We start from the raw sequence: 576,716 nt of genomic DNA, 5'->3' as shown, positions 1-576,716 counted from the left end.
AATTCTCCCTGTCCCTGGGGAACCCCTCTTATACTCAGCACAGTGCAGAAGGGATGCCCGTGAGAAATCCTTCACACTGAGTGACCAAGAGGCCCCAGGAATTGGGGTGCGGAGGCCTGATGGTACAGGTGCTATGTGACTGGTAGATCTGCCAGGTGACAAAGAGAGATGGGTTTGATGGCAGAACCTATGTAGGCATAATCATGTATGAGACACGGCCAGGACATACCGAGGAAAGGGTGCTGCCCAGCCATGCCTGCTACAGATGGCTGCAGGAGGACTCTGCCTGGGGACTCTGTCTTCCCAACAGGGGAGCCCGAGAACTCCTCCTGGATGTTCATCCTGGGGAAAGAATCCGCCCCAGCCCCTGCCACTCCACCAGGGCATCTGAGACTTTTCTTTCGGATTCAGGAAGTGCCCCCACAATAAAGCCTTCATCGGCATATTAAATCACCTCTTCAGGGTTTTAAGTGCATTCTGGGAAGAGATTTATCTATGGCTGTCACTGCTGTTAAAGCCAAGCATTGGGAAAGGGGAGAGACAGTGAAAAACTCCCAGACCAGTGGGCAGGCTGAATGCCCACAGGCAGATTCCAAGGTCAGTTTCAACTGCTGGGCTGCACTTTCTCTCCAGTGAAGGAAGATGCTAGAGACTCTCGCCACCCTGATGCCAACCCCCTGGAAAGACAGTCCAGGCCGCTCTCCAAGGACTAGAGGTCAGGGGAAGACTTTATCTGCCAGAGCCTGGACTGGGCTTTCAGGTCAGACCCAGAGGCCCCCACCTAGTTCAAGTCTCACAGCATCTCTTGGAGGAGGAAGGACCCTACATTTATAGGTGAAAGTTAAGGTCTGGGGAGGTGACTAGGTGACTAGGTGACAGTTAGGGGGAGGTCCAAACCTCTTTGCAAAGAAACAGGAAGTGGAAGCCATCTATTTGTATAGATGAGAACAAGACTCGGTGTGTGTGTAGGGGGAGCTGGGGATCTCCTCCCAAGTCTAGCCCCTTCCCCATCACCTGTAGATTCAAAGACTTACTCACTCTCTCACCCCTTTTTGTTTTCAGCAGATACTTGTAGAGAATGGCCTCAAGGGGTAAAAACTCTTACTCCCAAACCCGATGTCCCGGAGTTCCATCCCTGGGATCTCCATGGTGGAAGAAGGAACTGATTCTTGCAAGCTGTCTCCTCCGCGTACACCGTATTACACACACACAACACACACATGCACGCACACACTAAATGTAATTTAGAAGATTCTCCAAGACTTGTGCTAGTAAAATGGTAAGGTAACATAGGTGGCATGCTTGGGAAGGTAGGAGCCAGGTCCCAGCCTCACTGATTTTTTGGGGGTTCACCACTTTCTTTGTTACCCCAGGGTTTTGCCTCACTGGAGCAAGGCCAGTTTCAGCCCTTGTTCAGCCTCAAAACCATTTTCACCCACAAGGAGCAGCCCAGACAGTGCTGGGGCCCTTGTGGGCCTCTCCCATCTTCCTTCCCTGCCCCCTCAGCCCTGGCCTCTGGCCCCTATTCTCCTGGTACCAGCTCAGCAGGGACAGGCCGGGGGGCAAGGAAGCCCCCAGGGAGCCTGGGTCAGCCAGAGGAACGGTTAGGGTGGGGGTAGCGGGTACTGAAGAGGTGTGTTTTGAAATCTGTTTCCTTTTGGCCACGCTTGAACTTCTAAGCTGCTAGGTTTGACTGACAGGCGGGAAAGGAGCCCCGGGGCAGAGATGGAGGGGCTCTGCAGGGGCTGGGCTGTGGCTGCATCCTCTGCCTTCCTGGTCTCCAGCTCTCGGTGTGGGAGGAGGGGCCCTGGGTCTTAAGTCACCCTGCTGGGGGAAGGAGGGTGGGGTGGGGCTTCTGGAATCAGAAGCAGAAGATTCCGGACTCATAGCTGGTCTCAGCTGCTCAGAGCGCCTTGGAAGGCTAAGCCCCGCAGCACCACCCCTGCAAGGGCAGGCAGCTTTTATTGTGTTCCCATCTGTCCTACAAATATGTCTGTGAAATGAGCTCATCTTTGCAAGAAGCACACAGCAGAGGTCCTTCCCCGATAAATACCCGCTGCCCCTCTCAAGTCAGTGCCTAGGTGAGCCCAGGACCAGCCCTCTCCAAGTTCAGCTCTCCTCCGTCCTTGCTAGGTAGCTCAGGGCCACTCCTACTAAACTACACTTCCCAGGCTCCCTGTCCACCAGCTTCCTGTCAGCCTTGGCCAATGGGAAGAACTGGTTGGAAATTAATGGGCTGGAAGAAAAGGAGTCCCAGGGTCTTCTTTCGCCTCTCCCTGGGATATGGAGGGTCACCTCCATGGTTCAGCTCCTGAAAGGTAGCCTCTGCCTGACGGTGACCTCAGCGTCTCCATCTGACTCCGTTTGTCCCTCGAGGGCCAGGATGTCACAAGTCCCTGTGGCAGTTGGTCCCTAACAGACCCCTCAGCTACTCTAGATGAGTTAGTTCCCTGCATCGAACCCTGTTTGTGGAGACCCCTGGTGTGAACTCTGACTGAGCTGCAGATCAGATACCCCTAAGTGCCTCTTCTCCTGCCTCCCCCCACGTTTTCCCTGGCACCATTTCCCTGACTTTCTCACTTCAGGTTGTCTCTCTGTGCCTCTTTTGGTTTTTAAAGGGAAAGCTTTCTTTCTTTTAGGGCCTGGAATGCTGCCTCTGGCCTGCTGTACCATCTCTCCTAACTGTTCTTCTATCTCAAGGCCTGATTATGAACCCCACAGGTATGAATTTTCTTCTTCCTGAAGGTTAATTCCCTGTCAGCTCCTTTGCTGAACCTACTGCTTCAGGTTCTATTGCAATTAATTAATCATGACATGTACCCAGAGACTCACTGATGGTAGTGAGTGCCATGAGCACATCTGTGTGAGCACACCTGTGTGAGGACCTCTGTGAGCACACCTGTTGAGCACCTCTGTGAACACACCTGTGTGAGCACACCTGTTGAGGACCTCCATGAACACACCTTTGTGAGGACCTCCGTGATCACACCTGTTGAGGACCTCTGTGAGCACACCTGTGTGAGGACCTCTGTGAGCACACCTGTGTGAGCACCTCTGTGAGCACACCTGTTGAGCACCTCTGTGAATACACCTGTGTGAGCATACCTGTTGAGGACCTCCATGAACACACCTGTTGAGGACCTCCGTGATCACACCTGTTGAGGACCTCCGTGAGAACACCTGTGTGAGCACCTCTGTGAGCACACCTGTTGAGGACCTCCATGAGCACACCTGCATGAAGACCTCCGTGATCACACCTGTGTGAGCATCTCTGTGAGTACACACACCTGCGTGGGCACCTCTGTGAGCACACCTGTGTGAGTACCTCTGTGAGCACGCCTGTTGAGGACCTCCGTGAGCACACCTGTTGAGGACCTCCGTGAGCACACCTGTTGAGGACTTCCATGAGCACACCTGTGTGAGGACCTTCGTGAGCACACCTGTTGAGGACCTCTGTGAGCACACCTGTGGGAAACCATGTGGAAGCACACCTACGAGTACACCTGCAAGTACACCTGCGAGTGCACCTGTGAGTAGCTTTCTTTGTGCTTAGAGTTACTGCTTCCCTGTTGTGTGGAAGAAAGAAATTTTGACAAGGGGCAACCCCCCCAACACCAGGTGACAAGGCCCCTGGTAACTCAGTTGGATATATTTGTCATCTCTGCCTGCCCTTTTTCTCCTACTTCTCTTAAAGTCACAGAGGGTAACTTTTGTCATGTCCAGGTTCTAGAATCCTGGAACAACAAATGGGGTGAGGGATACAGGGATATTTTGAGACACATAGATAAGGTGGAAAGGAAAGCCACTCCTGAGAATGGAAGTGGACTAGAGTGCCAGCCGGGTCTGAGCCCTGGACCCTTTAAGGGTTACTTTCATAGGTCCTTTTTCTCTCACTAGGTTATCGTGGGGTTTTTCTCAAGTGTCTTTTTTGCTGCTTGTAGCCTGGCAGGGAGGGTTTAGTCTTTCTCTGAGACTGGCTTATTTCAAGGTGATCTTTTGTTGTTAAGATTGATGTATTTTTATTTTATGTGTGTAAGTGTTTGCCTACTGTGTGCATCACGTGTGCCTGGAGCCCCAAAGGCACTGGAGTTACAAGTGGTTGTGAGCCATCTGATGGGGTGCTGTGAAGTGAACTCAGGTTCTGCGCAAGCTCTGCGCAAGAGAGGCAAGCCACCTTCCAGCTCATCAATCTTGATGTCTCTCCTGCCGCCACCTACTGTCTGCAACTGACATTTCTCAGAAGAAGCAATCTGCCAAGACAGGGACAGGATGTCCCAGGGTCACTGGACCAGGGGACATGAGGTCACCTCGTCCTGGAGTGGATTCCGGGGCCGCCTCTGCCCTGAAGAATCTTCCCCATCACAGCTCAGCTGCTGACTCTGCACACTCCTGTCCTTCAGCTTCCTCCAGTTCAGGGCAGAGGCAGCTTTAGAAACCGCAGAGCTGGGCCCACTGCCAGAGCCTGCGCCTCAGCGACCCCTTCCCTGGACCTAGTTCCTGAAATTGCTGTGCCTTTGGGGAGGTTTGCTCAGCCCTCCTGGGCTGGCTGTGGTGTCTTACATGTGTCTGCAATCTTCTGGGGTAGGTCTCCAGGGTGGAATAAGGTTAAGGACAAATAGTGGCCCTAACCGTCACTGAAAGTCACTCCTAAAATTCATCACTATACTGTGGATGTATCCTGCTGCTTCAGAGGGCACAGGTATATGGGGATTTGGGGGTTCTTAGAGTGCAGGAGACCTTCCAGGGTAGAGCAGTCCCTGGGGCCCTGGGACAGAGTCAGTGGCTTTCTCGAGCGGTGCCGCCCAGGCAGGGATAGAAAATCAGGCCCAGAGAAAGCAGGGAGGCAAGACTCCAGACAAAATACCCACGCTGGCAGAGAGGGCATGGATTGCTCAGCTCAGAGGCTGCTGAGAAGCTGAGGGGCCAGGGGCTCAGGGCAATGGGAGCCAGTCTTGAAATGGGTGAAGGGAAGAAGACCTGCTGGTGCCTTCCTAAGCTTTTAGGGATGCCAAGCTTGAGGAGGGGCATGGATCGTTTGAGCAAGGATCTTTCAATTTCATACACACCATTTACCCACCATCTTCCATGGGAGACAGCCAGAAGTGGGTCAACACCCCCAAGTCTTAGCCTGGCTGCCTGAAGGAGCTCAAACCTTCCTCAGCCCAGTCGCCGAATTTATTAAAGCCTCAGGAATCCCAGGAGACAAGCACTGTGCTCACACACTTCACAGATGAGTAGTGTGAGGCTCAGGGAGTGCCAAATAGGTCTGTGTCAGGCAGATCTCAGGGTCTGGGGAAAGTGACCCTTGCACAGGTGTCTCAGGGCAGCTTACCATGGCCAGCCATTGTAGAAGGAGCTGCAGGCTGCTTCCTGCCACCCAGCTCCCGGCTGCCTGGCTAGCTTATGCCCCGAAATAACAACAAACAAACTGTATTCTTTTAAACACTGCCTGGCCCATTATATCTAGCCTCTTCTAGGCTAATTCTCACGTATTAATTTAGCCCATTTCTAATAATCTGTGTAGCACCCCAAGGTGCGCTTACCGGGAAGATTCTAGCCTACGTCCATCCTGGGTTGGAGCTTCATTGCTTCTGCCCCAGAGAGCAGAGCTAAGGCGTATGAGCTCACTTCCTCTTCCTCCCAGCATTCTGTTCTGTTTACTCCACCCACCTAAAGGCTGGCCAATCAAATGGGCCAAGGCAGTTTCTTTATTAGCCAATGACCGTCCTCCATCAAGCTATGTGAGAATGTTAACAGGGACCTAGCAGCTCTGATGCCGTCCTGAGCTCTTCTGCACTCCTTTTCGGGTTCTTCCATTCCTACCTTTGGGGCTCAGTCTGAACTCGGGTTCCTTCTTTGGGAGCCCCTCCCCGAGTCCTGGCTAGGCTGGTTTCTCTGTCCCCAGCAGTACTGCATTCCCCCTGGGTAGCCTCCCTCATTCCTCCCTCAGCCAATGTGCTCGGAGTACTGAAGAGCATGCTAGAGCCTGGAGAGCAAAGACATGGCCATCCTCTAGCTTATTAGTGGCTTTCCCACTTCAGTCACCAGAATACCTGACAGAATATACAGACCACATCATGGTTTCCAAAGCTGAGCTCATCACGGAGAATGGCTTTGTCAGAAGTATCTGTAGCTGTGAGGCTGAGGCTGTACACATTCCAGTGGGCTTGAAGCAGAGATGGAGCAGGTCTGCCCTAGTGAACCGTCTCCTCTTCCCAAAAGGGCTACAACTTCTGAAACTGGTGCCACCAGCTGCATAAAGCGACCAAAACATGAGACTGTGGGGGACATTTCAAATTCAAACCCTAACCAAGATAGAAGAAAATACACAGGAATACACAGTTGGGTACCAACTATACTGCTTTTTGGAAAAAAAGGAAAGACAATGGAGTCAGGTAATAGTTTAAAGTTCTTGGGGAGTAACTTGGAGGGGGTAACATCTGAGCAGAGGAACTTAGCACAGTATGAGGGTATTATTGTCTGTCTCTCCCACTGGGATACTATCATCTCCATCACCACCACCATCATTATCATCATCATCACCCCTACCACCATCATCACCACCATCATCATCACCATCACCCCTACCACCACCATCATCACCATAATCATCACCATCACCCCTACCACCATCATCACCACCATCATCATCACCATCACCCCTACCACCACCATCATCACCATAATCATCACCATCACCCCTACCACCATCATCACCACCATCATCATCACCATCACCCCTACCACCACCATCATCACCATAATCATCACCATCACCCCTACCACCATCATCACCACCATCATCATCACCATCACCCCTACCATCACTATCACCATCACTATCATCACCACCGTCATCATCACCATCACCCCTACCATCACTATCACCATCATCATCATCATCACCATCATCATCATCACTGTCATCATCACTATCATCATCATCACCATTGTCATCATCACTGTCACAACTACCACCGTCACTGTCATCATCACCATCACCATCATCAGTTAAGGGGAGGATAAAGGAGAAAGCAGCCACGTGTGGAGTTGAGAGGACAACGTCGAGGAATCAGCTCTCTCTCTCTCTCTCTCTCTCTCTCTCTCTCTCTCTCTCTCTCTCTCTCTCTCTAATATTTCTGGAATCTAACGTAGATCATAAGACGTGTGCAGCAAGCCCTAAGCACTTTAGCCTCTAAGCCATCTTGCTGGCTTTGTTGTTTTCATTGTTTTGTTTAGTTTTGGAGACAGGGTTTCCTGTTTCCAAGGCTGGCCTCAAACCCCTGAGATAGCCAGGGATAATCTTGAACTTCTGCTTCTCCTGCTTCTACCTCCTCACTACAGGTGTGAGCTACTTATAACCCCCAGATGGGGGTTGAACCCAGGACCTTGTCCGTGCTAGGCAAGCAAACATACTACCAGCTGAACTGCAATCCCAGCCCTTCCTCCTAGGCCACTGCCCTGTGGACAAAACCATCTGCCCGTCATAAGGAAACGATTGCCATGGTTAGAACAATGTCTGCATAGATGCTCAACAAGCAGCCCTACACACTAGCTGAAGAAGTGACTGGACCAGTGGTTGAGGTGGAACACCTTTGAGGTTCTGTCTGAGGGGCCTTCCAGTTCTAACGGAAAAGGCTAGGCACCCAACTGCAATCAATGTTCTAGCAATCACGCACATCTGCAGCCGAGCCTACCCCAAAAAGGAGAAGGGAAGGGTGCAACTGAAGAGCCAAGGGAAGAGGACAGATCTCTCCAGAGCACCTGGTGGCCCTGGCAGTGCATACCCTGGTATCTTCTGTCTATAAAGTAGGGTGATGGACTTCTGTGGAGCCTCCCAGCATGGCTGTGGGGACCGTGAAGGAAGACCTTTACAGAGCCACAATGCAGTCCCGCAAAGGATGGACGGTGGGTGGATGGACAGCAGAAAAACATCAGCAGAGCAGAGTAAATCTCCCAGGTTTCCTGATTTCCTCCTCCAGGCTTGGGATTAACAAAATACTCATTCCCTTTTGTGTCTTGGATTCAGACAGGTTGTGTTCAAATCCTGGCTAACAACGCTGCTGTATAAAAAGTAAGATGCCGAGCCACCAGCACAGATTCGAGAATGAGACCAATGAATTACCCTGTTAACATCCCAAAGTCTGGGTGTCAAGAAGAAAAGCACCCCCCTTCCTCAGAGGATCTCTGTGGTCACTTGGAAAGAGGTTGGCAAGGACAAGAAGGAAGAAGAGGGCCCTTACTCTGCAAAGGAAGCCTCAGCAGTGCCCCGGCCACATGACGGGTGAGAGTTTGCCACGGTGCCCTGTACTGCAGACTCAGGGCCCTCATGGGCTCAGACAAGGCTCTGACAAAGCCGAGCCAGCAGACACCCGCATCTTCAACACAGACCTCCTGTAAGCCCAGCTCTGAGGTGGGAGAGCCGGCTGTGTTCCTCAGAGGGTGACCCTAGTCATCACTGCCCCAGGACCTGATCTGATTCACCTCCCAAAGGGTCTACCCCTCTGTGGACATCACTGTGGAGGAACTCAGGGCAGGGCAGGCAGGAGGCAGCCCGGTTGCCACGAGACCCTCCCTTGCAACCTAGGCTCCCCAGGCTTTTAACGAAGCCATAAATCCCAGGCCCTGCACATGTCCCAGTGCCTGGACAGAGGACTACATCTCAGGCTGGCTGACTGGTGGGGATGGCGCCCTGACACCCCATCACTCATTTCCTGCACCCTGCGGCCCCCTCCTGGGCAGCAGCCCATCCATCTTGGCCGGAGACTTTCAAGTCCAGCTGAGGCCTCTCTGCTTAGTGTTAAGATGAGCCTGGCTCACGCGGACTGGTCTTATTTATCTTTTGGTGGGTCCCTTTGTGGCCATCACTCTGCAGGGCGGCCTGGTTCTCAGCCCAGCCCTCCAGAATGCAAACCTCCTCCACCTTCCTTTCCGCCCCCACCTGGTGGGATCCAGCCAAGGCCTGCAGCCCTGGTGGATCTGTCTTAGTCAACAGAATCTCTGGCCAGGCTTCATCTGGTGCTGTGGCCCTGCGCCTGGAAACAAAACTTAGTCGCTCCAGAAACACAGGATCATAGGAGCCACCTTCCTGGGGACAGAACTAACTAACTAAATAAATAAATAATAAAAAAAAGGCTAATTTGAATCTCCCCTATCTTCTCCACCCAAGATTCAAGGGCCTCTCGAGGCCCCTCCCTCATTCTCCAGGGCAGGACTTTACCAACTCTGCAGGTCCATCAGAGGTAGTAATCATAGGAGTTTGAAGGGCAGTGAGCACTAGCTGGAGAGCTGGGCCCACCTGGGTTGTTGCCTGATTCTGCTCCCTGTTGTCTGGACCTGCTGGGTGTTATCAAAGATGGCACCCAGTCATCAGGTATAGAGCCACCAGGGTTAGGTTAAGAACTGGTCTCTAGGCTTGTCTGTTCCTTTTTGAGGTAGCATCTGGGGCTTGCTGACCCTCCCTAGTCTGGTGACCAAGAGCAATAAACACAACTTTCAGTATTGGGTGAGAGGGAGGACAAACGAAGAATTCTAGGATCTTCCTGGCCAAGGATCCTCCCTTGTGCCAAGTCCCTTGCTGGGCAGAAGACAGGCTTGTCTGTACCCCTTCCCATCCACAGCTGAGATCTGGGGGACCACCCCTTCACAAGTGGTCCATAGAGAAGGGAAGTCACTCACCCACGATTGCAGAGGATACGCGTGACAGAGATCAGAATGGAAACCCACGGGCTTAGCTGATCGATCTCTCTGATCCCTCTTGGGGAACTCCTCTCCTGAGCTGCCACACCCAGGACAGGAAGGGGTTAAAAAGCACCAGCAGCGGAGCCCTAGCTCAGAGCAGCTTCTGGGGGCTCCCTGCATTTCTTTCTTCCTCCTCCTCCTTCCCCTCCCCCACGTGTCACTGACCATAATTCATGTGCTTATTATAATCATGACCATATGTTTAATGGCCTCTAATAAAACCACTGCTAACCTGGCTCCTGCTTGTGTGTCTCTGGGCACCGCAGTCCTGGGCTGTCTCCTGGTCCCAGGCTACTTCAGCGCTTCCTCATAGGGTCACTGACTAGAGGGACAGGAGCCAGGGCTGGAGAGTGGAGTCGGCCATTCGCTTTGTGCTCATTCATTCATTCATTCATTCATTCATTCATTCATCTACTCACCCATTCCCTATCAGACGCCTGCGCCCCATCACCTGAGAGGCGAGAGTGTGGAGCCCAGTGAGTCTCCGCCTCCACCCTTACAGACCCAGTGGCACAGGCAGCTGTCTCACAAAGAGGTCACTTGATTACCACAACCCATCCCAGAGGAGTTTCAGGGTAGGAATGTCCAGCTGGACTAGGTTTGATTTGTAAGACACGCTGGCATAGATGGAGCCTTCAGTAGGTCAACTGCGAACACCAGTGAGTGAGTGACTGGCTCAGTGGATGGGTGTGTTGTAGACACGGCCCAAAAAGGACTTTCCTAAAGAATAAAGGCTCAGTTCTAAAATAACAGCCCGCAAGTGGTGTGCCCAAGAGAGCCCAGAGGGTACAAGAGCAGAAAAATGAACTTCTGGTTTTTGTTTGTTTGTTTGTTTGTTTGTTTGTCTTGTTGGTCCCCCCCCCCATCATGCAAGCAAGGCGTGGTGCCCTCCGGCACTGCCTGCGAGTGCTAGCCGGGAAGGCCGGGTGTGGAAGAGCTCAGACAGGCCAGGCATCTAGAGCAGTCACTTTCTTTCCGCTGCTGGTGGGAGGTGGGGAGCCTTTGACATGGTCCCCTGGACTCAGGTTGGAGACACCACAGATCTGGTGGCTTTTCTAACACGTGTCTATTTCCTAGGCCTGGAAGCTGGAAGGCCATGTTCCAAGTGGTGCACTTCCTGGCTTGCTTGCAGAAGGCCATCTCCCTGACCTCACATGATGTAGAAACAGAGATGGGGAGCTCTCCAGGTTTCAGGTGGGGGGACACGACAGGCTTTTGTCTTCTGCCCTACAGCCTCGTTCTGCCTTACCATCCTCTAGAAGTCCTGTGCACAAGAGAAATACAGGCTGCAGGAGAGCCATTGCGGAGTGGCATCTGCGGGTCTACTCTTCAGGAGACTGGCAGGGTAAGGAGATCAGCACACAGGAAGCCAATGGGAGCCCCCGCTGCTTCCGAGGGCCTCGGAATGTGCTGGAGATGGAAGGTTAGATCGCTTTGCTTTTCCTTCTAGTTTAGGTTTATGCTAACGTGAGCCTGGGGCCGCTTTCAGATGTCTGAAGGCAGCGACAGGGCACAGTGGGAGATACTCTGTTTATGTGGCCCCTGCACAGAAGGTGGCTGGATAGAGCTTATGCTGATTTGTAAAAGTACAGCCCTTGCAATAAGCACTTCAACCTACTGGGCCATTTTGTTGGCCTTCCAGTCTCTTCTTGTCCCACTTTGGGTTCCAAGATTGTCCCCAACATCTCCTTGGAACTTCTATGGTATAAGTCTCAAGCATACCAGTCTTTTATGGCATAGCCACACACCTTGCCAGGTGGCAGATTCATGTTTGAGAATTTTGCAAATTACAAAAAAAGAGAAGACATCACTAACAGTCATTTAAAAATGTTCTAAGTGAGGTTCTACTTTTGTAGGGACCGCAATCATGGCTGTGCTGTATTCTGAGTTTAGTGAGGAACTTGAAGATATCCTGGCAGAGCTTCAGGTTCCTCACTATACTGAGAATATATCCGAGTCTCTCACAAGGCCCATGGGACCCGCATGACTATCTGGTAGTCTAGGGATCCAGGAGACCCTGAAAGGGAGTCTGGGTTTGGCTCTTACTGCAATAGGGAGCCAGCAAAAGTGCTGAACAGCATCACCATTTTACTTCAGTCTTTTCAAGAAGTCTCCCAATGTACAGTGGCACGCGAAAAAGAGGGGCTTTCCCCCTGCAGAACTGGGGGCAAATGGGGCAATCTCCAGGATTATGAGAAAACCAATAACTCTTCTGTCCGTCTCTCTGAATCCCCTCCATTCTTCTTCTTGTCCCCACACATCCCTCTCCAATCTCGTTAGTTGAGACAAGTCACCAAAGGGGACCATCACAGTGGGGTTTCAAAGCCCGCCTGCGTCTTCATGCCTGCCCCAAGTTTTCTATCTGTTCCTTGCCTGTTCTCCCCACTCAGACTGGGCACTGATTTATGCTGCTGACAGAGAACCTAATAAATTGAAGACATAAAAGCATAACAAGGGTGCCCCCTGGGGTAGATCTGTTCTGGATGCAGCCTCTGGATGCTGACAGCCCCGTGTCTATGAGAGATGTGGCTCCGGATGCTGAGCCATGGGCACTGCGGTGATCCCGAGGTGCTGATGGGAAGAGTGGGTGGAGATTTGGGAGTCTCTTAGCATCCTGGCCTTGGAGCAAAAGAAGCTGAGTCTGAATCCACAGTGGCATCCAAGCATGGGGAGGGGACATGAGAGTCGCTTGGCTTCCAGAGGCAAAGGAAGAGCACAGGGGAGCAGAGGCAGATGCAGATAAGGGGGTCCTGAGCCCCAACACGGCCACTCAATGATTCCTTGTAAAATAAGGTGTGAATTAGACAGGGCCTGGAATTTTGAGATGATTTTGTTTAAAATAAGAGAGAAAATGGGGGAGGAAACAGACCATTATCTCTGTCACTAGCAAGCTTCAAGCTGTTGAATGACTATCATCAGAGCAGAATCCAGGCCTGGCCATGTGGGGGTAGGGTGGGGTGGGTGGGTGTGTGACTCAGACCCTGGCCATGTGGGGAGGGCATGTGACTCGGGCCTGGGCATGTGTATGGGGGTGGGACTCAGTGGGTAGAGTGTTGGCTTAGCATGCACAAGCCCTGGGTTTCATTCCCCCAAACACACAGACATGGAGTCATGGCACATGGATGTCACCCCTGCAGCGTGGAGGTGGAGACAGAAGAAGTTCAAGGTCATCCCCAGGTATTAATTAGTTAGAGGCTATCCTGGGCTACGGGAGGCCATCCTGGGCTACAGGAGATCATCCTGGGCTACAGGAGACCCTATCTGCAAACAAAATAAGGTGGATCTGAAAACAGGGTTGGGGTTGGGGGTCAGCAGTGCTCTGCTAAGTTAGGTTTCTATGTAGGTTCTCCTGTTTGGAATATACTGGCAGCTAGATCAAATAAAAGCATTTATAAGCTGGCTAAACCCAGCCCATGAACTTGAGACCTGAAACGAGATGACTGCACAAAGGGTCCCATTTCATCTCAACTTGGTGCGTTCAACAGCCTTCACTATGATTCTGTTAGTGGGGGACATTGTGCCGACCCTGGGGATACAGGTAGGGCACCCAGGGCCCAGCAGTCAGTAAGAGACGTGAGGCAAAACCTTGTGAGTAAAGGCTCAGAGACAAGAGGGTTGGAGGAGGTGGCCCAGAGGTGCGATGGCAGCCATGATTTCAGGCTGGATGGGGACAGGAGGCAGGTAGCAAGGGCCTGGCAGCCTGGATCAGGAGAGTGCCTTTGCTGTTAGATCTCTGTGTAGAAAGTACTGTCCAGCAGCAGTGTAGATAATGGTTATAGGTGCAATCGTGGGCACAAGGAGACCCCACGTTGGGGCTTCCATAGAACCCAGAACTGAGCAGTTGATGTGAACTTGAACCCAGGTAGAGGCAGAGAGGGCAGAAAAGAGGCCACCGTTAAGAGCCCATGGATGTCTTTCACTTTTTCTAGCTTTTTTATTTTTTTCTTTCTTTCCTACCTTCCTTACCTTCTTTCTGTCTGTCCTCTCTCTCTCTCCCTCCCTCCCTCCATTTCTTTTTTGTACCGTTAACTGCAGTGGGCAGGAACTTCTTGCCACAGAAAGCTGCTGTTAGCAGGCAAGAGCCAGAGCAGGAGCCTTGGAGTTCATGCTGGAAGAACAGCATCTGTGCTCAGTCTGCAGAGCTTCCCAGCTTCCCAGAGGATGTGCCATCACCAGCCCAGGCAGACCCCACTAGGCATAGGCCGCAGGCTGCAATTGCCAACCCCAGCTGGCTAGGACAGAGTGACTGCCAACACCGGGGGCGGTACTGCTTGCTTCAGTGCGACTGCTTTAGGGCTCAAGGATTGATCTCATCGACAAGGCCCCTGGCCCACATCCCAGTGCCTGGCACATGACCACACGAGCATAACGGCAGTGGTCACTGTGGTCCTTAGCATCCTCAATGTTGCTGTAGTGACTTTCTTAATAGTTTCAGCACTGAGTTAGAGCTGCCCAAAGGACAAGACCCTAAAGTCATACTTCTTGTGTCCCCCCAAATTCTCTTCATAGTTTAGAGAGCTTCCACCCCAAAGTGTCATCTGTGTCTGTATACTGTTGAATACTTACATGGGAAGGGACTGGCTGTCACAGGAGCATGAGTGACAGACATGACAAGTTAGATGTTTCCAGTGTTTTCTCTTGGGTTGGAAGTGTCATCACCCATTTCATTCACTCGGCCATCTTCAAGACAGGAGGATAACAGATGTCCCTTCAGTCATGAGGCTTCCCCAGCATTGTCAAGACACCATCTGTGGTCAGTGCGGACGATCCAGATGTTTCTAGAGAGCTGGATATTCAGTGGAAGGGCGGTGCATGGAGAACTCTGAGCAGGGAGGCTGTCGAAGGCAGAGGCCAGCTGCAGCCTGCCCTCAGAGGGATTATTTTGGCTCACAGGTCACCATCTTTCAAGATGCCAGGAGCCGGAAGAAACTAAATACACAGAAAGCAATGCATGCTGGTTCGGTTGACACGTTCCTTTTCAACCAGTCCAGGACTCTTAGTGAGGGTTTACCTTGCTGTGAAGAGACACCGTGACCACGGCGACTCCTATAAAGGAAACATTTAATTGGGGGTGGCTTGCTTACAGTTCAGAGGGTCAGTCCACTATGATCATGCTGGTACAGAACAGACCACAGATCATGATTCTTCTTTGATTTCATGTGTGTCAGATTCACAAGACTCTTCTTGCTGGGATGGGGTGTTTTTACAAGAGCAGAGATCCTCCCTTTGGGGATATTTTATTTTAAAGCAGTCCAAGGACCCAAGTCCATGTGAGGGTGCCACCCCCTTCTAGGGAGGGCCTCCCTATGTCAGTTGAGCCAGTCTGGATAATCCCTCACACACGGGCATGGCCAGAGGCTGACCTGATCTAGATGATCCCTCACTTACGGGCATGCTCAGAGGCTGACCTCATCTAGATGATCCCTCACTCACGAGCATGCTCAGAGGCTGACCTGATCTAGATGATCCCTCACTCATGGGCACGCTCAGAGGCTCTTTCTTGGGCTCATCTAGGTTCTGTCAAGTTGACAATATAAACCATCACCTGTGCTAGACTGTCAGAGATAGTTGGAAGCCACCTATATCTTAAGGGCTCCCTCCCAGCTCTGTGATCCTTTTGTCAGTGGATTGTGACTGGGAACTCGGCATCTCTTCCTGGCAGAAATGGTTGTGGTTGCTGAGCTTCTATCGTCTTTCTCATCCTGTCCAGATCTACATGTTTAGATTGTGCCGCAATACACAGGTTTCCTATGTGGGGGAATTCCCCTATGGCTGGGCTAAGCCATGTCAGAATTTGTCAGCTGCTCACCCTGGCTTCCCATCTAAACCACTCTCCTCTTACTATCCTCAGCACCCTCAGCCCCACAACAGCCAGTGCTTCTTGTCAAGGGAGCTCACATATCTGGGGGGCAAGAAGAGGTGTGAATTACTAGGGTGCATACTCATACCCAAGGGGCAGAGCCTCGTTGGAGCTTTGGAATAAGATGAAGCTTTTCAGAGTATGGGATTCCATAAAGGAAGGAAGGGCAGGGCCAGGGGATTGTAGACTAGGAGGGAGTAAAGGAGGAGTCTTGTACAGTTTCAAAAAAGCTGAGTGATTGCAGTAAGTCATTCAGAAGCAGATGGACATCAGGAGGCCGTAAGTAGCCCCAGACAAGGTATCCTTTTAGGACTTATTAGAAGACCAAGTTTTAGAATATGTGTTATGGATATCTCATATGTAGAGGGTGGAAAAGACTGTGGCTCAGGGCAGCCCTAGCTGTGGAATCACCTGTGCTCCTACTGCACTGTGCAGCTTTGAACATGTGGCTTTCACTCTCTGGGCCTACCTCAGTTTCCCCCTCTGTGCAAAGCTGGCAGAGTTGAAGCTTATGTTGCTATAACAATCTTTGGGTAAGATTTGTGTTCATGAGATACTCATGCCCCAGTGACCAAGAACTACCACTGAACTCAGTAGACCCCTGCTCTGGGGAGCTAGTATGATGATAGCAGATGTCATTAAACAACTCATTAATGGCAATCATGGCATGCTGTATGTGAGCCACATAGTGGTGTGGAGAAAAGTAACCTCATAGAAGGTAGATATGGCAAGCCAGGGAATCCTCTAAAGAAGAAGTCAGGTAACATGGAGGGGGTGAGACTGACACCTTCAAAGGTCCTGTGCTAGGAAAAGGCTGAGAGAACTTGATGAGAAAGCAAGTTAGAGAGAGATCAAGAGAAATGGAGATGGACATGAGATGGAGAGGAGATGGGGATGAAATAGAGATGGACGTGGAGAAGAGATGAGGTGGAGGTGGAGATGGAGGAGATGGAGATGGAGGTGGAGATGGAGGTGGAGGTGGAGATGGAGGTGGAGGTGGTAGAGATGGAGATGGAGGTGGAGATGGAGATTGAGGTGATGGAGATGGAGGAGGTGGAGGAGATGGAGGTAGAGGTGGAGATGGAGGTGGAGATGGAGATGGAGGAGATGGAGGTGGAGATGGAGGTGGAAGTGGAGGTGGAGATGGAGATGGAGATGGAGGAGATGGAGGTGGAGGAGATGGAGGTGGAGGTGGAGATGGAGATGGAGGTGGAGGTGGAGGTGTAGATGGAGGAGATGGAGATGGAGGTGGAGATGGAGGTGGAGATGGAGGTGGAGGTGGAGGAGATGGAGATGGAGGTGGAGATGGAGGAGATGGAGATGGAGGTGGAGGTGGAGATGGAGGTGGAGGAGATGGAGATGAAGGTGGAGGTGGAGGTGGAGATGGAGGTGGAGATGGAGGTGGAGATGGAGGTGGAGATGGAGGTGGAGGTGGAGGTGGAGATGGAGGAGATGGAGATGGAGGTGGAGGTGGAGATGGAGGTGGAGGAGATGGAGGTGGAGATGGAGATGGAGGTGGGGGTGGAGGTGGGGGTGGAGGTGGAGGTAGAGATGGAGAAGATGGAGGTGGAGGTGGAGGTGGAGATGGCAATGGATGTGGAGATGGCAATGGAGGTGGAGGTAGAAATGAGATGGAGATTTAGATGAGATAGGGTGAGATGGTGACAGAGGTACATAGAAAGAATGAACTAGAAATCCTCCACTTCTGTAATACTCTCCAGAAGTCAGGGAGCCCAGAATATCTCAAATTCAGTTTCAGGATAGACGTCAGAGTTGTCTGTCACTATTGAGGGCAGAAACAAGAAGAGAGTACCTTTTAGCTCATTATCTCAACTGCTGTTCCTTCTGCCTGGAACACTCTTTCTATTTGGGTCAAGTTAAATGCACACTTCAGAGAAGGGCGCACCTTCCTAACACAGTGCTGCCCAGGGCCATCAACCCTGTCTCCCTTCTGTGATGGCCCAGACTATATCATATATCAGGATTCTGCTTCAGTTTCAAGGATGGGTTTTGGATTTATGTCTTCTCTTGCTGGGATGGAGTATTTTACAAGAGCAGAGAGCCTGGCTTTGTCTATTCTGAAGCCCCCAGGACTGAGAGAGATGAGCTGGAGTATAGGTTCCTGGCCATGGAACTGACCAGAGTTTGGCTACTAAAGTCAGTGCAGGATGCCTGTTTTCAAAAACCACTGAGGCCAGGAAAAAAAAAAAAAGACTTCATCCACAGTTAACATCGTTGTCAAAGGCAGCCCTGGAGTGAGTCCAGGATTCTTAGCATCAGTTCAGCTCATGTACTCTCTTAATAGCTCCCTCTGCGGCAGCTGCATCTTCAGAGTCAAGGAAGCTATGTGCCCTGGGAAGAGGCTCCTGCATCTGCCTTAGCCATGGGGTTGAAGCACCTGACCCAGCAAGGCCTTGCCTCCTTCTCAGACTGCTTGCACTTATAGGACCTTAGGAACTGGAATAATCCCAAGGTATCTATGACGCCTCTGATATGAGGATGGACATGAAGGAAGGGAGGGCCGTTGCCTGGGGAGTCAAGTGCTAAGGTGACATGGTGGGAGAAGAAAAAGAGGAGACACCATGCACTGGGCGTGGGGAAGTGTGGAATGGGAAGGCTGTTGTAACAGACCCTGCCATTCGGAACAACAGAATTTTGAAGACAGACATCCAAAACAGATTCTGGAGGGGCAAAAGCTATGAATACTGCTGAGGCTCTAGAAAGACTATGACCAAATAATGGAAATCTCTGTCCTCCCAGAGAGTCTCCCTCCCTCCGGGAAGACTGCTGGGCTAGGTCTATTCTCCAAGCCAGCCTGCCCGGGATCAAACACACCCCTCGTGTACTGCCAATCTCCCACTGCCAAGCAGTCTCCTGCCACTCCCACTCTCTCTACACAGGACCAGGCGCCAGACAGGGTCTCCAAACTGGGACAAAGATCCCTGTTACTTACCCTAAACTTGGCATTTACAGTTCAGGAAAGAGTTTGTTCTCAACCTGCTGCTGAGGTCTTCACCTAATCAGGAGGGAATGGCTCTGAAGGACTAGGGGTGACAGTGAAGGACCAAGGGAGGTGACAGTGGAGGACCAGGGGAGGTGACAGTGAAGGTTAGGGGAGGTGACAGTGAAGGACCAGGGGAGGTGACAGTGAAGGACTAGGGGAGGTGACAGTGAAGGTTAGGGGAGGTGACAGTGAAGGACTAGGGGAGGTGACAGTGAAGGTTAGGGGAAGTGACAGTGAAGGACCAGGGGAGGTGACAGTGAAGGACCAGGGGAGGTGACAGGGAAGGACTAGGAGGTGACAGTGAAGGACCAGGGGAGGTGACAGTGAAGGACTAGGGGAGGTGACAGTGAAGGACCAGGGGAGGTGACAGTGGAGGACTAGGGGAGGTGACAGTGAAGGACCAGGGGAGGTGACAGGGAAGGACTAGGAGGTGACAGTGAAGGACTAGGGGAGGTGACAGTGAAGGACTAGGGGAGGTGACAGTGAAGGACCAGGGGAGGTGACAGTGAAGGACTAGGGGAGGTGACAGTAAAGGACTAGGGGAGGTGACAGTGAAGGACTAGGGGAGGTGACAGTGAAGGACCAGGGGAGGTGACAGTGAAGGACTAGGGGAGGTGACAGTGAAGGACCAGGGGAGGTGACAGTGAAGGACTAGGGGAGGTGACAGTGAAGGACTAGGGGAGGTGACAGTGAAGGACTAGGGGAGGTGACAGTGAAGGACTGGGAGGTGACAGTGAAGGACTAGGGGAGGTGACAGTGAAGGTTAGGGGAGGTGACAGTGAAGGACTATGGGGTGACAGGGAAGGACTAGGAGGTGACAGGGAAGGACCAGGGGAGGTGACAGTGAAAGACTAGGGGAGGTGACAGTGAAGGTTAGGGGAGGTGACAGTGAAGGACCAAGGGAGGTGACAGTGAAGGACCAGGGGAGATGACAGTGAAAGACTAGGAGGTGACAGGGAAGGACTATGGGGTGACAGTGAAGGACTAGGGGAAGTGACAGTGAAGGACTAGGAGGTGACAGTGAAGGACTATGGGGTGACAGGGAAGGACTATGGGGTGACAGGGAAGGACTAGGAGGTGACAGGGAAGGACTAGGGGAAGTGACAGTGAAGGACTGGGAGGTGACAGGGAAGGAAATAGGACTCTTGTGTGTTTTTCTTATCTAAATGGACACTCACTCTCAGTACAATAGAGAAATCTGATTACAACTAGGGCCGTATCCCCTGTCTTCTCTCAGGTCGTGGGTGGGGTGTCAAAGGACTAAAGAGACAGACAACATGACTTCCAGCCTGTCCCAATCCCCAGTGAGTGACATGGTTTCTTCTATGCTGGGCCAGTCCTCTGTCTCAGCCACCTCTTGCTCCGTTTGTAACTGTGTCCCACTCAGCTTTCTTTTCTGTATGTTAGAGAAGGGAGGGTTCCCCTCTCCACCTTCCTGCCGGGGTTGACTGTGTGCTAAAGAGAAGCAGATGCTGGAGGGTCAGCCTCAGAGCCTGGCTATGGTAAGTATCTATTCTGAGGTGACAGAGAAGTCATCTTTGCGATTTCTCATTAATCATATGCAACATGCATAAGCAAAGTTTAAATGTGAATTATTGATAGTCAGTTCATATTTAATTTTGTTTTAACCTCATAGTTGATCTAAACTTGAAAACTCAGGCCATGTTCCAACGGAATCATTTCTATGCTGACTGTAGAGTCTTTGGGGGTATCCCTAGCTGCAGCTCTCTTCCCCGAGAGCAGTGACCACATCTTCAGGAACAATCACAGAGTATGACATGTCCTAGGCATGCAATATGCATCTTGTGTGAGCTCATGTGGCAGTGTCCTCCTGCAGGACACCATGATATATGTTTCCTTTAGGGAAGCTCCATGGCCCAAGAGACCTTGTGTTTTCATTCTCCAGATATGGACTGTCATTGGGCTCACCCTTGACTCCACTACAGTATAGTGGCCACAGTTGTGAGTCTTGCTGCTGAAGAACCTGAGCCCCTCTCAGCTCTGCCATTTCCTGTGGTGGAAGGCAGGAGTGCTTGGCCCTGTCTATCCCGCCTATGTCCTCTGCTGACAATGGAGACAGTAGCAGATCTCTGCATGGCATGGTGGCCATTGTATTATCTACCTTTCTTACTCCAGTGACCAAACACCTGACAAGAAGCAGCTTAGAGGAGGAAGGGTTTACTGTGGCTCACAGTTTGAGTGGATATGTTACCTCATGGTAGCGATGGCAGGGCAACAGGAAAATGAGGCTGCTGGCCAGATAACTTCCACAGTCAGGAAGCACAGTACAGACAGGAAGTGAGACCTCAAGGTTGCCCCCAGTAACTTACTTCCTCTGTCAAGACTCCATTTTTTAAAGTTCCCACATCTTCCAAAACAGCACCAGTAGCTGGGGACCAAGTGTACAAGCAGATGAGCCTGTGGGGGCCTTCCCACACTCAAACCCACATCATAGATATGTAATCTGAGATGCAGGTCATTGTACCAGACTCACTCACCCGAGTCACATGAGGACTTAGAGGAAGACAGAGGTCAGTGTTGGGTGCTTCTCCTCAAAACTTCAAATCTACAGGCTGCAAGCCGGACCAGACCCCACAGCCTTGCTGCAACGGTCTTTCCTGCTCCACTCTCCTGCCCTTGTCTGATCTGTCAGAGTGGGTCCATGTGCTGTCCATGTCTTCCTGTCTCACACAGCAAAGCAATTGAGCAAAGACTTGGAAGGGCCTGCCACATGTGCAAGGGCCCTTGGCACACTCGTGACAAGCAGCGAGGCTGGGCAGGCAGAGGGCAGTGGGCTGGGAGGAAGAAGTTGGTTGGAAGGGCTGTGTCTTCCAGGAGGCTACAGTGACATGGTGTTTAGTGTGAGCTATTAACTTGTCAGAATCTGTACTCTCTGGGAGAGGGGCTTCGAGGCAAGCTGATGATGGCTATCTTGATTACTTTAACTGGTATGGGAAGGCCCGTCTTGACAGTGGTTGGGACTGTTCCCTCGGCAGGGCATCCAGGACGATAACATGGCAAGCGAGTAGAGCACTAAGGAGCACTCAGCATTGGCTGCCTCTTGAGTATGGCCCCAAGTGATCCCCTGGATGACCTCTGCACCACGATGAACTGAGAGGTAGAAAAAGCCCTTTCTCTCTGAGTTTGCTTTTGTCAGCATATTAGTGTTATGGTGACAAGAAAGGAAACCAAAGCAAGTGGACTTTTGCAAAATCCTAGGACACGGCCTGAGCTGAAATCTTAGAATGTGCTTAGCCATCTCAAAGACCCTCGAATATGGTATTTCCATGTATTGCTGTGGCTGGGGAGGCCCGCATGACTGATGAGAACCCAGCCGGCAGGTAGGATGAAGTCCTGCTAGAGGGAAGGCTTTAGACCTCATTGTCTCTCAGCTCTGGTGGCCAGAAATCCCAGCTCATATATGACGTAGCAGTGTTGGTCTCTGTTGAGGGTGGTGTGGCTCCAGGGTAGATGGCCGTGGCCTGTGGGGCTGGACAAGCCCACCACAGGCCTTCGATGACTTCCTTCATGCCCCTCCCCCAGCCTCTTGTAGTTTGCTGATGATCTTTGGTGTCACTAGCTCCAAGAAGCGTCACCCTATAGGTGACCCTCAGCCTTCATCTTTGCATGCCTTTCTCCTTCTGGGCACAGCTATGTACAAATGCCCCATTTTGTGGAACACCAGTCATGCTGACCTTGGAGTCCTCCCTACTCCACCATGACCTCATCTTTACTAAGCATATCTGCACTAGGAATGAGGTTCAGCTTGGGTGAATGCTTCCTGCTGTGCACAAAGCACAGAATATACCGGCCATAGTGGGTGGAAGCAGGAAGATTCGAGATCTGAAGAGTGAGTTCAAGTCCTGCCTGGGCTGCATGAGACCTGTCTTGGGGTGAGGAGAAAGTTAAGTCTGCAAGGATCCTGATCCCAAGCAAGATCCCCTCCTATGCTTCTTGGAGTTAGGGCACCAGTATAAGAGCTCAGGGGAGACAGACAGTTCAACCCTTAACAGAAAGCTCCTCCATAGGCCGAGGGAGGCAGAACGTGGCTTGGATTCAGGTGGTGTCCTCAGTGAGCGTGCAGAGAATAGACAGAACTAAAGACGTATCTTGAAAGCAGAGCCATGGGGACTTGCTGATGGATTGGATACGGGGGGAGTAGAGAGAGACACACTCATTGTAGACCCAGTTTTAAGAAATAAGGGGATGTTGAGTGGGGGTTGGGCTCAAGGGGAGAAGTCAAGAGCAAGGTTTTGCAGCCAGCTGTGGCTGACACATATGGTGTTTGCCCCAGCTTCCCTCGCAGGCCCACCTTGTCCTGGGCGGAGGAAGCAGGCCCTAATGGAAGGCAGCTGCGGTCAGGCGGCCAGTTCCATTTGTTCTGCTAACAGCATCAAAGGCCTGCGAAGGGCCTGTCCAGCCCCGAAGGCCATGGCCATCCATCTTGGAGCTACACCGCCAAGGAGCCAGGTCCCTGTGGCCAGGGTTTACAAACTCGGTGAGGAGCCCCTCACCCCCTTTAGAGTACAACTTCCTGGCTGCAGCTTTGCAACTTCCCCTCAACGTGAGTCCCCACCCACCCCAGGCCTGCTTCGGTCCTCAGGAAGGAGGTCAGACACCTGAGCTGAGGAGATGAAAGAGGAGAGAGAGGGACTCCTGAGGTCATGGTCAACAATCCCCAGTGACCCATGAACATGTCCTGTTCTATTTAACAGCAAAGGAGGGCAGCCATCTATTAGAGCTAGATGGCAGGAGGCTGGAGCCCAGCACAGCCTCTTACCTGCTCATGTGAAAGCCGAGGGGACACACCTTCTATCTGAGAGATGACTGTGACCCTGTTCTGTATTACACTATAAATTCTTGACAAGTTGCTGTTACTATTACTGGGGTGCTTGATATGATTTTTTTTCTTTTTAAAAATTAATTACATTGAAAATTTATATTTAAAACAGTAACACAAAAGATCAACCAAAGCCCAGACAGACTGTTCCTACTGAAATGCAGGGGGAATCTGGGGTGGGCTCAGTTGGTACGGGGTTGGCCTGCCATGCACACAGCCCTGGTTTTGACTCCCAGTACTCCATAAACAGGGAGTAATGGTGAATACCTCTAATTCTAGCACTTGGGTCTTCCATGCAGGAGGATCAGGGGTTGGAGGCCATCCTTGGTTACATAGTAAACTGGAGGTCAGCCTGGGCTGCGTGAGATCCTATCTCAAAAGACAATGCAAGCAGTTGGAGTGTGATGCACCTAGTGCATAGTAGGCACAGTCCTGGGTGCTAGCCCCAGGCTGGGTTGTCCACTGTAGTCAACAGCGTGCAATTTTATCTCGCTGTGCCTCCTTGCTGGGTGACTCTCAGAAAGTAGCTTCATCTCTCTGAGGCGCTAAATTAAAGTCAAGGTAAAAATGCTCCTATGTACTGAAGATGGCTCCTTAGTCCTTCTTAACGCATTTCATCTTCTGTGGTTTAATGTGGGAAAGCAGGTCTGTGATAAAGCCAGGTTTATTCAATACAGTGCACTCACCATACAGAAATGAATCAGCGATGCTGCTACCCATACACCTGTTGCTGTCTCTTTGCTCCCAAAGGAGATAAGGAGGGACCAGAAAGGTCACCAAGCTGTGGCTTCAGCAGGCCCTTCACAGTCCAAAGAGAGCTTGCCACCTTCCCCCAAGGTCTTATTGGGTCACGTAACTCCAGAGATACGCCTATTGGACCAAGCTGTCCCATACAGTTGGCTATCAGACCAAATGCCCACAGCGTTTCCCCCTTTTAGTCTAAAATAAAAAGGAAGGTTCTAGTCCTAACATAATAAAAACTATATAAAATAAGAACAGTTATTGAGTAAGAACTATATCTTAGATGTCTGGACCATAGGTAATAGGCAGTTTTTATAGAGATTACTCCAATAGCTGTCCTTTCCTGAAGAGTCTAAGTTTGTACCTAATGTGTCCTTAGCTAAGATTCATGAGGATTATAACTGTAACTATCTAGTCTTCAACCCCATCAAAGACCTGAGGAGGAAATAATATTACCTGAGTAAGCATTAAGTGCAAGCAAGCAACTTCCAAAAAATGCAAGAAATGATGAAACATAGCTGATTGCCTGGGCAGTCGACCAAGTTTCTCTGTGATGTTGGGGATGTTTCCAAGTTGGTTTATTATGACCATAATTTTGTTGGTCTCTTATATGTGCTGGAGATTATTGAGAAACAAGAGAGGCCCAGGCTCACCTTGATGGTAAGTATGGAGTCCACCACTTCACACAGGAGGCATATGGGAATATAAGGGTTTCTGCCCAGCCTCGGCTACACAGAGTTGCTTTGTCTCAAAACAAACAACGAGATTAAGTTTTGCCCTGGATTTTAAACTCCCGGTAACCAGCAAATGAACGAAGGAGTGAGTGAATTTTCCTGGCTATAAATGGAGAGTAAGAAGGAGGGGCAAGGGAGGAGCCCTCAGGTGCCATTTGGGAGGTAAGAGGAAGATTGCATTTTGCAGCCCTTCTCTGTCTCTTTCAGGTCTTACTTTTCAACCCCTCTTCTGCGGTGTTCCCCGAGCTGAGAGGGGATGGGACGAGTCTTGTTTGCAGGTTGATGGCTTAGTTGTCACTTCCTCTCAGGACCTTGTGCACATGAGTCTCTGCACTCACCAGCGTTCACTTGAAAGGGAGGTCCTTCTGTTTACGGATGACAGCAGTGTTTGTCCTGTGGCGTGGGTCAGTATAAAGTTCTGCCCTTCGCTTCTAGCTCCTGAGATGTAATCCCCAGCTCCTGGAGTTCCCCTCGAGGTAGGTGCATCCCTCTCAGATGATGCTCCGTGGACTATACTGACAGATGACTCAGAGCTCCCCAGATGGAGTATGCTGACTAGGTGGTTCCAGATGGGGCTTGTCTACACTAGGAAGCTACCCAAGGCCAGCCCAGTTCTGGGACTGGAAGGATCTAGAGGTTAAGTTTAGCCTTACAGCCATGTCTCTTTCACCAGACCTGAGTCATGAACCTGCAGCGAAACTCTGGACTTAGAATCTCTGTTGAATGCTGTCACAAGCTTGTGTCAAATGGTGACCATTCTTTTTTTTTTTTTTTTTTTTTTTTTTTTGGTTTTTCGAGACAGGGTTTCTCTGTGGTTTGGGAGCCTGTCCTGGAACTAGCTCTTGTAGACCAGGCTAGTCTCAAACTCACAGAGATCCGCCTGCCTCTGCCTCCCAAGTGCTGGGATTAAAGGCATGCGCCATCACCGCCCGGCAAACGGTGACCATTCTTAAGGAGGAAGGAAGCTTCATCAGACAATATTCCAACACCTTCGATTATAATACAATTGGTCTTAAAGCACTCTATGAGTCTTCCCAGTGATTACTGAATTAAATGACGATCCACAGAGAGTTGAATTTTGCAGCCAACTTTAAGTGAGTGTGGGGTTGGGTGCCCCATGCTTGCTGGTATCTGGAGTGAGGGCAGTCTTGGGTGCGGATTATACCCTTGACCTGTAAAATTTGGTTCAACTCAGCACATGTGGGAGAAGCATTACATGTGTGGATTTATGACGGCAGGATTGAACTACAAGCCCAACTTTTTAATTTTTTAAAATTATTTTTTATTTGGAGGGGCACATGCGGAGGCATCAGTGTTGGGTTTCATTCATTATCCCACTGCACCTTGTCTGCTGATACAGGTTTCTCACCATTTCACTGGTACTGGTTGGACAGAGAGCCCCAGGGAGCTGTCTGTCTCTGACCCCACACACGCAGTGCTGAGGCTACAGCACTGGACACATCCAGCTTTTACATGGGTTCTAAGGATCTGAACTCTGGCCCTCATGCTTGCATAGCAAATAATTCTGCCAGGAGTTATCTTCCTAGTTCCTATAGCGGGCTGGTCCCTTCCCAAATCTGTCTGGGATGTCAGAGAGCTGCCTGGGCTAGAGAGTGAATTAAGAAGGCCTGGTTGGGCAACTGAGAGAGAGCATGTCTCAGAATGGAAAAGAAAAAGAGGATTGGGGTATAGTTCAGTGGTAGAGCACTTGCTTAGACCCTGAATTAAATCCTTAGTGATGTGAAAAGTCATGTTTGAATAAGACTGGACCTCATGGGTTCATGTATCTGAATGCTTTGTCCCCAGGTGATGGAACTGTTTTGAAAGGATTAAGACGTATGGCCAAGTTTGGAGGAGGTTTGTTATTGTGTGTGAGTGTTGAAGCTTAAAAGCCCACACCAGACCAGACCAAGGCCCAGACTCACTCTCTCTCTCTCTCTCTCTCTCTCTCTCTGCCTCCAGCTTGTAGATCAGGTAGAAGCTCCCAGGTGCTGCTCCAGTGCCACCACTGCCATGCTCCCATCGTGATTGTCATGGACTCACCTTCTGAAACTGTCATCAAGTCCCCAATTAAATGCTTCCTTTTTTAAGTTGCCTCAGTCATGATGGCTCTTCAGAGCAATAGAAAAGCAACTGAGATACAGAATGACCACAGACCATCTTTTTCCCACTTGGTTATCAATATTGATATCCTTCCAAGAATATGACCTATATTTCAGTGACTCCAGTAACCTGGTCACAAGTTCAGGTCTTCACTTATTTCACTCCTGGGATAGATGACTGTTTCAGCCTAAGCCCCTCTCCTTTGTCTTGTCCTGGACCTCTGACATCACTCACGTACCTCTGACATCACTCAAGTACCTCTGACATCACTCAAATACCTCTGATATAGCTCAAGTACCTCTCATATCACTCACATAACTCTGACATTGCTCAAGTACCTCTGACATCACTCACATACTTCTGACATCACTCAGAAGCACCTCTGACAAACTGTCTGTTTACCAGCTGTGTACCTGGGAAAAAAATGGGAAAAAAATGTTCCTGAGCTTGGGGTTGAGATCCTTGGCCAGAGCCATGGCTGGGTACAGGGGTCTAGAACAAAGTGGACACCATGCAGGCTCCAGTCTACAGTGATTTGGGGTCTGGCCAGCTTGGAACTAAAGCACCAGCCCAAAATGTCAGCTCTGCTGGGTCGCCCACCGCTGAAGCCCCATGCTTCCTTTGCTCATGCTTCCTTTACTCCATCCAGGCCAGGCCCTCCAATACTGCTTTTCTTTGGCACAGTCAACTTGGACAGAGAGTGGTGGGAAACAGAGATAAATAACACTGTCACACTCGGAGATGTTCTATATGCAGGGGCTTCTCATATCCAGGCACCCGCCAGAGTCACCTGGAGCCGATTCAGACTTACTGGTCCCCTTCAGAGAGGCAGTTTTCATTTGCTATCGCTGATGACATGATTGGCCACCCCCAGTTCTATCTATGCCACGTCTTTGGTTCCTGAGGTTTGGAGAGGAGCAAGTGACCTTCCACAGTCATACAGCCAATGGGAAATGATAACTCAGTGGGAGACTAGCTCAAGGCGGTCAGCCAACAGCACTCTCACGACATAGGTCAGAGGACAGCTTGAAGTGTTTGCAGGGAATTGCACTAGTCATCTACTCTTTGGGGCTTGGAAGGTTGTTCTCATTTATAATTATTTATCTGTGTGTGTATCTGGGGGCACACACTTGCCACAGTGCTTGTGTAGAGGTCAAAGGACAGCCTATAGTAGCTGGATCTCTCTTTCTATTCTGTGGGTTCTGGGGGATCAAACCCAGGTTGTCAGACTTGATAGCAGCTGCCTCTACCTTTCGAGCCATCTTGTCAACACACTTTTGAATATTTTTGCTTTCCCAGAATACCCTTAGAAGATGCTAAGCATTTTGGGATGAAAGAGTCCTAAATAATCGCAATGAGTAGCTTGAGAACATCTGGCGTCCTTCGCCTTCTTGGCAGGAGGGCAGGAGGAAGCCGAGAGCACATGCCGGAGGTCAGGGTCCTGGAGGGGGAGAGACTCTCTCAGAGATGTTTGCAGATCAGAATCTGCTTCCTCCATTTTACGCCTGAGGAGATGTGACTTGACTTCCTGTCAGTCTGCCTGACTAGACTCCTGCTCTACCACTCCCAGCTCATGGATGGGCATTCCGGTCCCTTCCTTGCTCTGAGTCTAACTTACCCCGTTTGTTAATCAGGACTAGTACACCAGTTCACTGGCCTGGTGAAAAACCGGCCCAGTCTACATTCCAGCTTTTGATCTAAGAGACTCCTGGGGAGGCTCAGAGAGACCCAGTTACCTCCCTCTTGGGGCCAGAGTTAGCAGCGGGTTTTTTCTGTCAAGGGCTCCTGAACCAAGGCACATTAGGACCGCAGACACAGAGGCATTGCCGTCCCAGTGGGAGTGTACATTCTTCCCCATCTTGGTGGTTTGAAACTCATCCCTGCTGCCCTTTCTTCTCCTTAGGAAACAAGGCCAAAGCTGAGCCCCTCCTCTGGGGACAGTGGGGCAGGGGGAGCAGTCTCAGGAAAAGCGAGGAAGTTCCAGCCCTCCCCCATACCAACCACAAGCACCCCCTCCATTCTCACCCTCTTCTCCAGCTGGCAGTCATGTAGGGTGGAGGGCCCTGGGAATGTTCCCTGGAGTCCAGCCTGGAGCCAGCAGACAGTGCCCCAGGCCTTGGCGAGGCTGAGTTGTATGATGTTCCTCTGGGGCCTCAGTTTAGGAAAGGATATGCTGAATAAAGTCTGGTGGCGTGGCTCTACCCTGGTGGGCTGTGCTTTCCAGGTGACTCGCATGTCTAGGTTCAACGCTGCCCTGGCCTAAGGAAGGATACTGGACAGCTGAGTACCCAGGGGTGATAGGGAATTAGGGAATGCAGGCTGGAATAGAGAATAGTGTTCCAGACTTAGGAAAGCTCTGACACCTCCATCTATCCTGACTCTTCCTGCGGGATGGAGCTGATCAATGTCTGACCTGACAAAGATGGCCAAGAGGTTGGTCAGGAAATTGGATGGTGTCTTGGCTATCTGCTCTGGCTTCTCACCTACCAGCAAAAAAGTTGAACTAGCTCCTTCAGCGGAACACTACAATCCCATCCCATGACCCTTGTCACTCCCCCATGACACCAGAAAAGATATCCAGAGTGACAAAGTTGAAATACAGGTAAAACAGAAAACAGTTGCCACCCTTCTCAAACCCTAGAGAGAAACATTACTCTGTTTTCATCCCAGACACAAAAATACGTCTAAGATATAAACCAGGGCAATACACACTGAGGTCTGTGGATTCCTTTCCCAGCACGAGGAGAGAGGTGGGGACAATGAGAAGAGGCACCTAGAAATTAATGCCCCAATCTGACATTATTAGTAGTATTTATTACTGTGTGCTGGGGGATACCACGGTGCACATATGGAGGTCAGAGGACTTTCAGGAGTCATTCTCTCCTTCCATCATGTGGGTCCTAGGATGGAACTCTAGTTGTCAGGTCTGATGGCAAGCAACGTCACCAACTAGGTCGTCTTGCCAGTACCGCCTATCACTACCGGTTTGTTAAGTGTTGCAAAATACCAGCTTGAAGAGATTGGAAGTTACAGAGTGGCCCTTCAGCCTGGTTGTGGCTTCTCAGTACGGGGTTGGGTCATAAAATGAAGCCTAGGAAGATGATTTTGAATGTTCAGAGTTCTAGGCTAAATTTGCCCCATGTCTTTGTTGTTTACTCTGTACCTCAGTGCTCTTATGCCCTTAGATAAAGTTTTAGAGATCAGAATTCCATGGCAAAGAAGGCACAGGCAAGGGCCCTTGTAGTATTGTAGACTCATGTAGCTGCAGTGATATATAGGAAGCCTACTGAGTCTACCCACACTGAGAGCTCGGGTGTTGACAGCACCCTTCACCTTGGGGCCCAATGCACAAAGCAACTGCCTCTTGTGATGACAGCCTTCTGCATACCTGAAGACCACAATCTTGGCCCCTTCTCTAGCTTCCAAAGCTTCAGTTCTTGTAGGCAGAGGCTTCTCATTCGTTTCCTGGCTGCTCAGACCCAAAATAATTACACAGAAACTATATTAATGAAGATACTACTTAGTCAATTATTTAAGTGTATTTCTAGCTAGCTTTTACATCTTAAATTAATCCATTTCTGTAAATCTGTGTATCACTATGTGGTTGTAGCCCACTGGTAAGGTTCCATCCAGCGTCCAGAGTCTGTCTCCTGTGGTGGATATATCTCCTTGACTTCGCCTACTCTCTCCTCCTCTATCGGCTTGGGATTCCTGCCTTGCCCTATTCTGTGTGGCAATAAGCCCAAAGCAGATTCTTTATTAAACAATGGTATTCACAGAATATAGAGGGGAATCCACATCACTTCCCCTTTTTTGTCTAGTTAAAAAGGAAAGTTTTAACATAGAAAGATTGCATACAACAAAACAGTTGTCAAGCAAGAATTATAGTTACAATATTTATATCTACTTTATCTTTTATCATAACTAAGGAAAACTATAACTATCTATTCTTCAACTCCATCAAAGACTCCAGAAGGATATAATATTACCTAAGTAAACAGGAAGTACATTGTAAGCAACTTCTAAAACTCTAGAATTGACAGAGACATCTTGCTGCCTGGATAGTCACACAAAGTTCTTCTGTTCTGTTGTGGCACTCATCTTCAGCCTACAGGGCCATAGTTTCTGGCAGACTTTTCAGTGAAGCAGGAAACTTCAAAGCCAGTTCCACATATGTTGGCAGTTTGTCAGTCACTTTCTTCTGTGTCCTGCAGAGTGTTTGGCAGACTCTTTCATGAAGCAGGAACCCCGAAGGATTATCTCACCTTTAGGTAAGTTCAGCAGTCATTTTTCTATGGAACCCATAGGTCCAGTTCAAACAGCATAACATCAAGCAGTCCAGCCAAGAGCAGATTTCTTGCTCAGATGGTTAGCAAACTCTATAAGGAACCTCTGTGATGCCCATCATTCTTTTGAAGTAGATTGGTGCTGCCAGGAGCAGATGTGTCCCATTATCATGAAAAGTCCTAAGTTCTTAAAAAATTTTAAATGCTATACTCTGTTAGTCTTTGAAAGGTTTGAAGAATAACTATCTAATTGAAATATATCTCTGTACATCTAGAAAACCTAACTAACTTGACTACAAACTTGACTATTATAAATTACTATCTATTAACCTATATTCTTTAATTATATATTACATTTTTAAATGAATTGCACAAACAATACCTTAAACAAGAACAGAAATATACATATAACAAAATTGACCTTAAATTTGTACCAGTAAATCAAGATCAATACCAATGCAAAGTATTCATCTCTATAGCATACCCCCCTTTAAATGTAAACAAACATTTGTAAACAATATTTGGGAATTTGGGCTTAGTTCTCTCCAAACTGCTTCCTGCTTTTTGCTGGGTGAAGTGTTTTTTGGGGAGTTCACAGAGACCTTTTAAGAAGGGACTTGGTCCATAAAAACACACTAACTTAGAAGAAATCCACAGGTTCTCTACCTCTGTGGAAACAAAAGCAGAACCTCATTTCCAAGGAAACATATCCTTAGACCCAATTTTGAAGTTAAGATACCTTTAGAGTATATATGTTGGTTTAGCTTAGCAGTCATACAATGAAATGTCTCTCTGTACTTAGCTTATTAACAGTCAAAAATTTCAAAGGAAACACAGTAATATACGTAATCCAAACTCTCTGTGCATATTCCATCTTCACATGGCTTATTTTTCTTTACTCCTTTAATATATGAATGTGCTCTGTCTCTTTAAAGATTTTGTTTTATTTTTTTAAAACCATTTACTTTCATAACTGTCTATATTCTTTTCTTCTATCTCCCAAGCCTATGTACATTTTTTGAACATACTGTGTCTTGTTTAGGGGTCTTTTATGTCTGAATCTGTCCTATCGTGTATCTGTAATCCTTTTCTGTCTAGGAGCACTTCTGAAAATGCTATGCCACATGTCTAGGACTAAGGCTGTTTTGACTTCTGAATCTGCCCAGTCCAACATGGCCAAGGTTTGTTCAGGGCTAGCTCTGTGAGCAAGGATCACAGTTTCATTTCCATGCACATAGTGGGTCTATGTTGCCATTAAGCAAGTTGTAGCACTCTGCTCACAGACCCCATTTAAATGCTCTGTAGCCAGACCTCCCGAAAGAGTCAGAACCATTTGTGCTGGCAAACCAGGAAGCTAGCTCCCAAAGAAGCTGCATAGCCTTTCTTGCCTGTTGTCTGGGCTTTGTTGTTGTTGTTGTTGTTGTTTGTTTGTTTTTTGAGATAAGGTTTCTCTGTGTTGCTTTGGAGCCTTACTTGGAACTAGATCTCATAGACCAGGCTCTCCTCAAACTCACAGAGATCCACCTGTCTCTGCCTCCTGAGTGCTGGGATTAAAGGTGTGTGCCACCACCACACAGCCAGGAATACCTCTCTTAAAGGAGCCACAGTGTTCCTGCTGGCCACCAGCAGACAGAGCACATCTGGAAAAAAATATGATGGCTACTAAGAAGCTGTGCTTAGCTCTGTTCTTTTGTGTCTAGATTTCCAAGCTTTCCCAGGTTTTATATGGATATAGTTGACCATGTTGGCATGCCAATTTTTAGACAGAGACTTCTTGTTCGTTTCCTGTAACCCAGACCCAAAATAATCACACAGAGATTGTATTATTACAACCCTACTTGACCTATTAGCTCATGTTTCTTACTTGCTAGCTCTTATATCTTAAATTAACCCATTTTTATTAATCTGTGTATTGCCACATGGTTGTGGCCTACTGGTAAGTTTCCTTCCAGCATCCAGTATCTGTCTTCTACAGAGGCTACATGGCTTCTCCTTGACTCCACCTACTCTCTCTTACTAAGATGAGCTCTGCTGAGGATTTTCCAATGTGTGTCTTGTGTAGGCAGAGACTGCTTGTTTATTTCCCTACTTCTCAGACCCAAATAATCACACAGAAACTACATTAATTACAATATTGTTTGGCCACTAGTTAACACATATTTTTAGCTAACTCCTACATCTTAAATCAACCCATTTCTATTCACCTGTGTATTGTCATGAGGTTGTGACCTACTGGTAAGGTTCTGGCTGGCAGCTGGTGTCTTCTCCTTCAACAGCTGCATGGTGTCTCCTTGACTCCACCCTCTCTCTCTCTCTCTCTCCATATATATATATATTTGAATTTCCTTACTCTATTAAGCCTTTGGCCAAAACAGCTTCCTTAATAATCAATGGTAATAAAACATTCATAGCATAAAGAGGGGAATTCCACATCATCTCCCCTCTTCTGTCTAAATAAAAAGGAAGGTTTTAAATTTAACATAGTAAAATTATACATGCAAAACAGATATGAAGAAAGAATTATAGTTATAATATTTAGTCATCTATGCTATCTTTGTGAATCTAAAGTTTTATATCTAATTTATCTTTATCATGACTAAAGAAAACTATAACTATTTGTTGTCAACTTTTCAAAGACCCCAGAAGGATTTAATATTATCCAAGTCAACAGAAAGTGCATTGTAAGTAACTTACAAAGTTCTAGAATTGACAGAGACATCTAGCTGCCTGGACAGTCACCCAAAATTCTTCTGTAACATTGGGCATCCATCTTCAGCCTACAGGCCCATTGTATCTGGCAGACTTTTCTATGAAGCAATTTGAAGATCTGTTCTGTCTTGTACTGGCAAAGTATATCAGCTGCTTTCTTCTGTGTCCTATAGAATGTCTGGCAGTTTCTTCTGTGAAAGAGGAACTCAGAATGGCCATTCTATCTTTTGAAAAATTCAGCAGTCAAGTCCAAATGAATCAAAGACCTCAATAATGCCAGCCACACTGAACCTCACGGAAGAGAAAATGGGAAGTACACTTGAACACATTGGCACAGGGAACCACTTCCTAAATATAACTGCAGCAGCACAAACATTGAAACAATTAATGAATGGGATCTCCTGAAACTGAAAAGCTTCTGTAGAGCAAAGGACATGGTCAACAAGACAAAACGACAGCCTACAGAATGGGAATAGATTTTCACAACCCCACATCAGACAGAGGTCTGATCTCCAAAATATACAAAGAACTCAAGAAATTGGACACCAAAAGATCACATAATCCAATAAAAAATGGAGTACAGACCTAAACAGAGAACTCTCAACAGAGTAATCTAAAATGGCTGAAAGACACTTAAGGAAATGTTCAACATCCTTAGTTATCAGAGAAATGCAGATAAAAACAGCTATGAGATTCCATCTTATACCTGTAAGAATAACCAAAATCAAAAACTCTGATGACAACTTATGCTGGAGAGGTTGTGGAGAAAACATTGCTGGTGGGAATGCCAGCTGGTACAGCCCCTTTGGATGTCAGTGTGGTGATTTCTTAGAAAATTAGGAAACAACTTTCCTCAAGACCCAGTAATACCACTTTTGGGTATATATCCAAAGGATACTCAATCGTGCCACAAAGATATGTGCTCAACTATGTTCATAGCAGCTTTGTTTGTCATATCCAGAACCTGGAAACAACCTAAATGCCCCTCAACTGAAGAATGGATGAGGAAAATGTGGTACATTTACACAATGGAGTACTACTCAGCAGAAAAAAAATAACAACAGCTTGAATTTTGCAGGAAAATGAATGGAACTAGAAAACATCATTTTGAGTGAGGTAACCCAGACACAGAAAGATAATTGTCACATGTACTCACTCATAGGTGGCTTTTAAACATAAAGTAAAGAAAGCCAGCCTACAAACCACAATCCCAGAGAATTTAGACAACAATGAGGACACTAAGAGAGAATTACATAGACATAATCTACACGGGAAGTAGAAAGTATAAAAAGACAAGATCTCTTGAGTAAATTGGGAGCATGGGGACCTTGGGGGATAATTGAAGGGGGAGGGGAGAGGAAGGAAAGGGAATAGAGAAAAATGTATAGCTCAATAAATATCAATAATAATGTATAAAAAATTCAGCAGTCACTTTTATGTGGGTCCTGCATGTCCAGTTCATACAGCATAACATCAAGCTGTTCAGCCAAGAGCAGATTTCTTGCCCAAACAATTAGAAAAATCCATAAGGATTCTCTTTGATGCCCATCATCTCTTGAAGTAGATTAGTGCTGCCAGATGTGTCTCATTGTCATGAAAAGTCCTAAGTTCTTAAAGAATTTTAAATGTCATATTCTGTTAGTCTTTAAAAGGTTTAAAGAATAACTCTCCAATTGAAATATATCTCTGTACATCTAGAAAATCTAACTAATGTGACTATAAGTTTGACCATTATAGATGACTCTTTATTAACCTGTATTTCTTAAACATTACATTTTTAAATGAACTGCACAAACATAATACCTTAAACAAGAGCAAACATATACATGTAACAAAATTGATCTTAAATTTTATCAATAAACCAAGATCCATATCAATGCAAGGTATTTATCTCTATAGCATATCCCCCTTTAAATGTAAACAAACACTTATAAACAATCATTTAGGAAATTTGGGTTTTGTTCTTGAGACTACTTTCTGCTGATTTGGGGCACTGTTAATTAGGCCTTTCGTGGGGTATCCTGTGTTGTAGGTTCATCTTAGCCAGCAGTTCTGAAGCTGTCAGGGATATTGGACCATCTGAGTCATTGCTTCAGGGGGGGCTTGTTAGATGAAACCATTTTAGCTGGTAAGGAATCCACAGCTTTCTATCCTCTGTGGAAACAAAGGCAGAACCTTTTTTTCCCAAGCAACATATACTTAGACCCAAATTTGAAGTCAAGATATGTTTAAAATATATATGTTGGTTTAGATTAGCAGTCTGTACAATGGAATGTCTCCCTGTACTTAGTTCATTAACAGTCAAAAAATTCAAAGAAAATACAATAATATACATATGTTGTATGAGGCTGCTAGTTTATTTTCCAACCACCGGGCAGCTCATACCCGAAATAATCACACAAACACTATATTATTTGTAATACTGTTTGGCCAATAGCTTAAGCATATTTCTGGCTAACTCTTATATTCTAAACTACCCTAACTCCATTAATCTGTGCATCCCCATGTAGCTGTGGCTTACCAGGTAAAGTTCCTGGCATCTGTCTCTGGTGGGGCTACATGGCTTCTTACTGACTCTGCTTCTTTCTCCCAGCATTCAGTTTAGTTTTCCCTGCCTAGCTCTACTCTGCCCTATCACACAGACCATACCGGCTTCTTTATTCAGTAACCAATAAAAGCAGCACATAGACAGAAGGACCTCCCACATTATACATAATGCAGATTCTGTGTATTTTCCATCTTTATGTGGATTATTTTTCTTTACTCCTTTAATCTATGATTGTACTGTCTCTTTAAAAACTTTCTTTTATTTTTTAAAACTATTTATTTCTTTTTCTTCTCTCTTTTAAGCCTACATACAGTTGTAAACACACATTCAGAGGTTTGTTTCTGTCTGAGTCTGCCTTTATTGCATATCTATAATCATGTTCTGATTAGGAGCACTTTAAAAATGGTAAGCAGCTTGGTTGCAGCAGTCCTATATGCTGGATCCACCTCTCTCCATCTTTCAATATGGCAGAAGTATCTTTACTTCAGGTCTGGGACTGCTGGGTGGGAACATCCCTCACCACCTCAACTCTGGAAAGTAGTTGGCCTTTGCTGCTACCAAGCAACTTATAGCACTCTGCCCACAAACCCTATTTAAGTGCTTGGCCTCCTGAAACAGCCAGAGTTGTGTGCAACCAACAAGAACCAAGAAACCTTCTTAAAGGAGCTATACAGTTTTTGCTGCTACTGCTGAGTCAGGAAGCCTTCTCTTAAAAGAATTGTGCCTCTGCTTGCTTCTAGCAAACAAAGCCCACCTGAGACAATGCTGCTATCATGAAGTCATGCTTAACTCTGCTTTTTTGTGTCTAGAATTCCTTCCCAAGCTCTTTCAGGTTTTGTGTGGATGTAGTTGGCCCATATTGGTGCACCATTTTGTAGGCAGAGACTGCTTGTTCATTTCCCTTCTGCTCAGACCCAAATAATCACACAGAAACTACATTAATTACAATACTGTTTGGCCAATAGCTTATGCATATTTTTAGCTAACTCTTACATCTTAAATTAACCCATTTCTATTCATCTGTGTATTGCCACAAGGCTGCAGCCTGCTGGTAAGTTTCTGACTGGCAGCTGGTGTCTTTCTCCTTTGGCAGCCACATGGTGTCTCCTTGACTCTGTCTACTCTCTCTTTATATTTTTGTTTGGATTTTCTGCCTGACTTTACTAAGCCATTGGCCAAAACAGTTTCTTTAATAATCAATGGTAATAAAACATTTTCATAACATACAGAGGGGGACTCCCACATCATCTGTGTGTGTGTGTGTGTGTGTATGTGTATAATTGAGAGAGGGTCTCACTATGTAGTCAAGGCTCGTGAAATTCTCACCCTTCTGTCTCAATCTCCGATGTTTTAGGACTTAGTGTGACCATTAAATTTAGCTAACCAGCATATATCTTTTTTCAGCAGTAAAATGCTGGAGAGTTCCAAGTATCTTAAGCTCATCCAACAATATGACTCTTGCAGGGGGCTGTTCTAAGGATACAGGGAGGCTGGACCATGCCTTATCTTGGCAAGGTATATTCGAACTTTTCAAGAGCCACAAAGCTATTTCTGTGAAGCATTTTCTGCAAGAAACCTCAACCTTTGCAAAAGAGGTTAAAGTGGGATGCACAGCACAGAGTCCTGTTGATTTACTGCCCTAGAGAGCCCTGGGGAAGGCCTAGATGCTCCTAGGAACCCACATGAAGCACGCAGTTCCTCTACTCTATTTCCCCTCCCTTGCTGTAATTTAGAAGGCCATTGCTGGAGAGGACAGTTCTAGAGACATTTGTTGAGGAGCGTAGGTCAGACCTCGCACCCCGTTCGCAGCAGCAGATCTTAAGGAAGCACATTCCCTGTCCCTGTCAATTCAAGTGTGTCGTGTGAGCTGCATATAGACTCCAGCAAGAGAAGCGCAAGCAGGAGTTCTGACTGAGACGTACCTCCGTTCCTGCCTCCTTTCCCCCAGTGACATCACTGGCCACATGCCACGGGTTAAGGTGTCGTGTCTGGTCCACCAAGTTGTTCCATGGCCCTTGCTGGCCATTAAGTCTCACTCTTTCTGGTGCCAGTGGCTGGTCTGGGATGGTTGTGAGTACTTGGGGGGACCACAGAATAAGGGTTGGCACATGGCTGCAGCTAGCACTGTCCCCTTTTCTGACTGTATCCCCCCTGTAGAGGCACTCCATCCACAGCAAGGCAGGGTGACCTGAGCCAGCCTGCAGGGGGTGAAGAGTTGAGAGACAAAAGGTCAGTGACCTACTGCACGTCTAGATTTTCCAGTTATTTGAAATAACCAGTTTGCCTTGGGTACACTGTAGCCAATCTACCTACCTACCTTCCTTTGTTCTTTTATTCCTTTCTTTCTTCCTTCTAAGACAATGTCTTACTGATGGAGGTGGGTCTTGTATTTATCTGTTGCTTTCATTGGTTAATTAAAAAAGAAAACTGCTTGCCCCTGATAGGACAGAAAATTAGGTAGGCAGAGTAGACTGAACAGCATGCTGGGAGAAAGAAGCCGAGTCAGTGAGCTGCCATGATTCTCCCACTCCAGACAGACGCAGGTTAAGATCTTTCCTGGTAAGCCACCTGTGGTGCTACACAGATTGTTAGAAATGGGTTAGATCAATATGTAAGAGCTAGCCAATAAGAGGCTGGAACTAATGGGCCAGGCAGTGTTTAAAAGAATACAGTTTCTGTGTAATTATTTCGGGTAAAGCTAGTCAGGTGGTGGGACGCAGCCCCGCCGCTACTTCAACATCTTACTGTGTAGCCAAGGCTGTCCTTAAATTCCCTGTGTAGTCAAAGGTGGCCTCAAGCATACTCTGTGGCCCTGGCTAGATGCTTATCTCACTGTGTAGCTCAGGTTGGCCTTGAACTTACATCAGCCTTGCTTCTTCAGCATCCCAAATGTAGAGTTATAGGTCTTGAGATTCCACACCCTCCTCTATAAGCTGACTTCTTGGCCCTTGTTGTCACAGCTCATTGGCCAGTTCAAGTAAAGGAAGGGGTTAATGAAGAAGAGTCCCCCCACCCCCGGCACCTGAAGCATCAGAGACTGAACTTCAGAGAATGTCACCTGTAAGGATGTCAAGTCTCCAGGCAGGAGGTAGAAAGGGTGATGTGAGGATCACAGGGATGTGTGGTCACTTGGTGAGAGGGCAATGGGGTGGCTCAAGGCCATCCTGGTCTGGTCCCAGGGCAGAGTTCTGTACCTAACAGTCAATATGGCCAAGCTTCCATTCTCGGCTGCCAGGCTCTTGCCATCTCCGCTGACTCATGTAAGTCCTCATACTTGCTTCCTGGTGCACACCACATGGTCTGGTCTATCCTACTGACACCCAAGCCGCGGCCACAAAGTCTTCATTCCCTGCTAGCTTGCTAAAGGCTTTAGACCTGCTCATTTCATTTTGATAGGTATTCACTCTGAGGTGTAACTAGTTGCTGGAGTCCTGACAACCTAAGAAATGCTGGCCTTTTATAAGCGAGGACTTATTTACCCAAGTGGGACCCTGGCTGTGGGATTCCTGGAAGCTCAACAAGGAGATAATACTTTCCAGGCCAGCTGGAATCTGTCCAGATTCTTCCTCCATGAACGGGGCTAGGTTTTCTTCTTTTATTCAATCTATTACCTTGATTTTAAAAAATCCATCCTGATATGATAAATAGGATGAGCTCAGAACATCTATGAATGGTTCTCACCAAAACATGTCAATGTCAAATCAAGTCTTTAAGGCTAGCTTCGAGTTGACAGAAAATGCTAGTTTTGAGCGGAATACTAGGTGACTCCAGGAGGAAGAAGCATTTTGCAGAACCCAGGGTGCTGCCTCCAAACAGCCAATAGCCAGTCACAGTCCGGTGGCCACATCTGTTCTGCTGACTGAAGTACTGCAGCTTGGGTGGCAGTACAAACTCACTGCCCAGATTTCTGGAGTCTAAAGGCCAAGAGACAGCCCCAGAATGACTTGGCTTAGAGTTCGGGTCACATCCAGGCTCTTAGCTAGCTGTCCTCGTGTCCCAGCACTATGGTAGGAGTGTGCTGTCTCTCTGAGGGAATAGGATGCTATTCCCATTCCCTAAGTCTTGACTTTGTGATTGGGTCCCCCAGGACCCTGGATCTAATGCCATCACCTGGTGGGTGGGCACAAATGTCCAGGGGTATGGAGGAGCAGGGGCTGGTGACATGAAGGAGCTTGCAGCCAAGTCTGACCACGTGAGTTTGGTCCTGAGCCCTACATGGTGGAAGAAGAGAACTGACTCTCATGAGCTGTACTGTGACCTGCACAGGATGCTGTGGCGCACACAGACACAGACAGACAACAGATGACACGTAAGTACCTTAGGTTAAGATTTAAAGACTTGGAAGATGCAGCTCCAAATGGATCCAGGATACTTTCTGTTTTATCATCATCATCATTATTATTATTATTATCATTATTATCATTAGACAGGGTCTCACAGTGTGGTGCTTGATGGCATGCCATTCACTGTGCAGACCAGACTGCTGATAAGCCTTCAACCTATGGCCTTTGGGGACATTCAAGGTGCAGGTGAAACAAGCGCTGTTACGTTGCTGTGGGTTCTAACTCCCACACTGTCACCCATTTGTAGCAGTTCCCCATACCTGACACAAAACCTGGTCCATATTACTGATGAAGGGGGATCTCTTGACCTCTACCCCCATCCCACCCATCAGACCAATCCTGCCTTTAGTAGATGTCACCTGCTCAAACTCCATTCACTTCCTGTCAACCATTTTGACTTTAATGTAATTTTACTTTCTGGAGTTTATGAAAGAAACAATGAACATCAACCTGGTGACATTACCACAAACCACATCAGTAAGCCCTGAACTATACCTGCTGGGTCGCTCTTTAGATCCATGTCAAATTTATCAGAGTTCTACTCCACATTTACTCAAGACACCGGGCACATGGGACTGAAACGCTCATGTCTGGAGTTTCTTGCCTGCTGCCTGGAGTTCATGAAAACTGCATGTTAAGTTCAAGGAGGTAGGGCTGTGGGCGGGGTCAGGGACTAACCAGCCCTGAAAGAACCTCGGGCAACTGAGTGCCACAGCCCCCGCAGAGCATCTTCAAAGACAATGGCGGAGCCCGTGGCGCCACTGGGAGTCTAAAACTGTTTTTGAGTGACAGGATCTATCATTACAAGGCAACCTAACCCAGAATCTTAAACCCAAGACAGACAAAAGAAGAAGAACTTTGAGGAAATGAGGGTGGAGGACCCAAGGTCATGTCCGCAGGGCCTCCTTCATGCTGGGGTACCAGGTTGGGAAACTTTTGGAAAGAACGTGGTGAGTCCCAGGACATTCATGCCTCATTCCTGGACTTCCTCCTTAGGAAGTTAAGAATGTACGGCTTCCCATGTGACCGTAGAAAAGCAAGGCCTCAGGGCTGGAGAGATGGCTCAGAGGTTAAGAGCATTGCCTGCTCTACCAAAGGTCCTGAGTTCAATTCCCAGCAACCACATGGTGGCTCACAGCCATCTGTAATGGGGTCTGGTGCCCTCTTCTGGCCTACAGGCATAGACACAGACAGAATATTGCATACATAATAAATAAATAAATAAATAAATAAATAAATAAAAATAAATAAATATTAAAAAAAAAGAAAAGCAAGGCCTCCAAAGCCATGATCAGAAAAGAAAGAATGCATCTAGTACTCTCCTATCGTGTCCTCCCTTGAAAGCAACTCAAATATGGCATCAAGGCAGAGAATGCTCTCCATGCGACAAGAAGCCGCACATAGTGTACAAGTGGAACCCGCAAACCCATCATTTGATGTGGGCATTTCTTGGGCTACTTCTCTGCTTCTGTGGTAAAATGCCCTGGCGGAAGCAGCTTACTGCTTAGTTTGGCTCGCCATTTGACATTAGAAACTGGTATCGCAGGGAATTAAGGCAGCAGGACCTTGGGGCAGTTGGCCACATTGCATATGCATCAGGAAGCAGAGAGGGGGAGGGAGAGAGGAGAGAAAGATGGAGGGAGGGAGGAGTGCTGTTGTTCAGCTCACCTCCCAATCTCAGCATAGGGAATGCTCCCCCCACAGTGGGCAGGTCTTCCCACTTCAGTGACCCCAATCAAGACGGCCCCTTACAGGATGCTCAGAGGCCTGTAATCCAGGTAATCCCATGTCTCATCAGGTTGATAGTAGAGACTGACCATGACAGGTATGAACTGGAAAGCCACCCTGAAGGGCAGAGATTGTGTATTGGAAAAGCTGGTGCTCACGCTTTTTCAATGTTACTCAACTGCTGAAAAATAATTATCAAGGAATAAGTAGATCTAGCCAGGCCTATAAACGCAGACACTATTGATGCTAGTTCTAGATTTGCCTGGGCTACAAACAGCACTTATAGCCATCCTGGGCAGTGTAATGAGAGCCTATCTCAAAGTCAAAAGTCAAAAGAGGGTTGGCCATGGAGATCCATGGTAGAGCGCTTGCCTAAGACGCAGGAGGCCCAGGGCTTCAATCCCAGTACCAAAGAAAGAGGAGGGAGGAAGGAAGGACAGAAGGAAGCGAAGGGGGTGGGAAGGATGAAAATTTTAGACCTAAAATAGAACATTCACTTTATGTTTTTATATTTTGAGTTTTGTTGTTGTTCTTAGCTGTTGTGTGTGTGTGTGTGTGTGTGTGTGTGTGTCGTACAACTCATACCACATGTGCAAAGGTCAGAGGGCAACTTTTGGGGGTGATTCTCCCCCCCTTGTTGAGGCAGGACTTGTTTCTGCTCAGCTATGTTTTCCAGGCTAGCCAGCCCTTGAGATTACAGGAGACTCTCCTGTCTCTGCCTCTCACCACACCAGAGAAGGGCGAGGATTATGGATGTGCCCTGCCACACCTGACTTTTCATGTGGGCTGTGGAGCATGAACTCAGCCTTCACACACACAGTGTTTTTACTCACTGAGCCACCTGCGTAGCCCACTGTTGCCCATTTACATTTTTCAATTATATTTATTTAATACCTGTCACAATGTACATGTGGAGACCAGAAAAACCAAAACAAACAAAACCAAAACACTTGTGGGAGTTGGTTTTCCCTTTCCATCACCTGTGTCCTGGGATCCAGCACCAGGCCCGGGCACAGGTGCTCTTCCCTGCTGAGCTGTCTCATGTCTCCTTTGCCACTTTACTGGTGTGTTCCAATCTGTGCATGCTTATGGGTGGTGCTCCAGCGACATCGTAGAGACCATACAGGGACACATGTGTTCAGCCTCCTTCAGCACTCTCAGTTCCTTGTTCTGCTGTCTTAGTCAGCACCTCTTCTAGTTCTTCATGCCGTGGACCGTACCTAAACATGCTGAGGCATCAGAACCTGTCCTTCCATTCTGTCTGTCCCTTCTTCCCCTCTCCTTCCTCTGAGGCCATTCTCAGGCTCTGGGACCACTGCGTCCACTCTTAGGACACCACATGAGTGTAGCATCTGTGTTTGCCATTCTTCCCTACACCCAGCTCTTCACTCTCCTCTGTATGGATCTCCCTTAGAGCCCTTGTGACCTCACCTCCCAGAATCCTGCCAACTCTTCTCCAGCCCTCCCAGGAGCCAGCATCTTCTCTGGCAGAGCCTGGCATGGCCTCATCCTCCATCCCACATCAGCACGGCTGGAAGGAGACCAGGTCATACTCCAACTCTACTTACCACGCTTAGGTGGCCTCTGTTCACTTAAACACACTGCAGAATGCCTTCAAGAATTCGAAGACTCTGTCTCGTGACCACCACTACCACCCATCCGTTCCACCTGGTGCCCATCTCCCTCCCTGGTGGCTGTGACTCAGTTTTTTCTATCACCCACCGTCCTTCTCTGTTGTCCACTTTGTTCTTCCCATTTCTTGTAGTCATTTAAAGAGGTGAGAACAAGGGCCTTACTTTGTCTGCCATGCCACACCCAGTCGCAGGACAGCAGGACCCAACACAGAACACTCTGTTATTTAACAACTGAACAACACAACAACGCATGACAAGGGTAGATCTGAAGTCTCTGTGTGTGTCCTGGCATTCACAATGGGATTCAGGATCAGTCAACACTTTTATACAGCCCAGGGTCTCAAACAAACAATAAAATCTCTTCTGATGGGCAGTGGCATGGATAGTCCTTTCTTGTTATTGACATCACTCGGTTGTCCCCAACAACATGAATCATCTCTTAGCACCCAACCAGGCCTAGCAAGGGCTTGAATACTGATAGTCACAGGAAATTGCGGTCTCCCTGGAAACTGGCCCTGCTCCTAGCAGTTTCGGGGGAACTGCAGGACTCCCAACATGTGTCTCTGATGCTCCAGGGGGAGGAAGACGCTCCCGACAGGGAGGGACTCCTTGTCTTGTGGTTGGGCTATTCTTGAGTCTTGGAATGTTGTTCTCCTGGTGTTGACAGCCGCCACCTCTCCCCGGTGGTGCCAGGCCCTTGTGCCAAGCCTCTGGAGCCTTGCTTGGTGGGTGGTGAAGGCTTCCACAGCCCCCCACCCACCTGGGTTATGGCAGGCATGCTGCGGGGGAGAACAGGAGCCTGTGGCACTGGGCGCTCCTCTCTGGCTCTCCCTCCCCCTGCTAAACAAAAGCTTCCTGCTGGGGTGGGGACCAGAGCATGCTTTTGATTCAGGAGCAGGCTCCAGAGGCCCAAGGACGCCTTCCCCACAGACCCCTGAATATACATGCCAGGGTAGGAACGGCTTTCTACCCCTTTCTTTCTCTCTGCTCTGCCTTCAGGTCTGCTGGTCTCTCACCAGCTATGCCAGTTTTTCTGTCCCCATCATCTGGTTTACTGTTGGTAGAATCTTCCAGAAACTTTAGATCCCTTTCCTCCTGCACTGTTCTATCAGTCATCAAGCCTTGCTTCTTCTGTCTTCACTGTGGCTACCATTCACCACCTTTAGTGTTCTTGTTGCCATGACTACCATTAGCCTTGGTCATTTTGCTACAGACACTGTTCACAGAACACAGAAGTGAGCTCAGAGAGGCTGCGTAGCTTGTCCAGAGTTACACAGCTGGGATGGTAACAGGATTGATACCAGAAGTCAACTCGGTCCCCAAGTCACATGGCTTCCGGGGCAGAGTTCAAACAGAAAATGAGGGTCCACTTTGCCAGAGCTATTCAAATCCGGGTCCCATCCACACTACGGACTTTTGACTCAGGTTATCATGCAGACCCAGTGAGGACCTGACTTGCCTCCCGGGCTGTAGGGAGGACGGCATGGGGCAGCCATGGAGGATGGTGTGTGCGGGACAGGCTAGACACACAGGTGTCCCAGGAGCTTCCAGTCTAATGGGCAGGACCGTTGTTGCTTTTGACAAGAAAACCACCCAAGGGAAAGAACCAGGCACTACACGGGTACAGAGCAGGGACACTTGCCTCAGTGTGGCTTTAAATAAATAAAAATAAATATCCTGTTCCTTGGAATCTCCATCCTCCCGCCTCAGCTTCCGGCATGTTGGGATTGTGTGAGTGTGCCAATGCACCCAGGTGGATTGATTTTAGCTCTGTAGAAAAGTCACAGAGAAGGGGCTGGGAGTTTGTGCAGGCTCCTCCCAGCTCCCTCCAGCACCACACTCTCCTGTCACGTTGCACTGTCTCTGTCTGTCTCTCAGAAGGCAACATGGCTTGATGCTGTTAATTCATGACCTTCTCATTTCCTCCAACCCAGGGTGACAAGCTGCTTTTCGTCAGCTCTGTTTTGAAGGATGAATAGGAGTTTGTTCAAGGCTTTGGCATTTCAGCCATGACAGAACACATAGGAACATGTGTTCCATCCAACACGCCTTAAAAAGATGCAGTTTTTATAGAACAGGATGCATGGTGTGGAGCCAGATAACAATTACTCAAAAGAAAAGGCCCAAAGCAACTGGATTTCTCACCCTGCAGCTATGGGTATCAGGCACTGGGCTAAAGTCCAGATGGCTTCTTTGGAGGCTCCGGGGGTAGATGCACTCTTGCCTTTGCCAGCTTCTAGAGGCAGCCTGCACTCCTCAGCTCCTGGCCCCATCCTGTATCCGCAAAGCCAACTGGCCACACCTTCTAACCACCCTGACCCCTCCTCATACTGTTTTGTTGTTGGAGTTTTGTTTTTCTCTTACAAGGACACTGATTATAGCAGGCTCCCTGTACCACCAAAGCCACCTCCTCATCTCAAGACCTTTCAACTGATTCTGTCTGCAAAGTCACCTTTGTTCCAGGAAGGAACATGTTCATATATTCAGGCACGTGGGCACCTTTGGGGCTGTCAGTCATGCTTCTAGAAACTCTTTATCAAACTGGTTGGGAGCACAGGCTTGAACTCCACAGACCTGGGTTCAAGTCCTTGCCCTGTCATTTCTTGTTCCTCTTGCTACTTAATCACTCTGTACCTCCTTTTCCTCATTTTAAAACTGTGTCTAATACGTGAAGTTACATCAAGGGTTATTTGGAATTAAAGTGATCACAGGCTTTCAAACTGAAATTCATAGGCTAACACATATACACCACACACACACATACATGCATATGGTGTCATACACATAGAGAGACACATTCACACACATAAAATTACACACATGCGCGCGCACACACATATGCTTACACACATGTGCATGTAGGTGTGTGTGCACACATAGATATGCTCACACACATGCATGCAGGTCCAGGCATACATACACACATATGCTCCATACACACACGCATGCATACCAGTGCGCATGCTCACACACACATATGCTCATGCACACATGCCTGCATCCAGGTGCGTGTGCACACCCAATATGCTCACACATGCATGCAGGTGCAGGCATACACACACGCATATGTTCACACACACATACATGAATGCATGCAGGTGCGTGCACACACACACACATACACATACACACACACACACATGCAGTAACAACTCAGAGCCATCTGGAAGGCTAGAGATACAGTGTGAGAAATTCTCAGAACTGGAAAGACCAGAGAAGCTGAAGTCACCCTCTAAGACTTGCCTGGAGAGGCTCTCACCTCCAGTGCCATGTGCCCAATACCTGCAATGATCACTTCAGCCATGGGGCTAAACCCTCCACTGAATGGGAGCCTGGGCAGGTATTAGATTGGCTGGCACTGTTCACATGCCCACTTTCTGGTTGCAAGGACTTCTGGGAGGAAAAAAGGGTCTCTCCCTCAGCTTCTCAGTGGCTGGCTCTTTCTCCTCTCCAGACTAGCGCACACTATGAGGACTTCCTCAAACATGGTGGGAGGTCAGCATGCACACCATGCCAGTGGTTCTTATTGCACCAGGCTGAGGCTACACACACACACACACACACACACACACACACGCACGCACCTCCTTCCCTAGCAGCTGAAGCCTAAAGTCAAGCTTCTGGTCCTGGTCAGACTCACCAGGACACAGTCTTCTGCCACAATAGTCTCCATAGATGACAGTCAAACATAATTTCTGGGTAGTCATTGCTTGGGGGCCTTTCTGGAGCAGGGGCACTCACACAGTCAACTAACTCTGTCTGCTTTTGTAAGGCAGAGGAAAAAACTTTAGGGAGCAGGAACAGTAAGGGGAAAGGCGTGCCAAAGATGTTTTTAATATGCATGAGACTGTGCAGCCAAGCCATGGGCCGCTGCCTGGTTCCAGGCATGTTCCCACCCCAGACGGGCTGATGATTTGAAGGGAGCCGCGGTCAGACTGTATACCTGTCATCTGCCTCTCCACACTAGCCTGCCTCGCTTGCTCTAATGAGGCCTGACACCTCGGGAATCCGGCGGGTGCAGAGCAGTCACAGAGGGTACAAAGAGCCAGAACGGCCTGCTTCAGCCACTTGGGTTTCCCTGGGAGGCGGACAAGCCAGACGAGCCCAAGGTCTTTGCCGCAAGGTCTTGTCTTGGCCAGTTGCTGGAGGGACAGTGAGTGTCACATCATCCCCATGCTTCTTGGTGTCCTCCGCTAGAAAATGGGTTGTAACCAAATATGTTGGCTCATGTCTATGATCCCAGTACTCAAGACTCTGAGGTAGGAAAATTGCTACATGTGTGAGGCTAACCTGGGCTACGTAGTGAACATCAGACCAACTGTATCTACATAGTAAGACCCTGCCTCATAAAATCAAAATGTAAATGAGTTTTAATAGCCTCTCAGAGATTGATGGGGAGAAATGCAGACTGTATGGAAAGGATCCTTTGTGACAACATGGTAAATAAACATGATAAATAATATCATCCCCAGCCTGGCTGATGGCTGCCAAGTCACAACAAAGTATCCCCTAGACAGGAGTTTCTTTGATACAGTCTCTGGTTTCACCTGGAGAGTCTCTGCAGAGAGGTTTCCTGGGAGGTCCTGGGAAGGATTGGTCAACCAGAGGGGTTTTAGCAGTGATGAGCTTTAGAGGGACATGGATGGCCCTAGGACCCTGTGCAGAGGAGCTGTGGGAGTCTTGACCTCTGCCCTGTCCCAGGAAAGCCTCCCACAGAGCAATGTAAGGCTATGGACAGCCATCTTAGATAAATGCAGAGAACAGCTAGTGTTCCAGAGTGCCCCACCCCCACCCTCCTCCTGTCCATGCTCCCAGAGAGCGCACAGAGGTACCCAGGGGCACTGAGCTGTATGGGGAATACAGACTTTCAGCCTCTTCCTGGTGACATACTGGGAGCAGGCCTGGAAGCAGAAGGGCAAATCCTTGGGGATGATGCCTGTCATGTGTGCTGGTATAGAAGTAAGCCTTCAGGGGCTTCTGAGAACCGACAATAAAATCAACCCATAAGCTAAGGGCTAAAGAGGGGCTCGATGATGGAGATGGGGCCTGCTGCAAGCCTTGGGGAGCCGTGGGGTTTGTGTAGAAGAGAGTGGAAGGAGGGACCAGCTCTGCCAGGCACACTCTCACCTTTCTGTATAAGAAAGGGAGTCACCAAGAACCCCCCAAAGAGGTCTGTGCAGGACACACCCCCACCCCATGACTACCTGGCCTGGAAAATCTGCACAGAATGGGCACAGAAACAATAGGGGATTGACGAAGGGACAAAGTCCCTTAGACTCTGAACTCTTGAGGAACAGCATTGGCCTCAGTGTTCCCATCTGAGCAGTGGGAATAACAGTATGTCCCCTGGGTGGCGGCTGTCAGAAAAAACTAGATCACAGGTGTCGTGAAAGCTGACAGATTACGGTGTTCTTACACCCTGTACACCTTGGGAATCCACTCCCTTCTCCTCAGCTGTGTGTTTGAGTTATGGGAACCACTGAGGGTCGGCTGAGACCATCCACACCCCATCCCTCCTTGGTATTCAGCGTGAGCAGTGGAACCTTCCACTCCCAGCCAGCGCTCAAGACAGAGCTCGTCTGAAAAGCCAGGCTTGCACTGAGGAGAATGTGAACCCTCTGCCACGCTCCTTCAGCCTCACTGGGCTGCACACGGCCGCTTCCCACTGGTGCCTGGCACGGAGAGGCATTGCTTCAGCCACCTCCTCATGCCCATTTCTCCAGGCCCTCAGCCCTAATTCTCCAGAAATGCCCTACCCATCCTCAGACGGCCCGTGGGATGGGACGGCGCTGCTTCTCTTTGTGGACACACCTTCCCTCTGGCTGCAGCTGCACCATAGCTCCCCTATTGGCTTTTCTCTGTTTACCTGTTTGATGCCTGTTTATTCTTAGCAAACTTTGCCATGCCACATGGTCCCTGGCAGGAGGGCGGTACCTGAGCCAGTCTTGTCCTACCTCAGTGCTGCTGCCAACTTTCTCTGCCTGTCCTTGGAATGGGCAGCACCGTTTACCAGCTCTCCTGATCTCAAGAAAGGACTCTAGCTGCAGCTGGGAGAATGAATGGAACAGAATGGACTGGGATAGGATAGGGCCACTGGGTAACAAAGTAGAGATTTGGGACTAGAGACAGGGTGAATCCAAAGTTCCAAAATGCCATCAGTAACGTATTTCTAGCTGCCACCCGGGGGTCTCTTTGCATCCCACCTTCCCCTCCCACCTCAGGCTCCTCTAGCATCCCCAGGCTTGTGGCTTACTTTTCTGTCACCTGAGAGAGAATGAAGGCCAGCTTCCTGCTTCCAGGGTCTTTTATCAGGGAAGGACGCTGATTGCTAAGAAAGGGGGAGGTGCGCATCTTCTCTGGACACCAGCAGAGGCCCTGGAACCAGGTGGTTCCTGGTCAGAAGACTTAGTGATCAGACCTGTGCCCACTAGGGAGAAATGTGTCTGGGGATTACAGCAGACAGTGAAGTTAAGTCCCCGAGGGTTTGGATAAGAAGGGGCTGTTTTCGCTCTGCGACTACCCAGGACCAGAGCCCAGAGCAGGGGTTCCCTCACCTGGGAGCTTCTGAGTTCCTCTGGCAGAGAGGTGCCACGCCAGGCAGGTGACGATGGGGGAGGGAACTGAGGAACGCGGAACTGTGTGGCAGTCATTTGCTCCCTGTTGCTCAAGCCCAGGGGTGCTGTACTGGGTGCTGAAGGGCTAACCCTGCCTGAGTGCGAACTCACGGGTGGCCCTGGACTGTCACCAGCCTCAGTTTCTTTGCCAGTAAGGAGGGAAGTGAGGGCTGAGCAACCTCAGCCCCCATCTCTTCCCAGAGTCCACTCCCTTTCCTCTCTTGGCCCCAGGCCTCAGCCTCTCCTGACTGAGGGGAGCCTCGGGCAGAATGACTGGGGTCCCCGCACCCCCTCCACCCCTCTGCAAAGCACATACAGATGTGGGGCTGTCGGCCGCAATCAGGGCTCAGGTGAGGAATGGGGCCTGGCAGCCCTGGGCTTGTACTCGTTTGCCGGAGTGCAATTTCCCCGTAATTACACTTCCTAGCTTTTCGGCATCTGTGAAAGATCACCCTGGGACACTGAGGAGCCGGGCGCGCTGGCAGGGGGACAGGCCTTCGCTCCAAATCACTCTCCACTGGTGGAGAAAACCCACTCGCCCTGGGCCTGGTTCTGGCATGTGCAGTGTCCCCTAAAGGCAGGCCTAGCATGCCCCATAGATCTGGTCAGTCCAAGCCTCTTCTCACTATTCTCCAGAATACGGTTGTCTCCAGCTTCAGCTGATGCCATGTAACACATGGCACTGTCACCCATCCGGATTTCTGGAGCCCCTCCTCCAGTTACTCAAGGTGATCTCTATAAACTTGCCCATACTGCCCTGCCCACCTCACGCCATTCCAGTTTCGTCTGCGTCATTGCCCACTTGCGGGTCCCTGCTTGTCATCACTGACCTGCTCCTCTGTCAGCCCTGACCACACTGATGTGCTCCGTGTCATATGCCACGCCATGGCCAGCACGTGTAGAATCTAGACAGAATCTAGGGGTGCCTTTTCCTGCATCTCAGATAAAGATTCGTTTTAACAAACCCATCCAGAGAGCAGGAGGATAGTCAGAGAGAACCTATAGCCAAAGAAATCCTGAGGAAAGAGACTCTGGGGCACCTTTGAAAGCCACTAGAAATGTGGGCAGGCCCTGGACACGAAGCAAAACTCAAGGGTTAGTGAGTTTGCAGGGCATACAGAGCTCACTGTGGGATGGGGTCCAGCTACTCCAATCTCCATCGGGGCCCACACTAGGAAAACAGGCCATAAGCCAGGATCAGCACTCACTCCCACTCTGATAGAAACCACAGCCCTGGTGGGTCATGCTACAGACCATCCTCAATGGGGCCTCTCCTGAAGCTCTGGAAGAAACATCATTGCTTCTAAGACCAAGAATCTGGAAGGAGCCTGGAAGTAAGGCATGGCTTCAAGCATCAGAGTGTGCCGTGGTCTAAGCCCATAGCAGACCTAATCAATCACAGCACCAAGAGGTTAAGTCACTTGGCAAAGGTCAAAGCTGGTAAATGAGTGGTACCAACTTTTGGCCGTGGACAGTCTAGAGTCAGAGTCCTTGGTCTTAAGCACTGGGCAGTCCTACCCCACACCAGCTCTGACCCCTGTCTTAGAGGCAAGCACGAGCAACCTATGCAGCTTTCCAGAAGAACATGGAACGCAAAGAATCAGAGAAGGGGGCTTAGTACAGACACAAATTCAAAGCCAGACCCTGCCTCGCATTGGATGTGGGCCTGGGTTGTGAATGAACCTTTTGGAGCTGCTATTTCCACCATTATAAATGGACAGAACTCGGGCTGGCTGTTGTCTTGCAGTGTTACTTACATTAGCCCAAAGGCAGAAGCAAGCCAAAAGTGCATCTGCAGGTAAGACTGTCCATCTTCACTGTCCGCTTGACTATAAAGAGTCACAAGGGAGATGCATTCTGAGAACATTTCTGGGGGTGGAATATTGTTCAGCCTTGAAGAGGAAAGAGACGCTGAAATTCCTCACACATATGTAGGAACCTTAAGCATGTTATACCAAGCAGCAGTGGCAGTAACAGCAGCAGCAGCAGCAAGCTACCAGGAAGCCAGGCCTGAATTAGTGGCACAGCCTCCTGGAAACACTAGAGATCTTGGTGAGCCCCTCCCTGGCTGGCCCCAGTCCCGGAGAGTCTGTTTTTTGTGGCTAACCTATCTAAGAAAAAGACTGTGGGTGTGCATTTAGTTGTGCTGAGCCAGGTAGAGCATTAACAGAGTAGAGGCAGAGTCAGAAGACCCATCATAGCTCTGGGCACAGCAAGATGCAGTCACGGTGACACAGTGGGCTCTGAGAAGCCCTGACTCCCTGCAGATCCACCTTCTTTTGGTGATGGGGTGGACAGAATGGATCTCCAGCTCACTGACTGGCTCTTCAAGGGGCTTGACTTCTCCCTGGCTTTGCTGAGCTAAGCACCTTGGCTTGGCCACATGTTAGCTCTGTGGGATCTTGTGTCTCTACTTCCTTATCCACCAGTGGGTGTCTAAGCCACCACACACACACACACACACACACACACCTCCGTACTTTCGTGAGCTCCTGAGCACAGCTGCTCTCTCAGTTTCGCTTGGTCACCTCTGGAGAGGGCTGACACCCTCTGTCAGCCTCACTCTGAAGAAACCTGAATGACCTGTTCTTGCAGAGCTAAGGCTAGAGCCCAAGTCCCCTGAATCCCCAGCCAACACCCTTTCTTGTCCACATGTAGGACTAGCTGAAGTATTTCAGCCTAGGAGGAGATGATGGCCTCCTCTGTCTCTCTCTGCTCACCTCTGTCCCCTGAGCATGGGTCTAGCATGCATGGCAAAGGGGACGGGCTCGTGGCCTCACGGAATAAAAGGGTGTACAGATGGCAGGGGAGAAGTGCCACACCTCAGCATGTTTCTTCACTGCCCCCCTGAAAGCTTCAGGCTGCTCTGAGCCACAGGCTGGACAAAGGCCCACAGCTCACTGGTAGATGGGGGACATAAAACCACAGATAAGGGTGTTATAGTGAAGATATTTGGGTTAGGCTCAAGAGTGAAAAGTGACAACAATGGCTATGGAACCCAGGTTGCCATGACAACCCTTCTTCTCTGACCTGAGCATCTCAGCCTTGTCCTGGTACATGATGGGAATGCTGGGAATGTTGGCACCTCGGGGCCACTGCAAACATGGGTGCCCATGTGTGGCAGTTTGAATGAAATTGCCTTCATAATCTCATAGGGAGTGGCACTATTAGGAGGTATAGCCTTGTTGGGGGAAGTGTGTCACTGTGGGGACAGGCTTTGAGGTTTTCTATGCTAAGGATACCACCCAGTGTCCCAGTCAACCTCTGGTTGCCTGAAAGATGTAGGACTCTCAGCTACTACTCCGGCACCACATCTGCCTGTGTGCCACCATGTCCCGTCATGACGATAATAGACGAAACCCCCAAAACTGTAAGCCATTCCCAATTAGGTGTTCCTTTATAAGAGTTGCCATGGTCGCTGGGCAGTAGTGGTGCACGCTTTTAATCCCAGCACTCAGGAGGCAGAGGCAGGTGGATGTCTGAGAGTTCGAAGCCAGCCTGGTCTACAGAGCGAGTTCCAGGACAGGCTCCAAAGCTACACAGAGAAACTCAGTCTGGGGGGACGGGGATGGGGAAGAGTTGCCATGGTCATGGTGTCTCTTCACAGCACTAGAGCCCTAACTAAGACATTGGGCAAGGGGCCTGGGCTTTGGCCTCTGAATTCCTAACATGGTTTCCATGTGAGTCTGCAAACCAGCTCCATTTGGGAACTGCCCATAACCTTGGGGATTGAAGCAGGACAGTCAGCCAGTGTCCTCAAACAGAAGAATCACAGTTGCAGGATCTGCTGTAGCACAATAAAAAAAAAAACCCAGAAGCAGATATTGGGATTCAAGCTGAAGACCAAAAAATCAAAGCAAACAGCCACTGGCTCTTACCTCTACCTCAGTACAGAAATGACAATCTTGCCTTCAGGAATCCTCAGAATGAGACAGAACACTGCGGGATAAATGCTCTTGTACACTAAAGATTTGTCACTCAATAAAATACTATTTGGCCAGTAGCCAGGAAAAAAAGTATAGACAGGATAACCAGACTAGTAGAATTCTGGGAAGAGGAAAGGCAGAGAGTCAGTCAGTAGTCAGACACAGAGGAAGCAAGATGAGAATGCCTCACTGAGAAAAGATACTAAGCCATGTGGCCAAACATAGACAAAAATTATGGGTTAATTTAAGTTGCAAGAGCTAGTTAATAATAAGTCTGAGCTAATAGGCCAAACCATTTATAATTAATAGAAGCCTCTGTGTATTTCTTTGGGACTGATTGGCTGTATGACCTAGTGGGACAGAAACTTTCCTCTACAATCTGCTTTTGCTGAGGTTTGAGTATGAAATGTCCCTCATGGCTTATGGGATTGAACACTTCATTCCAGCCGTGGTGCTGTTTGGGAGGCTGTGGGATCTTTAGGAGGTTGAACCTCATGAAAGGAAATGGGTTACTAGGGGCAGCTCTTGAAATTTGATGGCCAGAGCCTATTTCCTTGTCATTCTCTAGCCACCCCATGCTCCTGCCATCATGCCTTCCTCATCATGATGGACTTTATCGCTTTAAATAGTGAGCCAAAGTTAGCCCTTCCTCCTCAAGTTCCTTTTTCTCTAGCATTTGAGGACAACGGGAAACGTAATAAATATAGCTGCTCTCCCTGGACATACCCTGCTTCCCCATCTCCCAAGGTCCCAGCATGCCCTCCCAGGCAATGGAAAAAGGCAGAGATGTGACTAGAAGTGGCAGGCTTGATTTGTGAGAAGATGAAGGAGGAAGCAAGGCAGGGGGATGACCCGAGAGTCAGGGACAGCAAAGTACAAGAGACAGTCGCTGTTTGTGCCCTCACTCTCACCCTGACTCCATCAACTCCACCAGGAGCTTAGCTAAGCTCTGTCGATCGGCCCCACTGTGCCCCCACCCACCCTCACCCAACAGCTCTTATACAACCCTTGGCCCCAGGGTTTCCCAAGTTGGGCTCAGAGGCTTGGGCGGGGACTCTGGAGTCCTTGGTTGATGGACACAGGTTGTCTTCTCCAGCATGCATTTCACCTTGGTCCAGTTTCCCGTGCAGGAAGAGGAGATAAGACAGAGACTTTGGTTCGGGCCTAAGAGAGCCTGGAGTTACTTAGGGCCTATAGGAGGCCTCTAAATAACCCCAGGAGAAGAGCTCTGAGGTGGCCTCTGAGACTGGAGTACCCTAGAATTGGAATAGTAGAGAGAAACAGGTAACCCTTAACTCTGGAGAGGTCAGTCTGTCTAGTGTCTGCCCTGCTGCCCAGCCTGAAGCCCCAGCCTTGCCCCAGCCTGGGCAGCACTGGAAGAGGCCACCTGGAAGCAATCTCTCTGGCCAGTTCCCTGGAAGTGAAAGCTGGGCGTGGAGTTGCTCTCTAAATTATGCTTCCTCCTCTCTTCCTTCCAGGGACGAAATTGGAAGGCAAGCGTGGGAGGAAAGCCATCTGTGAGTGCTTGGCTCCTGCGTGGGAGAGTGGAACTCTGTCCCCACCGTCCTGCTTCCTTCACCACTGGACACAGACTCTTTGGAGATGGGCTCTGCGTGCCAGCCTTGGCTGCGTGGGAAGCCAGGCACTTTCCCTCTCTGGTCCTCTGCTGTCCTGCTGTTGCGAGGGGGACAGTGGAAAGAGCCTTCTTCCCACAGTGATAGGAACGTCCACTGTGGTCCCATCTCCTCCTAAACACTGTCTCAGACATGTGTGACCATGACACCCGATGATAAGGAATCCTCCAACCTTTGAATATGTGTCTTCAGAGCTATGACCCTGTCTCTTAAATCTGGGCAACCTTGATGACTGGCTGAATGTTAGACTATAGAAGAAGCAACAATTTATGACGTCTGGGGACGGAGGGGTAAAGCTGTCCTTGCAGGTCCGCCCAACATTTGTACCCAAGCCCCAAGCTCTATATGGTGTTCTGCCACAGCAAGGCCACCATGCGTGAGGAATCCTGATTTAGTTCACATGGAGAGACCTTGTGAAGATGCTAGGTAAGCTCAAGAAGGAGCAGCGATCTCTGCAACACCCACACAGACACCAGCTCACTACATAAAGGTCCTATGTTAGCCCTGCGGAGCCCTTCCTGGATTTCTGACTGTTGGGAACCGAAAGATACAGAGCCAATTGCTGTTGCTGGGGAGGCGTTCTGCACGGTGGGAACTCCACAGCAGTGTGGCTGTCTCATGGTCCCTGCTCCAGATGTGAAGTGAGGTGCTGATGTTTCCACGAGAAGCCAGTAGGGTACACAGTGTGAGGAGAGTGGGGTCAAGGGATAGGGAGAGTGGGACAGGCACTGCAGCTCAGCTGAGCTCCTCAGCCAGGGGCCACAAGTCGATCCATAGCCCCCACTGCATGTTTAGGTCCCGGTAGGCCGAGGCAGTTAATGCCCCTGCCCACCCCTGGGCTTCTCTGGCCTTTTGCCTTACTCTTTGATACTGATCATATCTAGACAGCTATTCAATAAACCCTCCTCTCTTCACTGTTAACCCTCTCCTGTGTGTGTGTGTGTGTGTGTGTGTGTCCCGTTTCCTATGGGCAGATACCAGTTCTGACACTGCTCTACTTTGTTCCCAATCTACAGCCCATGTAGATTTGAGCCTGCTGGAAGCAATGCAGATTCCCCACTTGTTAAGAGTCTTCCTGCCCTAGCAGTCAGAGATACAGTGGTCAACAGCAGAGCGTGGTACCCATGCCGCAGAAGGCCTTGTGTGGCATCTGCATAGTGTAGGATGGAAGTGATAATACATGCATACATACATACATACATACATACATACATGAAGTTATTTATGGAACTGGGGAGATGGCTCAACTACTAAGAATTCTTGCTCCTCTTGTGTAGGACTGGAGTTCAGTTCCACGCACCCATTGGGAGGCCCACAGCTGCCCATAACTCTGTCTCCAGGGGTTCTGATGCCCCCTCTGGCCTCTACAGGCACCTGTGTACAAATATGCACACTCACACAGAGATACACACATACATGTAAAATAAGAACATAAGGAAAACCACTTCTTGAACTTGTTTGAGAAGCGGTTAGCCTGGAGCCAGGGAGGTCATTACAATCTCATCTAACACTGGAACAGCTTCCTCAGGTTTACACGCTCAGTCGGGGCCTCATGAGCGCCTTCATGGTCACTTAGCTGAAAGAACAAATCAAGAAATAAAAGCCTCCGAGGTTTCCTGGTGTGGAACCACGAGGTGGTTGGCTGGAGCACCCAATATGGATGAAGACAAACAGTGGGGAGCATCTTCAAGCCACAGCCCACCCCTCTCATATTCCTTGAACCAGAACTGGGGGGTCTTCTTGCTTAGAGGAGATGCTGGGAAAAGCCAGGAAATGACAAAAAACAATGGTGCTACCCCAGGAACCATCTGAGCCCAGATCGGCCTCTGCCCTCCAAGGGGTGATTCCCAGGACTCCAGCCTCTGGCCTGCACCACCCCCACACAGGGAACACACAATACAGCCACTTGTTTGAGACCCCAGTGAAACCAAGGGCCTTCTTTACCCTAGAATGAACCAGAATGGGCAAAAGAACTGGGTGCCTCTTTCTGGTTTGGGGAGTCATTCCCAACAAGGCTGGCCACCGCCATCCACTGGTAGCTCCCTTAGTGCTTTCAGGAGCCTTCCAACACTTCTCACCATTCAGAACTCTCCCATTTTCGTCTAGGGCTTCACCTCCTAGAGCATCATGGAATGAAGACGTCAGCCTGCTCACTCATTCACAGCCAAGGAAGGTGGGGCCCACAGGGGCTGGGCTGCTCCACCTTACAACGCTGGTGGAAGAATCGTGCTCTTGCACTATTGCCTTCGCACCATCACTGTCATCCCCATTTTGTGAGGTTGACCAAGCCCACCTGCTCCAAGATGTCTGCTCTGACATCTCATCTGTGAGAGCCTTGGCTGAGTCCTGCTCAGTACAGAAATGGAGCACACGTAATTTGTTATCTAGCTTTTGTTTATTTGTTCACTTATTTGTTTACTTTTTGCAATGGAGTCTTGCTGTGTAGCCCAAGCTGGTTTTGAACTTACGACCTGCTTGCGTGAGTGTCCTCAGTGCCGGGACAACAGAGTCAAATCACTGCAGTTGGCGACTAGTTGATTGTCCCTGAGAGAACACCCTCCTGCAGGGCTGCAGACCTCCTCCTTCCCTTGTCTCTATCAGGTTCCTTTAGGAGCAGTCACGGGGCTCCTCTCAGCTCAATGTGCCTGACTCCACTCATTTTCTAACTAGCAACATCTTTTCCTGAATTATTGCCTTTATCAAAGAGGAAACAGTGAGTTATATACTACCAAGCCTGAGCAAACAGAAGAACTAACATCTATACACCAGACCCTATCCAGTTAGGGACCTCAGGTCCCTAAGAATGCTGGGTAAGATATGGGGAAAACAAGGGTCACAGTACCCTAGGTTGTCAAAGGGGCTGTGGCTCCTGAAGAAAAAAGTCCTTTTTGCCAGGGTGGATTTGGGTAGATCCCAAAGTCCTGGGAAACCCAGGTGTCAGGCATGTTGTCCCCTTCCCTCCTTACCAGGAAGGGCGCTATAACCTGGCCTCAATTATGGCCTCTTTCCTGCCTTCTGCTACTAGCTAATAGAAGAGGGTTTAGGGGCAGTGGAGAGGGACTCCGTTCTGGTTTACCTCTTAGAGTTACTGTGTGTGTGTGTGTGTTTGTGTGTGTGCATGCGTGTGTGTTTGCGTGCGTGCGTGCATGTGTGTTTGCGTGTATGCGTATGCGTGCATGCGTACATGCGTGCATGCGTACATGTGCGCGATGTAGAGCAGGTGCACTCATCTGTTTGAAGGCATGCAAAGAGGCCAGAGGGTCACTTGGTGTTCTACTCTGTCTCCCACTGCCTTACTCCTCAGGGACAGGTCTATCAAAGTTGGCAGCCAATCAGCCCCAGTGATCTCCTGTCTCTGCTCTTCACACCTGGCCTTTTATGTGGGTGCCAGGCACTTGAACTTGGGTCCTCATAATTTGCACAGCAAGGGCTTTTACCCACTGAGCATGTCCACAGTGGTCAGTGCTGTCCGGTGACTTACAGAGTTTCCTCACTTCTCGCTTCTTTCTTTGATTTCTTTCAGGCTGTGGTGTTCCAGAAGAGCCTCCTCCTTGCAGTTGGCTCCTCTTGCTCACTCCCCCTGGTAACCTGGCTTCCAGCTGGCCGCGGTCTGGGGGTGGGAGACAAAGGCTCTTCTTAGCCTCAGGCCACGACCTGCACTCTTCAGTGTCTAGGCAGTTCCTGCTTTATCAGATTAGCATTCATTCGACAGCTGAAGATGTCACACAGAGCAGTGAGGGAAGCAGCCCTAGGCTTTGAGGAGTGCAGTCAACAAGAGGATGGGGCAAGATGGCTGATGGGAATGGGGTGGGGTGGGGAAGGGATGGGGATGTGGTTCAGTTGGTGGAGTGCTTGCCCAGCATGTGTGAAGGCCGGGGGATGATCTCAAGCTCTACATAAACCAGCATGGCAACACATGTGTTGGCTCCCGGCACTGGAAGTCAAAGCAGGAGGGACCAGAAGTTCAAATGCATTCTCAACTCCATAGCAAGTTTGATGCCAGTCTGGGCCATATGAAACCCTTTCTCAATAAAATGAAATAAATTTTTAAAAAAAAGAGGATGGTGGGGGACAATTTGGAAGTATCCACACGTGGAGGTGGGTACAAACCAGCGCTTTCCAGGAAGAAATGCCTAGACACCTACTTGGAAGGCATCCAGATACTAGCATTAGCTTGGGAGGGACTTGAAGATCTGAGGTCTGAAGCTTTTGGAGATTGCTCTCGCATGATAGACTCCTGAGCCACAGATAAAATGTCACTTAAATGTAGCCTCATTAAAAATCTTTTGAGGGCTGGAGAGATGGCTCAGTGGTTAAGAGCATTCCCTGCTCTTCCAAAGGTCCTGAGTTCAATTCCCGGCAACCACATGGTGGCTCACAACCATCTGTAATGAGGTCTGGTGCCCTCTTTTGGCCTACATACAGACAGAATATTGTATACATAATAAATATTTTAAAAAATCTTTTGAAATAAATTTTTTATTTTTATAATTATTTTGTTTTGCTTTTGTTGTTTTTGTTTTTCAAGACAGAGTTTCTCTGTGTAACCCTGGATGTTTTGGAACTCACTCTGTAGACCTGGTTGACCTTGAACTCAAGAGGTCCACCTGCCTCTACCTCCTGGGTGCTGGGATTAAAGGCATGTGCCATTACCACTGCCACCACCACCACCACCCAGCTAAAATGTGCTTTTAAAATAATTTCTTTAATTTTAATAAGATTTTCTTTACCTAAGATGTCCTGGGTATTATCATTACAACCCACAATCGATATGGAAATGATTAGACCAAGGAGACGGCTCAGTCAGTATCTGTTTCACACGCACGAAGACCTGAGTTCAAATGCACATGGAAAACAGGATACAGCGCTTGACATTTGTAACCACGGTGCTAGAAGAATGGAGCAGACACAAGCAGATCCATGGAGCTCAGCGGCCAGTCAGCCAAACCAAATCTAGAAACTTCAAAATCCATGAGAAATCCTCTATTAAGACAAAAAGGTGGAGAGAGACTCTGTCTCAAAAAAACAAAATAGAGATTTTATTTCAAATAGTAAGATGGAGAACAATTGAGGAAGTTCCTGGACTACACACACACTTGCACTCAGACACACCATGGAGATTATTCATGGGTTATCTTTTATTTTATCTTTTAATACTGTTTTTCTTTTTCTTTTTTTCTTTTTCTTTCTTTCTTTTTTATTTTTTTTATTTTTTATTGTTTATTTATTTATTAAAGAGTTCTGCCTTCTCCCCGCCACCACCTCCCATTTCCCTCCCCCTCCCCCATCAAGTCCCCCTCCCTCATCATCCCTAAGAGTAATCCGGGTTCCCTGCCCTGTGGGAAGTCCAAGGACCACCCACCTCCATCCAGGTCTAGTAAGGTGAGCATCCAAACTGCCTAGGCTCCCACCAAGCCAGTACGAGCAGTAGGATCAAAAACCCATTGCCATTGTTCTTGAGTTCTCAGTAGTCCTCATTGTCCATTATGTTCAGCAAGTCCGGTTCTTTTTGGCATCTGTTACAGGTCTCGTGGTTTCAGCCCAGTTGGAGCAGACCCATTTCAAGAGCTCTTTGGACACCTGTAGGTTACTGGCTGCCATGGTTGGAGTGACCAGCTTCCCGGATTCGTCCCAAACTGACAGTTCTGTGTCCTAGGAACCCATCTTCCCCCATTTGCAGGAAGCCTCAGGGAGAGGTTGCTGTGGGCTGGAGACAAATCTAGTCCACCTCCCCCATATGGCTCGGGGAAGGATTGGTGCCTTTCAGGTTCTTAGCTCAGAAACTCTTGTTCCAGTCTCATAAGATTCCTTTTGACAAAAGAGAAAGTCTGATTTGGAAAGGGCTTGCCAAGACCAAATGGGGGCTGAAAAAGGGCAGAACCCAGGCAACCTACTTCATCTGCCTTGTTCCAGTCCCTGGGGGCTCCCCTGAGTTCTCAAGTAGGGGCAGCCCTGGAAGGGAAGACCTGGCTCCCCGGGATAAGCAGGCATTTCCCTGGCATACAGGACCTTGAGCTGCCCCAGGGAATGCCAGAGATGGACACATCACTCACAGACATCTGTTGCCCTGTGCTTTGCGTCCACAGGAAGAACATCCTTTCGGTATGGGGTTAGGATGGCTGACACTCATGCTTACAGGACTCTCGTTTTAGCAGAGGAGTCTGATCTTAGACTTCGGGAAATCAATCTTTGGATTTATTTTTGCTTAAGAACGATTGCAGCTTCACCAGAAGTCCCAAATGCAGCTGGAACAAAACTCCTGTATGTGAGTAATCCTGTAAGGTTTACTTCTGAGACCAGAGCATTGTGTCAGCACCGGTGTGACACAGGGTCCGTCACCATCACAATGATCACAACCTGTCCTAGGTTTTAGTGACATCATTTTATTTTCCTAATGCTAATCTTCAAGGCTGTCCACTTCCAATGTGACTACATCTAACTTTCTCCTTACAATCATGTGACAGTTCCCTTTCAGGTCCTGACAGTGGTTCTGAGCAGCTTTGTGCCATATATAACATTGCAGATAATCCTGGCTATAACAAGAGCCTCGGCAGTCCCACACACACAACGCTGGGCACAAAAAGCCAACCAAGTCCAGGTATGTTTCTCTTAATCCTCCCAACAAGGCTCCGAGACCAATCCTACTACCATCCCTACTTCACATCCAGGGATGTGGGACACAGAGTTTAAGAGCATCCATCTGGACTATTTCCCTGCGCACAGCCTACTGGAGAAGGGTCCCTAGTTTGTAAACACATGGGCCCACTGTACTGCACTTATCATTTACTGAATTGTGAAAAATCCATACTTGGCCAAGGAGATCATTCTGCAGGAAAGGACGAGAGTGTCGATCCCCAAATCACATGTAAAAGTCACAGGGTGTGGCCCCTCTCCTGTAATCTCAGAACTGGGAAGGTCGGAACAGGGAACCTTGGAGCAAGCTAGCCACACAGACTAGCCAAAGCAGCAGGCTCGGGTTAGTGGAGACTCTGTCTCAGTGCACATTGTGAAAGTGTTCGAGGAAGACGCTCAGCATCAGCCTCAGGCATCCGCGTGAACCAACACACACATGAGGACCCACACACGTGCAAACGTGTGTCTAGGGCTAGAGGGCCGGCTCGGTGACTAAGAGCATTAGCTGTTCTTCCACGTGCCCCAGGTTTGATTCCCAGCAGCCAGATGGCCCGACAATCATCTGAAACTCCAGTTCCTGGAGATCCAATGCCCCTTTCTGGCTTCCAAGGACACTGCATGCACGTGATGTCCTTGAGAACAAACACTATACACATAAAATAAGTAAATCTCAGAAAGGTTTCAATTTTTAAATGTGTATGCATATGACTCATGCCATACATATACATTTGCAAAATGTCCACATCTGACTTAAAATAAGTCCCCAAATTACAATCCTCAAGGCTGTGCTATCATCTGGGCTCCTCAAGGCTGTGGTGAGGTCAGGGTGCCCAGATTCCCACTGTTTGCCCTCTCAGCCGGCTTGCACAGAGGGAGGGGCAGCCGCGCCTGCCTTGGCCAACGGGCAGGCAAAGAATGGTGACTGAGTCCCAGGCTGCGGTCCTCCTCAGGATCTCCTCTCTTCTCACAGCCCCCGAGGCTAGCTGAGAACTCCATGTTAGCTGTCTTAACAGACTGAATCCTGAAGTGTCAGGCTGGTAGGAACTGAGGGACAGTCAGTGGCCAGAGGAGCAGGGAAGAGTCCAATGCCATTGTTCGGTGAGTACAGAGGCTGCTCCTACCCAGCGGGAGCGGAGGGTTGTGCCAACAGACGCCTCCAGTGCAGGCTCATACGGGTGAGTAGATGGTGGTCTGAGCATGCCATCAGCCTCTCATTCCCCCATCTGCGGTTGTCACTTTTCCCCCGAGGTGGTGGGTGTGAAATACTGGTATGTACCAAAGAGCTCTTCATAGATAGATGGCCATTCCACGGGCAACCTTTAGAGCTTGAATTCTGAGTTTTTGGCAAGATTTCCCCCTCTTACCAGCACCAGCCATGCTCTTGGATGACCCCCACACACACACCAACTGTTGCCTTTGCCACTGTCCGTGGATGACCCTTTGATCCTAGACTTCCAGCTATCCTGTCTTCTCCCATGCTGGCTGCACAGTGCCCCCTAGTTGAGAGCCTTGGCATTGCTCAGGTACTCACCGTCTACCTGGGGTGGGTCAAAGGGGTGCATGGCTCCACGAAGCTGCCTGTCCCCAGCACCCACCAGGTTTAGCCTGGGAGAACGGATTAGTGTCCATTACCACAGCAGGCTCCATAAAAGGCTTATGGGGTGTTGCTGAGTTTACAAGCCCATTCTTGTAAAGCTGCCAGACTTGGGGTGGCCGCAGACCCTCTGGAAAAAGGACAAAGGAATTTTCCTTCTGCCCCACACCACACAGCCATCAGTTTCGTGGGAGCCATCATGATGTGGTTGGAAGAACAATGGGCTATCAATGAGAAGGCCTGATTCAAATGTGCATGCGGTGCTAAGGTATAGAGAGAGCCTCCTGGAATCTCTGTGTCCTTTCCTGGGCTGTCCACTCACCTCCTGCGCAAGGTTGGATGGGTAACCCAAGCTTGACCTTCCACATTGCAAAACTGTCAGTGAACAGGGTATCTAGAAGAAAAAAGTGTCTCCTCACAAGGACATAACACTCTTGGGCTAGGTCTGTGAAGGGAGGTGTCTTTACCCACTATCCCCACCCCTGGTTGGGCTCCTGGGCTCAAAAATGTGGCCTCACAGACAGCAGGCTGCAGGGGAGGACAGAGATCCTGGTGTGTCCCAAGAGACCCCCAGGCCTATCTGGAACCTAGCCAGGACGGCTTCCTGGATACCCTCACCCGTTTCAGGTCTGCTTTGTGTCTGGTGAGAGGGTCCCAGCTCACATAAGTCCCTGCCAGAGACTGGGGGCCCAAAGAATGTCCTGTGTGATACTTGATCTTCAGGGCTCTTTGCCCTGTCGGCCTCCAAACCTGGATTGTCTGTGTCAGGCCCTTGTGAAGTGATCAAACACAGCCCTGGAGCCCTGGAGAGTCTGGAAAATGTGAAGCTTGCCTGGGTATTTCTCTTGGGCTCTTACCATCCCTATATCCTGCAGCTGGGGGAGGGGAGGAAGGACGAGTCCCAGTTGTTTGTGTCAGTGAATCTTGCTGACAAAAGACCAGGAAAGCAGTCTGCATTGTGGTACCCAAGAGACAATGACAGCAGGGACTGAGCTTCTGGATGGAGGTGCAGCCAGGACCTCGGGGACTAGGACCCATGCTACTGGGCTCCTAGAATGGACGAGAACGATACGGTCATCTGCTTCCTAATACTTCACTGTACTGAGCTCTTGGCTCTAATTCCCAGACCCACCTTCACAGGAGTTAACATGCTGCGGTTTTAATGCAGGGAGAAATTGGGGTTTATGCAGGTTAGCTGTCCAGTCCCAACTTGAAGAGGGGTTGGGATAGGACACAAATTTAGGATGGAGAATTTTTGAGGAAATATTCCCATATTTCTGGTGGTAGGGGCCTCAAGAATGGAGGAAGGCCACAGCCCTTTCTTTGTTTTCTTTTCCACACACGTCAGCTTCTGTTTTCCATCCACCCAGTCCCAGTGCTTCTCTTGGCCTCAATTCTTAGAGACACTACCTGGGCAAGAACAATTAAATGCAACCTTAAAAAGGGGAGGAATGCATTAGTTGTTTTGAAACTATCAACTAAAATCATCACCTTCTAGAGCGTCCTCGGTCCAGCATGATAATGCAAGCCAGTTACTCTGGACCTGAGGCAGAAGAATCACAAGTTTGAGTTCAACCTGGGCCATTGTGGGTGACTTAGTGAAACCTTTCCTGAAAAACAAATGGGTGGGAAGGGCTGGGTATAGTTTAGTGATAGTGGATTTACTTAGCAGGCGTGAAGCCGTGGGTTCTGTCCTCAGGAATGAGGAGGAGAGGAGAAAAGAGAAAGGGGGAGAGGAAGGAAGTGGGGGACAAAAGAGTAGAAGAGAAGGGAAGAAAACAGGTCTCAGAGGAGGAGGAGGAGGGACCGGGTCCCAGGGAAGGACCTGGATGTAGGGAAGGTCAAATTTGGAAGAAATACAGGTAGCTAGTTGTCTAGTCTAAGGAACTTCACAATGGAGCCTCTTCTTGCTTCCGTACCCCCCCCCCCAGGTCTAGAAGTCACTCAGAAACAACTTAAGAGGCCTCTTGACTCCAGATACTATCAACTGATGACATTCCCAGCAAGCCCAATGCTACCCAAGGAGGGTGGTGAGATGTTCCTGGACCAAGCCCTGTCCTCAGCCCTGGCAATCAGCTCGTTCCTCTTCCTCATGCTTGGCTTCTGTATTTTTAAGAATTTCAAAAGCTCATTGTTAAACACAGCCACGGTTAAATTTTAAATTATATGCACATACAACTAAGTAAATTATATTGAAAATGAAGACGGCAGTCAGAGCTCATTACCCCTTGAGTGTTTTGTTCCCTTTGGGTCATTCTCTCTGCTATGGAGGTTATACATGACAGTCTCACTCCGAGCATGCCCACGTCTCCCAACCCCTGGGTCTGAGTTGTCATCCCCAGACCTTGACATTTGGCTCCAGGGGCAGCATTTACATCATGGGGGTCAGCCAATGCTGAGGAGCAGACCTGTCCCCTTCTGGAACTGGTTGACACGTTTCCAAGCACACCACTGTCCCACTCAGTGTGGGGGTTCACAGTGCCCACCCTCTTAGAGGGATTCCAGGTTGCTCCTCCTTACTGTGATTTACGGCCACCCCAGACATTCAGGACCTGTTTTAGAATAGGGAAGGAGGAGCCTCCTGAATAGAGAGTAACCCAATGTTCCTCTTGCAGCCTGGGGGAGCTCCTCCCTCCATTGTCTACCCACCCTCTCAGCTCCCTAGAGGCTCCTCCAAGACAGAGCTGCTGGTAGGGACATTGAGGTCAGAGCCTTGAAGAGCTGCCCATGTGCCTGCCGGTGGCTTCTATTGTGAGTGCCCTGGGATCTCCGGGCTTCCTCGTGCTCAAGTCCCAGAATCCACTGGGGAGCAGCTTGCTTATGGTAAATGATGCCTACTTGCTTTGATTCCTAGTTCAGACCCTGGGGCCACTACTGTGTCCCCATAAATTAAAGGCTGCTTGTATTCAGGGGGGATTAAGCAACACTGTGAAGGCCTGGGAACACTGGAACCTTCAATGAGAACAGCCAAGTGGGCCTCCCAGATGCAGTCATGGGGTGTGTCTATGTCCACACCAAGGCAAGGCTCCCTGGATGGTGTCACGCAACTCTGGGGACCAGGTGACAGCTTGTCTGCTCAAAATCCAATTTTTAAAAAGGAAAAAAAAATCTATAATCCTTCCATTCCTGTAGGCTTTTCCTTCCCATCATTTTCAGCTGTGCTGTTCACCCTTCCTGGGACAGGCTCCATCTGAAACAGGATGCACCCCAGGCTAAGGGAACTCCAAATTTCACATTCTAAGATCCAGCTCAGGTTTCAGTAGATCATCACTGGCGATTTCTGATATTCCCAGGGCTTATTGAATCCTACAAGCAAAGCTAGAGAGATGGCTCAGTGGTTAAGAACACTTGTTGCTCTGGTGGAAGAATCCAGTTGGGCTCCCAACACCAGCATGGCGGTTCCCAACCACCCAAACCATTAATTAACAACTTCAGTCCCAGAGGACCCAACACCCTCTTCTGATCCAAGGGTACAAGGCATGCAGGGAACTTACATACAACCAAGTGAAGCCAGAAAGGTTTTTCGATACATACCCAGTTCTGTGTGGTAAATGCATTCATTCCCATTCCTTAGATAAAGAAACTGAGGCTGTCTGGAAACCAGGACTGGCGGTTTCTGTGGCTCTAGAAGGTCCCTAGAGATAGCAGCTAACTTCCCCCACTGGCTCAACAAGCTTTATCTACCTCCTCTGAGCAAGGACAGTAACCTGAGTAAACAGAGCCACCCTTGCTGTCCCTGGAGATTACTCTCTGAACCCCCTCCTGAAGACACTACATCAAGCAGGGGTCAGGCACACAGCCATTCTGAGTAGTCCCTCTCTCCCTGGCTCAGAAGGGCCTCCTCTTCTCTCTTTCCAATCCACTTCTCAAGCATCCACAAACTATTAGGGAAATGGACTGAGTATTAGTCAATGACTGCCCAATTTCTTCTGACAACAAGAGCCAGAGGGAGGAAATTGACACTGGTGATTTTGCTTAGGCCTGACAACTCTAATTAAGGGTCTCTCCTTTCCCGGGGAGCAGGAGCCTGTGAATGCTGGGCCAAGTTCAAGGAGGCCTCCATGTAGGGATCGCTCTTCCTCGACAAGACAGGCTGTGTGGGGAGCCCTGGAGTCCACCCTAGGCTGCAAGGTTTTCTGTGGAGATCTACCCACGTTTCTGGAGAGGGCGCCTGAAGCCTTGGGAGGTGCCTCACAGAGCCACGGTCCATTGGAAGCCAACCCTACAGACTCCAGTCCTGGGAAGGCCACGCCTCCACCCCAGTATGGATGACCATGACCTCTGAGCATCTTAGTAGACTGACCCAGGAGAGAGCCACAGGTTTGGAAATTTTGAAACCCCAAGGTGCCACTCACAGACTTTGGCTCCGAAGTCTCTAGGCCTCCCAGCTTTGGCAGGCTCTGATCCATTGGCCAGCACAGCTGTCCTTGCTGCAGCTAATAGAAACCCTTGACCACCCCAAAGAAACGTTACTAGTAAAAGTGGGCAGTTAGCTTTGGTCATGTTCGAACATGTCAAGACTCTATCAGAGGTCACCACAAAGATCAAAGGCCTCAAGTCCCCAGTCAGAACTCATGGTGACACTGACCGTCAACATCCCCATGTGGAGTCACATGCCACTAATTTGCCACAGAAGCCCTGGCCACCACTCTCTGTTGTATGGATTTGAGCCAACAGAAGGTTCTAGAGTTTGAAATGATAACAGCATCAAGTAGAACCTCAAAGGCCAAGTGTGACTGCCTCCTGCATACTGAGCCTGGTCTCTGAGAGCACGGCCATGTCTAGGTCCCTCTCCCCAAGGCTCAAGCAGGGCACGGGGTTTTCCTTTTCTTAAGGGTAACTTGCTAAAGTCAGTGCTCTCCTTCCATCAGGGGGACTCTGGGGATCAAACTCAGGTCATCAGGCTTGGAGGCAAGCATCTTTACCCATTGAGCAATCTTCCTAGCCCAAGTCCCCATTTTTTAACCAGAAAGGGTAAATAATCCCACCAAGGGTACACTGTGGATGAACTGCAGAATTAGAATCCAAGGTCAAGTCCACCTATCTTCCCAGCTGACCATCACACACTGTAACCACAGGCTGGTATTCTGGCCTGCTGTAAAGTCCTGGGTCCTGGCTTCTCCAGTCCTGTTCTGATGAATGGATCCCTGGTGGCTGAAATAGTTTTATTCATTAACTGCTAAAAGCAACACATATTCAGAAAGACATCCCACAATAACTTCCCTTTTCTGTCTAATTAAAGAATGATATGTGGGAAGTCCTTCTGTATATGTGTTGCTTTTATTGGCTAACGAATAAAGCTGTTCTGACCAATGACTTAGCAGAGTAAAGCCAGGTGGGAAATCCAAACAGAGATATAGAGAGGAAAGTAGGCGGAGTCAGAGAGATGTCATGTAGCTGCTGAAAGAGATAGATGCCCAAAACCTTTACCGGTAAGCCACGGTCCCATGGTGATACACAGATTAATAGAAATGAGTTAATTTAAGATGAAAGAGCTAGCTAGAAATATGCCTGAGTCATTGGGCAAACAGTATTATAATTAATGTAGTTTCTATGTGATTTCTGTGACATATGCCCATGCCATTCCTGATCAGCCGCATTAATCAAGTGTGAGTTGTCTTCTCATTTGTACTGCTAGGTACACAGGTTTCCTGCAGCCCAAAGAACATAGGCCTCGGGGGCCAGCAGCCCTGGCTTGTGTTTAGAGTGCCCTGGCTTTCTCCGTGTATCTTAAACTTTAGCCTCAGTTCCTTCATTTGCAAAATGGGCTTAATAATTCCTCCTTTAGAGCCTTGATATGACTCAGTAATGACTTAGATAATCTGTTTGTTTGTTTGTTTGTTTGTTTCTATACAGGACATCACTATGTAGCCCTGGCTATATTGGAACTCAATAGTAGACCAGGCTGGCTTCAAACTCATAAAGATTTGCCTGCCTCTGCTTCTTGAGTGCTGGGATTAAAGGCATGGTACACCACACCCAATTCTATGTAATCTTTTATGATTACATAAACATCTCCCTGAGGGGCCTGGAATACTCTGGGACCCGTTTCTCATCTATTGGCTCTCCTTGTTTCTTAGAGGAAGCAACAGAAACTCAGAATGTTAACCTACTCACTCTGGTCATGGAGATGGTAAGTGGTGAGTGGAACCAGGATTTTAACCCAGCGCCCAGTCAAGTGAGGATGAACCCTGAGGGCCAGAGATAGTAGGACAGAGAGGAGCCTTCCTCCATGGAAGCAGAAAGAAGCGGAGGACACAGCCTTTTTCTTGCAGGACCTCATCCCATCCCACACTCAGCTTCTCCACCCAGGCGTCGTGTGATGGGGGCCAGAGTCAACCCTGAGCCACATGAAAGGTCCCACCCTGCTCTGGGAGCTGGTTTTACACTCAGGGATGCCTTCCCACAGAAATGTGTCAAAAAGTCGGTTTGATCCTGTCAGCTCTTCATGTTCCCACAGCCGAGTTCTGTCTGCAGTCTCCCAGGGTCTCAGGAGGCGAGACACCACCCCAACATTTTCCATGGATTCATTGCCCACAAACCAAGGCCAGCCTCCCACCTCCCATGGCTGCTTCCAAGACATCCTCACACTGGAATGGGCTCATGGGGGTCACCACTCACCCTTCTTCTCTCTCTTCAGAGAGGCTCAAGGGAGAAACTCAACAGGGGCTCCAACCTCACCCCCTCCTCTGCTCCAGGCTTCTGCCACTTTCTCCTGGAACCCCTTGCTGTGAGGGACCACCAACCCCCAAGAAGACTCTTCCCAAGCAGTCAGAATCCCAGGACTGTGTTAGAGGGCAAAGCCCACCAGCCCGGCTCAGTCCACAAGGAAAAGGCCCTGAAGGGGGTTTGCCCAGAACTGGGCTGCAAAGTTAGTGGTTGGCACAGACACAAAGGAGTTGCCAAGACTTGTACCCTGGGCGGACAGGCCAGAGATGGCAGAGTGGGGAGGACAGGGAACCGTTTCTGTGGTTGGGCATTTACTCTCAGTTCTCTGTGTCCTGTTTCCTCTTGCTGTCGCACTTTGACAGACGAGGGAACAGACGCTCAGTGTCTCAGGCCAGGGGCTTTAACCTCACCTCCCAGGTCTGTGAGCATGGAATTCACCACAGCCAGAGCCTCCTTTACATGGACAGATAAGTGGTACTGTCGAGTTTAGATTCAGACCCAGAGACCTGATAGCAGCAGAGGATCTAATCTCGTTCTCACTGTGGGCAGGGAGCTGTTCCTAAGGGGCACCTGGTAGGAGTCCAGATCTCTTGAGATCTGGGGAGACCCTGTTAACTGCTAATGGCTGTTGGACACTGGCCTGGTGCTTAAGGTCATTTTCCCACAATGTTTCCTTAGAGCAGCAGGTTCCTGGCAGCTGAGCACCGAGAGATGAGGCAGGACAAGGGTCTGGGTCCTCAGTCTTTCACAGTCCTTTCTCCTTGGGTAGGGGTGGCTAGAATTCAAGCAGCCTCCGTGGAGTCATAGCTGGGAATCATGGGAGGTAAGCTGTGCCAGCATCTTTAGGCTGTGATGGGAGAGGGATGGAACTTGGCAGCCGAAGCGTTGTGTTTTAAGGATCTCTTTATTACAGTTGTTGGACTGTGTCCTCTCTCATCCATGGCTCAGAGGGTTTCATTGCCTGGGCTGCCTCCCCTGTGATCGACAGGCACAGAACAATTGTGGGCCTTGTGTCTTATTGAGATCTGACAGCCCAGGCAGAAAGGTGGGCAAGGGAGTGAACCTGACGAAACAAGGGAAGGTGATTTCAGTGGTGATGACGGTGAAGGCAAAGGGCGGCCATGCGGGCACCTCTAGAACCAGTTGGATCTGAGGGGATCTTGCTGGAAGTGGGGTACACACCAAGATGACCAGAAGGGGTCAAGCAGGTGAATGAGGAGAGGGTGGATCTGAGGCCTTAAGGGACACAGAGAAGGGAAAGGAGCTGAATCAGGGGAGAAGTGAGCAGTGGTGCTGAGGATGCGGGCACAGAGAAGGTGAACTGAATTTTCAACCTGGCAGCCCCTGAGGGGAGCTGAGGGACTGCCCAAGTATGGGGATGTGCCACAGAGGGCACCATCTGGACTGGGAGCCTGCTGTCCTGCACTCTAGTCCCTAGTCTTCAGCTGTCTTGAAATGTAATACCTGCAGAGAATTCAAATCCACATCTGCCTGCTCCGAAGGTCAAGACTTTTGCTCTCCTGACGCTGGAATCAGCATCATCAGATGGCTCTCTGCAGAGATCTGAGAAGACCAGGACTGTCCGAGTGAGCCATCTTCACTGGGAAGGGCTCTCTGCAGAGATCTGAGAAGGCCAGGACTGTCCGAGTGAGCCATCTTCACTGGGAAGGGCTCTCTGCAGAGATCTGAGAAGGCCAGGACTGTCTGAGTGAGCCATCTTCACCTGAAGGGCTCTCTGCAGAGATCCGAGAAGAGCAGAATTGTCCGAGTGAGCCATCTTCACTGGGAAGGGCTCTCTTCAGAGATCTGAGAAAGCCAGAACTGTCCGAGTGAGCCATCTTCACTGGGAAGGGCTCTCTGCTCACTTCCACATCACACCTGCTCATCCAAGTGCCCTGAGCAGGAAGATCAGAACGGCAGCAGGGAGAAGTGAGAGCCCTTCAACGGTGGAGTATTCAGGAATACCAAGGAAAGGACTGCTCAGATTCAGGTCTGTGGTCTCGGACTCCAGGTATTAGGATGGGGAATACTAAGGCAGCCAATGCAAGAACCTGAGAGATCAGGTGTGCACTGTGCGATATCTCACAAAGGTCATTTCCTACCTATTGTCCCCAGTACTCCATGCTCGGACACTCTCCTTATCCCCATCTGCCAGACCAGCAGGGTCTGGCTCTCATCTAGTACTCAGGAGATGCTGAGCCGACTGCTGCCCAGTGGTGCCAATAGTCACCTCCCTGGATACCTGCTTCTTTGGTGGGACCCATCCAGTCTTTCATGAAGAAACGAGTAGGATCATTCTCTACCAGTGGCTTAAACGAATATGTGCTGATTCCCTGCTGGATGCAAACATGCATTCACTGCTCAGTTATCCCCAAATGCCTCCTTAGTTTGCACTACTGTGTTGGACACTGGGGGTGAGGGGTCAGCGATGACAGTATAGACCTCTTCATGCCTTTAGAGTCTCGCAGTGTTGTGGAAGAGTCGGGAATCTGGAAATGGCTTGTGTGGCAACTGCTTCGAAGGAGACACATGGTACCCAGAGAACATAGAAAGGGAACATTTGGCTTAGCCCTGGAAGGTTTCCTCAAGGAAAGCAATACTGAGTTGAGAAATGAAAGAAAGGTATATATTGACTAGACCCAGAAGAAAAGGCCTTGTGTGCTGCCCCGCGCCAACAGCACAGTATATGCAAAAGTGGAGCCTCTGGGGTCGGCCCAGTGAGCATGCGGGAATGGAAAGAACTGGTGTCACCAAGTCCAAGCAGCAGCTGGAGAAGGGGCAGAGGCCAGGCCGTGCAGGAACTCCCAGGACATGAGGATTTCAAGCTCTACCCTCAGAGCGACTCAGAGTCACCAAACGCAACAGATTGGATGACCCAATCTATGTCACCAAAGGGTTGTCCCTGCAGTTGTGTGGGTCTGGAGTCACAGAATCCACAGAGGGGTCTGGAGAGATGGTTCAGTTGGTAACATACCTGACGCATGGACGAGGACCTATGTAAAAAGCTACACACTACAGTACATGCCTGTAATCTCAATGCTGGGAAAAGCCGAGACTGGAGAATCGCTAGGGCTGACTGACTAGCCAATCTGGCTGACTCTGTGATATCCGGGTTCAGCAAGAGACTTGGCTTTAAAACTAACATGGAGAGCAATTAGAAAAAGCGTTCATCATGAGCAAGGAAATCAGGACCACGAGGGGTGCACCCACCCACTGTGACAGTGGAACTGACCTATTGGGAGCTCTCCAAGGCCAGCTGGACTGGGACTGAATAAGCATGGGTTGAAACTGGACTCTCTGAACAAGGCGGACAATGAAGGCTGATGAGAAGCCAAGGACAATGGCACTAGGTTTCGATCCTAATACATGAACTGGCTTTGTGGGAGCGTAGCCTGTTTGGATGCTCACCTTCCTGGACCTAGATAGAAGTGGGAGGACCTTGGTCTTCATGTAGAGCAGGGAATTTGGACTGCTCTTCAGTATCGAGAGGGAGGGGGAGTGGACTAGGGGGAGGAGAAGTGGAGTGGGGATAGGGGGAGGGGAACAGGGGGAGGGGGCAATATGTGGGAGGAGGGGGAGGGAAATGGGAAACGGGGAGCAGTTGGAAATTTTTAAGTAAAAAAGAATAAAAAAAAGTTAAATTGGGGAAAATGTGTGTAATAAAACATTTTAAAAATTAAAGATTACTAATAGTAAAAAAAAAAAAAAAAAAAAGCGTTCATTGACTTCCGGCCTCTGTATACACATACATGTACAAGGGCGTGTACACTCTCACACACAATGTCTCCACAGAGGAGACGCTTGGGAGAGGGGGTGACCTTTTGCTGCTGTCTTTCTGCAGCTGAACCCCTGCACAAGACCTTAAACATTATGCAGAGCCCTAGAACACATGAAAAGTCAGGGAGGGGGGCAAGGGACTAGAACTCAGGTCTCCTGTACTGGGTCCTGTCCTCTCTCCTGGGGGAATGCTGCCCTTCACCCATAGTTATTGTTAGATGCAATTCTGTCACCATCACAGTGTACCTGTGGCTAGTTTGGAGGTGGCACCCAAGTGAGTGACCAGACTTGGTTAAATGTCATGGTCCCTCACTGGGCTGAAACTAAGTTGTGTTTTTTTTTTTTCTCTTGTTTTCCAAATTAATTCAGCATTCCAAATAAATCCAGGGAGACTTAATTGGGGGCCCTTTCATGTGGATTGAAACTCATAAATTGCAATTTGCTGAGTTGCAGGAAGGCGGAGAATTGTACCCCACCTCCTCCCACTTGGCACCACCCTGGAGGGTCTGGAAAAGAGACAGAGGTGGGGGTATGGGGAGAACACTCTTGGGGTTGCTCCCGAGGGGGTTTGGGACCTCCTGAAACAGACTCAGTGAAGACTATGAAGAACCTCAGAGTGTGGAAGTAGGAAAAATGGCTGGAGGTGGCTGTAGTGCTGGGAGGAAAATGAATATCAGATACAGTAGAATCAAGGCTATAAGAATCCTACAAACTCAAGGAGCTAGGGTTATAAGGAGGGTCCTCCCCAAAAAGTTTCCTGGATGAGCTTTCCGACAATAGAGTTTGGAGAAGGGAAATCTTTCTAGCAAACAGATGAAGATGGATTCATGGCTGTGTTGGAGGAATTTTCTCCATGCTGTGGGCCCATTGATGACAGGAAGTTGAAGAGGAGGCGTTCAGAAACCCAGCCTTAAGGGTTGGTTCCTACAGTTCCGGAGATTGTCATAGCTGTTAGCTAAAGGGTTGGTGCCTGTAGCTCCAGGATTGTCACAGCTGTGAGCCAAAGGGTTGGTTCAGGATTATAGCTGTGAGTTGGTCCTATTGGGCACATCTGTGCAACAAGTGTGGGGACCAGATGAGACACATTTCCTAGAGGAAGTGCTGTTTTCTTGGGTGACATCTCACTTCTGAGTTTGAAATGACACAGGTGAGAAGTCGAGTTAGGCACGCTGCCCCGTAAGAATGGGGTAGGTTGCTCTGTCCTGATGCAATGGATCACTTACTCATAGCGAGCAGAAGCAGTCCTACTGCGTGTGTGGGGCAGGAGCTAAGTAGGAACTTGCCGTCTCTGGTTATTTTTATTATTTATTTTTCATATTTTTTATTAGTTTTCTCAATGTCTTCCTCTACCCACCTGGTATGAACTAAACAGTGTTCCCCAAGTTCACACCCTGAAACCCTAATCCCATGTGACTACACTTAGAGTCTTTCAAAGAGGTAATGAAGGGTAAACAACACCTTCCGCCTGCAGCCCTCATACGGCAGGACGAATGCCCTTACAAGAAAAATAGACACAAGACACCACGCAGAGAAAAGGCTACTGGCAGACAGAAGGCCACCATCAGCAAGCCGAAGAGGAGACCTTAAGGGAAGCCAATCATGCTGACACCTTAACTTTGAACTTTAATATCCAAAAGTATGGGAACATGTATCTATAGTGAAAGCACCCAGCCTATAGTACTGAGTTGGCAACATGAAGAGATGTCCACGGCAGGCTACCTCCAGGGTTACCTTCTCCTTCAGCCTCATGTCTGTTGATCAGCAAAGTTCAGTCATCCTCAAACTGGAGCAACTTCCCAGTCCTTGTCCATTCTGGAGTCAAGTAAGCAACCTGGGATACTCAGTTAATCTAGTGAGCTGAGCTGGGTGTCCCTGAGCAGAGGTACCCCCCACACACACACACACACATGGATTTGTATAAGAAACAGCACAACAAGATGTTCTTGCAATTTTAAAGATTTATTTTTAAAAATACTATTTTTTAAATTGTGTGTGGGGGGGTGGGGGAAGTCTGTGTGGATACAGGCATGTGTGTGCAGGTCCCACGGAAGCCAGAAGAGGGCATCAGATCCCCTGGAGCTGGGGCTGCAGGTGTGTGAGTCACAGTGTGGTCCTGGGATCTGGATTTGGATCCTCTGTAACAGAAGAAATGCTTTGACTCCTGAGCCATCTCTCCAGTCAAGGAAAACATTTTTAAGGTTAACCGAACCAATTTTGATACTTAAACTAGTGTGTGTGGTGATTCAAAGGCTATTTCCATCATCTCAAGCTATTTCTCCAGAGCTCTGGCTCAAAAAGTGACTTCACATTGGAGTTACAAGTCAGTTATCCCTTCTTCAAAAGTAAGGAAATTACTATCTGTAATAGTGAAGCTAAGGCACAAGTGACCTTCTTCTCAAGTGTGTCAAACGAGCAGTCAAGTTTACCCACTACAGCATGTAAAAGCGTCTGTCACCAAACCTGACGACCTGAGTTCAATTCATCGAATCTACGTAATAGAAAGAGAGAATGGATTCCCATAAACTGTCCTCTGACCTCCACACACAGGCTATGGCACACACACGGCCACACACATAGACATGAGAGTACAAAAGAAGTAAGACACAATGAAAAAGTCGTTAAATAAATACGGTAGCAGCTAGGTAAGTCGGCCTAGTCAGCGAATTGTTGTTGTTCAAGCCTGACAACCCGAGTTCCATCCTTGCAACCTACGTAAGGGCGAGGAGAGAACCAACTCCATAGCATTGTTCTCCGGCCTCCGCATGGCTGTCATGGAGAGTCCCCTTCCCTTGCTAATAATAAATAACAAGTTTTAAAAAATAAGGGAAGGCGCAGTTGAGGAAGGAACCCATCATCAACCTCTTACATCACACACACACACACACACACACACACACACTATGTATGCAAACAAAAAAAAAAAGATAAAATTTAACTTAAAACCCAAAGTTTTAATTTAGGGACAGTCTACTGATGAGTGTTTACTTTGGGAAATTATTAGTGAAAAGCTTAGAAAATGGTGTGGATTAAAGCAGGCCAGAAGGACATCACAATTACAATTACTATCTGTTCTGGTTGGGTTTTTGTCCGTTTAACACAAGCTGGAATTACCCGGAAAGAGAAACCTCAATTGAGAAAATGCCTCCTTCAGATTGGCCAGTAGGCAAGTCTGTGGACTTTTACTTCGTTAATGTTTGATGCAGGCAGAATCAGACCACTGTGGGTGCGGCCCCTAGGCTGCTGGTCCTAGTTAGATAAGAAAGCAGACTGGACATGTGCTCAACTATGTTCACAGCAGCATTGTTTGTCATAGCCACAACCTGGGAACAACCTAAATGCCCCTCGACCAAAGAACAGATAAGGAAAATGTGGTACATTTACACAATGGAGTACTACACAGCAGAAGAAAATAATGGCATCTTGAAATTTACAGGCAAATGGATGATCTAGAAAACATCATATTGAGTGAGGAAACACAGACTCAGAAAGACAATTATCATATGTATTCACTCGTAAGTGGTTTTTAAACATAAAGCAAATAAAACCAGCCTATAAATCACAATCCCAGAGAACAATGAGGACCCTAAGAGAGACACACATGGATCTAATCTACATGGGAAGTAGAAAAAGACAAGATCTCCTGAGTAAATTGGGAGCACGGGGACCATGGGAGAGGGATGAAGGGGAGGGGAGAGGAAGGGAGGGGAGCAGAGAAAAGTGTATATTTCAATAAAATCTATTTTTAAAAAAGAAAGCAGAATGGGCAAATCATGAGGAGCCAGCCAGTAAGCAACACCTTCATGGCCTCTACTTCAGGTCCTGCCTCCAAGTTCCTGCCCTGCTTTAGTTCCTGCCCCGACTTCCCTCAGTGGTGGACTATGACCCAAAGTGTGCAATGAAATAAACCCTTTCCTCCCCAGGCTGCTTTTGGCCACGGTGTTTAGCACAGTAACAGAAGCTCTAAGATAAGAACCTTGATTGCCATTTGAATGGGGAATGGGGCCGTGGTTCACTGGGTAAGTTTGGACATCCAGGAAAAAACGTAAGGTCAGTCATGGTAGCATGTATATAATGCCAATGTTTCCACAGAGAGCAGGAGGAAGAGACAAGAGGATTCCTGGAAGCTCATGGGCCTACTGCCTGTCAATCACAACAGTGAACAACAAAGAGACCCTGGTTCAAAACAAAGTGACAGGGCCTATTGGTGGCACAGCAGGTAAAGGAGCTTGTCATTAAGCCCTACAATTAGCCTGTCGATATGTTTGACCCCTGAACCTACATGGTGAAAGAGAACTGGCTCCACTAAGTTCTCCTCTGTTCTCTATGCACAGGCCATGGCGCATACATGTGCACAGTCTGCTCTGTCTCTCTCTGTCTCTCTCTCTCTCACACACACACACAACACAATGCATAGGCCATGGCGCATACATGTGCACAGTCTGCTCTGTCTCTCTCTGTCTCTCTCTCTCACACACACACACAACACAATGCACAGGCCATGGTGCATACATGTGCACAGTCTGCTCTGTCTCTGTCTTTCTCTCTCTCACACACACACAACACAATGCATAGGCCATGGTGCATACATGTGCACAGTCTGCTCTGTCTCTCTCTCTCTCTCTCTCTCTCTCTCTCTCTCTCTCTCTCTCACACACACACACACACACACACACACACACAACACAATGCATAGGCCATGGTGCATACATGTGCACAGTCTGCTCTGTCTCTGTCTCTCTCACACACACAACACAATTAATTAATTAGTTAAGAACAAATAAAGGAAACACAAAAACAAGGAAGAAGGTGAGGACCAGGTCACCTTCTGTCTTCTGACTTCCACACATGTGTTGTGGTTCATGTATGGCGGTGTTCACACACAAACACACATACTCACACACACACCATATACATACATATCACACACAAAGAAAAAATGTGAAGCAGGAACAATGTCTGTAACTTACTAGTGTGTGGTTTAGAAATAGCCACACAGGAACAAGGAGAGGCCCCTGAGGAAAAGAGGCCCTGATAACAGGGGAGCATCTAAACATGGGGTGCCTATGTTCTTTGCTGCACTCCTGCAGGCCTTTTATAACCTTGAAGTTATTTACAAACAAAAGATTTCGCATGCCATGGTGTTTTTCAAGCTGATCCACAGACCTCCCTCTCCCAGGCGCCAGCTCTGACTTTTCCCCAGTCAGTTCACCCTTCCTCAGCTGATGAAGGCCTGGAAAACTCTGTTTCCAGTTCTGCCTTGGCCATCAAGAAGCCTCTAGGCAACAAAGACGGATCAGTGTGGAAAGATCCTCTCGCCTCTCCAAATCTCAATTTCCATGATTTGGGAACTGGATAAAATAATCACACCCACTCCTGAGGATGGACGTGAAGGTGTGAGGTGCTCCCTGCTTAGGTGTGCAGCTTAGGGGACACTTTTTCACACCTGAGCTGGTCCCACAGGGCACAGGCACAACCACAAGGCTGGAGGCACAGCAAGGGCACAGCCCCTGCCTGGCTTGAACAAGGCCTTCTGTGTCCCCTCCCCAGCTACATGTGAAGAAGCCATCCCTTTGCACCCCATAGACCCAGAGCCACATTGTCACATCACTGTGGGAATAGAGAGACAGTAATAGCTCCAGAGGCGACAGACTGAGGTCAGGATTCCAGCTGCGCTGCGCAGACATCCCTGTCATCTCTAAACCACATTCACAACTCTCAGTACATAATATTATTTAATCAGTATTAGCAAAAGTAGCTTTTAAAAACGGCACCCTCTGCGGGTTTTGAGTTAGGTGATAGTATTGATAAAATGACAAGGTTATTTGTTGATCGATTTTTTTCTACTACATATTGTAGTAGGAGCTGTGGGCCTCTTCCCACAGCCCGGCTCATGGCTGCCTAGCTAGCTTATGCCCCAAAATAACAACACATGCATTGTATTCTTTTAAACACTGCTTGGCCCATTTCTATTCAGGTGTGTAGCACCCCAAGGTGTGCTTACCGGGAAGATTCTAGCCTACGTCCATCCTGGGTCGGAGCTTTATTGCGTCTGCTGGGGAGAGGGGAGCATGGCGTCTGCTCCAGAGAGCAGAGCTGTCGAGTCTGAGCTCACTTCCTCTTCCTCCCAGCATTCTGTTCTGTTTACTCCACCCACCTATGTTTTAACCTATGAGGGCCAAGCAGTTTCTTTATTACTTAACCAATGAAATCAACAGATTGATATATGACACTCCCACATCAACATATTAAATCTGTAAGATTTAGAGATCATTCCTAATGGAGTGTGACTCAGTGGCAGAGTGCTTGCTTAGTGTGCCTGCAGCTCCGAGTTCCACTCCCAGCACTTGGGGCGGGGGGGGGGGGATTCCAAAGCAGTGGGACTAGCAACAAACAATTGCTTTCAGAATCCTGCTTCTACCATACGTGAAAGGCAGTTGGAAAACAAGCATCAGTTAGAACCCTGCAATCACGGAGCTTCCCAGTGTGGAAGCATGCACAGCCTCTCTGGCCCGTCTCACCATCTTCACTGCTTGCATGAGGCAGGGTAAAGCCCCCTCATAGAACCCGGATGCCTCTGCCTCGTGCATCCTGTGAACACAGTTATGCCTTGGGCTCAACACTATAAAGGGTTCACAAGGTAATAAGACATACGTTTGAGTCTCTTTTAACCCAATGTTCCCAGAGTACCAAGTAGGATGGCTTAGAGTGCTTTGGGAGCATTCCAGGCAAAATGCAACAGTGTTTGAAAGAGCAGGGGAGCAGCTCTCAGCTAGGAGCTGGAGGAAGGCTTCATGGCAGAAGTAGAAATCTGAGAAGGATGATAAGGTGTGGGTGGACCGGGCTATGAGAGAAAACGGGAGGGAGGTAAGCTCGGGAAGAGCACTCAAGTGGAAAAAGCAGAGGTCCCTATGTCCTCCCAACTTGCCCCCCGTCTGGGAACAGAAATCTGTCGTCCTTGCTGTCCACCATACTGGTGAGAGATCCCCAGGCTGGGCCACTGGCATTCTGCTACCCTTGGCTGCCTTCCTGGTTGCCCACATCATAGCACATTCCTTTGACTGTCCTCCTCCTCTCCTCAGCATCCCAGAGGGATGGGGCCGCAAGAAGTCTAGACAGGAAAAAGACTGAGGAGTCGTGGTCTGCATGTCCATATGGCTGTAGACCCAGGGATGAGGTCTGTGTTTCCCCATGACTGTAGACCCAGGGATGAGGTCTGTGTTTCCCCATGACTGTAGACCTGGGGATGAGGTCTGCATGTCCACATGGCTGTAGACCCGGGGATGAGGTCTGCATGTCCACGCGGCTGTGGACCCAGGGATGAGGTCTGTGTTTCCCCATGACTGTAGACCCGGGGATGAGGTCTGCATGTCCACATGGCTGTAGACCCAGGGATGAGGTCTATGTTTCCCCATGACTGTAGACCCGGGGATGAGGTCTGCATGTCCACATGGCTGTAGACCCAGGGATGAGGTCTGCATGTCCACATGACTGTAGACCCAGGGATGAGGTCTGCATGTCCACACGGCTGTGGACCCAGGGATGAGGTCTGCATTTCTACACAGCTGGAGACCCAGGGATGAGGTCTGCATGTCTACACGGCTGGAGACCCAGGGATGAGCTTCCGAGTCTTGCAGGGAAGGGTTGGGAGAGGCCAGACAATCATGCATGTTCTGCACTGCCTTCAGGCTCAATAAAGCAAGTGCTTGTTGTACAAGCATAACACCCAAGCCCAGAACTCTGGTGTCTGTGTGAGAAGCCAGGTATAGCAGGTGTGTCCAACAGAGGATGAATGCCAAGTTCAGAAACAGAGCAAACCCTTGTTAAAGACACACATCGTCCCTACGACCAGGCAGAGGCCACGGAGGCCAGGCTGGACAGAGAGCAGGGAAAGTCACTGAGTGTGAAGGAGGAAACTTCTATGGGTTCCCAGCATCTGACAGGAGGCACGAGGAAGGCACATCAAATACTCCACACACGTGTTCTGGAGGAGAAAATTCTTGTCTCATTAGCCAGGGCTGCAGCCACGGAGGGAACTCTCGGTCTCGGCGTCTTCTGAGGGCCATAATGTCTGTCTTCTCGTTTTTGATCTAAAAAAGAAAGGGAAAGAGGAAGGGAGAGGAAGAGGGGGAGGTAAAAAGGAGAAAGCCCCCTCACCGTAATTGAGTTAGAGAGCCGGCCCCCAGGCTGCATCTGGAATCCAATAGGCCTTTGTGTAGTGTGCAGAGGAGTTTGGAACAGCGGTTGGGATTTCACAAGGGCCAAGAGGAGCTGCAGCAGCCAGGAAGCGGGTCAGGGTGGATGAGGGTGAGGAAGGGGAAGGAGGTGCTGAAATTGAAAGCTGAAGGCCTGTCTCGCTCCAGGCCCTGCCCTGACCTAGGGTGGCTGGCCTTGCACCAGAAACCCGGGCAGAAGGTGGGTTTGAGGCCGGCTGCATAAACAGAAAGGTCCCATCGAGGGCCAGGAGGTCCCCTGAGGAGCCATGGTTGACCAGGACAAAGGTGGAAAGAATTAACACCCCACCCAGCACCTACTGTGTCCAGGACCCAGCATCCTAAGAAAAGCTCCAGGTGACTAATGAGCATTGACAAGTGCATACGCCATGTCCCAGTGTGGGGGGGCCTGGGGCTGGGCTCTTTCTGATACTTTGTCCCGGCAGCAATACCATGGCATCCTGAGACTTACCAGTGGAGAAATCAGGAAGACACATGATTTACCCAAAGCCACAGTGAGCACATGGCAGAGCTTGGACCTCCAACTGTGCCAGTTTGACCCCAGGGCTAGGAAGTCACCACTCTGTCTTTATAATCTTGTTTCATCTGGACAATGGCCTTACTAAGTGGACATGTTCCTGAAAGGGAAACTGAGATAAAGGGAAGCCAGACTGACTGTCAACTCGCTCAGTGTTGAAGAACCAAGCTGGGCTTTGTTTGTGATCTCTGCCTCCAGAGCCCGAGAACCTTTCATCTCGCCCAGAGAACTAGCCTGGGTGCCCCTGGGTCTGGAGATGGCAGGCTTGTGGACCCTTCCTGGGCCCTGCACGATGCTTGCAGCTTCTCTTATCTTGGCCTGCTTCACGCTTAGGCTTCCATCCTGCCCTTCAGGTATGCACACCCAAGGTTTTAGGCGTTGCCTCGCATCCTCAGAAATGCAGTGGCGAGAAGGAACTGCAGCGGAAGATGTATGAGCTGTGACCAAGAATGAACCAGCAGGCTGGAGGGATGGTTCAGCAGTTAAGAACACTGAATACTTTTCCAGAGGACCCAGGTTCAATTCCTAGTACTAGCATGGCAGCTCACAACCGTCTGTATCTCCGGTTCCAGCAGATGTGATGCCCTCTTCTGGCCTCTACCGGTACTACATGTGTATGGTGTGCACAGGCTAGAAGTAAGCAAAACATAATTTAAAAAGAAGTAGAGGAAGAGGAGGAAGAGGAAGAGGAAGAAGGAGAAGGAGAAGGAGAAGGAGAAGGAGAAGGAGAAGGAGAAGAAGAAGAAGAAGAAGAAGAAGAAGAAGAAGAAGAAGAAGAAGAAGAAGAAGAAGAAGAAGAAGAAGAAGAAGAAGAAGAAGAAGAAGAAGAGGAGGAGGAGGAGGAGGAGGAGGAAGAGGAGGAAGAGGAGGAAGAGGAGGAAGAGGAGGAAGAGGAGTGTGGTAGTGCATGTCTGTAATCACAACACTCGAGAGGCAGTGCCAGAAGGATCAAAGTTCAACACCAGCCTGATCTACAGAGTAAGACTTTGTCTCCAATAGAAAAATAGGAAAGGAAGGAGGAGGAGGAGGAGGAGGAGGAGGAGGAGGAGGAGGAGGAGGAGGAGAAGAAGAAGAAACCAGGGCCCACAGACTAAGCCCACGGACCCCAAGCCTGGACCAAGTGCACCCGGCGCAGTGTGATTTCCTTTTCCATTGGGCCTCAGCCCTGGGCCAGCTTTCTGTCTAACTCCAGTGTGCTGCTGGTGTTGCCAGAGAGAGAAGCTGACCCTTGGGAATTGACTGTTGAGGCTTTACTTCATCCTTAAACATCTCTGAGGGAAGAAATCGAACCGGGTCTCCGAGCAGGCGCACCTTCCCAGGTATCCCAGCACACCCCAGCATGTCTCAGCACGCGCATTCATCTCTCTGTTCACCTGTCCTCTGGACAAGCTTATCTCGTTCCCCTGAAATGGTTTTTCACATCTACTGTGTGCCGGTCCCTACCCCAAGCACTGAAGATGCAGCAGAGTCTTCGTCTCCTGGCCAAGGGTGCGAGTCAGCTTACCACAGTCCAAGGGAAAATGGGTGCGGTGGTGCGGAGAGCTTGAGTGTGTCTTTAGAGTGTGATAAAATGACTGGCTTCTGAGGAGATTTGATGTGGAGGGTGACAGCTCACTGAGCGCTAAGCCGTGTTCTAGGCTTACGCCTTGCAGTGTGACCGCTTCTGACATCTTCAGAACTGTCCTAGGAAGCAAGAACATTCTTCACCCATAGTAAAGAAGGGAGAGCTTGCCCACACCCCCAAAGTATGGGAGATGGGGAGGGATGAAAAGCCATCCTCTAGACTGGCACACTGGACATGCTCAGCTGGAAATATGGGAAAACACACGCAAGGCCAGCTGTTTCCAGCTCGTCCCAACTCTGCCATGCTGGTGGTGGGAAATGGACTGAGTTGGAAAGGGTATTTACACCATGGAAATCGGTGAGGTCTTTTTAATATTGACTTTCCTGAGATCCCCTTTACCAGCCTTTTCCATACATCAGAAGAACAAGAAGAGGCGTGGTGCCTGCAAGGGACGGAGGAACAGACTAGACACGGGCCTCTGGGATGAGTGCAGTGGAAGACGGGACTGAAAGGGCGCAAAGGCGGAACAAAGAGACATGAGCATTGTTGCACACTGAGCAATGACGGACTGAGACAGGAGCTACGGTTGGATCTGTGCTTCGGAAAGCCTGCTCTGGAGAGATGTTTTGAGGAGGGAGGCTGTCCAGAAGGAAGGTTGACTAGAAGGCATGGCCAAATTCCAGCCCCTACTTTTTCTAAGGTTGAGGGGACATCTACAAATCCAAGTCTTCCCCAGGAGAAAAGGTGAACCCAGGAGAGAAGTCCAAGGTGCCACATCCAAGGCAGAGGTCATTAGACACAAGTCTCCCACGCTTGTCAGAGCCAGCTTCTGCCCTTTAATTCCAGCGTCTCCTGGGAAGACTGTGCCCTAGGTGGACGTTCCTGAGCCTCTTCTCACAGTCTACCCCGTAGGCTTCACTTCTTTTATGCATCTTGACATAAAGCAATTCCCAAGGGCTGTTAGGGCAGTGCTACCCCACCCAGCCTCATAAACCCTGGCACACACGAGTGCGTCTGAGAATGAATTGCCGATGTGTGTGTGTGTGTATGTGTGTATGTATGTATGTGTGTATGTATGTATGTGTGTATGTATGTGTGTATGTATGTATGTGTGTATGTATGTATGTATGTGTGTGTATTGTATATGTATGTATTGTGTATGCATGTATGTATGTGTGTATGTGTGTATGTATGTATGTGTGTATGCATGTATGTGTGTATGTATGCATGTACGTGTGTATGTATGTGTGTATGTATGTGTGTATGTATGTATGTATGTGTGCATGTATGTATTGTGTATGCATGTATGTATGTGTGTATGTATTATTGTGTATGTATGTATTGTGTATGTATGTGTGTGCATGTATGTGTGTGTATCTATGTATGTATGTATGTGTATGTATGTATGTGTGTACATATGTATGTATATGTGTATGTATGTGTGTGTATGTATGTATGATGTATGTATGTATGTATGATGTATGTACAATGATGGTGATGGATGAATGGATAATAGATTCATGGGTAGATGGGTGGCAGAAGAGTGAGGATGGTGGATGGTAGGAAGATTGCTAGGTGCCATAGATGATGGATAATGATTGGATGGGCGGATGAATAGATAATGGATGGATGATGATAGATAAATGGGTTAATGGTTAAATTAATGGGTGGATAGTGTGTGGATGGATGATGGACAGACAGCTAAGTGAATGGATATTTGTGTGTAAGAAGGAGGGACACTGAGGAAGAGCGGGAAGTCACAGAAAAGCCCGAGGACCTGGGGAAATGCCGTTCTGAGGCTGGGGGATGAATGAGAGGACAGATGTGGTGAGACACTATCTTGGCCTCCCAGGATGCAAATGGAGCAGGTTTATGAGCCTGTGTCTCTGCAGCACTTCGTAAGCTTGCCTGGATTCTTGTGTTTTGAGGCTGATCTAACCCAGAGAAAGGCTCTTGCTGTGCTCCAGGGCACATGGGCCCTTTTTCAGGTAGCTACGTAGATTGGCAGTATATACCTGCTCAGCATGACTTGGTTAAGCCCTACATTGGGGGTGTTTCTTGACTCCTTGGGCAGAAGGGCAACCTCTAACACTGGGGCACTTGGAACATTCCTCATCTGTGGAGCACTAGTCCAGCTGTGTAGAGAGGGGAACAAGGACCCTCCCTCTTCCCTGGAGGGAAGTATGGCTTTCCAGTGGCTAGGGTGATGCAGAAGCACTCTGCAGACTGTAGAGAGCTACTCTCTTCTGGGCCGTGCCTGTTATCATTGCGCCTTGCTTTTCTGTCTCCTCCAGGACTCTAAGGGCTTCAGTGTTCCAGATACAGGAGAGGACTGAGCAAGAAGGACAGAAAAGTGATCAAGGAGCAGCCTTGCAAAGAAACATGGTCTCTCTTTCCAGTGGCTAGACCAATTTCATTGAAATTCTCCTCCCTTCCTCAAGCCACCACGTGTGATGTCCAGGTGAGTGAGGCCCAGCAATGTGAGGCCTGGGTTTCTGAGACCTTCTCTATGAGGTGAGGCCTTCTCTATGGCCAGTGTAGGATGTTGAAGACCTACCGCTGCCTGAGCTTGCTCTGTGGACTGCTGTTAGAGCCATGGTCATCCTCACCTTCATCACCCTCTCACCTTTCCCACCCACTTCGTATATTAAAGGTGAAAATTCAGATGCTTGCTTTCCCAGCTTCCCTTACAGTGAGGGGAGCCGCATGACTCCACCCCCGCCAATGAGATGTGACAGGAGTGGACTGGGGACTCAGAGAAAGGTTTCCTACTGCCATGAGAGTCAGGATACCCAGGGGATGGAGTCTCCTTTACATTTGAGTGCACTCTCGGCACAGCAGGAGAGAAAGGTGAGTCATTGATGGGACTCTGAGTGTTACACTCAGTTTATAGATTCTGCTTCTAGACTTTGTTCTTGTGTTTATTGGAGGTCTTACTAACTCTACTACTGAAAGTAGATGATTCTCCCAATCTCCCAGTGCTGGGGAGGGAACTCAAGGCTTTGCACCTCTGGGGAGGGAACTCAAGGCCTTGCACATCTGGGGAGGGAACTCAAAACCTTGCATATCTGAGTCTATGATCTATCACTGATCCCCTGGCCCAAACCGGAGGAAAGCCTTCCAAACAGACACAGCAGCTTTGAAAGCCTTAATAAGGGGCAAGGGAAGGTTCTCAAATAGGTATATTTGCTAAATCACATGCAGTAGAAAGGACAGATATTCCCACCCAAGAAAGAAAGGGAAGAACTACCACTGAAAGGCCAGGCAGAGGTGATGGCATCGCTCCCATCCACCCTATAGTCCTCAGCCTCTGAGGACTCTTGGCTGCCCCACATCACTTCCCCCAAGACACTTACTGGGGACATGGGGTACCTGCAATGGATGAGGTGGCCTAGATAGCACAGGCTCTACTCCCAGAAGGGTAGTCAAGGAAGAAAATCATCCCTCCAATGGGCCCTGACCCTTCACCCAGCCCATGACATGAATTACTTTGACTATAGCCAGAGTCTTCCCTAATCCAGTCACCTGGACAGCATTGGCCAGGCAATTAGAAGACCTGGGGTTCGAGTCGTGGCTTTAGCATTTACTAGCTGTGATCTTAGGCACAAGGGGAGAACTCAGTGTTGCCATCTATGAGACGGGGCCATCTCTGTTGAATGGCAGGGTCCATGGCAGTAAATAAGTAGGTTAACTGTTAGCGCCCCTCTTCATCGGGTCGTTTTAAGAAGTAAAGGGGTATCTGTGAGGACTGACTGGGGCTGGCCTCTAGTCAATGCTCTAAAAAGAGGATTAGTTTTAGTGCTTGTTGTCACGAATCAGGCAAGGTCTGATGATCAGCAGCCATGAAGGCTCTGCCCGCCCAGGCCTCCCTCTGCCATCTTGTATTAAGGGCCCAGCTCCTCGGCTGGGTAGCAGCCTACTAGGGATTCATTTTCCAGCTGTGAAAGCCTCTCTGCATAAGAGCTCCCATCCAGTTCTCAAGTGATTGAACTTGAGACACTGTGTTTGCTTAACACCCACAACGAAGCAGCTCCCTTAAAACCCAGAAAGCAGGAGGCCTGCGCCAGGGGATCCCGCTCATTACTGCAATTGAGCTAGACATTCGTAATTTTGGTTTGACCAAAAGAACCTCAGGTTTCTCACTCCCATTCAGCTGACACCTCAGAGGCCTCACAGACTGGGATTGCCTTCCAGAACTCGCCCCAGACATCCCTCCAGGGTGTACTGAGCGCTGTTCCCAGCCACTGCTCAGAGGAGCCAAGCTGCCTTGCAGAAGTCACTGCTCAGTCCCAGAGTAGCCTCTGCTCCATCCTCTTCATGTTTCCTTTCCCACCCCAGCTCAGCTCCGTCTCTCCTCCCTTCCTTCACTCTGACTCTCTCAGGGTCTAAATTGACTAAGCCCTGTTCTCTAGGCTTCCTTTGGTTGCATTTGTCTTGGCCCCATTTCCTGCCTTTCAGTTTCTTCTCTGTCCTTCACTGCCCCATGCCTCCTCTCCCTCAGACGGCACCTCACAGGGTTTCTACACAGTTTCCTGCCTCCAGCACCAGGTGGTAACTCCCCTAGTACCTGTGGCAGTGTGCCATCCTGCCCTTAGGGTTCTCCTTCTGCACAACTTTTACTATTTCCCTCAGGCTCTCTCAGCCAGCCCGACTCCTTTATCTTCAGGCCGTTTCCTCCTCTGGAAGGTTCAATTTGAGGCCTCGGCAGGCCATCTTCCCCAGTAGCCACATTCAAGTGGTCATGAGCGGGGACTATGGCCCGTCCTCACAGCACAGCGTCAAGGCCAAGTGTGTTCACCTGCTTCAGAGGGGCCTTTCCTGAAGGATTTCCATGCAGTTCCCTATAACTAGCTTGCTGGGAGCTGGTCTTCCCCGTCATCATCAGAGAAGACTGAGAATAAGACACAATTAGTTCAATTTCTTGTTTTACAGAGGAGGAAACAGAAGTTCAGAGAGGTGGCTCCTTACAACCCAGACATGGAGCAGTTGCATGTGTGAATGCAGAGGCGTGACAGTGCCTTGGGCCTCTGTTCTCCATCTGTTAACTGGGGCTATCTGCTGGGAAGTGGGAGAACAAAAAGTGGGTGCCTGCTCCATCAGGCACAGGGTGGTCCATAGTAAATGCCAAGCAACGGATGCTATACCCATGTCTGGTCATGATGCTGTTGTGTGTATCACACACACACACACATACACACACGCACACACACACAGTGGTACAAACAAGGGCTCCCGGCCTTTTCACAAGACAAGGTTTTTGCAAACCAGTCTCTGTCCCGTGACCTGGTGAGAGCACCCCATCAAGTCCTCATTCCTGAAGACACCTCACAGAGTTCCCCCACTCTGCCTGCCATGCCAGAGCAGCCCTCAGACCAGAGGCCATTTCAAAGGGTTTCCCCATCCTCCCCACCATGGTCACAATAGCTTGCTCCCCACGGACCCTGAGCCGACAGAAGAAAGCCCAGGCAGGAGATCAAACATGAGCTCTGTGGAAGACAGAGGAGACAGCATGAGAGGCGAGATGGAGCAGCAAGAATAATGACTCCCGTCCAAGTTGCTTCCCATAAACCCGCAGCTCTTTGAAGCCTGCTTTCCTTTAATAAAATGCACTGTTATTAATGACCCAAGTGGAAGCTTTCTGGGCAGGACAATGCCGAAGTCCCTTGTGGCCTCTGTGGGCCCTGTGCATGGGAAAGTGGTGCCGAGGATGCCTCCACATGCCAAGGGCCAACAGGCATGTCAAAGGAGCTGGAGAGGCGATCTGGTCCGCACGAATGCTCCTGGGTACCACTGGCATCTGTGACTGCTACAATGGGCCATCGGGGTTTGTCTTGCTGCTGCTATTCAGCCAGTTTAGCATTCAGGGAACATTTGCTGAGTGCCTACTCTGTGCTGTGTGGGGTGCAAAGGCTAAACCACACGCATTCCTGCCCCAATGAGGCTGGCAGTTGAACTTGAAATCCTTATTATTTTATTTTATGTGTATGGATGTCTTTCCTACATTTGTATCTGTGTACCACATGTGTGTCTGATCCTCTTAGAGGTCAGAAGAGGGCATTGGGTCCCCTAGAGGTGGAGTTTTAGATGGTTGTGAGCCACCATGTGGATGCTGGGATGCGGGATGCTGGGATTTGACCCCACGTCCTTAGGAAGAGCAGCCAGTGGTCTTCAGCCCTTGAGAAATCATTTCAAAATTTGTGTGTGTGTGTGTGTGTGTGTGAGAGAGAGACAGAGAGAGAGAGAGAGAGAGAGAGAGAGAGAGAGAGAGAGAGAGAGAGAGAAAGTGTTTGTAGAGGTAATGTTCATGTGTGTGCGCACATATGTGTGCATGGGTATAGAGGCCAGAGGTCAACCTTGGGGATCGTTCCTCAGGAATGTCCATCTTATTCTTTGAGGCAGGGTCTGTCAGTGGGTCCCAAGGCTCAGTGATAGGCTAAACTACCTAATCAGTGAGTCCCAGGGACCCACTTGTCTCTGCCTTCACACTGCTGGGATTATAAGTACACACTGTACGCCCAGCTTTCTATGTGAGTGTTGGAGAGTGAATTCAGGTCCCAGCATCTGTGCAGCAAGTGCTTTCTCAACTGACCAGACCAGAAATCATAAGAAGCAGGAACTAAATTGGTCCGTGAACTGGAAGACCCAGTCTAGACTTTGATACCGCTCTTCGCCTCCCTTGTTATCATAGAGTGCATCTCCTGAACTTCCCCAAGCTGCAGCTCACATAGAAGGTCACTTGAAACCTGCCTGGCTACAGCAAACCTTTGGCCATGATCTCTATACCTACTCCTACCCACTGGCAAGTTGAACGGCTATCAATTTATGTGTCTGTGCTGTTGGTTTTGCCAATAGCTGGGGCGCTGGGGCAAATGACTCCTCTGGGTCATAAGGAATGTCATGTGGTGACAGAATTCCACCACAAGCCCTAGTCCTTGTACCCTGAATGTGGGGTCCAGCACCACTCAGATTTCCAACAATTCTTGGAACCAGCTGCGAGCTTCTCTGACATCAGAGATGCTGAGCACTGTAGAGCAGGCACGGTGCCATTGGGGACTCACATTTAAGTTAGGAGAGGACTTTTCTCATTCCACCTCCTCCAGGTGTAGATCTTGAGCAAACACCCATCCTCTGAGCTCAAGTGTCTCCCATGTGGTAGGGCAGTGGCAGGTAGAGCTGGTATGTAGTTGGCTTGTGTAGTTGGGTGGGGGATTGGAAATCACATTTGCTTTGCACAAGGTATGTTTATACCCGTGTTATGGGTGAGGAAATGGAGGTCCAGAGAACATGACTGTTTGACAATATTTCAGACCTAGGAGTGCATACATCTCTGAGTACTAGTTGGAGGAAGAAGGAAAGGAAGAGGGGAAGAAAGGGAAAAAAGGAAAGATAAATGAAGAGAAAGAGGGAAGCTGGGACGGGGAGAGGAGAAAATTTGGTTTCCAGTGACTCGGTTTCATGTAAATCCCCGGAACTCTGCAGAATCAGAGTATTAGACGGTCCGGATCCATGACAAGGCCCAGGGGCTCCGACTCCCCTCACATCACTTGGAGACCTTTGGGTGTGCAGGTAGGGGTTAGTGACAGGAGAAATGGGGCTGTTTATAAAAGCCTCCTGAGGTGATGGGCTCGAGATGTTCATTGTGGACACCCGGGAGACCTCGGGATTTCCTGTGGACTCTAACTGGATGGCTGAGTCTGAGCACAGAAGACCCTCCCTTCACTACTTACTTAAAGTAGAAGCGTTAACCTTTAAGGAGCCACTGGTGACCTCAGGGTAGAGCAAGAACATGGATGTGAGGATCCCTGCATCACATATGGTAAAGGGACTTCCCATATCCACATGATGTTCATGTCAATAATTCAGGGACCAAAGGACTAAGGGATTCCCAAAACATGGCCTATTGATATTGCCCTTGGTTCCCCCCAGCGATGGAAGATAAGTCCCTGTCTTAGCCAGTGTTCTATTGCTGTGAAGGGACACCATAGCCATGATGACTCCTATAAAGAAAGCATTTAATTGGGAATTGTTTACAGTTTCAGAGGTTTAGTCCATTGTCATAGCGGGAAGCATGGGGGCACGCAAGCAGAGATGGTGTTGAAGAAGTAGCTGAGAGTCCTACATCTGGATCTGAAGACAGCAGGAAGAGAGAGACACTGGCACTGCCTTGAACTTTTGAAACCCCAAAGCCCACCCTCAGTGACACACTTCCTCCAACAAGGCCACATCTACTCCACACCTCCTAATCCTTCTCAAATAGTGCCTCTCCCTGTTGCTTAAGCATTCAAATGTATGAGCCTAGGGGACCATTTTTATTCAAACCACCGCAGGCTCTATTGCTGAAGATATCATGTGCTTTAGAAATAGGGCCCAGAGACCTCGGAGTTAGAAATGACCTGCATGCCCCTTCCCTGAGAACTAGCCTTCACGGTGTCAAAAGGCACCATGCAAGCTTTCAAAGGGCGGAAGCAACCAACAGCTCCACCCGGCTGTGATGCCTAAGAAGCACATCAATGACCAACAGGGCAAGATAACCCTGTGGGTATAACAGGGGCACACGTATCTGGGCAACTGCTCTCTCATTGGACTTAAGACCAGCTTGCTCAACAAGAGGGAGGCCATGATTGGTGCTGGAAACCTAGTTAACTACTCAGTGCTAGTGAAGCCATGGTCATTTGAGGAAAATCTACGACCATTGATTTAATAAACCAGCATAATCCCTAACAAGGATCTATAAACATTTGTCTTCAGACCCACAGATAGGTGTAATCTTCATCCCTCATTAAGAAACTTCTCTTTGCCACAGATGGAACCAAACCATAACCAAAAACACAACCAATCATGTGTCCCAATACATATATCTACAAAATACTCCCATACTTAAGACTCAGGGAACATTATGGAAGAGGGGGAGGAACGATTGTAAGAAGCAGCCCATCAAAGACTTTGCTATGAGATTGTGTCTCTTCATGATATCAGAATCTTCGCTTGTAAAGCCTCATCAACATGGCTGCCCAAACATGAGCTAAACAAGGACAATACCAATGAACATGCCAAACAACACGTGAGAATAACCCACCAGGCCTCAACCCTACACAAAGAACCACAGGCAACTGAGCAGAGCTGGAAACAGGAGAGGTGGCCTTCCTCCGGGAAGAACACACCAATTGATCATCCAGTGACAGATGCTCAGTCCTGAAAAATACATCCAAATAATGTTATATGGACTCAGCAAGTTATATTTTGGAATCTATGTATATATAAATACGTTTATGCATATAATAACAATTGATGAAAAGGGGGTGGGGAAGGGTTTAGAGGGAGGAAAGGGAAAAGAGAAATGTAATTAAATTGCAATCTCAAACATAAACAAGCAATTTAACACAAATAATCCAGGGCCCATACCCTCAAGGATTCTTTTCTTCAGCCTCCTTTCATTCTCCCTCATGCCTGCGTCTCCTGTGCTTTCTACATATAAGCTTTGGGGCAGTGGGAGCTGCTGCTCTGTCCCTGACCTTCCTGGTCACAGTAGGCCTTAGAAATAATTAGGAACAGCCCAGAGACCTCTCCCCAACTCCCCAATCCCAAGGGGTCTAGGACTGGGGGAAGGGTGGGAGCGATGGGGATAGAACAAAGGACCGAAGTGAACAGGCAGAAGATGAAGCAATGAGGCCCCAGAAGGCCCCGACCCAGCCTTGATGTCCCAGCATGGGGTTTGGCCTCTCAGCTGTGGTCAAGGGGCGGGTGCCAGCCGGGCACGGCTTACTCCGGTGAGAGCCAGCTGCTGCCAGCCAACTTTCCATGACATCAGAGCCCAGTTGAGCCAGGCCTGTGGGGGTGGGGAGGTAGCTCCACACCCTGGCTCCCCAGCCTACTGAGGGCCCTGGGCAGGGATGAGATGACCCTGGGTTGGGGGGCATGTCTTTATGGATACCCACCAAATAGGCCAAAGAACAGCTACTCACTGTCACATTAAAGGGGCAAACAGCTCCAACTTCCAACAGTGGAGGGGTGGCTGAGTTGTATTTGCCTATGTGGTAGAGTCATCTTCCCCATGATGCTCACAAGCTCTTAACAGAGACTCCAGTGTTTGGTAAAGGAAGAACCAGGCAGAAAGGGTGGATGCGTAAGACCTCATGCGTCCACAATTCGTACTCAGTTTGCATGGGAGTTGCTTTAAAAACCCTTCAAGAAAGCTGCCAAGCCCTCTGAACTCCGACCTGGCTGCCCCTCCAGCCCTACCTCGCCTCGTTCCATACAGCCACAAAGGCCACTATTAGAAGTGGCCAGATATGCCATGGGCTCCCGCTAGCCTGGTTTTCTGACTTCCTGAAACCTTCCCCGACTCGTATACACTCCATCTTCATCATCATGAATCTGGACAGAGTGGAACTTGGACACGTTCATAGAGTTCATCCCAGCATGTGAGCCAAGTCAGGACTTGAACTCAAAGCCACAGAGTTGCAAAGCGCATACATATTCTTTGTATGACTGAACTCAAGTCGTCAGGCTTGGTGACAAACACATTTGCCAGCCGAGCCATTGGGAGGAAGGGAGATGGGCAGGAAGCAGTGGTAGCCTGGAAGCAGAGGACTCTGGGGGATGGGATGAGGCTTAATGATGGTATTGTTTTCTTTAGCGCTTCCAGCTTTTCTTCAATGCACATGTATTTGATTTACAATCAGAGAAAACAAACAGTACAATATTTTTTTTTAAATAAAAGGTCAGCAAACAGCCCCAATGGAGCTTGTGTTCTCCAAGAACCCCATCACCCCCCCGCCCCCGCACACACACACTTATGAGAAGCCAGTGGCCAAGCCCACCCATTCTTTAGGCTGCCCAAGAGGTGGCCCCACCCCATCCTCAGAAGCTCCCACTGGCAAGGAGGGAATCCTGGGCCACCTGCAGGGCCCCTCCTCCCTTGTTTCTCCTATGGAAATAAGGAGCAGGCCTTCCAGCTCACCTCTCCTGTCACCAAGCCAGCTCTTCCTCCAGGCCAGCCTCACCCCCTATGGCTCCCCAGACCTGAGACCAGCCATACAGCCCACCCCAAAGATCGTGCACATGATTCCATTTTGCATTATGCATCCCAAATGGTCTGCTCTGCACTGACGAGGCTTGTAGCAAATTACTGTTGGTGAAAACAGGAGGCCCTGTGTTTGGAAGCCAGATGAAGCTTTTACTTTTCCTGATGGTGGGGGTTGGAGATCAGCTGCAGGAAACATCCTGGGGAAACATCCTGAGGGGTCCAGACAGGTCTCCTGGTGCTTTCCCTTTCCAGACACATGCTGAGTGTCTCCTGGGACCTGGGCAGTGTCTGGGGAGCAGGAATAGGCAATGGTGACACCCTCTCTGGGCATATAGAACCAGCATAAGCCAGGGAGAGGAGAGAAGTGAGACAGAGCAGGGGAAAGGGCAGTGGGGGGAGGCCTCCCTGCGACCCCAGGAGCAGGAGGAGACAGAATAGGGATTTTGAAGGGGGTGGCTTTCATACTTGGACACTTTCACCCTAGACCCCAAAAAAGATAGTGTGTGTTCAAGGAAACAAGAAAAACCAAGCCACTTAGATCCTCCTGTTAGTGATCATTAAGAAGCCTGCAAATCCCAAAGAAGAGGGAGGGTTAGACTCACTGGATTAGACCCCTGGAGCTTGTACACTCCTTGGTGGAGTCCAGCATGATCTTCCGGAGCTGGACATTAAAACTCAAGTCTCAGGATGTCCAGGTTGTAGAGAGAAACTTAGTAACTCTACAGCTAAGTGCAGGCATTCTCAACAGCACAGGTTAGGAATGCAAAACCATAAGCAGGCCAATGACCATCCATGGACAGATTGATGTGGTGAGCGCAGACTGGAATATTATATAGACATCTAAGTAAGTAACCCACAAGGATAACAGCCTCATGGATGGTCCTCATGATATAAATAAGTTCCAAGACAATGCATTGGCATGTTATAATCACATTTAGTTATTCATATGTATTTCTGTATGTATGTGGGTGTGCTGGTGCCATAGCACACATGTGGATGTCAGAGAACAACTTGTAGGAGTCAGCTCTTTCCTGCCATCATGTGAGTCCCGGGTCAACATACCTGTCCACAAGCACCTTTATCTGCTAAGCCAGTGGTTCTCAACCTGGGGTTTGAATGACCCTTTCGTGGGGCTTGAATATCAGATATCCTGTATCTCAAATACATTATGACTCATAACAGTAGAAAATTACAGTTATAAAGTAGCAATGAAAATAACTTTATGGTTGGAGGTAACTGCAACATAAACTGTATTAAAAGGACGAGAATCATTGTGCTAAGCCATGTTACCATTCATGTAGTCATATTCATAAAAATAAAGCCACTAACTAGAACTATAGACAAGGGACTGGGGGAAAAGTTCAGTAGGTAAAGTGCTTGTTGAACAAGCATTAGGACATAAGTTTAGATCCCAGCATCCCCATCAAAGCCCTTAGTGGTAAAGCAGGCACTGGGTAGGAGAGATGGGAAGATCCCTGGGTGCACTGGACAGCCAGTCCAACTGAAAGTAAGAGAACCTCAAAAAATACTCTAGCCTTGTAACACACACACACACACGTTTGTGCACAGAGTCAGTGCATAGGGGCAGACTGACAGTGAGCTGCTGTGCCTAGCCTCCCCTGGACTTCTGTCCCACGGTTGAGTGCCAGACTTCCCATCCACCTGCTCGTCATGAACTTCAACTAAGTACTGACAAACTCCGCACCACTAGGACGTGATGGACATTGCTGTTTCTATTGATGGCTTCGGGGAATGTTCTGGAAAGACCTAAAGGAAAAAATTGGAAACAGGGGTTGCAAAATCCTGTTCCTAGATTATTCCTAAATACCTATCATCCTCCCATTATTTTAAAGAAACACAGACACCCTGTGATGTGTTGTCTGCAGGTGCTAATGAATTAACCTGCCTGCCCCAGAAAGGGAGGCCACTGCAGCAACATGACACCCCATTCCCAAAGCAGATACAAAATGTTTTGCTTTTGGTGTACCCACTTTGACCTGACTCTAAACACATGACATCTAAGCTTCTTTCTAGGAAGAATTCTGTGTAGGGAGCACCTACTGTGTGCCATCACACCTACTGTGTGCCATCGCACCTACTGTGTGCCATCACACCTACTGTGTGCCATCACCAAATAACCTATGCTCAGTACTTACCAGACTACCTTTAGTTACTGCATTTTCCAGACACAAGAGATAAAACTGGTGTTTTTAGAGATGGTGTGGATGACAGTTGTGAAGGTGGCTATTGTGTCTCCACATGAAGACCTCGGCTGTAGTCCCTTCTGTCTCCTTGGTCACCCGTGGATGTAATATTTCTTATCTGCCTCGTGCTTTAGTTGGCTCATTTTCTTCCCTTGATCATCTCAGGTTCCACTTTGAAAAGTCAAACAGATTCACAACTACCCAAAATATAAGGACCAACATCTCCTAAAACAACGTCCTCAACCCTGATTTCAGAAACAGGGCAGGGAAAGCAAATGTCCCACCCTTGTATATGGGTGTTGAGTGCCTGGTTTGGAGCTGGAATGAGCCAAAGCTCTGGAGGGTGCCAGAGCTTGCCTACCCCATCTCCTCTCTAAAATAACAACGGTGTGTGGAGAATGAGTGGCAGTTAGGCTGGGCTTGGGGCAAGGGGACAAAGGAACAAAAGGAACCCATCCTCTCAGGTAGCCATCATAGCCACTCCGAAGCTCTGGCAACACCCTCCACCCCATTATACAGATTGAGAGATGGAGATGAAAGGCCACAGGCTGAGTCTGCTGTCCCTGTGTCTGGAGACCTCTGCTGGCTTCCCAACCTTACTGTAGTAGTTACTCTCAGAATTAGCAGACCAGAAAGTGAGGCTTCTGCTTCTCTCTCACCGGGGAACCATCTCTTCACAAAATGGACTGGTGTGTGGCAGAGAGGAAGAACACAAATTCCTTGGAACCTGTGGTCACTGGGAGCCCCCACGCTGGAGGAGAACCCGATGGTGACGACAGTTCCAGTCTGCAGGCACACCTTCCTAAGTGGTGTGACCACGAGGGTCTTCCTTACCACCTCCATATCTCGGTTTCCTCATTTGCAAACCAGGGGTCATAATGGAACCTACTTCACCAAATTCTTGAAGGATTAAATATGCTTCTTATGTAATGAACACTCTCCTCCCTGAATTACCTTTCAGAAGATCTAGAATCTTCCTTGGCCCTTGGCCAGAGAAAACAAATCGGAAGACCTGAAGATGCCCTGCCTTGTGGTGGGTGGGTAGAGAGTACATACCCTTTTCTGTAGCATCAGATGTGGATTCCCAGAGGATCACAGTTGGCTCTACCATGGACCACATCTCAGGTCCCCTCCTTGGCTCATTGTCAGCTATGAAAGTAACAAGAAAGGGGGTCCCCAGCTCTGCTGGAGTTCTCACCACCCACTACTTTCCTTCTGTCTCTCCCATGCTCTAGGTCCCCAGGTACTAGGAGGCTTTCATGTTGGAGTATGGAGTACTGTTTCAGAGGCAGGTCCTGCTCAGGTGCACTAGGAGACACCCCACTAGTAGTCCTTAGCACCCCAAAGGTAGAATATTTTTGCCAATGCAATCCGGGTCCAGTAGCCTGGCAGCCCCCCAAAACTGGTGGGTCACACATGTGCAGAAAGTGGTCTCTAAGGTATCACCTCTGCCCTCCACCAGAGCCAAGCACTTCACGAGAGTATAGCTTTCCTCCTGTTCCTTCAGGAGTGACAGAACCCTTGCTCCTCCAGCCAGTGGGGTAAATGCTTGTGCAACTTGGCAAGTCAGCATAGGCCAGCACTTTTCCTGTGGTGGATCTGAGCTTGGAGCAGCTGAGCCCAGCAAAAAAAAAAAAAAAAAAAGAAAAAAAAAAGAAAAAAAGCAAGCTTTGCCTGCAGAAGCCAAGAGCTAGAGGCTGGGGAGGGGTGGCCCAGTAGGGGGCTCCCACCCTGGGCTGTTCTTAGGCCAGATGGTGGGGAAGGGTCTCCCAGCCAGTCCGGGTCACAGTCCCCCACTGCTGGATGACATTTCAAAGCTGAGACCAGAAAGGGGATGCCCGCCCTGGGACTGCTTCATTAGCGGTTTGCATTGTGGAAAGCTCTTCATGGGCCAGGATTGCAGCAATACAGGCCTTTCATCCAGGGTGGGCATGGGGACTCTGGCCAGGAGCCCCTGGTGGAGAATGAGCTGTACCTCCAAAGCCTCTTGTCCTTTCAGATGCGGGTCCTCTCAAGTCTCGCAGGAAGGCTCCTCTACCGGGACCTCTAACTCCAGGACAGAAGGTCCCCAAGAATATGCTGCCTCCTCTACATGTCCACCCATCTTCCTCAGCTTCTCACAAGTAAAATTCAAAATGGTGGCCTTTGTGGACCCTGGAGATGCTGGTAGTAAATGTGACCTTTGACCTGTCAGTCTCAGAAGAGCTGTTCTCTGTGAAAATCACTGTGCTGCTTTCATCGCCTCGACTGGAAGTGAAAGAGAAGGCTTGGCAGTGGCTTTCCAGGGTGCCTCAAAGCATGGGCATCCATCCTGGAGGGCAGCTAGACCTCGTTGTCTGTCCTGGGGCTTTCCCTTGTCAGATGCTCCCTCTCCTTGGCCCGATCACTCTCACTAGGCTGCCCTGGCACCGCTATTTCCCCACTGACTGTTTCTTCCCTCCATAACTGTTCTCTGTCCTACATTACAGTCACACTACTTGCCTCAGGGCAGCCTGACTGACCTTCCAAGCTGGAATCTGATGGTGGCTTCCCCCTCGGTGGCCCACTGCTACAGACACACAAATCCACATAGAGCTCCAGCCCCACTCTGGTGCCAGGAGAGATGGTGACTTACGGTTGATTAGAATTAGATCAGGTCATGAGGATGGAAAGATGAAGAGAGGCCAAGGGACTTGCTTCCTTCTCTACCATGTGAGAACACAGAGAGAAGACCAGAGCTCCAAGCCAGAGTAGAGTCTTCATTGAAACCTATGCGGCCAATATTTTCATCTTGAATTTCCCAGCTTCTCCCAGAACTAGAAAAAATAACTATCTTTTTCCCAAGTCACCTATTCAGCCTGTTAAGGCAACCTATGCTAATCAGCTTTCCATTACTGTAACAAACACCTGAGAGAAATCAATTTCAGGTGAGAAAGGATTGGTTTGGGCTCATGGTTTTGGAGGATTCAGTAAAACATGCCCATTACTTTGAGATGAAGGACACACCATGGTTGGAGCACTGAATGGAGCAAAGTCATTAACGTCATGGCAGGAAAATGTAAGAGAGCAAGGGACAGTGATTGCATCATCCCTTAAGAGGCATGACCTCATGTGGAGACAAACTTAAAGCGGAACAGTATAGAAGAGCTAAAGGCCCTGACTGCCGAGGACCATATTTGCTGAGTGCTGATAGCAGTTTTATTGTATTATTTGATTTCTAGAGCCAGGACATATGTTTCTTTAATAGAGCAGATAATACATTTCCAAAAGTTACATCATTCCTCACTGTCAAATGCCACTCATATCAGATATGGTGGTGCATGGCTGTAATCCAGGAGGACTGGAAGTTCAAGGCCAGCCTGGGCTCCATGGAAAGTTCTTGTCCAAACAAAACAAACACCATGAAGAAAAGGAATCAGGGTAATGGATGTGTCTGTGTCACTCTGCTCGAGATGGTCACCAAGTGGTTCTGGGGGAGCGATGATTTTGAACTTGATCTCTCATAGAAGGAACCAGCTATGCAAGGGCAAGAAAGATGCCATTCAGAGAGAAGTGCACAAGGCCTGGATGCAGGAAGGACAGAAAGACTGGAGTGTGAGGTGTATGGAGAGCGAGGAGGGGTCTTATGAGATTTAGGAGACACGCAAGCAAAGTCAGTTAGCAGAGGGATGCCGAAGTGAGACGTTTGTCTCAGAGATGCTGTGAGAAGCCCAGGGGCTGGAGTAGTTCAGACAGCAGGGAACATCAAGAAGACCCCACAGGGAGCCTGAAGATGAAGTTCTAGCCCCACAGCCCTATTTGCAGCCTCCCTGATGGAAAGCAGAGGAACTCACCAACAGCCCTGAAAGGTGTCATCCGTCACTTTCCCTGCAACCCTGGTCCACTTTCAAAGCAGCTGCCTGTCTTCTCTCCATCCTTCATGTCACTCTCTAAATGCTGTGAGATCAGAAATGTAATTAGAAACACAACTGACTTGCCCATGGGCCAACCACTCCATCCCTCTCTTTGTCTGAAACCTTCACTGTAGCGCTCTGGCCTCTTAGATGGGCCCTAAGCCCAGCCTTGCCGAGACTCTGCAGTCCTGCTTGCTTCTCTCCCACCTGAGTCCCTAGCCTGAGTTTCCAGCCATGTTTCCGAGCTCAACACTGCTCCCCTAGAAGGGTGAGCCCGCACATAGACAGAGAGAAGCAGATTCAGGAGATGTCCATAGCTCATCACCCCTGACTGCTAATCCTGTCAAGGCACACGCTAGTCCAGAAGGGGTTCAACAGGCTGTCTGGCAGGAATAATTAGAAAGCCTTGTTTTTTTCTTGTTTTATAGATGAGCTAACAAATGTATTTTACACCATAGTGTAAATGTGTGTCAGAAGTCTCTCTTATGTCTAAGAAGCCTTTCTCATCCACCCAGTCCATCGGAGTTTTTCCTTTCCTTGAACTCAGAATTCTCGAATGAAACAGTATCTATAATATTTTTACACAGCTGATTTATACTCCCTGTCCCTCCACTTTATGCCAGTAAAGACAGAATGAAATAACCCCCCTTTTCTCAATGAGACTCAAAAACTCTTCAAATACAGGGACCACAGCTTGTACATTATAGTAATAGGCAGTTGGAATTAGAAGTTGAGGTTCAGATCAGACCTTTGCCACACACTGGCCGTGTGACCTTGGGGAAGCTGCTTCTCTCTGTGTCTGTTTCCTCAAAGGCATAGAAGTGCACTGTGCACTTCCTGGGTTCTGGCAGACAGTGACCATCAGGGCCTTTGTAAATCATCAAAGGCCCACCAGACGCTAACAGACTCATTGTGATCCGTGGGCTAGCATTCAGGTTAGTGAGCATTTAAAACATTTATATAAAGAACTTCCAACCACCTTAGGGCTGAGATTTCACCACTGAGCCTGCTCTGGCCTCCCACTCACTCACACCACCCAAGGAGATTGGTGCACAGAGTGGCAAGAGCTGGGGAAACCAAGGTCCTCAGGGAGTCCTTTGGCCTTGGCCATGGGGCGGAGCTGGGAGTGGTACCCAGACATCCCGACTGCCCAGGCGGGGCCAGCAGGGAAAGGGCTGCTTGATGTGGCTTAGGCATTGTTCAGTTTGGGCTTCTGTTGTCTGGGGCTTTGTATTTTGGTCGCTGTTCTTTTCTGTGATCCCCTTAGCAGGGGTGAGAAGGCCTGGGCAGTCAGTGGCGATATTTAGAGATTGTTCAGGGTCTCAAAAAGCCCCATCCTGGTCATGCTGACTTCCCTCAGAAAGGAACAGGGGCAGAGTGGGGGACAGATTTTGCCTCCCAGAGAATGGGCTACCTCAAACCCAAGGTGCTTCGTGGAATATCAATAACCAGTGTATAAATCATCAGGGGGGAGCCTGTTGGCAGCTTGTAACCCCAAATCACTTCTTCAGAAGCACTATTAACTCATATTTTGTAGAGAGGAAGATTCCAGAGTTGGATTTAAACAAAAAAGACTGAGAAAACTCAAACTTCCCAGTGTGTGCTGAGACTCCTCAGACCCTCTGTGTAATGTTCTGACTGTCCATGCAGGCTACTGAGTCAAGGGTTTTAACATTTTACTAATGTAATCTTTTTGCTCATGAGGATTTCTCACCTTCCTGGTTTAGGTGGAAGTGGCTTTGCCAAGAAGATGCTGTATCTAGAATACCAAGAAGATGAGGTATTCTAGATACCTCCCTAGAATGACTCTGCATTCCCTTCGGGGTCTGCACCCAGTGGATAAAGTAGAGATGAGAAAGGGATGGGGTGTGAAGGGGCGGTGAGGACGGGGAGGGAAGCTATTAGGTCTGGATTAAACTCATGCCGCCTCTTGCATGCGAGCCTTGGCTTGTAACTCACCCAACCGCTCATCCTTTGCCCGTCTTCCTCTTCCCACGGTGACAGGATGCTTAGAGTGAGGGAATATTGAGCTCACAGCCAGGCCTGAGTTCTGTCCACCAAGTAGCTGCTGCTGCTCTACTCAGCTAAGACCCAAGAAGTAAAACATCAGTTAACATTACTTTCAAATCCACTCGCAGGACAGTAGGCATGTTAGTTGCCAAGCCTGACAACCTGTGTTTGATCATGGGGACCCGCACAGCGAAAGGAAAGGATGCATTCCCGGAAGTTACTCTCTGACGTCCACATAACATAACTTAGCATGTGACCCACCCTGTCCCCTGCAAACAAACAAGCCAACGTAAAGAAGACTAGCAGGTGGTGGTGGCTTGGATGTGTGGACTAAAACAAAACTTTAAGAACAATAAGACAAGCTTGAGTCTATTAACAGAAATATCTTTTTGGACTTCATCCTAAGCAACAATAGCTACAAAATCAGAGACTGGAGATGTTTTTCCCCAAGTTGTTTAAATCCAGGCATAAACTGGTTTTCTCCATCCATCTTATGTCATTCAATGTTGCCTAACCAGTCTCTGGCGATTCATCCTCCGGACCATCTTGGCCATTTTAGAGACTCCAGTCAGACAGAACCTGGTCTTCCAGGTTCTTCCCATGGCCCTGCTTCTGCATGGTGCTGTGGCAGCCAAGCAATCATAGCTGAAGCTTCTTCACTGGCTCCTGGAGGTGGCTACCTTCCGCACCACTAAGAAAGACCTCCTTAAAATCACAGCCACACTAGCTTTCTCAGTGGAGCTGGCCTGAACTATTTAAAGGAAAAAGGGATCCTTGGTCCAAAGCTTCACAGGTGTGTGTCCTCACTGCAGGGAGGGCATGGGAGGGACTGCTGGTCACTTAGTGGAGACAAAAGAGAGATGGGGGAGAAGGAAGAGAGAGAAAGAGAGGGAGAGAATATGAAAATAGAGAAATGTTTGTACGCTTGTGTTTGGCTGGCTTCTTCCTTCCCTTCTTTTTCTGCATCTAGTCCCTGCTGACCTTTGAGATACTGGGGTGGCACTGGCCACATCCAGCATCCAGCTTCCCCCTCCCTGGAAACACCTACACAGGTGCAGACAGTTGGATGTTACTGATTCCGGAGGCTTCTCAACCCAGTGAACTTGACAAACAGGATTCCCCCTGTCTGATCCTTCCAAACCCCACATCTGGCAGGTGTCAGATCTCTTCCCTCAAATAAGCCTTCCTTTTTAAAGCTGAAGTTGGTTCTTTGTGTGTGTGTGTGTTATTTTTTGTGTGTGCACATCTGTCACATCTGTGCATGCTTCTATATGCATGCCACAGTGACCATGTGGAAGTCAGAGAAAATTTTACTGAACTCCATTCTTTCCTTCCACTATGTGGGTCCTGGAAATTGAACTCAGATTGTCAAGCTTGGTGGTTAGAGCCTTCACCCGCTGAGCCATATCTCTGGATCCAACACCTCCCTTGGGCAGGGCTCTGATCTCTTTCTGTTCAGCTCTCTTGGGCTCTTGCACAACAGGTGGGGAGGGCCACAAAGAGTCTCCCCCTATTTGGAAGATAGGAAAGAAGGGTAATTCTGCTCCAGTTTCGACTCTCTGTGTTTCAGGAAGCCCAGAGGAGGAGCAGTCGGGAACTGACAGATGATGGGGCCTCATCCCTACCCACCAAACACCGGCCCAGGGCCCGCTCCTGTCCCTAGGGCAAGGCAAGACTAGCCACAAGCTTCACAGTGGGAGCCTGGCTTTCCTCTCCAGGAAATGAAATGACCTCCTCTCTCTTCCCACCCTGGTCTTTTCCTGAGCCCTGCTCTAAGCCCCCTACCATAGGAAACAGGATTTACAAGCCAGCTGCTGTAATCCCTTCAAAATGAGCTTTGGGGCCATAGGGAATCTCGGGGCGTTTCATTTATTCAAAACAATATTCCTGGCTCAAAAGCTAAGATTTCACCATTCTCAGGGGGAAGTCTTGGGAGACAGAGGGTGGCCCAGGGACCTGTGGTTCCCTTGGGTATGAGAGGACATACCCCTCATTTTTTCATGCTTCCTGGACTGGCTTCTTTGGACTAGCTGACTGCCTGTCCTGAGTGTAGCCCTCTTTCCTGTTGCCCCCCCCCCCCACCATAGATAAATATCCCTTTCTCCAAACTACTTCATCTGCTCTTGAAAAGGAAGCTTCAGCTAAAGGTATCACTCATAATGCGCTTGCCTAACTTCCCAAGGCCCTGGGTTGCACCTCCAATAACCCCTTCTTTCTAAAAGGAGAAAGTTCAAATAGAAGATACCCCTGCCCTGTGAGTTTCCTTACCAAAATGAGTTCCAAGGGGTTAATAACCAATAGAATGTCCTTTCTCAAAAGTTGCCCTGACTGGGGCTTGGGAGGTGCGATCCCAAAGTGATGGAGTCTCTTTGTGACAGATGTGGAGGAGCAGGTGCAGAAAGGTGCCTGGGGACCCAGGAAGGGGGAGGCCACTTAAACACCACAAAGCCTCTCTCAGTGATGCGGAGCAGTTTCCCAGGAAGTCAGACTCTGGGTCAGGCCTGAGTTCACCAGGCTGTCTCACTGTCTAGCTACTTTAAGGAGACTCAATAGGTAGGGTCACCAACTCAACTCAGTTTGCTGGGGACTTCCCATGAGAAACCTCTCAATCACAAGTAACCAGAGATGGTTGGTCCCCTTAAATCACACCCACTGCACCATGGCCCTGCCTTCCCTGATACCCACATCTATACCCATCTCAAAGACCATTGACAGGTTTGCATAAGGGGGATCTGTGGCTTTTGTGTTTGTTGGTTGATATGTGTGTGTGTGTGTTTATGTGTATGTGGGTATGCATGTATGGACATATATGTGAACTCCAGAGGTCAACTTCAGGACCCTTTCCTTCTCGTTTTTGATGATAAGGTCTCTTGCTGACCTATAACTCCTCAGTTTGGCAAGACAGGCTGGCCAGTGAGGCCCAGAGAGCTGTCCATCTCACCTCTCATGCACACACCACCATGTGTGGCTTATTTTTAATGTGCGTTCCAGGAATCAAGCTCTGGTGTTGTTGCTTGCACAGCACTTTACCAGCTGAGCTGTCTCCCCAAAGCCGTGGTAACATATCACTAAGAGTACCCATCCATGTTCTAATAAAACTTTATGTAGGTGGGCTGCAAGTTACTGGCCCTGGAAGAGACCACAGTGTGATCTTGATCACACAGCATCGACCTTATCATCTCTACCTTGGTCGTCAACAAGAACACAGAGACTCCCCGCATACACACAGCCGGAGTCACCCATATTCTACATGACATGGGCATCCCTCAGGACCCATGCTGGACTCATCATCAGAAGAGTCAGGCTGTCTTCAAGCCACACAGGACCTTACAGGATCCTAAGATGCCATATTCTCTATCCCCAGTGCATCCCTAACCCAGGCTGGATTCCAGTACAATTTGTCAAAGAGAGGGGGGAAAAAACCCAGCAACCTCCCTCACAAATCCTCAGTCATCATCTTTAGACAAGCCTGTACTGCCTCCTGGGCCCACCCCATCTCAGAGGATGGAAGCTGAGCCTCAGAGTCTGCAGCTTCTCCACTTATGCCCTGGGCTATGGTAGATGGGGGTCTAAAGCTATGGCATAGTCACGTGATGGGTACTATCATTGTCCTCTCAAAGGTCTCACTCACAAGCACAAGTGGCAAGTGGCGAGTCCATGTCTTCTTTGTGTGGAAGTCACGTGCTCCTCAGCACTAGAGGACAGAAAAGGCATGAGAGATGGTTTGGGGGCGTTTAGTCTCAGGCCCTGACTTCACACAGGGGCCTACTTCTCATCCTACTTGTATCTTCTGTTGTGGTCCCCATGGACCCCTATTGCCGTCTATGTAACCCACTTACTTCTGCTATTTATTAAGCCCATTTGGCATGAGAGTGGAACAGAAACATTAGTCCTGATTCCAGCCAACCCACCCTTCCCCAGTAAAAAGGTGCACAGGAGACATGGCATAGGTGGAGACCAGAAGCTCAGGCCGTCAGGACTTCTATGCCTCCTTGAGGGACAATAGAATAGTCTGAAATTGCAGCTGCATCCAGTGTGGGAGATGGTGTGTGCCTGTCTGTGTGGTATGGGCACATGTGGCTGCTGTGTGTGGATGTCAACCGTGGGTGTGTGGACAGTGCCCTGTCTATGCAGGAACATCTGTCACATGTGGGGCACATTGTGTGGCTCTCTGGAGTGTGTACTTGTTAATTTTCTCATTGCTGTGACAAAATCTCTGAACAAAGCAACTTAAGGAAGAGTCCAAGGGTAGAGCCATGGCGATCTGGAAGTCACCGCGGCTGGAGCGGGAGGCATACGGCATCCACAGTCAGGAAGCAGAGAACAGTGAACGGTGGTACCCAGGTCACTTCCTCCTGGCCTTGAGTCTGGGACTCCAGTCTCTGGGAAGGTGCTGCCCGCCTCCTCAGTTAAACCTTTCCGGAAACTCTCTCACAGACATAGTCACAGGTGTGTTTCCATGGTGATTCCAGTGTAGTTCAGTTGACAATCAAGAGAAGTGACCACAGATAGGAGGCTTTCCATTGTCCACTGAGCCAAGTGATGGGGGAACCCACCTATTGTCTGTCTACATAGAGTTGCATGCTGGGCCTATGGGAGAATGGGCCTGTATCAGGGTCTGTGTGCATGGGTCTGTCCTGGTTGGGGCCCTGAGTGGATCTGTCCTGGTTGGGGCCCTGCGTGGATCTGTCCTGGTTGGGGCCCTGCGTGGATCTGTCCTGGTTGGGGCCCTGTGTGGATCTGTCCTGGTAGGGGACTGTGTGGGTCTGTCCTGGTTGGGGCCCTGCATGGGTCTGTCCTGGTAGGGGACTGTGTGGATCTGTCCTGGTTGGGGCCCTGAGTGGATCTGTCCTGGTTGGGGCCCTGCGTGGATCTGTCCTGGTTGGGGCCCTGCGTGGATCTGTCCTGGTTGGGGCCCTGCGTGGATCTGTCCTGGTTGGGGCCCTGCGTGGATCTGTCCTGGTAGGGGACGGTGTGGGTCTGTCCTGGTTGGGGCCCTGCGTGGATCTGTCCTGGTAGGGGACTGTGTGGATCTGTCCTGGTTGGGGCCCTGTGTGGATCTGTCCTGGTTGGGGCCCTGTGTGGATCTGTCCTGGTTGGGGCCCTGCATGGGTCTGTCCTATGAGGCTCTGCATGGGTCTTTCATGGCTGGAGGAAGCACACCTGTGCTGTTGTCAAAGGAATAAACAGGCTCTGGATTTGAAGTCTTCAGATTCATGACCCCTGAGATCTCATCCAAGCCTGATGTCTCCTCTCACCCAGAGACTATTGGAGAGGCAGAGAAAAGCTGTCTTAGCCACAGTAACAAGAGGGGCAGTAGGGACCACACCAGCCTGCTGAGAGGAATAGAGGCCATGAGAACCTACATGGCAGGCACAGCCGTGCACAGGCAACACAGACCTGCAGCTGTCTCTTCACATGCATTTTATCTCCTCCTCAGGCAACCTGAGAGCCTGTGGTGACCCTGATGGCCTCACTGCCCATTCTTCCTGGATCTGCACTGTCGTAATATAACTGCATCTTAACACACTTCACCTCCTCTCAAATCTGGGATGAGTGAGACTCTGAACAGCCAATAAACACATGGAGGTGTCATATCTGGGATGAGTGAGACTCTGCACAGCCAATAGACACATGGAGGTGTCATATCTGGGATGAGTGAGACTCTGCACAGCCAATAAACACGGTGGATGTCATATCTGGGCCAGGACTAGGCCTCAAGCAACTTTGTATGTTCTACTTGCTCCCTTGAAACATTCCTGCTCTGGAAAGGAGTCCAGGATGTGGGTGAGCATCAGGCTGGTGTGTGTAGTGTGTGTGTGTGTGTGTGTCTTGGTGTGTATAAACTCCAGACATCTGTGACTACAGCCCCAACTGAGGCTACCTCACACCAGCTTGTGGTGGACTTGCCAGCTTTACCATGACAGGATGTAGCCCCTGTCCACGGGCTTCCCACTCATCCTGCAGCTTCTATAGATGCAGGGGTGAGGTAGAACCACTCATGAGTGATAGTAACTGCTTACTTTGTCTGCCCCTAACCTGAGCTGTGGGCTGTTTCCAGGGCTATAGCTGCTGCCATGTACTATCCTCCTACACCACAGAGAAGAGGCTGGGAAGGAAGATGCCCACAGAGTGGCCACCAAGCTTGCACAGTCTGGGTCTGGGGCACAAGGGGGACCTTGATCTACCTGCCACGATATGCAACCCAGACTTCAGGGCTGAGGTAGTGGTGTTCAACAGTGGACATCGACTTTCTCACTATTCCGGGAGACAGAGGCCAAAGCCAAGCCAACAGGCAGAATGGTGCTCGTTTGCAGCTTCTTCCCGGCCCTAGAGGACAGCCCTGTCACTGTACCTTCCCGAGGTCTGGATGGCAGGTAGAGGGGGTGAGAGAAAGGTGGGGGAGAAAAATAGCCCTCTCATAGAGTCACTCTCTATGTAGCTGAGGATGGCCTTGAACTTCCGATCCTCCCATTGCCCACTCCTAAGTGCTGGAATTACACCATGCTCGACTGAAGTGACTAGAGACTGAGCTAGGCGAGCACTGGGCCAGCTGAGTTACACCCCCAACCTACTCTCTTGTCTTATAAGGACACCCACCCTATTGACTTAAAACCCCACCCTCATGCCTCCCTCTAACCTTGAGCTCATCTCCATCTCAGGAAAGTTAGGCTTCAACCACCTGAACTGGAGGAGACAAGGCCACAGTCAGTAGATAAACAGTCACTAACCTTCTAGCCCTTTAGCACCATGGACCACAGGGATGCCACAGGCACAATCACCTCTCCCTTACAGATTGAAGCCTAAGATTCAGAACTGAGCTGGAGTTTGGACCACACGGAGTCCTCCACAGCCCCCTCCCCTTCCCGGAAAGGCCTGGGGGACCAGCCTGTCCTCACTGCATCCTTGAAGCTCCGAGCTTGGGGAGGAGTACAGGAGGAAACTGTGACCACAGAGGGTTCTTCCCTGAGGCATGTTCTAGTTTCCCAGAAAAGCTAAGCCCCCATTGCCCATGGTGCAATCTCACTTTGTCACCAACCCTGTCCCCCACTCCGGGATGGCTTCCCAAGTTACCTCCTAAGCAGATGTTCCTCACGGGAAGCTCATCTCTGCATTCACCCCTGTGGGGTCTGTATGGAGCTAGGGTCCCTCTGAACAGCACACACCTCTGGAAACCTGGAAGGACCTGACCCAGATTTGCATCACCGAGCTGGCTCTGAGAATCTCAGGAACAAGGTCTGACATGGCCTTTGGAAGCTCTGTGAGATTTACCTTACCTGTCCTCTAACTAGCTTTGTCTTGGGCCTGGGTCATTCTTTGGTTTGGGGTGTCCCGCGTGTGGTCCTGTGAAACCAAAAGCAAGACTGAGAGTGACAGGCAGCCGCTGGTCAGGCCCATGGTCCTCCAGACTCCCCTACCTGTATCCAGAGCCTCCCGGCAGAACTCGTGAACCAGATAACATCTGGCCAGCACCCTTCCTGACCCACCAGGACCCAGTAGACACAAGACTTGCAGCTTCTCAACTGGCAAAAGAAAGTTCCAGGCACTCTTCTGACCATCACCCAACAAATGAGGACTTTTCACTGCCAGAAAGTCCCTCAGATTGCAAACTACAGAAACCTGCTGCTCCCGTGATCACCCTCCCGGGCCTGCCTGTGGCAGCCACTACTCATGCGGATATTTTGTGGTGGCCAGCTTTTCTCCGTCCTGCCAAGGATGGCTAGTAGATTTCTCATAACTTAGTTTCTCAGCCCATGGCCCTTTCCTTAACATCATAAATTTAAAAATGTTCTTTTATTGAGGGAGAGGAGGGGTGGGAGAGGAATAAGAGGGGGGAAGGGTAACTATAAACAAAGAATAAAAGTTGTTTAATGGACAGCGTAATGAGGCCTCAAGGAACGAGCCTGGCATTGATTTCCCTGACATTTCACCTATTAAATTAAGAGCTTCATAAGGAAGAGCTCGGATTTTCCTCCTCCTTCTTCTTTTCAATCAATTAAGGTTCTTTACTGAAGAACAAAGCTGCTATTGTCTGAGCTCAGAGGAGCCAAGTGGCTCTTGAGGGGGCAGGGAGCCTGGAGGTACAAGATATCTCTTGATTTGGGGGACCTGGTGGCAAGGTCCAGGCCAAGATTCTATCCATGAGCCTCTTCTGTAGGGGTGTGTTGGGCAACCTGTTCTGTCCCCCCAAATCAAGGCTAGAGCCAGGACACATGGGGGAACCCTTGGCCAGCATTACCATGAGAATGCAGACAGGTCTGTGATGTGGAGAACCTCTGGTCACAGATCTTGACACCGAATGCCATCAGGTGGGCGGTGGGATCCCACTAAAAGATAAGGAAACTCGGGTGCCCAGAGGTCAATGCTCTCACTGGAGACGATGTCTTGTGTTTCAGTGGCAAAGTCAGAAACCCTCCCTAGTCCTCCAGTTCCCAGAGGCCACGGGTTATACTGCCTCTGCCAGCTGTCCCCAGTCGCAGAGCAGTGTGTGTTGCCAGTCTGTAATAACAGAGCTACCACAGGGTCACTGTCCTACCAACTGCCCCATCCACTTCCAAATAAGTCTTCTTCTCAATGTGTCCCTAAGTAGGTGTGAACTAACTTCTCAATGTTAAAAACATCTACCCAGACAGAGATGAGCTAGAAAATGGAAGTCACAGGGTCACATGGGGCATTGCCCACCTGTGGCAGACCATGAGCGTGTTAGCATACGCATGTCCTAGCGTCTCATACCAGCCAGCGGGCGTGCGGGACCTCTAGTACACCTGCAGCTTCCATGCCCAATGAATAACCCAGGTGGGCTCGCTCTCCCCAGTGAGGCCCTCACGCTGAGTAATAGGATCCAACAAGGTAAGAGCAACTGGGTACTGAGAGGCCTGCTGTGGGCCAGCCCAGGGACCAATCGCCCCTCTTGCCTGGTGTCATTGCTAAGGGCACGGTAGCAGTCTGTCTTCACCTTATACATGAGGAAACTGAGTCACAAGGAGGTTAAAAAAGCCTGAGGTTACACAAGGAGTTAGCATCTATTCTGAGCCTGTGTGCTTCCAGAACCTGTGCTCTTTCCATTGCCTGGTCTACACAGGGTCCAGCAAGCACCTAAATGCACCCTGTCATGATGCCACACGGGGCTTGGCGGAGTATGCCCCTTTAAACCTACCAGGAGAAAGTCGTCCCCTTTGCAGGCACCATCTGTGGTCACAGCATCCCTATTTTTCTTCTAGGAACTGTCCAGCCTTCGGTCTGAGCAGAGGAGGTGGACATTTATCTTGGCCCCTTGAGATGGAAGCCTTGACCTTGAGCACTTGGACCAGCTGCAGACACTCAGACACAACTGTAGTCATGACGGGTAAAGTTCTGGGTGACAGCTGGCCCTGGTCTGAATCAGACTTGGCCTCTGGACACCAAGGTGACATGAGGCTGTTGTTCCTGGAGGTAGACATCTGTGGTTGAGCTTCAGGATCCCACAGTTCCTAGGGGACAAGCTCAGTGCCCAAATGACAGAGGAGGGCACATAATCTTATGTGTTTGTATCTTATACAGGTGGCTTGTGCCATCCAGTTCAAAGTAAGTGAACCAACTAAGTACTGAGCATGGAATCCAGGCAAAGGAATCAGTGCCTTTGCAGGTACACTGACGGAGGCAGAGAGACTCCTACACAGATACCACCAGGTGCTGAACCTTTGCTTGCAGTGGGCCCCTTCCCACCAGGAGGAGAAATAGCACTATACAGAGAACAGACCGAAGAGGCGGGAAGAGACAAAGAAAGGAGCAGTAAATGTGCCAGTAACGTCTCCTTTCTGCTTCTTCCAGCTTGTATCAGCTGCTGTCACTCGCCAGGATGAGCTGTGGTGGCACTGCTTGTCCTCTCGGCTAAACAAGGGTTGGATTCTGGAACCACGCAGGTTCTGCTCTCCTTGACAGCTTCTGCCCCACCCTGTGGAACTCGCCATTCGCTGCCTCCTGGCTTGGATGAGCTCAGAGCTCTCTGTGTAGTGGCATCCTCCCAGGGCTGCTTTTCCTTCCCACAAGCCTGGCCATCCTGCTGCAGAGCGAAGTAGTCAGGCAGTGAAGGAAGGACTTCTGAACCCAGAGATTAGGAAACCTAAGTCAGGGCAAGGGATCGCTAGGTTTGAGTACACTGGGGGAATATTTTTCTTTTAAACAAACATAAAGTCTTAAAATACCAATGTAACTATTTTGTTTATTTCTCCAACTGTGGACTTTGCCAGAGGATGGGTTTTTCATCCATTAAGTTCACCTGCTTCTTCTTTCAGGCTGGAGACAGACTGAAAGGCAAATGTTGCAGTGGCCTGGGGCCCACAGCAAAGATGAAGCACAAAGCAGCTCTGGGAAGAGAGGGTGTGGTCTTCATCACCTCCCCTCCCCCACCCAGCAGACACACCAGGAGTCCAGGCATTCAGGCCTCCTGTTTCCTATACCACAGTTCCTGCCTGGTGTGCATGGGTGTTCCCTGTGGGCACCCCCTCATTCACCTATCGCCTGCTTCACTGGGTTTCCTCTTCCTGCCTCTGCTACCTGTTCCTCAGAAAACGGCTTCAGCACAGCTCAAAGGCATAGGCAGATCTCCTGGTCTAAACCAGCTACAGCAGTGTTCCTCTGTCTAGGGCAGGTATAGACATGGACTCAATTCCAGCAACAAGCTAGAAGAAATACCCACTGGGTCTTACAAGAAAGATGTTTACAGAGTGACGGACAGACAGGAAAGACACACTTCTCTTCTTTGGTTGCCATGTCTGTCTAAGGTGCCTGATAAGGCTCCCTCCACTATACTCCTTATAGTATGTGTACTGTTATACATACACAACACATGTGTGTATCATGTGAGACCATGAAAGGACTCATCTAGAGGGGAAGCCACTGCGCTCTGGGGATGCACAACTTGCTCACTGACCTCCAAACCTTGGCCTACCCCAGGGCCTTTGCACATGCAGTTTCCCTTGCAAAGGCCTTTCCCCTGAGCTCACCTGGCCTGAGCTTCCACCTAACCAAAGTCTCTGCTCAAATGTCTGCTCCTTGGATTCCTCTGACTCCTCCCCTTCACCACATTCTAGCTCTGTTGTGTTGTTATTGTTTGGGGGGTTTCTTGCTTGTTTGTTTGGTGGAGGGTGTATGTTATACAGTTGAGCATTGCTTGATGATGGGGCTACATTCTGAGAAATATGCGACTAGATGATGTTTGTCATTGTACAAACACCATAGAGAGAAACTATGGAAATCTAACTGGTACAAAGGTACAGTCCAGTGACACCGAGAGATGCAGACAGTGCTGCCATCTATGCAGCCTGTCATTGGCCAGGCTGGTATATGCCTCCTACATTGTGTGTTTAATATGTGAATGCTTATAGTATGTGTACTGCTATACATACACAACACATGTGTATATCATTATATATATATGTGTGTGTGTGTATATATATATATATATATATATATATATATCAGCATGTGTGTGTGTTTACCAGCCTTTCATAAAGTCTGTTGGTTTCATGAAGACAGGAACTTTTCTTTTTAACTGAAACAGCAGCTCACATGAGCATTCACGGCTCATAGCAGGCTCCCCGTGGTACACAAAAGACTGTATAGGCAAAAAGGAATGAATTCTTTTTTTTTTTTTTTTTTTTTTTTTTTTTTTTTGGTGAAGCCCTGGGACTCAGGAGCTCGTGTTGCTCGTATAGATGATATTCCTTCCTATGCAGGTTTGAAACTGGCAGTGTGGGGTTCTGGCCCCTGACAGCTCCAAGCTCCCATATTGTGTCCTCACTCACAGCTGAATCTTGCTGCTGGCCACCAGTGGGTCAAGCTTGGTGACAGCCTCATTTCTGTCCCTAACACTATGGCAAAGAAACTGGAAACATGGGCTTAGTGTCAGCAAACCTGGGCCGTATTCTGCGCCTCTCTAGCTGAGAGTCTTTAGCAAGTATCTCAGTCACCCCTCTTTGGGGAAAGAATTCACAGTAAACCCACCCATCTTGTGGACTCACAAACATTCAGGAGACAACATCAGGGTTTCAGGGTCAAGTGGATTGAGGTCAAAGCCCCAGCGTGCATGACAGACTGTCTCTTAAGGCCCGCATCCATCACAAGCAGACCATGGCACTGGCTTTGATGGACTAATGAGGATGTATGATTACTTAGCACTGGGAGAGATACATATCAGTTGTCTATAGGAGCAGAGAGAAACCTTCCCTTCCGTGTTGTTGGGACCACAACACCCAATAAGTCACTGGGGGAGGAGGCTGAAGAGGTAAGCAGGGCCCCCCTTCTGTGGGCAAATGAGAGTGCTTGGTTCATTTTTGCCCCACCAGGTGGGGCCAGTCTTCCTCACCCTGTACTCCCTAAGCATACTACCTGGATGAGGAGCACATTGGCCTCCTTGGTACTGACCTTCCAAACTTTCAGTCCCAGGTCTGACCCCTTTGCGGCCCACAGGAAGTAAGGTAGGTTCATCCCTCCACCGGGCTGGATTTCAACTGAAGGCATTAGGCCTGCTAATCGTCTGTAATCACCTTGTTTGAATTACCATAGCAAGAGCTTCCGACTGAACGGTCTGTGATTCCTAATAACCCTTGGTGGTTTTAATTATGGCCCCTGGAATGCACGGCCCCTGGCCCCAGCTTTATTAGGGAGAGGTCCTGGAAACCGCAGGCTGGGCGTGATTCCTGACTTCCCCTCGCAGACGTGGAGTAAGGAGAGGGCATCTGGCCATTCCATGTGCCTCTCAATTCTCTTTTGGCTCTATTTTTAAACTCACCACAGGACAGAGGGGCTGACCCTGCCCCACCCACTCCCATCCTTTCTCTGGTCCATCTGCTTCCAGAGACCAGTGAACTGCCCTCTGTCTTCCCGCTCAGCCTCAGAGCCTGCTTCTTTGAATTGAGACTGGATCCTCTCACTGTATGCCAAGCCGATAGCTTTCTTATCAGCATCTACCCACTCAACAGCCCAGGAGACCTCACAGAAAGCCAAGAGCTGACTGAGGATGCTCTGTGGAGCAGCCCTTCTCCACCCTGACTGCGCAGCTCCTGTTCAGATGCAGACTTGGGTCTGGTAATTCTGGGACAGAGCCTGCCACCCTCATTTGCAACCAGCTCTCAGCCTATGCCTGGAATAGCAAGCTGCCACAGTGCTGAGCAAAGGCAAGAGCAGCAGGGAGCCCCTCTGTCCTGCCTGGCACAGCCTGGAGCCTGCACCGTCCTCATTCCCACCTCACCCATAACCGACAGCACGCACCATTCTGGGAGGCAGTGGGAGGCTTCTGACTCAGCCATGAACAGAGGAAGGTTAGAGTTTGCAGTGCACACACACACACACACACACACACACACACACACACCAGGCTCTTGGTTTGGGAACGTGGGCATGGGTAGAGATAGACAGGGAAGATGTCCCTGTTATAGGAGAGACAGACCAGGCATTCTAAACTCTGGCTTATTCTAGCCTCTTGACCTCCTGCCCTGTCCTCCACCCTCAGGGTCTTAACCGCTTGGCAGATTAGCCCTGAGGAAAAGGTCTGGAGGGCTCATCTGTCTAGCAGTGCCCCATATAGGAGCTGGAAGTAAAAACCTGCTGGCTGAAGACAGACACGCGGAAGACTTGATGCCACACTCCTGCACCTAGCCACCCTCACACCCCTCCCCTCACTGAAGGTGCCATGAAGACCTTTGCTCTGAGAAGTCTTTCCCGATTTTATTACACACCACAGTATCTAGAGATAATTGAGACGGGGGGGGGGGGGGTGTCTCCACGATCCAGGACAAGTCCTAACTCATGTAGGTTGCTAGACCGAATCGTGTCAAGGTGAAAACCACGCCCACCCTGAGCATCCACACCCTAGTCAGATAAGGCTGGCGTGTAACCTTGTGATTTTATCGCGGGGTTGTTTCTAATCAATGCAAAAGCACTTAGCAAGCACTCACTCAGCAAGATGCAGGCCGTGTGGCATACGCTGGGTGCCAAGTGCTAGATTCTGGGTTCTGGGACCAGGAGAGGATAGGGAAGGCTCATTCCTGTGTCCTACAGCTACTCATTATAACCCAAATAAAGTCAAGGAGTTTGAGGGCTTAAGAATCCCTGGACAATGACACCTGGAACACCCAGCCCTAAGCTGATCACTTGTCTCTTAAGAGAATGGCTAGAAGGAGTGGTTCCCTATGCAGGTGTCGGGTCCCTTGTACACGGACAGGGACAGATCTGTACTGTTCCTGGGACAGGGCTGACCCTCTGACCTCTGTCCACCCAGAGCTAGCAACAGCTGCCCAGCTGTGGCCCACCCCACTGCAAGGTCTCAATTAGCTCATTTCCCCAGCCCTGTGGGCCATGCAGCCCCCTTTCACCTCTGCCCTGCCCGCAACCCACTCCAGTCAGCAGTTCAAGGTTCACTGTGGTGTCAGAGTGGGGACAGGGACAAGCCCAACCCCACCCCCCAGGCCATTAAATAAAACCATCCCTTCATGGTAGCTCTGATCTGGAGACTTCAGTGTCTTTGTATGCCCAACCTGGATCTCTGGCTTGCAGGGGCAAGCTGGTGACTCATCGTTCCAGCTTCAAACTCTTGTCTCTGGGATTTCACAGCAACTGTGTGACCTGAAGCTAGTGAGTTATCCTCTCTGACCCTCTGTTCCTCCCACGGTGGAAACCCTGACATCTGTTCACTTAGCGGTTCCGTGGTTTGAGTGAGCCTGTAGGACTAGGGACACGGTGCCTGTGAGGGAAGTCCTTCAGTTCCAGCCCCTCTGCTCTACTCACATGCTCCTCAGAGGAGAGACCCCACAAGGGCAGACATTGTAAGAGAGCAGTGGATGAGGCCTTGTCTGTCTGGAAGCTTCTAGTGGAGGAGAGTGATGGTAGCCACACAGAATACACACTGGCACAGACGGGCTAGGGACTGTGGAGAGGAGATGCCAAGCACGCCAAAGACAACTGGCCCAGCTGGTGGGCTAGGGATGGAGGCAAGACGGGTTTCTAGGATATCTAATGTTTTCTGCCTTCACTGGCACACCCAGGGCCCAGCATAGGGTCTGACCTGGTTAGGCTCAGCACACGCTCCTACAGACTCACTTCATAGCGCAGACCCTCACAGGGAAGGAAGAGTGCTGGTCTCTGGGCCATAGGCGAGGGAATAGGGATGAGATGCGTGGGTCCATTTCCCCGAGTCCCCATGGGAGGCATAGGTGGCTATGAGATATAAATGTTCTTTCCAGGCAGCTCTCGCTTCTTCCTATTTTCTACAGTATGCTGCCTCCTGTTTGCCCAAATCTAACCTGCAGTGAGAGAGAGGGAGAAGATGGTCCCCAGCCTCTCTCACTGGGTGATGGAACGGGTTGATCCATCAATTACTTAAGCGGGGCAGTGCTGGGGAAGGCATTCACCAAAGTCAAGCGCATGCCATGCTTGGCACATGGTGGTCCTGATGATGCCATCCAGAAGGATCCTAGAGAAAAAGTCATCTGTAAAGGTCACCTGATGGGCATGCCATTCTGCCATTCTGTTAAAGGAGTCACCACAGAAAGAACAGGTGAGAATTCAGGGTAAAGTCAGAATTTTTTAATCTTTTTCTCTTTCCTCTCTTCTCTCTCTCTCCTCTCTCTCTCTCTCTCTCTCTCTCTCTCTCTCTCTCTCTCTCTCTCTCTCTCGTAGTAAGGAGCTGCAGTGGGCTGCGTTCCCAGTGCCCGGCCACCCGCATAGTTAGCTTTACCCAAAATAATTACACGGAAACTGTATTCTTTTAAACACTGCCTGGCCCATTAGTTCTAGCCTCTTATTGGCTAATTCTCACATCTTTGATTAATCCATTTCTAATATTCTGTGTAGCACCACAAGCTGGCTTACCAGGAAAGATCTTAACCTGCGTCTGTCTGGAGTGGGAGAATCATGGCGACTAACTGACTCGGCTTCTTTCTCCCAGCATTCTGTTCTGTTTACTCCACCCACCTAAGGGTTGACCTATCAAATGGGCCTAGGCAGTTTCTTTATTAATTAACCAATGAAAGCAACAGATTAGTAAGAAATCACTCCCACATCTCTCTCTCTCTCTCTCTCTCTCTCTCTCTCTCTCTCTCTCTCTGTCAGAGACAACTTTCAGGACTCTTTTCTCTTCTTTGCCAGGGATGGAATGCAGGTCTTCAGGCTTGGTGGCAGGCACTTTTAGCCACTGCGCCATCTGGCTGCTCCCAGGAAACACTTTGTTATTCTATTAACCACTTCTTTGGTCTGCAAGCCCATACTGAGTCTGCTTAGCTAGTAGCTGGGAAGACAGGCTCAGAAGAGACATTTGTCCTCATGAAGGTGACGTCCCTGGGTAAAGAAACAAGGCACAGAGTTTGCAAATCCAAATAACACCATCAGAGATAAAGGGTGCTTTGGTTGAGTTGTCGCCCTGTCTGAGCTGCCCCTGATGGTGGAAGGCTGAAGTCATGACTGTCCTCCAGGGATGGTGGAAAGAGAAGGGTTTTCCCTGTAAGGAAGGAGGTAATTGAGCCATAAAAATGGGGAGACCAGATTAGATAGGGTAGGGCCGTGGTGGCAGTGGAAGGGGCCTCTAGTCTTCTGCCACCCTTGAAACCAATCAAATTCAACTTGGGGTCACTGGGTAAAGTGTCAGCTAGGAAAGCAGTCGATGACCTGGTTTAGCTTCCCAAAATTGTTTCTCCACCTAGAAAGTGACAGGCACATTTGGATACCCAGAAAGTGACCCTCATTGGCAGAAAGGTTGAGCAGACCCCTTGGCCTGTCATGAAGAGAATTTTCCATCCTCTTAATATTCTCCAGAAGGCCTGGTCACATGGGGTAAGGATGCCATAACAGGCCCAGAAGACTCCAGGGGGGACTTTTCCACTTGGAAAAGCTGAGAACCTAGAAAGTGAGGAGCGACGTGACCCCCCCCCCCCCGGTGGAATGTGTGCGCCCCACTCTGTCATCTAAAAAGCGTTCAGGTTGTGACTCTTTTTTTTTTTTTTTACATTAAAAAAATGACATTGTTTTATTTCTGCTAGCAGGAACAGGCTGCGTGTTATGTGAGATGTGGTGGGCTCCGTGCAGGTGTGGGTGGGGGAGGACGTGATGACTTGGTGGCTGGAAGGGAAATGGGAAGGTTAGAAACGCTTCTGGAACTCATGAGGAAGAAATCATGGCATGCTATGGCTAAGCCACCAATGAGGTTGAGAAACTCTTGGAAATCTAGCTGCCCATCACTGTTGAGATCCAGCTTCTTCATCATGAGGTCCAGGACACCAGGGTCCTTCTGGTTCTTCGTGAAGGCGGCCAGCTCCGTGTTCATGAAGGTGAGGAACTCGGTTTTGGAGAGCTGGCAGCTGTTCCCATCCTTCCCACTGTACTTTTGGAAAATGGCAATCAGGGACTCGATGCATCGCTCAGTCTCTGTGGGTTTGGGCATTTTTGCCAAGCTGGTGAGGAGCAGGAACCGATGGCGACTGCGGCTGACAGCGGCGGGTACGGGAGTGGCCCAGGTTGTGACTCTTGTGATGACTGGAACCCTCCCAGGGAGCTTAGCGTGGTGGTCACTCAGCAGAGCCCCTCTGTCAAGGTCACCCCTCTCTTTAGACTGCTAGGAAGGACAGAGGTGAATTGTTCCAGCCTAGCGCTTTCCCTTGCTATACAGAGAACTGGGGACTCCAGACTCACTGTCCCATCTCTGTGGGCATCAGCCTCAGGGAGGCAGGCAGGCAGGCATGCAGAGAGCAGCGTTTAAGTCAAATGCTCACGTATCAGTTTTGATTTCAACTGGAATCGCCTCCCTCGGCTGCATTTCAAAAGACAGCGTTACTAATGAGAAACACACAAGTTCTAGAAATGAAGTTAACTTCTTAAAAAAAAAAAAAGAGGGGAGGGGGAGCTTTTCTGTGACTCTGTTGATATATATTAGAACCACATTGTCTTCGGCAAGAACAGCCGTTCTGCTTCTGAGCAGGAATACGGGAGGCCTTGTGCACTGGGAGATGTGGGGAGCCTGTGTCCAGGCCTATCATATCTCTTTAGACTTGGAGGGCTTTTTGTTTTGTATTTGGGGAGGGGATGGTGCTGGGAATTTGCATCCTCCGCGTAAAACAGAGGAAAAGGAAGGAGTACTAAAGGGGGTAGAAATGGGTTTTGAATGCGAAGAAGCTTTTTAGACGGGTGTCGCATGCTGTTTTCCAGAGGAGCAGAAGGTGCGAACAGGAAGACCAATCTGGCTTTGCAACCTTCCCCAACATCAGCTTCCATTCCCAGGCGCTGTCCACCTGAGAGCTTCTGAAACACCTCTCAGGCTCCAGGAGGATTGGAGAATCCTCTGTGCTCAGTCTAGAAGTGGTACCTGGTTTGGGGTGATGACTCTCAGCCCAAGCAGCTTTAGCAGCTGGCTTTCTTGGAACCTTTAGTGAGGGCGTCCTTCAGCAGAAGGCTTCCTCACGGAACAGTCACTGTCAGGGCGGTGGGGAGCGGTCCTCTGACTTCTCATCTAGATGGTTCACCCTCTACTCGAGTCCAAACAGAGCAGAACCAGTCAAACAGGAAGATGGCCTTCCTGATCCAGGAGGTACCTGGAGCAGGAAACTCATCTAAGTATTTCACGGCCTGATTCTTCCCATAACCCCTTAGTGCAGACTCCTGGATGTCTACTTCTTGCCCCCTCCAGTGTTTTTCTCCAGAAAGTCCTTGCAGGACACTTCTGGGAAGTTCTCTAATTCCCATTTAGTAATGCCTTCTCCTTCCTGGGACTAGATTTGCTTGGCCTGCTCCAAAGAAAGTTGGAAGGGACCCCAACGTCCCTTTCAGAGTGGGTGGTTCTCCATCCCTGTGAAGGACCAAGACTGCCTATGGCCTGACGAAGATACCCAAAGGGGGACATACAGAGGCATGGCTTCCCATGTGAGGCCACCAGGCAACCTACGCTTGCAGCATCTTCAGAGCTCTCTAATACAGCCAGGCACCTAGAAACTCTTGATGGAGCAAGAGACAGTGGATTTCCCTGAGAGAGCTTATATCAAGAGGCCAGATGACTTCATCCCTAGGAGAACCAAGGGTCCCACGAGAATGAAAGCTCACTGCCAGGACCCCTCTCTCTCCCGAGGGATAAAGGCTGCTTGCTGATGGAGTCTTGTTCAGTGGCTAATGAGCATTTTCATCTGAGAACATTCTTAGTCGCTCTGCTCCTATAGCTTCTCCCAGGCCCTTTCTCCAGCAAACAGGATGTCGCTTTTCACAGAAGCAGCCTGAAGACCAATGTCCTGCTCCACAGCCCTGTGCTCAGTTCCTCCACTGTCTATGTCTCTCACGATGGCCAACCTTCAAGAGTTTCTGAGCCTCTAGAAGGAAGTAGGGAGGACTGGCCTGCAGCAACGGATTTCTTCCCTTATGATCAGAAGTGGAGACTCAGCCTCCATCCCTTTTCAGCTGAGCAGCTTAAGGCCTTAACCTTTCTGAGCCCGGATCCCCTAGCTGGGAGCTAGAGGTGTGTCCTTGGCAGAGGTGCTGGGAGGGAGGGCAAGCTTCGGTCCTTTTAATCAGGAGGAGAACTAGCCAGGATTCTTGTCCGGCAGATGAAGAGGTAAGTTAGAAATTGTTCCCCAAGTCCATCCCAACATTACCACCTTGATGAGTTCTTGTGTCCCAGTTACCCAGCAAATGCCATCTCTGGATGAACTGGGAAGCCATTGCAACAACCACCCCGGTTGGAGGCAGAGAACACGGGGATGCTTGGGCCGCAAGGCCTCAAGACCACAGCTGCCCCACAGGGCATCTTCTCAGTCAAGGTCTTGCGGTCTGCCACTCCGAAGAAGCCAAGGTCAACAAAGTCTGTATTAGACACCTCCTCAACAGCTGTCCTCAGCCTGGCCCCTCTGCATCTGGGGACTTGTTTCCAGCTAAAGTCAGACCCTGACCCAACAAGCCCCCAACCCTTGCAGTCACCTTGAACGCCAAATGTTTTTTTCATTAGCGTCTGACTCTTCTGCTCCCCTCCCAGCCCCCCAAAGAGGCCCTCAAGCTAGTGCTTCCTCTTGCTGTCTCCGCAACCTTATAATATCCCCAGGCAGCTGGAAGGGGAAGGCAGTGATCTCAGCCGACAGCCATGCACAGCAGCCGGCCGCCCACCTGACCCTTCCCTGTGAAGCTCCCTGCCTTCCTTTCGCCCACAGTGGGACAACATGGTCCTCCCGAGGCCTCTATCCCAGGACGAGCTCCAACTCAGGAAAAGCGAGCCACCCTTGAGTCTGTCTGATTTATTCTCAGCTGTGTCCTCATCCCCATCTGACAGATGGGGAAACTGAGGGATAGACTTGGTTCCTTCTTGCCCTGAGTGAAGAGGGGAGCACTGCTGTTGCTGAGGCTCCAGAGCTCCTTTGTCGCATGTGTTCCCCACCGGTTCTTCCAGCTGTGCTGACCCAGCGCTTCTCCCGCCTCTGCCTCACCTCTGTCTTCCCATTCTTTCCTCAGAAAGTGCTGACTGGGGCCACAAGGGAAGCCTCACTCTGGAGGAAACTGACAAGCTCATGACCCGAGGAGTTACAGGGAAACACATGTGATTAGGAAAAGTGGGGCTGATTTGGCTTTAGAGTTGGTCACATCGTAGTTCAGGCTCTGGCTCTTCTGCTCGCTGGCTAGGCGGCTCTCCACGGCTCTGTTCTCAGAGTGCTGGTGTCCTCTTACTACAAAGAGGGTTTTTAGGGGACATGCCTATGGCCAAGTATTTGTAGAGAACTGGGAGTTATGATTGCTTAGGGAAGGCTTGCCACAGGGGAAAAGAAGGGCAAAGCTCTCTCTCTCTCTCTCTCTCTCTCTCTCTCTCTCTCTGTTTCTATCTCTCTGTGTGTGTGTGTATGAGAGAGAGAGAGAGAGAGAGAGAGAGAGAGAGAGAGAGAGAGAGAGAGAGTTAGTTGTGTGTGTGTGTGTGATTATGGGCACGGACAGCTCAGATGTTGGCCCTCACTTTCTGCCTTATTGAGACGGCGTTTCTTGTTCATTGCTATACATGCCAGGCTCAGTAGCCCTTGAGTTTCTGCAATTCTCTTGTCTTAGGAGAATCTTGCCATAGGAGAGCTGTGTTAACAAGTATGAGCTACCACACCCAGTTTTGTGTGGGTTCTACGGGTTCAAACCCAGGTCATCGTGCTTACGGCATAAATACTCTGCACACAGAGTCCTCTCCCCAACCCCATCTTTAAGACTCACAGTCTTCTGCTTATGATATGAGAGTTAGAAGTAGTGGCTTTATAGACTGCAACCACAACTCCAAATGGCTGAGATGGGAAGGAAGTGCACACCGAGGGAACTCATTCCTTGCTCTAGTCCTCCCAACCCTGCCAGGTGTAGCTTGGGCATGGTTTTGCAGCGAGAAGCCTGTGGACCCTCTGGAGGGTAGCTCCTCAGAGCTGAGCTAAATAAGATGTGATTTCCCAACTGAGAGGAAGATGAAATGGAGTCACAAATATGTAGCAGATGCTAGGGGTGGCCAATGCAACCAGACATAGTTCAGGATGCTGGCTGGAAATGCACACAAGCACACAAGCAGGTATGTGGTTTCCTTAGGCAGAAGACACCAGCATGGGCTGTGTGGAGGCTTGAATAGGAATGGCCCCCGATACACTCATGTTGGCCTATAGGGAATGTCACTATTAGGAGACATGGCCTCATTAGAGGCAGGCTTTGAGGTCTCATATGCTCAAGCTACACCCATTGTGGCACACAGTCTCCTTTTACTATCTGCAGATCAAGATACAGAGCTCCCAGCTCCTTCTCCAGTATCATGTCTGCCTGCACACTGTCATGTTTCCCACCACGCTGACAATGAATTAAAACTCTGAAACTGTAAGACAGCCCCAATTAAATCTTTCCCTTTATAGGAATTACAGATAATGCCATAAGGACAGATTCAGACATAAAAGTGGGTCATAGTGTTGGATAAATATACATAGGCTTGGGAGAGAGAAGGAGAAGAGTATAGAAAGTTGGAAAAGAAGTAAGTCATATTTTTTAAAAAAAAAAGTCTTTAAAGAGACAGAATACAGACAGTCATAGATTAAAAGGAGTAAAGAAAATAAGCCATGTAAATAAGGACTATACACAGAGTCTGGAATATATATATATATATATATATATATATATATATATATATATATATAATTGTGTTTTCTTTGAATTTTTTGACTGTGAAGGAGGGACTGAGAGACATTTGATTGTATGGGCTGCTAAACCAGCATGTGTATTATAAAGGTATCTTGACTTCAGAATTTGGGTCTAAGGATATGTTGGTTTGGAAAAGTTCTTCTTTTGTTTCCACAGAGGATGAGAACCTGTGGATTCATTCCAGACTATATGGTTTGATAGACCATGACCTCCTGAGAGGTTACCATGAACACCCCCAAAAATTACTTTGCCCAATAAACAGCAGGAATAAGTTTGGACAAAACTACACCCATATTCCCAAATATTGTTTGTAAATGCTTCTTTACATTTAAAGGGGGGATATGTTATAGAGATTTGCATTGGTATGGATTTGGTTTATTAATACAAATTTAAGATCAATTTTGTTATATGTATATTTCTGTTCTTGATTAAGATATTGTGTTTGTGCAGCTCATTTAAAATGTAATATATAATTAAGAAATATAGATTAATAGATAATTACCTATAATATTCAAGCTTGTAGTCATGTTAGTTAGATTTTCTACATTTATAGAGATGTATTTCAGATGGATAGGCATTCTTCAAACCTTTCCAAGACTACAGAATATAGCATTTAAAATGTTTTAAGAAATTAGAACTTTTCATGACAGTGAGACACATCTGCTCCTGATAGAACCAATTACTTCAAGAGGAAGATGGGCATCAAAAAGGCTCCTTATAACATTGGTTAGCCATTTGGGTAAGAAACTACTCTTGCCTGTCCTGCTTGATGAACTGGACATGCAGGACCTACAGATAAATGAATGCTGAACTTGGCTAAATGTGAGGCTCTCCTTCAGGGTTTTTGCTTCATGAAAGAGTCTGCTAGACATTCTGCAGGATACTGAAAAAAGTTACTGACAAGCTGTCAATATAGGCGGAACTGCCTTTGAAATTTCCTGCCTCATGGAAAAGTCTGCTGGATACTATGGGCCTGTAGGCTGAATATGGATGCCCAATGGTACAGAAGAACTTTGGGTGACTGCCCAAGCAGAAAGATGTCTCTGTGATTTCTAGAGTTTTAGAAGTTGTTTACAATGTACTTCCTTTTTACTTAGGTAATATTATGTCCTTCTGGAGTCTTTGATGGAGTTGAAGAATTTATAGTTATAGTCTTCCTTAGTTATGATAAAAGATTAAGTAGATATAAATATTGTAATTGTAATTCTTGCATGATGCCTGTTTTGTTTTATGTAATTTTACTTTGTTAAAGTAAAAGCCTTCCTTTTTGTATAAACAGAAAAGGAGAAATGATGTGGGAGGTCCTTCTGTCTTGGTTAATGAATAAAGAAACTGCCTTGGCCTGTTGATAGGGCAGAACTTAGGTAGGTGAGGAAAACTAAACTGAATGCTGGGAGAAAGAAGGGTAGAGTCAGAGAGAAGCCATGGAGCTGCCACTGGAGACAGATGCTAGAAACTTTACCCGGTAAGCTATAGCCACATGGCAATATACAGATTAACAGAAATGGGTTAAATTAATATGAGTTAGACAATAAGTAGCTAGAGCTAATGGGCCAAGCAGTGATTTAATTAATACAGTTTCTGTGTGATTATTTTGGGTCTAAGCTAGCCAAGCAGCTGGGAACCAACAAGCAGCCTCCTTCAACACTGCTAGCGGCTGCACACCCCAAAGCAGATCACCCTCTCTGTGATAAGGATGAAGTGAGCACAGTGGGGGGGGGGATCATTTGCCCTAGAACACACAGTGCTGTGGGACAATGGTTTTACCCTGTAAAGATTTGTTTCTTGTACTTGTTTAATAAAATACTGATTGTCCAGGAACCAGACAGGAAGTATAGGCAGGGCAACCAGGTAGGAAGTAGAGGAAGGCCAATGAGAACAGGAGAATTCTGGGAAGAGGAAAGATTCAGTCTGCTATCATGACCCAGACATAGAGGACGCAGATGAGAATACCTTGCTGAGGAAAGGTACCAAGCCACATGACTAACACAGACAAGAATTATGGGTTAATATATAATAACTAATTAATAAGAAGCCCGAGATAACAGGCTAACTAGTTTATGGTTAATGTAGACCTCCATATATTTCTTTGGGACTGAATGACTGCAGGACTGGGTGGGACAGAAACCTTGGTCAACAATACAGTATGTCTACAACCACATAGGACCTCACCCCTGACATCTGGGACTGGAGCCTCATTCCTAGCCATTCTGCTGCGTGTGGGGAAAGATTATCCTGGATGCTGCATTGGTCCTTGACCACATAAGTTACAAGTCATAAAAGCAGAAGGCGACCCATGGCTGTCAGGGAATGGTCCCCAGCATGCTTCTAGTCTCTCATCTCTCAGAGGAAGCACGGAGGAGACACAGCTCACTTGCCTAATGAATACATAGTTCTTCATTAATCTGCTGCAGGAAGCACCTAACCATATGGTCAGCACAGAGAAGCACAGAACCCCTAAGTGATTAAATCATCGGAGAGGGCACGTGCAGTGTCCATACGATGGTAGAACTGTGCATGTGCTTTTGCGAGTCTCTTGGGATTGTCACCTCCCCATTCATTCCTCTCTTAGTAACAGGATTGTGACATTTCTTGGGGAACAGCATCCTGCCCTCAAGGTGATTTGCACCATCCAAATGGACAGCTCAAATGTAAGGACATCCAAGGAGAAAGTTGTATTTCTTTCTTTACTACTTTCTGAGTAGGTGAATGTCAAGGCTGTTGTCTTCAACTAACACAGAATTCTGGCTCCTTCCACTTTCTAATATGATCTCCATACCAGTGACTTTACAGGGGTCTCCAGCCTTTCCTTGCTGGATGGGGACTGCTGGGACATCCAGCTTTATGACCTGGCCAGCTACTGGATTCTCAGCCTCTCCAGTGTGCAGATAGTCATTGTTGGACTAGCCAGCCCCTACTAGCTATAAGCCATTCTGGCCAATTCCCTGTATAATGCATATACATTCTATGCATTATTATCTAGGTTTTCTTCTTCTAGACAGCCCCACCTTACACAGGGATCATTTGCAATGCTCTCTGGAGATCCCTAGGCCCCTCTCCCAGTGGACTACCCTCCCACCCTATTCTAGATTATAATGACTTCCAACCCACCCATCTAATACCTGTCAGACCAAGTGCTCTGCTCAAAGTCACCTCCGCATCTCAGTCTAGAACATGTGGCATGGGCCTGACCAATCATAGCATTGCATTTCCCCAATCACTTGGACTGACACAGAGTTGGCCCAAGCAGAGCAGAGCTACAATATTGGCTGTGACAGACATGTCTTATTCCTGTGTCATGGGTCGAGTATAAAGTGGAAATACCCAGAGCTACAGAAGTGCCATGTGGAGCCTGAAAAGAGTGGGCAATCACCAAGGCAAGAGGATGGGGAAGAACTGAGTTCCAGAGGCTGCTGGAGATGCAGCCGTAGAGCCAACGACAGTCTTCACTTGCCCTGTTACACAAGTAATTGATGGGCACACACACACCAAAATATCAGGAATAGATGTCAAGTCCAAATTCAATTGCACTCTTCCCATTGAAAAGAGCTTCAAAACTTTCTTTGTTCTTAAGACACAAAAAGCTGAGCAGTCTACACAGCCTTAACTCTGGAAGTTCCGCAGCTTAAGTTCTAAAGCTTAATCTGCCCCCTGTGCTACAGGCCCTTTGCACCGGCCACTTCCTCTTGTTTAAACACGCGTTCCTTCTGTCTCCACTCATGGAACAGGACTCCCAGCATCTTCACACCTTCAGCGAAGCTTTCTCAGATGTCCTCATCAAGGCCTTCAGCCCAGTTGTGTGCCTTCAGCTCGCTCATTTTTTACCTAAAAGGCAAGCGACTTTCAGTCTTGCAAAGACTCTGTGTCTAGTCCCCGTGATCTCAAAAGGACACAACTAATATCTGCATCTCTCACTGTTGCTCCTGAAATGGGGCCTGACACTCAGTAGAGAAGGAAGCTGCTCAGTCTGCAGCTGCCTGGGGAGAGGGGGCACCATCTCTCTTTTCCTTGAGTGCTCTGCTTTCTGGGCTGCCTGTTTCTTTTGGAAGCAAGAAAAAAAATGAAAAGTTATTTTTTTAAAGAATACAAAATAACAGTATGATGGAGGAAGGTCATTGGTTAATTAATAAAAAAACTGCTTGGCCTCATAGGTTAGAACATAGGTGGGTGGAGTAAACAGAACAGAATGCTGGGAGGAAGAGGAAGTGAGCTTAGATGCCATGCAGCTGCTCCCCAGAGCAGACGCAATGAAGCTCCAACCCAGGATGGACGTAGGCTAGAATCTTCCTGGTAAGCGCACAGATTATTAGAAATGGGCTAAATTAATACTTGAGAATTAGCCAAGAAGAGGCTAGATATAATGGGCCAAGCAGTGTTTAAAAGAATACAGTTTGTGTGTTGTTATTCCGGGGCATAAGCTAGCCAGGCGGCCAGGAGCTGGGTGGCAGGAACACAGCCCGCAGCTCCTTTAACAACAGTATAAGAGAAAGACCCTCTGGCTATCTGTGGTGGGGGGAGGATAAGAGAGAGAGAGAATAAGGAAAGCCCCTCCTGGCTGTCTGTGGTGGGGGGAGCAGAGAAAAGGGAGAGAGAATTAATTCATTGAGTGGACAGAGTCATTCTCCCCAAGTCCTGTTCCCGTGAATTTTCCAGAAGACCTGGTATCTGCGCTGCCATAGCTCTGTAGGGCTTCCTTCAGACAGTACCATAAAGTAGTTGATGAGTGCAGACTTCTAGAGAGACTCAGAGGGTTAGTTTCCTGTCTGGGGACCTTCTAGAGACAGGAACACCTGACATGATTTTTCTGTGTGTGAACAGGAAGTCAGCTAGAAAAATAATTGCCGAATCACCTGATGATGGAGGAAAACTGGGTAATCTCCGTAGCTTCTTAGGAGTACTTGGATGTACAGGTGCTTGGGGTGAACCTACCAAAGGCCAGCACTGGGGTCCTTATGACAGACATCGTGTGTGTGTGTGTGTGTGTGTGTGTGTGTGTGTGCATGTGTGTATGTTTGTGTGTATGAGTACATGCACATGTACATTTGTTCTTTTGGGAATGTGTGCACATCTGTGTGGTGGCCAGATATCAACACTAACTGTCTTCCTTGTTTGATCTCTGCCTTTGAGACAGTGTCTCTCACTGAACTGGAGCTCTGAGGATTTGACTATCTCTGCCTCCATCCCCTTCCACCCCTGCACTGGGGTTACAGACATCCCCCCCATGCCTGGCTATTATGTGGGTACTGGACATTGAACTCGGGTCCTCATGCTTCCTTCTCAGTTGAGTCACACACAAATGCCACGCTCTTGCTCGTTGATCTTGAGGGAGTTTCTCTGGCTCTCTGGGCCTTAATTTCTCTGAGCACCAAACAGGGAGGGGCTAAGCTTGTAGCTCAGTGGGGGGAACTCTTGCCTAGCATGCTTAAGGTCCGTCTCCAACACCAAAGAAAAAGTGGAATGAAGGAAAGAAGGAAGGCAAAGAGGCAAGGAAAGAGGCAAGGAAGGGGAGAAAGAACAAAGAAAGGAAAGAAGGGAGGGAGGGACAGAGGGAAGGTAGGAGACAAGGAAGGAAAGAAGTATGGAAGGAAGGAAGGACAGAAGAAGGGAAAAGAGAGGGAGGAAGGGAAGGAGGGAGGGAAAAAAGGAGGAAGGGAGGGAGGGAGGAAGGGAGGGAGGGAGGGAGGGAGGGAGGGAGGGAGGGAGGGAGGGAGGGACCTGAAGGAAAGCTGTTGCCAAAACCAGCAGTGTCCACATGCCTGCAGGTTTCTCTCCATATGCTTTGGCTTGTATTATCTTCATCCCAACACTTACATGCACAAGTGCACACACATACTTGTGCAAATGATATGCAACACAGCTAGCAGCAGCATGGGACATTGCAGAGACACTGGGGCATGTATTCCTGCAAGATGCTAGTCTGCACAGCTCCAAATGCCCTCCTGGCCCTTCCAGGCCCCAGAGACAGTGGTTGCTCCATTTTTATGGGAATGCCGTATTTCCAGGATTGCCCTTTATCCCACCCATTGCTTACTAGCCTGTGTGATGTCATTGCCGAGGATACAACGTACCTGTGGTCACAACCTGGCCCATGGGGCTCGCGGTTCTGGGGGAAGTAAACATTAAGACAACCACGGCACAGATCACCTTTGACTCTGGTAGAGTTTCCCTGGAACCCCTCCTCTGACTGGCCTGAACCAGGCAAGCCAGGAGCATTTAGCTGAGGAAACTGGGAGGAGGAACTTTCCAGAGAAAAGACACAACACGTGCAAAGGCCCTGTGTCTGAAGCCTGTACCTTTAAGAGCAGAAAGAAGGGCTAGTAGCTAGAACCAAACTTAAGGAATAATTGGGAGAGGTAAAGAGGGTGGGGTGGCAGGGTGGGGTGGGGACATTAGCCTGGACTCTGGTGGCCATGTGGCCTCTGAGGGTGATTTAAAGAAATTGGCCTTATTTAAGAGAAATGTAAAGACCTCAGAAGGTATAAACCCAGGACTGGTATACAGACATTCAGCAGCATTTATCCAGGTCATGCTGTGTACAGCCATACTCCCAGACCTTGAGGATAAGCAGTTTAAAAAACAGATACAATCCACTGTCTTTCTTAAAATTCCCATCCATTGACAGCAGGAGACAGAAATGAAATGGGAATGTTGTCACGTGTAGCCACAAGCTTATCCAGGCTGTGGTGGGTCTGTCATCCTGATGATTGTGGCTGCGTGACACAACAGAGCTGAGAGATGACAGGGCTGTGGAAAGCCCGGAGGGGAGTGTCGGGGGGCACAGCCCTGGGTCGGGGAGCACAGCCCTGGATACTCTACTCCCTAGTGTCCATCACTCATGGCCAGGGTCCCTCCTGAGCAAGCTGTGCCAGCCCAGTCTGGTGTGACAGTCATTTGTGCCTTCCAAGGCCAGAGCCCTTACCAGGGATTTCCCCTGTCCCTGTTCCCATGAGATCCAAGGTCACAGGCTGGCTCAGTGGGGACGTACTTGCCCTCCAAAGCATGGAAATTTGGGTTCAATACCCAACTATCACCTGCAAAAAACAATCCAGGCATGGTAACATGTGGCTGTAATCCAGCGCTGGAGAAACAGCAAGAAAGTCCCTTCAGTCCACTGGCCAGCCAGCCTGGCCTACCTGGGTAGTTCCAGCCAACGACAAGGTGGACAGCATCTTGAGAAATGACACTCCAGTTTGACCTTTGACACCCTCCCTTCACACACACACACAATGGCACATACATGCACACACAAACATGCTTATTCGTGCACAAAGATTCAGGGCCACCAATCTTTATACTAAATCTATGCACACATTCAGCAGCAGAAATTGACTTCTTTGAGCCTCAGTCTCCTCTTCTATAAAATGGACTGCTAATGGTAGCATTGCCACCTCCCAGAGTGGCAGTGAGGAGTCAGAACAGAAAAGTGGGTCAATGCCAAGATTATTTACAGACTCAAACTGAAGGTTGCCAGGCTGACACTCGCAAGGACAATGTCACTGGGGGATTTAAACCACGGCTAGAAGTCCAGAGCACGTGGGCGCTCCACCAAGGCCTCAAGTTCCAGCATGCTGGTCCAAAATTAAACCCCAGAGTCTGTGGGAACTCCTCCTGACAGGAAGGCCAGGCTGCTCTCACCCCGGGAGGGTGGAAATGGACTTGGTCAGTTCAGAGCAGGAGGTGACAGGCCTCAGCAGGCCAGGGAACACCCTGGGGAAATGAGCAAAGGCTAGTGTCTCGAAAGACAACTGTGCCCAAAGGGAAGGACTCCTATGGCAACTCAGGGCAGGGCAGGCCTCCATCTCAGGGCAGGGCAGGCCTCTGTCTCAGAGCCCAGATGTGGGGGGCAGAGTCATGTTCACAGAGACAGTCATGAGACTGCTCTCTGTTGAAAACGGTGAATATTGGGGCCAGGCCCTGTTCTAACTCAGGGAGATTGGCGCAGGCCGGGCACAGCTCTGTCTCTGCTGGGTTCAAAGGCATGATGAATTCTGACCTCCTCTGCTCCTCTGTGGCACGGGAGCCCTTTGATCCTTACAGCAGCCTTAGGAAGAGCCCACCCAGAAAGGGGCTCAGAGAAGCAGAGGCTCTGCCCTGAGTTATACAGTGGGGTTTGTGACCAACACAGGCCTCCAAGCCTTACCTCAGGCTCTCCCCTCCATCATCTACTATGATGAAAAGTGGATGCACTCTTTGATAAAAGATTTAAGGGACAAGAGCATACCCACCTCAAACAGCCCACGCCCACCTCTCAGGCCTTAGCCACTCCTTCAAGGTCTTGTCTGGGGACCAGCCACACCCCTGACTGTCTCTCTCTTAGCCCCCAGGAACCAAACATAGGCTCAGTGTGGAGCCACCTGGCCACTGTTGCCATCAACATTCAAATCAAACCCAACCATGACCCAAAACCACAGTGATTTTCAGAAATATGAAGTACACACAAGCCTGGTTGCCCAGAGGAGATGCCAGCCAGGGCATGAAAACCACCCCTAGGGTCCACACCCAAATATGTGTTCCCAGAGCAGTGTGGGGCCAGTCCCAGCTTCTGCCTACAAGCTCTTCCCACAGTTTAGACCTTTGAATGTGAGACGGGGTATCAAGTGGGAACAAGGCCTCTCACAACTCAGGGTCCTGTGCTCGATTCCGAGTAGAAACTGGGAGGCCTGAGTTTCTGCCAAGGAAGGCTGGAACTGAAGAACCACCTTCCCTGCCAGGCATGGTGTCAGCCTCCAAGAAGCTCCGGGGATGAGGTGGAGCCTGGGCCACCATCTCAAGGCCCTGTTTCCTGTCTTCCTGAAGCCAAGGCTTTTCCCTTGTGGGTAGATGGGATGTGCAATGCTGGGAGCCTCCTCAGGCAGCAGGAGGCCTCTGCCTTGTGGACCCTGCCGTGGCCTGGGAGGCCAGCAGAGCGAGAGGTCCTGCCAGGACCACAGATGCATCTGAGGTTCCTGAAGGATGGTGACTTGAAAGTATGACCACTCAGCAAGGCTATCTGCCAGTCACACTAAGCAGGACGTGGAGAGGGGAGGAGAGAGGACTAGAAACCAAAGCCACTAGATATAGATAGCCCTTATTGCTCCAGAGGCTGAAGGCCTAATGGATGAACCCTAGTATGTGGGAAAGTTGTCAGCTGTAAAATTTACTGAGTTTTAAAAAAAAAAAAAAATAAGGTATCTGCCTCACTCACCTACCCCCAAAGCTGCATGCGCCCTGATGCCCTGACCCTGAGGCCAGAGACTAATCAGGGCTTTTTCCTTTCTATGAGAAACCACGCTGCCTCCCCATAGAAACCACGCTGCCTCCCCATAGACAGAGGCTGAGTCAGGAGGCTAGTACTGGGTGGGAGGGGGGAAGCCCTAGGGCTCAGAGCACACTGAGGAAGGATCCCCAGTGCATAGAATGAGGCACAAACCCGCCCTTTAGGCTCCCATTATGGAGAGAAGATAAAGGAGGCTTAGATTTATCAGGACCCCAGGAGGCAGTGGAGCTGGCAACCCATACCCAAGCACCTACCAGCTTAGGTCACCTCAGTCCAGGCCCAAGCTTTCTCTGGGACAATGAACCATTCTCTTGGTGAGAAGACCTAACAGAAAGCTCCTGGCATACAGCAAACAGCTTAGAGCAGTCTGTAGAGATCCAAAGTACGCCAAAGTGAAGATCTCACTGTATCGTTGTGTGGCTTAACTACTCGGGTCTCGGTGTGTCTGCCTGCACAACAGGCTGGACAAAGTACATTTTGCAGTGGGTGTTCTGAATAATTTGAGTCTTGCCTGGAGTGGTTGGCACCCCCATGCTACCTAGAAGGACACAACATGCTGAACTCCAAAGAAGCAGGGTACCCCACGCCAGCTTTAGGGTACATTTTCTAGTGACCCTTTTCTGCCGGTCGAGAAGCTTCCCCTCCACTGGAAACCGTGTATGGACGGCAGAGTCCCACGACAGTTCCATTTTCAAAGCTTCCACAATCCAAATGTCAACACCAATCGAAACAATATGTTTATTTCAGGCCTCCTGACAGACCCGATTAATTTGCACAGGCTCAAAGCCCATTCTGGGATTGTAATGTCTCAATTTTACAGATGAGAGGAGGGAGGAGAGTCAAAGCCTCTTGACTTGGGAAGTGCAGTGGGGGGCTCCGGGGCAGGTGTGAGGCTCACCTGCCTGCACCTTGCGTGGCCTAGCTGCTGGGGACAGCACTCAAGGTCCTTTCCCTGCATCTCCACACTTCACAGCTATCTCTTCCCTCTGTTTTTAGGGGTCACTCAATTTCTCTGCCTGATGGGGTTTGCAGAGCCAGCAGGCAGGTGGGAGTAGGTGTCAGCCCAGGAAGACAAACACCAACTAGAGAGATGGAATTTCTCTGGAACTGCTGGGTTCGTGTAGACCCCAGATGAGCTGGGACCTGGACATGTGTCTAGGAGGAGGGACAGTGATGGCGTTAGCCAGGCGCAGGGCCTGGCTGGCTGGTGGAGGACGCAGCCAGCCCCAGACTTCCTGGCACGTACTAGGCATTAAGTGCCCTGGACCATCTGGACTCTTCCAGCTCGGCAAGGTAGGCATGGTGTGGCATTGCCACAGTCCTCGTGTCGTTAGTGGGGAAGCTGAGGTTTGCCTGAGGTCAGCATGCATGTGGTGGTGCACATTTGGAGGCAGTGGGTCTGAAGGTCTAAAGTTTGCCTGGCCCTCAGACTCAACCAAGAGAAAGCACTCCCAGTTTAAGCTGAAGGAGCATCCCCTTTATCCTAGGGGGCAGCACAGGGGACATAGCAGGGGACATATCAGCCGAAATACATTCTTGTGTTCTGCTATCCAACCTGATGTGGCTGGAAAGTCTCACTGACACTTCCCTTCCCTTCTATCCTGTGACTGCCACGGGATCCATCAAACAGGTACTCAAGCTACACAGACATTTAAGTTCCCTTCCTAATTGCAAGCCAACCAAGATGCTCTTACCCACCCTCTGGGGTGCAATTATCCTGTCCTTGCCTCCTGGAAGCCTTTCCTGACATCCCCTGCTTTTCTCATGCTGAGTCCTTCTCTATCTAGTGTCCTGTGAAAGAAAGAAATTTTCTGGAAATACAATGCTAGGCCCTTGGAAAAATCTGATTTGGAGGAACAAATTGAGAATGGAGATTTGGGGCTGGAGAGATGGCTCAGCGGTTAAGAGCATTGCCTGCTCTTCCAAAGGTCCTGAGTTCAATTCCCAGCAACCACATGGTGGCTCACAACCATCTGTAAAGAGGTCTGGCGCCCTCTTCTGGCCTTCAGGCATACACACCGACAGAATATTGTATACATAATAAATAAATATTAAAAAAAGAGAGAGAGAATGGAGATTTGTGGCCCCATTTTCAAGATAAAGAAACTGAGTCTTAGAAAGATGCCCTACCCTACCCACAGGGTAGCTCACACCCCAGGTCTGTTTGACTCCTGAGAGACATTCAGAGTCAAGAGTAGTCAGCTGGGACTGGAGAGTTAGCTCAGTGGTTAAGAACATTATCTGCTCTTCCAAAAGTCCTGAGTTCAATTCCCGGCAACCACATGGTGGCTCACAACCATCTGTAATGAGATCTGGTGCCCTCTTCTGGCCTGCAGACATACATGCAGACAGACTATTGTATACATAATAAATAAATAAATATTTTTAAAAAAGAGTAGTCAGCTGGCCTCTTTAGCCACCTTCGGAAGACCAGAGGGACAGAAAGCCACTCGCATGTCACACGTCCAAGGCACTCAAAAGAGTAGGCAGAACCATTCTGAAAATTATATACCAGTTCGGGGGGCCCACGGGGGTCCTGGAGCCGTGGGAAGGGGCTAGACACAGATCCGTGGGGGCAATAGTCACTAGGTACATTCACTATAGAAACACCTCTAGTGTGTCTCTTATCAGACTTCCATGCCACTTTTGTCAGTAAAAAAGGAACTTAATCTCTGGATCTCTGTGAGTTCGAGGACTGCCTGGTCTACAGAGTGAGTTCAGGACACCCAGGGCTACAAAGAGCAACTGTCTCAAATAAAAATGAGTTTAAGGACAAGAGTTAGCTCAATAGACAATGTGTGCTTAGCTGATGCTAGTCCTTGAGTTCAGCCTGTATTCCCCACAAGGCAAAAGAGCAGCAAATAAATAGATAAATATTATTGTCTTTAAATCCACACACGCAATAAGCACCTGCTCTTTTCCAGTGGTATCTCTGCAGGTGGTTTTTCCAAACGCTTGGAATTCTCCATTGTGCAGACTCCTGGACCACACTTTTTAAAAGGATGGCTCCAAGCTAGATAGCATTGGGTTATCCGATCCCTTGGAAAGGTGAAGAAGAGAAAGAATTGTGTCACTGTGGGCAGCTGTATCTGCTGGAGCTTCAGAAGACCAATCCAGGTAGCAGGTAGAAAGTCACATCGTGATCCACATGAGCCAAGTGAGCCATATGGACATTTTCAACTGTAAACTAAAATGACTCAAAGCTGTAATAGGAAATAAAATTTGCCAACGGAACCAGAGCAAACAGAATGGGAAGGGTGCCCGTTTCTCACCCACACAGGTCCTCACATCTCCGCCTAGGAAGGCTGGCTCCACGTCACATCTCCACCCAATGTCACATCTCCACCGAGGAAGGCTGGCTCCACGTCACATCTCCGCCGAGGAAGGCTGGCTCCACGTCACGTCTCCGCCGAGGAAGGCTGGCTCCACGTCACGTCTCCGCCGAGGAAGGCTGGCTCCACGTCACGTCTCCGCCGAGGAAGGCTGGCTCCACGTCACGTCTCCGCCGAGGAAGGCTGGCTCCACGTCACGTCTCCGCCGAGGAAGGCTGGCTTTCACATCTCGAATCCCTGTGTTTTCGCCAGTTTCCTTCATGTGGGTGAGACTCAAAACCCAGAATCAGTCAGGCCCATACAGACCAGGTTTCTTGGGGACCTTAAACTCATTATAGATGGCTCTAAAGCCTGGTGTCTCCCTTCCCAGTCTGTTCAGTATTGATAGCCCTAAAAACAGGGTCTTTGCAAAGCTGTGGCCATGGAGTAAAGAGTAACTAAGGGTTCAGATCCAGCCCCGCCCTTCCAGAATCTCCCTAGAAGCCTGCACTCAGAGTCTGGATGTCACGGCTTATCCTGGGTTCTGTCTAAGGACAAGAAAAATGTATTGCCACCATTCTCCATTTAGGATACACCTGCCTCAGGTGTCCAGTCCTAGACACAGGCTGGGCCAATGTTCACCTAGGAAAGGGGGCCTAACACAGTAGACATGAAGGCCAAGACTTGCTGGATGGGGAACAGAAAGCTTCTCCTTCACATACACTGTGGCAGGAGCAGAGGGTACTGGACTGTTGGCAGCTGCCATCAGCTTATTTCATCGAGGGGTCAGTGTTCTCTGCATCTGCACTAAGGGCTCCAGAATCCTCTCTCAGGAGGAACTGGCTCAGCAGAGCTCTGTGAAAAACATGGGCTGGAAGTCCCAGTGCCCATGAGTCCTACCAAGGGAACAGAGGATCCTGAAGTCAGAGAGTTGCCAGATCCACCCGCCCCCGTGTGGAAGATTCTAAACCAGGTCCTGAATCTACTGGGCAGCCTCTGCCTCCCAGTTTCCTTGGGTGTTCCCACTCGTAGCTAAGCAAAGTCAGAGAGCTGAAAGGTGGCGTGGAAAAGGAGTTTTGCTTGGTTTGTTGTTTTGTTTTCCCTCTGGCTTCCCTGACACCGAAGCCAGGCTCAGCTGTCTGCTGGCAACAGAACCCAGCAGAGCAGCCTTTGTCTTTCCTCAGGACCTGCGTATTTGAGTCATTTTGCTCCTGTGCCTCAGTGAGAGACAGTGGTCAGGCACCACGTTCCACGTCCTATGACTATTGGATTCAGGAGAGGGACTTCAACCTGAAACACATCCCTTCCTCAGGAAGGCTTTGATACCAGCAGTACCGTTTCTGCAGCAGCAGGTCCTACAAGGAAGGGTCCAGAACTCAGAGAGCTCCCACCAAGCCTTGCTGGGTGAATGAGTCTTTGCGAAGAGCGGAGTACAGGTCCCAAAGGTCCTTGCAATAACACTTCCCCAGCCTCCACCCCCACGCACCCCGCTCAGCCTGTGAATATTTCACATTCTTCCAAATCAGAATGGCCAGTCACTATTTCAGCTAAACGCAACTTAAGCCTCGAGTTTCCCTAAGCCACCACTTCTACCCCAGGCCAGTGAGAAAGCAGAGACAGCCGTCTCCTGACTTTTCACTGGAGGTGATGGCAGTGGTCTGTAAGTACTATTAAAAATCATTCAAAACTATTAATGCTACCTGGCCGTTGCTTTTCCACAACTGAAGAGCGTTTAATTCAGGTGTTGGGAAAAACAAGGGAAGTGACTCCAAGCTTGCCATCAACCTTACAGCACATGTGTGTGCTTCTGTTGCTAAACACGAATGCGAAAGCACTTGGTTGTGGGGTGGGGGCTTGGGTCTACTCTAAGATGCATACACAATTCATAATGATGCGTTTGATTAATGGCGAATGAGCATGGAATTTGGAGGGCCAGCCCATGTGACGGCCACATTAACACCAGATGAAATTGTCATGTGGGGTGGTGGGATTAAAAAAAAAAGAGCCAAGTGACTGTGACTGTGTAGCTAGCCACAGGCAAAGTAGGAAATGGAGAAGAGCCTGTCAACAACTGCATGCATGCGTGTGTGCATGTGAGTATGTGCATTTGTGTGCGTGTGCACATGTGTGTGTATGTGTGCATGTGTGTGCGCATGTGTGTGTGCACGCGTGTGTGTGTTGCACGCAAAGAACAGAGGTTGACATCTGTTGGGTGTCTTCCTCAATCTTTCTCCACCTTGTTTTAGAGGCAGGATCTCTCACTGAGAGATCTCACTGAAGCTTAGTGATCCAGCTAGTCTGGCTGGACCGTGTGCCCCAGATTCTCATCTCTCCACCTCCCCCGTGTTGAGATCACGGAAACACATCACTACTGCTTTCAACTTTATGCTTGGGTGCTGGGAATCCACACCTGGGTCCTGGTGCTTGCATTTTAACAACTGGGTCATCTCCCCAGGCCTTTCTAGAATGTCTTTCTTTGCAAAGAGGTGAGGAAGAATCTACACATGCCAAAACAAGAAGATAATGTAACTCCTCCCATGCTCTATCCCCATGGGCTGATAAATCCATGAACCCGAAGGGGTCAGACAGGGAAGGGGCCTTTTGTGACTCTCTGACAAGCGCAGCTCTGGCTGGTTTTAAAAGGAAAGAGCTTTTAAAGCAGCGGGTGTTTCAAACAGGGCAGAGTCTCTGTGAGCGGTGACCGCGGGGCAGCGCGAGACAGCCTGTCCTATGACAGGCAGGCCTAACACAGCCTGCCAACCGAAGGTCAGCATTTTCAACTCCCGAGCTCTGCTAAGTGCAGCGTCTCCAACCCCAGCCCCTTCGAGTCTTATTGAAAACATTATCTTTTCCATCAATATTACCTGTAAGTTCTTTATTAGCAAACTCCCTGGCCAAAGCTGACATATTTACAACACACCATAAACTTTACGTATCTGCAACAATATTAAAGGCGAGCGGGAGACAGCCTCCACTCAGTGACCACGACAAACCATCGCATCTTAAAATGATCAAGTTGAGGGCTAATCGTCCTGACGAGAAGGGCTCCCATCCTATCTGCCAGCCAGAGCGAGCATTAAGGAAGATGGGAAAAGTATGTTTGAGGATTGAAAACATAAGAATACATATTTTTAAAGACGGGTGGGGGGAGAAGAAAGAACACTGGAGCGATAGGGCTGTCTAGGCTGCAGCCGAAACCTGATCTTGAGATGGAATGGTTAACATTCGGGGTTGTTTGGGGAGAATTGCTCCAAGCTGTTTTCATTCAAAATGTACAGATTTAAGGTAAGAAGCACTGTGTAGGCTGGGCAGGTCATAACCACTTTGGAAATGAGCCCCTTACTCCTTCTCAGCTGACAAAGGTAGGGACCGGGTTTTGTTGTTTTTTCTCTAACTGGGGAACGCAGGGTCTTCGTGTGGAAGAGTGTGAGGAAAGTATTTGTCCTCTTCTTTCCTCCACTCTGACAAGCATATCCTACTTTGGCTTGTGTCTTTCTTGTGGCTTCCCCCTCCCATCCCTTTTCCTTCTTTTTGCCTTTGAGACAACAATGTATTTCTACTGAGCCCCTGACTGCCATAGCCCACTGCTCCTCCGGGGGGGAGGGGGGCGGGGGGGCGGGAGCTGTGACGCTTTGTAGGAATGTTCTCTTCTTTCCTTTGGGGAAAGGACAATATATGTGTATAATGTGATCTGAGTTTCTCCAAAGAAGAAAGAAAGAAAAAAAGAAAGAAAGAAAGAAAGAAAGAAAGAAAGAAAGAAAGAAAGAAAGAAAGAAAGAAAGAAAGAAGGAAAGAAGGAAAGAAGAGAGAGAGTGGGGGGGGAGACCTAGACAAGAGCGATGAACTGGAAATTAATTCATATTTACTTGGTAAGACTATAATTAATGGTCTTTGGTAAAGTATTCAGCTTGTGGCTGTTATTTGTATATCTAGAGGGAGCCGAGGACCCACTGAAGGCTCCTGATTCCGGTTTTAAAGGAATTTCCCTCCCCAAAACCTTAGGCTTTAACCATTTCCCTCAAGGGAATAAAATGAGAGAGAGAGAGAGAGAGAGACAGACAGACAGACAGACAGAGACAGAGAGAGACTATTGCAATGGGGGCGACTCTATTGTAGACACAGTTTTAAGAAGGAGGTTGGACCCTGCATTTGAACTTTATAGACTTTGGAGACTTAGATGAATAACCAGCTTCCCTGGGGCTGTTCATTTCCACTGTCAGCATTTTTAAACCTCTTCAAAATATCTGCATTCATGCTTGATAAATGGATAGTCACGTGCCTTCGCCACTTATTTTAAAAGAGGGGGCAGGGATAGAATATAGTTTTTAAATCTGTCTTCAGGTGAAAACTTTTAGTAAAGAAATCTCTATTAACAGCTGTTTAAAGACAGTGGTTGGAAAAGATTAAAACGCAAATTGGTGACAATAAGATGTCATCAGATTCCTAGGCTCTTCCATCCAGAGCACCATCAAAGCCGCCCCATATGTTAACAGGCTTTTCCTATATCTTTCGTATGAGGCTTCAATTTAATTTTTATCAACAATGACAGTCACAATCTCCAAATATTTGTGTCAGGGGCAGGAAAGGGATATGTGCCCAAAAATACTCTGAAAATTATATACTGATGTCAACACCACACGTAGGAGCTGCTATGTGTCTGTGGTTTTTCTTTGGTGAAAACATCTCTTCCCTGGTTTTTTGTCCCCGCACATCTTAGGATCCTTTTTTCTTACAGCAATGGGCACCACAGCCTTTGGCTCTTCCACCGGCAGATTCTTTAATTTGCTCTTTCAGCCTCGATAGAACCACACTGTTCCTTTTTCTTCGGTTGATCTGTGTTGGAAATGAATCCCACAGCTCCAGAGCCCCGGCGTGTCTTATCCCATAACAACACAAGATGTGCAAAATGTGCTTAGGGTTGTAAATCGCATTTTGAAAATCCAAGCGTCTCTCTTTCTAGACTTCAGTTAAGCGGCTTATTGAACAAATCCAGGTATTGCTGAATCATTTCTAGGGTTTTTTTTTTAAATGACAGGATAAATTTTTTTAAAAAGCACAATGTACTATTTATTACATTTCATTAGTTAAACCTCAAAAAAGTAAACATTGTATCCCCTCTGCTCGCCCACTGTCCGTTTCAGATTTTAATGTGATGATATGTTTTTTTTTTTCTTTTCGGGATCTCCAATATTTATATTTCAAAACCTAAATATCTTTATTTAAACCATACAGTCTCACTCCCCCAAACCCTGGGTTTTTCATATTTTGGCGACTGCAATCTGACATGTTGGAAGCTTTGCCTCTCCGCAGAAGTCTCTCGTTATCCGAAATAGAAAAACAAAGGAGGGGTGGCTGGATTCTAAGCCGCCCAGCGCTGGCTGCTAGCTGTGCACACACGCCACGGCGACCCCTTCCTCCTCTGCCCCGGGGACAGTTACTTTCTTAATAATAAATAGGAAAAAGTAAAATGTTTTCTTTAAATTAAAAATCGAAACAAATTGTTTTAATGACCATCTCTGGTTATGAGGGTAACGCGCGCCTTTGTGTGTATACTTTCTGAGGAAAACTCCTGTGCGGTTTCCCCTATGAGATCAAAAGGAACTAATTAACTTTTCTATAAGGTAAACAAAACCTTAACTTGAAATATCCCCATGAAGTACGTGGGAAGTGAGCTTTGGGGTGAGTGAAACAGGGAAAAAGGGAGGGAGAACGGGAAGAGAGACCAACCCACTGAGAGGGAGCAGGGGTTTAATTTTTTCTTCCAATCTTCTCGTGCACAGAGGATAGTGGAAAGACCTTCCCCAGGGTCAGCCTTATTCGTTCTCCCCCATTCTCAACGTGATGTTTAAATCAAAGGCAGAAGTATTGCCAAGTTCAAGCCCCTCGTCAGATTAATAGGGCATTATTCTGCAGCTAGCAAATGTCTTCTTTTCTGAGTCCCTTTAAGGAGAGCTGGGTGTGTGGATGAGCTTAGGGGAAAGTGTGGGAAAGGGAAGGATCTGGGAGGGAGGGAGAGAGGGAGGGCGGAGAGAGAAGATCTTTAAGAGGACAGACTGTGGCCATCCCACCCCCAGCCACAGTTCCTGGGGTCAAGAGGCCAGCCACCCGCTCAGCCCCAGGACTTGGCTCACTTTCTCAGGTTTCTGGGATTGATGCCCAGGAAGAGGAAGCAATCCCCAGGGACGTTGAGGGTCTCGGGGGGCTGTGCTTCTCTAGGGTGTTGACCCTTGGGTGGGAAGGCAATGAGAACCCTGCCTGCCCCTCCCAGGAGGAGCAGCTGCCACCAAGGCCAGTCCCTCCCAGGACAGGGAGTTCTTGGCCTGTTGGGGCAGCATTGCGGCATGGGGCCAGGGCCCTCTCACAGGGCCTCCTCTGCCTGGCCTGTGTAGACAGACTCTCGGCCTAGAGGACAGAGGTGGGAGGAGGGCAGCTGGTACAGAGGAGAGGTTCCCAGGGCCAGGGCACAAAAGCAAGCCACTGTTAGAGGTTCAGACACACTGCCCACACTATGCATGCCCTCAGCCTCCAGCACCATGATCTCCACAAAGCATGAGCCTGGTCACCTGCCATACTCGGGAAGACACCCTCTAAGGGCACAACACTCCTAATAACAGTTGACAAGTATTTGGTGTTTCTGGGTGCAAGGCTCTGTATTGCCAGAGAACATAGTCATATCAGGTGCTGCTACTAACTGCATTTACTAGCAGAAGAAACAGAGGCAGAGAGGCAATCTGTTGGAGAGTACCGGCCACTCACAGGCAAGGTCACTACAGTTCACCCCAGTGCCGCAGACTGGCCTGCCTCAAGCCCCAGCTGCTTCAGTCCTGAGGTGTGTCATGATGAGACTAGGGTTGAGGAACCGACACAAGTTCATGCACTCGTCCACCCAACACCTAAGCCTGTAGCTATTCCACAACTGTGTCACCTAGCGGTAGCCAGGGCCCACCCCCGCAAACCATCTGTTTCAGTCACGTGGCGTCCAGAGGCTGTCTTTGGAAGTACAGGAGGGTGGGCTTGTGTTGCCAAAGTGCATAGCTGGTATCCGTGTTGTTTATGCTGTACCCTTTGAAAGAGGCCATGACCAGCTCCATCTTTCCTAGACGACATGCCAGGCAGAATGTAAAAACAAAACTTGAATGCCCCCAAATCGATCCCTTTTGCTTTGAATAATAATAAAAAATTCACAAGAAAAAAAGGAGGATGGAACTAGCAAATATTACTATGCTAGATTCAGGAGCAAGCCTGGCAGTGGTTTTCTCTGGAGCCCAAGACATCACATCCTGGTTGTGTGAGCTTGATCAGGTTGCTTCACGTCTCTGACTTGTTTGTTCATCTGGTAGAGACACAATACCAGCGACTTTTGCTGGAATGAAGTGTGCTCACATCCTAGCGGTCAGTCTTCAGAGTAAAGAGAAACTGGCCCATCCCCTCTACCCTAACTCTTAACTGCTTCCTGTACATACGTAAGATTGATTTTATTATTTAAGCTCACTTGTATTGAAAATATTTATTTATTATAAGAATTGTCACAGACAAATCCCTGCATTTTTAAAAAACAATTTTGGGTCAACTCCTGCTTCTTGCTGCTTGCACACTCTGCCTCCTAAAACCTGGCTCTGGCTTTGTCATGTTAGTGGGAAATTCCCTGCCACCGAACAACTGTTCCATACAGGGCTCGCTTCTGAGGGCCCCACACTGTCAGTTCTGTCATGGACACTTTCTGAGAGCCTGCTGCGTGCTGGTTACTGCGCAGATGCTTGGAAGATGCAAGTTCTAAAAAGGGCTGGGTAGCAAGGTGGGTGGAAGCTGTCTGTTCCTTAGTGAAACTTACTACGGGCACGTGAGCAAACCCACCTCACTGCTTAGTTGGCCTTAGACAAACCCCATTGCCTCTCTAAGCCCCCAGCTCTCATACACTATAGAAGGCCTCATGAGCCAGTCTCTGGGCTGGAAGTGCAGTCGCCCCAGGGATGCCAAGGACATGGCTTTGATTGTGAAGGGACAAACTCATAAAGGAGACTTCAGAGGCTCTGCCTGTGATGATCTGGGCTCCTGATGGAAAGAAATGCCATCCATGAGAGCTCAAGGGACATGTTAACATTTCCTGGGCCTCCTGCCTGCTCCATTCAAGACATGCCGAGTGTGGGAGACCCAGAACCCACGTGTCAGTCTTGAAAACTGTCTCATTCTGTGTCTCCACTGAGGTGGTTGGAAGACACCCACTTGACGGCACGTTTGACAGGACGTCTGGAGGTGATTAGGGTTAGATGAGATCATGAGGCTAAGTCTTCCATGAAGGTATTAGTTGCTTTTTAAGAATGAGTAAAGCCATTCCAGCTAGATGCCTGCGCTGTCTGGTCACAGATGTCCTCTGTCATGTTACGTGCAAACTGAAAGCCTTCCTGGGTCACCAATGTCATGCCATGAACATCACAGACTCCAGATTATGACCTGCACAACATTCTCAACATCCCCGGACAAGAACTCCGTCCCAACAACAGAGCTGAGAGGACAGAGACTGTAGTAGTCGGGGTTAGCCCAACCTAGAGGTTACTAGTCCTGATCCTGACCCTGTCTGCATAGGAGGGGACCCACAGACTCCCCATACCATGAAGTCTGCCCATTCTGCCCTCACCATTTCTCTCCCATTCCATTTGGGTGCTGGGGCTCACTTCTAGTTTCAGCTTGTCGTCTAGCCTGGGAATGTGCAATGTTCTCCATCTCCCAGAAGCAAAGCGTGTGCTCCTACATCCAGGGTTCTAGTGGCTTCTAATGCCATAAGATCCATGTAGAAATTGAAGCACAAACATTTTGCCCTCTGTACCTGCACAGATACGTACATGCCTGCACATCTGCCCAAAAGGCAGTGGGACTGTGTAAACATTTGCAGGATAGAGTTGAAGAAGTGCTTGTGCCTGCATCTGGTATGAATACATGAACATTCAGTGTGTGTAGAGAGACAAATGCATATGGTTTTATACAGAAGGTCGGGGATCAGTTTATGGGAATATGTATACACACATAACTTTATTTCCAGTTGGCATCAAGCAAGCGACTGGCATCTGGTGTGAACTAACTTCATTGGACTGGCAGAGCATCTCATCAGCATATAAGCCTATTGAAAAATAAAACTGGGATTTTTTTTCCTCCATTTTTTAAAATGTTGAATACACAACTTGTGGTTCTTTTAAGGGAGAATAGGGCTGGAGGTAAGACCTCTAACTGCTAGTCCTTACTTTGCTCAGTGCTGATGAAGTACTGGATTCTCTCTCCAGTATGGTACAGACTGAGCGCAGAGTGCAGCCTCCGTGATCCCAGAACTCAGGAGGCAGAGGCAGGAAGATCAGAGGGTCTGTGAAGTGGTTCTGAGGCCAGCCTGGAATACAGGACATGTTCCTTCAAAGGAGGGAGGGAGGGAGGGAGGGAGGGAGGGAGGGAGGGAGACAGAGAGAGAGAATATTATATAAAAATGACTTACTATCAACCTAATTAACTTAAAATTTCCAAAGTTAAGCATTAGAAAAAAATAGCCTGGAACTGTCAGTCTCCCAACTTTGGAGAATCTTTTTTGTTTTGTCTTGTTTTTGTTTGGATTTTTGGTGCTTTTTTTTGTTTGTTGGGTTTTTTTTTGTTTTTTGTTTTTTTTTTTGTTTTTTTTTTGGTAGTGGTGGTAGCAGTTCCTCGGTTTATTTTTTATTTTTGTTGTTGTTTGTTTGTTTGTTTTCTTTTTGTTGCTTTTGTTTGTTTTTGTTGTTTGGTGGTCATGGGGGTTTCAAGACACTGTTTTTGGGGGTTTGTTTTGTTTTTTTATGTAGCCCTGCCTGTCCTGGGACTTGATCTGTAGAATCAGCTTCTCAGAGATCCACCTACATCTGCCTCTCGAGTGCTGGGATTAAAAAAGTGCACCACCATTCCGAGCGAATTTGAGCATCTAAACATCCCAGGTCAAATCCTGCTGCCACTAAGAGAGGTGCTAGTGTTTGAGGCATGTTCTCAAGTGACTCTGAAAACATCACATGACCTAGGAGTCCAAACTGATGCTTTGGGAGGCTGGTGGCCAGCCCAGCAATCTGTTCACAAATATCAGGGTGTCTTCAGTGGCTCCCAGCAGCTGTTAGATTGTAGTCTCCAGGTTAGGACCTCAAACAAAATCTCACATGGTCCTATTCAGTCAAGATGACAATGTTTTCTTGCTGAAGACGGAGGCCTTCTCTGCCCCGGTGACTTCCGATGCTGGTCAACCATTTGTTGACCTATAGCTGCACCCGTCCAGCCTCTGCCCCCATCTTCACTGGCTCTTCCCTTTGGATTAGAACCTGTTGCTGTCCAGTCTGGCAAGGACTGTCTCCAGATGAACTCACGGTCTCTGGTTGCAGGGTAGATGTGAATGTTGGTTGAGCATTGTTCAACCCAGTTTACTTGGGCTGAATAAACCAGGTCTTTAGGGTCCCAAGTGCCCTACTTCGGGTGCAGTCAAGGCCCAGGTCCTCATTTTCAAAGCATAGGAATCAACACATGACCTTGAGCTGTCCCTCTATGTAGAATGTAACCTGCAGATCCCCTGCCCTTGAGACTATGGGCTGCATGAGGGAAGTGTTTGTGTGTGTCAGCTCCAGCTGGGCTTGAGGATATAGGCCACGCAGTGACAGTGACACAGACGTATTTCCTGAGACATCTACCACTGTGTCCCTCTTGGGTTACTGATCTCCAGGCTCCTGGATGCCTGTTCCCCATTCATCGTCTTTTCTCTTCCCTTTCCAGCTGTCTCCTGACCCCAGATGTCCACTCCCCTCTGCTCGGGACCATACCTGGTGCTGTAGAAGAGGTACTTTAGTTTTTGGAGTCAGGGCATCAGAGCTGAGTGGTAGGTATGGACAGCACTTTATACACTTCTAGAGAACACCAGTAGCTCCCAAGTGCTGGCGCTTAGCAAAAGGGGAAGACAAAAGAGCAGACATCATAGCCTAGAGAGCTCAAGAAGGCCTTCTCTTCCCTAAAAGAATCAATAAGTGAACAGCTACGAGCCACTCTTCCGCCGGGCATCCTGTAACATCTATGCCCCTCATGTGTATTGTTACTGTCACTGCTCTAGCCTTGTATTTGGGTGCCCTGGGGATGACCCTGGACCTGGTGCTCACACACTGGATATTCTATTCTCCAACCCCTCCTAGCCTCTGATTCCTCTCTTCTGAAAACCAGACCAAAGCATCAACTCTCCCTCAACAGCCAAAAAAAAAAAACAAGTTTCTACAGTCAGCTACCCAAACAGCAAGTGCCCAGCAATGACCATATGCTTGAGTCTGTATTACTGTCTTAGATGCCACTTTCACTGGGCAGAATAAAGACTGAGACACATTCCTGTTCAGAGCTGTCATGGTTACCCTTTGGTGGACCTAGTCGTGAAGAACCAGATGTTCGGATTCAGGACACGATGGGACCTTACCACTGCCATGTGTGATCTTTGTGACTTGGGCAAGCAATTGACTTCAGATCTTCAGGTTCCCACCCATACAGTGGCTTCTCCCTCCACAGACTGGTCTGGGGGGGGGGGGAGTGCTGGTCTTGTCATCTGTCACTGTCATGGCTCTTGCCGGGACTTCCTTCTCCTCATCTGTGAAGTCAAAGGGGGTTGACTCCCCGTGGAGATCACTAAGTGATGGCTCATGTCACTCACTGTTCACACGAGGAGGGAGACGACAAGCATCGCCATGCAGTGTCTCGGGGGGAATGTGAACTCTGGCTGGAAACTTGAGAGGTGCCCTCTCCCCTCTACTCCTCCAGTGGCGGCCTCCCACTCGGGGCGTCTCCAGGCCCTGAGACTGGACTTGATCTCCGGAAGGAGCTGAGGAACGTGGGGGAAGAGAGGAAGCAGGCCTCTGAGGGGCCGGCACTCATAAATTCATTGGCGAGTAATTTACGGCAGCCTTGTGTAGCACCTAGTGCCTGCCCGTGCGAGAGGTTAATAGGAAGGTTAAGGGCCACAGGCCGGCTGATTTATGAGTCCGGCTCGTGCTTTCATCCTGGTCCAGACTCTGGCTCCTGAGGTGTCCTGGGGGAGAGGGAGAAGAGTTGGCCAGGTGGAGGGGGCATGGGGAGAAGACGGGTCACGGGAGACGGCCATAGGAAGTCAGAAACCTATGCAAAGATGGGAAGGCTCTTGGACAATCTACACTCCTGGCCAGAGGCGGTGGGATTTGCCCACTTGAAGGCCCTAGAGGCTTGTCTTACATGTGACCCTCTTCAGTGGATTTCTGGAGGGTTTTTTCCACTGGCAAAAACAGAAAGCAAAGATGAACAAGTGTGTTCTGTGGTAGAAGCTGGTTGTGGTTCATGCGTGCCGAGATTAGGGCGACGGCAGACTGGGCGGCAGCCCTGTGCTGTGATGACCTGCAGCAGGACACAGGGGAAAGGAGTGGGGTCAGCCTCCTCCCTGGACGCCCCTCCTGAGTGTCCTATTCCTGACCTGTGATGCCCACAGCAAGGATCCCATGCAGCCAGTAGGCTGGCGCCCACAGAGTACCTCTCATTCAGCGCCCAGTCCTCACAGCTCAGGGCTGGGGCAGTGGGAAGCACAGCTGGCAAGTATGAGGAGAGAGCATTGTGGGAGCTTTTTTTACCTCAGTCTTGGTGGCCTTTCTCTGTGTCCAGGGCCTCCACCAAAGGAACCATGTATACGGTTGTTTTCCTCCGAGGGTCTCAGAGCTGCCAGTTCTGGGAATCGTGGCATTCTGGTGGCTGTGATCAACGCCCTGTCAGAGGAAGGGTTCGTTTCAGCTCAAATTCCAGGTGACAGTCCATCCCTGTGGGGAAGGCACAGCAGGAGGAGCCTGGGACAGCTGGCCCCATCACACCCACAGGCGAGAGCAGAGAGAACGAACACACACATGATACTCAGCTAGCTTTACTCTCACCCAGTGCAGGATTCAAATCCAGGGAACGGTGCTGCCCACATTCAGGCTGGGTCTCCTCGTGTCAATCACACAGGCCAGCACCATCTGGGCACTTAGGCATCACCCTTCTCAGGTGACCCCGGGTTTTCAAGCTGACAACTGAAAACTATGTTACACACGTGGAGGGGACAGTGGACACGCTGGCACCGCCCTACTGCACACACACTACATTACACACGTGGACGAAACCTGACATGCTGGCACTGCCCTTCTGCACACATTACACATGTGGAGGGCAGTGGACACACCAGCACCGCCCTACTGCACACACACACATTACACACGTGGAGGACACAGTGGACACGCCAGCACCGCCCTTCTGCACACATTTCCAAAGCTTCCCACACTCTGAGACTATCTGCCTGTTCCCTCACTTCTTTCTGCTCTCTGTCCCTCTTCAAGCCAAATATCCCCTGATGCCGCTTCATGTACTTTCCCCATGGAGCCCATCCACAGCCTGCTCTACCCATAAATCCCAAGTTTTCAAAAGTAGGATTAGAGGAGCTTTTCCTATGTCAACCCTTTGAAGTCTCGGTGCCATCGCAACCCAACTCCTGGGAGAAAAGTCATCGAAGTTCTGGGCTGGGCAACAGGGCACCACAGGCTCCTGCCAGTCCAACCATACCTTCCTTTAAAATGGCCTTCTACATGAGCACCTGTGCAGATATTCAGAGACATGCAGGCTTATAAGTTAACCCTTGAAAGTCAAATCCTTGCAGACAACTACAACATAGGAGGTATTTGTCCAGTATCCATAGTAGCATGAAATTAGACACGAGTTCATTGCAGATTCAGCAACATCTTCTAGAACAGCAGGGGACCCTTCTGAGGCTCCATCCTCTACTCCCCAGCCCTGTGGTGGGGAGCAATCATGATTGCTAACTGACATGATGTAGAATCACCATGGAAACAAACCTCAGGCTGTGTCTATGAAGGGGTTTGTAAACTAAGTTCATTGAGGAGCAAAGATCTACATCAAATGTGGCCAATGGCATCCCATGGGCTGTGGTGCCACACTGAATAAAAACGAGAAAGCAAGCTGAGGCCGGCGTTCATTCTCTCTGCTTCCTGACTGTGGGTACCGTCCTGCCCTTCACTGCTGCTGCCTTCCCCACATGACCAACTGCATCCCTAACCTGTGAGCAAGCAGCTGTCTTCCTTAAGAGATTACATCTGGCATTTGTCATGGAAATGAGAAAGAAACTAACGCATCCTGCATCCTGCGATCTAGCCTGACCACTCTTCCAGCATTGCCACGTCCTTCCCACAGGCTCTGCAGCCATTCCTATGGAGATGCATCCCTCCTGAGTATCTCTCTGCCTTCGCCCTCCTTCCATGACGACCCTGGCCCAGGATGGGTGTCTGGGGGAGGTGATGAGATGCTGTGATACTGGGCCTTGGTATGCTACATACACTCATTGTGTTTCCCTAATCGTCCAGCTTGGAGCCAATCTTACCAACTCCTGGCCTTCAAGACACCACATCCTCTACCTTCAGGGTCTGGTGAGGACAGAATGAGGACATCACATCCCCGGCTATGGGAGCCCAGACATTCACTCAGATTCCCTGGAATGCCAGTGCCTGGAAGACAGGATGGGCACAGCCCACCCAGCCAGATCCAGACTTGAATGCCTGCCCTGCCAGCTCATCACTGTGTGTCTTTAGGCAAGTGTTCAGTGTTCTCAGACTAGATCTCTTCAGTACATGATGGCGCACAATGACAATAGCTTATATGCTGTTGAAGAAACATTAAAAGAGAAGAGTGCAGAGTTGTGAATACAGATATTTAGGGAATGTTTCTCTAAACCCCAGAAGGGTTGCCAATTTTCGACAGGGCCTTCACCCTAAGAAAGGCAAATTTTGAAATGTGGCCCTGTGGGGCAGCTGGGGTATGGCAGCACGTGACATCAGAACCCCAGTTCTGCCCATTCTGCCCATTTGTCCTTGGTCAAGGTTCCCGGCCTCTGCCCTGCCTCAATTGCTTCATCTGTGAATATTATCTACAGTTCAGCCAAAAGCTGAGCATTGACTGCTGAACACCTGCCCTGTGCCAGCCCCTTCAGAGGCCCTGAGATGGAACCCAAATGCATGCAGGACTCCCTGTATCATCCTGGGGCCTAGGGTGGGTGACAGGCAGCAGGCAGATGAGCTAGGCTCCCGAGGCTGGCAGGTGATAACAGTTCAGAGGTGAAAGAGGTGTCAGCAAGTCCCTGGGGAGGGACTTCCTTGGATTGGGTGACTCAGAACAGGGACTTTCTGGAGCATGCTCAGAGCTGGTTGTGGATATTCATTAAATGGGACTTAGTATTGCTGTAACTGTGAGGACGTAAGGCTGACACAGAACAGGATTGGGGAAAGTGTGGGAGTTTCTCTGACCCAGCAGACCTTGAAGCCTTAGGAAAGGAGAGCTGGATGCCTGAGGACTGGCGCAACTCGGGCAAAGTCCTGCCTTGCTGGGCAGCCATGCTGTTTCTGGAAGCTCCCGGCCCTCTCCTCCCCCAGCCCCATGAGGCTTTCATTTCCTTCGGGTGGAGGCTGAGCGCCAGCGCCCTGCTGCTGGCCTGGACCGCACATCAGAGCTCAGACCATTTGCTGAGGGTTTCACGGGGTGTAAAGTGCTCGGCACCCATTAAAGCTAGACGGGCTGCGGGGTGGAGGCTGAGATCCTCCCTAAAAGGCTCAGAAACACTTCAGAAAGAGCCAAGGCCAGCCCTGATCCGGACTTTGCCCTGGAACTATTTATCTCGGCTTTAAAATGCCACAGGCTGGGCTGAAAGCTTGTAAAAGGGGAAATGCAGAGCATCTCCCAGCGAGGAAGAGAGGAGGGTCTCCCTGGGAGCTCCGGGATGAGTAATGCATTTCTCAGAAGCCCATTCATCTAGAGCCACTATTGGGCGCTGCTTGCATGCAGATCCTGTGAGAGGCAGCTGAGCACCATAGACAGAAGCTGCTCGTCATCTCAGGTACTGGGGAAGTGGGTAAGGAAGAAACGTTCGCAAGTCCTCCCCAGGAATCAGATCTCACGACAAGGCACCAAAGTCAACATAAACCTTCATCTCGGACCATCATCACAGACAAGTGATGCTGCGCTCTGCTAAGTGGCACAGCACAGCCGTATCTGTCCCAGATCCCTTCCCACTCTCTGCCCTGTGCCCCATGACCACTGCGTCAAATGCCACTCTCTGTCAGCGGCTCTCTGCAGTTTGCAAGAGAATTTTCCAGGCCTGTGAAATGGAAGGCAGGAGGCCTCTGGGGAGATCCCTACTGAAGGACGGGAAAACCAAGCCTCTCTTGTCAATCATGCATTAGGGCCCTTATTTCCACCTTCCAGAAATCATCTCCTACTGTCTTGAAATCCAGGAGCAGCAGTCCTTGTTTCCTTTCTACCTGGAAGCAAAGAAATGGACCAGAGTACCCAAATGATCCCCTTCTTGCTGGTGCCCTCCATGTCAGAGGAGATAATGGCACCTATATGTTAGGAGGGAACAGTGAACTACCCTCCAACTGATTTTGAAATATTCGAAGCCCAACTCCTTTGTGGTTTTCATGTGTATGTGTGTATATGGTGTGTGTCTCCGTGTGTGTGTTCTCGTGTGTGCATGGATGCCACGTGCACACATACGTGTGCATACGTGTGCATGTGGAGGCCTGAGCTTGATGTCTGAAATCCTCCCCTTTCACATTTTTCATTGAAGCGGGCTCTCCCAGTCAAACCCAGAGCTTGCAGAGGTGGCTAGTCTTGATAGCCAGCTTACTCTAAGATACCCTGTGTCCACCTTCTAAGGTGGAATCAGAATCACAGGCATGCTGTCCAGCATATACATAGGTTCTGGGCATCAGAACGGTAATCCTTCAGGAGTTTGTTTGTTTCTGTTTTGTTTTGTTTTGCTTTTTGCTATCTTGAAAAGCACTTTAACCACTGAGCCATCCCCCAGTCCTGGAACCCCTTAGAAAGGGGAAAATGATTAACCACTTCCAAAACAGTAGCCATTGGAACCACAGCCCAGAGATGGTGAGATGGAGCTTTCCAGAGGTTCCATTTCATTTGTTCGTCCTTCCCTTTGTTCATTCATTCACTCAGCTCTGTTTGCTGGAGTGCACAGAAGCAATCAGCAGTGTAAGAGGCGATAGGTTAGAGGAGGAGTCCCGTCTAGGGCAGGGCCTCATAAGTCTAGTAGAGTAGGCCCATGGAAAATTTCAGAAGATGAGACCAAAGCTATGCTTCAGAAGCTTAAGGAGAGAATTGAGGGGACATTTCAAACAGAATATATGACGTGGGCAAAGGGACATTCCTGAAGCCCTCTGGGAAGCCATACTGGCAAGGCCCAGCCAGCACCTCACAACAGCCACTGCCTAGAGCTAGGGCCACAGCCACATCCTGATAATGTGTCACGATCCCCTCCCTTTCCATGTGTTGGCTCCCCAGTTTGTGGGGAATTTATTAAAAACACACAGGGAATGGCTAACAGAGGAGGCGAGGCACTTTGGCCCCCTCTCTCCCCACTCCTCCCCACCCTGAGCCCCTACTCCGGCTGGAACATTACCATCAAAATAAACATTAAATGCAGAATGCCAAAGCTGAGTTATTACTTGTGAGGGTTCTGGTGGGGGGGAAATTTATAGCGACATTACAGTGTTTTGTTAAAAATCTCCTAATGCACCCAAATGGGAAGGTGTGTGTGTTTTTTATTAAAATGTTACACTCTATAAATCCGATCCACAGGAAGGACACAGGTGGAGGCCTGGGGACTCAGCTGAGGAAGCTGTCACTTCTGTCTTTGGAGCCATCCTGTCCCTTGGCTCTGGAAGCTGCCTCTCTCCAGTCACAGTCTCTCTCCTCCTCCACTTTGGCTCTCCTTCCCTGAAGGGAAAAAATATTTCTCCTTTTCCCTCACCATCCCAGAAGAGAAGCCACAAAGGGCGTGACAATCTTTCTGTCACTTCCCCATACCCTCAGGCTCCGTGGAAACGTTGCAATTTTCTTAAAAGGCCTCTCTCTGAGTGGTGGAGCCCCCATGGTGCCCTTATGAAGTTTGTCTGCCGTGGGGTGAAATTTCCTGTGGGTCTGGTCTCACAGTTTTAGATTCTGGCTGATGCTGCGTTTTTCAAGGGCTCCTTTGTGGAAAATGCAACCCGTTTGTCTCTATCCTTCTGTTCTGGAATGCTGGTCCTCAAAATAGTATATGATATCACAAGGGCAGAATGGTGGCTTCATTCCTTTTCCCCCTTTGACCATGGGTATCTGTGTTCTTCCCCAACCCATGTTATCCCTCCAGTATTAACCAGGAAGTTAGTTCCCATGCATGCCAGGCAAGTACTCTACCATTGAGTCATGTCCCACAGCTCGCCCCCTTTTTAAAAAGAAAGAACTGTTAAGGGTTGGATTGACATGCAAGGGTGTTTACTTTTTTTTTTTTTTCCCCTACCTTTCCAAGGGTGATCCAAAGATTCTGTAGTGGCATTAAAATTTTGGTTTTTAAGGGCTTAGTGGTAGATAATTTACCCAGAATGCTCAAAGTCTTGTGTTTAATCCCCAGGGAAAAAGGGGGGGGAGGAGCAAGGTAGGAAGAAAGAGAGGGAGAGGGAGGAAGGAAAGGAGGCAGGAAGGTGATGGCCAGAGATTACCAGACTGGACAGAAATGTGGATGGCCCTGGTCACTCCCTAAGTGATGTGTTATGTATCTGTTAGGGGCTGAATGGATGGGAGAAAGAGAAAGACCCCCATGAAAAGATAAGTCTAGCCTTAACCCCCAGTACCTGTGGCTGTATTCTTGGAAAAGGGTGTTGGCAGCTGAATTAAATGAAGAGTCTCACGATGGAGTTGTCTACATGAGGTCTACTTCTGGGAGCCAAAGGCAGAGAGGAGAGGAAGGAAGTCATAAGGGGCTGGAGTCAAGAGAGACTGGAAAGGGCAAGATTCTCTTCTAGAGTCTTGGGAGGGGTGTCCCCTCTGTACTTCTTGTGGACAGAGATCTAAGAGAACAAATAAACGCTGGTCCCTGCAAAGCCTGTGGGTGTGGGTGTGGGTGTTTGCTCACACAGCACCACTATGCCTCTTCGGAGGGAGAGCATTGGTTTTCATGAGGTCTCTAGCAAGTCTATGAGGCATGGGTGGAAACTATCTGTGTGAAAACAGATGGATTTGTGGGGTCACCCCTCCTGAAGAAGAGCAATTCCCCTTATAACCCCAGAAAGGTCACCAAAGGCCCCAGATCTCTGCTTTTATCTTGCCCCCACCCCGTCCTGCCCTCTCAGGTTCTGTAGGTTCTGGATAAGCTTCCCTTTTCCTCCTAGGCTCTGACTCTGGCTCACATGACCTCTGGGATCAATTTTGGGGATCATTTGGGCAGCAGAGCTTACAGGCATTGAAAAGCCCACTGGAAGGGTATAAAGCCTGGTGTCTACAATATCTGACTACACAGTCACCTAGCTCTGAGGACAAGCAACCCTTTAAAGGAGAGGAGGTCCTGAGTTGCCATTCTTCCCAGGTGCAGAGCCATCCACAGAAGGGAAGTCTCTCTCTCTCTCTGTTTTGTCTAAACTGAATTCGTTTTAGTTGAGCTTTTAAAGGCATAGTTGAGAAAAGTGCCCTACCCTGGAGCTGTGGCACTAGTGGGTAACCCTCCACGGAAGAGAGAGTGTGAGCTGCACACATAGCTTCTCTGTGCTTCTTCTTCTTCTTCTTCTTCTTCTTCTTCTTCTTCTTCTTCTTCTTCTTCTTCTTCTTCTTCTTCTTCTTCTTCTTCTTCTTCTTCTCCTCCTCCTCCTCCTCCTCCTCCTCCTCCTCCTCCTCTTCTTCCTCTTCCTCTTCCTCCTCCTCCTCCTCCTCCTCCTCCTCCTCCTCCTCCTCTTCTTCTTCTTCTTGAAAAGGGCATTATTTCTGACTATTAGGAAAACTTTTTGGATTGGGGATCTTTAGCCTGAGAGGAAGTGAGGACCCAGACATTCCCCGAAGCCCCAGATAAGGTTAGGTCTTTCTGAAGGGCTGTAATGGTTGTCTGCCCAGGTGTTTCCAGGCAGATAGATGCCCTACCTACCTCAGCTCCCAACCTCTGTGAGGCACCTGTGAAACTCAGAAAAAGCAGAGAAAGTGCCGCCTCCTGGGGACCCTGCAGCATGGCTCCTCCCCACCTTCTGTCCTCAGCCTGAGGCTGTAGGTTTAACGTTTTATTTCATCATCTACCTCTTTGGTTTTGCAAATGTGTTCTCTGTGGTTCGAAGCACCTAGGAGCCCCAGCAATAGTTTTCTCTAAGGGCTGGGTGGAAGGGTGTGACCTCTGTGATTTCCACTTGGATCTTCTGTCGGGGCTTTTGATCCTGTTTTGGACAAAGTGTTGGAAAAGTAACCCCAGTCCGTCACAACACCAGCATCAGTTCAGCTCCGGTTACCAGGATGGTTCTGAGGGTACACCTGTGTACCCACGGGTTCAGCAGAAGGAGAGAGCTCACATGGGGTAGGAGAAGGGGTAATCAGACCATCAGAGTCCTCAGATACTGTGCCAACAGGGAGGAGATGGGAGATACTGTGGGCAGCTAAAGAGAGCAAAAGGCAATATAGCTGTCATCTCCCTGACACTTACTAAGCATTTACTACAAGCCAAGTCCTGGGTTGGAGGCTGCGCAGTTGCTGCTATCCTGTATCCAGTGCCTAAGGATACCCAAGAATTTCTCCCGGCATTCTCCAAGGCCCTGCCCTCCCTACCACAACCCCAGTCCTTTTCTGTCACAAGCCTAGGGGTTATTTAGATCAGAATGTGCACCCGGCTGCCTCCTAGGACAGGTGCTGGGGTGGGGACCTCTTGTCTTCCAGGGCAGGCAACTGAAGGAGGGATTTAAAGGGGGATGGAAGCAGGGAGAGCTGAGGACACACATTCCCCTGCCTTACCTCCCAGACTATGAGGCCCCTGCTAGAAAATAAGGTACCAAACCTGGTGTCTGGCTTGCAGGGTGACTTTAAGCACTCCTCTAGGCAGTGGTACTTGTGGGATAATCAAGGGACTGCCTCAAATACAAGCCTGAGGAGCTTGAGGAGCTGGTGGACTTTAGAGACCCTCCTCCTCCCAGGACAGAAACCAAGACACATACCTTACCCCCACCCTGCACCAACTGGCAGGAAGGGCCAGATCCCGGGAATTTGAATTCCTCAGCCCTTACCCTCTTCTTTGCTTTGAAATTCTTACCCAGGATGGAGCTGTGGGTGGAAGAGGAGGAGGAATAGGGTCCATTGTTTCCCAAACATTTAAGGAACAGGAAGCCCAGCTCATCACTTTAGGGTTCTAATGTCCTGGGGTATGAAAGAAGCAGTTACTGCTCCTGCTGGAGTTATCAGGTAAGATGGGATCAGTTACACTTAACCCCTCCAGTGTTCTGAGATGGGTACCAGTTTCATCTCCACTGCACAGGAGGGTAACCCGAAGGCTGCAGAGGTGGTCACTTAGCTGACTTTATATATCATAGCCCATCAGCAATAGACATGGGATGTAACTAACCCTGGGTGGGAGGCTGATTGTAACCCTGGTATGAATAGAAAGCCTGTATTCTGCCTTTCCCAGGGACTTCCCACTGTCACAAGCACACCCTTCAGCCTCTCCTCAGATGCAACTTTGCCTTCTAGACAAGAGAACTGCTAAAACCTACTCCTTGACAGAATGAAGTGCCCTTGGCCTTGGGGAATGAATACCCCTGCCAGGCTCTTTCTAGCAGTCAGCTGGGCAGGCCCTTGCTGCATGGGCAGGCTCCTCTCTGTGGAGAAGATGGAAATATGAAATTTTCTCTGAGGAGACAGAGGACTGTGGAGTTTAGAAAGAACTCTGCTTTGTCCCTGGGGGCCATCTCTGCCCTGAATTGGGGATCTCAACCTTCAGGGAGCAAAGAATTTCTTGGAAACTCCAGCAAGCTCCAAAGAGAGAGAAGGGAGCTTCTGAGGATGCGGGTCTCTCAGATCTCTCTGAGAATATCCCCCTCCCTTCTTCTGAGGCCTCCACCTCTTCGGGTGAAAACTGGGTTCCCATCTGCCTTCCTAAAGCCAAGTTGTACAGCAAAGACAAATCCACCCATTATCCAAAACACCCCAGGAAATCATCTGAAAGCTCATTTCTGTCCCTAGGTGCCTGGGAGGTGTGTGCCCTGCATCCTTCATGGGAAGAAGAAACCAGTGGGGGCTGTGGTCTGAACACCTCGAGGCCAGTGGTTGACTAATAAGAATTGGGAAACTGTTCGTGGACTTAAATGAATCACGTTCTCCGAGGGAGGCTCTAACTGTCATTGTGTTCATAGTGTGGACACGCTTCCACTGCATGAACGTATTTCTGCTTCCAACAGCTTTCCTCTGAGACCAACAAGATTTAAGATAGTGATCCTGTGGCAGAGTGGAGACCCATTTTTTCACACGCTTTGGGCGTTTCTTGATCTAGTTCAGTCCATGACTCTTTCTTAGCCTAGCTCTGTCAGGAGGACAAGAGGTGGGGCTACGTTGTGCACCTGGGCTGCATCTTCAGAGGGAATCCCAACAGCTTGGGGAAGCCCTTGATACCCGGAACAGAAAGTTAAGTGTGGAGAAAACTATGAGCAGGCAAAGTGTGCATCATGGGGCCACCAGAGCGAGCTCACTTTTGAACCTCCCTTGGTACAGCTATGTACTTCCACGATGCGGGGGGGGGGGGGGGGGGGGGCGAGCTTGTGAACTTCTGGCATCCGCAGCAGCTTGCGCTATGAAGATCTACCCTTAGTTCTCCTGGGTGACCTGCAATGTTATGCACAGTAGAAGGCAAGCAGGGAGCGGGGTGCCAAGAACTTTTTCGGAAGAGTTTTGAGTGCTGTGTAGCAGATCTGAAAAGGCTAAGCATCTCATCCCCAGTGCGGGTTCCAAGATTCTGGGCGGCAATGCGGTGTTCACAGGACTTTGCTAAACTAGGCGGGCGCCGACCTGTCCCGAGCCTCCTCTCCCAGGTCAGACATAGGCGACCTCGCCTGTGCCTGCGGCGCAGAAAACAAAACTGGTTTTGCTGTCCGGTCACCTTCCCAGAATCGCTGAGCTGTGGCCGGTCTTGGGACGGCTGCAGCGGGAGCCAGAGCTAGAGAGATGGCCTCCAGAGTTTCAGCAACACTGTGATGGAGTCTGCGACCCACCTTAGATCCCAGTTCACCACCGGTGGCGGTGGCGGGGGAACTGGCTGGGTCAGTGCGAGGCAAACAGGCAGCCACGGAGTGGGGGTTGGGGAGGCACTCCTGGTTGTCGCTGCACCTCCAGGGGCTCTGGGTGGAGCATTTCCTAGAGTCCTGCGGGTGTGGGAAAGCCGTTTCTGCCTGGCCTACCTTCACTACGTCTCCAGAAATCTCTAAGAACACACGATGAGCAGTTGAGAACAGGAGTTCAGCCCAGGTGCTAAAATCCCAAGTTCAAATCCAAAATCATCGCTCATCTGCTCTGCAAGGACCGCAAAGATGTTGATGGAGAGGATCCTGTGACCTGCATTGGCTGGTATTGCTAGGTGATTATCTGAGGTGTGGGTACCAAAAACCAGTATTCAAGATTTGTAATGCCATTGACGTCAAGGCTGTGCATCTTAATACCTACTGCCACCTGGACGTCCAAAATGTTCTTTCGTTGCCCAAAATTCTGAAAAACTTCCTAGAGTCCCCACGGTTCATAGAGCACCAGTTTTCATCACATTGGGAAGCTCCCTTTGGCCTAGATAAAAGCTGGGACTTGTGGCAGGCAGGTTGACTGCACCTGGCTTCTGCCATATCCCTCTCTCTGTTCCGCTATCTGATGGGGCAAGCAGGAGTACAGTGGGAAATTGAGGAAGTGGTAGAAGCCCTGCCAAATATGAGGAAGAATCTGCCCTTCCCTTTGAAAGATGGGAGAGAGGGGTTGCTTGCTTTTCCTGGATCAGGGACCCTCTAACCAACTCAGTTCTTCCCCCCCTACACACACACACACTCCCCAGTTCTTCCTCAAGAGCTCCAACTCTGAGCAACAATCGAGTTCATCCTCCAGCCCCTCTCTACATCTGTTTCTTTGTTCATTCAATAGCAGCCCTGTGTGCCCTGTACCACACTCAGCACAGAGGAGACAGTTGCCTTGGACCCCCATTCTAGTGGAAGATCAGAGAACAAACAATCCATGCACGTGGGAAATCACATCAGGAGCTTTCCAGAAGGGAGACTATTGTCTGCCCACTCCTGTGCAGAGTGCTTTCTGCCCCAAGAAAAGGGCAACCTGCTTCCTGGGTGACTACCTGGGAGAGGTGGCAGCTAGGGAGTGTTCTGGGGAGTTATCCAGAAGTAGAGTCCAGAGCCAGGGATGCCTTGGTGATCAGAGGATTACAAGTGTGCCATGATGGTAATGGGCCCGGGCTTTCCACTAGGACAGAAAAGATGTCTAGATATGCAGATAGATGAAAAAATTAACGGAGAGGAACAAACAGCTTCGCTTGAGAGCACTGATTAGGTGTGTGAAAAGGGACCCAAAGGAGGGTGATCCCTGGTGGCTTGCAGTAAGGTTCCTGGTGGTGCCGTCAAAGGACCAAATATCCTTGTTCTTATGCTGGCTAACTTGCAGCCACTCCCTCTCTGGCTCAGAAGCTCAGCCTCCTTGTGTTCATGGACTGTGATTGAGATAGTTGAAAGCCCTTAGTGTGAGCCTCCCATCCAATGCCACAATCAGGGTTCTCAGGGTTCAGACTTCCCACCTAAAGGTTGAATTAGGCAGTGCTTAAGCAGATGGTCTGTGGGGGTGAGAGTCAGCATGGTGGGATGGGTGCTGCTGTCCCAGGGCCTGAAGGAGGCAGGAACCTCGTGCAACTCTCCCTTCCTAAACCAGGAAGAGGAGAAGAGGAGCTGGAAGATGGCAGTCAGCATCTGGATGCCTGAGGGCAGCTTCTCGGCTCCAGGGACTACAGTCACTCCTACTGCTTGAAATTCCTGGACAAAAGATGAGTCCTTACACCTCTGCGATCTCCATGAGGCTCTCAGTCATTTGTTCAACACACAGTTTATGAGTATTTGTGCTGTGCCAAGGCCTGTGGTGCACAAGACAGGCCTGGTCCCTGTTTTAAGAGAACTTACTGTTCTGGAGCTGGAGCAGAAGGGAGTGCAACCCAGAAGAAGCAGTCCCGTGCTATTAATTTTTGACACTTGACTTTGGAAGAGGGCATGAGCAAGCAACTGGTTGTCCTGGACCCTGAAATCGTGGGTTGCCGAGACACTGCTGTACTGGAAGGCTGAAAGGAATGGAGCAGACAAACTCCTTCAGCCCCGAATCTAATACTCCGTTCTGTAAATATGTGTGGGGCACCAGAACCAGGAGGCTGCTCTCCAGGAAGCACCAACTACTTGAGCCATGAGCACAAATAGTGGTCGAGCATCCCTAAGGTCTGGAATGCTAAGGAGGTGGGTGGGTATATAAAACTTGGGTGGCAGGGCATGGGGTTTAGGGATGAACTCCAAATCATGAGCCAGACAAAAGCACAGGAGTGACAGAAGATGAACCTCCTGACCTGAGATGCTCAGGTGGGAAGACTACATAGCTCTAGGAGGGAAGGAAACTTCGACCAAACAGGAGCTTTCAGGGCAGTAGCAAGTTTATCCTCCCTTTTGCTATTTGAGACTGAACAATGATTTGGATCTGAGGGACCCAGTCTACCCACAGCAAAACAGGTATACTAAGATAAGCGTGTGAGGCCAAACTGACGACATTCATTAAGAAACTCTTTGGTGGTTAAGGTCTATTGGCTAGAGAGAGAGAAACAGACAGACAGACAGACAGACAGGGTTTCTGACTAGCCGTGGGGGGATGGGTGCTATAGTGGTCCAGTGCCCCTGGCTCTGAGAAATATCTTTATTAACGAGCACTTCAAGGTAAGCCAGCAATGAAAACCAGATGTGGGATTGTGCAGTCTGCATCAAGTAAGGACCAGAGATAACAAGGGGTAGGGTGGAGTGAGAGCAAGCATAGGTGAGGTTGGAGGTAGACACAAGTCTCCTATACTTTTTCTCTGCACGCTCCAAGTGCAGAGAGGAGGCATCCCATCCTTGGTTCAGAGCAGTCAGGCTCTCCCAGCTCCAGCCCGCTCCAGACTCCCTTTGAGGCAAGTCTTCCAGGGCCAGATTTCCCTTGCAGTTTAAGGAGGGATGCTCTAGAATGCTTCCTGAACTTTCTGCAGCTGGAAGGGGGTTAACTTTTGAGGTCTCCATTGGTGACATTTGCTTTAACTTCCCAAGTCTATGGAGAGACTAGTTTCTGCCTGGAATCCAAGGAGGACATGTCAGCTTCTCAGTGCTTTTTCTCACTGTGTGATATGGGCCATGTGTCTGCACCTCTCTGAGCCTCAAGTTTGCCCACTGGAAAATGAGAGCATCCAATCTCTCTCTGCTGATTGTGAGGCACAACTAACGTTTAGTCCAGCCCAGGAGCTGGACAGGCTGTGAAAGTTCCTTCTCCTTGCTATGTGCAGATCCAAGCGTTCACATAAATCCATGCCATGCCTTGATTACGCACCCCTGTCATCCCATCCCAGCACTCTGGGGGCAGAAATGGGATCCTGAATTCCAGGCCAGCCTGAGCTAACCAGTGAGACCTAGTTTCAAAATCAACAAAATTTGAGCCTTTTGTTTTGCGATGGGAGTGAGAGTGGGCACAGTGAAGAGAGACACTGACTTCACTCCCCACCCCCCACCCCGGCAGAAGACAGACACAACTACTCTGCAAGGCTGAGCAGGAAGGATGTCTCTTAAAGGTCCACTCTTGGCCTGGCTTTGTAGGACGGCCTCCACACCCCTATCCAGCAAGAGGCTGGAGGGCTGGGAGCCTCTAGCCAGGCCAGTCTAGGATCCCTCAAGTGAATGAGCAAACACAGACCCCACAGCACTGAAGCCCAGAGCTGAAGGGAGCCCTTACAGGGCAGGGAAATAGTTAAGACGTAAAAAGTGGAATCTCCTGACCACTATGAGATCTGTTGTGTGTGAATTACTGGGAACAATCTGGAATGGGGAGGCAGATTAAAAACCTAGGCTAAGGTGTGGGCAGGCAGGGCCCTGGCTGCACTGCCAAGTTCACCAAGAAGCATTCAAAAGATTTGCCAGGCCAGCGCTCCTTCTGACTCAGAAAGTCAAAATCTCTTACAGTTCTTTTAACCTGTCAATAAAATTTTGATTCTCCTTACTCTAGGCTCTAGCACGGTTGAGACCGTGCGTCAGTTCTCAGTCTAGCTTCAGGTGCTCTGGGGGTCGCTAAACCTCCCCACACCCTAGCCTAAAATTCAAAGGCCCCCGAGGCTTCTCCAGGTCGAATAGCCTCTAGCTAGTGAGTGGCATCTCTAGTGAATGGAAAGGAGGGGCTGGGGAGGGAGGAAGGAGCTCTGGCAGAGAAGGAGAGGAAGGAGGGGAGCAGGAAGCAGCTAGTCAAGTGAAAAAAAAATCACTTTTTTTCTGCTTCAAAACCTTAAGAGGGTTTGGGAGATCTGGAGAACTTTCCGAAGCATCCGAATCTTTTTACTGCTCTTGGTTCTTTCTCTGGGCCAACTGCGCAGAGCGAGGTGGGGGTGGAGAAAGAGAGAGGAGGGCAGAGAAAGAGAGGAGAGCGACGAGAGAGAGAGAGAGAGAGAGAGAGAGAGAGAGAGAGAGAGAGAGAGAGAGAGAGAGAGAGAGAGAGAGAGAGAGAGAGAGGAGAGGGGGGGAGAGAGAAGCAGCCAGCAGGCCGGGCACGGAGCACTGCCACAGCCTCCTCGCCTCCCCAACTCCCAGCCAAGGCGCGCGGTGGCGTCCTCGTGCCCTCGCCGGCGCCCCCGCCCGTCGCCAGCGCAGGCCAGGCATGAACGCTGAGACTTGTGTCTCTTACTGCGAGTCGCCGGCCGCTGCCATGGACTCCTACTACAGCCCGGTTTCGCAGAGCCGGGATGGTTCGTCGCCTTTTAGGGGATTCCCAGGAGGCGACAAGTTCGGCACAACTTTTCTGTCGGCCGCTGCCAAAGGACAGGGATTTGGGGACGCCAAGAGCCGGGCCCGCTACGGCGCGGGGCAGCAGGACCTGGCGGCACCGCTGGAGAGCAGCGCCGGGGCGCGGGGCTCCTTTAACAAGTTCCAGCCGCAGCCACCCACCCCGCAGCCGCCGCCTGCTCCACCCGCGCCCCCAGCGCATCTCTACTTGCAGCGGGGCGCCTGTAAAACACCCCCGGACGGCAGCCTCAAGCTTCAGGAAGGCAGTGGTGGTCACAACGCGGCCTTGCAGGTCCCCTGCTACGGTGAGTGCACGTGCGGGGGAATCGGGCGCGGGGACCCTGAGGTCCGAGATTTCGCTATTTCCCCCCCCCCCCAAACCCGCTGGGTTGTTGGGAGGCTGGAGAAACTCCTGGATCGAGCCCAGATGGAACAGGCGCTTCGAGCGTCTCTGCGTTCCGCTACATCTCCAGCCCCGGCCCGGGCTCCAGCGCTGTAGTTGTTCCCCTCGCTCTGGAGTCGCTTCCTGGGTTTCTCCTCTGTTCGTCCTAATGTCCCGCTTTACTCTGTCCCGCGGGGCCGGATTTGAAGTGGATGCTTCGTCCGGGTTCCGGGCGAGAAGCTGCTAGAAGTTTCTTTCGCTGCGAATCGGCGCGCCGCCCCGCTCCGGAGTCGCTGGGCGCTGGCTTCCCGGCTCCGCGCACTGCGCGGGAGGTAAGAAGCCGCAGGTGCCCAGCGCGCGGGGAAGTCCTGAGCGCCGTCCTCCCCAAGCCTTCGCTAGAAACCGCGGCTCTGTGTCGCCTGCGACGCTCTTGCGGGCCTGGGTCCGGATTACCTGGTGCATCAGAAAACCTGAGTCCTGGTCCAGAAAGCGGATCGCCTAGGGAACTGCAGCCTGCCCGTCTGAGATGTCTAGAAGTAGCCTGCATGTGGGGAGGGGCACGGTTTAGGACCCATTGGGTGGGAAAACAGTAGTTCTAAAATACAACCAGCACAGGACCGCGGAAAGAAGGAAGAACCCGGGTCCCAATTTGGGACCACAAGGCACCTGATTGAGAAGGCCTGAATGACCTCCAAGCCCCCTTGAACGTGGCTGCAGGGTTACGGCCTGGGTCCTCGGTGCTCCACCACCATTGGTCAAGTGAGTTAGGAAAGAAAGTCACCCAAACCCCTAAACTTTCTCCTTTTTTTATAGCATCGGAGTTAGGAAACTCCAAAGGCAAAGAAGAGAGAAAGGACCTTCTTGCAGGCCTTTGTCTTTAGGTTAGGCCCTAGTGAGACCGGCTGATTCTTACAGAGCCATGACTCTGGCTGCCAGGTAGGATATAGAGCACTAAGCCTGGGGACAGAGGCAGGACACGCGGAGGTCTTGATGAACAGAATAATCTCAGGAACATAGCACAAATTTTAGTATGTGTGTGCACACACACTTCCTCACTTTGAGCTCAATCACAGACAGAACTGGAACAAACTTCTGGGGTACTGTGGACATTTACCTAAACTTGAATTCTACACACACACACACACACACACACACACACACACACTTCTTTATGGGCCAGCATGGCACACACCAAATGCCACTCATGTGGCTTCAAAAAAGCTACAAACCCTCAAACTGACAGAACGGGACTCAAAGCAGATCTAGAAAGAGCTGGTGGCCTTTCCCCAGGGCTGCCACCTCTCCTCTCCTCTTCTGGCTGGAATGACACAGGTGCTCCTTCCATGCCCAGCTCCAGAAGCCAGGCCCTGTCACCGGTGACTACCAGGTGAGAGCAGATGGCAGACTCGGGGACTCACTTGCAAACATCTACTGTTCAAAGCTAGGGGGCTCAGCTAATCTCTCCCCAACTGCACTGCGTTTTCATAGTTTAAATACATCCATTGGCTAGTCTCTGAGGAAGCTGAGGTACTAGTCAAGAAGAGTCAAACTGCTCTCTGTCTCCTGGTGAGAAAGATGCCCTGAAGGGGGGGGCGGGGGCTAGGGTAAGAAAGAGGTTAGGCCTCTGCCTGTCCCTCTGGGGATCTTCAGGACTGACTGGCCACTATATCACCAGCATTAGCCATTGTGGCCAAGGAAAGGAGCTGCCATTTGACCTGGAACTGCCCCTAACACACCGGGTGACCCCAGAGTGAGTAACTCCACTCAGTTCCTATTTCCTCCTTGATACCAGGGCAGTTAAGGAGAGATCGTAAAAGCTGGACCCCCTCCCCCACACAGCCTTCCTCCTATACACTTCCATCCCCTTCATTTCCATGCTTCTGGGTCCCCCCAAGTCTGAGGACAAGGCGTGCTCCTGCCCTTGCTGGGACAAAGTCATAAAGGGCAGGCTGGGAGCAAGAACAGCAGGAACCTGCCAAGATACCACTGCATCTCTGCCTGAAATGGAGGTGATCCCTCCAGGAAACAACCAAGGAAGGCCAAATCACTGTCCCTGTCCCCTCTCTTTCCCAGGAGATTTCAGATCTACATAGGATGAGGCACACTGAGTCCAAGATGTAGACACTAGGCACTGGGAAGCAGAAACAAGGGCCAAGCTGGTCGGGAAGTAACGGGGAGAAGGTCTGTGGAGTTGGTGCTCTAATCTACCAGTGAGCTGAGAAACCAGGAAACAAATTCTCTAACACCGTTATGAGAGGTTGGGGCTCCAGAAGAAAAAAAAAAAACTGAGATGTTCTCAGGAACTTGGGTATAGGAATAGGCCTTGCCTTGGTGACTGGATCCTCAAGCCCAGACCGATCAGTCTTTGCAACTTCTGCGGGTTATAGGAGTGCAGACCTCAAAGCAGTTCCGAGTGGAGGGGAGCCTCCGCGACTTCAGCCTCGAAGTTACCTTGAGGTCCCTGGGGAGGAAAGTGCAGGCCTGGAGGCTACTCTAACACAGAGCTGAGAGAGTGCAGGCCATAGTCTTCTGAGACTCTAGAACTGGAGGTAAAGGAAGATTAAGATTCCGCTGTGGCTTAGGCGTCCTTACTGGGTCCGGACCTCAGTTTCCTCATCTCTACTAAAAAAGGCAAAGCTCAGTGTCACTCTGTTGTCTCCTGGGTCATTCGCGTTTTTATGAAAGGGCCCCTTGAAGGAGCCCTCGCCCACTGCGATCTAGACCCCACCAGGCTCACTGCGGTCTTTTGGTCAGGGCGGCTGGGCGAGAGCTGGTCGCCAGGGTGGAGACCCGCCGCTGCTGTGCAGGGCTGGGAAAAACCCTTCGCTCAAGCTTGCCGGTACCTCTGAGGGTGCGGCGGCTCCGCTGGGAACAGCCCTGCCACCTCCTCTTTCGCTTTCGTTTCGGTGCACGCAGGTTTTCGTTGAGAGCAATTTGGGACCTCCACAGCCCATCTGGAATGCAGCGCCCTCGGCGCCCAAGTCTCAGGGCGCTCCGGCCTGGCTCGAGCCCGAGTGGCGCCACCGACGGCCGTGTTCTGATTTTTTGAATTAGACGAAATGTTAAACTCTGGAGGTATTTCTCTGCCTCCCCCTCCCCAGTATAGACACAATCCACACAAGGTGACTCTTACTTAATTTAGTCAAGGAATCAATCGGGATCTTTTGTAAATCCTCCTCCCCAGAAAGTGGAGAGTGGGGACTGAAGGGGCTGGCAGAGCAACTTTAAGTAGTCCCCAGGCCAGTCAGAGAGGATTAAATCCCTCAGCGAAGGCAAAGATCCCCTGCCAGTTTTAGAGGAAAGGTTGGGAAAAAATAGCTTTTAATTTTTTTACTTTGTTCATTTCCATAGCCCCCACCCAGTCTGCTCCAACAAGCCAGCCCCAAAGACACGTTCTTAAACAGAGAGTCAGAAAGCTTGTATTAGAAGTTTAATATTATTTTGAAATCAATCAACTTGGCATACATTTTTCTTTAATTTACACATAATGAGGTTCAAAGTCTTACATGGAAAAGTCGGGAAAATGGTTAGAAACTCGCTCAAGTCATGGTCCTGTGTCTTGAATATGTGCACGAAAAAAATTTGAGGAAAATAAAAAATTTTGTGAATTAAGGAAATTTCAGGAAAGAATTCGAAGTACCGGGGACCCCATCTTGTTTCTGAGGGCAGTATGACAAGGATGACCTTGTAACTCCTGGATGCTTGCTCAGTCCTGACCCTAACACAGGGCTACAAACCAGCTTAGCCTAGAACCTCTCCCAGGCTCTCCTGGAGCCTTCAGAGCATTCAATTGCCGCTAAGGTTCCGGACGCGGAGGAAAACAAATTATTATACCCGTATTAAATCTTGCTAACATCCCGAAGCGCTTTGGTTTCCAGCGGCACATGGACAGACTTTTCATGGAGAAGGTCTTGATTCAGTTCGAGAGCGCGTGGAGTTGCTTCTGTGGCTGAAAAACTTCTGTAACTACTGAGAGGGAGGAGAGGTTGGCGCCACGTGCGTTTGACCAGGGTTGGGGCTTGTCTGCTGACTCCTTGGACCTCCGGGTACCGAGGCAGCAGGCAGGAACAAGACGAGAAAGCTAACTGCTAACTGCGTAAGCTTCCAGCGGCTTGCCGGCCAGGAATGCGTACACGGAGGTGGCGCGGTGGCCAAGAGCACACTAATACACAGGTAGCGTGAGTAGGAAAGTACTTAGGAAAAATTGAAAATTCTGGAAAGGAGATCTTAGGGCCTTGGTGCTCCAGCGTCCTCTGTCCCGAAGCGTCTTCCCTCAGGAAGCCGGAGAACTTAAGCGCGGTTCCAGGTTTGGGTGGGATGGTGGCTGCTCACTCGGTCTTGTGGCCAAACATCGGCTTCAGGGTGCCACTTCCACATTCAGGGACAACTATAGGCCTCTCTAGGCATAGTTTGAGACTGTGTGGTCCCCTCATTGAGGAGTTAAGGATGGTTATCAGACCAGGAAACCACACCAGTGCTTGGACTCAAGCTACAGCTAGGTGACGATTCCTTTCAACGAATTCAGGATGTAAGTCAATGGTGACCCCGTGTTTAAGCGCTAAAAGCCACGAGCTCAGCGCCAGTAGACAAGTGGAAGTTGATCCTTCTTCCAAACAAGACTCCTTGGGAGAAGCACCCGGCTCCCTCACTCTAGTTCAGCCCCTTAACCACCGTTTCTTCTCTGAGACCAGTTACCAATGACCCCCAGGGACCACACTTCTCTGGTATAATTGTGCGAATGAGTGACACCCACATCGCCATTAAAGGTGATTCTGATAGTTAATCTTTTAGAGGTGTGGAGTAGCCTGGGGCGGCAGGGAAACCCCAGAAAGGCTAGTAAAAATTAAGTCTGGTTCAGACGCCTCCTGTGCCCTCAGGACGGTGCTTCAGGTACCCCAACGTGTTAGAGTCTTTCCCTCTGTCCCCAGCACATTCTAAAACCTAAGACTCTTTTCTTCATCATACACAAACTCACTCCCAACCTCCAGCACCAAGGAAGAAAAAGAGCGGGAGGGGGAAAAAGTTGAACCCGGGTTCAGATATTTGCAAAAGGTTGCTCCGAGGAGCGAGTGGCAGCAGGGTGATATAGCAACCCGCCCAGCCTCAGCTTCAGGTTCTACTTGAGAGGCAGCCGGGCGCACAGGAAACTCCGGGAGAAGAGGAATCACCAGATGAGGGTGAGAGGTATCACTGCCTGCCAAGATACCTACCTTTCCTTACTACAGCACTTGAGCTTAGGAACCAACCTCATGGTAACTAGCTAAGGTCCTGTTACTGCGCCGCGTTCGGAACAGGGAAGGAAGCCGGGCGCTGAGCTGGTGGTTTTTAGCTCTTAAACACGGGTTCACCATTGACTTACACCCTGAATTCGTTGGAAGGAATTCTTAAAGCGGATACTCTAGGGGTGGGGGACGGCGAAATTCTCGTCCTGAACTGGGAGCCCTTGCACTTTCTAGAAGACTGTACCGGCTACCCTGCGCTACCGAGAGCGCGATCCAGAAGAGCCAGCCACTAGTCCGCGGATGGTTTGAGTCCGTGGGCAAACTGATCTCCAAGGTCTCTATTCCATGGTCGCCTCCGCTCCTGACCTCCTGTCTGAGAGGGTCTGTGAGGGTGCTAGTGGGTCCCCTCCTCTGCTTTCCCACTCCCACAGATTTGGTCTGGGAGGGGTCCAGATAAGTGGGCAGAAAAGTCTTCCCTGGAAGCAGAATGGTGAGCAGTTCAGTCCTAGAAGCACGCTGACAGTCCTAGAAGGTGGGGCTGGATGAAAGGTTGGGGCTCCTCACGGCGCTTTAAATATGAGAAAAGGTAAGCTACTGTTCCTTGGTGCTCACCGGGTACCAGACTCAAGCCAAGGGTGCATTGTTTCCGGCGTCTCCCCGGTCTGATGTCCCATTTGCATTCCCTGACTCTATACTTTCCAATTCCTACCAAGAGCAATAAGGGTTTGGTGAACCAAGAGAATGTGGGCCTTCTGCGACTGGAGCTTAATCCCTTCTGGTGTGCGTCCGGGAGCTTGGCTGTAAGGACGAATGGAGAATCGGTGTTTTATTCAGAAGTTTGGGTGCATCTGTGAAAGTATGCCAGGACTTGTAGCGCTTGCTCTCTGGCTCTCACCGCCCCCCAAAGTCTGTCTCTGTCTATCTGTCTGTTCTCTCTCTCTCTCTCTCTCTCTCTCTCTCTCTCTCTCTCTCTCTCTCTCTGAGAGCTGGCATGCATCCCACCCATAGTTACTCTGTCCTCTTCCTCCTTCTCAGTGAGTCAGGCTATAACTGTGTGTATTAATTTTTGTGCACTTCTATATGAAAAATGTACACGACTGGACCATTTCTTTACCCCGGCATGGGAACCTATGTGTGCAAGAGTAACTGTGTAGCTCTGCACAACCAAGCCTCGCCTTCAGAGGGCTGTGCCTGAGGGAGGCTAAGCGGCTGTATGTTTCTGGCTTCAAACCTCCCTTCTGGCTGCCTACTGCAGCTTCCCTGAGGCTGACTCACAGACTAGCAGAATCTCCAGGTGGCAGGTCTCCAGAGCCCTGGCGTCCCAGATGAGCCCACCTGCAGTGCAGCGAGACTTGCCCCCCTTTGTCCCCATCTCCAGGGACTGGTATGTCCATTTTGCCTGCATGGCAAGCTCTCCTGGCACCATCCTGATGTAGTTTTCAAACTACCTTTATTAGATGAGTAGGGCCCCAGGAGATAAGCCCCCACTAACACAGGTTGTAGGGAGGGCAGGGACTCCTCTTACCATTGAGTGGAGAGACAGCAGGATCTGGAGACAATCTGCTTGGGTCACCTGCTGTTCTAGCATGGAGGTACAGAAACCACATTGCATGGGCACCCCTAGGCAAAGGACCCACCTCTCCTTCTCTTACATGACTGTCTACCCAGTTTGGGGGACTTAATGATGCTCAGGAACCATTGTCCTGCAACACAGACTTAAGTCGGTCTTGATATCCCTATGGTGTCCTGCCCTATGCTGGAAGAAACGGCAGTCCTCTACTGGCTGGATGTTCTGTTTCACAGACCGGGGCCTAGGATGCCTGATTCCACTCACTTGTGGCTCATCAAGCTGTCTGTCACCGAGCCAGGCCCTGGGAGGCCTGAGAAGTGCTGCACCCTGCCTCTGCTTTCAGGTCCAGAGGCAGACAAGCAACCTCCGGTTCCTTTTCCCTGGCACAGTGCTGGACTGGGAAAGCCTCCCTCGGACTGGCTCACAGACTCAAGGGGAGAGTTGCCCCTGTATATAGAATTAGTCAGAAGCCACCACCTCTCCCTACCTGGGCTCCCTGCTCCAGTAAGGCGAGGGAGATAAGGCGTATGAAGACCCTTCTCAACTTTCTTCTCCCCCTCTATGCCGAGCAAGGGATCTTGCTGCAGGTGCTGGCATTTCAGTGAAATTAACCATGACCTTTAGCACAGTGCCCACTTACGCTCTAGTGTCACTAGTGACTTCATTTGTTGGATGTGGCTATTTGGGACTTGCTGACTAAGAGGGAAGGGAGCAGGAGAGTGTGTGAACATGGCATGTGACTCAAGTGTAGATAGATCCTGGATTGCTGAGTTCTTGGCCGTACCCATCACTCGCTTTTGGAGGGAGCTGGAGTATTGCTGCTGATATCAAAGTTCTAATAAGGAGTCAAGTGTTCATTATCATTGCTGCGTTGGAGATCAAACTCAGGTCTCATATGCGTGAGGCAAGCACTATACCGCTTCAGACCCTGATCACATTTTAGGGTAGGAAAGGGGACTTCGAGGTCCCCCAGAATATGGGAACCTCCCTGATGTCCAGAAGTCTTCCTGGTACTGTCTCTGGTCCCACCATTCAGCCGTCTCCATATCCAGTTCACACCTGAGCACCGAGCTGGAATCAGTGAGTCCTTAAATGTTAAGAAGGGACTCTGCCTCATGACAGTCAAGACAAGCGTGTGCACGCCCCTCCAGCACAGGTCCCCACATCTGTAACAACCCCTCCAATCAATCTGAAGGTTTTAGAAGACTTGGTCCAAGTTCTGGAACCAAGCAAACCCTAGAGACCTCAAGAGCCTGCCTGGCTGCCTACTGCATTGTACTCAGAAGGTCTGGCCACTTGCAGCAGAGGGAAAGTTTAGCAGGCCTTCCTTGCCCTGACCTTTCCTTTATTTCCCCTCCTTCAGGATGGGTCAATAAGGCACAAAGAGAGGCCTCTGCAGTTGCTGTAACATAGGCCAGCTCAGTGCTCCAGGCAATGCACTGCACTGAGTGCTTCCTGTGTTCTCTAGTTCACTGCATCCCCTTTACGATGCTGTGAGATGGGCAGACTCGCCAGAGACCTGGTAGACAATGAGGAACACATGAGGCTGGGGCAGATAGGAAGGAATGAACAAGGTCCTGGTAGCCACAACACTACAAAGCATCATTTTCAACAACGAACCTGATTATACTTGGAGTCATCTCAACTCTCTTACAGATGACGTGGAAATGAATGATGGGGTCTACTTCAAACATGGCTCCCAAAGGGGTCTTCATTCATGCCTAGGGATGCCCGACTAAGGCTAGACGTTGGCACCTGATAGGGTAGCGTTCCAGGCCTGAGCTGGAGTTCAGGCATGGCTTCTTCACCTGTGCCTGGTGAGGCTGGCATGGCACAGGTGCCTAACAGCTGGAGTGGGGACTGCATTGTGAAGTGCTGGTGAGAATAAGGAGAACAGCATTGGGAAGTTTCCAGGAGTCGTGGAACTGTGAGGCTCTGTCTATGCACTTCCAAATTATTTCTCCAGACCCTAAAAAGGCCTGGGATAAGCAGCAGAAGCCCAGTCGGTGTTTGCTGATAAGTGAGTGATATGGGCTGTGAACATTCTAGAAGCACCGTGACGTTTCCCCTCCTCTTTCCTTCCTCTGTGGAGGTGGGGCGGCAGCCAGATATGTGGACCTCTTTTATCCTTGTGGAAAATGATTTCACTCTGCAAGGAGCTTGTGGTTCAGGAGCAGGGAGGTCTTGGGGAGACAAGCCATTTGTTTTGCAGAATTGTGGCAGTTTGGATGAGTTCCCTCTATCCCCAACTGTTCCCCTTTGGGCTCACCTCCAAGGCCACAGGCCTGGTGTCCAGCTGCCATGCCTGCTGGGGCTGGCTCTCATCAGGCGGGTGTTCTCCCTCCCAAATCTCCTCAGACCCTGCCTGCAATCAGTGCTAGCTCCTGCAGCACTCAGGGCGGCTTTTCCTCCCTGGAAACCTATCTATTCTCCCCTGGAGATTCTGTGACTCCCCGAGCAAGGGACACAGCTCTCTGTTCTCAGCCACTCTGCACCTGGATTCTGCTTGGGTTACCTAATGAGGGCTGGGCTCTCTCCCAGCTCTTCTATTTCATGTGGCTCCCACTATTTGTGTGGGCATGGTTTTACACACACACACACACACACCTCTAGCCTGGGAATGTTAGCACTCAGGGGTGGCTTCCACTATTTCAGACTGCAGGTACTAGGTACTTGGGGGAGAATATGGACAGAGACAGAGCAGGGCGAGGCTCCCTTCTCCTTCCCTAAAGAAGGAACAGCCTCATGGCAGGCTATGGCCAATGCCCTGGGTTGGTTTCTCTCCACCAACAGATCCTGTGTGCAGCACCCTGGCCAGGCACAGTTCAGAGTCCGGCTGTGAATGGGCTGATTTCTGTCCTCATAGCCACCAGCCTTGCCAGGGTAAGCCACACGGGGAATCCCCAGAGGGTGGCAGTGGTCTAGCGCTTCCTAAGGACATCTGAAGTCACCCCCAGAGGCTCCTTTGGAGCCAGTCAGCAGAAGGAGCAGGAAATAACCCTCCATCATCAGGAAACTGCCTGAATCCAGGGTTTGGGTGAGCAAAGGTCTGCCTGTGGCCATGATGGCTGCAGGGAATTGGAGCTCTAGGATTGGCAGGGGTCAGCTGTGAAGACTTTCATTTTCTGCTAAGGCTTGGGGATTAGGAGAACCCCTGGGGGTCGCTGAGGGGCCTGTGAAGGCAAGCCCCTGATGAATGTTGTTAGTGTTCCTTGGTGTAACTTTTCAAGACATTTTCAAAAACTTCAACCCTCAGGGAGATGGTGTTTGTTCATTTCTTGGTTTGTTTTCTTAATAGTGGTAACACGCACATACATGCATGACTCTGAGTGTGGAGACTCAAGGCTGCAGTCCCAGCTGAGGCATGAAGCTTGCTATGAGGGTGAGGCTAACTCGGGCTACATCAGGGACCTTGCTAAGGTCCATCGCAGAACTGTGTGGTAGGAAACAGGCCCTTGCTGTACAGGTCCTGTGCAGGTGAGTTCCAGGACAGCCTGTGCTACCTAATGAGGTCTTACACACACACACACACACACACACAATTATATCTAACAAAGTTAATTATTTTAACCTCTTTACATGTACAATTCAGTGACATTAAACACATGGAAAGATTTTTAGCGTCTCCTCTATTTCCAGAACTTTCCTGTTATTTTAGATAGAATCTATACCCATTAAACAAAAGTTTACAACCTCTTTCCTCTGGCTCCTGGTAGCCTTCACTTCACTTTCTGTCTCTATGATTTTTCCCCCTACTTTCATTTAAATTTGTGCTTGGGTGCATAACTATCATATATGTTCTTAGCCATCTGTGCAACTTCAAAACCTAGTCCAGATCCTTCTCCAGTGTTTGATTCTGTTTGTTTGGATGTTTTGTTGTTAAGTGGAAGGAATTAATATTATTTGTGGCAACAGGGATTGAGCCCAGTGTCCCATGCATATGTCCTACCACTGAGCCACACTCAAAGCTCTAGACGAATCTTTAAGTATTCTGAATAATAATTTCTTATCAAAAAATGTACCACAAAGTCTCTCCTCCTGTGAGCCATCTTTGCCTCTCTGGATGTTGTGCCGATAAAAGTTTTTCATTTTGATAAAGTCTGGTTTATTCCCATTTTTGGTGTTGCATCTGCATTGATGACACCTATATCATGAATTCCTGTTTCCTTCTGTTGGCATTTGGGTTTGTTTCAGGTCTTCCATCCATTTTGTATCCATCTTTGGGTCCAGCATGAGAAGGGCACTAGTTCCATCTGTGGGCTTTTGGTTCCTGGCACCCAGAAGAAAAGGTAGCCGTCTCTCCACGGAGTAGCCTTGAGACACTGCCCCAGAACTGCTCTCCGGGCACCTGGGAGCTTCCCTCTGTGGTCTCTGTTCTCTTGTGTTGGTCCACTCCATGTGTCCGCCCCAGCAGGGCTTTCTCACATGACGTTCAGGATAGTGGGTGCACAGGGAGACCCAGAGGTCATTCTGTTCCTCTTCTCACCTCCAGGTCAGGGACTGGCCAGTCACAGGGATTCAACTCAGGGACATATTTTTTTCTCAGGAGCCAGAGCTGAAGGGAGGGGCAGAAGCTAGAGCTGCAGGCTAGGGCTCCAGAGATGCCCTCTAAAATCCTAGCTATTGTGGGGGCAGGGACAGTTCTCTGGGTCCAGTTAACTCTAATAAGGATGTAACCTCATGTCATGAGCCTCATGTCCCAAACCTCCCCTTTGTGTGCCAGGAGAATTCCCAGGAAGGAAGCCTATGACCTCCCCCTGCAGGCTCCACACTGTCAGATCTCTTGTGTAACATTTATTCCCAGAAAAGGCACTTATATGACTGTCCCCTGCCTAACCATCAGTGTGTGAGTCTACCAGGCCTCAGGCCCCAGGCACTGGGCCCCATGAGAAAAAACTCCCTTGCCTAAGCATCAGTCCAAATGATCAGTCACAGTCCTGCAGGAAGGTAGCATGATCAATTTCCAAAACCTGTTTTACTGTGTGCGTGTACATGCATACATGTGTTTGTATGATGTGTATGTGACAATGCACATGCCACAGCATGTGCGCAGAGGTCAGATGTTTTGCATACATGCATGTGTGCATGTCTGTGTACAGGCGCTCATGTTGTGTGTTCCCCGGAGTTGATGTTATATGCTTTTTTTTTTTTTTTTTTTTTTTTTTTTGGTTTTTTTAAGACAAGGTTTCTCTGTAGCTTTGGAGCCTGTACCAGAACAAGCTCTTGTAGACCAGGCTGGTCTCGAACTCATAGAGATTCGACTTCCTTTGCCTCCCAAGTGCTGGGATTGAAGGTGTGAGCCACCACTACCTGGCGTCATATGCCTTCTTAATGTCTCCCCACTCTATTGATTGAGGCAGGGTCTCTTGCCAAACCTGGAGCTCTCCCAGTTCCAGTTAGTTCAACTAGCTAGCCTGCCTGGGAAATCTGCTATCACAGACTATAGTCCTGCCTACCCAGCTTTTGCATTTATGGGTTCTGGGGACCAGAACTTGGGTCCTTACGCCTGTGAAGCAAGGGCTTTAGCCAACTAACCACCTCCCTTGTGAGATTTCCTTGAAGGGAAGTATCAGACAGTCTTTTCTAGACGTCAGAAAATTAAATAGTGTGGCTTTGCCATGGGTTTAGCAGAGACTTCCCCCTTCCCATCCAAGAAAGAAAAGGTCGTCCCCACAGGGCCTGTTTGCCAGTGATTCTTTGCCATAGGACAACCACACTTGAGAAAGGAAGCTGGGCACAAGAGAGAGAAGCAGTCTCTTTCTAGACTAATATGACTCCTCCAACGGCTGGAAAGGTAGCTCCACCAGAGCCTGGCACTTCCACAGGTATTTAAAGACAGACGCAGGGCACGGAGACTGCTGAGATACCTCTCTTGCCCGAGGAAGCTGCCGGGAATATATACATATATCAAAGTATATGTAATGAAAGGAATGGACTTCAATGCCCGGCTTTTCGGACAGTTTCAAACTTTCCAGAAATTTGCAGCGGTCACAGTGTTTCACCTGCGAGAGGACCCGCTCTACAGATATGAAATGAGCTCTGATTGGAGGGGACCCCGGGAGCCACATTGCACAGAGGTTTATGATCCACACATATCCAGGCAATTGGAATGGGAGAAGCTCAGAGAAGAGAAGGTACGGGGAAGGACTGGGAAGTGTGGGTGCTGCTGCAGCTGAGGGGTCTTCCCTTCCTTCTTGCAGCTGTGTGCACTCTATAAATAGGCACACAACCTTTGCTCTCCCAAAGATGCCATTAGAGGCCGAGTGGAGGGCTAGCTTGGGAGCCTCTCTAGTCCCTCTTTTGCCTCTGGTGGAAACAGTCAGCATCTCTAGTATGGGGAGACTAGCTAGGCAGAGCCTCAAGCTGGCCTCTTCAGCACATGACAGCTTCAGCATCCTGGTGCATAGATAGATCAATGTTGACCTGGCAATCTACTTTGTCACCTAGGTCAGGTAACTTGTCTACCACCCTGTGCCTGCCACCACCTTCCTCCCTGAGACAGAAGTCACCATGTTTTCAATTCCCGTCACCTGGAACTTTTCCAGCTTTTTAAGGTAGTCCAGAAGTGCTAGGTGAGTGGGTGGGTGGATGAGGGGCCAGAGGAAGGCAGAAATGTGGATAAACCTGGGCCTGTCCTACTCCCGACCCTTCTCATTCCTTCATGTTGCACAGCACTTAAACTCCCCATCTTGCCACAGTGTCCCTGAGGGGCATCAGGATGCAGGCTTTCTTTTGTTGCAAGAGGAAACACAGCATCTGGGTTGCCAAGTTACTGACGTTTGGGACATATTCAAGGCCACTCCGTTTAGAGGCAGTGAGCAGACAGATCACAAGGTGAGAAGTGGGAAGACATGGGTTCAAGTCGCAGCTTTCACTGGACCCAGCCACACAAGCTGGCACACAGAGCTTGGGTTTTGAGCTGAGCCTTTATTGGCAGGACCTGAGAAACTTACAAGAGAGCAGCGTATAGGATAGACAGAGTCTTTGTGGGCCTTTTAGTCCCCAGTTCAAAGATCTTCAAAGATCTCCTGACCTTTTCAACCCGAAGCAGCCAGCCCTCCTTTTTGTGAACCTGGTGGTCAAGCAGGACACAATGCTCACCTACCTAGAAACCCCCGTGACAACGAGATGGCACTTGTTTCACGTCTGTGCTTTCCATCAGGCTGTGGCTGTGTGTGGTGGAGTGTGTGTGTGCGTGCGTGTGTGTGTGTGTGTTCATGTGTACGTAGAGGTCAGAGATCTTGCTTTTTGAGACAAGGTCTCTCAGTGGGCCGTGTACTCACTGATTTGGCTGGACAACCAAAGGGTTCAGGTACCCACCTTTTATTTATATGTGTGTATATGTGTGTATTTATTTATTTAGTGTGTTTTTGTGTGTATGTGTGTGTGGACACTTGTGCCATAGCACATGCGTGGCCATCAAAATGATTTATGGGAGCTGTTTTTCTCTCCTTTCACTGTCCAGGCTCGGGATTGAACTCAGGTCATTAGATTTGGCAGCAATTGCCTGTGTCTACTAAGCCATCTTGCCAGTCCAGATAATAGAAACCACGCTAAGTTTAGAATCTTTTTCCAGTTCTCAGCTCCGATAGCAGCACACCTTTTGCTCACAAACTGCTGCAGCCTACAGGTACGAAAGTCACTGCTGAAGAACTGCAGTTCCTTTTGGGAGCCATGAAAGACTGGGTGAGATGAGCTTTCACAGGGCTGGCTGAGGTATGTGCGCTCTGGAGTTGGCATCAGCCTTGGACTCTGCTGAGGACGCGGGGACCAGGGATTGGAGGCTGAGGATACTGTGGCATTGGAGGCCACTCACTGCACGCTCCCCAGGCCCTGTGCTAAGCAGTATAGAATGCCTTCTGTGATGACATCCTGGAGAAGGCCAGCTTCCTACTGGCCATCATCTGTCACTTCTTGATAAAGGTTTTCCATTTCGATAAAGGTTCAGACATAGGGAAAAGTTGGCAAGTGTCCTGGGAAATCCCAGATGCCATTCTGCTGATACAAGTTTACACTCGGGGTCCCTGATGGTCAGTGACGCTGGTCCATGCACAGGGCCTAGTCAGTTTTAAACAAGTTACCTGCCCTCTGTGGCCTCATTTCTGAAGTTGTGGAATGGGTAATTTTTACACGGTGTCTGTAAACAGGGAGTAAATAGCAGGTAGCCAAGGGTGCCCGAGGACCATGTCGAGTACACGGCATATTTCCTATTTTCTGGGATGCTCTGTGTTAATTCCTTTTCCCCCTTGATTCTGAGAAGCCCACTCCACCCTCTACACCAGGAAAGAGCCTCCCCCATGGAAAGGAGAGCCCAGAGAATGTCTGTGTGAGGCGGGGCTGCGGCACCTGTCTCTGTTAAAGGGAACCCTGAGAAGGAGCTCACAGGCCAGGGGTGGCAGCTCGGAGCTGTGGGGAAATCCACCAGCCAGACAAGCCTGTGTATTGAGGACGGCTGGCACAAGAGAGACAAATGTTTGCTGCATACCTACTGTGTGCCAGCACAGCTGGGGTCCAAGGGATGCTCAGGGTTTGCAGGGAGGGAGGCGGTCGCAGGGTAAAGTCTAGGCTTCAAGCCTGCCATTGAGATGCTGGTGATCTTCACCAGGTCTCTATTGGGTGCCTCCTTTTGCCCATGGAGAGTCTGAGAGTGTAAAATGAGCTATGAGCTGTAGGGAGGCGCGAGCTCTTCCAGGAAGTGCTGGGGCTTGCCTTGCCCATCCCTGCGCCCCTAGTAAAGATGGCACCTTGGCAGGTGAATAGTAAGACTGGATACCTGAACTGGTAGATCCTCCCACCACTTTAAGGAGTGGGGACCCCAATCTGCTTGCCTTGGGCCCAGAAACACTTTATTGGAACTGCAGTGCCTCTTAGTGGAAAGTGTGTGAAACTGCAGCCTTGGTCTGGGCCTCTGGGAGTTGGACCTCAAATCTTGACACAGAACCAACCCTGAGGGCTAGCAGTTGCCTGGAGACCCCTCCCAAGTGCTGGTTACCCACAGGTTACCTCCACAGTGCCTTTTTGCCCTCCGGGTGGCATAGATTCAGAGAGAGTTGTAGAACTGAAGAAACAATAATTGTTAGCCCTGAGGTTTGTTCGAGGCCCAAGCAGCCACAGGGCCACCTTTGGCCCTTCATGCCTGCTTTTTGCCTGGTTTCTCTGAGTTCCTTCTAGAAAGGTATTTTCTACCGCCCTTGGGGTAACCATCCCACACAGGGAATGGGAGCCCTGCCCCTGCAGGGGACCCGGAGCTAACACAGCAGGAAGGAGCTCTGGGGTTCTTTGCACACACTGCACACTCATGGCACTAATTTAAGGGGTGTATTCTGAGCACACTTAGATTCTGTTCTGTATAACCTACTGTCAAGTGTTTAAGATTTTAGGGGTGTATTCTGAGCACACCTATCGGCTTAGATTCTGTTCTATATAACTGTCAAGTGTTTAAGATTTTAGGGGTGTATTCTGAGCACACCTATTGGCTTAGATTCTTTTCTGTATAACTAACAGTCAAGTGTTTAAGACCTCAGTCCAACCTTGGGGTCAGAGAAGGAGAGTGACCTTTGGCAGAGCCTGAGAAGCCCAACAGAAGCAGCATAGAAAACAGATTTCTCTAAGTAGCCATTAGAGCTGAGATGAAGCCAAGGTCTTGTTTTCGTCCGGCACCATAGAAATGATTTTAAAATGGCCCCTGTTGGCCCTGAAGGGGGAGGACACAGCCAGTGGCTGAGGACACAGGCCCACTTCTGGAAGGCAGTTTAACTGTGTTTCCCAGAGGCCTGGAGATGCATCTATGACAGGATCGTGACATCTTTATTCTTGGAGCTGTTTTAAGGTAATCACTGAATGAAAAGAGACTGAAATTCCAGATGCCATCTCAACCATGCCACCATCTCTCCCAGGCAGAGCTGTGGCCAGCAGCAGAGAGCATCTTCTTTGTGACAGGGTTGGGGCCCAGTACAGTCGGGGAAGAGACACAGGGCAGGCAGAGTGAGGCCGTAAAGTTCTTACAGAACGGTGTGCTCATGTGCACATTCTATAGAGAAACTAGGATACAGTGATAAGGACAAAGATCCACAGATTTCACAGAGAAAGACAGATGTGCAGGAGACAGCAGCACTCAGATAGGTGCTGGGCAGGAGGGTGGCTGCAGAGGCAGGAAGCCCAAGGCATAGGGGTGTGTGTGGAAGTGGTCATGTGAGGAGCTGGCCAGGTGAAAGTGGGTGAAGCAAGAGGGGGTGAGCTAGTTCACAGATCCTTAAAAGCCCTGGTGAGGTTGGCCACTTTAGCAGAATGAAAAGAAAATACGATGCCCTGTCACATTTGAATGTCAAATGCAGAAGCAATCATTCTGTGGTGTGTTTCTCTGTTAGGATTTTTAAAACAGGGTGTCTCTACATATCCCTGACTATCTTGGAACTCACTGTGTAGACCAGGTTGGTCTAGAACTCAGAAATCTACCTGTCTCTGCCTCCCAAGTGCTGGGATTAAAAGCGTGTGCCACCACCTCCCAGCTTCTGGTGTTCTTAATAGTGTGTGTTTGCATGTGTGTGCATGTGTATTTGTGTGTGCTGGTGCACATCAATGTGGAAAGCAGAAGTTGTTATCAAGTGAGTGTGTTCTTTGGTTGTTCTCTACATTATTTCTTGAGACGGCGTCTCTCATTGAACCTGGAGGTCACTCATTGGCTAGGCTAGCTGGCCAGTGAGCCCCAGAGATCCTCCTGCCTCTGCCTTCCCAGAGTTGGGACTACAGGTCTGTGCTATTGCCCCTGTTTTTATGTGGGTGCTGGGGATCAAACTCAGGTCCTCCTGCTTGCACAGCAAGCACCTTCCTAGCTGAGTCATCTCCCCAGGCCCTGGTGTTCACTGTTGATATAGACGTACTGTTTAAAGGAGCATCGTGTTCTGTATTTGACATCTGAATGAGGCTCCTGGGAGCTAGAGGGATCCTCTCTTGGGGTGCAGCAATATGGGTGCCTGTGTCTTAGACATGCTCTGGCTGTATTCAAGGATTTTAAGGCTGTAGGCCAAGAGTCTCCTGAGATCTATTAGACTTGAGCGCTGGGCATCATTAGTCACCGGAGGCATCAGCCTGGAGTGAGTTCATCAGGACCCAGCTGGAAAGACATCGCACATGACAGGGGCGGTTCTCTGAAGCTGCTCTCTCCCACCCACTCTGGTCAGGCCTCTCACTTCCCATCAGTCCACAGCGGTGTCAGCTCCTGTCAGCACAGGCTTTACTGGGAATTCCAGTCTCTGCTTCAGATAAGAGTTTTACCTGAGCCCACTGAACAATTACAGTGGTACTTCAAGCCAGACAGAACAAAACAGACCAACCAAGGTGAAAAAGTACACACACTTAAATTCCTACTTCTGGAATGCTTTAGTGTTTTCTAATGGTAGCCACTCCATGCTGGCCCCACTTTTTATCAGCCCAGAGCTTCCGAGTGATGCGCGTCTTTCCACCTGCCAAAGCCCTGTTCTGAAACAGGTTTCAGTCATTCATGAATATTCATGAGTATCAGGTGTTCACTGCACAATTAATGTGTCCCCAGTGCAATAGTAAGCATTGGGTGGGAGAGGTGAGGAAAGGACCCTGCTTTCTGAGGGGGAGGGGGACAAGGGGAACAAAGGACAAATGAGCAAACAGATAAATGCACAACACTTCATGCTGAATGCCAACAAAGAGGCCATACAGAACGCATAGCATCCACATGAGCAAGAATGCCCTTTGTGCTGGCTACTGACCAACCTCGGCTTGCTTCCATACCGAAGACAATAGCCTGGTGGACTTTGTCTCTTGTTCCTTCCTTGTGTTCGATGTCATTTTGTGTTTACTCCTTAGTTACACATTTCACACCATAAAAATAACAGAGTGTGGAATAAAGTTTGTTATAAATTTTAATGCATCCCCATACAGATTTATGCACCCATTGCCCCGTCACAAGGCATAATCATAGAGTTCTAAGAGAGTCTCTCACACCAATGAGATCTCTTCAACAATAACCCACTCCACACCTGGACAGCCAACTCTCTGCCCTCTGACCTCCATTTCTCCCTTTTCCAATCTCATATGCTAACTGAGTGAGGTTACACAACGTGTGCTTTCTCAAGGTGGTTCTTTTACACACTGTACTGTGATTCTGAGACTCCCCTGTACTGTGTGTCGGGGGTTCATTTCATTTCTGAACGTCAGTCTAATGGCCTTGCGTCACTCAGCTTGCTGTGACGGTGACAGAGTGCTTGTGATAATAGTTTAAAAGAAAAAAGGTTCTGCTGTTTTGGAGTTTCTAACCCAACACCTTTCTAGCACTTTTATTTATCTCTTGTCAAAGAGAGATTTATGGCCGGGCGGTGGTGGCTCACACCTTTTACCCCAGCACTCAGGAGACAGAGGCAGGCAGATCTCTGTGAGTTCAAGTCCAGCCTGGTCTACAAAGAGAGTTCCAGGACAGCCAAGGCTGTTACATAGAGAAACCCTGTATCAAAAAACTGTGAAGGAGACGTGGATTTACTTGCTAGGGATGAGCATCATTCTACGTGCTAAAATGTTATTCTATAGTATGAATTTGTACCACAGTTAGTTGTGTTGCGTTGGGTCTGTGATGATGTTCATCACAGCAGATTCAAGGATTATCCCCAGCATCTAAGACCCACCCAAACATTCTATAGACCCCAGCTCCAGAAACTTCTGTCACCGTCCAGCACTGTCAAGACGAGGACCAAGCCTCTGACACACACAAGCCTTTGGGGACAGTCAGAGCCAAGCACAGCACCAGTGTTTGCTCTCCTGTTTGGGACTCTGCCTCTGACTAATGAGTCTTCAATTCTTTAGGGCATTTGCTGAGCCGAGGGCTTGCTGGGGCCAGGGCTGAATGTAGGTTTCATCACATAAGAAACTGCTGATGCAGTCACAGTCACTGTGACCAGCGCCACACTCCTATTTCTGTATCTCCACTGTGTCCTGGGATCTCACTCCGCTTTTCATATGTGCTCAGTAGTAGCGGTGGCGGCGGCCTGCCTGTCCCCGGGTTTATTGGCTGCCCATGTGTCTTCTTTGTTGAACTGCCTGTTCAAATAAACCGCCACTTTAAAAAAGTACTACTACGAACTAAACTCCACACTCACTCCAGATTTCACCATTTCCCCCTAGTGTCCACATCCTAGGAAACTCAGCCCACTTTGATGGCCTGCCCCCTCCACCTCCTCTGGTCTGTGCTTCTCATTCCTTGCTAGGCTCTCAGGCTGGAGAGTGCTCAGAATGGGTGCCCTGTCCCCAGCCAGCCTGAGCATTCCGGTACACTCTCCTCTCTGGGCTCCCAGCCTCTGGAGTGGTACTCAGAAGCACTCTCTGTGCTTTTGCTGACACATCGCCTGGGTCCTTCTTCCCCTTTGGCATTATCTTACCAAGCTGCCTGCTAAACTAAAGACCTCTGGGCAGAACCCAGGGGCAGATGAGGTGGGGTGAGGATTTCTGCAATCAATGGCTAACCTTTAGCCTCTGCCCCAGCCCCCCAGGACTGTTTGGACAGCGGTGGGTTTAGTCAGTGCCCTTTAAATAGCATGAAAGGGCCCCATGCTGGCCTGTTTTGTTTAAGGAGATTACATCGGTGCTGTGCACTCCGCCACAGGGTGTGTGGGGCCAGCTTACCCAGGAACAGAGTGAGCGGCATGTCCCCCACAAAGCAGATGTTTGGAGGGAAAATAGATGTAATCAAAACCATAGAGGATAAAATTACTCAGACCCTGTAGCCGTATATTCCATATATACTGCCTATGCCCAGCCACACACGTGCACACATCTACCCACAACCACACTCACCTATCCATTCTGACACACAACTATACACACGTCTGCATACTCACAAACCTCCCTCCAGGCAAGTGGGAACATATCCCCCACACCATCCCAGCTGCAGGCTGGTGCCCATACCCTGAGGCTCACATCTTCTAACCTAGACAGATGCACAAAGAGGCTCCCAATGTGCTCCCAAAAACAATCATAGTAAAGAAGAAGAAAGCACACACACACAAACACACACACACACCTTTAGAAAGTTCTCAAGAGTTTGGATGACTCTAGATGGAACTGGAGAGAGGCTAAGGGAACGAAGGTGGATTCCCACTTTCTTGGTTCACAAGCTGAAAACTAGTGGCCAACACCAAGTGAGATCAGTTTGGGACAGCTGGTTCCCAGAAGAGGTCTGTGGCCCACCCGGAAGCTTTTGCTTCTGGTTCCCCACCTGTCAAAACGGCCCATGGGAATGATGCTGGTGTCAGATTGCTCAAGAGCCTTTGACACCGCTGAGGGAAGGCCTCCGGGATCAGGTATTAGTTTGGACATCCACTTGTGATAACTCCTTCTCTCCCTTTTATGGGTAGCCTGGGTCTGGTTGTTGGACATGGTGGCACACAGCTTTAATCCCAGCACCCTGGAGGCAAATACAGGTGGATCACTGTGAGTTGGAGGCTAGCTTGATCTACATCGTGAGTTCCAAGCCGTTGGGGGAAGGGTGGATGGACTGAGGAAGACTTAGGTCTGGATGACCCTAGACCCTACTCACTGCCTTGACTCTGGGACACACCCACAAAAAACTCCTTCCCTTCTTTGGAAAGGCAGACATCCAGTCGGTGTGGAATCCATGCAGAGTGTCCCCAAGAGCTGGGGAAAAGGCAGCCCACTGGTGGTGACCTGGATTCAAGCTGGGTTCTGTTGCTGTTCAGCCTACTCCAGTACTGGGGCCACAGGGCAGTGAAGGACCTTGGCAGCTGGGCAAACTGGAGCCCCCATAGGACATTTCTCTTGTGCAATGTGGCAGCCTGAGGCAGAGGCAGCTACTATCTGCTAAGTTGTGGGTGATGGTTTATATCAGCAATTCTCAACCTGTGGGTTGTGACCTCTTTGGGTGGGGGGGGCAGGGTCGAACAACCCTTTCACGGGTCACATATCAGATACCCTGCATATCAGATATTTACATTACAAATCATAATAAGTAGCAAAATTATAGTTATGAAGTGGCAATAAAAATAATTTTATAGTTGAGGGTCACTACAACATGAGACACTTATATTAAAGGGTCACAGCTTCAGGAAAGTTGGGAACCACTGGTTTAGATGCTCGCCCCTCCCTTCTGGTCCTGCTAATTTCCGCCTTCCTGCTTACTGTGTGGAGAGGAACATCCCTTGAGGTCCCTCTTGGCTTTTCTTCTACCTACTATCCCTCGGTCACCTCCAGTCACGTGAGACCTGTCTGCTTTTGCTTAATTCTTCATGTTTGCCCTGATTCATGCCTGGTCCCGTCACCTGCTCAACAGCAACTCAGGTGTGCAGTGGAGCCATGACACAAGGCGTTCACAGTGGCTGTATGGAGAGAGAGCACCGGCGTGTCTCTTGGCCAGGCAGGCCTCATCTTTTCTTCCACAGCCTGTCCTGGCGTTTCTGGGCTCTTCCTCCCTATGCTATGAGCTTCATTCACAGCTAGTTAGCAAACCCCAGATCGTGAGAGCCGAGTGGGGGATAGAGGGCTGGCTCTGGCTGCTGGGTAGGGGGAGCACCTGCAGGCCACCTGAAAGAAGATTTTCTGAGCAGGTGGTCAGAGGCAAGAGTTGTGGGGACAGTGGCCTCCATTAGTCAGGAGTAATCAGACTCACACTGTGGAGGCAGGGACTTTAGACCCATCTCATTGAGGAGGATAGCCAGGATGAGCTAGATTCTGAATACACTAGACCTTATCCAGGCCACTTTCCTAGCTGGCCCCTCTGGATAGTTTGACTGGCTTCACACAGGGCCCTAAGTGTTTCCCTCCTCATCCCTAGACCCCAGCTAATTCACTGCGGATCACAGGGGCCACAGTAGTGGGAGCCGTAGCCATCAAGCTAGACAGATGGCTTACCTCAGATGGAGGAGCCGTGTCCCATGGTCCCGGGGCTGGGTTGAGGAAGGGCCCTGGGAAAACGGACCAGGAACAATGAATCAGATCCCAAGAAGAAAAACATGGGCTGGCTAAGGGCAAATGCCCTGGCTTCTGGGGCCACAGGTAGAGGAGCTTATAGGCAGGTGGCGGGAATCTGCTACCTTGGGTATTCAGGGTATCAGGTTTGTCATTCTGAGAAGGTAGGCATGGCTACAGAATTTGGGAGAATTTTCCTTTATTGTCTAGAATAGGGACCCAGGTTCAGCATTTAAAGCAAGAGAATTAGTGATCAAAAGTGGCTGGTTGACTGGGGTGTCATTTTTACCTGCTGGGAGAGGGAAAATCAGTTTTCTCGAAAGGAGTGAAACTGGGTACAACCAGCACTTGAGGGCAGGCCTCATGTTCAGGAGTAGTTGAGAATGGACTCCATAGTGGTGTGCGCGCGCGCGCGCGCGCGCGCGCGCGCGCGCGCGTGTGTGTGTGTGTGCGTGCGCGCGCGTGTGTGTGTGTGTGTGTGTGCGCGCGTGTGTGTGTGTGTGTGTGTGTGGTGTGTTTTGGTTACAGTTTAGTGGGTTTTCCCCCTTTTTTTCTTTTTGAGTGGTGTTTTATTTTATTTTCTTGGTTATACTGAGTTTTTGTTTTCTGAGAAAGAGCATAAAGTTGGGTGGGTAGGGATCGATAGCAGCTCTTGAAGGGCTTGGGGGAGGGGAGGAATAGGATCAAAATATATTTAAAGTTAAAACTGGTTTTCAATAGCAAGAAAAAAGAAAGAAAGAATTGGGGGGATTGAAAGACAATTTAGTGGTTAAGGGTACTTGTTGCTTTTAGAGGACCTGGGTTCAATTCTCAGCACCCACATGATGATTCTCAACCTTCCATAACTCCCAGGCACTTCATATGATACACATTCATATAAAATAAACATTAAAAAATTGGCATTGAGGATTGGAGAGATGGCTTGGTTGGTACAGTGCCTGCCATACCTGCATGAGGTTAGAGCCCAAGAACACCCCTAAAACAGCTGGGCATGCTGGGATGTGTGCTTGTAATCCCAGCACTGAGGAGGCAAACACAGGCAGACCCCTGGAGCTCACTATCCAGCCAGCTAGGGGAACAGCAAGCTCCAGACCAGAGAAGCACCCTGTATCCAAGAACTTGGTAGATGGCTCCTGAGACCAGCATCTGAAGCACGCACGCACACACACACACACCAAAGCGGACAGAACTGGGGCCCAGAGCGGGCACGTCCCTCTGGGGCAGGGGTCTCAGTGCACGCCTTGCTGTTTCCCTACCCCTCATGCACTTGATCCAGTGGGTGTCTGGATGTGGCTAGGGGTAAAACCTACTTCTCATCAGATGATTGGGCACTGCCATCTCTTCTGGCTAGGCCAAGAACTAGCTCCATACCGAGGGGGCCTTGGAGTGCACCTCAGTTCCCTGTCCTCAAGGGCAGGATTCCTGAGTGCTGAGAGGCCTCGGATCTCTTCTCCCTGGAAACAGGTCCCATACCCACGCTTAGAGAGTAGGGTAGTCCCCGGAGCAGGAAGCTGTGTCCTGTGGATAATTAAGGAGTATTCTTTTTTCTTTCCAGCCTGTTTTTCCTTCGTCTAAATGAGAAGTTGGGCTGTTTTCTATGTAGCTGCCCTCAACTAGCCCCCTTTCCCATGGGGTGATCCCAGCTTCAGACTGGATGCCTGGAGATACTACCAGGCTCCATGGGGCCAGGATAGGGGCCAGGATAGGCCTGGGGAGCAGGGCTAGGCCAGCAGGGGTGGTGGCCTTCTTCCCTGGCCTGGCTGCCAGGAAGTTGCACAAGAGGAATGTTTATTTTTGGTGAGCTGGGTGGGATTTCTTTCCTTTAAAAAAAAAAAAAGAAAGAAAGAAAGAAAGAAAGACCCAAAACATAAAACTTATTTGTCTACCAGGAAGATAAATATCTTTGCTGGAAGCCCTTGGCCCAGCTGCCAGCTGCAACTCACAGAGTGATGTCGCTGAAGCTGTGGCCCACTGTGTGAGCTGGGCTCACATGGCTGTCATCTGTGACGCCTCTGGTGGATCAGCCGCGTCTGTGGCATGATGCTACGAGTGGCCCCCTTCAGGAGCTTCTTTCAGGCCTATTCTGGGCACTCCCCTCTCCTTTGTCTCTTCAGTACCACAGAGCTGGAAGGAGACTGACAGAAGCAGACAGGTCCTCCCACCTTCCCTCATGTGCACAGGGAGGCTGGTAAACCTGGAATGTCAGCCCCCCATCCCCAGTCTGGATGGCATCAGAAGATCAAGGATAGAAGCATCATTGTGACCTAAAAGGCAAATTGCATAATTTCCAGAAGAAGAAACAGAGCGTCAGAATGGGTGGTGCTTGGGGCAAATGGGCAGAACTTGACTGTACTTAAGGATTTTCTACAATCTGCTTCCACATTTGTTTAACTGTTCTCTCATTGAATCTGTCTCCTTCTCTCAGAGTCTCAGATAAGGAATTTGGCAAAAAGGGAGAGGGGGGCTCCGCACATCTGGAGACATGTCTTGATCCCAGCCTATGGTGTTTTATACATATGTCTGAACCCCAGGGACTTTTTCCGTGGAGGCCTTGTCCTGGGTCATACTCCTCTAAGGCTAGCAGGCCCTGTAAGTCTGCAAGGCCAGACCAGAGGCTTCTGCCTTCTCCGTTTCTCACAACCCATAAGGAATATCCCATGAGTATCTTCATTCACCCCCAAGTTACAGAGGGGAAACTAAACCACAAAGGGGTTCATTAAGGAATATGGAACCGTCAAAGTAGAGGTGTGGCAGACACACCCTGGTGCCTTGCCCTAGAGCACAGGCTCGGAGCCCTCTGCAGCAGTGAGGCAAGACTGTCTGCCCAGATGGACCGACAACTCCCACCCTCCTAGCCTGGTCTCCACCTCTCCACTCTTGGCCTGCATGATTTGACTGGGTTTCTTGTAGCTCTGAGCTTCCAGGAATCTACCGTGGGGTCCCCATTCTGTCAGCAAGTAGCAGTAAGGGCCTAGGCTGTGAGCCGTGTTTATGATGATTCCTTGTGGCCCCAAAGAGGTGAGGGCCTGAACAGCTGTGGTAGGCAGCGGCAGCTGTGGCTAGTGAAAGGGACCCCAGCAAGAGCATCCATGCCTCAGTGAAACCCATCTGCTAAAAGCCCCTCCATGGGCAGTGAGACCAGTGTTACTAGTGGAGTGGAAGGTGAGGGTGACCCTCTCAACACTGAACTCCGGAGACAGTCTCTAAGGCTCCTCTACTGAACTCCATGGGGACCACACTATGTGCCTCAATGCTGGTCTTTCTCTCTCCCACCAAGTCCAGTGTGGTTGAACGAGTTTTCTCCTCTCTCAGTATTGTGTTAACTAGTCATTGGGTCCATTGGTTGTAGGGGAGGAGTCTCACATGCACAGAGTAAGGAGAAAGTCCCAAAGGTCAGACAGGCAAACCCGAGAGTGGTGCCAGAAGGGACCCACTTAAGGATGATGCCACAGAGGGTGAGAGAAGGGGGGTACTTGCCCAAAGTCACCCAGCATGTTGATGAAAAGCTAGGATATGAAATTTGACTCTCTTGAGATGGTACTCAGTGTGCCTCTGCAAGGGGAAAGTGTTCTCCACTCTCCCTGGCTGTATTCAAGCGTCTAACCTTTCTTTCTCTTCCTCAGCCAAAGAGAGCAACCTTGGTGAGCCAGAGTTGCCCCCTGACTCTGAACCCGTGGGCATGGACAACAGCTACCTCAATGTGAAGGAGACAGGGGCCAAGGGGCCCCAGGACCGGGCTAGTGCTGACATCCCAAGCCCCCTGGAAAAGACCGACTCTGAGAACAACAAAGGCAAGAAGCGGCGGAATCGCACCACCTTCACCAGCTACCAGCTGGAGGAGCTGGAGAAAGTCTTCCAGAAGACACACTACCCCGATGTGTATGCGCGTGAGCAGCTGGCTATGAGGACGGATCTCACTGAGGCCCGTGTGCAGGTCAGCCAGAGTGACAGGCAGGGACCCACGGAGCCTCCCAGCCTTGGGCTTCAGATGCAACTGGGAGCTACTGACTACTGTGGGCTATGCCAGGTTTTCCTTACCCCGGAAGGGCTTGCCAGGCCAAGAGAGGATCTGGCCACCCCGATGCCCCCTTCCCAGGTCATAGTAGATCTGCTCAGCCACTATATTCAGCTCTTTAGGGTAGGGTCAAGAGAGGGAGGCTCTGTGGAGGAAGGAGAAGGTTGCTACCTGTGAGTCCATGCCTTAATTGAAGGACAAGATGGCGCCATGTCTCTTCTGGAAGGCCTATTTCCCTGAATGGAGATGAACAAGGCACAGACATTCACAGGCCCATAGTAGAAGCAGAGATTAACATCCTGTCCAGGATAGCTGCCTCCTGCATCTTTCAGGACCCAATCAACATGCCTCCTCTGAGGAGACTCTTGGCAATCATGGCCAATACAATGCCTACCATCACCACTACCCAAACCCAATTCAACCCAACTCAGCCAAGTACACCTAACACAGCCCGTACAACTAACTCAGTGTAGCGCAAGCCACCATACGCAGACCAGTTCAACTCCAAGACCACACAACTCAGTACAATGTGGCCCAGTCACTGCACAACACAATTCAGTGCAGAGGAGCACAGACTAGGACAACCTCCCTCAAAACAATACATCTTACTACACAAATATGACAGCCCAGAACAAAGCGATTCAACATGGTGCGACTCAGAACACACAGTTTAACCCAGTAACCCAACCCAACAACACACTACAACCCAATAAAAACAACATAACAACACAACACAGCCCAGGACAACCAACTCAGCACAGCAAACTCACCACACACTCACCAGTTAAACTCAGTACAACCCAACCCAGTGCAACACAACACAGCACAGTAAATACAACACAGCACCTCATGTACAGCTCAGCTCAACCCAATGCAACATAACCCACCCAACCCAACACAGCCCAGTACAACCCAACTCAACACAGTGTAACTCACAATACACAGCTCAGTGCAACCTTGTATAACCCAATCCAACACAAAACATCCCACCCAACCCTATCCAATTCAATATTACTCAACCAATCCAATACAACCAACTCAGCACATACAGCTCAGTTCAACCCAGTTCAGCACAACAAAATTGAACCCAATGCAACACAGTACCAGACAATGAAGTCAGCTCAGTTCACTAAATACAGCCCAAATGAACTCAGTAGAGCTCAGAGTGGCCCACTCAGCACTGATCGACCTAGCTTGACTCTGCTAAACACCACACAATACCACGTAGCCCTTTATAACTCAGCCCAACTCAACGTAACCAAAGCAGATCACTTTCTTCTGCTTGTCCTGCTTCCTCTCCTGGGTAGACTTTATGACTGGTCACGTTATTCTCTTGCCCCTGAACTGAGACATCCTTGATCATCCACATGTGTTGCTTTTGAGATGGGTCTCATGTCACTCAGATTGGCCTTTGTCTTACTATGGAACCACAGCCAGCCTTGAATTACTGGCCACCTTGTCCTGCCTTTCATGCCCTGGGATTATAGATTCAGGCCAGAACTATTTCACTTCTGTGTCCCCACCAATTAGAGTAGGCTGGGTGCTGAGCATCAGGTAAGTTTGTGCAGCTTCACACAAACCAGAGGCCCTGCTTTGCCCAGAGGTGTGCCCCTCTGCAGAAAATCATAGCAAAGAAAGTGAAAACCCAATCTGCCAAAGTACATACTATCCATGCCCCACACTAGCATTCAAATTGCAGTTTAATATGACATCAACTCCACGGTCAGGCTGCTTTCCACTCAAGGCATGGCACGAATGGAGCATGAGAGTTCCTAGCTATCAGGCAGAAACCTGACATTTGAGTAGAGAGGGTTTTTTATTTTAACATATATTTTAATGTGTGTGTGTGTGTTCATGTGTGTTTGGAAGTGGGGGAATATGCATGTACAAGTCTATGTGTGTGTGTGTTGTGTTTGTATTTTCATGTGTGTTTGCAAGTGAGGGAAGATGTGTGTGTGTGTGTGTTTGTGTGTGTGTGTAGCCAGAGGTCAACATTAGTGTTAATGTTTTCCTCAATTGCTCTTGATATCATTTTTTAGAAAACATCTCTTTTTGTCTCTGCACCCTGAGCTTGCTGATTTGGCTAGACTAGGTAACCACTAAGCCCCCTGTCTGCCCCACTTGCCGGTGCTGGAGGATATGGGTGCACACCTCCATACCTGACTCTTTTAAGTGGGGTCTAGGCCTCCGAACCCAGGTCCTCTTGCTTCCATGGCAAGTATTTTACAAACTGAACCATCTCAGCAGTCCCAAAAGAGTATTTCTTCTTAATGGGCATAGCACTGTGGTCTGGGCCCTGGGCAGACTCGTGGACAGTGTTGCTTTTGTTCTACTCATGGTTCTGAGGCATCGGTTGAGTGCCTATCAGCTTCACCAAGTCTCATTTAACACACTGAGGTATCTGCCATTTAACCTGAGTACATAGAAAATGCAAAATGGTTGCCAGGAAACCTGCAGCCCCTTAGACACTGTAGCTGCTAGGGCATGCTGTCGTCTCATGGTTTGTTGAAGAACTGCAGAGGAGCTTGGTTTTGCTGACATGCTATGCCATGAGACCTTCTCATACCCCGTGAGACCTCACCTACCTGAGATTTGAGCTCACAGATGAGTCCGATTCCAGCCTCAGCTCTAGCCCAGGACTGGGGGCAGGGAAGGAGGGGTAGAGAAAGGAGTAACCGGTTGCAAGGCCACAGTGCCAGTAGGTAGCATGTTGGCATGGAGTAAACATGTTTGCTTTCTACTTGTATGTGTACCTGTGTGCATGTGAGCACCACATACATGCACACTGCTCAAATGAATTCGAGTATGCAGAACAGAGTTCAAGGAACATTCAGCAGGAAACAGAGAATGACACAGAGCAAGTGTTTCTGGGTTACTAATATCCACCTAGGACACTGCTTTGTGAACACACACAGACATACACAAGCCTACTTCCAAAACGGTGAGAGTATTTACAATTAGAGATTTATTTTAGCTTAAGAACAGAAACAGTGCCAAGAAGTGAGGTTATTGTGTTAAAACAAGCAAGCAAACAAACAAAACCCCCACCAGCATAAAGTTCATTCTTGTCAAATTCAGCTTTGAACTTCCTGTCAGCCAAGATAGAAAGGGAAACCTTAATTTATTGTCTATCAAATTATTGCAGCTATACAAATACATTACAGATATATAGGAATAGACAGATATATTATACATTATTATACATTATCAAACATATTCCTATCAAACAGGAAGGTTATAGAATTACAGAAAGGTGTTTCAGAAAAGATCCCACCATCTTTTGATGAGGAAGAAAGACCTACATGTGGCAAGTGACTCCCAGAGTTAACAACAACGCAGAACAGCGCTGAGCCTGGAATTCAGGGCTCCCAGCTCTAGGCCAGTGCTCTTCGACTTTAGCTTGCAGTCCCTGGCACAGCCAGACTGTTTGTCTTTTCTCTGTACAAAAGCAGCAGGGTGGGTGGGATCTCCATGTGCGTCAAACCTCTGGGTTGAGCTGAGCCTGGCAGTGCCCTGGGGGTGGGGATGAGTAATGCAGGGGTGTACTAGAACTGCAGTTTTCCTGTCTCTGTGGAGTTTGCTCAGGACACGCACTCTGCTGGTGGCAAACCAGGTGCCTGGTGTGCAGTGACGGCAGGAACAAGGAGGGGGCCGTGAGGGGGTCCCACGATGGTCCTTCATGGGAAGCAGCCGGGGTCTGGCCCTGCTCCAGGGGGCTTCAGGGCCTCTCTCTGCTGTCTGGGATTCCAATCTCCACAGCTGGTGTCTGAAGACAATGAGACTGAGGCCTCCCCGCCTTGGGCCACCCCGCCCTGGCCCCAGATGGGCTGCGGTTAGAGATGCCTCCTCCAAGACAGTCGGTTCCTTGAATGGCCTGGTTCTCGGGAGAGGCCTGTGCTGAGTGGGCCAGGTCCGGGTGGCCCAGGAACGGGGTGGTCCTGGGCGCGACATGCGGAATGGAAGCACAGTGGGGACCTCAGTGAGCTCAGCCCCTCCTGGGGGCTATAGAGACGAGCCCCTCCTGGGGGCTATAGAGATGAGCCTGCGGTTGCACAGCCCCAAGGCACAGAGGCACAGCTGGGGGTCAGAGATGGGAGAACACATCAAGTCTCTGCACAGAGATGCGGATCGGAGCACGGAGGGACCACCAGGTACCGTGCGACCTCCTGGAGGATGTGAGGACATTGAAGGTCAGCCAGGCTAATAGCCTAAGATGACTGGGGGACAGGAAAGGCGGATAGGGACAAAAGACCACCCTGAAAAGGAGGTCCCAGGCAGGCCTGCTCCCACTGATCTGAGTGTCTCCACTCTGCGCCACCTCCTATCTCTATCAAATAAATCTTACCATGACCTTTTTCTACTTCTTTCCCCAAACAATGCTCTTGACTGCCCCTTCCAAGACAATGGGGCTTCCCACCTCCCTTAAGCGCTGTATCCTATCCTTCACCTCACTCCTTCAATTCCTTCAATTCCAGGTCCCTTTGCCAGACACTGGTTTTAGCCCTCCCTGGGTCCTCGGTTTCCCAGCCCTCAGTGACATCACCCACCTCTCTATCCCCACCACAAAAAGGACCTGGAACCCACAGACACAGCAGCAGCAGCTTCTCTTGCCTGGGCCCCACCCCCAAAGATAGGAAGGAGCAGAGCTGTGTATTTTGGTGCCTCTAGTGGCCCCCTCCCCAGAAAAACCTGGGAGGCTGAGGATGGAGCGGAAGGCTGAGCTCAGTCTGCAGGAAATTAAACATGAAATAAAAACAACCTTCTCTGAATGACTCCTCCACCCAGCCCCCAGCCCCCACTGCAGCCACTGATACAGTGGATCCCATTCCACAACGAAGAAGAGCCCCCCACGTGCTCCTTTCTCTCAGTGGGCATCCTGGATCCCAGAGTAAAGGTACTCCTCCCCCAGGCTCAGGGGCAGGGACTGAGACTCTGAGCCTCAGAGAAGGCCGCTCTCCAGGGAGGTCACAGGAAGGATGCGCTGAGTGTATATATGTATGTGCACATATGTGAGTGTACACACATGGCCAGATAGTTGTGTTTGCGTGTAAATGTGTGTATATGTCAGATTAGGAATGGGGAGATGAGCTGGAGAGGAAGTGCGCCCATTTTCCCTTCTCAACTCACGAGATCTACATCCTGGGGATTTTCACCACCTTTCTTCAGCAAGAGAATGAGGTCAGGCGCAACTTGAGTGCTCTAGAAACTCCATGCTGTGTGCTCCCATCTGCTGTTCCCACAAGGCACCACCTGTACCAGGATATCAGCCTAGACCTTAGTTTAATCCCACTCTGAAGATGTGGAAATTGAGGCTCTGGACAGTGCAGGCAAAGATACTCTAGAAGCCCCGCAGGTTGTACCCACTGCCGTAGTTCTGAGGAGTCTGGGTGCTCACAGGCAGGTGGGGAGGCTACTCTGGTCTCCATCCCAGCACCGTTGACTGTCTTGACTAGGGAAGCTTCTGCCCTGCCTGTCAGTATTGTCTTTCCTGCAGTCTGGGCCCAAAGTGAGCAGCCTGGGTACAAATCACCATGGTTCAGACCTGTCCAGCCATTTGTCATTGCAATAGGACACTTTTATAGGCCAACTTCACAATCAAGAACCACACAACTGAGTTACAAAATCAATATATCTTTTAAAGTGTTTTAAGCAAGTTTACACCTCTTGCTAGGCTGCGTTCATAGCTGTCTTGTGGAGCCACAGACTGAGCACACATTGCTGAGGTGTGTCTGTGTCCACCTGAATCTAGAGCCCACAGGAATGTGCAGAATAAGCTGCCGGTATCATCCTCCAAGGAGCAACTGGCCTACCCTCTTCCCACTGCTTCCTCTCCCACGCTCTTTGGGCTCCCTCCCTCTGTTCATAACCAGTTAAGGCTCTTAGAGTAGCAGTCTGCTCCTTGCCCTTGTCTTCATGTCTTGGGTGATTCTCGAACACCCTACCAGAGGCTCCACACTTCCTCTAACTCAGAGACCTCTCTCCTGGCTGAGTACTTGGTCAAGCCAATGGCCCAGCACCTATGCCTCAGTAGGATTTTCAGCAGTCACCCCTACCAACACCTTCCTAGAGGCGGCCCCTGAGCTGGCGTGTGCAGCCCTCCAGCATCTAGTCCCTGTTTTCACATATCTTTTCCTGACTGCTGTCGTTCTAAAAGGCCTCATCCACTAACACTCAAGGGAAGTTCTGAGCAGACTGTTTCTCTCTGACGGATGCAGGAACATGTGTACTCTGGATTTGCATCTATAGGCAGGTCCATGAGGACTTCAGGACTGTGTGAGATTGGCTAAGGGAAGAAATTTCTAGAAAGGTCTTCATAGCTTGATGGGATTCTTCCTGGGGTCTGTGACCCTCAGCAGATTATACACAGCGCTAGGAGGACAGATAACCAATGGCTCGTGCTCATTCTCCTAATTTATGTGTGTGTGTGTGTGTGTGTGTACATGCAACACTTGCTGTTCTGGAATCTGAAGCTTAAGCAGTTAGGCCCCAAATCACACTTATGGTCAATGCAGTGTAGGCAGCCTTCCTAATTCTGACAATTTCGCATGGTTAGTTTTATACCAAAGATTGAAAGGTGGAGGCTGACTCTTTCTCTGTGCTCCTAACATACACATCAGGCTGGTGGAGTTAGGGAGCAATGTTCGCTGCCTGAGAGCAAGACCTGAGACCTGTGACTGCCACTTTGTCCTGTAGGTTTGGTTCCAGAACCGGAGGGCCAAGTGGCGGAAGAGGGAGCGCTTTGGGCAGATGCAGCAGGTCCGGACCCACTTCTCCACGGCCTACGAGCTGCCCCTCCTCACTCGAGCTGAGAACTATGCTCAGGTAAGTCCTCTTGCCCAGCTGTCTCCTGTGACCCCAGTCAGCACTGCTGGTGCAGGGAGGAGGAGGGTTAGGCCCAGCTCTCTGTCCCTGGCGGTGGGAGACCTAGAATGTTGGGGCAGTGTTTTCCTCTGCTGTGATGAGCGTCTGGCAGAGTGCTGGCTGTCACCTGAGGAAGGGAGCGCTGGGTCTCGAGGGCTGTGGCCAGGTTGGAATGCACATGGAAGTCTGGGCCCAAGACAAAGCTTCCTCAGTCTTAGTCTTGCTGCCTTCGTGTGTCTCCAACCCTCTGAGCCCAGCTTCCTTGCTTTTAAACGGGGCGATATAAGTGTTCATTTCAGCTCTTCTATCACACTGTTGTAAGGTCTAGAGTCATGGTTTGGCATTCGGGCATCTGCCTGCTGTCTCCCCTCCTTCCTCCAGCAACTTCCTGTCTGTCCATCAGCCAGAACGAGTGATGTAAGTGATGGATAGATGTCCTCCTGACTGAGTGCACCCTGACACCTCTCTCATGACTTTCCTCTGCTCCTGTGTCCCGCTCCCCTTCTTCCTGGGCACACTCTGCCTCCTGTTCTAAGTCTTGAGACTCTCAGCAGCTAATGGTACCCCTGCTCCCAAGTGTGCCCAGGTGTGATGCTGTCAAACAGCCCCTGTCCATCCCAGCCCTGACCTGGGTTAGCTGCCCAGGATTTGAGAGTCAGAGGGCAACCCTAGAGGTGAGGCTGAGGAACGTAAGGACATCAGCTTCACCTCTGGGCACATTCTGTAATACCTTTCTCTCCCTCTCCCTCTCCCTCTGTCCTCCTAGAGCCAGCCTCTAACTCGCTCTTTGCCCTTGACGGCTGCCATCTGAGCTCGGAGCTAGAGGGAGGAAACAGGAAGAGACTCTGCCTGTCTCTCCCACTGCCCCACAGACTGCAGATCCTAGCACATTTCCAAGAGGGGGTGGTGGTGGTCACGTCGTCCCCTCTCTGGGGCATGCTGAGGCCAGAAATAGAAATGGTCAGCCTGCAGGCAGTTCTTGGGACCAAGAGGACTAAGTTCATGAGGGCCTTGAGGACCCGGTGCCCACCTGGCACTTTTAAAGGCCTCCTTGAGTTCTTTCCAAACCCTTGGGGTGGGCAGGCTGGAGAAGCCTGTCTGAAATAACAGAGAACCTAGAGTTTAGAGACCATAGTCCTCTCTTCAAAGGGGGACCTCTGCACCCCAGACTTACTTCCTCAAAGATGCTTAGAGGACAGAGGAAGGTGAGGCCAGAAGTGGGTGGTGGGAAGAGACAAGGAGTGACAGTCATTTCAGTGGAAGAGAGGTGTGGGGGCTGGGTCACCTTTTCACTGCTAGGCTAGCCGGGAAGGTTCAAGGCACTGACCTAGGTCTATGGAAGCATTCAGAGGCCTGTTCCCCACGTCAATCCCCATATCATCCCAACCTGCAAGTCCAGAGCCTGTGTCCCCAACTGGCCCCTGGGGGAAGCTGGAAACTTAATCCTTGCTACTGAATGTTGAGTATAGATCTACTCTGGGAATTGAAATTCTAAAACATAAATTCACCTCCAAACTCACTGGACATCCTTAATGTTAGACAGCTAAGAATGGTTTCGTTGTAATGATGGACAAGTGAAGAGGGTGAGAGCCTCTCCTAGACCCCTGCCCTCCTAGCTGGCTTGTGACATCTCTCCTTTCACTGTCCCCAGATTCAGAACCCATCCTGGATTGGCAACAATGGTGCTGCCTCGCCAGTGCCGGCCTGTGTGGTCCCCTGTGACCCAGTGCCTGCCTGCATGTCCCCTCATGCTCACCCTCCTGGCTCTGGGGCCAGCAGCGTCTCCGACTTCTTGAGTGTCTCTGGGGCTGGCAGCCACTTGGGCCAGACACATATGGGCAGCCTGTTTGGAGCAACTGGCCTCAGTCCGAGCCTCAATGGCTACGAGATGAACGGCGAGCCAGACCGCAAGACCTCGAGCATTGCTGCACTGCGCATGAAGGCCAAGGAGCACAGCGCAGCCATATCTTGGGCCACATGACAGAGCCCCTCCTGCCAGTCCTGATGCCGTGCTCCTCCCTGGGGCCTTGGCCACATCCCTGCCTTCCAGGCCCTGAGCTTCCCACTTGACTCTCCTCTTAGGAACCTGGCCTGGCCCAGGGGCCTGGCCCTCAGCACTTTCAGCCACCCCAAGTCTGAGGCCCTAGGGACTACTGGGAAGGAGGGGGCGGTAGGCTCTTACCCCTCCCTGGCACTGAGGCTGCAACCCCTGTTCCCTGCCAAAGGCAGTGGAGAAAGCCAGGTGGCTCTGTGAGTAGTTTTGCATCATGTAAGCTGAGGCCCTGTCTCTCTTTGTGTTCCTTCACCCTTCCATTTGACTTGAGTCAAAGTTAGGCTCCCCTCCAGACCTAACAGCTTCAACAGTCCAGCCCCATCTAACCGTCCTTTCTTCTGTGTGGTACCCTGTTCACTGGGTCTATGGCTGTGTGTCTTAAGGAACATACTGCCTTGTAGAGTCAGCTCTGACCGCCTTTGCATCCCAAATGCACACGAAACCCCACCTCCTTTATCCAAGGCATCTGATCGTCCACCCATCCAATGAGCCTTGTGACTGTAGCTTGATTGTCACCTGTGATGGATGTACCTGGGAAAAGTGGGACAAAACGGAAGGACTCTGTTGTTGTCCGTCCGTAAGGATGACCGAGCTCCAAGGAGATACGGGCCTGCCTTTGATCCTGAAACTGGTTCTGGTTGACAGTGTCGGGGTGGGGTGCCAGGAGTGAATGAAGGCAAGGACACACATCTGTCACCTCCACCACACGTGACCATCAGAAGCCAGAGAAGCTCCCAGAATGATGACCACAAGGAGGACCCAGAGGGTAAAACCGGGGTATCACCTGGCATCTTCTATGGTGGGGAGGTCTCTTGGTCAGCACTGGAGCCTCCCAGGGTCCCTCTGGGAGGAGTTGAGATAATTCATCCTCTCCCTCCTGGTCACTCATTGGGTTGTGTCGCGGTCTGGAAGAATTTATACCTTGGAAGACATAAGTTAGAGCGCAGGGCTACGGCTGAGCAGCTCAGGAGCAGAGGACATGTGACCAGCTTGGCCTTTCTATGCTCAGACTAACCATGTCCACCCACCACCCTGCCGCAGCATCACACCTGACGGAGTTCCTACACAGGGTAGATGGCGATCGGTGCCCCTCTAGGTTAAAAGGAGAGCTGCTTTCTAATCGCCCTCCACACCTGTTAGAGATCCTATCCTAACTGCCCCAGGGGCCACGATCTCTGCCTCAACTGGTCTCAGGAAAGGTTCCAATCCAGGCCCACTCTCTCTGGCAGAAAACCCTCCTGAAACCAGTTCCCTATCTGAAGGAAGGGGCTCCCTGTCTACCTGACTTGACCTGGAGCTAGGAATTGGATTTGAAGTGACCCTAGCTGTCACCTGAGCTGGAGCACAGAACCACCCTTGAGGTAGGTCCCTCAAGCAGGTGGCCTTTCCCTGAGGAGACACACTTGCCTTTTCTACCTTCTTCTGCCTTGACTATTGTCCATGAGGCCCACTAGGCTCAGGGTTCTGCTCACTGAATGGCCTCTCTCTTGGAATGAGAACCGAGGACCCCTGCCTTGGATCTGCCCTAGTTCTCTGTGGGTGGGAGGGAACCACAAACCCTTGTTTGTGTCCTCATCTGCTCTGGAATGCAGGCAGAGAAAGCTCTCAGCAGAATGGAGACTCTGGATTGGCCAGATCTCTTGAGAAACAGTAGCCCTGGAATAGATCTTAGAAAGGCAAAGAGGGCTTAGGTATTGAATTTAGTGTTCCTGGTGGCTCGGCTTTGTGTTTCAGATGTCTGGGGAGCAAGGCCTCCAGTTTGGAGTGCACTGAAATAACTCACCCCCTCAGAATCAACCAGAGAAGGAAGTGCGCAAGGGCTGGAGCAATTCCCTGGGGTTCTTCATGGAAGCCGTGATTGGGGAAGGGCAAGTGGGAAAATGTCCCTACCCTAGGTAATCAGTTCACAGAGTGAAGAGCCAGGACAGCGCAGAAAGGAAGGAGAATGGGTTTTTGGTAGATTCTTCTGGGAGTGGCATATAACTTCCTTAGGTTTTATTTCTGGCCAGGCTACTAGACCCAAGTCAGGCAAATTCTAACCCCTAAGCCTCAGAATGGAAAGGTATATAGCAATAGCTGATTGTTTCCCACACAGTCAAGAACTGAGCCTTCCACCATCTCTCCAGATGCGGCAATTTCCACCCAGGCTGCTCTGGAGGGACTTGGTTCCCAGGGCATCTGGAGATGCTCTGAGCCTCCCTCATATCTCACATCTCCTCAGCATCCCAAGTCTCCAGGTGGGCCTTAGGTATGCTCTAAAGTAACAAAGCTTTCATGGCAACCTAGCTTCCCAAAGAGTCAGATCTTCCAAAGGTCCAGATGAAGAGAGAGGACTCTGCCTACTGGGTGGTCACTACTGGACAGAGACCAGCCTTGCCTGGCATCAACCTGGTGTGTCACAGAGAGCGGCTGTGTCTGCCTCAGCTCATTTCTCAAGGAGTCCCTTTAACAGCACAAGGGCCAAGGCTCTGCGACAGAACGCATGTCTCCGGGATTTTTTTAGTTGTTTTAATTTTTCTTGATTCTGCTCTCACAATCATGCCTCCAACTTTGAGAAGCAGGGTGGGTGGGGATTTAGGCAAGGAGGTAGCAAGATCCAGGGGTTCCCCAGTACACACTACAGGGCCCATGGCTGACACAGCTCTGATGCCTCATCTCCCTGATCGGACAGAAAGGATTCCATGGAAACTACCATATTTCCTTTACATGGTCAATTTTCCTCTGGGATATCCTTGGGCAGATCATCTATGGAGACTCAAAGGAACCCAAGGTCCCAGGTCAATGGGAATGACCCTGACTGTCAGGTACAGAGACAAGCAGACCCAGCAGAGGGAGAGTGCCAGGCAACCTTGCCTTCAGGGTGCTAGTCAATAACCATACAATTTCAAGCCAGGACAAGCTTCTATTTCTTTCCCTCAGCCCCACTGTGCTGCAAGGATGCCACAGGGAGGAGTTCCCACCGGACGGTATTTCCCACCCTTCCCTCTCTTTTTCTTGCCTTTCACTCACACATAGAGCTAGGCCTGTATACTACTGATTTTGGAGGACCGTTTTCAGTGTCTAATAACCTGTTTGGGTGTGCAGTGGTCAGAAAAAAAAAAGAGAAAGAGAAAGCAGAGTGAAAGATGGAATATGAACCTCAACCAAAATTCGCTGTTCTTGTAGGCTATTTTAACCCTGTATAAATGCAACTTTTTCTTTAGCTTAATGGCCTGGGGTGGAACATTCAAATTATATATATATATATATATTAAAATACATTAAAATTTCAGAAAAACGTAAAAAAAAAGTGAGATCCGTTCCATAAAGTTTTACTGCCTATACCACCATGTAACTACATTATAGCAAAATATTAAAAGAAACATTCTTTTCTTTTAAAGTAAGTTATTGCACTTACATCTTTTGGAGAGGGGAAGAATGTGGGAAGAAGTGAGCTGAGGGGCTGAGGTGGGTGGGATGCAAGGCAGAGGCAGCTGGCGCTCCTAGCACCCCCTTTGTCGGGCATAGCCCAGACTGTCTGTTTGGTTGTTGTTGTTTGCAATAAACTCCTTCCTCCTCTCCACTGGAGTCTGTCTGTTTTGTTCCTGACTTATGACAGATGAAATATGATCAGAGAGGCCTCTGAAATCTCACGTTAATTGAAGTCGGCAAAAAAATACTAACAGTGCCCTTTTGAACTGCTGACATAGTGCAGGATGGGTTACCAGGCTAGATTAACAACAGGTGGCCAGCCAACCCCCGGTGCAAAAGAGGGGTGCATGGTCTGACAGGGTTGGGGATGCACACATCCTTTGACTCTTGAGTAGTAGGTGGGCCAGATGGGCCAGAGGGGCCTAAGCCTGCTTCTTAGACAGTAGGATGGATCATAACCAAAGCTTCTTGCCTTCCCTGTGCCCAGTAGACTATACCCGAAGGGCTTCAGCAGCAGTCCCCCACATCCCTGATGTCCCTGAGAGCCGTGCTTTCAGAATCTGTTCTGGAAGCCTGATGAGAGCCAGAGCATCAGGTCCTGCAACCCTGCACCCAGAGTGCAGGACAGGCCTCTAGGAGGCGCAAGACCCAAGCCTGACCCTAATAACAAGTACTGCATGGTAGAAGGGACTTTCCCAGCAGGAAAAAAATGGACGAATGAGTCTGAAAGTCAGGCTGTGAGGATGAAGGATGAAGCAGACAGGGGCTGCAGGATGTGACGCAGAAAGAGGCAGCTAGCGTGAGGAGCAGGGTGGCACAGGGTGCATCCGTCCCTATCTGGTCTACCAACCTGCGGGGAGGACTAAAGATGAGGCACACGTGTGTGTTTATACGCTGATATTGCAAAGGGGCACAAAGGATGGTGACTGTTGAGAGCTTTTCTTCCCAGATCCTCTTTCCAACTATCTGAACTCTCAGACATACCTTAGACTTGCTGCCTGTGGGGAGGGAACTCGGTGTAGCACAGATGTGTTTTAGGTGGACCCGGAAACTTTAGAAATGACAGCTTGCACACATTAGGGCTGGGGGACACAACAGCATCTGATCTCTTACCCCAAGTCCCAGAACAGCAACTGAGGCAGAGGCAGGAAAAGAGCCACGTGCACTTGGAAACCATGGAGTGCTGTTTCTACCACCCATCTCTGCTTCTTCCTTGAGAGTGAGGCACTTGAATCTGAGTCCAGACAAGGGAAGTCTGGCTTGTGGGAAGCTGGCTAGGTCATACTTCCCTGGTGACTGAGGGAATTCATTCCAGAGACTGGTGCCTCTCAATACAGTCATCTCTCAGTCGTCATGGGGTATTGTCTCCAGGACCTCTGGATACCCAAATCCAAGAAGCTCAAGTCCCTTCTATACAATGGTGCAGCCCCTCCCGATCTACTTTGACCATCTCTGTATCCTTAGCAATACACAATACAGCAGGAATGCCAGGTACACGGTGTTAAACTGATAAGATGAAGTTAGCACATTCTCAGTAGTGAGGCAAGGGTCCTTTAATATGCTTGTCCCTCTGTTGAATCTGCAGACAAGCAATCTGAGCCCATGAGGGTATTGACTTTACTCTCGGGAAGGGGGAGGCTGTTGTTGACTACGGCTCCAGCCCCCTGTCTGGCTACCCAGCTCTACCCACTGTCCTTCAAACTATCAGACCTTTCATTTGTCACCCTCCTTGGGATTGCTATGCTTCTGCCCAGAATCCTCTGTCCCCTCCTGGCTCTCTTGTACTAGGAGATGCCCCACTGATCCTGCACATTTCTTTCAGACAAGGCCTCTGTGGGTCTCTGTTTAGTGCTTTCCAGGAGCTGTGTGCAGGTTCTGAGGGAGTGAAATGAGATTTGGAGTCAGGGTTGGGAGGAAGGTCAGAGGAGAGTCAGAACACTTTCTGTTGAGCCAGAATGGGCCAGGAATGCAGCTCAGTTGGTGCAGTGCTTTCCTGGAATGCATGAGCCCTGGAATTCATCTCCAGCACTGCAGAAGCGATGACACCTGCCTCCAATCCCAGCACTTGGGAGGTGGAGGCAGGAGGATTGCAAGTTCAAGGTCATCATCAAGATAGCAAGTTTAAGGCCAGCCTGGGTTGGCGAGACTCTGGAGAGAGAGGGAAGGAAAGGAGGAAGGAGAGCAAGCTAGGGAGGAAGACAGGGGGTGTGGGGGGGAAGCTGACTCAGGCTTCTGGAGAGCAACTTGTAGTGAACTCAGCCTCAGCTTGACCTTGAACCCTGCAGTGTTCCTCAGGAATCCAGCACATCTGTGAAAAGCCATAATATGACAGGGGAGCTGTCCCCATTCTTTATTTCTCCTGGGGTCAAGCCAGCCCAAGGCTAGCTTCCCATGACAGTGCAACAAGTCCTGGCCCAGCAGCCTTCATCTTGGAGCCTCTGCACTTAGCCTTGGTCTCAAACCCCATGTTTCAGTCTCCCTTAGATAACCTTTGTGCCCTCCACTCTCCACCCTGCAAGGCAGTTTTTCTTGCCTCAGTGCCAAGCCCAGCCAAAGTCGTTTTTGCCCTGTGACCCTGCCTTGCTATAAGAAACGCTGCCAACCCCGGCCACCATGAGTGGGTTGGTCCCCAGACAGCAGGATGCTTGCTGTGCTGTAGAGAGTGGAGTGGGGGCTAGGGGCGGAGCTCATCCTCCCATGGCTCAGATTTGCATGCTCAGCAGCTAAGGAACAATGGACCCTCCACAAATAGCACAAATAGCCAGCTCCCCCCAAATAGGGCTGATTACAGCCCCTCTACGTGTTCGTGGAGAGAAGATGGAAGCTGGTGCCAGAAGACAATGGGGTGTGAGAGTTGAAATTTTCCCAGGAATTCTGTGTGATTCCAAACAGATTTTTTTTTCTTTTTAGCTCAACACAGACCAACAGGCTCGAGGAAGGGCAAGCTTGCACAGGGAGCTTGGCTTTATGGCCATGTGCACAACATGTGTTAAGGTGTCGCCTTGGCTGGTGGGGAGCAAATCCACTGTGGTGCCTGTACGGGATCTCTTTGGAGCCCTTCAGGACATGATTCTTAGATGTTCCAGGATGGGGGTGGGGCAGTGCTCTTGCCAAGTCTTCTGGGATTTTTTTATTTTTTCACAAGTCCCCTCCCCCTCTCTTCTCTGTTTTGTTCCTACAATGTATCTCTACTATTCCCAAGCTCTTTATGAAAAGTACTAGACCCATGCAAACCACGAAATGAGAGACAAATGAAGGTGAGAGAGATGGAGACAGGCATACAAGATGGTTGAGAGGATGGGGAAGGATGGAGTGTGGAAGCCTGCATCTCCTCTCTGACAGATTTGCACAGAGAGCTCTGTTCTGAGGAGAGAAGGGAAACTACAGGAAGTCACAAGTGGCTGAGGAGAGCTGGTCTTAGAGATGGTCTACTCTGTGACTGCAGGCCAGACACTAAGATGTTTCTGTTGCTTGTCCTGCCCTCCACTGATAAAGCAGAGACATGGCTTTCTGATCCTCTCACAAGACAGTTACGGAGCCCAAGAATGAAAGGGTTTGACACAGTGAAGCGCTGGAGAGACAGGCAACACTATGCACACAAGAGCTTTCTGCCACTCAGGTGGCTAAGGGCAGGGCAGCAGACATGGGGGACTGTCACCAAGTGTGTCACCAGACTATGATGTTGTATTTCTGGGTGACTAAAGTACAGTATTTGATCTTCGTGGGATGTCAATAACTAAGTCCCACACTTGGTACAGCTTAAACAACAGACACTCAGTTCCTCATAGCAGCAGAGGTTGGGGCCCTGGCTCATGGAACTGGAGTGGTCTATCTCCAGTTTGCAGATAGATGACTTCTCTTGGTGTCCTCTATACAGGCATGTGGAGTAACATGGTTTGCTGACAGATGACCCCGCCCTCGTGGCTTTTTCATAGATGCTGTCTCTAACACAGTGGCACTGGGTGGTGGCAGTGGGGTTGTGTGTCAGGGTTTCTGTAAGTGAACAAGGGTAGAATTCAGTTAATAACAAGCAGTGTGGTTCGTGTGTTATGTGGTGAGGGACAGGGATACACAAGAACAAGTGGGTGAGCATTACTAGAGGGTCTCAGAATCCCAGTGAGTTCCAAGACACTGACTTGAGAAGACTCATTCCGCAGAGAGGGCAGAGCAGATGGGCTCCCAACTCTGCTTTGTAAACAGTAGGCATCAGTCTAATTGGATTATGGGACACACACACAGTGTCCCTTCTGGGTGGGAGGGGGCTTCCAACAGAGCCTGGTGGGTAAGTCAGCAATAGAATGGAGAAGACTTGCCCCAAGCATGAATGGTCCCATGCCATGGGCTTGGAGTTGGGATAGAAAGAGACTAAAATTCCTCTTTGGCATGCACTGACTCACACAACTGGTGGGACTCTTGAGTGACGTAGTCTTCTTACCGGATGAAACAATCTGATCCTGGAAAGCAGAAGTTGTCTTTTATTTCTTTTCTTAGTTTGTGAGTGTTGCCGTAACAAAATGCAATTTATAAACAAGAGGGATTGATTTCTCATAATAATAGAGGTTGGGAGTCCAAGTTCAAGGTGGGAACAGCCTTGGGGGCTAGTGTGGCACCTTCCATGGTAGGAAGGCAAACGTGCCTCTCTTGGGTCTCTTCTATAACAGCATTAACTCATACTCACCTCCCATTTGCCTGGTGGCTGGAGACTCTTTAATGGTCTAGACCGGGACCAATGCCATTTGGTCCCACTTGCCTGGTGGCACTGGAGACTCTTTAGTAGCCTAGAATGAGGACCCAAAGCCATTTGCTTTCTGATGCCCATCATCTGTATCATACCTCTGCTTCCCGTGAAGAGCTGAGCCCTTGTTTACCCTCACAAGGAACAAGCTTTGCTTTAAAAATCTCCCATGGATGTCTACTCTGCCCACTCAGGGCTTGGCCTACTCTTCTTCATCTGGTTCCTCAGAAAGCTCAAGGGCTTTAAACCTTTCCTTTCCAGTTTAAGTAATTTAAGTCAGGTCTGCCTCTTGGCATGCTGCTCACAGGTCTGGTACTTTTGATCTTTACTCAGTTCAGGTTCTTTTCTTTGGGTCTCTATCAACCCAGGTATTATTTGGATATATATTATTTAATCTTCAACTACTGGGAGTTTTCTCAGATATTTGCTACCAATTTCTGACTTAATTCTACTGTGTTCAGATTAATATATTTTTAAATAAAAAATTAAATAGTATTTCATCATTTGTGTGCATCCACATACATGAATGCCACAGTATGTGTGTCGAGGTCAAAGGACAAGTTGTGGGAGTTGATTCTCTCCTTCCATCATGTGGCTCAAAATGGGGTCATCAGATTTGTCAGCACGCACTTTTATCTACTGAACCATCTCACTGGCCCAAAGAATGCATTTCTTATGTTCTCAGTTTTTTTAAAAAAAAAAAATTACTAAGGCTTACTTTTGGTGCAACACATTTGGTGTGAACATTGCGTGCAACTTTGCAAGTTGGAGCTCAGCTGTGGTAGGTGAAAGATCCTACAGCTGTCTGTAAGCCAGTGTCTGAGAGTCACTCAAGTCATCAATATTTTTCTATCAACTTGTTTCATCAATCACTGACATTGTTGAGACATACTTATGCAATTCTAAGCATTCTTTTTCCTTCTAGTTGGTTTTGCTTTCTATATTTTGAAATAATTATTTATTACATACATTGATGTATTGAGGAATTAATAAAATTGGTCCTTTATCACTATCAATATTAAATGTTTCTCTTTCTCTCCCACTTTTTAAACTCAAATGCATCTTATTTTCCTGAGAAGAGTGTGTAATTGTTCTTGCTATTTTGATTGCTGTAACAAAACACCACAGATTGTATCATTTATAAAGAGCAGAGGTATACTTCTGAAGACTGGTATCTTCTTGGCTTCTGGTGATAGGCCTTCTTGTAGCTTCATAACATAGCAGGAGGCATGTTGAATTTGCCAAGATGAATTTGCTGTTATGGTAACTCCAGAGAATGAGAACTTACTTCAACACTGTGCATCAGAGCTAAGGTTTTCACACATAGTAATCCCACAGCACTACCTGATGATTTCTGTAGTTTATTCATGGTGTTTAGGCCATTTACATTTAATATAATTATTAAACTGTTTGTATTTAAGGCAACCATCTTTCTGTTTGTTTCTATTTGTCTGATTTGCTCATTATTTACCTTTTCTTCTTCCTCTGCCTTTAAGCTAAGGACATTTTTGATATTTTACTTTCAGTATTGCCTTAGCAACTATGCCTCTTAAAAGTATTTTCATTGGTTGTCTACAGTTTATGTGTTTGTAACTTATCCCAGCCAGTCTTACAGACTTCTCAATTTTTCTTCCTAATCTGCCACCAAATCCTCAGTCTCCTTTTCTTCCCCACCCTGGCAGTGATAGAGCAGACCCAGTGCTCAGGCCCTTTCCTACCAACTCTGACTCTTTGGATAATCTCCTCTAGTCCTACTGGTTTAAATTCCACCCATATTTTTAATTCTAAATTTTCTTCTGAGAGTCAGATCCAACTGTTTAAATAGCACCACCTCTCAGATTCTAATAGAATTGTCTAAAATAGTACTTCTAAAAGATTTATTATTTATATTATTTATATATAGGGTGTGTACAGGGGGATGTGCATACATGTGCACATGCAAAGCCCAGAAAATGCAAAGATCCCCTAGATTTGGAGTTACAGGCTTGTTATGAGGGAGCTGAGATTCTGACTCTGTCAAGATTGTGCAGCAAATGCTGTTAATGGAGCAGCTGCCTCTCCAACCATGGAGGTGCTCTTGATCATTCCTTTCAATACTCCTGTCTTATTTCAGTTTGCCATTTTTCAATGAATGGTTTCACTTAGTGGATTCAGGAAGAAAATCTAGGAGTTAGCTGTAAACCTTTGTTGTTTTCACCTCCTACTTTTGATTTTTAAATAAATTTAGTAGACATTTGAGCCAGTATAAGCTCTTACCACTCATGCTTGCATCCCATTCCAGTCTCTGCTATCTAGCAATGTGATTCCTTCCTTCCTTCCTGCTTCCTATGAACTATTCTCTACACAGTAGTAGAAATGTTTTCTTTTAAGATGCCATTTAGATCTGCCATTCTACCTAAAATCTCCCAAGAACTTTCCTTCACATTAACACTGAGCACACAGCATCCTTTCAGCCTACACCATCTTTACACCATTTGGCCCTGGCTTATTTCCCTGTAATCACCTCCCAACACTCTCTCTCTCCCTTTGCATATGCCGAGGCCACACCCTGGTTCTTGTGCTAACTCTTCTCTCAAGTCTGGTATCTTCATGGTTTGGTGCTTCTCAAGGCTTAAAGATAGGCCTAACTGTCCCCTCTAGCCACCCTTTCCAAAATACTTTCCCATACCCCAATCACCACCTGTCTCCAATACTATATCTTGTCTTCACAGTATTTATGGACATTTGAAATTATACTTTTCTTACTTGTCAGAATGTTGGCCTACTGCTAGCAGGTACATTGTTATGCTCAATGGACCAGCCTCCTGGCAAGAACGAAATCTTACACATAATAAGTCAATAAAGAATTATTAACTTAATCCATCACATCAGGTTTTTCCTTTTTTCCTTCCTTCCTTCCTCCTTCCCTTTTTTCCTTCCTTTTCTCTTTCATTCCTTCTTCCTAATAAAGAGAATCATTAATAGTTAACAGAATAAAAACATGGTGGTGAATATTTACTTTCTCCTACGGCTTTCTCTAAAAGTGAATTAAATCTTATTGTTGGACAGTTCTCTTAATAGACTCTGAGTTTATGTTGGGAAAAACGTCTCTGCTGAGTGCAGACCAATCTATTCTGAGATGAGGACAGTGGTCTCAGTCCAGTGGCTAAGAAGTGAGAGGATGTGGTCACAAACTTAAATTCAAATGGACAAGGCTGGTTCCTAGTCATGGTCTCTGGTACAGCTTTGGTCCATTGTCCAAAGTGAAAGAAACCTAAAACCTCTTCCAAGAGGTCGTCACTGGGACATCCTCTTTCCCAGGCTTCCATGTGATGTGGGAGGGTCTTCTGTTTTGTGTTGATTTCATTGGTTAATAAAGAAACTGCCGCCGGGCGATGGTGGTGCACGCCTTTAATCCCAGCACTCGGGAGGCAAAGGCAGGCGGATCTCTGTGAGTTGAGACCAGCCTGGTCTACAGAGCTAGTTCCAGGACAGGCTCCAAAGCCACAGAGAAACCCTGTCTCGAAGAAAAAAAAAAAAAAGAAAGAAACTGCCTTGGCTTTTGATAGGACAGAAAATTAGGTGGGTGGAGTAGACAGAACAGAATGCTGGGAAGAAGGGAAGTGAGCTCAGACACGATGGAGCCAGCCACCAGGTCAGACATGCTGAATCTTTCCTGGTAAGATACCACCTCGTGGTGCTACACAGATATAATGGGCCAGGCAGTGTTTATATGAATACAGTTTGCATGTTGTTATTTCAGGTGTAAAGCTAGCCAGGTGGCAGGACACAGCCCGCTGCTCCTTCTACATCCATGTAGCAGGTACCCCAGTTAATGGATGCTGGATACACCACAGAATAGCATGAGACTAAATGGTGCTCCTATATGTGTATAATAGATATTCATCCTTATAACTGCCAAGGAAGGCAAGGGAAGGAAAAAAGGGCATTGGTTCTTGAATTTCCCATGTATTGGGGAAGATAGAGTTAATGAAACCCATGCTTGGCCATGTTGTCAAGATATCAAACCAAACTGGTGACAAGACCAAGGCTGTTAGTAGGGAAATTGCTGGGCCTGTATCCAGAAAGCCAGGACAGAGTACTTGGCGCAGAGTAGGCAGAAGGGAGATGAAGGTGAGTCCCACAGGATCTACCAGAGAAAGACTATTGGAAATCCTAGAGGGGTTCTGCCACCAATGCACAATTTTCCTTAATTTCCTCAATTGTGGCTGTTATCCCCATAATGAGAAACACAACCTTACTTCTAAGCAGGCTGTGAGGCTGGCAGAAAGCTGAAACCTGAAAATCAGCAGATACAGGGCTGCGTACAGCCTTTTCTATTGAAATTAAGCCACATCCAAAACACAGGGAAAGGGCTCCAAATAGCTTCAGACAGCAGCCAGCCAGCCAGGGCCCTTACCAGGCACCGGATGGACGCTCTCCGGACTCGTCAAAAGAGGCCCAAATCAAAAGTGCTCATTTCAATAACGTAAGAAAATAAACATGGGGCTTATTTATAGCACAGGAAAGGTATTGGGGCAAAAGACTGCTCATTTGGTAATCCACCCTGATAGGGCAGACAGGATCCAGACCCCCAGGCTCTCTGGTAACAGGGTAAGCTGGAAAGGAGACCAGAAGAGAGCTGGCAGCCAGCATCAACAGGTACAATCTGGAAAAGACCCAGGTAAGAGAGGGAAGATGCCTGAGACATCTGCTGTCTCTGTTCTGGCTGAAGGAAGGAGAGCCTAACAGTGGACTCCCATCAATCCCTCAAGGGAAGGTGCATGGGGGAGCAAATAATGGAACCTCCCAGTATCCTCATCCACTGGGTCATCACATACATCTGGGACAGACACTGGAGTCCCCACATATATCTGGACAGACACTGGAGTCCCTTGTACAGCTGGGACAGACACTGGGATCCCACATACAGTTAGGACAGACACTAGGATCCCCACATACAGCTGGGACAGACACTGGGATCCCCACATACATCTGGGACAGACACTGGGATCCCTACATACATCTGGGACAGACACTGGGATCCCATGCACAGCTGGGACAGACAGTAGAGTCCCCACATACAGTTGAGAGATCCACTGGTTCCCTACATACAGCTGGGACAGACACCGGAATCCCCACATACAGAGGAGGCATAAGGTTGAGGTGTACACTGGGTACCAGAATAAGGTACCCACCCAGAATAAGGGTGGGACTAAAACATAACTCCTCAGAGACTTGGCCAGTGTTGGCCTCAGGATATATGCACAGCCCCAGATCTCTGCCAGCTGCACAGCATGGAGAATAGCATAATGCCTGTCACAAGTCTGTGTGGATGCTCTTCTGGAGCCCTGGGTCAGAACTGGCTGCTCTTCATATGTGCTCCCAGAACACCACAGTTTCTAAGTTTATCTTTGGGATAGGGGACAGCAACATCAGTTTGCAGGTGTGAAAAAGGCTCATGCTGACAACTTCTGCCAGGAAGGCTCTGTGTGGTGGTAAGGCCCAATGGGTGGCTCTGGTTTAAGGGACACCTCGCCCGTGTGCAGCTCCAGAGAGGTGGCACAAATGATGGAGCTTGCTGAGCAAGCCTGTGCAGCAGCTTCTCTTAGGAGAGTGAGGAAGCCTCTCCAGGGGACAGAAGAAAATAAAAACCCTGGAAAGGCTGCACATCGGAGGAAACCAAATGCAGGACAGATTCTGGTTAAGAGAAAGGAACCTGGGAGCCGTGGGGGGAGGGGGGGCATCAGGTTGGGAGTAGGGTGTCAGACTCACCCCGGGCCACCTGCTTGCAGCTGCTAGCATCAGCAGGCTACCCATACAGATCCCACACTTGCCCAGAGAACCTGGAGGCTATGCTAATGGAGGTTGAAGATGGCTCAGTGCATCTAAGTCTTCAGATGAACTCCCAAGAGAGGGGCCAGGCTTACAGTGCACAGTGAGTCCTGCTTCCTCCTGCCCTGCCGTGGACAGCACCAGGGAGCTTCTGTCACAGTGTACTGTGGATGGGCTGGGTGGCTGCTCCAGTTGAGCTCAGAGTCACACCTCCAGAATGATGAGCGTTCCTGCCAGAGTCGCTCAGGAAGTAGTTGGGCATAGCTTGGGTCAGCTTGGCAGTCTCCATCTTGGCCTCTCTGGGCAGCCTGTGATAGATGCTCTGGCTGCTCCAGAGGACTACCTGGGGCCTAAGAAAGGAGGAAAGCAGCCTCCAAAGAGGCTATTGCCATAAAGCAAAGACCAATGGCATTGCAGTGTGGATGGGGGTTGGAGGTCTGGCTCATGTGACAGAGGTTTGTCTGAGAGGATTAGAAATTCAAGGTCACCCTCCAAGTACCTATTAAGTTGGAGGCTAGTCTGGGGTACATGAGACCTACCCCCCAAAATAAAACATCCCTCCCACAGAACTAAAAAAACGCCACACAATGGTGCTGATGGGACCCAAGCCACAGGCGTGGTGTGGATATTTGTACACTGTGTGAAGATGTGCTGCTGTGACTGCTGTAATAAAAAACTGACTGGCCAATAGTTAGGCATGAGGTAAAAGCAAAACTTCCAGGGCAGAGGGAGAGAAACAGGGAAGAAGAACCTAGGCACAGAGGAGACACCAAGGAGACACGAGGAGACACAGAGAAAGTCGGACATACAGAATAAACAGCCAAGCTTTCAGAATTAACAAAAAGTGTTGTTGTTTGGGAGCTAGTTGGTGATACAGAGAAAGACTCATTACAGGTGATCTCTCAGTACAGTAGGGCCACAAGCTGTGGACCCAGCAGAAACCTTGGTCAAATCCAATCACATCCTTAACATGACCTCTGCTTCTTGATTTTGCTTTAGCTGAAACCATCCAAGGTTCTTGACTTGAACCCCTAATCATGCTTCCTTGCTATTTGCAGTCAGATCCTGGAAGAGACTGGAACCCAAGGATTATAAGGCAGTCCCTCAGCTGGTATGGACAGAGGAGTCTGCCTCTGCTGGGCTGCCCAGCACACTGTAGGAGAGATTCCCTTCCCCACAAACAGATCAGAACCCAGTAACTAGCTCAAAGCACTGTGTAAATTAGACAAGGCTGGGAAGCCAGGCAGTCGGGGCTAGTACACTGTAAAGAGAGATCAGCAGAACATCACAGGGTGAAAAGAAGTCAGAGAAAAAGATGGTATTTCCATTTCAGTTTTCCGGAAAAAGGCTTTGGCCTAAACCCAAGACATGGTAAAATAAAAATTAAAAGCCAACAAACAAATCAACCAACCAATCAACCAAAACTAAGAGCAAGTATCTAAGTAAAATTAATCAGAAAAAAAACGTCTTTGCAACGCTGCCATTTTCAGAAGGCTTGTTCCAGTCAGTCCCTGGGGAAGCAGTGGCTCAGTGCACACATCTGGGCCAGATCCAAGGTCAGTTCAGATCCCCTTCTCTATAGGCCAGTGGGCTGGAGTGCCTTCTAAAAGATGTCTTACTCTGGAACCAGCTGTTGTCTGCTGTAGGCCAGAACATGGCGTTTTAATTAGCATTATTGTTCTGCTTCTGAAACCAGGCTCTGTGGCATCCCAAGGGCAGATGGTCCTGACCCAAGCTTAGGCAAAGCTCGCTGGCTAGCTTAAGACACAAAGGGTAGGGTACAGTCCCTTGCCATTTTGGATCCAGACCACTCACTCCATTTTCTGTCCTGTTTCTACTGAGGGAACCACCTGTCCTTTAGACAGTACCTTTGAGGCTTGTGTAGAGTTTAAGGCACAGTTCTGAACATAACACTGACTTTACGCTATGTTCTAAGACCTAACCCCAGCTTTTCCAGAAATAGTGGGGTACTTTGTGTGGAATGTTATTGTCCAACAATCCAACAGAGTCTATGATCCTGGGGGCCCCCAACATCTAAGAGTATAGTTCCTCTTCCAAATCCAAAGTTCTCTTTTTTGTTAACTAATATTTCTGTGGTGTATTTGTTCCCAGGTGAGTGGGCAGGTCACATGTGGGCATGGACATGTGCATTTGGCACCCCTAGGCCAGCCTCTGGTGTCGTCTCTACCCTCCTTGTCTTTCTAGGCAGGGTCTTGAGTTTTTCCTGGAATGTGATTTAGTTAGGACAGCTGGCCAGCACTCAGGGATTCTCCCCTGCAAAGGGATCGCAAACATGACTTCCGTGCCTGGCCTTTCTACATGGGTTTTGGGGACTGAACTCAGGTCTGCATGCTTGTGCTAAGGGCACTTTATCAAGTACTCAACCCCTTTAGCTAAAAAAAAAAAAAATATGGATACGTGTCTGTGGGAGAGAGTTCAGGCAAATATGTCCTGTGGTGCATGTGTGGTCAGGAGACAACTCTTAAAGTTGGATCTTTCATGCAGTAGCCAGGCGGAGGGTGATATCACATAAGCCCACCATAAGCACAGTCCCGGGCTCTCTGCAAGGATTTCAATGTGTCTCCCCCTCCCATACCCCCCATTCTGGAAACAGGATGGTGACCCCTTAAAAATAGAGACACATAATATTGCAACTTCAAGGATATGGGTAGCAAAAGAAACCCTTTTCTTTGGCTTCAACCTATGGCCTCTAGAGTTATGCATGTGATACCATAAAACTTCCCATGTTATCCATCTGCTCACTGCTGTAAGCACCTGCAGTTCATGCAACAATGCGCAGCTGGAGTGTGTATCTGCAACTTGTGCCCTAGCCTATTCCACCAGCGCCCCAGATTCTACCCTCTGCTAACATGAACTTTCTAGATCTCTACCTCCACTTTTGCTGCATCAGAAATCTTCCTCTGGTGGGAATGTATATGAGTGGATTTTCTAACAAACTCATTTACTCTCTGTGTGTGAGCGTGCGCGTGGGCGCACATGCACGGATACATGTATATGTGAGTATGAGTGCATACATGCTACAGTATGCTATGAAAGTCAGAGAAAACTTACAGGAGTAGGTTCCCTCCTTCCATTTCCTGTTCTGCAGATTGAGCTCAGGTCATCAGGCTTGTGTAGAAAACACATTTACCTGCTGAGCCATCGTGCTAGCTTCAAAATGACACAGGACCTCTGGATAGGTCCGTGCTCACCACACTGCTCAACAGAACAATGGGTGGCGCGAGCGACGATGACTGGCGTACGACAAAGTTTCTGTAATTATATCCATATTCTAAGCAAATTGTTATGTATTTTGTGTTCTGGGGACATATGTTATGGCTAAAGCCCAAACTGTGGCTAATCTTAATATTAGACCCAGATAAATCTGTTTCAAATCTATAACATTTAACATTTGCCAGAGTAGATTTGTTCATCAACTAGGCTTAAAGAGGTATAATTCACACATGTGGAGTATTAGGAAATGCTGAAATGTAATGATTTAAATATACCAGCAACTGCTGGGATATGGTTGCTATGGCAGTATTTAACGTTAGCCAGAACCCCTTGGCCAATGTTATAGCCACAGCAAAAGAACGAGGATCCTGGGCATCCCCTCGGGGTGGGAGGTCACAATGCCCTTAGCTCCTACAACATGGTAGCAGCTAGAATGACTCCAGGGTGGCAGTCAGAGGACACTTATTTCCCTGAGTATACCTTGAAATATCCAGACCTAGGGTTAAGGACACCTCTGATGAACTTATCTGCTCTTAGGATGCTCCCATAAATACATACTTGATGCATATGGAGCGGGGTGTCCTTCCTGGCTGCATCTTCCCAGATGGCTGTTAGAACAGAAGGTTGGGTTATATGCACAGAACAAGGACGGGTCCTTGGATAACCAAGGACCAGCATTCTAGACAGAAGAAAAAGGAATAAAAAATAATTTTAATATAAAAAAGCCACAACAAGGAGTTGTTTGGGGACTGTCAGGACATTTCTTGGCAGCCTGTGCTCTTCTGCTATGCACCCAGGACTGTAACTCAGGTCCAAGCCTACTTCTCACCCTCAGCGGTATTGGGATCTGCAGCACGTTTTAGGCTTGGCTATTCCTCCAGATTCTGCTGTCGTGAAATAACTGCATTCCTCTGCTGTGACTCCTGGATCTAAAACTGTGGACAGTCAACACAGCCCTCTCCTCTAAGGCAACTGAAGGGCCAGTGAGCTGGTAAACTGGGTCTGCAAGCCAAAACCAATACTCTGGGCTCAAAACTGCAACTAGTCCCTGAGACTTCCTTCCTTTGGCATTTCCAGAGAGTCCATCGGAGATGGGAGGACAAAGCAAGCTGCACAGTTCAAGAGGCTCCAGTGTGTTTGGGGAAGTTTGACCCAGGCTGTCCTTCTCTACCCCACAGTGAGTGCTGCAGGGCCTAGCTGGGTTCCTCCACAGCCCCGGCTCATTGTGGCAAGCTTCATAAGCTGCCAATGTTGGGGAAGCTCTTCAGTTTCTCAGGGAAGTCATCTTTGTAGAGCACTGGGTCAGCGCGGTGCTCCACCACCTTGAGGGGCATGGTCCCAAAGACAGAAGCAAACTTATTGATGCATTCAGACCTGAGGGTGCAAGCAGAATGGGAGTGGTTAGCTGCTGAGAGACAGCAAAGCCCAACATAGCCACTGTCCACAAGAGAACGGAAAGGCGCTGAAAGGGTACCTTGCTGGGCTCTGCAAAGGGCTGTGGTGGAAAGCAAGATGATGGGAGATCCCTGGCTCTGTTCGGAGGAAGAAAGTGAATAGGGGATGTTGTCTGCAGGATTTCAGGTCAGGACACCTGCCCCTCCCCCTCAAATTCCAGTCATTTTTCCAGCACTAGCAGGCCTGAAACCCAGGTGGATTAGCTCCAGCAATCCTTAACCCCATCTCTGCCAGTTATAGGGAAGAAGGATAAAGGAAAGAAAAAAGGCTCTGCTTGCTTAAACTGAAGAGGTGGATGTAAGGGTCCTATCCATGCAAGGCAGAGGAGTAGAGGGATTGGTGACTCCGAATTTCAAGAAATGAGCATTTAGCTCCCCAGCACTCACAGATGTTCTGTGAATGTCCAGCCATAAGCACTGCTCTGCAGACACAGCCAGAGCCCAAAGAGGGCTTTCTGCATGACTGGTGTGACTTTTGCTACTCCCACACTAGAACCGGGAGCAAGAGCAACTTGGTGACAAGAGCTGAACACTGTGAAGCAGAGCTTCCTCCGCGCTTCTCGCAGCTGAACTTTCCTTCAGAGGAAAGGGTCAGGCCCTTTATAGGAATGGCTCAGGTCAGTCAGGCCAACTGAGTGTGACAGCTGGGTGATGAGGGCGTCTGCACCAGGCCAGAGGGGAAAAGCAGCCTGGGAAAAGCCTTTTTGAAGCTGGGGCCCAGAAGGATGGATTTCAGAGGGTCAGTGCCTTCTGGGCAGCTGCCGGAGAGCTACGGAGGACCCTGATGAGAGAGTGGCCACAGGGCAGTAGCCAGCTCCAAGTGCTCGCAGTCACCTCTCCATCTCCAGATACCCCATAAGCTGCTTCCAAAATGTGTAGACAGAGAAGAGCTCCGGGCTCAGGAAGGTGTCTGTTAGTGAAGGCCACCATCACCAGGTCTTCCGTCCTTGTTGCATTTCTGAAGAGCTTGCACACTGCACCACGGACTTTTGGTCACTAATGTCAACAGATCGACCCACACCACAAAGAGGTGACACTCAGTAGCCGCTCAATAAGGGAGTGAGTGCTCATGATAGCCCAGTTTCTAGTGGGAAGGCTGAGACACTAAAAGACTGATGTGTAAAAGCTAACTAACTAAATAAATAAATTTGAAAAAAATGTGCCAGAGCCAAACTCAGGGTTTCCAGCTCCTGAGACTAAAGTCTGAGTGACAAGACACAAATCTACTTATGAACCTGTGTGGCCCAATAGGAGGTGCTGAAAGGCCACAACACCAGAACCCCTGTTCTGTACCAGGTAATTTACCTACACATCTTACTGATTTCTTGAAGTATTCCTCCCCATCCTCAACTCTCTTGCACAAGGCCTGAGTTTATATTAGCCTCATGCTGGATTCAGAGAGGTTAAGTTGCCCAAGAATGATGATTCGCAGTGCTGGAACTGGGATTCATTCGTTGGCTGGGATGGAGATGAACACGGCTGGGTCCAACCTGCATCACAGGTTTCAGGCTTATATTTAGTTCTGTATCCAGCAGGCTATACCGTGCTTGGCACAAAGACAGCCATAACTGTTCATGAGCTTATGAGTGGACACTATAATTTGAAATGTAATGGGAAAACTGAAGTTCAGGTAAGATAAGCCGATTTCTTAGGTTGGATTCCTAACTGGACATAAAATGCTGCTTTAAGTCAATATCGTCTGTCATGGCGTCCTTGGCAATGACACTCGTCAAAGAGAACAAAACTTCTTCTGGTGCTTTAAGAACTAGCAGCCTCTGGAAAGAGACTTGAAGGAGTAAAAGCTACTTTCCTTCTCAGATGACAGTTCTGATCCCAGACTCCAAATCTACTACTAAATAAGCAGACTGAACCCCAGGCCCCAATAAAAGGCCCAAGGATGGTGGAACAGTTTCATCTTCCACCAGAAGACGGAACAATGGGTAAGCAGGACAAGCGCAGGGCTCTACAGTGAACGTCTCCTGGGCTCTCTCTTCCTCCAGCCTAAGCGCCTGATTTCTCAAGTCAGGGCTCCAACTTTTACCCATGAAGCTTTGCTCATAGCCAGTGTATTTTCAAATGTGTCTCCTGCCCCTCTATGAATCTCCCAAGTGGATGGCTTGTATTTCCCAGCGGCCCTTGGTCACCAAAACTCACACTTTACAACCTGGCTTAGTTACTTCATGCTGTCAACTTTTGGGTCTCCACTAAGCCGGTCTGTTTGTCCCTGGCAGCTTTCTTACTCCAGCTCTGCACACCCTGTCTTTCTTCTATCTCGCCAGGCCACTTCTGGCTTCACTTACTGTCTCCCAAATGTAGGAATGTCTCCCTTCTTCCCTTGGATTTTCTTAAGTCCACTGCTCTGTCTGGGGAGGTACCTTCCATACATCTCCATTCCCACTGGCCTGCGCAGAGGGCAAGCTCTCACGGCCACACATCCTACTGATGTCATTCATGATTAAAATCTCCTGCCCAGGGAGGGAAAAGGGAGGCGGGGAGGAAGCGGAATTTTTTAATAAAAAAAATTTTTAATTAAAAAGAAAAGAATTTTTGAAAGGAAAAAAAAAATCTCCTGCCCATATCAACGGCTCACCCCTTCCCTGTATTGTTTGCACTGTGAAAGGTCCTGCCATTTTTCTTGACTCAAAAGTCCAAGTTATTTCTGTGACTTTTTCCCCCACAGCCTCCCCACACCCATCAAGGTGGCAACAAAACTCTGGCATGTCTTCCTTAGGACAGTTGTGGGCATTTTCACTTGTGCCTTTGTGTAGATTCAGGCTGGTCATCCTTCTCCCGTCTCTTCAATATTCTTTCCATGATAAGGACTGCTTTAAACAAGTCTTAGATCAATTCCTTGAATAGGTTAGTCCCCTTTTCAAATCCTTATGGCTTCTCAGAGTCTGAAGGAAAAACCTAAGCTCTTTAGTTGGGGATTCAACCTGGCTCAAAGTAAATTTCTTCACGCCAAAATAACTTTGAACTTGCTGACCTGGCCTCACAGTTCCCATTCCTCTGACCTGCTCATCCTGCTCGGAAGATGAGGTCCTGGAGATTTTTAAAAATTTTTAAATTTATTTAAATTTTAATTATTTTTATTTTATGTGCATTGGTATTTTGCCTGCATGCATGCCTGTGTGAAGGTGTCAGATCCCCTGAAACCAGAGTTACAGACAGCTGTAAGCTGCCATGTAGGTGTTAGGAACTAAACCCAGGTTCTCTTGAAGAGCAGCCAGTGCTCTTAACTACTGAGCCATCTCTCTAGATCCCCTGGTGATTTTTTTAAAAAAAAAATTTGTATGCATATATGTTTGTATGTATGTGTGTATGCCACGTGAGTGCAGATACCTGTCAAGGTTAGAAGAGGGTACTTAGTCTCTGAAGCTGGAGCTGGTTGTGGGGAACTGAACTTGGGTCATCTGGAAAAGCAGCAAGCTCTCTTAACCACTAAGCCATATCTCCAGCCCCTGGTGATTTCCAAAGCCTCCTTTCCATGTTACCACTTTTAACAAAATTGTTCTGAATAATCCACCCAATAAGAACGTTTCTTTCTTGCCTCTTGTTATTATAAACTGTACTTTCCTAAGGGGATGCACCGCAAACAGCTCCAGATTAGGCTTTGCAGACATAAATATATACGCGCCTGCTGTGCACAGCCAACGCTGGGAAAGAGGAAGCACTAGGATCTGAAAGAACTGCAAGAGCTTCACAGCGCTCCTGAAGCAGCCTCCACTGCTCCCTGCTCAGGGCATCTTAGCCATCTTCCCAAGTGTTCTGGCCCTGCCTTTAGCACAGCTTTAACCCCACCATGAACTTCAAGGTTCTCATCAGGTCAGCTTTCTTCCCTCTGCTGTACTGTAAACCTCCACGTTAACTCTGCCCGCAACTACTTGCCTCAATGCTATGAATTCTCCCCAGTACTGGGAGTAAGGTAGGTTTTAATAACCATTTCATCTGCTCTGGTAGAATTACAACCGGGGCCTTTTCCCAATGAGCTATGGTAGATAATTAACTCTGCCATACTTCACAGCATTTGCAGTGTTACAGGGGCCATTCATATATGATTTCACGTCGACTGTTGGTAAAAGTCAATGGCTTTTGAGTAAGATATCTGTATGAGGGAGCTACGGACGTTATTTAGAGTTAAAGAAACAAAATATCACAGAAGAACCCAAGACCAGATGAAAGGGTTGGGAGGATTTTCTTGTGGTTATGGACTTCAGGAATGAACCTGTCAGAGAAGCACATGCAGCTTGGGAAGCTGAGCAAAGACTGCAGCCACATTCTTGGAGCACACTTGAGTCCCTTGACGACTGAGCTGACAGATGTTAGAGCTTGTGGGCCCGCGTATGGAGGGGCTTCTAGAAGAAGTCAGATGCATCCAGGAGCTCTGAAGGCTGGGGACCAAGAGGGTGTAGTGCAGATCCCAGTGGTCATGAAGAAAGAACCCATGACAGAATTCTTAGGATTCCTAGCCCAGGTGACATGACACGCTCACGTGACTGCTGAGGAACTAACAGAATGATTCAGAGTCACCCTGTTGTTCCAGTCTTCAGAGCCCGGCAGGAGGCATCGCAGGGACAGTGGAAACATTTTGTCTCTGCTGGGTTGGGCTTAATTCTTTCAAATTAAGCATTACTGTAACATGGAACTATTACCCTGAGAAACAAGCCAGTGTTTCCTTGGAGTCAGCTCACTTCCATTCAAGTGACTACAGACAGTTACTCAGTCCACACAAAGGATCTGGCTTCCACAGCTTAAGGCCAGCTATATTTTTTCAGAGCCTTCCAGCCATTACAAATTGAGTGAGGAGCATCCCAAATTAATTCACTGGGTGACCTGGGTTTGAACTAACTCAATTCCCACAGTGCAAAAGGAGGTGACTGGCTACCAGCTGCTATCCTTGTATCTCTAACACAGGCCCATAAACAGGCCCAGGCAGGAAGTAGAAATGGAGACTAGGGTGGACCTCTGTTCAGAGATGTACTCACCTCTCCACCATGTGAGTCTGGTCGAGTGAGAGCCCATCGATGGCCGTGCACTCAGGACACTTGAACTTCTTTCTTGGGGTTACCTGCCAAGGAACATGAAACACATGGCTGTCAGTGCCCAGGACTATAAAGCCACTCTGTGATGCCACTGTGCAGGCTTCTGTGCAGGGATATGTATACCTGTGCACCCTGTGCATGTATGCACACATGCACATGCGCATACACCTCAGCATTCCTCCATTCAATCTGTGCTGCGCAGCCAAGGACAGCACTCCCAAGGGCCCAATAAAAGCAGCTTGGAGGGCTTTTGCCTTCTGTAACTGGAAAGAAGCCGTGATGACAAGCTCCTTAATTCCTGTTTAATGACTGTTTTCTCACTGCCAAGGTCCTTGTATAAACACCATTTGTTCTTGCAGTCATGCGGGCGGTGAAATACAGCCTCCCACAACTTGCAGTCTAACCTTGGTCCCAACAGGCAGCCTCTCTCCTTCTCTTCTAAGGCCCAGAGCAGAGCAGCACCTCTCCTGAAGATGCCAGTTCATTTCCCAGTTCCCTTGGTCAGGAAAATAACTATACAGCCCACACCCTAATTCTTCTTCCCTGACTCCTTTAACACCCACTGCCCAAGCCTGAGACTCTGGGTGATCCTTCCAGCAAAGCCAGGGAGGCTGCTACGAAGATGAGTAAATGGGGATGGAAGGGAGAATAACACCAACCAGGGCAAGGTCGAGACTCCCAGACTCCACCCATAGCAAGCAGTCACAGCTAGCCACACGTTAAAGAAGAAATGTAAGGCCTGTGGTCCCTGGAAAGCAGCCCCCACAATTTACACTTTTCCATTTTTCTTGAAATCCTTTGCTTTGAGTCCTGGGGCACATGGCAGGGGACTCAGTGAGACGCCACCCAAGCTGCCAATCTAAACTCCGATGATGGTGACGCTTTCAGACTGAGAAGCCTCTGGCACTACCCAATCTCACATGGAGTTCTAACAGCCCACAAGTGGGCTTATACTACTGATCCATAACTTGGGCTCTGATTTGAACACAGTGTTTCAAGAATAAATATATATTTTCAGGTCCAAAGACCTTGGTTTTCTTTTTCTTTTTCTTTTTTTTTTAGCTTTTAGTATGTTATGTCATAGGTATTTTAAAATACTGGTAGTTGGATCTTTAAAGCCAAAGATAAGGACAATTGCATAAGCACTCTACTCTCTATACAGAAAGCAGTACCTATTTACTGTTCCAACAGCTTCCCTGGGCCAGGGAACAATACTGAGCTCCAGATAGCCAAGCGAGGGGGTGGCAGACTCTCACCTTAATGACAGCTTTCCCCGTAACATTGGCCACCAGGAAATTCATGGCGATATCTTCACAGTTCATGTGAGCATCCACCCAGTTCTTGATGTCCCCAGGCATTTTGTAGGTATACAGGTAATTAAAATACTGTCACATGAGACAAAAAAGAAGAAATAAAGAATAGTAATTCTCCCTGGCTGGAATGTCAAGGGCAACTTGGTGGTACAAGGACAAAATTAATCACAAGACTTGACTAGGCAAAAGGAGGTTAAGTGGCCTAGCGCCTTTAAAATAGGCTGGTACTGTGCACCATGGGACACTGTGTCACACACACACATCACTAAAAAATTAAAATGGTAGGTATGTGCTTTTCATTTCTTAAGTTACGATTTACTTTAATGCAGATTCCTGGATAAGTGACAGGGGCAGATGGACGGCACCAGGCACGGCGAGCTCACCTTCCGAAGAGTCCCTTTAAAGTGTAACATTCAATAAATGCAAAATAGAAAGTAAGAGAAATATTTCCATTGTCTTCCTATTAATAAAAAGTGTGAGCCAAACATCCAAGTGGTCATGAGATCGATTGCTCCAGCAAGTCTTTCTGTGGGCCACGCCATGAGCTAAGAGTGAAGGCATATGCTTACAGAAGCCAAACAAGGGCGAGGCAAACCTGAAATTACCATAAACTCCACGAGTAAACTAGAAACTAACAGGTCAAAGCTAAGTGGTTACATGTGGAGGTGTGTTCCCCTATTCCCAGCATTTGGGAGCCTGAAGCAGGAAGATTGTGAGTTCAAAGCCAGCCTGGGGACCTAGGAAGATCCTGCCTCTAAAAGCAAATGTCTGAACATGTAGATAAGCATGTACAATCATGATAAACTCCCGAAGCTATCAACAGTAGTCTGTTTTGTTTGTTTTACTGAGACCAAAACCTCTATCTTGACCTAGAATCTCAGAAAAGTGGAAGCAGCAAAGAGGAGCTGACAGCCAGGAAGAGAGCAGGCTCAGCAGAGCGCTCTACACATTAACTCTGCGACAATTGATTGAGTCTTCTAATTAAACCCTACGCTCTCAGGGAGACTGCAGGGCTGAGGGCAATACTCTAAAACCAAAAGCATAGTACCCAACCTTGCCCTAATTAAAAAAGTAAGGGGTTGGAGTTAAGAGGAGGTACTGCTTTTGCAGAGGACCTGGGTTCAAATCCCAGCATCCACATTATGTGGCCCACAATTGCCTATAACCCCAGCTCCAGGGGATCCAGTACCTCTGGGCTCTGCAGGTATTTGCTCTCATGTGCATTCAGGCCTCCCTCCTCACATCTACATAATAAAAATAATAATAAGAGGAAATCTGTTTTTTTGGGTTTTTTTTTTTTTTTTTTGGCTTTTCTAGACAGGGTTTCTCTGTGCAGCCCTGGCTGCCCTGGAACTCACTCTGTAGACCAGGCTGATCTTCACCTCAGAGATTCACCTGTTTCTGCCTCCCAAGTTCTGGGATTAAAGGCGTGCGCCACCATGCTCAGTATAAAAGTAGATCTTAAGTCAGCTCTCAGAACACACACAGGGAACAGCATCCTTACCAGAACCTGGTCAGGACTCACACTGTGAGACTAATTTTATTCATCAAAACAGCTAGTTTAATTTTCTAAATGTACTGTTATGCAAAGAATGGCAAGGCAGTCAGTTTCATGTCCTGTTGGCATTGGCAATGAAGGAATCTGAGAACACCCAGCAGCCACTCCTGTTGTAATTATACCTTTAGGAACCTAATAGTCACAAGCACAATAGTTACAAAAAGGATATAAATTGCTACTTAAGCATTAGATACTAACATTATCTGAAATGACAAAAATTAAATACTCAATGGTAGAGAAATACATAATTTAAGGAAATATTAAGACAGTGGCTTATTACCAATTATGCAACAAAATAACTGCTTATAAAGAGAGATGAATGGCCTGAGAAAACACTAATAGCAAAAAGTTCACAGGTGAGAATGCACAACTACATATGTGTGTGTGTGCAGAGAACAGAAGGCCAGAAAGGCCCCTCCCAACCAAGCTGTCTCTAAATGATGCAAGAACAAGCAGCTTCTCCTCACATGTTGATATGAATTTTTGGTGCTTTTTATTTAGAAAGAGTATCATACAACATGACTCTTCCAAGCCTTTTAGACAAAACCTTTTTCTAAACCCAGCAAAAGCCTGGAAGATTAAACAAGTGAGTCAAACAGGTGCCCTTACCTTGTGGTAGAAAGCCGCACCCGTGAGCACCATGGACACTTCATTGGTCCACTCAGACTCGTACTTCCACTTGTTCATCTCATGGTCCCAGAGATGCAGGCGGCCTGGGTAGCCGACCAGCCGGTCAGGAAATTCCCGCCAGACCTAGGGACAGAGCACATCGATAAGCCATCCCCAGTTCAGATGAGCACCGAGTACTGAGGTTTCCAGGCTAGCCTCAACAGACCCCTGGGGTCAGGGTGGGCTGCTGAGGACTCCACCAAGCAGGTGCTAGCATCCCACCAGTGTTCAGAGGTAGAGGCAGACTTTGACTTCTTCTAGAGCATTATGTGCATACATGGCCATTTCATGTGGAAAAAGGGCTTGCTGAGTATTGTCTATGCCAGCCAGACACGGAACCGACTGCCTTCCCTCCTCTGCATAACAAGCATTCAGAAAATTAAACTTAACTGTTTGATAAATGAGACGAACTTACTGTGAGCTCTGAGCAGGGTCTGGTGGGGCGGCAGTTTCCTGTATGTGTGCTGAGAGTCAGTACTTCACTGCCCTATGCTCTGGAACATTCTGAGAACAACCGATTCTAGATCTGGGAAATCCCCAGAGATGGCACTTAGACTAACAGAACAGCACACTAGACACCAATGAGGTACTTCCGGTTCTTTCTCCCATGTGTTTCCTGTAATTTAGTTTGACCTTTAGAAACAAAGAAGGGGCTGAGGGGCGGAGGCTTAGTTTTCATCTGCCTACCTTGAACACATCAGGATCATGAGTTCAGATCCCTGGAACCTACACAGAAAAGAAGTGGGGACACAGTGTCCCCCTGTGATCACAGCAGAGGGCAGGGACAGGCAGACCCCTGAGACTCAATGGTCAGCTTGCCTAGCTAAATCAGTGAGTTTCAGGGTGAGTGAGAAATTTTACCTCAAAAAATTCAAGTGGAAATCGATCAAGAAAAGACAGCAATGTTGACCTTGGACACACACACCTGTACGTATACAAAGGCCTTGGACACGTGCACCTGTATGTATGTACACATGGACCTTGGACACGTGCACTTGCATGTATGTACACATGGACCTTGGACACGTGCACCTGCATGTACACATGGACCTTGGACACGTGCACCTGCATGTATGTACACATGGACCTTGGACACGTGCACCTGCATGTACACATGGGCCTTGGACACGTGAACCTGCATGTACACATGGGCCTTGGACACGTGCACCTGCATGTACACATGGGCCTTGGACACGTGCACCTGCATGTGCACATGGGCCTTGGACACGTGCACCTGCATGTATGCATGGGACCCAGTGAGATAGGTTAGTGGGCAAAGGTGTCTTCTGCCACGCATGATGACCTGGGTTCCATCCTGAGGGACTCACATGGTAGGAGAGAGGTGACTTGTGCAAGCTGGCCTCTGACCTCCATACGGACATCATGACGCATCATGGCAGATCCATTCCCACAATAAATATATTAAAACGCAATAAAAAGGTTTTTTTTTAAATCCAAGCATACACTACTTGTTCAATCCCCCCCCCCCCCACACACACACACAAGGAGCTCAATAAATCAGGGATAACTTGCTGCCTACTTGTGAAGCTTATTTTCTTCTCAGCTGGGCCAACCTTCAGCAGCGTCTAAAGAATGGCACCCCCAAAGGCCTCACCTCAGTCCCTCTCTTTAGGGAATCTCATCTCATTACTTTAAATCCTAGCTCTAATTTCATCACTTCATATCTGCTCAGCCTTGCAGGCCACTGAAATGCCCAACGTCTTTCCGGCTACCCTGCCTGGGTAAATAAAGGTACTCTCTACTACCACGCTGAACAGTGCTGTACTCTGCACCTTGTCATCTGACAGCACTGGTTACCTGCACCAGACCTCACCAGATAAGGCTGTGGAAGCTTAAGTTCCTTCACACAGAGAGCGACCGGAAGGTCAACCTATCTTCCCTGAGACTGCAGCCATTCCCTCTCTTCTGTCTGTTCCTGCCAGCTGTGTACAATCCTTTCCAAGCTGCTATGGTCTCAGGAGGTGCTGTGTATGGAAAATGGAGGATTAGCTGAAGGGAACTTCACTTTCTACACTGCTTTTGGGAAGCAGTCGTCCATGCTGGGGTGGGACTGCTCCACAGTTCAGTTTTTTTGGGGCTCATTCATGCTCCCGTCGATAAGTCCAATGAAAGCATTAGTTCACCCAGCTAGAACTTGAGAAGAAGTGTTTCTGCAGTTTGCCACCTGGATGGTGTTTACAGGAAAAGTTAACAATGGCTCAAACAGAACTCCATCTCACACCCCAGAAAGACCCTTCAAGCTTCTCTGTCTCAGTCAGTTGCCCACTAGCTCAAGCCCAGATGCCCAGGCAGCCTTTGTCCTCCTTTCCAGATCTATTACAACGTCCTGCTGGCTCTACTTCCAGCCACCTCTAACTTTACTTCTGCACTCCCTGGAGCTCCAACCAGATTCCGGGTCAGCCACCTCTTCCTCTCCTCTCAAACCGGAACCGGCCAGCATCTCTAACAGTACTAGTCTAGAAGAACTACAGGTATTCCGGGCCTCTGGGCTCTTTCCTAGCGTTACATGTTATTTTTGTTACGCATTTATCTATAGAAGCAATGTGGTCAAGTTCCAGAGTGACAAGCAGCTTCCCATCACTTTACGACACTGAGCTTAAGGAGAACATGTGGATGCCATTCTTCAGGGCACAGCCGGGTGGTTAGCAGCAACACCCCTCCTTTGGAGCTACTTGGAGCTCTCATAAGAGAACCACACACTGGGGGCTTAGATTAGACGCTTCTCAAGTCCAGGAGACCAGAAGCCTGAGTCGAGGTTGTCAGGGCCGCGTCCCGCCGACAGCTGTCGGCAAAGACCCTGACTGGCCCTTGGCTTGTGGTGCTTGGCTATCATTTCTTCTGTTTCCTCCTCCTCCTCCTCCTCCTCCTCCTCCTCCTCCTCCTCCTCCTCCTCCTCCTCCTCCTCCTCCTCCTCCTCCTCCTCCTTCTCCCCCTCCCCCTCCCCCTCCTCCTCCCCTTCCCCCTCCTCTTTCGCCAACAGATGCATCACCTAGCCCTCCATCCTTACAGGATCAAGTCTCCTCACTCAAGTCTGTTCAAGTCCCAGTCATGCACGGACTCCAGTCTTCACAATTCAGGCCCCGCCCTGGTGGTCTCATTTTAACTTGGTTAACTCCGAAAAGCCCACTGTTAAATAACGTCACAACGTGAGGTACTGAGTGAGGGTCAGAACTTGGACGCATCGTTTATGAGGGGACATAGTTCAACCCCTAACATCTCCTGGAAATTTTAGAGAAACATTCCACCTGTAAAACAAACAACAATGGCTTCCGATTTCACCAAGAATCATACACAAGGACCCACCGCCACATCAGCTTTTACCATGTTCTCCTTTGTGCTCTGTGATCCTGACTAGACCCTAAGCCCTTTGCTTCTGCTGTGTCTTCTGGAACATTTTTCTAGCCTCAAAAGGCTGGCTCCTTATCACCAATGGAGCCTCTGCTTAAGTATCAACACCTTCAACAGGCCTGCTTAGCATCTCATATCAGATAAATGCCACTGGCATCCCCCCCGCCCGTCACATACCTGCAGCCCCTGCTCCTCTTTATTAAATTTTCACTTGTGCTATCACTTTAGCTAGTGATTATTTACTTCTCTCCAGGAGAGTTCCCACTGGATCAGGACGGAGACTGGCTCACTGTGGTACCCAAGCCTGAAGAACAGCAGCACACACCACACCACAGCACCCCTCACCGGCTGCTGAGGGCACAAAGGGGCTGGGAAGGGAAGTGGAGCTCTTCAGTTTTAGCACAGCCAGAACAGTGCACTCAACCATGGAAGAAGGCCTGCACAGCACACACTCATGGTTGGTGTCAGTGACAAGCATGAGGGCTCTGAGTGTGACAGGCACAGGAAGAGTCTCCCACAGCAAGTCACAAAAGCTGGGGGAGAGGGAACACAGAATATTTGCTGAGTCACTACACTGTCATTATACTTTCTACCCAGGACTCCTCAATCATCTCCAGATTTTATGGGACATCTAACCCGCCTCATGGGTGTGGCCTGGGGGTCATAAGGAGAGCTTTCCCTGGTGTGATACCAGTGCATCTACCAGGTTCTCAGACTCACAGCCTTGGCTTCATTAACACCATATTGTAACCAACAGACCTAATGGGCTACAGAAATCATCCTAATAGCTGCAGACAAATGAATCTATGTCAAGTGTTACCCGACTGTGTGAGCTACTGTTTGCTCTCTGGTATGGAGTCTGTATTTCAGCAGATTAAAATAGTACGAAGCTACGATGGTTTTACAGAGGCAGGGCACGAACAGTCATAACTCTGTGGACCAGGACACCCAAGTCACAGCACCTTGCTGGTTAACCTTCCTAAGTGGACAGTAGTGTCTGAATGGCCCTGAGCACACACAACTAAGCAGCTGGAAAGGCAGGACGCAGGCCTGTATCCAACTCTACCGGCATTGCCTTTCCTGTTGACTTGGATACTGAAATCAAAGGAAGGCAAGTCCCCTTCTGCTTTCAAAGGGCCCTCCCCCAGCCCACCTGCTACCATCATTCATCATCACTATCATCCCCTTTTCGTTATTATTGTTATTATTATCTCTCAGTTTCAGGGTCAAATGCTATTAAGATTTCGGTATGGAGTTCTTCCTGTTGGCCGAAGTCACTTAGCTTCTCTCCAGGACGTAATCCATGACATCCAGTCACAGGCCGCCAAACTGCAGTGTGCTGAAAGGCACCAGAGGAGTCCTTGTCCTGAATCCTGGATTCCCCTGGAGCCTTGCCTGAGCTCTGTTCTTTCTAGGCCCCTGGCCTTGACTTACTCCAGGCAGCTGGATCCAATCAAGATGCCATCCTTGCCACTTCATCTGTAACTCTGCAGCTGACTACAGGATCAGAATGAGGGGAGCAGAATGGGATGCCCCCCAATCAGCCAGGATAGAACCAAACTGGTTATGCACACAGTAGACATTTTCCCAGCCAGAGCAGCAGCACTGTCCACTCCGTGCCCCTCTCCTTGTGGAGCACCCCATTCCAAGTCTACTCCTTTCTCCTCTGGCGTCAGACCCTTTGCATCTGCAGGGTGGGACTCGGAGGCATCCCCTCCCACCTACATCAGCGATGCTTCCTACTCCACTCCGGTCTAGTCACAGGCTTTCTAAAGAGCACCCTTGTGGACAGTTAGCAGCATAGTCCTGAGGAAGAAGAGCTGGAACACTCTGGACTTTCTATCTGAATACAGATTACAGCTACAGAATATTCCTACTGCTGCTCCTTCTGTGCTCTTAACCCCAAACACCTTTTTCCTAATCAAGAGATTTTTTTATTCTCAGGACTAACAGATGCAATTACCTGGGCCATTTTCTGCTTTCTTTAAAACAAAACAAACAGTTCCCCAAACTGAAAGCCATGAGGTCTTCTGTGGCTTCCCACAGGGTAAGGCAAAGCACTTTTGCCGTTGTTCACAGTCTCAAGAGACAGGCTAACTGGACCCTTGCATCCATAGACACTGCACAGGGCACACGGCCAAAGAAGATGGCTGCCCCACTGGCCCAGTCACAGCGACACCTTTCTGTTTCCCTTTTCCATCTGGATTAGCTGGTTGCTAATGTCCTCTTAAGGAAGGGCCTTCTCTGCTCCTTCCTCCTCCCAGGTGATGTGTTTCAGGCTGTGGATTTCTGAACAGACTGGTCTGGATCAGTGCACTCTGTTAAATGCCATATTCATGAGGGCAGTCCATAAATGTTCCTGAAGAGAGACACCGTGCAGCATTCTGAGTCAGCCTCCTTCCTCCTCAGAGAAGGAGAGGGAAGGGTGCAGCCACACGTGGTGTCCATCTGGAGGTGCAATCAGGACACCAACATCAAAACAGGCTCTCTCTGAAGTGACTGTTACAGTCGTCCCCACCCACCCCCACACACAAAAGGCACAGTCCCACATATTGCCCTGGACTACAGAGATGAGTTTCAGGACGACTGAGACAAAAGTGCAGGAAGGGGAAGCTATGCAGGACGTGCATGCCTGTAACTCCAGGATGAAGGAGGCAGACACAGGATAGCCATGACTAAGAGGCTAGCTTCGTTTACACAGCAAGATCCATGTCTCTCCTGATAGAAAGCCACAGCACGGCTAAGAGGCAGTGTATATGTGTAAACATGGTTCCAAAGGTTTCATGTTTTTCCTTGCACATATTTCTAGGTTGTGTCAACTGCTAAGAATCACAGTGACACAGAACTCTATGAACTAGCTCAATCCCTGTGGTCTCATGGTCTCATGCTTGGGCAAGGCAGAGCTGAAAGGAGTCAGCAACAAGTAAAGGTCTTTAATGAGTGGTCTCATCCTTCGTACTTCAGGGCAGCATGCTTTCCTTCAGGAGAGTGTGCTCTGTCCTGCATGTGGACCAGATGTGGAGGCAGTAGCTGGCTGGCTTCCATTGAGAAGCCAGTTACAGGGTTCATTCATGAATGTGTGTGTGTGTGTCCATGCACGCACATATGGGGGCCAGAATACTGGGTGTATTCTGAGACAAGGTTTCTCACTGAACACGGAGCTAAGGCTGGTGGCCAGCAAGCCCGACATCCCTGTCTCTGCTCCTCCATCAATGCTAGTGCTATGGGCATGTGTGTGGTCCCACCTTGCTTTTTATGTGGGTGCGGGGAGTCTCACTTGGTTCCTTACACTGGTATGGCAAGCTTGGCTAGTGTTCTTCCCCACCAGGCCTTCTTTCGAGGCCCCAAACCCACCTTACTTGCAGCTTGCTGAGAAGTGTAAAGAGGGCTGATGGGCTTCACTCTTAGGCCAGACTGCATCACACCCGCAGACGGTGCTTTGTTAAGAGGGAGCTCTGCAGAAAGCTGAGAGCCTTGGTTCACAACAGGGGCACAATGCTGACTAGAGATATCTAGAGCAGGGGAGTCCAGACATTGTCACCCAGTTTCCTAATGCTGACCAGCATTGACAGATACATGGGTAAACAATGTGTTTTAAGATCAACCTGTGAGATCGATCACCTCAGTCTGCCTGAAGGACCCTTTCAAGCCATGGAAGAGTTCTCTTTAAAAATCAATCAACCCAGCAGGAAAACTACTAGCATGGGAGCCCTCCAGGGGTTCGGTGGAACTCTCATCCGTCCAGTCTGACTAGGGGCAGGGCTTTGGTCGTGGGTACATGATGTGTGCTTCTCATCCGTCCAGTCTGAGTAGGGGGCAGGGCTTTGGTCGTGGGTACATGATGTGTGCTTCTCATCCGTCCAGTCTGACTAGGGGCAGGGCTTTGGTCGTGGGTACATGATGTGTGCTTCTCATTGGTCCAGTCTGACTAGGGGGCAGGGCTTTGGTCGTGGGTACATGATGTGTGCTTCTCATTGGTCCAGTCTGACTAGGGGGCAGGGCTTTGGTCGTGGGTACATGATGTGTGCTTCTCATTGGTCCAGTCTGACTGGGGGCAGGGCTTTGGTCGTTGGTACATGATGTGTGCTTCTCATTGGTCCAGTCTGACTAGGGGGCAGGGCTTTGGTTGTGGGTACATGATGCGCACTTATTTAAGTGATAGCTTCAGGTCAGTGCTGAAGGCCCGGGGATGGGCTGTGCTTAGCTCTAGTAGGCACAGGATTGTGTCTATCTTTCAGTGTTGGTCATTACTGGGAAGGCATTTCTGGGAAAAGTGGGTTTTGCGACACCCGCCTCATCCTTGAGTCAGTATCAGCTCACCTATGGGAAGAAGATGCATACTGAGTGATCTGGAGCTGTGAGGCCTGGTCCAAGTTGTGTCCAGGAGCTGCAGCCTTCCAGATCATCTGGAAGGGAGAGGTCATTCATCCAAGTACTCATCTGTTCCCTCCATAGATGGGAAAAACTGACCTGACGAGGAAGTAGCCATCTAAGTCTACACTGCTAGGTTGAGCCTGCATGGTAGATCCAAAGCCCCAAGGCAGCCCTGCTCATCAACCTTTATGGCTTCCCAGCATTCTAAGAGGCACCCAACCCCCGAGCTCAGGCCCTCACTGGAGAAACACGGCAGCCAGGCTGAGGCTAGTCTAAATCACCCACTGCACCTGGGCTCTTGAGCCTGTGTCCTAGGACAGGAACCCTGAGAGCTTCAGAGTGCACTGATCACACAGGTGGGCAGTGGAACATGGCTGCGGGAGGCGTGGGCGGAGACCAGGACTGGCCTTTGGCTTCCATCAGCACTCATCTTCCTAAAGCAGAAGCTTCACTGTGAGTGTGGTTTCCATTTAGAATCAGCAGCTACATGCTCATGAAGAGAAGACGCCCTGTCAGCTGTGTGCGAGCCAGTGTGTTTCCACAGCACATCTGAGCGCCTCCTGGAACCTCAGAATCTATGAGGCATTGGGGCAGAGGAGGAAGCTCGAGCCCAGAGCAACTGAATGAAAGATTAAATCCGAGGATTCTTTATGAGGCCATGAATCTCTTCCGAGAGACAATAGAGGGAAGGAGGAGGGTGCAAGTGAGCGGACGGGAGGAAGGGCAGGATGGGGTATGCTCTCACTAGTTCTGTGCCCCCAATTGATTTTCTTCGCAGAGGCTCAGCTCCAGTCACTGTTTCTTGGCCTGGTCTCAGGATACTACTGTTCAGTGAAGTGAAAACTGTAATGAGCAAGCAAATGGCTGTTTCCTAAATCCTGCAAAGTGAGGAAAGACAGACTGCTACCACTCAGCGGATGGTTACTGAGGATTCGGAATCCTGAACTCAATGCTGGACCAGAGGCCCAGACTCTGTGCCCAGAAGTGAGTGAGCTCTGCTGCCTCCAGCAGCTGTGGAGGTGGCGCTCATCACTTGAGTTAGGGACACTGGCAAGAGCAAACCTGACAAGTACCTTCTTTTCTTCACACAGAGGAAGAAAGGATACTTGCAAACTGTTGGGTCCCAACTAACTTCAAAGCATGAAGGAACTCCCATTAAAAAATATTATCACTTTATTTTTAAAATTTTTATTTTATGAACATTGGTGTTTTGCCTGTATGTGTGTCCTTGTAAGAGTGTCAGGTCCCCTGAAACTGAAGTTACAGACAGTTGTTAGCTGCCATGTGGGTGCTGGGAATTGAACCCAGGTCCTCTGGAAGAATAGCTAGTCCTATTAACCACTGAGCCACCTCTCCAGTCCCATGAATGAACTTCCAAATGGTCACTTTCTGAGCAATCTCACCACTCTGCTCTCTGTTTAGTTTTGATCCACAATCAGCTAGCAGAAACCCTCCATACCAACCTATGTCCCACATAATGCCAAACAATGATTCAGGACAGTTTACAGAAAAAGGCAAAACTAACGGAATTTAAACTATCAATAGAGGATGTACTCCATGGCATTAAAAAAAATATATAGAGTTGGTGAGACAGTGCATACGGGTGATGACTGCATGCCGAAGAAGGGGCAGTATGACCACAAGTGTGAAGCCAGTCTAGGTTACAAACACATAAGCAAACAACAGCAAATAGCTTCAAAATATCAGTTGCAAAACTAGGGAGTTAGCTTAGCTGGTGATGTGCTTGCCATAAAAGCATAAGGATTAGAGTTCAATCCTTAGCACCCATGCAAGAAGCAAGGTGTGCTGGTGTGTGCTTGTAATCCTAGCAGTGGAGGGAGAGGCGTGTGGGTCTCCGGGATCTCTGGGGCTCACTGGCCACCTAGAATAAAGTACAGGATGAATTCAAGGCCAATGAAAAGACCCTGTCTCGAAAAAATGTTGATGGCTTCTAAGGCATGACACTTGAGGTTGACCTACTAGTATTACTACAACTACAGGCACACACACACACACACACACACACACACAAATACACATACATGTCAGTACTGTCACTGAATTCTAGAAAGGAAATCCAGTAACAAATATTAAAGTCCATAGCTTGGAGATGGGATGTTTCTATTTTATTTATATTTGGCTCTTGGTTATTTACTGAGCTCCCATCAATAGTTTTAAAATATTTAAATATATTATAACACACACACATATGTAGTGATATTTTGTGTTTTAACAAATAAAGCTTGCTTGACGATCAGAGAAGCAATGCAGCCAGCCACTAGAGAGACCTTTTGCCTCTACCAATGCTCATACCAAAGGGTGATCCTCTCCTCAGACTGCTTCAGACTGCATCCTCAGACTGTACTGAGCTCCTGTCTCCTTCCGCCTTATATTCCTCTCTCCGCCCAGCCATATCACCCATCTCCACCTCCCTAGCTCTGGAATTAAAGGCATGGGATCCCAAGCATCACCTTTGTGTTAACTCTGTTTCTTGTTTAGACTGGATCAATCTCATGTAGTTCAGAGTGGTCTTGAGCTAACAGAGACCCATCTATTTCTGTCTCCTAAATCCTGGAATTAAAGGTGTGTGCCACAACTCTCCGGCCTCTAGTGGCTTAATTCCACACTCTTATCTTATATGTGTACTGACAGTTTGTGTTTACACACACATACTTATATATAAGGAGAGTGTGTGTGGGCACACGTGTGTAAAAGTGTGTGTGTGTGTGCGCGCGCGCGCGTGCTGGTGTCCAGAGGCCAGAGGAGGGTACTGAAGCCCCTGCAGCTGGAGTTATAGGTGACTGTGAGCCAGGAATCAAACTCAGGTCCTCTGTAAAAGCAGCAAGTGCTCTTAACTGTGGAGCCAGCTCCAGCTCCTCCTGTCTGTCTGTCTGTCTGTCTGTCCATGCAGACATATGGAGATAAATCATCCTTATTTGAGCTCCACCTATTCTTTGAGATCGGGGCTTTCACTGAAGCTGACATTCATGGATTCAGCTCAGCTGGCTGCTCAGAGAGCTCCAAGGATCTTCCTATTGTCTCTGCTTCTCTGGCTCTGGGTTATGCTGACATCGACCTCCAGTCTTCATACTTTTACCTTCTAAGCCACCCCCAGCCTTTTTTTTTTATTATTATTATTTAATGTTAGACCTTTTGGAAGGTGTGTAGTGCACGCCCTTGTGTTCTCTCTGCACTGTCCTGTGGGCGTCTTCCACTTGCAGCCTGGGAACCCTCCTCAATGGGGGTCCGTCCATGCCCTCATTCTCTTTCTGGCTGGACTGCTGGGATTTCACTGCTGCCTTCTGAGAGCTCTTTGTCTGTCTGAGATGTTTACTTCTCTGCTGGACATGTGGTTTACAAATATTTTCTCTAGTTTGTAGCGTGCCTTTTCATCTTCTTTACAATGTCTTTTAAAGAGCATAATATTTTTATTTTGAAAAGGTCTAATTTACCAATCTGTCTTTTTATGGATTGACCTTTTGCTGTCAAGCTCAGATCTCTTTGTAGACCCCTAGAGTCTGAACTTCCACTCCTAGCCCAGTTTTGTGCTTTACATTTAAGTGTGTGACTTGCTTTTGGCTAATTTTGTAGAGGCTGTAAAGTTTAAGTCAAACCTCTGCCTTCTAGAACTGACTCTGGAAGTCTCTTCCTCTTCTTGGCACTGAATTTGTACCTTCTGTCAAAATCCAGCTGTCCCAGACAGACCCTGGAATTCCCATACTTCAGGGAGAGGGTACATAAGGCATATATCTTGTTAACATGGGGCTTGCAGAGGAAAACCAGTATTGTGTCCATTAGAAAGTCAAGGTCCTGAGGAAGTGAGGATATGGGGGAAGGGCTGAGGCAGTTACCAGGTTGGAAAGGAACAGGGAAGCAGAGACCTGAAACTCTCAGGGTTTCATTCTATAGAAGGAAAGTTAATTATAGAGTTGGGATTTAGATCCCCATAGCTTACAGCCTGGTAAGTACAGGACAAAATTCCTCTCTGTCATTCGTTCACTGGCTGGTAGGTAGACGACCAACCCTCCACTGCACAGGGGTTACGGGGCATTTACTCCAACAGTTCTTTATAATTCTACTTACAGGAAGTCAATTCAATGTCCAAACCTCAACTCCGGTAGCCTGTAAGTATTTACTGTAAAACAACTATGAGCCAAGCGTCTAGGCCGAGCCAGTGAAAAGCCGCCATAACCCTGCTGAAAGGACCACACTACCGCCAGAGTTTATCATCAAGTCCAGCATGTCTGATGCACACGTCGTTGGTGCTCTAGCTGTGAGAAGAGGCTTTTTCCTTTCCTTCCAGAAATGAGTGTCAGTGTGTGATTATGACCTCCGCCCGAACCCTCAAATCCTCAGCCTAACCAAAGGCTACTGGGAAACCAACAAGTATTACTTTTAAAGGTTGCCAAGTCTTGATCTAAACCAGCTAGCAGATAGTAGCAAATACACAGCAACCATGATTAATGAGAACCCTAGGCACCGATTTCCAGGCACCGAGAAACAAATATGATCTGAGAAGTAAGCTGGCGAGCTCATCTTGCTTTCTAGAGATCCATTCCACAGCTGTGGTGTCTCAAGGGCAGGGGTCACTTTGAGGCTTCCAGGGTTTTCTTCTTTCCTTCACATGGTGTCTGGTGTGACAGGGATCACAACCCTATCTCAGATCCAGACCTTAGCAGGCTATCGTTGTGTGTTCTGACAAGGATGACATTGTCTGATGTTTGGGAAACCCCATCGGCTTTCCTGGAAGCTCTGACGCTGCCCTCAAGGGGAGCTGGGTAGTTCAGGGCCTTGGGCTGTGTTTTTCACCCCCTGTTCCTGCGCCACACCTGCCCGTGTACCTGGGTTTAGCTATCAAGGCAGAAGCGGTCCAGGAAGAGAAGTCCCTCCTATCTAGAAACTAGAGCCAGAGTCTGAAGCGCTGGATTCCAGAAGTGCTAGAGTTTTCTGATCATCTCAATGATACGACAGGCAGATCTGGGACCTCAGACACATGGATCTGCTCAGGGCTGGGTATCACTGCAGATCGCTCCTGCGCAATGAGGGGGGTGCATCACACAGACAACTCTTCAAAAAGACCTTCCTAAACCATCAGCACTAGTTGTAGACGCCCAGGACTGCCCAGGGAAAGGCCAGAGCTGCCTTACCAGCCCTCCCTAGTAGCCACTAACCTGCCTCCCTCATTAGTGCGTTGGGAGGGAGACCAGTGTGGACAGGACAGAGAGCACAGCGTGGGCCCTCTTCCTTGAATGCTCCATTCTGAATGTGCTTTCACTGATCAGCAGGAAGAGGGCCACTCCACTCTAATCCCATCTGGGTGCTTTTCCCAATGGTTGGCTGTTATTTCAATGTTCAGTATACATATTCCATTTCCTTCCCTTAATATTTGTTTGACTTATTCTCCAGTGGGGCCTGGGTGCACTGGAAGGGCTTGGCAAGGTCAAGTCATGCCACGGTGTCTCTCAGCACCTCCTCAGCTCTGGCTTGTCTCTGGATCTTCTTTCAGCAGTGCTCACAGCTCGAGCTGTTTTCCCTTCTGTCTCACAATGCTTTCAGGTAGAAATCAATGCAAGCTGGAGACAGAACGGGGTGAACAGATTTGCAGGCTGCACACTGGTAGCTGCAGATACTATGGAAAGGACAGACCTTCCAAGTAAAGACTTGCCTCTAACTACTGCCTTCCCTGTCTGCCGGGGGTAGTGCAGTCACTTAGGTGGGACCACTTGGCCACACTGTCTGCTGAAGACAAGAGTCTGGGTGACAGCAACTCTTAGGGCATTTAAGAAAAGTAATAATCAGAGTGACAGACAGATAATCAGACAGGCAGACAGACATCTTTTTCAATACAGTCCTGTGTTATGTACAGGCTCAGGAAAAGGAGCCATGATGGGATCCTGTGACTGTCACCATCATCAGGAAGAAGATAACTGCTCTCGACCCAACCAGTCACTACCGGCCAGACCCTGAGAAAGCTCAGGAATCTGAGGCAGCCAAGAGTTAAGGACTGAAAATCTCAGGTACCAATTCTCACCAAAGCCTGTGAGTCTCCAGTACCCAGAGTATTCAACCATTGTGTGCATGCCCTGTTGTTGTGTGAGTTCCTTGGGGAGACAGAAAGAAAGGTCTACTCACCCAGGAGTTCTAGCTGGTCTATTTGGCTGACAGACAAAAGAAAGCTTCTGCCAAGGCCATCTTGGGGGAGTTGTCTGGGGTTAATTACTGGAGTATGGATAACTTACTGACAGCTTCAATGCTGAAAAGTCCCACCCACCCAGTCAAGCTCTCAACTCCTGTATAGTCAAGTACCCAAGATCACGGTAGCTGGGGCAGAGAGTGGTGACCTCATTCTCAAGGGAGGGTCTTGAGACTCCCTACTCCTCCACAAGGAGTAGCATCCTCATCACCTCCACAGACTCCAGTAGCTTTGCTGTTCTGTTTAACATGTTGATAGGAGCAAAGGACACGGTATCTGTGGTCCCCACAACCACTCTGTTTCTTGATGGTTACTGTCATATCCAGCTGAGAAGAAATAGCCTCTATTTCCATTCCTTTATGGATCCCTCCATATTTGTCTCAGCTATATAAAAAAAATGAGTTTTGCAGGGCCCTAGATAACTCACAAACTGAGCTTGCCCAGAACCTACAGTAGGAAGTGCCATAAAGAAACATCTTTCTGTAGCGTTCCCTGGATCTCCAACAAGCCTGGCTGGGTACATATCCAGAGCAGGACTGGGTTCCTAGGGAGGTAAGCAGAAGGCAGAGGACCACACGCCTGACAGAACGAGCCCAAGGCTCACTCTGTACTCATTTGTTTCCAGATCCAGCATCTATGAGACTCTGGACAGACCGACACTCTAGGGAGAGCAACACACGGACAGAGAGGTAAACTTTTTTTTCTTTTTTTTGGCTCCCTGTCAGGGAATCGAACAGAGAGGTAAACTTATGTTTTTAAAGGCACTGACAACAGAATCTGCTTCTGCACTTCTGTAGGGTAGACAGTTCCCATCTGCAGCCATTGTATGAGAAGAGAAAAACCAGAATTTACTTAGAACCACAGATTGTATCTTCCCTCCTGCTGTCCCTGAATGCACATATAGATGGCTGTATTTTACTAATTCTGTTTAAAATATAAACATCACACCATCTCTGATTAATTCAATTAGCCAGGTCCCCTATCACTCATTAAAACCACACTCTGGGTGAGTAGGTGTTGTTCTTCTGCTGGGCTCTCCAATCATTCCAACACTGTCTTTAGACTTTCACCACCTGGTTCTTACTTTCCTGTCTCCAGTCTCTGTCACCACGAATTTATCCTGAGATCAACTTCTTTTTACACACACCTCCCAAGAGCCTCTTCTATCAGCCTCAAGAGTCTGTCCATTCCTCTCTCAGCTGGCCCTCAACTGGCTAGCTAACTCAACATCCACTGTTAACAGAACTAGGCCCACACCGCAATTTCTCACTCTCAATTTCAAGCCTTGCTCTAGGTCACTCCTACATCAAGAAAACCCAGTTGGAGAAGGGACTCTGAGAAAAGAATGAGGTAAGCCATTTTGCTGTCTTCTGTGATTGTTTTTTGAAAGTATGTAATTGGGCAGCTATGAACAAAGTAATGTAAGTAATTTCATATAATTTATTAGCACCAGAGAGGCCTGAGCAGCCTCTGCCACCTATGGATGTCCAAGCATCAGCATCCACGCCTGACGACACACAGCCGCTCTGTTCCTTCTCACTCCCGCATGAAGCCCTAGCTATATTTATAGCCAACATCATTAGCCAAGAGCGTTTCACCTCTCTCAGGTGAAAAATGGCCAATACTTAAGAGCCACTAATAATTTTTTATGGTTGGAAATGTGGATCAAAGTATGAAAGGAAAAATAAATCCACAGGTTTGCACACTCAGCCAAGTCTCCATGGCTCATTTTCAACCACATGTTTTAAACTGTCTCTTAGAGGAGGGGGAGGGGAGTAGGAATAAGTTGCTTTTTATTTCCATGCTTTTTAGTGTCTGAAATAAAAGCAGAGACGGGGGGGGGGGGGCGGCAAACATCCAAGTAACATTATACGCTGCTACCGTTCCCCCAGGAGTCCCTCGCAAATGAGTATCAAGAACTGAATAGATACTTTCCTGGTAAAATACATAAACAGATAAATAAATTATCCCAGGCTGAAAGGAATCTCCCATCTGGTAGCTCACTAGAACTTGTCAAACAAGTCAGAAACACGCAAGGCCAGAGAGGATCATTCCAAGCTCCTGACTTCAGGGATGGAGAGAGAAGGGAAAGTTTCCCAGGGCCCTTTGCCTTCCAAGAGGGAAAGTGGCCCCACAGAGACAGGCAAATAACCCACGCTTTCTTCCAAGGAAACGATTACAGCTAGCACTGGATCCAAACGTCTGTGCACTCAGGTCACAAGACTGGAAAAAAACTGGCCTGACCTCATTCCCCAGACCTTACTCTGTACCGCAAAGTCTTACAGAGTCAATGTTCATTTAACATTTTCAAGACGTAGACTGACTTCTTTGTAGTTCCAGTCCTTGGCATCAAAGCATGAAGGGATAGGGTTCCCTTCACATTCCCACTGTGTTTCTATGAGCAGAACTGGAAATGCTGATAGGGTGTGTGGCATGTAGAGACCTGAGCCTCTTGCTGATCAGCTGCGAGGCTGGGGCAGGTCACACCTGTTGGATGAAGCCTCATCTGTGTGCTTATATCACCTACTGGTGTTAAGATTTGGCAAAGGCCAGACAGAGCACACCAGGGCTCTACAAACTTCCTCTTGGAAAGGGACTGCAGAGTTTATGCTTTGCTTCCAAGCTAATAGTAAGGGAGACTGCCCCATCACCCACCTGTGACTCTTGTGTCTTTGGGAAGTGTGTTCTATGAGCTGGCATACAGTCTGCCCTATAACCCTTAAGCATGGTGTGAAGCTTCCATCACAATGGTCTCTGTCAATCAAGCCTTCCAGCTCTTTGGCATGCACTACCTTAGAGTACCTACTCACTTGTGAAAATGGCACGGCCTGGGGCCTGGGGCTGCATGTGCCTTCATGCAGCAGAGGTGCCTTCAGAACCACGAACAAAGCAGGACCTGGTCACCTCAGACTGCTCTGTCTCGAATAACACAACCTGTGCATCCTCCTCTCAATGTCCAATTCATGTGCAGCTGGTCAGGGTGTCACAGGGTTGCTCCAGATGCTACTCTGCATGCCCAGCAGTTTGACATGTTCCCACCTGGAGTCATAGCTTGCTTTACCTGCACTTCTGATTCCTCAGGGGCTGCAGGAAGTTTTTTGATCTAAAGTTCTGTCTCCAGACAAAAAAGTAAAAACTCTAGAAGCCTCTGCTTCTGGTTTCTTCCTTAGCAAGGATTCCTGATGGGAAGACCCTACTGTCAATGGGCTTTTCTATAGTCTTTTTGGCACAACAGTAAAAAAACCTCTGGCACATTTTCTCTTCGACTCTCACATGTTCAATATGATGTTTTCGTTGGATTTTTTGGGAGGGTGGGGTTAAGCTAGGACAATGGATTTAACTACTACAAACACAAGGTCTATAGAATAGAAGAAATGAAAATGCTGCTTTCATAGAATGGGCAAGGAACTTTTGATTGTGTACATCTGAAGCACTGTGGTGACTAACCTAACCAGCTGCCTTAGTTAGTGAACTCACAAGTGCAGAATGAGCCTTCCTCCCAGTGCACCCAGAACATTAACAACACAGGCCTATGCTAAGCCAGTCTCACGGCATTTCCAAGTAGTGGGTTTCTCAGCACAGTTGTATCAAACCAGTAACAAGAGAGAAAAGGTAACTTAAAAATGTGACAAGCAAACAGTGTGTTTTTATGGACCTATGGATTAAAGAAGATAATATAAAGGAAATCACATAATATTTTGAACTTCAGGCTAACAGAAATATGACATATCCAAACTTGAGAATGAGGGCTAGGGCCCCTGAGTCTGTGGGTAAGAGTACTTGCTGTTAAAACAAGGGGACCTGAGTGAGAGTTCCATGTAAAAGTTTGGCATGACAGAACATGCCTGTTAAGTCCAGCTTTGGAGAAGGAGACATGTGGGTTCAGGGAAGTTGTTGGCTAGACTGAAGGTTGAGTGAGAGTCTGTGTTAAAAAATAGGGTGGAGAGATGGCTCAGTGGTTAAGAGCATTGCCTGCTCTTCCAAAGGTCCTCAGTTCAATTCCCGGCAACCACATGGTAGCTCACAACCATTTGTAATGAGGTCTGGTGCCCTTATCTGGCCTGCAGGCATACAAACAGACAGAATATTGTATACATAATAAATAAATAAATAAATATTTTTAAAAAAATAGAGTGGAGAGTTACAGAAGAAAACACCTGACATTCTTCTTTGGCCTCTGCAACACACACACACACACACACAGAGTCACACATACACAAAACAGACATACACATACACACAGTCACATAGACACACACACGAGTCACACATACACAAAACACTTACACATACAGTCACATAGACACACACACAAAACAGACATACACATACAGTCACATAGACACACACACAAAACAGACATTCACATACAGTCACATAGACACACATACACAAAACAGACACACACACAGTCACATATACACACACTCACATAGACACACACAAAGACACACACAGTCACACATACACACACTCACATAGACACACACACAAAGACACACACAGTCACACATACATGCACTCACATAGATACACACAAAGACACACACACATACACATAAATACACAGAGAGATATTCACACATACACACACACACAGACACACACAGAAATACACCAAGAAAAATTCATAATACATCTGAAGCAACAATTAAAGAGAAATTTCAAGGCATATATTAGAAAAAAATCAATATTAAAACTAATGATCTGTGCTTTCAAGCCAAAAAAAACTAGAAAAAGAACAGCAATTCAGATTTACTAATGCAGAGTGTGAAATCAGTCAAGCAGAGTGGTGATTAGCACAAAATAGAGGAAGCCCAACAGAGCCAGTTCTCCAAAAGAACAATGGCATTATCAGGCCTAACCAGAGACCAGAAAACAGAAGTCAGTGTGGCCAAATATACCCACAATCCGGCCATCCGGAGGTGGAGGCTAAAGGACCATGAGCTTGAGGACAACTTAGACTACAGCGTGAGACTCTGGAAGAGGGAGGAGGAAAGAAATGACCAGTGTCAAGAATAAAAGAGACGTGTCATTCCAAATGCTAGAAGCTACTGTGCATGTCACATAATCTATCAGCACAAATGCAAGACAGCTGAGCAAGTCTGACTGGAACTGGACACGTGGGGAAGTCAGGCACTGAAGCTGTGCTTGGGGATGAAGAACGGAGCAGCAAGGGGTGGAGGACCCACCACCGTCAAGGAGGCCTCTGCCCCAGCTACAGAAGCAGGGTGAGCGAGGCACACGCAAAGGCACCTGCTCCTGAATGTGCTTGTATAGACGAACAGACTCAGCTTTCGGATGCTGCTTTCTGATGACCACTTCGACACAAATACTGCTTTGATGCATTCAGCTTGTGAAATTTATTGACATCTCTACAAGTCCTGCTGTGGCCTGCTGGGCCTCTTGAGTCTAAGTTCCAGAAATAATCAGCTCTTAGTTCTTCACATACATTTTAGGCACTTTTTTCTCCAGGAACTCCAATGGATGGCACTGTTGAATACTTTGTTACTGTCCCTCAGGTCTGCCAGGTGCCCAGACGCTACTTTGTTGTTGTTATTGTTGTTGTTTTGTGTTGTGTCCCCTTTTGCTACACTTACCCTCAGGCCCACTGCTCTCTCCTGCGCCTCCATTCTCTTAGGAAGCACTGAACTTGAGAGTGGATAACTTTAGTTTCCTCATTTCCACTTTGATCTTCCTGACGTCTCTCTCTTCCGGGGGTGCTTGTTTGCTCATTTGTTTCACCTCTTCGTGCTGCCCTCTCAGCACCAGCTGCTTTCAACGTCCCTAACGGCCTGTGCTCAGGGGCGACACCTCAGCTAGCTCTCCTCCTGGAAGCTGCAGTCTTCCTGAGTGGTAGGAAGACCTCAGCAGCATTCTCAGTATTTCCTTTGTCACCACCTCTTTTCCTGATGCTGTAACAAAAGCAGCTAAGGGAAAGGGGTTCATGTGGCTCACAATTCCAGATTACAGCCCAACATGGTGGGGAAGTCCCAGGGGCAGGAATACGAGAGAACTGGTCACAGTATATCCAAGGACACAGCAGAAAGCAATGAATGAATGTGTGCAGAGACAGAGATCCCTAGGCCTACTTGTCTGTGCCAGCCAACACAGACAAATAACTGGGTTCTTGGCCTAACAGGAGACCCTATCTATAAATAATGATTGAAGAAGACATGCAGTGTTGACCTCTGACCTCCAAATGTGTCCACACACCCATATCCACACATACATTTGTACAAACCTAAACACATACCCTTACACACACATGCGTGTACACATACACACCCCTTTGACTTAACATATTCTGCAAGTTTTAATTGTCAACAAAGTTTGTCTCAATTTCTACTAGGTTTTGTAATCGTCTGCCAGTAACTGACATCTGTATTCACAACTTTTCAAAGCTTAGCTGTCCTTCATCCTCATGTGCTACCTACTGCCTGAGAGAGCATAGGGGAGATGTGTGTGATGACTGTGCTGTCTCTTTAAGAGAAAAGCCATGCCCACTCCCTCCCCCATCTGCTGAGGCAGGCTGATCTTCAGCTTCCCACCTAAGCTCTCTCTCTTTTCCATCTTCCTCTCGGAGAGGCAGCTTCGCTTCTGCCTCTCTCCCCACTCCTCCGCTTCTCCTCTTTTCTGTCTCTCTCTCCTCCTCTCTCTCTCTCTGTGTCTGTCTGTCTGTCTGTCTGTCTGTCTGTCTCTCCTCTTCTCCCCTTCTCTCTTCCCCCTCCATAACCCCTGAATAAATATTTAATCTCATTCTGCATGTCATGCCTATCCATGTCTGTCTCTTGCCTTCCCACCACGTGTCTCCCAGCCTGGGACCAGCCACCACTCGGGGACCAGCAGTTGTCTTTGCCTGGGACTGGCTGCTCTCAGGGCCCACTGTCTGCCACCGCATGGCCCGCTACCACCACTTGGGGACCTACAGCATTTCTGCTGCCTACTGCCACCGGGGATCCTGCAGCATTTTTAATAAATCCATAATATTTGGTGCCATGACTCAGGCCCTCCCGCTCCTCTCCAGAGATTAGGATCCTTCCCGAACCAGTGTTTTTTTCCTACTCCCACCACCGCCTTCCAGGTTTCAATCAGTGAGTCTCCCCATTCTGCTATGGTTGCTTCCCTTAGCTTAAATTGTGTTTGGAATGGCCTGGGGCCAATCCACCTGTGACTGAGGGCCCAGGGTCCCTCAGATCCTTCTTTCTCTCTTTTTTTTCATTTCTTTTCTTTTCCTTTTTTTCCCTCACCGTAAAAGGCCGCTCAGAACAGCCTCTGGCCTCCCCACCCGGAGTCAGGGGATGCCTGGCTCAGGGGTCCTGGGTGTTCGTGCCCATTTGCACCCCGCCTATACAGGGAGACGTCCTCGTTATAGGCCTTGTGGTGCCGCTGCTTCGAGGGTTTTCACAATTTCAGCTGTGGATAGCAACCATCCATGTTCATCCCCCGGCTTTTTTCAAATCCAGCCTTTTGCTCCCCACCGAAGCTTGTGGCATGGTGACTTGTGGCATGGCGGCTCAGCACAGGGTGGATCACGCTTCTAGGTCTCTCTTATTATTAAGCTTAAAATCCCTGCAGCTCAAAATTTGTGGCTTTTCCATCTCTTATTGATCTTAAAACCCCTACAGCTCAAAAACTGTGGCTTTTTTCATGCAGCATATGACTGCTGCCATTCTGACTGAGGTCATGTGACCTCACCACCATCTTAACTGAGGTCAAGTGACTTCACTGCCATCTTAACTGAGTGGCTTTTCTATACAACATGTGACTGCTGCCATTTTGACTGGGGTCAGGTGACTTCGCTACCATCTTGGCTGAGAGCCAGGTCAGGTGACCAAGTTCTGCCATCTTTACTGAGGCATTCCCTGCCTGGTTTCCCAGTGTTAACTTTATTACATGGGTGATCTTACTGTCATCTTAACTGAGAGCCAGGTCAGGTGATCAAGTTTTCCCATCTTTACTAAAGCATGCCCTGTCTTGTCCCCTGGTTTACTTATGTCTTTTTCACTAAATTCCTCTTGTTGACTCTGTTGCATGTGTTTTGCGCAGTGGCATGCCTTTGGTAGGGCCCACCAAGAGCATCCACTTCGCCCAATTCCTGTTCACTCTCTATGTGTGTGATCATACATGTAACTTAAATACACCTATGCTTAATGTTATAATTGTTCATTGCATCTCATTTCAGACTACAAAAACAATAAGTCTCATGTTTTAAACTGGTATGTACTTTTAAGTCTCTTACAAAAATACTTTGTATTTAATCCAACCCTCATTTAAGATATATTAAGCTCTTCTCTACTATTGTCAGTTCTGCCGTTAACCTTATATCGCAAGCAGTTTTTTCTTCTTTCTGTCTTTTTATGAGTGTAAATCTTACCTGTTAAGAGCCAGTACAGTCAAGCTCAGACCCAGGCCTCTAGGAAGATTCTATACTGTAGTTATACCTAATAAACAGCCCTCAACTTCTCAGAGATCTGGGAAATGTGATATTTAAATATTTAATTATTAAAAAACTTTTCATAACAAAAAGAGACAGGTTGGCTCCTAGCAGCAAAACTCTACTTCCTCCAAAGAAGACAGAAGACAAATGGGCACACAACAATGTCCATCTGCACTGGGCAAAACTGTCTTTCATCTAAGCTAAAGATCTCCTGATGTGGCAGAATCGCTGGAATCGACAGCCTAGCTGCTCAGGTCATGGTAGGCTTGTCTTCCTACAGATTTCCTAGCCCACAGGATTTTCTGGAGCCTGGCAGACCCTGCACTAAACAGCAAAAGGCAAATGCAACCTTCAGCGACCATGGAGGATCCTAAGAAGTAGCTCTAGGTGCCAACCAAGTAAGTTCTCTGTCATTTTTTAATCAGTAACTCAAGTAAAATTTTATCCTTCTCAAAGATCTCTGATAGTTTGATAGATGAGAGGTTTTGTCAGTTAAAAAAGGACAACCTCACCAAACAAATTTCAGATCAAATTTTTCATAATGCTTTTCATAATCTTAAAGATACTTTTCATTGTGCAAAAATATCTGTCACAGTCATTCTGACATAAATATACTATTGTTTATATAATGTATAAAACTTCTGTTTTCACAAACCCAAAAATTTCTTGTGAGTTCCAGGGAGCCAAATTAAAGGATCCATCTTAAACAGGTCAGATACCCCCTCAATTCCCTGGTCCTAATTTTTTTTTCTTAATTTAACTTCGTCCTCTGTTCTGCCAATACCTTAACCAGGTATAAGAGACACCAGACATTTCCATACCACAAACACTGGGCAGGAACAAAGAGACCAGCTATGTCAGGATGTGGCCAATACCCAGCCTTCTCAGGTTCCCCCAAAGACAACGTCCACAAATAAGCAGGAAGTAGTCTTGAGAATCTGCCACCCAATTCCTTTGACCTGTGGTGCCTAACTGCCTGCTTTTTTATTATAAAAAAGAGATGGGAATATAATGATTGTTGTGTCTCTTTAAGAGACAAGCCACGCCCACCCCCACCCCATCCACTGAGGCAGGCTGATCTTCAGTTTCTGGCCTGAGCTTGCTCTTTTTCGGTCTTCCTCTGTGAGAGGCAGCTTTGCTTCTGCCTCTACCCCCTTTTCTCCCCCTTCCCTGCTTTTCTCTCTCTGCTTTTCTCCCCTTCTCCCTTCCCCCTCCAGAACCCCCTCAATAAATATTCAACCTCACTCTGCATGGTGTGCCTATCCATGTCTCTGTATCTTGCCTGCCAGCTGCATGTCTCCCTGCCAGGGACCAGCCGCCGTTTCTGCTTGGGACTGGCTGCTCTCAGGGCCTGCTGCCTGCCGCCACATGGGGACCTACAGCATTTCTGCAGCCTACTGCCACCGGGGATCCTGCAGCATTTTTATTTTTTCCATAACAACGATGTGAAGGATTTATTTTTGGTTCATGGGTTCTGGGATTTCAAGCTATAGCTTTGTGATCCCATGAGCTTAGGTAAACTATCACAGCCTCAGAAAAGCAGGGGAGAGAACAGCAGGAAAAGGAGCTCCTTGGGAACATGCCAAATGACCTGCTTCCTCCACCTAGGTTCTACCTCCCAGAAAAGCCTCCCATACCACACCCCCAGTTAGGAATCCAATGTCCACACTAGAGCGTGGGGGTCCATTTCATAATCAAGCCATAATAACACTCTGCCTCAGGGCCTCAAATGCTCATAGACATCTCATAGTACAAAATGTATTTAGTTCACCTCTAGGAGTCCCCAAAATTCTAAACAGTTCCAACGTTGTTTAAAAGTTCAAAGTCTCCTCTACGTCTCAAGCAAACCCTTAGCTGTGAGCTTCTTGCTGTAAGCAAACAGCAAGTTACAATGACAAGGAATAAACATTCCCATCACAGCAGACAGGACAGCAGTGTGGGAGGTTCAAAGCGAAATGCGCAAGGGCAAACACCACCTTCTGCAGTTCCTCATCTGCTGCCCTGGATATGTGGCAGCAGGATGTGTGCTCCAACAGAATTCCTGGCTCTACCACCTTGAGTTGGTATCTGTCATGGCCTCTGTCCTGAGTACAAGTTCCACTACGGCTTTCCTAGCAGATGTCCTGGGTCCCTGCTAATTTTAACCCCCTTGAGGAGCCACTACATTTTAGTATCACCCCACAATCACCTGCTCTGCTCTCCTAGCAGCTGCCTGCTAGAATCCCAAACCTGCCACATGTTGCCCCCCCATTTCTTTGAAATGTTGGTGGAAGCCTCCCCACTCTTGCATTCTGTATCCCTTCAAAACCAGCATCAGGTGGGCAATACCAAGGCCTTCCACACTTCTCTAGGCAGCCCTATGCAGGATGCTCTGTAGGCATGATCTTGTCAAGGGAAAGTATTTTAAATGAGTTTACAATCCTGTACCTTGGAACCTAAGGGGATCTGGCCAATTGCCGATATTCCCTCAGGGTGTCTTTCTATTGTCTACCCACAAAGAATTTGGCTTCTTTCTAACGATACCAATTCTATTAACAACCACACCCTCCTTGTCTGCAACTTTCAAAGAGCTCCTTTTCTGTTCAGACTGCACAATGTTTTTGGATCAATCTGCTTTACTTTTTACGACTATTTCTTGCTGTAAATCTAGCTGAAAGCAGCTACCAATAGTCATTCCACAGTCTAAATGCTACATGTTTGGCTGGGGGCTTTACCCCAGCTCCTGGCATGAGCCTCTTTCTCTGGGAGTTGCCTCAGTCCAAACTCCACCTCTGAGAAAGCCCACCAAATGGTAACCCCTCCCCAAGGTTGGGACCACTCCCACAGGCTATTTAAACTGCCCCCAGAGAATGAACACGTGGTCTCCAGTTTTCACATGCTCTCTCTCTCTCTCTCTCTCTCTCTCTCTCTCTCTCTCTCTCTCTCTCTCTCTCTCTCCTCCCCCCCCCCCCATGCTTTCCTGGGGCCACTCAGGAGCACTCCAGTAAACATGGGCATCTTTAATTCGGTTTGATTCGGTCTGATTGGGATTATTTGGATCAGTGGAGAGGTTCATCTTTAAGGAAATAGTTAACACTACACTGTCTTGAAATTTTCTCTACCAAAGTTTTAGGACACATAAAAAAGGTAGACAATTTTTTTTTTTTTTTTTTTTTTTTGCCAAAATGTAACACAAATGGCTTTTGGTCTAATTCTGAACAGAGACTTTGTTCCTCTGGAACTTCATGAACTCAGCATTTACTGCCTACCTTTCCATCAGTGTTCGTCTCTTCTGGGGGCCCATTAGTATGGCCTGTAAAGCTCCGAATACACCACTCTAGAGCTTCTGTAGTTCTCCAAATTCTTGCAGTTCCTCATGTAAACCTGCTCCAAGGGCTCATGAGTCAAATGGCCAGGATCAGTCACAGTCAGGACCCTACTCCTGGTATCCATTTTCTGTATTAGTTATTTTTCTCAACGAGGAGACAAAATACCTGACAGAAATGATTTCTAGGCAGAAGGGTTTATTTTGGTTTGTGGGCTTCCCAGATTTCAGCCCACAGTGGCTTGGCTCCAGGAACTTGGACAAGACATCATTAAAGGAAGAGTATGAGTGGAGGGAAGAGAAGGGGGTGGAGAAGGGGGGGAAAGAGAAGGGAGAAGGGAAGAAGAGGAGGGGGGGAGAGAATGAGGATTGAGAAAAAAGGAGACATTAACTATGGAAACTATTACAATTCCTGATAATGATGATTTGTGTCTTTTTCTTTTTGAGTGGCCAAACTTGGGAGTTAATTTGTTTCGTTAACCTTTTCAAAGAGCCAATTTTGGACATGTTAATTTCTTCTGTTGGTCAGTTTTCTACTTGACTGTTTAAACACTTTCTTACCTTTATTCTCTCCTTTTTCTCACTTGTCTCAAGTTTTACTTTTCTCCCCAGTTTCTTTTTGGTCACTAGTTTTAGGTTTTTATTCTTTTCTAATCTGGTAATTTATGATTTTTTTCCCTAAGTACTGTTTCAGTTTTATTCTGTAATTTGATTTTCCAAGCTTGGAACTTACAAATACTAATTAATTAATTTTGAGACAGAGTCTTGCTATATTTCCCAGATTGGCCCGGAACTTACTATGGAGTACATGCTGGCTTTCAGCTTGTAATCATCTTGCCTCAGTCAAGGGCTGTGATTACAGGTGTGAGCTGCTACACCTTGCTTTGTGTTAGATGTTTATTTATAGTAGAAGTATGGTAATTTTAAAAATATGTATAAGAAAATGTTGCAAACCACTGAGTAAAAAGACCTTATTATCTGTAGTGACTGACAATTACCTACCATGTGTTAAGTGCTGTGGAATGCTGGCATCTGGCTGTACCCTCTGGGGCTCACAGCTGTGATGACCCTACACAAGACCTGCACAGACTGAACTGGCTAACATTACATCATGGAGAAAGAGAGAGATTCATGAGGCCCGCCCTCTCCCACAACATAGATAGGCAGTTAATGGTCGCCAGGACAGTGACTGACACTTTCTTCATTAGTGTAGTACTCATAAGTTGCCCATACTACTGTAAGTAATCATAAATAAATTAATTGGATCCCCAAGATAAGACTTGAATGGAATGCTTACTTTGGTCTGCTGGAGTCCCATTTATGGAGAATAGATGTTTCTTGTCTCCCCAGGATTGTCTATATAACAGTGGTCAACTCTAAATTCTGTTTCTCTGATTTATATGTCTAAATTTTAAACAATACCAGTGTCTTGATTGATGCAACTCTATGGTGAGTCTTAAAACAAGGTAGTGTAAATACTGCAAATTATTTTCCCAAAAGGGTTTGGTTTTTGCAAGGCTATTGTATTCCCATTAAAAGTTTAGAAATCTGGGGCTGTGGCTCAGCAGGTAGGAGGGCTTGTTCTGCAAGCATGAGGACCTGAGTTTGGATCCCAAATGCTTACACAGAACAGATGAACAAAAACCAGCCCTGGCTGCACACGCCTGCAACCTTAGCACTGGGGATCAGAGACAGGCAACCACTGATCTGCTACCCCAACACTGCATTTTCTAGAATTTCATACATAAATAAACTCTATTCTCATCTTCATCTTACTTCATTAACTGAGCATAATCATTCTGAAAAGTACATACACTGTTGCATTATTCTTATTTATTACTGAGGGCTAGGGATATAGATCAGGTAGAGTGCTGGCCTGGTTCTGGGTCTGATCTTCAGCACTGCAATGCCTCCAGCCTCTCCTGCAACAAATCCTATTTACTGTTTAATCAACTCCTATTGCAGGATATGTTGTTGTTCACTTACCCATTGGACTGACAGATAGACACTGGTTTTGTTTTCCTTCAGGTTCTGGCTATACTGAATAAAGCTTCTATGAATATCAGTGTACAAGCATTTGCATAAACACGGGTTCTTATTACTCTAAACCTTCGATGCTGTGGGAAGAATGATGGGATGGCAGGCAGGTGCTGCTACGGTTTGGATGTGGTATGTCCCCTCATGTTCACACGGTGAGTCCTGACCCTCAGTTTAACAGTGCAGAGGAGATATGGGAACTTTAAGAGACAGGACTTGGCAGGAGGTTCTGGGGTCAACAGGGGCACAGTCATCAGAAGGAATTAAAGGAACTCTGGTAGGTCCCAAAGCTCTGTAGAGATGAGCTGTTAGAAGACCTAACACCCAAACTACTCCTTGACTTCCTGTTTTGAAATGTGATGGCTTCTTCCATACATGCTCCTCCTTCTTGTCCCTTGCTAGAGGCAAGCCGATGCTCGCACCTGCCTTTGAGTCTCTAGAACTGGAATCTGAATTTATGTTTTATAAAGCCATTCAGCTAGGTGTGGTGGTACACACCTATATTCTCAGAACTCAGGAGGTGTAGCCAGAAGGGCCAGAAGTTACAGTCATCCTCTAACCATGTACTGAGTTTGAGGCTAGCCTGGGCTAATAAGATTACATATCAAACAAAAGAAAACAAGACAATCCCCCAAAGCTAGTCTGCCTCAGATATATATATATACATATGTATATATATATGTATATATATTGTGTGTGTATGTGTGTTTATTATTTATATATAACATTTCAAATTCTGTTTTGTCACACCACTGCATCCAGATTATGAGTGAGCACAGAGCAGAAGCTAAATGTCCATGCCTTGTGCACATGCACTTTGGCAATGGGGATCAGTCATTCATCAAAAAGTCACTGAGTAACTGCTGAGTTCAACAAACTGGATTAGGCTGGAGAGTGCTGCTCTCTCCATAGTTCCTACCCTGGAGAGTGCTGCTCTCTCCATAGTTCCTACCCTGGAGAGTGCTGCTCTCTCCATAGTTCCTACCCTGGAGAGTGCTGCTCTCTCCATAGTTCCTACCCTGGTGCTCATATTCTAGAAGAAAAATGGAAACTAAACAGCAAATCTGTGAGGTAATGACTCCCTTGTTTTTTAAAGAGGTACCAAGTCGTCTGCAGCTCACCTCGGCTGAGACTGGAAGCTTCTCTGAGCTGTCAGGTGAGAGGAAGAGTGGGAACTGACAAAGCCATAGTCCCAACAGACTCTGTGGGAGTGCCAAGAAATGGTCTGGGCTCAGATACAATTCCCTAGGAAATGTTAAGTTGGGAGCGTAGCCTCAGGCCTGGGAGTTGTATTGGTCTGGACTTCAAATTTAAGAGAGCTCCCAGAGGAGAAACACGTGGTCTCTTTTCCTTCCTCTTGGTGGTCACGGGTGTGGGCTCCCGGTTCCCCCTTGGGGACACCCAAGAGTGCAGGAATGCCATTAAACCTGGATATTTCTTAATTTGGCTTGCTGTGATTTGGCTTGATTGGGAATTTTGCATCGGCAGAGAGCTCGTGTTAGGAAAAATTCCCAACAGCATTAACTTATTTATTTACTTAATTGAGGTTGCTAATTGCTGCATGAAAATTAACTCTAGGCTTTGGAGTGGAAGCTGGACTTAAAAGCACAGTGTTCTCCATCTTCTGAATCCACACTCAACTGAACACTGTCAGAAAATACTTTGAGCAGAGAAGTCAACAGGAACAAGTCTCAGAAACCCCAGGAGAACCACGGCATGGTCATGGTGAGGACTGCAGTCACAGTAAGGGTGGTGGCACTACCGTGGCTTCTGCCAAGTGCTTCCTGAGCTGCCTGTGTGGTGGGAACTATGAAATTTACCCTGGGGGGGAGGGGGGGGGACTGTCACGGCCATTGCAGGAAAGAATAAGCTAAGAAGGAGGTTTCATCTCAAGGGTGAAGGAGATCTTGGAGATGCCTTAGCTTTCTTGATTAGACCTCCTTCACTGCAACCAGAGACAGCGACCCGATAGAGTCTGCCTATCTGGGCACTATCTTTGAATATCCTTGCTCCCACTTCACTTCTGCCCAGAAACTGAGCAAACAGGTACATTTTGGAACTATTGCCCAGAGAAACACTTTACAATTTTCTTTCTACAGAAGTGGGAAAAATGGTGTCTTAGGATTTCTACTGCTGTGATGAGACACCATGAACCAAGGCAGCTTGGGAAGGAGAGGATTTATTTCATTTTACACCTTTTAGTCCATCATCCAGGGAAGTCAAGGCAGGAACCTGGAGGCAGGAGCTGATACAGAGGCCATGGAGGAGTGCTACTTACTGGCTTGTTCCTCATGACTTGCTCAGCCTGCTTTATTAGAGCATGCAGGACCAAGACCAGGGATGGCACATCTCTCAATAACCTGGGCCCTCCCACATTATTCCTCAATAATCTTGATCATTAATCAAGAAAACGCACCTAACACTGATCACAGACTAATCTGCTAGAACATTTCCTCAATTGAGGTTTTCTCTCATAAAATGACTCTAAGCTTGTGTCAAGGTAACATAAAACTGGCCAGCCAATGTGGTACAGAAAATGTTACTCATATCCTAGGTATGATGACCTAAGCCACTTCCTATGAATGACAGTAAATCTGAAAGATGAGAGAAAGCAGGCTTTGCCAGGTGCTCCCCGATTTCTCACTGCCGAACATCTGACCAGAGGGTCCCAAGTTCATCTGTGCCAGAATGGCTTTCTCTCACACTCAGATGGGACTATGTTTAAAAGCAGCACAAAATAGGGAAAACTTAGTTTTTAATTTTTGGTAGTACATGTGTGTGGGTTCCTCTTTCTTCCCTCTTAAATCAATCTTTAAGGACTCCAAAAGAAATTTATATAATAAATATATACACAAAAATATGGCTATATTGAATAAATTTTATTTTTTAAAAAAACAGGCTCTCACTGTGTGGCTCTGGATGTTCCTAACTTGCTATGTAGACCAAACTGGTCTCAATCTCAGAGGTTCTCCTATCTCTGCCTCTCTACCTCTTCCTCCACCAGAATTAAAGATGCACATTATCATGCTGTCTTAATTTTCATTTCTTAAAAACCCAAAATTCAACAGATCCTGAGAAATCAAAGGAAATGTTCCTTTCTCCCAAAGGCAGTGTGACCATGGGACAAATCTCAGCACTGTCCCCTGTGCAGTAGGAGCTAAGAGATGAGTATTCTCTCCTGGGCTTTGTGAGACAGCTCGGTAACCCTTCAGTGTGAGCCTCTGCTGTGTTAGCGTGCATCTCACGCACATCCTCCCACTGCTTGTCAGCTCCACTGCTGCATGCCAGGCTTCAACTCTGGCACTTTCCCTGTCTCCATGCTTAACCCCTGAACTCAGCCTAATTCATCAGCTGCCCCAAAGGAGCAGTGACAGAGACAAGCAGCCAGTCTGTCCATGCAGAGCTCGGAGAGCAAGCCATCCGCAGCTGCTTTCCAAACTTGTGCCAATGCCGCCACTTCTGGACTCACGCACGTTTTCACTGCTGTGGAGCCAGGGGCTGGGGGCAGAGGAATACTCTGCTTGGAAACAGTGATTAGACTGTTCAATGCTAAAGACAGGTTTTAGAAAAGGGCCCCTGGGACTCTGTCTGGGTACAGTTGTCACTGGGGAACTGGGCTTCTAGCCCACTCTCAGGCATTTGACAGACAGGTGAGTAATCACAGCTCTAGAGAATGAAACACCTAGCCTTTTGGTGAACTGCCGAAAAGAGCCTTACCTCATAACCAAACTGCAGCTCGTCAGAAGTCAGCATGATGATGTCATCATCGATGGCCAGGACAGCCTCTGTCTCAATTTCATCATAAGGGAAAAAACGATTACTCAGCTTGTTTTCTGCAGTCCTCACAACTTTCAAGGGAACACGGATTTTAGGCCAGAGAGATTCTGGAAGAAGAATAAAAGGAGGTCTTTATTATTCCCCTAGCTCTGTGTGGAGCAGGGATGGCTTCCATGAGGGACTCTTAAGTGCAGCAATCCCAGTTGTGAGGGGAGGCTCCCCCCGATGCACCATCCTCCTCAGGCCTTTACGGCACTAGCAGTTCTCAATTGCTCCAACTCCCACCTGGGGTCACAAAAATCACCAGGCTCAGGACCTTTCCTCCCTGAACTCTTCCTCTCCTGGAAGACACTCTGCAAAGCGCTTCTGCCCCGGTGCGCTCAGCTCAAAACTGTCCTGCAGGTCTGCGAGGAAACTCAACTCCTGCCTGGCGGTGCCTGCCATCTGCTGTGCAGCCATGCCAGCCGTGGTGGGCGCACATGCCCCTGGTTGGGTGCTGCTTTCCTAACTCAACACCTCACCATCCCTCCTTCATTTACAGGTTTGGTTCCTAGACATGACCAACTTACAGAGCAAGTATCAGATTTCAGAGTCTGATTACGTGGGATTTCCTAGTATACAGAAAACAACAACCTGTGACTCTCCCTGTCCGGAACCCCATCTTACTGGGAAGTGACTGGAACAACTCAACTGATGGTTCACAACTGTAAAGTCTGCATTAGCACAGCATGAAGGCTTTCCTTCTTTTTCCTCTTCCCCTCTTGGACATGCCTGGCAGATGGCAGGCACTCACCAACTATTAGCTGTGCTTTCCCTTGGAAATCTCTGTTTGTTACAAAACAATGCATTTTTCTGAGTTCTAGTTAGTGGCAGCAAGGTGGCTCACTTTAGATTTAACACACCACCCTGAGCATCCGGTGACACAGTTGTAGCTCAGTCTTCCTATGCCTACTTTTCTGTTTGTTCTTTGAGACACAGTTACTATGGAGCCAAAGCTGGTCTCAAACTTGTAATGCTCCTGCCTCAGTCACTTGAGTGCTAAGATTATGCTCCTGGCTCACTGTGCCCACTTCTAGGTAGGGAGAACTCCCACCTCACAGACCAATGAAGCTGAAGTCATGGAACTCTGGCCCTGTTAATTCCACAAGGCAACAAACCAGCTCCATTCCCCCGTGCAGGAAGGCGGCTAGCTGCTAGAGCTAAGTGGAAACATGCCTGTGTGCTGGATGAAATCTGGACTTTCACTTAGGGAGTGTGTACAGCTTGTTCACCCCACAGGCATTTCCACATTCTTTACCTATATATATCCAAAGAACCACTCGAGACGATGTCCATAAAGAGCTAACCTGCCCCTGTAAAGTCTTTGATGGGAAGTTTTAGAGAGTGATGAAAGCCAAGGAGGATGATATGGGCTACAGATGGAGGCCCAGAGTGAGTCAGGGCTCCTCAACACACACAACCACTTTCCCTGGACTAGGTGAAAACTGGGGACCAATTTAGCCTTGACTAAAGGAGTCTCTACGAAAATGGTGCATGGCCATTGGCAGCCCAAGGCAGGGCCTAGGAGAATTCTGGCCTCTTTTAACCTGTTCTGGAGAAGGGCAGTCTTAGCCTCAGGCTTTTGGTACTCCTGCTGGGCAGACTCTGGAGTGTAGAAGCAGAGCATGAACACAGGACACACATACACACACACAGACACACCCCACCCAAGTGTGACTTTAACCCTGGAAAGGCTGTGTTTAAAAATGTTAGGACAGGTAGAAGAGGCAAAATGACACCTTAGGACACACAGGAGGATAGTGCTTCCAAAACAGCTCACTTTCTGAGTCTCTGACATGGATCTAGCTCATCTACATAATTCCATACAGAGAACTCAAAAAGACGGACCAGACTGGCAGCTCAGTGCAAAGGGACAAGCTCACCACCATCTCTGCCATGGGCAGCTTTGTGATTTAGGCAAACTATCAACCTGGGATTCGTTTTTCTTAATTGTGGAAGATGAGGATGAGCAGCTTCCTCACAGGCTGCGATGAGAAACTGGAGAGGACCCAAGTGTGTGACACACTTAGCACAGTCCCTAGAACATGAGGAACTGGAGAGGACCCAAGTGTGACACACTTAGCACAGTCCCTAGGACATGAGAAACTGGAGAGGACACATGTGTGTGACACACTTAGCACAGTCCCTAGGACATGAGTAGCACTGGAGAGGACGCGTGCGTGTGACACACTTAGCACAGTCCCTAGGACATGAGTAGCACTGGATAGTGGACTTAAGGGTACCGTGGCACCATAATCTTCACAGAAGAATTCTTACGAAGTTCTGCAAACTCTACTAACTGGAAGGTCACACAGATGGATAAGGGGATGACCCTGCTGAAACAGGAGGAACCAAGGTCAGAGCAATGAATCTCCAGGCCTTGTCCACTGTTCAGCATGCATGGGGTCTTCTTTCCTTTTCCTTTACATTCTAAATGGAACAGCACACACTTAGACGCAGTGGCTAATCTCATGTCTGTATGAGGTAGATCAGAAGTGTCACCTATTCATTCAATGTAACCAGAAGAACATGACTTATGGGGAAAAAACCCTGAATTTATGAGGAAAAAAAAAGTGACGCGAGGTGCCTTGGTAAGTCCACCAAATGAGATCCACTCCAGTCCAAAGAAGACAGAAATCCCTGGTATCATGGGTTCTGTAAGTATACTGACTGGTTTTTGTCCACACTAAGCATCCAAAGAGGTGTGTGTAAGCAAAGGGAATGTCTCTACAATAGTGGCAAAGGTGTGTGGTGTTAGGTTTGACTGAAGCAAACCCTGAACTGGTCACCACAGAAGGACTCATTTGCATAGTGGTTCCCTAAGACCCGACATCCCCATCCCAGAGCTGAGTTCAGTTAAGGGAGCATTGTCCCTCTTCCCTGCTGCTCCTTCTGAATGAGCTATGCTGACATGCCCAGCTCCATCCTGCCTACTAATGACTGGGGATAGAGGGAAGCTCCTGATGTTAATTCAAACCTGGAACTGACTAATGGTTGAATTTCTGAGAATTATGTTAGAATTTTGATGGGAATTGCATTGAATTGGTAGTGTGGTAGCCCCCATATGTTCCTGTGTTTGAATTCTTGATCCCCAGTTGGTTAGAACTGTTTGGGAAGGATTAGAAAGTTGGCCTTGTTGAAGGAGCTGTGTCATTGAGGGTGGGCTGTGAGGTTTCAAAAGCCCACACCATTCCAGTTGTTTCCCTTTCCGCCATATAGCTGTCTCAATGTGTAAGCTCTTAGCTATTGCTCTAGTGCAGCGCCTGCTTGCCTGCTGCCATGCTCCCTGCCATGATGGTCATGGATTCTACGACCCCCTGAAACCATGAGTCCCAAATTACCTGCTTCCTTTTATAAGTTGCTTTGGCCATAGTGTCTCCTCACAGCAATAAAAAAGCAACTAAGACATAGGATGGCCATTTTCACATTATTAATGCTATTAATATTGAGCATGGAGCTCTTTCCATCTTCTGGTATCTTCTTCAATTCTTTCTTTGGTGTCTTAAAGTTTTTATTTTACATGTTTTCCATTTGCTTGGTTAAAGTTATCCCAGATAGTTTTTAGATGACGTCTATTTAGAAGCTTCACCCCTACTAGTTAGCATTCGTGGTATGGAAGGCACTCTGCACACTGCTAGAGGAGAAGGATGGTCATCAATATCACCTGGTCACAGACTCTACAACCTACAGCAGTGATCTGTCTGCCAGATACAGTGGCCCAACACTGGCACAAATACTATGGGAGTAATCAACTACTTTCTGATCGTCTCTAAGGCCCACTCGATGAGGTGAATCTGTATCTGACACCGCTGAGAACCCGAGACTAGCTAAGTCACGGGTCTAGGGGAAACCCACATACTATTGTCCTGCTAAAGGAACACAGCAATAAAATGACTCCAAATGACACTCTGCTGTACTGATGGATCGGTGCCTTGCTCAGCCCTCATCAGAGAAGCTTCTTCCTGCAGCAGATGGGAACTGGGACCCACAACTGAGCAACATGGAGAGAGTGAAAGACATTAGAGCGCTCCATTCTCAGTGGGATGTCTTCATCAAAGCCTTCCCCCTCAAGGCTCAGAGATCTATGTGGAAGAGGAGGCAGAAAGATGGTGACAAAGGTGATGGGTGACTCCAAGGAAACAGTCTTCCAGACAATAGGACTTCTGCACATATGAACTCCCAGAGACTGTGACAGCACGTACAAGGCCTGCACAGGTTCAAGCCAGACAGGCTCCACTCTAAGCAATAAGCTATCTGCAACTGATACCCAGTGGCAAGTCTCACTGGGTATCTAAACCATACTTAGGGCAGGCCCACACCCAGGAACATCTGGACAACACAAAATGAACTCAATGGTATTTTTGTAGATCTTTAATCTCATTTTATTTTGTTTGGGCATTTTGTCTTATAGGTCTTTTATTTTTTATCTTGACTTCTGCTTTTGTGTGTGTGTGTTTTGTTATTTATTTCTTGTTTTAAAGAGAGCAAGAGAAAGAAAAGGAACATAAATTTGAATAGGTAGGGAGATGGGGAAGATCTGAGCAATACTGGGGAAGGAGAAAGACATGACCAAAAGACACCATATAATTTTTTTTTGCCAGATGGTAATGACACATGCCTTTAATCCCAGCACTTGGGAGGCAGAAGCAGGTAGATCTCTAAGTTTGAGGCCAGCCTGGTCTACAGAGTGAGTTCCAAAATAGCTAGGGCTACACAGAGAAACCCTGTCTTAAAAAAAAAAAAAAAAAAAAAAAAAAAAAAAAAAAAAAAAAAAAAAAACTCTCAGAAAAAAGAAAACTAATTTTCTCCCCCCCCCCAAAAAAAGTTATCAAACACACAAAAACTTTAAAGATTGAATTACACCTGGAAAAAATGTACATGGCTAGGCCAATATTCTCTATATCCATCAAGCTTAGAGCTGAAAATCTGGGAGGTAGGAAGAGGGGGTAGTGGCCTTTTTCTTTTGACACACCTCAAAGACGATGTGGTGAAAACTCACTGGAGATTCTATTGCCTAGCCTACATATTTATTTAAACTTTAAACCCAGCAATTTAGACTTAACTATAACCAAAGTTAAAAGTATTTGATTGGGTTGGAAAATGGAAAAAAAAAATTGGGAGAGAATAGACTGCTGCCTTTGCTAATTCACCCAGCAGCAGCCATGCTAACCACAATATTTATCTTAGCAAATGTAGAGAAAGTGGAAAACATCACATTCACCTCTGGTATTCAAAGCTCTATACTTGTCTGTTTCTTCTTCTTTTTCTGATATGTCGATGAAGAAGTCTGATGCCTGCACTGACTGACACAAAGACAACAGCTGACACCCTGCCTACCAACTGAACAAACAACCCGCAGGAGATCACATGTGACCGCGTTCTCCCTGAACAACTGCAGAAACAGCCAGCCCAGCTGACACATGCCACAACCTAAGACTCATCAGGCTCTTTTCTCCTTAGACTCAAGTATTCAAAAACTAAACTAAACTCATGGTCATAATATTAACCACTATATTTTAGTAAGGTCTACCAAAAATTAACAGGGCTACCCTGCTCCAAATGCAGAGCTTCACTCTGTCTTTCATCTCGCAGTGCTGGAAGCAAACAACCTCTTCCTCCTCACACCTGCCCCCAGAAGTGACTAAGACCCACAGTTGGTAAAGTGGCTTCAAGGAGAAGCCTCTTTGGCAGGCTTTATGCACTATTTTATTTTTGACTGGCAGATGACAACTGTGTGTGCTTACAGGGCACAGAGGGATAGTTCAGTACATATCTGGCCAGTGGAAAGAGCCAGTCACCAGCATCTTTATCACCAGCCGGCAGAGCCTATAGTTGGCCTTGAGGGTAGGGATGAAGGTTGGGGCTCAGTGGCCATCGGCTAAGATGGCCTTAGAGACAGGAGCAAATACAGGCACACAGCTGCAGAGTGGAAGGGGTGTCTCACTTCTTAAAGCAGGAGCATCCTCTGTAAGTGAAGGGGCCAGTCAACAGTACAGGACCTAGACCTCCAGTTCACTTCATTGGGAAAAGGCAGCTACACTGGGAAGCCAGGAGTCCCAGAGATGCTCTCTCTAATCCCTGCGCTCATAGTTTAAAATTTCTTTTATGGCCAGGAAGTGGTGGCTCACACCTTTAATCCCAGCACTTGGGAGGCAGAGGCAGGCGGATCTCTGTGAGTTCAAGATCAGCCTAGTCTACAGATTGAGTTACAGGACAGCCAGGATACACAGAGAAACCCTGTCTCGAAATAATAATAATAATGATAATGATAATGATAATAATAATAAATAAATTCTTTTGTGGTTTTCTTCCCTCGTCATCCTTGTCTTTCCATTTTAGATTATGTCAACACCTTCTTATCCTATACCTTTCTTCACTACCACCACCATCATCATCACCACCACCACTACCATCATCATCATCACCACCACCACCATCACCACCACCATCATCATCATCACCACCACCACCACCATCATCACTACCACCATCATCATCACCACCACCACCATCATCACCACCATCATCATCATCACCTCCATCATCACTACATCATCACTACCACCATCATCATCATCACCATCACCTCCATCATCACTACCACCATCATCATCACCATTTCCTCCATCATCACTACCACCACCATCATCATCATCATCACCATCACCTCCATCATCACTACCACCACCATCATCATCATCATCATCACCTCCATCATCACTACCACCATCATCATCATCATCACCATCACCTCCATCATCACTACCATCATCGTCACCATCATTGCCACCATCATCACCACCATCATCATCATCATCACCTCCATCATCACTACCACCATCATCATCATCATCACCTCCATCATCACTACCACCATCATCATCATCATCACCATCACCTCCATCATCACTACCATCATCGTCACCATCATCGCCACCATCATCACCGTGGATGGATTTTAGATGTGCTCCACCACATACAGCATTCTTTTCTTATTATGAAACAGCCAAACAAAACAGACATTCTGAAAACTGGTCATGCTATAGTAAGAAGGAAAAAAGAGTGGCATAATAAAAAACCAGCTATGTTCTGGGACATCACCTAGGGTTTTTATCCAGTAGAGCTATTTACTGGGCCAGGGAAATGACTCATCAAGTAAAGGCTCTTTTTAGACAACAAGATAATCCAAGTTTGATCCCAGGAACTCACGTGAAAATGGTATGTGAGCTGGTGAGACAGTCAGTCCGTAAAGGTGCTTGCCACCTAGCCTAACCATCTGAGCTCGATCTTCCAGATCCAGTCTTGCCAATTGTGTTTTGACCTCCACACACATGCAATGGCATATCGATAGACAGACAGACAGGCAGACAGACAGACAGACACACACACACACACACACAAACACACAAGTTGTCCTCAGACCTCTACATGAGTGCTGTGGTACACATGTACCTACATACACATACATCATCATAACAGACACAATAAATAAAGTTCAAAAAAATTAAAAAGCTATTTTATTCTAACTGTGGCTCCTCAAACCTAAAAAAAGAGCATATGACTCTTCCAGAGACTAAACATGCCACAAAGTACATTTTAAAAAACATGTGTTGGGAGACACTAAAGAATTTTCACCAGCAAATTCTGAGTTGCCTCGGGGAGAGAAATAAGGCTGTGTCCCAGCCTGGACTCTAGATCTACTGCTGGTGGTTTCCAGGGCTGGCCATGGTGACTTCAGTGTAACCAATTAAAGGGACTGGTCATAAAAAGCACAGATACTACTGTCAGGCAATAAACTAGACCTTATCAGTGACAGTGGTGCACATTACAAACTTCAAACTCATTCCTTGCTCTAATCCATCAGAAACTTCCTGGCTTTAATAGGCTCTAAATGGCAGGAGCTTTGAAGTTCTGGGATTAGGGTCAGTAATGCGCAGGCTGAATGAGAAGCTAAATGCAGGTGGGATGAACTCTTGTGCATCATGAATTAAAAACAAATCCAATTAATCAAATAGGCCTCAACCCTAGCTGCCATAGCAGATGACAGGGGTGGCCAACGCAGGGGACAAAGTGATGGAGCAACTGGCCAGGTCCTGTGAGAATCTCCTTTAGACTGCAAGGCTACAGGGGCTGGGCAGCTGACCTCCCAACCAGAACCGGGGCTAGTTTTTGTTTTGTCTTGGTTTCCTGAAGGAGGGCTCCATACCAGAACAGAGATAAGAAGCAAAAAACTAATGTCCTTTAAACTAAGTTTTCATGTAAACAAATCGGCTGGGATGGCAGAGGGAAGCTGAGGCCTGTTTTCCCGAGGCAGATAGCCTTTGATCCTCTTGACTCCTCAGCTCTCTCATACTTGTGGCTCAGAGCGTGCCAGGGCACAGAGTTCACTGGGCCACCCTAGAATCCTATGGGTGAAATGACTGAGAACAACAGGGGATGTGAGTGTGTGTCCACCCTTACTTAGTCAGTGCAACTAAGGGGTGCAGGAAAGCCCTAAATGGGCTCCACCAAGCACTGTACCTCTTTATTCTTCTTACCTTCTGGGGGATTTTTATTCTGATTGTTCCAGACCACCAGCAGCTTGGAAAGACTGGGAACCTTGGACACCTCAGTGATGACCCGGAAGAGGCTCTCCACACGGTCGTAGGTGAGGACGATGGCGGTGAAGCCTTGTGACTGTGGTGGGATCAGCGGGAGGAAGAGAGGGTTGCTCACACTAGTCCACTTCTACAAGAGGACAGAATGGTGTGGGTCAGAAGAAGCTGTAGTAATATCAGCAAGAGCTAAACACTGTTACAAGGGTCCCCTCCACACCATCTGACAGCAATGAAATGGGCACAGAACACCTGAGCTGAGACGACATTTCCACACAGCAGATTTAAAGCACACATCTACCTCCCCCACCCAGCCTCTGAGGTGGCAATTTATGACTACAAAAGAATATGACTCTGTAATGGCAAGGAGATGGAAGAAGAGCAGAAAGGCTAGAGGACTGGAGAGGGCCACAGGGCAGAGTGGGGGTGCCCACCTGTAACAACTGAGTGGGGGCCTGGGAGCAGAAGCTCAAAGCTCAGAACTCACTCTGTGTAGAGGAGGAAGCTGTGGTGTTGAAAGCAGGGCTGGTTAAAAAGCTGTGTCAGGAAGTGGGAATCCAGGTCACAAGCCCTCCCTTTCTCCAGCTCAGCCAGGTTGTAGAAATGTAGAAATGGACGAGATCTCCAGACAGGAACACAGGCATGGGAGGAAAACTCAGGGTAAAAACTCCAGTGTTGAGTGAGGAGCCCTATCGCTGCCTTCCCTACTCTGTTCCCAGCCATGTGGCTGTCTTGGCACCTCCAGTTCTCAGGGAAGCCCTCAGGCAGTACTTGGGTTCACAAAGACCTTCTGATCAGCTCTTAGTGGCTCCCTCCTAATTATAAACAGATTCTAGAATCACAGACAGTTCAAGAGCATCTTCAACAGACTAAAGGAATAAACTAAGCTCAGAATAGACAGACAATGGATGCACAGAAACAAAACTACAAATGATATCCCCAGGGAGAGAAGCGTTTTCACCCATGAAAAAGCTATTTTTATTTTAAAGTATCTATCAAAGATTAGAAAGAACTCTTGGATGTTAAAAACCACGAGAGACAGAGAGAGAGAGAGAGAGAAAGAGAGAGAGAGAGAGAGAGAGAGAGAGAGAGAGAGAGTTTGTTTATGGGTGAGGTTTCTAAGCTAAAAGAAGGTAAAATATTCCAAGCCAGATTTTAAAGAGGGGGGGGGGGAGAAAACAGGACAGAAAAGAAGAAAAAAACAGGACAGTAGAACATTCATTTCTGTCCCAGAAAAACAAACAAACAAACAAAAAAGCTTCCAAACCACAGAATATGAAAAAGTGAATCTATCAAGAAATTAAGTATGGTCTTAGTATATGATGGGAAAGGAAAAAGCTTCAGAAAGAAAAAACACAGGGGCATTTAAAATATAGAGAGAAATAGACAAAACAGAAAGACAAAACAATGAAGCAAGTCACCATTTCTGACAGGGGAAACAGGGACACTCGGCAAAGGTTGTGAAGATGAATTTGATGGGTAAGTCTTAAAATCTTTCCGTAAATTAGAAATTTAGTCAAAATAAAGTTTTGAAAGAGAAAAAGGTAATAAAAGAAATGCAATCTTTTATCTACCATTAGAATGTCAAATAGTTTAAATATAACAATGTAAATAAAAATTATGCTGTGCTAATGACAGATAATAAACTATTAAAATAATCTTACACATTTTAAAGGCTTCCTTGGAATGGAATTCATGCTCTCTACAACCCACCCATTTCAAGAATACAGCAGAGTTGCCCTGAACTTGAAGACTGTGCATCCTATACGCCCTCTCACCCCCTCATGCACACACACACACTATACATGCACAGAATACAATGGTCCTGCACAGTACATTTAAAGACTGATAAAATATATGCAACACTTCCCATCTAAGTGATTTTATAGTATATACAAAGTGTTATTAACTAGACCCACAATCGTATGCTAGCATGCTAAAAGCCCACCGGGAGGAGAATGGACAAAGTCCCATCCGTCATGATGGTTGCCCTGCACTTCCCTACAGCCCTTAGACTCAGGATTCCCCAGGTGCTCTATCAATCTCTTCTATGCCATTGATAGACACCCATCACCACATGTGATAACAGCTGTCTGCCAGATGTGACAGTGCAGGCAAGGAAATGTACACAAACACATAGAGTACACATGAGGCGGGGACTCAGGGAGTCTGAATGGGATCCCTGCAGCCCTAATATGACCAGGATATGGCCTGTGTGGCCAGAGATGGCCGTCATTAGACTTCACAGCCAAGAGAGCCATGACATCGTACTGACTCTGAACTGCAGTCTGGGGACAGTGATGATTACATCTTTTTCAGGTCTCAGTCTTCATCTTGTCCTGACTTCTGTGGAACTGAACAAGTACTCCTCCGGGACCGTTCAGGTGCCCTCTGCCCTTACCGTCCCAACCCACATGCCCAGAGATGATATACCTTAAGGTGCACTTGAAAACCATAACTTGAAATGGAAAAAAGAGAGGATGTTTTTCTAAAAGAAGCATGTAAGATTATCTAATGTGTGGAACTAGGTGAGTCTCAGTGAGTGGCACCTAAGTCCATGCACAGGGTTTAATAAGCATTAGCTCATTTGAAACTCACAACAACCCAAGACAGGACTGTTCTCATCACAGGTGATGGAGATTCCAGGCTTGAGACCACAAACTGTGTTCAAGGAGAGCTAACTTGTCAGTGATAGAACCTAAATAGCCCAGGCAACTTGACTCTGGAAGACCAGCCCCTCCCACGTTCTACACACACACACTCAGCTGGGTAGGGCTTCAGGAAGCAGGCGGAAAGGGAGGCCAGCATTCACTATATCTACCTCCTCACTAAGACAAAAGTCCTGAAAATTCTTGATCCTCATTATCAATTCTAGGCCAATAAATGAGAATCTATCCCTGAGAACCTGGACTGCAAAAAAATACATACAAAAACACAGCACACATACAACCCTGAGACAAAGTGGTCACATAAATTTGCAAAGGTAAATATCCCACAGACACAGAAGGAAAACCGATTAAGACAACAAAACAAGGTCTGTGCTGTGGGAGGAGGGACAAGCCAATGCACTTGGACGCCTGCACAGCATGCAGAGGAGGAGGCCCAGAAACATGCAAAGCCAGCTTCAAAGAATGGGTGCCCTGGAGCACCCTGAAGCACCCTGAAGGTACCTGCTTCTGATTTCAAGGTGCTGCCAGGGGAAGGAGCCCTGTCTGGTGAGCTGACAGATTTCGTCCCAGGTGTCTTGAGGAAGTGGCAGTCGGGAAGGAAAGAAGAAAAGGGTTTTCTGGGAAGAGCTGCCATTTCCCATAAACTGGCCTGTATCCCAAACAGGGCTGGAGCATCAGGGAAGGCAGCACATGCGGGGCAGATGGAAAGGAGCTTAAGGAACTGAAATCTCGCCAGCCCTTTCCTGGAACTGCAGAGACTGAGATGAGCAAGGAGGCACATGTGAGCTACAGATCCACCAGAGACGGATGCACCGCCAGGGCTCACCCCAATGACTCCCAGCATGAGTCAGCGCATTTGGAGAGAGTTTGGGAATCAGGCCTCAATCTGAGCAGGGTTTCTCTTACTTAGCTGTGCAACTTGGGCAAAGTACTTCTTGTCTTCTGTGCCTCAGTTTCTCTATTAAATCTTCATGATATTGTTGTTACCTTTCTAGATGGTGCTACTTGGCACAAGAGAGGGGAGGTACAGTCCTGGGCATCCACAAACACTGGGCAAGTGAAGTCAATGGCTGACCTCGTGCAGCTGTTGTTCATACCTCTCAAAAGTGGGGCAGTCTAAGCAATCTCAGGTCTCCTCAGCACCGACTCTATTACTCCTCCAAATACATGATTTTTATTTCCACAATCTGTTCTTTCCCTTCTGAGATTCTGTTTGAACCACACTAAAGGCTCTGTGTGTGAGGGCAAGAGACATAACACCCAGTGCCTGCAACACTTTGGATCCCATGACCCAGGCTCCACTTCGTTTGTCTCCTAGGCAGAGGCAGGATTTTGAAATAGTTTCTGAACTGATTAATTCATCTTAGAAATACTTTCCAAGAATCTCACCATGGTCAGAAATATAGTATACTGCAATATTTAAATGAAGCAGAGGTCTTGCCAATGATCAGCATTATGACATAATAAAACATATTTCTGTCAGCAGCTATTTCCTCATCTTTAAGAATGGGACTATGATAGTACCTATTTCCCTGTGGAATGATGTTTAAATGAGAAAGTGTATGCAAACACTTAGGATAGAATACATGGCTATTAGTTCAAAGCAAACATGAAAAAGACCCTGATCCTCCCACTGTGTTTTTGTCTGCTACAGTGAGTTGGCAGTGCAGAAACCATTCCTACCAGGGTTGTTTCAGGAACAAATTCATTACATCTGCATTTCCTAATCATATTCTCCAAGCCCAGAACAGTGTTCAAGATGCAAAGATGAACACATTCCCCACTCACACAACACTGAGGTAAACTGGGTGGGAAAGTCAGCAGGGTAGAAAGACAAATTACAATGCTGAGCCAGCAGACAGTACAATGGAATCAAACAGGATCCCACCTCGGCAAGCAGAGACCCAACAACACCCCCTTACCCTGGGGAAGCAAGCTGCAGTAGGGACAAGCGGAGGAGGGCAGCTCTCTGAACAGCTTGTGCAGAAAGCTCAGCAGATGGGGAGGAGCCTGGATCCTGTGGGGTGATGTCTGAAGGGGATATCAGAAAGGCTGAAGCCATAGTGTGAGCATGAGAAACTCTATGACAGACCTTTCCAGCTCTACAACTGGCTTACTTGTTTCTTTTTAAGCTTTCTTCTTCTGAGTGGTGTTTTACTGATAAATGAACACAGCTACCTTTAAAGTTCACAGGTAGTTTTTCCCGGCAAGGAATGGGCCTCTTAAACACAATCCCATTTCTGCAGAGCTCTGCAGCGGGGTAGAGAGAAGGCAGCTCTTAATTGGGGCTCATGCCTTTGCAGAAGCTCTGTGCTACTGGGGTAAGGTCAACAAACCAAGCCCAGAGAAATATCCCACTGGAGAGGGACATTTCAAAAATGGCATTTAGTCACCTCTGAAATACCTTTCAGGACTGACCCCTGCTGGCTGGTCACAGAGAGTGTCTACAGTCTGGGACCTCTTGACCCCACTTTCTGCAGGAAATCAGGCAAATTCAAACCTCCATAATTTACTCAAGACTTTGCTTTCTACCAGGAAAAAGCAAACAATGCTGGCAATTAATCCTGGAGGCTGATTAGGTCTCCACTATGGCAAGATGCACCCAGCAGTAGGGACAGGAAAGAAGGCGAAGCCATCGTGAGTAAGGACAATAGGTACCAAGGCAATTCCCAAATCCATGATATCACGGGAAACTCCTCACTCTGACACATTATGAGGAGGATGAAGAAGTAGGTGTTGCTTCAACAAAGCACTGGCTTTGCCCCAATGCCAAGCTCTTCTCTTATCCACCCTCTACTCTGCTGGCCTTAACCCGACAATAGGTCAATAGGTATTTGCTACGCAAGTGCCAAGAAGAAACCTTTCGCTGTTAAATGGAAGTCACACAGAAGTAGATTATGGTAGCCATGGCGACTGTCCATTCTCAGTGCCAGCCACAGGGAAGTGCTTGCTTTTATTTCAGTGGAAGGCTTGAGGCTCCTTCCTAGCAGACTCAGGTTTCAGGATGTCTTGCAAGGGAGGCCAAGGGAGACTGAGGTTAAAGTCAAAGGTAATCAAATGATTTCTCTTTCAAAAGACTCAACCTCAGGCGACTAGCTTGCACACGGAGGAAGCTGTCCTACCCAGTCCCTTGGTGGCCCTGTCCTGAAGTTCGTAGAATCAAAGATTATAGTAGCCCAAAGTCATTTTGGCCATGATTACTGTGCAGAAACAAACTGACCTTTGTCAGCCATTCTGAAATGATCTTGCTGGGTTTACTTGGGGGCTGTAAAGAATCAGGAGGGAGAAAGCCATGTTTCATGACCAATTCCAGGTCTCTGTCCATTTGACCAAACCCAATACCAGCACAGAAGACAGGGAACACGGGAAACTCAATTCCCATTGCTTGCCACATCAGAGATGCTTCATGTCCCTCTGTATAACTTCATTCAGAAACAAGAGACGTGGACAGACATTTGAGTCAGCCTATATTTGATGTAAACAGAGGTATTTTCCTGAGTGAAAAGTGAGACGTCAGAGAAGAGAGGAAGAGAGAACCGGCTGCTACACAGAAGCCTGGAGCCCATGTAATAAGCGGCCTTACCTATTCCTACCTTGATAGAAACGGCAGTCTTGTTGGTTGTTTTGAAGTTATCAACCCTTACCTCAATGTGGTTTCAATTATGAATTACCAGACTAAAGGGGGGGGGAGAAAGCTTTGATTTATTCTTTTTTGTTCCAATTATGCATGATGTGTTTCCACAGAAGACTTTGAAAAGTATTTCATCATGCCTCTTATCCTGCAGTGGTCAAAGGGCAACACTGACAGAGTTAACTCTTTCCTGCCTCACCCAGGTTCAAAGAGACTGTGGCTGGACATGGGCCAAGGCTTCTAAAGTGAAGGCAGCACCGAAAGGGTTAAAAGTTTGCATCATGCTACTCTCTCGCAGAAGGGTGGTGTCCCCTGTCTAAATGGTGAGATGATATTTATGTTAATGGTGACTGGGAGATATGAAAGGGGCAATCAGTAACGTGGCCCATTCTGCCTTAACCATTAAACCTCTAGAGCCCTGACTAACCACAGCTCTCTTTCAGAGTGTGCTGATGGGCTTCAAGCAAGATTTCTTAGTTCACAGAGGAAAGATCTGAAGATAAGTCTGAAGTCAACCTGCTGCCTACCAAATACTAACTGGCTGTTCTGAGATGAGGCACATACATAGAAGACAAAGACTGAAGGCCAGAAGACTAAGGCAACGTCAACCCTGACGAGAGCGGCTGCCAGTCCAGTCTGCAGTTCTGCTGCCCGTTTCCGGGCATTTCTTCTTAAGCTTCTTTCTGACATCTGACCACATGTACCTCCCCTTCTCTGTTCGAAGACATTGGGAGCCACAGTGGTGAGGATAAATTCAAGCCTGTCTCTGTCCTCTGGACGTACAAGATCTTTGGAGACCGGGCTCTCAATTGCCTCTTAACTGCCATTTATATGTATAACTTGCCTGTGGTTTGTTGTGGTCTTCCTTGGCCTGAGGCCTGGCATTATCATAAGACAGTTCTGCAAACTCTCAGCCATGGTCCTTTCCAAAAAGCCTCCTACTTCTCTTCCCCCACGGCTCCCAGTGTCAGCCGCATATCTCTGTATACCTCTGTTTGCACATCACTTCACAGTTTCCACCTCTGTCTCTCTGGATCGACTACTCTAGTCTAAACTGGAAGTTTTAGCAGCTGTTTCTGCTGCTCTCACTCGGGCTTCGAGTGTTTGTGGGTTCCAATGGTGAGCTACTCACTAGAACTTTACTGGAAGAACTAAGACTCAGACTGAGGAGAAATTCCTCACGACAGGGTCTGGGTGTTACAAACATGCTCTGTCCAGTTCCTCCCAAAGCTTATTTGGACTAGCCTCATGGTGTGAATTTGGCCCACAGTCCACATGTGGTGGAGGGGTTGTGAGCACAGCTCTCAGTCCTGGGCCAATCTAGGCAGGTTACTTTTTCATGTCACCAAGACACAGCTCTCCATGCCTTGATGTAGATGGGTCACAGGTAACAAATCCTGCATCTTCATCCCCCATTTCACACAGTGATCAGGCTGAGTTTTCTGATCAATAAAAAATGTAGATTTCTACACTGAGCCCTTGCTATGCACCCATCCTCCCAGGCACCAAGGTCCAGTTTATTTGGGGGCTCAGCTTCTTTCCATGCCAGCTCAGCAACAGGTTAAAAATGATCAACAATACGTACCTGGTAGTCTAGTTACTCAGCTGGGAAGAGTGCTTCTACATTCACGTGGAAAAGTTAGTCATGCACCACCATGATCATTATTTAATTTGAGGGCCAAGTTTGTTCATAAGCTGAAAATAATTTCCATGAAAATTTGGCAGCAACTATATCAATTGAAATCTCAGAGAAGTAATCAAAGAATCCCCACATAGGACAGGCCATGTGCTTCCTCCCTGAAGAAGGGAGGTGACACAGCGGCCTGAGGAACAACAGCGAGGATGAGCCTGTCATCTAGGGGTCATACCAGGGCTTCGTGCATTCTAGGCAGACTACCACTGACCTACATCCCATCCCAGGAGGAAGGTCCTGAAATAAGCATGTCTCCCTTCCTTTGCTTGTAAGAACTGAGTGAGCAGAATGCTACTGTTGGGGGTGTAAGGACCAGACTACTAAATATGCCAGACAATCACCTGGATACAAAGAACATCCCTCTGTAGATTTCAATTTTCCGCTACAGAGTCCCATCCAATTCTAAGTTCATGTTTCCATGCGATACAGCACTATATATCCTGACCTCTGTATCTGTCGGTCTTGCATAGAAAGGTTCAACAAACTGTGGATTGAAAATACTTGAAACACTGAATCTGTAATGAACATGTAGAGACTTTCCTTTCTTGTTCTTATTCCCTGAGCAATAAAGTAAAACTGATGCTCGTAAAGCACTTACACTTAACCAATCATTAGAAGCAATCTAGAGATTATCTGTCTACAAGAAAACGTGCACAGACTGTGTGCAATTACACCACTTTACACTAGGATCTAACCATCAGTGGATTTTAGTATCCACAGGGACCCTGGGACCAATCCCCCACAGATGCTGAGGGTCAGTTGCATTAGTGCCTGTCTAGAAAAGAACAACTTTTTAAAGTGCTGTGCCATTTATTAAAATGCCCTTGTAAATTATACCTCTAATTTTTTATAATCATTCCACTCAAGAATCATCCTACATGATTCCCACTTTACCAATAAAGACAATAAATTTCAAAGAAGGAAGAAACCTACTAAAGATCAAACCAGTGAACACTCTTGAACTCAGATCTGATTCCAAAATGTTCTTTTCTTTGAAAGTTCAGGCACCAATAAGTAATCAGGAATTAACTGCGATACTCCTCTGCGGCCATGAGCATGCTTAAGCCCAGCCCTACAGACTACCAAATTGTTGCAGGGGGTGAGTCCCTCAGTCCCCCCAAGTCACTCAGATCATGAGCAGTAAAGGAGGATTAAAATGCACCGTTCAGAAACGTCTGGGTCGCACTTAGCTTACTGAAGGCTCAGGGGTTAAACCCACCTGCCTGTCTCTTGAAAATTCCTACTATTATGTAAGGCTTAGCCACTTCAATCTTCCCTCTATAGAGCTCCGAATTTGCATTTGGCTAGATGCCCAACCTTCATTTATAGTGCCAAACTACTGTCAAGAAGAGCAGGAAGGGTGGCCACTGATTGCTTTTCAGGTAGTAGAGGAAAAAGTTGACATTTCATCTTCCTATTTCTTGGAAAGGAAGGCAATCATTTATAAGAACCCTCATCTGGCTGTGGCCTCCTTCAGTGGGATGGACAGAAGCCAGTGAGACAGCTCAACATAAGCCATATTAAAAGAATTTGGAAAGAGCAAAGAGAGGATTCCAGATGTTGATACTTTCAATAATTCATGAGTTATAACAGTCTGCAAGCAATAAATTTCACTAAATATATCTATGATATGACTGCTTAAGATATTGGCAAAGATAACAACTATGGATTTTATTGGTTTACCATTTGATATATCAAAAATAACAATTCCACTGTTTGACAGCGATGTGCACAAGATTTGGATCAGTTTTACGACAAAGTCTTCACACACGACCATCACCCCTTGCCCCATTGCTTCAAGGATACTGACAACAGCTGAAAGAAAGACCGCCATGAAAAACTATAATTTACTTGATTCCAACAAACAAGGCTCACTTACAGTCCAAAGACAGCAACTGAGACCACTAATCCACTGCTTCTCATGAGAGGGTAAGCAAGTTTACAATCTCACCTAACTATCCCAAGCTTGGAAAATTCCAGCAGTTTGCAGGAACTCATGTGTAGACTCATGTGTTGGCAGCCCACTGGCTCTATCAGCAAGTTCGGCTGTAAGGTAGGGAGATTTCACATACTCTCCTGGGAGCGATTAAATTACAGCTCATGACATTTGAGCTCAAAACACCAGCACAGTTACGACCAAGAAAGTCAGTTTTTGTATGACTGTGAGCAGACAGGAGCGCAGCACACAGGGAAAGCTGGTTAGGTATGGTAAGCCTCCACAACACAGCCACTCTTAACTCTCTGGTATTTCACTAAGGTAGGTGTTTTGTCTACTGTTTTCCTCTGTTTCTTCTTGGGGGGTGGAGGGAAGAAGGCATGAACCCGCAGGGCAAACAGGACAGGGAAGGAGACAATGATGGATCAGGGTCTGACAAATTTGTGGAAGCTGAAACACACAGAGTCTTTCTTTTCAAAAATCCTCTTGCTGTAAAACACACAAAAATCCAGGATGAAATATAACAAAACTCTTTTTCAACCTGCAGCTGAGGCCACAGGAAAAGGGAAATCCCTGGGTCCAAGAACAAAGCAGAACTCAAGGCGAGTGGAAGACACCGGAGCTGGTGGGCACAGCAGCACCCAGGAGGGCAGAGGCTATGGCTATGCGAAATGATGCTCAGCTTCAGCAGCAGGAGAAGCCAGCTGCTGGGAGACACAAGCAATAGAACACAGTCCTCTTCCTAGACCTGAGTTCCCCCTACCAAGTTTAATGGAAGGTAGCATGCATGCAGGCATGGGTTTAACAGTGTCTGTGTGAAGGTTTGGATACTCAAGCTGAGGAGCTGGTGCAACAAAGTGAATTTATCTCTATGATACCTCTAGAATACCTGAAGAAGCATTAATTTCTTAACTAATAAATTAACAATAAAGAAATGAAGTAAAACAGAGTGAAAAGAAAGTCCCCTCTTAGCCCAAATTGTTAATCATTTCCAGAGAAAACCTCATCAAAGATGAACTAACTCACACTCCAAAAATATGAACATTAAGGAAATAATATAACTGAAGCAACAGTCAGGTGATCAGTGACAAGATGAGACCTCTCTAGGAATCCAAAAAGCAGGAGCAGCAGAGACTATAAAGTAAATGTATTGGACGCTGCAAGACATAAAAGAAACTAAAGGAAGTCAGATGGGTTCAGAGTTCAAGGTCAGCTTAGGGTATAGAGTGAGACCCTGTCTTAAAAATAAAAACATAAGGGCCAAGAAGACAGATTTGATTAAAGTAACCAAAATTAATTTCTACAAATAGCCACTGAATTTTAAAACACTGGATAGATTTTTAAAAACCATGCCTTAGTTAGAGCTGAAGAAAGTGGAGGATGACTGTGAAAACCTCATGCTATGCGGCTCAAGAGGTATGCAAATGAGGACAATCTGAGAACCAAATCAAAGCCAGCAAACAAGAAAAAAGCAGGAGAAAAAGCTGCACACAAATTTAACAAGCTTCTAGAAGGAAGGGTTAGTGAGAAATACAGATGTTTAACATTCATAGCAAAGATGAATGGACATTTTCCAAAATAACTAACGACATGATGCTCAGGTTAAAGGGGAAACTCAGCCCCCAAAGCAGAGAACTACGGGGAGCCTACTCAGGCAGGATCCACGCGGGATTCAAATTACAGGGTGCAAATTTGAAAACAAAAGAATCTTTACAGCTTGAAAAGCCACTATTTCCCTCATATGACACATAATAGAGGAAACAGTAATGAGACCCTGGAAAAGCCTGGAAGAAACATGTGATCCAAGCCACCATCACAGCAACGGGACAAACTGACGCTCGGCGTCCTCTAACACGACAAGGTCACACACTTTTGTGATATTACTGGCAAAAGTGCAAACTTGGATCTAACCAGACAAAAGAATCAGATACTTCAAATTCAAAAACGTCTACGAGCCCTTGGGTGCCTTGTCATTTGGGTAGGTGTTGATTTCCTGCAGCTTATCCTGTGTGTAGCTTTGCTTTTAAATAAAGTTCCCTTGCTGTTTCGCAAAAGAAGGTGTGTGTGTGTGTGTGTGTGTTAATGACAAGTTCTCTTCCAAATATTCAAAAATGTCATCTTGGAAGACAAAGAATGAGAGATTGCTCTAGACCTCAGGAGTGAAAGCTACAGAAGTGAGTGCAATGGTGGTTTCTTTTGCAGTGATGGACATTATCAAGATAACAAAGTCTAAGTACTATAGTATTATTCTGATGGTAAGCTAATTCTATATGAGAAATATTCAAGAGTAAAGGTACATTATACTTACACCTTCTAGAAGGTTGAGGAATATGCCTGAACATATTCATATAAAAATGCAACTGTGATAAATTATTCATACAGGTAAAGGAATATATAAAAATCACTACTTTTAAAAACTTCAATCCTGAACTGTATCAAAAAAAAAAAAAAAAACAAACAAACCAAAAAACAGTGCTGAGGATTCAGATCAGGGGCATAGCATTTGCCTAGAAACCCACAGCCTCAGAAAAACAAAGAAAGGAAGGAAGGAAGGAAGGAAGGAAGGAAGGAAGGAAGGAAGGAAGGAAGGAAGGAAGGAAGGAAGGAAGGAAGGAGATATCTAGCCAAGTGTGAGGGCATACACCTACAGTCCCAGGGTTCATAGGTCTGAGACAGAAGGAACATTTATGTTCAAGAATTCTAGATCAACCTAAGCAATAGTAAGTCTCAAAACTCCCAAAACAACAAGCAAGCGTCAGATTAATAATGGATGATATAGCAATCTATCATCAGTCAATCAGTCAATTCTATGCTTTCTAACAGTGATGGCGACAAGAAGACAGACATGAACTAAGTGGAGATAGTCAATAAGGACAGTTGGTCAAAGATCCCTTAAATCTAAGGTACAGAAAGGCCAAGCCCATTCTCAAGTTTTGCAGAAGGAAAGATTATTCTGTGGGACAAATGAAGCCGAGAGATTCCAGACTCACAATTGTTAAGACCAGGAGACAGGGTAAGGTACAATCTATAAGATGAAGAGTGAGGTCTGTCTCCTTCCCTTACTCAGTCCCCAAATGCCTGGAGCCCACACTTGCCCATCCCTTCTCCGACCTTCACCCTGGGCACAAAGATGAGTCTCCAGAGCAATAAACGAAGAGAAAAAACACCAACGTTTGTGCAAACGCCTGGGTCCCCACCTTCCTGACTTGAGTGCAGCCCAGCACTGCCATTAGCTTTCAGTGACTCTCTCACAAGAGCTAATGCCACAACTGGCCAGGTAGACAAAGAAATCTTTCACTACAAAAGAGCAAATAAAAAATTAGAAAAGAAATAAAGGAAACAATGTAAGTAAATAAAATCACAAACAATATCTTCAGAGGTGGAAAATTATGTACCATTAAAATAAGAAGAACTGACATAGTTTTTGTGTTTTTTTTAATCAAAAGAGAAATTAAAAGATAAAGGAAGGAAATGTCAGAAAAATGAGAACAAAAAGACTGGTCCGGCAAGAAAAGAAGCAGGACTAATCTACACATTCACCATCCAAGTGATAGACGCTGCAGAAAGAGAGAGGAGAGGACAGAAGACAATAACCAAAGGCAGGAAGAAACGAGGCAATGCCTCTGTGCTGAAAGGCATGGACTTCCGGCTTCAAAGAGCTTGAATCAGCACTGCCAGGAAAAGACACTCATGCAAGGGGACATTACTCTAAAAGTTTAGAACACAGAAGTTGCCAAGAATTGGGGGAAAAGTTAACATTACAAGTTGGTGATGGCACATGCCTTTTCAGAAGGCAGAGACAGGCAGATCTCTGAGTTCAAAGCCAGCCTGGTCTACAAAACGAGTTCCAGGACAGCCAGGGCTACACAGAGAAAACCTGTCTAGAAACAAACAAAAACAAAACAGAAAGCAAAACTATGTTTTCTACCATAATTCTGAGTCAAACCACACAACACACCGAAAATAAACACATTTCCAAAGGCTCAAGGCAACAGCATTATCTCCTGCACCCCCGCCCCCCAGTGCTGCCTTAGGAAGCTTGAAAAAAAGATGCCAGGCCCTGGAACAAGAAACCACATAATGCAAAAAGGAAAGAGAATTCCAGAATGGCAGGGGATCAGAATAACAGCCATACAGAAAGCCAAAGAGGACCCACCTAGACTGTGCATGAAACAGCAGTTTACCTGCACTGACGATTTTACTGTCAGAGAGAGAGGCTAGTGAAAACCATTGCAGTAGAACCAAGCAAAGTAGAAAGAAAAAGCAGCTATTATCTCCCTGGAAAATAGGGAATCAAGTACTAGTCATGACTTGGCTCAGCTGAAAACCATACTTACACAGCCCCGACTATGCGCAAGGTAAACACTGTTTTAAAGAAAAGCAATGACGTGTCGCCGCTGGTCGGATGCACAGCACAAAACACACAGGGGAAAATGGAGAGGACGGAAGAAAAGCATCAATTTGGACAATGTGAAAAAGACGTTTCTTAGTAAGAAGATAAAAATTCTATTACAAGCATTTTGTAAGGAATCAGGAAGACAACCAGAGAAATTGAAAGAGGCTGCCCCCAGGAACAGGCTCCAGTTTTTATGCATGTGTGAAACAATACTATTTTTAAACAATAAAATGAAGAAATATTGCAGAGAGAGGGGATAAAAATAAAGTGTCAAACTCCAGTTAAGGCAATGTTGCCTTTTTTTTTCTAATTTACAACTATAATGACCTAGTTATGAGAAAATTTTATTCAAATATTACCTTGGAGACTCTTAAAACTATATCCTGGGGCCCGGCAGTGGTGGCACACACCTTTAATTACAGCACTCAGAGGCAGAGGCAGGCGGAGCTCTGTGAGTTCCAGGACAGCCAAAGCTGTGCTCATTAATACCTGATCACTGGTGCCGGGCAGTGTTGCCAGGGCAGCCAGTGTGCTCTCAGTTCATCTGCTGTCGGGGCAAGCTTCCCACTCTCCAAGATTATTCTACTCACTCTTCCCGCATGCTGTGCAATGCAAGAGGAGCCGGGTATGGTTCATGAAGCTGGGCCCTCAGAGTGAACCTCAAGAAAGGATGCAGAGGGCAGGGCCACATCCACAGTAACGGGGGTGGGGTGGGGGGTAGTGGAGATTCACGCACTGTCTCCTCGAGGCTGCCATGCAGGTGTCTGTTACACAGTGGGAAAGCCTTCTGCTGCAAAAGATTTGACTGACATGGTTGTGATCTCAGACACACCCCAAGTTTGCTCTTTCATATCCCTTATATATTCTCCCCATTCAAATCTGGCTTGGCACCTGGTCCTTCCTGTCTCTGTCTGACCAGAATCAGTCAAGCTCCTTAGGTCTTGCATCTTCCCACCTATAGACTGAAGCCCAGCTTTCTTTATTACCTGACTGCTAACCTTGAGATTGCGGCATTCCCTGCAGCTCTTCACAGAAAAGTCTAGGATTCAAGGTAGTGCACTAGACCAAGTGTTCAAATGTTAGCCAATTCATGATATACCTCCAAGAGCAATATAATTCAAAAAATTTTACTTAAAATTAAAACTAAATTTCTGAATTACATACATAATTTTATCTTCTCTAGGCAGTAGGAGGAAAGGGTCTGAGAATCAGCCAAGAAGGCCCCCTTGGGGAAAAGGCCCTCAAATTCCAGAGGAACATTCCACAACCAGGACGCTAAAGGGCGGGTGCTGAGTTGAGCCAGACAGTTCACTGAACTGGAGTCTTTCCCACTTGAGAGTTCTGCTTTGGGCATCTGACCAGCCTTCCTGGGCTGCGGAGCAAGCACTGTCACTGTGAGCAAGAGCCATCCGGACAGCTGAGTGGTAAGCAGTCTTCAGCACAGGTGCCGCAGACACACAGAGCCCAAAAGCCTCTGGATGCTCCTAATCTAAACCCTGCAGGTCAAAAGGAAGGAAAAGTTGAGGCAAAAGAGCTTTCCCCAGTCAGCAAGCCAGGGTGTGGAGAGGAAGTCAAACTCACATCAAAGCTGGTCCTCACCAGCGCGCAGACACGGAGAGGCCAGACCGGCAAGCAGACACTGGGGAGAGGCCGGCACGCAGACGCGGCGGATGCGAGATGGTCCAAGCATGAAACAGTGAAGCCCACACTGAGAGCAGATTGCCCCACTATAATTAAATCAAGTAGGTTTTTGGGGGACTGGCCTGCAGAGTGGTAGGCTTTTTATTGGCGAGGTCCCCTGGCGAACGGGGAGCCTGGTCCTGTTCCTGAAGACCCTTCTGAGTGGTGAGAGGGATCTTGACCGCGGCTGGAGCCAGGAAACAGAGCAAGGGCATTTTGTAAGCGGGGCCCCTGGCCAGCAGGGAAACCTGATCCTGTTTTTAAAAACCCATTAGATAGCATCGATAGGAGGAGATGGGCAGGCGCCAAGGCAAGAATTCACCCAACAATCTGAAAAACAACATGAAAACACCAGAACCCAATAATCTTACAACAGAAGGATTTGAACACCCCAACACAGAATGGAAAAAATCGACTTTATGAAAGCAATAGAGTCCCTTAAACAACATGTAAAAAACGCCCTTATAGAAATGGATGAGAAGTATAACAAAAAGTTTGAAGAAATAAGTAAATATGTAAATGATACCATGGGAAATCAAGAAAAAAAATGATCAAACAGGTAAATGGAAACAGTTCAAGAATTGAAAACTAAAATGGAAGCAAGGAAGAAAACACAAACTGAGGACCAGCTGGATATGGAAAATCTGGGTCAACAAGCAGAAACAACAGAAACAAGCATAATCAATACAATACAAGAGAAAGAAGAAATGAGATTCTGAGGACACCACAGAGAAAATAAACGCACTGATCAAAGAAAACAGCAAAGCCAACAAACTCTCATCACAAAACATTCAGGAAATATGGGACACAATAAAAAGACCAAACCTAAGAATAATAGGGATAGAAGAAGGAGAAGAGTCACAGCTCAAAGGCCCAGAAAATATTTTTAACAAAATTATAGAAGAAAACTTTCCCAACATAAAGGAAGATATTCCTTTGAATATTCAAGAAGCATACAGAACACCAAATAGGCTGGATGAAAAAAAGATCCCCTCGCCATATAATAATCAAAACACAAAATATACAGATTAAAGAAAGAATATTAAGAGCTGCAAAGGAAAAAGGTCAAGTAACCTATAAAGGTAAACCGATCAGACTTACACCTGATTTCTCTATGGAAACCATGAAAGTCAGAAGGTCCTGGATAGAGGTACTGCAGAAACTAAGAGACCATGGATGCAAGCCCAAACTACTATACCCAGCCAAGCTATCGTTCACTATCAATGGGGAAAACAAGACATTCCAGGATAAGAACAAATTTAAACAATACGTAGCTACAAATCCAGCCGTACAGAAAGTAATAGAAGGAAAATCACAACCCAAGGAATCCAACATTGCCAACACTGCCTACAATAACTCAGGCATCTAGCGACCCTTGACCAGCACGACTCAAAGAAGGGAGACACACAAACTCTACTACCAAAAACAGTAAGAATAAGCGGAGTAAACAACCGCTGGTCATTAATATCACTTAATATTAATGGTCTCAATTCACCTATAAAAAGGCACAGGCTAAGAGATTGGATACGAAAACAGGATCCAACATTCTGCTGTTTATATGAAACACATCTCAACCACAAAGACAGGCATCTACTCAGAGTAAAGGATTGGGAAAAAGTTTTTCAAGCAAATGGTCCTAAGAAAAAAGCAGGTGTGGCCATACTAATTTCTAACAAAACTGACATCAAACTAAAATCAATCAGAAGAGATCAAGATGGACACTTTATACTCATAACAGGAACAATTCATCAGGATGAAGTCTCAATCTTGAATATCTATGCCCCTAATATAAAAGCACCCACTTATGTAAAAGAAATATTACTAGAACTCAAGGCAGACATCAAACCACACACACTAGTAGTAGGAGACTTCAACACACCTCTCTCACCAATGGACAGGTCAATCAGACAAAAACCTAGTAGAGAATTAAGAGAATTATTGGAGGTAATGAAGCAAATGGACTTAACAGACATCTATAGAACACTCCACCCAAATAGGAAAGAATATACCTTCTTCTCTGCAGCTCATGGAACCTTCTCAAAAATTGACCACATACTCGGAAACAAAGGAAACCTCCACAGATACAAAAAAAATCAGTGTCCACCTGTGTCTTATCAGATCACCACCGATTAAAGTTAGAAGGCAACAACAATGCTACCCCCAGAAAGCCGACAAACTCATGGAAACTGAACAGTCAACTACTGAACCACACCTGGGTCAAGGAAGAAATTAAGAAAGAAATTAAAGTCTTCCTTGAACTTAATGAAAATAAAGAGACAACATACTCAAACCTATGGGACACGATGAAAGCAGGGCTTAAGAGGAAAGTTCATAGCACTAAGTGCCCACTTAAAGAAAACGGAGAAAGTATACATTGGAGACTTAACAGCACACCTGAAAGCTCTAGAAAATAAAAAGAAGCAGAAGCACCCAGGAGGAGTAGAAAACTGGAAATAATCAAACTGAGGGCGGAAATCAACAAAATAGAAACACAGAAAACAGTCCAAAGAATCAATGAAACAAAAAGTTAGTTCTTGGAGAAAATCAACAAGATCGACAAACCCCTATCCAAACTAATTAAATGACAGAGAGAGAACACGCAAATAAATAAGATCAGAAATGAAAAGGGGGACATAACCACAGACACAGAGGAAATTCAGAGAATCATTAGATCTTACTAAAAAAACCTGTATGCCACAAAACTGGAAAATGCAAAAGAAATGGACACTTTTTTTAGATAAGTACCATATACCAAAGTTAAACCAAGACCAGGTGAACGATCTAAATAAACCTGTTAGTCGCGAAGAATTAGAAACTGTTATCAAAAATCTCCAGGACCAGATGGTTTCAATGCAGAATTCTACCAGAACTTCCAAGAAGAGCTAATACCTATACTCCTTAATGTATTTCACAATATAGAAACAGAAGACTCATTGCCAAATTCCTTTTATGAAGCTACAGTTACCCTGATACCAAAACCACACAAAGACTAAACCAAGAAAGAGAATTACAGGCCTATCTCACTTATGAACATCAACGCAAAAATCCTCAATAAAATACTGGCAAACCGAATCCAAGAACACATTAGAAAAATTATCCAGTATGATCAAGTAGGCTTCATCCCAGAGATGCAGGGCTGGTTCAACATATGCAAATCTATCAATGTAATCCACCATATAAATAAACTGAAAGAAAAAAACCATATGATCATTTCATTAGATGCTGAAAAAGCATTCGAAAAATTCAACACCCCTTTATGATAAAAGTCTTGGAGAGATTAGGGATACAAGGGACATACCTAAATATAATAAAAGCTATTTACAACAAGCCGGCAGCTAGCATTAAATTAAATGGAGAAAAACTCAAAGCCATCCCACTAAAATCAGGAACACGACAAGGATGTCCACTCTCTCCATACCTCTTCAATATAGTGCCTGAAGTTCTAGCAATAGCAATAAGACAACATAAGGGGATCAAGGGGATTCGTATTGGAAAGGAAGAAGTTAAGCTTTTGTTATTTGCAGATGATATGTTAGTATACATAAGCGACCCCAAAAACTCTACCAAAGAACTCCTACAGCTGATAAACACCTTTAGTAATGTGGCAGGATACAAGATCAACTCCAAAAAATCAGTTGCCTTCCTATACACTAAGGATAAGGAAGCAGAGAGGGAAATCAGAGAAGCATCACCTTTCACGATAGCCACAAATAGCATAAAATATCTTGGGGTAACTCTAACCAAGGAAGTGAAAGATCTATTTGACAAGAACTTTAAGTCTTTGAAGAAAGAAATTGAAGAGGACACCAGAAAATGGAAGGATCTCCCTTGCTCTTGGATTGGGAGGATCAACATAGTAAAAATGGCAATTCTACCAAAAGCAATCTATAGATTCAATGCAATCCCCATCAAAATCCCATCAAAATCCTTCACAGATCTGGAGAAGACAATAATCAACTTTATATGGAAAAACAAAAAACCCAGGATAGCCAAAACAATCTTATACAATAAAAGATCGTCTGGAGGCATTACCATTCCTGACTTCAAACTCTATTACAGAGCTACAATATTGAAAACAGCTTGGTATTGGCATAAAAACAGAGAAGTGGGCCAATGGAATCGAATAGAAGACCTGGACTTTAACCCACAAACCTATGAACACCTGATTTTCGATAAAGGAGCTAAAAGTATACAATGGAAAAAAGAGAGCATCTTCAACAAATGGTGCTGGCATAACTGGATGTCAATCTGTAGAAGAATGAAAATAGATCCATATCTATCACCATGCACAAAACTCAAGTCCAAATGGATTAAAGACCTCAATATCAGTCCGAACACACTGAACCTGATAGAAGAGAAAATGGGAAGTACCCTACAACACATGGGCACAGGAGACCACTTCCTACATATAACCCCAGCAGCACAGACATTAAGGGCAACACTGAATAAATGGGACCTCCTGAAACTAAGAAGTTTCTGTAAAGCAAAGGACACTGTCACTAAGACAAAAAGGCAACCCACTGACTGGGAGAAGATCTTCACCAACCCCGCAACTGACAAAGGTCTGATCTCCAAAATATATAAAGAACTCAAGAAACTAGACTGTAAAAAACTAATCAACCCAATTATAAAATGGGGCACTGAACTGAACAGAGAATTCTCAACAGAAGAAGTTCAAATGGCCAAAAGACACTTAAGGTCATGCTCAACTTCCTTAGCAATCAGGGAAATGCAAATCAAGACAACTTCAAGATACCATCTTACACCTGTTAGAATGGCTAAAATCAAAAATACCAATGATAGCCTTTGCTGGAGAGGTTGTGGAGTAAGGGGTACACTCATCCATTGCTGGTGGGAATGCAAACTTGTGCAACCACTTTGGAAAGCAGTGTGGCGGTTTCTCAGGAAATTCAGGATCAACCTACCCCTGTATCCAGCAATACCACTCTTGGGAATATACCCAAGAGATGCCCTATCATACAACAAAAGTATATGCTCAACTATGTTCATAGCAGCATTGTTTGTAATAGCCAGAACCTGGAAACAACCTAGATGCCCTTCAATGGAAGAATGTATTAAGAAAGTATGGAATATATACATATTAGAGTACTACTCAGCAGTAAAAAACAATGACTTCTTGAATTTTGCATGCAAATGGGTGGAAATAGAAAACACTATCCTGAGTGAGGTAAGCCAGACCCAAAAAGAGGAACATGGGATGTACTCACTCATAATTGGTTTCTAGCCATAAATAAAAGACATTGAGCCTATAATTCATGATCCTAGAGAAGTTAAATAAGAAGGTGAACCCAAAGAAAAACATATAGGCATCCTCCTGGATATTAACCTTCATCAGGCGATGAAAGGAGACAGAGACAGAGACCCACATTGGAGCACCGGACTGAAACCCCAAGGTCCAAATCAGGAGCAGAAGGAGAGAGAACATGAGCAAGGAACTCAGGACCGCGAGTGGTGCACCCACATACTGAGACAATGGGGATGATCTTTCGGGAACTCACCAAGGCCAGCTGGACTGGGTCTAAAAAAGCATGGGATAAAACCGGACTCACTGAACATAGCCGACAATGAGGACTGCTGAGAAGTCAAGAACAATGGCACTGGGTTTTGATCCTACTGCACGTACTGGCTTTGTGGGAGCCTAGGCAGTTTGGATGCTCACCTTACTAGACCTGGAAGGAGGTGGGAGGTTCTTGGATTTCCCAAAGGGCAGGGAACCCTGACTGCTCTTCTGGCTGATGAGGGAAGGGAACTTGTTTGGGGGAGGGGGAGGGAAATGGGAGGTGGTGGCGGGGAGGAGGCAGAAATCTTTAATTAATAAATAAATAAATAAATAATAAATAAATAAATAAACTGGTCCTCAGGTGAGCCGCAGCAAACAACACACCCAAGGCCCAGGAACCTGTGAGTGCGAGTTCTACGCACCCACCCTGACCTTAACCTGGATCTTGGGGTGGACAGGAGGGGTCTGTATTCAAGTATCCTAGATTTGCCCAACTGAGCCCACAATTTGCACCAACAACCAGGAGGTCTCATCAAACATCTCAGATTGTAGACAGTCGTTTGCAATTTCCAATTCCAAAAGTCCACATAAATATAAAACCCTTATGTAACTGGTCAATGGCAGGTAAGGCACCCCTCTGGCTGGACTTCACTGGAACAAGTTTTTGGTTTTTCATCTTAGACAATTATACACTTTAAGCAGCCTCCCCGAATCCCTCATTAATTTTTATCAATAGCCATGATGAGAACTCCTCTCTTTCCTCCTTGTTCCAGGTCTGATGCCTTAGAGTGTCTATTGCTGTGATAAAACATCATGAGCAAGCTTACTGGTTTGCTCCTCATGGTTTGCTCAGCCAGCACCCAGGACCAGCAGTCGAGGGGTGACCACCCACAGTGAGCTGGACTCTCCTATATCAATCATCAGTCAGGAAAATGCAACACAGGTTTGTCTACAGGCCGAGGCGGGGCACTTTCTTTTCTAAAATGGTTCTAGCTTGTGTCAAGTTAATATAAAACTAAACAGAATATCTGGTATAATAAATATAGAAAGAAACAGGAGAGAGAAGGAAATTTTTTCTGGTGTTGCTGCTGATTACATCTTGAAAAAATGTGTCTGACAAAAGAGTAAATGAAATCATAACGGAATAAAAATCACATTATAAACAAATAATGAGAAAATACACAACTGTAAGAGGATACTGCCTTTGATGTTTTAAAAGAATGTCACTGAGATAATTCAGCTTTAATAGCACATGCTAGAGATCCAGATGCAACACAACACTCTGTCTCTGTCCTTCTGCATCTCGCATATCTGAGCTCAGAGCTCCAGGATGGTGTCTGGGGAAAAGCCTGGCTGTCTTGGCCAGCCCAGAAATGGTAGGCTGCAGGGGCAGGCAGGCAGAAGACAGGGATGGAGGGAGATGACAACATTTGGTGGGCAGGTGCAAAGAGAGAGACAGATCAATGGGCAGACAAACAGAAAAGGTAAAAGATATAGGAAGCCCTGGGACAAGCTAAGAAAATTCAGGATAAAAACATGTACTCTTTTGTTCATGTATGTAGTGTGTGTGTGTGTGTTCATGTGTGGTGGAGAACACATGTACATAAATGCGTGGAGAGTCCAGGGATCTGATGTGGGATTTCCCCTCAGTATGCTGTGAATGTGTTTTATTGCCATTGGTTAATAAAGAAGCTGCTTTCGGCCAAAGGCTTAACAGAGTAAAGCCAAGGAGGAAATTTGAATGGAGATGCTGAGAGAGAGTAGGCAGAGTCAGAGAGACACCATGTAGCTGCAGGAGCCTGTTGGAACTTTGCCAGTAGGACACAACCTTGTGGTGATTAACAGATTAATAGAGACGGGTTAATTTAAGATATAAGGGATAGCTAGCAATATGCTTAAGTGATTGGTCAAGCAGTGTTTTAATTAATACAGTTTCTGTGTGATTATTTGAGGTCTGGGCAGTTGGGAACGAATGAGCAGCTCCTCGAACAAGGACCCATCCCCAGCTCTGGGATTACAGGTGTGGACCACCATGCCTGGCACTTTCACAGGGTTCTGGGGTACTTAGATCCTCACTTTACTGTCTGAACTCTCTCTCCATCCCTATTTGCTTCTTAACCAGCTTGAACTTAGAGATAAATCCTTCCCCAAGCACAGCCTCTCTAATCCAGGCAGACCTGCTACTTCCAATTAGTGCTCAAGGCTCCCTGTGGCAAACGCTCCCAGGTCCTGAGAGTGAAACACCATGTAATCACGGCCTCACCCTATTGATTGACTAGTAAGGCATGTGGTGATGAATGCTCCATGGGGCCACCTCACTGTCTGTCACCCACAGCCATAGCCACTTCTATATTAAATGAAGACAGCTGTATCTATCCAAAATATGGCTTTCACCTCTCATTCCCCTGTCTGAGCATGCATGGAGCAGGCGGGAGGCCAGCAGCACACCTTTAAGCAGTTCAGAACATCCCTGATTTACTGACCACCATCCACACCTCCTCCTACCTCGGGTGCCTGATGTTGTAAATTTGCTGGAATCTAGAGGCCAGACTCCCCTGCAGACCGGGCTCAGAGTAATTTCATCTAGAGTCAGTTAAATATTCCTGAGGGGAGAGAGAAGCCAGCTACACATGAATCACTGCTATCCAGCCTCCCGCCTGTTGCTCCCACTGAAGACGCAGAAGCAAGCAGCCCTGAGTTGTAAATCAGGACCCTCGTCACCTGACTGACTAGAGATGTGATAAATACCGAAGTGCCCTGAACAGGTATTTAAGAAAGAACTGAATGAAAAATATCAAATACATTTCTGGACACATGCCTAGATTTATGCCTTTTATACTTGTGTTCTCTATCAGGCTTTGAGTTCCTCACTTTGACCATTCTGTTTTAAACTCCAAGCATATCCACTTCAAAACTACACAATTCCACATTTCCCTTAATCTATACTTGCAAAAGAGAATTGAAACTCCAATTATCTACTCTTAGAGCTGTAGATAAACACTCAGGGTGAAGTCCTATGATTACCAGACTGTCTGCCTGAGCATGCTGGTAGCACTTGTGTGCAGGCAAACACACGTGAGACTCTTCAGTTCAAACCTAGACCATATGCTAGGGCAGGAGTTATGTCCCACACAGAGGAGGCTCAGTGGCTCCCAAAGGACTTTACAGGCAGTGTGAAGCCCAGGTTCTCACTTGTTTACACAAACCGACAATTATGTGACTAGCACAGACCACAGGCCACCATGCACAATGAGACTACTTCACAGAGGGCATGTATCACTCCCCTGCATTTTAAGCAGGTGGTATGTAGGGGACGATAAAATAATGCTATCATACTAGCTGCATACTGCAGCTGCTTAAAACCTCCTAGGAAATTATACTTCCATGTGTGCAAAGTGACAGGGAAACCAGATTCCACACCCTTAAGAGTTTGTGAAGAAGAAAAGGCTGCCTCCTGGGGGAGGGGCTTTGGAAGGCCTCCTGGAGGAAAGGATGTGAGTACCGACCCCCCAGGAAGAGGACTGACGGCAGAGAAAGGCACATTAGGGCCAGAGAGGAGCATCAGATGGGTGCACCAGAAGGAAGCCACTGTGGGCTGTATTTTAAAACTCAAAGCAGACTGGAGCCAGACTGAGAAAGCCTCAGGACAAAGGGGTACACTACGGCTCTGGCTCACTAGTGATGGCAATCAGTCTCCCCAGACATGGCTCAAGTCTGCCTCTACTAATTCTCTCCTGCGTTCTCAGGCTGTCTCCAGTTGTCCCATTGCTATGCATATCAATCCTCTACACTGGTATCACACATAGGTTGATCTCAAGTGTAGTCTTACGCCATTAAGGCTACAGTGATTTCTTATCCTCTACAGAGAACACTGACACCTGGGTAATTGTGGATATTCTGTGACCCCGCTCTGTACAGGCTTTACCTCCTTCCTCCTCCTACAGTGCCCTTGAGGCTCCTAAACCACCTGCTCCCACGTCTCCTGTACCCCCAGCACCATTTGCTGAAGAGGCTTTCTTTTATGTGGTGTGTTTCTGACACCTTTGTCTAACATAGGTGACTATGGATTTATTTCTGGTAATCTATTCTATTCTATTAGTATACATGCCTGTTTCTGGGCCAGTACCACATTGATGTTTTCATATGGTTTGTTGGTATAACTTGAAATCAAGTACTGTAATAGGTCTGCCACCTTTCTTTCTTAAGGTTTCTTTGGCTATCTGTGGTCTTTTGTGCTTCCATGTGAATTTTAGGATTTTTTCTAGTTGTGTGGAGAATATCACTGGAATTTTTATTGGGACTATATAGATCACAATGTTAATTCTTTCAATCCAAGAGCACTGAACGTGTTTCCGATGTCTAGCGTCCTCCTCAGTGCCCTCAGGTTTTCACTACAGAGGTCTTCTCCTCCTGGTTAGGGAACCCCCCTAGGTTTTCACTACAGAGGTCTTCTCCTCCTGGTTAGGGAGCTCCCCTAGGTTTGCACTACAGAGGTCTTCTCCTCCTGGTTAGGGAACCCCCCTAGGTTTGCACTACAGAGGTCTTCTCCTCCTGGTTAGGGAACCCCCCTAGGTTTGCACTACAGAGGTCATCACCTCCTAGTTAGGGAGCTCCCCTAGGTTTATTTGTTCACTTGTTTACTGACTGAAGCCACTGTGAAAGGAATGTTTGTTCTGATTTCCTCTTTAGGAAGTTATTGCAACAGAAAAGCTTTTCAGTTTTGTATGCTGATTTTGAGCCCTGCTACTTTGATGAAAATATTTATCTGACCTAAGAGCTTTCTGGTATGTCCACAGTCTTAAGTAAGTTCACAGCATTTGCAAATGGGAATAGTTTGATTTCTTTGTTTCTTTGATTTTGTTTTTGATGCTGTTGCTGATTATTTTTTATTTTTTATATTTTGCTTTTTTTGAGACAGGGTTTCTCTGTAGCTTTAGGGCCTTCTTGGAACTTGGCTCCATAGACTAGGCTGGCCTCAGACTCACAGAGATCCACCTGCCTCTGCGTCCCGAGTGCTGGGATTAATGTCCCCTTCATTTCCTTTTCTTGTATTACTGTTTCAGCTGCACTGAATGTGAGTGAAGAGTGAGCACCCTGTCTCATTCCAGAGTCTGAGGAAATAGTCCCAGCAGTTCCCCATTTAGCATAACATTGGTTATATATTTGCCTTAAAAGCCGTTGCTATAGTGAAAGTTCTTTCTAGTCCTAGTTCCTTCAGGACTTTTGTCATGAAGCCATTTTGAACTCTGTCAAATAGCTTTTCTGTACTCACTGAGAAGATCATGTGATTTCTACCCTGAAGTCTATTTATCTGATGTGTAACATTTATAAATCTAACATGTAAATGTTAGACTAACTTTGCATCCCTAGAATGAAACCAACTTCGTTGTGATGTATGGTCTTAATGTCCTCTTGAATTTTGTTAAGTATTTTGTTGAAAATTTTTGCACCCTTGCTCATTGTGAAAGTTGGTCTATAGTTTGTTGTGTTCTCATCTGGTTTAGCATCAGGATAACGCTGGCTTCGCAGAATGAGTTTGGCAGTGCTCCTTTCCTTCTGATTTTGTGGCAGTTTGAGGACTGTGTGAGTCCTTCCTTAAAGATTTGGTAGAAGTCAGCAGTGAAACTGCCCAGTCCTGGCCTTTTCCTTGTACAAAGACTTTTCATTACTGCTTCAATTGTGTTCCTGGTTATGGGTCTAAGTTATCTTTATATTCTTATAATATTTAATTTTGGTAGGTGATATGTATTTAGGAATCTATCAACTATTTCCAGATTTTTCAGCTTTTTGAAAAGTAAGTTCCACAATATTCCCTAATTATTCTCCAGATCTAATCGGATCCTATTGTAACAATTGTCCTTCCATCTCTAATATTATCAATGCGGTGTTTCTCCTTCTGGTTAGTTCGGTCAAGGCTTTGTCAATCTTGTTCACCTTTTCAAAGAGCCAGCGTTTTAAGTCTATGAGTTGTTCCTTGAGTTTCTAATTCATTAACTTCTGTCCTGATCTTTATGATACCTGGCCACAGTAAATTTAGGTTTGGTTTCTTGTGTTTCTAGAAACTTCGGTGATATCATTAAGTAACTTATTTGATACTGCTCTGAATTTTTAAAATTTTATTTAACTTTATGTGTATGTGTTTTGCCCACATGCATGTCTGCATATCAGGTGTGTGCCTGGTACCCATAGAGGCCAGAAGAGGGTGTCAGATCCCCTGAGACTGGAGTTACATAAGGCCATGTTAACTAAAGAGTATATACTGCTCAGTCTGCAAGTATCTGTATAGTCTCTGAGGTTTCTCTTGTTGTTTTCTACTTTTACTCTGTGGTATAAGATGGTACAAAGAATTATTTCAGTTTTTATTTCATGTGTTATGACTTGCTCAGTGACTAATATGACTGACTGTAGAGGAGGTTTCACAGGTTGCTGAGACTGTATATCCTGTTGTCTGCTGAATGGAATGGTCTGTAGATGTCTGTTACATTTAGTTGGTCAATGGTATGGGTTGGCTCTGCTGCTGCTCTCCTTTTAGTTTTGTAGCCCTGACTAAAGATAAGAATGGAGTACTAAGTTCCCCAGCCATACGACATCAGGACTTACCTTACCTTTCATGCCAGTTAGTGTTTATGAAATTTAGGAGCCTACAATGTTCAATGTACAAATATTTACAATTCCTATATAATCTTTATAAATAGTTCCCCTTTTAAATATGTAATGGATTTATCTCTTTTGAATAGTTTTGGTTTGGAGTCTACTTTATCAGATATCAGAATCACTATACCAGTTGCTTCATAGTTTCCATTGGCTTGGTGGGTAGATTTCCCTTCTTTGATTTCTCCATTTTCTAATATTTGTGCCAGAGGGTGTATATCTTGGAGACAATACATAGTTGGGTGTTAGGTTTTAATCTAGTAGCCTAGATTGCACCTTTGGGTTGGTGAATAGGAACAATTATTACATCCAAGGTTATTGAGAGGCCTGTTCCATGGTTGTTTTTCCGACTGACTGGATTACTGACAGCCCATTTTTCCCTCTTACTTCAGTATAAGGGGTTTACAGGTTCACTGTGGTAGGCATGATGAAGGACTTCTTGGCTCTCCTTTGTTAATCTGTTCCTCTCATGAAACGGATTCTTGCGTGACCTGGATAGTCCTCCTGTCAGTATCTGCTGCAGTGCTGGCTTCTTCATCACGAACTGTCTCATTTTGTGCTTGTCTAAAAACATCCTTATATCTACACCAGTTCTAAGGGATAATTTTGCTGAGAATCATTGGTTGATAGTTATTTCTGCCAGAAACTAAAACACAACATTCCATCTTCACTGGCTTTTAGGATTGATGATAAAAGATCTGCTATTATTCTTTAAAAATTAAAAAGCTTTTCATTTATTTATTCATTATTTGTGGTGAGTGGGTAGGTGTGAATGTGCACATGTCACATGCGTGAGACAAATTCTGAGAACTGGTCCTCACTGGAGACTGAGCTCAGGTGTGTCTGGCTTGGCCATCTGAGCTGACACATCTTGCCAGCCCAAGAGCTGCTGCTGCTCAAATGCCTTTGTTTTGTATGAGTTGGCATTTCCCTTAGCAAATGGTTATAAAGTTCCTAAAGTTGTTCCTTTGTTCTGCCTTTTGAGATCTTACTGTGTCATGCCATGGAGAGGTTCTTCTCTGACCATGTCTACTGCAAGTTTTAGATGCCTGTATATGGATGTTCATTCCTTCTCCTAGATGTTGGAAACTGCCTTTTGTGATTTCATTGAATAACAGTGTATGCTTTAGACTTTATCTTAGTTCTTCCTATGTCATGGGCTCATAGGTGCAGTCTCTTGGAAACCTCCTGACTATTACTTGTAAACTGAGACTGTGCTTTCACTTCCCGGCTGCCCGAACCCAAATATTCACACTAAAACTACATTAATTACAACACTGTTTGGTCAACAACTCAGGTATATTCCTAGCTAGCTCTTACATATAATTAATCCATTTCTATTAATCTGTGTATCACCAGTAAGGTTCTGGCATCTTTCTCCTATGGCAGCTACATGATGTCTGCCTGACTCCACCTTCTTTCTCCCTGCATTCAGTTTAGTTTTTCCACCAACTCTATTCTGCCCTGCTATAGGTCAAAGCAGGTTCTTTATTAATAAAATATATTCATAGCATACAGAGAGAAGTCCCACATCATTTCCCCTTTTCTGCCTAAATAAAAAGCATATCCTAGCATATTCTGCTTCACAGAAAAGTCTGTCGGATATGCTAGGCCTATAGGCTGAAGATGAATGCCCCATTGTTGCAGAGTAACTTTAGGTGACTGTCCAGGCAGACAGCTGTTTCTGCCATTACTCACATTTTTGGAAGTTGCTTGCTTGCACTTCCTGTTTACTCAGTCAATATTATTTCCTTCTTGGATCTCTGAGGGAGTTGAAGACTAGAGAGTTATAGTTTTCCTTATTTAGTTGATGCAAAAAGCAAGTTATAATACAAAGTAAATTAGATACAATACTTTGGACTCACCAAGATAGGATAAACATGGAGTATTTTCTCCAAATTTGCCAAATGCAAATGGATTAGACATTGTTGAGGTATTTATCACCTATATATATTGTATATAGTTATTGTACTTCTTGTACATAGTTTTTCTTATATTAGTTACAGCCTTCCTTTTTATTTTAGATTTTTTAAAAGGGGAAAAGTAGTGGCATTTCATTTGTATTTTAATAAATAAAGCTTGCCTGAAGATCAGAAAAGTAAAACAGCCACACTGGCCAGCCTTACAGACCAGGCAGTAATGACACACACCTTTTATTCCAGTAGCCATACTAGTTTGCCATAGAAACCAGGTGGCAGTGGTACACGCCCTTAATCCCAGAACTAGAGAGGATTAAAAGATGGGAGGAGACAGCTCTCACACACAGTCTCATTCTGAGATTCCAGGTGGCAGGATCTCCATTTCAGACTGAGGTAGAGGTAAGAGCCAGTGGCTGGCTGTTTTGCTTTCCTGACCTTCAGGTTGAACCCCAGTAACTGTCTCTGAGTTTTTATTAACTGTGCTTCATTTACTGATGCTTTCCATTGGTTTTGCTTTTATTTTTCTTTTCTTAGAATTTCTGGATTTCTGCTTGCTTCGTTTTCCCATCTCATTTTCCTTCTGTTGTTTTCTTCCATGTTTTAAAATTTCTCTTTCAAATTACTAATTCATCCACACTGCTAACTCCTTGTCTAGAGTCTGAACACATTTCTTACTCTTTTCATTTGTTTATCTGAGTCTTAAATATGCCATATATTCTTTTTAGAAGAAAGACTCAAAACATTTTTCTGAGTTTTGAGCACTCTGATTACCTTTGGAATGTAGTATGGGGAGTGAGTGGACTGTACTGGGTCCCACAGTGACCTCTCTGCCGTGTGCTGTGTTTGCTGTGCTGTGTCTTGTGCATCTGCGCTCCCACTGTTTCTCCCTGTCCCTTTCCCTTGTTGGTTTTTCACATGAGTCGCCCTGGTAAAGTGCTCTCATTTGGATCTACAGTCCCTGCTGGGGCAAGCCAACTCTAATAACAGATAATGAAAACTATGAAATACTTCATAAAGTTGTGTTATCCCTACCAGGGCCATACTAGCCTTCTCTGCAGTATCCCAGTCTCAGTTTGTGTGCTGCCAGAGTCAGCATGGAAACTATAATATTTAAAAGAACAATCTGTTAGTATCACCCACACTTAAAAAAATGTATATCTTCTTAGGCTGGGTTTGAATCCTTGCTTGCCTAGCTTGCTCAAAGCTCAGGGTTTGATCCCCAGCACAACACAAAGCAGGCATGGTACCACATAAGATCCCAGCACTTGTGAGGTGGAGGTTAAGGTTAGCTTGGGTTACATGGGTCCTTGTCTCAAAAAGTGGGAGGAAAGTTAAGCAATTTCTAAGCTGGAATTAATCCTGTATTTAGAAATCTATTTAAAGTATACACTTATCCATGTTAGGAAAGAAAGTAGTTTTTATTTCATTGTTTGGAATATAATAGGCCTAAAACATAAGTTATATCCAAACAATGGGACAGTATACAGTCATCTTACAAAACTCTGACCTATTTCTGTAGAAACTGAATTTTACTATCTCTTGCTAAAGTGAAAAGGGCACAGTGCAGAGAAGCACACTTAGTATGGTCCTTTTTATGTGATTACATTTTATAATTATTCTGCAAGATCACTTTGGCAACAAGCTCAAAGAGGAAATGTGCGAAGGATGTAACCTCATAAAAGCATGTGTTTGCTCTATGTATGTTTTTGCAGTCTTACTTGGTAACAATGCAGGGAGGAGAGATATGTGGCTACACCACCCCATGCTCTGAAGCTGGTCTACTGCAGAACTTATACCATCGGTGTTCATGTGAATCTGGGGTCCCTGATGGAGCACCGACCACCAAGTACCCATAGGATAATGGGCAAAAGGGGGAAGAAACTCAGGCAAGGAAAAAGGAATGAAGATGTGAGGTGATCAACTGTGGTGGCATACAGGAGAAGTCCAGCGTAGGTGATGGGAGGTGATCAACTGTGGTGGCATACAGGAGAAGTCCAGCGTAGGTGATGAGAGGTGATCAATGGATGGATGGAGTGTGGAGAACTCTCTTCTCCTGTGTGAGCTTCCAATCTGTGAAACACACCACCGGGTGCGTCTGAGGGCAGCTAGAAGTCATAACTGCCAGCCCTGAACACTTGGCATTTTCACTGAGAAAGAATGTGTTCCTATAAGCCACTGTCACAGCCCCTACAATGACACACCTACACACCACCTCTTGCTCAAGGCTTCAGCTACTCCCGAGCAAGGAACTAGTGATCCTGAAGGCCACTTCATCACTTTTGCTTACTACTGTTTTGCTCACAGGGCCTTGGGAATGTCAACTTAAGTAACACATGTCAAGCACTTGATGCCATTTCCAGCAGAGCAGGATATCCAAACAAGCCCATCATTGAGCTGTTGATGGAACCTTCTCAAGTGTTCTAGACACTCAGTGCCAAATCCATCACACGTCTTCAGCTTACAACAATACCCAGGTGTCACTCACCTTGACCTTAAGAAAAGAGACTCTTCCCAAGCTGTGGGGAACAAACTGGGAGTTGCTGCCCCTCTGTTCTTTCACTCTTGCCAGACTTCCTGAACCAAGTTGCCCTTCTCAAGCTGCAAGTCTAAGAGCTCATCCGTCTGAGAGAGCTGGCAGTTAACACCGATTCCTCAGCAGTGTAACTTTCCTTTCTCCCGTCTTGATGGCTCACATGGCTGGCACAGGGACCCACTTACCACAGAGGGAGGGTCATTCCATTCTTCATAAGAGATGGCTGCGTATGGATAGATCCTGTCATTGATGATCTGCAGGGTGGCCAGGGCAATGGCTTTAATGGACCGGAAGTAGGCTTCCCAGAACCATTGTGCCTGTGAAGAAAATAACATGCTGTAGGTGAGCAGGTGAGATGTGCCCTGTTACAACCAACTTGGGGCTAGGTGATTTCTTCATCCTCGGAGTTAAGGGTGCCCCTTAATGCCACAGCAGATCTGTCAGAGGTGTGTCCATATTGAAGGCAGTCAGAATAGAGTAATAGTCAGGAAAGTACACACAGTCAGTGTACTAGGAGAGGAGTCTATGATGATGAAAGTGCTATGTGTTATAACAGGCCGGGTTTAGAGTCTTTTTTTAAAAAAGATAGAGAGCTGAGGAGATGGCCCCATGCTTAGAGCATCTGTCATGTAAGCATGAAGACCAGAGTTTCGATCCCCAGAATCTATGTAAATGCTGGGTCAGTATGGTAGCACACACATAATCCCAGGGTCAGAAAGTGGAGATAAGAGATCCCCAGAACAAGCTGGCTAACAAGACTAGGCCTATCAGTGAGCTCTGGGTTTGACTGAGAGACCCTGTTCCAGAAAATCAGGTAGAAAGCAATGAGGAATGATTCTTTAGAGCACTCACACACATACACAAATGTAAATGCACACATGCATACCACAGATGACAATGGACAAAGAACATCAGAAATAACATATAGAGAGTATGTTAGAAGTCTTGTGTGCACAGGTAAATGAGAGTTTATGTCTATGCAAACTCTTAAAGACAGCCCTGGGAAGGCAGGACATTTTGGCACCGCAGACACCCCATGCTCATCCAGCTGACACCGCATTCCCTTAAAGGCACCTGTGACTTCAAGTTCTCTCATGCTCATGACATTCGCTCTACTGCACAGACTTATTTGGTGCCACTCGAACCCCTGACTTGTATCACGGAATCAGGGTGTGGCTGGCCTCACAAAATGAACTGAAAAGTGCTCTCTCTCTCTCTTTTTTTTTTTCTATTTCTTGAAGAATCTAATATAAAATTGACATTACTTTTCCTTGAAAGAGTTTAGAAGAATTCACCAAAGACACAGTTGGGGTAGGTTTCTTGTGAGTATGTGTGATAAGACTTTATTCTTATGTTTGTTTATTTGAGACAACGTCTTGCTATGCCCAAGTTGCCCTAGAACTCACCATCCTGAGTTAGCCTCCCAAACGCTAGGACTACAGGCATGCGTCACCATAACTGACATTGCTTTATTTTATTTGAAACAGTATCTTACTCTGTAGCCCAAATTTGCAACCACCTGTCTTAGCATTCTCAGATGCCAAGCTGTGTGGTTTAAAGTTACTGGTTTTCTTTTACAGACGTACAAGAATGCAAATCTGCATGTGTGAACTTGAAAAAAAGTACTTTTCTCAGGGAAGATCCCATCTTGTCTAGACTGTTAGCTTTACTGGGAGAAAACTGTAGAGGTGTGGCCCTTTCCTTCCCTACCTGTTAGCCAGGCTTGCTCTTGGAGCTTGTCCTTCTGGAAAGTGGTCAATTTCAAGAGTTTTTTTTTTTTTTTGTTTTTTTGAGACAGGGTTTCTCTGTGGCTTTGGAGCCTGTCCTGGAACTAGCTCTGTAGACCAGGCTGCCCTCGAACTCACAGAGATCCGCCTGTCTCTGCCTCCCAAGTGCTGGGATTAAAGGCGTGCGCCACCACCGCCCGGCCTCAAGATTTTTCAGAAGGAAATTTTTCATTTTTTTCTTTCTCTCCATCATATATTTTCTGTTTTTTCATTTAAAAAAATATTTGTTCATCTATTTTGTGTGTGTGCATGTGCGTGTGGTGTGGGGGAGGGGTGCACATGCCAAGCAAAGTCCAGAGGAGGAAGTGTCCCCTCCGTCATTCTCTGTGTGTGCATATGTACACCTGAATACTAGCCAAAGGCCAACTGTGTAACCCAGCATCTAACTCAAGCTGTCTCCAATCACCACCCCCCCCCACACACACACACACATAGCAGTTTACTTAGAGAGGAAGCAAGCTCTGCCAATCATCACAGCTCAAGGGTCTCAGACCGGAAGTAAGTGAGCTTCTCAAGCTGAATGGCTTCTGCAGGACCTTTGTGGTAAGAGCTCAGAAGGCACGATAAGTTACAGCCCTGCCAGGGCTCTCCTGTCAGCTACCTGGCCACAGAGACAAGGGGGTTTCAGTCATGTACGAAAGTCTCTCTGTTCTCTTCCTGAGAGCAAACACAAATACTTACTACATTACTTTGTCTCCAAGAAAGTGTATGAGCCACCTTCCTATCTATCCAAGACATTTGAATGAGAGGAACTTTGGCAGTCATGCAAACCCTACTGGTGGCTGTACAGGGGAAAAACCAGTCATGAAGGAATAGATCGAACAAATAAAACCTTGATTAGGCATTTAACCAGATACTACTGAGCCAAAGAACAGCAAAATTTCCAACACTTCATACAAGAAACGGAGAGGGATGAGGCAGGGGCCAGTTTAAGACTATAAACTCTCCAGCAGGGCCTGGGGAGACGATGAGTCAGTGTGTAAAGCACTCTGTGCAATCGTAAGACTGGAGTTTATAAAAAGCCAGGCAGGTATGGTGGCAGCTGTAGTCCCGAGCCCTAGGCGGTGGACACGGGACCGCTGCGTGAGGTGCTGACTGCATGGACTGACTCAGTAGCCCTAGGCGGTGGACACGGGACCCCTGCGTGAGGTGCTGACTGCATGGACTGACTCAGTAGCCCTAGGCGGTGGACACGGGACCCCTGCGTGAGGTGCTGACTGCATGGACTGACTCAGGAGTTCTGGGTTCAGCAGAAGACTCCGCCTCAATAGATAAAGTGTTCAATGGTTAAGGAAAACACTGGATGCCAGCTTCTGGCCTCCACCATGGTGCACATAGAACCATGAACACGTTTGCTAACATACATGTGAACAGGCATCCATACCAGCATACATGTAAAAATACTATCATAAGCAAACTGAACTTGCTATTTCTGTTTATATAACAATTAAATAGCATGAATGTCTTTGTTATTCAGGAATGCCATGCCAATGGGATCAGCAATAACTATGTTTATAAGGACCCAGTGGAACACTGTAGTGGCATTTCATGTGTGTTTTAATAAATAAAGCTTGCCTGAGGATCAGAAAAGTAAAACAGCCACACTGGCCAGCCTTACAGACCAGGCAGCAATGACACACACACACCTTTAATCCCAGCAGCCAGAGCAGCTTATCATAGAAACCAGGAGGTAGTGGTGCATGCCCTTAATCCCAGAACTAGGAAGTATTCTAAAACGGGAGGAGACAGATATCATTCTCAGTCTCATCATGAGGTTTCCTAGAGGCAGAATCACCATTTTTATACTAAGGTAGAAGTAAGAGCCAGTGGCTGGTCACTCTTATTTTCTGGTCTTCATGTTGAACCCCTGTACGTCTTGAGTTCTTATTAATTGTGTTTCAGAGTGCAGAGGTGGGGGTGGGAATGACAGTGGCAAACATCGGCAGCTTTTAAACCTGTTTCCCCCAAACTGTAAAGTGAAGGTTACAGTGCATTTAAGAGACTCTGGGAGACCAGGCTTACAGAAATCATTCCCCAGAGCACCGGAAGCCGAGCAAGAACGCTCTCCCTAGCACATATTTTATGGTTTGAAATGGGAAGTGCCCCCCACAAGTTCATGGGTGAAACTGTTGGTTCCCAGATGGGGGTGCCATTTTGGAAGCTTCTAGAAACTTAAGAGGGAGGACCTGGGTGGAGGCATGTTCTTGAAGATCATATTGAGTCCCAGTCCCCTCCTACTTTCTTCCTGTCTGCTGTGAGGAACCTCCTCTCCAGATGCTACAGCTATGCTCTTCTAGCTCAGCAGTGGCTGGCAATGTGATACATCCTGGCTCATGTCCCCTCATGTGTGCACTCCCTCACAAAAGGACAATGTCCTTTATCCTGCAGTCAGTCCCTCACCCCCCACCCCGTGAGCCCGGTCACCTGGCTGCAGGTGACACAGGTGCATGGTGACTAAAGAGAAAAAGCCAACAGCTGAAAGTGACAGGAACGGAAGGATAGGAAGGGAAGGCGGCTTTCCTGGTGGTTTTGCTACAGACTATGAGGCAATGTGAGTCAAGAAGACCCCTATTTCTTTACCAAGGTTAGTGAGGTTTCTTTATAGTCAATTAAATTCCTTTCTCATAGTCTCTTATGCAAAGGCCAAAACATGAGCTTCATTTGGTGAAATACAATTTTTATTATTATTATTATTATTTGCAAATGATAAGATTTTATACACAGCCAAGTATGGAGGCATATGCCTTTAATCCCAATACTCAGGAGGCAGAGGCAGGTGGATCTCTGTGAGTTAAGGCCAGCCTAATCTACCTAACAAGTTCCAGGACAGCCACGGATACATACTGAGAACCCATCTCAAGAAAAACATAACAAATTGAACAAACAAACAGTCCCCCAAAAACAGTCAAACAAAAGAAGATTTTATATTTAAAAATTCAGCAGAATCAACTAGCAACATATAATTACAGAATCATGGAAAGTGGACAATTAAAAACCATGCCCAATAAGATCAATAGCTCTACTGCATTTCTATTCGGTTCCAGAAGGACACCATCAACAAGAAAATACAAAACAAAGTAAAAGTTTTATTTTTCTTAAAAGACAAATATCTTCACATGCTATGATCACGCTAAATTCACTGTGCTTCCAGCTGTGTCTGTACAGCGTCAACCACTCTTCTGTGTGACCAAGTACAAACGGCCTTCCTGTCACTGTTTCCTTTCTCATTGTCTAGGACCAGAAGGCACTGCTGAGCACAAGTGGGAAGAGAGAAAGTTTCTACCGAGATCCAGAGAGGGGCTTTCAAACACCCGTTAGCAAACTGTAGAAGTGCTCTCTTCTGACTGAGATTTTATCAAAAGGGACTGTGGTTTTCTAAAAATTATGCTATGTGTGTGGCTGTTTTTCCTACAGGTAAGTCTGTGCAGCACATGTGTGCCTGGTGTCTGAGAACGTCAGAAGAGGATGTGAGATCTGGAACTAGAGTCACAGAAGGTTGCGAGCTGCCACGTGTGCTGGCGACTGATCATACATCTCCCTCAAGAGCGGACAGCGCTCTTAATAACTGAGCTCTGTTGCTCAATATGAATCACTAAATTTTGCTAAATGATTTCCCCCCTACTTTAAAGGGTGATCCTATAAGTATCTTCTCTATTTTGTTAATTCAGTAATTTACACTGACTGAACTCATCAAACATTAACTAATCTGACATTCCTGGCTTCACTTGGTGATGATCTACCAACCCTTTCCCTGTACTGCTCAGTTTGCTTGGCAGTATTTTGCCTAAGACTTCTGTGTGATCAATGTGTGATCCCTGGGGCCATTGATTTCAATATGCACTTTTATTTTATATAATTCTAATGGCAAAAGGTTTTCAATTAAAATATGCCACAGAGTTAAAATTATACAACTATAAACCAATCTTGATGTCAGGGAAGTTATTTTTAACAATGTATTGGATAGAGGGGTACATGTATGTGGGTGTAGACAAGAAGAGGGCATCAGATCTCCCTAAAGCTGGAGTTATAGGCAACTGCAACCACCCTGACATGGGTGATGGGAACCAGATCTGGGTCTTCTGCAGGGACAAGCAGTATGGGTTCTTAAATATTAAGCCATTTCTCTAGCCCCAGTGACAGTACTGTTTAAATATAGAAAAATATGGGGTTTGGAATCTATTAAGTAGTGTGTTTTTATTTGACCTTTAGGTAGTCCTCGGAAGGGCAGCAGTCACTGCTTCTGGTCACCAACCCACGTACTGTTCATCACTGTCCAGTCAACAAGCCTTCTGGAAAGGCAAACAGAACTGCAGCCAGGTTTTCCATAATTTAGGTTGGCTTAATCTGCTAAGGCTTTTGCCAGGACAGACATCTCTGAAGGTCAGTAAGGAAACAACATGTTTCTTAAACACCTACCCAGGACAGCATCATTGGCAAAGCTACATGTTCAAACTGAGTACAAAAAGACCCGTGTTCAAAGGTAACTAAGTGAGCCCAGAGTGTCAAACACAGTGAGTCCCAGGAAACACATAATTAGCAAGGGGGAACTCTGTACAAACACAGTGAGTCCCAGGAAATATGCAATTAGTAAGGAGGGCAACCACAGCTTAATTCCTATGGCATCATCAATTTGTCCACAGCAGTAGAAATGGTTGTGAGATTGAACTAGATCTAACTTGAGTTCTGCCATTAAATACTTCCCAGAATGCTGATGAGCTGGTTAACGTCCCTGGGTCTCAGAGTGGTGTCTTTCAACTGAACTAGAACCACAACATCCTTAAAGATCCTCCCACACCTGTATTCAGCGGCACTGCAGCCAAATTTCCGTTTCCTCTGCTCTCCATTCGAGTCTCTCTATATCCTAAGATTTACCTGGCATCTAAATTCCCCACCATCTGTTTACCCAGTTTGCCCAAATATGGCCCTAAGTCACATGCACACTGCACGCACGCAAACATGCACACTTTCTGGCCTACAGAGTCAAGAAAATCACTTTCCTCAGGGGTCTCTCTTCCTCTTAAATGCGGTCCTTCTCTTTCATCTTCCCAAATCCTCCCTGGGGAACTACCGGCTCCCAGCCCAGCATTTAAGGAGTTTAGACACCTCTATTCTGTTCTAACTCAAATACAAAGCTGAACAAACATCCTTTTTAAATTATTTTTATTAATTTATTGATTTTTGTTTTTCATGACAGGGTTTCTCTGTGTAGCCCTAGCTATCCTGGAACTCACTCTCTAGACCAGGCTGGCCTAGAACTTACAGAGATCCACCTGTCTCTGCTTCCCAAGTTCTGGGATTGGACTAAAGGAGTGCACCACCACCACCCAGCTGAACAAACTTTTTTTTAAAAAAAATCAACATATATTTCTATCCATTAGGCAAGTGAGGTGCCAGGACAACTATATCCCCACACTGAAGAGAACGAGAGGTGGAAAGAGAATCCCAATTCACTGTAGAGACACTTCTACAGGACAGTGGCAAGTGGGAAAACCTGAGAGTGAGTGGCAGATCTGTGGGAACACGGCTAGGAGTTCCGCACCCCTAAGACTTATTACTGTCCTCAGATTTCAGCCAGACTCTTGCAGTGAAGGTCGGAGAAAACCTCTGGAGGCTTCGGGCAGGGGCAGGGAGTGCCTCCTAGTTTCATTTCTGTTGTTTTGATAAAATAACTTGACAAAAGCAAGTTGGGGGAAAAAAGGTTTACTTGCATTTACATTTTGTTTTGAGACTCACTGACCTGGAGCTGGCTGTGGAGGCCAGGCTGGCTACCCAGTGAATTCTAGAACAGCAAGCCTTGCTGACAGACATGGGCGTTTGATTGGTTCTGAGAATCAAACCAGGTCCTTAGCTTGTATGTGAGCACTGCCAACAAAGCCATCTAACTGGCCTCCACTATGTCTTATATGCTGTCTACTGTTTCCATTAGAGACTTTACCATACTGTTTAATGTGGTCTTAAACTCCAGCTCTAGTAATCCCACCATCCCTCCCATGTCTAATTTGACTTGAACATTTTCCAGTCACTTCCCCTGTTCTTTCATTTTGAAGGCTTTACATCCTCGTTGTGGTCCAGACATGGTGATGTGGTGGTAAGATGTGGGGCAGAGGAAGTGTTCTCTGAGCTTCCATCCACATCTCAGTACTTTGTGAGCCTGTGTTTCTGGTCCAGAAGTGTCAAAAATGCTTCTCATTTCCCCACCTGCTTAGCTGAAGCAAGATTAGAAGAAAAGGGGTGGGATATGTTCCTTCCTCAGCAGGAAGGCAAGAACCGGCTAGAGTCCCAGGTGAGTTACGGTTTGACAAGAACCTAGCAGGTTAGTCTCTAGGAGTTCTTTCCCAAGGAAAGGCCCTGTTCAGTGCACAGTGCTCAGATGTGTTTCAGAAAGGTCACTTTTTGTGATGGCTAATATTCATTCTAGAAATGCCTGGGAAGACGGTCTCAAAGATGGATGCCTTGTGGGTGTTTGTGGTGTGTGTGTGTGTGTGTGTGTGCGCGCATGCGCTCGTGCACTGGGGTGAGGGTATTGTGTTAATTTAGTGAATTGATGTGGGGAGGTCCAACCCACTGTGGGCAGCACCATTCCCTAAGCAGTGGGTTCTGAATATGTAAGAGTAAAGAAGTTGAGCTGAGTAGAAGTAAACAAACAAGTGAGCATATATTAATTCATTTCTGTCTGCTCCTGACAGTTTGTTGAAGGCAGGGAGCCCAGCAACGTATCTAATGATTAATAATAATAATAATACATACATACATACATTATATATAATGGATATCATAACATATAAGCTAATAGATAAATTTTTAAATGGCAGCAGGGGAGAGGAGATGAAATGCTCTGTTCTTTAAGGACCTATGCTCCATGTTGCAGGGATATTTGCAAATTTACTTGGATTTGTTCTAACTCTGAAGTTCAAACCAACTTGTAAGAACAGCCAAATCACATCTACAGTACTAAAAAAGAACACAACTGTATAAAAAGTTACAGCAAAACCCCAAAAGGTGGAATCTGTGGTTAAGAGGACTTGGGACACTTGCAGAGGACCACAGAGTTCAGTTCCCAGCATCCACATTGGTCAGCTCACACATGCTTGTAACACTAGATCCAGGGAATCCAATAATGCCCTCCTCTCACCTCCTTGGGTACCTGCAAACACACATATATGGCATACACATAGACACATATACATACACATAATAAAATGATAAAAAAAATTAAAATAAAACTCCAAAAAGAAGAAGAGAAGAAAAAGCAGAAACAAACAAACAAACAAACAGAAACAGAAGCAAAGCAACACATCTGTGGTCTCCAAGGCTTGACACTTTCCAGAGATTCCACATGGCTGGAATCATGTTGTGCCAGACCCTAGGATTCTACTCATTCGAGACCTGGGAAGACAAATACACGTGCTGACATCGTCACTGGCTATCAGACTGGGAGCAAGGCTGTGGGTACTGCTGTTTTGTGTGTGTGTGAGGTAGTTGACAGGGAAAAGGTATAAGGAAATCTCTGAGGATAATGAGAATATTTTATTATCTTTGTTGTGGTGATGATGTTGTCAAAACTTATTGAGATTCACATTTTACATGAATAAATTTATGTAATTTTCAACTTTAACAAAATTTATGTGAGAAAAAGAAATGAAACAATAACAAGCGCAACAAAAAGAAACATAACAAAGGTCACTTTGCCAGCCATCACTTCCAATGTTGATGATCTAAGCAGAAGTAAGGGACTCTGCTCCCCAGCACTCAGGAGCTCCCTTGTGCTTGCCTGCAGAAGAGTGGGCCAGCGACATTTCAGCACGGAGCAGGAGACCCCAGCAAAGGGACTAGTGATTAGCCTAGTAGCTAATAGGCTGGCGGCTGCCAGGAGCGGGAGGGTCAGTTTCTTTTATTACACTTTCTTAAAGTTTTTGTTTGAGACTGGGTCTCACTGGTTAGACATGGATAACCTGGAACCTGCTATGCAGAACAGACTGACCTAGAACTCACAGAGATCCCCTTGCCTCTGCCTCTCCAGTGCTGGGTTTAAAGGTGTGTGCCCATCACACCAGTCTAGGACAGATAATTTTTAGCTCAGTGATATGGTAATGATCATAATTTGGTAATGTTCACTAAACCCATAAAATAGGTAGTCAGGAGTGAGGCCTGTTTAAATTCCACAGACGCGGGGAGAGGATGCTTTGTCAGAGCAGGTCATAGACTGCTGGAATGTGCAGTGGTATAATGGAGGAAGCAATTACTTAAAGGATTAAATAGGAAATCTAGATGTCTTGCTTAATTTTGTTATGAACCTAAAACGGCTTGTTTTATGTCATAAGCTAGTCTTATGTCATAAACTTATTAATACAAACTAGTGTTACCTGAAAGGAGAAAACGTCTTCATAAAATCAGGCTGGGGACAGGTCTGTAGAGCATTTTCTTAATTAGTGATTGATGGGGGAAGACCCAGGCAATTTTGGGAGTTCATCCCTGGTCTGGTGGTTCTGGCTTCTATAGGAAAGAAGGCTGAGCAAGCAAACAAGCCAATAAGCTGAATCCCTCTGTGGCCTCTGCATCAGCTCCTGCCTCAAGGACAGTGAGACACATCTGCTCCTGATAGCACCAATCTACTTCAAAGAAGATAATGAACATTGAAAACCTCCATATGGAGTTTGCCTTCTTTGTAGCAGAAGTTAGCCATTTGGTAAGAAACTGCCCTTGTCTCAACAGCTGACAGTATGCTGTCCAAGCTGGACAAACAAAACACAAAAGAAGGCAACTGCCAAATTTTACCAAGACAAGGTAGGACAATCCTTCAAAATTCCTGCTTAAAAGAAAAATCTGTCAGATATTCTAGGCTTGTAAGACTTGTAGGATGGATGCCCCAATGTTAGAGGAACCTTAGGTGGCTGTCCAGGGCAGCCAAATGTCTCTGTCATTTCTATAGTTTTGAAAGTTGCTTGCTCTGCACTTCCTGTTTACTCAGGTAATATTATATCCTTCTTGGGTCTCTGTTGGGGTTGAAGACTAGTTATACCATTTTCTTTGTTACCAAATTCAAAAAAGGAAACTTACAAAAGAGATATAAAGTAAGGTTGGAAAACATGAAAGCTTAAGTTGTTTATCTAAGAAGATGTCTAAAAATATTATTAGGATGGTAATACAAATTGTGATAAAAGCCGGGCGGTGGTGGCGCATGCCATTAATCCCAGCACTTGGGAGGCAGAGGCAGGCGGATCTCTGTGAGTTCGAGACAAGCCTGGTCTACAAGAGTTAGTTCCAGGACAGGCTCCAAAACCACAGAGAAACCCTCTCTCGAAAAACCAAAAAAAAAAAAAAAAAAAAAAAACCCTTAACAAATTGTGATAAAAAAATGGTTTAGGTATAAAACTTTAAATTCATCAGGATAGGATAGATAACAGAGTATTTTCTCCAAATATACCAAATACAAATGGACTGAACATTGCAAATATAATTCTTACCTGATAATTGTTCTTGTACATTGTTTTACTATGTTAAGAGTTAAAGCCTTCTCTTTTTATTTAGACAAAATATTGTGAGATATTTGTACACTGTATAAAAATGTATTGCTGTGATTGGTGTAATAAAAAGTCATACAGCTAATAACTAGGAAGGAGAGTATAGGAGGGACTTCTTTGCAGGAGAGAACCTGGGAAAGAAGAAAGGCAGAGTCTCCAGCAAGACCTGGAGGAAGCAGGATGGGCAGTACGGGAATGAGGTAAGGAGCCTCACAGAAGGACAGAAATTTTTAAATATGGGTTAATTTACATTATAAGAACTAGTTAAGGCCAGACGCGGAGGAAAAGAAGCTGCGACCAGCCGTCCGGAGGCCGCCGAGCCAGCGACGCCTGAGCCAGTCGAGCCGCCATCACCGCGCCCCCATGGCGGCCACCAAGGACAGTCATGAGGATCATGATACCTCCACAGAGAATGCAGATGAATCCAACCATGACCCTCAGTTCGAGCCAATAGTTTCTCTTCCTAAGCAAGAAATTAAAACACTGGAGGAAGATGAAGAGGAACTTTTCAAGATGCGGGCAAAGCTATTCCAGTTTGCTTCAGAGAATGACCTCCCAGAATGGAAGGAGTGAGGCACTGGTGATGTCAAGCTCCTGAAGCATAAGGAGAAAGGGACCATCCGCCTTCTCATGAGGAGGGACAAGACTCTGAAGATATGCGCCAACCACTATATCACACCGATGATGGAGCTGAAGCCCAATGCTGGCAGCGACCGTGCCTGGGTCTGGAATACTCACACCGACTTTGCTGATGAGTGCCCCAAGCCTGAACTGCTCGCCATCCGCTTCCTAAATGCTGAGAATGCACAAAAGTTCAAGACAAAGTTTGAAGAATGCAGGAAAGAGATTGAAGAAAGAGAAAAGAAAGGACCAGGCAAAAATGATAATGCTGAAAAGGTGGCTGAGAAGCTGGAAGCCCTTTCTGTGAGGGAGGCCAGAGATGAGGCTGAAGAGAAATCTGAGGAGAAGCAATGAATCTGTCTGTCCTTTTCCTTCTTTTTTCTTTTAAAAAAATTTCCCTGCCCTTTAAGGTTTGTTTTTATTCTGTTTTGTTTTTACAAGGGACTTTATAAAGAACTGAATTCCAACCTTCAGGGGTTTTTTGTTTTCTTTTGTTTTTTTAATTCTTTTCTCCTTAAGTTTTGACACCATTGGACATGACTTCAGAAATCCATTCCCCAGTCATGAAAATGTACTGTGCTAACTTTCTTTTCCATAGTGGAAACACTTATTTATAGTCATCAAAAATAGTGAATAAAAAATACCTTGGAAAACCTGGGGGAAAAAAAAAAAAGAACTAGTTAAGAACAAGCCTAAGCTAGTGCTGGGCTTTTATAATTAATAATAAGTCTCCATGTCTTTATTTATGGACTGGCAGTCCTGAAAAAAAGTACAGCTGCACAGGGAAGGACAAACATAAGCCCAGAGGGACAGACACAGACAGCAGGCCCAGGGGAGGACAAACATGAGCCCAGTGGAACCCACACTGACAGCAGGCCCATAGGCAAGTCCCACCTACAGGAAAGAATTGGAGAAGGGGCCCAGAAACTCTTAAGACAGGGGACTCCCTGGGTTCTCAAAGCTTCTGCACACTGGAATCCCAAGCTGCTCCTGGAACAAGGCCCCAAGTCCCAGACAACTGGAACAGACAAAAAAGACAGACTTTATCCTTCACACCACAACCAACTTTTCCAAGCAGCAGCAGCAGAAGATGAACTGGGCCTGACAACAGTAACTCTATTTTAAGAGACTGTGTTGTTCCAGAAAACAGCTGAGAAGCATTTTAAATGTGGGCACAGCTAAATACAGGACCCAAGGGGCCACACCTTGATAACAATACTTTGCTGTCCTCCTACAAGCTGACATACAACATGAAGCCTTGCTCTGTAGCCCAGGCTAGCTTTGAACTCATAATCCTCCTGTATCAGTCAATCAAGTAAGTACGTACTACCACACTCAGCCAATAATTTTTGCTATAAATTATTTTCTCCCAGGTTTAACCTTACATTTCTTAACTTGTATTTCTATACTCCTGAGCATACATTAGAATTAAGAATTCATTATGGGTATCTACTGATGTTGTTTTGTCCCCCTCCCCTTATCTTTTGTGTGTGTGTGTGTGTGTGTGTGTGTGTGAGCATACACATGCATGTGAGCACTCACCTATATGTGCACATCGGAGGCCATGACCTTAGCATGTCTTCTTCAATCACCTCTCTATCTGACCTTCTCAGACAGGGTCTCTTACTGAACCTATAGTTGTCATTTTGCCTAGGTCAGTTTGCCAGTGAGCCCCAAGTCCTGAGCACTGGGGATGAAGATAAATGCTGGTGATCCAAATTCAGATTCTCATGTACCTGACCCACTGAACCAGCAATGCAAACCATTTTGCCTTTTGAAAATTATTAGAAGTCTTCCAAGTTGACATACCAGTAGTGAAAAAAACATTTAACAAACACAGTTAGAAATTGCACGGCCTACTAAATGCCCCCTGTCTCCCTCCCACCCTTCCTGGGAGTTGCATTTGTCCACACCTTCCCTCAGGTGCCAGGAACTTGTTCCTTTAACTCTGGTTCTCTACCCTAGCACTTCTGCTGGCCATCTCTGAGCCTGATCCACTAAGGTCCCTTTTTCCTGCTGTTCATTTGAGAACATTGCATTACTGTCATCCCATGGCTCCCTAGCACAATCCAGAGAATTCTTACAGCATTCTCAATATTGGCATACATCTTCCTCGTGTGACACACAACACAGCTTCCCTTGTATTCTTGAATTTTCTGAAAGTTCTAGATCTTATTCTTTTACCCAATGCTGTGGGTCATTTTGGGCTATAAGGCAAAGGAGGATGCAGACTGGTGTTTATATTGTGTCCTCCAACAACTGATCGAGAAGCCCACAAAAGCCCTTATACAGGCACATGTCATCCACTCAGAAGCACAGTGTTCCCTTTATCTCCAGTCTCAGTATTTATATTTATGAGGGTGATTAAAAAATTAACATTCAGCCTACAGAGTCCATCTAATGTTGCTTGTATGTGTTTATGACTGACTGGTATCGTGTGTGTGTGTGTGTGTTAAAAATAATTAAAGAAAAAGAGGTCATGAATTTGACAAGGAGTTGGAAGAAGGACACAGAGGTGCTGGAGTTGAGACAGAGAGAAAAAGAAAGTATGTAAATGTAGTACTCAACATAAAATTCTTTAAAAAAAATTAAAATATATGTGAATAAAAATGAATTGATATCCGTTTGTTCCTTCAGAGAAAACATTGCAGCATATCTTTCTTAATAATAACAAACAAGCATGACAATCTGAACAATAACATCCACAGCAGAAATCTCTGATACAGGAAAAGCTCAGTGAGTTCACAAGGTTTCAATTAGGGTGTTTTTCAGGGGTCAATATATGTTTACAAGCTCTTTACAAGTTTACATGGCTTTGGATTACATGGTTGATTCCCAGAAAGAGGCGACAAACCTAGTTTTCAGAGAAAGAACTAGAACATGGTCAAAGGGAGGCGAATGTGGAACGGAATGCCCCACACCCACATCATTTAAATAGAAAAGGTTAGCACAGGCCAGCAGCCTCTATAGCGTGTTCTGCACTTGATGTCCCGAAGGCATGGGACCCAGCAGACAGAAGCTCCTGAAGGGTGATGAGCAAACTCAATGACAGCTGGGTCTGCTTGTGACACCGACCTGGGGAAGGCTGGCAGCACTGCCACCATCACCTTCAGCCCAACACTGGCTCTGCTGCAGGCGGCTGCAGGCATTTACTCTCTGGCTCATGCCCAGCACTCCCAAGTGTTCCAGGCCTGAAATGGGTTCAGGAAACACCTGTCGATTAATGAGCACTCGCCATGCAGAAGGCAGCATTTTAAGTGCTTTACCTGTATTCACTCATTTAATCCTTACAGCTCAAGGAATTACCCCTGTTTTATGACGAGAAAATTGAGGTACTGACAAGTTCATGGGGGTTACTGGTCCAGCTTTTCCCTGACTTAAGATTTAACCCGAGGAGCAATGAAGTGTGGGCTGGGCCCCATGGGCTCCCATTGAGCTCACTAAAGGGATCAAGCCACAGCTAAAAATTCAACACTGTACAAAGTCCAAGTTCTTGAGAAGCCTCCCTTTCTCAGCCCCGTCCTATGTGCTCTGGGCTAAATAATGAGCGCACTTATGATCTGGCCCAGCAGAGGACACTGGCTGTCGTAAGTCTCTGGAGCAATGACGGAAGACCCTTATGAGAAGGTGCCTGTCAAGAGGCTTCAAGACTCAGAAACTGGGGGTCTAGGAAGCATAATGTTCTCTTTTACTCTTGAGAAACTGTCGTGCTCATTCCAATGCAATCAGGAGTCAGCCCTCACTAGGGAATATAAAAGCAGATGGAAGGCTGCATAATCATGGCATCCAGGAGACTATGGGAGGAAGATCACGATTTTGTGGTCAGCTTGGGCTACACGGTAAGACCCTATCTCAAATATTCACAAAGACGAAGGAAGGAAGGAAGGAAGGAAGGAAGGAAGGAAGGAAGGAAGGAAGGAAGGAAGGAAGGAAGGAAGGAAGGCGAGAGAAGAAATATATGTGCTAATAATATACTTGTCACCGCATGCTGTGGTGGTACATGCGTAGAATCTCAGCTCTCTTGGGAAGCTGCAGCAGATTGCAATAGTCTTGTTCAAGGCATAGTGTCTATATGCTTATCTGTTTGTCTCTCTGTCCATCAGTCTGTTCATCCATCCGTCCGTCCATCCGTCCATCCATCCATCCATCCATCTATCTGTCCGTCCATCCATCCATCTATCCATCCGTCCATCCATCCATCCATCCATCCATCCATCCATCCATCCATCCATCCATCCATCCATCTGTCCCTCCATCCATCCATCCAGCCAGCCAGCTCTGTCATTCCGCTGTGATGAGCAAACAAGAGAGAAGGCTGACTCCACTAGGAAATACTGGGCACACCGGGGCAGTCATCTCACTCTTGAGCTTTGCAGCAGGCCAGTCCGAGGTGTTTTCTGCATGCTGCAGTGAGGTGCAGTTAAGTATTACTCCTCCCTGGTTCCTCTCTCCATTCCTATTGCTTGTCCTCAGGAAGTAGCTCAGAGGCGTTAGGGAAAACACCTCAGGGTGGACTTCACAGTAACGTTCTTCTCAACTGAGCCACTGACAACCCGAACTTTGGTCCTTGTACTTGACACAGCCTAAGCTAACTGTCTCTATGACTTTGGAGAAAGAACCCTTAAAGAGGTGACTGGGTCGAAATGAGCTATTACAGTGGGCCCTATGCCAATCTGTGTACTTACAAGAAAGAATTCGGACAGAGTGGGACATGAGCTCAAGGGACAGTATGTGAAGGGGCAGGGAGAGGATGGCCTTCAGCAAGCAAGAAGAAGCCTCAGAGAATCTAATGCTGCCAGTTCATCCTGGACTTGGGCTCCAGGTTGTGAGGAACACCTTTCTAGTTTTAAGCCACCCAGCCTGTGCTACTCTGCAATGGCAGGCCTCACCTACTAACTCAGACAGGAACAGACAGACAGCACACTGACAGCCACCTCCCCATTTGAGACCACTGACTGTGAAGAGCATGAAGCCCTTAGCCTGCACCACTCTGGACTGTGTACAGTGGCTTCCCTACATTGGGCATTAAAAAATTATTTCTGATGATTATCATATTCAAAAGGTGCTAAACAAAGAACCAAAGCATCTCATAAGTAAAACTTCATACTTTTAAACCACAGGCTTCGAATTCTTCCAATCCTTTATGTCATGTACTCGGCTTCTCAGGCTGGCTTACTTCTCTGCAGGACGGAATGATAGCTACCTCATTCATAAGTGGCCAGTGCAGTAGCTGACAGAAACCACCATTCTACCCTTCCTTGATTGGGAAGTATGAACTCAGAACTATATTCCAAACATGTCTCATGACCACAGGTGATGTGGGATTTCCCTCTGTATGCTGTGATTTCCATTGACGAGTGGAGAGCTGCTTTGAGCCTGTGGCAGGGCAGGGCGGGGTGGAGCAGAGCTAGGTGGGGAGGCCTGGACTGAATGCTGGGAGTGAGAGGGGCGGAGTCAGAGAGAAGCCATGGAGCTGCCAGAGATAGATGCTGTGAACTTTACCCAGTAAGCCACGGTCACGTGGCAATACACAGATTAATGGAGATGGGTTGAATTAATATGTAAGAGTTAGCCAAAAAGAAGCTAGAGCTAATGGGCCAAGCAGTGATTTAATTAATATGGTTTCTGTGTGATTATTTTAGGTCTAAGTTAGCCAGGTGGCCAGGAAACAACAAGCACCTGCTTGCAATAAACAGGAGGGCAGGGCTCAAAAGCAGACATTGTATGCCTTTGCTTTGAACACAGACCCTGACACACTGTCCTGTCTTCTCTGCTAAAGACAATGTAATTATCAACAGTATGCTGTTTGCATTCTAGAAAAAGCAAAGAGCCTCTACTGAGGCCCCTCCATTCAAGACCTCACCTAGGCTAAACAGGTAAATTTTCTACTGAATATTTTTAGAAAGACAAGTTTAGTTCCTTGCCAAAGATGCTAAGTTGAAATCATCTAATGTCCATGTACCCCTAGAGCTGCTTCTAAATAACAACGTTTTGACTCTTATTCCTTGGGCAGGAATTGTGCAGAGGTGGGAGGGAAACCCTGCTCTTTCTGTCCTCTTGCAAGATCGAGTTGTTCCTGAAAGTGGGAGGACCGCTGGGCTATATTATGACTCAGACTTGTTATGAAGGCATCAGGACAAAGCATGTAAGCCCTGGTCCTTGCACCATCAGTGACATCCTGGACACTAAGGACAGCTTAGTATTCACATGCACTCTTCACAACAACTTTCTCAGAATAAACACCTTGGGGAAAGTTGGGAGAAAACAGTAAGAGAGGCTTTGTGATCACTCTTAGGAAATACCCCAGGGTAATGACCTCCTGTCCTGTGGGAAACAAGAAGGCACAGAGAGGGAAAGGGGGAAGCCTGAGTCATGTTTCTTGACATGTGACAGACAGGTCCTGAAATAGAAAGCCATAGGTTTCCAGTCCCAGGGGTATCACCTTCAAATATGTCAACGGTCTTAGGGTGGATCAGTTTTCGCAACTGCTGAGACCCTGCTGTGAGGCGAGGTCCTAAGCAAAACACAAGCCCTGACTGGGAGTCTTTGAGGAGGCAGGAGCCGTGAGGAGTTCAAAGGCAAGGCCGGCCAATGGCCTGCACCTTCAAGAGCCACTGGGGTGAAAGGTTACTAAAGCAGGAGCCACTGACCAATAAAATTATGTTTGGTCAACTCTCTCAACAAAGAGACTAGAGACTGCATTCTTGCCTGCTCAGTTTTCGGAGTCATCCTGCCTCCAAATCCCACTGTTCTCAGGCCAGATAGGGAGCTTCTTCAGGGCCCAGCAGCTGAGCAGCCGCCTCTCCCAGCTCCCTTCATAAAAGAGCTGAAAGGTGCGCTGGAAACCTTTAATCAAGGTCTGTCATCAAAAATAAACAAATAAGAGTACAACTTGGGTCAGCCAGCTATAAAGGAATCTGCCTGGGGTGAGATTTCCCATGTTTGCTATGCTAAAACCAGGAGAAAGAAAGCATGTGTTTGTTTGACTAGAGAAGGTAAATATAAAACAAGCCTTTCTCCAAGCAGGCCCACTTGAAAGGTCTGCCCCTGTTAATTAAAACACCACATACACACGCCATGCCAAGGGACTCTGAGGGCACAACTGAAAACTTGCTCACCCCCAAAGCTACCACACTGGCATGGGGCCCTCTTCTGTTTTCCTTAGGGAGCAGCTGCAGAAAGTGGCAGGGAGATACTCTTAGGCAGGTTCATTCTCCTGGTATGGACATGAATTCAGCAGTCAGGTTGCCCCCATTGCTCCTTCCACTATAGCACACATAATTTAAAAAAAACAAAAAACAAAAAACCAGACTCCTGTGATACAATGCTCACAGCAGTCTACACCAGTCTACCCGAGCAGAGGCCCCAGATCCTCTATGAACTGCTGCTGGTTGTTAGAGAGCTAACCTCTAATCTCTTTCTCATGAAATTTGGGACACATTCTGCTGGAGATCCAGAAGGAAAGCCCTAAGTCCTTGCCACAGAGCAGGATTCTGAGCAGAGTGTTGTGTTGGTTGCTCTCTTTTTACCCCTGTGAGTGGGGGTGACTGTGGCCCATTACAAAAGGGCCTCAAGAGACTGCCCATGGTACGTTATAGAGGTGCTGTGGGGTAACGCTCTTGTATACTGTAAAGATTTGTCACTTGTATTAGTTTAATAAAATGCTGATTGGCCAGTAACCAGGCAGGAAGTATAGGAGGAGCGACCAGACTAGGAGAATTCTGGGAAGATGAAAGGCAGAGCAGCCAGATGCACAGGAAGCAAGATGAGAATGCCTTACTGAGAAAAGATACCAAACCACATGGCAAAACATAGATAAGAATTGTGGGTTAATTTAAGTTAAAAGAGTTAGTTAACAATAAGCCTGAGCTAATAGGCCAAATAGTTTATAATTAATACAAGCCTTTGTGTGTTTCTTTGGGACTAAATGGCTGCGGGACCAGGCGGGACAGAAACTTCCATCTACATAGAGGAACCTCTCAAGAGATCCTTGTGTCCAAACCATGGCCCAGAATGGTCTTCACAGTGGGAATTGTGAACCCCCCTGCACCTAAACCCCAAAAGATCACGTCCGCAGCTGAGTGGTTAAGAAAGCTATGTTCTTCTCTGGTCTTAAGATTCTGAGACTATAATGTGGCCACATCATATGCAGTTTGCCTACAGCTTACTAGAGAAGTAGATCCAGGGAAATATCAGGGTCTGACTGGTCAGTCTCAGCTAAAGAGCACAGCAGAGTGTACAGTCGGCCGACTGTCTACAGGCTGCACCACAGTCTCCCAAGTTTCACAAGCTCTGGGGTTTCTTGTTCCCTTCTCAGAATGTCACACAGCAACATTCAACTTTTGCCTGTGGCTCCAAGTCACAAGTAAAGCTCAAGAACCTTTCTAAAACACAAATGATATCTGGGCAAGCATCTCAAGGCCGGATCCTAGTAGGCTGAAATTTAAATTCACCTCAATATTAATGTGGACTTCAAACATTTAAAAAGAAAATGCTATTCCTTCTAGGAAAAAGCACTGGGATGTGAAAGATAACCAGCAAAGCAAGTTGTCACTACTAACATCCCTACTGCCACAGACAGTAAACACAGTTAAATAATGGCACTGGGGATCTGAACCTGTGGACTCCAGCACTAGGCACACTCCCATGAAGCAGCATGCCAACCTGAATGTACATGTTTAAATCTAACAAGTTAGCCCTTAAGTGTTCATATGAAAGAGCCCTACACGGTCAGGAATGCTTTACAGAGAGAGCTACACTGCCACCACTCCTGGACTCCTGCAGTATTAGCAGACTTTAAGTGACAACAGTGAAATAAATGCATGTAATCATCGTCTTATGCTCCAAAGACCCACAACCCAGCATAATAAGATGAATCACAGCATTATAAAATTACAAATTATATCAGCCCCAAATAACTATGCAATTTCAAGTTCTCTAAGTTCCTGCAATTCTGAGAGAGACAATTCATACCCATACTTAATCTTAGCATTTGTAACTATAGACAAAAATTCTTTACTTCAATTGCTATCAAAGATAGTATTGTGTTAAGCATCATTGGTCCATGCTGTGTATTTTATGAGTCAGTGTAGCTCTTACTGAAGACTTGAAAATAAACCAAATATCACTTCGACCATCTACAAACTAACCTCTTGCAAGATCTTTTTCTAAGTAGTTACATAATGAATTCACAAAGTCCACAGTGACATTTCCTATAAGGAGTTCTCAGAAATTTAACAAATCTCACCTTCTGGGACACTAGCCCAAAGACAATTCTTATGCAAGCTGCAAATTAATATTTAATACCTTTATTGGGGAGGCCAATGTTGTGGATTCATTATGAGGGATTAACTGTGGTTAGTTTCAGTCACAGTTTTCCTGCTGATGCCCAAGGAGGAAACAGTGGCCACTTGGTCCTCCCTGAACTCCCGGAAGAAAGGGCTCAACCACATATTTACAACCCATGTTTACATTTATTCCACATGCTCATCTATAATACAAGAGGGTGCTGGAGAGATGGTACAGTGGCCAGCAGCACTTTATACACTTGCAGAGGACCCCAGTTTGTTCCTAGGACTCACATGGCAGGTCACAACCATCCATAACTTTGTTTATAGGGGATTCAATACCGCCCCTGACCTCCACAGGCACCAGGCATTCACGTGGTACATAGACAGACATGCAGGCAAATTATCTATACACATAAAAAAATAAGTTGACTCTAAAAATATTGAAAGTGTAGTATAAGATATTACACCTACTTCATTATCTTAAATCACAAGCTATCAAGTTGTCAGTTGGAAGCAGAGAGAAAGGAACTGTACCATTTTGGAGTCTGAGACTCTAGTTACGCTTTAGATTTTGTCCATAGTTACCCTCTCTTTAGAAGCTGTATGAAAAATAACAGGACCAGCATTTTGACTTTGGCTCAACCCTACATTACAGCTACATGCCAATCTGACTACCACACCACAAATACTCCTTGTTTTCTGTCTCAACCTCAAACTAAATGACTCTCTTAACTGAACATGTTTGAAAACTACTAGAAAAGGGAAAAATAATGTGTTTATAACAGAAAGGGATACAGAGCGGTTAAAAATATATGTCTACCAGACTTTGCTTATCACCACTAACTCTCTTCTAGAGCCCTGTCAGAAGAGCAAAGGGACAGAGGACTCCCACCCTCCAGCTGGTAAGGCTGGGAAGCAGAGAGGCGGAGGTGGGGGGGGGGGGGATACTAGGCTCAAAATGCCTGGAAAAGCATTCTGGGCAGGAGATGCCAAAGATTTTGAAGCTCTCATCAAGTCACTGGCCTCAATCCAGGTAATGGCTTTTCCTTCCCTTCAGTTGCTGGCCACAAGAGTTTTCCAGCAAAGAAAGAAAGGGAAAGTGGGAAGGGTGAAGAAGGGGCAGCTCCCAGCCTATTCTCCATGCAGGGGAGGGACAGAAGGCTCAGGCATTGATGGACTTGGGGTCCCAACAAAAACTCTGGGAAGATGGCTAAGGATAGGGTCTAAAGGGTAGGAAGCAGACTCAGCAAGGTCCCTTTAACTCCAATAACAGCAATGCTGCAGGCACACAGACAGCAGGCTACAACTGGCCAGACATTGCCCTTAGGAAAGAAACAGCCACCAATCTGACTACCCTAGATCCCAGGGCTTGCCTACCTCCCAGCAGGACAGCAAGCTTTTTGGGGAAGAGCATTTGTCAGCATGGGTTTAAAGATGGAAGCTCCTTTCTACGCCAGCCTCATCCTGGCTATCTCCCTACCAGTGGCCAATAGTGAGGTCAGACCCACAAAAGTTAATGGCCTGGCTAACCTTGCTTCACCCCCAATCACCACTGTATGACCCAGTCCCTTCTGCCTGGTAGTTTTCTTCAATTTTAATATCAAAAATTTTGCACGCCTGCTTGAGCTCGGGGACTCAGCAGAAAGGCCATATAGCTGTCAGCAGACTGATAAGAATGTCCAAATGACTCCATTGGGCCTCTTTATAGAGAGGAGCCAAAGCAGCCTGTAAAGCGAGAGGGCAGGGGCCACAGAGACCAGCCGCTCGCATAGCTTCACCATGGCACTAAAATGAGCCTCAGATTTATGGGAGTGTTTTAGCCCCTGGCCCGAAGCGTCTGGGGGCTGAGACTCGTCTCTGCTCTCCAGTGGGATTTCAAATATGAGATAACACTGCCCTGGCAAGAAAGGGGTGGAGGACGGAAGGCTGAGGGAACAGAGAGAAAAGGGGAAAAGCAGAAAGCAGAGAAAAATCCGGCCCAAAATCCCATTCTCTCCAGCAGGATGTGACAACCGCTGCTGCTGAAGGCATGTGACCGTCGTCTTCTCAAGTCCCCAGGAAAAGTCCCTGCGTGTAGTCACACCCACCCAACCCAGGTCTTTATTGCTGCCCACTATCTAGATGATAATTTGCATTCTAATTTTCCTCTGATATTTGTTTTTTTTTAAGTTTTTAGCATCCTCCTCTCAAAAATGAATAAAATAATGACTTGGCAAGGAAGAGATGAGATGAAGGAAAAACACAGTAAAAACTGACTTCACTGGAGAGGGGAGAAAGTCATAATACTGGATCAAAACAAAAAGGCCAGCTAGGGAATCAGTGATGTTTAGCTCCCTGGGAGCCTTGTTGATCCTGAGAAAAGAACAGAGGCGAACTTCCCTCCATGCCCGACCCACAGGACTCATTCTGTTTCAAGTGTCCAAGCCCAGAAGCAAATACATAGCACATCCGCTGCTACCACACTGTGGTTCCTTCTGAAGACCACGCTCTTACCAGAAGGCTCCTTCCCAAATTCAAATGCAGACCCCAAGAGTTCCTGAATGACCACCAACACGGAGCTGGGACCAGAGCCCACATATGTTAAATACATGATCTCATTTGGTGGGTGAACCCCCTAGGATGCAGTCTTCCCTAGTTCAGGTTAGGACTGGAAAGCCAAAGCCTGGAAAGTTAAGGGCAGGCCACGGTCAGATCCCACAGCAGATTGGAGCTTAGGATCTGAATTCACTGCCACACAAAACCTTTCTGGATCAGGACTCATGGCTAAAACACGTACATTTGCTTTCTATGGCAAGTTAAGATAGGTTTTTCTGTTTTGTTTTTGTTTTTAAGTTTTCGGTGCTAAGGATTGAACACAGGGCCTTGTACATATTAGGTAAGTTGTCGACCACTGAGATACAGCCCTAGCCCAACTCAAGAAGAAAGCCAATGTTTCAGGAAATAATTGCTTTCACTATATAACACTCTGATAGTTTCCTATTTCTCTCTCTCTTGGTCTCTCTGTCTGTCTCTCTCTCTCAATTAGATGCCAGCTGTGACCCACTGAATTGACCTCAGCTCACTCCAGGCTGGAAAACACTGCCATATATCACATAAAAACAAAAAGCAAAATACCAGACTAGGCGCCATGAGACCTGGGTTCCAGCATTCTAGTTCCCAGATGTGTCCGCAAGGTTATCAGGTTCCCAGGAATGCCTGGATAATTTCTAAGATTTGAATTTTACAAAATTTTAATTATTCAGCTTCTCCTTTTCCTACACGCCATCCCTCTGACCAAGTGTCACTCACCCGCCTTCTAATTCGCTCTGAAGCTCTTTGCGCTGGTACTGAGAACCCTCCCAGCCTGGGATGCTTCATCTTGCTGTCCCTTATCTACCAGATCTCCAGAGGAGGATAACAACCTCACAGCTCAGCCCCTCTTCTCTAGCACAGGGCCCAGTAGTGAAGCTCACTCGTGAGGAGACGCCTCTGAGGGCACTCAGGAGCCTGTGACTCCTGTATCACTGCTGTTACTTGTGCCAGTAGCTGAAGATACCCTGTGAAAGAAGAGGCCACACTCCTACACGATGCCTTCTTTTAATCTCCTTTACTTGCTAAGGCAATGTTGGGAAGAAAGTCTGTGCTTAGAATAGATTTACCTGGAGGCTGGGGTAAGCGTGGGAGTGAGGGCAATGTCAAGAGGCTCTTTGGGACTTTCTGGCCAGCCAGTGAAACCAGTGGTGAGCACTGAGCTCAATGAGAGAACCCATCTCAGAAAAGTTAAGAGGGGCAGTAATATTGAAGACACCAGGAATCAACTTCTGGCCTCCACATGTATGTGCAGACATGTGCACTTACAAACACAAAACACACTACATGCTTAAGTTTATACACCCACATAAATTCGTTTGATAGGTAAGTGAATTTCTGGAGAAAATCCAAAGCAATGAATGGATGCTGGTATGACAGCAAGCCAGCCGGGCTGTGACACTACCTGGTTATGCTCGCAAATGGACAAGACATACCAAGGCTGCCAGAAAACACAGCTTTATGGTCTCTCCATCTGGACCTTGAGGATTTAAATCTCAGAAGCTATACCAAACAACTGCAAATCAGTCCGAAGTTAAAGACAGGAAAATTTATTTCCAGCCCCAGTGCACTATAAATCTGAGACAGTCCTATTAAAAGGCTTTTCTTGGCTTCCGATCAGATACTTGGTAAAAGTCCTTTTCCAACAAGGTTCCTAATACCAAAGTTTAAAAAAAGGTTTAACATACACACAGAGCAATGTTCTTCCTTAAGATGCCGACTAAACCCGCCCTTATTTACCCGGCTTTAAACAACTGCACAGATTGGTCCCTCAGTGTGGGGTTATATACACGGGGAAACTCAAACACAGAGTACACAGTACTACTGAAAAAACATGCACTGACAATCTCCCCCCCAAGTGGTAATGCTCAGAGAGGCTCCCCCACTGACCACAGGGCCTCCAGGCACCAGAACTCACTACTCTTTCAAGGGGAAGATTCCAGCCCAGAAAGCATTCCCTCGGAGGGGAAATGACTCGGTAGCAGTTTTCTTCTCTGGTCATACTGGGGTCTGAAATCGGGGCCCTGCGCATGCATTGCAAGCGCTCTACCACTGAGCTACACTGCCAGCACCACGCTTTTCAAGAGCAGACTGGAAAGTCTGGCTTGTCAGGACTGAAGGAAAATAGTTCTGTGTGTGAGCTAGCGAGTATGTGCACATGCATGTGTGTGTGTGTTCTCTGTGTGTGTGTGTGCGCACGCAATTCCAGAGTATAATAAGCTTATTTTTATTACACATGTACATGTGAGAGAGTATATGTGTGAGTGTTTGTAATTCCAAGAGTATAATCTACCAATTTATTTATTATGTGTGTATGTATGAAGTTACAAGATTATAATTTACTTGTTTATTTATTACGTGTGTGTGCAGCGTGTGCTGGTACACGTGGAACTGGCGCCCTCTGTGCACCACATGGGTCCGGGGATTGAACTAGGCTCGGCAGGCTTGCAGAACAGGCTCTTGTGCCTCTGCACTAGCTCAGGCCCTCACCTATGGAAACAAAGAATTCTCCACTTCCCAGCTGGGGGAGAGAAGTAAGAATCACACAAATTATAGCACTCACACTGGAAATGAGAAGTGGCACCCTTTCTTCCTAAAGCATTTCCAGGGGAACTGTCTCAAGCGCCCACTTTGGGGAGGAAGGTGAGGCAAGGCGAGAAGTCAGCTTGAATGGCTGGAAATGCAGCTTGACTTCACCCACAGCCCAGGCCAAATGGCACTGGGGTCTGAGCACATTTGTCCAGAACAATGTATGCCTCGCCTGCATCGGGCTGTGGAGCCTGGATGGCTCTGTTAATAGCCCATCTCTCTACTGTGGAAAGAGTCCGCTTTGTAAACTTGGGTATGCTGGGGTGGGTGAGGGAGAGATGGACACAGACTATACCATATAACCACTAGGGACAGAGCAGTTGGGCCAGCAGCACAAGGAATCCTCAGCTAACACACAGGATCTGGGCAGCTGAGGAATCATAGACCACTTAAAAACAGAAGATTAAGGGGCTGGAGAGGTGGGTCAGCAGTTAATTTCCTGCACCCTCAGGGTAGCACACAACTGTCTATAACTACAGTCCTAAGGGATCTGACACCCTCCTCTAGTCTCCATGGCACCAGGCACTCAGCTGGTGCACAGACATACATGCAAGCAAAACACTCTCATGCATTAGAAAAGAAAAATTAGAAAATCTAAACAAAAAGAACTTAAATAATCGAAACAAAAAAAAGCTTTGTAAGACATAGATGATCCCATATTTAAAAAATTATAAATGCTTAACAGATTAAACTTTAACTTAAGGAGTTGAGGTGCCCAATAATTACAGTTTTGTGGGACAGTATATAAACTGATATGAACTGAGAATGCAGAGCATGAAGAACAAAACAAAGGCTCTATACCCTGAAGAACTGTCCATAGACCCACTACAGGAAGCCTGCAAAACTGCCTGGGCTTCTGTCCACTACACTGAGCGTTCCAACCCATCTCAGAGATCCATTTGTGCCATTGTCCTCCCCTTCAAGGTTGTGGCATCTAAACAACTAACTATAGCTATGGAAACCAAATCCTGGAATTCAATTCGTGGAGATTCTGTATCAACAAGGCAAAACAAGGGCACCCTTGAGGGGCCTCTCCTGCACATGAAGCTCCTGCCCCAGGGGCTCTCCTCTTCAGTCTGGATCCTTACTACAGTGCTAGTGAGAAGGACGCTACACCGCTGGGCCTGTTTGCTAAGCAGTGGTTTGTTCACATCTCCGAGGCTTCTCTCAGCACAGACATGTGGCGTATTTACTAGGCACCCACGAAATTATACTGAGACACAACAGAACAGAAACTCACAGCTGACCTTTCTTGAGTGTTAGTGACTAGAGGCAAGCCACTAAAGCCCTCCACCTCAAAGGCCCCAAATCAACTGATTACAAAAGGAAAGTTCAAAGGCAAAGCAGGCTCCTGACTTCCACCTCCTAGTGTGGCTGGGGTTAGAGGTCACTGCTAGGGGAGCCACTGACCAATAAAACAGTGTTTGGGAACTACTCAACAGATAAGCTGGGGGTCCACTTACACCTTCCCCTTCACACAAACATCTCTGACTAGCCAGTCCAGCATCTCCCCAGCCTTCTGAGACCCAAGCCCGCACACTTTGTCTTGTGATTCAAGGGAGACTGGGGGTATAAAAGAGCCATTTGACAGCAGAGGAACATGGAGCTGCAAGTTTCCTCCTGCCTTTTAACAAAAGCTCGTCTCTCAGACCTACTCAGAAGGCCATATCCCAGCCCACACGCCCTGATAGTCGCAGCCTGAACGCCCAGCCTGAATGCCATTCTTTCCATCTCAGCTGAGTGTACTCTGGAACTCCAACACCATCTTTGAAAGCAGCTTTGAGGGTAAACACTGTACCTCAAGTTGACTTTGCCCTAGGCAGAGTCAAAGAGCCTTATTGTGGCTCATAATCTCAGTAAGTCAATGAGCCAGTCAATTAGCATGCAGGACAATAAAAGTACAACTGAGAAAGAGTGTCACTGCTCCAGCTGCCACATCTACTAACTGAAGGGATTGCTTTCAACTTCCCCCCTAAAGCTGTGCAAGTCGCCACTAGACTCTCCAAGTGTGTGTGCTCACACTGCCCAGAAGGAAGGGCCTTTTCAGGACTATCTGCCGGAGACATTTTTCTCCTAAGTACAGGCTTCCAATCAGGGCTCCAGTCATGTCCTTAGGTATGGCTGCCTCCATGCCTCTCTCAGGACAACTGAACTATCACTTACAATCAGGATGATAACAAGTGTACCAAACACTCAGATCATGGCCTTTCTATTGTTTTAATTACCCCTTCTCACCTGCTGTGTGTGTGTGTGTGTGTGTGTGTGTGTGTGTGTGTGTGTGTGTTGGGTGCTGTCCCATGCTGCTAGAGCAAATGCCTGAATTGTCACTTAAATAAAATGGTCTCTAGAGAGCAACAGTGAGGAACACGTCCCTCGAGAAGCAAGCAGCTCCAGGCATTTGGGATTTCCCCAGATTTAAATCCTTGGAAGGAATATTAGACACTTAACAGTGGATGGAGACCCCTGGTGGCAAAAACTTTTCCTGCAGTTGTTAAATTCTAGCTCTGAATACCTCAGGATGCCCAGGCCCTGTGTCAGTTCCTGCCGACTGAGGCCTCAAGACTGCGGAGACATATGCCTAGATTACAGAAAGACCTGAAGCTGAACTCCCCAGGGAGGATTCGCCAAGGTATATGAGCAGTTTTAACACTCCACCCAAGGTCAAGCTCAATCCACAGGCATAAACGGAAGGCAAAGGACAGCACGCACAGTTACAGAGCAAGGGCACACACGCTGGCACACACGCTGGGTCCCCCAAAGATGGCGGCACTGGGAAACATTATGACCTTAAAGAAGTGAGGCCAAGTGAGAGGTTCTCAGGTCAGTGGGGTGTGCCCTCAAAGGAAACCGTGGAGCTCAACAGTCCCCTTCTAGCTCTCTCATGACACTTACCCCAGCATTAACAGTGACAGCCCTCATCACAGACCAGACCAGTCAGCTGACAGACATCAGATGTGAGCGTCTGAACTTTTCCTTTAAGCTCAATGCCTCTGATACTGCTTTATAGTGGCAGGACGCTGACTAAAACTCTCCAAATGGAGAGAAGACAGCTAGCTTATCAGTGGACTGCTGGCTCTCAGATAATGTGGGTCAATTGCTCCTGCCCAAGGAGAACATGTGGCAATGTCAAGAGACATTAGAAGCTGTTACAAATTGTAGGAGGGGACGGTGCCACGGGTTTCTAGTCAGAATTAAATTTTGTCAGCCTTTATATTCAAACTGGGAATTATTTCAAGCATGTGTAGTTGGGACTAGTCCAGTTCAGAAATGTGGGGTAGGGAGACAAAAGAAGCCACTTGGGCAAACATTAAATCTACAGGAAAGGTAGGCAGGCTGATGTGTTACCTCAGGGAACTTTGGACAGTCATGGAGCAGCCCCAGCTAAATGAGCACTGGGAAGCAGGGAGGAGTGAGAAGGGGAGCCTGGTATGATGGAGGTGTCCACCAGCAGAGGAGGTCGGGGCCCTCATGAGGTATTCAGGGAGAGAAGATCTCTTAAATGATGTGCTGGTTGGGATGGTAACATTCTTGTTAGAGACAAGACTTCCACAGAGTTGTTAAGTGGCTGCCTGGAACACGAGAGGAGTAGTGAAGCCCTTCAGTGCACAGATGATAACATGAAAGTCTACACAGCTCCATGCTTAGAAGAGTAACACAATTAGTGCAGACAGATCCAAGGCCCAGGTCCATCTTCCAGCTCATAACCAACAAGCGGCGTGCTCTGCGCGCCCTCCGTTCATTCCATCTCAGCTGTCCCAGTGACTCCTAGCCTGCCACTGACAACTAACTCCAAGTCAGGCAGTCTCAGGCCGGCAACTCCACCCGAGCCGTTCTGTGGGTTGTCAGGAGATGCTCTGTTCCAAAGCAAGTGGTCTCTTTCTCTACGCATGGCTGGAGGGGCAGAGAGGAGACTGACTGGACAGAACATGTTCATCTTCAGCCCAGGCCCAGTTTCTCCCTAACATTCCTAGAGTAGAATCTTATTTAGTATATGATTCTATAATTAATCTAGCAAACAAAGATACCATCAGGTATGGTGTGGGGGCAAATGCCTTCAGTCCCAGCACACTGGAGTCAGAGGAGGGTGGATCTTTTTAAAAAGTGGCATGAAGAACACAAACATCCAGACTCGTCAAGGGGCAGTCTTCCCACGCTTCAGGTCTGTGGTGAAATACGGCACTCTCTAAACTCATCTCAGATTCACTAGCTCAGAGGAGGTCAGTGGTGAGGAGTGACAGGAAGCCAGGAACTCCCAGCTATGAGAAGCCAGCGGGGAGGCTGTCAGCATCAGCAAGCTGCTCTCCACCAGGATGGCAAAGCTCTGCAGACGGGCTTTCTGCAGCCCACAGGAGACAGAGCCTAACTGAAGGTATACAGCTGGCATGTCACCCAAGCCTGAAGGCCTGTATTAAAGGCTCATGACAGGCAGAAGGAGGAGACGACAGGACTTTTAGAAGGGGTGTGTTTGCACTTCGGTCACAGGGATGCACCCTTGAAGGAGACCATGGGGCTCCAGCCCTTCCTCTTCTCTCTTTACATGGTCCTCAAAGTGAACTGTTCTGCTCAGCTCTACTCCACCATACCCTGCTGTCTTCTACCAGTCACAGTCTGGAGTCTGCTGAACTGTGAGCCCAAAGCAGTCCTTTCCTCTTTGTAATGTAACTACCTCCAGTATTTGTCACAGCGATGAAAAATTACTGACACAAATATCCAAGTACAAAGAGCAGGACCACGTACGCCATTTTCCCTCTCTCCTGAACCCCTGGAGTGACAAGTGATGGGAAATTTTACCTGATGCCAACAGTACATGGTAAAGAGACTGGAAAACACATCCACAGTACATGGATGTTGTACCCCGTGCTGCAGGACCAGAAGGGGCTGAGCAGAGTAAAGGTGGGCAACAGCCGGGCAGTCCCCTCATCCTGCAGCTGGGTGACTACATACTCTTATCCATATAGCCTGTTCTCTGGCCACTTGGCCAAGGTGAGAAGCCAGGTTAAAGACATGGGCTGCACACTGAAAATCTCTTCTCACTCATCTCCCTCGCCCACTCCTCTGTGTGTGTATGTGTGTATGCATGTGTGTGTATATGTGTGTATGTGTATATGCATGTGTGAGCGTGTATGCATTGTATGCAAGTGTGTATGTATGTGTATGCATGTGGGGTGTGTGTGTGTGCGTGTAGGCCATAAGTCTACATCAGGTCTTTCCTTGATCCTCCTATAGCAGTTTGAAGGTAACTGGTCCCTATAAGCTTCTAGGGAGTGGCACTATTATAAAGTATGACATTGTTGTAGTAGGGTGGCCTTGTTGGAGGAAATATGTCTCTGTGGGCTTTGAGGTCTCCTACGTTCAAGCTATGCCCAGTGTTGACACAGACTCCCGCTGCCTAAAGATCAAGACGTAGGACTCTCAGCTCTTTCTCCAGCACCATGTCTGCCTGCATGCCACCATGTCCCACCATGATGACAATGGACTAAATTTCTGAACTGTAAGAAACCCATTAAATGTTTTTCTTTATAAGAGTTGCTGTGATCATGGTGTCTCTTCACAGCAATAGAAACCCTAAGACACCTCCCTATTTTTATTTTTTGGAGACAAGATTTCTCACTCTTAAGCCTATCCCTAGAATGAGCTTCAGGGATCAGCCAGTATCCACGCCACTAGAACCTCACAGTTAGAGGTCTTTGTCACCAAGCCTGACTTTTTACATGAGTCCTATGGATACAAACTTAGATCCTCATGCTTTTGTGGCAAACATTTTATTGACTGAGCCATCTCTCTAGCCCATGTGGATAATTCTGATAAAAATAAAAATCCATAAAAAGAAACAAAAGAGATGATCACAGCATTAGCTTCAGGGCCATCCTTGAGATTTCCTTAACTTGCCTGACAATGAAGCCCTATTAGGTTTCTTTAGGAGAGAGCAATGAGACCGAATGGGAACCCAGTGAAGTTCTCCAGGCTATCACAACCCAGACAGGGTGTCAAAAGGTCAAGGGAGGTCTGCGGCGGAAGGCAGGAAAAAGGCAAATAGAAGACAAGACCACTTGTCACAAAGGTTGTCTTCCTTAGCACACAACCAAACATGCTGCCCTGTTTCCCTGGCTGTCTTTGTTGCTGTTACCTGCGATCACTTGGCACCCTGACATCAGAGCAGTGGGTCCCCCCGCAGAGCCTGAACCCCTCCTCATTAATTCATCTAGTCCTCGCTTTTGGTCAGCAGCAGATACACTGAAGACACAGCCCTACCGTGCACTTGGCTGAAGATCCACTGAGTTCAAGTCACTGCTCCAGCACCCCAACCCCTCCCCAGCCAGGTGTCTCAGCATTGGCCTCTTACCTGTCTCTGCATCTCTTCGACCTGCCGTTGTGGGATGTTCTGCAGGATGCTGTACATGTCTGACATCTTTTCCTCCGGGACTACCACAGATGCCCTGCAGACAACAGCACCATTTACATGTGCACAGACCTTCCCAGAAAGCAACACTATATCCTGTCCCGTTCCCTTCTCGAAGCAGAAACAAGCCCCCCAAAACTCCCTCAGCTCTATGTCCTTCCCTATCTTTTCTGTCCTCCCAGGCATAACTGCCATCAACCACAGCAGGTTCTGTCTCACCACAGAGCCTTTGCATGGGAAATGTCCTCCCTGCCCACTCTTCCTTACCCTGCTCTACAATCCCAGAATTAACAATTATTTCTCCCCATTTGCCTCTTCACAAATCCATCCATTGATTTAGCATTTACTTATAACAGTCCCACTATGTTCTGGGCATTGAGATTTCAACAGAGAACATCAGAGGGAAGAGGGGTGAACAGGGCATGAGAAGGTCTGTGGGAAGAGAGCTCCAGGCACAGGGCTAAGGAGTGAAAGGCTGAGGACACATCATGTTGGGCATCGTCCAGGAACAGCCAGGAGGCCCCTGTGGCTGCTGCAGAGTAAACAGGATGGAGGAGAACATGGTCAAGCAGAAGGGGGAGGGCAGGTTGCAGTGATGCACAAAGGACCTCGGAGGCCACGGAGGACTTGGTGCTGAGATGGGAAACCACTGGGAGGTGGAAACAAAAAGGCCCGAGAAGCTAATAAGCTCCAACAGGCTCATGCTGTCTATGGGGTCAGCCAGTGACAGGAAGCAGGCACAGGAGCAGGAAGAAGGGCTGGAACTCCTGCAGAGGCAGCAGAGCTACACCAGAGTGGAGCTGGGGAGAGCATAGGGCCTCCCTGTGCCCTACGCCCCACATACAGACTGGGTGTAGAGTGAGAAGGAGACTGGCATTGACTCCCACAAGGACAGTGTACACAGGGTATAACATACTTGCATAAAAATGCTCGTTGAAATCTAGCTCCCACTCCCGCCCACTGTGTTAGGCCGTCCACACTGTACCCGGAGCACTCAGTGTGCTGCTCCCACAGTCAGGACTTCAGGACATCTGCTGAATAAGCAAACGATTTTTGCAGCAGAGACAGGACTGAGAACCAAGAGATGAGCCAATCTGCCATAATTTCAAAGCTAGCCAATAAGAGCTGGTTATCTGACTTCAGACTCCTGCCTCCATACACAGAGCCCTCCTGTTGCTCACCCATAACACAACACTGAAGCTATAGAAATTCCCTTCCACACCCACTACACCACTGCCCTGCAAGGCCCTCACCAATGTCAGTCTTACCACTCTCCTAGTACTGCCCAGTCAGAATCTGACCAGTCACATCACAGCATCTGGGGACTGTGGGTTCACTGCTCTCACATCATTAAGCAGAGAGCTTCCTTGAAAAAGGCCTAACCTGGCTCCTCTTGGAAAAACCTATAGCTGGATTCTAGATATAAACAAAGGACATTGAGCCTATAGTTCACAATCCTAGAGAAGCTAAGTAATAAGGCGAACCCAAAGAAAAACATATAGAGATCTGCCTAGAACTTGGAAGCAGACAAGATCTCCAGGCAAAAGTTGGGAGCATGGGGGTGGAGGTGGGGTGGGGTTGGGGGAAGGGGAGAGAGGGAGAGAGAAGGGAGAAGGGAGGGTTGGGGAGAGCTTGGAGGAGTAGGATGGTTGAGATGGAAGAAGGACGGATATGGAAGCAGGGAAGAGGATATCTTAACTAAGGGAGCCATTTTGGGGTTGGCAAGAGCCTTGACTCTAGAGGGGTTCCCAGGTGTCCACGAGGACATCCCCAGCTAGGATCCTGGGCAGTGGAAGAGAGGGTGCCTGAACTGGCCTTGTCCCGTAGTCAGACTGATGACTATCTTGAATATCACCATAGAACCTTCACCCAGCGACGGATGGAGACAGAGATAGAGACCCACATTGGAGCACGGCACTGAGCTCCCAAGGTCCAGCTGAAGAGCGGAAGGAGAGAGAATATGAGCAAGGAAGTCAGGACCACAAGGGGTTGGTCCACCCACTGAGACAATGTGCCTGATCAAGTGGGAGCTCACCAAGCCCAGCTGGGCTGGAACTGAACGACCATGGGATCAAACTGGGCCCTCTGAATGTGGCTGACAATTGGGGCACACTGAGAAGCCAATGATAATGGCACTGGGATTTGTCTCTACTGCATGTATTGGCTTTTTGGGATCCTATTCTATTTGGATGCACACCTTCCTAAGCCTGGATGGAGTAGGGAAGGCCTTGGACTTCCCACAGGGCAGGATTCCCTGTCCTCTCTTAGGACTGGAGAGGGAAAGGGGAGAGGGAGGGGAGAGAGGGAAGGAAGTGGGAGGAGGGGAAGAAGTGGTATTATTGGTATTATTTATAAAGTAATGAAGTAATAAAAAAATCTTCTGAAAAAAAAGAAAAAGAAAACCTACAGCTGACAGTGCTGATGAAGGTTTGAACACTACATCCCATAGGCTCAGATATCTTAACACTCAGTTTCCAGCTGGTCGTGCTACTTGGAGAGGTTAAGGGGAAGTAAACACAATCAAGCAGGATCTGCATTTGTCCCTGAATCCCTGGCTCTTTTCCCCTTAGATTCTAACGTCCTCAGATGCTGGATTATAGAATACCATCTTATAAACAGTAGGCTTTCTAATAAATGTAAGATGGATAAGGATTAGCCGATTGGTACTATTCAAACTGCTCAAACACCTATGCTATTGGACTTGGATAAACGATCATAAGAGTTGAGAGAGGAGAAAGCAATTAAATATTTTTAGCAAAGACATGAGATGAAGGGTATACAGCAAGGAAATTAAATTTTAACAGTCTGCCACCAGTTTTGAGGAAATAACACATGCGACCAGGGGCAATTCCTGCGACCACAACCAGGCAGGGACTGCATCTGTCCCTCTGTTCTGGAATTCCCAAGCTTTCACTGAAGTAGAGGCTCTCTCTTCACTGGCAGCCATCACACTGGGCAACTGCATGGCACTGGCTCAACGGTAGTTATGAATCCGGTTACCTGGGAGCTTTCATTCAGAATCCCTCAAAAAGAGGAAACTCTCCAGCTGTGTCTAGACTGCTCCAGCCCAGAGGTGGCGACTGTTTTGTGGAAAGAGCCAGCAAGTAAGTATCTCTGTAAGCCACCCAGTCTCCACAATGACTCAGCACTTCACAAGTAACACACAAATGAAGGGGTACAGTTGTGATTCAATAAGACTTTATTTCTACAAACAGCCAGCCTGTGGGTTCGGCCCACTGGACTCTGTGAACTGCTCTAAACCAATGTGCTAAAGCAATAACGGCCAGGGACCCCTTACCCTAGGCCAGTGCTGCAAACAGGCTAAAGCAATAGTGGCCAGATTCCTTACCATAGGCCCAGTCCCAAGCTACCTTTGATTTTGGAATATCTGCATGAACATAATATAAATATGAAGATTTGTTTATGTTCTGTGCATTTGTTACACATACAACCTGAATGTAATTTATATACTAGCATCCTTTAATTGCTGTTCTTACCAAACTTAAGTAGCTATAAAAGTTTATACTTCAATATCTCTCTCTATATCTATCTATCTATCTATCTATCTATCTATCTATCTATCTATCTATCTATAGATATAGATATGGATATGGATATAGATTTTACGTTAATCTATTTGGAATGCACAGATGACTTGGGAAAGACGGTGTGGCAACGGTTCCTTCTTGGAGGACTGCATGGCTGCCACCAAGCACATGAGCTCAGTGTTGGCATCTGAATCCTCTTGCAATACTTAAAAGAACTATGCCAAGCAGTGTGTGCCACACTCACATGGCCTTGGCCACCCTCAAGGACATGTTTATTTGCTTGTTTCTTACATAATCGACTTCATTATGAGAATATCATGCGCGTGCATCAGGTATAGTGATCTTTTCTTCCACACCATATTTTTCTGCATCTCCTGACATCGGCATTTTGACTGAGAGCTATGACATAATATCAAGTGTGGAATTGTGCACTGTGGCATTCTTGACAGTGCTCAAAGCTTCACACTTTGGAATGTTTCTGACTTAGAAGTTAGGTACCCGCAACCTGCAGTTCTCAAACCCGGGTGTGTACCACAATGGTCTGAGAGGCTTTCCTTTCCAATATTGGCCACCAGCTACAGTTCACTAGACAGTATACCTACCTCTTCCAGTCAAGAACTTCAGAGAAAGGCAGAATATAGGAGTCTGCAATGACAACCGGGACACAGCCAGCCTGTAACACATCACTCAGCACTGCCTGCCCCAGCCGAGCTCCTCGAAGGACCACACAAAAAGTAGCCTCCTGCAGCAACAAAAGAGAATGCTGAGGGTTACAAAGACGTCTCTAGCATCACTTACTAGGATGCCTGCACATTATGGCATCTCCCCCAAGGCTAAGCAGTGACAAGGCATCTAGAAACTGCCAAAGGACCTCACACCTGTGAAATAGGAAATGTTCAGCTGGCTGCAGGGTTTTCCACTTTAATTCTTCAATGCAACCCAAGTGCTACCAGGGCTGGCATTCTACACATGTTAAGAGCCAGCATCACAGGCTTCTTCTGGTCAGGTGACCACATGAGGTCCTGGTGTCCATCAGCACCCACGAACTGTGTACACATATGTAGCATGTGGTCTCAACAATGCCTAATCCTCGACCTCAGCACAGCCTGCAATGGGACAGACCCTCTAGAGGGTACTCATAAGGAAGGTTTGAAATTTCTGTTCTTTCAGTCCCCAAGGCACTGGCATTGTCTGCCTATAGGAGCTATTCATTAAAGGTACAAAGAGCCTTGAGAAGGCATTAAAATGATAGCTTCTAGAGACAAGACCAAAAAAAACGAACTCTCAAAAAAAGCTCTTCCTCGCTCACTCTCTCATACCTCCCAATGTGTGCTGGAGATACTGGGAAAATGGTGAGTGTGCGGAGGAGGAACAAGTGCCATGGCACTGTGCCCCAAAATGAGACCCTAATCCTTTACTCCCAGTTTTCCCTGATTTCTGTCTCTTTAGGAAGAAACAAAAGGATGAAAAAAGAAAACACGACCTCATCTTTAAAGTCAGGGAAAAAGCCAGGCAATGTGACTAATATCTGTAATTGCAGTATTTGGAAAGAGGAGTCAGGAGGATAGTGAGCTTAAAGTCAACTTGGGCTACACAGGGAAACCCTGTTTTTAAAAAAATTCTGTGTTCCCCATTTCCCCCATGGTATAGGAGGTCCTTCTGTCTATGTGTTGCTTTCATTGGTTGAATAAAGAAACTGCCTTGGCCTTTTGATAGGGCAGAACTTAGGTAGTCAGTCGGAGAAGACAGAACTGAATGCTGGGAGAAAGAGCTGAATGGGAGAACTGCCATGGAGCTGCCAGAATCAGACATGCTGAATCTTTCCCAGTAAGCCACGACAGATTATTAGAAATGGGTTAAATCAAGATGTGAGAGATAGCCAATAAGAGGCTAGAGATAGTAGGCCAGGCAATAATTTAATTAATACAATTTTTGTGTGGTTATTTCGGTGTAAGCCAAATGGGCGGCAGAACAAAAGGGTCCGCTCCCTACAACATCCCCACAGAAAATAAAAGTAATTTTGAAAAAGAAAGTTATATTGAAACTGATTTCTTGTAGCAGAGGCTGCTTGTTTGTTTCCCAAACACAAATAATCACACAGAAACTGTGTTAATTACAACACTGCTTGGCTAATAGCTTATGCATATTTCTAGCTAACTCTTACATCTTAAATTAACCCATTTCTATTATTTTGTATGTTACCATGAGGTTCATGGTTTACTGGTAAAGTTCCAGGGCATCTGTCTCCTTCAGCAGCTACATGTCATCTCTCTGACTCCGCCTACTTTCTCTCTATATTTCTGTTTGGATTTCCCACCTGGCTTTACTCTACTAAGCCATGGCTTTTCAGCGTCTTTAATAACCAATGGTAATAAAGCATATTCACAGCATACAGAGGGGAATACCACATCAATTTCTGAATCACATGAATGTACTATTGAGGCAAATGAGATGGCTCAACCAAAAAGACACTGCTGCCAGGCCTGATGACCCAAGTTTGATTCCAGGGATCCACAGAACAGATAGAGCAAACTAATTCCAGCAAAGTTGTCCTCTGATCTCCATGCACTTTACTATGGCATGTGTGTACACATATGCAACACACACACATGTATATATATGTGACACTAAATAATCTAATAAAATTTTGTTTAAAAATAACATTATAGAAAGGGGAAAGCCGGGCGGTGGTGGCGCACGCCTTTAATCCCAGCACTCGGGAGGCAGAGGCAGGCGGATCTCTGTGAGTTCGAGACCAGCCTGGTCTACAAGAGCTAGTTCCAGGACAGGCTCCAAAACCACAGAGAAACCCTGTCTCGAAAAACAAAAACAAAAAAAAAAAAAAAAAATAACATTATAGAAAGGGGAAGGTCAGGGGAAAAAATGGAAAAGTTAATCTCCCAAATGCCTTTGGAGTCAATATGGGAGAGAAGCTGCTGAGGGGCGAGATGCACAAGGTACTTGGGCCACAAGTGGGCAGCTTGCATGCCCAAAAAGCCATGGCTAGATGTGGGCACATGCCGACAGGTCTTCCTGTCCAGACAAAGGTTTCTATAGACATTGCTGCATCTCCACCATTATTAGCCAGAAACTCAGGAGGAAGATAGCATTTCTCAAGAGAACCTTTTAACAATCTCAAATGGGCCAGCTCCCTGGCTATTTAAAAAAATTAATAAATATGTGAATACCAAAAAGATGATCTCACCTCCTTGATCGCGCTCCTTGAACTAACCTGCCTCAACTCTAAATGCTCACATGAGCAAAGCTCTGATTCTCTATGCCCTGGAATGTCAAATAGTCTGCCTATAAACCGTCCCCAAAGGACCACTTTACCTTGTAATTATGGAGGAACACACCCATGATGGAAGTGAGGGGTATGCTGTGGGTGACAAATATCCCAAAGCCAGAGCAATAAGAACAGGCCTGGATGCTCAGGGACAGCCAACTGTGGCCCTGTGGGCTGTTATGGCTCAGAGATGCAACTGGCCACCTTACAGAAGGTCACTTCTCCGGACCAGCCCATGAACACAAGAGTAAAAGCAAGATACATTGTGTGCTTTGCCTATACAGCTTCTTAGAAATCAAGAGGATTTTTGTTTTTAAAGTATAATGGGTATCTGAAAGGATTATTAACCCTTACAGATCAAGTGGCCCCACACAACATAAACACACCATCCACTCAAGGTCCCAATGGTCTACATGTCCAGCAAGGAGCTGCATCTTTTCCCCTTGGGTACTACCACAGTTACTGATGGAAAACAGCTCTGGTACTGGGGTCACTTTTACTCCATGGCAGCAACCTGTCCTGAGCTTGGCAAAGTCTTGAGTGGCACTCACCTGCAGTACTTGGGGGTAATCAAAGACCTGGTGCTGGTGGCAGCGCTTGTGGACAGAAAGGACACCCTCTGAGAGATTGGTGCACTTGTCTAGGACCAACACTGACTCTTTGTGTTTGGCCTGAAGGGCTTCTAGGTCTTCTCTGTACTCAGGATGGATGGCCATCTGAGAGGACAGCAGGAAGTACCGCCGGGGACTACAGGGGAAGAAAAGGTCACCTGGGATCAATCACTGGTCAGTCGGGTCACACAAAACACTGAACTTCCTACAACAGGTATTTGCCGGCCAGTATCAACATCCACCACCTAGTTTTAAAATTATATGAGGCACATTACTAGATAGTAAAAACATTATATACTCTATAAAAAATACTTGCATGCAGAAATATAAAGCCATAAAATTCTTGTTTAGGCAAATCTCTTCTTTTCCTATTTTTTTCTTTTTGTTGTTTTACATTTTTTTGACACAGGTCTATGTAATCCTGGCTTGACTAGAACTTGCTGTTTAGACCAGACTGGCCTCAATCTCACAGACACCTACCTGCTTCTGCCTCCTGAGTGCTGTGATTAAAAGCATACGCTACTATGTCCAGCAGAAACAGTTCCTAATATTGTGAAAGAATGGTCATGGCATGTTATGCCTACACAGTGTGCTATAAACACAGAAATGTATAAACAGAGAGAAAACAGGCTAATTACTTGAACAGCATGACAAAAAGTTATGCTTTATTAAACCTGAGTCTGAGGTCTGAGGAGAAACTGAGCACTGGTTGCATCCTTCAAAAAGGGAAAGACGGAGTCCCACTGCTAGGCTGCAGTGTCAAGCAGCACCCCATGCTATGGAAGGACTTTAGGACACTTCCATTCCCAAGGCTATATGGGCAGGAGGGAAGCTAAAAACCAAAGACGGGGGCGGGGGCACACTTACTACATCACAGAGCACATCTCAGCACATGCATGGCAAGTACCAAAGAAACAAAATAAAGAGACACCAAAGCCCAGTGATATGCAGGTCTCCAAAGACACAAAACTGTGAGCACGAGGGGCACGTGTTGCACGTCCCACATACTTAAGAGGCTGAGACAGGACGTGACTGATCATGGGGCTTCAAGCTCATCAATAGTTTAGTCCATGTTTAGATTTATAATTTATGAATGATACAGTTAGATTACTTAGTGGGTAAAGGTGCTTGCTACCAAGCCCGATGACCTGAGCTCAGTCCTTGGTGGAGAGAACTCTCATTAAATGCCCTCTTATTTCTCCATGTACACTGTAGTGTGCATGTGTGCATACACAGACACACACACACACACACAAATAAGCATAAAAAAGTTAATAATTTGGTGAGCTCCAGGGAAGCTGTAGAAATGTTGGAGGAGGACCCCACTGGGTGAAGCATGTGGCTGTGGCAAGCTTGAAGCATGTGTTCTGTCTCTGGCCCTTCCTCTTTCTGCCAGCTCTCCTGGCTGCTATGGAATAAGCAGTTTTATTCCACCACATGCCCAAGCCACCACAGCGTCCTGCCTCATCAGAGACCCCAAAATGACCAAGTATAAATTGAGGCTTCTGAAACCATGAGCTATCCCCTCCCCATAGCAAACAAGACTGGACAGTTAGAATGGCTGTAAGGATACTACTGCCTAGGAGATGTGGGAGACTAGACAGTGACTCCTGCCTGAAAGGCAAGACTCCTACAGTACAGAGCAGGCAGGACACAGGGAAGGGGCCCCATAGGCTAGGAGATCGCTACCAATAAGAGTCTCATCTAAGAAATATTCCTAACACATATAAAGCAGGTTCTGAGAAAATGAACACGCCTGCCCCTGTTTACCCTGAAAAGCAGGGCAGAGCTACACATATCCTAACCAAACTGGTGAAGTCGGGGAAACCAGAGCTGCGTGTTTTACACCCAGGTTCATAGAGCCTACAGCCCTGTAAATGTGTCTGTTCTAACTGGAGAGAGCCTTAGCCATACACCCATAGCCAAAGAAAATTCTCAGCAACTCAGGTCCAAAGTCTACTTCAGTTGCATGAAGACATACAGAACATAGAATCACAATGTCTAGACACGAAGGATCATGGGAGCCAGAAGGGAGCTGCAACTGTGGAAGGCCAGAACCAGGCTGGCCCTGCAGTGCTGGATGGAGCTGGAGTCGAGTGTGGCCGTACACACTGTAATCCCATACCTACGAGCTAAGGCAGAAAGGTGGCATGCTTGAGGCCAGCTTGAACTACACTGTAAAACCTTGTTTCAGAGGTGTATAGAGGGCTGGAGGGCAGGGGGCTCAGGCAGTAAAGTGCTGGCCAACAAGCATGAGGGCCTGGGTTCAGCCCCCAGCATCCCAGAGTTGGGGAGGTGGAGACAAGAGGATCCCTGGGGCTTGCTGGTCAGCCAGGCTAGCATAATTAATGACTCCAGGTCAATGAGAGAGTCCTCAAAGGAAGTGGACATCCTCCCTGAGGATGATACCACGCATCCCTCTGGCACACGTGCACACACGTGCATGCAAGCCCACACAAAGACACATACACGTGCACAGTGCTACACAGATTCAGAAATCAGCAGATGTTACTATGTGGTTCTCAAAGGAAGCTAACCGAAGACCCAGGGCTGAATTTCACTGCTTCACTGTTTGGGAGCTGTCAGGCCCACCAGAGCTCCACGCACTGCGTCTACGCCCCCAGTCCTGCCCAGTACAAGTGTGCAGATATGAACAGGATTCTAAACAGGTTCCCCTGCCTGCACACTGGCTCTCTTTGACCCATCAGAGAGCTGACAAACTATGCCCACTTTAGTTTTAACCAAGTGAAAATTTCAGGTAGATTTGTTTTTTCTTCTGAGGGCTCAAGTGAGCTGTGACTCATGTTTCCTCCCAGTCCCACTGGTCTCAAAGCTGAAGTCAAATCGTGCTGAGAACGTGATGTTGCCCTCAAAAACAAGGCTTGTAAACTCCTGATTTAGCTCCTCTTGGAAGGAAAATGATAAGAATTCCAGCTAGGCCCACCAGGGCTGTGAGAAGCTGTAAGAAGCCGCTATCAATAGCAACAACTTTGAACTTCCCATTGAAAAAGCACTGGGAGGGCTTTAAAATAAAAATGAAAACAGCATTCCTATGCTGAGTAGCCCTCAGAAGACGTGGGAATTCCCTGAGAAACACCTCTCACAGAGGGCAGGACCCCTCCCTGTCTTCCCTGGGGCCCTGAGGAGGCCAAAGCCTGTCTTCACCTTTAGTCTTTGGAGGGCAGAAGAGAAGTGTCTTTTATAAAAATAACATTCCATTGTAAGGTACAGCTTCAAGGTGGCCAGGGAGAAAGGGTCCTGTCCCGCGAGCACTTGGCTTTTGGGTGCTATGAAGACAGTGGGTCTCTCACAGGCTACGAACCATATAATTTTAAAACTAATTGCAGCCTCAAGTGATCTCAAATTCCATGTAGTCATACGTAAAAACCAGAAAGACCATGACTAGGAAAATACCACAGACAACAACAATTTGTCTCTGATGTCAATCATCTGAAGGTGGTCTCTGCACTCAGTGCTTGCCGCCTTTGGACTGCAGTGTTTTCACCCCTGGATTAAATCTCATGAGAATGACAGCCCTAAGCCACTAGGACACAGTGTAGATCACAGTTTAGGAAAGCTGCACCAAGCAGACAGGCCCATGGGCGCCCAGCAGTCCTCGCATGCTCACGCCTGGGCCCAGGCTTCTCACATTTCTCGGCCGCAGCCCTGATGACGTCTGGGGCCATCACTCCCCATTGTGGTGGCTGTCCTGTGCAGACGGGTCAGCATGGCAGGCCTGCCACCATCCTGTCAAAGTCTTGACTGTTAGGTTGACTTCTTGACTGGTGTCTGGGAACTTGGATGGGGGACAGTTCCCATCACCCACAGAACTGGTAAGAGGTTCACTGTGCCCAAAGTGTGCAAACAAGACAGTGGGTGCCAGGCAGGGCCAGCCTATGTTATGCTATATCAGTGTGCCAAACTGAAGATCCTGGATACAGGACAAACTGGCTTGCCCCACAGGAACCAACAAGCCTTGAGACAGCTGCTGACCAGTTTCCCTAGCCTCTAAATTCTCTGTGAGAACTGTTTGCCAAGAGCTAGGATTACGAGTGTCTGTAATCCTAGCACTTGGGAGGCAGAGCTGAAAGAACTGCCACAGGTTCAAGGCTATTCTGGTCTACAAAGTGAGTTCCAGGCCAGTCAGAACTACAGAATAAGAGCCTCTCTTAAAAGAACAGTCTCTGAAGTGTGTGTGGAGGCCCATACCTGTAACTCCAGCAGGTGAGGCAAAGACAAGATTACAAATTTAAGGCTAGCCTGGACTACATAGTGAGATTGCCAAAAAAAAAAAAAAAAAAAAGTAAAATAACAGGGGCTGGGAATGTGGTGTTGGTCTGTGAAGAATTTGTCTAGCACACGCAAGGCCTTGGGTTCAATCCCAAACTCTAAAAGAAAAAAAAAAAGCAAAGAATTTCTTTAATATTTTCATTTCAACAGCAAAAAATTAGTATAGGAATAATTTTATTTTGTTAAGATTTAGTGATGAATATTCAGTTTTAAAAATGCGTGATACGGTTTAAAAATTCCTAACAAAATTGACGATGAAATTTAATTCCCACTGTGAAAAGCAAAGAAGGTAGAAACGTCATCAACTGTGCTTCCAGAGGTGAGATCTCTGGAAGGTGCTTACAGTGAAAAGAGGCCACGAGGGGGAGCTCTAACCCAGGGGGCTTCAACTCTGTAGAATAAAGTCTGGATAGGAAAGTCTGTCTCACTGTGTGATGCCCAGCACCACCTGGGTGCCCTGCAGAGTACTCCCCAGCAAGTCCTTGCAAGCAGAGATGCTTGTCCTGAACACCCCAGCCCTTAAATAATGATAATAGCTAAGTCTTTATGCTTTACAAATCAGTCTGTCCTACTCAGAGCCACAGGAAATGTGTAAGTCTGTATTTTATGAGATAAAGAAAGGCAGCCTTAAACACGAGTCACAGAAGCATACGTAAGAGCCGCACACAGGAATACTGCATCCCGTTATGTTCTCTGTGCTCAGGATGTGGGGCGCTGGGAACCAGGCCCAAAGTTATGCCTGCACCCGACAAGCACTCAGAGCTGAGCGACACCAACAGCTACAGACAAGATTTTTAAGCTTTACTACCACTTGTAAATTTTCCTAATAACTTTTGGAAAAACTGTGGATCATGCATTTGTATGAGAAGGAGATGCAAGTGCCCATGGGGGTTAGAAGAGGCGCCTGGTGGAGTTAGAACCAGTGGTGAGCTGCCTAATGTGGGTGCTAGGAGGAAACGCAGGGCCTCCGCAAAAGCGGTGTGCACTCTTCGGCACTGATATCTCTCCAGACCCAGTGTTGGAAATTATATTTATTTAAGTTATGCTGTATCAAAAGTAACAAAACATAAAGGGTTTTGAGTAGCCAGGAAAACCTTGAAAATGTCACGAAGTTGGAGAACTCAATTTACCTACATCAAAATGTATCACAAAGCTACAGTAACTGAGCCAGTGAGGCACTTCCACAAGGACGGACACATGATGACAATGAGGGCAGAATCAAAACACAAACCTGTGTCTTCTGGCCAGTGACGCTCAACAGGACTCAGAATACAGAAGCGGGGCTGAGACGACTGGCTATGTACAAGCAGGAGAACAGATGTGGCTCCTACCTCACACAGAACACTCAAAACACAAAATAAACCTAAAGCTATAAAACTCTTCAAAGAGAACATTCATGTAAATCTAGCATAAGCTTGATTCAGCAATGATCTCTCTTTTTAATATTGACATTTTCACCAAAAGTCCAAGCAATCTAAACAAAAATCCGATAAACTGGGGGCTGAGAGCCATCCAGACAGGAAAGGCTTGCTGTGAGAACATGGGGACCTGAGCTCCACACCTAGCACACACAAGGCGGCATGGTGCCTGCACTGGGGAAACATACACTGGAACTCTAGAGGCTCATGCGCCAGCCAGGCTCCACGAACTGGTGAGCTCCAGATTCGACGCAAGACCCTGTCTCAACACTGTCTCAAATACTAAGGTGGACAGCAAGTGAGGAAGACGTCCAACCTCAAGCTCGGACCTCCAAACACACACACACACACACACACACACACACACACACACACGCTGCTCCCCAACCCCAGAGAGAGAGAGAGAGAAATTGGACTTCATTAAAAGTAGAACCTTTCATACCTCAAAGATCACTATCAAGAAAGAGGAAAAGCAGCCTACAGAAGAGGAGAGAATATTTGCAAATCACATACCCAGTGAGGCCCCATGCCTGAACTACATAAAAATTGCTAAAATTCTACAATAGGCAGCAATTCAATTTAAAATGAGCAAATAATATGAACAGGCATTTATCCAAAGAAGTCGTGTAAGTGGCCATAAGCACAAGGAAAAGCTATGCAAGGGCAGGGATCACCGGGGAAACGCAAAGGAAAGCAACAGTGAGACAGTGCCCCACATGCCCTAGGATGGCCGGATCCAAAGCGCAGGTAACGACAGCGCTATGAAGACAAGGAGGACTGGAAACTTTATACAGCACTGACTGGCCAGTGCACACAGTGTTGTAGCCTTTGGGAGCAGGTTTGGTGTTTCCTCTACAAGCTACAAGAGAATTACCATACGGCTCAGCAATGCCACTCCTCGATAGGAAGCCAAGGGAACTGAAAAGACATGCTTCCACAAAAGCCTGCACTTGAAGGCTCACAGCAGCATGTTCAATACAGCTAAATATTAGAAATAATCGTGATTGCAATCCATTGGTGACTGGGTGAAACAAACATGGTGCAGACACACAAGAAACAGCCAACAAGGGGAGAAGTGTCTGCTCCATGCTACAGCTTGAGGAAAGTGTGAAAACACACTTAGTAGAGGAAGATGGATACAAGCCTGATCACACCAGCATGAAGGGTCCAGAGTAGAGACAGAGACAGAGACAGGAAGGAGGCTAGCAGATGCTGCCCTGAGCAGAGGTGACAACTGGCTGCTGCTGACTGTATTTGGAGAGTGATAAAATGTTCTATTTAGACAGCAGCATTGATGAGAACTACACAATCCTGAACAAGCTACAACCCCCCTGCCCCATGATTTTACACTTTAAACACCGGTTTGCAGTTTGTGAGTTACTATCAGCTTAAATGCAATGAAGTCACACCCAGGAGCCCCAGGATGACCTGTGCTGCTGTGCACAGACCATGCAGCCTTGCTTTGCCGTGCGGAGGGCTAAGGGAAAGCACATGGAGCTGAACAGGGCTTGGCATTGTATCCAAACATTTGCTAAAGAAATGTTGTAGATACTTCAGAGCTTGGTTGGCTCCAGGCCACGGGATGGAACATGCAGGAAGGTGCTGTCTTCTCCTGGGGAGTGAGTGTACATGGGCTTGTCACAGTCCACACATGGGCCTAATGTTCTCTGAGTGAACTAGTGCCTTGAGACTCATTTCTATCAAACTGTGGGCTGGTCCCAAGTGATACCTGGTAGGACATTCTGTGTGCTGTCATTTCACCCATGCAAGCAAAGGATGCCCCCGTCATCATCATGTCTGTTTAAAACTCGCTGAGCTCCCACCAGGAAACAACTTCTAAACAGTCTTCAGGAATGAATGGGTTGTGTCCATGCAACCAGACCTTTCCCCTTATGCCACATATGAAAATATGAGCCAACTAAATGTCAAGCCCACCACAGTGGTTAAAGAGCAGACCTGGCCTGTACTCCATCACACTGACAAAATCCAAAGACCAAACAGGACAGGCTTGCCAAGAGTCATGCCACTGCCCAAGCATCACCCTAGGGAAGGGAAGCCTGCAGTGGGAACAGAATACAGGGGGTCTGGTTCAGGGAAAAGAAGCTGTGGCCCACCCTTCCCCAGCTAAGCAGTTTCAAGCTGAAACCTACAGGATGAGCAGGGCTTAGACTGATAGAGCTAAGGAGAAAGAGTGTTGGGCAGGGCTCAGGAGACGGCTTGGCTGGCTCGTAAACTCCCTGCTGCACAAGCTTCATGACCTAAGTTCAGATCCCCAGGGACACCGTAGAAAGCCAGACATGGAGTACGTGTCTAGAGTACAACCAGGGTGGCGGGCTGGGAGGTGGGAGGAACTGAGGGATAGAGACAGGAAGATCTTTGAAGCTCATTGACTGATCAGCCTCGCTATATTGATGAGCTCTGGTTCAGTGAGAAACCCTGCTTCAAAAAACAAAAAGCGGAGAGCAATCGAGAACAGATGCCTGAGGGTCATCTTTGCCTATACACACACATGCACACAACACACACCCCACAAATACACACATGCACACACAATACACACACACGTGCACAACATACACATGTACACAACACACACTCACAGATAAGAGTTTAGAGAATAACAGGAAAAACAAAACCTGTTGTAAAAAAACTGAAGGGTACACCCTTCGAGAGAGGACCTGCAAGGAAGACAGTGGCCAGACACCAGACAGCTGGGACAGGCATTCAGGAAAGTATGGCTTTATCTGGCAGGCACTGGAAGGGAAAGACCAAGCTGGATGGTAGGGATACCAGAGTCAGGGACACAAAGCAGGAAGTCACTTAGCATCCCAAGGGAGATGGCAGTGGGCTGGTACAGGCAGACCCGGGGGACAGGGACCAGATAAATCCAAGGAATGCTTCTCACATGACAGACTTGCTAATTTCCTGTGTATGGTGCATGCTGGGAGGGGGGGGGTTGAGGGGGCAGGGATGCACCTTACCCCGGAGCTTTCTCTGGGAGAACCACTTCAGTTGACAGTGGGCTGAAGACAGGAATGCTGACATCATAGCCCTGCCGGTAAGTCCAGGTAGAAAAGCCGCCACCAGCCAACAGCGCCCTGCAGAGAAAAGAGTTTGGTAAACATTGAGAAAGAAAGGTCTTCGTGATAAACACCATGGGAAGGGATGGCAAGGACCGAGGGTTAATAAACACGACAGATAATGTAGGAGACCCTGTGCTTGAGAAGCACTGACCCAACCCTAACTCACAGCACCACCCAGGCATCAGCTGCTTTCCATCAACTAACAAGAGCCCTCCGCCGCTGCCTAAAATCTTTCCTTACTTACAAAAAATTCAACTACACTTTTATTTTTTGGTGCATGTTGTATAGGTGTGTGTGTGTGTGTGTGTGTGTGTGTGTGTGTGTGTGTGCGCGCATGTGTGCATTCACCATAGTACATGTGTAGAGGTCAGGGTACAAGTTGTGAGTCTGCGCTCTCTATTCACCATGCGCATTCCAGGACAGAATTCAGTCTTCATACTTGGTGGAAGCCTCCCTTACCTACTGAGCTACGCTGTCAGCCCTGTGCTGCCTCCTTTGGACCCTGCTCACCTCCCTGGAAATCCTTATCCTTTAAAATTTTTATTTTATTTTTTTATGTGTAAGAGTGTTTTGCCTGCATGTGTGCCTATGGAGGCCGGAAGACGGCATGGGCTCTCCTCAGATTAGAGTTATATAGACAGTTGTGAGCAGCTATGTGGGTGCTGGCAATCAAATCCAGATCCTCTGGAAGAGCAGCCAGTCCTCTCAATCCTCTTAACCACTGAGCCAGCTCTCCATTCTCCAAACTTTATTCTCAGCACATCCACAGCATCAGGGGTAGCAGAAGGTCTATAGGAAGACTGGGCAACCATTTCTCACCCCCTCCTGGAATCTCTCAAGACTACAGACAAGAAAAGCACCGGTAGCCAGCAGGTACCACATCTCACAGTACCTCAGCCCAGACTCTCCAGTCCCTGGACCAAACAGCTCTCCTTCTGCCATACCAGGGCTGTGTCACTCGCACAGCCCCCACCAGCTGCCACTGTCCCTGCCTGGTCTTATTAACCATCCCCTAATTGGGAAACAGAGACGGGTTGTGCACTAGAGCCTCTCTTGGCGTCTGTGGGCACTACCATGCCTCCGCCCTAATTAGAAAATACCAACCACACTGTTTTAACTGGATCCAGCAAGTGCCACGATGACACTTCATCAGACAGAAGAGCAGGTGTGGGCCACACCAGCCTCAGCTGTGCTTCTGACTCAGGGCCTCAAGCCATCGAAAGTACTTTCTGGGGCGATTTTGCTAGTGGCACACACCTCGGAGTTTGAGCACAATGTCTGAACTAAGAAAACCACGTTTTTTTTCAATACTGATTGTTACCAATCCCCTCTGCACAACTTATATTTCCTTCTAACGTGGCCAGCCTACGTTCAGAAGTGTTCAAACCACCCCTGGAAACCCCACTCTGTTTGCTTAAGTACTCTGAAACCAAGAACTGTCAAGTGGAGTAGCAAGCAGACTTGCAACCTCTCCAGTCTCCTATCTGCTTCTAAGATGATGACATCCTTAGTACCAACACACACTCCGGTGTTTTCCTGATCACCCTGCAACACTGCATCCATCCAACATGAACTTGAACAGGTTCCGTGGCTGTGACAGCAAGCAGACCCTGCAGGCCCCAGGACTGCTGTGCAGAGAAGCAGACGTGGGCACTATAGACAGGCACCAGGCAGCACAGTAAGTCAGCATTGTGGGTGACTAGGCTGTTACTGTCCACTTACAGGACGCGGAGATGTGGAGCATGCGTCCTTTCTCATACCAAGCTTCATTATTATTCTGTTATTCTGTCCTGTGGTCCCAAACATGATATTATGATGCAGAGACATGGGGCAGGTGTACAGATACAGCAGAGAAGTGTACACACACACACAGAGGCCGTCACTGACTGTGATCTCAAAAGAACCGTGATGACAGGAGGTCCAAATGTCCCGAGGATCCTCCCCTGTAAAGTCCAGCCTCTTCAGCCCAGCTCCCCTGGCACTGGAACAGACAGAGCACCACCTGCCCTCACTTCACAGGACACGTTTCACATGGACTGCAGAGAGGGTTTCTGTTTTCCCATCACAAATCCTCAAGCTGGAGCGAGTTCCACAAGAGATAGAATCAAAAACTTTAGGCCAAGAAATCTGAGTTGATGATCCTGCCCATGGCAGGCCAAGGGGTCAAAGGGAAGGTCCCCAGGGGCTAACCATGGCTTCCTCCTCTGTCCCCCATGCTGAGCCTTGCTCCCACCGCCCTCCTGACTCCCATCCACACAAGCTGCTACAGATGGCCTCCTACTGCTGAGCATGCACAGTGCCAAATACAGGTGCCTAGCAGTATATCAATTTATTTAAACAAGTATTGTTGAGCAGGTGGCGGTGTGGCACACGCCTTTAATCCCAGCACTAGAGAGGCAGAGACTGGTGGATCTCCGTGAGTTCGAGGCCAGCCTGGTCTCCTTAGTGAGACTGTCTCAAAAACTGTTTGCTTTGTTTAAGCAACAATTAAAAAGAACTATTGTTGAACAGAGCATCTCAATTAAGAAACCTGCAGCTGCAGATTGTGAGTCTGAGGCTAGTCTCTACCAAAGAGAGAGAGGGCGTCTCAAAACCACCACCAAATACTATATGGCTGAAGAGATGACTCTGTAGTTAGGAGTGCTTACTGCTCTTACAGCAGACCAGGGCTCGCAGCCCAGCATCCACAATTGCTAGTAACTCCAGTTCCAAGGGATCCCACACCCTCTGGCCTCCAAGGGAACCTACACACATGAGGTGCACACAAACTCATCCAGGCACATGCAAATACACTAAATATAAACATTTTTCTAAGTACTGTTGATATTTTAGGTATGATAATAGTGTTATAGTTAATACAGAGAACTACACAGGAATGTTTGCACAGGGAATGAGATGAGGTCTGGAATTTGCTTCTAGATAATTGGGAAAGGAGAACATTCAGAATAGATGGACCAAGACTGGCCAGGAGGCTGACAGTGGGGGTTCAGAGTTCACTATGCTATAACCCTCTTCTCTTGTGTAGGATTAAAGTTTCCCTAACAAGTTCAAATAAATGAATATATATATCCACACCACAGCAGAAATATGTACAAGACAGATTCAAAAAAAGGCTAATGAAAATCCAAGGAAGTAATATTCTAGAATATACTTAAGAAAATAAACATTAGTTAAGCATTAAAGAGGTCTAATATGCTCCCACTAAAGTTAAACTTAATGTGTGTGTGGGGGTGCATGTGTGTGTGCCTGCGTGAGTGTGTGCATGCATATGTGTTGTGCTGTGTGTGTAAACTCGGAGGGGGGAGCAAAAGAACTACAAAAACAGAATAGTTGTGACAGTTTTACTTGTCAACTTGGCACAATGTAGAATCACCCAGAAAAGATTTTTAATGAGGAATTTTCTAGATTGGCATGTGGACAAGTCTGGGGGAAGAAGAGGTTATCTTAACTATCCCATTTATTTGGGAAGACCCAGGCACCAAGTAGGAGCCACTATTATTCCCTACGTGGGGGTGTGGACTGTACAAGAGCAGAGTTAGCATGCGCCATTGTCTCTCTGTTCTTCACCGAGGATGTGACTAGCTGCTTCACATTCTGCTTGGTGTCCCTGCAAGGACAGACTGAAGACAAATAACCCCATGTGGTTCAACTCTCGTGCAAAGTACCTTTGCGTTGTGTGTACTGTTCCTAAAAGTTCTAAGAGAAACAGAAAACATTTAAGCAGCATAAATGGTATGTTTGGAGTTTGGACTACAGCTCAGTGGTAGAGTGCTTGCTTAGCATGCTGAAGGCCCTGGATTCTAATTCACTTCAGATCCTTGCATTCCTTTCAGCAAGATACCATATAAGCAGACAGGCAATGGTGATGCACACCTTTAATCCCAGCACTAGGGAGGCAGAGGCAGGTGAATCTTTGTGAGTTCAAAGCCAGCCTGGTCTACAGAGCGAGTTCCAGGAGAGCCGGGGATACACAGAAAAACAAAACAAAACATCATATAAGCAAGCACACTCATGAGTTCAGACTTCAGGATCTAATCCAGCGCACCTGTCTTCCAGTTACAGAACAGACATCCAGCTACATCTGTTGCTATTCTCCACTTTTCCAAACACACAAGCAAGGACAGAGGACAAAGACTTAAAAACAAGCCTATGGCTCCTCGCACACAGAAGCTACTAAGGCATCAGAGTGAAAAGTACTGCAGCCAAGACAGAGCCAACTACATGCTGATGAAAACAATTTTACCTTCTGGTCCTAACACCCAGGCATCAACTACTAAAACCCCAACATTCTCCTGCCCACTTGGAACCTTCCCACAATTAATACTTGATTAAAGAGTAAAATCAGTCACACATGCAGAGCATACAGCAAGATGCCAAAAAAAAAAATATATAAATAATAAAAAGTGAAGTGTCCCATTGGACACAGTGGTAGCTACACTGCCCCCTGTTGTCCACGGGGCTCTCTACCCGTGTGGTCACACTGCCCTCTGCTGTCCACGGGGCTCTCTATCCCTGTGTGGTCACACTGCCCTCTGCTGTCCACGGGGCTCTCTATCCCTGTGTGGCCACACTGCCCCCTGTTGTCCACGGGGCTCTCTATCCCTGTGTGGCCACACTGCCCCCTGTTGTCCACGGGGCTCTCTATCCCTGTGTGGCCACACTGCCCCGTTGTCCACGGGGCTCTCTATCCCTGTGTGGCCACACTGCCCCCTGTTGTCCACGGGGCTCTCTATCCCTGTGTGGCCACACTGCCCCCTGTTGTCCACGGGGCTCTCTATCCCTGTGTGGCCACACTGCCCCCTGTTGTCCACGGGGCTCTCTACATTATTATGTGTCTAGTAATCATCCTACTACCAGACAAAACCTCAAAACTGACTTCAGATAGCCACTTGAAGCACAGAATGTTCAGATCAGCCATCTGGGCAGACACATGACACAGTGTAGATTTCCATGGATGACAATGTTAGCCTCTGGGAACACAGCTGGTCTCAGGAAGAGACCTCTGTCAGCAGCACTGATCCCCGACTCCACACCATGTAACGAGACTGGAATAAATGAATCAGCCCACACTCCTGTAGACTCCTGCAACCTGAACACTGTCCTGAGTAGTAGCTCTGTTTTCCTCAGAGCTGTGAACCAAACACTAACAGAAGGGATAAGCCCAGCACCTCAGCCTGGAACTTTCAGGAGCTGCGGGCTAAAGTGAGTAACAGGGATACTAACATGAAAGGGCAGGGAATGTCATGAGTGCTCCCACAGTCAGGAGCACCGGCCGCCTCCCCCCACTTCAGCTTTGCCAGAAAGGAGGGAACAAAGGAGAGGTGAGGTGGAAAGAAAATGGTGAGAAGGAACTGGCTGATCAAATCACTGCAATGATGCCATGAGCACCCCACCTGCCCTCACGATACAGGCTTCGGGTACCTTTACACATCCACTCCTCTCTCCTCAGAAACTACAGAACCACTTTTGGCAAATGAGCCCCAATTCAGAAAGCATGAATGGACACCATTATCCTGAACCTAACTGGGCCGGATGCTACACTTGAAACCAACGCTAGCTCAGACTAGGGAAGCGAGACAGCTCTTAGAGCTCAGTGTGCCCACAGGTTTAAACAGCTTCCTCATTTCTGGCTTGACGGAAATGCCTCCGAGAATTTTAATAAACAGTTGTGATCGTAAAATATATCCCAGCAGGTTCAGGAACCTAATTCCTTTCCTATTTATTTATTGATCGTAAGACAGCTTTTTCCCTGTGTAGCCCTGTTGTCCTGGAACAAGCCTCAAACTTGCAGATCTACGTGCCTCTGCCTCAGAAGTATTAAGGCTTAAAGGTGTGCGCCACCACACCTGCGCCTAGGAATCTAATTACATGAATATAAATGATTCCAATTTAACTTACCTAATCCTCAGAAATCCATCATGGGACAGCCTCCCAAATGCTCACCTGTCTCTGGGGACATCCAGGGCAGTGTTGTAATCTGGGGGACCTCCAGGCAACATGTTAAACAGCAGGTGATTTGTTCCTCGATCCCACCTATGGAGAAAGCAAACAACTAAGAGAATCCACACTTCAACCAGGAGGAAATGAGTGCATGACTCTGGAGCACATGTGCAAACAGCCCAAGCAACAGCGCCACCTGCTGGGACACAGGTGTAAGCAGCCAAAACAGCAAGGCCTCGCAGGTGCAAAGAAACTTCTGAAAACCCAAAGGGACAACAGGCTAAAAAATAAGAAAGAGGTATACTCCCAGCTCTTCTGCTACACTACCATTTATGGTCATTTAACATAAAAAAAAAAACCCGAAATCCACCTAAAAGCTCTAGAAGCAAAAGTAGGGCTGGAGGGATGGCTCAGTGGCTAGGAACATTGGTTGCTCTTCCAGAGGACCCAGGTTCTAATCCTAGCACTCACATGATGGCTCACAACCATCTATAACCCCAGTTCCAGGGGATTCAATGCTCTCCTCCGGCCTGTGAAGACACCAGGCACACACGTGGTACAGACATGCACACAGGCAGAACATTATACACATTTAAATAAATAAAAATCTAAAAGAAACAAAAGTAAACAGGCTATAAGTGGCTGATTAAATATATTACAGAATATCCATACAATGGAATGGTACACAACCTTCAAAATTATATTAAAAAGGATGTGAAGGGCCAGGAAGATGACTCACTCAGTACAGTGTTTGCTGTACAAGCATGAGGACCTGAGTTCAATTCTCAGCAACCATAGAGAAGTCAGGTGCAGAGGAGCATGCCTGTAACCCCACTCCTGGCTCACTGACCTGCTATGTAACCAAATGGGCCAGCTCCAGATTCAGTGAGAGACCTTTCTCAAAAGAGATTAGGTGGAGAGTGAGGAAGACACAATCTCCGGCCTTTGCACAGACATTGTGTGTGTATGTATCTGAGTGTATGCGTGTGAGCACAGGCATGCATGCGTGTGTGCACGCACACACACACACACACACACACACTGTTAAACTATCTGGAAAGGGGATAGAGAGATGGCACAGTGGTTAAAAGCACTGGCTGCTCTTCCAGAGGCTCTGAGCTCAATTCCCAGCAACCACACGGTGGCTCACAACCATCTATAGAGGGATCTGATGTCCTCTTCTGACAGAAAGCAAATAGAGCACTCATGTACGTAAAATAAATAAGTCTTTAAAAACTATTTGGAAAGATATTCAGAATGTATTATGAGAAGTAAAGCTCCTTTGGAGTATGATCACATGATGCCATTCCTGGCCAAAAAATGTTTATGATTATACACACATAGCAATTTCATACAAAAGCAAAAACATTGAAACAATAACAGTGGTTACCTCTTGGAGGTAGAGTATGGAATAAATCTTACATCCCTTTTGCTGAGCTGCCTTTCAAGCTGTTCACAGTACAGGAAGGCCCTGCGGTTGTGCATTTTAATCTACAAGAGGTATAGGAGAAGAGCCGCCCTTAGTTCTAAAGCCCAGGACGCCACAGGCCACCACAGCAGCAGGATGACAGCCCCGGGCTGGCACTCACAGCACAGACCTCCTGCTACACGTGAGTCACTCACACATTGTCAGCTGAAACATCTGGGGACAAGCCAAAGGGAGACATACTCCCTTGGGCTCTGGGGGCGAGGCGTCAGGTACCTGGAAAGCTGGGCCAGGGCCTGTGCCGTCTCCTTGATGCGAAGGGGGTTCTGGTTCAGCACATCGATGGAGGGGACAAACAGACAGGCCCGGCTGATGTCATCCGTGTAGTAGTCGCTGTCTGAGATAGCCGTTAACAGTTCGTTGTACTCCCGGGAGATGGTGCTGCTCACTGGTACACCTGCATCATCCACGTACTTTTTCAGGGGATAGATGTACACCTTGATCTTGTTCTTCGGGTTGAAGCCACAGCGGTAGACATCGAAACATGTGTGCATTCTACAGCTGAGATCCCCCCGCTCTGGGATGGGGCTGGCAGCCGGCAGCCTGACCACCGGCACTTCCCGGATGCTGCGTTTCTCCACACCCCCGTCACTGGAGGACTCAATGGAGTGGGGCCAGAACTGGAACACGCCTGTGGCGATAAGGCCCAGGAGGACAATGGAGAAGAGGGTGACATAGTAGAACCTGTGCTTGGTCTTCATTCTTGGGATGAGGGCGGGACCCCGAATATTATACTTGACTGACGCACACATAATGGCACAGATAACCTCTTCCTCACACGCCTGGTCATCAAAGACAAACACAGGGAAAAGCAAATGTTTAGGATGGCAACAACACCCTGAAAGGACTGAGTTTTAATACATTTATTTAATTTCTCTTTTTTTTTCCCCAAAACAAGGTCTCACAAAGCTCAGGCTGGCCCTGAACTGGCTATGTAGCCAAGGATGGCCTTAAAGCCCTGATCCTCCTGCCTCCATGTCCCAAAGACTGTGATTATAAGCGCAGGGCACCAGACCCAGCTCTAATATACTTGCCAGTTTCCCTTACATGCTGTGTCAAAATGGCAAGGGCTTCTGACACTGTTAATATATGCAAATATGTATTTTCATATATAGGATAAAATTTACTTAGTATTTAATGCTGTAAATATATAATATGTCAATACACAATATAAAATTATAGCTATGTCCTATTTATATTTATCTTTCAAATTTATCCATTTTCTGTATAAGTATTTTGTCTGCATATATGTCTGTTCACCATGTGTGTGCCTGGTGCCCATGGAGGCAAGAAAGGGGTGCTGGATCCCCTGGAACTGGAGTTACAGACAGTTGTGAGCTTCCATGTATGACTGTGTGTGTTCCATGTGTATGAACGGAACGTGAGTCCCCTGGAAGATCAACCAGTGCTTTCAACTGCTGAGCCGTCCCTCCAATCTCAACTCTATATTTACTTTAAACATAAGCTAGGAAATGTTGGGCACTGGGAAGGAGGTGCTGACCAAAGAAGAAAAATCTAAAACAAAATAACTACAGATATTTATTTTGAAACATTCACCTGCCCCAAGTTAAAGTTTATCTGGACTAAAATGATGCTCTGTAACTTTAAAATCAGTTCTCATTCATTTATTCACTAATAAGCCATCATTGAGCCTCTACCAGACAGTGGTAGGGACAAGGCTGACCCCACCTAACCGGGGAGAAGACAAAGCCAAGGGATGCAGAGTGTGGAGATGGGTCAGTGCATCTCAGAATAGCCTCCATCTTTAATCTAAAGATGTTGGTATCTTATAATGGAAGTAAAGGCTGGCCCATTTCAACAAAAAGTATACAAGTCAAAAAGCCAGAGAACCAAAGTAAGGGAGAATGGGAGGAGGGGTAAAGCGGCGGGAGAGGAAAAAAAAAGAGTGTGAGAAAATAGCATATCCAGATGCCAACAGCTCCTCCCACCCATGAATACACACAGAGCACTGTACCACCCAGGAGCAGAAGCCCTTCCCGGCAAGTCCCCGTGGTCTGTCACTTGCACAGAGAGCATTCTAAGACTTTGAGCCTGGGTCCTAAGAAACCTCAGTTTCTGCAGCTGTCCTCTTGGGAACTCTTGGCACACGGGAGTTTGAGCAACCAGTGGATGGTACCCTTAGACATCCACACTGTCCCCATCAAAGCCTGCACGCTCTTGTCATTCTAAGCCACTGAGTTTTCAAGATCAGTTACACAGCAGCAGAAAAATCTGTATCAGGGGCTGAGACAGAAAAGAAACCATTCAGTGTTCAGCTAAAAAGGAAGTATGAGACTAGTCTTAGGTCACCTTGACACACAAACATCATCTGAAAAGAGGGGAGATTAATTGAGAAAATGCCTCCATAAGATCCAGCTGTAATTTTCTAAATTAGTGATTGATGGAAGTAGAAGTGGGTGGAGCAAGTCATGAGGAGCAAGTCAGTAAGCAGCACCCCTCCAAGGCCTCTGCATCAGTTCCTGCCTCCAGATTCCTGCCCTGTTTATGAGTTCCTGCCCTCATGGCGTTTGATGATGAACTGTTATATAGAACTGTACTTTACTCCCCAGCTTGTGTCTGGTGACGGTGTTTCGTTGCAGCAATAGTAACCCTGACTAAGATAGGCGCACTTGCCCTGCAGACCAGGCTGACTTCCCACAGCTCATGCCCAGGTGCTATGGGTGGGACACAGGCTGAAGTGGAATGGTTGCTACAGACTGACCAGGGATTGCAACAAGCCATGTTGCATTTCACGTAGAAGGCCCAAACTACAAAGAGTGCCTACTATACTGATCTGCCAGGGGAACTGTGAGCAGAGGGAAGTTACTGAAAAGCCTAGAGATCCTCAGCGAGCTTATCAGTCATCTTCACTTTTGCTAAGTAGAGCACCCATTACTGCACACATGGAAGACTTTCTAGCCTTGACCACTGCAATTGCAATCACTGCCAGTCCGGGTGGGAGGGGAATGTGCCATTGTCAGAAGAGTTCACTCCTATCTCTGGGACGTGAATCAGAGCATGCCAGGATCAGACTAGCATGCAGCAGTCCATCCATGGCAGGAATATGGTTTCAGAGGATCACCTCTCTGACACCTTAACAGTCACCCCACAGGCCCCAGGCCCCATGTGGACTATGGTTCTGCCTCCCTAGGTGGCCCTTAGACTTTGCAGAGAGGAAGAGGTGAGGCAGATGCTGTACCCCACCAGTCCACATACAAAATTTTCCAACAAGCTCTCTAGGTCTTCTTCAATTCTAAATCAGTAGTTACCAAACACCGCAGGGTAAACACCCAAGGGGGACTCATGGCCCATCATGGTAGCTCATCCGTGTTGGTCCACAACAGAGTTGAAGAATCCACCATTGAGCCAAGGTAACTTATTGTGTTTAGTCATTTTGAGACCTTTGCTAATTTTAGACAAACTCCTTTCACACAGTAGTTTCCCAGCCTTCCAATCACACTATGAAATCCACTTTTTGGCCAGAAGACCAAATAGGCTGCCCTTGGACCTTTTCCACTCTCCCAATTTTGGGTTCCCTCAAACCCAATTTTCAGGGTAAATTTTCAGGCACTGCAACAGAACGCCAGCTGCAGCCTCCCCTTCTTTCTCTTCACGCCTCCTAAGGATCCCACAGACCATCTCCCCTGGTCTCCCCCACCTCATAGCTACAACTCAGTGCCCAACTCAGACAGACACCCCCTGTTCAACCACAGGCCATCCACTATGGGTACCATCTCTGCCTTACTGTCTGTGGCTACGAACACCACCTGAGCACTGACACGACTTTACCTTTCTCAAGAACTTGAGAACTCAGTCCTTGGTACCATGAAAGTCGATCCCAGCCTGGCAGTGCCGAGCTTGCTTCTCAAAAGTGCCAGGCCCTCACTGGTCATTCCACATTACCAGAGTGCCCGCCATTCCCTGGCAATTCCATATTACCACAGTGCCAGCCCTTCTGCCCGTTCCATATAACAAGAGGACCAATCCATATTACTGGCAATTCTATATAACCAGAGGCCAAACAAACAGTGTTATCTCTGGCCTCGAGTAATAACCTATTTAAGCCATCTGCCTTCCCGAATTTCCAATGGTTTCTTCAACACTCTGCCACAGAAGTCCTGATACCTCCTCTCATTTACTGTAGACCATGGTCTCCACTAACATTTTGAGTTAGGTAACTCTCTCACTGGGAAGCTATTATACAGATCAGCCTCTACTTGGTAAAAGCCAGGCCTCTAACTGTAACCACCAAGAGTATATCCAGACATTGCCAAATACCTCTGAGGACAATGAACTCACCCCAGGGTGAGAACCTGTGGCTTAGGTTACGGCTGCATCCAAGTTTCAAGCCTGTCCAGCAGCACATTAGGACCGCCTCCTGTTATCCAGCTGGATCACTGCCCTGGATCATGAGAGAATGCACCCGTCTCCATACACTGCACATACTTTTAAAGCACGCCACTCCACATACTTCCCCCAGCTGCTGTTAGTCTGCATAGCCAGGTCCTGCGGCCACAGACATCTGAAGACTCCCCACTTAGGGAAAGCTGCAAACCAGAGAAGGTGGAGGCAGACCCTGAAGCAGACAGACCATGCTGGGCAAAGCGGCTGCCCCAGGGACGGCTCTGCATGGGCTAGGCTGGGCAAAGCAGCTGCCCCAGGGACGGCTCTGCATGGGCTAGGCTGGGCAAAGCAGCTGCCCCAGGGACGGCTCTGCATGGGCTAGGCTGGGCAAAGCAGCTCTCCTCTACCTCAAAGACCTGCTGCAAGCTCCAAGGACGCGGAAATCCCGAGAAGCAAAGTTCTCCGTGTCCCCAGTCTCTCTATTCACAGCCTTGGCCACAGATGCAGGCTGTGCCCTCACCTCCTCTGAAGCTCTGCCACAAGGATGGTTCAACTCCAGCATGATCCTCACACCAGCTGCAGGCCATACTGCCACAGAACCTCCCGTGTTCCATGATGTGCCCTGAGTTGTCATCTGGCTGCCCAGAACCTAGAATCTGCGATGAAGGCTCCTAAGGCAGATGGCAAGAGGCAGCCAACGCCACTACCCTTCCATCACCTCAGGCCATACCCACTCAAGGCCAAGCCACCACATTGGGGCTGACACCCTCCTAGCTGGCTCACACCCCAAGCTGCCACAGTAGGAGTCCTACAGCTGTCCTGCTAGGGTGCAGGGGTTACCAATGCCTTGTTTTACACTGCTGAAGGGGGCCTTGCTGCCGTTTGAGGGTGAGCAAGTAGGTCTCAGGACATGTTCTCAGGGCTGCTTGCTAGGGCCACTTCTAGACTTCTAGCATGGTCTGTGCTCTGCCAAACTGAGAAGAAGAACATGAGCACAGGTGGCTGGCAGGAGAAGACTTCAGAAAACCCAGAGAGAAGCCGGAAAACTGAGTGCTGAGGCTGGACTTGGTTAAATCACTGAGCTGGGCAAACAACTTAGTTCTGCTAAGAGCCCTGAAGATTCATACAGAATACACCTCAGAAGCATCTGACTGACAGGGAGCTGAGGCACGACAGCCCAAAGTCAGCCCGGACAGCACACTCCTCCCGGCTTATGGAAGCCTTCACAGGTTAGCACAACACCCAGCGCCTACACCAATTCTGAAAAATAAAGCTGAGAATGTGGCAAGCACTTGGGTCAGAACACATACACAAAATAAGAGAGACCGGGGCGAATGGCAACGGGGCTACAGCCCAGTGGCAGCGAGCTGGCTGAGTATGACCTAGGTCCCCAGAAATACAGTGATTATAATAATAACCAGCATCCACATGGAGGCTCACAGCCATCTGTAACTCCAGGGGATCTGATGCCCTCTTCTGGCCTCTCAGGCACTGCACACACATGCACAGAGTACAAGTGCATGTACGCAAGCAAAGCAGAACACTCACATATAAAATAAAAACAAGTAATTAAGAAAAACAATTAATTTAATTAATTAATTAATCTGAGCTGGTCAGGAACCTGTCACCCTGCTCTTGCCTCCCCTTTGAACCCTTCAAACTCCTCACCTCAGAACCAAAATGTTGGTGCCATCCACCATGCAGGGGGGCATGGAGTCACTGGGAATGGCTGTGACACCCGTCTGCCATCAGGGTGAGACACTAGAACCTGGAATTGCTCCTTCCTGACACTGGCTAGAACCACCTTTCTTCCAAGCCGCAGGTTACAGCCAATCCACTCAGCCCAACGTGCCAAGTCACAGTTTTCTGTCCTCTTCGGCTTTTTGGAGATGTCCTGACTGCTGAACTCCCGCAGCCACTGCCACACTGGGACTTACCCTAAATCTTCTGAAAACAAAGTAGGCGAATAGACACTAACTCACAATGCAGAGCCTTGCCTGACAGGATACCTGAAATGTCAGTGCTGCTAACTACCTCTAAAAACGGTTTCTAATATAAAGGCACTGCTTGACTTCACATCACAACGGACACATGAAGTAACGACCCCTCCTCCACACATCTGTGTGAAGCGCTTTACACGTGTACGTTCACTCAGTCTCACTTCACCTTCCTGACAGCGCTGTGCGACAAACTTCTGAACTCCCTGTGGTAGAGAAAGGTCAACAGCAAGGCTAAGAACCTCCAGGGTTCCGCAACAGAACCAGCAGTCTGGTTCCTAGTGCAACTAGGAGGCTGAAGTTAGGGAAAAGGATTGAGATGACAACCAACCGTGTCTTTTATTACCATGAGTGTGTGTGTGTGTGTGTGTGTGTGTATACACATATATAATAGCCTCGGGCTCCGGAACACTCAAAGTTCAGTTCGAGGACTTAGAACACTTGGTCGATTTACAGAGTTGAAATGGACATGTTCCGATCTCGAGACAACATCCACAGACCAGTAAGTGAAAGCGCCCTTCTGAACCGGCACTTCCTAATAAATGACTCCAAGCCATCATTTGACTCTCAGAACTGGATCCTGTTCCCACCATCGGGAACGCATCTCCCAACTATCCTGAGCTGCTGGCCCACGCTCAGAGCCAAGGGGTCCTGGGAGACCGCGTCCCCGGAAGCCACCGGCCCGGGAGAACCAAGGGGCAAGCTTCCCCGGGAGGACTCGAATTCCACGGAGGTCCCGGCGAGGCGCACGGGCCCGGGGGAGGGCGCCCCCGGGCTCCCCGAGCCCAGCCCTGAGGCCCGGCCGGCCCGCGCCGCGCTCACCTCGGAACCGGTCGCCTCCCGCTCGGCCCCGCGCTCCGTCACCGGCTCTTGCAGCCGGTCGCGAGCCACGGCCGCCCGTGTGTGGTCGCGTGGAGACTGGAGGCCGCCGCCAGCTCCAGGTCCGCAGGAACCAGCTGGGAAAGCGGCGCAGGCCTCTAGCTCGCGGCGGCTGACACGGTACGCACTGCGCATGCGAAGAGGTCGTGCCGCGCCCCCTGCTGGACAGGAGGAGTCAGCGCGGGTGAGCATCCCAGCCCTGGCTCGAAAACCTGCCCAGAGGGACCCCCCGAAGGCATCAAGTTCCAGAAATAAAATTGTCAAAACAAAAAACCCGCAAGCATTTTTTATCGGGCATGGTGGCTCCTACCTGTAATCCCAGTACAACAGGAGGATCAGGCACTAGTTCGAAGGTAGCCTGGACTACATAAGTGATACCACCCCCAATTATACAAAGCATTTTATGCACACAGGGCACAATTTACCCTATGGAAAGTCTCTCCACTTCTTGTAACATTCACTGCACTGTCTCTAATCATAATAATCACTGGGAGCAGTGAACGTAATTAGGGAATAATTTGAGGATACACACATCGGCAAGGAAATATATCCAAGACAAGCTAATAAGAAGCCATGATCTCTAGCAAGAGATCTTAAAAGAGAAACTCTTTTAAGTAAAATGTGCTTGTGGGAGAAAAAATAAAGGAGAAAATGTGTAAGTAGATGTCCAGGCATAAATAAAATATTTTTCTGGGAAAAAAAATCCAAGAAGCAATTACAGCAATTTTGGAAGTAATTTTAGCAACAACTCTTTGTCTCATGCATAGTAGCATCTGTCACAAGGAAGCAAATCTTTTTTTTTTTTTTTTTTTTGGTTTTTCGAGACAGGGTTTCTCTGTGGTTTTGGAGCCTGTCCTGGAACTAGCTCTTGTAGACCAGGCTGGTCTCGAACTCACAGAGATTCGCCTGCCTCTGCCTCCCGAGTGCTGGGATTAAAGGCGTGCGCCACCACCGCCCGGCTAGGGAGCAAATCTTAAAAGCAAAAAGTGCCTTATGGTAACTGAACCATCCTACCTGGGCTTGCCTTTGCTGGCTGTAGTTCTCAGTCTGGCCATAGGAAGTGACTACATTTTGGTCTTGATTGTACTTTAGTGCCACCTAGTGGACATTGTTACTCCAGTATTTTAAGGTTAATAGCTCCTTGTCACAGACGTAGGGAGATTGGAACAAAAACAACCTAGGAACAGAACCTTCTGTCCACATTCTTCTTCCCCACATCTAGCAGAATATGGCTCTGTCCTCCAAATACACAACACACACACGCACGCATGCACGCACATGCACACACAAACACCACTATTGAACTCAGAATACACACATCCATTTGAGAACTGGATGGGTGACAACAGGGTCAATGGCCAATATTAGCACAGTCAGATTCCTGGAACAGTGGCTATGTCTTTTTTAAAAGATAACTGTTAAGATTTTATTTTTATTATGTATTTGTCTGTGTGTAAGAACGTGCATGAAGGTGCATACAGAGGGCGGGAGAGGGTGTTAAATCCCCTGAAGTTAACTCATCTCTCCAACCCAAGACTTTCCTTCTTAAAGTAGATCAGCAGTAGCTATCTTGACAGGGAGACTGTCTTCTTTCTCATCTATGCCCTTTGCATGTATGATTATTTTTAAGCATGTTCTTAAAAATGATTTATACATACTGGCCTTAAATGAGAATTTACTGTGTTAGATGTTGTCTCAGTTAGAGTCACTATTGCTGTAAAGAGACACTATGACCACAGCAAGTCTCACAAAGAAAACGTTTAATTGGGGTGGCTTGCTTACAGTTTCAGAAATACAGTCCATTATCGTCATGATGGGGAGCATGGCAGCATGCAGGCAGATGTGGTGCTGGAGATGAGAGTCTTCACATCATCTCGCAGGCAACAGGAAGTCGATGGACACACTGGGCAATATCCTGAATATAGGAAACCTCAAAACCCACCTCCACAGTGGCACACTTCCTCCAAGACGGCCATACCCACTGCATCAAAACCATACCTCCTAACAGTGCACTTCTTATGAGATGATGTGGACCAATTACACTAAAACTACCAGTAACACAAGTGTCAACCACGGGCCTTGGGGGTACTTGCCTCTCTTGGAGTTTTTATAGACTTAAACTTGCACAGTGACTAGAATATGGCAAGTGTTCCGTGTTTACTGAGTGACTGAAAGGTGCTAGGTTCATGGAAGAGCTAACTAGGAATAAGACAGATGTACAAGGAAACTTACATAAAGCAGAGGGTGAAAAGTAACCGAGAAAGATATAAACATAATGCCTCAGGCTGGAAAGGAAACAGGACACTTGCGATTGGAGAGGCCTTGGAGAGGTCCACGCTCACGCAACAGCTAACTTCTCAAACCCCGTGTGGTGGCCCACTCCTGTAGGCCTAGTATTCAGGAGACCGAGGCAGGAGGTAAGAAACTCTGTCAGGGGTGAATATTTAAGATTTTGTCAGATGTCAAGAAAGAAAATAAATCCTGTATGTATCAAAATCAGGTATGAAGAATCAGCAGTCAGAGAAAGCAAGCATCCTGCAACCCAGCATGGTCAAAATGGTGCAGCTACACTTGTGGGTACACAAATGATAAGAAGCAGGACAGCTTAGAGTCCGTTCTATTAGAAGTTTTGTAAACAGATGGACACCCTGAACATCTTTAATAATAGTAATTCCCTAAACATTTGCTAAATGATGACTAGAGTTTATATTTCTTAAACCTACAGCCACTCACACAGTAGTCTTTGTTATACTTGTATTGTATGTAATTTACATGATATGTAAACTATACCCAGGGTAGATGGATGTAGTTTCCCTTGAGTAGGAGATAGCCTAAGCTATATATATAAAATGAGATAAATAAAACCAGGGCCTTGACATGAAGTGGTGCGTCTACATATTGTCAATGATAAAGAATGTCTTTTTTTAAAGCATTGAGAAACTGAAGGTGGGAAGACTCCATAGCAAGACACTTATCTCAAAAAAAAAAAAAAAAAAAAAGAACAAAGTAGAGTCTACAGAGGGATGCTCCTAAGTTATACACAAGACTGATGCTATCTTTTTTTTTTTTTAACAGACTTAATTCACTTTTATTTTCCTTGTATAAAAACCCTTATGTGGTGGCCACAGCTGGAGCCTGGGTCCTCTGAACAGAGACTCTGGTGTGAGTTTTCACAAGATGGTCAGTGAATTCCTGATAAGGAGACTTGGTGAACACAGTCTCTTTCCAGAGGTCGGGGGTCAGGTAGCTATAGGTCTTAGAGATGGCATAAAGGTGGCCTTGGCAAAGTTGCCCAGGGTGGCAGTGCAGCCCCTGGCTGACGTGTAGCAATCATCAATGCCAGCCATTAGCAGCAGCTTCTTGGGCACCGGAGCGGAGACTATGCCAGTGCCTCTGGGGGCAGGGATGAGACGCACCAGCACAGAACCACAGCGGCCTGTCACTTTGCAAGGAACAGTGTGGGGCTTGCCAATCTTGTTCCCCCAGTAGCCTCTCCGCACAGGGACAATGGAAAGCTTGGCCAAGATGATGGCCCCTCGGATGGCAGTGGCTACCTCCTTGGAGCACTTGACACCGAGACCTATGTGACCATTGTAGTCCCCAATAGCGACAAAAGCCTTGAACCTGGTCCGCTGGCCTGCCCTAGTCTGCTTCTGCACGGGCATGATCTTCAGAACCTCATCCTTTAGGGAAGCTCCCAGGAAAAAGTCAATAATCTCAGACTCCTTAATGGGCAGGGAGAACAGGTAGATCTTCTCTAGGGACTTGATTTTCATGTCCTTAACCAGGCGGCCCAGCTTGGTGACGGGAATCCACTCCTTGTCTTCAGCTTTACCTCCGCGAGCCCCGCGGCCTTGTCCTCGGCCACGGCCTCGACCACGGCCGCGGCCCCTCAGACAGCTGCCGAATCCTCCGCGGAAGCCGCCACGGCCTCCTTATCCTGGGCCCCCGGGTCCTCCGGGCCCTCCCGCTGCACCGGCGTCATCCGCCATTTGGTGTTTCCAGAAGAAGAAGAAGGACTGATGCTATCTTTATACAGGACTTGAACATCTGCAAATTTTAGTGTTCCCAAGGGGGATGTGCCCAATCCTCTGTGGACACAGAGATGGCTGTATTATAACACACAAAGGAACCATGTTTCAGTAATCTAAAAAACATTGGGGGAAAAGATATATTTTCTAAGATGTAAAATTCAAAGAATAAGGCAGGTTATATCTAGCTAGAGAATAGATTATTAAATTGCATAAAGTGCGAAGGAAATTACTCAGACTGTAGCAGAGAGAGCAAAGGAGAAGGAAAAGATGAAAAAGACAGCAAGAGACTGAGAGGCAGCCAGTCTGTCTACCGTATGGTCAGTAGGACTCCAAACAGTGCAGTGGTGTGAGTGAGAATGGCCCCCACAGGCTCATGTATTTGAATGCTTGGTCCCAGTTGCTGGAACTGTTTGGGAAGGATTTTGTATTAGTAGAGAAGGCATATCATTCAGGAGAGCTTTCCCAGTTAGCTCTCTTCTCTCTGCCCCCTGCTTGTGGATCAGGATGTGAGCTCTCAGCTGTTCCTGTGGCTATGCCTTCACTCTGCCATCATGGACTCTAATCCTCTGGAATTGGACATACAATTAAATGCTTTCTTTTATAAGTTACCTTGGTCATCAAGTTTTATCTCAGTGATAAGAAGGTAACTAAGACAAAGGGTGTCTTAGTTTTGATGGCAGAAGTTAAAAAATAATCCCACACTAGTTCAGAATTGCATATAATAAAGGGTTATTTATCTAGGGGAGACTCACAGATCACTGTCCTAGATCACAGTCCTCTACACAAATGGGGAACAGGAACAGAGTCTAGCAGCTGGAAGTGAGAGCCAGAAGCAAGAGAGAGTGCAGGCTTTAAAGCTGCATTTATAGTATAAGAGACCATGTGCAAGTGGGCTGGTATCTTAAAGACTATTGGCTGAAGGAGCAAAAGGAACTCCCACAGCACCTTCCCCTTTTGTTTAAATAAGAGAGTTCCGAACCTAACACAAAACTATATATACTACGAACAGATATCAAATATAAGATTAGAATTATAACCAGTATAAACAATATTAAGCAAGGAACATATGCTAAATGTTTTAATAAACGTTCTATCCTAAGGAGTCTAAGTCTTGTATTGGGATTGGTTTGGCTAGATCATTAGAGGACGGTAACTACAACTATCTAATCTTCAACCCAATCAAAGGCCTGAGAAGGGAGATAATATTACTTGAGTAGGCAGGAAGTACAATCAAGCAGCTTCCAAACTGTGTAGTAGATGACAGAGACAATCAGTTGACTGAACAATCACCCAAAGTCTCATTTGCAATGTTGAAACAACCAACTTTGGCCAAGGCCTACAGTAACTGACATACCATTTTCAGAGGTAGGAAATTTTTCAAAACCATCTTACCCTGTCTTGGCAAGATTTGACAGTCTTTTCTCTTGTATCCTGCTTGTCCAGTTTGGACATCATGCACTTTGTCAGTGGTCAAGGCGTGGGAAGTTTGCCAAGAAGAAAACAAACTCCAAGTGAAGTGTCTTTAGTGTTCAACATTCTCTCAGGAACAGATTGGTGCTGCCAGGAGAAATGGTGTCTCACGTCAACAGAATCCTAAGTTATTTAAATGCCATGTTCTACTGATCATTGAAGTGGTTGAAAGTTACCTATCATTGCAGAATACAATCTTTATGTATTTAAAGAGCCTAACTTAGTCTGACTAAAAGTATAATAAACATGAATGACTACTGACCTATAATACTTAATACCTATAAAATTTAAAGATAAGACTTAATATCAGAATATTAAACAATCTTTAAACAACTATACAGTAAAGGAGGACAATGACCTCAAAATGTAAATAATGTGTAAATGTGTTAATCAAAGGTAGAAATATATAATGCAATATGATAAATATATTCTAAAATTGTATCAATATACAAAATGTCTTAGGCAGAGGTAGAAATATGCAACATACAATTTGAAAAATAACTTTGCATAGGTGTACAAATATTGTAAACAGAAATAACAAATATACTTTGAACTTGTATCAATATACAAGAAACTATACCAGTGTAATTGTCCATAAATAATAACTCACAAGTGTCGGTGCCCATGTGTGTCCAACATAGATTTCCTAACCCGGCTGAAATGGAGTCGCGAGGAATAAAACCGACACAGCTTACAAGGTCATCCTGGAAAAGGCCAGAATCACTCTTTATTCTCGGAACATCTTATAAACCCCTGAATTGAATCGGGGAAAACACATTAGGCTGTCTCCTAGGCAAACAGGTGCCTGGGCTTAGGTCATGTCCGCATCTAGCAGTCAGGTAGGCCATGAATTAGCATCTCTATAAGACATCCTCCAAATTACAAAGGAAGGGAAGTACCAAAACTCTAGACCATTAAGTCATCAGCTTCAGTCAACATCTCTTTTCAGGTACTCTACATTTTAACAAAAGAAACTAGGAGCACCACATCCTGGCTCTTGTTAAGGAAGAGACAGCTTGTCTGCAGAGCTATGTAACTAGCTCAGACCGGGCTAATGGCGTCTGTGCCAAATCAAAAATATGGGCCCACAACAAGTTTTCACTCTATTATTCACTATTGTTATTATTATTACTATTATTATTATTAGTTTGAATAAGTTCACACTAAATTGCCTGTTATCCCATTCAATCTTTCCTTTCTTTGAGCTCTCTAAGCCAACATAATTTCCACCCCAGCCCCAAACTCCATGCAAGTAATAATCACCCCTTAAATGGTGTCTCTAACCATGAGGACAAACATTGTTGAGAGAGGGGATGTCACTTTCTTTTTTTTTTTTTTTTTTTTTTTTTTTTTGGTTTTTTGAGACAGGGTTTCTCTGTGGTTTTGGAGCCTGTCCTGGAACTAGCTCTTGTAGACCAGGCTGGTCTCGAACTCACAGAGATCCGCCTGCCTCTGCCTCCCAAGTGCTGGGATTAAAGGCGTGCGCCACCACCGCCCGGCTGGGATGTCACTTTCTAGAATTGCTTCCTGCTGTCATGGGAGCAATGTTTTTTTTTTCCTATGGGATATGGTAAAAGTAAAATGATGGTGAAGTTTCAAGATTACTGTTTTGTATAATTGCAAATGGTCTCTGAATAGTCGACAGGGTATTTTTGTTTGTTTGTTTGTTTTGAAGTTCTTATTTGGGATTCTGGCCAGAATGTTGTAAAAAGGTGCATCATTTCCACAGCCGGTACCCAAAAACTGGTCTCATAGTCGTGCTATCAGCATCATGACATCATATCAACCAGGTGGAGTCTTGTTGTGGGGCCCTATCCTGGAAGCTTCAAAAATTACTGCAGGAAAATCTACTGTTCATTGTGGAAAACTTAGGCATTATTCATATAGACATATATTCAATGAAAGATACGATATAAACTAAATGGGCATAGAGAAAAGTAAAATATTTCCTTAAAATCTATCTTCTTTCTATCCCATACCAAATGGCTCCTGGCATGAGACAGAAATTCTGAATTTTTATTTTAACAACATGCTTGGATTTATAGAAGGATAGCCATTGTCCAACCCCAAAGCCAGCTCTTATTTTTAAGTAGAGATGTATACGTGTCCAAATAGTCAAATTTTACCATGCAGATAATACAGCAGCATAAGGCAGATTTCTCTTTGCTTGTTGATTCTTTCTAGACAGCCATCTTTTTATCTTTAGGCATCTAGATGTCCAAGGTCTCTCCACTCTTTGAAGACGAATATTTTCCTGCGAAGACAAGAACAGAACCCTGCCCCAACCCTTATGAGGTTTTCTTACCACCTGTATGATTGTCACCTCCGTGGATGAGCCTTCATTTCTCTTTCTTAAGAGGTTTCTCTTTTTCAAACCGAATCTTTATTAATTTTGATGGTATCCACAGCTTTTCTTCTCCTGTAGAAACAAGAATGAAACTCCTTCCCCAAAGTAGCAATCTCCTGGTTTCCATTGTGAGGTCAGCACATTCTTGAAATATACTGACTAATTTAATTCAGAAGTTTTTCCTATTATCCATTGTCTCTCTACTGCTGTTGTTCCTGTCTCATTAGCATTAAGAAAATTCAAGGTTAATAAAGCATTATGCAATCTATTTCTGGGGGTACTTTCCATCCTTTCCTGTTTGTTTAGCATATACTTTATAGTTTGATTTGATCTTTCTATAACTGCCTGACATGTAGGATTGTTTGGTATACCTGTAATAATGCTTTATATTATAATAAGCAAAAAACTCTTTCATTGTCTTAGACACATGTGCTGAACCATTGTCTGTCTTTATTTGTGCTGGGATACCCATGATGGTCATAACTTCTAATAAATGTGTGATCACTGAATCAGCCTTTTCTGAGCTTAAGGCAGTTGCCCATTGAAAACTTGAATAAGTGTCAATGGTATGGTATACATATTTTAACTTTCCAAATTCTGTAAAGTGTAACGCATTCATCTGCCAGATTTCATTACTTTGAGTACCATTTGATTTACAACCTGCAGGTAGTGGTGTTTGGTTATATAAAGAACAAATATTCCTTAGATATTTCCTTATAATCTCCTTAGCTTGTTGCCATGTAATAAAAAAAACTCCTTCTTTAAACTTTTGTTATTGACATGATGTTTCTTGGGAAATTCTGAGGCCTTCAGCACACTTCCAATCAATAATCGATCAATTTCTGCATTACCTTGTACTAGAGGACCTGGCAGACCTGTATGGGATCAGATGTGTGTTATGTATATGGGACAAAGCCTATTCCTTATTATATTTTGAACCTGTATGAATAATGAAGTCAATTCTGTATCATCTGATATAAATTCAGCTGTTTCAATATGCAAGACAACTCTTTCTGCATATTGTGAATCAGTAACTATATTAAGAGGTTCTTTAAAATCCCTTAGCACCATGAGAATAACATATAATTCTGCCTTTTGGACAGGATTGTAAGGGTTTTGTTCCACCTTACTTATATCTTCTTATTTGTAACCCACCTTTCCTAATTTATTTGCATCAGTATGAAATGTATGGGCTCCAGTTATTGGGGGAAGAATGCAAGTAGTTCTCTTAATAAGGTTAATTCTATCACTTTTGGGACAATTGCTATTAATTTCTCCCAAAAAATTAACACAAGCTCTTTGCCAAAGTTCATTATCTTCCCATATTTTTTTTATTTCATCAGCAGTAAAAGGAACTATAATCCCTGCTAGGTCTATATCTGATAGTTGATGACATCTCAGTGTTCCTTTCATAATTAATTCAGAGACTTTTTCCACATAAGTTTTTAATTTTTTACTCGGTTTATGTGATTAAAAAAAAGATCCATTCTAAGATAATATCTTCCCTCTGCATTAAAATTTCTGTAGAGGAAATCTGGAAGACAATATGACTAAAATACAATTAAGATTTGGATTAACTCTATATGTGCCTCCTATAATTTCTCTTCAACAACCATCAATTCTTTTTCCACTTCCGCTGTTAATTCTCTGGAACTATTCAAGTCTTTGTCACCATCTAAGGTTTTGTTTAAATAAACTATTAGGTCAGGTGCTATCCCAACAGCCAGTCGTAGACTGAAAGTATCTCCTAACAATCTTTGAAAGTCATTAAGAGTCCATAATTGGTCTCTTCTAATTTGTGCCTTTTGTGTTCTAATTTTCTATAAACCTATTTTGTAACCTAGGTAATTGACAGAATCTCCTCTTTGTATTTTTTCAGGAGCAATTTGTAATCCCCATTTAGGTAAAACTTTTTTTTTTTTTTTTTTTTACTTCTTCAAACATTCTTTCTAAAGTATCTGCATGCCATGCTCCTCCACCCCATGATGATAATGGACTGAACCTCTGAAATGGTGAGACATCCCAATTAAATGTGTTACTTTATAAGAGTTGCCATGATCATGATTTCTCTTTTCAGCATTAAAAATCCTCACTAAGATAGAGGTTGTACCAAGGACTGGAATATTGCTGTGATAAGTCTGACCATGATATTGTGTGGAGTAAAGTGGCCTTTGGGAGTATGGGTTAGAAAAGCAGTGGGATGCTTTAAGTACTGCTCATTGGGCCGTACTAGTAAAAGCATGGAAGACAGTGGTACCGAGTATGATTTAGTGAACTGTGGGGTGCTCACTCAAGAGGTTTTAGAGGAGAAGAATTTTAGCATGTGGCCTATAGATCGCTTTTGTGATATTTTGGTGAAGAGAGTGGCTGCCTTTCGCCCTTGTCCAAAGAGTCTGCCTGAGTATAAAGCAAAGAGTTTTGGATTAATTCCATTGGCAGAAGAAATCTCAAAACAACCTAGTATAGACTCTGTTTTTCAATGATAACTGTAATGATGATTTATAATGAAAAGGAACAAATTCATCAGGGTAAATGACAAAATAAAAATTTTGAGAATTTTGAAAGGACTAGGAAATGGAATGGAGCTAAATGCCATGCTCAAAGAGATAAACAGATTAGCAAATAGAATACAGGGAGTGGTGACCACATGGCAAGATTCCACTCAGCTAAGTTTCCAATTTATGAAAAAGAACTAAAGAAAAGCTTAGAGCCAGAGTGTGGTGGGGCACACCTTTAATCTCAGCCCTGGGAAGATAGAGGCTGGTGGGTCTCTGAGTTTGAGGCCAGCATGATTTACAGAGCAAGTTTCAGGACAGCCACGCTTAGGCAATAAAGGACAGAAAGCTGGTGAAGACGTAATTGAACGAGGGGCCATGTTCCAGCCCCAGGAAGCAGCAGAATGCAGCAGCTTTGGCCACATTGTTTTGGCTTTAGAGTTAAGGATAGGAGTTATAAAGCTGGTCAGTCCAGGCATGTGTTGGGACGTCCCTGAATGGAGGCCTAGCAGAGAGGCCATTGCATGAGGCTGTGAAGTTGAAGCCTGGATTGCCTTGGAGAACCTAAGATATTAGCGATTCCAGAATCATGGGATACCTGCCACAGACACCTGTTAACAGGGAGTGGAACCAGTCCAAGAGAAAGAAGTGTGTGTGGCAGTCAACAAAGCTGATCAGAGTTGAGGATCTGAAGAGCATTTGACAACAGACATGAAGATGCAGAACTTGGAGTTCCCCAGTTGGTTTTCATTCTTGTTTTGGTCCCATATTTCCTCACTATGGTGTGCTTTTGGATTTTGATTTTTACAAGGGGATTAAAGTTAAGAGATTGTCATGCATCTCAGAAGAGACTTTGAAACAAGTTTAAGACTACTATTGACTATAACAACTTTTGAAGTTGGACTGGATGTATTTTTTTTGCATTATGATATGGCAATAAGCCTTTGGGGGCCAGGAAAGGGAATGTGGTGGTTTGAAAGAAAATGGCCCCCAAAGGGAGTGGCACTATGAGGAGTTACGCTCCCTTGGAGGAAGTGTGTCACTGTGGAGGCAGGTGTTGAGGTCTTTTTTGCTCAAGCTTCCTGCTGCCTGCAAGATGTAGCTAGCACTCTTAGCTCCAGCACCATGTCTGCCTGCACACCATGTTCCCCACCATTGCTGACAGAGGTTTCTGTCCTGCCCGATCCCACAGCCATTCAGCCCCAAAGAAACACACAGAGGCTTACAGTAATTATAACACTGGTTGGCCTATTAGCTCAGGCTTCTTATTAACTAATTCTTACATCTTAAATTATCCCATAATTCTTGTCTGTGTTAGCCACGTGGCTTGGTACCTTTAGCAGTGAGGCATTCTCATCCTGCTTCCTCTGTGGCTCGGTGATGACTGCAGACTGACTCTTTCCTCTTCCCAGAATTCTCCTGTTCTCATTGCCCTACCTCTACTACTTCCTGCCTGGTCACCCCGCCTATACTTCCTGCCTGGCTACTGACCAATCAGTGCTTTATTAAAATAATACAAGTGACAGGATAAAAGGCCATTGTCCCACAGCACACCATGATAATGGACTGAACCTCTGAAACTGTAAGCGAGCCTCCCTACTTAAATGTTTTACTTTATAAAAGTTGCCAAGCTCATGGTCTCTTCACAGCAATAAAAACCATAAGACAGGAGGAAACCCAGAAAAATCTAAGAAAAGGGAGAAAAATAAGCCAATGAGAGGGAAAACCACAAAATAGAAAAATGGGAATGTACAGACCAACCAAAAAAATGGCAGAAAGCAATGGACAAATGAATGGTACACCTGAGATTCCTTTTTATGATTTTATTTGTGTGTGTGTGTGTGCGTGTGTGCATGCACAGGCACACATGTGCCATAAGCTGCCCGCTGTGAGCTCTGGGAACTGAACTCCTGTCCTCTGAAGATCAGCAAGTGCTCTTAACCACTGGGCCTCCTCTCCAGCCATTGCCAGGCTACTGCTGAGGGAGCCAGTGAAGGTACCCTCTTCCTAGGTAAGTGGAGGTGTGTTTTAGAACTTGATGGGGCATTTTAGCTCTACTGAGGAGCTACTCCTTTCCCACCATGGAGTTCTGCTCTCTGCATCCCAAGCTGAGGCCTGTTCTGGGCACCCAAGCCCGAACAAACGAAATTCACCCCATACACCTTGGAATGCTATCACTGTGTGTGTGGGTATGTGCACAGTTCCTCTGGCTTGTTTCCCTGGCAACAAGGAAGGCATGAAGGCACCATCACAAAGAATGAACAGTTGCTTGTTTACTCTTGTCCTAGAGAGGAGCTGTGGTTCGGAACAGTCAGGACTCCCTACCCTGTACACCACTGACAGCACAGGCATCTGGCTGGTCCCAGTCCCACTGAACAGAGGGCAGCAACAGCCCAGAATAACATCAGTTTAAACAGCTTCACACTGCCAGCAGGGAGGGCAGGAAACGGCTCTTCAAGGCCAAAGCCAAGTGACAAGTCCTGTCGACAAACGGCACATTCACATTTAATCTCCCGTGGCCTTTCTTGTCCAGGTAGTCAGGGTGCTTGTGAGGCAATGGCCTGCTCACATGAGCTGGGTACTTGGCTCCTGAGGGTGACAGGGAGAGCCCTCGTCTACCACTTGAGGTTGCCTTGCAAGCACCTGCCGCACCCTTTGCATTCCTGAGAAGAAGCGAGGAGTGGTCAGTACGGGGCTGATCGGGTCAGAAGCAGGGGTCGCCGGAAGGATGCTCTTGGGAGGCTGGGGGAAGAGACTGCTCACCCAGGCGGAGCCGGTTCTCCTGGTCTGAGAAGACCACCCGGAACCAGCCGGGTTCTTTGCACTCGAAGGTCTTCCCGCAGGAGAGCAGCACCTTGTTGTCCAAAAACTGGCGCCAGAGCAGCCCCTCCTCCTCAAAGGTACCTCTGCGCAGGTACTGGGAGGGCAGAAGTAGCTCAGGACGCAGGAGACCCTACGGGGCTTCCCCTGCCAGACATCCCCTCCCCCCAACAGCTCCATCCTATTTACCTTTCTTAAGTCAACCCAAATGAAGAAGCCTGCCCCACGACTCACGAAGGGTATCCCCAGGGTTCTGAGCTCCTCTGAGACATAGGTATGGGCAGCCTTGAGCCGGGCGTGGTTTTCTGGCAGGTACACCTGGCTGATCCAGTCTAAAGGGAAGGGAAGCAGGAATCTAAAACGCCCAGGGATCGTTGCATTAATCTAAATACTGAAAGACAAAAGGGCATAGCAGCCAACACCACAGGAGTCCTTCTTCTTTCTGGCTTCCTGAGTCATGGGTTCAGAGGGGCTGGGAGTTCAGTGATCAGTACAAAGTGCCTTTGATCCAGGTATACAGCCCTGAGTGCCAGCTCCCAGACCACATTCAGGAGCCCAGGGTACAAAGTCCCCCAGGATGTGAACCAAGCCAAAGGCGTCTGCAGGTACAAAGTGATACTTAGATCCACACAGACCAAATCCCTGTCCCAGTGGGGCATCTGGCAAGGTGGGGAAAGGCAGCCCTCAGCACTTCACCTCTCTGGTGGTCATAGATTTATTGACCTCTTTTGAGGGGTGCACACTCTATGGATCATGACACATTGATACACTTTTGAAAGTACTACCACCACCAGGATTTAAATAGCCCCAAACTATCCCAATGACTGCTACGTCATACACATGACAGTCTTATTCATTCCCAAACATCACCAAAACCAGCCTCATGGGGTATGTAAAGTCTTGACCCCAAGCTTCTCTTAACAGCACAGTGTCTTTGGGAGAAATCCACACTGCCATGGACTTTATTGGCGTAAGTATTCCATGGTGTGGACGGGACACATCTGTGTATAAACTCCCCTGCGGAGCAGTTTGCAGATGTGGGTGATTATGAAAAAAAAACCCAGCTAACAGCATGCATGCAGGTTTTTGTGCGACCATCACGGTTCCTCACTTGGGCCTGTTGCCACTGGGTTATTTGATAGGTGTGTTTAGAGTAAATTGCCAAATTGTTTTTCACTGTGGCTGAGCCACCTCCTGTCCCCACCATCAATGTAAGAGCAAGTGTCCTGGCTGTTCCACCGCCTTTATCAACATTCAGTCTGGCTGTTCCACCGCCTTTATCAACAAGCCACTGTTTGTAAAACTTTTTAGGCTATTAGATTGGTAATTAGTACCCGATCCTCCTTTTCCACACCTGCAAGACAAGGGGAACTGTAGGAATTCTCCCTAAGGCCCTGGGGAGGGAAATGAGGTGGACCACAAGAACATCTGAAAGACTCAGTGAAGAGCAACAATTACAGGACAGCGTTGCTCTCTGAACTCACTGCTGAAGGTGGGAACCATCCAAATCTCAGAGGCAGAGAGCTCTCCACCATACTGACATTTCCTCAGGAACTTCTGATCTCTGTTCAACAGTAACTAAAGTTCGTTTTTGAAGGTGGAATCTTGCTATATTGCCCAGGCTAGCCTGGAACTCCTGAACTGGAAGGATCCTCCTCCTTGAGCCTCCCAAGTAGCTAGAAGAACAGACACATAGCACTGCACCTGGTCAGTGAGTTCACATTCGTCAAGAGCCTGTTTTATGGCACGAATTGTTCTAACCAAATTCCAGGCCACACTCGGCCAACAAGACTAGCACCATTATAAGCCCTATTCTCCAGATGAGGGTGAGGAAATGTGCTACCCAGACAGCAGACAAATGACTGAGGACGGTCTGAACCCAGAGACAACACTGCAAGACATCACCTCAGCTCCTGCGCAGGAGAGGCACCCGGGAGCCCCAAGTCCCACACACATTACAACCCCACTCCTCCTGTAAAATCCAGACAAATCACCATGGTCCCGGAGCAGCTGTGCCATCTGGTGTTGGACCAGGCCACTGAGGCCATGGTAGCGACAGAGGGAGGCCACAGCAGTAGCCACATGCCGATTTTCTGTGTACAGGATGCCAAAGCGGAGTCCAGACATCCCAAAGTCCTACAAGAAGATGCATGATAGCCAAGGCAGTTTCCACAGGAGAAACTGATTCCACCCCCTCTCACCCAGGCTAGCCAGAGACTCACCTTGCTGGTGGCCCACATCACGTGTGTTCTCTGGGGGTCAGGCAGCCTACAGAGAGCAGAACAAGGAGACATAAGCAACCCAGAGCCAGGAGATCACAGACATACCAATGAATAGATACATGGAGAGATGAAACTGGGTGTCTTGTCTTTGAATCACCAATATCCATGCTTCCATTAGCATGGGGGCCAGCCTACTGCCTATTCCTTTAACTATCATTAGAACACAGCCAAGCTCACTGCTCCACATGTTTATGGGAGCTGAGTGAGAAGCCACGAGCCTGACCTCTGAGCTGGAAAGCAGGTCCAGCACCACTTCCTCAAATGGCTTGTCTGATCAACCCCAGGAAACCAGGCCTCTCAGCTTCTCAGCCACCTCCACCTTAGCGCTTCTTGCCGCTATCATGGAATTGCTAGCTGTGCCTTTAGCTGCTGAGGCTTTTCCTAGGTAGAAATCTGATAGCCAAACAGATGAGTAGGTAAGTGGAGGGATGAAGTGTGTCAGGGGATAGATGAATAGCTGCTGAGGCTTTTCCTAGGTAGAAATCTGATAGCCAAATAGATGAGTAGGTAAGTGGAGGGATGAAGTGTGTCAGGGGATAGATGAATGGATGGGGAGATGGATGGACAGACAGAAGGAATGATGAATGGGTGGAACTAGAACCTCTCTGAAGAGGAAGGAAACAGCAGGAGTCCAGTTCTCATAGACCCAGTACTTCTTCAGATATTGCCAGGGCCCTCCTTGAAGCTCTTGGGAATGTCATAGAATAATCTGAAGACCCCTGATTTACCTAATCTTCCTGGTGTGAGGACCAGCAAGATCAAATAGTTATTAATGGAACTGCCTGTGGCAGGCCATGTCCTGTAGGCTGACCCAGAAAGAGGCTGGGAAACTGTGCTGGAGAATCAACTGCAGTGAGGTCCTCACCTTTCCAGGCTCAGGACACTCCGGTACCCAAGAGACTCTTCAAACACGGACAACATGTAAACCTCATCCATGATCACGTGAAGCTGGTGCCTGCAGTGGGTAGATGGTGGGAAAGAGGGAGCCAAAATGCGTCACTCAGCATTGAGAAGCAGCATGTCAGAGGACCACAGACTACCTCAGGGCTACCAAACCAGCTTATCCCAGAAACACCCCAATTTGGTACGAGGAACACCCTGATTTGGTCTATAATTTCACAAACAGGAACTACATCCATAAAGCAGAGGACTATAGAGCTTTTGAAGGGGAGGGGAGGCACCCTTGAGGTCCTCCATGGCGTGCTGGAGCTAAATGGACTCAGATTCATGTCTGTTCCCACTCATGGTTAGACCACTCTGAGGCTCTGTCAAGCAGGGATGATGATAGAATCCATTTCTACGGGGCTGCTCTGATGACGATCATAGAGACAGCACAGACGATGCTCAGCTGGGAACACAGCCCACTCAGTAAAGAGCCACCTTGCAAATAAGACCCACGTTTGATACCCAGAACCTGCTAAACACATGGGCCTGGTGGCATGCACCTGCAATACCAGTGCTGGAGAAGTAAGGACAAGAGGATTTCAGACAGCCTAGTATACCAGACCAGTGAAACACTTTCTCAGAATCGATTAGAAGGCATCTAAGGAATGACCTCCGTCCTCCACATTCAACTATTCACATGAACACAGGTTAACATACAAAAAATTATAAATGTTCAGCATGGGGCCTGGCCCTAGTGTTGCAGCTGGTGTTTTGAGAAGACAGAGAGACACCAAAGCTGGCAGTAGTGAGCTAAGAAGATATAAGGACCTGCCCCAAGGCTGACATCCAAGCCACGTCTGCTCACTTCATGGGGTAGGTGTAGCTCACCTCATGGCAAATCCCAGGAACTCCTGTAGCTCTTCAGGGGAGTAGATGTCACCCAGAGGGTTCTGGGGGTTGATGAGGATGAGGCCTTTGACCTTGACACCCTAAAACCATCCATGGGGGTGTTACTGTGTCCCCCCCAACCCTAGAACCTTACAGTCCCACTAGATGAGGCTGAAAGCTGCCTGAATCCCAGGGAAGCATGGCAGGGGCACACTCATGACCCAATAAGAAGCAAATGAATGGGACTAGAGTTCTGTCTGCTGTGTCGAGCCAACTGCAGGAAGAACACAGGCAGGAAATGGGGAAGTGTGCCCAGCTGCTGGCAGAGAGGCTGTTTGAGTGGGAAGGAGTTGGGGACTTCCACAGTTCCCCGTTGTGAGCACTTGGGAGCTTGAATGACAAAGGTAACCACCTCAGTGACCTCATGAAGTGCACAGATGCTGAAAATGGCTGGGAAGCACAGCAACCTGGGTCTCTGCCTTTACTAGGGAGTCCTCAAAAGGAGTAGGATCACCCTCTCAAATTGCCAGAGAAACTCACTAAACTATAGACTCCCATGAGAAGCAGAAACAAAGAAACTGGGGTAAGGGAGTGTCCTTTTAATCAGCATACTGTGGTGGTTTGACTTAGAATGTCCCATTGGCTCCTACATTTGAATGCTTGGTCTTTAGTGGAACTGTCTGGAAAGGATGAGGGAGGTGTGGCCTTGCTGGAGGAGGTGTATCACTTGGAATGGGCTTTGAGACTTCAAAAGCCCAGTCTCTCTCTGCCTGCTGCCTATAGATCAAGATGTAAAGCTCTCGGCTACTGCTACAGTGCCCTGCTTGTCTGCTTCCTGCCATGATGATCATGGACTAACTCTCTGAAACTGTAAGCAAGCCCCCAATGAAATGCTTTCTTTTACGAGTTCCCTTGGTCGTGGTGTCTCTTCACAGCTATAGAACAGTGACTAAGACACTAAGACACACACATTCATTGAAAACAACAGAGGGCGTCACTCTTGGCATTTCCATGCAGAAAGGCAATTTGATTCAAACCCACCACCTCCTATTACCCTTTCTTGTGAGCCCTGGTCCTCTGTACACTGTGGTTTCAGGGTCATTTTCTAATGGGAAGACCCTCCAAAGACACAGGATTCTGCCTGACCCCTGCCCAAGGACGGTTCTCCAACTCCTCCTCATATGTCCCTATCAGAGTTACAAACCCAACTCCTGAGAGATGAAGGGTCCAGTCCCTGTTGGGGCCACCCACTCACAACCCTGGATTTGACTGATTCCCCAGACCTCAGAATTAACTCCTTGCAGGGCCAACTCCAGCTTCTCCACTGTGAGCTGGAAGGGACGTGTGTTCAATCCAGATACCTGGGAAAAGACCCACCAAAGACAGCAACCAAATTCAGTGCCCCACTCCCACCCCAAACTTGAACTCTTGGATCTCTCCTCCCCTATCATCTCCAGTCTTCTGGGTCCAGCCTCTGGAAAATGGGAGGGGACATTTCCCCTTCTGGCCTTCTGCCCCACCCTTCACAACAGGGACATCCCTCATCAGTCAGATATCTGTCAGAGGCAGCAAGGATGCTCTGATTGGCTCTCAGGACTTCCAAGGCATAAGCTTCCCCCTTCCCACCCTCTCATTTCTAGGGCTAGTTCTAGGCTTCTCTGTGGATCCAGCAATCTTAGAGCTTGAAGCTTCCAGAGAACCCAGGCAGAGACTCCACTTCCATTTCACAGCAGCCCCAAAGCACAGGCTTCCTTCAGGTCCGCCCACAAATTCAGACCCAGCAAACCCTTGCCTACAGGAAGATCCAGATGCAAGAACTAGAATACAGGCAATCTTACCTCGCTCTCCAGGTAGACATAGGCTAGTCGGACGTTGCCATAGAGATAGACATGCTGGGTAATGGCTCCATAGTAAGGGGTGGGGATCAAGAGAGCCTCTAGGAGAAGGAGTGGCAGCTCATTGGCCTCTGACTTAGATACCCCAGACACCTATCATGAAATCCACAGCCCTCCCAAGCCTCCATCATCCTTGGGAAATATCTGGAACATATTCTGACTCCTCTCAACTCCCAAAACCTTAAAGCTTGGATCCCCTAAGGTCAGACTTTCTAATATAGATGCTCACTTAAAATGGGATCACATGCAAATAAATCCACTATAAGTTAATATAAAAAATGCATTTGATATACCTATCCTCCTGAACATCCTAGCTTAGGACCTGAAACAGGGTAGAGAATTGGCATTGACTCAAGATCTCATGGTCACCTGCAGGTGGAATGGGGGCGCTCACTGCCACTGCCCAGTATTGCAAGAAAACACCGCATCACACAGCACTAGCCAGAGAACCTGTCACAATCCAAACTCCTAAGTCTGTGAATGTAGCTCAGTGGGTGGAAGGCTTGCTTCGTATACATGAAGCCCTGTGTTTCATCCTCATCACCACATAAACCAGGCACCACGTCCATAGTCCAGCACCCAGGAAGGAAGGGGGCATGAAGATGAGAGGTTCAAGGTCATCCTCAGTTAGACAATGAGTTCTGTCAAGACTATCCTGGGCTGTATGAGACCCTGTCTTTAAAATAGAGGGGTTGGCGATGAGTGAAGAGATAGCTCAGAGGTTGAAGGTACTGGTTGTTCTTCCAGAGGAGCTGCGTTTGATTCTCAGCACCCACATGATGGCTTACAACTGGCTGCAACTCCAGTTCCAGGGGCTCTGACTTCCACAGGTACCAGGCACCCACAAAGATACATCCAGGCAGAAACACCCATGCACACAAAATAATAAAATTAATATAAATAAGAAAGATTTGTGTAAACAAAAAGAGACAGAGAGAGAGAGAAACTGAAATCGAGTTCCTATTGAGTTTGTATAGTTTTTTACACCATTGTGAGCTGAAAGTCCCTGTCCACCCACCGTGAGTTGGGGCCTCTGCTAACACTTTCTGACCCCTGAGCCTGTGCTAAACAGGCTCATCACTACGCTCTGAAGTAAGTCGACCTTTACAGGTCAGGGTACTGGAGCCTATAGGGTCCCTGCATCTGGTTGTTCTAGACTGAATAAGAACTTGTCTATCATGTTCTCACAGCAAATCTCCCTTTAGGGTACAAGTCCTGGTGACTGCTTCTGTTTGTGTGACTCTGACTTTTACTTAATGTCTGGCCCTCAGTCTTCTCACCTGTAAAATCATCAAAGAATCCATGTCATAGAGGAATAAAGTCACATGACCTAGCCCGGAATGCAGTATCTGGTGACCGGATGTGACCAGTGTTAACTTATTAGGCTCTCGTGAGCAGGGCTCTATTCCTTAAAACAACTGACCCCTGGCCACAACCAGCTCTTACACAGTGCCTCTCAGAGCAGCTGGCTGTCTATTCAATAGCCATCCAATTTCCTTCCTTGCAACAAGAAAAAAAAATAGGTTTTATTTAGTTTGATGTATTTGTTTTATTTTGTTTTGTTTGTTTGAAGGGTGACCAGTAATATATCTGAGTTAGGCCTTCCCCAGCCATGGCATGAACCAGTCTGGACTAAGCCGACACTGGCTCCCTTAGGCCATTTGCCAGTGACTCCTTTAGGTTTACATGTAATTTCTATTTGGTAAGAGTCGCACTGGGATCCTTTTGAGAACGAGCACCCTCGATGCCCTGCCCAACAGGAGAGAGACCGGCTTACTGCTACTGTCTTTTTTCCTTGCTATAAGATGGTGTCAGAAAAGGATGTGACCATGACCTGACATGAGGGAAAGCAGAGGGACTCAGAGAGAGAGAAAGCAGGACCCTGACTCCATATGGATCTCATCAGAACTGCTGCCCCAGATGTCTGGTTAAGTCACGCACTTAAGGCCCTATAATCTCTTACATTCTCCTATTGCTGAAGGCTCTGATGCCAGGCTGGGGCCTTGGGACAAAGCTGAGGGAGGGGGCATGGAGTTCACTCACCTCCTGCCTCACAGAGCACTGTGGCCAGAGCGGAAAAGAGCGAGGCGCAGCCATTCAGAACAACCACCTAGGGGTGACAAGAGACAAGGGTGACTCTGTCTGAGGACAGAGAAGAGCAAGGACCAGGGGAAGACCCTGTCCTCTCCCCAGGGCCCTGAGGATCCATTCTGATGAAGGTCTTTCTGGGTTCCCAGCCAAGCTTATTTCTGGAGACCCTGCTCTTGATCAAGTGAACAAGAGACAAAACTGGCCACTCTGAGCGTCTCTCTCAAAGGTGAGGGGGTCAAGAGGGACACAGCACAATGGGGTTGGGAGGCAAGACTAAGTGAAAGCACCCTCCCACCTCTCACCCGTAAGAAAGGGGTGACTCACGTTCTCTGGTTTGAGGGGCGCCGGGCTCTTACAGTAGAAAGACAAGAACTTTGCCACTTCTTCCCGCAGGCTAGAAGGACAGAACCACAAGTACGACACTTGTCAGAGGGTCTCAGCCCTGTCCCTGTCCACTCCAGAGCCTGTCTGGGAAGCACAGGTGGCTAGCTGCCACTGCTCTGTCCTCCCTTCCCAGAGGTGGATGTGGTAGGCATTTGTCTCCATGCCAGCACACCCTCCCCCATCCAGCCGCAAAGCATTCATTCTGTGTGGTTCTAGGATATCCACCTTCCCACACAGTGGATGAAAACAAACACTACATAAATCTAGCTGATGAAAACAATAATAATAAACATTATCATAATAGGAACTGATGTTACCGTGCCTTTTTGTTTTTGTTTTTCGAGACAGGGTTCCTCTGTGGCTTTGGAGCCTGTCCTGGAACTAGCTCTTATAGACCAGGCTGGCCTCGAACTCAGAGATCCACCTGCCTCTGCCTCTCAAGTGCTGGGATGAAAGGCGTGTGCCACCACCACCCGGCTGTTACTGTGGTTCTTATTGAGCGACAATATTACACATATGTCATTTGGAGAATGTTCCATGGTGACTATGGTTACTATCATTCCCATTTTACAAAGAGACTGAGATTTGAGGGAATTAAATCACTTGCTGGTAAGTGGCACAGCCCCTGCCCCAGAGTCCACCATCCTGATGACCCTTTTCTAAGAATATGAGCTTCAGAATACATCTTGGATCAAGTCCTGCTGAGCCAGCAATCCCTCAGAACAGTGTCTGACCTCCAGGAGATGATCAGTATACAGCAGCCTATCTTACCATTGAGAGTGAGTCCCAGCCAGCTCCCTAGACACCCATATGTCATCTCTAAAGTTACTGGAAAAGCAGGGACAGTCTCCTCACTCTCCTCAGACTTAGGAATACGGGGATGGATTTGGAGCTGGCAGGACAGCCCCTGGTCACCAGGTCTCCACAACTATGTTCTTAGTCTACAACCAGCTCCCTCACTCAGTCTCTACCGATATGTGGATGGAACGATTCTTTGTTGAGAGGCTTCCCTGTGCTTTGTAGTTTAACAGCACATCCCTGGGCAGTAGACCTTCAACCACAGATGTGTCCAGGCACTACCGTGCCTCCCTGGGGTCATCATCTCCCCCGTTGAGACCCACGAGCCTGTAGCAACACTTACAACAGATGTCCCCTCCAGTCCGGGTACTGCAGCAGCGAGGGCTCCACATGAAGCATGTCATTCTGTGTCAGCTGGGGACACACAGGAAACAGAGCAAGGCAGAGGCTGAACTGTCACCTGCATCTGCACAGCAGCTGTTTTCCTCTGCTCCTCAAGGAAGGCGACAGGAGTGCAGGACAGGCTTCACAGAGAAGCCACCCAGGGCTCGAGGAGTGAAGGCAAAGCCAGCAAACCACATCCAGAGCGTCTGACTCTAGCTCTCTATACAGCACGGTCAGAGGGTGGGCGCAGAAGCGGTGGTGGGAGGGCACACTGCTCAGTGTCCCCAGAGGTCAGTGCATGCTCCAGAGCAGGGTGATGTCAACTTGGCCTTGGCTCCAGCTTTAGAGAGGGGACTAGGACACCGTCTCCTGAGGGTTCCACTCAGTCTCACCCTTTGTGTGTGGCAGCAAATTTTAGACCATTCCTTGTATAGACAGGTACTGGGTTAGTGATGTTAGAGCACCATGGCTATACGGTCAAAGAGAGCCGATAGCACGGTGTCCTTGGGCAGGGGACCAGAAAAATTGGAATTACCTATTTCTCTAAGCCTGGGTCCAGCCGTGTCCCGCCCTCCTGTCGCCCCTTACAGCAGGTTCAACAAAGAAGCCACTGGTATCTGAGGCTACTTAGCACTTACTAGGTCACTGGTCTGAACTATAAAGACTTCATAAAAACAAGTATAAATAAATATCAATAATTGTATATTTATTACAAGATTAAAAGGTCATACTTTAGGTATATTAGGTAAATTAAATATTACCTACCGAAACCAATTCTAGCTATTTTCACTTTTGTAGAACTGAGGCACGTTCTTGCTGTATCTCCCTGGGTCTCTTGGGTACTGTGAACCCAAGATGGCCTCAGGCTCACAGCGCTCCTCCTGCCTCAGCTTCTTGGGACCTGGGTTCAACTCCCAGTACCTACATGGTGCCTCACAACTCTGTAACTACAGTTCCAGGGTAACAGACTCCCTCTTCTGGCCTCAGCAGGCAACAGGCATGTACCTGGTGCACAGACATACATGAACGCAAAACACCCATACACATAATCTGATGAAATAATTAAGGAATTTTACAAGCTAGATTAGAAACAGCCATAGAAGCCAGGCCTGAGGGTACAGGCCTGTAATCCCAGTTACACTGGAGGTTAAGGGAGGAGGATTCCAAATCCAAGGCCTGCCTGGCAGAATAAATTCAAGATCAGCCTGGGCAACTTAGGCCTTGCCTTAAAGTATAAAGTTAAGAAAGTAGAAGGCGTAGTTCATCTTGCCTAGACTGTGTGAGTGCTGGGTTCAATCACCAGTAAAGATAAAAAGAAATTAAGTAACAGAAATGGATATAGTGCTGATGGCAGACAGAGTAAGGCTGGGGACAGTAGGGGAGGAGAGGGGAGGGGAGGTAAAGAAGCGAAAAAGGAGGAGAGGGGAGTTGTTCCCAAGGCAAACCTGCAAAGCATGTCTCCCAACTCTTCAGTCAGGGCCAGTGAGGCATGCAGCAAGTTATTGTAGCAAAGTAATTCATGATGGCAGCCCCGGTACTCACCCGCCTGGACAGAAGGTCAAAGCAGAGTTTGTTCTCACTGGTGCCCAAGTTAATGATGCCCTGCAGACAAAGTGTACAGGTAGGTGAGCATGGCAACGGAATGCCAACCAAGAGCTGCAATGTCTGATTGCCACCCCATAAGGTGTTCATCCTACTAGGAGGCACGGACTCCTGACTCCTGCCTTACGTGAGGAGCAAAGGAAGCAGGAGAGACAAAAAAATTAACTTGAAGGAGCTGAGAGTTAGACAAATAACAGGCAATGCTCACCACCCCTGGGAAGGAAACCATTTCCTCCAGAAACACGCAATGCGTCTCCAAATCCCAATAGCTCTACAGTCACAGCACATTCAGCCACCCTCCTGTGACGCCCCACTGCCGAGATCCCAGTGCATGTCACCAAGATCACTGCCATAGCTCCCCACCTCCTCTCTGGTCCACTCCCCTGCCTGTCAGTCTGCATATGGAAAACTGAAACTGCATCATGCATACTGCTCCTCCCCTGAACACTTCCTACCCGGTTCTGTCTACAGAAAGAATACTCACCATGTCCCACGAGGCCCTACAATATCCATAGCCTTTCTGACCCCATCACCCCCAGTCTGGCTTTACTGCAGCCCAAGGGTTCCCTTGCTGGTCCTTGATCTGATCCAGCACAGTTCCAGGCTGAGCCCTTGTCCTAGCCATTCCCTCAGCTGTATGGTTCCTGGGGTGGGCAGCCTCTACCATGGCACCTTCTGTAGAGACTGAGTCTGCCACCTGCCCCTGATGAGGAGAACATGCAGAAATGCTGGGATGTCACCTCTCAGGTTAGGTCACAAAAGCGAGAGGCTCCCATGCTGGGTACTCACGGTCTCTCATTCTGTCTTGAGACATCTGCACTGAAGGGAGTCAGCTGCCATATCTGAGGCAGTCCACGTGGAGAGGAACAGGTGCCCACCAAGGAGCCACAGAAGTGAGTTTGGAGACGGAGCCTCTCACCTGTCCAAGCCCCACCACGCAGTCAAACTTTCAGATACACAGGGCAGCTTCAGGGTACAGTGACAGAAACCCCTGAGCAGGACACGCCCACCAGGAGTCCAGTAACTGGGAAACGTTTGCTATGTCAGCTGCTGCAGCTTGGGGTTATTTGTTACAGCACTGGACAGTGAACACAACCTCACTTTTTTCACGTCTCTGTTCTAAAGTCACCTGATTAAAAGTTGCCTTCTATGACACCCTATGTCAAACAGCAACACTTCTCAGTGGGCCATCATCCTCTGTCCACCTTCCCCTTTCTTCATTTGCTTTGCAGTGCATATGAGTAAATCAGTAGTTCTGATCTGTCTGTCTCAACTAAAATATAAATACATAAGGCAAGACTGGAGTTTTGCTCACTGCTATGACACCAGTACCTAGAATAGTCGCTGATACCTGGTGGATGTTCAACAGATCAAAACTATTAATATGGGTTATTGTGCAGCTCTGTGCCAAATTATTGTGTATAATAGATTATGGTAATCATGGCAGATGATATTAATAATAATAATAATAATAATAATAATAATAATAATAATAGCAGCTGTGTTTATCAAGTGTATAATATGATAAGCACTGTGAATTTCACACTCCTGGCCTCAATGTTGACTTTTCTACAGAGCAGACATGACCAGCCCATCTCAGAGATGATCTGTCTACAGAGCAGACATTACCAGCCAATTTCAGAGATGACCTGTCTACAGAGCAAACATTACCAGCCCATCTCAGAGATGACCTGTCTACAGAGCAGACATTACCAGCCCATCTCAGAGATGATCTGTCTATAGAGCAGACATTATCAGCCCAACTCAGAGATGACCTGTCTACAGAGCAGACATTACCAGCTCTCCTGCAGCCGGAGGATCATAACTCCAACCTGACAAGAGCGAGCTGGGTGCTAGCTGCCCTGCAATTAATTTGGTCTTGGCTCCCAGCCGGGAGGGGTCTTCACTCACACTGGGGTTCTTGTCTTCATCATACTCGTCCATATGGTAGGTTCTGTAGCCCTCCTCAGCTGAGTCCCAGAACCATTTGCTGACTCTTCCTCTAGAGGACAGGCAGGAACTATCAGAGGAGAACATGGCCACAGGGTCCCCCACTCCATAGAGCTTGAGCCGCTTTCTGTCTGGCTTTCTGAGGCACTCTCCTTGCAGAGAATCACCATAGGCACTGTCCATGTCCTGAGAAGAGGCTGAGCCTAGATGTTCAGTTGGTGTCTGAGGAAGAGGGAACATCTGTCAAAACACAAACGCTCAGGCCTGCTGAAGGACTTCTGCTCGTCCTTGTATGTTTGTCTGTTTGTCTTGTGTAGGTCCAAAGAACAGCCTGCAGTATTGTTCTGGAAGCTACCCACCATGGTTTTAGAAGTAGGGTCTCTCCCTAGGGCCTCATGTTTGCAAAGTAGGTTAGACTGGCTAGTCAGTAAGGTCCAGGTCCTGCCTGTCTCATCTCCCCAGCTCTGGAATTATGAGGTGCACATCAGGCTATTTTAATGTGGGTTCTGGGAATAAAACTCAGGTCCTCATTGGCTACAAGGCAAGAAAAGCATTTGACTTACTGGGCACACTTTACAGCCAGGGATGGTCACCCAGCTGTTGGGGTCCAGCCCCAACATAAAACATTTCTCACCAGTGTGAAGGCGTAAAAATAAAGACACTATTTACACATCAGTATCGGGAGGGAGTTTTAGTGATCATTTCAATCATAAAGTCACCCACGTTTATTTTCCAAACAGCTTTCCAAACACAAACTTAAAAAAAAAAAGGTTTAAAATAACTTTACTAACATTCGGTTTTTTAGATGGGGGATGGCTTAAGTCACATCTTGCCTATGCCTATTTTGTCAGGTAGACTAAAAAACACCTCTTCCCTAAGTAACCTCATAATTTACAATTGAAAAAACAAAACGGCAGACAACAACATACCCTAACACCTGTTGAGGTAGCACCTTGTTTGCTTTGCTACAAAAGAGCCAGGCAATCCCCTCCTGTGGAAAAGGTACAAATTGCGCCTTGTAAGTTACTCAGGTTCTCTAACCCGCAGACAACGTAAAATATGGCCGACATAATTTGACCCCCAAGCCCAACCTTCTCCACCAACCCCTCCAGGCTGCCCAACGCTGGCCTTGAACTCTTGGGCTCAAGTGGTCCTCCTTTCTCAGCCTCCCTAGTAGCTGGAACTAAAGTCATCTCCACACAGATATTTCCCTCTTCTTGCAAGTTTGTGTGCTCACCCCCCTTGTCCCTTTCGAGTTAAACGTCTCAACAAAGAAATCTGCTGAGGACCTGTGAAGACCACACCATGCTTGCTACATAAAAATAACTTTAATCTACTTGTTGCTTTAGCTTCCTGCATTTCTGCATTTGTTTCTCATTCTACAGCCTCGGGATCACCAACGATCTTTTCCAACACCAGCTCACCCCAATTTCAAAACACCAGGCTATTTCCCAAGCAGTTCTCATCTTGTGTGACAGGTTAGCTGGAGCTGATGGTGGTGGGAACCAGTGGGACGGGAGAGTAGGGGGTCACAAGTGCAGTCGGGGTCCCAGTTCCACTCACAAAGGAGACAAGGGTCCCAGGGGAGGCTCTCCTAGCTGCCAACAACATAGGAGCTTTCTAAGCGTCCCTTATTCGTGCTCTAGTAGGTCCAACACTCACCTCAAAGCGCGACAGTGAGGATCTGAGGCGCTAAAGCACTCACACCAAATTGTGGCTGGTGGCCAAATGTCTCAAATATGAGTCACTCTATCACAAATGCTCTCTGATTTCTCTGTCTTAAGGGCCAAGTCTTACTTGGTAGAAGAGATAGCTGATGTAGATGGGAACCCAGAAACTTTTCCGCAGTTTAATTTTGCTTTGTAAATCTCGGGGGGGGGGGTTCACCAAGGTGGCAGGACATAGAAGGAGCAAACCTTCTGCTCCACAACAGCCCAGGTCGGAGGAAGGGCACTACCGAGAGAGCCCCGGTTTGGGCTTGGGAGGGCGCAGCCAGAGCCCAGCAGGAACACAAAGCAGTGCGGGTGGGAGGGGGGCTCAATTTGCATAGCGATCTGACCTGTGCAGTGCTCCCAATCAAGGCCGAGGGAGAGCCCGTCCGGGTTTTCGGGGCCCGCGGAGCCTGTGTGATTGCACTCAGGACTTCCAAACCCAAGAGCGGTAGCAATCAATAGCACAGGGCAGCCAAGCAGGCCCCTTTCGTGCACAGCGGGGGCAGCGCGGGGGTGGGGGAATCGCACCTACTTTGGGCGTCGGATTTCGCGCTCAATATCCTCTGGGCCCGGACTTCCGGGAAGATGAGGTAAACCTGCCCCCTAGCGATCAGGACAGGATGTGGGAGAGTGAAACTCTGGACTTCAGCGCCTCCCAGTCGGCCAGAAACAGGAGTCTGAACAGGCAGAAGGGGTTGGGAAGAGGGGTGGAGATCTCTTCTCTCATTGGCCTGAGCTTAGCTCTCTCTGGCAACTGGACACCTTTGGTCAGACCATTTGAGCAGGGAAATTTCTTCCCCAGTTAAGGTCGGCATCCTCTTAAAACACCCTTCCTCCTGAATGTCACTGCGCATGTGATCTCCCCGCCATCCGTTTGGATAGGCTTCCCAACCCCCGAAAATTCTTAGTTGGAGGGAAAAAAGATTTACAAAAGAAAAATAGAAAGTTATCGACATGTATATTCACATGGTACACATGGTGGAGACACATGGGAGTGGAAAACTCTCAAAGGGGTCTTCTTTGATTCCAGGTTATACAAAATAGAATTTCAGAGATATGAGGGGGCAAAGGGAAAAGTTCAACCCCCACTACAAGCAGGGACAAGAAGTCAAAACTGAGAAGTTTTCATTGTGTGCCTCCCAGAGGTTTGCTAAGCTGACGTGAACACCTCCACCTCTTCTTTATGCAAGGAAACCACCTCTTGACTAGCACAGCCCTTGAGGCCTAGACTGACCAACAATTTGTTTATGCAAATATAACACTATCATCTATAAACCTCTCAAATTAGATGAGGAACACGGTTGTGCCTAGGTAGTCCAACAGCAGAAGGTCCAGTCTGTCACCGAAGGTGTGATGGTTTGAATGAGAATGACCTCCGCAGGCATACATACATACATATATATATATATATATATATATATATATATATATATATATATATATCCCATTAGTTCCATTACTCTAAGGAACCCTAATACTGAAGCCCTGGTATTCTGGAAGAGCCACTGGTCTTTAGTCCACATTGGAAGTTGGAAGAAGAAGTTGTAAAGTGTGGCAGCAACAACAGCAGCAGAGGCAGCAGCAGGGGAGATGGCTTGAGAATCGTGTAAACTCACCAGTGAGGCACAGAGGCAAGCCAGGCAAAAGAGCAAAAGCTCACCCCTCTGCCCGCCACCAGAGTGTGGCACCCACACTGAGGATTGCTGGGAGTCACGCAGCCTAGTCTCGGATCAGGATGTGACTACCTGTCTGGTTTCCTCAGGCAAGGCACCTGCGGAAACAGAGACTCACTCGGCAAGGACCAGTGGTCCTTGGGACAGCACAGGAATCTGGGAAACTCATGCACCTTGCAGGCTCTTTTCCCTTTCTTTATATTGGCGATTCTTTGTGCAGTTTTCAGCTTTGTCGGTCACATATGCAATAGCTATAATTTTGTAATTTTCCCTGAAAATTCTGCTCTTTTTCAAAGATTTTCCCCTAAGTTTTATTTATTTATTTATTTGTTTGTTTGTTTGTTTTTGCTTTTTCGAGACAGGGTTTCTCTGTGGTTTTGGAGCCTGTCCTGGAACTAGCTCTTGTAGACCAGGCTGGACTTGAACTCACAGAGATTTGCCTGCCTCTGCCTCCCGAGTGCTGGGATTAAAGGCGTGCGCCACCAACGCCCGGCTCCCCTAAGTTTTAACAGGGGGATAATGCTTCTCAAATTTCTTATTTGGAATTGCTAACTATAATTTCTCATCGTGGGAACTTTTCTGACTCAGTAGAGATAGGTACATATGAAAAAGTAACGCTTGGAACACTAACCGTGTCTCACAATTCTGGAAAGGAGAGCAAGGCATGCGGACACAGAATAGGGAAGAGGCCTCAGGAGCACACAGAGTGCCAGCTGTTGAGAGTAAGTTCCCCAGACACCAAGCATAGGATTATTGTTAGGATCTGGAATGCTCCAAGAGGAAATAACACATTGCAAAATGTGGGATGGATTAGATCCATCTTTGCCACACACAGGAGCTGTTGTTGACGGAAGAAGTGTGGTATAGTGAGATGGGGAAAGAGGGCCTTATAAGAGAGATTGAGGCATGGGACCTTCTTGTAGAAAAGGGAACTGTATAAAAAGATGTCTTGAGGATATGAAAAAATTGTGTGAGTTTGAATATTGTTGTCCTTAAAGCATCGTGCCCATGTCTATGACTTTTATCTTTATAACTACAAGTAGCGGCCAGCTGACAGAGTGCTGTGGAGAGCAGAGTGTGTCTGGCTCGATATTAAGCCTACAGAGAGGCGGATCTCTACATCTAGAATAACTATGCAGGGGTGGGTGTATTTGGGGAAGCAAAAGGGGAGCAATGGAGGCTTTCATGATAATCATGATGTATTCTTTAAATTGTGATGTCTTTTTTGAAGTCTATAAAATGCTTTTTATTAATTGGAAAGTTAAAATAAGACAAAATTACCACCAATATGCACACAGTTCTAAGAAGGAAAAATTAGTCCATATAGAATAAGTCATCCTTCAGCAAAACAACTTTTAGTCTTTATAAAAGGTTTGTTTTGAGTCACCCACACAGTTTTTAAGATCAGACTACTGATTTCTATTGCCTACACAATTTTTTACATCAGATAACTGATTTCTTTTACTTTACAATATTAAAAAGTTTGAAATGTAGGCATTACATATTGAGAGCATTTTTATTTTTTGTAAGTGTTGAAGCCTATGTTAGAAATGTACAGCACTCCAGGTCATTAACAGCTGGAGACAAAGTTTTCTATATTTCTTTCCACAGGAGCAGCCGGAACAGTAATTTTTTTTATTGATTTTTATTGAGTTCTACATTTTACTCTGCTCCCTTCCCTGCCTCTCCACTCCTCCCTTCAACCCTCCCCCAAGGTCCCCATGCTCCCAATTTACTCAGGAAATCTTGTCTTTTTCTACTTCCCATGTAGATTAGATCTATTTAAGTCTCTCTTAGTGTCCTCATTGTTGTCTAAGTTCTCTGGGATTGTGGTTTGTAGGCTGGCTTTCTTTGCTTTATGTTTAAAAACCACACGTGATAATTGTCATTCTGTGTCTGGATTACCAGACTCAAAATAATGTTTTCTAGCTCCATCCATTTTCCAGAAAAATTCAAGATGTTGTTATTTTTTTTTCTCCATTGTGTAAATGTACCACATTTTCCTTATCCATTCTTTGGTTGAGGGGACATTTAGGTTGTTTCCAGGTTCTGGCTATGAGAAATAATGCTGCTATGAACATAGTTGAGCACACGTCCTTGTGGCACGACTGAGCATCCTTTGGATATATACCCAAAAGTGGTATTGCTGGGTCTTGAGGAAGGTTGTTTCCTAATTTTCTGAGAAATCACCACACTGACATCCAAAGGGGTTGTACCAGCTTGCATTTCCACCAGCAATACAGGAGTGTTCTCTTTACCCCACAACCTCTCCAGCATAAGTTGTCATCAGTGTTTTTGATCTTGGTGTAAGATGGAATCTAAGAGTTGTTTTGATTTGCATTTCTCTGATGACTAAAGATGCTGGACACTTTCTTAAGTGTCTTTCAGCCATTTTAGATTCCTCTGTTGAGAGTTCTCTGTTTAGGTCTGTATTCCATGTTTTTATTGGATTATGTGTTCTTTTGGTAACCAATTTCTTGAGTTCTTTGTATATTTTGGAGCTTAGACTCTGTCTGATGTAGGGTTAGTGAAGATCTTTTCCCATTCTGTAGGCTGTCGTTTTGTCTTGTTGACAATATCCTTTGCTTTACAGAGCTTTTCAGTTTCAGGAGGTCCCATTTATTATTTTTTTCTCTCAGTATCTGGGCTTCTGGGGTTATATTTAGGAAGTGGTCTCCAGTGCCAACGCGTTCAAGTGTATTTCCCACTTACCTTCTCTGAGGTTTAGTGTGGCTGGCTTTATGTTGAGGTCTTTGATCCATTTGGACTTGAGTTTTGTGCATGGTGATAGACATGGGTCTATTTTCATTCTTCTACATGTTGATATCCAGGTATGTCAGCACCACTTGTTAAATATGCTTTCTTTTTTCCATTTAATATTTTTTGCTTCTTTGTCCAAAAATCAGGTGTTTGAAGATATGTGGATTGATATCCAGGTCTTCTATTCGGTTCCATTGGTCTTCCTGTCTGTTCTCATGCCAATACCATACTGTTTTCAGTACTGTAGCTCTGTAGTAGAGTTTGAAGTCAGGGATTGTGATGCCTCTAAAAGTTCTTTTATTGTATAGGATTGTTTTGGCTATACTGAGTTTTTTGCTTTTCCATATGAAGTTGAGTACCATTCTTTTGAGGTCTTTGAAGAATTTTGCTTGGATTTTGATAGGTATTGCATTAGATCTGTAGATTGCTTTTGGTAAGATTGCCATTTTTACTATGTTAATTCTACCTACTTAAGAGCATGGGAGGTCTTTCCACTTTCTGATGTCTTCTTCAATTTCTTTCTTTAAAGATTCAAAGTTCTTGTGATACAAGTGTTCCACTTGTTTAGTTAGAGTTACTCAGATATTTTATGCTATTTGTGGCTATTGTGAAGGGTGTTGTTTCTTTGATTTCTTCCCCTGCCCTTTTATCATCTGTGGACAGGAGAGCTACTGATTTTTTTGAGTTAATCTTATGTCCTGCTACATTACTGAAAGTGTTTATGAGTTGTAGAAGTTCCTTGGTAGAATTTTTGGGATCGGTTATGTATCATCAGCAAACAGTGAGAGTTTGACTTCTTCTTTTCTGATTTGTATCCCCTTGATCTCCTTTTGGTGTCTTGCTCTCTCTAGGACCTCAAGAACTATATTGAATAGATATGGAGAGAGTGGACAATCTTGTCTTGTTCCTGATTTCAGTGGAATCGCTGGGAGTTTCTCTCCATTTAGTTTGATGTTGGCTGTTGGCTTGTTGTATATTGCCTTTATTTTTTTTTAGGTATGTTCCTTGTATTCCTGCTCTCTCCAAGACCTTTATCACGAAGCCATGCTGTATTTTGTTAAAAGCTTTTTCAGCATCTAATGATATGATCATGTGGTTTTTATTTGTCAGCTTGTTTATATGGTAGATTATGTTGACAGATTTTGGTATGTTGAACCATCCCTGCATCTCTAGGAGTGATGTCTTTCTTAAAGGCAAAATTAGAAGCCAATAATAAAGCTGTTCATGTAACCCTGGTAAGAAAATCATGAGAACAGAGGGAGCCCCAGCCCTCCAGTCATGTGATGTCATAGGGAGAAATGATAGGCCCCACAAGACACTTACCAGGTTCTTGATATTGGACTTTGCTGCTTCTGTAACTGTGATGAACAGACTTTCATTCTTTATAAGTTACTCCCTTTTCTGGTATTTTGTTATAGCCACCCGAACAACGAAGATTCCAAGATTCATCCTAGCTGGGAGGTGGTGGCACATGACTTTAATCCTAGCACTTGGGAGGCAAAGGCAGGCGGATCTCTGTGAGTTCGAGGCCAGCCTGGACAAAGCGAATTCCAGGGCTGATCCATAGCTTATAAAGATGGTACAGTCAACACTTAGTGCTCCTTCAGCATCCAGCTACGACTCCCTTCTTCCCTTCTCTCGGACAGCACTACAGATTATGTATTCATGTGGAGGGTATGCATGTGTTCCAGTGTGCGTGTGGGTGTGTGCGCGTGTGTGTGTGTTTCCACTTGTGCACATGCAGAAGTCAGGGCAGGATCTTGCGATCTTTCTCCAAAGGTTTCAACCTTCTTGCATTCAGACAGGATTTCTTGCCATTTTGGCTAGACTTGATTGCTAGTGAGATATTATGGTCCACCTGTCTGTGCCCCACCATCCAGGGCTGAGGATACAGGGACTCGAAGCCATGGCCAGGTTTTTACACAGGGTCCTGAGGATTTGAACTTAGGTCCAAATGTTTGCAGAGCAAAGTATTCTTATCTCAGTTACCACCCCAGATCTCCTCCAGACAGTTTTCTTCACATTCAAGCTTTCCAAAGAACTTAGGACAAAAGAATCTCCAAAAAGGAATGTAAGCCAGAAATAAAGAACTGGAGAGAATAGAGAATGATATTTATTTAATGATGAATATAAAATAAAGCCATCTAAAAGGAGTCCAGGGAATTCCCTTTACCCCACCAGGACTCCTCAGGCCCTCCCACTCCCATCAGAGTAAAAACATCATTTTTGCATTCACAATAGCTACTAGCAAAGACGAGAAGAGCCAAGGCTTCTAAAAAAGACAGACACCAGCTTATGGGGCTTGATGAGTGAGGTCGGACAGTACAGCAGCACCAGTTACTCTCCAGCCCCTGAGCAAGAGGCTAATGTCAGGGACCTCTGAGCATATGACTGCATGCTGGCTGGAGGCCAGCAGCCTATGTCGTGATGGCCGGCTCCAGCTGTTTCAGTCTCGGGGCCTTTTTGTGTTCCTTGAGCACCTGGCAGAACCGATCCATAGCTAGAGGGTCCAAAGAGGACAGAGAAAGAGAATGAGTCGGCGGTGTGCAGGTGGAGCCCAGACAGACTGGGTTGTGGATGACCCCCAGAGCCTCTGGTTTATGGGTGTGGGGTGAGCCCAACATGTTCTATCTCTCTTCTGGCTCTTTTTGAACCTAGTAGTCAAATCCTATACTGTGGCTTATTTGTCTATTAACCTTCAACTGAGTTTGATTATTTATGATACAGAGTTTCTCCATGTGGCCCAGGCTAGCCCTGACCCCTCAGACCTCCTGTCTCAGCCTCCCAAGTGTAGGATTGCAAGTGTGAATCACCATTTCTCCCTTCCTTCCATTTATTTTCCACACCAGACTAAAAGATATTGGTATAAGACTCATTTTATGAGGCTAAGTAGATAATTGCTATAGTCTCAGCAGGTAGAAAAGTGTCTGGCAATTAATGAGATGCTATAAATAATTATTCAAATAAAATATGTCTTCATGATGGCAGAGGAATGTGTGGACTCCAACATAACATGCAAGAGCTGCCATGATCATCTGTCCATCGGATCCAGTAGACTCTAGCCCTGGAGTCAGCGGGGCAGAGAACCACTTCTTAGGAGCTTCTGGTCCAAAAGACACTCCCAAACACATGGCAGACACAAAACACAGGCTATCCAAGAGGTGGGATGCTCGGAGAGATGGCTGCTTAAGGAATGGATTGCTTCCTGTTTGCAAAGGGGCATAACCAAGACTAGAAGAGGGTGCTCAGGGGAGCTGAAGCTAGAGGCCACTGAAGTCAGAACAAATGAGTGAAGGAGTGGATGGATGAGGCCTCTTTGCTGGATGTCAGGACTGGGGAGTGGGCAGCGGCACTCACCCACTTTTAGTTGAAGTTGGTCCTCTGCAAAGACGAGGCGGAACCAGCCCGGCTCCTTGCACGTGTAGGATCTGCCCCTAGATAACAGCAGCTTGTTGTCCTGGAAACACTGGCAAAGGATCTGCTCTTGATCAAATGTGCATGGGCTCAGGTACTAAGGAAAGGGAAAGGGGCAGGGCTGAGCACAAGACTCGCTGACAGACCCACCAACACCTGCCACTTCCAGAACTTACTGCTCTCAAGTTGATCCAGACATAGAGGCCAGAGCCGCCATTGAAATAGGGGACCTTCAGTTTCTCCAGCCTCTTTGTGACATAGAGGTAAGCCTTCCGCAGCCGGCTGTGGTTAGTAGGCAGGTACAGCTGGTCGATCCATTCTGGACGGGTAGAGAAAGAGCATCACAGATCTTATAGCAGATACCTGCTGGGGTGGGGGTGGGGAGGTTCTACCCAAATACACCTTAGCTGGGTTCCATGTGAGCTGTGAGCCATTTCCATACCCACACAGAGTCTCATATAGGACTCTGGAGGGAACAATGGGCCTCTTCATGGTTCACTGGGATGCTCCCTTTGAGTATCTGATAGTGGCCTGTAACCAGGGCATCCCACGAGGTGGGCTGATGCCATTGTCACCTGAGCGAATCAGTAGGTACTCAAAGTTTCCGTTCCTGTTCTTGAACCCCACACACAAGACTGGAGAAACCCAGCTATTCTGTGATGCCCTGCTGTTCTCAGAAAAGGGACCGGAGGAGGTTGTAGAAAACATTTATGCCCACATTATGCTTCAAAAAAAAGGTTTTAATTATGTCAGATCCTGGTGGCACATACCTATAATCCCAGCACTTGGGAGGCAGAGGCAGGTGTGTCTCTGAGTTCAAGGCCAACCTGTTCTACAGAGTGAGTTCCAGGACAGCCAGGCCTACACAGAGAAACCCTGTCTCAAAAACCAAAGCTTTAATTCTGTGTGTGTGCCAGTCTGTGCACATGTGCATGGGTGCTTGTGGAGGCATCTCCTGGAAATGGGAGTCACAGGAGGTTGTAAGTTGGCTGCTGTAAGTTTGGGGACACCTAAGGCCATCAAGAAGAGCAGGATGTGCTCTTAACCACTGAGCCGTCGCTTCAGCCTCATGCCTACATTCTGCTTCCAAAGCATCTAAGTGAAAATCTTTGAGGATGCAGTTTCAAGTTAACCCTTGGGTACATCTGAGGTTGAGAACCAGTGTTCAAGGGGCTGAGATCTGGTTTCTCCACATATAAAAGAGGATGGCACCGTGGAGGGTAATCAGCCGGTTAAACTCCTCCTTTCTGCTTCTTTTCCCACCCAAAACTGAAAGCAAACTGTTTGCTTCTACCTGTCTAGTGACATTAGTTTGTTTCAATATAGTCTGTCTATTGATTTAAGCCTTCCAGTCTGGCCATCTATTACAGGAAATTAAAGGAAGAGTGTTTTTTCTACGTTTGAGCCATAGAATTAAAGGGGAAGGTCTCAGCCAGGTAGGGGTGGTGGAACCTTTAGTCCCAGAACTTGGGAGGCAGAGGCAGGAGGATCTCTGTGAGTATGAGGCCAGCCTGGTCTGCAGAGTGAGTTCTAGGATAGCCAGGGCTACACAGAGAAACCCTGTCTCGAAAAACCAAAAACAAAACAAAAAGGGGAAGGTCTCTCAGGTCCAGCATTCCCTTGAGGTCCCTGGAGAATCTACAGGTCATAGATCTATACTAGATGGGTAGAAGCAAGTGGTTTGCTTTCAGTTTTGGGTGGGAAAAGAAGAAGAAAGGAGAAGCTTAACTTGCTGCTTACCCTCTCTCCAACCCTGTTCTCCTTTGTAGCCCCTGGAAAATTATTTTAATCCATACTGGAAAAGTCATAAAATGTTTGCCAGAGGCAAGTAGGTTCAGGAGGAGACACACACTGATCTCTGCTGGGTGTGGTAGGACATGCTTTAATCACTGGGGGGGGGGGGGCGTAGGCAAGGGGGCACTAGGAGTTCAACACGGTGAGTTCCAGGCCAAGGCTACCCACCGAGACCCTGTCTCCAAGGGTAAAAGCAAGATTGACTGACTGTCGTCTGAGTTCTTATCTTTAGGTCTTAGGGAGCCATTCACAAGAGGTGCTTTTCCAAGCAGAGCAAAAACTGCTAGACTTTCGGAATCAAATCCCAGTCTGGTTTGGAAGAGGCTCTCCTGTCCATCTTCTATCCACACCCATGCACTCACTTTCTGAGCTGCATCCTACCCTCCTGCAAACCTCACATCTCCTCGGTTTAACTTCGGATAGTGAACAGATCCTCAAGTGTATCAAGTACATGGTAGAGACCCCAGAAAACCCAGCAATTCCCCCACCTCCCGTCCATGAAGTTCAACAAGATGCTATCCTAGAGTTCTGCTCAGTACCTCTGTCCTGAAGCAGTTGGCACAGCTTGAACTGTGTAATGCCAGAGACACCGTGGAGGTAGCCAAAAGCTCTCATGGCAGAGGCTACCTCCTTGTTGTGTGTGTAGAGAACACCAAAGCGGAAGCCAGATATGCCAAAATCCTGGAGGAAGAGAAGTCGGGGAAGGAACGTCTAGTTCCTCCTGCTTTCTGTTCCTGGCTTCCCTTCCTTACAGACCAAAGACAGATGGCTGGGGCTTACCTTACTAGTGCCCCAGATCATATGGGTCTTGTTAGGGTCAGGCAAGCTGGAAAAGAAATTTAAAAACTGAGGTCGGAGGAAATGGTTAAAGGATGGATAAATGACTTCTGATGGGAAGGAGAAGGTGGAATTTAGGTTCTTCCTAGACAGGGTCTAAGGTGCTCAATTTCAAGAGACAGGGGTAGCTAAGCTAGGGAGAAACACAAGGCGCCCCTGAAAAGCCCACGTGGAACAGTACTCAAGTGTCCACTCAAGTCCAGGACCCTCGGCCTGACTGTGGCTCTGCTACTCTGGTCCAAAACCACATCCTTGGCAGCTGTCCTTCCAGGGCTCCATACTCACCTCTCTCTCACTGCCTTCGGTGAGTCTGTTCCTTCTAGCAGGTATGCCCACGTCTTGTGATGAAATCTATCCTTACGGTCAAATTCTAGCCTCCCTCTCCAAATTCAAATTGGGCATGATGGGACATAGGTATATTCCCAGCACCCAGGAGGTGGGGACAGGAGAATCAAAGGGATTGAGGCCAGGCTGGGTAATAGAGCAAGCTGCTATGTGGCTTTCACTGATGTGTACATATATACGTGTGTGTGTGTGTGTATGTGCGTGCGTGCGTGTGTGCGTGCATGCATATAGGTGGGAAAACCACAAGTTAAACCTGGATGTCTTTCTAGATCACTTTCTACCTCCCCCACTTCCCCCAACACAGACAAAGTCTCTCACTGAAGCTGACGTTCCTCAATTTAACCAGACTGTCTGGCCTCTGAGCTCCAGATCTGTCTCTTAGCCCCACCCCCCAGGGTGACAGATGCAGGTTGCCATGCTAGACTTTTACATAGGTTCTGGGATTCGAACTCATATCCTCACGCTTGCACACCAGGCACTGTACCAATTGACATGCCACCCCTTGACCTTTAACGATACCCTTCCTGCCTTGCTCTAGCATTCACTTAGACACAGGATGGCATTTGGATTCAGTATTCGGGAGGGCAGAGAACACATTGTCCATTGGCATTTGACTCTTTCCCCAGCGAACTCAGGGAAGCCCTACTTCATGAAATCACCTCACAAAGCAGAAACCTCATGGCTCTTGCTTCCAACACTACTGGGGACAAACTTACTGTTTTATATTCAGAACACTGTAGAAGGTGATGGATGCATCAAACACGGACAGCATGTAAATCTCATCTACGATCACATGTAGGTTGTGCCTGCAGTTGGGTGAGAGAAAAAAATAGACTTAGTTTATGCCTGCAGTTTTTAAGATTACATTTTATTTGGCGTGTGTGTGCATGTGTGCACATGGTTCATGGGTGGAGGCAGAGAACTTGCTGGAATCAGTTTAGTACTCCCACCATGTAGGTCCTGGGGATCAAACTCAGTTTATCAGACTTGTAGTAGGTACCTTTACCTACTGAGCCATCAGCTCAGCTCTGTCTGTAATTGTTTTTGTTTCGGGACTCTTTGTTTGTTTTTCAAGACAGGGTTTCTCTCTATGTATACCAGGCTGACCTGGAACTAGCTTTGTAGACCAGGCTGAACTGGAACTCACAGAGATCTGCCTGCCTCTGCCTCCCGAGTGCTGGGACTAAAGGTAGGCGAGACCAGATCCCTCTGTAATCCTGACTCACTCTTTTTCCTAATTTTGGATACATAACATATATTCCTGTTATCCCAGTAGCTTGTTATATATCCCAAGGGGCATTATAATATACAAAGAACAGGCACACCAGGGACCTTTGTCTCTGGCTGCTGGTACATAGAGGGAAGGGGACATATGAAATATCATATCACATCTAACCCTTTGAATATCAAACAGAGGATGGGAGGAGAGAAAAGGCTTCCCGGATGTTTACAACAGTGACAGTGAGCAGCTGCCTCCCAGGGTCTAGACTGATGTCACAACACCAAGTGGGAATTGAGCAATACTCACACCCTCAGTTCACACCCTGACACAGCACCATCACCCCAGTTCCCAGATAGAATTGAGGTTCTAAGATAGAAGCCAGTTACTTCAACCTAGTAGGGTGCCAGAACTCAGGCGATGTGATAGTGGACACATTGTGAACTTCAGGAATTACCTAGGAGCCCAGCCTCTAGACACCCTGTGAGGGATTACCCTGTTTATGCTAACTGTGGTAGGAAGACCCACTCTGAGGTGGGCAGTCCCATTTTCTGGTATTGAGTCCTCAGCTACCAAGGGGGGGGGCTGCTAGTGCAGCAGAACAGCCCTTGCTCCCTATATTCCAGGCATCCATACATAACCAGCTGCCTGACTCTCCTATCAACATGACTTTCCTGCCATGATGAGCTGTACCCATAAGCCATGAGGCCAGATGATCGTTCTTCCTCCTGCTACTTTTTACAGGCTGCTTTATGACGGCAACACGAAAGCAACCCAGGTGGCTGGGATTTGTACACAGCTCCACCTCTTGCATATTCTCTCTCTCTCTCTCTCTCTCTCTCTCTCTCTCTCTCTCTCTCTCTCTCTCTCTCTCCTGCCTAGAAAACAACAGGTATCTGTCCTATTAGGGGTACTGCAGAGGCAACTGTTGCTATCATGCTCTTGGCAGTGAGACATGAAAGCTCTACGGTGAGCTGTCTTTGAGCATCTGCCATTTTCAGTGCTGCAGCCTGGGTGGTTTGGGGGCAGATACAAGGGTAAAGCGCTTCTGCTGTGGTGAGTGGGAAAACATCAAAGCACACTCTGGCAGCTGGGGAAGAGTCTGCATGGGGAAACGCTGGAGAGGAAATAGTTAAACAGAAATGGGGAACACGAGACCCCTTTCTCCTCCATTTCATTGTCTTTCTTGCACCCTGCAAAGCATATTGCAGAATGGGTAACCTTGGGTAAGTTACTCCTGCCTCCAATGCCTACAAGTGATGGAGAGGAACACATACTTCTTGGCAAAGACCAGGTATTCTTTCAGCATCGATCGAGTGTAGACCTCACCCAGAGGATTCTGGGGGTTGACTAGCACAAGGCCTTTGACCTTTTTTTCCTGAGAAGAAACCCAAACACAAGAGTGAATACATATCCTTTACAACTACCCCAAATTCCACCAAGCATCCTTTATGGCTTGGGACATCTAACATGAGACACCTGATAAAGCCCAGGTAGGATCTCATTGAAGTAGCGCCACGCTGCTGGCAAAGGGGAAAAGAAAGTGTTCTGGAAGTTTCTGTGGGTGGGACTTACTGCCACAGAGAAGTCAGCTACTTAGAATTACTGTTCTCTTTGTCATCTAGAGAAAGCACACCACATCTTGTATCTAAATCTTACTACTCAGACTTTTTAGGGCCAGTGGTGACCACCCTAAAATTAAGACTCCCCTGTCCTTACCTTCTTCTTAGCCTGAGTCAGGGTAAACTCCAGCATATCCATGGTGAGCTGGGAAAAAGACAAGTCGGGCTGGAAGACACGTGCAGTGGAGAGAAACTTGTTCCTGAGCCTGGTTCTCAGCCCTCAAGTCCCATATAGTCCCTGGCCTTCAAGCCAGGGTGTGGGTCCACATGCCTTCATTACCCTAGCATCACCCCACTCCCGGCTTTGCTTAGAGAATAAGTCCCTCTGTCTCCCAAGAGGACCTACAACATTCCTTTGCCAGGTGGGCTAAGCAGGAAAGGGGCCCCATTCTGACCTGACTTTCCAAGTAGACAGGAATAAGCTCGACTTTCGAATAAAGGCAGGAGCTGAAGGCGAAGCCACTGTAGCATGGTGTAGGGATCAGAAAGGCATCTAGGAGTACCAGGGGACAAAGCTGTCTGGCGGTCAAGATGAGCAGCGAGGCTCCTAGCCCGGGAGCCTGGGCAACAATCCCTTCTGCCATCCTTGTGCTCAAGCTTCATTAAAAACTTGATCCATTTTTATACACATTATTTGAGGCACAAACTTCAGCACACTGAAGGAGGCTACGAGGGATGACTGCACTGAAGAGCTCCGAGTCCAAGGTGCGAATCAAGCAAGGCACCTCCCATGACAAAAGTCTTTGTGTTGAGGGGCAGGTGTCTGTGTGGGTACATGTGCACCTGTGTGCATGCACATGTGAGGATCAAAGGTCAACCCCAGATTCCTTCCTCTGGAACAACATACTCTGTTTATAAAGATAGTGGCTCCTTACTGACCTAGAGCTAGGCTGGCTAACAAGCATCTTTGGGACCTGCTTGTCTCTGCTTCTACAGCCTTGGGATTGTAAGCATGCGCCACCATGCCCCAGCTTTTCTATGTGGGTTCCAGGGATCAAACTCAGGTCCTTGTGCATGAGTGACAAGCACGTTCCTGACTAAGCAGCTGTCCTTTCCAGTAAACTGAAGAAAAAACTTGTCTGTGCCAGGCCAGACATTAAAGGTCAAAGACCATGGACAAGAAAGGTTCCTGGCACTGGACCTGGGGGATTTCATGTCTTTTCCTTCCCATTCTCTTGAACTCGTGGATCTTTTCATCGAGATAACCTATTGGAGAACTGTCACATCTCTTCAGTACTGAATGACTTAAATTAACTCCCTTGATTTCACAGAAATGACACAAAAATATCTTTGGCAGGACAGATGTCCTACACTTGTAGAAAAGACCTCAAGTCAACACAACCTTCTCTTCCAGGGCGAATGCCTGGGTGTCCCTGCCTATAGATCAGGAAGGCAAGCAGAACTGCTGACTTACCACCTGGGTCACACAGAACCATGGCCAGTGAAGAAAAGACTGAGGAGCAGCCATTTAGAACCACCACCTGAGGACAAGGTCCAAGAGGGCCAGTCAGTACCTGTGTAAGTAGGGTATCCGCTCTCCATCTGCCTTTCCTCCCAAACGGCAGGTCCCAGTGGCCTCCTGTAGCTGTACCTCCCAGGGTCCTTTATAGCTGGACTTCCCAAGGGACCTCTGTTAGCTGGCTTTTCCTGTGCCCTGCCGCTCTGAGGGTTCTCTTTGCATTCTATAGATAACTCAGAGGAAAACCCAGAGCACAGCCTCCACTATACCCACTCACATTTTCTGGATCAAGGGGTGTAGGTGCCCTGCAGTAGCAGGTCAAGAAGCTGGCCAGCTCTTTCCGAAGGCTGCAGACAGACCCAAAGAGACCGTTTAGTTCCCAGGTGTCCTTCCTCATTCAGAATCTAGGTGACACTCTTTTTAAAGGACACAGCATCCAGCATTAAAGAGATGTTTGTTATCCAAGCCAACTTTATCATACACGGCTACAGACTAAAGATGTCACCTCTCCAGGGTCACACAGATGCTGAGAGGTGGTAGGAGAGGCCAGGGTTGAATAGACAGATGCTATTTCTGTGAGATTAGGCCACCTATAAGAGGCTTTGTTCTTAAGCAAATCCAACCTATTGATGTCAAATGCAACATCATCATCTACATTGTTGATATTCAAGAGCTGTGGGAACAATTTTTTTTAAAAAAAAATCATCCAACAGTTTTCAATGTTTTAAGTGAGTTTTAATAATTTTATGTTAGGTTGCATTCACAACTATCGTGTACTCAGGCTGGACACGCCTCCTAGGGCTTTCTGGGAAGTTATTAGCCAAAGATAGAGAAAGGTAGTCAGTCTTAAATATGCGGCATTTGGGGGAAGTGAGTATGCCTCAGGGGTGTTTGCCTTCAGATGCTTGCCTAGAGTCCGTGCATGAAACCCTGGATTCCATCCTCAGCACCACAGTAAAACCAGGCATGATCGTGCATACCTATAATCCCCACACTCAGGAGGTGAAGGTAGAGGATGAGAGTAAATGACACCCTCAGCTGTATAGGGAGTTGAAGGCAAGCCTTGCTGCACCAAGTTTCTTCAATGATTATATATACCTAATTGCATATATATGTTGGATATATATAAAATATGCTATATATAACATATATGTTGTATTAGAGATGTACACAATACATGCCAGCTACATATTGGATATGTGTGTGTGTGTATGTATGTATGTATGTATGTATGTAGGAGATTTATATATCTCCAATAGATGGTTAAAGATTCTTGTGCACCAAGAGACCATAGTTCTGAAAGTCACTTACAAGAGCTGTCCTTGCCAGTCAGAGTACTGCAACAGATCATCTTCAATTTGGTTCATGTCACACTGACTCAGCTGTTGACAAATAGAACATGAAGACGGGAAGTTCAGGGAAGTCAAGTGGGGCCTTATTTTGTTCCTCATTCATGCACAGATCACTGCCCTGAAGTTACATATCTCCCAGAAAAGGAGTGAGGATACACGCTGTGTGCTCCTTCATGAATCAGGCCTGCTTTGCCATAGATACCTACCAGTTTGAATGGAAAGCATTGGACAGCCTCCTTAACCCAAAGCTCTTTGGGCAGGCTGCTCACTGCATACCTGCCAGACCAGACATCTGGACAGTCAGCCAGGCCAGGATCTTAGGGGTGATGTTCCAAAAGCAAATGTCTCTAACATCCCCCAAATGTCTATGTTTTCCCCCTTGAACCTGCCACAAGCCAAGGTATAGATCAGGGAACCAGGGCCAGGGAGTTCGAGTCTTAGCAAAGTCTAGAACATGGCTTACCCTTTCTTTTATCAGGTCAAGGCAAAGCTTGTTTTCGCTGGTACCAAGGTTGATGTAGCCCTGGAAGCAGAAGGAATCTGGGTCAGTCTTCTTACTCCATCCTAGATGGACTCCTCTGGGAACGCCAAGAAATTGACATCGTAGACAAGGGAAGATGTCAGTGTGTCACAAGGTAGTTGAATCGGTGTAGAGCAGGGTTAAGTGTCAGAAAAATTCCCCAGAATCTAAAATTGTGCAGCTATCCAGTCCCCACCTGTTCCAATAGACAAATCAGGGTGGTTTGATTTACTCCATGTAACAACCCCTGAACTCCTCATTGTTTCCTGTGAGCTGCCTTATGTCTTGAGAAAAACATTTGATTTGATCAAAAGAATGAAAAGAAGAAAAGTTGAAAATCTACCAGACAGATGACCTGGGTGGCAGGCAGAATCTCTCCTGCCATACCCAGAGCCTGGAGCCTTTATCAGCCACAAGCCCTGCCTGCACCCATCTCTGCTACCACACGGAAGGGCCCTCCAGGCAGCTGGAGGAGCTGCAGCCCTTGTGGTCTAACAGAAGTATCCAATTCAGTCCCTAGAAAAGGAGATGGTCACGGGCTGGCCGGACTAAGCTTAGACAGGGCACAGATAGGAAAGGCATGATGACAACCCTCGTCTGCCCTCTGAGTGGAGAGCTGCTGTCAATCTCCTTAGCTAAAACCCTTTTGCTGGCTGCTTGCTGCCCTAAGGGAACGTTTATCACCTGTCCAGCTGTGCCCACACTTCTCATCACGGTACTCATGGTCTCTATTCGGGCACAGAGGTCAGCATTCCAAACCACACCAAGCGCTTCCCTCCTTTTAGCTTCTGTACATGTCTGCCACCCCTCGAGGAGGACCACAGGCACCTTCATATCGGCTGGCTGCATCAGGACCACCTGAGAAGGGCAGCCCTTTCATGCTCTTGAAAATAGAATAAACACCTGTCCTCCGTGGCTGCCTGCACCTGTCACGGTGTTTCATTTCATGAAGGCAGGCTCATTTACCAGGGAGGGTATGGTGGCTGCTGGAATATAAATGCTGAGATTAGGGGAAAGGAGGTAGGGATGAAGGGACCCAGGAACCCCCCAAGTCCTCCAGCGCCTGGGGCATTATCAGCTTATGTCGGTGACTGCACCATTATTCCCAGACAGCAGTGTCTGTGCACCACAAAGAGAGGCAGGCATACAGTATTTGGCACAGGACCCAGAAAACTCCAATGACTGAGGCTCCCAAGGATGTCCACATCTTACCATAGGGTTTTCTTCTTTGTGGTATTTGTCTCTCTGATAGGCCTCATAGCTCTGGAAGCTGGCGCAGTAAAGATCATAGATGCCAGTACCACGTCTGGACAGGACCTGGCTGACAAAGGCGGTTTCAAAACCATCCAGCCTGGGACCAGGTTGGTCAGGCTGCCAAGATGACAGGGCTTGCTGCCCAGCTTTGATGTCACATCTAGGGTCCGAGCGAGGGAGGGGTTCTTTGAACTTCAGTTCCTTTGTAGCCTCAGCTCGTATGAGGTTGGCCATCCGGGACATTAAGAAGCCCATCCTCTTTATCCACTTCCAGGAGGCTTGTGGGCTTTGCTGGTCTTCTGGTGAGAGGCTCTGCACCCGCTGGCTAGTCATCTGAAAGAAATGGTCCATCAGGACCTGCTGCAGCTTCAACATCTTCCTTTGAAGCGTTCAGAAGACCTTCTTTGTGGAGGACTTCTCCACTCCCTGCCCTGAGCACTTGTATGGGCCTCAGCAGCCTGGCTGGAACCTACAGAGAAAGATTAAGCACAGAAAACAAGACAGTTTTCCTTGGAGGTCCTGGCATGGTTGGCACAAAACTGATTCTCAAGTTCATCACTGGCTCCTCCCTCCTCTATGTTCTGGGCTTAGGCTCTAAATGGCTCAGAAAGTCAAGAGCATGTGTAAGTATCCCAGGCTCAGCTGCTGGAGCATTCTACTCAGATGCCATCAGAATGTGTCCTGAGCAAGCACAGTAAAGCCTTTAGGAGAAAGGGGGGCTTTGTGTTTCCCAGATTCTTCTTGTGCTCCAAACAGAACCTGCTGCATCTGGTTCTAAATGAGAAGGGAGGTTTTGCTGTCCAATCCTAGCACCGAGTAAATCGTCCAGCTGATCCATACATGATTGCCAGGGTCAAATCTGGCCTCTTGACTGTTTTTAGGTAACAGGTGATCAGAGACTGGGAAGATGGTTCAGCTGGTGAACTGATCTGAATTCAGTCCCCAAAACATGTAAAAAAGCTAGGTGTGGTAGCGTGTGCCTGTCATCCCATCACTGGGGAGACAGAGACAAGAACTTGCCGGCCAGCAAGATGAGCTACATCTAGACTCCAGCCTTTGTATGCACATACGTTAACATATCTGCACACAAAGTTACATTTTCAAAAGTGAAAACCCACATTATTAGAACACAGCCAGGGCGGTTTTGTTAGGTTGTGGATTCACTGTGATTGCTTTTGCAAATGGCAGAGTTGAACAGCTGTGGTGGAGGCCCTATGGCCCTGGGAGTTTCAGCTAGTTACTGAAATGATTTTTAAAATATTGTATGTCTTTATATGTGAATGGACGTTTTGCCTGCTGTATGTTGTACCACATGCATACAGGGCCCATGGAGGCCAAAAGAGGGCATTGGATATCCTGGAACTGAAGTTACAGACTGTTGTGAGCCGACACATAAGTGCTAAAATCAAAACCTAGTCCTCTGGAAGGGCAGCAAGTGCTCTAAGCGGCTGAGCCATCTCTCCAGCCCCCAAAGCTTCAACTATTACCTGGACCTTTGTAGACAAGGGTTGCCAAGCCCTGTTCTAGAACATAAACTTTTGCTTTTGCTTGTTTCCCCATGTTCCACCAAGATAGTCAGACCAGATATCCCTCCCTCATCCTGACCTCACATGGTTTCCTATTAATGCCATGACGGCTGCTGTAGGCCTTCCTTTCTGCTTTTCCTAGCCAGGATGCAGATGCTCAAGCTGCATCTGAATCTATCTGAATCACCTGTGGATGTGGCACAGGCCTCAGAGAGTGAAGCCAAGCACCTGGGTGAGTGTTGGGGTAAAAAACAAGAATCGTCATTTCTACCAAGCTGCCAGGACTACACTCACTGAACATGTGACTAATGATGCTTATGAAACCGTGACAGAATACCAAAAATGATCAAGAATTACCTTCTTAACACCTCATTAACCAGCAAAACAAACTGAATCAGCTGACCCCAGAAGGTGAGACGCCCTGGGTCTGTCAGCAGCCAGTCTTTAAAACCACTGTCTCCACACAAAAAATTAGGCTAGGCCCCTTCCGCCCTTTGCAGCTTTTTTCAAGCAGTAACAACCTTCCCCACACAGGTGTAAACCTTGTCGCTTCTTCTGCAGACGCATAGGGTCAGTGCTCTAAGGAGCTGCACGCTCTGCCCAGCATTCTCGCCAACCAGCCAGTCTAGCCCAAACAAAGCTCCAGGTTCTGTAAGAGATCCTATTTTAAAAAGAAAACTCGAGAGGAGGAGAGTCATCGAGAAGGGCACTCAGCACTAACCTCTGCCGTTTACACACACACACAGTGCACCCACAGAGAAATGCATTCTTCTGGAAAAGTGGTTTTTAAGAAGGAAGTGAATACCGGCTGAGGTCACTAGGATGCTTTAAAGTTGGGAACTCTGCCAAGACTTTTTTATACAAAAGACATCTATTATTTCTTTTTTTTCATTTTCCCCTTTTTAAATTGATTTTACTGAACTATACATTTTTCTCTGCTCTCCTCTCTGCCTCTCCCGTCCCTTCCTCCCCTTTCCCATGGCCCCCATGCTCCCAATTTACTCAGGAGATCTTGTCTTTTTCTACTTCCCATGTAGATTAGATCTACGTAAGTCTCTCTCAGTGTCCTCATTGTTGTCTAAGTTCTCTGGGATTGTGATTCGTAGGCTGGATGTTTTTGCTTCATGTTTAAAACCACCTATGAGTGAGTATGTGTGATAATTGTCTCTCTGGGTTACCTCACTCAAAGTGATGTTTTCTAGTTCCATCCATTTGCCTGCAAATTTCAAGATGTCATCATTTTTTCTGCTGTGTAGTACTCCATTGATATTTTTTGCTTCTTTGTCAAAAATCAGGTGTCTGAAGGTGTGTGGCTTTATATATGGGTCGGCAATTCAATTCCATTGGTCTGTTCTTATGCCAGTACCATACTGTTTTCAGTACTGTAGCTCTGTAGTAGAGTTTGAAGTCAGGGATTGTGTTGCCTCCAGAAGTTCTTTTATTGTACGGGATTGTTTTGACTTTCCTGAATTTTTTGCTTTTCCATATGAAGTTGAGTACCATTCTTTTGAGGTATGTGAAGACTTTTGTTGGGATTTTGATGGGCATTGCATTGAATCTGTAGATTGCTTTTGGTAAGATTGCCATTTTTACTATGCTAATTCTACCTACCTTAGAGCTTGGGACGTCCACTTTCTGGTGGAAGACGTCTATTGTAAATGATGCTGTAGGACAAAGAAAGAGCACCACTAAAGGCTATCCCTAAACTGTTAGTATTGGGGTCCATCAGTCTCCTCCTCCAAACTCTTCAGCTCTAATTTGAAGTCGGTGTTCCTAGCCTGCTGTCACCTACCTTCCAATCTACATTCATCTTCAATGACGGCTAAAATAGTATCAGAACCAGACATGCTGCTGCCAATAGGACAGCCTTCCTCTGTGAGTCCTGGGGAAGATCAATCTTGAGCAGAGGAGTGGGAAAGAGACCGTGGGAAGCCAGAAATTGGCTCAGTGCTACTGTAGGGTTTTCCTAGTCTTCTCCTGGTCTTTGAGTTGGTTCCACAAGTCTCACTTTATTTATTAGAAACCAGTGGCTCAAAGGAGAGAAGTGATCCTACCAGAGCACATAGGTAGGATGCATTTGTCATGGAAGGTACCAGTCATGTCAACCTGAAGCTGTTGTGCCCTATGTACCCCGGCACAATCATGGATGTGACCCAATGCAAAGCCAAAACGAAAAAAACAAAAACAAAAACAAACAAACAAAAAAACTGTGATAGCTGTTGCTTTCCTTCTGTAGCTCAACTGCCTGGTTCTCAAGCCCCAACTTTACAGACAACGTTGTGTTACAATGTTAGGTCGATGCCAGCTGATCATAAGCTTCATTGCCTTTTGAGCTCCAGGAGCCTGTAGCCCAAAGTCCCTCCCTTCTCCACCCCCAGAGCTGGCATCATCCCACCCGGCTAACCCTCTCTTCTCCTCTCACTCATCTCTGTGCAGTCCAAAGCTCCAGGCCTGCTGGAGGTAGCCATTCAGGGGCAGCCAGCTCTCTCTCTTTTAAGCATTGAAGAGTAATACAATCCATCCGTTCCCTTCTAGAAAGCACTTCCGAGGAGGTTCCTATGACCTAAATGGTCTGGACATCATTACAGAGAACTGGCTCCACGGAGCGTCAGGCTAAATCAAATCTTTACTCTTTCGAGTACTGGCATCACCTGAAGAGTTCCCAAGCTGTGAGGACCTCTGCTCTTTGAAGGAGGCCAGAGCCAGCCTGTGTGCACTGGCTAGACACTGGATGAATTGAGTGCTTACCAACTATTGAGAGTCACCAGGCAAGAGGGCCCTGTCCAAAGCACAAATGAGCCTATGCTTCCATAATGTGAGAACAGGCTGAAGGTCAGCCAGGCAAGGAGGACCACTGCACAGCGAAGCCCGGGAGGGATGTCTGGGAATTTCAGGCGCGCATGCCCAACAGAACAGGTGGGGATGTGTAAAGGCATCTCTTCTGGTCCAGAGCTAGCCTTGACAGTCCAGAAACAGGTGTGGACCCAAAGTAGCCTAAGCTCCCAGAACACCCAGGTCCCTGTTCTCAGGCTAAAACAAAAATGAGCCAGGTGAGGCGGCACACACATCTAATCCCAGCTCTTAGGAAGCAGAAGCAAGTGGGTGACCCTGATTTCAAGAGCAGCCTGGTTTACACAGTGAGATCCGATCTCAAAAACATGTCTTTTGGCCCAGGACTGGATTGCTACAGCCCAACCTTCCTCACACACACAACAGCTTTCCTGCTTCGTTCGCCTTCCATTTTCTGAAGTAGCATTACTTTCTTGTAAACAATCAACAGCCCTGACTCATTTCTGTGTGTCGTTTCTTTGCAGCTCCCAGATCTAGAATAAAGAGTGCACAAGGAGAGCTGCTTCGGTTGCTTTCTTGGTTGCTCTGGGTCTGAAGAAGAGTGGCCTGAATGCCTGGTTCCGAAACTGGCCCTGTTGGCCCATGCCTGTGCCTGTGCTGCGAACTTTCGCTCTGGGTTCTCTTCACCAGCTGCTCCCAGCATGATATGCTGCTTGCTATTAGTCCAATAGTAACAGGGCCAAGACCATGGACTTAATCTTCAAAACCATGCATGGAAATAAAGCTTTTCTTTTTCCAAAGTTGATTGTCTCAAGATTCATCATGGTAATGGAAGCTGGTACCTCGTGAGTAAATGGATGAGTGATGAGTGATTGGGTGGGTGAGTGAGTAATTGGGTGGTTGGGTGGGTGAGTGAGTGATTGGGTGAGTGAGTGAGTGATTGGGTGGGTGAGTGGGTGGGTGAGTGAGTGATTGGGTGAGTGGGTGGGTGAGTGATTGGGTGGGTGAGTGATTTGGTGGGTGGGTGGGTGAGTGGGTGAGTGGGTGGGTGAGTGGGTGGGTGGGTGAGTGATTGGGTGAGTGGGTGGGTGAGTGGGTGGGTGGGTGAGTGGGTGGGTGGGTGAGTGATTGGGTGGGTGGGTGGGTGAGTGATTGGGTGGGTGGGTGGGTGGGTGAGTGGGTGGGTGGGTGGGTGAGTGGGTGAGTGGGTGGGTGAGTGGGTGAGTGGGTGGGTGGGTGGGTGGGTGTGGGCTCTATGGCAGTCATTTGGGTTCTGGGCTGTAGGCGTCTCTGCCCTATGGTTCCAAGGCACAACAGGATCTTGGTTATGTTTGTCTAACATTTGATTTATATTATACATTATACTATATTATAGTGATTAATGAGTGAAGATTATAACTTTAAAGTCAAACAATTGTATGCCCTTGATGAATGTTGACAGCAGAAAGAAGAGTTTCCTTGAGAAAAATCCCTTCTCGATAACAATCTACCACAAACTGCTGACTGGGAGCCTCTCTTTGAGGCTCCACCTCCAACCACCCAGACATGACCTGACTTTGCCAGCAGAGGGCGCTAAAAACCTATTTTCCTGCTGCACGTGAAAATTAAGGCAGTCACTGTACAGGCAGGAAAAGCTGCAGGAGGTGTACGGGAAAGGCCTGGTGAAGGCCATAGCCACCACCCTCAGTCCCTAGGGCATAGTAGGTGACTGCAGAAGGGTTGGGAATTAGAGGTGCTTAGGCCGACTGCCGGGTGTCAGGCCCTGGCAGAAAAGGCCAACTCCTGACTCCTTTCACCACCTGCATTTTGACGATGGGAGTCAGGACAGAGTGGGTGCCCTGGCTAATGTCACCTACATGGAACACACCCCTGGTGTGACTAGAAACCATCAATCACTGTATCCTATCCCCAGTAATACCTTTTCCTCGTCTCTGCTCCAAAACCAAGAATCCATGACAATTGTCGAATGGGCCAGCTTAGGCACTGGGTTTGAAGCTGGGATAGAGCAAGGTGGGCCACAGTGGCTGAGGAGGGAAGATTCCTCCTCCCAGCTGCCTCCACTCCCAGCATCCTCCAGAGAGGAACCTGGTGGGCCTGGGTATAAAGGCAGTGGCCAAAGACTGCCAAGAACCCTCAACCCCTCAGAGAAAGGCTGTGATGGTCAGAGGCCCAGAAAGAAACAGAAGGGTCTCCTTGAAATAACCTGGCTTGCCCGAGCTGCGGCTACAACCTGGAGTCTCTCGTAGGGCTCTCTTTTCTGCCACAGGGCCAGAGATTTACATAACATACCCCCAAAAGTTTGGTAAAGGGTCTTATTTACAAGAAGTCACGCAGAGCCCAGGAAGGTTCTTCAACCTCATCCAAGTTCACGCTACTTGCAGTAGGTTGCCTGCAGGTCTCTTCGCAGATCCTGGGCCACAGAGACAGTTACTGAAGAATCCCCCTGTGGGCTGTTTGAGTGTGCAGATATGGAGCGTGCATCTAAGAAAGGGAAGGCTACAATGGCTTACAAGTCCCTCAGCTGGGTGCCACACTGCGGCATTCGGCTTCCTCAAACCTCTCACATGGTGGGCCTGTCCTTCAGAGTGGTCCCACACGTCCAGAAAGTTCCTGCTACCTGCAGCCATCCTCCAGCCCCAGGCATCAGTCACCCCACTCCACCGTGGTTCTGAGCAGGGACTTGGGTCTCAGCACCACGTCCCTCATGAAGACCCAGAAAAAGATTAAGTCTCTACTTCATCCTCTTAACCACTGGGGATCAACCACAGCAGGTGCCAAATCAGTGCTTTTTGTTTCCTTGTCTAGCATTTGCATGGGAAGTCAGACCCAAAAGATTGCTCTTTCTTTCCAGGGAATTTTGAATCCAATTTGCAAACAACATTTGGCCTTGTTAGACAGCAGCAGGAGCCAATCAGCCTTGTTCAGATATGGATTCACACTCCTTGGGCAACTGCCAAGCAGCCCTGGGCCATGTGCCCCTCAGGATGGGCTGAAAGTAAGAGGGGGTGCTATTAGTTGGGAGCCAGACAAAGACCTGCAGGAATCTAAGGGGTGGCCTGCATGCACCTGGGTGGGGTTGTCTTCCAGGCAGGGCAGCAGCAAAAGCAAAGGCCCTGGGGTAGGAATGGCCCCAGGGCTGTTACATGAGAAATGGATTTCTTAATTAGCAAACCAAGATAAGACTTTGGCTTGTATTCTGACTGTGATCCAAACAGTCCAGGCTTCCTGGACCTGCCTGTCCTGACTCACTGCCCTGTGGGGCTGAGGACAGGCAGCCTAGAGCCAGGAGGGGAATACAGTTCAGTTTGGAGCCACTTGCAGAACATCTTTACCATGAGGTTATCACCTGGGGTTCCGTGAGCTTCAGTGCTACGTTCCCAGCCAAGACCCTGCTGGAGTTACTGTGGAGGCTACAGAATGCCCCAAACCCTGGCGTGAGCCCCTATACTAGAGGGACGGTGAATGGGTTCAGTGCCCTCTCACCCCACCCTAACCTTTATCTTCATGTCCACGTGGTGTTAGAGAAGCCATGCTCTCCTCAGACACAGATGCTGAGAACCCTATTCCAAGGCAAAATCAGTGGGTCCTCTATCAACACACACAGGAGAGCCTCTCCGTGCTCCCTGCCCCTCCTCCCTTCTGTTCCCTGCCCACCTTCCTGTCTTTCTCTGGGGCTCCTTCCTCCATTTCATTAGGTTGCTGAGTGGTTCTGATAACAGCTCTCCCCGCTTCCCAGCTCTCAGCATGACCGGCATCCAATCCCTCTTCAAATATGAACAAGTCTGTTGTGGTCAGAGGTCAGTTCAGCTGGGCTGCATCAGGTCTTCTCTGGGTTCTCTCTTCCCATTGGCTTCCCCCAAGGTCTTCCTGCCCTAGCTAGCAAATTCTCATCCCCCTCCTGGGGCTGGCATCCTGCTTGTGCACAGAGGTATTTTATTTCCAGTAGATGCTATCTACTGGGCACCTGTGTGTCAAAATCAAGCCTCCTCTCCAGGGAAGTCAAGAGACCACCCCCACCCAAGTCCTTGGGGGTGTGAGGAGCCAGGAGCTTTGGGAGACTGTGCCCTGGTTCCCTGGGAGGGGAGGTCCAGGGCTGGGTGGAGGGGGTGCATCTGGCTTGGGAGACACTGAAACTGAATTGTCTAGGTCAGGGATCCTGGAGACAGTCTCTCTGTGAGTTGTGATGTGGAGTACTGAGGTCTGACAGGCAATTGTCAAGACCTGTGTTGAGTTCTCCGCTCAGACTCGTAGATACTGTGTGGCTCTGGTTAAGCAGCTATGCATCTCTGGGCAATATTTTCTCAGTTACAAAGGCAGGTCAGGAGGAGGGGCTGAGAGAGCGCAAAACAGTGAATAAGAGCTGACATTATGTCTGCCCTGCCCCCCACCCATCCCCCACCCCATAGCTTAAGCTTCCATTTTTCCATCATTTCTCTTTGAGCCCTACTTAACCACGGGCTTGCCTGTCTCCTGAGACTGAAGCTGTTAGAAGGAACATTCCAGAGGGAGCCCCTGCTGACTGTTCTTACAGTCACATCCCACCCCACCTCTGTCTCTGCAGAGAAGTCTCCACCTCCCCTCTCCCCCAAGGGGCCTCTTTCTTTCTGTTAAGGACTTGTGACTTTTCATGGGACTTTTTCTTCCACCATGCCTGTGAGTGCCTTCCCAGGGATTTCCTGGCAAGAGTCTCTTCTTCATACCCAGAGAATCCTCCTCCAGCGGTCAGCTTCTGTTGACCAGACTCTGCCCCAGATGCAGGCTCTGAAAGTGTCTCCACGTTCCCCTTCTTTCTGGGCCCATGTGTCCCCTGCTCCGTGCTTTCTGTTCAGCCTCACCAGACACCTTGGAGAACTCACAGTGTTACAGTGTTTATCTCCACAGCCCATAACACCAGTGGTGCACAGTGAATAACGCTCCATTTGTGCCCCTGTGCACTGACTTGGCCAAGGGATCTGCCAGGGCCAGGGCAACATCAGTAAACACCACAGTGGCAGGAATTGAATGGTGCACGGATTGCTCCTGAATGTTGGTTTTCATTGGATAAAAGAAGGCTCAGGCTCGGTAAAATCTACACACCTGCGAGGTGTGTGTCACACCCTACACAGCTCTCTAAAGAGAGGACCACGGTGTCTCACAGATACCAGGCCTGGGGGAGCCCCTGATGACCACATCAGCATGAGTAATCCAGGCACTGCCCAAGGAAGCAGAAGCAGCTGCCAGCCGAGCCCCATCAGCCCAGAGAGCTGTGCAGGATAAGCTGATGTTGTCTGAAGTTCGGGGCTGCTGTCACACAGCCGTGGAAACTGAAACAAGCTTCTCCGCTCAGACACGGGTGTTATTTTATCACCACCATTCTCAGATGCCAAGACGGAGATATAAAGATCTGGAGTGTACTTCCCAAGGTTACCCAGTGGTCCCGTGTAGTGGCTGTGGACTTCCTCCTAGAAAGGAGGTTGATAGGACTGACAGCCCAGTTACTGTTGCCTTACCAACACCAGTCCCAGATGGTGAACAGCAAGGTGTGGACTTCCCAGCTGGACTGAACCTGGGGTTAAGTGGGAAGGTCCTCCTCACCTAGCCCAGGCTTCTCTCTTCTCCTCAGGGATCCCAGTCTAATGACCCTCGCCACCCGCTCTGCTCCATTGCCTTCCTCCTCCACAGGGGTTGCCTCCAATAAAGACACTGGATTTCTAACTCCACGGTGGGATGGCTGGGCCGCCTGGGCTTCCCTTCAGATGTCTTTCCTCTCAGGAAGAACTGACATCTTCAGGCCTCACCCCATCCAGACCTAAGGCAGACAAAAAAGGATCAAGAAAAAAAGTCTTAGATTCCCCCACAGAAGTGTGGGAATGAGGGTGGCAGGGACCGCAGAGGACAGCTGGCTTTCGGGAACTGGTGCCATCCAAGAGACCTGAGGAAGGAATGGCTGGTAAGCAGACCGTGCACACACCGTTCCATAGAATCCTCCTATACACTGGAACCAGGATTACAATCCCACTAGGACACGCGTCTTAGCATGGTGAAGCAGCTGGTCCCTGTCATGGCTACTGTGTGGCAGAGTTGAGACCTAACCACAGAGGGAAGTGGGCCAGTGGGGGGTTTAGACCCCCTGCCCTTTGTGGTGTTACACAGCACTGTCCCCTGAGCAAAACAGCTGCCATCTTCCTGAAACCACATGTGTCTGCTTGCAAGAGACCACCCCAGTAGCTAATGGGGTGGGGGCATGGAACTCCCACCTGAGTGTCAAACCACTCCTCCCAACTATGTATTTGCAATTTTACCCTAATTGTACATGGCGTTGGGCTAGAGGGCTGGGGGAGATGAACAAGGGGGCTCTCCATCTGTAAAGCCTTGGGGATGGCATCACTCATGCTGGGTGTGGACCCTCTAGTATGGCTGCTTTCTCCCGCTCTCCTGCTACTTTGCCCATGCTATTTAAGTAAGCACAATAAACTCATTGGTTCCTCAGGGGGAACTTTGGTAGAATCAAACTCTAGTTAGTCCCCAGGACCTTATGAGAAGGGTATATACATTGCTCAGAGTCACAACCCCCTCCATGTCTCCACACATACATGCAAGGGGAAAATCCTTGCAATAGATTGTTCCTGGGAGACCACTGCCTAGGTGGTCCCCCAGTCTCAATTTTACCACATGTAAAACTGGGACCCTCACCATGTCATCCTCCTAGGAGTCTTGTGGGGGACTGTTGGATCTATGTTAGTTTTCTTTATCCCTCTCCACCCCATCCCAGGGATCCTCCTGTCTCTGCTTGCCCAGCAGTGGGGTCACAGGCACCCGCTCCCACACTTGGCGTTTGTATGCACGCCAGAGATCTGAACTCAGGCTCTCATACATGTACACACAGCAGGCACCATCCTCACAGCTCAATCCACATCAGCCCCGACCTCCATTCCCACACGGAGCTGCTTCCTTCCCACTACAGATATGCTCAGACCCCGGGCTGACCCCCAGTTACTTGAGAGACGACGAACAGATTCGAGTCAACTCCATATTCTCTTTATTCCAAGAAAACAACATGTCAACAACTAAAGCCCCCATAAATCAGTGAGGAACACAAAAATTGAAGGCTCTAATCCAGGACCCAAAAAATCCCCCAGATTCTTTCCCCATGAGGGGAGGTTTTCCACAGGGACCAGCCTTGGCTGGGACTCACGTGCCTGCTCCTTGAGAAAGCTCCTGGGATAAAAATAGCCAGGCAGCAGGCGGCCCTTCTGGGGCCTGGAGAAGTGAGGGGAGGGGGACTGGGCTCTCTATAGCTCTGTCTCTGAGAAACAGGACTCAGAGCAGGGCTCCAGCATCCAAAGGCCAAGCCAAGAGAGTCTGAGGAGACAGAGCAGGGAGGGCATCCCAGAGAAGAGAAGAAAGACATTTACTGCAAAAAATAAAAAGATAACCAAACAAACCCTTGCGAGGCCCAGGGGAGATTCTGACTGCTGAAATGAATCATAGCCAAAGTACTCATTTCCAGAAAGCCTTCCTTTCGTGGGGATTGTGCCACACCCCACACCCCCACACCCCACACCCCCATATCCCCCAAAGCCCCCACAGAATCCAGTTCGACTTCACCTTTCTCTTTCCTAAGCGATCTCTTGGAGCCTTAAGATTAAATTGCTCATCTGGAGGGCACCTGAGCAAATCCCTTGACAAGCATATAAGCAGAGCCAGGGCTTCTAAGGAACTTGGGGTGGTGGGCTCTGAAATGAAAAGGAGCCTTCAAGAGTGTCCTGTCACGGACTGAAGAGATGGCTCAGTGGTTAAAAGCATTGCCTGCTCTTCCAAAGGTCCTGAGTTCAATTCCTGGCAACCACATGGTGGCTCACAACCATCTGTAATAAGGTCTGGTGCCCTCTTCTGGCCTGCAGACATACATACAGACAGAATATTGTATACATAAGAGTGTCCTGTCCCCATCCAAGGTCTATGATGTCCAGTGAGGGACAGTGCTGAGTCCAGGTCTCACAGCAGGTGTCCAGGGATGCTGCGGCTGAGCCTGGCCAGGGTTTTTACCATTCATCAGGGATGGCCAAGCACTGCCGTGTGAGGCTGCAGGTGTGTGAATGTGCGTGCTGCATCGGGTATGTGGAGAAGACTCACAAATGAGATGACATGTGAGCAGAGATCTGAAGGCAGTGACGGGCGACCCATAAGAATACTGGAAGGGCCAGGAAAATGGCCATCCACACCATGCTGGCTACAAGTATGAAGATCCAAGTTCGGTCCCCCAGAATCTATGTAAAAAAGCAGGGTGTAAAGGAGTTGTAATCCCAGTGCCAAGGAGGCAGAGAAAAATGGATCCCTGGGGTTCACTGGTCAGGCTGTCCAGACTACTTGTCAAGCTCTGGCTGGTAAAAGGGGGATAAAAGGGGGAGAGGTAAGCAAGATGGCATAGCAGGTAAAGTTACTTTGCCACCAAACCTGATGTCTTGAGTTTGATCTCTTGAATCCCCATGGTGGAAGGAGACAACCAGCTCCCACACCAAATGAGCTGTCCTCTGAGCACATATGTGTCATAGCACAGGCATGTGTACATGTGCACATAATAAATATAAATAAATAGGATCATACTCTATAACCATGGCTGGCTTGGAATTTGGTATGTAGACCAGGTTAGTCTAAACTCATAGAAATTTGCCTGTTTTTGTCTCCTGGCTGCTAGGATTAGAGGTATGTGAAATGATAATAATAATAATAATAATAATACTTTAAAAACTAGGTGGAAGTTAGGCAGTGGTGGCGCACACCTTTAGTCCCAGCACTCAGGATACAGAGGCAAGCATCTTGGTCTACGAGCTAGTTCTAGGACAGCTAAGGCTGTTACACAGAGAAACCCTGTCTCGAAAAACTAAACCAAACCAAACCAAAAACAAACAAAGAACAAAAGACAACTAGGTGGAGAGTACCTAAATGATACCCTAGGGTATCTGCTAGCGTCCTACACAGTACGCACAAGCAGAAAAACATACATAAAAACACATAGGAACATATTACACAGACAAAAGAACACAGACAAGAGGGCATGAGAGGCTGTTAGACTAGCAAGGGCAAAGACCCTGGGATTAGCTGTTAAAAAATCAGCAAGAAGCAGTTTTAAATGACAGCAATCAGAAACAAGGAAAGAAATAGATACCTCAGCTGTAATAGCTGTAGACTTTTACTAAGGGATAGATCTCTGAGCCAGGCCAGTAGCACTGGGGCAGAACACTTTAGCAAATCAGAAGCCAGCTAGATCTAGCAGGCATTGATAGAACGCTCTACTCAACAGCAGCAGAACAACACATTCTTCTAAAGAAGATGTTTATTTATGGGCAGGTGTGTGTGCATGCAGGGACCAGAAGAGGGCCTTGCATCCTCTGGAGCCAGAATTACAGGCTGCCATGAACTGCCTAAGGTGGGTGCATGGACCAAACTCGGGTGCTCTGCAAGAACAAAATGTTCTCAGCCACCTAGGCATCTCTCTAGCTCACAATAGACATTTTCTCAAGCACATATGGATGAAGTACAGGTCTCAGTAGGTTTAAAAGAACCGAGATTATATAAAGTATTGCTCTCTGACCACAGTGGCATACAATTAGAAACCTGTTGTCCCGCTACATAGTAACAGAACCAACTTGGTTGATGTACATTTGTGAAGGGGGCTCTCGTGAGGGTTTGGCACTGACTGACAAAGTTCACAGGCTGGGGAGCCCATGATCTACAGCCTGAAATCTGGAGACAGAAGAGAGTCAGCGGCTGCTTCCACACTGAGGTGAAAAGACCCCCAAGAACAGGAGAAAAGGGATACCCTGGTTCAGAAAGCTGACTGGCCAAGGGGTGGACTCCTCCTTCCTCAGCCTGATGCAAGAATAATGTTCAGGATATTTAAGAAGGCCATCTACTTTACTGAGTCCATGGACTCCAGCACTGGTCTCCACTGGAGACATCCTCGAAGACACAAGACACATATGGAAATAGTGTGTAATCTCGGCACCTGTTACAGGCAGCCTTTAGCAGTTTGGTTTGGAAATGGTTTACTGGACATCGTGACAAAATCATGAGTATTAAGAAGACATCTAAACTGCATTTTATGACAGCCATCAACTTCAGTGCTTCAGAGGACACTGCCGAGAAGGGATAAAGGGAGCCTCAGAGGGGAAGGAAAGAGATTTCAAACCACTCAACTGATGAAGAGCTAGCACTCAGGACATACAAATCGCTCATAGGACCTAATAATAAAAAGATAACTTAATTTTTAAAAATTGGCAACTGACTTGAATAAGCATTCCTTTAAAGAATATAGCCACATATACCAGCAGGGATGAGGTGGGGAAATGCTTTACACTATAGTTAGGGAAATGCACATCAAAACCACAGGAGCTGGGCGAGTTAGAGTGCTCAGTGGGTAGAGATCCTGGATACCCACATGGTGGAAAGAACAAAGTGACCCTCTCCAGCAAGCTGTCCTCTGACCCCCACAGGCGAGTCACAGCATGCCTGCTCTACCCCACCCTTGGAAATAAAATAGATGTTGCTAAAATTTAAAAAAAGAAAGAAAGAAAGAAACTCACAGAACCACCAGAGACGTCATTTCACTCACTGGAACAGCTAGAATGAAAGTGACAGACAAGCTGGGCTTGGGAGCCTGTGTTTGTAATCCCAGCTACTCCAGAAGCTGAGGCAGGAGGATTTCAAGTTTGAACACAATTGAGATACATAGTAGACTCCCATGCTTCATTAAAAGGAAAAGGAAGGAAAGAAGTAAGGACGGAGGGAGGGAGGGAGGGAGGGAGGGAGGGAGGAAGGGAGTGAGGGAAGGAGGAAGGGAAGGAGGGAAAGAGAAAGGGAGGGAGGGAGAAAGGAAGGAAAAGAAGGAGGGAAGAAGAAAGGGAAGGAAGGAGAAAGGGAAGGAGGGAAGGAGGAAGGGAAGGAGGTTAGGAGGAAGGGAGGGAGGGAAGGAGGAAGGGAGGGAGGGAAGGAGGAAGAAGAGCCTATAGTGGGGGCCAACAGTGCTGTCTGGTCCATTTGCTCTCCCCTCACCTCTTGTCAGCCTTTCTCAGTCACTTCCACACTCTCTGCAGGCAGGTGTGGTCTGGTCATGTGGTCCCTCTTTGCTGGGAGTTACCCCCCCCCCCCCACACACACACAGAGTCAAGACATTGGCAGGAACAGGAACCATGATGCACTGCTGGCTCTGTTGTAAAATGGCGCAGCCACTTTGGAAACAGGTTGGTAGACTTTGAGGAGCTAAATGCAGATTTACATTCTTACCCGGGAGCTCCACTCCTAGATCTACACCCAAGAGAATGTAAAACAAACATGCACCAAAACTTACACACAAGTGTTCATAACGCTGCTTGTAACAGACCCAAAGTAGAAAGAAACAAGTCCACTAGCTAGTGAGCAGTGAGCTGTGGTGTATCTGTCCTGTGGAGTATTACTCAACAATAAAATGAAAATGAAGTACTGACAGAGCACAACACATAAATATTGAAATTAATATGCTAAACGAAAGGCACTACTTACAGAAGACTTCATTTTCTATGCATTCATTTATGCGCCCTACAGCCTGACTGATCTGGCCTGAAATGTCTAGCCCCTCAACTGCTGGGGTTATAGGCACGTACACCAGCCGAACAGACAGTTTTGGGTTTTTGCTTTTTTTTTTTTTTTTGGGGAAGAAAAACAAGTTGCTTTATTATCTGCAAAGCCTGCACCAGGTATGGCAGAAATAGAAGGTGAACTTTATATTTTATAGTTTTACAGTTTTAATGAGAAAAGATTTTTCCTTGGTGCTGAGCCTGGAAACTGCTCTAATATTAATCCCCAGGGTGCTGGGTCCAGGTCCAAGGCAAAGGAACCTCAGCTTCTGACTGCACATGTCAAGGGAAGATGGAGTAGAACACAGGCTGAATTCAAGCCTTGAATGTCAGCTGCAGTCGGGCTCAGGCTAAGGTCCCCCACATCAGCCCTGCAGTGAGTAGAGGCTTCTGCTATTCAGCTCAGTGTTGGCACAGCTAGAGGACACGCAAGGCTTAAGAATGGCCATATCCCCCAGGCCCTAATCCATCCCAACCTGACTGAGCCTCCTGCCTGAGGCTCCTTCCTGGGGTCATACTGGTCTCTGAAAAACCAAACCTCTCTCAAGCACCTGCATCTTTGACCTCCCAGATTAAGAAACCAAGGGACTCAGCCACCACAAAGCTCCTTCCCCAATGGGGCATGGGGCAGGGAGTACAGGGGATCAGACACAGCAAATACAGAGAGTGGTCCAAGATCCCTGCAGTATGAGGAAGAAACTGTGGTTCCCTGGTGCGGTTGCTCCTGTGTTTCAAAACACTTCCTAAAACGGCTCTCCCAGCAGACAGCGCTGGTGGCCAGTGCCATCTCATCACAGTTTATGGGGAAGTTGTTACAATCTGGTAGTGGCTAATACCAAACTCGTCCACAGACGTTCTGTCCTAGAACCCAGAATCTTCCAGGAACTCTTCATCCACCTCTTCCATCCATCTCTTAAGGCCAGCTATCAAAAAACACATTATTAACCCAGCCGGGAACTAAATGGTCTATGTGTCTGCTTCCATCCTTTGCCCCACGCAATAGGACAGGAATGTTCGTGATTCAAGGAGGAACCTGAGGCATGGAGTGCTATATCAGTTGACACCGCCCGTCCCCACATGAGTGGTGCCCCCCCAGTCGTGCAGTGCACACCCTGCACACTGCCCGTGTGCGCGCTGACTCTTCATATGAGTACCCTGCTCTGTGAGTCCCACAGAGGTTGCAAGCTGTGCCCTAGCTCTCTGGATCCCCAGAAGTGAGTGGCTCCTGGTGACACTGGTGGTCACATCTATACAGTTGCCTGTGTACATCTAGATATTCTAGACAAGCTCCAGGAGGGCAAGGGCTAGCCTGGAAATGACTTTTTCTCTCCTGCTTCACCCGTCAAGACGCCAAGGGCTCTATAAATATTTGTTCGTTGGCCAACCTCCAGGTGGCAGGAGATGAGGCAGAAACTCAGAAATATATTCGACTTCCAGAGTCAGAAGGGTCTCGAAAAGAGTGAGTCTATTTGGTAAGTGGGTAAACTGAGGCATGGGGATGGGCCTGCCCCGCACAGTGCTGATTCTCTTCAAGATCTCTTGCTATCAACCACCCTTGACCTTAGTTTTCAGCCTTGCTTTCCCCCAAATGGATAAAGACCCAGCCACATCTACTTGATCTCTGGGAAAGTCCCCAGCCACAGGGTGCTGGAATTTGGGTTTGGAAAAGTGCTTCCCAACTGACCCTGCTGCCCTTCAGTCTGTGAGGACCACCCACCTTCTGCGGGGAGCTAGTCCCAGATGGCCTCCAATCTAAATCGATCTGATCTTTTTCAGAGTCTATTAAACCAACCATTCTGAGTGATTGCATTACACGGGTCCAATTTCTCCCCCAAAATGACTCAAAAGAGAGTATCTCAGAGGGGACTTGGGATCCTCTCCAGTTCTGGTGCCTCATCTCACTGCCCCAGCTCTGCCAGTACAGAAACAGCAGCTCCCAAAGGGACCCTTGGTTAGAAGCCAGCGGCATCCCTGGCCTGACCCTGGTGACTAAGGCAAACAGCCGTACTGCAGCAGCCACCACCCAGAAACCTGGTTTTTTTCCACTCCAGAAAACAACATCCTTGTGCCCTGCCCCTATTCAGCAATGGGCAGAAGATAAGATGGTTGCTTGGGGGGGGGGGGTGTCTCATTTACCTGCAAATTTCAGATCTGCTTTTTATCATGCACACAGCTGTGAGTGTTGGGATGGTGTTTGTGGACTATAAGAAGTGTATGGAGAATGCCATGGCCATGTGGGGAACAGTCTGGCCTGCTAGAGGGAGGATTTGTTTCTCAGTCCAAGCTTGAGATAAGAGGCTATAGAACTTCCTTCTCTCTCAGCTGGCTGCTCTAAGGGAAACCACCACCGTGTGCCTGTGACTCCTGCGCTGAAGGACTGGGGTCTCTAGCTGAAAACTGGGAAATAATCCAGGCCTGCCTATGAGTTAGAGTGGGCCCAGAAATGGCTCTGTTCTAGCCCAGTCATTGCAAGCACAGGTCTGGCCATGGCTGAACACAGACCTGAGAGCACAGAGCTGGACCCACCTCTAAGCTGCTCTAGAATCTGGTTTGGGATGTCCCATTTCACTGTAGTAGCTATCTAATACCACACTTCCCCCTCCCCTTGCTCCTGCAGCCAGGGCCTCAGAACCAAAGAAGCGTTCTTCAGCTCCGTCTCCCATAGGAAAGGACTGTGTTTCTTCAAACCCTGCTTGGCCCAGCAGAAAAAATGGTGCCTGAGAGACTGGCTCAGGTTCAGAACCAGCAGTGGTCTATAGACCACAGACACCCCTCCTGCAGGCACAAAACCCCACAGTTTGTTTCCAAGAAGACTGATCCACATGATTGCAAACACCGATTCTCACCTGGGCATCCTGCTGCAGCCAGAGCAGACCAGGCAGCCCTGACTCGTATTGGTTGGTTTTTTAAAACTTGCTTATTTGTTTTGATTTGTTTGGAACAGGGTCCCACTATACAGGCTAGTCTGGGCGGGCTGCCTCTGGGGTGCCTCTTGGGTGCTGCAGCTGCAGTTCTGAACCTTCAGGCTCTGACCTTTCTGTTCTTTCGTTAAATTGGGCTTGTGGTGAGGAGGGGTCTAAAGAACCAGTTGGAACATATCAGAAGCCTATGACATAAAGAACTTTCCGTACTCCTTCCCACTCATGGAGATATATGTTTAGACATTGTCTTAGTCAGGGTTCTATTGCTGTGAAGAGACACCATGATGACTGAAACTCTTATAAAGAAAAACACTTAACTGAGGTTAGCTCATCATTCAGAAGGTTAGTCCGTTGTCATCATGGTAAGAAGCATGACAACATGCAGGCAGACATGACGCTACAGAAGGAGCTAAGAGTCCTATATCTTGACCCACAGGCAAAAGGAAGTGGTCTGTGTCACTGGGTGTAGTTTGAGCATAGGAGACCTCAAAGCCTACTCCCACAATGACGCACTTCCTCCAACAAAGCCACATCTCCTAAGAGTGCCTCTCTCTTTGGGGGTCATTTTCTTTCAAACCACCACAGACACTCACATTTTTTCACATTCTCCGCACACAGATAAGCATCTTCAGTTATTCCTGTCTAACTGACCCTTGTCAGGAGCCATGTCCCCCCCCCAAATTATTATAGGGAGCATTGCCCTGAGGAGTTTTGCAGAGGGCTCCACTTCCCAATTGTATTGAGAATTGTTTTATTGACAAAGCCTATCCCACACCCAAATTGTCTGTTAATAGAGAGCTATCTGTTAGCGGAACCCGCCTCACATTCCAAACTATCTAGAGAACTAGGTGTGTCAACTTGTGACTTCCTGACCAAGAAATCATGACCTGACCGATAGTAACCTCCTGACCAACGACCTCGTGACCTGCTTGGACCACGCGGCAAGATCCCGTGCCCCAGCCCCCCAAGTTCCTCATCCAGGGGCTATATAAGCTGCAACCATGACTCCAATGAATGGAGGCTTCGACAAATTTGCCTAGCCTCCTTCCTCTTATCAGCCCATGTCTTTCAGGTGGTGCCTCTCCGTGACCCTGGAATAACTGACCAGCCAGGCGGGTTATAGACCCTAGACAGAGTAACTCGCCAAGGCGGTCTACAGACCCTGAGTAATAACAATGTTCTCAGTGATCTGAACTTTGCTTGTAATCATGTATCTTCAGACTCCTTCCTGATGAACACATTGAGATTCTACCTCCTCCTTCGAGTAGTCTTTCTCTGTACCACCAGCTCCAAATCATGACACAGAGACTTATTATTGAATATAAAAACATGGCCTTAGCTTGTTTCTAATTAGCTCTGATAACTTAAATTAACTCATGCCTATTAATCTACATGCTACCACATGGCTTGTGGCTATTACCTCTCCTTTTGCATGCCCTACTTCCTTTCCAGCTCCTCTGACCACCCCCTGCACTTAAGATTCATCTCCTCTTCTTTTCTCTCTGCCAGGAAGTCCCGCCTAACCTCTTCCTGTATAGCAATTGGCCATTCAGCTCTTTTTTAAACCAATCAGAAAGCACCTTGGCAAAGGCACATCTTCACAGTGTACAGAAAGATTATTCCACAACATTTCCTCTTTCAACAGTCAGGGATCATTTATCAAGCAACTACCCTGTGCCAGACTTTGTAATATACATCCCAAGCACCTACTTTGTAAGTATTCCCAGATATGTGCCATGCTGCCTGGTGCTGCTCCCCTGCTGGTGCTGAGGGTTAGATAAAGATGCGTGTTTGGAAGATGAATCAGAAAGGGACACAAAGCAGGAATGTTCTCACGTCAGGGAAAAAAACTCCAGAGAGCATGATCTGCAGACAGACAGCATGCAGTCGGTTCACAGTGGGTTGGGCCATTTCCTGATGGTCAGACTTCCAATCATTCTGTGTTAGTGTAAATAATACCACAGGGGACATCTTTATGCATTCATGCCTTCACACTACTGTAAGTGCACCCAGTACACAAATTACTAAAAGATAAATTGCCACATCAAGGATGTGTGTCTTTATACTGTATCTGTATATATGTAGGAAGAAGTGGGAAGAGGCCATACATGTATTCATTATGTATTCAAGAATGTGTGCACATGTGTACACAGTGTGTGGAGGTCTGAACAAAACCTCAGTAGTCATGCCTCAAGTATTGTCCACTTATAATTTTTAAAACTCCTATGCCTGTTGCTGTTTTGTAAATTGGCATACAAAGTAAGTTCATTTTTGTTTGTTTGAGACTGTCTCTCATTAGCCTGGAATTTTCCGAGTAGACTAGACTGGCCTGCCAGCAAGCCCTAGAATTCTGTCTCTACCTCCCAGCACTGGCACCAAAAGCATGAGCCACCAAACTGGCTTTGTTTCTTCATGTGACCTTCAGTGATCAGACTCAGGTCTTCAGTTTATCAAGTGAGCAATCTCCCCAGCACTGTCTTTATAGTTTTGGTAGATATTGTTAAATTTTCTTTGGAAACAGTTGATCGAATTTATGCCCCATAAAGAATAGGCCAGGTTTGGAGGAACATCTATCCCAGCTACTCTGCAGGCTGAAGCAGAAGATTCACAAGTTAGAGCCTGGAAAACTTAGCAAGATACTATCTCAGAATAGTAAAATCTAAAGAACTGTGAACATAGTTCAGCAACCGAACCCTTGTCTAGCATGTGTGAGGCCCTGGGTTAGATCCCCACTTCTATAAGGAAGATGAAGGAGGAAGAAGAGAGGCTCCTTCACATGTAGGTACTCCTGATCTTTAAAGAAGGCTGAGTACAAAGAGGATAAGCAAGAACCTTTCCGGCAAGAGCCAACAGACAGCTTCTGGGCCATCACCTCCTGAAGGGCGGCCATAGGATCACAGCAGGACCACAGTAGCACAAACAGAGAAAAGGCTGGAAGGGAGGGCTCCATCTTTTCTCCTACATCTTCTCCAGGCATCACCATGGCTGATGTCCTCTCCTCCACTGTATCACGCAAGCTGAGTGCACTAGTCTCTCAGTGCCCCATGGGGACTAACTTCAGGCCCCTTCGCTAGATCACTAAATCGGCAGATGCTCAAGCCCCTTACAAAGCTGGCCCACGAACAGCCTCCCGTGTGTTTTCAATCCCCTCTAAATTGTTCATGATCCATAACGAGATGTAAGTGCTGTATAAACAGTCACCACGCTCTGCTGTCCCGGGAAGGACGACAAACAAAAATAATCTGTGTATATTGAGGAAACACCATTTTTCCCTCCAAGGCTTTTCAGTCCGGAACTCACAGACGTGGAGTCCAAGAATGTGGAGTCCAAGAATGTGGAACCTCAAACTTGACTGCTGACTGTATTTGTGCCAATATTCACTGTGTAGATGCTTGCTATCAGTCCCCAGGACCCTAGGTTGGCACTACTTATGTTTCCACAGAAGACCAAATAAAATCTGCACTTCCTTCCTCTTCATACCCTTACCAAGAAATCCTGCCCTCACCTCATGAAGTGTTCTTCATCATTCTGTTGTTTGTGGGAGAAAACCAGATTTCATGTATGCAAACATTACTTTTCCTTTTTACTTGTAGAACTCCCGTCTTTGAGCCACCCACATGGCTCAGCTGGTACAGGAAAAGCTCCTTCTTCACTGTTTGCTAAGCACAGGGCACAGAAAGATGAGGAAAAGCAGATTCAGGTCCTTCATCCAAGAGTGCTATGAAGTGGAGGAAGCAGTCACCACTTCCATAAGCTGGTCGATAACTCTTCTCTGCCAACTGTGGTAGGTGTCAGGCCAGCCAGGGATGGATCCAGTCTGAATGGGTGGGGGCTGGGAGGTGAAGGCCAGGAGAGTGTGCCAGGCAAGCAGATGTCCTGGTGAGAGGCGAGGAGCCACTGGAGGAGTCGGTGACATGAACAGATCTGGGAGACACTCGGGAAGGAAAATCTTAGTGGGGTGAGAAGAGACCAGGGTTTGGGACTCTTGGGTTCTGCTTCATTGCGGGGCCCTTTCCAAAACAAGGACGTGCTGGAAGCGCCCCAGGTTGCAGGCTCTGGGTGCAACTGCTCAGCTCCATATTTGAACTTATTTGGACTTTTCTGTCCCAGCTTTTCCGTCATGCAGCTGCCTCACTTGAGTCACCCTCCCGGACTCAGGGTGAAGGTGACTTCCAGGGACGTGTTTATAAATTCTTCTTTAAAAGCAGTACGAACTCCTCACGGCTGACTCTCACATCTGCAAAACCTCATGCAGTTGTCCATGAGTCTTGTCCCTGTCCCACTTTCCCACTTTATTCTGCTATTTTCTAGACCAGACAACTCCTCAGAGAGCCCAGGCAAGGAACCTGGAGTTTGGAGAGCACAGCTAGCTGTGCCTGGCTGTCACTGCCTAGCCAAGCAGATCCCATCTTACAGTGCTGGCCTCCTGGGATACAAAACCTAAGAGTCACTGGAGAATATAGTGGATCAAAGTAAAAACAGCTCTGAAGAGAACATTCAGGAAGGGATTGCTTCTCCCTGTATGTGACTCGTTCAGACCTAAGAGGTGTCCAGAAAACTTTGCTAGTCTAACGTAAGTCTGAAACCTGAGCTGGCTTGGAATGTATGCCTACTTATCTCAGGGGTTTCCACCCTGTGTCTTCATCAACCAAGAGGAAGGCTCACGAACACTGTGTCCAGTGGACGCTGGTGAATGGATGGATTTGAAGATGGTTAGTCTCCCGTGGATACGTCTGCCCCTCATTCAGTTTCTTTGTCATAATAGGTTCTTAGAGTAGGTTCAGATTTTGTATGGTATGATGTGCGTGCGTGCTCATGCACCGCCATATCTGACTTTGTGTGTGTGTGTGTGTGTGTCAAGTGTCTGAATTTGGGTCTTCATGCTTCTGCAGTGAATAATTTACTGCCTGAGTCATCTTCCCGGCCCCCACAGGGGGAGATGGAACTTTTGTTCAGGAAGGAGAGAGGAGAAGGCTGAGGGCCGGTGATGCGATTGACCCCTTGGCTCCCAGGTGATCCAATTTTAGCAAGCTGAGCTTCTGAATGTAACATTAAAGGTGTGTTTTATGCCTCCTGAGAGCTAGAATAAAGTCATCAGTTTGTCAATAGACTTATTTTCAAAGCTGTATCTCACCCCTCGTTTCATTGGTGGTTCTAACTGCCTCCAACCCTTACTGCACTGCAGGTTATCTAGATGGGGCTGCGCTTCAGAATTCACTAAACTATGGTGGAGCCTCCTCCACTGTTGCCATCCCTGGAAGGAGGCTGAGACTGCTCTAGACTTCAGAAAGCCAGAGAACAAGGCAAGGGAGGAGGAGGCTGTTAATCTCATCAATGGGGAATGCATCCATGAAGTATGAGGAAACCCATGAGGCACCGAGGCACCAAAAGTCAGCCCTCTTGCTGATTCCCTGAGGATAGAAAGGCTCCATGGAGCCCTGGGGACACAGTGACATTCAGTGATGAATGTATCCACACAGGCATCCTGGCCCACATGGCTCAGTCTCCGCCCAGCCCCTAGGTGATCCTGGTTTCATCTGTGTAATGGCTAATTTTGTCACATGATTTCATAGACCTTCCTGCTCATGCTTCTTTTAATTTTAACTAAAAGAATAAAAATCCAAAGATTAACTTTTAATTTCATTTAATTTTTCCTTTCTGTAGTGCTGGAGGTTGAACCCATGCTAGGCAAGTGCTTTGCCACGGAGCTACCAGTCCTTGTTCATTACGAGAACCCAGGGTGGAAATTGCGCTGCTTCTCCACAGGTCTCCCTCCCCCTCTCCCATAGGCTGCAGTCATTGGCTGCCTCAGCCCATTGCACCAGTCCTTCGGCTGGTCCTGCGTTAGTCCCAAGGAGCTAGAGCTGCCCCCTCCGACAGGGGTGCAGGGGTGAAACTGAGTCACACCAGAACCCACATTAGAGGCGGAGGGACACAGATACCACTTCCTGTTCGGTCACCGCAAATCTCATACTGGCGGATCAACAGACACCTGGTTAAGCCTCGTTAGCAACCACAATAAGCGGATGTTTGCTTTTCAGACTGTGAGCTCTGAGGTCAATCTCTGGCTCGGAATTCCAGCTCTGACACTTCCCAGCTGTGTGATCTTGAGCCTCAGTTCCCATATCTGTAAGCAGGATGCGGTACCTGCTTCCGAGGGTTGCCTGGGAGATGGTTTTCATTGTCATGAGTAACACAGAAGACACACTGCGGTAGCATTTGCACGTGGCAGATGTCTGATGCCTGACCAGGTGGCTTGGACCACGTGAAGCAACAGGAGACTTGTGCCCCAATCACAGCCATTTCACAGATGAGGCTCAAAGAGGGAGAATAATCTTCCCAGGTTGACAGCACCAGCATGTGGCCAAGCTACACTTCAGTTTCCTACGTGGTCCTAATCCTACCTTCCTGATGCTGTCTACAGATAAAGAAAGGAGAGTCGGAGGAGTCCTGCGGAGGCTGAGGGGAGGGCAGGCTCAATTGGCAATATACTTACTGTGCAGATAAGTGTGAAGACCCGAGTTCAATACCTAGCAAAATAACAAAACAAAAACCAAGCATGGTGCTACATGTTTCCAATCCCAGTGCTGGGAGGGTGGAGTCCGGCGAATCCCTGGACTCACTGGGATACTCCTTAGCAGAAAAAAAAAAAAAAGCAGGAAACTGGATAGAAGTAAAAAAGATCATATTGAGTGAGGTAACCCAAACCCAGAAAGAAAGATAAATGTCAAATTCTCTCTCTCCCTGGAGGCTCCTGGCTCTAAAGCTTCAGATGTATGCATATAGCCTGGAGTAACTACAGAAACCAGGAAAGAAAAAGAGGAGCATTTCCAGGATAGGGGGCTGGGAGGGACTAGCAGTGTGTGGGTGATCTGATGGGGAAATGGGAAAGGGGGGCTCTCTAGGGAGAGGAAGGGAGGTAAATACTGAAGAAGGTGGGGGGGGGGAGTAAAAGAACAATACAGACCTCGAAAAAGGCCACAAGGAATCATGCTATTAACTATTGACCTAAAAGAGACCATGATGCACACAATTACACACACATCTATGTGTAAATACATATATATGGCTTTAATAAACTTTCGTCATCTGGCTGACAGCGTTCCCTCCAAGACCTAAAGATCATCTAACAAAAATTCTAACACCAGACAGGAAAAGGCCTCTTTAGAGCTGTTGCCCAGGGCTATCCAAGAGACTCTCAAAACATACAGCTCATTGCTGTTGCCCTTGGTTGCTCATAGAGGGGGGAGTTACATCTCTACTGCTGAAGACACCGTGCACTCCTGAAACTGGGCTCAGAGAGCCCTGAGTTAGAATTGACCTGAATGCCACCTTCCTGAGGGCAAGCTGGACCCTGAATGATGTTTCTGGAAGTTGAGGCAACTTACATCATCCAACTCACAAATGTGCCACTTTGTGCCCAGAGGAGGAGAGATGTGCTCACATAGAACACCTTCTATGTGTCGGCCCAGAGCTGGGGAAGGTCTCTGTTCATGGTCTCAGTTAATCCCTACTAGAAACCAATAAGGAGTGTATGCATTATATTTCCCATTTTCCACACAAGCCTAAGGCTCAGAGAAATGGAGTGCCTAACCCAAGGCCACACAGCTCCTTCAAGGCAGAGGCAGGGCTCCAGTAGGGGCCTTTCCTACTGGATTTAGGTGCCTTTTCTTGGACTAATCCAAGTCCCACCCATGCCCAGATACCCAGAGATGTCTTCCCACAGCCTCTTAAAGTCGCAGCTTTTGAGACCATGCTCCTCAGAAGCAGTGGCTCCAGGTTCTGGGCCCAGGAGAGGCATCTGTGGAGCCTCCATCTGGGCTGCCTTCTGGTGCTCCAGTTTGTTGGGTTGGGGGTGGGGTGGGTGGAGCAAATAAAACTCCCTCCCTCCCCAGTGGCCATCCATCTGAAGAAGAAGGAACCAGTGGAATTCCTGGGGTGGCCCTGGGCAGGGCTGCCAAAACCAGAGCATACTCAAGACTGTGCCTGCCCTACAGTTCTCTGCCCCAAGGAGCTGCCAGGTGGCACGATTCTGGCCTTGTATGGGCAAATCCTCCTGCCAAGTCTGGCTTTGGAGTGAGAGCTCTCTATTTTAGGCCCTAGGGTAGTATTGACTCTGTCCTTGGTTCTCAGTGGTACAGTCACAAGACAAGTTCTTTAATGCAGCCATGGGGTAAGGCATAGGGGGCCGCTTAGCCTGTGAGCCCAGCCTCAGAGAAGAGGGGAAGAAGGAAGAAGAAAGAAGAAGAAGGAGGAGGAGGAGGAGGAGGAGGAGGAGGAGGAGGAGGAAGAAGAAGAAGAAGAAGAAGAAGAAGAAGAAGAAGAAGAAGAAGAAGAAGAAGAAGAAGAAGAAGAAGAAGAAGAAAGAAAGAAGAGGAAGAGGAAACCAAAAATGTTGTTTATAACAGCAATATCACAACTAGCTATGATTTTCCTGTAGGCACCAAGCTACTAAGGGCTTTCACAGGATGGTCTCTTTCAGACCACAAGAAGGGGAACAGCATCCTCATTTGCCTTCATCAAGCACCTTCTGGAAACTGGTTAACTGGCCCAAGGTCACAACAGGTCAACAAAGAGCTACAGAGGCAGCTGGCTCACTGCCAGTCAATGAGCCTTGTTCAAGTGGTACCTGACAAGGGCTTCATCCTCCCTCAAACTAAGCCTTCCATCTCCACGAGGGAGCTCCATGAGGGGCTTCCTAGGCCCCCTGAGTGACAGACTCAGGCCTAGATCAGTCCATCACTCAGGCTCCAAGGCCAGAGCTTGGCCCTTCCACCCTGCCTTGAATGTCCAGCCAGGCCTGGGGCTGCTGGGAGAGGCTCCCTTTGACCTGACTCTGCGGAGGAACCCCGGGGAGGTGGAGGTGTGGCAGGGACCTTGAGTCTGTGCTAGCAGGAGGCTGTGGGGAGTATACTGAACAGTCTCCCTTCCACTCCCACTCCACAGTTGGTCAGAGTCCATTCATTCCAGATTGAGGGGTTAATAACCAGAGTTCACATTCAATATGAGTCCCTCTTTCCCCTAAGCTTTCCCTGCTTCACCTGTAAAACAAGGGTAAAGAGGCTACTCTCTGGTCCAGAGGTTGAGAACGTGACATATAGCCAAATGTCCAGGTTTGCCAGAAGCCTGGGAGTGTGGGACTTTCTGTGGGGGAAATGGGAGCGTCCTGGGAAATCAGACCAGTCGGTGGGCCCTGGCGGATGTAGTATGCAAAACACGAACCGGGCCGTTAGGGAGAAGGAGATAACACCCCCATCTGCACAAAATCTCCGTTGCTGCCACAGTCCCCGCCTCAGCTGCAGCTCCCTTGGATGCTCCCGTCTTCACTGCAGGAGGTTTGCCACCCAAAGCCCCCAGCCTGTGAGAGCAAAGCCTGGGGCTGCCCTCATTGCCCCCCCCCCCGCAGTGGAGCCCCTTTGTCCTCGGGGCCCCTTCCTCCTACCCTGTCGTGCTGGGCTGGGTGCCAGCGGTAATTACAGAATCACTTATTCACAGCCGGCCGCACGTGCAGCGGTAACTAGGCAGCTAAGGGGTTTGGAAAGCTTAGCAGCCAATCAGGGGGAGGGGTGCTGAATGGGACAATCAGCTTCACTAGGTGGGGGGGACCCCCGAGGACAGAAACGATGGGGACTCGTGTGGGGGAAACCATTCAAACAGCCCCTCCACTCCCTCTACAGCTGCCAAGCACAATGGGGGATGGGGTGCACTCTGGGGTGGGGTGCAGTGGAAGGAGCAAGCATAGGGCAGGCCTACAGAGGAAAGCGTTGTGCATCCAGGTCTTTGAAGATAAGGCCCGCCTCTTCATCAAGATGCCTCCATAAAAACTCTGCCGGTCTCAATGTCCTTTGGTTCAGGAATCCGCCCTTTCCAGGAAGCCTCCCCCTGACAGGAAACTGCACCCCCTGAACAGGAAAGATTTCTCCAAGTCATGCTTGTCCCCATGGAAAGCCTTAGCGCATTCCCAGAGTTCTCAGTAAAATGTAGGCTCCTTGTGCGCGGGCCCAGGGCAGGAGGGCCAGAAGCTCCCAGGGGCTGCTGATACTGGGCCGGACTTGCACCACAACTTGGTGAGAAAGATCCCTGTCCATCTCTGGGGACAGCGCAGGCCTAGACAGGAAGACCCCGGTCATGTGTCTATTGTGTGGCCTGAGCAAGCCTCCCTCCCCCTCCCCCGCCACACAATTCTCAGGTCCTCACTGTGCTGATACTAAAAAGAGGGGCCTTCCCACCTGCCCCCCCAAGGCTTGACTGAGGTGAATGAGGAAACCGCAGAGAACCTGACCTTGTGAAGGGCAGAATAACCTCCTGGGGTGGGGGTGGGGACGCCCTCAGTTTGGCTCCAGAGGCCCAAGAAGCCTGAGAATAAGGGTAGGGGGCACATGAACTCACATTTCCCACCAAGCTGGTGAAACTAATTTTCTCCCCTCTTATGGTAGGGGTACATGTGTGTGTACGGGTGCATATGCATGTGTATGCCCGTGTGTGTGAAAGCCAGAGCTCGGCCTTGGTTCTTGTTCATCAGGTGCTGTCTACCTTATTGTTTTAGGCAGGGTCTTTCACTGGGACCTGGGGCTTTGAGGCTAGGCTGGCCCAGCAAGCTCCGCGGAGCCACGTGCGTTTGCCTCCCAGCGCTAGGACTGTGAGCATGAACCACCTCACCTGACGTTTCTATGGGTGCTGGGAGTCAAATTCATGTCGTCACACTTGCATGGCAAACACTTTACCTAGTCCTCACATCTCTAACCTCTGGAATACAATCCATCCAATCCTGAGCATTTGCGGGTGGCTGGGTGGGTGGAGCCACCAGTAAGAGGGCAGCCCGGGTAACCCAACTGCTCCCTCCGTAATCCACCCCAGACCGCAGACTGACTTCTTCATTCCTAGCTCCCTAGCAAGAGTCAAGGCCCGGCCCCTGGCTTCCGGTTCCTTCCCACCTACAGGCTCTGCTCCACTCCATCCTGGGGCTTTACAGAGGTCGGAGGCTGAAGGGTGCAAGGCAGAATTTGCTCGGGGCCTTGGGTGCCGATTCTATTATTCAGGCATCTTCTAGGACAGGAGACCAGCTTTGATCTGTCTGCCTGCACCCCTCTCCTCTGACCCAGACCCAGAGTGGGAGCGGCTCCCCACTGTGGACCCAGCTGAGGTTCTTCCAGGCTTAGTACCCATAAACCCTACTGTTTTCCGGGTGTACAAAAAAAAAAGCTCTGGAAGAAGGTTGAGTCAACTCCCGCTCTGTTCCTAGATAGAACCTGAAGTTAAATTAGATTACGTGCAAAGGTTGCTGATAAGGTGTGCTGTGGAGAAGCCACGCCCACCCTGTGTGCAGGAATGGCAGCTGTGGACTTACTCTTGGGGGGTCGGGAGAGGGGCGTTGTGAGGGTGACTCTCTGGAGGTAGGAGGGAGAAGGTGCTGACAGCTTCCTAATGAAAGAATAAACTTCCCAGCTTCCCTTGCGGACTAAAGTCATTTCCTCTCCTATTCGATTTAACTTTCAAACCAAAAGTCACTATTTGGATTAAGGCTTCATCCTAGCCCCTGGGCACTCCTATACCCAAGGAATCTGGAATGTTTGAGTGGAAAGTTCCACCCCAAACCTCCCTCCCCTGGGATTTGCGGCAGTTCAGACTCCACCTCCGAGAAAGTCTGCCAAAAGGTGACCCCCTCCCCAGAGAGGGTCAAGACCACTCCCACAGGCTATTTAAACTGCCCCCCAGAGAAGGAGCATGTGGTTTTTCCGGTCTTCCTTCCTGTTCCCATCTCCATCCCTGGAGGGTGGGGGGTGGGCGGCTGGCATCCATTAAACCTGCGCTTTTTCTTATTCGGTTTGATTTGATCTGATTTGGATTATTGCGTCCTCGGAGAGGTTTGTTGGGCCGCAAAAACTTTTCCGCTACTAGAGAGGATGGCTATCCCCATTTTATTGGTGAGCAGTCTAAGGCTCAGAGAGGTTCACTACTGTGCCTGAGGTCACATAACATTCAGAGTGACAGAAGATACCTGCCCTTACCCAAAAGTCAGCAAGGGCCTAGGAGTGCCCCTCCCCCAACTGGCAGCTCCCAAGAACCAGTAAATGATAAACCTTAAAATCACCCCTGGGACACAGTCCCTCCAGCAGTGAAGACCAGTCAAGCAGCGAACAGTGGGAGGCATTCACTGAACTGTCTGAAGGCCGGAAACCCTTACAGCACTTTACCATAGAAACCACCTGAAAGCTTCTTCAAGGAGCATGGATTATTCCTGGGGTTATGGTTGTTACTGGGATGTAAGTGGGCGTGTTGGCATGCGACTGGGAAGGTCTGAAGGGGATGAATCCTTCAGAGTCAGGCGTGGGGGCCTCTTTCTCCTGCTTCCCAGAAAGGAAGGAAGATCTGTGAGGCCAGGAGCATGGGAGGGAGGTTGAGGGGCGGGGGAGGGGCGGGGGGAGCAGGACCTTTCTAGCTCCTTGCCTACAGATGAAAGAAGAAGAGGAGGAGGAGAAGAAGAAAGAAAGAAAGAAAGAAAGAAAGAGAGAGAGAGAGAGAGAGAGAGAGAGAGAGAAAGAAAGAAAGAAAGAAAGAAAGAAAGAAAGAAAGAAAGAAAGAAAGGGAGAGAGCGAGCGAAAGAGAGAAAGGAAAGAAAAGAAAAACAGGACCAAGGCTGGAATTGGAAACTCATTTCTCCCCCCTGGCTGGCCACCAAGGCCCCTTCCTGAGCCATTAATCCTTGGAATGAGTCTTCTACTGTGGAGAATACTCAGCGCTAGGGGACAGAAGGTGAGTGTGTGCTCCCGGGAGAAGGGTGCTCAAGAGCCCCTACCCGTTAAAGTCCCTTGGGGGAGGAAGGGAAGGAGTCTGAGAAAGGGCAGGGCTCAGCTTCTTCCCACACATGAATTCGCTTGCACATGTACACACATGCAGAGAGAGAGAGAGAGAGAGAGAGAGAGAGAGAGAGAGAGAGAGAGAGAGAGAATCTAACCTATATCAAAGAGAAATACAGGGAAACACAGTGCGTCCTAAGTAGCTCTGTGGCACCATTTGATCAACAGTGGGCGCTCTCGCTGTTCACTGCTGTAACAACATGTGTGCCATCTTGACATGAACGATGGATTTATTTGAGTTCAAGTTTCAGATGTTTCAGTCCACAGTCCTTTGTCTCCGGGTCTCACAGCAGGGGAGCATGGAAGAGTAACAAGGTGAGCAAGAAGCAGAGAGAGAGAGGGGAAGAGACTGGATGAGGTTTAACTTCCCAAGACAGAGTTCCAGGGACCCATTTCCTCCGGCTGGGTTCTACCTTCTCAAGTTCCTACCTCCTCCCAGGTAGCAGCAGCAAACAGAGACCAAACATGCAACATGTGAGCCTGTGGAAACAGTTGTGGGTAAGCCACAGCATGCATGCCTCCTTGCTCTGTAAAGGATGGACCACCTCATACAAGAGCCCGCAAAGCCAACAAAGCTCCAAAGTCTAAGGTCAGAGTCCACGATCACAGCATCTCTAACATCCTGCAATCTGCATCTCAGGCCTCACTCATACCCTCACACATAGCTATGCAGGGCTTCCTGAAGAGAATTCTGCCCTGTGACACACGGCCTGGCTCCCAGGCTTTCCTTTGAAATATTGGTAGAAGCCTCAATGACTCCATACCTTGAATTCTGCATTTGATGTGGAATATGCCAAGGTCTGTCACCAGCAAGAACAACAGTTGGACCATAGTTATCATAAGCAGCCTGGGTATGTCTGGGGTCAGTGTTGAATACAGGGGAATGAATTCTGGGGCACAGCTTCCTAGTTGAACACCTAGACAAACTTTCTTTTCAAAGGAAGTATTTCAGATGAGTTTAGTATTTGATGAGTGGAGTCTATCCACTTCTTGAGACATCTTCAAGGTCTCTTTCCTACTCCCTTAGTGTCTGAATGCAAAGCACTCCGTGTGTGTGTATGTGTGTGTGTATGTGTGTGTATGTGTGTGTATGTGTGTGTATGTGTGTGTATGTGTGTGTATGTGTGTATGTGTGTGTATGTGTGTGTATGTGTGTGTGTATGTGTGTGTGTGTATGTGTGTATGTGTGTGTGTGTGTGGTTAGAGACAGACTCTAGGCTAACACTGACCTCATCTCTATCCCTCTTTTTATTTTGAAATTGAGTCTCATTAGGCTGCCCAGGCTGACCTTGAACTCACTCCTCCTGCTTCTGCCTTCCAAGGTGCTGGATTACAGACTTGCTCCACCGGGCCTGGGTGACTTTTTCTCAGTCCTTTTCCAAATAATGCCCCTCTCAGCCTCAACTTCACATAGCCTTTTCTTTCCCAACCACAATTTTCCTCTTTTTGCCATGATTTTAGTTCCTGAGTCTTGTGGAACCTGGATAAAGCAGTCAGCAATAAGCAAGCCACGGTCTGGGCACTGGCAAGCGTTAAAACTTTCTCCATCCATTCAGTTAGCTCACCATCTTTAAACTCAGCCTCAGGACAGGGGCAGAATGTGGACAAGCTGGCCGGGCGGTGGTGGCGCACGCCTTTAATCCCAGCACTCGGGAGGCAGAGGCAGGCGGATCTCTGTGAGTTCGAGACCAGCCTGGTCTACAGAGCTAGTTCCAGGACAGGCTCCAAAGCCACAGAGAAACCCTGTCTCGAAAAACAAAAAACAAAAAACAAAAAAAAAAAAAAAAAAAAAAAAAACTGGTATGGTAATATATGCTTGCAGTCCCGGCGCAGCGTTGGAGACCTGAAGACAGGAGGAAACCTGGGGCTGGCTAGCCAGCTAGTCTAGCCAAATTGGTGGGTTCCAGACTTAGTAAGAGACCCTGTATTTAAAAATAAGGGGGAGGGGTGGAAAGCAATTCCAGAGCTAGTTCCAGGACAGGCTCCAAAAAAACCACAGAGAAACCCTATCTCAAAAACAAAAAAAAACAAACAAACAAAAAAAAGAATGTGGACAAGCCTTTGCCCATCCAAAAGATCATTAGCACAGTCCTTGTTCACATTTCTTTTTTTTTTTTTAATTTAGTTTTTTGAGACAGGGTTTCTCTGTAATTTTGGAACTGGAACTAGTGACCAGGCTGGCCTCGAACTCAGAGAGATCCGCCTGCCTCTGCCTCCCAAGTGCTGGGATTAAAGGTGTGTGCCACCACCGCCTGGCTTGCTGTTCACATTTCCATAGCCGTCCTAGTCCTCTTAGATACCATGAGAATCACTCACAAGCCCTTCTCTTAACATCTCATGACTTTATAGTTTATGCCTCCCAGCTTCTTCATGTTCCTCCCACAAACTAGTCCCAAAGGCTTAAGAACTATTATATATTCAGGTTTAGCCACAGTGATGATCCCACTTATTTGATGCCAAGTTTTGGTGCTTGAGACTTTTATGTAGCTGTGACCGAAATGCACAGGGAACAGATGAAAAGATGGTTGACTTTGACTCACAGTTTCTGGGATTCCATGTCTTTGCCTCTGTGGTTCTGGACCCATGATGAAGCAGGACATCATGGAGACAAGGCTGTGTGGAGGAGGAGGAGGCCTCAGTGTACAAAGCAGACAGAGCTGAGGGGACCAAAGAGCGGACTCCCAAAGCACAGGTGTGACCTTTGCTCTAGTTATTTTCTAGTTGCTATGATAAAACGCCCTGACAGAAGCAACTTACAGGACAAGGGTTTGCTCTGGTCACAGTTCAGGAGTAATAATGTCACTTCGGTTTCTGTTCCAGTGATAAAATTATGACTAAATGCAACTTGGAAAAGAAAGGGTCTATTAGACCTGCACTTCCATGTCACAGTCCATCACTGTGGAAGTCAGGGCAAGAACTCAAGGCAGAAGCCTGGAGGCAGGAACCAAAGCAGAGGCCATGCAGGAGCACTGCTTACTGGCTTGCTTCCTATGGCTTGCTCATCCTCCTTTCTTATAAAGCTCAGAACCACCCTCCCTTAACAATCATTAATCTAGAAAATGCTCCACAGAGAAGCCTACAGGCCAGCCTGATGGAAGCATTTTCTCAATGGAGGTTCCTTCTTCCCGTGTATCAAGTTGACAGAAACTTGACCAGCACAGATACAGTCTATTAGGGTGTGGCAGACATGACAGCTGTCAAGGAAAGCGTGGTGGCAGGCAGGAGACTGGTTGGTCACATTGCATCCACACTCAGGAAGCAGAAAGTGAACACTGAGTGGGGCTGGGCTAAAATACGTGCCCCCCCTGCACCCCATATCCTCCAGTGGTTCCACAGCCTTCCCAAGCAGCGTCACCAGCTAGTGACATGGGAACCTGTGGGAGACACTTCACATTCAAGTCACAACCTTCAAGGCTGGTCTCCAGGGACCTACTTCTCCAGCTAGGCTCTGCCTCCCATCGCTTCCTCTCAAAATCGCATCACCAGCTGGGAAATTAAGCATTCAACATTCAAGCTTTGAGGGACATTTCATATTCAAATCACAGCAACAAAATAACCATGTACAGACAGCAGAGAAGCCCCCACTCCTGGCTGTAGTGAAGGGAGCTGGGCTTGCTGACTGCGCTCATTCGTTAAGCCTTGCTTGACTGAGACAACCTGAACAAACCCGTAGCCGCAGCTCTTCCTGGCCTACTGGGCAGACAGAGAGCCAGCTATTGGTTAGTGTAGGTTGGGTAGTTTAGTGTGGCTGGTGGGGTTGATTCAGTACGCTTCTCAGGGGCCTGTACGCAGCAGCCTCATAAGTTCAGGTCCAGGCAGCATGGTGTTCCCTTTCTTAGCTGGGCTGGAATGTCTTGAGTGATGTCTCTGCTTCTTGAATGGTCGCAAATGCTCGGAGACCTGTCTGTGGCCCTGACACCATCTCAAGAGCTACCGTGATGCCCGTTTCCACGGCCAGATGCTCTTGGCTGCATTCTGAAAGGGCTCTCTGAAAACTGAGCCTCCCTTTCCCCACAGCGTGCAGCCCCTTTGGGAAGAAGTCAGACCTTTAGCTCTAACCCTTGTTGAATTCAACAGCATCATGCAGCCTAGGTAGGCACCCTGGACAGCTCCCCCTCTGCCTGCCCACCACTCTGCCTGCCCACCCCTCTGCCTGCTCATTCTCTTTAGCCATATATCAGCCCTGAGAATCTCAAGAAACATAGGTAAGAAAAGATGCACCACCAACTTGCCTAATAGTCCTTGATGGGGATGGGGCACGGGGAGGAGGGTGGGGGATGAGGGGGTCCCAGAAAGAGAGTTTTGGAGGTGCTGCAGTGATCAGGGAGGGAGCTGGTGTATAGTGGACAGAAGTCAAGGCTGCTGCAGATTGTGACATGCAAGTGGAACCTCCCCATGCATGGCACAGCCCATGCGCTGTTGTGTACCCCTGCTGGGTTCTACTTCGCAAACCTGAGCTAGGTTCTTCCCCAGCCTTCCAGTCCCAACAGGCTTACAGCGAGCTGAAGAGACTACATATCTGAAGTTCTATACTGCCAGTCTGAAAACCACACTTAGGGAAGCACTGTAAAGGGAAGGGTCTATTCTTAAATATCTCAGCCTAGAATATTATTCTATTTTACATCTAAATTTATTTATTGAAAAAAAATCCGAGACAGATTTGCTATACAGTCCAGACTGACATCACAACCTGTGATTCTTCTTCCTGAGCGCTCCGAGTGCAGGCGTGGCGGATGCACCACCAGGCCTAGTCACGCGTTCTTAGACCCCATCTTCCTGGTTTGTGTGCAGCCATGTGGATCAAGCCCTGCGTTCTCCTTAGCAGGAGCTGTTTACCAGCCCAGAGAGCACAGTCAGGCCTCCCTGGGAACACAGCTGCAGACACTTGTGTCCTCAGTTTACCACTCTGTACTGTCTGCCTGTGTGGCCGGGATGGTCCCCACAGGAGCTCGAGGGCTGTCCACACTCAGACTGTAGCAGGTCTTCAGGGCAGTCACGCCATTCGTGACAATCTTGAGGTGACTCAATAGATTGCCTACAGCTAAGGATTAATGAAGGACATCTCTGGATGTGTCTGGGAGCCTGGATAGCAGACTATAGAGGAAAAGAGGATGGGGGAGGTGGCTCGCTGAGCACAGCACTTGTTGCACAAGTACAAGGACCTCAGTTCTGGTCCCCAGACCCCACTTAAGCCTGGATGAGGTAGCACATGTCTGTAATTTCAGTGCTCTTGAACTGAGAAGGGAGGCAGACAGGAGAATCCCTAGGAGGTAGCAGGCCAACTAGCCTGGGCTACGCAGTGCCGAATAACCAGGGGCTCTGCTTCAGATGAGTGGGAAGCTGAAGACTTGCTCATGTCAGGATATATATACTTTTTTAATTACAGCCACAGAAAAGTAACACAGAAACTGATCCGAAATTTTAAGAGGTGGTGTGACTGGAGGAAGTGTGTCACTGGTGGTTTAGAACGTACACGTGGCCCCGGGGCCTGCCCTCCCACTAGGCTTTCCCACTGCTATGAGGACCACACCTGGCACCTCCATACCTGCCCATCACTACGCTCTCTCTCACGGTGCCCCCAGAAACGACAGCAGCAAGGAGTGGGACCGGTATCAGAGTAAGTCTTTCCTCCCTTGATTTGTTCTCTGGGATATTTTAGTCATGGATATGCAGAAGTAATTCATACAGATGATCTCCACAAGCCCCAGTGCACGGCCTTCTCACCCGGCGCCATTTTCCAGCGGGGCTTGTGTGGCCATGTAGGGCCCAGGGCCCAGGCTTTAGGAGCTGCGTTCATTCTCCACAGTTCCACTTGCTCTTTCTGCCTCTCCTCAGAGATGGCAAGAGCCTCGGTTGTGGTGCAACCGGGAGACAGAGAGAGGCAGGCTTCGGCAACGGTTCCGCACACAGCTGCCTGACCAGAGGTGCAGGAAGTCCCGGGAGACAGCCTCTGCTGTGGATTCCATTTAACTTCTGCTGTATTAGAACCGTTCCTCATTCTGTGATCTCGTTGCTGAAGCCCAGGCCAACCGATACATTCTATAACACTAGACGGTAGTGACATTCAGGCCATTCCCGATGAGGTGGTAGCAGGGACAGCTGGGCAGGGCCTCTCTCTTCCAGTGGAATATGAATGTGTTACCTTAATCGCACCTTTCGCCTGGGTAACCTGAGGTTGGCCATCAGATGTCTCTCAGCACACACACACTGAAATTTAGTCACCAGCGTCACAATGTTATAAAACAGGGTCTTCAGGAGATGAAGACTCTGCTGTCTGTATCAGGTGGCTGGCATCTGGGGAAGAGGCTGCCGGGCTCTGCTGCAGTTTGATGGGCGTGGCCCCCATGAACTCATGTTTTTGAATATTCAGATCTTAACTGGTGGCACTGATAACTAGTACAGCTGCTCAGGCCCCCTTTTCCATCTCTCCCTTCTGCCATGAAAGGACACAATGCTCAGCCCTTTCAGAGGACACAGCAACCGGGTACCATATTGGAAGCAGAAAGCAATCCCTCAGCAAGTGCCCAACTTGTATCCGCTCTCAGGCATCCCAGAACTCAGTGACTCCCTCAGAGGTCATCCGCTAGGATGGTGGGGGCAAACTAGGACCAGAGGGCAAGGAGAGCCCACCTCCGCCTTCACCTGCAGGGACGCGGCAGCTCCAACCATCCTCATCTCTCTGTTACAGATGGGTAAACTGAGGCACATAAGGAAAAGGCCACAGCCTAGCACAGATGGAGGTGGGACTCCAAGTCAGGCATGCTAAGGTCAGAACTCCTGCAGAGAGGCGTAAGGGAGGCAGACAGGCAAGAAAGCCATCTGGGTTTCTGGCTGGGTAGCAGACAGTTCTTGGGGCTTCTGTTTCTCCTTCTGGCCTGGGATTCAGACTGCAAGCCAGGGGACAGCATGACCCTGACCTCTGGGGAAGCCAGCGTTCTGGGTGGTCTGGTTTCTCTGCGGGAGCTAGGTGAAATTTGAAACAAAGTCGGCAGGGAATGCAAATGACTCCTGCTCAGGAACTGGCTGCCTTCATTTCCATAGGGCTAACTACCACCTGGTGCTAGGGTGCTGTGCCCCCTGGGAGTGCAGGGTGCTGAGCCAGGACTTCAAAGGCCTTGCTACGGTTCTGCTAATTGAGCTAAGATATCAGTGCCTGATGCACCTCCTTTGGGTCTCTGACCCTCACCTAGGCTGAGTGGGATTGTAGTGCCTGAGCTGGAAGCCAGGATATGGTGGCCCATAGAGTTCAGACCACGGGGAAGGGAAGGGCAGTTTTGGTGAGCCCATCCTGTCAGCAGAGACCCATGGCCGCCACATGGCCCCAAGCAGGAAAGGAAACAGGAGGCCTCTCAAAATAGACCAGCTTGTGGCTCGGCTGCATTCCCCAGCTCCCACCATCTGGCCAAGCCTGGGCCGGAAGAGAGGCAGGGGAGGGGGGAGCCTGTGTATGGATAGGTTCCCAACGCCTGGGGAGCAGATCGCCCACCATCCATACCCAGCACCTTCTCCTGCCAGGCTTTTCATCTCCTTTGACTCCGGCATCGGCGAGAGGCAATATCACCAAAGGCTCAGTTAATGGAGGTTCAGAGAAGTCAAGAGACTCATCCAAAGCCACACAACCAGGAGAAGACAGAACTGAGGTGGCCTGAGTCCAGGGCTGAGTTACCCTCACAGCCCCTCCAGGCTACCTGCTACTGTTGGTCTGACGCTTTGGAGCCGCCTCTGACCTTAGACCAGATCCAGGAGAAGCTGGAGGGTGTGACTCACCAGAGGTCAGTCTCTGGTCCCACTTGCTTTAGGAGTGCCTGTGACAACCACAACAAGGAGGAAGAGGAGCTTGACTCTCCACAGGCCTTGCCGGGGTATCCCTGTGTGTGTTGAAGTCCTGATACAAACCCTGCACCCCACAGGCCCATCTTCTACTCCAAAGCTGGTCCCAGCTAGACCCCTACTTCCACCCTTACCCATATACGATTGGCATCACCCAGACACCCACCAAAATCACACAAGCATCCTCCCTCACCACCTAGGCACACTGGGGCCTAGCTATCCTTCTAAGTTGCCCTCAAGGAATGGGGGCCAGGACCGTATTCATCGTTTTCCCCAAGGGGATCCTGAGGTTCAGGCAGCTGAAGGTTGCATGGACGTGAGACAGCCAGGTAGGATAACAGTCTGTTCTTCATGCAGTCACTCAGTCATTTACAGGGAGGTTGCTGCTCCCGGAACCGGAGCTAGGCTGGTCACATGGGAGTTGTCTCTGTACCCCAAACCCCAGTGATCAATCCATGTGCCCCGGCTCCTTCATGTAGGTACTGGCTCCATTCCCACGGGCTAGCCTTGATTCCACTACTGGGACCAGGCCAAAAGGAGAAACAGGAGCCCCGAGAGCTGTCTGTCATCCAGTCAGAAACCCAGGACCCTCTCCCCAGAACAACAATAGTAGCCAGGCCTGGCCAGTGTCCCCAGGGTATCCTGATGGCAGAACTGTCTGGGCACCAGGCATCTTGGAGGCTTTCTGAGAAGGAACAGGCCCCTCGTGGACCCAGATCAGAGGCAGGGAAGGAAACAGACGGAAGGAGAAAGGAGGAGAGATGAGGGAGAGGAGACGGAAGACAAAGAGATGCAAAAGAAGGCGTACAAGAAAGGGAAGCAGGAAGGTGAAGGAACTGTGGGCTCATGCACTCTGCCCAGTCCTCGACCCAGATGAAAGCCTGTCTTGGTGACCTGTCTTCTCAACCCGGCAGCCAAGAAGAGGCACTCAGAGCCCACAGGAACCCACCAGAAGCAGTGCCCTAAGACTGGGGCAACCTGGGAGAGTTTTGGAAGGGAGAGTGAGAACATGGTATTTGGGAATGAGACTAGAGGCTGTGGCTTTGCTTCTGTATGTCTAGCCAGGCAGGGCAACTTCCCTTCATGAGAGCTCTGGGCTGTACAGGAGGCTAGGAAGGGCAGCGGACTTGTAGACAGAGGTTGAAATGGAGCACCCAGGGAGCAGCACAGACTGGTCTGCACCTAATCCAAAGGATGAGACCAGGCCAAGGAGCCAAGGAAGAGAATGGGACCTCAACACTGAACCAAAGCAGGCAGAGTCTGTTGCTTCAGAGAGGGTGCATGGAACACCTGGCTTGCTGTGGACGCCTGTGCACTGTGGAGTAAGGCTGCCTTCCATGACTTCAATGAGCTTGGTTTTCTTCTCTATAAATGGGGATAAAACAGTGCTCGCCCTGCAGCGTGAGGTTAGATGAGTTTAAAGAGCTCAGCAGACAACACTGTAAATGGTTTACCAAGTAGGGCATTAAGAAGGCAGAGGCAGACCAGCACACGATGAGTGGTCCTGAAAAGTTTAACTGGAGAGATGGCTCAGCGGTTAAGAGCACTGTTCGCGGCCTGATTGTGCTGAGATCCCGAGAACCCGGGTTCGATTCCAGCCGAACTCACGGTGGCTTGCAGCCATCCGTCCTGAGCTCCTGCGCCATCTTGTGGCATGTGTGTGGGGAAAAAGAAGGCAGTGGCAGGAGAATCTCTGTGAGTTCAAGGTCAGCCTGGCCTACAGAGGGAGTTCTAAGATAGGTAGAGAGATCCTGTGTCAAACAAACAAAAACAAAACCAAGAAATTGTTTGCCATCATTTACTGTTGCTTAGCCACCATCTTTGCTGATTTTGACACAGGCCAGACTCGGTGCCTGTCACTGAAACTGTAGGAGTAGTAAAAATACAGCCCAGTGCTCCAAAACTTCACAGCCAAATGCTCAGAGCAAGTCAGAAGGGAGTTGTTTGCACTTTAGTATAAATTACTGTTATATCCTCCTGTCCTTAAAAGAAGGGAGGAGACTTCCTTGTGAAAGGGACTCACACTGCAGAAAACTGCAAGGGAGGCCACTTGTCAGGGAATTCACCCATCCTGTTTCCTTTCATTGGCAAGGGGTGGAGGAAGGGTTACCGATCTGACCCCTGAGCTTCCACAGAGACTCTTCCAGATTCTGGAAATCCTGCAGGAGCTGGAGGAAGAAGCGGTTGTATAAAGTTCCTGCAAGGAAAAGCCTCGCTTGTCCAAAGCACGTGCTTCCCACCTTGCCCTGTTTCCACCGTCTGCAGGGCTTCCACCAGCAGCCTTGAACCTGGGCTCTCTTGATCCTGTTCCTGCAGGGCTGGTTTGGGGGAATTGGCTAGGCCTCTGGGCTTTTCCCTGCTTGCTTCCCATAAATCAGAATAGTCCCTGGTTCTGGCCTGAGTGACCTTCCAGTCTCAGAGGGAGACAGAGCCAGCCAGGGAACAGGACTGGTGACCCAGATTCCACTTCCTGCCTTGCCTGCCTCCATTCCCAGACACCAGCTGCCTGGCTGGGCCGGCAGGAAACGTCACATAGGCCTTTGCTGGAAGCTGTGGCATCAGCTGAATGCAGCCTCTGACCTGGGCACCTGCAGTCCTTTCACATAGGCACTGGGTCCAGGCTGGGCCACAGCACAGGGCCAGACACCACGCCTCATCCAGCTCCACTCCCCTTTCACAGGACAGGGGCCCAAAGTCAAGCAACAGCTGGCCTAAAGCTACACATTGGGAGGCTGGCTGAACTCACATTTGCCTGGCCCAGCACCTGATCTGCTCCCCCGGCTTTAGGGTAGAGATTAGAGCCCGGATGGCTGGTAAGGGAAGGACACTCCTGCTGGATGTATCCCTACAGGTACTAAGGGATATGGCCATAGTTGAGTGTGGGCCTCTCTGGGGTCATACTTTCTCTCGCTCTTCCTAGAGCCTTCCCACTTTCTCATCTTCCAGGACAGTGAGGCAAGGGGACATGGCGTGCTGTTTGGCCACAGCACCTTATCATGGCATAGCATGAAATGCATCCATGCTGCAGACCTAGACAGGGTTCCTGCACTTGAGAGGGAAAGAGCCAGCCGGCCAGCAAACAAAGGAACATAGTACACGGGTTGACGAAGGGAAGCAGAGCTGAGGTACATCTGGTGGAGAGAAAGGAGGCTGGGAGGCTGGGGTCTTCCCTGACTCTGAGCAGGTGACATTTAGGCTGAGCCCTGAAAATAAGGAAAAATAAGAAAGAATGAGTGAAGCCTGGGGAAAGAGCTCGTCCAGGCAGCAGCAGGTGCAAAGGCCCTGAAGTAAGTAGTTCAACTCTGTCATCTGAGAGTGTTCCAGTACCGCGGGAGAGATCTGTCAGGCCAGCGAGAACTGGTCTCCTCCTGAACTGGAGGTTGGGTCGCTTCCTGAAAGCACCAGGAAGCTGGAGAACATTCGTAAGAGAATTTCTGGGTCTGTGGGACAGTGGTGGCCATGCCTCTTTAATCCCAGCTCTCCGGAGGCAGAGGCAGACAAATTCAGTGAGTTTGAGGCCAGCCCAGTCTACAGAGTTAGTTCTAGGACAGCCAAGAGAAACCCTGTCTTGAAAAACCAAAATAAACCAAAATAGCAATAACAAAAAAGAATTTCTGGTCCTGGTGGTTGTCTTTAGATTATACCTTCCTCTGGATAAAAGGGTTAATGAGGGTGGATGAGAGGCAGAGGCTGGGAGATACTAGGGGCAGCTTGGAGGTGACTAGAAGCAGGCTTCCTGCAGGGAGCTTGAGCTGCAGGTGACCTGGCTTGCCAGAGGACTCAGTGAGGCTGAGAGAGGTGTGCAGATGACTCAGGTTGTCCCACAGCTGAGTGGATGCCTGTCCCAAGTCTGTGGAAAGTGAAGTGAAGTCAGCAGATAGACGGAGTCTGGACTGCCCTGTGCCGCCCTAGGGTCTTGATGAGTGAGCTAACTGCAGTCATCGCATTACTTATGCCTCCTCTCCTTGCTGTGCCCCCCCTCACCAACAGCTGAGGTGCTGAAGGGCAGGCACCAGCCTGACCTGACCCCTGGCTCTGTTCTCAGTGTCTACTGAGTCTGCTGGAAGGGCTTGTGAGTATTTATCAACAAACAACATGCTCAGAAACCAGAACCAGAGTGATGTCTGAAGCCAGCCCCAGGGCCTGCCCACTGGTCCCCTGGGAGACTCCGTCCTGGGATTGCACTTTCCTCTCTGCTGCTCTGGCTTCCCAGCTTCCTGCCAGGAAACGCAGCCCCCAGGCGTAAATCTTTAACTGGAACTACCTCTCCCAGGCAGCTCCTGTTTGCAGCAACACTTTGCCTCTGTTATCCTGAAGGATGCCTCAGTTCGCCCTGGGTGGCACACAGATAGGCAGGAGGTGGCAGAGAGGTGCTGGCACAGCAGGAGGGAGCACAGGCCTCCTGTCACCTGCTCCATAAGGACACACAAGGGTCTAATCACTGCCTGCTCCCCCAAGGACGCTGCATTTCAAACAGTTCACAGTAAAGTGTCTAAGAAGGAGAAATCTGCCTTCATCATCCCGACAGAACACCATGGGCAGGTGCTGGAAACAACAGAAAGCTATTCCTCATAGCCCTGCCCGCCCCCCACCCCAGGCTCCAGATTTAAGATCCCTGTCCAGCAGAGGCTGCCTGCCTAGGCCTGCTTCCTGATATATGTAGATGGGGGTCTTCTCAGGAGACCTCAGACTGTGGAAGGAAGGATTCTGGTCTCTTGAGCATGCTGTAAAGACTGATCCACTCACAAGCTCCACCTCCAACCTAATCAGATCTCCAAGGTCCTACCTCCTAGTCCCACACTCTTAGGGGTAAAGTCCTGATGGAGGAATTGGGAAGGGGACAGGAACCAGCCTGGAGCTGAGACTCAAGGATGACTTACAGACATTGTAACCATTGGCCCAAGGAGAGTGCAGGGCGAGGTGGGGAAGGCCAGGGCACCCAGGCCAGGTAAGGAATGAACTTGAACCTATAGCCTTCTCAACCTTTGATTGGAAGTCCCCCAGACGCCTAGCCTCCTGCCTCAGCCTTCCAGGTTCAAGCATATTCCATGCTGCAGGCACTTTCTCTCCCTGATAATTCCACAACTGCCAGAGGCCCTGATGTATGGTTCTCAACCTTCCTAATATTATAACCCTTTCATACAGTTCCTTGTGTTGTGGTGACCCAATCAGAAAAGTGTTTTCATCTCTGCTTCATATTTTGCTACTGTTAGGAGTCATAATGTAAATATCCGAGATGCGGGATGTCTGATATGGGACTCTTGTGAAAGGGTCATCTAACCCCAAAGATTGTGACCCACAGGTTGAGAACCGCTGCCCTAATGGAAACCGTTCATTGGGCTGCACAGGCAACTCTAGGGCATCGGTTTCCACCTTTGACAAATGGGGCATTGGATACAATGTGCCCCAGCCCCTGCACCTCTACAAACCCGAATCTCCCTCATCTCTAAAGTCCAGCTCTTATTGCCCCTAGGATGATCCACAGACACTGAGATAAAGGGGCTGCAGAGATATTCTTGGCAAAGAGCTTGAGCAAAGAGCTGAGTTTGATCCACGCACCCCCACATAAAAGCCTGGCATGATGTTGCTTGCCTGTGATTTCTGCACTCAGAAGACAGAGACACGTGGACCCCTGGAGGTTGATGGCCAGCCAATCTGGATACATGGATGAGCCCCAGGTTTAGTGAGAGACCCTGCCTCAAAAACAAGGTGGGAAGTGATTGACCTCTGACCTCCACACACATGAATCCGCAGACTCACATACACACAGTCATGAAGGTCTCCCGTATTTCTGTCACACCACAGCTATCCAGGGCCTCCAAAGTTGGCGGCATTGAGCCAGGAGACCACTCCAGTCATTTCCCTGCAGACGCGTGCCACCTGTTCCCTCATGCCTGGAACAGTTTCCCTCAGTTGGGAAAGGTTGGGACAGGATCTAAATCTACTTGGAAAACCCATTGTGTAACTCTGCCCTTCCGTGGAAGGCACGTGGCCACCGGGAAAGGCAGTGTGAAGGAGCCAGGACTTTCTTTGAAATGAATATCTTGGCAAGACCTACCAAGAAATGTCCTTTTGAACGTCACTAACTCTAGGTCACCACTAACTTACTCAAGGCTGACAACAGTGTCCTGATCTAGTATCCCAGGAGACCAAGCCTCATGGGGGTCATTGTCAAGTGAACGCAGAATTCTAGGGCATGGTTGTCTACCCATAAACCTTCGGTTTGGACCCAGAGGGGGTCTGAGTCTGTGGCCCACCACTGCGTTTCCTCCTGAGACCAGAAAGCCGTGTGTTTTCAGGAACTACTGAAAGATATTTTGAACCAAGTCTAAATAAAGCAAGCAGTGTGACAGGGAGATGGAAGGGAGGTTTCATAGCGAAGCCACACACAGCCATGCTTCCTTAGAGCCCAAGGTGCCCTAAGGACAATGCCAGAATTGTATCCTTGTCTGGAGTAATGGCCATATGTGACATATACCTACTCAGTGCCAGCCAGGAACAGGGCTGGGAATTTTATGTTTTCTTAAGACTTTCATAATCAAGAAAATGAAGGTTCTGAAAGGGTTAGGAGGCAAGAATCCCAACCAGGACCTGGTGAGTCCTTTCCTGCCCCACACCCGTGATCTGCTGAGTGAGGACATTTGCAGAACTGACCCAGGCATGACATCTCCATCTGCTCAGCATTCCTTAAAGAGGAACGTGCCCTTGTGATCTCAGGCCAATAGCACACTGTGATTCCCTTCCCACCGTCCGAGTGGCCATCCTCCCTGCCCCGGCCAGCTCCCTCCACCCCCTCAGGCTCCTAGAGAGCCTTTTCTGCCCCTCTCCACCCAGTGCAGCTCCCCAGGTCTGTCATCCTTCGCTAAGCCATCCTTCTCTTTCTCCCCGCAGCATTGGCTATCACCCAAATGCATCTTATATCTTCACTCTTCAGTCCTGTCTCTCAGACCACACTGGACCTCCGTGAAGGTCAAAACTGCGTCTCTGTGCCAAGGAATCCGAGTATTCCTAATGTATGCAATGAAATCCTCCCTGCCCCCTCTCTATGTAGCCAAGGACGACTCCTGCATCTCCTCCTCCCATGTCCCAAGTGCCGCGAGCACAGGTGTGTGCCACCAAACTATGTTAGGGATCAAACCCAGAGCTTCAGGCACAATAAGCAATTACTCTACCAACCGATTACATGCCTAGCCTCTCCTCGTGAGGATTTCCTGCATCCCCCACTCATACCATGGCCCCAGTAAAGGCAGCGCCCTAAACCCTGACTCCCAAGCTCAGGTTAGAGGATGGAAGTCTGTATGCCAGGCACAGGTCTGCATAGGGCCCTGCAGGGTCCTCAGCAGATGGCCAGAGGCCCACACAGCAGTGAAGAAAGAAAAGTGGCCCATGCATAATATCTATAAAGATTCTGAAACCAGGGAAGCTGTTCAGAGGGCCAGGACACAAGGGTCGGGGGTTACCCTGAGAAGTCCTCCCTTCAAAGTGAAGAGCAAGGGACAGGCCAGCTGGGGTCCTTGAAGACTGCAACTCCCAGGTTACAGTTAGAGAAGGTAGGAACTAGAGAATTAGGAAGAGGGTTTCTGAGGCACCCACAGGGGAGTCGAACATGTCACCAATGCGAGGCTTCATCTGTGCTACCCCAGCACATGGATTATAGCCATTGAACACTTTCCAAGTCACAAACCACCAAAACCCATCAGTGGAGATACTGTCCATGCTTGGCTGCTTGGCAGACAGAATATTCTAGATAGAGGTGGAAATTGAAAAGATGAAGGTATTTAGGACAGGGTAAGGGGGAGAGGAAGATGTTGGGCATCAGAATGTCGTCAGTCTCCCTCCCAACCTTGTCCGAAACCCACCTTAGGAAAGGCACCATGGCCACCTCCTTTCCAGCCTGGGCAGCCTGCCAAGAAAAGATGCTAAGGAGGCAGGGAGCAAAGGGCCCCAGAGCTTAGCTCAGGCAAGCCTCTGGGACCTTTCCAGGAACACGTCCAGAAGGCAGAGTCAGCTTCCTCCCCGGCTCAAACCCACTGTGGAGGAGCAGGTAGAGCGGCAACCTGGGAGAAAGTTTCCCTTCTACAAGTAAACACTGACTGAAGGTGCTTGTGGCTGGGCTTTCACGGTTTGTTTTCAGCAAGAACTTGTCTATGGCAGCAGGGCCCACCCCTACGCATATGCCATGACTCCCAGATTCCTGCCACTGGATCTGAAGGGCTCTCCCCAGCCATCAGGAGGGTCCTTGGCAGTACCTGAATCATATCCGAAGCCCTTTGAGTTCACACGTCCTCAGACCCGGTTCCTGTCAGTGACCAGCCACCCATTCACCAAATCTCCCCAACTTTTGCTTCCAGGCAAGGGAGGCATTTATTTATCACCTTGTGTCCCAGACCCCTGCCCCCAGGGAGACCACACTGGTGACCTGCTCATCAGTGCAAACTTGTTTTCTTTCCTGATGTAAGATATCCTTCTGTATATGTGTTGCTTTTATTGGTTGATGAATAAAGCTATCTGGGTCAATGACTTAGCAGAGTAAAGCCAGGTGGGAAATCCAAACAGAGAGAGAGAGAGAGAGAGAGAGAGAGAGAGAAGAGAAGAGAGAAGGCAGAGTTAGAGACACCATATAGCTGCTAAAGGAGTAACATACCACACCGGTAAGCCACAGCCTTGTGGCAATACACAGATAAATCGAAATGGGTTAATTTAATAGTTAGAGCTAGCCAGTAAGATGTGTAGGACATTGGCCAAACAATTATAACTGATAATAAGCCTCAGAGTGGTTAAAGCAACTTCAGGAATGGGTGAGCAGAGAAAAACCTGTTCCGGGGGGAACTGGCAGGATGGAGAATACCTCATGCTACTCTTTCCTGTCTCCGTTCCCCACCCATTCACTGCCTTCTGACATCACATCCACAAAAGGCCACCCTCAGATTCTATCTTGGATTGCTGTTGGCACATCTAAAACATCTAAGGGGCTCAGTGATAGAGACAGTGAGACCCGGTCTCATGGAACCCTGATGCCATCCTCTGCAAGCCAGGTGACTTAAACATCTGAGTCTCAATATCACCATCTGTTAAATAGAAGCCGCAATAATAACGCCTCCCTTGAAGTGCATTGCAAGGACTGAATGAGACGATTCAGATCAAATTTTTACAGGACCTGATTCTTTGCATGCACTCAAAACCGACTAGCCACAGTTAATAGTTAGAAAGCAGAGTCAAGTGACAAATACCTTAGGGATAATTTAAGGGGGAAATGATAAAGGGCAATTATCCCTAATAAACAGTGATCATAAAAAGCATAAATCATCAAAAACAAGGCAAAACTACCTTGAGGAAGTTCTGGAAAGGATGCAAACAGGTGCTTCTCAAAGGATAAGATGCCCAGTAGACACTCAAAGATGCTTACCTGGGCAGCAGCGATCACAAATGAAACACTAAGAGAGACACACTTCAAGCAGAGGAAGCTATCCAACTAGCAACATTTCTAAATTCTCCTTATTTTAAATATTCACGAGTCTCTTTAATTGGGCACTCACATTCCAGTACCTGCAAGCAATAGTTACAGATGAGAGTAATTGAACTGAATCAGTGTCCCCTGAGCACTGATCATGTCTTTGCATGGGGGCCACCGCCAGTACTCTCTAAATGCTCAGGTGAAATTGCCAATGACCTATTACCAACCAGATTCCCATTTAAGCCATTATCCCTGCGGTCCTCTTTCACCCTGTGTTTTTCCTTTCTATCTCTTTGATGTCTATGTGTATACTATGATTGTGCATGTGGTCTTATGATTTATAAAAGTATTATGACAGGTATATGGAGGTCAGGGGACAGCATCAGGAGTCAGTCCCTGCTGGCCACCTTGTTTTGAGGCAGGGTCTCTCTTAATCATTTTTTTCCTCTGGGTATACCCAACTAAACTGGGCCACAAGCTTCCTATTTCTTGCTCCCATATCCTCCGAGTTACAGACACACACTAATGCTTTGTGTGAGTTCTCGGGACTTGAACTTTGGTTCTTATTCTTGCACAGCAAGCTCTTTACCCACTGAGTCCTAGCCCACCCCTGTACCTTCAATGACCTCTCTTTTTTCTTCCCACATTCTCCCAGGCAGTGGTGACCATAGTTCTCTTTGCTTCTATGAGGTCACCTTTTTAGCTTCCACATGCAAATAATTTGCAGTATCTGTGGGGAATGTCTTTAATAGTTGACAATATCCTGTAATAATAAAGATGCAGGGAAAACAGACAGCTAGCTAATATATGTATGATGAACTGAAGAGCCGGCCCAGCAGTTGAGTGCTGACTGCTCTTCCAGAGGACCTGGGTTTGGTTCCCAGGACACACATGGTGGCTCACATGTAGCTATAACTCTAGCCCTGGAGAAATTGATGGGCACAGGGCATGTAAATGGTACATAGATATACATGTATACAAAACACTCATTCTTATCAGGTAAATAAAAGTCTATAATGTGTTTATTATATTATTTTATATATTATTTTTTTACATATGTGCAGTTCTAGACACTATGGTGGGGTCTAGATAAACAGTAGAACTGTCAGTATGTGTATTGTAAACTGACCATTCAAAGTTATTTATGTCAAGAAAAAACTGAAAGAAGAAAAATGCAGGAGGAATACATTGCTAGTTCTCTCACCCTCTCTCCCTCCCTCTGTCTCTCCCTCCCTCCTCCTCTCCTTTCTTCTCCTCTCCTCTCCTCTCCTCTCCTCTCCTCTCCTTTCTTCTCCTCTCCTCTCCTTCCCTCCCTCCCTCCTTCCCTCCCTCCCTCCCTCCCTCCCTCCCTCCTTCCTTCCTTCCTTCCTTCCTTCCTTCCTTCCTTCCTTCCTTCCTTCCTTCCTTTCTTCTTTCCTTTCAGAGCAGGATGATCCCAGGTTCCTAACTCCAGCAATGCTCCTGCCTCAGCCTTATGAGCAGCTGATAAGTATAGTCACAAACTACCATGCCTGGATACATTTAAAAATATTTTGATAAGTCTCATATTTTTCATAATAACCAAATGTCTCACTTGTGTTTAGAAACAAAGCTTTTGACATTTAAAGAGACCGTATCTTGGAAGTGGTCTCAACTAGTCCCGGTTCATCTTTTAGAGAATAGAGTGAGAATATTCTGGAAAATGTCCACCTTACATCAATATGACAACACAGAGGGTCTGTAGATAGGTCAGTATTTCTGAATGATGGTAGCTTTTTCTTTTTTCTTGTAGAAAGAGCTCAGGACTCCACAATCACCAGGGACCTCAGCCTCAGCTCCCAGATGGATACCATGGCATCTGCTTCCACTCACCCTCAGTCAGGTTAGTGAAGTAGACACCATGCCCAGTTTTACCTTGGCCGGACACAAACTACCTTGAAGCCATTCATGAGACTGCCCTTGAACCCTTACCCCATCCCTCTGCAGGAATAGCAATAAAATCAGCAGCACCTGACTACACTTACAACCTGTAGTCACAGTCTAAGAGCCGGGTCAGATCACAAAAGCCCTGAAACTCCTTACCAGACCAGCTGACGCAGGAGCACACAGAGGACACGCTGAAGGACACCCATCTGGGGAAAGAGCAGCCTTCCCTTTTATTGGTAGAACACCCCACCTTCTCCATCTGGGAATCCCACCCATTTTGTGTGAGGCTTTGAAGTATCAGTCAACGAGGTATTTCTTTAAGCTCAGTGCAATCCAGGGAGTGTGACTCACTGAGAAGAGATGGACAAGGAAACAGCCAGTGGAGACAAGTGCCCCCGTCCTGGGTGCAGGATCCCCTGGGAGGTGTGGGAAGAAGGGATCCTGAGCGTGAGGACACTGAAGAGGACTGTCTCTGGGCCCCATCATCTCAGAAGAGCCTTTACTGATGTACACAGCAACATGTATTAACTTGTGGTGCATGAAGCCTTCTGTCTACTTTGCGCTGGGTGGTGCTCACTGGGTGCAGGCTGCTTGCCTAGCACACACAAAGTCTTGGGTTCCATCTCCAATACCACATAAACTGGGCATGGTGGGACATTCAGGAGGTAGAGAAGAGCGAAGGTTCAAGGTCATCCTTGGCTACATAGAGATGTTGAGGATGCTTGGGCTACCTGAGACCTTATCTCAATAAAATAATTTTCAAAATTGGTTGTCTTCTTACTGATTTTTCAAATTTTTTATGTGCATGGGCATTTGCTCATGTGCTTGTCTGTGTACCGGCTATATGCCTGGAACTAGAGTTACAGATGCCTGTGAGCCACTGTGTAGGTGATGGGGATTGAACCTGGGCTTTATGCATGCAAGGCAAGCACTCTACCAACTGAGCTACATCCCCAGCCCCATTCCTACTGAATTTCAAGAGTGCCTCAGACAGGTGGTGGTCCAAAGACAGTCCCTGACCAGCCTGAAGTCAAGCCTTCATGTCCATTGTTACTTAGCTGTTACGTGTGGAGTACAGTCTACATGTTATTGATGCTTCATGTCACTAAGTCCCCCTACTAACCTGGTCACCACAGCCCAGTCTTACAGATGTGACTTAGGGAGAGGAAGTGCCTTGCCCAAGGCCACTCAGCTGATTAGAATGAGATTGAGTTCAAGTGTGGTCTGTCTGAATTTTCAGAGAAAAAGGACTCCCGACAACTCATTGAGATCCCAATGAGACCCATACCTTGTTCTTTTCTGACTGATGTGAAAGAGTAACACAGATTTCCAACTTCAGAGGTCAGAGGGGTTCTCACTGCACTAAAGGCACTGGGTGCCCGCCCTCCACGCCCAGGGACCAGCAGAAACCCAATTCCTCACGTCTTTTGCCTCAGGGGCTGAATCTGTCTCAACACAGTCCCTTCTGTCATCTCCAGAGCCTGCAATGGCAGTGGCCTCTACTTGTTGTTCGACTCTTTGGTCCACGTCCTTCTGCCTGACTCATCTCCATATAAGGATCATCGTAGTTACATCGAGCACGGAGATGATCTAGATAATTCCAGAGAATCTCAATTAGCTCTAATCCTACCTGCAACTTTAATTCCCCTGTTATCGTATGTTACATCACTCTTTAATTCCATCATTCACAGGTTCTGAGCACCAGGTCCAGGGTATCTGGGACTATTTTTCTGCCTACTACATTAGAAGTAGTACATTCTTGAGGCCCAAGCTGAGAGTCTGACTTTCATGTTTGAGTCAGGATAGAGAAACTGGCATCCTCACAAAAATGTCCAAAAGACTGAATCACAGGAGACACATGACTTATCATGGTGGTAGAATTGCTTTTTCAACTTAAATAACTTGTGTCCTGTTGCTGCTGGGTCAGAAGGACCCAGCATGAGGGCTGCTTATTCATGAGCACCCATGCAAATGATAGGTCCTCATGTGAGATCCTCAAACTTGACAGACACAACACCATAACCTGCTCATCAGAACACGGTTCCCAGTCACATTCCAGCCTTCTTGCCCTACCTCCCCTGTCTTCTGGGGTGGCCATGTACATTAGTCTCTTTTCCAACATTGTAATGTAAAGCCTGGGGGACTTTGACAGAAAGGTCTACCTAGCTGACGGTTCTGGAGATCTGAAAGCAGGATGTTGGTCTCTGCTCCATTCTGGTGAGGACCCCATGGAGGATAGCATCACAGTGGTGGGGCAGGAAGTCAGAAAGGGGAAAGGGCCAGGCTTTCTCTTTTTCTAACCACTGATTCAGGAGAGAAGAAACTCGGGGTCTCACAAGAGCTACCTTAATGTTTTCACACTTTCCTGCTAGATTTCACCTCTTAAAGGTTCTGTCACCTCCTAACACCATCACACTGGCAACCAAGATCTGTGCTCACACACACTTACACATAGACATACACAGACACACACACAGACACACACGCACTCACATTCACATAGACGCACACACAGAGGAGAGAGAGAGAGAGTAGTCCCTGATGACTCTCTCACCATAACAACATATGAAGTCTGCCAACCAACAAGCAATGAAGATAGGCATAAGCGAAAGACACCATTCCAGGCCTGGCCGCAGGAAGTCACTTACAGATGGCATGTTTGCCCTTTGCCTGAAGAACCAAGCACCCCAACTGGAAAGAGGCGTGCTTCAGGATGGAACTGGAACTCCAGGTCACTGCTGGAAGGAGAGACTCACAGCGGATGTGGTTTTGACTACTGTGCCAAGGATAGAATTCCACTGTGTGTGCCAAGGAGCCATGGCTGATTGTTAGCCCAGTTCTCATCACCGTAACAGACCCTTAGTCTTCTAAACCCTGCTAAACTTTCCAAGATGACTGCTGTCATGGAGCTAAAGAGTGAGCATGCAGTGCAGGTAGAGAAATGGTACCGTGTCGGTCCAAAGGCGTGACACAAGGGGCTTCTAACGTGCATCGTGATGACCACAGACAATGCCGTGCTGTATAAGTCCCTACCATGGGCCACCTTGCGTGTTCTCACATACGCAAACATGGTATCGATGTGTGCCGACAGACGGTTAGTGTGAGCACATAATAGTTTCATCCTACACACATATGTCAAATCATTCTGCTGTCAACCAAAGAACCAAGATGCTGTCAGTATCTTGCATGAGCACTTATCACCTACATAGTTCTCATGAATGAATGATCCTCATGCTAGGTCCTCCTGACCCCAGAAAGGACAGGATACGGGTATTTTGAATGCAAATGTTTCGGGAAAAAAAAAAACTGTTCACACCATGACCATGCCTCCCCTGTGATTCAGTCTCTTGGACATTTTTGTCAATGTCTATCCCGACTTAAACATGAAAGACCCTAGGTCTGGGCCCCAGGAACATGCTGCTTCTCCTCATGTGGTAGGCACAAAAAATGTTCACCGACACTCTGATCCTGAACCTTGGAGACAGGTCTGAGGAGATAGCTCTGTCAGTAAATTGCTTGCCTTGCAAGCACAGGGACCTGAGCTCTGTTCTCAGAATCCACCTATAAAAAGCCAGATGTGGCGGCACATATTTGTCACCCCAGCAACAAGGAGGTGGAGACAGTAGGATCCCCAGGGCTCACTTAGCCAGCCCCAGGTAAATGAGCCCCTGCCTCAAAAACAAGTTGAATGGCACATGAGGAATGACACCAGAGGTCACTTCTACCCTCTACAAGTACACAAACACACACACACACACACACACACACACACTTTTCACAAGACAGTAAAAACGAAAACTACTTTGCAGTTTGCTCTGTCCTTAGCAGTAGCCTGGCAGCGTCTCTGAGTCCTTCTAGATCTACTCAGCCTTATAGATGACATCACATTTCCCCCAGGTAAGGCTGCCCCACAGTTGACACTGCCAGTCAGCCCCTAGTGAGCATTTCTGATCACGCTGGTTTCTGGTGATATCTGATGCTGTCACCAAGTTCACCATACGTGTCTGCACAGCCCATGTGGTATGTGGAAGCTTTGCTGCTACAAGATGGTCTGCTTGGGACCAAAGTCTCACACCTGTCTTTATTGAAATGATTCCCATCCCTCCCAGAACAATGGCTGTGAAGACAAAGATATCTAAGTGTCTTTTCCTAGTCTGTACCAATGTCAACCTAGCAGAGGGTGGAAATGCCCATTTTCCCTCTCCTGCCAATACTAGAACCAACATGGTTGTACCATCTGTCTCCACCTGATAGGTAGGAACCAGTGGTTCACTCGTGTGTGTGTGTTTGTGTGTGTGTGTGTGTGCCACCACTTGTGTGTCTGTGCGGGTGGGTGCCTACTCTTTTTTTTATTATTATTATTATTTTTATTCTTTTTTAATTAAAATTTCCACCTGTCCCCGTTTCCCATTTCCCTCCCCCTCCTCCCAAATATTGCCCCCTTCCCCCACTCCCCTCCCCCTATCCCCACTCCTCTTCTCCTTCCCCCACTCCATTCCCCCTCCCTCTCGATACTGAAGCGCAGTACAAATTCCCTGCCCTGCGGGAAGACCAAGGTCCTCCCACTTCTATCTAGGTCCAGGAAGGTGATCGTCCAAACAGGCTAAGCTCCCACAAAGCCAGTTCATGTATTAGGATCGAAACCTAGTGCCATTGTCCTTGGCTTCTCATCAGCCTTCATTGTCCGCCATGTTCAGAGAGTCCAGTTTCAACCCATGCTTATTCAGTCCCAGTCCAGCTGGCCTTGGTGGGCTCCCAATAAATCAGTTCCACTGTCACAGTGGGTGGGTGCATCCCTCGTGGTCCTGACTTCCTTGCTAATGTTCTCCCTCCTTCTGCTCCTCATTTGGACCTTAAGAGCTCAGACCGTTGCTCCAAATTGAGTCTCTGTCTCTATCTCGATCCATCGCCAGATGAAGGTTCTAAGGTGATATGTAAGATATTCATCAGTATAGGATAGGATCATTTCAGGTTTCCTCTCCTCAGTTGCCCAAGGTACCAGCTGGGGACATCTCCCTGGACACCTGCAAGCCCCTCTAGAGTCAAGTCTCTTGCCAACCCTAAGATGGCTCCCTTAGTTAGGATATATACTTCGCTGCTCCCGTATCCACCCTTCCTATATCCCAACCATCCCAATCCCTCAAGCTCCTCCCATCCTCCCCTTCTCACATTTCTCATCCCATTTTCCCTTAGCCCCAAGCCACCTCACCCGCAAGTTCCCAGTTTTTGCCCGGCAATCTTGTCTACTTCCCCTATCCAGGCCTACTCTTTAAGGGGGAGGAAGATTAGCAGGTTGTATTTCGGTTTCCATCATCGAGTCAGCATTATTGAACCATAGATTGACACGTGGGGTGGTCATGAGGGCCCTCCATACTAAAATCACTCAAAGGGCTATCACTGACCCATAGTGGAACCCACAGGATCACATGGTCACTGCTTCCAGGACTCGGCCTAACTCTCCTGCTCACAGAGGTGTAAAGAAGGCCTTGCCCCCTTCCAGGTCTGTGCATCGTTTGCAAAGCAACCATTAAGTGGCTTCTGTGTGCTAAGCACTAGCTCTGCATTGGGGACAGAAGGAAACTGAGGAATGCCGCTCCTTCCCTCCCTCCTTGTTAAAAGACCATGATTCTGTTCCCCTTGCCATAGAGCTCTATACTCCAGCCTTTGTCCTACCTGAGGGTAGGGTCCTTGTTTGGCCCTTCTAAACAGCATGGTCTTGTGTCCTGGGTGATCTGCCCAGCGGTTGCAGGATTGTGTGGCCTGATTCCAGCCAGTGTTGTACCCAGCAGATCCAAATACAAGGATCCCGAGAAAGCTTACTTGGTGACTAAAGGGTGACACAAGATTAGCCCTCTCTGAGCTGGCGCAGGAGCTTTGACACTGTGAGGAAAACAAGGCCGGTCTTCTGAAAATGGCAGAGGAGAAAGACGAGGCTTTCTGAACCCCGACGAGCATCTCTAAGTCGGTGGATTAGCATGCTCCCGCAGGGACCAACCCTAGACATGCAATGTGAGGTGGTAAGGAATTCCAGATAGCGAAGAGTTCTGTTCCCACGACTTAAAGCATGCTTCATATCTTTCGGCCCTCACTCAGGTGGATCTGAACACTCTAAACGATGAATCCGGGTCATCCAGGTAGACAGAACTGCACTTGGCCACACACTGTGTCTTCTGACTTACAAGAAGCCGAACTCAGCAGCTATGGAGAGAGCTAAGGGGTAGGGGCGGGGCTGAGGTGAACAGCGGGGTGTGATGGAGAAGATTGCTCAGAGGAGGGCTTTGTAGTCTCTCATGGATGCTTGAATGGCATCCTAAGGGACTAGAGAACCACTGGGGATTCTGAAAATGGGCTAACATTAACTCTGCACTGCTGAAATTGGGATGGATTATAAGGTTATGGGCAAAAGCTGGGGGACCAGTTGGAAGCCTTAGGTTTCTCTAATTTGCCTTGAGGAGGTGGCATTTCAGGTCATACCCATCTTATGTGGTTCCAGACTTTGTAAGGCGACCCTCTTTGATCTCGCACACTCAGAGGTTAATAAAAGCAATACAAGTGTCTACCTACCAATGATGACTAGATAGACAAAATGTGGTACGCCCACTCAGTGAAACAATACTCACCCCTACAAAGAAATTTTAATATGCACTACAAGGTAGATAAATGTTCAAGACATTAAGCTAGGTGCAAGAAGCCAAACACACAAGGAATGGTTCCTGTCCTGTGAGGCTGCTAGCATAGTCAAATTCATGTAGACAGAGAGAGGAACAGTTTTGATCCTGGGGGCTGCTAGGGGGTGAACGGAGAGCCAGTGGTTAATGTAACGGTAGAGTTTCAGCTCTGCAGAATGAAAACCGTCTGAGATGGAAGGGGAATATGGCTGCCCAGAGATGTGAGCGGGCTTGATGCGCTGTGTGATGACCAACTTGGGACCATCTCTGGCACAATCTACCTGTGGCTGTCCTCCAGTCACCTCCAAAGTGCCTCATCCTTTCGTGGGAACGCTTAATTAACTCCTAATGCCTGGCTTAGGTTGGGATGGGTCATTCAGCCTCCAGGTTGGCAGCCTCTGTCTTCTGTAAAGCTGCTGAGACAAGTCAGGCAGAGATAAGGACCTTCCGAACACCACCCCTCATCTTCAGCTCAGGCAGGCTGACCTTGCCGCCTTCCCACCCATGCTCAAACTGCTTCCCTGACAGCTGCGCCTGGCTGGGGGTGGCCCACTGCAAGGAGAACCCTTCTTTCCTTAAAAGGGGTCTAAGAGCCTCCCAGGCGGCTAGGAGAGGCCACACTATTCAGAGGTAACCCCAAAAAAGTCCCAGACATTGCATGCCACAGTTCACATACATACACTTAGGAGGCAGAGGCAGGCGGATCTCTGTGAGTTCAAGGCCAACTGGTCTACAAGAGCTAGTTCCAGGACAGGATCCAATGCTACAGGAAAACCTTGTCTCGAAAAACCAAAAAAAAAAAAAAAAGGTAATATCTCGCAGAATTCCTTCTAGAGAACAGGACAGAGGCCTTCCTCAGTCCTTATTGCTGCGTAGTCCTCCGTGGTGCGACATGCTCGGCTCCTTTTACAGTTGACAGACTTTGCATTCTTTCCAGCATTTTCTATTACACATAATACTATTTTAAAAACCGACTTTTTGTCCTTTTTCAAAATTTTGCTTGAAAGATTTTGCTTTGATGATTCCCAATAATCTTTTCACAGGAGATACACTTCCAGGTGGATATCTGTTTCACTGCACCCCTTAAAGGAGTAATTCAGAGTAATTCAGTAATTCACCAGCTCTGGGGAGTCGACCACAGCCTGCCATGCCTTTCAAGGCCACTTGTCTTTCCTCCTTGGCTGATTCCAATAATGCTTTTCTTTTTCAGTCGTTTTTGTATTATCAAATGCCTAGGGATATATTTGATTTCTATTTGTTTAGAATTATTCAGGCTTTCAATTCCAGGAGCATTTCAGCCAATAACTCTTCAATTCCCAGTACCCACATGGCAGCTCACAACTGTCTGTGATTCCAGTTACACGGGATCTAATACCTGCACACCAACTTACACAAAATAAATAAGTTAAATAAATTTTTAAAAAATTGATGAATTGGTTTTCTCCTCATATCATGTGGGCCTGGGGATCAAACTCAGGATGTTAGATTTGGTGGCAAGCTTTTTATCTGCTGAGCCACTATCTCATATTTTGACACTGGGTCTTCCACTAACCCTGGAGCTTACCATGTTGGCTCGACCTGCTGGCCAGGACCCACCTCTCCGTCCCTCAGCACCATAGGCACTTGCTGCCATGCCCACTCTTTACGTGGGTGTTGGGGATCTGAACTCAAGTCGTCATGTTTGCACAGCAAGCACTTTGTCCACTGGGCCACCTCCTCAGCCCATCTAACAAAGGCCTGTAAGAAGAAAGAGGCTACAGAGTACAGACACCAGTAAAGTGCTTGCCTAGAATGCAGAAGGCTCTGGTTTCAACCCCAGTACAAGAGGAAGATGAGGAGGAAGAGGGGAAAGAGGAGCAGAATGAGGAAGGAGAGAAGGGGGAAGGGGAGAGAAGGGCAAACCAAAAGATACAGATAAAGAAAACCATTTGGAGATAGAGGTAGAGCCAGGAGTCTGCCTATGTGCCAAGGAGTGCCATGGATTCCTGGCATCCATTAGGGGCCAGGAAAGAATCACAGGGTAGATTTTCCCCTCAGTCTTCCAGGAGGCACTACCCCTGCCAAGACTGGACTGACAGCAGCCATAGCACGCTCAGCAGCTGTCTGCCCAAAAAGTCAGTGTCTGTGTGAGTCTTACCAAGTTCACAGACGTGCATCCTGAGACGGAGGTCTCTGCTTAGCTTTGCCTTGAGGAATCTCAAGATAGCCATTCCACCGATGTTTCTCGAGCCTCCACCATGGGCCAGACACTGTTCTCAATGCTGTGGATCACAGTGAACAGGAGAAACAGCTATCTCCAGGAGTGCTCATTCTAGTAAATGTCAGTTCTGTAGCCTAGAACTTCAGCTTTCTTGAATTTTTCATGTTACAAGGACTTTGTACATCCACTGCAGAAAAACCATGGTCAGTTCTGGGGTGGGAGGAGGTTCAGTTAGTGAATAAAGAAACATAAACATTGACTACAGAATGCAGCACACTGGTAACAAGCTTGCCTAGAATGAAGGAGGACTGGCTTCCAATCCTCAGAACCAAAAAGATGGCATCAGGGGTGGGTTATCCTGGGGGACTCTTCCCCGAGTACCCAGAGATCTTTAAATTAAATGTGTGTGTGTGTGTGTTAGAGTGTGTGGTGCATTCACATATGTAAGTGTGCATGTGTATTTCTGCACACGCTTATGGAGGCCAGAGCAAGATATCAAGTGTTCTCTGATAGTATCCTCCATATTTCCTTGAGACAGGGTCACTCACCGAACCGGAAACTCTCTGTTCCAACTAGGCTGACTGACCAGCAAACACTTAAGCTCCTCAATGCTGCAGTTACAGACACACACACACACACACACACACACTTGGCTTTGTGTAAGGGTGCTGGGGATTGGAACCCAGAGCTTCATCTCGCAGAACAAGTTCTCCTGCCCACTGGGCCATCTCCCCAGCCCCAAGACCTCATTCTTTAAGAGAAGATGAAACAACACCCTCCTCCAACTCTCCAGAGATACCAAGGGCTCTGCCTCCTTTTCAATTTCATTAAGTTTCTTTTTTTCCTAGTCTGGGAGTTCCCTTTAATACCAAACGCAATCAAATTGTCCTACTTTAGCACACACAGGGGTCAAGGGAAGATGAAAGTAATTTTTAGACTGTTAAGAGCATGGAGTTTCATTAAGATTACCGTTTAGAAATTATTATTTCACACACTGAGTTTTCTTTCCCAGTCTACACATCAGGAGCCACTGAAGAGCAGGGTATCTGTGTCTAAAAATACACGGCAGATACACATAGAATCCATAAATGTAACACGTGAGTGTTGAAGCTACTACTCAAGAGTCATACTGTGCACAAAACATACAAGTTCTCCACTGCCAGGATGAAAAGGGTCCCCACTTGTAGACTTGGCTCTGGCTTGACTCATCCCAGGCTGTGTGACGTCGCCTTTTCTCTAAGACATTGGATGTCAAGGTCTAGTATAACTGGAAGACCTTGGATTAGAGTTTATAAGAAAAAAAAGAGCTGGGTGGTGGTGGCACACACCTTTAAGCCCAGCACCTGGGAGGAAGAGACAGGTGGACCTCTGAATTCAAGGCCAGCCTGGTCTACAGAGTAAGTCCCGGGACAGCCAAGGCTACACAGAAAACCTTGACTTGAAAAACCTAAATAAATAAATAAATAAGTTCATCCTAATGGTTAGGATTTAGTGTTGCTCGAGTCAGGCTGTGGTGTGAATGTGAAGTCGTTCCGCCCCACGGGCGGGGGGGGGGCACATGGTCTCGGCTGGTGTCACTGTGTTGGGGGGGAAAGGCTGCAGAGCCTCATTAAAGAAAATGAGTCTCCAGGGTGGCCTTGAGGCTTCTAGCCTGAGTGGGGATGCAATGTGACCAGCCAACTTCCTGACCTCACGGCCATGTCCTCTCCATCAGCCAAAACAAACCCTTTCTCCCTTAAGTCGATGGTCTCCGGGTATTTCATCACAGCCACAGAAACATAACTAAACGTATTGGAGCCAAGGCTCGGCACCTCACAGCTCATTCCGTGATTGGACATGGCCCTGGATCTTCTCCACTTGACCCCTGCTCTCTGCTCAGGGTATAAGTGGTCTTTAACTTTTAGTTAGTGTTTTGTCACTACTTGTCCCTGTGCTGAACCTGATATGGAAACACTTGTCCTGCATTGACCAATCTAACCAAACAGCAAATGACCTGATTCCTAGATCTGTCTCCTAATTCCCCGGGTTTATCCCTGACACCTGTCATTACAGGTGGGGTTAGCTGTCCCTGGAGGTGGAAGGTGTCTCCTCCAGCTAGGCAGCCAAACGTGGTTGTCAGTTTGAGCTGCTGCTGAGGCAGCTCCTCTTATCAGCAGGAATCACCAGCAATAACTGATCTCATAAACCTCAAAAGCAAGGACAGGAATGTAAGCAACTTGTTGCAGTGAGCTATTCACCACCCAAAGATTCCCTTTATGGGTTTCCAGAATCCCAGGGCTCTGTCATGGAGCTGGGGATGTAAACACTGAGCAAGGAACAGCATGGGACGTGGCTGCATGAAGCTAAGCTGAGAACCATGTTTTTTTTGTTTTTGTTTTTTGTTTTTTGTTTTTTGTTTTTCGAGACAGGGTTTCTCTGTGGTTTTGGAGCCTGTCCTGGAACTAGCTCTTGTAGACCAGGCTGGTCTCGAACTCACAGAGATCCGCCTGCCTCTGCCTCCCAAGTGCTGGGATTAAAGGCGTGCGCCACCACCGCCCGGCTGAGAACCATGTTGAACCCTAGTGTCACACTCAGTTGGCGTGGGATTTGGGATGAGAGCCTTCCTTTTCTCTGAGCCATCACGGCACTGAACTTTACAGTTAAAACCTCTATATGGGACTCCTGGGAAAGCCAGTGTGGGGGACCGAAGCGAAGCAAAGGGCCGGTGACTCACACATGCAGTGGGCAGTGGGGCTCTAGTGAGCACCTCTTCAAGTCAGACAGATCCGGGAACTCCAAGAGAACCAGTAGCAGACAGCTGTCGGTTGTCAGGGACCTCCAAGCACACCAGGGTAGACAGACGGGAACTAAGCCCGCCAGTGACCAGCTGTGGAATCGCAGCAGAGCTGACTTCTGAGGAGAGGGTCAGCGGTCAAAGCTACGGCCAGAAGCCGGGGTCAACCATGGGGAGCGCTCAGGAGGGGAACTGTGTCCCATGCTATCTCTAGAATGAAGCTGCCTGGTGGAGGAAGGCCTGGCAGAGGGATGGGTTGAAGGCAGTGTGGAGACAGACTCGAGTAGATGATGGATCAGAGTATGATAATGTCATCAGATGAGATGACGCCCCGGGAGCTGGACCCAGGGAGCTGCTCACGGGTCTGCACCTTCCCACCTCATACCCTGATTGTTGGATGACATCATTCATGCTGGCCCCTCTGGGTGCTTTACGTCCCGATATGTCTTCCCCTTCCCTGTGTTATACTCATTACCTCTGTCTCACTATCAGTCACTGGGGAAATTTCTGTCATGTTCAGGTCAGAACTCAAAGTCTGGACAAACAGATCTGGATTAAAATCTAGATCCATTGATTGTTGCTGGTGTGACTTTATATAAGACATTTCCTCACTCTTGGCCTATTTCTTTAAAAGTTATTTTATGTATATATGTGTCTGTCTCTCTGTGTGTGCACGTGTATACAAATTACCACAGAAGAGTGTGTCAGAATCCAAGTGAGCCACCTGATGTGGGTGCTGGGAACCAAACTCGGATCCCTGCAGGAGTAGTACACACTCTTAACTGCTGAGTCAGTCTCTTCAGCCCTAACTTATCTCTTCTTTGAAATATAGAAATAATGCTAGTTACGGCACAGGATTAGTGTAATGAATTGATATATGTAAGCATTTTAGAACAGCACCTGGCACTCACGTGGTAAACGGGCAATAAACATTTCTGGTGCCCCAAGGACTTTATATGCACCAGCTCAGCTACTTCCTGCAGAACGTTCTGGTTACCATTATTTCTGTCACCTTAAAGGTGAGTGTTCACAGCTTAGAGAGTGTTAAGTGGAAAGCTAGGAGTGAGGACTTGCAGTCAGCGAGACACAGGGACAGGCGCTAGTCACAGATCAGGAAGAAATGGAAATAGCGGTGGGCGTCCACTAAGTACCGAACAACTTCAGCTTTAAGATGAACAGTGATCCGGGACCGGCACCAAAGCTACAGAGAAACCTGTCTCGAAAAAAAAAAAACAAAAAACAAAAAAAAAAACAAAAACAAAAACACAATGAAACAATGATAAGGAGCTGGAGCGATGCCTCTGGTAAGGTGTTTGCCACACAGGCATTAGGACCTGCGTTCAGATCCCTAGAAGCCGTGTGAAAACCTGAGCATGGCAGTTCAGTCCTAGCACTGGGGAGGCAGGGACAGGCGGATCCGGAGGGCCTGCAGAAATCAGTGAGCTCCAGGCTTAAGGAGAAATCCTGCCGCGGAAGCTGTGCTGGAAAGGCCAGCAAGGCAGCTCAATGGGCAGCCCTGCAAACCCGGGGTCCTGACGTCAATCCCTGGACATAAAGGCAGAAGGAGAGAATCAGCTCCACAATGGTGCCCACGCACATGTGTGCGCACACACATACGCAAACAACAACACCACACACAAATCAATGATAGTAACAATAATATATTAAACAAGCATGAACCATGAGTCCACAATGATATAAATAAACAAATGAGCCGTGCGGAATAGCAGTCTTCACTGTGTCAGAATGCTAACTAGCACAGTGAGGGAGTGAGGTGGGGCTGTTAAAAGATCTCTGGTTAGTGGCCAATAGTACTTGCTGCTCTAGCAGAGGACCCAGGTTTGGTTCCCAGCACCCACATCTGGTGGCTCCAGTCCCATGGAGTCCAGTGCCCTCTGGCCTTCAGTGGTAACTGCACACGTCCTGCATATAAAGTCATGCAGGCACCATATGTGTACATGGTAAGCATCTGGTTAGCAAGTCTCATAGTAATAACTGAGAGAGCGGGAATTGTTGACGAATGCTAAAGCCAGAGGGTGAATTTTCGTGAGGACTGAGATCCTATACACTCCCCCAAAATGCTTATTAGTTACACTGGATAAAATCTTGACTTCAGAGTAGCAAGTCACAGAAGACCCCATAACTACAGGTTTAAAGCTACCTGCATCAGCACTGAATGAAGCAACATCCTGTGCCTTCTGCTTCAGCACAACAAAAAGGATGGGGTGTCCCTCCTGGATTGATTTTACTAAATCTACACCAAAAATGTAACTGTGACTAGTTACTATATGCACCAAAATCTAACTGGGGCTAGAACACACTAATAGGAGCCCATTACACCACATATAACTGGCTCGCATTCCTCAAAGTCCACGAAGGTCAGCTTACCTAGCATCTAAGTGGTCATGTGATGCTGGGCCAGGAAAAAAAATGATACTTTGCTATATGAGAACATGAGTGGACAACTATGTCCAGGTGTTAGATTTATGCTAATTTCCTGACTCTTAGGTGGATATGGAAAAAAGTCCTTGTCTGTAGGATACACACTGAGGAGTGAAGGAGCCTCACCTCTGCATCTGCCCCTTCAATGACCCAGGAACCTGGATAGCGATGTGTGCGTGTTAAGATAGATAGGTAGGTGACAGTGGGAAATGGGCATTTGGAGATCTGGCGGCAGGGCCCACTTTTACACCCTTTAAAAACAAATCTGGAACGATTTAAAAATGAAAAACTATTCATAAACCCAATCAAAGCAACTTCTTTTCATCCTTATTTGGAGAGGGAACAGGGAGAAAGGGGAAAGAGGGAGAGGCAGAGACAGGACTGGCAGCCCAGCCTCTGTGTGGACAGTTGTGTTTCCAGCAGCCCTGCAGGGTGTTGACAGAGAAGCCTTGCTGCACTTCTGGCCCTGTTCCAGTGAGGGAGGAAGCAAGAAGCGGAAACAGTGAAAGCTTGTACAGCCAAAGGGCCTGTTCCAGGCTCTGTGACAGGGAAGTGGGGAGCTGGCTGAGCAGAAGGGACACCGGGTCGGCTGCTGGGGTGGGCTTGGCCTAGTCCCAAGGACCAGGCCCCCTCTCTCCCACCACAGAGGAAGGTAGCAGGAAATGACACAAACCTCGGCTTTGAGTTTCTATTAAGCAAGCCCTGTTCTGGGTAATTTACACCCATCACTATGTAACCCTAGCCCACAGAACAGTCACCTTAGCGATAAGGACACGGGCTTAGCTAGGGGAGGACAGAGGGGCTGTCCAGAGCAGTAGCGTGGAAGAGACCAGCTCCCTAACTATCATGCTGAGTGCCACTCAAAATGCTGGCTGAAAAAGATTCTACAAAATTAACCAGTGACTATGGAACTCTCAAAAGCAAAAGCCAAAAGCTAAATGAAAGCAAAAACCCAAAGAGGTGGGGGTAGGGGTGGGAATCTTCCGTCAGGTCCAAAAGAAATTCAGGACAAATGACTGTCTGCGGTGTCTATTAGAAAGCAAACGTGGACCCTGGCCCTAAGGATTCTTCAGTATCCTAATTACCAGTGGCTCCTCACAGCTTTTCCCACCCTATTCCCCATCCTAAATTTCTCCAGTTCTTGGGCCTCCCTTCCCCCAGCTTCTCATTCCTTTATAACCCTAACATTTCAGCCATGTGTTGCCTGGGATCCCTCTCTTTTTTGTCTTCCTCTCTTGGCCCCCTCTTGGTTTCCTTTGCTCGTACTCGCTCTGTCTTCCTCTCTTGCTCCTCCCCCACCTCTCCCCTCTCTTGCTCTTCCCCCACCTCTCCCCTCTCTTGCTCTTCCCCCACCTCTCCTCTCTGGGCCCATCCAGTCTGCTGGCCATGCTCCGTGTATTGCTTTCTCTTTCCGCTCTGAACTCTTACAGATGCCTCTGGCTGTACCCCCACTTTGTACATCTGGTGCCCAAGTCCTCAGTTTATACACCTGCTGTCCTGGAGCATCAGCAGCATAAGGTGAACCTTAGCTTTGTTTCCTGTGGAGATGAGGACACAGCAGCCAACAACCAGAGCTCGTGAGCACTAGCAGAAGTCCCCAGCCCTGACACAAAGCTAGATCTGTAGTGATCTCAACTGCCAGCACAGAGACAGACTAAGGGACAACCCACTTCCGTGCAGCAGCCCCTCTGAACTCTCCCTCCACAGGGATCTCAATACAGAACTGAGGGCAAAAGCCATTCTCTGAGGCTTCCTAACCCTGGCGGCTCTCAGCAATTTTGAAGTCTCCATCCACATTCCTTGGTTAAATGGAAACATCTGAAGCTGAATTCTTGGGTTTAAACAGCCCTCCAGAGACTTTTGAAAGAATGTGCTAGACACTAATTCTTTCCTTATTTCCTGGAAGATCAAAACGCACAAAGGTAACAGAACAACACAAGTTCCATTCTATAAGTTAGAGAGTCAGACCCAGAGGGAGCAAACAGGGTCTCACAGAAAAGACATGATGATGAGATTATTATTCACACAGACAGTGAAAGGTGGGGATTGTAGCAAGCTAGCCCTGGAGGGTCCAATTAAAACAAAAACCAAGCAAAACCAAGCAAAAAGCCCTCCAGCAAATAGGCCTGCCCTGTGGCTGGGAAGGAGCAGCTTTGGTGCTGTCACTACTGGTGCTTTGATGGCTATAGTTGCAGGGGTGAGGGCGGGGTTCTATGCACTGTAGGTGGTTTAGTGGATAGATGTATGAAGTGTATCTTCACTGTCAACTCAACTAGATTTGGAGTCACCTAGGAGACACACCTCCAAAATGTCTATTTGCAGAGAAGAAAACCCCATGGCACCATCCCATGGGCTGGGGCCTTGGATTGAATAAAAGGGACAAAAGAGAAAGCGAGCGGAGCATCCGCATTCATCCTGTTTCCTGACTGCGGGTGACACGGCCAGTTGCCTCACAGTCCTGCCACTACCACCATCTCCAAACTGATGGACTATATACCCTCAAACCATGAGCCCAACCAAGCCCTCCCTTTCGCAAACTGCCTTTGTTGGGTGTTTTGGTATCGTAATGAAGAAAGTAATCAATACAGCAGTGTTCTGCCCAGTAGAGACTGGCAGGGTGAGCCCCTATCCCAAACGGCAGCAAACAAACAAACAAAAATGACTATACAGTGACACACATCTTTGAAGATAAAGTTTCTCAGGTTGATAATCTCTGCTGTAAGATAAAAATTCAGATCCTTTGGTAATGAGATCCTGTGGGATATTTGTACGCTGTGTGAAGATATATTGCTGTGGTTGGTTTAATAAAGAGCTAAACAGCCAATAGCTGGGCAGGAGGTATAAGCGGGGCTTCCAGGCAGAGAGGAAGTAGGAAGAGGAATCTAGGCATGCCGGAGAGACACCAGAAGACAGAGAACTAGCAAGTCATTCAGGAAGAGAGGTAACAGCCAGGAACTCTGTGGCAGCACACAGATGAATAGAAATGAGTTGATTTAAGTTGTAAAAATTAGTTAGAAACTAGTCTAAGCTATAGGCGGAGCTTTCATAATGAATAAGAAATCTCCATGTCATTATTTGGGAGTTGCCTGGCAGGACAGAGAAAGACTTGTTACAATGAGACACACTATAAATCTGTGAACACCAGGGAGGAATGGAGAAAACTCACTTTGGAGGGTAGGGTGAGACCACGGGGGCACCGAGAACAGATCCCAGAACACATTGACTGCTCTTGCAGAGGACCTGAGTTCGATTCCCAGCACCCACATGGCGGCTCACAGCCCTCCGCAACTCCAGTCCCAGAGGGTCCAAGTGCCTCTTCTCTTCTCCACGAGTACAACACACACCTGGTGCACACACCTGAAAGAGCTTCCTACAAATAGTGAGCCGTGAACACACACGGTTCAAACTTTCTAAAGTGAACTAGTGTAGACTAAAGCCAAAGACACTAAAGAAAATGGGTGGGAAAGAACACTGAGCCTACCAGATGGAGAACATTGGCCAGAAAAGGAATCGTAACCATGGATTAGATGAAAGTTCCAACCAAATAGTGTGTTCAGTGAAGAAAAAAAATCAGCCATAAAAAGACAATTGCTTCTGTGAGGGAGGGCCACAACAGAATTAGAAGCACAATTAAGGAAAGCAAGACAATGCAGGGAGGTGGCTGAGGTGGAGAGGGGACCTCTGGAAGAGATGTGAGGACAGATAAAGAATGGCAGTTGGAAGCATTTAGCTACAGCACAGTAATGGCATCGGGCTAGGAACAGAACAGGAAATGCGATGGGGCAGATGAGGACAGTGTCTGTTCTTAATCCTTGTGAAAATTACACACGCAGGAAAAAAAGGACAAAAGAGAGTCAACATATACATAATTAGAATTCCTAAAGAATAAAAGCCAAACGACGAAACACAATACTTAAAATAGAGAGGAAAGAGATGTTCTTGAAACCAAAGATCTAAATCTACCTGAAAGGCACTGTGTGTGCCAGGGACTTTGACCTAGAACAGCCAATTCCAAGACTCTTCTAATAAAATGACCAGGCTTAAAGGGAAAAAAAAAATCCTTTGACCAGTCAAGCCAAAAAAACCAAGTGACTCATAAAAGGGATAAGATCAGGCTGGTCTCCACGGCAGTCAGTGCTGCACAGGACTCCTCGGGTGTTCAACTATTGTATGTCTTCTTCGCACAATGACTGTTTGAGTCCTTTATTATTTTTCTTAACTATTAAAATACAAATTTTGTGTGTGGGTGTCTTGCCTGCTTGTCTATGCACCAAATGTGTACAACACCCATGGAGACCAGAAGAGGGAACGGACTGTGAGCCACACTGTGGATGCTGGGAAGCAAGCAGCCTGTGCTCTTGACCACTGAGCCATCCATCCTGCAGCCCACTCCGCCCACTTTTACTAGGATTGCCTTTTGCTGCAGAGTTGTAATGGTTTCCGAAACATTCTAGACACAATACCTTTTTGGATATATGACTCGGAAAGGTATCTTATCAATTCTGTGGATCGTCTACTCATCTTTTTTTGTTTGTTTTGTGTTTTGAGACAAGATATCTCTGTGTAGCCTGGCTGTCCTGGAACTCACTCTGTAGACCAGGCTGACCTTGACCTCAGAAATCCAACTGCCTCTGCCTCCTGAGTGCTGGGATCAAAGGTGTTTGCCACCACCGCCTGGCTTACTCATCTTCTTTTTAAGGCACCTTTCACGTGTTATTTATTGGTGTGGGTGGGTGGGTGTGTGGGTGTGTAGGACAGAAGACAGTCTGTGCAAATCAGTTCTCTCCTTAAACCCTGCAGGTCCCAGAGCTGGAACTCAAGTCATCAGGCTCAGCGGTGAGAACCTTCATACACGCTGTGCCATCTTGTGGTGCATATTTACTTTTCTGAAGGAATCTTGGATATATGAAAGCTTTTAACATTTAAGACAAGGGCCTGCCATGCAACCTAGGCTGTCCTGAACTCTTGATGTTCCTGTCTCAATCTCCAGGATGCTGGAATTATAGATACATGTCATCGGGTCCAGCAGAAAGATTTTATTTTTGATTAAATATGACTTCTATGTTGTTTTCTTTAACTATTTGTACATCTACCATTACATCTGAGACACCGTTAGGCCATAAAGACTTGCTCCTATGTTTTCTTCTAAGAGTTTTATTATTTTAGCTGTTATATTTTGAATTTTGGACCCATTTTGAGTCAGGTTTTGTACATGCCATGAAGCAGGGGCCCACTGTCAATCTTTGGTCTGTGGATGTCCAGTTGTCCCAGCACCATTGATAAAGAATCATCATTTGCCGGTTGCATTAGTTACTTGTCTTGTTACGACAAAATTCCTGACAGAAGCTGCATAAAGATTTATTCTAGCTCACAGTGCAAAGGTACGTCATGGCAAGAGTCATGGTGCTGGGAGCTGGACGCGGCTTGTCAAATTTCATCTGTAATCAAGACACAGAGAGCCATGGAAACTACACAGCTCACTCTCTCCTTCTTGTCTGGCCTGGAAGCCCAGCCCACGGGATGGTACTTCCCACAGGGAGGATGAGTCTGTCCACTTCAGTTAACCTAGTTTAGAAAATCCCTCATACATGCCAGAAATTGTTTCCATGGTGATTCTAGATCCTGTCATGTTGACAAGTCAAAATGAACCTTCACACCCATCCAATGGTCTTGGCTCTTTGGTGAAACAATTGAGCATCGACACATGATTTTACTGTTGGAACCTCAGTTCTATTTTGCTACGGTTATTCTGCTAGTCTGTTTAGACTGCTGTAGCTTTTTGGTAATTTCTGGACTTGAGAACTGTCTTCCAACTTGGTTGTTTTTCAAGATGGTTCTCTCTACTCAGTGCTCCTTGGAATTTACATGGGTCATGGGACTAGATTTTCCATTTGAGTGTAGGTATTAGAATGCTAGAGTTGCATTGAATCTATAGGTCAACATGGAAATACTAGACGTTAACAATATTGGCTTTCCTAATCAATGAGCATGGATTATCTTTCCATTTACTTAGTTGTCTGTAATTTCCTTCAGCCATGTTTTATAGTGTTCAGTGATTTACAGTTATGTCTCTCTAGTTAAATTTATTCTTAAGTATCCTACACCTTTTAAATGTTTTCTATAGTAAAACACTACAACCAAAAGCAACCTGAAGAAGAAAGGTTTATTTGGGCTTACAATTCCAGAGGGACAGAGTCCGCCATGGGTGGGAGGGGGCGGCAGGCAGCAGAGATCACCCCACAGAGTCTGCCATGGGTGGGAAGGGATGGCAGGCAGCAGAGATCACCCCACAGAGTCTGCCATGGGTGGGGGGGGCGGCAGGCAGCAGAGATCACCCCACATGTTACACAGAGAGCGGAATGACGAAGACCCTGGCTGATGCCTTTGGTGCTATTACAAGGTAGGTTCTCCTCTTGGCTCGGTTTCCAGGCTGTCCTTTGGCAGTGTGTAGAGATGCACCTGACTGGGGATGTGGTCCATCCATCTTGCAGCTTTCCCGCGTGATCATCAGCTCGTAGTTTGTTGTTTCTGCAGTGTTTTCTACACAGGCAAGCCGGTCATCTCAGAGTGGAGATGGCTCACTGCTGCCTTTCCAAGCTCAGTGACTTTATTTTTATGCTTAATGGTTCTAGCTGTTGTTCCTCCTGGTCACACCAAGAGGCTTTTGGTGGCCCCTGGCTTTGATATTAGATGTGAGGTTTTGATAAAGGCCCTTGAGGAAGTTTATTTCCATTACTCCTTTGTTTTGTTTTGTTTTGTTTTGTTTTGCTGAGACCAGGCGATGGATTCAGTTAAGTGATTTTTCTGGGTGAATGGGGAGGTCCCGGTGACATTTTTTCCCCCACTTTGTTCTATTGCTGGAGTGTAACTCACTGGTTGTGCTGTTCTATGTTAAGTCACCTTTGCATTCTGGCTGCTTGTGCCATGCAATCCGTTCATGTAACGGCGTAAATAAACGTCAGACGGAAGTTATAGTAAAATATTCAGCTTTAATTGGGGAAAGACTCACAGAAACCAAAGTTCCAGTGGAGAACAGGAAAGCAGAAGGGAAGGCAGGGAGCACGCCCACAATCTTTATAAGTAAAAAATATCCTCGGGGGACCCCACCCTACAAGCAAGGTGATTGGCTGGGGCTCCCCTACATATCCCCTTTTTGTCTAAATAAGACAGAGCCAAACCAAATACAACTATATACAATAGGAACAAATAATAAATATACTAAACATTCTATTTCAAAGAGTCTAAATAATGTAAAGAGTAACTACAATTATCTAATCTTCAGCTCCGTCAAAGATCTGAGAAGGGAATTAATATTACTTAACAAATGAGAGACATCCAAAATGTGCAACAAATGACAGAGACAACTGACTACCTGGGCAATCACCCAAAGTCTCGTTTGCAATGTTGAGTAAACCAACTTTGGCTAAGGCCTAACATAACTGACATACCATTATTAAAGGCAAGGAATTTTCTTAGAACTATCCTACCCTGTCTTGGCAAGATAAGACAATTCTGTTTCATCTACTTATGGATATTCTGTATCTTTGTCAGTAGTTGAGGTATGGGCTTTTCTTAACCCAAAGGCCAGTTCTGCCAAGAAAACAAACTCCCAGTGGAGTGTCTTTGGTGCTCAACGTTCTCTCGGGAGTAGAGTGGTGTTGCCAGGAGTGATTGTGTCTCGTTGGCACAGAATTTTAGGTTAGATTAAAGGCCATTTTCTACGGCTCTTAGAAGAGGCTGAAGATTATACTATCTATACTAAATATAATCTCTATGTATCTAAAAAAACCTGATTAACCTAAATAAATATGACAAACATATAATTCTCAATACCTATCTAACTTGAAGACTGAGAGAATAAATAACTGTGCAATATATGAAGACAATGATCTTCAACTGTAAACAATGTCATTACATATCAAATGTAAACAATGTTATTATATAAATAATATCAGAGGTAGAAATGTACATTGTAATATGGTAAATGTATCAATACAATATAGACAAAGTTATAAGCATACTCTTATACAAAAATAGAGGTAGGAACACTCACATTCAATATTCAATATATCAATATACAAGAAAGAGTACCAATACAATTTTCTAAAAACAGTAATTCACAAATACCAATCATCCCATCAAACCAGTTAATCCCCCTTTTTTCGTTTTTCTTTGAAAAGTACCCCTAATTCCATAAAATATCTCCCCCATCCCCTTAACCCTATACCAACCACTAAATCATGTCCCTAACCCTGAGGGCAAACTCTGTTGGGAGAGGGGACATCGTCCTCTAAGATTGCTTCTAGCTGACATGGGGGCGACGTTCTTCTTAGGGGGTCCTGTGAAAGCAAATGATGGTAAAATTCCCAAATTAACCTTTGACCTAAGAAAATTGTAACTAGCCTCTGAGCGTTTTGAAGAGGTCCAGCCAGAGTGTTGTCAAAAATGTGCACCATTCAAAACTGTCTCGTGCAGTTGGTACCAAAAAAACAGGTCTAATTTTAGCGCTTAAAAAAAATTAATGACGTCATAATAACCAGATTGAGTTGATGTCGTAGGGCCCCATCTTCATCCTGGAAACTTCAAAGATTACTGCAGGAAAATTTGTAAATGAATGTCAGACGGAAGTTATAGTAAAATATTCAGTTTTAATTGGGGAAAGACTCACAGAAACCAAAGTTCCAGCGGAGAACAGGAAAGCAGAAGGGAAGGCGAGGAGCACACCCGCAATCTTTATAAGTAAAAAATATCCTCGGGGGACCCCGCCCTACAAGCAAGGTGATTGGCTGGGTCTCCCCTACACGTTCAGTAGCCATTGGGTCTGGTTTGCATGCACTTGCTGAGGGCTTTTGCACATAGACGTTGAGTTGCAGTTTTCTCATGGTGGCTTGGCTTTGCTTTCAGGGTCTTGCGGGCCTCCTGGCTTGAGCTGAGATGTGTTCCCTGGCATTGTATATTTTGGGTGATTTTGAGAAAAGAAATGGTTCTTCTTGTTCTTCGCATGTTTGGAAGAATTTCCACTGAAGCAGACTTTTCTTCACTGGGAGTTTTTCAACTGTTAATTCAAGGTCCTTAATTGTTAGAAGTATACAGTCAGGTGGGTTTCTCTGGCAAAGGATCCTAGTGCAAGGGATGCACCTGCCTCACAAGCATTTCACTAACGGGTATTTGAAGGGGCAGCAGTACAAGCTGGGGCAGGGGGTACAGATGGAATCGAGTTTTGTTGTTTTTTTGTTTGTTTGTATTGAAACTGGTTTTAAAGACAGCTTAACTTTCTTATTGTTTTTTTTTATCAAGCTATCTATTTTTCTCGCTTCCCTTCTACCCTCTACCTTGACCCCCATGCTCCCAATTTACTCAGGAGATCTTATCTTTTTCTCCTTTCTCTGTAGATTCATGTATGTCTCTCCTAGGGTCCTCTTTGTTTTCTAGGTTGGTTTTTAAAAACATAAATTTCATCTTAAATCTCAATTTATTTTGTTTTAGTTTTGTGACACAGCCTCACTCTCACACCCCCCCAAACAAAGGTAAGCCAAACTAGCCCAAGAGGTACCCCAATACTCTTAGGAGGCTGAAAAGCAAAGGGGTAAGCAAAGTCAGCCAGACAGATAGAATAATTAGGAGGCCAGGATTTTATTGGCAAACAAATGTGATCCAGGCTAAAGAGCAGTAAGCACAACGACAGGGATTTATGTAGTATTTCAGAGCGGCATCCAGATTAAATGCAAATATAGCTATAGTTGATAGCTGCACAATAGATAACCAAGTTATCCCACCCAACATTGACTTCCTGGAGGTCAGCAGCACACAGTATCCACCGCTCTCCTGCTGGTCACAGGGAGAAGAGAGAAAGCTAGTGTCTCTGGGGCAGCTCAGCAGAGTAAGAGGTTTCTGCCCTGGGGGAAAACCTTCATCCTTACCCTAAAAGAGCCCAGAGGAGCAGGTAGCTTATCTCACTCAGTAGTCCAGGGAGCCATATTCCTTCCAGGTTACAGTTTGGTGAAGCCAGGTTCTCTCTAGTCAGGCTTGGTATTGCACCTGTAGTCCTAGCATTTAGGACATGAGGCAGAAGTGTGCGCTCTAGGCTAGCCTGGAATACAGAATGAGACCCTATTTTCCTTACTTTTTAATTAAGAAGAAAGAGAAATGGAAATATATATAAAAAAAAGAGAGAAAAGGAAGTTAAATAGGGAAGGAGAAGAGAAGAAAGGAGAAGGAAGAGAAGAATGGTGTTTTGAATAAGAATGGGCCCCATAGGCTCATATATTTGAATGCTTGGTCGCCAGCTGATGGAAAAGATTATGAGGTGTGTATAACCTTGTTGGAGGAGGTGTATCACTGGGTTGGGCTTTGAGGGTTCAAAAACCCACACCATTCCTCCCTCCCTCCACTCACCCATCCATCCTTCCCCCTCTCCTCCCTCTCTCTTTGTTGCTCCATCCCCTATGGATCAGGTGTAAGCTCTCTGTTCCTGCTCCAGCACCACGCCTGCCTGCCTGCCTGTAGCATGCTTCCTGCGATGATGCTCACAGATTCTAACCCTCTGTGGCCATGAACACCCAGGCAATTTATTTTGTAATTGCCTTGGTCATGCTGTCTCATCACAGAATAGGACAGTACCTAAAACAGGAAGGAAAAGGAGAAGTGGGGTGGAGAAAAAAGATGAGCAGCCCCCAAGTTACCAACATAGTCCATTGCTGTATTGGAGGAGGAGATCATGGGGGCTGTGTGGTGGCTATTCTTGGCTGTCAGTTTGACTACATCTAGAATGAACTGCAATTCAGAAATGGAGGGCACACTTATGATCTGAGTCTTGAGGCAGGAAGATAAAATGCCTTCAATCCCAATCTTGAAACTTGACACAGAGTTTTTGACCAGGATCTTTTTTTTTTCAACATAAAGGATTTTATTCAGATTCAGAACACACAGAAAACACAATTATCCCCGTCATTAAAGTTCTATTGACATGCCCAAAATGAGTTAATCTGTAACGTTTTTAGGTGCAGTTTGATAATGTACCAACATTCATTGCTAATGTGTTACAGAATTAACTTCTTTACTCATATTAGAAGATGGAAGATCCAAGCCTAGGCAAACAAATTCCTCTGTTGCAATTCCTCTTATGCAATTTATTGATAACATTTGTTCAAGAAAATGTTATCTTAAGGTGTAAGATACTGGAAGACATGTTTTGTTCAATTTCAACAAATATTTTTCTTTTTTTTCTTTTTGTTTTTTTTTCTCCTTTTTTAATTCTTTTTTAATTAAAATTTCCAACTGCTCCCCGTTTCCCATTTCCCTCCCCCTCCTCCCACATATTGCCCCCTCCCCCCGCTCCCCTCCCCCTATCCCCACTCCTCTTCTCCTCCCCCCAGTCCATTCCCCCTCCCTCTCGATACTGAAGAGCAGTCCAAATTCCCTGCCCTACAGGAAGACCAAGGTCCTCCCACTTCTATCTAGGTCCAGGAAGGTGAGCATCCAAACAGGCTAAGCTCCCACAAAGCCAGTTCATGTATTAGGATCGAAACCTAGTGCCATTGTCCTTGGCTTCTCATCAGCCTTCATTGTCCGCCATGTTCAGAGATCCAGTTTCTACCCATGCTTATTCAGCCCAGTCCAGCTGGCCTTGGAGAGCTCCCAATAGATCAGTTCCACTGTCACAGTGGGTGGGTGCATGCCTCGTGGTCCTGATTTCCTTGCTCATGTTCTCCCTCCTTCTGCTCCTCATTTGGACCTTAAGAGCTCAGACCGTTGCTCCAAATTGGGTCTCTGTCTCTCTCTCGATCCATCGCCAGATGAAAGTTCCCGTGCCATTCTCCTTGGCCTCTCGTCAGCTCTCATTGTCCGCCACATTCAGAGAGTCCGGTTTTATCCCATGTTTTTTCATTAGCAGTCCAGCTGGCCTTGGTGAGCTCCCAATAGATCGGCCCCACTGTCTCAGTGGTTGGGTGCACCCCTCATGGTCCTGACTTCCTTGTTCATGTTCTCTCTCCTTCTGCTCCTCATTAGGACCTTGGGAGCTCAGTCCGGTGCTCCAGTGTGGGTCTCTGTCTCTATCTCCATCCATCGCTAGATGAAGGTTCTATGGCGATATGAAAGATATTCATCAGTATGATTATAGAATAGGTTCATTTCAGGTTCCCTATCCTCAGGTGCCCCAATGAACTAACTGGGGACATTGCCCTGAGCATCTGGTAGCCATTCCAAGTTCAAGTCTCTTGCCAACCCTTAGGTGGCTCCCTTAACTAAGGTATGAGTTTCCCTGCTCCCCTATCCCGCCTTCCTTTATCCCCAATCACCCCGATTCCCCCAGTTCCCCTCATCCTCTCCTTCACACTTTTCTCTCCCCATCACCCCTCATCCCCATCCCACCCCACCCCCAAGATTCCAATTTTTTGCCCATCAATCTTGTCTATTTCCCATAGCTGGGAGGATATCTATATGTTTTTCCTTGGGTTTACCCTCTTATTTAGCTTCTTTAGGATCACAAATTATAGACTCAGTGGCCCCTATCCATGGCTAGAAACCAATTATGAGTGAGTACATCCCATGATCTTCTTTTTGGGTCTGGGTTACCTCACTCAGGATCGTATTTTCTATTTCCATCCATTTGCATGGAAAATTTGAGAAGTCATTGTTTTTTACCGCAGAGTAGTACTCTAATGTGTATATATTCCACACTTTCTTCATCCATTCTTCCATTGAAGGGCATCTAGGTTGCTTCCAGGTTCTGGCTATTACAAATAATGCTGCTATGAACATAGTTGGACAAATGCTTTTGTCATATGATAGGGCATCTCTTGGGTATATTCCCAAGAGTGCTATTGCTGGGTCCAGGGGTAGGTTGATCCCAATTTTTCTGAGAAACTGCCACACTGATTTCCAAAGTGGTCGCACAAGTTTGCAGTCCCACCAGCAATGGATGAGGGTACCCCTTTCTCCACAACCTCTCCAGCAAAGGCTATCCTTGGTGTTTTTGATTTTAGCCATTCTGATAGGGGTAAGATGGTATCTCAAAGTTGTTTTGATTTGCATTTCTCTGATCGCTAAGGAGGTTGAGCATGACCTTAAGTATCTTTTGGCCATTTTAACTTCTTCTGTTGAGAATTCTCTGTTCAGTTCAGTGCCCCATTTTTTAATTGGGTTACTTATCCTTTTAAAGTCTAGTTTCTTGAGTTCTTTACATATTTTGGAGATCAGACCTTTGTCTGTTGCGGGGTTGGTGAAGATCTTCTCCCAGTCAGTAGGCTGCCTTTTTGTCTTAATGACAGTGTCCTTTGCTTTACAGAAGCTTCTCAGTTTCAGGAGGTCCCATTTATTCAATGTTGCCCTTAATGTCTGTGCTGCTGGGGTTATACATAGGAAGCGATCTCCTGTGCCCATATCTTGTAGGGTACTTCCCATTTTCTCTTCTATCAGGTTCAGTGTGTTCAGATTGATATTGAGGTCTTTGATCCATTTGGACTTGAGTTTTGTGCATGGTGATAGATATGGGTCTATTTTCATTCTTCTACAGGTTGACATCCAATTGTGCCAGCACCATTTGTTGAAGATGCTTTCTTTCTTCCATTGTATACTTTTAGCTCCTTTATCGAAAATCAGTTGTTCATAGGTTTGTGGGTTAAAATCCGGGTCTTCTATACGATTCCATTAGTCGACTTCTCTGTTTTTATGCCAGTACCATGCTGTTTTCATTACTGTAGCTCTGTAATAGAGTTTGAAGTCAGGGATGGTAATGCCTCCAGAAGTTCCTTTATTGTATAAGATTGTTTTGGCTATCCTGGGTTTTTTGTTTCTCCATATAAAGTTGATTATTGTCCTTTCAAGATCTGTGAAGAATTTTGATGGGATTTTAATGGGGATTGCATTGAATCTATAAATTGCCCTTGGTAGAATTGCCATTTTTACTATGTTGATCCTCCCAATCCAAGAGCAAGGGAGATCCTTCCATTTTCTGGTATCCTCTTCAATTTCTTTCTTCAATGCCTTAAAGTTCTTGTGAAATAGATCTTTCACTTCCTTGGTTAGAGTTACCCCAAGATATTTTATGCTTTTTGTGGCTATCGTGAAAGGTGATGATTCTCTTATTTCCCTCTCTGCTTCCATATCCTTTGTGTATAAGAGGGCGACTGATTTTTTGGAGTTGATCTTGTATCCTGCCACATTACTAAAGGCGTTTATCAGCTGTAGGAGTTCTTTGGTGGAGTTTTTGGGGTCGCTCATGTACACTATCATATCATCTGCAAATAATGCAAGTTTAACTTCTTCCTTTCCAATTTGAATCGCCTTTATCCCCTTATGTTGTCTTATTGCTATTGCTAAAACTTCGAGAACTATATTGAAGAGGTATGGAGAGAGTGGACAGCCTTGACGTGTTCCTGATTTTAGTGGGATGGCTTTAAGTTTCTCTCCATTTAATTTGATATTAGCTGTTGGCTTTCTGTATATAGCTTTAATTAAATTTAGGTATGACCCTTGTATCCCTAATCTCTCCAAGACTTTTATCATAAAGGGATGTTGAATTTTGTCAAATGCTTTTTCAGCATCTAATGAAACGATCATATGGTTTTTTTCTTTCAGTTTATTTATATGATGGATTACATTGATAGATTTGCGTATGTTAAACCAGCCCTGCATCTCTGGTATGAAGCCTACTTGATCATAATGGATAATTTTTCTAATGTGTTCTTGGATTCGGTTTGCCAGAATTTTGTTGAGGATTTTTGCGTCGATGTTCATGAGTGAGATTGGCCTGTAATTCTCTTTCTTGGTTGGGTCTTTGTGTGGTTTTGGTATCAGAGTTACTGTAGCTTCATAAAAGGAATTTGGCAATGACTCTTCTGTTTCTATATTGTGAAATACATTAAGGAGTATAGGTATTAGGTCTTCTTGGAAGTTCTGGTAGAATTCCACATTGAAACCATCTGGTCCTGGACTTTTTTTGGAAGGGAGGTTTTTGATAACAGCTTCTAATTCTTCACGACTAACAGGTCTATTTAGGTTGTTCACTTGGTCCTGGTTTAACTTTGGTATATGGTATTTATCTAAAAAAGTGTCCATTTCTTTTACATTTTCCAGTTTTGTGGCATACAGGCTTTTGTAGTGAGATCTAATGATTCTCTGAATTTCCTCTGTGTCTGTGGTTATGTCCCCCTTTTCATTTCTGATCTTATTAATTTGCAAATTCTCTCTCTGCCGTTTGATTAGTTTGGATAGGGGTTTATCAATCTTGTTGATTTTCTCCAGGAACCAGCTTTTTGATTCATTGATTCTTTCAATTGTTTTCTGTGTTTCTATTTTGTTGATTTCAGCCCTCAGTTTGATTATTTCCAGTCTTCTACCCCTTCTAGGTGAGTCTGCTTCTTTTTTTTCTAGAGCTTTCAGGTGGGCTGTTAAGTCTCCAATGTGTGCTTTCTCTGTTTTCTTTAAGTGGGCAGTTAGTGCTATGAACTTTCCTCTCAGGACTGCTTTCATAGTGTCCCATAGGTTTGAGTATGTTGTTTCTTTATTTTCATTGTCTTCAAGGAAGACTTTAATTTTTTTTTTTTTTTTTTTTTTTTTTTTTTTTTTTTTTGGTTTTTCGAGACAGGGTTTCTCTGTGGTTTTTGGAGCCTGTCCTGGAACTAGCTCTTGTAGACCAGGCTGGTCTCGAACTCACAGAGATCCGCCTGCCTCTGCCTCCCAAGTGCTGGGATTAAAGGCGTGCGCCACCACCGCCCGGCTTTTAATTTCTTTCTTTATTTCTTCCTTAATCCAGGTATGATTCAGTAGTTGACTATTCAGTTTCCATGAGTTTGTAGGCTTTCTGGGGGTAGCATTGTTGCTGAATTCTAGCTTTAATCCATGGTGATCTGATAAGATACAGGTGGTTATTAATATTTTTTTGTATCTGTGGATGTTTGCTTTGTTACCAAGTATGTGGTCGATTTTTGAGAAGGTTCCATGAGCTGCAGAGAAGAAGGTATATTCTTTCCTATTTGGGTGGAATATTCTATAGATGTCTGTTAAGTCCATTTGATTCATTACCTCCATTAATTCTCTTATTTCTCTGTTAGGTTTCTGTCTAATTGACCTGTCCATTGGTGAGAGAGGAGTATTAAAGTCTCCTAGTATTAATGTGTGCGGTTTGATGGCTGCCTTGAGTTTTAACAATGTTTCTTGTACGTATGTGGGTGCTTTTATATTAGGGGCATAGATATTCAGGATTGAGATTTCATCCTGATGAATTGTTCCTGTTATGAGTAGAAAATGTCCCTCTCCATCTCTTCTGATTGATTTAAGTTTGAAGTCAACTTTGTTAGAAATTAGTATGGCCACACCTGCTTGTTTCTTAGGTCCATTTACTTGATAAGCCTTATCCCAACCCTTTACTCTGAGTAGGTGCCTGTCTTTGTGGTTAAGGTGTGTTTCTTGTAAACAGCAGAATGTTGGATCCTGTTTTCGTATCCAATCTCTTAGTCTGTGCCTTTTTATAGGTGAGTTGAGTCCATTGACATTAAGTGATATTAATGACCAGTGGTTGTTAACTCTGGTCACTTTTTTAGTAGTAGATTTTGTGTGTTTCCCTTCTTTGAGTTGCGCTGGTAAAGGGTCTCTAGATGTCTGAGTTATTGTGGTCATTGTTGGACTCCTTGATTAGTGATTTTCCTTCTATTACTTTCTGTAAGGCTGGATTTGTGGCTACGTATTGTTTAAATTTGTTTTTATCCTGGAAAATTTTGTTTTCTCCATTTATAGTGAACGAAAGCTTGGCTGGGTATAGTAGTCTGGGCTTGCATCCATGGTCTCTTAGTTTCTGCAGTACATCTATCCAGGACCTTCTGGCTTTCATGGTTTCCATAGAGAAGTCAGGTGTAAGTCTGATAGGTTTACCTTTATAAGTAACTTGGCCTTTTTCCTTTGCTGCTCTTAGTATTCTTTCTTTATTCTGTATGCTTTGTGTTTTGATTATTATATGGCGAGAGGATGTTTTTTTTTTTTTTTGATCCAGCCTATTCGGTGTTCTGTATGCTTCTTGAACCTTCATAGGTATATCTTTCTTTAGGTTGGGAAAGTTTTCTTCTATAATTTTATTAAATATATTTTCTGGACCGTTGAGCTGCGCTTCTTCTCCTTCTTCTATTCCTATTATTCTTAGGTTTGGTCTTTTTATTGTGTCCCATATTTCCTGAATGTTTTGTGATGAGAATTTGTTGGCCTTGCTGTTTTCTTTGATCAGCGTGTTTATTTTCTCTATGGTATCTTCAGAATCTGAGATTCTTTCTTCTCTTGTATTCTGTTGGTTATGCTTGCTTCTGTAGTCTCTATTCGTTTACCTAGATTTTCCCTGTCCAACTGGCCTTCTGTTTGTGTTTTCTTCTTTGCCTCCATTTCAGTTTTTAAGTCTTGAACTGTTTCCATTATCTGTTTGATTGTTTTTCCTTGGTTTCCTAGGGTATCATTCACTGATTTACTCAATTCTTCAAACTTTCTGTTATACTTCTCATCCATTTCTATAAGGGCATTTTTTACATGCTGTTTAAGGGCGTCAATCACTTTCATAAAGTCAATTTTATCTACTTCTTCATGATTAAGGTGTTCATCTCCTCCTGTTGTGAGGTCGCTGGGTTCTGGTGGTTTCATATAGTTTTTCAGATTGTTGGGTGCATTCTTGCATTGGCGCCTGCCCATCTCTTTCTCCGAATGCTCCCCTATGGATCTTCTTTTACCGGATCAGGTCTCCTTGCCTACTGATGTACCTTCCCAGTGATGGCACTCTGCAGTGATAGCTCTCCTGGTGCTCCAGTGATGTCTCTCCTGGTACCAATATCGGATCTCCGTGCCCAAAGACGGCTCTCCTGGTACCCAGATTAGCTCTCCCACTGATGGCTCTCCTGGTGCCAAGATCAAATCTCCCTGCAGGTTGGGTAGTTCGTAAACAAAGCGCCTACCTTGCTTGGTGCAGGCAGGCCAGTGAAACAAAGGAAGTCTCGTCTGCCTACTTGCCCTGAGGATTTGCCCCCAGCGCCAGACAGACTGAGCTGGATGGTGTTATGTGCCCAAAGAGGAAAGGGGGCAGAAGGGAGAAGGGTTCTGGATGCAAGCTGGGTGGGACAAGAAGAGAGAGGCAGTATGCGGGGTGTAGAGCCCCTGCAGGGAGCCCAGGGAGTATCTTGTTTTTTTTTTTTTAACATTCAGGAAATATGGGACACAATAAAAAGACCAAACCTAAGAATAATAGGGATAGAAAAAGGAGAAGAGTCACAGCTCAAAGGCCCAGAAAATATTTTTAACAAAATTATGGATCAGGATCTTGAGGCAGGATGAGATATGCCTTTAATCCCGATCTTCAGGTGGGACAGCACACCTTTAATCTGGACCACACCATCTGCTGGAAGCCTGTATAGGGACAACGGAAGTAGGAAGGGGTTGTTCATTCTTCTCCTGTTTGCCCTTACTTCGTCAGCTCGTCCATTCCTTCGCTGGCCTTGGAGCCTACTTCTTCAGGATTCCACCACGGACAGAAGATCAGCTGAGATACACATCCTCATGGGACAAAGAAACTACCAGAATCTTGGACTTTCCATTGACAGCTAGCCATTGTTGGACTGTAGCCTGTAAGTCAGTTCAATAAATTCAGATAGATAGACAGAGATTCTGTAAGTTCTGCAACTCTAGAGTACCCTGACTGATATAGCCTGCATGTCAGTGGTCATGTACGTGGATCAAATGTGGCAATTATTATTTGCACATACGTTTTATTGAAGAAAATCTGCGACGGGCAAGGGTGGGCTGGGAGCAGGTTAACTTCATGACTCAGAAAAGAATGGAACAGATTTCAGAAGCCCACTACCAGTGCCTACCATAGCCCCTGCCATGGCCACTGCTTATCTGCACAGGTTTTTTCTCCCACAAATAGGGTACACATAACCCTTCCCTATGGGTATTCAACTAAAGTTCACCCAATGAGTTAAGTACAGAGTTGTCCACAGGTTCAGCTATGGTTCTTCATGAGGATGACTTATTTCTTTGTTTTATTGCAATTTGTTTGTTTTTATTAGCCTGTTTTCTAAGTATAAAGAGAAAGAAGGCATGGAGTTGGACGAGGGAGGGAAGATTTTGGAAGAGACAGAGGAAGGGGAACCATGATCAGAATCTACTGTATGGGGAAAAAAAAACATTTATTTTCACTTCTAAAAACAAAATCAAACAAAAAGAATGATGATTGCCTTAGGGTTTCAATTGCTGTGAAGAGACACCATGATCACAGCAACTCTTATAAAGGAAAATATTTAGTTGGGAAGGGGCTCGTTTACAATTTCAGAGTTCAGTCCATTATCATCATGGCGGGGAGCATGGTGGCATGCAGGCAGACATGGTGCTGGAGAAGTAGCTGAGAGTTCAACAACTTACAGGCAACAGGAAGTCAACTGACCAACTGGGCAGTATTCTGAGCATTGGAAACCTCAAAGCCCACCCGCACAATGACACACTTCCTTCAACAAGGCCTCCACACCTCCTAATAGTGCTGCTCCCTAAGAGATTATGGGGGCCAATTACATTCAAACTACCACAATGACCTAAAAGATAATCATGTGCCCCACTCATCTGCCAAGTAGGCGAAGGAAAACCATGATAAATACTCCTGTTCTGAAGAGGAGGCATACATGGATGACAAAGGATGTCGCAGGAATGGTGGGGACCCTGCTGCCTGATTTTATCCCCTGGAAGAATCTACCTTGTCTGTCCTGCTCATCTAAAGTAGATATCAAGAAGTATGTCTTCCTTAGACACTGTTTGGGGACCCACACAATTAAGAGACTTGGTAACACAGTTGGGAAAACAATTGTCTGGACACTGCTAGGATCCACTCAGATTCTCTTCCACTCATTCTGCAAGCCAGGAGCCACACATATGCCTCTTTCTCACATGACTTATGCTGACTTCATTTCTTCATGTCCTTGCTTGGCCATACCCCTCCCTGTCTCCTGGCAGCTATTTTGAAAGTGCTGGAATAATAGGCTCACATAAGAATGGACGCCCCTAAGCTATTCCTTGCTTTGAGGCTGAATCCCTCTCATGCAAAAAAAAAAAAAAATGGTGGTAAATATCTTTGTCTATGTCACAGTTACAGAGGCTATATTAATAATGTCATTTATTAGACATATTTAGTATACAAAAGTAATATATTACAAATAAATTGTCATATTTCTTGTGACTTTCACCAGGTCATAGAGAATAACCTCAACAACTTACAGGAAGATAATTGCTATAAAAAACACTATCAGGCTTCAATGGAATTGAAAAAAGAAATTAATAACAATCCTGTTCTGATTATTTTGTGTGTGTGTGTGTGTATAAATTGACACAGTCAAGGATCATCTAGAAAGAAAGAACTTCAATTGAGAAAACATTCCCATCAGCTTGCTGATAGGCAAGTCTGTGAGCTATTTTATTGATTAATGATTGATGTGGAGAACCCAGCCCCCTGTGGGCGATGTCACCCCTAGGTTTGTGGTCCTGGGTGGTATAAGAAAGCAGGTTGAGCGAGCCATGAGGAGCAAGCCCTCAGGCAGAGTTCCTTCATGGCTTCTGCTTCAGTTCTAATTGTGGGGCACATCCTGGGAAGACAAACTGCAGAGGCAGGAGGATGGGAAGCGTGAGGCAAGCCTGTAAACAAGAAGTCGCAAGAGATCCCGCGTAGTTTATTAGAGACCAACTGCAAGAGATGCCAACATCCACCTCACCCCCACTCTATCCACCCCACCCCCACTTACAGCGGTGGACTGGAATCAGAAAAGCATGTTAAAATTCCCACTTGGGAAAGAAAATTAACGGGAAAATGGAGGAGTCGCTGGCAGAGCCACAGAACAACCTGACCTGCTTCCTGATCTGAGAAAGAAGTTGCCTGTTTGACCAACTCCATTCTGAGACTCTCCTTTCTCTGTCATCTTCTGGGGCCACAGCACCAGCAAAGAGAATGTTAGAGGACCTGGCCTCCTTGGGAGTCGGTGTTGGTCACTATTTCTTATTCCTTTATTCCTTCTTGAACAATAACATTCAATCAATAAAAACAAAATGGTTCAGCAGGTAAAAGCACTGCCCACAGTCTAAGCTTGATGACCTGAGTCCAATCCCTGAAGATCATATTTGGGACAGGCAGTGGCCAGCATCTGTAATCTCAGTACCTCCTAAGGGGAGGTAAGCAGTGGCCTTGAACTCTTCCCAGGCACCTTGGAGGAGCCCTGCCCCCAAGACTTAGCTCCCTCTTCAGCTGCACCAGGCACCCGCATTCCTGGCCTGCTTCCTCCCGGGCATGGCCACAGTGAAACCTCTGTGTTTCTCTCCTAGCCCCTCTCTGGGTCAATGACTCTCCTGCGCATCTTTTTCCATCATCTCTCAGAACTGCTACTTAGAGACCAAACTAAGAACCTGGGGCAAACAGAATATCAGTTCTGTGCCTATAGGTAGGGACCTTAGCTTGAATAAATGTAGGCTCGATACCCAGTAGGGTTTATTAAAGTGTGATGCAGATCCATGTGCACTGACACTAAAGGCAGACCCATTTTTCCAAAATGCCCGCCTATAAGAGGGTGAGCTTTGCCCTACAGTGAACAAGTATTTCCTGAACAGTCAACATCAAATAGTCCAAAACAAAGTAGAGTGGTGAAGCGTGCCTCTAGTGCCAGTGCTTGGGAAGTGGAGGCCGGAGGAGCAGAAGCTCAAGGCTGTCTTCAGCTGCATTGAGATCTGAAGGCCACTGGGACAAATAAGACCCTCCCCCTTCTTCTTATCACCTCCCCCAAACACACACACACACACACACATATGCACACACACACACACACACACCACCACCACCACTACCATCAAACATATGATCACCCACCATCACCACCACCACCATCATCAAACATATGATCACCCCTCAGGAAGTTCATATGATGAACTCATGGCTTCCCTGCTGCCCTCCCCTCCATGTTCATTGGTGTTTTGCCTGCATGTATGTCTGTGTCAGAGTCTCTTATCCTGGGGTTGCAAACTGTCATGTGGCTCCTGGGAATTGAACTCAGGACCTCTAGAAGAGCAGTCAGTGCTCTTAACCACTGAGCCATCTCTCCAGCCAGTCCCCACTACCTCTTGAGTCTCTTAAACCCAGATAACATTTCAGAAGTGGTTAGCTGGCACTGGTTCCCGCTAGTGGCTGAGCAGAGTGCCAGAGGAATGGGTATGGTTCCTACGATATTCTTCCATGTACATGAGGACCATCCCTGGAGACACTCAAGGAAGGCCTTCAGTGAGGTAGATGGATCTCTCAGACACCTGGAGTAAATGGCTCTTGGGGAGGAAAAGAAGACACAGTTGAAGAACTGAGACAAGAATTAGTGGAGCTGTAACCTCCTGTCCTCAGCCCTGGAGCTCAGGCTAGCCCAGCCTGACAACGGCAGCGACTACTATCAACCACAGTCGCCTCCCAAGAGTGAGACTCTGGCAGCTAAGGGCAAGTCTGTTAGGCTTCCTGCTACAATGGAGCTATTTTGAGTGTCATGGTGTTCTCAGGGGCTGGGATGGGGATAAAAGCCCAGTCACTAGCACCCTGTGTCTGCCCTCCCGTCTCTGAGCCAGTAGGGAGGCATCCTTTCTCACTTGTGTGCATATTTTGTGGTTTGCTTCGTTTCCTCTGCTTTCTGTCTTGCAGATAGTAGGGCTTCACGAGATAATGTGAGAAGGGGCATTTCAGATCCTAAGTGGGCCATGTGCAGGAAGACAGACAGACAGGCAGGCAGGCAGACAGAAAGACCTCCCCAGACAGACAGACAGACCTCCCCAGACAGACAGACCTCCCCACACGCACACATTCTAACCCCACCACTAGGAGGCGCCCGAACACACAGACGTGGCTACCTCTGAGCAGAGTTTCTATTCTCCGATTTTGCAGTCTGGCCCAGGTGAGCCATGGACTAATGAATTCTGCACAGTTGGTCAAGGGCTGGGTATGAGTACCGGCTCTTCTATGCCGAATGTTGTTTGTTACCGCGGTCGTCCCCTGCCACCCGGCAGCACTGCTACATCTCTAGCTGGGAGGATTTCGGGTGTAGAATGTGAGGCGGCGACAGAGGAGCCCTGGGAAGGGAAAGTAGACCCAGAGTCAGAAGAACCTGCATCCCTCGGCTCTCCCTGTGGTTTCTTCCGGGCTGCTGTGTTTGTTTCCTACTCTGTCAACAAAGAAAGACCCAAGCTGATAAAAGGTGAGGATGCGGGGGAATCTCGCCGCCCTGCTGGCTCTCCCTCCATGGTAGCCTGAGGAGCCTAGGAGGAAGAGACCTGATTCACCCAAAGCACAGGTGCACCAAGCACTGAGCTGAGTCAGGGCGGAGTGAGGGGGTGGGAAAGGAGGGGGGGGGGAGATTCGCTCACCCGCGGCACAGTGAACGTGCACCCACACACTCGCTCTCCCTTAGTTCAAATATCCCAGTCCGACTTTCCCATTGTTGGTTCGGATTCGGTCTCCTACTGTCTCCCAGGACTTCCCCTCCACCACCACCACCAAGAAGTCATTGTCAGGAAAGGGCAGAGAGTGCTAGGTGACCTAAACCTCCCTGGGAGGTCAACTGTACAGAGAGCGCTCGCTCTCCATCCTCAGAGCACCAGCCTCGCTTCTCAGGCCATGTGGAAAGCAGACAGGATTGCAGGAGCACCCTCGGCCGGGTGGGGACCCACTTAGGTAGGCAGGTGCACCGAAGACGTAGCCTCACTGTGGAGAAGGAAGTTTTCTAGGTTATCCCCACTTGGCCCTCCCTGCCCCTTCCTCATCCATATTTCCTCCTCCTCTGCCATCCAAACCGGACCCCTAAGGTTCAAGAAGTCCAAAGGCTGGAAAAGTGCACTGTGTAAATATATTGACTTTATTTGTGTCCATTCGGACGCCTCACAGACAACATCCAGGTAAAAAGACCGTTAAATAAAACGCCTTCAGCTATTGCAATGCAAAAATAAATATCAATCCTTCGGCTGCAGCAGCAGGCGCGCTGCGCCCCAAGTCCCCTCTGCCAGCCCAACAATTATAAAAGTGTTCAGCTAGAGTGTCGCGTGAGTGTGAACGGATGTGCGCTGGGGGTGGGGCACAGTGGAGCGGTGTGCAAAATCGGAGTTGCAAACCAAAGGCTTTGCAGCGGCGACCCCAGGGTCGCGGCGAGCCGACTCAGCGCGGGCCACCTCCCGCGCACACTCACAGCAGAGTTCTTACTGGGAAAGAGTTAAAAAATAAACATTTACAAGGGCAAAGAAAGCGACTCCCCTCCCTGGCGTCCCCGAACGGGCTCCGGGGCTCCGGCGTGTCCTCGGCCGGGCAAGAGTCAGAACGAGCGAGGAGTGCAGATCCCCGGTGGTCGGGGGCCGCCTCGGGGTGCGGGTCCCCTCCGGGTGCGCCCGCTGCTCTCTGGCGCGTGTTGGCGGAGCGAGTCCCCAAATCGGCTGCTGCCTCACAGGGCCGAGTCGGAGTCGCTGGAGTCCAGGCTGTTCCTCAGTTTGCAGCTGCCGAGGGGCTCCCTCTGCAGCGACAGGCTCTGCGTGCTGCGGCGCAGGCACTCCAAGCTCTGCAGGAACGACTTCTTGGCCTTCTCCTCCTCCATCGGGGACACCCCCTCCTCCTCCACCTCCTGGATCTCGTCGAAGGTCACCGGCTGCGTCTTGAAGCGGGACTGGCGCGGCCGCCGCAGCCGGCCCTTGCCCTTGGGCAGCTTGGCGGGCCGCACCGGCTGCGGGAACTCATCGGCCAGGCACACGAAGTGCGGCATCACCGCCTGGTAGTTGGAGCAGATGCCCATGAGCTCGCCAGGCTTGGCGGCTGCCATGGCGCCGTCGGTGGCTGCGGGGCCGGGGGGCGGCGGGGCGCCCGGGCTCTCCGGGGGCGGCCGCGGCTCCGGGGTCCCCCGGGAGGCGGCAGCCTGAGGCTCTCCGGGCGGGGGATCCAAATCTGCTGCGGGGTGGCGGCGGGCCTCGTTGGCCCGAGCCGGCCCTGCCGTGGAGGGATGGCGGGCGAGCGGGCCCGTCGGGGGACGCGGGATTGTGCTGCGCTACTCCGCGGCGCTCCTAGAAGCTCCCGGCCGCTGCTGTCGCTGTCGCCGTGTGCCCCGCGGCGGCCCGCCTCGCCGCTTATATAGCCCGCCTCTGCCCACACGACTGCGAGCTCGGATGACAGCGAATGCCATTTAAAGCGTGCGAGCCCCGCGCCCTTCCGCCTGACGTCGCCCTCCCCGCCACTCTGGGAAAGTAACGGCCCCTTTCCCGGCCCCGCCCTCCGGGCCCCGCCAGCCACGCTCCGGAAGGCACGCCCCGCCTGCCGCGGTCCATCCAGCGTGAACACCCCGCTGCTCAGGGACCCTGTTACCCCGACCCACAGAACTGGGCCACCGCTGTCGGTCTTGGGACACCCTCAGACTCAAGTCTAGACTGACCCGAGTGGCTGCGGGGTTTCAGGTCGCTTCCCCGGCCCCCAGTTCCAATCACTCCGGAGGCGCAGACTCTTCTGCCTGGAACCGCGCCAGACGCACTGGCTACAGGGCAGCTGCTGGTATTCGCAGCCAGGACGCCCGGAGCTGAACTCCGAGAAATGGGCAGGCTACTGAAGTCCTGCCAACCCCCACTCCCCAGCCATCTTACAGTATGGGGTGGGTGGGGAGGGGGAGAGAGAGAGAGAGAGAGAAAGAGAGAGAGAGAGAGAGAGAGAGAGAGAGAGAGAGAGAGAGAGAGAGAGAGAGAGAGAGAGAGAGAGAGACGCTCACGCACGAATACAAACACGTATTCCATTCCGGTTCTTCCCTACATGCTTATCTCCTCACTCTCTCCACCCCAAGTCCCTGTGGCACCCCCATTCATGAACCGCAGAGTGGCACTTGGATAGGGAACTAACAACAACAATAATAGCTCCCATCTGGAGCACTCCTTCTATCAGAGCCAGCCAGCGAGCTCCCTGTACATACATTATCTTGTTCATCCTCCTAACAGCCGAGTGGGATAATTAGTATTCCTTCAATTTCACATGAGAAAAGGGAGGCTCGGAAGGGATAATTAACTAGTCCACTAGAAACGGATGGAAACGGGTAGGGTGAACTCCAGAGCATTTTCAAGACAAATCCCACCAGTGAGTGAAACAAGACCTTGGAAAGGTCACAGGGCAGCTCTTGCTCATGCCCCAAGGCCCCAGGAGGTAACTCTGAGCGCCCTGCGGAACCAGGATGCTCATGGCCTCTGGCAATGGAGGGTTATCAGGGTTCGGCCTCCATACGTACCCACTCACCAGGGTCTTTTTTTTTTTTTTTTTTTTTTTTTTTGATTTTTCGAGACAGGGTTTCTCTGTAGCTTTTGGTTCCTGTCCTGGAACTAGCTCTTGTAGACCAGGCTGGCCTCGAACTCACAGAGATCCGCCTGCCTCTGCCTCTTTTGGTTTTTCAAGACAGGGTTTCTCTGTGGCTTTGGAGCCTGTCCTGGAACTAGCTCTTGTAGACCAGGCTGGTCTCGAACTCACAGAGATCTGCCTGCCTCTGCCTCCCGAGTGCTGGGCTTAAAGGCGTGTGCCACCACCGCCCGGCTTCACCAGGGTCTTTTAAGAATTTGTGTGTAGGTGGTGGTGCACTCAGGAGGCAGAGGAGACAGATCTCTGTGAGTTCCAGGCCAGCCTGGTCTACAAGAGCTAGTTCCAGGACAAGCAAAAAGCTACAGTGAAACCCTGTCTCGAAAACAGAGAGAGAGGGGTGGGGAGGGAGGGAGGGAGGAGGGAGGGAGGGAGGGAGGGAGGGAGGGAGGGAGGGAGGGAGGGAGAGAATTTGTGTGGGAGCTCAAGAACTAAATGGGAGCAATGGTGAATGAGAGACTGAGAGGTGAGAGACCAGAGAATCAGGAGTTCAAAGCCAGCCTGAGCTACATGGGTTTGTCAAGAGACGGAGAGAGAAAAAGGAGCCCATAGCTTCCATCATAAAAGTTGCATTCTAGTGGGGGGCATGAAAACACCAAAGAGCAGGTGACTTAATGGAAATGCAGAGAAAGAGGTGTGCGGGGAAGGCTTCTTCAAGTGGGGGGGGGCACTCAGCCAGCACCTGACAATTACAGTAATGCACTGAAGCAAGTCTGGTTGTGCATCAGCTCATGCCAACCACGCCATGTTGTCTTCTCAGCAGCCTTGGGAAACCAGAACCACTACCAGGGTTGCGCATGCATGAGGAAACAAAGGCACAGGAGAACTAAGTGGCTTGCCCCACAGCTGGTCAGCAGCACAGCTGAGATCCAGGCACGTGACTCCCGAGTGCTCACTCTTACCCACTACACTGTGGGGAGGGGTGCCAAGGCGGGAAGAAAGCCTTTGGCGTCAGGATCCTTGGCACAAGGCAGCCCGAGGCAGCCCTCGGTGAGGGCAGCCTGTGAGACTGAGCAGGAGAGGATGAGAAGCGGGGGACAGATCTGAAGGTCTTGAGGCCATGCAGCAGAAGCGGAATTTCATCATGAGGGCATAGTAGGGCATTGAAGGAATTTCCTCTGGTTGATGTTTTTCAACGCTCATTCTGGATATTGTGAGGAGAGAGGCGTGGGAAGGAGAGGGGAACTCACTCAGACAATTGCCACATGACCTCAGACTGAGGCCACTAAAGCCTTGCATGAGGCCTGAGGCCACGGAGATGCAGGAAAATGTTTTGCTTTGTGATTTGTCTGAAGATGGGGTGTGGGGCAGGTCATGGGGATCAAAGCTAACTTCTCAGCATTTGGCTCCAGCAAGCGTTCAAGGGTACCACTAACTATCAGGGGAAGGGGGGTGTCATGGTAGTCTGCCAGCTGTCCATCAAAACTTACTTTCGGCCTGGGTGGGACTTGAAATTATATTATATCAGATCAAAATTATATCGGGTGAAAGAGCAAAATCAGTTTGCATATTCCTTAAACTTGAGGACACTGTTCTTGGCATTGATTTAACAGAAGTTTAGCAATGCTCGAATATCATTAGGGATACCAGGATGGGAAAACTGTCCCAGATGAACCCCCTCAAATTCTAGTACTGGCTTAAACAGCTACTGAGGAGGAAAAAGCTGGGGACCTTTGTTATGATGATCACCAACATCATGTGTGGTAATTTGGAAGTCAGACCGAATGCCTACTGCGCCTATGTAATTCTAGAAAGATGGTTGGGAGGAGTACACACAAAAAAGCCATTTGCATGTGTTGGCTGCTTGTTGCTGCTTTTAGCAAGATATTACAAGAAAGAGATTGGCTGGCTTGCAAGAAGAGACAGGCAGAAATAGAGCCCAGAAAACTGATGTCTGATGTCCTTGGGTTGGAAAAGCCACTTAGACATCCGAAGGGGCAGATCAGACCTTGGCCCACAACCTCTTACAGCCTTCCTGTTGTGCCAAAGATTAAGGCTTCAAATTGCCTCTGGAGCCAAGTTTTGATGAAAGGTGTATTTCAAGTCTGTCATTTCAGATGTCCGGGTTGGGGGGTGACTGTCACTGTAAAATAGTAAGAAGTGATGGGTTGGCCCAGAAAGTCAGTGACTGTCAGGAAAGGATCTGGGTGTGGCTAATGGTCACATGGGACTTTCTAGAACCAGATATACCTGAAGCCAGCTAACGTTCTAAAGGAGTTGGTATCTATGGGAGCCCAGGATGGACTGTCCTGTGTGAACAGGCAACCAACTGCCAGCTTGGTCAGTGGTCAGGGACACAGGGCAACGGGGTCATCTATACAGAGCTTCCTCCAATGGTTCAAGAGGCTTGGCCAGAGCCCTCTAGTTAGCTGCACAGCTAGGTAAATCCCTCAATGTCGTCCATGGCAGTGGTCACTTGGCTGAACGGCCATCTGTAGAATGTGAGCAGCAACATATGCCATGTGCCTCATCTGCCCAAATAGGAATGGGGCGTAGGGGAGGCCTGTGGGGTGGGGGTTCATCAGGACCGAAGGTGTGGGAAAGGCCAGGATAGGCCTACTCTGGGAGCAGGGCCGAGGTGGTCAGTTGGTCAGTAAACGGCTTGCTATCCAAGCGTGAATCTCTGAATTGGATCCACAGAACTCATGTCAAAAAGTGGGACATGGTAGCATATGCTTGCAATCTCAGAACTGGGGGGGTGAGGGGGGGAGGTTGGAGACAGGCAGATGCCTGGGACTCACTGGCCAGTCAGCCCTAGGAGCGTGTCAGGTCAGTGAGAGACCCAAAAGATAAACTAAACCAAAACAAGGTAGATAGCTGCTGAGTCAGACTGCTGATGAGCTCCAGACCAATGAGAGAGACTGAGAGAAAATGTCAGAATCTAAGAGAAGGGTTCTCACCGGATGAGAGTCCAGGGCCTCACCTTCCTCAGGGCAGCCCCTCAGCCACCCTACCTGCCTTGCTTCGCCATGGACCCATCTCCATCTGGGAACTCTTCCTATTTGTTGCCTCATTGCTTCTCTTCCTCCCGGGCCTTCGGCGCTGGTCACTGCCTTTCTCCAGCACCCAGGACGGAGCTGGCACACAAAGGGGCACCTAGGTCTTTTTTGCAATGGACAACCATGCTCTCACCATTTCCTGTGGCTCCTTGCCTCTGCCAAGCCTTCCTTTCTAACAGGAAGCTCTCCTGGCTCCAAGTTCCCAGCCAGGGGCAGCTGCCCTGGACTGTCCCTCTCTACCCCCAGATGGGGATTTCCTGAGCCTGGCACCGGCAGGGCAGTGACAATAGGGAGAGAGGTTTGTGCTTCACAGTAAGCAGCCCAAATTAGCCCCGAGGTCATCCTTCTCGCCTGGGGACTGCTCACATAAGCCTCTAGGAATAACAGAGAGGATGGACAGATGGGGTTTTCCCCTGAAAATGAGAACTGTAGCGTGCCTCAGTGGCAGCTTTTGCCCAGCATTCTTGAGTTACTAAGCTCCAGCTCCCCCTAACCAAACAGCAACAACAGTAAGCAGCCATCTGAGCTCCCACACTGCCCTAACTCATCCACAACTACCTCCGCTCAGGATGGCGCAAGAACTAACTCCACCAAAGGTGGCCTTTCTGCACCTCTCTCTCCCGCAAGAGTCGGCCGCCAAGGGTTACTGTCAGGTCGGGAGGTTGCACAGCTAGAGTCCTGCTCCTGCTCTGCCATGGACTTGTTCTGTCCCTGGAGCTGGTCACGCTGACTCTTGGCTTCTCACCTGGAAAGCCCTAGTAAGTCTGGGGCCAATGGTCTAAGTGTGGGCAGTTCCTCAGAGAGCCCAGCATGGGTTAGCATGAAGGCAACCCCCCTTGGTCCTTATGATGTCATGCTTGAGTCTTTCCAGGCCTGTCTTGGTGGAAGATATGCCAGGGATCTGGGAAACCCCCACTGCACAGGACATCTGGGGCTCCGTGTCTGTATGTCCCTGCCTGACTCACAGCTTGGAAGTCATAAGTCATGGAGAGTTGAAATCAGGTTTCTAGGGTGGAAGTCCTGGTGTTGGACTGTATATCCGGTGCTGCTGCCCATACCCAAAGGAGGGCCCAGGGGGCTCTAGGGACATTAACCCATTATTTAATATTCCCCAGCTAGTCATCCTCCACAGGCAAAAGATCCAATGCCTTCTATTAGTTCATTTTTTTTCTTAATTTTTCAAAAATTTTGTGTTGGTGTATGTGTACTGTGTGTGTTGGGGGTGGGGCTAAAGGCCAACTCAGGTGGTATTCCTCCGGAACCTTCCACCGTGTTTTGAGACAGGGTCTCTTACTGGACCTGGTGCTTTCTTAGGCTGACTGTCCAAAGAGCCCAAGGGATCTTTCTTTCTCCACCTGCCCTGCCCTGGAATTACAAGCATGCCCTGACTTTTTTTTCTATGGATGGTAGGGATCAGCTTCGGGTTCTTGTCTGGCTGAGCTCTCCAGACCATTTTGATACAGGATCTCATGCAGCCTACACTGGCTCAGGAACTTGCTGTAGCCAAGGATAACCTTGAACTCCTGATCCTCCAGCCTCTGTTTCCCAAACACTAGGATTCCAGGCATGTGCCAGCATACCCAGCGAAGCCTTCTGTTCTGTCACAAACATGGTGGTAAGTCTGGGGGTGAGGTCGCCCACTGGAACTGCTCAGGTACTGGATTCCTGCTGCCCACTGGGCTGAGTTTGGAAGGCAGGGAACTCTGGTAGGGGACATTGTCTAATTTTACACACGGCCTTGCTTCGATGCTCTGGGGTGGGTAGTGATTAAAGAGGTACAGGATAGTCATCTTCTTGTCAGGGCTGGGCACACAGAGGGACGCAGCAATGGGCTCAGTTGAGCATTTGCCACGCGCAGACTCTGGTCCGGCGTGGTAAGTTCATCATCTCACCTAATTCACCGTCCAGACTCCTCTGAGGGGTCCTAGCACCTTATCTGACTTACAGATGGAACCATGTGGGGGGGGGGGCTTGGTATTTTTCCAGAGCCTGCAAGTCCTGAAGCAGGAATTCAAAGCCAGGTGGGTGTGCCTGACTCAGGAACATGCCCTTGGTTTGCCCCAGCTCACCCTATCCTACCGTCCTCTGCTGACAGAAACTAACATGAGACCAGAAGTCAGCTGTCTGGCCTGCGACTTTGAATCTGTTCTTTTAAGAACCTATCTCTGAGCTGCAGGGTCCCGCCTGGGAGGTGAGGCAGCTACTAGGTCTGGAATCTTTGGAGGAGGGTACAGGGACAAGGAGAGCCATTTGAAGAAGCAGGAGCTTTTTCTCAGGCCAGAGTGGCCAACAGGCCAGGCCGTGGCTGAGGGAGAAGGCCCCCGTCCACAGAGAGCACATGAAGTAAAATGGCAGTGCACAGACAGCGGCCTCTGCCACCATCTCCTCCACTGTCTCCACCCACACTTTGGCTTTGGGGCAGAGTCAGCTTTAAAAAGCTCTCATCAGCTCTCCATCTATGCTCACTGCTCTGCTTCCAAGGAGGCCCTAGCACGCTGCCCCAGGGTGGTAGAGGGCAGGACGTGAGGGTATCTCAGGAAGCCAAAGCTTCGCAGGCCCTGAAGGACATATGGCAGCTGAAGAAGAGAGCCAGGGTGACAGCTCCTGGGTCCCTCTTCTGGTTTCCCTGGGTTTGGGTGAGTGTCAGGTCCCTCCCAGTGGCTCCCGAACTACCCTGGCATAGACCTACTGTGAGCCATAGCCCTGGTAAGCTGCTATATCGGCCCCACCCCCACTTACCCTTAAGTCTTGCCAGAATGCATCTCAGGGACCTAGGTACACAATGAGAGGTGGTATTTCAGATGGGCTGTCTGGGTCAGTCTATACTTTGGGATTTCTCTAACCCAGTTACTCTGTGTATGTATGTGTGTGCATGTGTGAGTTTGTCTGCCTCTATGTGCTTGTGTGTGTGTGTGCGTGCATGTATTTGTGTATATTTGTGTATATGTACTTGTGCATGTGTTTGTGTCTCTATGTGTATATGTGCTTGTGTATATGCATGTGTTTGTGTGTCTCTACGTGTATAAGTGCTTGTGTGTGTGTTTGTATGTGTGCACATGCATATGTTTGTGTTTATAATGTGAACGGGACATAAGAGGAATGAAAGGGAGCAGACAAGCAACAGACAGGATGTTTTGGATGGCCATGCCTCCCCTGGTCATACCCTCCTCTACCACTGGTGCCCACCCCACCCTGCAGCAGGCCCTTGGCACAAAGCCCATGACTTCAGCATCCCTAACAACTGCTTCTCTTCACTCAGAATTAGCACTTGTCTGGAACAATTGGGAGCATAAAAAGTGCTTCAATAATTTGGCTGGAGGGTTGCCATGACGATACTCAGCAAGCTCCAAGAGGGGGTGTGAGTGTGCCCTGAACAGCCAACAGGCAAAAGAGAGAGGGCAGAAAGACACAGAGGTTCAGAGCAGTGGGGAGGAGCTAGGGAGGCCCCAGGGGAGGCCTCAAGGCAGACCCTCAGTCCCCAGTGGTCCTCTCTAAACAGCCATGAGCTCGCTCTCTAATCTGGGCTGCACTGTCCCTTGAGCAGTGGGACGCCAGCTGCTGACAGGCTGCAGGGCTAGCATGCAGGGCAGGGCCCATCAGGTGGATTCCCCAAGAACACCAGACTGGGGTTGAGAATTGGACATTCTTGGGAATCCTGGGAGTGAGCTCAGAAAATCTCCTAAAAAAGTATGGCTGGGGTCCAGCAATGCTTGTGGGAGAAATGAGAGTTCGTGTCCCTGCTAAGGGCCTCTTCCCACCACAGTTCCCATCTCAGTCCAGTCTCCACCCATCCCACAGGCCTGAGAACCAGTGTCAGGGATGAAGGGCTGCACATTCTTGAGCTTTGCAACATGGTTTCCCCTCTGCCACCTCAGCAAGACAAGGGAAGCTTTGCTATCTTCTGAAATGGAGCCAGAGAAGCCCAGAGAGGAGAGGAGAGTAGACCAAGGCCATACAACGTGCAGCAGGCAGGGTGGAGTGAGGATGGAGCCCAGCCCTGAATTTTACCCCAAACCCCACTGCTCCCTAGGAGCACAGGCTCCACCACCCCATCAGTACAGATGGGGAACTCAAGCCCTGGGACATGCCTCAGCTTCCTAGGGCGTTTCTCAGCCACTGTTTTACCGTGAGCCAAAAATATGTATTCAATAAAGCAAGCCCTGATGGCATTTTTGTCTCCGGATGAAGTACTCAGGAGGCTGGGGCAGAAGGATCACTCCTGTCCATGAGGCCGGGAAAAGAAGGGAAACACGGCGAGATCCTACTGAGAGGAGCAAGGAGGGACATGGGAGGGAAGCAGTAGCCTTGCTTTGGAAGTCCCTTGGCTGTCAGCAAACTAAGCAGAGCGGAGCTGGAGCCAGGACCACAGAGGCAGACTATCAGAGAAGCTCTCCCAGGCATGAATCAAGCTCCTATTGTCCACAACAGCCTTAAAAACGACCTCCACTGTCCACACAGCGGGGCTTTGTAGGTCCCCTGGGCCCTCAAAAAGCTGATGTAAGACTATGGCTATGTATATATCTGGAGCCCAGGAAGGGACGGCCTTCCGAGGTGTGGAGAGGGCACACCTGCCCCAGCAGTGTCTAGATGACAGAGGCGACCTCGGCACAGCTACTTCCAGCATGGAGAAGGAGGCACAGAGGCCTGGTAGACACCAGCGAGCAGGACTCATGTGACCTTGGTACTGGGTCACAGCACGGGGCTGAGCAGCAGCAGTTAAAGCGGGCCTCCCCGCATGTCCTGATTCTAGTGCTCGCTAGAAGGTTATCCTCGCTACCCTGCGATTGCGAAGCCTCATGCCTGTTTAATCTCTGTTGGGGGGGCATTTATGGGGATCAAATTAGGTAATTTATAAGAACATGCTGTGGAGAAACCTGGGCCCTTATCAAAGGTGCCCATCTTAATGGAGCCCACAAACTTGGGTTGGAAGGATACCCTGCTGTGTGGTGTATGAGGCTGACCTAGAGGAGACACTTGGCCAGCCTTGCACTCAGCTGCTGACACATCCCGGGGACCCAGAGCTCCCCACCCCCACATGTGTTCTGCTCAGGCTATGGGCACCAGAAGCATCTGCTATGGCCAGGTCTCTGAGCTTTCAGGATGCAGGAGGTGTTGGGGGGCGGGACCATTCTTAGAACACCCAACTGGAGCAGGGGCGTATTCCTCTCTTATTCTCCATGCGGGAGCAGCTGCCATTGCTCTGGCCAGTCCTTTGGAAGGAAGAGGAATGAGGTTTTCCTGAGTGTTGATCTCAGGCCTGACGCCAGTGCAGAACAGCGTGTGCCTGCCATGTCCCCAGAAATCTATCCTCCCAGGTGAGGAATATTACCCAAGCTTTTAAAACAGAATCAGTGTTGGAGGAAACTTCCAGAGACTACACAGCCAGGCAGAGGTAGGGCTGGGGTTTGAATCCGGGCCTGTAAGATCCAAAGGTCTATGGTGATAACAGGGCATGCCCAGGGAGGGTGTGTGTGGAAGGTGAGGGAGAAAAAGGAGCTGGCTGGGCTTCAGGGAGGTTTTCGAAACTCACCTGTCAATCAACTGACATTGACTTTCTCATAGCAAGAATGAGAGTTCACGGGTACAGTCTACAAGTCTCAAGAGTGGAGAATGGTGCACAGACAACACCCGCGCCCACTCCTGCTCTCCCACGGCTATGGGAGAGGGCACAGGGCTCACTCATGCTCAACACTGCAGACAGCCACCCGGTGGACAGCCCCGGGGACATCAGACAACAAATTCAGGTGGGAGAGTAGACTCTTGGGGGAGTGCAGCAGCAGCTGCTCCATCTGGGGAAACTGAGGCCCGAGATAAGCAGAGCACTTATCAGGAGCCAGGGATAGGAGTTCACATGTCCTGATTTCTCAGTGTTCTGTAGACACTATCTGCTCTGCTAACTACAGCACTGCACTGTTCCCGGTCTAAATGGGGATGAATCCAGTCCTGGACTGGGCTAAGGACATGGTGGGAGACAGCTCTGGCTGCTGTGACACAGTGTTCTCCAGCATCTTCCTATCAGGACTGTTCCTTCCCAGTCTCTGCCAGTTTTTTCTCCTCCTTGTGGGCGCGCTCGGGTTTAATCCTCTCTTCACTTTCCCTCTACTGATGTCCATGATGTACCTTCCCCCTCCCGTGGCCACCGCAATGTCCTTTCAACAGACCCTAGCGAGGCCTGTCCTAAACTAGCGTACACAGCAGCTGTCCTGTGAAGGTGAACCCTTCCCAGAGCCCCACAAGCTCCGCCCACCCTGCCCCAGTTATGGGGCGGGGCATCCTTTCCTCCACACCACTCACTGGTTCACAGAAGCAAGAGCAGCAGGCAACAGACAGTCATTGTTTCTCTCGGTTCCTGCCACCAGCCTGGCTCACAGCTAGAGAGGCTGCGATGTCCGGGGGGGGGGGGGGGGGGGGGGGGGCCGAGACTGGATCCCAGGCTGCTGGTAGCCTTCCTCCCAGGTTCTCTGATGACAGAGGACAGTTTTGGGGGCAGGGACTGACTCCTACTTTACACTGTAATGAGGAAAGATCCCTCATTCCCAGCAGGCAAGAAGATTTGAGAAGCACCATCCATCCCTCTCCGGACCTCACTTTATTGGAATTCTACCTGCTGGTAGAGTTTGGGAGAGGCAATCTGTGGGATGCCGGGAACCCACCCTCTCTGTCCGCCTCTCCACTTGCGACCACAGAGAGTATGGAGCATTCTAAGAAGCAACTGCAGATATGCTGAAAGGCTTGGTCGCAGGGAGGATGCACAGTGCCGATACCAGGGAGAAGGGCGCTGCTAGATTTCCTCAGCTGTAAAGGGATGATAAACCAGCACTGGGGTCTGGGAGAGCACTCAGTGCTGGAGAGACAGAGGCGTGCCCGTCCAGCTTTCACACGCATGTGTACACATGTGTGTCCACATGAGCACACACACACAACAGTACCTCGCGGCTGCTGTGAGGATGAGTAAGTCAAGGGTTAACACGTGTAAAGCACGTGGCCCACGTGAACACACACACAGACACTCGCACCTCACCTATGTAAGTGACATTAACACACGTAAAGCACTTCACAGGTGCCTGGTGTTCCAGACTCTGTGAAAACTGCCACCTGTTATGATGTCTGAATTGAGGTCTCAATGAGCAGCATGTGGGCTGTTTGCTGTGCCACCATCCTGCTTCCCAGAGCCCAGACCCACAATCTCCAATCAGAAGTGACCAAGAGTAGAGATAGCACCAATTCCTCGGGATCTCTGCTACCGCATGGGAACTGCATACATGTACACTGTCACCCCATACCGTGCGGCCACTCACCAATGCTGGGAACGAGAACTAACGTCTCACAACCAAGGGGCAAGGCTAAGTTCACTGTGAAGCACACAGATGTGCAGAAAAAAACACTGTGACAGTGGGCTCACCATCTCTAGCTTATGAAGTTATAAAGTGATTTTCTTTTCTCTTTTTCTTACAAAGAGCACATACTTCTTTTGAGGTAAGGGGGGAACTAATTTTGCAAAAGAAAATACAAGCTACCTCGGTTTGTTTTCATTTTTACTGGAAGAGATTGTGTCTCCCTTTTATCTGTGCACCACCGCATCTGACAGTCTCAGGACATAAAGGCCCGATTGTGAACGAAACCCTTGCCTGACATTGTTGCAACTACCAGGCAGGCCAAGGCATTCAGTATAGGGTGTACAAAAGGCCAGGCAGCAAGGAAAACAATACAGGGACGGGGGTACATTAATCAATGGGTGACCTGCTTGCAGGACCGGCAGATGTCAAAGAGTGACCTTAATGGGAGAAGGCAGTGGACTCCTGGGCTCCAGCCACAGGTGTGCACTAGACCAATTACCTGGGGAGCATGTGGCAGGGCGGCCAAGGGCCAGCTGAGCATCAGCGCCGGGCCACTTTGGCACCTGAGAACCAAACCCTTGAGGGTTTAAGTGCAGTCAGATTTTAATATGATTAGTCCCACAATTTTCATTCTGGCCATTCTCTGGAAAACCTCCCCACCCCCACCCTTGAGGACTCCAACAGCAGCACATGCAGGCTCAGGAGACACCAGGGGAAGAGCACGGTGAGAGGGTTAGGAGGGCATGTGAAATGTACTTAAGAGAATTGCATTACAAACATGTATGTAGCATGTAGCAAGTCTGATGTCAAGCCTTTCAAGACTCTAAGAGGAGGCTGAGGAGCCGAGGAGACTGAGACGTGAAGGTTAATTAGTTAGCTGCTCCTAGGAAGCTCTGGAAGGGCTGAGCGGAGACACAAACTCAGGTCGGAGTGACTCTCTCTACCTCACTCCCCACAAGAGCTCTGCAGTGGTTCTATCTATCAAGGGGTGGATGTTGGAGTGGGGCTGAGGCTATCAAGATGCTCTCTAATTCTGCCCTTGCAGTCAGCACTGTGGCTGTGAGGCATCCTACCCTGCGAGGTGAGATGGAGCCACCTGGTTGGTGCAGTGTGCGCACACCATCAGCACCAATCCTTGCAGGGCTGCGTCTTAGGCGCAGTGCCCCATGGGGCTGCTGCGTGTTCCTTCACTAGATTACTGGGAGTGGCGGATGAAACCTGCTACATCCCGTGCTGCCTCATTCCCTGGATGACTTTGGAGATGGTGTGCTTTATACACCAGTCTTCTAGTCTATTCAGTGGAGACAGTAGTCTCTAAGCTATACTAGCATGACTGGTGCCACGAGGGGACTGCATATGCAAGAGCTCAAAGCACTTCCCAGAAGCCTCAGGGGCTTGGAGTTTCTCTTTCCCTCCCCCTGACAATGAGGGAAGGCTGAAGGCTAAGTTTCTGGGGGGAAAAAAACTGAAGCCCAAGAGGCAGCACCCCAGGAGGCTCCTAAGGGAGCCAGCCCCTGGCCTCTGCTGTGAGGCTCTGCTCCTTTCCAGTCTTGCCCGGGTGGTCCTGCAGTAGAAGCATCCCTGGGTCCAGTTTAGGGAGCACGAGGATACTCTTCACAAACCATCCCATACACGCTCCTCAGGCAGGGAGGATACAACCTTCTTCTCAGATTGGCTCCAGCAGGGGCTTTTCTTCCGGCGCGAGTGTGGCGCTGGTGGTGAGGCTGGCACCGGAAGAAGCCCGGCAAAGGTGGAGCGCCTCCCCGCGCAGCCACTCGGAAGGGCGAGGTATTGCGTACTTCAATTGGGGACCCTAGCGGGCGGTGAGCTCGTCACCGCACACCCACAGCCTTCCTGCGGTGGGAGGCTAATTGCAGCACCGGTCACGCGGCCCTTCAGCACTCGCGTGGCCCACCGCTGCCTCCTGCCTGCGTCCAGAATCTTCACAGTATGCAAGACACAGAAGGCAAGGACCAGTGACCCCCTCAGGAGCTCGGAAATCACCTGACTCTGCCAGTGCACAGCATGCTACGGCCCCTGTGCCTCACTTTCCCAGGGCCTTTACAACAAATGAACAACTCATGGGATTGCTTTTAGTCAAGCCTAATGGAATGTGCCAGCAGCATACACTCTGAGCCCCCTTCCCCTTTCAGACTACAGGATTTGTCTACAGAGTCAAACCAATGGGTTGGACTGAGGACTAAGACTCTGCTTCAACAGTGGCAAATTCATACTCCTAGAGTCTGACTTCTGCTGTGCTGGCTACAAGTGCTGCTTGCCACACCTGCTTCCTTGTTGGGTTCCCTCAAACCGCCCAACCCCCAAATTATTCACCAACACCGGGTTCTGATCACTGGCAGGGAAATGCTTTTGTAACAGTTCAGGTGTGGGACTGCTAACCCAGCTGGGGGCAGCACCATTATTAGCATTCTGCCCTGATAAACATCAGCATCATTTGCCTACCAGATCCAGGGCTCTTATCTAAGAATGGATTTCAGCGGCTCAAATCTGTTGGATGAAGTGTGTGTGTGTGTGTGTGTGTGTGTGTGTGTAAAGGGCAGTTGTGAACTAGTCCCTTGGTGGGAGCTTGTGGGTGGAATCACGTATAAGGATTTAAACAAACAGAATACATCACTATGGAAACAACAGGTTTTTTCAAAAGGACCGTTAAAAAATAAAGTAATCAAGACTTCAGATTCAACACTCCAAGTGTTTATGACCAGAAAAGGCAAAGTGGGTCTTAGATACTCTGCAGCCAAGAAAAAGCTGCCAGAACTCAAGGAAGAAATATTCCCAGCAAAGCAGGAACCCATCATCTGTCAGGCTTCCCCATGAAGCCTCAGAGGGGAGCAATCCCTGCAAGCTTACTTAACTCTTTCAGGGTTGCTGACAGGGCTCAGCAGCTTGGGCTCTTTACTGATGGGACACAGACGGACTTTCCATGCAGCAGAGCAGAGTCAAGGCACTGGAGGTAGCAGAAAGGAGTCTACAGGGCTTTTATGGATGAACTGTGACCCACATTCGCTAGAGGCCATCAGCTGAGCTAGTGAACCTGGACCGAAGCGAAGGTCGTTTCTGCACTGAGTGTCACTGTTCCCCTTCTGGGCTGAAGCCCAGTGTACCCGCCGCCTGATGACTGCGGAAGCGATGCTCTTGTGATGCCTCACACTTAGTTTGGACATCATCGGGGCTCCCACGTGTACTGAGACGACAGGAGAAACAGCAGGAAAACTCACCCATCTGTGGAACTCCTGAGGCATATCTGCTTGGATATGGCTAGGAACCACTTGCTAGGGATGTTGCCCACGGCTGTTTCTAAATTCACCGCACCCAGCCCCCGCCAAAATGAGTTTCCCCAGCTTGACACTGAGTTCAGTGGGCCACAGCTTCCAACAAGATGCTCATGTGGCTAAGAAGACATGATGCAGGCATCTGCCCTGATGCACAAGAATCCAGAGAGCACAGGCGGCCTGCAGCTGGCCATGGCCAGCTCTGTGGGTCGAGGGCTCAGAGATTCCACCTCAGGTCGGCACGGGTGAGAAAGGGGACATGGACTTTGGAATCAGCCTTTAAACTTGTTTCTATCAGCACAAGTCCTACTAAAACACTTCTCAGGGACTCCGCTTCTTGTCCCCACAGCAGAATCGGTATGGGAAAGATGAGGTGATGAGTAGAAACTCAGGACAGGACAGGGCCTGCAGGCAACCGAAGCTCAGAGGGCAACGAAGACAGAGCCTGCCCTGCATGCTCACCTGCACACTGGCTCTGTTCGTGTGCAGGATCAGCAAGAGGCTGCTGCAGCTCTGAACATCACCATTCCTAGCTACACCCAAACTCTCTAGTTCTGCTTGGCACTGCAGACAGCACAGGGTCCTACTGGTGAGAAATAGCTGGCACTGAGAGCACATGAGGTCTACAGGAAGGGCAAGCAGCTGTGACTTCTGCTCTTGGCCTGTGAAGCCCAGGTGGAGGCCCAGGCTGTGCGGTCTGACAGCGCTGTGTTGAGTGCAGAGTCATGTAACCCTGAAGCTGGAAGAGATAAGGCCCTGCGATGAGAGGGGATGCTGGAAGACCTGAAGCCACCAGCCAGTCTTTTTATTTATAAGGAAGAGAGGAGGGATTTCCAGCTTCAGTTATCAAATTCCTAAGCCTAGCTGACCACACTAGGTTTTCTTGGCTTTAACTAGAGAACAGCTGGGAATTAGAGGGCTTATGCTCATGGTGAGTCATCCTTTCTTCCTAGGAAGGCTTAGTATGATGCTGAAACTCTAACACAGCCTTTAGAAGTTCTTATAGAAGGAACTATAGATATTTAAAAAAAAAAAGACTTTGATACAAGGAAGCAGGGAGCTGTGGGAGCACAGCGTCTCGTCAGGCTGCTTTCATCTGAGCCCCGAGTGAGTCTGCCCAGCCTCTGGCTCCCGTCCATGTCACGGGATCATCCATGGAATGGAAACAGGATAAAAACCCAGAGTAAATTTCCCTCCCAGGACAGGAGAGAAATTCTATCTAGCCCGCGTCCTACTTTCATCCACGGATGCGCGCTCCTCCTCTGGGTTTGAGTTAATAGGGTACACTGCTTCTGAGCCAAGGCCAAGGAGTCATGTGTTTTTATGATGCAACAAGGGCAGCTACCCCATTCTGTTTTGGAAACCTTGGTGACATCACAGGTTAACCCCTGAACTTGGGCACCCAGTAAAAGGGAACACTGAGTCAGAAGAGCCTTAGTCACAGGCTTCGGAAAGCTATGGTAGAAAGACCATGAGGTCACCCAGGCTATTCCCTGCAGGGTTGATCTGATTCTATCTGGTTTGGGTTTAAATGACTCCAGGGAAAGGGAATCTATTGGAACAGCTGTTATCAACTGGACATTTGCTGTTCTTCAACCAAAATTTCAGCCTGGTTTCCTGACATCCAGTTATTTGTCACTTCCAGGAGACAGCGTTGTCTTTCCAAGTAGGCCTGCCTGGAGTGTAGACAGGAGCATGCTGCCTCCTTTCTTCAGAGGCCTGTAGCCTGAGTGTGCTCCGGGAAGACTGGCAGCTGGGAGATCCAGCTGAATAAACAGGGTTCCTGAACATGCAGGTTTCTATTACAATAACACAGGAGTCAAGGAAGACTTCAACACAGCCCCAAAAAGCCATCTCTGTTTGGGTTTCAGCAGCTGTCTGCCTGTGGAAGGCTCCAGAGTCGCTGACATGTATTTACAGTCTCCATTTGCTAACGTCATAAGGAACAAATATGTTCAGAGTTTTCCCAGAGGCACAAGGCCATTTGTATTTCTTCAAATTAAAGGGGGAAGGGCAGCAGGAAAGGGAATGATGGACCAAATCATCTGTGAGCACAGTTATAGCAGTGTTTAATTTGCCTAATGGTAGCCCTTGATTTAGAGATTTGTCTCAGAGTAACCGTTTCCCTTGTAGACATGCTGGCAACATGGCTCCCATCCAGAGGAGGAGGACCTGGGAAGCAAACTCCACAATTTCCAAACAGCTACATCACCAGAGTGCATGGAGAAGCTTCTCAAAGTGCTTCCAGGAGCGGAGAAGGGGCTGTTAGGTGCACGGCCCCCACCTCAGTGGCAACCTTGCGGACATGTCCCATCACCAGGTGCTCCTCTAGGGTCTGGATAAATGGTCCGGAAGGTTAGGTTTACTCGCGGTTCTCTGGAGTGGTATTCTTTGGGCACGCGGTGCTAAATGGAAATATTAATAGTTGTCCGGAATAAATACATGTGCATTTTTTTAGTCCAACATGATTTACAACTTATTTATGAAGATATGGAAATAGCTCCATTTTATCCCTGTCTAAACGAGCAGGTGTTTTACAGTCCCGTGGGAAAAGGTCTCCTCCTCTGAAACAAAATTCCCTGATCCCTGGCAGCAAGGCATCTCTACCTTTTCTAATTGTGGCTTCTATCTAATGTGACTTCACCCACACTGACCTACAATAGTTGTTGTGTTATGAGGCCCAAGATGGCAGCCACTGAGATTTTTCCAAGCAAATTCGTGCTAGTCACATTTGAAGTGGTCAGCACACACAGTGGCCAGAGGCTGCAATGGCAGCACGGACGTGGACCCCTCTATCACTACAAAAACCAACCAGAAACCTCTGCTGAGGGGTCTGCTCTGACCGACTCCTTGGGTATGACATCACGTTATTGCTACTTGCTCAGTGTAAGCACTCGCTTCCCTCCCTACGTGTACTCTAAAACGGCTACCCCTCGGTAGGGCAGAAGCTCCCTCCAGAGAGAAATTGGTGGTCATTTCAAGTCCTCACCTGCCAGTCGGCTTGTGTGGCTCCTTCCATGATTAGCAAGGTCCCGTGATCCAGCGGTATCTTCACTCTTTCCACGTATGTATAGTCTCCATTCTCTTCCTAGAAGACAGCAGCCATTCCACTCAAGTGTTCATTCATATGGTCAAGAAGCAAGAGAACCTGGAGGCAGTTCCTCCTCAGGCAGGCTGTGGGAGCTTGCTCTGTCCCTTGGCAGCCCCTTGGCCTTAAGGCAGATAGCTATGTTGCCTCTCTACTCCTTAAGGTACTTATTTGTGACATGGGAAAGAAGATAAAAGTGGTAGCATTTGCTACACGGGGCCAGTCTGTGTCTTAGATGATGTGTGTGAAGGACTTGGGGAGCCGCAGCAGGAAGAACTGGGTAAGATCGTGGAAGTCACTGCTCCCCAGGATGTTCAGCCCATCCTGACCTAGGAGGGAGGTTCAGATTCACCTACCTCTGCTACACAGTGCTACATTACATACTGGGAAGAAATTGCCTTTGATCAAGGCATGCTTCACCTGGCAATAATATGCTAATTTACTAATTGGTAATTATTTTAAAACAATGTTTCTCAACTCGTAATGCTGTGACCCTTTAATACAGTCCCTCATGTTGTGGTGACCCCCAACCATAAAATTATTTTTTTTAAATATTTATTTATTTATTTATTTATTTATTTATTATGTATACAATATTCTGTCTGCATATATGTCTGCAGGCCAGAAGAGGGCACCAGACCTCATTACAGATGGTTGTGAGCCACCATGTGGTTGCTGGGAATTGAACTCAGGGCCTCTGGAAGAGGAGGCAATGCTCTTAACCGCTGAGCCATCTCTCCAGCCCTCCATAAAATCATTTTTGTTGCTGTTTATTAACTGTAATTTTGCTACTGTTAGGATTTCTGATGGTCTTAGGTGACCCCATGAAAGGACCATTTGACCCAGCCCCATGGGTCGCGAGCCACAGGTGGAGAGCCACTGCTTTAGAACTAACCCTAGTTCACCCCTTAGCTACTCTAGGTGTTTGGGAGATGTATTCTCAATAGCAGGAATTTCTCAAAGAAAGGCGCTCTGGCTTGACTTGGTCAGTGCTGTCAAAGCAGCCTGGCTGTTTGATGTCTATGCATTTGAGAACGGATCACAAACCCTGAGCACACTGGAGAGTTCAGCTCAGTCCTTACACTTACAGCACACCTGCAAAAGAAGCCAACAGGTGGTCTGCTCCTCTTTAAAGCGCTGGTGCAGCGAACAGCTTCCTGGCTTCCTGGCTCAGTCACCAAGAGTGAGAGTCAGCCTGGGTGAGAATGGGACAGACCTGAGCTTCCTGCTTTCTTCACTTCCTGTGGGCAGAGACAATGGGCCCATTCGGCCATCTGCCTCCCTTCCATGCAGCGGTTCTGTTTGGGTTACTGCAGGGTTTACTGTAGTGCGAGTCTGTTTATGTTTATTACTGCAGGGGTCTTTCTGAGAACTTAACTGTTTACAATAATTTCCCCAGGAAAATCTAAAATCAAAACAATACTGAACTTGTACAAACAGTCTACGTTCCAGGGCCCAACCCTTGGCAGTGACTTTGTCAAGGACAGCCAGAATTTTTACAGACAGAAGACATAAGCAATGTTTGAAACAGCTTTCGATTGATTGGCTGGTTTTGTGTGTCTGCCACCTTCTCTCTTCCAGGAATAAGTAAGCAGCGAACAATGACCTCTTGCTGCTCAGTCAAGCAGAGCGCACACTGGGAAGTGGCCCTGCCCATGGAGGCCCATGCCCACCTCCACATTCACCTACACTTCAGAAGGTAAAAGTTGGTGCTTGGAAAAAGTATGCCAGACACAGGACATAAATGCCTTGCTAGAGAAAAGAAAGCAAAAGAGAGGGTCCATTCTTCATGACATCAGAGGGCTTCAAGGCTTAACACAGACTGAAAGGCAGGTCTGCTCAAGTTACAACTTGGCTGGAGGCAGAAGGATCTCTCCTGCTCTCTATAGTATCAGCGTGTGTGTGTGTGTGTGTGCGTGTGTGTGTGTGGAGGGAGTGGGGAAGGGTCAACATGGCATGAATCTGTAACTGTATAGACACTATGATGAGAGCGAAATGACGCTCAGAGAAAAGACTTCACACCACACAAGGGCAATTCTGAGACCTTCTAGAACATCCACAACACTGCGGGGAGGTAGAGGTGCTGAGAGCAATGTGGGGGTTGGGAGTGCACACTATAATTCCATCTGGAACCATGAAGTTGACTACATCTGAGGCAAAAGAGAATTCTGCATGCAAGAGGCCAGCACCAGCACTATGGAAACGAGCTTAGCACACGCGCTCTCCACTCGATATTCTATGATCTGAATTCTTCAAGGAGACAAAGTTTCAGGCATATTCTGAACATATAATATTCAGCACAACCACTAGCTACACCAAAAGACAGGTCCTTGAGGGTGAGCACTCACGTGGTGCTCAGCATGTGGTCGGAGAGGTAATACTGCTTCTTCCCTGCTTGTAATGTATCCCTCCTAACACCAGCGACTTAGAAAACTGTTCCTAATTGCAGGAGATGGGCAGTAATTAGGGCAAGTGTGGTGGTTTGAAAGAAAATAGCTCCTAAAGGAGTGGCACTATTGGGAGGTATGGACTTGTTGAAGGAAGTGTGTCACTGTGAGGGTGGGCTTTGAAGTGTCTTTTGCTCAAGTTTCCCTCAGTGTGACTGACAGTCAACTTCCTGTTGCCTGAAGGATGTAGGGCTGTCAACTCCAGCACCACGTCTACCTGCATGCCTCCATGCTCCCTGTCATGATGAACCTCTGACACTGTGAGCGAGCCGCCCCAATTAAATGTTCTCTCTGTAAGAGATATCATGGTCACAGTGCTTGTTCTGGGTGATTTGCTGAGCAGGGGCCTCACTATCAGAGAAGTTCATTCATAGCTACCAATGGCTACATTTCCTCTGTGACCCTCTGCTGTACCTAAACAGGACAACAATGTGCAGCTTAAGATGAAAATGTCTAACCCTGCTATTAGCTAAAAGAAGTTTCCAGGCTAACAGTCCACCTATGGGGAGTGATTGGTGACTGTAGATGTTCTGAAGTTTTCCCTCTTATTTTAACCTAATAAATAGAAGGAAAAGCCACACGTTGCTTATTTTTCTACCCTCACTGAAGAGAACCTTCACTCTCCAAGTACAGCAGTTCATCTGGATGCTCGGGCACTCTTTCCTAAGGAATGCTGGGGCTCTGCACATTCCTGCCCTCATCCTACGAAGGTGCTGTCCTATTTACTTTCCTTAGGAAGAAGGTACTTAGGGGGAAACCCTGGTTGTGTTCATTGCTATGTCATTATTGACCACACAGACAGAAAACTAGGTAATTTCCTTCTCATTAAAAAGGTAATGCACAGTATGGAATTTGGATTTTTCAGGTAATCACGTCTTTCTTGTCCTAAAGGGTGTTAGAAATTTCAGCCACCATTACTTCAAAACCTTCACATTTTCTTATAATAACACATCATGACTCATGTAAGGGATGCAGTTCTAACTTTTCAGCGTCAGTTTTGCCACTCACAGTTGGGGGAAGGGCTGTGTGCTGCTGTTGGTTAGAAACACTCGTGACTAGGGCACATCAGTAGATGGATGCTAAGTGACGGAGGACGTGCCAATGACACGCTGACCAGAGTCCACACGCAGTACTCCATCTATACATCATTTCCGCTTCTAATGGATGAGCACTTGGCTGTCTTTAAATAGTAACGGTTCAAAACTACTGCCATGCAATACTGCTTTGCACAAGCATCTTCTTTTCTTGACACTCACAGATACATTTGGCTATCTGTGTGCCAGGCACTGTACCAGTGCTGGGCACAGTAGTGAAGATTAATCCATTGTGAGACTGAGATTTTAATACCCCACTGTTGCCGATCTGCTGCTGCTGCTCTTTGTGAAGGACTAAGAAAAGGTGCCTCAAGACATAATACCTTGGGTAGAGTATTAAAAATGGAACACCTGGGCAAAGGTATGACCTTTAAGGTGCTTGATTATCGTGCCAACCTGCTTCTCCAAAAGCTTTTGGCAGTTGGTAATTCCAGGAGGAAAACATGGCACTACGGATGATCTGGAGAAGACTACCCGTTGCTGGTGGTGGGGAAATGAGGGAAGGGACGACACAAGGAAGCAGCCAGCTCCACATTCCCCATGTGCACACCCACTGTTGGCTCCTCCACTGCAATCTCTGTCCGCTATGCTGTGGGGTTAACACTTTCTAACTCATCCGTGACCACAGACACTGAGCTGGCAAACCGTTCACCGCGGCATAAGTCTGGCAGGTACTGTCCTTGTATCCTTCTGCCTTTTAACTATTGTTTGGTGTTGGATAGCTCAAGAGTTTCTGGACATGACTCAAATGACCTTTCTTTGGCCTCTTTCATGGGTTTTATGCTTAGAAAGGCTTTTTCCATCCTGAGGAAAGTTAAAATATACAACTGCATTTCCTTAGAGGAAAAAAAAGATCTCACATTTTTAGACTTAACTCTTTAAACTGCAGTTTTGTTTTGTGAGCTTTTGTTTGTTTTCCATGCTTTTGGAGTTGGGGAAAAGGGGCGAGGTTTCATGCGTGGCAGGCAAGCACTCTACCACTGAATTACCCACTAGATCCAATGTTTCTCATAACAATATCCAAGTACTGAATGGAAGGCTTCCTGCTAGGCTTGTAGACAGGTTTAACTGTGCTGGTAGCATGGTGGAGGTGGGCAAGTCGGGCACTACATACATCACACATAGCCATCACTAATCCTCAATGCGAACCCACAGGGAAGTTCTATCCATTTCTCATAAGCTCGGGGAACTAGAATGAAAAGCTGGCAGGAGGCAGGGCAGGAGGTGGGCACAGACCTGTGAGTGCCCAAGCCCACGATCACGTCCCCTCAGAGCTTTCACATGGTGAACTCCTATCCACACTGCCTCCTCATGACATGGCACGTTCACCTTACAGGAGGGAGCCAGCACCTTCGAGGAGCATAAAAGACAGATGCAGTCAGGGGTGACAGAGCGGGCGGTGGGGACCCCGAGGAGCCCAGTGTCTGCAAACTGGGGTGAATGCTGATGCAGAGCAGCCTCTCTCACTGTTGCCCAGCGCTGGCTCATCCTCTGGCTTTTCTGGGAAAAAAGCTAAGTGGGGATTTTATATGAAATCTCCAGTTGGAAACGTGGGCAGTTAATTTAGTCTCTGAAGGCCACACCTAGCTCAAGGTCTTCTCAGTGTGCTGCTGCAGGACCTCAACCTAACTGTCCTGCTTATACACCAGTCGCCCTGGCTAGTCTGTAACCTCCCAGAGCCAGCTGTCATTGCTGCTTTTCCTGGACCCCTTACCCCGTGCCACACTCTACTCTGTCTTCAGATATCATATTGCTGTCTCCCCCACAGCAGAAAGGCTCCCCAGTGTGTGCTGGGCTAACAGCAGAATATCTGGTACTCTACATCTCTCTGAGCCCCTGAAGAGCAATTAAAGAAAACTCTCCCTTGTTACTAGGACCCTAATGAAAACAAGACACAAATGAGCAGAAAGGGCAGTCAAGGTAAGCGCCTGCTACCTGCTTCTCCTGTCCCAAGCTCACAGGACGCACTGGGCACATGGCAATCGCTAGTTAGCACACTAGAGGCATCAGAGGAGACTCACAGGCTACAGCGGCCCTGGAAGTCCAGACAGTACTTAACAAGGAGGTATCAAGCATGCCTAAAAGGCAGGCAGATAATTCAGGAGAACAGAGAACCACACAAGGAATAATGGGAACACCGTGCAGGCCAGGTGCAGATAATGTGCACACCTGACAGCCTGGTTATGGGTTTCTTCCTGCCCATTTGCCCTAGCAGCAGCAATGGCCTTTTCTGAGCTATTAAACCAAATGACAGAAACAGCTCAAGGTCAGCTCTGAGCTCCTTTCCCTCTGTTCTCTTGTCTTGGAAACGACAAATCCCACTGCTTTAGTACTCATTAATAAACTATTACTTTAAGTTCAACAGTTTCTAAGCCATCCTGCAATAAGGTGATGCTATGTCTGTTATTACCTTATTTGTACAATGAGGACAGTAACAGCAATAACTTGAGATTCAGGAAAGAAGGGCAAAACTTTTAGAATGTGGCCCTGTAGATGGGCAACATGATAAATGACATTTGTTATCAGAGCTTCACCTGGTGGAACTCACGATCTGGATGACGTCTCTGACAACTGAAACCACATAATGGCCTACTTTACATGTGTAAGTTCCAGGCATCATAAACCTAGCATGCATTCCTGGGGCTAGAGATTAAGAACACTTGACGTTCTTGCAGAGAACCTAGGTTAGGTTCCTCCCACCAACATGATGGCTCACAACCCTGTAACTCAAGTTTCAGGGGACCCTATGCCCTCCTCTGACCTATATAGGCCTGGCATGCCAGTGGCATGTGCACATACATGCAGACACTCAAAACACAAAAATAAATCTTGAAAGGACCTCTTTACAAAAGGATAAAATCGAATCAAGAAATCTTTCTTATACCACCTGAGTTAGCAGCAGCATCTCCATCCACCAAGGAAAAAAGCCAAAACCATGGGAGCCATTCCTGGTTCTTGCACCCACATCTGAAACACTGGCAAGTTCTGCTGCTTCATCTCTCCAAACATCCCTCAAATCTACTCTCTCCTCCTCCTCCCACAGCATCTGGTTCAAGTTAGCAGCCTCCCATTGGGTCTACTGCTTCCCAGGTAGTCTACCTATTGCTATTGCCTGCCCTGCTGTTATCCACACAGAGCCACAGATCACATCCCAGCCTGCACTGATTCCCACTGTGCACAGAGTAAAACCCACACTCCTTCCAATTGTACAGCTCCTGGGACTTCCATCTTTCTCCTGTTCAGTGTCATATCCCCAGAGCTAAGCACAGTGCCCAACACACAGTAGGTACTAAGTTAATATCTGGTTGGTGGGGAGGAGAAAGGTGGAAATGCCACCACTCCTAAAATTACTATCTGGCATTGGGGCAATGGGCAGAGGATGATACAGAATGGGGCTGAGAGCACCCAGGGAAAGGCAGTTTTGGGCATTTGGATATGTGGTAAAAGAGCCTGGGATGAAGATGTCACCGGGAGATGGATGAAATCTTTAGACATTTCAATGAAGAACTAGCAGCAAGATAGGGCGGAGGATGGTGCATGCCAGCATTTTTGAGGCAAGAGGATCATAAGCTCAAGGCTATCTTGGGCTACATGGCAAGATCATGTTTTAGAAAAGAAAGAAAAAAAAAAGGAGAAGGAAAGAGTGAGAGAAGAAAAGGAGGAGAGAAAGAAAAAAAAGGAATCAGAAAGCCAGGACAGTGGCATAGTAACTATAGTCTTTTTGGGGGTGGCTCGGCGGGGGGTGGGGGATGTTCAAGACAGGGTTTCTTTGTGTATCTTTGGCTGTCCTGCAACTCACTCTTGTAGACCAGGCTGGCCTCGAACTCACAGAGATCCGCCTGCCTCTGCCTCCCGAGTGTTGGGATTAAAGGTGTGCGCCACCATCACCCGGCTTCTCTCTTCTTTTATAACCTCCCCACTTTCTCATTTAGAATTTTGTGTGCGCACGCGCATAGCCGCACAGGTGTATGTGGAAGTCAGAGGTCAGTCCAGCTTCCCGCCGTACTGAGGCAGACCCTGCATCTGTATCGCTGTCTAGTTTCAGTCATTTCACTCCATGCTAGCTGGCACATGAGCTCGCCTCCCACCCCTGGAATCCGGGGACTACAGATGTGCATCACTGCATTCTAAAGACAAGCTCAAGTTGTCTGCTCGTCAACCACCCTGGTTGGTTGAACTTGCATGTTTGCTCTTTTGCTCCCCATCCCAACAGCCAGCTCCCCGCCCCCAGAGGGGCAGTGTTGGGGGAATTAGTCCCAGGGCCCTGAAGTACTCTACCACTCAGCTACACCTCATCCTTAAATCTGTGCTTCATAACCAAGGGCAGCCAAGGCGCTGGAACATGGACAGAAGCAGGTAGAGCTTCCTCAACATGACAGCAGATATAATGGAGCCCCCACCCCTACAAGCTCTCTGGCCCAAGGAACAGACAACTGGTAAAACTGATAAGTATACTAAAAGCTGTTGCTTCTTTTTTTTTTTTTTCCAATCTGCAATATTTTAAACAGTAAATGCAGCTACCTATGTGCTAAGGCCACATGTCCCCTTTTGCCCTACCTCCCAATACATGGCTATGCCAATAAAGGCCCTTTCGTCAACAATACCATTCCATTGCAGCTGGTTTCCCTACAGTGTTTCTATTACCTGTGAGTACCTGGCTGGCATCGACGCTGCTTCATGGGTCAGGCACACCAACAGCAATACTGAATGCAGTGGTGAAAAGGGACCTCACAAAGACATCTCTGCAGTTATTCTGCTGACTCACCTCACAAAGGACAGTATCCTGGGCATTGATCCGAAGCACACTACTTTAAAAACAGAAGCAGCCCCTCTGAGATGAGATCTGAAAAAGCAGAGCTTTGGACCACAGAGTTCAGTGGTTCAAAACCAACCATTTGAAGTTCTCTTGCTACATACAAATGTCTGGAATTTTAGCAAATTTCTTCTTGGTTTTTGGCATTCGTTAGGTTTGAAAGGTTCTGGAGAGTAAGTGAGGAAAGTAAGCAGAAAGGGCAGGTGGGTGCGACCAGTTACACCACTCCAGTCACTGATCTTGTGGGACCACACCAGTGCCTTGATGGCTCACAAGACAGTCTGGCGGCCCGAGCAGTCCTTGGCTGCAGCACAGTTCTTTGTAGAACACTGCAGCCCACACCAGCAGGCAGATCCCTGGCCTTCCTCCTCAACCAGCCGTGCTAGAAGGGAAGCACTCGCTGATGGTGTTTACTGTTCAGATTTATTGTTGGCATAGTCCTGGGGGTTGGGTGGGGCAGGCAGTTATGGAACTGAAGCAACAGCAAGCCCAGCTTTTCACTCAGAGCTGTAGCCACTCGAGCTACTGGATATTGCCTGGAAATCTGAAGTTAGTGATGAGGATGCTGTTTTCAGTGACACACACTTCCTAGAGATGCAGTCCAAAGGAAGTGCTATCATCAAAGATCACAGCGCCAGAAACAGCCTTCGTCCTCTGAGAGCAGGAAAGCACACAGCTGCCCGGCATGCAGCTGACCACACCACTCCAGAGGTGACCCACCAATAGCAGAGTGCTCGTCCAGCTATTCCTGGGCATGACCTGACCACACAGACCTCACATTTCCTCCTGCGCCTTCCATCACATCCTTTGGCATTCCTGTTCACAAAGAGAAAGGCTGCCTACATCCTCAACCTGAAGGGACCCTCTTCCTCCTCATCCTAACTGAGACCTAGCAGTCTCCACAAATACAGACATCCCCTGAAGCCCTCTCATACAGGAGATGGTCACCTCTCAATCTAGTAAGGGTAGAGCATCCTTCCCCCTCCCTAACACCTGTGGACCACTACTGCAATATCTCCTTAAAAATTCCTGCTCCTTCCAGCTCAAGTTTGCTCTCCTCTGTCTTCTTTTCCCTTGGCCCCAGCTGTAAACAATGTCTAATAGGCTCCTCATTGGCCTTGCTCTGCTCTTGCTCCTTTCTAGCTTGGGCTCCACATAAGAAAAGCACTGACCATTTACAGCATTCACCCAGGCCAAGTTCTGCTTCACACGTTCATTGGCCTCTTCATGTACTGAAATGTCCTCCTTGAAATTCCCAAGAGTCTGCTGGATCCAGCCCTGCCCATCTCTCCTTCTCTTCACCTACACCGCTCCTCATGCTGGCTCACTGTGCCCCAGGATGGGACTTCCTATCTCTTCAAAAACACTAAGTCCTTTTCTCCTAAGTTATACAGCCATCCTCCAAGAAAGAATCACCAGAACCCTCAGGAACAGTCTTAGAGTATTGCAAATGGTAGGAAAAAACTCTACTGCTCTGATAAGGCTTTAAGGTCAAATTTGCTGGCAAACTTCATGCATAACAATTGCATACATGGAAATACAATAAATTATTTTGAAAAACATGGTTTTAAATCCAGGAGTACAGAAGTGGAGATGACTGATAAAGCATGAGATACCAAGTCTGGATCCCCATTATCCATATAAAAAGCTGGGCATGGCACCATGTGACTGCAATCTCAGCACTGGGAGGCAGAGACAGAAGGATTCCCTGGGGCTTGTTAATCACAGTCTGGCCGAACCAGTGAGTTTGTGTTCAGTGGGAAACAGTGTCTCAAAAGATAAGGTGGAGAGCAATCAATCAATGAAGTCACCCAGAGTCAACCTCTGTTTTCTCCACACATACACAGACACCCTTCCCCAACACTAAAAACCAAACCAAACTACTAAACCTAGGGTTGGCAAGATAGCTCCTATCATCCAGCCTGATGATATGAGTTTGATCCCCAGGACCCACATGGTGGAAAGAAGAGAACCAACACACTCCTAAAAGTTGCCACCGATCTCACATGCGCTGACACACACACATATTACTGACACACACACACATGCATATGAATGTAAATGAAAAGAAAACCTCTGAATCATTTCACTGGGCATGGTGGCATAACTATAATCAAACACACAGAAAGCTGAAGCGGGAAGATCCAAAATCCCAGGTCAACCTGGGCTACATAGTGAGAGGCTTTACAGATAAACAAGCAAAAGTAAAACTTGGGAACTAGTTATTTCCGAAACATATCAGGGCACAAATTGTGGCTGAGGCAAGGTCCCAAGAAAGCAAATGATAATTCCAAGTCTTCCAGAGCTTCAAGTCTGAAGGTAATGTATCAAGTCCTAAGGGCAATGCTTCTTTCTTTACTCACCCTCCCAGGCACCTTTCTTTTCCCATTCCCACCCTCCAAGGAGTTCAAAGCCCCTCACTATTTCTGACCGGTGGCTGCCCCGTTCTTGGGGTCCCACTATACTCTTACCACGTTTACTTTTTTAAGCTCCAGCACAGCATTTAGAGTGGCTCAAATCCACTGACTACTCCAACAGCCCTCTTGGAAAAGGCATTTCAATGATTCCCTTAAACTTCCTTTCACTGGCTGGGCGATGGTGGCACACACCTTTAATCCCAGCACTCGGGAGGCAGAGGCAGGCGGATCTCTGTGAGTTCGAGGCCAGCCTGGTCTACAAAGGGAGTTCCAGGACAGGCTCCAAAGCTACAGAGAAACCCTGTCTCGAAAAACCCAAAAAAAAAAAAAAACCCAAAACAAAAAACAAACAAAAACTTCCTTTCACTGGATGGTGTTTGAGAAGAACACGGTCAATCAGGGCAGACGCCTGGACGGTGGTCAGCTGTAATGTCAGCCCCTGGGGGGAGGCTAACTGTGAGCCTGAGGCCAGGGGAGTTAAAACAAGCAAGATTCTGTCTCAAAACAATTAAAAGGACAGATGATGATAACTAAAAACTGTAGCAGAGGGGGCCACTGCCTGTGGTGGAGGCTCAGCCACTAACTTTGAATGCCACACAATTCCAGGCTGTCCAGCTTCCAAGGTTAAGCTATAACCTTCCAGTGCTATAACATCTTAGATCTCAATATCTTCCTTGTTTTCTAAACGCTCTGGAAAAAAAAAAATCAATATTTATGATCAAGATGACTTTTTAATTCTCCAGTATTCCCAGGAGTGAGTATATTATAAATCATTTAGTGAAGTGTGTTCTCAGAGACTCTACCATTAGTCTTGCTTTTGCAGCCACCCCCTCTGCTGTGAGGCACACCCTTCTTCCTTGCCGGGAAAAGGAATGGCCAGAGAGAAGCCTCTTTTGCCTCAACTCAATCATCTCAATGTGGAGAGAAACCCCTCCTACAGGCACGATTCAGCTGATCAGGAAAAGAGCTCATCCAAGGTAATTTGCTACAAAAACAAGGCTTTTGGCATCTAACCCTCCAGTGCATCACAAACTTCCTGCTATTATCTAATAACCCCCCAGCCATCACCGTTTCCACGGTAACCGACAGAGAAATAGCAGCCTGCCAAGCGCCTTTTGTAGCTCCTTTTCTAGTTTGCTCTTCTGTATAGAATTAGTTAGATGGGGAAAGAACCAGGCTAATCTCTGCAAACAGGAACATGATGTAGTCTGGAAAGTACAACTGGGCTCTGGATAAGTAGTGCAGAAAAGCTTTCAGAAACCCACTCTGATAGGGTACAAAAGGTCTTTTGACGTGGATTTGGTAAGTTTTCCCTCATCTTTGGACAGGGCAGGCTGGCACTGGCCAGTTTCTGATTTAACCCACACCAAAGGAAGGGACAGGATGCAGAACAAGACCAACAAAGACTACTGTGCCCTTTGAACCTTACTGCCACTAGAGGAAAAATCAGAGTCAGACTCCACAGGCCGGGAGCAGAGGACAGTGAAGGGAAGGATGGGCACCCTGTTCTTCCATGTGTAATCCTGAAGGCATGGGCTCCATAAATCAGAGGGTGTGTAGCGACCAGAGATCTCCTTCCATGTCAGCAAGGGAGAAACTGTTTGAAATAGTGTGTAGAACACGGGGCAGCTTTCAGAAGATCAGTAGCCAGGCTGATCTAGGTACCAGACTGCAAAGCAAGCAGCTGTTACAGGGGTGGAAGAGTCTGAATCTGTTATGAAAAAAAACAATTCTCTTTCTGGGCACGGTGGCAAATGCAATTACAGCACTGGGGAGACAGAGGTAGGAGGGTCAAAAGTTCAAGGCTATCTTTGTTACACAAGATCCTGTCTCAAACAAACAAACAAACAAGAAGTCTTTGAAAGTAGCCTCCAAAGGCCTCTGTCTCAAAACTCCACAGATAGGTGAAACACAAAAAATCTCTTGGCTTTATCTGCTTCAGATGAGAAAGCAAATCAATGACAGCTCTCGTCCGACAGGTCAAAGCTAACAGGAGTGTAGAAAACTCCCTCCTACAACCATCTTGTTGGCAGACAGGAAAATTACAACGGCAGTGACATTCAGAGACAGGTCCTAAGAGCTGCAAGTCAGACTCCACGTGCCACACAGAAGAGTGACTTATCCTGTTTAACTTTGGGTTGTGAGTCATGAGTCTTATTCTCTGAGCCACTACCTGAATTCAGACAGAAAAGTAGACAAAGATTTGAATAGCTGACTCCCTTGAATCCTTCAGGAAAAGGCCTATTTGCAATAAGATGTATGCCCTGAGAAATATTTCCATAGCTGTCAACTCAAAGTAAGGCCTCTGCATTTGGTTACTTTTATGGGTTCCAGAGTTTTGGAATCTGTTAATGAAGTCTGAGTGAGTCCTCCAAAGTTTAAACATGTGCTGTGTTTACTCAAGTGGAACTTCTAGGCTGTAATCACCAATGTGTGATTATAATCTCGAACACAATAACACTCAGCTTCTCCATCTTAAACAAAAGTCAAAATTGAGAGTATGTACAAGAATTATGCCAAATTCAATCCCAGTTGAAATGAGGCCAGAAGTCAAAACTTACTAGAGCCAGTAACCTGGGGTACTGACTGTTTATGTTTCTTCCCAAACTCATTTCCGCAGCCAACTTTATTTCAAGACCTCAGATAAATTTTCTCACTTATGAGATGTATTATGTTCCATTAGCTCAGCTGGCACAGTTGGAGTCCAGGGACACCGAGGGGACTTGATCTCTTCCATCACTCCATGACCATGCATTTCCCAGGTTCCTGAGAACAGACTTCAGGAAGCCTAAGGAGGCAGCCTCAGTGTGGGCAGTCTCTCTTAAACAGAGATTTGTTGCACATGGCCACACCCAGAAACAACGCTGTATGTGTTTGCTGTGTTTGCCGACCAACCTACAACGTAACAAATTACTACCAAGACGGAGTTCTAGGCCACCACGTGCTGGGCTTTTGCTTGGTTTGTTTGTGGTGCTGATAGAATCGGGGCCTTACTCATGTGCTTTAAGCTACATCCCTAGGCCCCGAGACAGGTCTTCCTATGAGAGAATGAGGAGCCCTGTGCTGGGAGGGTGACAGTCAGGGGTGTTTCTGGACACCAACGCACTGTTAATGTTTAGCAGTTGGGAGCAAACACTGAAACTAACTACCCAGAAAGCATACTTTGGGGATTCTTAAGTTCCCACCTATAAATAGGCCCCTAATTTTTTTCATAAGGGGGTGGTGTTGAATGTATATGGGCAAGCAGTCACTGAAACACTTGGCAACAAAGCAAGTAACTGTGAAGAACCAAAGAGAGGGTGACACCAAAGCTTCCAGTATGAGAGCGAGGGGAGCTGCATCTCCCCTACAGCTACACCTGCAGCCCAGGACCCACCTGGAGAAGGGATGGGGCCCACCGTCTGCTTAAGGAGAGGGTCTGAAAAGCCATCAGGCACATAGTGCTCCCCCGCTATCTCTAATATCGGAGTCTTACACAGGCAAGAAGAACTTTCCATATGTGCCCCTGGGATCCAAGTGTGGGCCCGTGTATAGAAGTGTAACCATGTGTAAAAGACACCAACAAAGGCCAGATATTTGGTGCTCAACTCACACTCCCTAATCCTCAAGAAGGCTGCTCCCTAGTCGTCGAGAAGGCTGCTGGAGAATATGGTCATGGTTCTTACCCTGGTGACTGAGAATGCTCTACAACAACAAGCAAAGTTTAGGTGGGAACCAAACTGAAGCAAAATTGATCAACGGAAATAATACCAACGATTAGAGTTTGACGTCATATGTGCCAAGTAACTCAGTATGCTATAAAACAGCACGCCTGGAAACCCAATGGCACTGCAGCCTGCATGGCCTGTTAACTGCATTCTTACAGAAGTATCTAATGCAGAGGAGACAGGAGCTCTGAGCAAGTCAGGAGGACTGAATTAGGTCATAATCAAAACACAGCCTGCTGGCCTTTCACACTGATGGGGCCTGATTTAATGATGCGAGCTGAATAGCCGGAACTCTGGAATCAGAATGACTTAGTGAGTTTCTTCTCTTGGAGTTTCTTCTAGCTTTCTATCTTTGTTCTAAGATTCCCTTTTGATTCAAAACATTAAGGCAGGACTTGGGGATCAGTAGTTCTGAATCTTACTAATGTCATGTAATCTACATGAGAACTAGGGCGAAAACTGAAATTAAAGTTAGTTTAGTCACTACTTTCCAGCCTCAACTTAGGCACACTACTGCCTGAGAATCTGGGTTGAGCTTCCTCTCGCTCAAGAAGTCACAGGCTCGGGCTGGAGAGATGGCTCAGTGGTTAAGAGCATTGCCTGCTCTTCCAAAGGTCCTGAGTTCAATTCCCGGCAACCACATGGTGGCTCACAACCATCTGTAATGAAGTTTGGTGCCCTCTTCTGGCCTGCACAGGCCAGACATACACACAGACAGAATATTGTATACATAATAAATATTTTAAAAAAAAAAAAAAGAAGTCACAGGCTCACACAGCCTTTCAGAAGAAGACTAGAAGACAATGAGGATTTGCATGATGCTCCCTCCCAGAACAGAAGTATGCCACACAGTCAATTCAGGGCCTCTTTCTTGAGTTTTCGGAGTCTCCCTAACTCTGAGTCACCCTTCTGTGACTCTTCACACATAGCATGCGCCACAGGTGCAATCCCTCAGATGCTTTGCATAGGACTGGGACTGTCCCTCCTTTCCAGCAGTGGTACTGGGCCCACAGGACCTGGTGAAGGGGACAATTCCTGCTGGATAAGCAAATGCACGAGTGGGTACTTTGGAAGACACACATTTGGAGGAGGCAATCAAATGAAAATGTTTCACCAATGTTATGTACTCCTACCCCTAATCCCAGAAAGGGCAGCTTTTAAGTCTGGGTTCTTCACTGATTAGGTGTAAGGGAGGAAAATGTGTTTAAGGCAGAGAATACTTACAGGTGGGGGTTTCTTCCTCATCTCAAAGGTCCGAGTGGCACCAAAACTAAGTGACGCGATGACTGGGCAGCTCCCCAGCGAGGGTTCGTCATCACTGTGCCAGTCCACACTGTCCTTCTCGTCCCGGTAAAGATTGCACAGCAAGGAGTTGAAGATGTGGCCAGTGTTCTCCTCAATGCGGCTCTTCAGAGTGCACAGCACAGGATGCCACTGGCAGCAAGCCGAAGCAAGTGCAGGGACAGGCACACAAGGCACAGTAGGCAGGCATGGGAGAACAGAAAAAAAGGCAAAATGAGCCAAGCTCTGAGCAGGGCAATGTAATAAACAGAAGGCAGAAGAGTAGAGTAGTCTCCTCCCTCCGTCTCTATGCTGAAGCAAGTCAACCTCCTCCACTGGAGTAGGAAAGCACTAAATCTGAAGGCTGGAGCCTGTCCACCCTCTCGTCTCTCTCGCATCCTCACAAAGCGGCCAACGCCAGCACGCTCAGGGTGGCTCTGGAAAGGCAGTGCTGTGCTAAGTGGAGCAGCGAAGTGACAGCCAGTGAGTCCACACACTCAGGCTCAAGTGAAGAACAGGAGCGCTCTCAACTGGGTGCCTTCCATCCATCCTATTCCTATTTTAGTCTCAACAATAGATTTGCTTTGTTGAAAAATAATTAATATTTAGAGTAGCTAGCTTCCTAAAAAACAGAACCCAAATCTTTGGCATGGTGCTGTGAGCCAGTAATCTTAGCACTTGGGAGGCTGAGGCAAGCTTGAGGCCATCCTGGTCTAGGCTATGCCAACAATCACATGTGGTCCTTTTCTTTTCTCTAGAATGGGACCCAGAGCACACTCTTAGAACTGTAAAGTTACAGACTTAACCATACTGCACAGCACAGCTTGCTGTCCATAGCTAGTTCAGTGATGTAGTTTGCAGTGTGGCCACGTACACAGAAAGTTATGAACATCAGTCACAGGCTGTGCACTGGCTCCACGAGAGCTCTGTGTCTTACTAAATCTCAAGAGCCCAGCAAACACTTTAGGACAGTGGCTTTCAACCTTTACACTACCAAAATGATTGATGTCCTCATTTTACTGTTGTTGATGGAGCCAGGAGCTCACTATGTAGCTCTGGTTGGCCTGGAACTTGCTATGTAGATCAGGCTGATCTTGAACTCACAGAGATCTGCCTGCCTCTTTCTCCCAAGTGCTGAAGTTAAAGGTGTGCACCACCACGCCCAGTCTCAGCCTTCATTCTTTTACGTTATAGTTATTGATATTTACTATATTAAAATTAAAGCTGAACTGAGAGTGGTGGTACATGCTATAAAGCCAGGGAGGCTGAGGCAGGAGGATAGAGTTCAAAACTAGCCTGGGCCATACAGCAAGACCCTGTGTCCAGATAAATAAATATACCATTGGCAATTCATTCAAAAAGCAACAGCAAATCAACATAACTGCATATGAAGAATGTAATTTCAATATAAGACTGTGGTGAGAGCGGCTCCGCTTTGCAAACATAGTGTCTGTCTACACGGGAGGCAGCCGGCTCCCTGCTTCTGCATTTACTCCGCTAAAATTAGCGCACAGCCCTGTCAGAGAGCAGCTTTGCTTTGTGACTGCATCAAAGCTCAGCCGTGGAGGATTCCTTGAGGTAGCCCCACTTGGGATCTGACGCTATCTCAAACTTTTCTTGTTTTTCCAGTGGTTTACATCAAAATCTGAATGGATCTTTACCCTTTCTTTACCCTTGCAAGGTTTTTGTCAGCTGGGAAACAGCACTCACTGAGTCACACAGATCTTCTAAACCTTCGCACATGTCACCACCCAGCCACGACACTGTAAATACTGTCACTGAGTTCATCAAACAAGTCTAGGTCATGGAAAAAGCCAGGCTCACAGCGATGGACGCTTAGTTTCCCCAGAGTCTGGTTTCTGCTTGGAAATTCAACTTTTATCATTGACAACAAACCCTGGACACTGTTTTTACTAAAGTGAAACTAATTTCATTTACTGGTGAGGAAATATCAGTCAGATTCTCAGATCTGACAAAGAGGTCTGTTTGCCACCTGTTTTATATAAAAGCAATCTACGGGGAGAACAGCTTACAACTCAAGCACACTCAGTTTCTAGGAGATATGCCGTATGTATTCTTTCAGTTTTATCAAATGAACTATTAAGATGTACTTGAAATTAGTTTTTTTTTTTTTTTTTTTTTGTCTGTCTGTTTTTTAAGACAGGGTCTCTCTACATAGTCCTGGCTATCTTGAAACTCTCTCTTTGAACAGGCAGGCAGATCTCTAAGTAAAAGCACTTACCACTTAGGCCTGGATTAGTATTTTTATTTTTAATTGGAAAAAAATTAGATTTATTTTCACCTTGTGTGTATGTGTTTTTATTTTATAAGTATTTTTGCTGACATGAATGTATTTATACTATCTGTGTGCCTGGTGCTCAGAGGTCAGAAGAGGGCATCAGATCGCTTAGAACCACAGTTACAGTCGGTTGTGAGCAGCCATGAGCATAAAAAACTAAATCCAAGTCCTCTAACACAAGCAACAAATGCTCTTAACCTCTGAGCTATCTCTATAGTGCCTTAACTGTTGAAATTACATTCTTTTATTGCGTGTGAACATGCGCCCACGTGTGCACAGCACACATGTGAAGTGAAGGTCAGAGGACAATTTTACAGGAACCAGTTCTCCACTTCCTCCATGTGGGTTCATGGGATTGAACTCAGATCACCAAGCTTGGGGGGGGGGGGGGAGGTCAGTGCCTTTGTCCACTGAGCCATGTTATGGGTGCTAAACTGAGCATTTTGAAAACCCTAAGTAGGAATGTGCTGTAGTGGGGGCACAGCGGCCACTGGCATTCATCCATTTGCATTTCTGTAGCATCAGAGCAGACGCTACAGCTACCAACACACACTCTTGGCACTGCTGGAAAACAGTGCGGTACCTGTGAAAGCTTCCTGGACCCACGGAATGTGCTTCAGGAAGCTTCCGGAAGAGCCTGCAGTGACAGGATGGGCGCTCAGAGGACAGTGCAGTCCTGAGTCTGTCCCATCCCCATCACAGAAGCACCGGCGCAGCACAGCAGTGTGAAGCCAGCGTGAAAGCCGGGCCTCTCTGTGCTTATCACATCACATTTAGAGGATTTAGAGAAGAAACAGAACTCAGGTCAACAAGGCAAAACAAGGTTATTAAGTTGGCCCTTGTTCAAGAGAGCAAATTCTGAAGTGAAATTTCAGCTACGGCACAGGCAAGCTGTGCTTCCTGCCCAGCTCCCAGCTAGAATCTACCTTCACAGAGAAAGAGAAAAAGCAGATGCCTGAATTACACATCTAACAAGAAAACAAGAATGGAAAGAAGACGGCTCTAGAATGTGACTGTGAATCTCATTAGCACTTGCCTGACTTGCTTGGGACTCGACACTGTGACAACATCAAGTTTGCATTATGTTTCTAAGTGGTATATGTTTTTTTCTTGGCTATTTTTGGTAGTGAAGTATAGAGAAAGGGAGACATGGGATGGGTAATGGAGGACTAATTTAGACTCTTTAACCAACTCTCTAAATAGAGATCCTTTAGAACTGAATGTCTAAATTAAAATTAAGCATCATCTTGCTGCTCAGTAAAGGCACTCTATCCTCAGGAGACATCTGAAGGAAAGTGGAGAAGGCAGCAGTTTCTAGAGCGGCTCAGTGACACAAAGGTGGGCCCGGGTCTCCAGAAAGGTCATGTTGGTGGGACTTGCAGCTGATTAAGTTTTAATCTACTTTATACATCAGGCCCAATATCATTCGGTTTGTACAAAGATAAACAAGTTTCAAGACCTATAGCTAAAGCTGGGCATTGTGGTCACGCCTCTAACACCACTATGGAGGTAAGAATATCAGGATTTTGAGTTCGAACATCTTTAGCTAGAGAAATTTGAAGTCAGCCTATCTATCTAATGAGGCCTTGTCTCAAAATGAATGTATATATACTAAATACATTAGCAATAAACATACAAAATTCCATGATAGGATTATAATTTGAGACTCTTTTGTGTGCATGTGTTTGCACATGTATATGCTTAGAGACCAGAAGATAACGTCTAGTAGCATCCCGCAGGTACAGTCCGGCTCTTTCTTATTTTGTCTGATGCAGGATCTTTCACTTGCCTGGAATTCACCAAGTAGGCTAGACTAAGTGGTCAGCGAACTTCTCAGCACTGGGATCTCAAACAGGGATTACTGTGCTCTTCCACCTGAGACTGGAAAGTGGGTCTCGACTCGGGTCCTCAGGCCTGTGCAGCAAGCACTTACTGGCTGAGCAATCTTCCTAGCTCTGTTACGGCAATCTTAATGTTCAACAAGAGGCTTGCTTGAATAAATTAATGTAGTCAAAGACTATGAAATATTATATAGGCATTAAATCCATATAGAATATTTAAGACTTGTTAATGAAATATAGTTGAGAGAAACATAGATAATTTTTCATTTTTATTCATTTAAGGGGCTTTGGTTTGGTTTGGTTGGTTTATGTTTTGTGGTGCTAGGAATAAACCCAGGGTCTTGTGCTGTTCAACCAAGCCACACCCAAGCCACTTTTGTTTCTCCAGAGAAGGGTTTATTTCAAACCCAGAAGCCCTCTTACATCTTCCTAAGTGCTGAGACTACAATTTCAATAAGGGTCAAAAAAGATTGTCAGTGAAAAAAATTCTTTTGAAAAATTGTTTTAAAAAATGACTCTAAAGTGAAAGACAATATTCAGGAAGGACCGTGTGGCTTCTGTGTACTCTAAAAATGGTGGTTATTAAGCCCAGGAACTGCCCCCAACAGACGCACGAAGAGAAAGCCGACTGAAAGACAAACCGGAACAAATGAAGAAGGACTTCCCCACAGCCTGTTTAGCTCCCAGCTTTGCCACTGTGGTCATGGACAAGCAGGTAATCGGCTGTGACCAAGTGGGGGCAGCTTCTGTTGCCCAGGTCTCCAAGTCTACTCAGAGAGAAGGAGCTTCACACCTTCTGTAGTCACAGCCTGCAGCAGGCTCTAGGGAAAAGCCCCCACGGCAGCAGCCACCTCCCCTGTGCACATGTTGTACTGGGGACGTCAGCACACAGGGCCTTTGTGCTTACATGTTGCTAGGGCTCTAAAACACGCCACACTTCTGTGTGTCCAAATGAATAAGCAAAACTCCACTTCTTCAAAGTCTCTTTCAGCAAAGCAGAACGTTTTTGCCGAAGGCAAGAGTCCAAGAACTGAACTGGGAGTGCTTTCTTGGGCCTCGACTCTAGGCTTTGACAAGCTTATTTATAGACCAAAATATCTTTGTCTACTGACATGGATTTTTTTTTTATGCGATAGGGCTTTAGTGTGTTGTTAAGGCTGGCCTTGAACTTATGATCACCCTGCCTTAGCTTCCTGAGTTGTAGGACTGCAGGCATGTTAGTACCATGACTGCCTAGCTATCATGGAAAGCTTCAAAAACAAAAGAAGCAGTAGAAACAAGGCCAAGTGGCAGTAAGCTGGAAGTCTGGAAACTGTACCCACAGAATATAAATATAAATTTAACAAACCCCAGATTTTTTTCATAAGTAACAATAGAGCTGAGAAATGGAAAGGTGCCCGACCCTCACTGGCCAGCTGCAGGGATGTGCTGAACAGCACAACATGGCAGTGTTCACACAGGAGGGGTCGGGAGAGGCAGCTCATTCCCCTGCACTCAGCCCCAATGCACAGTTCCAGTGTCTCCCGTCCTCTGAGCTCATTCACAATCAGGAGAGCACAGAGGACGAGAAGCGGGCGGTTTCTGAGCCCAAAGGACTTTCTGAAGCAGGAACTGTCATATGCCTCTCTGAGCGATGACTCCAGTACTCAACACTTAGACCAGAAAACCACACCAGTGACATCATTTCAACATACGTGAGGATTTGGCTCCATAGTGATTCTTGAGTAAGTGTAAGGAAGCTCTCCATACCATGCTGTAAGTCTTGGTTGCGGATAAGTTATATCTAAGAAAGAAAATACAGGGCTCTTGAGACGGATGCCGCGGTAAGGTGTGCCCACACTGGAGAAGTGTGAGGAACACAAGGAAGAGGAAGGCTGACCCAGTCCCTTCCTCAGGATATGGGAGGTGGCTAGCGGATACTGGAAGGGCTATACAGGAAAGACATGCTGGCAGGGACAGCCTGGGCAAAGGCTCTGGGGAGGGAAAGTGTATGATCTGTTTGTTTCAGTCATAGAAAAAAAATCTCAAAAAGCAGAATATGGAGCCTGAGCCATGTGAAATGGATTTGTAGTAATAATCCGTTTGAAAAGCAAGAGAACCTAGTCATCTCTATACGTCACAGCAACACTGTGCGTGTCCTTCTGATCTAAAACAGTGGAAGCAGCTGTAACACACGCCTGCTCTTGTCACACGTGGATGCTATCTAAACTGTTTTAGAGAAGTCAGGGGCTGCCATCTCTCCCCAACAGACATCAGTCACAACAAGATTAACACGGGACTGAGGACATGCAGCTCAGTAGTAGAACTTTCTAAACCTCTAAGACTTTTGAACCCAGAATTGCTGAAAAAAGGAGTCGGGGGAGCCAATGTTCATTAAAAGACACACACACACACACACCAGTAGGCATTCTGTTAAGCAAGTATCATGCATCATTTTAATTTATTTAATTAACATGAATATTATAATTTATGTACTATTAGATAAATTTTAAAGATAAGAAAACCTAGAATTACAGAGCCTCTGAACTATAATTTGCTCAAAATTAACAATTACTTGGAACGCTAAAGCAAGCACCCAAAGCCACACTGTGAAAACTCCTAGAGTAGGGAAGGCTTCCTTAAAAAGGCTCCTATTCTGACATCCGTGTTAAAAAAAAAAAAAAAAAAGCCAGTTCACATGTACTTTGTCTCTTCACAAGCAATTCAAACTGGCTCCAAGTCCTAGGGAAGGAGCTTATGTCAGAGCACAGACGCCTCCTAGTGGCCATGTGAGGTAGCACAGGTATTGCAGGAGCAGGGAGAACAACAGTAAGGGGCAAATCAGAATAAGGTAATCAATGGGGCTGCATCTTCACAAGCTCAGGAGAGGGGACATTGAAACTGAAGGAGACTGGCTGAATCCAGTGAAAGGAAAGAAAACACAAAGTCAGTAAGTAGGACTTCAGTAAAATGTGTACCAAATGGATTAGCAAAAAAAAAGCTCTGGAAACTTCTATAAAGAAGGAACAAGCACCATCAGAATAGAGAAGCAGTTAAAGCGAAAGGGAGGGCATGTCAGCCACGGGCCAGTTAGCCAGGCTTTCTTGGCTCTCTGAGCTCTTGCCTCTCTCTTGTCCACACTCCCTGACCTCTGGGTCTCTGCTGGGCATGGCTTCTGCCCGGCACACTAATTCCTGTCTGTCCCTTAGAAAGTCTTGGCTTTTATCCTGTTTGAGACCAGCTATGTTAAGCCGATGCAGGGAACTGCAAACATTTGAACAGGGACTGTGCAGCAGCTCAACTGTGGCCCAGAGGCCTGCTTACCCTCTTTGATGCCCATCCTCTGTTTCCAGGGGACATCCTGACAAAGGCGCTCCAGTATCCAGTCAGCTTCCTTCAAGTCCACGAAGCCAGGATATAAACACACCCTTAAAGCAGAAAGAGTGGTCATCAGCAGAACTACACAGAAAAGGCGGACTGAATCCTGGCAGAGGATTCAGTTGACTAGACCTTCACTTTAAAGGGCAGACGGAGCTATTTTCCTTCCACATGATCTTCACATAAAATAACACACTCCATTTATGGCACCACTGAAGACACAAGGCCGTAAGAGGGACACAGGAGGCTTTCTAGAGTTCTGCTCCAAACAGTGTTCAAGATTCTTTACTGCCCCGGAGAGAGGAGGCAGAGAGTACTAGCATGGCTCTGTTTGGAAACCTTGGGCAGGCACTTAATGTCCCTCAGTTTCCAAAAGTGTAACCTGAAGATGACATCCATTCCATAAGGTCAAGAGGTCAAAAGATATTTTTATATATAAATATCCAGAAGAGGATCCTGTTAAGCAACTTTCATGTGTCATTTCTGATGTAATTGTTTATCTCATTGGTTTATGGTGATAGTTAATATATTGTGCATTAAAATATTTTTAAATAGTGACTACATGTTATATATATATAAAACTTTATCTTCTTATATATTTAATATATATTTAACTTAATATATATTTAACTTTACCTTCAATTCACCTTAATGTGGCAATGTAACACTATATAATGAATATATATGTAGTTCATGAAGTGCAGCAATAAATAATGAAGCACTCACGAAAGACCGGAGCCAGCTCTGGCAGGAAAAGGAATGTCTCTCTGGGCTTGGCTTCCTCATGAGACTGTGGTCACAAGATTTGTTCTACCAGTCAGAAGCTGTGAAAATGTTCTGATGCTAGAGTTTGTAAAAAGGAGGTATTACCCAAGTCTTGTTCCTAAATAAGGAGAGGACAATTTCAAGAGCCTCTAACTCAGTGACAGCTGCAGTCACGCACCAATGAGGAGTCACCTACCTCGACACACCTGTGGGTGACAGGCTGATTTCATGCACTCCCTCCCTGCTAAAGAAGCAGAGGAAAAGCACGTGTTAGTGTGAGGCAATGGAATCCACCCTGTTTGTGCCCTCCCACGGCCCTGACTCATTAGGATTGGTTACCTTTAGAGAACACTAGGAGGGGGGGCATAATCTCCACCCTCCTCCTCAACTGCTAGACAAGGGGCAAAATGGTGGCGCATCATTAATGGTACTAGGAACAGAACCCCGATGGGACCAGGCCATGGGGACAAAAGCAGGAGATAATAACCTCTGACTCCACCCCTCTAGGTTTCACGCATGATTTAGACTGATAGGATCCAAGAACCTACCACCAATGGAGAGTTTAGAATGAGGACTGCAGCTTAGGGGGCGAGTGCACACACCTCAACACCTAGAGCATCTGTTACTTTCAAAGACAAATGTCTAGTGAGTTGTTCCTCTGGGTAGAACTCCTTCAGCGTCCCCATCACTGCATTCATGGTCCTTGAGACCTAGACCTCTCTTCTGACGACTCCCACAGAGCCACCATCCTCAGCAGCAACCACTTGCATTCCTTTACTACAGCACTCCAGGAGTTTCCAACCCACGTTTCTGTGCGCAGGAATACTTCCCTACCAGCCAGCAGCCCCGATCCAACTCACCTCCCAGTCTGGCCCAAGGAAAATTTCTCACTTCCCCTACAAAAATCTCACTGCACCTCACCTCTAAAACTTCCCTGACCATTAATTTGTGCCAGTAACATGACCCATCTCACCCTGTGCCAGTATTAGATCTTATGTACAAAATTACAACTTGTTTAAATGTCTATTCTATTTGTTAGATGTGGGTCCCTTAAGGGGCAAAGAGTGGCTTATTCTCACACCTTACACACAGTGGATGGGTGATAAAAGCTTGCTGAATGCTGGGCAGAGGTGGCACATGCCTTTAAGTACTTGGGATGCAGAGGCAGACAGATACATCTCTGTAAGTTCAAGCCCAGCCTGGTCAACAGCAAATTCCAGGACAGGATCCAAAGTTACAGAAAAACCCTGTCTCGAAAAATAAAAACCAAACCAACCAAACAAACAAAGCTTGCTGAATTTAATCCAGTGTGGAAAGGTGTCAAACACAGACATACAGGTGCAAGTTTCATGGCAGAAAAGCAACAGAGCACACAGATCATTTACTACTTTAAAGGTTTTCCTATCACCTCTCTCAGGGGCCAGTGGTTCATGACCTCTGCACTAGGTTCCTAGGCAGCTGAATGAGCACAGCTAGCATTTATTTCCCAAGGATCACATTCTACTACAGAAGTTGTCTAAATAGATTCCGAGGATATAAACACTGTGCTTTAATGAGAGACACAGAACTGTATCTAGAAATTCTCTCACTCCAAACATGGAGCACATTTCTGGGAACTGGCAAACAAAGCCTAGGCGAGTTAACTTTGGACACAGCAAGGCTGAGCCCCAAACACCTAGCGAGAGATGCCGTGACGTTTCTCTCGACAACTGCATCCCCCCCTTTTAAGCCCAACTGTAATGGTTTCGTGGCTTTGTTCTCTCTACCAACAATGGAGGCGATACTGCATAGGTACTGTTCAAAGACTAGTAGACCTAAGCCGGATTTAAGTGACTTTACTAGTCTTTAACATACAAAGAAGAAAACGAAAGTCTAGAGAGATGAAAAGAACTCAGGACTAGTTATATAGCTAACTAGTTGCAAAGATGTGACTAGATAATTACTGAAATTATGTTGATATTTGTGTGAGTTTCAAATTCTTGTAAAACCAGTCTACAAGTATCTTTATAGCATAATCGACTGATCAGGGGCAAGAACATCTATCTGATGCTAATTGCTAACATAAAAGTATAGCTCATACTGATAGTTTATTTACATCAGATGGAAAGGGAGAGGCAGGAGAAAAGAAGCCAATATATCTCACACCTGCTCTGGAAAACATTCCAGACACAAATGAATACAAGAGGAACATTTAACATTGCTTAAATTGCTCAGCACCAACCCCATGGTTTTAATACATGGGATGCAGGGTCATCTAGTTCACAGCAGTTTTCATAAGGACTGCTAGTAAAAGGGCACTCGAGGCTTCCCAACAAGCTGCAGTGACTCAGGACAATGCCTTTTCTGTATCCAGTCTACCCTTCCAGAAACCAATGAAACGAGGCCAGGAAATCAACCCCAGAGTTAGAATTGAATTTGCAGAGATCTTGCTGTGTTTTCTATACCATCGGTAAACCCAGGATGTCTCCTCAAAAGATCAAGTTCAACAACTGAAGTAGACTATTCCTTCCAGCTAAAAGTTTAGAGCTATTGAGCCATGCTCTTTTTAAAGGGAAAGTCATCGAGGGAAAGACCCTGGCCATGCGCTTCACTGTGGGCAATGCTTACTTACTCAATCACTCTTGGCTCTGGGACTGTACGCACAACCTGCAAGGAAACAGGCAGATCTGAACTCTGGGATGGTTCCCAAGGGTCAAGAATAGCACATCCCTCTCATTTCTAGCCAAAACAAGGCATGTTTACACCTATCCTTTTTCCATCCCACCACCACTACCCCAACAAAGCATTGTTCCTGCAGTTCCTAGAACTATGTCACACTGGCCAGCTGACCGAAAATGTGATACAATTAGAACTAGTCAACTTTCCCATTAGCCAGACACTTTGCAGAAACCTTTTATTAATAAAAAAGACTTTTTTTTTTTGGTTTTTTCGAGACAGGGTTTCTCTGTGGTTTTGGAGCCTGTCCTGGAACTAGAGACCAAGCTGGCCTCGAACTCAAGACTTATTTTTAGAAGTAGAAGATACATTCTAAGAGGAGTTTTGATAATTATTTATATCAGCAGTTCTCAACCTGTGAGCCATGACCTCTTTGGGAGCTGAACAACCCTTCACAGGGGTCGCCTAAGATCATCGGAAAACACAGACATTTACATTACAATTCCTAACAGCAGCACAATTATGAAGTAGCAATGAAATAACTGTATGGTTGAGGTCACCACAACATGATGATTGTATTAAAGGGCTGCAGCATTAGGAAGGTTGAGAACCGCCAATCTATATGATTGTTACTATACCAAGATGCCTAGCTTTTAAACTGTATTTTTTCATTTTATTATTCTTTTAAGAGAAGGGGCCAAGGAGACGGCTACAAGCATGAGAGACTAAATTCAAATTCTCCACACCATGTAAATGCTGAGTGGGTGCAGAGGCTTATCTGCAATGCAAAGCTAGGGAGGTGGAGACAAGGAACTCCCAGGGCAGACCGGCTCGTTAGACTAGCTGCATTTAGAACATTCTGTATTCACCTGAGAGACCCTGACTGGATATAATGTAGGGAGCAATTGAGGACAATACCTGATGTCAACCTCTGGCCTTTGCACACACATCTATAGGCACATACACATGTGTACCCATACATATAAACATGCATTTGCATAACACACACATGAAAATAAAAAAAAGAACTGGGAGTTACTTCAAGAGAGAGCACTTGGCAACGGTCTGAGCACTGGCTGAGAGGTTGGGAGCGCCACCCCCGGAGCGGGAGGTCGCCGGTTCGAATCCCCGCTGTGTGTGTGTGTCTGTCTGTGCTTGTGACGTGTGCGCATGCGTCATAATAAATCGGGGGGGGGGGGATAAAATAGAGAGCACTTGCCTAGCATTCGTAAGACTCTGGGCTTGATCCCCAGCCCTGCAACGCCTTTGTGCCCCAAAACTGAGTCATCTATGTTTTTTACATTTATTTCCTATGGGGGTGGGGGCTAAAAAAATCAGGCATTTTGCTATAATCACTGAAATTTCAGAAGGATTTTCTGTAACAGTTCTGAAGAGAACATCATTATAGAACTGCTAGATCTTAGCTAGCTCATGCAAGCTCTTGTCACAGTATGGCATGAAGCTGGTAGTCATGGTACAGCTTCTCTGTCCCCCCTCCCCCCAAAAAAGGCAGAGGGTTTGGAGGGAAACATGGCCATACAATGAGGGCAGAATACAAAGAATCTTCAGGCAGATAAGAAAACCAAAATAGTTCACATTTCATTATTAGACTCCTTTTGTTTTGCTACTCTTAAGTACACCCATTCAGCCACCGCTGGAGCACACGCTCCAGAAACCCAGCTTTTGTAAGCACATCTGTTACCACTGACGGAGAAACAGCAGTTTACCAGCTGAGGCTCTTTGAACACAAATTCTCTGTCAGGCAGCTGCTTCCTCCGCCAGGCCTGCCCTGGTGTCTGGGGAAGATGGCTCCTACCAGTAGTAGCTGAAACAAGAGAGAAGAGCCTCAAACAAGAGCCGATAAACCTCTCTGAAGATGACTTATGACCCCAAAATGTAATTGGCAAGGCAACAACGAGCCTTCACCCACGCTGAGGGTACTGACTAAACAGGAGGAGCCCAGTTTATGCCCTTAGCTCACCATCGACCAGCTCGGACAAATGCTGGCCATTTCTAAAGAAAACTGTGAACAACTCAAGTGGGAGTTCATCATAGAGCAAAAAATAAAAACAGGACGATGGCAGCTGTCCACACCCACACAGACCCTGCAGGTTCTTGCCTGGCGGAGTAGCCCAGGCTCCCTGTACTCGGGCTCGCCGTCTTTTGTCGTCCATATTGAACACAAGGCTTTCTGTTCTGAGATTTCAGAAGATTTCATTCCTGAGTCAAACCATGGGATGGTTACCTGTGTTCAAAAAGAAACAAGTGCTTTGTTAAAGACTGTGAGAGCCTGGCCTCCTAACGGGTAATTATAGCCCTTTTGGTCAGAAGAGACAGCACAACAGCAGATAGAGCTTCTACACAAAGTCAACTGTCTTTACGACGTCCCTGTCAGAAGCTGATTCACTTGGACTGCTGGCTATCACAGCACTTTTTCAGCAGGCAGTCAGTCTATCACACATAGACTGTGCTATTCATATTAGTCTCAAGAGCAGAACACGCCCCACAGTCCTTAACACGAATATTGAAAAACAGGCCAAGCCAGGTGTGGTGGTGCATGCTTTTAGTCCCAACACTCGGGAGGCAGAGGCAGGAGATCTATGTGAGTTCGAGGCCAGCCTGCTCTACAGAGTTCCAGGACAGCCAGGGCTACCCAGAGAAACCCTGCTTCAAAATCCGGGGGAAAAAAAAAAGAAAGTCAAGACCCAGTTCCCTCCTGCATCACTGCTTACACTGGCTGTATGAGCGTCCCCAGAAGTTTTAAAAGTAGACATGACAGAGGAACCGGAAGGACTTTGGCCAAGTGTAAGAGAAGCACAAACAGACAAATCCTACATGACCTCACACATAAAGACTGAAGAAAGCTGAGGCCCTAAGAGTGGAATGCGATTCCTTGTGACTAGGGAAGGGGGCTAGATGGGGAAAAGGACACTGTGGATCCAAAGTACAAAGATTCATTTGGACAAGGTGATTTTTACTGATCTACTGCACGAACAATAACCATAAACACCAAATCCTGGGTATTTCATAGTTACAAAGAGTAGACTTTCAATATTTCCGTCACAAAAAGACATGTGAAGTAATAAATGTATTCATTTTGTGCTCTTTCTATATCACAAGCATGTATCAAAACATCACAGTATCCCATAAATACATACAAGAATTTGTCCGGGGCTGGAGAGATGGCTCAGAGGTTAAGAGCATTGCCTGCTCTTCCAAAGGTCCTGAGTTCAATTCCCAGCAACCACATGGTGGCTCACGACCATCCGTAATGGCCTTCAGGCATATACACAGACAGAATATTGTATACATAATAAATAAATAAATATTTTTTTAAAAAAGAATTTGTCCACTAAAATTAAGTTTCAATTAAAATCTAAAATATTCATATCCCACTTGCAAAACTATGATTTAGGAAAGATTTCATTTCTATGCTTATAACAAGCAGAGAAAGGTAAGATGCTAATATATATGGGGAGCAGGGGTTTAGTGACTTACAAAGTCACTCAGAGAAATCAATACCGACTTTTATCAAGGCTCAGCCTTAAGCTAATCAAATCCCCTACATTTTCGCCCACTAATCATACCCTGTGGCAAATACAGAATACAGGAGGGTCGGGACACATGTTCTGAATTTATGAGCCACTTCTTTATGGGTCTAGGAAAGCTTCAAGTTCCCAAAGAGAACACAGTTATATTAACGCTCAGCCTACAGATCCCCAAGCCCCATCTCCTAGACCTTCTGATCCACAAGAGTAGATCTGGGTTCGGGACTCCATGCTTATAAATCTCATTAGGTGATAAGAAGTAGCACACACCTATAATCTCAGCATTCAGGAAGCCTGAGTTAAATATTGAGAGCCTGTCTCATCAACAACAACCTATATCAGGTAGAGACACGAAGAGCCTGTCAGCTGCCCCAAGGCGTTAATGAAACGATCAAATCCAACTCTCCAGCTGAGCGAGATGTGCGAAGGAAGCCCTCATCTCCGAGGTCTTAAAGTCAGAAGACGAGGGTTAGCGGGGGGTCCCCGAAGGCCCCTGACCAGCGCACCTTGCTGCTCATTCACACAGGAGCGATGTCATTCGTCTAGGGCAACTGCTGAAAATCAAAATTCTCAGAGCCGTCTGAGACTTACTCAGTTTGTGGAGTCCCTGCCACCCTGGCACCCAAAGCTTGATAACCGTAAGAAGAACAAGGGCTCTGGTGGTAGCGGGAACTTGCTTTGAATGCTGATCTGTCCCTGTCCCACCTGCAAACACCGCGCCAACTGACATTACCGTCTGAGCCCCAGCCTCTCCTTCACAAGCAAGAGCAGCCAGCACCGCCCTCGGGGTTGGGGGTAAAGTACAGCGGGGAACAGCCTGCTGATGTGACCGGGGGAGCTGGGCTCCTTTCCCTAATTCAGACCGACTCCCTTCCAGCCGGTGGCCTAGGAGCAGTCCTCACACGCGCCGCAAGCCAGGGCTGGGCGCGCGGGACCAAGCCGGCTGAGCTTGCGGAAACTTCCCTGAGCTCTGAAATAGCTCAGCTTTCCCGACGCTGGGGAACCTTCAGAGTGAGGCACCAGCTCCCGTAACGCCCAACCACAGGCCGCGCTGTCACCTACTTCCTCTTACGTTAAACATTGCCGCCGCTTCCGGTGTGTACCCCGGAGTCCGGGTCACCCCATATCCCTGGTGCCTAGAGGACCGGGTCGAGGTGCTGAAGGGAACCGGATTAGAATTGTGGACAGGCGCGGGGGGTTAAGACGGAGGAGAAGGTAGGAATGAAGATGAGTCTCCAAGGCCTAGATCCCCACGATGGAAACTCCCGAAAGTAGTGCTGGCATCTTTGGTTTGTTGTGGAAAGAGCAACCATAGTATCCCGGAACTTGGTGGACGGACCCGGGAGTTGGAAGGACTCGGATCATAGTGTGTTCAGCCATAGAATTCCCTTGTTTTCCTGAAAACCATGAGGAGGAGCTAGGATGTTCCCACTGTAGCTGCTCAGCTTTCGTTCACAGCATTTGAGGCGGGGCATGGGACCCTGTCTTATTTGTCTGAGCTCACGTGTTAAGTAAATTTTACTTGAGTCCTCAGTCTGCCTAAATTTCATTCTAGTGCTACCATTTAGGGCAAGTGCTCCACTTTCTTTTTAAATGATCATAGCTGCTGTTAGTGGGATTAAATGAGATCAAAATGTCTAGAACACTATATAAGCTTAATTATTCAAGATGGCTCAAAGTGTCTCCTCATCCATCCGACCTCGAGAAGCATCTTTAAAGTTAAGCCCATGTATCTTACAACGTGACAATACTAATTGTAGCACTGAATTAAATATTTTCTGAAAGCTATTCTCTAAAATTTAGCCAAACATGATCATTGCCACAATCTTTCAAGTAAGTCCATACCTTAAGAGAAGCAATAATGACCTTTTAAGGAAAACCCTCGTCTGACTAAGAGAATAGAATCTCTGTCCAGGGGGGGGACCTAGCATTGCTCTTGGTCTCTGTCAATTACCTGGCCAAAGGACTGCCCCTAGGAAGGAAAGCTTACTGTGAGCAACACCAAAGAAATAAGCGACTAATTAGTCCTTTAGTGAGATACTGTGTTTTACCTCTCTGAATTCCCACCCTCCACCACAGTCTCTTACAGAACATGGGCATAAACAAACATATCTTTCTTTTTTCTTGCTCTCTCTGCTCTAAGCATGCTTCCTGTCACATTTCAGGCTTCCCCCAAAATTATGTGCTTCTTGAATGCTTCTCTTCTGCCATGGTCTCCCCTCCCCCTTCTCCATTATCTTCCTCTGAGCCGCTGCTGAGATTTACAACTCACTTGCCCTCAGGCGTTTTTCTTTTAAACTAATAAAATTGTCCTTGAACTTCTTTTTGAGTCCATTCTTAAATTCTTTCCCCAATGAGACTAAAAACACCAGGAGGCAACCGCAATTCCCCGGTATTGATACTAAATAGTGCTTGGCTGCAGCAAGCTCAATGTTCCTGAAACAATGTACTGATATTGCTGCCACTTTCAAGTACAATTTTCAGTGCATCTATTTTTTTTGTTATACTTTGTGACATTGAGAGAAAAATGATTTATCCTAGAACTGAAAAGAGAGGCAGCTGGATTGTAATTTTTATTGTTTTTTTTTCTCCATCACCTAGTAATCATTCGATGCCTGCTTCTGGCTCAGGAACACTTGATACATCTCCTAAAGGGTGTTATTTCTTTCTTTTTGATGATTATAGTTTTTGAACTGCAATAGAGATTCCTGGAATGAAATGTTCCTGAAAGTACTGATTAGCACCTAGTCAGCCTCTAAGGGAATGTTTCAAAATTCAGCCCAAGACCTGTTGGCATCTGAAATCACAGTACTTTCTTTTGTTTCTTTTATAATATTTCTATTATTTAAAAGAATTTTTAAAATTAAAATTTAAATATATTTTGTGATAGTCTTCCCATCTCCAAAGCCTTTCCAAATTATTTCCTCATCTCTACCCACCCAGCTTTAAGTTCTTTCTCAAAAAACAAAAACTCAATACAAACAAAATCCCCCAAAATAAAAATAAACCAACACCAACAAAACAAAACAAAAAACCCACCCAACTGTAGCCAAATAAAAGCAAACAAAACCTGTAGGGCCCATTATATATTGGTCAACTATCACTGAACATGAGGCCTGCCCTAGAGTGTTTGATATACCCATTGTCACTTTATTGGAGAAAATAGACTTTCTTTCTCCCAGCAAGTATAAATGACAGCTCAGTTGTTAACCTTTATCCTAGTGGCTATGTTTCATCCATCCTTCCAACCATTCATTCATTCTTTTGTGTGTGTGTGTGGGGGGGTGTTTCGTGAAATGAAATATAATAAAACAAAAACTTTCACATGGAAGTTGGACAAGACAAACCAGCAGAAGGAAAAGGACCTAAAAAAAAAAAAAACCACGAGAACCAGAGACCCACTCAGGAATCCCCTAACACTAACTGGAAGCCATAATATACACACGGAGGAACTGGTGCTGACCTGGACAGTTCCTGTCTGTGCCGCTCCAGTCTCTGTGAGTTCATACGATCTTTGATCACGTCGGTTTAGAAGACCTTGTTTTCTTGGTGTCCTCCATCCCCTCTGCTTGTTACTCTCTTTCCACCTTCTCTTCTGCAGGGTTCCCCAAGATCTTCAGGGATGGATTTGATGGAGACATCCCATTTAGGACTGAGTGTTCCAGAGTTCCTCACTCTTCATAATGACTGCCTGTGGGTCTCCCTCTGTCTTTATTCCCATCTCTGCAGGAGGAAGCTTCTCTAGTGATGGCTGAGGAAGCTTCTCTAGTGATGGCTGGACAAAGGCATTGATCTATGAGTATAGTAAAGTATCATTTAAGTCATTTTATCTCTACACTTATTTTCTTTTCTTAGACCAGTATTAGGTTCACCAGAGGTTCCCAGGATATCTAGTCTCAGGTTCTTGGTCACCATCTCATGGGGCGGGCCTTAAGTCAGTTCAGGTACAGGTTAATTACTCCCACAAGCTCTGTGCCACCATTGCCCTAGCGTATCTTTTAGGCTGTGGCTGGCTTGATGTTTACTTTTTGCTTTTGATAGCCTGCAGGGTACCTTTCTGTACCAGAGATGCTGAAATGTAGGGGTGAAGGCTCACTGTAGGTACCAGGTCAACATCTCCATGTCCAGTGAGTTGTGTAGGCATTATCTTCAGCAATGGGGTATTGCTATCAGTTTGTGGAGAATACCCTATAGTGTTGGCAAACAGTTTGAGTTATTTGGGGATTCCTATTGGGCCCTGTTAGCCAACAACTCAATTAGATGTAACCACTTCTCAGTACTGGAAGCTTCGTTGGTAACAATAGATGGCAAGTTGATGTTCTATCTACCCCATTATTTGGAGATTTCATTTAGATCACCTTCACATAAGTATATATTTTAAGATATTTTTACTGTACTAGGTTTCCATACTGCCCCTCAAATGCCCCATAAGTTTTCAGTCTCTTCCTATATTCCCTTCCATAACTATTTCTTCCTGTCTCTACTTGACCTTCGTATTCCAGCCCTCCCCCATTCTTCCATAACTATCTATTCTATTTCTCTTTCCTAGTGATATCTATCTGTTCCTTCTAGTTTCTTAATCTATACCCACTATCTGTGGTTCTATGGATTGTAGCTTGATTATCATTGACTTAACAGTTAATATCCACATATAAGTGAATATAAACCATATTTGTCTTTCTTTCTGGATCTAGGATAACTCACCCAGGATGATTTTTTTCTAGTTTCACCTATTTGCCTGCAAATTTCATGATGTTATTTTATAATGGCTGAGTTCATTGTTAAATGTACCACGTTTTCTTAATCCATTATTCTGTTGAGGGACATTTAGGTTGTTTCCAGTTTCTGGCTATTATGAACAGAGCAGCAATGAACATGGTTGAGCAAGTGTCTTTGTGGTAGGATGAAGTATCCTTTAGGTACATGCCCAAGAATGGTATAGCCGGGCCTTAAGGTAGACCAATTCCCATCTTCCTAAGCAGTCACCACACTGATTTACACAGTGGCTGTAAGACTTTGCGTCCCCACTCACAATGGATGACTGTTCCTCTTACTCCATATCTTCACCAGCATGAGCTGTCACTTGTTATATTGGTCTTAGCTATTCCGACAAATGTAAGATGAAATCTCAAGGGAGTTTTGATTTGAATTTCCCTGATAGCTAAGAATGTTAAACATTTCTTTAAGTGTTTTTCAGCCATTTGAGTTTCCTCTGTTGAGAATTCTCTGCTTAGATCTGTACCCCATTTTAAAAACTGGGTTATTTGTTTTCTTGATCTCTAATTTCTTTAGTTCTTTATATATTCTGGACACTAGCCCTCTATTGGATGGGGACTTGGTAAAAATCTATTTCCATTCTGTAGGCTGCTGCTTTATCTGAATCATGGTAGCCTTTGCCATACAGAAGCTTCTCATTTTCATGAGGTTCCATTTATTAATTGTTGATCTTAGTGCCTTTGCTAATAGTGCTCTGTTCAGAAAGTCTTTTCCTGTTCCCATGCGTTAAAGACCACTTTCTCTTCTATCAGATTTGGTGTATTTGGCTTTATGTTAAGGTCTTTGATCCATTTGGAGTTGAGTTTCGTGATCTACTTGGATTCTTCTACATCCAGCCATCAAATTTGAAAAGCACCATTTGTTGAAGATGCTGTCTTTTTTCCAGTGTGTGTTTCTGGCAACTTTTTTAAAAATGTTCTTATTGAGCTATATATTTTTCTCCCCTCCCCTTCTTTCCTCTCACTTCCCCTTCTACCCTTTCCCATGGTCCTCATGCTCCCAATTACTCAGGAGATCTTGTCTTTTTCTATTTTCCATGTAGATTAGATCCATGTATGTTTTTCTTAGGGTCCTCATTGTTGTCTGGGTTCTCTGGGATTGTGAATTGTAGGCTGGTTTTCTTTGCTTTATGTCTAAAAGCCACTTATGAGTGAGCACATATTATATTTGTCTTTCTGGGTCTGGTTACTTCTTTCAATATGATGTTTTTTAGATCCATCAATTTGCCCCCAAATTTCAAGATGCCATTATTTTTTTTCTGCTGTGTAGTACTCCATTGTGTAAATGTACCACATTTTCCTTATCCATTCTTCAGTCGAGGGGCATTTAGGTTGTTTCCAGGTTCTGGCTATGACAAATAAAGCTGCTATGAACGTGTCCTTGTGGTATGATTGATCATCCTTTGGATATATGCCCAAAAGTAGTATTGCTGGGTCTTGAGGTAGGTTGTTTCCTAATTTTCTGAGAAATTGTTCAGACAACTTTTTTTAAAAAATTCAGGTGTCTCTGGATCTGTGGATTTATTTCTAAGTTTTCAGTTTGATTCTAGTGCTCATGGTCTTTATGTCAATACTATGCTGATTTTATTACTATAGCTTTTAGTACAACTTGAGATTGGAGATGGTGATACCTCCAGCAGTTCTTTTATAGTTCAGGATTGTCTTAGCTTTCCTGCTTTAGCTATTTTTGTGTTTCCATATGAAGCTGAAAATTGTCATTTCAAGATATGTAAAGAATTGTGTTGGAGTTTTGATGGGGATTGCATTGAATCTGTAGATGGCTCTTTGTAGGCTGACCATTTTTACTATGTTAATCCTATTGATCCATAAGCATGGGAAAGCTTTCTATATTCTGATATCTTCTTCAGTTTCTTTCTTCAATGAATTGAAGTTTCTATCACTCAAGTTTTTCACTTTCTTGGTTAGACATACTCCAAGATATTTTATATTATTTTGGGCTATTGTGAAAGGTGTTTCCCTGATTTCTCAGATTATTTTTCATTTGTATATAGGAGGGCTACTGATTTTTATGAGTTAATTTTGCATCCAGCTATGTTGCTGAAATGTTTATTAGATAAAGAAATTTCCTGGTGGAATTCCACGAGTCATTTATGTATACTGTCATATCATCTGCAAAGAAAGATTCTCTGACTTTTTCTTTTCCAATTTGCATCCCTTTGATTTCCTTCAGCTGTCTTACTGCTTTGGCTAAGACTTCAAGTACTATATTGAATAGGTATATAGAGATTTTTGTGGAATTGCTTTGAGTTTCTATCCATTTAAGTTGATGTTGGCTACGGGTTTGCTTTAAACTGCCTTTATTATGTTGAGGTATGTTCCTTGTATCCATATTCTCTCCAGTATTTTTTTCATGAATGGTGTTGAATTTTGTGAAAGGCCTTTTCTGCATCTAATGAATGATCTTCTGGTTTTTTCTTTCAGTTTATTTATATGGTGGATTAAATTTATATATGTTTGCTTGTTTAGAAGCATCCTTGCATCTTTGGAATGAAGCTTGCTTGATAATGGATAGTGGATCATCTTTATGTATACTTGGATTCAGGTTGCAAGTATTTTTGTATCTATGTTCATAAAGGAGATTTGTCTGTAATTCTCTTTCTTTATTGTGTCTCTATGTGGTTTGGGTACTAGGGTAACTATAGCCTTGTAACAGGAATTGGGCAACATTCCTTCTGTTTCTATTTTGTGGAATAATTTGAGGAGTATTGGCGCTAACTGTTTTTTTTTTTGTTTTTTTTTTTGATTTTTTGAGACAGGGTTTCTCTGTAGCTTTTGGTTCCTGTCCTGGAACTAGCTCTTGTAGACCAGGCTGGCCTCGAACTCACAGAGAACTGCCTGTCTCTGCCATCCGAGTGCTGGGATTAAAGGCGTGCGCCACCACCGCCCAGCTGCTAACTGTTCTTTGAAAGTCTGATAGACTTCTGTACTAAATCTGGGCCTTGGCTACCGCCCCCTCATCCTCCTCCTGGAGACTTTTAATGACTGATTCTATATTTTGCTGGGGTTTAAAAGTCTGTTTAAATTACTTACTTGATCTTGATTTAACTTTGGTAAGTCATTTGTATCAAGAAAATTATCCATTTCTTTAAGATTTTCCAATTTGATGGAGTAAGGTTTTTAAAGTATATCTTTATGATTCTCTGGATTTCCTCAGTATCTGTTGTTATATTCCTTTTCATTTTTAATTTTGTTAATTTGTGTCTTCTCACTTCCTTTTAGCTAATTTGGGTAGGGTTTGTTAATCTTAATGATTTTTTAAAAGAACCAATTATTTTTTACATTGATACTTTGTACTTTTGTTGTTGTTGGTTGTTATTATTGATTTCAGCCTTAAGTTTGATTATTTCTTGCTGTCTCCTCTTTTTGGTTGTGATTTCTTCTTTTTGCTTCAGAGCTTTCAGGTGTGTTCTTAGGCTGCTAGTGTAAGATCTCGATTTTTTTTGTGTGTGTAGGCACTTCGTGCTGTGAACTTGCCTCTTAGATCAGCATTAATTGTGTCCCATAAGTTTGGTTATGTTGTGTATTCATTTTCATTCAATTCTAGAAAGTTCTTAATTTCTTTCTTGACCCGTTTTTCATTCAATAGAAAGTTATTGAGTTTCCATGAGTTTGTAAGCATTCTGTTGTTTCTGATATTGATATCCAGCTTTAATCCGTGGTGGTCAGATAGGATGCAGGGTATTATTTCAGTTTTCTTGTACCTGTTGAGATTTGCTTTGTATCTCAGTATGTGATCACTTTTGGAGAAAGTTCCATGAAGTTCTGAGAAGAAGATCTATTCTTTGTGTTTGGGTAAAATGTAAACACTAGCTCTATTTGGTTTATAACTTAAGTTAGCTTCAGCATTTCTCTGTTTGGTTTTGTCTGGATGACCTATCTACTGGAAGACAGTGGGGTATTGAAGTCTCCCACTATTAGTGTGTGAGTTTCAATATATGATTTAAACTGTAGTAGCATTTCTTTTATAAACTTGGGTGCCCTTGTATTGGGAGCATAGATGTTAAGAATTGAAATGTCTTCCTGATGGATTTTTTTTCTTTGCTGAGTATGTAGTGTCCTTCCCTATCTGTTCTTACTAGTTTTGATGTGAAGTCTATTTTGTAAGATATTGAAGTGGCCACACCAACTTGTTTCTTAGGCCCATTTGTAGGGGAAGCTCAGCCAATCACCTTGCTTGAAGGGCGGGATCCCCTGAGGCTATTATTTACTTATAAATATTGTGGGTGTACTCCCTACCTTCCCTCTTGTTTCCTGCTCTTCGTTGGAACCTTGGTTTTGTAAATTATTCCCTTCTTCCCCTTAATGAAGCTGATATTAAAGTTAGCCTGATTAATCCTATTTGCTGGTCGATTATGCCGCATCACCCATTTGCTTGGAATATCTTTTTCCAACCCTTCACCCTTAGGTAATGTCTATCCTTGATGCTAAGGTGTTCCTTGGATGCAGCAGAAGGATGGATCCTGATTTCTCATTTATTATGTCAGTCTATGCCTTTTTATTAGAGAATTGAGATAATTAATGCCAAGAGGTATCAATGACCAATGATTGTTGATTCCTGTTATTTTATTGTTGTTATGTATGCATGGAGGCTTCCCTTCTTTTTATTTTGATAGTCTGGAATTATTTATTTCCTGTGTTTCATTGGATGTAATTTAACTCTTTAGGTTGGAGTTTCCCTTCTAGCACCTTCTGTAGGGTTAAATTTGTTGGTAGATATTTCTTAAATTTGACTTTGTCATGGAATATCTTATTTTTTCCACCTGTGGTAATTTAATGTTTTGCTGGATATAGTAGTCTGTGCTGGCATCTGTGGTTTCTTAGAGTCTGCAGCACCTCTCTCCAGGCTTTTCTGGCTTTTAGAGTCTCCTTTGAGAAGTCAGGTATAATTCTACTAGGTCTGCCTTCATATGTTACTTGGTCTTTTTCCCTTGTAGCTTTTAATATTCTTTCTTTGTTCTGTATATTTAGTGTTTTGATTATTATGTGCCAAGGAGACTTTTTTCTTGTCTAATCTATTTGGTATTCTACATGTTTCTTGTATGCTGATAGGCATATTATTCTTTAGAGAAATTTTCTTCTATGATTTTTTGTTGAAAATATTTTCTGTGCCTTTGATTTGTGTTTCTTCTCCTACCTCTATTCCTATTATATTTGCACGTAGTCTTTTCATAGTGTTCTAGATTTCGTGTGTGTTTTGTGCTAGGAACTCTTTAGATTTAACATTTTTATTGACCAATGTATCTTCTGTCATGTCTTTAATGCCTGTAAGTATCTTTTCCATCTCTTGTATTCTGTTGATGGTGCTGCCTTTGGGGTTCTTGTTTGAGTTCCTAAATTTTTGTTTCCAGATTATCTTCATTGTGTTTTTTTCAATTTTATTTTCATTTTCAGGATTTTATTGAAAAATTTTATTCATTTCCTTCCACTATTTGTTTGTGTTTTCTTAGATGTATTTAAGGAATTTGTTTCCTCTTTAAGGACCTCTATCATAAAGGCTGTTTTAAGGTCTTTTACTCATGCTTCAAATATTTTGGACTATTCAGGGATGCTTTGGTAGGGTTGTTGGTCTCTAGTTGGGACATATTGTTCTGGCTGTTATTGATTGTCAATTTTTTGTTTTGCTTTGTGTGTGTGTTTTAAAATTTTGTAGACCTCGAACTCAGAGATTCACCTGCCTTTGCCTCCCAAGTGCTTGGATTAAAAGCATGCACTACCACTGCCTAGCTTGATTGTGGGTTTATATTTGCTGGCTTCTAGGCTTCCGGGGTTGGGAAGATTGTAATTCTAGGTACTGATCTCTAGTCTTGTCTTTGCTGAGTGGGTGTTTTGTTCCTTGGTTTCTTCTGTTTTCTCTCTTGTTCATGGGAGGGCATGGTGGCTGTGTTGCCTGTAGGAAAAATTTGAAATCCTGATAGGTGTGGGCGCAGAGTAAAATGTATTTCTTGGTTTTGGCACCTGAGACTTAGAAGTGGGGATGGGCTGAAGGCAGAGGAGGTGCTTCATAAGAGGGAGATCATCAGAGTATTCCACCAAGATCTACTTATTCCCCTGGGAATGAGGTCAGAGAGTGAGGAGAGGCCACAGCAGAAGGCATGCTACAGAGCTGGGGAGGAGATGGCAGATTGAACTTGAAGGAATGAAGGGAGAGGTGAAGATCAGTAGTTAGCCTACTTGCTTCCTTGGTCAGAGTGACCTGTGTGTTCCCAGGGAGTGCCTGCAGGAGCTGGGCCACAGAACTTTAAAAAGAACAGAATTGACTTTAATCCAGGTACTCAGGAGACAGAGAGAGGTTTTCCTGATTTAGTGGTAGCAGAAAAAGAGCCATGTGGTTTTGAAATGGCAGCTTTCTGGACCGTGCTGCCAGCATGAACTCTGGTTCTTTCAGGAAGCCAAGCACTTAAATGGGGTTTGTGGGCAGCGTGCTGCAAGTTGCTCGGTGGCAGCATGGGTCAACTGGTTATCAGAGTTGAAGGGGTGAGGACAGCTCCCACCCGGCAGTCTCATAGGCAGTAAACTTCCACTGTATTTGCCGCTTAAGTTTTTAAAGAAGCACTTAGCATTTTAAGAAGCCATCCTGGTCAGAAAAGGATTACAGATATGCAATAGGGACATATTCAGACATAAAAGACCTCTCAATAAAACACAGTGTGTTTAAAAAAAATATGTAGACTTGGGAGAGAGAAGAAAAAAAAAGAGACAGTAAATGTAATATTATTTTGGGGCTGAATAGCCGGGAACTAACTAGTGGCCAACTACAACATCAACTGACCAAGGGCTGTGGTGTGCCAGTTGTCAACCCCTTTGCCTCTCAGCTCCAAAGCCACTGTTCCCTGTCTTGTGTGCACAGTTCAGCAGCTCTCCCTGCTGCCTGGCCCAGGACTGAGCTTCATTAGTGGAGGGGCCTGCAGGAGAAGAGGCTTGTTATGGTTTGAATGTGAAATGGCCCTAACCAAGCAGAAATATGCTTGAATACACCGTCCCCAGTTGGGGGCACTGTTTGAGACATTGTGAATCCTCTGGCAAGTGTTGCCTCGCCGGGAGACACAGTCTACAAGGAGAGGGCCTTTGAAGGTTATTTCCACCTCCTACTGTGCTCTAGGTCTCTGCTCTTGGCTTTGGAGGTGTGAGAAGGCCTACACACACACTCCCAGCACTATGGAAGGAGTGCTTCCGTGGTCATGCCTTACCTACAGTGGTGGACTGAAACCCTGTGAACCAGAAAACTGTGATCCAGAAGAAATCTCTTCCCCCCTTAAGTCATTTCTCTGTCAGGTGTTTAGTCTCAGAGAAAACTAGCTAATATAGCTCTCCTCTCTGGTCCTGTATACTCCTCTGTCCTTGGTTGTTGAAGAGTGTATCCCCCAAATTCACAGTCACTCAAGCTGTGAAAGTGACGGAATAAGATCTTTGCAGAAGTGCGGGATTTAAGGCGAGGGCCTATGGGATCAGAGTGGGTCCTACTCTCCTTACTGATGTTCTTTTAAGAGGAGTGGTGTAGGAGGTGCTTCTGTTTGTGTGTTGCTTACATTGGCTGAATAAAGATACTGCCTTGGCCTTTTGATAGGGCAGCCCTCAGATAGGTGGGGTAGACAGAACAGAATTCTGGAAGAAAGAAGGCAGGCAGAGAGAGCCACCATAGAGCCAGCTGCCAGGTCAGACATGCTGAATCTCTCCTGGTAAGCCACAGTCAAGTGGTGATACACAGATTTAATAAAAATGGGTTGAATCAAGATGTGAGAGTTAGCCAATAAGAGGCTAGAACTAATGGGCCAGGCAGTGTTTAAATGAATACAGTTTCCGTGTAATTATTTCAGGGGTTAAGCTATCTAGGCGGCAGGGAGTCAGGTAGCAAGACGCAGCCCGCCACTCCTTTTACTACAGAGGGGACAGAGGAGCAGAGAGACGCAAGAGAAAACCATGTCTTAGGGTCACCACTGCTGTGATTAAACATGATGATCAAAAACAACTTAGAGAAAAAAGTGTTTCTTTTGATTATATTTCCACACCACAATCCGTCATCAGAGGAAGTCAGGTCAGAAATTCAAGGTAGGACCCTGGAGGCAGGAGCTGATGCAGAGGCTGTGGCAGAATACTGTTTACCGACTTGTTCCTCATGGCTTGCTCAGCCTGCTTCCTTGCATACCCCAGAGCCGCCTGCCCAGGTATGGCACCACTCACACTGGCCTGGCCCATCCCACATCAATCACTGATTAAGACAATATTTCCACAGACTTACCTATAGGCCAATCTTAAGGAAGCATTTTTTTTTCAACTTAGTTTCCCTCTTCTTACTGGACTCTAGCCTGTGTCAGGTTGACATAGAAACTCACTCACCAGCATGCCATGAGGAGAGAGAGGCTGTCATGATACCGCCACAATCTAAAACCACCAGAGACCGCAGAGGGCAAGGAAGGACATCTGTGTTGAGGAGAAGCACCTCCCTGTTCTGATCTCTGAATAATTAAACTTTGTTTCAACTACCCCACCTGTAGTAATTCATTTTAGCAACTTTGGCACACTAGCGCCTTCCCTGAACTGATGCTGTGGGAATCGGTGGCTCATGGACAATGTCCCAAGTACCACTATGCATTTCCAAGGCTCACCTTCAGCAAACTTCTCTACTATCCAGCAAAACCTGGCCATATTATTCCCAGAATCCATCCCAGAAACCGGAGCCAAGCCTGATCTCTTTCTTATGCTGTTCTGCCAGTTCTGACCACGTGTGCCCGAGTCTTCAGAGTTCTTTCATCCTGCTCATTAAGCCCTATAATGGTTAACGATTCTGATGTTTGAGCCAGGTTCATATAACCAAGGCTTTGAACTCTTAAGTAGTCCAGAATGACCTTGAACTCCTGGTCCTTCTGCTTCTACCTTCGTAGTGTTAACGTGACAGGTATGCGCCATCATGTCCAGTTTATATGCCTGGGATCAAATCCAGGACCTGCATCTACTGACTGAGCTACTCACTCACCAGTCCCTAGAAAATTACCCTCCAATTACACTGTCCTGTCTGTCGTACTATTGGCTTCTACCTTCTGTTTGAGTATTCACTATGACAATGACTTTGATCTCAGAGGTTGGAAGCAATGTTTAACAAGTGTCTGGACCAGAGCTGGATTTTGCAAGTAACTATCTTGTCTGTGTCTGGGGTCCTAAGTTCCCACAGCCCCTCACTGTATGTTGCTCTGTTCCTCTCTTCACAGTGTTTACCCTATGATAGGGCACTTTGCTTCCTGCCTTGACCCTCATTTGCCAGACTTTCTCCATATGCAGCTGAAAAACCATCTGCATCAGGGCCACAGGGGATGTGGTAAAAATGCATAGTACAGGCTCGGGAGAGAGATGGATGGCTCAGCAGTCAAGAGCACAAACTGCTCTTCTAGAAGACCAGAGTTTAATTCACAGCATCCATGCCAGGTGGCTTATAGCCACTTGTAACTCCAGCTCCAGAGGCACCCAGAACCTCCGGTTTCTATGGACACCTGCACATATATGCATACACACACAGACACATACAAATAATTTTAAATTATGAAAATATTTTGTAAAAACAATCCCTATTACCTCCACTCCTGAGCCCTCGATGAGGAGCTACTGGCAGACAGTGACTGCTGGGAAGGGAGGCACTCTTCTCTGGGGGTGCGGCATGAGTAGGTAACTCAGACCTTAGTGTGAAGCACGATTAATAAAAACTTAAGAGAAATTGGGGTTCAACCTGAAGATCCAAAAAGCAAGTCAGTCACTGGCTCTTAGCGCAACCTCAATCCTACCTCCAGGGATCTAATTTTATAATCCTCTCTAGTTCTGGAGTAAAAGCGGGCACCACTGGGATTGAAGGCTAGCGTGTTACCATTACCTGGTCTGTAAGGCTGGCCAGTGGGGCTGTTTTACTCTCAATCTTCAGGCAAACTTTATTAAAATACATTTGAAATGCCACTACATTAGTTGATGTGCATACGAGCAGCATTAATTGAGCTGTTCAGTGTGTTTAATCAATTAGTTCATTTGTTAATTAATGAAAGAAAACGAGGCTGGAGAGGAAGGTCAGCTGTTAAGAATTACTGCTCTTGCAGAGGTCCTTGGTGTGGTTCCCAAGACCCACACCAGGTGGCTCACGACTGCCTGGAAGTCTAGTTCAGGAGGATCCAGCATCTTTGCAGATCTCTGCACACACGTGTACATTTAGGCATTCACACACACACACACACACACACACCACACAAAGACAAATATTTTTAAAAGAAAAGGAAAGACATGTGGATCACTATAAGTTCAAGGCCAACCTGGTCTACATAGCAAGTTCCAGCCAGGGCTCCACTGAGAAACTTTGTTTAAAGAAAGAAAAAGAAAGAAAAGGAGGACATTACATTGGAAAGTAGTAGATATGATGACCCCGGGTGAAATGGATGGGGAGGAATGAGGAGTGGGTGTAATTAAGATACATTGTATTCATGGATGAAGTACATTTTCAAATAACAAGTTTTTAAAACTTCAGAAAAACTGCCTATTCCGGGCCCTGTCACAATTTTGGTCAGTAGTTCTGGGGAGTACCCAGCAATCTGCATTTATGACACTTGGTGTCAGGTTGCAAGCACCTGCAGAGTGCTCTGTCCATTCTGTGACTGCTTGGTTTCTGCTGCAGGAGACCAGTTTACTCAATTTCTATCCCGGCCCCTGGCTGGAAAACAGAGAGATGCTTTAAGGGCTGCTGGCTCTTACATATGGTTCAGAGTGCGCTACATATAAACCAATTTTCAGAAGCTGATTTTCACACCAGAGTCTTGCCAAAACTCCCTGTTTCAATCACTTGTAGCATGCGGAGTGCCTGCTGCTGTACTCCTGAGAAGTCCAAACCAAGGAAAATAATGGCACACTATGTTCACAGCTGCCAGGGATGCTCCTACATGAAGACAGCCCCAGCTCGAAGGACTGTAAGGGGATCCTGCTGGCTCGGGAGCAAGCTCACTGTGAGGCTTTCAAGTCTGCACCAACTGCAAGCAACTTTGAGGGACTGAGGGTGTTTCCCCGGACTCCAGCAGGGAACTGGAGCTGCCAGTGCTAGCAGGACTGTAAATGCTGGAGAAACAAACACAGCCCCAGGCTGCAGGGAGCAGTTAACTGTCTCTTTGGATGTGGAAGTGTGGAGAGCAGACAAAAATCCAGGGAACAGGGAGATTCAGAGGGGTAACAGTGGCCATGAAGGTTTGGTGGAGGCTTTACTTATTTTTACTACATTTAGTGTGTGCACGCTCATGCAGGCACACACATGAGGAAGTCAGAGGACAACTTGTGGCCATCAGTTCCCTCTTTTTACCATATGGTCCCTGGGATCAAGCTCAGGTTATCAGACTTGGCAACAAGCACCTTTACCCACTGAGCTATCTGACCAGTCCCAAGAAGGTTCTAGAATAAGTGGCCCTAAGACAACTCAGAGATAACTCGGAAAAATCATCCCGAGACGTCACGACCGCTGGCCTAGCTTTCTGTAGGCTTGGAGACTGAGCTATCAGCACATCCCCCATCACTCCCACTCCAACCCAACAACTGTACTAGGAATTTTAATTGACTCCTATGTCTCAATATACTTAATATACTTAATACACCCGTAAGTAATCTTTATTCGCAAATTGGTCTCTTTCAGTGATTCAACCTAAAATTTTTTGACTTGAAAATGGTGTAAAAGTGGTACGAATACAGAATGAATGATGCTTTGGATTCTGGATTTTTACCCTTTTCAGCACTAGTGAATGTCATATAGGATGCCACGAGGTTGAGCAAGGGTCACGAACCACAGCCGTGTCTCCAAGGGCAAACAACCCACAGTTGGTAGTGCCCAGGTCAGAAGCAATAAAGATGTCCTTCAGGAGGTAGTAATAAGTGGTGGGGCACCAAGAGAGTGATACCAAGCATGGCCTCAAAAGACACTAAGCTTCAACGCACGTTGATAAAGCGCAGCCAGGCTACGCACTGTAGGGTCCTGCGTACATAAACACTCCAGGAAAGGCAAAATTCCAAAGACAGTAAAAGGGTCAGAGCCAAAAGGTTGAGGTGGAGGAGGGGACAGATGCTTAGGTGAACCACAAGGGATGTTCAGGGAATGGAAACCATTGAATATGACATGACAGTGGGGAACATACGCCACAGTTAGCTGGAATTCATAGAAAAGGGTGAACCTGACGGTGACGTCCTTTAGTGTAACTGCCCCTTGTCAGTCAGTAGTATATCATTCTGCAATAACCAGGTGGGAGGAAGGGGCTTTATGGGAACTCTTCTTCTTGCTCATTTTCTTGTAAGACTAAAATAGATTTAAGATGCACCCCAGTAATTGTGGGAACAGGAACTATCTGCCGTGTATTGGGTAAGTGTACCCCAAAAGCCTATACTTTAAAGGCAATCTTGAGGGCTCAGGGAGGATCTAGGAGATGGGCCTGGTTGTAAGTTTTCAGTCACAAGGGAATGAGCCCTTGGTGAGGGGTACAAGGGGATGCTGGCACTTACTCTTTCTTTCTGCTGACTTCCTGAGGTGACCCCATTCCTCTCCACAGCCCCCATCATGATAACTGCTCATCCCGAAAGCAATGGAGCCAAGATCACAGACTGTAACCTCTAGAGCTGTGACCCAGGGGCTGGAGATAAGTTCAGCCGTAGACAGCTTGGCTAGCGTGCATGAAGCCCTAGACCCACCTAAAAGAGGCAATGGGCATGGTTGTGTATATCTGGAATGCTAGCGCTGGGGGCAGTGGCAGGATTTTCAGTGCTAAGGCAATCAGAAATTCAAGGTCATCCTCACTAGCGGCTCTAGAGCAGCCCGAGGCACGTGACTCGTGCCCCTTCTACGCAGAGACGGATTGGGAGTGAAGCTCAGGGGATGGAGTGCTAGCCTAGCACGCCCCAAAGCCTGGGTTCCGCTCCAGCACCGAATAAACATGTCAAGATCAGAACCTTAAAAAATTAAAAGAAAAAATGGTGGGGGTTGGAGAGATGACCTCACAGTTAAGAGCACTTGGCTCCTTATGTAGGGGACCCAGGCTCGATGCTCACAACCACCTGTGACTCCAGTTCCAGATGATCTGATGCCCTCCTCTGTCCTCTTCAGGCACTGATTACAGTTCTACATGCAGGCAAAACATCCATACACATAAAATAAAAATTATTAAAAATTGTGGGTTAGGTAGTGGTGGTGAACGCCTTTAATCCCAGCACTTGGGAGGTAGAGTTGGAGACCAGCTTGGTCTACAGTGAGAGTTCCAGGACGGTCTCCAAACCTACACAGAGAAACCCTGTCTCGGAAAAACCAACATAAATAAATAAATAATATTGTGAATGCAAATAAACTTTTCCTCTTTTCAAGTTGATCGTTTCATGTATTTAAAGTTATTTTTACAATAACAGAGAGTGGCTAGCAAAACATCCAGTCTGTAAGAACGTGGGGAGGGAGAGAGAAAAGAGGAAGAAGAACTCCGTGAGGCTTCTGGCAGGAGTGGCGGGAATCTGCAGCTTCCTGTAAAGCAAGGTGAGGATGAAGGGAGGGTCTCAAGGTCGGCCTCTGCAGAAGTCTCTTTCCCCGTGCTGTTTTTATTATATCTCTATCAATACCTACCAATTTAAACACAAAACAAATAATTGGTCCAGACCCAAATCCCTGCAAAACGAATTAGTTAACACTCTGAGCATTTTAATGCAAGGCTAGATTCACAAGAAACCAGTCAGCTCTCTAAGGGTCAGAAGACTCACTAAGCCAAAAGGGGAAGAACATATTAAGAAGCTGAAATCAGTGGGTAGTGAGAATAGGAACCCAGTAGCTTCCCCTGAGAGTACTGCTGAAACCCAATGTGGGGACAGGAGACTAATTACAGAAATCTCTAGAAAGCATAAGAGCTGAGCCGAGACAGTTGCCTCACACGGGGATGGAGTCAAGCCAGCTTGTCAGAAGCCCCAGGCTCAGGAAAGGAGAAAGGAAGCTTCGAGCTGCAAAGGAACATCCCGGCAGAGCCCTCGGAGTAACACAGTAAGCCAAACAGGACTTGGGACAGAAACACAAAATGATAGGGCTGGGAAGATCATGGCTTAGCCAGTAAGAGTGTCTGCTGCTCTTGCACAGGACCCAAGTTCCATCCCCAGCACTCACATTAAGAAGCTCAGAGTCATGTAACTCCTCTTCTGGTCCCTAAGAGCACCCCCACACATGTGGTGTGTGTACATGTGCATGCATGCGGGCATGCTTGTGTGTATGTCCTCCACCCCCCGACCACAAGAAAGACAAAACAACAGGACCATCAAGATGGCTTAGCAGGTAAAGACACTTGCCAAGCAAATGCAGTGACGAGGGCTCACCCTCTGGGAAGCACATAAATGTGGAAGCAAACAACACAGCAAAGCTGCCCTCTGACCTATGCACACGCCCTAGCGCCCACATCCCGACGTGTGCTTCAGTGTACCCCACCTGATGTGTTTCAAAACGTTTTAAAAGCAGCGCACACACATGCATACATGGCAGATACACACACACACACACACGCATGCACACACGGCAGACACACACACCCCAAAGAAAATAAACTATGAAAAATACAAATGCTGTATTTGGATTGGGAAGCATTAAAGCTATTGGACCTGGCGGGTAGTGCATGTCTGTGACTTCGGAGGTGAGGACAGAACTGCTGTGAGTTTGAAACTAGCCTGAGCTACATGGAAAGGTCCTGACTCAAAAAGCTAAAAGCCAACAACAGAAATTAAAGCCATTAGAATGGCTAGACATCGGTGCTAAGGGTGCCAATATATTGTTACATACACAATGTACACTGAATTGCATTTGTTTATTAATTAGTATTTTGTATGGTGCTGGGGATGGAACCCAGGGCCCAACCAATGCTAAGCAGATGTTCAACCACTGAACCATATACTGACAGCCTCCCCTCAACCCCTGAACATTGAATTTTTAAAAACCGAAAGATTTAAAGAAATATTTTTTCACAGAATGTTTCAGTGATATCATGTTCTCTACCCACCCAATTTTGTGTTCTCTTGAAAAAAAAAACAAGAAAATTCAAAACAAACTAATAAAAGGAAAAATAAAGTCAATGATAAATACCAAAACACACATACACGAGTTTATTTTGTGAACAAAAGGGTTGGCCTAATAAGGAAAGTAAATGTGGAAGAGAACCAACAGTTTAGAAAACCAGTGACCATAACTGGACTGAAGAGCTGTGACAATTAGAGCCAGCAGCAGCAAGCCGCGTGAGGGCATCTGAGAATGTGTGGCCCAATGGCTGGAGGAAGCCTTGGCAGTGAGCAGGAGTCTCAGATGGACACAAGATGATGACGTCTGCTCACCTTTCAGAAATGAAAAGAGGACAAGAAACTGGAGAGATTTCACACCAAGCCAGCTGATAAAAAATGGCACACTCTGATGCACCTGCATAAAACCTGGAACAGCAAGCAAGTCAGGTGTCATCTCTCTGATAGTGACTGTCCGACTCACACCGGAGCTGGGGGAATCCCGGTCTTTAAGATATCATCAGATGTAAATCACACTACTGTTTGAAATAATACCAATAAAGAAAAAAGTGATGCCAATTTATTAAGGTCTGGGGTGACAAGGGAAAGGCGTGTGAGGAGCTAGTAAACAAGGGACAGTTTATTTTTATGGGGTGACAGGTGTGTGTCACTATGGCTGGCATTTCCCCAGTTTTTAGGGGGAGGAACTCAGGACCCTGGCTTGCAAGGCAAGCTCCTTATACTAAACCACCCTCCCTAGGCCAGTCATTTTTACATAAACATGTGTGCATATAAGAATCATGGAAATATCAATATATGGGACTTTAAAAACAGAGATTAGAATTTTGATTCACAATCACATATAATCACAAAAGGGCTGCTCGGAGTTACCATATTCTTAAGTCCTTATGATGCAAGAGGGCATCCAGGGACCAGAAAACTGTCGGTTGGATTGGGCTCCAAAAAGAGATCAGGAAAGTTTAGGAGCGAACATCAGAGGGTACTACATACAACTTCCAAACTAGAGACAGAGACAGAACCTAATCAAAAGTGGAATTCGCTGCTGCAATGAAGTCAGCAGAGGATGGCTCAGCAGGGAAGGTGCTTGCTGCAAAGCTTAAGGATCTGAGTTCAACTCCCATAACACACATGGTAGAAGAGACTTGATTTCCACAAGCTGCCTCTGATGTTCACACACACACACACACACACACACACACACACACACACACACGTAAAAACAGAAACCAGCAGCACAAAATCATAGATTATGTTGTGGGAATGACGTCACAGAAAACTTCCTGCTCTTCTGGCTCTTACGATCTTTCCACCTCCCTCTGCAATGATCTCAGCACCCAGGTGCAGGCCTCGTGTTGTACATTTATAGGTCTGCCAGGGCTCCACAACCCTATTTGGGTTGGTTGTGGGATTCTGTAATGGTCTCTATTTGTTGCAAGTGAAGTTTCCTTAATGAGGGGTGAGAACTACACCTGTCTGTGGGTATAAGGACAAGTATTTAGAATGGAGTTAGGGACTATGCCAGTTTAATAAAGTAGCATTTGTAGGCACTCTTCCAAGATCCATGACTTGAACTAGCCCCAGGTTTCCAGTACCAAACCTAATGTCCCTCTGGTTGAGAGGCCTTAAATCCAACAGAGAGCTGGTGGTTCCTTTGGAGGCTTGCATGACTTCTTCAGAAATCATGAAAGCTAATCCTCAGAGAAGAGGCTTTGAGGCCAGACCAGCTTGGGTCCTCTGGTTCCTGTGTGTATTTAGGGTGGGTATATGGTGACTTCAACAGAAGGGTCCTACCCTTCACCTCCGGGGATCAAGTAAGGGCAACGTCAACAGCCTATGGTGCTTCAGGACTGTCACAGACCACTCTGACCAAGAACTCAAGAGGGATTCTTGTGTAAGGTGTTAGGGTTTTTGTTGGCTTCTGGGGAGAACGCTGTCAGTCTGGATGGGGAAATTCCACTTAGTTTATATAAGGGAAGCATACAGACTTACCTGTATTATAGGTATTTTTAGGTATAGTTAATAGTATGATTTCTTGCGAATTTTTCATATACCCTTACTGATATTTAAGGCTCCCCTCCCTAATTAAAGACCCCATATTTTGATCATATCCCCCATTATCCTCTATGCTTTTCCAGCTTCACTGAACCCCTCTTCCCAAGTTGTCCCCTAATTTCATGTCCTTGTGTGTGTCTCACTGAGTTTAATTAGGGGCGCATGCATGAGCATGGACGGGAGGTATTTGCTTAAGAGCAGGAAAAAAAAAACCCTCCCTTAAGTGCATTCGGAACACTTAAAAAATTGGCCACTCCCGGACACAAACCAGTTCCAAAAAGTTTCTAGTGGGCAGAGATAGAGGGTGGACACGCTTGTATCCGTTTCCTAGGGCTACTATAACATTGTATAGCTCCCTAGAGCCAGAAGTCCCAAACCAGTACTACAATTCAGAAATGAAGTTGTTGACAGGTCTTTTATCCTCCAGAATTCCCGGGGAACCTCTCTGTTCTGCAGCTGCCAGCAGACACCCCGGCCACTGCCTGCACGGCCTCGCTGCCCCACATCCACCATCTGCTGTCACCCGTGTCTTACTCTGTGACTGTTCTTAGACACTCCCTCAGCACCCCACCCCCATCACTCTAGCTCAATATTCCTTTTTCCTTTGTTTTGGTTTTGGTTTTTTCAAGACGAGTTTCTCTGTGTAGTCCTGGCTGTCCTGGAACTAGCTCTGTAGAGCAGGCTGTCCTGGAACTAGCTCTGAAGACCAGGCTGTCCTGGAACTAGCTCTGTAGACCAGGTTGGCCTGGAACTAGCTCTGTAGACCAGGCTGGCCTCAAACTCACTCTCATTTCTGCCTCCCGAGTGCTGAAATTAAAGGTGTGCACCACCACGGCTTGGTTCCAAGATTTTTAACCACATTTGCAGAGACCCTCTGTGTAAGGTGACTACTGTTCAGAGTGGCTGGGTGTCACTCAGCACACTACAGCAGTGGCACTCTATACCACGCTAGGTTCTTAGTACTCAAAGGTATTGCTCACTGCTCGTCAAGACAGGAGAGGTGCTTTTTCCACGTCGAAGGGGGCAGGGCTGAGTTAGAGGCACCAGCAGCCCTCCTGAGCTTAGCAGTTTGCAGCTCCGAGCTGTTAACCGAAACCACTACTTAGCTTTCTATTTGAAATTCCCGATTTACAGGAAATTCACAAGCAGAACAGTTCACAAATACTTTCGTCTAGATTCTCCACGTTAACGACGAGCTCTGTGCTGCCACTCCCTCTGCGGGTTTCAGTGGGTTTTTGGGAGACCTAGTTACACATACCATGTTCCGTTCTCCTTGAAAAAGATAACAGCACACTTAAAAAGAGGGTGGTGGTGGTGTTTCTACCAAGTTACCAAAGTAGAATCCTCCAAGCTCAGGAAGCTAATTTATGGACCTTCACTTAAATTTGACATGCAGACTAGCGTTCCACTAAAAAAGAAGGGATGTAAAACAGGATCCAACCCCGGGCTACCGCATGCTGCACTCAGTTGCTAACAACCCCGGGCTACTGCATGCTGCACTCAGTTGCTAAGTCTCTCTAAGTCTCATTTGAAATTTGCAACCTTCGGCGAGTAGAAACTCATGAGAATTGTCTGAGAGACATCATCTCTGAATACAGCCCAGGCTGGTCCAACTGGAGAGCCTTGTACCTCAGTACCCCATGTGCAGGGATTACAGGTGTGCAACACCATGCCCAGCTCGGGCCAGAATTTTGGAAAAATATTCCTTGACTTACTTTCCCTGCTACTTCTTGACTAGCTTCAGGTTATGCATTATGGTCAAGGTTTTATGTAGGTGTTATGTAGGTCTTTGTGCACCACAACAGGATGCACAAATAAAAAATTGTCTTAATGGGGGCTAGAGAGATGGCTCAGCAGTTAAGAGTAATGGCTGCTCTTCCAGAGGACCTAGGTTCAATTCCCAGCACTCACAGGATAGCTCACAGTTGTGTAAAACTCCAGTTCCATGGGCTCTGATACCCTCTTCCAGCCTCTTTGGGCACCTAGCAAACACAGGGTACACTGACATACATTCAGGCAAAATATCCATACACATAAAATAAAAATCAAAATTTGTCTTAATAATGGCAATATTAAAGTGTGCCCCCCCCTTTTTGAGATACCTTGCAAAAATAAAAACTTGGGAGTTGGGTGTCTTAGGAGACTACAGGAAGACTTGGAAAGTGACAATAGGAAGCAGATATGATACTTCACGGATTGTATGCAAGAAATTCTCAAAATAAGAAAAGTAATCTTGCTATATAGCCCAGGCTGGCATCAACAGCTAGTGCTAGGGATTCAGTTCAGTGGTAGAATACTTGCCTAGAATGCAAGAGGCCCCAAGGTCAATCCAGTACCAGCCAGAGGAAAACTATAAAGAATTAACTCAAAAGAGCATCAAGTGTGGCAGTGGTAGTTCACACTTATGAGGCAGAGGCAGAATTAAAGATCAAGGCCATCCTCAGCTACAAAATGAGTTTGAGGCCAGCACGGACTACATGAGATTTAGCACATGTGAGAATACAGGGAATATGAAGTTGCCAACAGAAAGCTGGACACTGTAACTACAAAATGTGCTTCACTGTTTGAATGACTTCTAGTACATGATTTTACTAAAACTTCTTTTCAAGGCACTTATTGGAGATGTATGTCTTCCTGTCATACTGAAGTAGCTACAGCCAGAACAGGGGAAAGAGTTGCGAAGAGATTTCCCAGCTGGGGTTACAGTTACCTTCTAACTGGTTATAGAAGACAGATTTTGCACCCTGCAGCGTATCCTGTGTGTAGATCAATTATTTTCTCTGTCTACAGGTGCAAATCTGCCACCTCTCAACCAAAACCACCAGACCAGCCAGAGAGGAAGTACGCAGAAAATATCACCCATGCTACCAGTTCTATAGGAAACGATGTGGGGGAAGAACAAAGATATGTAAATGTACCTCATTTTCCTTATCCATTCTTTGGTTGAGAGGCATTTAGGTTGTTTCCAGGTTCTGGCTATGACAAACAATGCTGCTATGAACATAGCTGAGCACATGTCCTTGTGATATGCTTGAGCATCCTTTGGGTATATACCCAAAAGTGGTATTGCTGGGTCTTGAGGAAGGTTGTTTCCTAATTTTCTGAGAAATTGCCACACTGACATCAAAAGGGACTGTACCAGCTTGCACTCCCACCAGCAATGCAGGAGAGTTCCTTTTACCCCACGACCTCTCCAGCATAAGTTGTCATCAGTGTTTTTAATCTTGGCCATTCTTACGGGTGTAAGATGGAATCTCAGAGTTGTTTTGATTTGCATTTCTCTGATGGCTAAGGGTGTTGAGCATTTCCTTAAGTGTCTTTCAGCCACTTTAGATTCCTCTGTTGAGAGTTCTCTGTTTAGGTCGTTACTCTATTTTTTTTTTTATTGGATTATAGAGTACTACACAGCAGAAAAAAATAACGACATCTTGAAATTTGCAGGC

At 47.6% G+C, this 576,716-nt stretch overlaps 7 protein-coding genes and 1 pseudogene across 9 annotated transcripts; 2 read left to right on the top strand and 6 right to left on the bottom strand.

Moving 5' to 3' along the window:
• Nucleotides 1-121,571: 121,571 nt before the first annotated feature.
• Nucleotides 121,572-122,018, bottom strand: LOC130881032 (protein S100-A11-like). Its single transcript, XM_057780199.1, has one exon. The coding sequence runs from the start codon at nucleotides 121,953-121,955 to the stop codon at nucleotides 121,572-121,574; it is 384 nt and encodes a 127-aa protein (XP_057636182.1). The 5' UTR covers nucleotides 121,956-122,018.
• Nucleotides 122,019-167,011: 44,993 nt separating this feature from the next.
• Nucleotides 167,012-203,292, top strand: Alx4 (ALX homeobox 4). The gene is made up of 4 exons (XM_057781197.1): nucleotides 167,012-167,441; nucleotides 193,879-194,189; nucleotides 200,964-201,092; nucleotides 202,783-203,292. The coding sequence occupies exons 1-4, from the start codon at nucleotides 167,012-167,014 to the stop codon at nucleotides 203,110-203,112; spliced, it is 1,200 nt and encodes a 399-aa protein (XP_057637180.1). The 3' UTR covers nucleotides 203,113-203,292.
• Nucleotides 203,293-221,070: 17,778 nt separating this feature from the next.
• Ext2 (exostosin glycosyltransferase 2) lies at nucleotides 221,071-366,941 on the bottom strand. Its single transcript, XM_057780971.1, has 14 exons — nucleotides 366,772-366,941; nucleotides 359,825-360,390; nucleotides 358,126-358,215; nucleotides 352,081-352,197; nucleotides 343,332-343,527; nucleotides 340,097-340,236; nucleotides 335,890-335,983; nucleotides 303,356-303,487; nucleotides 270,485-270,674; nucleotides 261,849-262,015; nucleotides 230,355-230,498; nucleotides 228,131-228,259; nucleotides 226,818-226,900; nucleotides 221,071-221,752 (listed from the first exon to the last, which is right to left on the bottom strand). Exons 2-14 carry the CDS (start codon nucleotides 360,358-360,360, stop codon nucleotides 221,614-221,616), a joined length of 2,157 nt encoding a protein of 718 aa, XP_057636954.1. The 5' UTR covers nucleotides 360,361-360,390; nucleotides 366,772-366,941; the 3' UTR covers nucleotides 221,071-221,613.
• Nucleotides 314,842-315,751, top strand: LOC130881396 (ran-specific GTPase-activating protein-like; annotated as a pseudogene).
• Nucleotides 366,942-378,089: 11,148 nt separating the features above from the next.
• Nucleotides 378,090-395,406, bottom strand: Accs (1-aminocyclopropane-1-carboxylate synthase homolog (inactive)). Of its 3 annotated transcripts, none has more exons than XM_057781994.1 (15): nucleotides 395,213-395,406; nucleotides 393,115-393,375; nucleotides 391,144-391,203; nucleotides 389,561-389,631; nucleotides 388,360-388,429; nucleotides 387,988-388,054; nucleotides 385,888-385,985; nucleotides 385,333-385,410; nucleotides 384,050-384,150; nucleotides 383,142-383,231; nucleotides 382,217-382,262; nucleotides 381,989-382,130; nucleotides 380,184-380,326; nucleotides 379,938-380,091; nucleotides 378,090-379,763 (listed from the first exon to the last, which is right to left on the bottom strand). In XM_057781994.1, exons 2-15 carry the CDS (start codon nucleotides 393,334-393,336, stop codon nucleotides 379,594-379,596), a joined length of 1,512 nt encoding a protein of 503 aa, XP_057637977.1. In that variant the 5' UTR covers nucleotides 393,337-393,375; nucleotides 395,213-395,406; the 3' UTR covers nucleotides 378,090-379,593. The 3 variants fall into 3 exon arrangements, with proteins under 3 accessions (XP_057637977.1, XP_057637979.1, XP_057637978.1); XM_057781996.1 differs by having other exon boundaries at nucleotides 379,621-379,837; XM_057781995.1 differs by having other exon boundaries at nucleotides 379,667-379,837; nucleotides 379,938-380,326.
• A 6,309-nt stretch (nucleotides 395,407-401,715) lies between these two features.
• On the bottom strand, nucleotides 401,716-413,489 carry LOC130881031 (probable inactive 1-aminocyclopropane-1-carboxylate synthase-like protein 2). The gene is made up of 14 exons (XM_057780198.1): nucleotides 413,073-413,489; nucleotides 411,804-411,863; nucleotides 411,300-411,370; nucleotides 410,266-410,335; nucleotides 409,944-410,010; nucleotides 408,925-409,022; nucleotides 408,627-408,695; nucleotides 408,185-408,285; nucleotides 406,405-406,494; nucleotides 405,287-405,332; nucleotides 405,046-405,187; nucleotides 402,889-403,031; nucleotides 402,656-402,809; nucleotides 401,716-401,798 (listed from the first exon to the last, which is right to left on the bottom strand). The coding sequence occupies exons 1-14, from the start codon at nucleotides 413,487-413,489 to the stop codon at nucleotides 401,716-401,718; spliced, it is 1,611 nt and encodes a 536-aa protein (XP_057636181.1).
• Nucleotides 413,490-501,944: 88,455 nt separating this feature from the next.
• C9H11orf96 (chromosome 9 C11orf96 homolog) lies at nucleotides 501,945-503,294 on the bottom strand. The gene has a single exon (XM_057781334.1). It carries the CDS (start codon nucleotides 502,905-502,907, stop codon nucleotides 502,536-502,538), a length of 372 nt encoding a protein of 123 aa, XP_057637317.1. The 5' UTR covers nucleotides 502,908-503,294; the 3' UTR covers nucleotides 501,945-502,535.
• Nucleotides 503,295-520,013: 16,719 nt separating this feature from the next.
• Nucleotides 520,014-552,415, bottom strand: Alkbh3 (alkB homolog 3, alpha-ketoglutarate dependent dioxygenase). Its single transcript, XM_057781858.1, has 10 exons — nucleotides 552,138-552,415; nucleotides 549,976-550,101; nucleotides 549,584-549,681; nucleotides 547,813-547,847; nucleotides 545,398-545,445; nucleotides 544,383-544,486; nucleotides 542,774-542,862; nucleotides 536,883-537,092; nucleotides 521,082-521,180; nucleotides 520,014-520,497 (listed from the first exon to the last, which is right to left on the bottom strand). The coding sequence occupies exons 2-10, from the start codon at nucleotides 550,028-550,030 to the stop codon at nucleotides 520,378-520,380; spliced, it is 858 nt and encodes a 285-aa protein (XP_057637841.1). The 5' UTR covers nucleotides 550,031-550,101; nucleotides 552,138-552,415; the 3' UTR covers nucleotides 520,014-520,377.
• Nucleotides 552,416-576,716: the final 24,301 nt, after the last annotated feature.

Source organism: Chionomys nivalis, chromosome 9 (assembly GCF_950005125.1).
Source record: "Chionomys nivalis chromosome 9, mChiNiv1.1, whole genome shotgun sequence".
Lineage (NCBI taxonomy): Eukaryota > Metazoa > Chordata > Mammalia > Rodentia > Cricetidae > Chionomys > Chionomys nivalis.
Note: the sequence above shows the minus strand (reverse complement) of the source record. Positions and strands in the feature narration are given on the sequence as shown.

Excerpts from the sequence above, each read along its gene's own strand:
- LOC130881032 (XM_057780199.1), bottom strand. The coding sequence starts at position 121,955 with ATGCCCAAACCCACAGAGACTGAGCGATGCATCGAGTCCCTGATTGCC.
- Alx4 (XM_057781197.1), top strand. The coding sequence starts at position 167,012 with ATGAACGCTGAGACTTGTGTCTCTTACTGCGAGTCGCCGGCCGCTGCC. Across the intron at positions 167,442-193,878 it reads CTTGCAGGTCCCCTGCTACG|CCAAAGAGAGCAACCTTGGT; the intron begins GTGAGTGCACGT and ends TCTCTTCCTCAG. Across the intron at positions 194,190-200,963 it reads TCACTGAGGCCCGTGTGCAG|GTTTGGTTCCAGAACCGGAG; the intron begins GTCAGCCAGAGT and ends TTTGTCCTGTAG.
- Ext2 (XM_057780971.1), bottom strand. The coding sequence starts at position 360,360 with ATGTGTGCGTCAGTCAAGTATAATATTCGGGGTCCCGCCCTCATCCCA. Across the intron at positions 340,237-343,331 it reads ATTACCCCCAAGTACTGCAG|GAGGCTACTTTTTGTGTGGT; the intron begins GTGAGTGCCACT and ends TTGTTGCTGCAG. Across the intron at positions 226,901-228,130 it reads CGGGGAAAGCTGTCATTAAG|GTAACCCCAAGAAAGAAGTT; the intron begins GTGAGAGTCTGC and ends GTTCCTTGGCAG.
- Accs (XM_057781994.1), bottom strand. The coding sequence starts at position 393,336 with ATGGACAGTGCCTATGGTGATTCTCTGCAAGGAGAGTGCCTCAGAAAG. Across the intron at positions 384,151-385,332 it reads TGCAAGGAGTTAATTCTGAG|GGTGTCAAGGTCAAAGGCCT; the intron begins GTCTGGGGAATC and ends GGATGGTTTTAG. Across the intron at positions 382,131-382,216 it reads TGATGTGGGCCACCAGCAAG|GACTTTGGGATGTCTGGACT; the intron begins GTGAGTCTCTGG and ends ATCTTCTTGTAG.
- LOC130881031 (XM_057780198.1), bottom strand. The coding sequence starts at position 413,489 with ATGTTGAAGCTGCAGCAGGTCCTGATGGACCATTTCTTTCAGATGACT. Across the intron at positions 403,032-405,045 it reads CCAACTGCTTCAGGACAGAG|AATGGATCGACCAGCTGTAC; the intron begins GTACTGAGCAGA and ends CTACCCGTCCAG. Across the intron at positions 402,810-402,888 it reads TCTGGATCAACTTGAGAGCA|TACCTGAGCCCATGCACATT; the intron begins GTAAGTTCTGGA and ends CCCTTTCCTTAG.
- C9H11orf96 (XM_057781334.1), bottom strand. The coding sequence starts at position 502,907 with ATGGCAGCCGCCAAGCCTGGCGAGCTCATGGGCATCTGCTCCAACTAC.
- Alkbh3 (XM_057781858.1), bottom strand. The coding sequence starts at position 550,030 with ATGGACGACAAAAGACGGCGAGCCCGAGTACAGGGAGCCTGGGCTACT. Across the intron at positions 542,863-544,382 it reads GAGGATGGGCATCAAAGAGG|ATATAACTTATCCGCAACCA; the intron begins GTAAGCAGGCCT and ends TTTCTTTCTTAG. Across the intron at positions 520,498-521,081 it reads CCACACAAGCCGACTGGCAG|CACCGCGTGCCCAAAGAATA; the intron begins GTGAGGACTTGA and ends ATTTCCATTTAG.